Source organism: Balaenoptera physalus, assembly GCF_965194825.1.
Source record: "Balaenoptera physalus genome assembly, chromosome: 11".
In the NCBI taxonomy this organism is placed as follows: domain Eukaryota; kingdom Metazoa; phylum Chordata; class Mammalia; order Artiodactyla; family Balaenopteridae; genus Balaenoptera; species Balaenoptera physalus.
This window is the reverse complement of record NC_138896.1, coordinates 60,725,456-61,302,171: the sequence shown is the minus strand read 5'-3', so window position 1 is coordinate 61,302,171 and position 576,716 is coordinate 60,725,456. Positions and strand designations below refer to the sequence as shown.

Here is a 576,716-nt window from a genome sequence, read left to right as displayed (position 1 = left end):
GAGGTACATTACATAATGACAAGAGTCAATTCACCAGAAAGACATAACATTTCCAAATGTGTATGCCCTTTATAAGAGTGCAGAAGCTGATAGAACTGAAAGGCAAAATGCACAGATTAGACCCACAATTTGAGTTGGAGTCTTCCATCCTATTTTCTAAACAATCAATAGAGCAAGTAGAGAGAAAAATCAGCAAGAGGTAAAAAGCACACACTTAACAAACTTGGATTTAATTGAAATTTATGGAACTCTCTACCCAACAAGAGCAGACTACATAGTCTCTCTCAGTTCAAATGGAACACTTACCAACAGTTATCCTGCGTCACAAAACAAATCTTAAAAATTTTTGAAGAATTTAAATCTTATAAATTTTGTTCTCTAACTTTACTGGAACTAATGAAGAAATAAATGACAGAAAGTTAACTGAAAAATATAACAATTTTTGGAAAGTAAACAGCACACTTCTAAATAATCCAGGGACAAAAGAGGAAATCGCAAGGAAAATCAGAAAATATTTTGACAAAACAAAAATGAAAATTAAAAATAGCAAAATTTGTGAAAGGCAGCTAAAACAGTGCTTTAGCAGAAAATTTATAGCATTAAAAGTTAATGGTTAGTTTGCCAGGGCTACCGTAACAAAGTAGCACAAATTGAGCGGCTTAAACAAGAGAAATTCATTGTCTCACAGTGTTGAGGGCCTTCATTCTAGATGCATGAAATCAAGGTGTTGCCAAGGTTGGTTCCTTCTGAGGGCTGTAAGGGAGGGATCTGCTCCAGGCTTCTCTCCTTGTCTAGTAGATGGTTGTCTTTGCGTTCATATGATGTTCTCCCTGTATGCATGTGTGTATCCAAATTTCCCCTTTTCATAAGGACACCATCATACTGGATTAGGGATGCATCCTACTCCAGAATGAGTTCATCCTACCTCAACTAATTACATCTGCAAAGACTTTATTTGCAAATAAGGTCACATTCTGAGGTACTGGGGCTTAGAACTTTAATATATGAATTTAGGGGGAACGCAACTCAACTCATGACAGCTTGTATTAAAAAAGAAGATGTCAAATCAACAACCTGAATTTCTACCTTAAGAAACTAGAAAAAGAAAAACAAAAGGGGAAGGAAGACAATCATATAGATAAGAGCAGAAGTCAATTAAATTAAAAACAGAATAACGATAGAGAAAAACAATGAAACCAAAATCTTATTTTTGAAAAGATCAATAAAATTGATATACCTCTAGCCAGACTCACAAAGCAAAAAAAGAGAATACGCAAATTACCATTATCAGGAATGAGAAGGGATATCACTAGAGACCTCACATACATTAAAAGGATAGTAAGAAAATATTACAAATAATTCTAAGCACATAAATTCGACAATTTGAATGAAATAGAGTAATTCCTTGAAAGTCATGAACTACCCAAACTCATCAAGGATAAATAGATAACCTGAATAGAAGTGTATCTACTGGAGAAATTGAATTCATTAAAAAAAAAAATTCCATAAAAGGAAAACTCCAGGTTCAGGTGGCTTCATTGGCAGAGAAGAAAAGGCAAAGTCTACGAGATTGGTAAGGAGGGTTCCCTAGGGTAGGAGACCCTCTTTATTAATTGGTCCCCCCACCCATGGTTACTCAGTCAGAATCTGCCCCACTGGAGTTGCAGGAGAGGCCTGAAATGCTGATCCCTCGTGGGTCAAAGGGAGGATTTGCTTACCCAGAGAACCAAGCCTCCCTTTCTAGACCACTCTCTATACTGGAATTCCTCTCCCAAGTGATCCTGAACTTACTTCCAAGGCCTACATGGATCTCTTTCCAATTGTACCCCTATGCTCAAGAATTGTTGTCAGAAAGTGTAGATTTAACTTGGACAGGCTCAGAAGATTCCTAGAAGATTCCACACAGTGTGCAGGAGAACTTTGCAGGGCAAAGGGAGGAGGGGCTGACAGGACGGGAAGGTGGGCTCCAGTTGGGAGCCAGAGGCTGGGGGCTGGCTCCTCTCCCTGCACTGCCATGTTCTAGTGGGGAGTTTCAAGGAGTTTGAGAATTCTGAATTTGATCCTGAATATCTTAAAGGTGCATTTTTTGGGTAGGAAGATAAAGTGCACGTATTCAGGCATTTGTTAACTTGATGTCTAACCATTTAATACCTAGACACATGGTGAATAGAATCCATTTGTACTCTTAGTCTGAGCCCCTCAATGTAAGTACTGGGTGGAGTGGGGGGACTTTGTTTATATTTATTTATGTTCTGAGCACCTAGATCAATGACTGGCACAGAGTGGGCAGTCAATAATAATTTTGTATTAATGAATGTGTAGATGAATGAGTGAGTTTAGTCCTCACAACATCCCTGGAAAGATCAAGATAAGAAGAAAGTGGTAATGCTAAGTCCTTGACATAGTAATTTTTCTTGAGAAGAAAAATCGTTTAGGAGATTGGACATAAGCAAATACTGTTATCTGTTCTGATGACCTGTGAGCACATCTCTGATGAGTGTCATGATCGCCAGTGGGCTGTCACATCCTGTGTTTCAAGAACACTCATCTTACTCATCTCATTGGAACTCATAAAATCTCTGCTGTGGGCCCCAACTATGAGATGATACGGCAGTGATTTAGGCGGCTTCCCTGTCCTCCAAGACTTTACTCATGATCTGTCATGTTTGTCAAGGAGAGTTTGTTTCTCAAAAGAAACTTTGGTTCAATAATGATATCTGAACTTTTAAGAATCTCAGCTTTGAAATAACTGATGGTACTGAGAACACAGTGTGAGACATTGTAGTAGCAGAACATGTTTGCCCCATACAGATAAAAATGCTCTATTTACCATTTGAATTTAATTGAAACAGCATATTAAAAAATTTCCAAGATAGTTAATTTCCTGTAACACAAAGTCATGGCTATTACTCAATTTCAAGATGAATTATTTTCAGCCATTCTTTATATCAGGGGGAAAATACAGCAAACAAGCCATTTAATTATTTAAAAGAACATCGGAGCAATTAAACTTTTCCTACAAATACCACATGAGTAAAACAGAAGGACAGAAAGTAATCTATTAACTGTTTGCCATTCAAATGGCTCACTGAGTCTCCAGCAATCATATGCCATAAATAGGATGTTGACATCACATGCAAATTTAGTGCCTAGAAAAGCATCCATAGTAAACCTTCACACAGCTCATTGGCCTAGGGTCTTTAAGGATTAAGCCACAAGGGAGCAATTACTTCACCAATACCTCTTTTACCTTCTCTGCAAATCCCTCCTTAGTTCTGTTAATTCTATTATTAAATAAACGGCAATACCCACAATTTCTTTTAAAATGCAACTAACCTCTAAATAGAGAAGATAAAATATGTTTCTAAATATCAATCAATAAATATATTTGATTGTTTTCATTGCTTCTGAGTTGACAGTCTGTCTCTAAAATAAGACAAGCAGACACATGATATTGAATCCTGGCATAAATATTTAACACCTATATTTACTCCAATGTATACCACACAGAGCTATAGAATTGTTATTATTGATTATTTAACTGTCTAAAGACTTTTGCCTCAGTTAGACACGTTTATAAAGGAAAATTGCAAAATCTATTTGGATTTCAAATCCATTACTGTAACCATTCTACCATCAACATTGAAATATGTAGAACACAATGTACAAAGTGGTAAGTATACTGGTAAACTAGTCTGCTTAGACTAAAGGTGACTAGAGAAAAAGAAAGAAAAATTCTTTTAAAATTGACTTTCAAAATTTAAACGTGATCAGTAGCATAATTAATGAATGAATTAATAATTTTCGTAATGTAATTATTATGCAGTTTGGTCTTTAGCTCACTGTGTGCCTCCTGTGTGTGTTGTTATCGCCACAGTATTTATCCTTGACAGATGAGACACATCTTTAATTTTTTTCTCCTAATGTTAATCTCTTCCTTATGTTCTGCTTCCTTAACTTATCTTTAAGTCTGCCTACTGTATTTTAAGTTTACGCTATTATCATTTTTCTCTCTGATATTTCTTTCCTTCCCTCCATAGTCTTTCTTTTATTACATCTACTTGGAAAATAACATAAGCAATATTTTTCCTTTTTATCAGTTGAGGATATTAATTAATTCTTTGTTTTTTCCTGCTCATAGCATTGTCTATTTTTCTTCTACATTCTTTTCCCTGGTTTTTGAACGTTATCTCTGTCCATATTAAAGGTTTTCCCAAATGCTTGGTCATCCTTGGTTCTTAGCAACATACATTAAACTGTTTGGAAACTTACCGTGTGTTTTCTGAGGGATGATGGTGATGGTGGAGCGGTAGCACTTGTCAATGATGCACTTCATTATAAATTGATCAGGCAGTGACCGGGCCACTGATTTGTGGGACCACCAAAGGTCAATCGCGAGAGGTCTTGGAGATTTTTTATCTTGAGCAGGCTAGTTTCCCTAGAGAGGAATACCACTATGTTATATAAAGCTGACTTCCAGGTTTGGGAGTTGAACAGGGATGGGGAGCTGGGGGCTCACTTTTTAGCAGGCAAATTGTTACTTAATCTCTTGTTTTCGGTACTAGAATTCCACTCCTAACTTTCTTTGTGCCTCAGGGTCTGAAGGCTCAGCCTTTCTAAGCTTAAGATCTTGAGAGGGTAAACATCCAGGCTTCTTCCAGGGAGGGGGAAAGGCAAGTCACTTGGCTTGGTAGGGAAGATGGAGAGATCCACATTTCCCACTGCTCCTTAAGCAAACCTTCAACTAAGTTTACTGTGTTCCACTCCCATGTGGCTTCCCCGACTTGAGAAGTACCCGATGCACCAAATCTATGTCCACCTGGGGGTAGAGTTTGGCTGTGGCAGGAGTCGGCTTGCTTCTTTCAGTTTTCATACCCTGGCCACCACCTCCACCTCCACCACCACTAGCTCAAGAATATTTAGCCTTCTCTGTTCTGTCAATTAAGATACTTCTTAGTTATCCTCCATTCTCTCTGTCTCTCTCCCCTTTCCTTTATTCTGTGTATTTCTATTACTTCGATGGGATATAAAAATCATCAAAAATAATGATAGCAATACTGGTCATGTGCCACTTTCTAAAAATCTTCCATGGCAGGGAGTGGCCGGGAGTCAGGAAAAACCGAAACAAAGAAGGTGTCATAGCGTGTTCGGGCTGCTCTAACGAAGTAGCGTAGACCAGGTGGCTTATAAACAACTGAAATTTCTCACAGTTCTGGAGGCAGAAGCCCAAGATCAGGGTATCAGCATGTTCAGGTTCTGGTGAAGGCCCTTTTCTGGTTGCCCATTTCTTGTTGTATCCTCACCTGGTAGAAGGGTCTAGGGAGCTCTGTGGGGTCTTTTTTGTAAAGACACTAACACCATTCAGGAGCGCTCCACCCTCATGACCTAAGCACCTCCCAAAGGCCCTGCCTCCTAATTCCATCATGTGGCCTTTGGAATTTTAACATATGAAATTTTGGGATACACAAATATTCAGACCAAAGCAGAAGGGTAGTGGATTGTATGGTCTGATGGCATGCGTGTTGAAAGATATTTTCCTGTGGGTGTTGAGGAAAAGGAAAGAGAGATAATTCAGCAATAAGCATTGAGGATGGCACTGAACCTTCCCCCAGACCCTGTGGTACTTGGGTTATGAGAGAGACCATTCTCACACGATGTTCTCAGGCACCATTCAAAGGGGTCCCAAGAAGCAATCTCCTTGGAGCAGGTCAGGTGCCAGTGAGTCTAAGTGGTGAAGGAAATCTAAAAGAAGAGGTTGAGGAAATAAGGAATTTTGTTGATGTCAGATGCAGTATTCCAGAAAGCATGATAGAAAGGTTTGGGAGCTTGGTAAAGAGTGGCAATTTGTTAGGTTATGGATATACAGAGCCCTATGAGGAAATGCCATAGTGTTAATGGATGACCTGGGTGGCTGAGATAGTGATGGGTGTTTAAGAATGAAAGGATTTGTCCTGGTGGCTGAGGGAAAGGTAAGTAATTTGTTCTAACTACAGCATCCTTCTCAGGCCTGGTCTCTTGTGCTGTTGCAATTGGTGGGACAGGTGGTGTGGCTACAAGGAGTAAGCCAAGAGCAGCAGGGCCCTGGCAGGGGTGAGGGAGGGCCTTACGCTCAGGTGCACACTGGGCTCCAGGGGCCTCCTTTTTAGACTGAAGTAAGTGGCGTGGTCTCCCCAACCTCAGCACAAACTCTGAGGCCTTCATCCACTCAGTTGAGACCCGGATCTGCCATGGATGATACACATAACCCCAGAGAGTAGGGCTGGGCCTCATTTCCTTCACCTACAAAAGGAGAACATTGGCCTACTTCAGTGCTTCTCAAACTTTTCCACCATACATCTTTTGGAGAAGCCTATGGAGGTGGCCTGAATAAACTCAGCACTGATCACATTTTAGATATTCAATGTGAAGTTTAAATGGGAAATAACATTAGTCCATGTGGTATGATCATATCTCGACATTTTAATTGGGTTTTATCTTTTCTGCTGTAGAGAGCCATTAGGGCCAATGTACAGCTCTATGTGCTGTGCTCCCTGTATTTTCCCTCTTCTGTTTCAGGGAAGTTGCCAGATCCTTAATTTTCCTAACTCATCGTTTTTTTTTTTTCAGAGTACAGAAGAGACACTGATGAATGTTAACCATCCCACCTATCTGTGAAAGTCTAAAGTCCCGGAACAGTCTACCCTAGGCGTGGGATTGGATAATATAAAGGGAAAGAGGCATGGGCCATGAGAGATGGAGTATTTCTCTCCAATCTGGGAGGACACGGTTTGGGGCCTGTGCATAGTACAGTCTTGGGGCCCCATTCCGGGCTGCACACAGAAGAATGTGTGGTGCACATCAATGTTTTACCCTGGGTCTGTGGGTTCCAGCATCAACAAGATTCCCATGTCTGAGGTTAGCTCTGTGGCAGCATGTTTGATGGTTTCAAGAGACCCCAAATCCTTTTACCAACTAAGTATCAGCAATGACTGATGGAACAAAGATAAGACAGTCTTTAGCCCATTTGGGGGACTTTGTAGAGAGCTCCAAGAGTTTTTTCTAAACAAACTGAAGTTTAATAACATGTATATCTCCTTTTTACATGGGAGGTACCCAGGAAAACTGAGTAACTCTCCCAGATTCTTGTATGATCCCAGAGGGATCAGATGTTGCTCAGATTCACTTTAGTGCCAGCCATCCAGGAAGTTCTGAGTCACATTTAGCTGCAAGACCTTGGTGAACTCTCTTGGCCTCCTTTCCCTCATTGGAGAAGTGAGAAGGTAGGTCTACCTGATTTTCGTGATCACACCAAGCTTTAAAATGAAATATGATGCTTTTTTTTTTTTTTTTAATCCTATTCTGATCCTATCCTGAAGATTCTTCCCCAAGCCCTCTCCCTGCTGTCCCCTAAACCAAGGCCACACTCTGGATTAGCACCAGCAGTTTCACTAAGCCACTGCCCTCTAAGTGGGCGCAAAGCATTTTTCTTTGCCAGCTTATTTTCATGTTCCTGTGTACTAGAGTGCTAGAGAGTTCATTCCGAGCATTAAAATTAGGAACCATTGTGTAATTTCTTTGTTCTTCCCCCTGGCAAAGCCAACTTCAAAAGCACAACAAAAATAGTATGAAACATGATGTAAAGAACAAACATTATTTAAGTCTATGGAGCTCAGCAGCATTTTTAAAGATCAGAAGAAAAACTAAGACTTTAACAAGATGCAAGAAATTAAAATTAGTAAGTTTTAGTAAACAGTAAATTAAAATATATTTTTTATCAAGCAAAACAGCCTAATAGGAATTCACTTCTTGGTGCACTTCAAAATAAATAGTTGTCTAATCCTTAACAGTAAATGCATTTATACCTTTGAAGAGAGTAAAAGGAGGGAGCAGGTGACATGACCTTCATCCTTTCCCAGCTTCCTCTCTACTGCCTCTCCCTTGTAAACCAGAGATATAACTGTCACTGACCCAAAGCAATAAATGAACTCTTCAGGCATCTTTAAGCCAGTGGAAACTCCTGAAGATATGAATTTCCTCTATTCACACTAATATGTGGTGAAGGTGGGCCTCAAGCCCCCATGTTGACATCAACGTCGCAAACATCATACTGTTACAAAAGGCTAAGCAACGGATTTAGTCAAGATTACATAGAATAATGGTTAAGATTTTGGATTCAGGGACCTGGGTTCATGTTTCAGCTTTGTTACATATTAGAAGAAGTTCCTTAATGTCATGGCGCTTTCATGATTACAAAGATCTTGCTTGTCTCCAAACCACATAGCTGAATCCAATTTATCTTGGCCAAGTTCTAAAGCTTTACACCAGTGCTTCAGTGTGTGAGGACCTTGTAAAATGCAGATCCTGGTGAGGTAGGTCTGGGGAGGGGCCTGTGTTCCTGCATTTCTGACAGGCCTCAGGTGACATAGTTGTTGCTGGTCCATGCACCACACTTTGACTAACAAGGCTTCCCACTACACCGCAAGTAGAATGTAACATACAACCACAGAAACTTTTCAAATGCATGTTAGAAAGAAAATGCTTTCCCAAACAATTTCAATGGAAGTATCCATTTACTCCTTGTAATTTGCAAAATAAATAATTCTATGCTAATTAAAAGTCTAAATATTATGGAGGTTTTAAGGCAGGAAAGATCATTATCTCATCTGCTAGATAGCATAACAAAAGAGAGGCACTTTGCATATGCATGATAAGAAGATTTGGGTAGGTAAAAATGGAGAAGCCATCACAGCAGCTGATTAAAAAAAAAAAAATTTAGGCCTTCCCTGCTGGTGAAGTGGTTAAGAATCTGCCTGCCAATGCAGGGGACACAGGTTTGAACCCTGTTCCGGTAAGATCCCACATGCTGCGGAACAACTAAGCCCGTGCACCACAACTACTGAGCCCGCGTGCTGCAACTACTGAAGCCTGCACACCTAGAGCCCGTGCTCCGCAACAAGAGAAGCCACAGCAATGAGAAGCCCACGCACCTCAACAAAGAGTAGCTCCCGCTCGCCGCAACTAGAGAAAGCCTGTGTGCCGCAATGAAGACCGAAAGCAGCCAAAAATAAAGAAATAAAATAAATAAAAATTTTTAAAAATCTTAAAAAAAAAATAATAGCAAACATTTGTATGGCACTTAACTGTTTGCCAGACACTGTTCTAAACCTTCTACACATATTAACTAATTTTACCCTCAAAATCACTCTCTGGGGACTTCCCTGGTGGCACAGTGGTTAGGACTCCACGTTCCAAGTGCAGGGGGCCCATGTTTGATCCCTGCTCAGGGAACTAGATCTCGCATGCCTGCCGCAGCTGAAGTTCACATGCCACAACTGAGGAGACCACATGCCGCAACTAAGGAGCCCAAGTGCCACAACTGAGGAGCCAGCGAGTCACAACTAAGGAGCCCACGAGCTGCAACTAAGGAGCCCACATGCTGCAACTAAGGAGCCGGCGAGCCACAACTAAGGAGCCTGCCTCCCCCAACCAGGGAGCCAGCCTGCTGCAACTAAGACCAAGCACAACCAAATAAATAAATAAATATTTTAAAAAATCACTCTATGAGTGAAATACTTTTATTACCTAATTTTATGGATATTATTGACATAACTGGGGCACAGAGAGGTTAAGTGACTATACTTTCCCAAGTTCATAAAATTAGTATATAAAGGAGCTGGGATTTGAATGTAAGCAGGCAGGCTTCAGAGTCAGTGTTCTCAAGTGCTCTGCTGTACTCTTTCATAGGATGGAAAATATGGGATGCTCATGGGGAACAGATTAATCCACCTGGGAGAACATGAAGGGTGCATAAAACACAGAAAGAGGTGGGAAAGGGGCCACAGAGTAGTCAGGATGTTAGTGGGAAAAAGCTAAGAAATTTGGACTGAATTCAATAGGTAAAAAAGCCATTAATGCTAAGCTGTGACACTGGCTCATTTATAAACTCCATCAGAATCCCCTCAAAAGGTGATAACAAATACTATTTTAAGCACATTGGTAGTCTAAAGATTTTTAAAGATCAACACAGACATTGATTTCAACAGACCTGTGTTCAGTTCCTTCCTCTTCCACTTAGTGGTTGTCAGCCATTAAATAAACGGAACATTGATGCTGCTATTAAACAGTATTAACATTTGTATCTTTTTTTTAATGCTCTAATGACTACTGCGACCACAAACACACACATGCACACACAGATTCCCACATGCGGTGGATGAGGCATGAGAGAAAGTATTGCCCATCACTTTGAAGAAAATGCCATTGCTGGACTTCCCAGTGACACTAAGTGGTCCCCTGGCTGACAACAGGAAGCTGAGGAAACAACGTTTAGTGGGATTGTTAAATGGCTATTTGAACAAAGAGAGGCTAATAGGGGACTGCTGCTATTGTTAGCGTGTGAGTATTCTTGGGCTGGGAGAAAAATGGGATGGCTCCTTTCATTCTGTCCCTTGTCTTTGTGTCACTGACCTTAAAAGAAATCAGAGTGGAAGGTTTTATCTCCGGCATTCTACCCTGAGTTCTTTTCCTTGTCATCTCAAGTTGACATTTGGTTCTTTCAGCCCTTCCATTAAGAAGCATGAGTAGGGACTTGAGTCAAGCAAAATAATTGAGTCTCTGGGTCTATATAGACTCAGAGATGCTTCTTGCCTTTTTATTTCACACTTGGTGTCCCCCAGGATGCACTCAGGGTGGGAAGGGGAGTGCTTATTTTCCCTAGGAGTACAAAGAATACACAGTACAAGGGGGATGCCAAATCTCTCCCAATCACAGCAACTGCCCTTACTCTAGTCTGCCAGCTTGCAAACTCGATTCTCTGATTTTCCTTCCATCTTACATCCTCTGAATGGCATTGAACACTATCCAGATATAATCTTGAATGTGCTTCAGCTGTGATGGATCTCCTTCTGTCTGCAGTCTCAGACTATGCTGTGTAAATACCACGTCCCCCTTGACTGGGCTTCAGGACTCCAACACTGACACCATTCTTGGGTTAGACTTCCATGATTTCAACCTCTTCCATCATTATACAGTGAATAATTTTATAATACTACTACTGGATTGAATCCTTATAATATCAGGCAGTGCATTAATAGATTTAAAGACATTATAGTATTCAAGTCTCAGAATAAAGTAACTATTATTATTTCTATTTTACAGGTAAGGAAACCTAAGCACAGTGCTAAAAAAGTAAGGGGTGTAGACAGAGCCCCTTCACTTCACCTTCTTATAGATTGGCACAAGGGAATGCTGTTAAGTTAGTTTGATAAATCTAGGCCAAGAAAAATAAGCTTATGGAGTGTCCTCTTGGTGATCAAAAAAGGCCACACAAAGGAACATATAGGAAAATGTATAAGAGAATTCCTGGAAGAGAAAACCATTGCATAGGCTTTAGAAATTCACTGCAGACATCTGAAACCGATTTATCATAACTGGGTTTAAGTGACATTAGGTATATCTGGAATTTGGATGCCTGGAAAGAGATAACGTAATTCTATCGAGCAGGTAGATGATAACATCTGGAAAGATATATGGAAGGCTCTGGCATTACAGTGCATGGAAAAATAAAAAACAGGAATTCTTGAGGTTCAGAAAAAAATTACCCAAGTTAATTGAACACCTTGAGGAAGATCAAAGTTATAAACCAACTCTGGAAAAACAGAAATGTTAAGGAATTCAGATAGGAACACATTTACTTTTTCCATCCTTTATCCACACCCCCCCCAAAAAAATTCCATTTACTGAACATCTACTATGTTCCAAGGCAGCAGTAGGATTTGGAGGAATCAAGATGCATGGGACGTGATTCTTGCCTTTGATGACCTAATAGCCTAGTGATCAGAGAGACAAGACATTACAGATTCTAAATATGGCAGGAGAAGCGACATAATTGATGTATGAACCCAGTATGTAGGAGCTCAGAGAAGAGAGTGAATACCTCCCATGGATTCACAGACAATGTGGCAAATGAGCTCATTGTGGGAATATGAATCAGAGTTTGCCAGGTGGGAAAAGAGAGCTTAGTACATGAGAAAAGGGGAGAATTATGACAAGTGATGATGAAATCAGCTTTTCATCAACAGGAATTTATGTCACCTCTTCTGGAAGTTAAAAATCTCAACTAAACAAAACAGTCTTTAATGTCCCACTTCCCTTAGTTCTTCTATGACTCCTTTTCTTTTCAAATGTTTATCAGAATCTCCTTCCAGGTGTATATGTTACCTTTCTACTGTAACTCCTCCTGCTTTCAAAATGTACACTTGAATCTCTTTTTCAGTATCTATCAGCCATATAACATTAGGATCCCCCGCAAATTCCTAGGAAGAGACAGAAGTGGAGGGGGGTGGATCTTGCGTTATAGTCATTCACACAAGGGAAGAGATAATTCTGATATGTTAGGAGCTCAGGAGAAGAAGTCAGGATGGCTTCTGGCTGCTGGCTGGCTACTGCCCCCTTTTTTTTTTTTTACATGCAGAACTTGAGTAAATGGAAACAAAAAATTCAAACTATCCAAGTCTTTGGTCTAATTTCCATAACAATTTGGTGTTATCTTGGCAGGATCTGGAGCAGCAAGGACTCTTAGTAGAGCAACCTTAGAAGGAAAAGTACACCTTGGTACTAAGACCTACCTGAGATGTTTGAGTAAGGCTCTGCCATTAATCAAGGCTTCACAGACGGAGCCTCTCTGTCCATTTAACTTCTGTGTTACCATGCCCCACATCTTGGCTTCTTTTCTGTATAGTCCCATGAAAGAATTTTTCATCCCTGGACTAGAATGATGTAGGTAATACCCAGAAAAAGATTTAAGGACAAAGACAAACCTCTGCTTAATTTATACTAAATTACAGAGGCCATTCTCCACAACTGCCATACGACTTGGTATCTTCGTTTTACAAGCGAGGAAATGACGACCTTGGTGATGATGTCGTTTGCCAGCATCTCTAGCTGATTTTGTGATAGAGCCAGCATTAAATCCCTGTTCATGTCCCTCCAAAGCCCATGCTCTTTTGAAAGATACATCCTCAGAGCATCTGGGTACAGAAGGAGATTAGGAGATGCTCTGAGAAGGATGGGGCATCCATACTTCACGCTGGTCCAGAGACAGCTTCTCCAAGGACCTTTCGAGGTCTTTGGAATCTTTGTTCCTTCCCTAATGTTTGTTGCATTTATATTTCCTTTCCTGCACAGCAGTGACTACAGTAAATGTCTTAAAATGCTGTGTTGTGTCGGAGGCAACAGAATGTGGAGGAATTTCCTGGAAATTAGTAACCAGAATCAGTAACCAGGTAGTGGTAACCAGAATGAAGAGAGCTTGTGGGCAAATCCCAGTATGACATACGTGCCCCAAAGTCAACGGATACTATTTTGTGTTAATAAAATTATTGTGAACAGAAAAAAAGGGAGAAGACGGTCTTTTCTACTCTGAATGGGGGGCTCTACCAGAACATCTGTGTTTTAATCTGGGCACCAATTCTTTCAAAGCACATTGTAAAACTGTGGCTGTAAAACTGTGGCTGAACAAGAGATGAAAAGTTTTGATTATTCAAGTTTGGGAGACCATGAGTACGGTACAGCAATATTAAAACAAAAAGAACTGGAGAATGTTCACCCTAGACGGGGGGTGGGGTGGGGTACAGAATGAGTGACAGTTTCCTTCCAATTGTTAAAATTCTGTCCCGGGGACAAGAGAACCAACTGATTGTCTGGATGCCTGAGGGTTGACTGCAGCCCAGGGAGATAGATTTTGGTCAGATAAAGGCAGTATTTTCTAACAGAGGTATTCAAATATGAGAGGGTACAAGTTCCTTTCCCTGGAGATGATGGGCATAGAGTCAGCTGTTGAATGGGGTGGTAGGCATAGGACTGGGCTAACAAGCAAGAGAGGTTTAATAAACTCCAGCTTCTATGAAGTTGGAAAGATCTTGGTAGTCAAGGGCTCCTCAAGTTTTCAAACTGTGTATAGAGGTACCTTGGTGGTTGCTTATGAAGGAATTGAGAAACAAAGGCATTCGGGTGAAACTCTGGGCTTTCCATCCCTCCTTTAACCAGAACCAGGTTTTCATATAATTTTCATATTTTGTTTTTATGCGAGATTTTAATTACACAAAGGATTCTATGACTTTAAAAGTTGTGAAAAGTACCTGTCTACAACACATAAATAAAACGTGGTTGTATAGCAGTCTGTTGAATTGCTATACCTACTAGTATGTAGAAATTCCCACCAAGGTAGCAAATCATTTATCCATTCAACATGTATGTATTGAACATCTACTATAGTCTAAGTACTCTTTTAGACACTGGCTTTAAAAAATGGACAAGGTCCTTGCTCTCATGAAACAGACATTATAACGGAGGAGTCAAAAACAAATAAGCTAGATGGTTTCAGAGAGTGATGTAAGTGCAATAAAGGAAATGAAACTATTATTTGAAGCCAGCACAAATGCATAACCAATATTTAGGTCACTGGGCTCATGTTCAATTACTTTTTCTTTCTGATTAATAAATGACAGATCTAATTGAAGCCACACTCTAATTACTTCTATGATCTGAACAATGATGTAATTTCAGAGCCAGATGAACCTATGCTGACCCCATTCATTCTTGGATAAAGAGACTAAGACCCAAAGTGGCTCAGAGATAATGCTCGAGGTCCCCTGGTAAATGGTGGTTGAGCTGACAGTTAAACGCTTGCCTTCCGGTTTTCTATCACCAGAAAACCTGTCTGTCAACAAAAGGAAAATTAGGGCAAAGGCCTAACAACAACAATTACAGAAAAAACAAGAACAATGTTTGATTTAGGTTTAGACTCAGTGAACCTTAGAATACCCTGAAGATACATAAATCCTTACATATCTGGGATTTAGAAAAAATATGAATATTTTAATTGGTCATTCAGAAGGCTGAATACATCAGAAACTTCCAGTGAGCTCACTTTAATGTTGCTGCTGATCACCTGGCCTTTCCGAGAGCAACCTTTTCACTGGATTTTCTGCTCCACTTTCCCCCTTACTATCCATTCTCTACATGGCCCCAGGGTAAAGTTTTCACAGGAGAAACTGGGTATCATTCCTCTGCTTAAAATCCTCCAACTGCTCTATAGCACGCTCAGAAGTTGACCCAAAACTCCGTGCCAGTGTCTAGAAGGCCCTCCATGATCTGGCTCCATGAATATTCTGTCTTTCGCCATGCTCCCTTCTTGATACACTCCCCACACACTGTCCCTCTTGCTGCTTCTGGAACATGTTAGCATGCTTAGGTATGTTCCCACCTTCTAGGATCTTTACATGGTCAAGTATTTCACATCATTTACTGAGCCCACATATAATCTGGACTATAATTTCTCTAGGAGATTTCTACCAATCACAACCTCTAAGGCGGCTCCTCCTCCTGGCCAAATAGTACTTGCTTTTATTTTCCTAATGGAATCTACTAGCATCTAAAATGAAAGTATTTCTTATTCAATGTATATTGTCTTTCTCTCCACTAGAATGTAAGATCCACAAGGGCAAGGGTCCTGTCTGCTTTATTCTGCTAAATCTTTGACTTCTGAATAAGTGACTGACACAAAGGAGTGACTTGGTCATATATGGTAAATGAATGTGAAGCAGAAAATAATCAGTCATAGAGCTCTCCTGGGTCCCAGGTCCCCAGCTAGGTGTGTGTGGAGAAAATTGTACTTGGCACTGTGCTACCGTGAGCTGAGTGCTCTGCTGTATTTTTGCTCACCCTTTATTGGTATTTCCCCAAAGTAGTCATCTGATTGGAGTTCCTGAGCACCACTGGGTATGGAGTATTGCTACAACAAGAATTTGCACCAATGACCTTCAAAATAACTGTCCTCTCTCATGTGCATTTCATATTTAGCTGCCTCCACTCCTTTTAAGTCCCTGACAAAGCAATTAACTTAAAAATAAAATGAAATGAATAAATGCATATTAATATATTTTTTTTTTGGCCAATAGAAAGTGGTTAGATGGCCACTAGGGGGCATCTTTCCTCAGAAGATGGCTGTTTGGCATTGGAGACTCCTAGAATTCTCAATAAGCCTGTTAAGGTACACAGGCAGTAAGAACAGACCACAAGGTCATCTCCAGGGCCTGAGCATGCTCCAGTATATTCTTTAAAAATCATAGGTGGCAGTCAACTTCTTTTATAAGTGACCTCAGAGCTTCCCTGGCTGAGTCAACATCTTCATTTTGGCCTTGTGTCACTGTGGCACTCCCTCAGCAAGCTACCTCACTGTCAGGGGCATCCATCTCATTATACTGGATGAAGGGTTGCCCGATCTCATATGACAGCATCACATGAATATATGTGTTGGTGAATGTTGTATGTGTGTGGGGAGAGGGAGAGAGGGAGGGAGGGGGGAGGAAGGAAGAGAAGATGAAAAGCTGAACACAGTTTCTTCATTGGTAATGGAATCTTATCCTTTCACTGAAGATTTTCCTGAAATTTTATGTGCTAAATTAGAACCTTTGCTATTTACTTACCTTTGACCATGGGCAATACTGTCCTCCAAGGATGTAGACTAGCTGAAGTGAGTTGTGTGCCAGGGGCAGGGGAGCCCTCATGGCCAGAAGAGGATCAGGCTTCCATGTACCTCAGGTGTTCTCTTCTGGGAGTCTCCCCCAGCTCGGGGGCCCTATCTCATTCCAGTCTGTGTTTCTTGATATGTCTTTCTATAACTCTCTCCCTGTAATCATAGTGGCTCAGAAACTAACCCTGATGCCCAGCATTCCTCTGGGTTTAACGGTGTTGCTCCCCACCTGAAGTGCTTCCCCAGTGCCATCCTATGTGTGGAACCTTTTCCCTTCTCTTAGGGCTGGTCTGCCGAACCCAGGCCTCCAGGGCATGAGCCTCCCCTGAATGGTACTTATTATTATTATTGTCTCTCCATGGTGCTTAGTCTAAGTGTGCAAGGTTAAATGATTCAGGAGTCAGAGTGTCTGGGTTCAAAAGCTGGTCCAGTGTCAGTTGTTTATCCTCTCTGGGACTCAGTTTGAAAACCTATAAAATAGAGTTTATAACTAAATATTTATTGAGTTATTAAATGAAATGATACATGTAAAGCCCTCTGCATAATGTCTGGCCCATAACAAAAGCTTCAAGTACATTCACCAAACAGAAGAAAGGCTGTGCTTGAATTAAAACTTGAATTTGTAAACGTCACTGGATAGCCTATAAATATACAATCCATTACAGGCTGGCACAGATTATTATGAACAATGTAATGTATTATTATCTCCAGCATGGTAAATGCAGGGGGAAATCTCAGTGACCCCAATTTAATGCTGTTCTTGCTGATCGCTTGACAATTCCAAGAATAGCATTAATTAACCTTACCCTAGTATTCAACTTTAACGCTGCTCTGTATTTTATCTGTAGAGTTTTTGCCATGTATCACAATAGCTCTAGCCAGTGTGGAGATAGTCCACCATTGTTCAATCACTTAGTAATTGGGAAACATCTGAATATGCACATGTATGTATAGGAAATGTGTAGGTACATACACACACACACACACACACACACATACACAGACATGTTGTGAATCATCACTTACGTAAACCTGTATGTAATGTGAATATGTTTGGCAGGAGCAACAGAACTCTATTCTATTAAATTGGTCTTCTCTGATGAGTAGCAAAACTCATCATCAGGAACTTTTTTAGTCCAAACCCAAGGGATGCATATATATATATATGAGTAGCAAAACTCATCATCAGGAACTCTTTTAGTCCAAACCCAAGGGATGCATATATATTATCTCTGGCAGATCAATGTAATATATGTTAAATTGGAACTGCTTCCCTATACGTTTGGATTTTCTTGGATCTTTCTCTCTCTCATACACACATACACAGGCATACACATACATGCTGTTGGAGTGTTTTGTATTTGTGAATAGTTATCATTTTCTTACATATGCTAATGCAGCATTGTGAAAAGGAATATGGGAGAGAAAGATAAATTATAAATTTAGCTCCTGTTTCTGCAACTTATAAACTGTGGGGACTTACACACTGAGACTCAGTTTGCATAAAATGGTGATAATTATTGATGACTCACAAAGTCATGATGAGCGTTTATTATGTGTCAAGAATTAAGCTCCAGTCACCATATTAAGTAAACGTGATATATACGTATGAGTGTGTTTGATAGACTGAAAGGTAGTATGTGAACATTAAGTACTATAATCTTTATTATAAGCATGTATAAACAGTTATATGGATAAATAAATTAAGATTTATTTTTCAAGCAAAAATGAGGTTACATGACAAACTTAGGTAGTAACTGAAAGGAAAAGTACAGACAAAAAGTACTATTTATTGAGCATGTACTATAACCCAGGCACTGTGCAATGTATTTTCATGTGTTTCTTCCTATTTCGAGAGTCTGGTCTCTGGAGGTAGATTGTCTGGATTTTCACACACTGAATTACACTTGAGCCTCTACTGGAATAGTCCACTGAGGAAACCTCAGAGATTCCCTGGGTGGTCTGCCCCAATAATGAAAAAAATCCTTCCCTTTTAAAAAGCAGAATTCCAACTCTCTATGACTCAGCTGTCCTGATTCTGAGCAAAAGTAGCTTGTCTGACTTCCCCATGTGAGCCCCTGATGGTGCCTATGTCACATGTCTCAACTGAGCACCTTCATTTCCTGAAGCTGTTCCCTATATGACCTGGTTTCTATTCTGGATAATCTCCTTTGGGTGACGTCTCTGTCTCTTTCTCAATGTTCAATTTAAGGCATCACACACAGAATAAAATGCAACCAAGTGTACTGAGGGCTTGTGGATTCATCCAATATGCAGTTGGGACACTGTGATTTCAGATACCTCCTTTCTGCTATATATGACTATGGGACTTGTCTTACGGTGACTGAGGTTTAACTTCCATGCGGCAAAAACAGAAAGGCACTACAGTGCTGCGTGATTCTTATGTACTTTATTTCTTCCAATAATAGGTAAAATATAATGACTTTCATGGTTGTAATCATTCTTTTACTGATTGTGGAGAGTGAGGAGTAGAAATCCCTATACAGTGATGACTTGGACTGAAAAATCCTGTTTTATTATTATTTTTTTTCTTAGCTGAGAGAAGAGTATTTGTTACTGTCTCTTTCCAATTCAATTTTATAAACCAATTCAATGAACAGTTATTTTTCTAGGCCAAAAGGGCCTAAAAATATCTCCCAGTTCTTTTACTCACAAAATCCCTTTGAATTTAATGAACTCAGACAGTAAGGATCAAGAAAACAAAAGCTATTATGCATTTCATCATCTGAGTTTTCCTCATAGTTAACAGTGATTCTTAGACTAAATATCTGCCACCTGGTGGTTCTTGTGAGAACAGTTAGGTATTAACCGAGCCACTGTAAGGTTCAAACATACTTTATTCATTCATTCATTCAACAAATACACAAAAATGTGGAAGTATCTGTGTGGAACCGACAGATACTTAAAGAATCCTTTTGGAATAAAGAGTTTCTAGGACTTCCCTGGTGGCGCAGTGGTTAAGAATCCACCTGCCAGTGCAGGAAATATGGGTTCGAGCCCTGGTCCAGGAAGATCCCACATGCCACGAAGCAACTAAGCCCGTGTGCCACAACTACTGAGCCTGTGCTCTAGAGCCCAGGAGCCACAACTACTGAGCCCGTGTGCCACAACTACTGAAGCCCGTGCGCCTAGAGCCCGTGCTCCTCAACAAGAGAAGCCACCTCAGTGAGAAGCCCGTGCACTGCAACGAAGAGTAGCCCCTGCTCACTGCAACTAGAGAAAGCCCGCACACAGCAACGCAGCCAAAAATAAAATACAAATAAATTAATTAATTTTTAAAAAAGAGTTTCTAAAATGAAGTTGGTTATGTTTAAGCATCTCCATAGGCAGTGCATAAAATATAATTTTGGCAAGAGATCCTCATGCTAGATCTCAAACCATATTAAATGACCAACTACTTTGGAGCTATTTTATATCTCAGTATATTGGGTCAGAAAATGCCCTCTGCTTGGATGGTTCTTTTCTACCCATCACCCATAAATCTGGCTGGAGACACTCCTCTGCTTATGGGACCTGGCCCATGCGACCTTCCCCACATTTGTGCTTTCTCTGTACTGGATATTTTTTTTTCCTTATAGTATCTCTAATGTTTCATTGAAGTAATTTGTGATATTTTCTTACACTACTGGACTATATGTTTATTTCAGATAGTACCACGTTGTTTGCCTTGCAACTCTGAGCCCCTAACTTAATTTCCGGTGAGTAGTAGGCCCTCATTGATGCTCAACTGAATAACTAAAACTTAAATCTATAGATGAATGCATAGCAACGTTTTGCTAAACCACACGGGACAAAGGAACTCCCTGCATGAAAGAGAATTCAGGAGATCTTTGAATTTAGATGGGTAAAAGATACATTTTTATTTTCTAACTTCTAACTAAATTTGCCATTTCTTTCGTTTATGAAGATAAGCAACAAACCACAGTAGTATTACAGTACTTCTGACCTTGTCACCAATAGAAATGACAGATGTTTCCATATCTTACTGCAGTTGTTAAAGATATTTCACAGTATTATTTATGCTCAACACCATTTGTAAGCATGTTATTTATTAGATCTTCAGTTAGGTCTTATTATTTAACACATCAATAAATGGCAACTATTGAATATATTACTATTTCAGCAATTCTTTCCTTGGTAATCCTATGTATTTTGTTTTATGTATTTAAAAAAATTATTCTGAGAAAGGGGACAATAGGCTTAAATAAGCTAAAAAAAAGTTCTATGGTACCAAAAAACATTAAGAACATCTAGCTGTACCAGTTTAATGAAAATTTAAAGAGAAAGCAAATCATGATGTTAGTAAAACTAAACTTCAATACCTACATTCTTTCTGTTAGGATCTTCTAACTTCTTTGAGATGCTGTGTATTCATATATACTTATTATCCCGAAAAGAACAGGGATGAGTCTGATCTCAGTGATTTATCCTTGATGTCATATTGATTATCCTTCTATGTATATGAATTCTAATATTATTCTTCCCTGGAGTAAAAGACGCTGGCAACATTTAAAATGATACTAAAAAATAGCTCAGTAGTTTTATGGTTGGGGAAATATATCTTAGTAAGGCTGAACATCAAAACAGATTTCAGGGAATTAGGATCTATCAAGTAATATTCAACCTGGGAATTATTCTTTTATTTCCAAATTTTAAAAAAGTTTTAAGGCTAAAACAACCCTAGCTAATTGTGATATCAGCTCCAAGATCAGAAAGTGAAATTTCAACATGGATAAGCATGAGATAAAGGAAACAGGTACCACATGATGATACACAATGATATCTAGGCACAGGAAAGACAGGAAGGTGAAAGAGGGAAATGGGCAGTAAGTACTAGGAGATGTCATAAAGGGAATTTCCTGCCAGGTCTGAATGTTACTTGGAATTCACCAAAACATAATTTTAAAAGATGTACTTCATTCCTCGTTTGCTCACTCTGGGCACCAGACTCTTGACTTTAGTGTCCAGTTAGGAATCCTATAGCCAAGATTGCCAAACATAATAATAATTTCAACATGAGCACTTATGGAAGGCAATAATAAGACATGTTAAGAATGGTGGGGCCTCCTTTAGTGATGAAAACATAAGAGTTTATTTCGCACACATACATAACAAACTACAAAAGCTTTATATTGAGTTAATTGCCTGTTACTCATTACTCATGCATAGGTTGTAACTATTAAATGTTGTCATGAAGGGCATAATGCTTGTATCATTCTAGACCAGATTTTAGCCTAGCCTAGACCTAGACTTAGACTAAGACTTATCTTAGACTAGATCTCACTGGAGCTAGGTGATCAAGGGATGCACCCTGAGTGGCAGCAGCAAAAATAGGTGCACCACATGTGCACGAGCTCCTTTAGGCAGAGGGAGAGTATAAAGATGGCGCCTGAGGGCCTCCATGGTCTTTGGAGAGTATATGTGTGTTAAATTAGAGGCCTACCCCCAGGCTGAAGCTTCTAAGCTAAACAAATAAGCCTCTTTTACAGAAAACTGGCACATTTCAATTGGTTGCCTCTGTGCAGGGCCCTGGGTGTAGGCAGGTGAGTCTGCATGAGCCCTTTAAGAACCATTTATCACAAAAGGGACCTAATGAAACTTACAAGCTTTTGCACAGCAAAGGAAACCATAAACAAAATGAAAAGACAACCTATGAAATGGGAGAAAATATTTTCAAATGATGCGACTGACAAGGGCTTAATTTCCAAAATATATAAACAGCTCATACAACTCAGCAACAACAAAAACAACCAACCCAATCAAAAAATGGGCAGAAGACCTAAATAAACATTTCTCCAAAGAAGACACACAGATGGTCAATAGGCACATGAAAAGATGCTCAACATCGCTAATTATTAGAGAAATGCAAATCAAAACTATAATGAGGTACCACATCACACCAGTCAGAATGGTCATCATCAGAAAATCTATAAATAACAAATGCTGGAGAGGTTGTGGAGAAAAGGGAACCCTCTTACACTGTTGGTGGGAATGTAAATTGGTGCAGCCACTATGGAAAACAGTATGGAGGTTCCTCAAACTAAAAACAGAGCTACCATATGATCCAGCAATCCCACTCCTGGGCATATATCTGGAGAAAACCACAATTCAAAGAGATACATGCACCCCAATGTTCACTGCAGCACTATTTACAATTGCCAAGACGTGGAAGAAATCTAAATGTCCACTGACAGATGAACAGATAAAGAAGATGTGGTACATATACACAGTGGAATATTACTCAGCCATAAAAAAGCATGAAATAATGCCATTTGCAGCAACATGGATGGACCTAGAGGTTATCATATTAAGTGAAGTAGTAAGTCAGACAAAGACAACTCTCATATGATATCACTTATATGTGGAATCTAAAATACAATACAAATCAACATATCTATGAAACAAAAACAGACTCACAGACATAGAGAACAGACTTGTGGTTGTCAAGGGGAAGGGGGCTGGGGGAGGGAAGGATTGGGAGTTTGGGATTAGCAGAGGCAAGCTATTATATATAGAATGGATAAAAAACAAGGTCCTACTGTATAGCACAGGGAACTATATTCAACATCCTGTGACAGTCCATATGGAATACAAATATGAAAAAGAATATATATATGTACAAATGAATCATTTTGCTGTATAGAAGAAATTAAGACAACATTGTAAAGCAACTTCAATACTTTTTAATACTTCAATTAAAAAAAAAAGAACCATTTCTCAATTCGCTATAGCCTTATAAGTCTCATGGATGCAAGCCCCACTGACTTTCAAAGCTAGATGTTTTGGGGTCCTGTCTTGCAGGTGCAGGTCTTAAAAGTTGGGGTGCCAGATATGGGATTCAAACCCTTCCTTCCTCTGGGAGAAGCTCTTTGAGTTGTGAGTTTTCCCCCAATTATGGGGTGCTGCACCGGGGATAGGGTTTATGGTGAGCCTCTCTGTCCCATTTCAGTGTGGGTTTTTCTTGTTCACCCAACATGTAGGAGTCACTCAGTTACTTTTTATATTTCTTTCAGAGGAACTGTTCGATATGTAGCTGTGTGTCATATAAATTCAGTGTGTCACAGGAGGAGGTGAGTTCAGGAGCCTCCTACTTCACTATCTTGAACCAGAAACTCTTGGCCTGGAACTTCTGAGTCCTTTCCTATCCTGGACATTTGTTTTCACTTCAGGAAGCGTATTGTTAGGACAGTTTTTGCTTATAAGTTTGCTAAGTGTGCAGGTTTTCTGTATGGCTGCCTTTTTTTCCCCCCTGAGTTGTTAGGGGTAAGGACTGAAGTAGAACATAGCTGGACTTCAACAGATAGTACTGCTGATGGTGTAGAGTGTGTAGTTATCTTCCAGATGTTGACCATGAGTTAGTCTTCAAAGAAAAAGAACGCTCAAGAGTTCAATGGCTGCCTGTGGGAACAATGACCACTAAGTTTTTCTCCTCAAGATCCAAAAGTCCAATAAGTTTCTTTTGACTCCCCAAAGACCAGAATGGTCAAGTCTTTCCCCCACTGACTCCCTGCAGACACATTTGTTTTTTTCCCTTCCAGCCACCCCTACAGTTTGAGTTCTGGCTACAGCCAAAATGCAGATGTGAGCAGGATTCCAGGATTGGGGGGTAGATAAGGTGGAAAAGACCACACGTTGTTTGTGTTGGAGATGGAGAGCCTGACCCTGGGACATTTACTCCAAGGATCTGCTGCCAAAAGATGTGAAAGAAAAGTTAAGCCTGGAGTGTGTGTTATGGAAATGATTGCTGGGATGCTACAACAGAAGCAGGAAAAGAATATGATCCAAGAGAGCTCTCAACAGGGACCCAAGATAGAAAGGAGGAAGACTGTTAGAGCTGGAAATGGGCTAGAGAAAGCCTCATCCTTCCCCCTGAAGAACATCCTGGCATTAGCTACTATCCCTTTTAAATACCATTCTTCTCTATTACCATAAATACACTTAAGACCAGGAAAGGGTTTGGGGTGACTTGACTAATAACTATAGGAGGCTTCCATTTTCCTTGCAGAAGGTTTTTCACTCTGGGCTAGGGAACCACAGTACATAGTGGGAGGAATGAAGGGTAAAAATTTATAAAGTGGAAGAAAGGTTCTCAGGAGGATCAGTTTTAGGAAAAAGAAGATATGGATGGTGAAGAGCTAGAAACTGATTCCTTTAGTTTATTCCTGCTCCTATAATCCTTAGGATAATTTTACATACTCACATTGATGTCCAAGTTTGAAGAAAGCTGCTCTCTCCAAGGCAAAGAGAGAGGAACAGAAATTAGCATAGTGTGTGGAAGGGGAAATACATTCACACTCTTCTTGGGTATTTGTGAGATGAAAGTCTGGAGCTCTGGATTAAGAGTTGGAAAATTGGGCTTTGCCCCTCACTAACAGTGGGATCTACAACCGAACACTCTGTTCCTTGAGTCTATATCCCATCCATGAAACAGAGGTACTCAAGTGTCTTCAGCTTTAATGCTCAGTGGCTCTACGTTGATTGGTAGCATGCAATTCAAGACTGGGTAGGGGCAGCTGGGTAAGACACAGAGATCCTTGAAGGTCAGAGAAAGAATTCTAGACTACTGATGGGAATCATTGTTCATGGCCAAGAAGGGTGAGAATGCACACAACCACAGGCTCAAAAGCAATAGAAACGATTTGAAGATTACAGGTCAGTTTCTGTTATACAAGCTCTGGTCCTATCCAATAATATGAATAACCTGAAGAAGGAAATAATGACTAATATTTGTGCTTTGGGGTTTATACTATTTAATATCTAGTCAACAATTCTAAAAAAAAAGAGTGAGCCAATTAATTTCATTCTACAGATTAGAAAACAGAAAAGTAAGGATTTTAGTATGTTGCCCAAGGTCACACAGTAACTAAATGGAAGAACCAGGACTCAGACTCAGGGGTGTGTCTTACCCTAAACATCAGGTCTTTACATCACAACTTTACTTCAGGTATGTTGTGTTGTGAGTATGGGTGCATGAATTTGGACAGGTCCTTGCTTTGTATTAAATTCTTTTAAATGACCTTTAGCTTTAAAATCTAGACTTTAGATTTTAACCCAGTGGCATCACAAATAAAGTCTGGGCAAGGTTCCTCCTATAAGCTCTAGGAAGGAAAATAAAAGGAAATAACTTCGGGAAGTTGAAAACCCACAAAACCCAAACTAAGGGAAGATTTAGAATAAATAGAAACATGGTTACATACCAAATCATTATCAGTCTTTTTCTACTTTGTAAGAGACAATACAAACAGCCTATATTTGACACTCTTGCACCTAACTTCAAGCATTCACAAACGGATTTCTTATTTTACTGTTTCCATGACAACACACGACATTTCACATTTATTTTTCAAGGAAAGAAAGGTGAAAATTACTCTCGGTGTTAAATTGAATTTTTCTCCTTCTCCTCACCTATTTTATTCATAGACACTTAGAAGGTATAGCAATTCCACATTCCTTTCAGAATTTCACTGCCATTTCTCTACATTAGATGTAGAATTAAATGAATTCAACTTCAACTGATTTTTCTAAGTCCAGTATTTTTACAGAGAAAATGTTTCCTTATGGTTACTCTATTCAATAAGCAATAGTCTTTACAATATAGGGATAGTTCTACAAAGTTCTATTGATTTTTGTAATTTTTGAATTTATAATCTGTCAGTATTTTAGACTCTCACCATTGCTAAAGTTGGATGTAGCCCCCCATCTGCTCTATGCAGAGTTTTTCTTCCTTTTTTTTACTAGTGAACAAATAAAGACAGAGTCAATAAATATTTGGGAAGAAATGGATAATTGAATACAGAAACATTTCTGAAGTCATTTTTATTTGGAAAACACAAAGATTCTTTTTAGAGTGAAATATTTTGATGGTTAAAGAATAATTCATTTTGAGATAAAAAAATTGATATCTATTGATATTGATGGTTGTATTAGGGCTCTTCAGAGAAACAGAATCAACAGGATGTGTATTTATAGAGAGAGAGATTTATTTTAAGGAATTTGCTTATGTGATTAGTAAGTCCAAAATCTGCAGGGTAGACCAGCAGGCTGGAGGCCCAGGGAGGAGTTGCAGTTTGAATCCAAAGATGGTCTGCTGGCAGAATTCCTTCTTGCATAAGGAGGTCAAGCTCTATTCTTAAGACCTTCAAGCTATTGGATGAGGCTCACTCACATTATGGAGGGAAATCTACTTTACGTAATTTCTATTGATTTAAATGTTAATCTTACCCCCAAAAAACTTTCATAGAAACAGCCAGAATAACATTTGGCCAAATATCTGAGCACCATAATGTAGCCAAATTTACACATAAAATCAAGGATCACAGTTATGTTGTATCAGGAACTGTGTTAGGGGCTGGTGTTTTAAAGATGACTTTGAGGAACCAATACAGTATGTTGGCCTCAACTTCCACTTACGTGTCCAGACATGTTTATTATTTGTTGAATGCATACGATATGCCAGACATGGTTCCTGCCTGTGGGGATTAGTCTAATGGGAGAATTGTTATATTCTACAGAGTCACTGTGAATTATTTTATATCTTATAGAGGTTGACCCTTTGCTCAGCATCGAGTAGCTCATTGACACCAGATAAAATATTGCTTACAAAACAACCCTTGATATTTGAATGGGATTTAATAGTATACCAAGCACTTTAATATCCATTGTTTGATTTGAATATCACAACAATCCTTGACATAGCAAGAATGGTATTTCACTCCTACTTGACAGAAGAGAAGCCTGAGGTGTTATCTTTCTGAGGACATACTGACATCCCAATTTCTCATTTCTTGACTCCTGTCTGAAACTCTTGAAGTAGGTGTCATTTCCCCAGGGTCACAATCGTTATGAATAAGAAGCCAAGAGTTGCATTTATTTCTATCAAACTCTAGAGTTTGTGTTGTCAGCTTCTATATGTTATTTTCACTCGTGTGTGTGTGTGTGTGTGTGTGTATGGGGGTATTACGGGTATGGATTGTGTAGAGAGGCATTCTCTTTCTTACACTCAAAATCAAACCCAGAGAACTTATAACTAACACCCTCTCCAGCCCATTCGCTGTTGGCTGCCCTAATAACTGCTTTCATGGGATTACTTCCCAGTTGGGTAGTTTCCAAATGTATATTTACTAGGAACAAAGATTTTCATCCCACTTCTCAGATCCATGATGGTACTTCAAAGCATAAAAACAAAAGGAATGAGCAACTGGGTTATTAAGAAATTTAAAGTGGGTGGCAAGAAAACTGAGATGGCTGAAGAAACAAAAACAGAACGGAACTTTTATTTATATCTTTGGTTATCGCCAATTACCACTTCTAGACTTTCCAGTGCACACATGGCCAACACCTTCTCATCACCCTACAACTAACTCTTCCTAATAAAGAAGGTGCTCCTGAGGCTGATTTAACCTGATTCACTCTCCAGAAGTAACAGATCTTTATGCAGAGGCAGGGCAATGTAGTGGAAAGAGCAGGGATTCTGATTTAGGTAGGCTGCCATTTATTTTGTGTGATTATTGGAAAGTCACTTGGAATCTCGGTTTCTTTATCTGTAAAATAGGATGCTAATAATTAGCTCCCAGCATTCTTGTGGAGATTAAATGAAGCAATGCCTAAAAGAGGCATGCTTAATAATCTTAGCCCCCTTTCACTTAACAAGAAAAGAAAGCAAATTATTACAAAATGTTAAAGACTAAGAAATGAAGAGAAGAATTCTGGCAGCAAAGCTTTATATGTGGAGGGGGCCTGCTGACAACCCTTCCCATCACACAGCCTCTCTCGCTGACCTACTTCAGGACTGACTCCTGCCCATCAGCTATGCTAAATAAGGCCACCCATTAACACAAGGCAAAGATAAGGCTTCCCCAATTATTACTGCCACAGACTACTTGGGTTTTATCTAGTGTTTATCTCAATGGAAACACTGAGTACTAAGAACTCTCACAAGCCTGAAAAATACTGCTGCATTTAAAGGACTTCCAGTTTTCTTGTGAAGATATAAATTTGAAGACTGAGTTTTGAAGTTCCAGATACGCTCTTTACCTTTAGTAGAAGTTTAAATAACCCTTTTGGTCATAGCTATGCTGCAAAGGGTTATGTTATTTTGGTAATAAAAAATGTTAGTTTCTACTTTGTCTGCTTTTACATTTCCAAGTTCTTCCCATTTCAAAGCCATTTATTTTTTCTTCTTTCACAGGGAATTATCCCTTTTCAAGTGGTGGAAATATTTTACTTGTTTGTAATACAATTTCAAACTCACAGGAAAATTGCAAGGTAGTATAAGAAAACCGTGTACACCCTTTACACAGCTTTCTCCCTCTTTCCCTCTCTCCTCAGTTTTCTGAAACATTTGCGACAAGTTGTAAAGATGGCCCCTCTTTACTCCTAAATATTTCAGTGTATGTTCCCTAATCACAAGGGCATTCTCTTATATAACTTATATATATTCTCTTACATAGTACGAAGGTCAAAATCAGGAAATTCAATGTTGAAACAATACTAGTATCTAATCCACAGTCTATAATCAAATTTTATCAAGTGTACCAACAATATCTTTTATAGCTATTTTAATTTTTCTGGATCTGGACCCAATTCAGGATCACACGTTTCATTTAGGACTCAAGTCTCTTTCATCTCCCTTAATCTGGAACAGTTCCTCAGCCTTCCTTTGTCCTTCTAGACCTTGATGCCTTTGCCCCTTAGTTTGAGTTTGTCTGGTGTTCCCTTATGATTGGATTCAGGTTATGCCTTTTTGGCAGGAATATACCAGAAGTGATATTCTCACTTCTCAGTGCATTATATCAAAAGACACATGATGTGGGTTTGTCCCGATATTGGTCATATTAACGGTGATTTTCTTTAGCTAAAATCATATTTGCTAAGTTTCTCCACTGCAAAGTTATTCTTTTCCCCTTTGTCATTAATTTGTGGGGAGTTACTTTGTCATTAAATGTTCACCGACTAGATTTATTGCCCATTTATGATTTTCTAACTTCATCATTTCATCCATTTTTATTAGCAGTCTCCTGTAAAGAACTGTTCCTTCTCATCTATCTATCTATCTGTCTAGATCATGGATTATTAACTAATTCAATGGGTTATAATCCATTACTATCTTTATTTATTTTGATATTCAAATTATTCTAGACTTAGCTAGTGGGAAACCCTTCACTCTAGATCCCTATGCCTTCTTAATGTTTCCATGAATTTTTTTAGAATGTACTGGCTCAACAATCTATTTCAGGCTCATCTTTTACTCTCCCTGCCCCATCCCTGGAATTAGCCTTTTATTCAAGGAGCCTTGGGACTAGGTATACACTTTGCTAATAATGTACCATGACTTCTAGATCCACTCAGCAAAAAAGCTAGTAAATATCTATGTCAATTATAAACCTTTTGTTCATGCTGATTATGTCAATCCTAATCAAGACCATCATGGGATATATTCCAATGTGTCCTCTTTCTTTATCTGCAACTCCCTTCACTACCACTGGGAAAACTAGTTCTCATCATCCCAAATAAATTTATTCATTTGCTCAAGCCTGAATACACAGAGGGAAGGGCAGAAAATTAAGACCTTCAACATCTGTTGGTCATGGCTGCCACTCTAGAAAAATGTTGAAGGCTTAGAGGAAACCAGTGTCTAAATCTCTCTCATAGCCTGTTTCCTCTTCTCAAAGAGAGATCACGGGTGGTGTGAAATTTTGACTCTCAGTTTGACAGTCCACGTGATTATCTTCACCACCACTTGATTACCTGTAGGGCCACAAGTAGAGCCACATTTCCAGGCCAGAACTACACACTTGAGTGATCCCTTAGAGAATGAGAAAGAGAAACCCCATCCTTAGATGCATGGGAAAAAACTTTAAGAACATTTGAATGGGTTTCGTCCATTGACTGGTCAACAGTCTGGTGTTATAATTTCAATAAAAATGTTCTTAGGTACCAGACCGTATCCCAAGAAGAAAGGTGTGATAACAGAATCTATTTTCCCCATCAAATCTGGATCTTACTCAACCCCTAAGACATCCTTCTTTTCCAATAAGGAGCTAAGCTGAGAATGATGGTCCCAGATGCTGTGTTAGAATTGGTGGGGCATTTACCCGTGTGAAGCGCTGAAGCTGGAAGGGGAATCTGAAGCATAATAAGAAAATAATAGAAGAAAGGTTAAAAAGTTATGCCAAGACTCTGGTTTGAAAAGTGAAGCAAGACCAAAACTGGGGAGATAAGAAATAAAGTCAGGAGAACCTCAAGATGGCAGAGGAGTAAGACGCAGAGATCACCTTCCTCCCCACAAATACATCAGAAATACATCTACATGTGGAACAACTCCTACAGAACACCTACTGAATGCCGGCAGAAGACCTCAGACTTCCCAAAAGGCAAGAAAATCCCCACATACCTGGGTAGGGCAAAAGAAAAAAGAAAAAACAGAGACAAAAGAATAGGGATGGGACCTGCACCAGTGGGAGGGAGCTGTGAAGGAGGAAAAGTTTACACACACTAGGAAGCCCCTTCACTGGCGGAGATGGGGGGTGGCGGAGGGGAAGCTTCAGAGCCATGGAGAAGAGCGCAGCAACAGGGGTGCAGAGGGCAAAGCAGAGAGATTCCTGCACAGAGGATAGGTGCCAACCAGCACTCACCAGCCCGAGAGGCTTGTCTGCTCACCTGCCAGGACGGGTGGGAGCTGGGAGCTGAGGCTTGGGCTTCGGAGGTCAGATCCCAGGGAGAGGACTAGGGTTGGCTGCGTGAACATAGCCTGAAGGGGGCTAGTGCGCCACAGCTAGCAGGGAGGGAGTCTGGGAAAAACTCTGGAACTGCCTAAGAGGCAAGAGACCACTGTTTCGGGGTACGCGAGGAGAAGGGATTCAGAGCACCGCCTAAGCGAGCTCAGGAGATGGGCGCGAGCCACGGCTATCAGCATGGACACCAGAGATGGGCATGAGAAGCTAAGGCTGCTGCTGCAGCCACCAAGAAGCCTGTGTGCAAGCACAGGTCACTATCCATACCTCCCCTCCTTGGAGGCGGTGCAGACCTCCACTGCCAGGGTCCTGTGATCCAGGGACACCTTCTCCAGGAGAACACATCGCGCACCTCAGGCAGTTGCAATGTCATGCCAGGCTCTGCCGCCGCAGGCTTGCCCCACATTCCGCACCCCTCCCTACCCCCGGCCTGAGTGAGCCAGAGCCCCTTAATCAGCTGCCACTTTAAACCCGTCCTGTCTGAGCGAAGAACAGACGCCCTCAGGCGACCTACACGCAGAGGCGGGGCCAAATCCAAAGCTGAACCCCAGGAGCTGTGCAAACAAAGAAGAGAAAGGGAAATTTCTCCCAGCAGCCTCAGGAGCAGCAGATTGAATCTCCACAATCAACTTCATGTACCCTGCATCTCTGGAATACCTGAAGAGACAACAAATCATACCAAAATTGAGGTGGTAGACTTTGGGAGCAATGATATATGTATTTTTTTCCTTTTTCTCTTTTTGTGAGTGTGTATGTGTATGCTTCTGTGTGTGACTTTGTCTGTACAGCTTCACTTTTACCATTTGTCCTAGGGTTCTGTCTGTCCGTTTTGTTTGTTTGTTTTGTTAGTATATGTTTCAGTGCTTCTTATCATTGGTGGATTTGTTTTTTGCTTTGGTTGCTCTCTTCTTTCTTTTTTAAAATTTTTGTTCCTTTTTAATTTTTAATAATTATTTTTTATTTTAATAACTGTATTTTATTTTTTCTTTCTTTCTTTTTTTTCTCCCTTTTCTTCTGAGCCGTGTGGCTGACAGGGTCTTGGTGCTCTGAGCAGGTGTCAGGCCTGTGCTTCTGAGGTGGGAAAGCCGAGTTCAGGACATTGGTCCAACAGAGACCTCCCAGCTCCACATAATATCAAACAGTGAAGGCTCTCCCAGAAATCTCCATCTGAATGCTAAGACCCAGCTACACTCAATGACCAGCAGGCTACAGTGCTGGACACCCTACGCCAAACAACTAGCAAGACATGAACACAGCCCCACCCATTAGTAGAGAGGCTGCCTAAAACCGTAATAAGGTCACAGGCACCCCAAAACACACCACCGGATGCGGTCCTGCCCACCAGAAACACAAGATCCAGCCTCATCCACCAGAACACAGGCACAAGTCCCCTCAACCAGGAAGCCTACACAACCCACTGAACCAACCTTAGCCACTGGGGGAGACACCAAAAACAATGGGAACTACGAACCTACAGCCTGTGAAAAGGAGACCCCCAAACACAGTAAGTTAAACAAAATGAGAAGACAGAAAAACACGCAGCAGATGAAGGAGCAAGGTAAAAACTCACCAGACCAAACAAATGAAGAGGAAATAGGCAGTCTACTGGAAAAAGAATTCAGAGTAATGACAGTAAAGATGATCCAAAATCTTGGAAATAGAATGCAGAAAATAAAAGAAACATTTTAACAAGGACATAGATGAACTAAAGAGCAAACAAAGATGAACAACACAATAAATGAAATTAAAAATTCTCTAGAAGGAATCAATAGCAGAATAACGGAGGCAGAAGAATGGATAAGTGACCTGGAAGATAAAATAGTGGAAATAACTACCACAGAGCAGAAAACAGAAAAAAGAATGAAAAGAATTGAGGACAGTCTCAGAGAACTCTGGGACAACACTAAATGCACAACATTCGAATTATAGGAGTCCCAGAAGAAGAAGAGAAAAAGAAAGGGACTGAGAAAATATTTCAAGAGATTACAGTTGAAAACTTCCCCAACATGGGAAAAGAAATAGTCAATCAAGTCCAGGAAGAGCAGAGAGTCCCATACAGGATAAATCCAAGGAGAAACACACCAAGACACACATTAATCAAACTACCAAAAATTAAATGCAAAGAAAAAAAATTAAAAGCAGTGAGGGAAAAACAACAAATAACACACAAGGGAATCCCAATAAGGTTAACAGCTGATCTTTCAGCAGAAACTCTGCAAGCCAGAAGGGAGTGACAGGACATATTTAAAGTGATGAAAGGGAAAAACCTACAACCAAGACTACTCTACCCAGCAAGGATCTCATTCAGTTTCAATGAAGAAATTAAAACCTTTACAGACAAGCAAAAGCTAAGAGAATTCAGCACCACCAAGCAGCTTTACAACAAATGCTAAAGGAACTTCTCTAGGCAGGAAACACAAGAGAAGAAAATGACCTACAAAAACAAACCCAAAACAATTAAGAAAATGGTAATAGGAACATACATATTGATAATTACCTTAAATGTAATGGATTAAATGCTCCAACCAAAAGACATAGACTGGCTGAATGGATACAAAAACAAGACTCGTATATATGCAGTCTACAAGAGACCCACTTCAGACCTAGGGACACATACAGACTGAAAGTGAGGGGATGGAAAAAGGTATTCCATGCAAATGGAAATCAAAAGAAAGCTGGAGTAGCAATTCTCATATCAGACAAAATAGACTTTAAAATAAAAACTATTACAAGAGACAAGGAAGGACACTATATAATGATCAAGGGATCAATCAAAGAAGAAGATATAACAATTGTAAATATTTATGCACCCAGCATAGGAGCACCTCAATACATAAGGCAAATGCTAACAGCCATAAAAGAGGAAATCGACAGTAACACAATCATAGTAGGGGACTTTAACACCCCACTTTCACCAATGGACAGATCCTCCAAAATGAAAATAAATAAGGAAACACAAGCTTTAAATGATACATTAAACAAGATGGACTTAATTGATATTTATAGGACATTGCATCCAAAAACAATAGAACACACTTTCTTCTCAAGTGCTCATGGAACATTCTCCAGGATAGAGCATATCTTGGGTCACAAATCAAGCCTTGGTAAATTTAAGAAAATTGAAATCGTATCAAGTATCTTTTCCAACCACAATGCTAGGAGACTAGATATCAATTACAGGACAAAAATCTGTAAAAAATACAAACACATGGATTCTAAACAAGAGACTACTTAATAAATAAGAGATCACTGAAGAAATCAAAGAGGATCTCAAAAAATACCTAGAAACAAATGACAATAAAAACACGATGACCCAAAAGCTATGCGATGGCAAAAACAGTTCTAAGAGGGAAGGTTATAGCAATACAATCCTACCTCAAGGAACAAGAAACATCTCAAATAAACAACTAATCTTACACCTAAAGCAATTAGAGAGAGAAGAACAAAAAACGCCAAAGTTAGCAGAAGGAAAGAAATCATGAAGATCAGATCAGAAATAAATGAAAAGGAAAAGAAGGAAACAATAACAAATATCAATAAAACTAAACGCTGGTTCTTTGAGAAGATAAACAAAATTGATAAACCATTAGCCTGACTCATTAAGAAAAAAAGGGAGAAGACTTACATCAATAGGATTAGAAATGAAAAAGGAGAAGTAACAACTGACACTGCAGAAATACAAAGGATCATGAGAGATTACTACAAGCAATTCTATGCCAATAAAATGGACAGCCTCAAAGAAATGGACAAATTGTTAGAAAAGCACAACCTTCCGAGACTAAACCACGAAGAAATAGAAAATATAAAGAGACCAATCACAAGCACTGAAATTGAGACTGTGATTAAAAATCTTCCAACAAACAAAAGCCCAGGACCAGATGGCTTCATAGGTAAGTTCTATCAAACATTTAGAGAAGAGCTAACACCTATCCTTCTCAAACTCTTTCACAATATAGCAGAGGGAGGGACACTCCCAAACTCATTCTATGAGGCCACCATCACCCTGATACCAAAACCAGACAAAGATATCGCAAGGAAAGAAAACTACAGGCCAATGTCACTGATGAACATAGATGCAAAAATCCTCAACAAAATTCTAGCACACAGAATCCGATAGCACAGTAAAAGGATCATACACCATGATCAAGTGGGGTTTATCCCAGGAATGCAAGGATTCTTCAATATACGCAAATCAATCAATGTGATAAACCATATTAACAAATTGAAGGAGAAAAACCACATGATCATCTCACTAGATGCAGAAAAATCTTTCGACAAAATTCAACACCCATTTATGATAAAAAACCCTCCAGAAAGTAGGTAAAGAGGGAACTTACCTCAACAGAATAAATGCCATGTATGACAAACCCACAGCAAACATCGTTCTCAATGGTGAAAAACTGAAACCATTTCCACTAAGTTCAGGAACAAGAGAAGGCTGCCCACTCTCACCACTATATTCAACATAGTTTGGGAAGTTTTAGCCACAGCAATCAGAGAAGAAAAAGAAATAAAAGGAATCCAAATCGGAAAAGAAGAAGTAAAGCTGTCACTGTTTGCAGATGACATGATACTATAGAGAATCCTAAAGATGCTACCAGAAAACTACTAGAGCTAATTGATGAATTTGGTAAAGTAGCAGGATACAAAATTAATGCACAGAAATCTCTTGCATTCCTATACACTAATGATGAAAAATCTGAAAGTGAAATTAAGAAAACACTCCCATTTACCATTGCAACAAAAAGAATAATATACTTAGGAATAAACCTACCTAAGGAGACAAAAGACCTGCACGCAGAAAACTGTAAGACACTGATGAAAGAAATTAAAGATGATAAAAAAAGATGCAGAGATATACCATGTTCTTGGATTGGAAGAATCAATATTGTGAAAATGACTATACTACGCAAAGCAATCTACAGATTCAATGCAATCCCTATCAAACTACCAATGGCATTCTTCACAGAACTAGAGCAAAATATTTCACAATTTGTATGGAAACACAAAAGACCCCAAATAGCCAATGCAATCTTGAGGAAGAAAAACGGCCCTGCAGGAATCAGGCTCCCTGCCTTCAGACTATACTACAAAGCTACAATAATCAAGACAGTATGGTACTGGCACAAAAACAGAACTATAGATCAATGGAACAGGATAGAAAGCCCAAAGATAAACCCACGCACATACAGTAACCTTATCTTTGATAAAGGAGGCAAGAATATACAATGGAGAAAAGACAGCCTCCCCAATAAGTGGTGCTGGGAAAACTGGACAGCTACATGTAAAATAATGAAATTAGAGCACTCCCTAACACCATACACAACAATAAACTCAAAATGGATTAAAGACCTAAACATAACACCAGACACTATAAAACTCTTAGAGGCAAACATAGGCAGTACACTCTATGACATAAGTCACAGCAAGATCCTATATGACCCACCTCCTAGAGAAATGGAAATAAAAACAAAAATAAACAAATGGGACCTAATGAAACGTAAAAGCTTTTGCACAGCAAAGGAAACCATAAACAAGATGAAAAGACAACCCTCAGAATGGGAGAACATATTTTTAAATGAAGCAACTGACAAAGGATTAATCTCCAAAATTTACAACAGCTCATGAAGCTCAATATCAAAAAAACAAGCAACCCAATCCAAAAATGCGCCAGAGACCTAAACAGACATTTCTCCAAAGAGGATATACAGATTGCCAACAAACACATGAAAGAATGCTCAACATCACTAATCATTGGAGAAATGCAAATCAAAACTACAATGAGGTATCACCTCACACCAGTCAGAATGGTCATTATCAAAAAATCTACAAACAATAAATGCTGGAGAGGGTGTGGAGAAAAGAGAACCCCCTTGCAGTGTTGGTGGGAATGTAAATTGATACATCCACTATGGAGAACAGTATGGATGTTCCTTAAAAAACTAAAAATAGAACTACCATACGACCCAGCAATACCAATACTGGGCATATACCCTGAGAAAACCATAATTCAAAAAGACACATGCACCCCAATGATCCCTGCAGCACTCTTTACAATAGCCAGGACATGGAAGCAACCTAAGTGTCCATCGACAGATGAATGAAGAAGATGTGGCACATGTATACAATGGAATATTACTCAGGCATAAAAAGAAATGAAACTGAGTTATTTGTAGTGAGGTGGATGGACCTAGAGTTTGACATACAGAGTGAAGTCAGAAAGAGAAAAACAAATACCGTATGCTAACACATATATATGGAATCTAAAAAAAAAAATGGTTATAAAGAACCTAGGGGCAGGACAGGAATAAAGATGAAGACATAGAGAATGGACTTGAGGACACAGGGAGGGGGAAGGTAAGCTGGGACGAAGTGAGAGTGGCATGGACACATATACACTACCAAATGTAAAACAGATAGCTAGTGTGAAGCAGCTGCATAGCACAGGGAGATCAGCTCGGTGCTTTGTGACCACCTAGAGGGGTGGGATAGGGAGGGTGGGAGGGAGATGCAAGAGGGAAGAGATATGGGGATATATGTATATGTATAGCTGGTTCACTTTGTTATAAAGCAGAAACTAACACACCACTGTAAAGCAATTATACTCCAATAAAGATGTTAAAAAGAAAAAAGAAATAAAGTCAGACTTATGTCTGATCCTTGATCTTCTGATCATCAGAAGAAAATCAGGATGCTCAAGGAGGTCAGGAAAGGGCAAACTGCAAAGGAACAATGTATGGGGGGCTTGCTTTGGGTGGTGCTAGCCATATGCCACGTGGTCTGACTGAACTGGGCAGATTCAGATATACTATATCACTTCCCTGCAAAGTGTAGGCCCTAAAGATCAACCTTTTTTTTTTTTTTAATGAAATGCAGGATGACTTTTTAAAAAATTAATTAATTTATTTATTTCTGGCTGTGTTGGGTCTTCGTTGCTGCATGTGAGATTTCTCTAGTTGAGGTGAGCGGGGGCTACTCTTCTTTGCGATGCGCGGGCTTCTCATTGCGGTGGCTTCTCTTTTTGTGGAGCACGGGCTCTAAGCGCGTGGTCTTCAGTAGTTGTGGTGCACAGGATCAGTAGTTGTGGTTCACAGGCTCTAGAGCCCAGGCTCAGCAGTGTGGCGCCCGGGCTTAGTTGCTCTGTGGCATGTGGGATCTTCCCAGACCAGGGCTCGAACCCATGTCCCCTGCATTGGCAGGCGGATTCTTAACCACTGCACCACCAAGGAAGTCCCCAGATCAACCACTTTTACTGCAGCCTTCTTTTCCTTGTCATCCCAAGCTAGGTTTCTATAAAAAGCTGTGAATCCCTTTGCAGCAGGGAGTCATAGCCATTCTGCCTCCACCTGTTGCCTTATTTTATGTAAACCATTTATCACCCAAATGGAGAATGTTAAAAAAAAAAAAAGAAAGAAAGAAAAGCAATTGCTGTAAAAACACTTTGCTTTAGAGCCTGATAGCTTTGTTTGAATATCTGCTTGGCCACTTACTAAGCGCGCGCGCGCGTGTGTGTGTATGTGTGTGTGTGTATGTACATGTGTGTAACTTATTAGCCTCATTGTGTCTCAGTTTCCTCATCTGTAAAATAGTTTTGACAGCCCCTAGTTACAGTGCAGTTTTGACGATTATGAAATAGTTATCACAGTGACTGGTACATAATAAATGCTTAATAATAATGTTAGTTTGGTTGTTATAGTTTTTATACTTTTTATGAACATTATATTATTTCCATCTCCAAACATACTTATGAGACTGATAAGTAAATTATTACTGCAAATTTATATGAACAGTCTGAGGACTGGGGAAAATCAAACTATCTCAAGAATACGTAACTGGAGCGTGGCAAGGATGGAGTGCCCAGGCTGTGGGTTCCAGAGTTGATGTGGGTTAACTGAGACCAGTCAGCCTCCACACTGCCATCCCCTTCCTAAATCTTTTTTTTTTCAGTATTATTTATTTGACTGCACAGGGTCTTAGTTGCAGCATGCGGGACCTTTGTTGCTGCGTGTGGGATCTTCGTTGCGGCGTGAGGGATCCTTTAGTTGCTGCATGCATGCGGGATCTAGTTCCCTGACCAGGGATCAAGCCCGGGCCCCCTGCATTGGGAGCCTGGAGTCTTAATCACTGGACCACCAGGAAAAGCACCCCCTCCTCCCAACTTTTGAAGGTGTAAGTGGGGTCTCCTGTTACGTCAAAATCTTTCTGAGATGGGCCAAATGTTTTCCTCCTGGGGGTGGAGGAAGTGGGATGATATTCTTAATTTTGGAAGGTTTTGGTCGGGAATAAAATGCCTATATATAAAGCACTTCACGTGCCCCTCCTTTTATCCCAGCTATTGCTGTTGCAACCAGCTACCTGAAGGTGTAACCTGACAGTCCTTTGGCTCAGGTGCATCCAGTACTTCCGGCTTTCTGTCCAAAGGTTTCTCTGAGATGTTGGAAGGTACCCATTTTTTCAAAGATGGTAGGTAAGGTACTTGTAGTTACCTACAAGTAGTTACCAGCTTGGAATTTTGAGTGAGTTTACATCCCATGAGGCAAATCTTGACCAACGGAAATGAGAGCAAATGGCTAAGTGTTTCCTTTTTCATCCCTATGATGGACAATTTGGAATGTATTCCATGGGTTCCTCAAGGGTGCTGGCAGAATAAAACTCCAGTTACCCACTTAAGAGACAAGATCAATTCAAGAGTTTTCCTTTCCCTCTTTCGTTCTCCTTTGTCTCCCACTCTACTTCCTTCATATCATTTTCCAATATAAATTAGTTTCATGCAAATCCTTATTTTAGGCTCTGCTGTCCAGGGGGAGGCAGGATCCAGCATCCCAACCCCCACCCATGTAAGTGTAATCTTCTCTTACTGAGAACTGAACTGCTCTTTTGACTTGGAGGACTTGAGGCATTCTAATCCAATATTCATATTAGCTTTTCTGCTGGCCCAACAGTAGTCTCGATCCTGTGTTCTGGTGTCGGGTTTCTGCCTCGTGGAGGTCACTTGCTTAGACATTCAGTAAACATTTGTCACACGAAACCTACCAGGGGCTTGACCTGAGGACTGAGAGAAGATACTGTATCTGTTCTCAGAGACTAGAGGAAGCAATAAAGGGGCAGATATAGATGCCCAGATGATGCTGATACTGCTGTTCTTGGACCACATTTAAGAACCACCAATCTAAGAAGAAAGGGACATTGACTACTCTTGTCTCAACCACTCCAGAGGAATTCTTTCATCAATGTTCTATGTAGAATCCTGAAAAGACTGAGGGAGGTCATGAACTTTATTTCCTTAGTGCTCACAAGGAAACATCGTTGAGACCCATTAATTTTACTACCTTGAAGCCTTCGTTTATATCTCTTTCTCATTCTTACAACCAGAGTTTATGTTCCCCATTCTCACATTAACCTGGAAAAATTCCATTCACAATAACAATCAAGGCATCAAATATCCTCTGAAGCTTTCCTTTTAATTTCTCCAACTCTAGGCAAATTTATATACATAATCTCTATGACCATCACCCTCTCACATGCCTCAACTTTTTGTCAGGAAAATTTGTGGAAAACCTTGAAATGGGCATTTTCATTATTGCATGTCTTGTCTAGTTCACCTATCAAGGTTATTTCCCCCTTTCATTATCTTTGAGCTATTTTACAACTCTAGAACACGTAGAAAACTGATAATAATGCAAATTATTCTTGTCCATAGAAATGCAAATTAATTGTATCTGGTGGAATGCAATTGAATATTGCCCTGTGGATAGGCCCATTTTCATCTTTTTGCAAATTCATTTCAATATATACACATATTCTTTGAATTCTCCTTTGAATCAGTTATAACATCTTAACATCTTGCTGGTTGCCTCATGAATTAATGACTTAAATACAATCATTCAATCTTCGGCACATGTTCATTTTATATCTGTATGAGAGTTATGATTATAGTTTCTTTAAAAAATAATACTTTAACAATACCAACAATTTCATTGAATTCTAGTGGCTATCTATAACTACAAGTACCTTACCTACCATCTTGCTATGAATTTCTAGAATTCAAAGGCCTTGTTTATTTATCTCTATATCCTCCGATTCTAACACAGTGCTTATAGTGGGTGTTCAATAAATCTTTGTTGGGTAAATAAAAAATGTATGATTTTAGGACAGAAGACAGAGATACGGTCATGCAGAAAAGGAGGCAAAAGCTTTTCCAAGCAGACAGAATGAGTAACAAAAAGACCTGAAAACATGAAATGGTGCTAGAATATAAAGGGCTATGGCAGATAATGAGAAACGCAAGCAGAATCCAGCTCTTAAAGGTCTTCGATAACAAAGATGATTCCTCTTTCTGCCACAAGGAGGTTGGAGTTGAAGGATAGATGCCTGGAGACAGGTAAACCATATAAAAACCTATTGTAGTAAATCCAGTGAGACACCTTATATCCCAGGGCAGGAACCCAATCATCATGACTGAGTTATCTGTTTTTATAGCATCACAGTTCCTCTCCTATGTTTTGTCTCCAGGGAAGGAGTAATTTGGGTGATAAGTCCTGGCTCCACGGCTGTGTCACTGTCCTCATATATCTCTGGATGGGAGTTACCTGCCTGTCTCTTTACAGGTATCTTCCTCATCTCTGCTAGACTATTTGTTGTGGCCTTGCACCCTGGATCCCCATGGAGTTCACCAAATGCATGGCTGCTCATCTGCTACCCATCACTTCATTTTCTGATTCCCTTGTTCTGCCTGCGCAGCTAGCCATATGGTCTCAGCATTGGCCCCATCTCTGTTCAACTCAAGTTCAGACCTCAGACCCTTCCATTCAGTTTAGTTCTGGGTCATGTGTTACAGGATCCAACAAAGTCCATATTTAAAGAACTCTCATTTTCAAAATGTGATTAACAGTGTTGTATCCAAGTTAATCATAAGGATGCTGCATGGTTCAAATGAAATAACTAGATATCAAATCGAACCTAAATCTGTAAAGTTCTATACAAGTTTAAGGTCAAGTTTATATTGTTAAAATATAAAATTTAAAAATCAGATGCAATGACAGTAATTTTAGTGATGCTTGGTATGTTGATTGAAACTGTGCATCTGAAAGAGAATAAAATGAAACAATTATGGAAAGTTACTATTTTTCTCTCTGAAAGAGAAAAATAACATAACTGAATTAGATTGGTGGTTGAAAATTGACTTAGTGATTTTAACTTCTATTAGGGTTCCATCTTTTCACAAAGTGAAATTCTATTATTTTGCTATTATGAGTAAAGTTGGCAAAGTAAGAGAAAAAATTATCCAAATGGCTTTAAATCTTAGAAAATTTCTGTTCTAACATACTTCTTTCTCTATGTATCATGTCATATTTATACTCAAGACCTGAAATGTAATATTTTCAATGCCATATACTGATGCTTTATATGGTTACTCTTCAAATTTTGTAGCCATGTAAAAGGTGAAAAATAATAATCTGCTTATGTGCACCATATCAACACATTTGTCCCCAAAATAGCTCTAAAATTTGGTTTTTCTGAAGCTTAAGTTGTACTCTTAAAATGGTTGCATATCCCACTACTGGGCATATACCCTGAGAAAACCATAATTCAAAAAGAGACATACGTTATGTCTTCTTGAAACAACCCCTTTATCATTATATAATTCTCATCTTTATTTCTGATAATTTTCCTTAAAGTTGGCTTTTCTGAAAGTAATAAATCTACTCTAGTTTTCAAAGAAAAAAGAAAGAAAAAAGAGACATGTACCACAATGTTCACTGCAGCACTATTTACAATAGCCAGGACATGGAAGCAACCTAAATGTCCATCAACAGATGACTGGATAAAGAAGATGTGGCACATATATACAATGGAATACTACTCAGCCATAAAAAGGAACAAAACTGAGTTACTTGTAGTGAGGTGGATGGACCTAGAATCTGTCATACAGAGTGAAGTAAGTCAGAAAGAGAAAAAACAAATACTGTATGCTAACGCATATATATGGAATTTAAAAAAGCAGTACTGATGAACCTAGTGGCAGGGCAGGAATAAAGGACGCAGATGTAGAGAACAGACTTGAGGGCATGTGGGGGGGAAGGGGAAGCTGGGATGAAGTGAGAGAGTAGCATTGACATATATACACTACCAAATGTAAAATGGATGGCTAGTGGGAAGCTGCTGCATAGCACAGGGAGATCAGCTCAGTGCTTTGTGATGACCTAGAAGGATGGGATTGGGAGGGTGGGAGGGAGGCTCAAGAGAGAGGGGATATGGGGATGTATGTATACATATAGCTGATTCACTTTGTTGTACAGCAGAGACTAACACAGCATTGTGAAGCATTTATACTCCAATAAAGATGTGAAAAAAAAAAGTTTATGGAAGAAAAAAAATGCATGTAAAAGAAAAAAAAATGGTTGCATAATACTTCAAAATAGGTGGTATAAGAAAGAAAAAAATAAGACTCTTTTTTAGTTGTTAAAACAGTAGGGTATCTTCCAGGAAATATTTTGCTAACCTTTGGTTTGTCTCACTAGGTTATTGAAGTCAATGAAACTACATTTCTAAAAAAGTCATGATGTCCAGGGAACAAACTACAGTTTTTTGGTTGAATTCAATTTTTAAAAAGCCCCAAATTAACCCTACTGGCAGAAACTTTATTGAGAGGGAGGAGAGGAGGGCAGATTTGTAACTAATATAGACTTTGCTGATTAAAAAAAAAGAGAGAATAAAAATAAGAATTTTATCTGAGTTAGGATAATAACTGGCAAATTTCCATTTAACGTGAATGGAAAAATCAACATAAATTTACATGTTTCATGTAATCAGCAAAAGTAGAGAACTTAAACTGTAAACAGGAATATTAAAAGAAAGAAACAGCCACCCATGTCTGGAGCAGATCTGCCATTATTCAAAATGAATATTATTCCTGTGAAGATATTTCCATTTTGTTCTTCTTTTTCTTTTTTTTCGGGGGGTGGAGAGGAGGTGTGGTTGGAACTGAGAGAGCAAAGATAATAAAGATGTCTATAATTTAATAATTATAATTTCAATGATAATAACAAAGCTTCATTTGGGGGGAAACTTTTCTTTCTAATGGCACCAGAAAAGTGAGTTAAGACAGAGTTATCATGGTTATATTTTACTGATTGAGAAATTGAGGCATAAAATAAAATATCTCACTTCTAAGAAACGTGTTTTTACGTAACACTTGAATTTACCACTTGTGAAACACTTTAGCTTTCTCTTCTCTTGTAACTTCTAAGAGACTTGCAGAGGGCCCATGTATTTTCTCACAAGTTTACCTGTGTACTGTTGATTTGAATTTAAAGTGTACACATTACTAGATGTGTACACTAGTACACAACTGGAAGCCACTCAAAGGACCCTACTTTTACGACATAGGTGATGAGACTTCTTCCAAAAGTAGATCTTGCTCTTAATGTCCTACCTAAATGGAAATTTCAATTGCCAACATTTTGCAGGAGAGTTACTCACATTTAGAGTCCAAAAAGGACTTACCAGAAATGTATTTAAATCCATTACTAAATTTTTCAGTGCTGGATGTATATGAGTCTGTGTCTATCCCTGCTCTTTTAATATATTAAATTGTACTGTGGACTTTTGAGGATGGCATATTCACAATATTAGATAAATACAGAGTATCATTCTCTAATGGGAAAAATAAGATCTCTACTCATATTTAATACCTTTTTTCTCAGAAGTTATATAGTCTGTCATACAGTAAGAGTGCTCATGCCTAGAATAATTATATATTTTAAACAAGCCTTGAAGAAGGACATAAGGTAGAATTATGTGGAAGAAATATTGTAGGATTGTGTAGCATATATAAAAGATGTATAAAAATAAATATTATTTTTGTCTGCTTTGTGCCAAAGGTTAAATTTTTTTTTCTAAAGTATTTATTTATTTGGTTGCGCCCGCTCCTTAGTTGTGGCATGCGAACTCTTAGTCGCAGCACGCATGTGGGATCTAGTTCCCTGACCAGGGATCGAACCCGGGCCCCCTGCACTGGGAGTGTGGAGTCTTATCCACTGCACCACCAGGGAAGTCCCCAAAGGCATTAAATTTTGAAGAAAAGCAAATTATTCACATTCTTATAAATTGAATATTTAAAGAACTTCTATATTTATCACATCTTTCTTTTCTTTATAAAATATTTTATTCAGTACCTAATGGAAATGGATGGATATACTAGACAATTTAGCAATATTCAAAGAGAAGTAAATAGCCAAAAAATTCGTTCCTTCTGAGAGTTTACAAAGTAAGAAAAGAAAAACAATTAAATAAATGTTAATTAATCAAGATTTTCATTAATCGCAAGACTCCACGAGAGGAACTTAAGATTTTTAAAAATGTAAAAAGATTCAGGATTAAGTGAATCCTTTTTTCCTTGGTACCCTATGCTGACTTCTGTCACAGTACAACGTTGAATCGCCTGCCGCTGTGTTGTCTTAGTGTGGGCTGCTACAACAAAGTACAATAGACTAAGTGGTTATAAACAACATAAATTCATCTCACAGTTCTGGAGACTAGAAGTCCAAGATCAGTGTGTCAGTGTCATCAACTTCTGGTGAGGGCACTCTTCCAGGCCGCCAACTGCCTACTTCTCACTGTGTCCTCACCCAGTAGAAGGAATGAGGGAGCTCTCTGCAATCTCTTTTGCAAGGACACTAATCCCACTCCATGAGGTCTCCACCCTCTAGACCTAAGCACCTCCCAAAGGCCTCACCTCCTCATTCTAACACACTGGTAGCTAGGATTCAGCAGATGAATTTTGGGGACACACAAACCTTCAGTTTGTAACACCTGTCTCCTCTACTATTCAAAGAGCCCATCAAAGACAGCCTAGTGCCTGGCACAAGGTAAAACTTAGTAATTTCTCATTATAATTGGTACATCACCACGAGGGTTAAACTGACAAGACAGACTCATGATTTAAATACATTATCCAACAGCAAACTTTGCCAACCATAAAAAGAATAAAGCAAGAAAGCAACCTGAATAACATTCTTCTTTGGAGGGACCTCAAACCACCAGATATAGCTTTTATAAGATGTCTCTTTCCCTGGGTCAAGATTTGGCTTTGCAGTAGCAGACAGCGCTAACAATGGCAGTAGCAGGCAGCACTAACAATGTATAGAACATTGTCCTCAGGAGAATCTGACTGAGTTTAGGGTTTCTCAATATTCATTCTCCCTACGTCACCCAAAGAGGAAAAATCTGTATGACTACTTTTTATTCTCCATCCAAACATGGCCCACAACTCTATAAATTCCAAGTTTATTTATAATAAGCAATGTGGATGCCCAAGTACAGACTACTAGAAACATTTTAAAGGTAAGGTCCCTGTAACTAAACCCAATTAGAGTGGTAGACTGTTTACTAGTTCTGGTTGAGGTCAAACATTACAGGCACTGAAAACTATTTCCTTCCCAGAAGGTATTATGATTGATTTTTTTAAAAAAGAAGATCCTCTGTAAATAGATATTGATTCTTATTTGACTTCTTTATTTTTATTTTTCTTGCTATTTTCTGCTGCAAGTGTTTCTTTGCAAAAGCCTCAATGCCCCCATTTTCACCGGTACGCTTTATAGAAGAGAGACTTTTATTCACAGCTATTTTCCTTTAGAATCTGTGTTACTTAAGATCGGAGACGAGAACAGAGACATCCCTCTGCTGCTGGTACTGCTCTGTGACTTCCTTTTACTGTTTAACAACGACCCCCTAAAATTTTAGTGGCTTCCAAAACCTTCTTTCCTGCTCACATGACCTAAGAGAGTTGATGGTCAGCTGGGGCTCTGAGGGGCTTGGTAGGGCTTGGTCTGCTTGCTAGATTATACACATCTTCCCATTTTGGAACCCAGGTTGAAGGGATAGCTACTCTCTGGGACATGTGATGCTCTTGGTGGAAGGTAAGTACCACAGGTCCCCAGCCAAGCCATATAATGCATTTGAACTTTCTACCTGGATATGGCAGATGCCATGTCTCCTCATACCCACATGGCCAAGAACAAAGTCAGTGTGGCAAGGAAGCAAACCAAGGACAGAGGTGTGAACAAATAATTATAAATAATTATACATATTAGGGTTTCCAACACTTGGGATCTCTCATATAACTTAAATTTGCTCACTTTATTTTACATAGCAATTTATCTTTCTATTCCTTCCTAAACTTTGAGCTCTACATTTGTATATATAATGCTCATTAATGTACTTTGTGAGGCAAGGGTCTATCAGTGGCAAAGGCTTTGTATTATCTGTGTTTTCCTTCTTGCAGAGAAGGACTTGGTATGGAAATGCTCTGCCCCTCTTTTAGGAGGCATAAAGAGCTATAGTCAGTTTTGGTTTTTATTAGTATTTTCTTGCCTGCATTGCTCTTATTTCATATTTGTATAATCTTAAATTTTCAGTATTAAAAATACCATACATACAGAAAAGTACACACAGAAATCTACAGCTCAGTGGAATTTTATAAATTGGGCATAATCATGCAACCACAGTCTAGATCAAGAAATGGAAATTATCAGGCCAGAGCTCATTCTCTGGGCTCCTCTGTCACCCCCATCACAAAGAATCACCATCCTGAGGACTAACTCCCTAGAATAGCTACTCTTACTTTCAGTTTTATATAAATGAAATTACACTGTATACAATTATACAGTGGCTTCTTTCATTCAGTATCAGGTTGTGAGACCCATCCGTGTAGTTCATTCATTCTCATTGTTGATTCATTGCACATTATTTGGACATGCTACAATTTATTTACTCATTCTTTCATTGAAGAATATTTGTCTTTTTTACAGTTGCTTGGCTATTAAAAATAGTGCTTTCACAAAAATTATTATGTATTGTTTTCCTGAACATATACATGCTTTTCTGTGTATTTTCACCTAGGAGTGGAATTGCTGGGTCAAAAGATATGCTTTTGTTCAGTTTAATAGATATGCAAAATAATTTTAGAGAGTGTTTATACCAGTTTGCGCTCTCACCAGCAGTATATGAAGAGAGCCTATGTCCAAATGAGGTCACGTTCTGAGTTGGGGTTAGGACATACCAATCTGGGGAGGAGGACACGCAATTCAACCCGTAACACCCAGTCACCATAGTTCCGGTTTTCAAAGCATGGCTTATAACTGTAGTCCAGCAAGAAAGGGCAAACAGATTTTCTCCTTGTCTGGATGTGGTGGGAATGGGGATGGGAAGAGATCACTAAGCAATTAGAATCCTGGGATTTTTAAGCACGATTCAGATTGAGAAAGCAAGAAGGCAGGATGCTATTTATTAATTGATAATTAAAAAAAAAATAAATCTCACTCCAATGGTGCCAGGAAAATGCTAACGTGATTTAGGTACCGAAAGGATAGCTCATCCTCTGTTGACTCTTGTTTTTGCCAATTCTTTAAAAATTTTTAAAAAACTTTTCTCTTCTTTTTTACTTCTCTTTTCTCTCATTTTTCGTCTTATTATGTTTATGTCTCTCTCCTCATTATCTAAAATCATTATGTCAATGTGGCCAGTATCAACTTAAGCACGCTGACCTCTTCCTTCAAATAATTTTAATAGGAATAATAAGTAAATGGAGATTGGAGATAAATGTTATTTCTGGAGAAATTCTGGGGTACATTAAAGAAAACAACTACACACAAAACAAAGCAAAAAATTCCAACAAACAACCTAATCCCCTTCTACCCACATTACATCTGTGAAAAAATCTCACCATCCTCCTCAGTTGTGGGTGTGAGCGAGAAGCAGGAAGAAAGGGAAGGGGGAGATGACATCTGCGTTTGTGTCTCCCTAGGTGTTAGCTGTGAATTTGTGACTCAGTGTTCTTGGCAGGGGCCACTTCTCACTCTTCTGGATGGATTTCAGCTGAGCTGTGGTCAGTTAACATTGTATTTCCGTGTCTTCACCAAGTATTACCTTAACAAGCAACCCAATCAGAATTAGTGTTTTCTAAAAAAATGTTTACTCAGAGAAATCATCTCTGATATTGGTTCTGTCTGTGAAAAAGAGGTGCTAACTAAACCATGGATTTTAGCAGAACAAACAGTTCCTTCCTCCCTACCATCTCATCTAGAGTGAATGTGCAGACCCATCAAACCCAACCTCAGGATGTGCTTTAGATTCTGCCCCTAGTAATAAAGCAGCAACTCTTACTAACAACCATGACAAGTGAGATGAACTGCTTCTGCCACTGCAGTCATTTGATTGGCCACTTTGTGTGTGTAGAGTTCATGTTGAACCTGGCCTCTGATGTCTCCTGCAGAGGGGAGAACTGCTCTGGAAGTATGGAGGTCTCATATCTGATGAGACCAATGCAATGGGATGTAGGATATGATCAAGACTACACACATGGAGGAAAGAGACTCTTCCCATTAAAGATGCCTGGTATTGTTATAAGTTTGGAGAGGGAGACAGAGACAGAGAGAGAAAGATTGTTATGAAGAGAATGGGGAAATGTCTCATAAAAGCCCTCAGGAATAACTTAATTCCATTGGCATTGTATGAGATAAAGGTAAACTTGGAAAGTATAGCTGAGTTTTGCTATGTTGACGTGTATATATATCAGATACATACATCTCATATATAAGTATGTAAACAAGAATGTTCAATGAACTGTAAAATGCAACATTTTGCTCAAACTTGAAAAAAAATTCAGATAACCCTGGTTAGGACAATATAGGTGAACTATCTACCTAGGATTGGGAATTAATTTGTAAATAAGTTATCCTAGAGAACTATTATAGAGGGGCAAGGGATCCTTCATTAACTGCAAAATCAAGAGATAACCAGGCTATTGCAGGGTGGTTGGCAAAGGATTGGAATTTCTGCCTGTAGTGTGAGATTTTTTTTTCAATTTATAAGTAAATTTTAAAAGCAGTAGTTCCTATGATATAGACATTACATAAGACCCATGAACAGTAAAATGTATGAAAATCTAAAAAATCCAATAGAACAAGGTTTCCTAATCTTGGTAAGAATGTGTAGGGCCCACAGAGGTGTTCAGGGCCTGTGAAACTGCTGGAATTGCCTGAAATGTTATGTTCACGTATGTATATGATCCCATACCCACCAACACGTCCAGCCATACTTCACAAAGCATGTAGTCAAAACTAGGAAGAAGTCTGCACTTGGCTTGAGAAAACCATATGTGATGATGATACAGCCTTTAGGATAACATAAACGTACTTAACGCATATTGTGAATGAATGAGTAGAAACAATTCATAATGAGCCCAGTTATATAGAGATGTTTCAAAGAGAAAAATAAACATTTGTCTACTTTCATTCTTCTTTTTTTCCTTTTTAAAAAAAATGATTAGTGTTTATAGGGATTTTGTTCCTGATCCATCACCTATAGGTTTGTCAGTCTATTATTTGAGATGTATAAGAGGAGGCTTTTATGTTTAAATTGTTTCCTTGTATATATATTATGCTATAGATTTTACTATTACCCCTTAATACTTATTTTTATGAATGGTGTGATCTAGGATATAATTTCACATTTTAGTATCTGAGTAATTCATTATCTCTGCACCATAAATTCAATATCCTTCTTTTACCCATTCTTGTCCATCCTTTACATTCTAACTATACACCTTGGCCAAAAGGAGACTGATTCAAAATTTCCAGATACAGATACTAAGAAAGGAAAAATTTGGTCCAAAAATATGAAGCACAACTAACATATTATTCTTGCACCTTTAAAAAGAAGGAGAATAACTGAAAGTGAATGGAAAACGTTTATTTGGATAAACGTTAATGGAGAACGTTTATTTCCTGCAATTTAATAAACTGGAGGCATGATCCAAAGAATGTTACACTTAGCACTTCATTTCCTCTGGGCTTTTAAAATGATGTTTAATTGCAGATGGTGACCTTCTGGATTAGACACTGTTACAAGTGTTAAATTTCAACTTGGAGGCTTTCATAGTTTTCCATAATGTATCTCTAGGGAGTAGTAGGTGAAATCCAGGCAAAGATTTATAAATCAAGGAAAAAACTAGGTACTTCTGTATTACCTGATTACTCACCTCTCCATTCCCAATTTTGCAACCAGATTTGAAATTCAAATCATTTCAGAATAAAATATTTATTCTCAGTTAATGATGTCTGATGTTACTTTATCTTATTTTAGAAAAAATGGATAAGAATACAATTCTTCAGTCTACTAACAAACATTCGGTTTTTTAAAACTAGTCTTGAAGAAAGAATACAAATTTAAATACCATATACCCTTAATAGAAATGAATCATTTGGCCTAATATGACTCTTTGGTATTCTACATTCAGCTTTCTTACCCCATCGTATGGAAGGATGGTTCATATTTCTGTTCAAAATTTGTTTCATAGAGAGTTGGGATGTATTCAGAACTTGATGGATTTTAAAGGTCATACTTTGTGATGCTGGCAATTGTGGCAGTGGCTTGTAGAGGGTGTGATGGAGGAGTCATCTTATCCACTTTGTATTAGTTAATGTCCATGCCTCTAGCACCTTCTCTAGAGTATCAACACTCATGTGCTGCCACCAGCTATCATCCATTTTGGTCCACAGCCATTCTGAGTATATTAATAGATTAAAAAGCAGAGTTAAAGAAGAGTAGAAATGTTGGAGACTCCTGGAGAGAAATACTTTTCTTGAATAGCATAGCTGCTTTTGGTTATGGGGCAGATGCTTTCTGGCAAGGCTACTGGAAATGGGAAGGAAAGGAGGTATGGTTGCAAAAATGGATTGTGAGGCCACAGTGATAGGTTTTGTAGCTGTTTCTTCCCGGCCCGCTACCAGCCTGCCTGTTCGTACAAATACTGTGTGTATAAATACTGTGACCTAGCTCTCAAACTGCTGCCATAGGACTAGAGGAGGATCTAAGGAGGCTCTTACCCTGTCATTAGGAATTTCTATTTTCACACTAGAGGAGAACCTGCAGAAATCTGTGACTGTGTGTGCACCTTACACTTGATCCATCTTTTGTGATTGACCTTCCTGAAGCCCTTAATGAAAACGCCAAGGTTACATTCACAGTGCATACTAAGACCACACATTTTCTGCTTTTCAGACCCCCGGCTTATCTAAGTAAAAATTTTTCTGGTTTCCTATATAGTTACATGAAACTCTTGCTGAAAAAGAGCTTATCCTATCACCTACACCTGCAAAACCTGAATGTGATAATCTTCAAGATCTTGAGAGAGAGTAGATGTGTTGGGGAAGGTGAAGATCTATGATAACAAAGGAGCTTGAGAAAATGAAACAGGAACCTGAAGCTGACTATATGTCGTACCATTCTATGAATTCCAAGTTCCTGTGAAGCTCATTATGAGCAAACAAATCATGCAATTCTCTTTCAAGTCTAAATAGATTCATAGTGGAATTATAATAGTTCTTTAAAAATCATATAATTTCACTGTTGCTTAAACTACTCCAAAATATAGCAATAGAAGAAATACTTGCAAATTCATTTCATAAAGTGAGGATAGATGTAATTAAATTATGTGCCAAAATAGTCAACTATAATCTAACCTGACTCTTAAATTTCAATGAAAAATCTTAAATGTTAGCAAACTTAACTCAAAAACACATTGAAAAACAGATATATGGCTCACTGAAGCTTCCTCCAGAAATAAACATTTGTTTTTAACATAGTGAGCCAAAATGATAGTTCTACGAGAAAAATTGTGTAATCAACTCTATAAAGGCAACAAGTTATTAACAAAATTCAATACACACTCATGTCAGGCACATTCACACAAAATAGGAATAATGAATACCACATTGACATAGTAATATGTACATTCTATGATGATATATTATATAACTATACCTCCTCTTATCTAAAAACTAAATGTATTCCTGCTAACCATGGGGAGATACATTAAAGGCATAAAAACTGGAGAGCGAAAGATAAAAGTATTTCTATTTGCAGATACTGTGATTATACACATGGAAAACCTTAAAGAATCCACAAAAAAAACCCACCAAAAGAATAAGAGAGTTTAAAATATCAGATTTTTAAATTAACGTACTACAAATTTTCATAATCTATAAAGCAAGCAATAATTACATAGAGAATAAAATGAAACAAAAGATGCAGTTTATGAGGTAAAAATTCTGATAGTGTAAATTCAATAAGCAATGTTTAAAACCTAATGAAAACCTATAAAATGCTCGTGTAGCATAAAATTAAACTTGAATATGTGGAAAGAAAAAGCATACTCCTAAGTAGGAAGATTCAATATCATAACATGTTAGTTCACTATTACTTTAATTTAGAAATGTAATGCAATACCAATAAAACAGCCTCAGACTTTTGTTCTATTTTCTGGGGTTAGGTTGATTGTAAAGTTAATTTGAAAGAAAAAGCCAGCAAGAAGAGCCAGAAAAATCCCCCAAAAGAAAAACAATAATGCAAATGAGGTATTGTCTTATCAGACAGTAAAATGTTATACAGTCTTTTATGTAAAATTGTAAAACACTGACCCATGAATAGAGTATAATAAGACGAATAGAATATTCAGACATAGATCATATGGCATACAGAAATACTACACATATTACAGACAGTATTTCCAATTTGTGGATGAAATGATGGATTTCTAACACGTTGTTAGGATAACTGAATAACAATACTGAAAAACAAAGTTGAACTAATTTCTTTTATCATACGCCCTGGCAAACTCTAATTTAATGAGACACCTAACGTTAAAAAAGAAATCATGCAAGTACTAGACATACACATAAGTAAATTCCTATATAACTTTTTTTAAATTGGAGTATTATTGTTTACAATGTTGTGTTAGTTTCTGCTGTACAATGAAGTGAATCAGCTATATGTATACCTAAATCCCTTCCCTCTTGGACCTCCCTCCCACCCCCCCATTCCACCCATCCAGGTCATCACAGACACCGAGCTGAGCTTCCTGTGCTTTATAGCATGTTCCCACTAGCTATCTATTTTACACATGGTAGTGTACATATGTCAATCCTGATCTCCCAATTCGTCTCCTCCTCCCCTTCCCCCACTGTGTCCACATGTCCGTTCTCTATGTCTACACCTCTATTCCTGCCCTGCAAATAGGTTCATCTGTACCATTTTTCTAGATTCCACATATATGCGTTAATATACGATATTCGTTTTTCTCTTTCTGGCTTACTTCACTCTATATGACAGACCCTAGGTCCATCCATGACTCTACAAATGACCCAATATCGTTCCATTTTATGGCTGAGTAATATTCCATTGTATATATGTGCCACATCTCTCTTTTTTTTTTTTTAAACATCTTTATTGAAGTATAATTGCCTTACAATGGTGTGTTAGCTTCTGCTTTATAACAAAGTGAATCAGTTATACACATACAATATGTTCCCATATCTCTTCCCTCTTGCATCTCCCTCCCTCCCACCCTCCCCATCCCACCCCTCTAGGTGGTCACAAAGCACCGAGCTGATCTCCCTGTGCTATGTGGTTGCTTCCCACTAGCTATCTATTTTACATTTGGTAGTGTATATATGTCCATGACACTCTCTTACCCTGTCACATCTCACCCCACCCCCTCCCCATATCCTCAAGTCCATTCTCTAGTAGGTCTGTGTCTTTATTCCCGTCTTGCCACTAGGTTCTTCATGGCCTTTTTTTCCCTTGGATTCCGTATATATGTGTTACATACTGTATTTGTTTTTCTCTTTCTGACTTACTTCACTCTGTATGACAGACTGTAACTCCATCCACCTCATTACAAATACCTCCATTTCATTTCTTTTTATGGCTGAGTAATATTCCATTGTATATATGTGCCACATCTTCTTTATCCATTCATCTGTTGATGGACATTTAGGTTGCTTCCATGTCCTGGCTATTGTAAATAGAGCTGCAATGAACATTTTGGTACATGACTCTTTTTGAACTATGGTTTTCTCAGGGTATATGCCCAGTAGTGGGACTGCTGGGTCGTATGGTAGTTCTATTTTTAGTTTTTTAAGGAACCTCCATACTGTTCTCCATAGTGGCTGTATCAATTTACATTCCCACCAACACTGCAAGAGGGTTCCCTTTTCTCTACACCCTCTCCAGTATTTATTGTTTGTAGATTTTTTTTTTTAATTAATAGCTACTTTATTTATTTATATATTTTTAGCTGTGTTGGGTCTTCGTTTCGTGCGAGGGCTTTCCCTAGTTGCGGCAAGCGGGGGCCACTCTTCATCGTGGTGCAGGGGCCACTCTTCATCGCGGTGCGCGGGCCTCTCACTATCACGGCCCCTCCCGTTGCGGGGCACAGGCTCCAGACGCGCAGGCTCAGCAGTTGTGGCTCACGGGCCCAGTTGCTCCGCGGCATGTGGGATCTTCCCAGACCAGGGCTCGAACCCGTGTCCCCTGCATTAGCAGGCAGATTCTCAACCACTGCGCCACCAGGGAAGCCCTGTAGATTTTTTTATGATGGCCATTCTGACTGGTGTGAGGTGATACCTCATTGTAGTTTTGATTTGCATTTCTCTAATGATTAGTGATGTTGAGCATCCTTTCATGTGTTTGTTGGCAACCTGCATATCTTCTTTGGAGGAGTGTCTATTTAGATCTTCTGCCCATTTATGGATTGGGTTGTTTGTTTTTTGGATATTGAGCTGCATGAGTTGCTTGTAAATTTTGGAGATTAATCCTTCGTCAGTTGCTTCATTTGAAAATATTTTCTCCCATTTTGAGGGTTGTCTTTTCGTCTTGTTCATGGTTTCCTTTGCTGTGCAAAAGCTTTTAAGTTTCAGTAGGTCTCATTTGTTTATTTTTGGTTTTATTTCCATTTCTCTAGGAGGTGGGTCAAAAGGATCTTGCTGTGATTTATGTCATAGAGTGCTCTGCCTATGTTTCCCTCTAAGAGTTTTATAGTGTCTGGCGTTATGTTTAGGTCTTTAATCCATATTGAGTTTATTTTTGTGTATGGTGTTAGGGAGTGTTCTAATTTCATTCTTTTACATGTACCTGTCCAGTTTTCCCAGTACCACTTATTGAAGAGGCTGTCTTTTCTCCATCATATATTCTTCCCTCCTTTATCAAAGATAAGGTGACTATATGTGCATGGGCTTATCTCTGGGCTTTCTATCCTGTTCCATTGATCTGTATTTCTGTTTTTGTGCCAGTACCATACTGTCTTCATTACTGTAGCTTTGTAGTATAGTCTGGGCGCCTGATTCTTCCAGCTCCGTTTTTCTTTCTCAAGATTGCTTTGGCTATTCGGGGTCTTTTATGTTACCATACAAATTGTGAAATTTTTTGTTCTAGTTCTGTGAAGAATGTCATTGGTCGTTTGATAGGGATTGCACTGAATCTGTAGATTGCTTTGGGTAGTATAGTCATTTTCACAATGTTGATTCTTCCAAGAACATGGTATATCTCTCCATCTGTTTGTATCATCTTTAATTTCTTTCATCAGTGTCTTATAGTTTTCTGCATACAGGTCTTTTGTCTCCTTAGGTAGGTTTATTCCTAGGTATTTTATTCTTTTTGCTGCAATGGTAAATGCGAGTTTCATCAATTTGTCTTTCAGATTTTTCATCATTAGTGTATAGGAATGCAAGAGATTTCTGTGCATTAACTTTGTATCCTGCTACTTTACCAAATTCAGTGATTAGCTCTATAGGTTTCTGGTAGCATCTTTAGGATTCTCCATGTATAGTATCATGTCATCTGCAAACAGTGACAGCTTTACTTCTTCTTTTCCGATTTGGGTTCCTTTTATTTCTTTTTCTTCTCTGATTGCTGTGACTAAAACTTCCAAAACTATGTTGAATAATAGTGGTGAGAGTGGACAACCTTGTCTTGTTCCTGATCTCAGAGGAAATGGTTTCAGGTTTCCATTGAGAATGATGTTGGCTTGTGGGTTTGTCATATATGGCATTTATTATGTTGAGGTAAGTTCCCTCTATGCCTACTTTCTGAGGGTTTTTATCATAAATGGGTGTTGAATTTTATCGAAAGATTTTTCTGCATCTAGTGAGATGATCATATGGTTTTTCTCCTTCAGTTTGTTAGTATGTTTTATCACAGTGATTGATTTGTGTATATTGACGAATCCTTGCATTCCTGGGATAAACCCCACGTGATCATGGTGTATGATCCTTTTAATGTGTTGTTAGATTCTGTTTGCTAGTGTTCTGTTGAGGACCTTTGCATCTATGTTCATCAGTGATATTAGTCTGTAATTTTCTTTCCTTGTGATATCTTTGTCTGGTTTTGGTATCAGGGTGATGTTGGTCTTGCAGAATGAGCTTGGGAGTGTTCCTCCCTCTGCTGTTTTTTGGAAGAGTTTGAGAAGGATAGCTCTTCTCTAAATGTTTCATAGAATTTGCCTGCGAAGCCATCTGGTCCTGGACTTTTGTTTGTTGGAAGATTTTTAATTACAGTGTCAATTTCATTAGGTTGTGATAGGTCTGTTTATATTTTCTAATTCTTCCTGGTTCCGTCTTGGAAAATTTTACCTTTCCGAGAACTTGTCCATTTCTTCGAGGTTGTCTGTTTTATTGGCATATAGTTGTTTGTAATAGTCTCTTATAATCCTTTGTATTTCTGCAGTGTCAGTTGTTACTTCTCCTTTTTCATTTCTAATTTTATTGATTTGAGTCCCCTCCCTTTTTTCCTTGATGACTCTGGCTAAAGTTTTATCAATTTTGTTTATCTTCTCAAAGGACCAACTTTTAGTTTTATTGATCTTTGCTATTGTTTTCCTCATTTCTATTTCATTCATTTCTGCTCTGATCTTTATTTCTTTCCTTATACTAATTGTGGGTTTTCTTTGTTCTTCTTTCTCTAGTTGCTTTAGGTGTACGGTTAGGTTATTTATTTGAGATTTTTCTTGTTTCTTGAGGTAGGGTTGTATTGGTATAAACTTCCCTCTTAGAACTGCTTTTGCTTTGTCCCATAGGTTCTGGGTCGTCATGTTTTCGTTGTCATTTATTTCTATGTATTTTTTTAAATTTCCTCTTTGATTTCTTCAGTGATCTTGGTTATTTAGTAGCACACTGTTTAGCCTCCATGTATTTGTGGGTTTTTTTACAGTTTTTCTCCCCTGTGATTGATTTTTAATCTCACAGCGTTGTGGTTGGAAAAGATGCTTGATACAACTTCAATTTTCTTAACTTTTCTGAGGCTTGATTTGTGACCCAAAATGTGATCTATCCTAGAGAATGTTCCATGTTCACTTGAGAAGAAAGTGTATTCTGCCACTTTTGGGTGGAATATCCTATAAATATCAATTAAATCTATCTGGGCTATTGTGTCCTTTAAAGCTTGTGTTTCCTTCTTATTTTCTGTTTGGATGACCTGTCCATTGGTGCAAATGGGGTGTTAAAGTCCCCTACTATTATTGTGTCACTGTCGATTTCCCCTATTATGGTTGTCAGCATTTGCCTTATGTATTGAGGTGCTCCCATGTTGGGTGCGTAAATATTGATAATTGTTATATCTTCTTCTTGGATTGATCTCTTGATCATTATGTAGTGTCTTTCCTTATCTCTTGTAACAGTCTTTATTTTAAAGTCTATTTTAGCTGATACAAGTATTGCTACTCCAGCTTTCTCTGATTTCCATTTGCATGGAATATTTTTCCATCCCCGCACTTTCAGTCTGTATGTGTTCCTAGGTCTGAAGTGGGTCTCTTGTAGACAACATATATATGGGTCTTGTTATTGTATCCATTCAGCCAGTCTGTGTCTTTTGGTTGGGGCATTTAATCTATTTACATTTAAGGTAATTATTATTATATGTATGTTCCTATTAGCATTTTCTTAATTATTTTGCGTTTGTTTTTGTGGGTCTTTTTCTTCTCTTGGGTTCCCTGCCTAGAAAAATTCCTTTAGCATTTGTTGTAAAGCTAGCTTGGTGGTGCTGAATTCTCTTAGCTTTTGCTTATCTGTAATGTTTTTGATTTCTCCGTTTAATCTGAATGAGATTTTGTTGGGAAGAGTAATCTTGGTTGTAGGTTTTTCTCTTTCATCACTTTAACTATATCCTGCCACTCCCTTTTGGCCTGCAGAGCTTCTGCTGAAAAATCAGCTGATAACCTTATGGGGATTCCCTTGTATGTTATTTGTTGCTTTTCCCTTGCTTCTTTTAATATTTGTTCTTTGGATTTAATTTTTGTTAGTTTGATTAATGTGTGTCTTGGTGTGTTTCTCCTTGGATTTATCCTGTATGGGGCTCTCTGTGCTTCCTGGACTTGGGTGGCTATTTCCTTTCCCATGTTAGGGAAGTTTTCAACTATAATCTCTTTGAATATTTTCTCGACCCTTTCGGTTTCTCTTCTTCTTCTGGGACCCCTATAGCTCATATCTTGGTGTGTTTAGTGTTGTTCCAGAGGTTTCTGAGATTGTCCTCAATTCTTTTCATTCTTTTTTCTTTATTCTTCTCCTTTACAGTTATTTCCACCATTCTGTTTTCCAGCTCACTTATTCGGTGTTCTGCCTCAGTTATTCTGTTCTTGATCCTTTCTTGTGTATTTTTCATTCCAGTTATTGTGTTGTTCATCTCTGTGTGTTCTTTAGTTCTTCTAGGTCTTTGTTAAACATTTTTTTGTATTTTCTCGTTCTGTGCCTCCATTCTATTTCTGAGATTCTGGATCATCTTTACTATCATTACTCTGAATTTTTTTTCAGATAGATTGCCTATTTCCTCTTCATTTATTTGGTCTTGTAGGTTTTTACCTTGCTCCTTCATCTGTAACATATTTTTTTGTCATCTCTTTTTGTGTGTGTGTGATGGGTTCAGAATTGTGTTCCTGTCTCACTGGTTGTTTGGTCTAAGGCTTCCAGCACTGGAGTTTGTTGGCTGTTGAGTAGAGCCAGGTCTTGGTGCTGAGATGAGGACCTTTGGGAGACCTCACTCTGATGAATATTCCCTGGGGTCTGAGGTTCTCTGTTACTCCAGTGATTTGGACTTGGAGCTCCCACCACAGGAGCTCAGGCCCAACCCCTGGTTCATGAACCAAGATCCCGCATGCCATGTGGGACAGCAAAAAAAAAAAAAAAAAAGTAGAACAGTAACAAAGAGTAAAAAATAAGATTAGAAAACTAACAGATATGTTAGAAAACATAAAAATACAGATGAAACAACAATCGGAAAGTAAAACAGAACCACGATAGCAAAAAGGAGGAGGAAAAAAAAAATGGAAAAGGGCTTGGCTGTGGGGGGCAGGGCTTAGGTAGGGGTGGGGTTTAGGTGGCAGGTGGGGTCTAGCCTTAGGACCCACACTGTCAGAAAAGGCCCTGGGGGGGTTGGAGGCGGGGCTTAGGCTCAGCATGGCCAGAGGGTCCCTGGAGTGCCTCTGGCCTCGGAGGGCATAGGAGAAGGCCCAGGACCACAGCAGGCTCCCTGGGCCTGAGTGGGCAGGAGAAATGCTAGGCACGTTCCCCCTGATCTTCCGATCCTGGAGGGCCCCTCCCTGTCTGCCTCTCCTCTTCTTCCCCCCTTCCCTCCTACATCCCTAGGACCAACTCATCTGGAAGGGGCCTTAGAGGGTGGAGGACCTGGCCGGTGAGCCCAGCAGGCTTCCTGGGGCCCAAGTCAGTGGGGGAAATGCCAGCCGTGCTTCCCCGATCCTCCAGTCCCAGAGGGTTCCCCTCTCCCTGTCTACCTCTCCTCCTCTTCGCCCCTCCTCCCTCCCTCCTATGCCCCTAGGAACCAGGCAGCCAAAGGGGGCCTTGGAGGGCAGAGGACCAGGCCCGGGAGCCCAGCAGGCTCCCCAGGGCCCGAGTGGGCAGGGAAAATGCTAGGCACGTTCCCCCATCCTCCGATCCCGGAGGGCCCCTCCCTATCCGCCTCTCCTCTTCTTCCCCCACCCCCTACGTCCCTAGTACCAACACGCCAGAGGGGGCCCTGGAAGGCGGAGGACCCACCCTGGGACCCCAGCAGGCTTCCCAGGGCCTGACTGGGCAGGAGAAATGTTAGACGCGTTCCCCCTGATCTTCTGAACCCCTGAGTGTCCCTCCAGGCGTGGGAACTCCTCCCCGCTCCCAGCCACCCCTCAAGGGCACTGGTCCCATCCGGCCTCCACTTCTCCTACCCCTCACTCCCCCGCAAGTCCTCCCCGGTTCCTGGGGGGTCCTCCCATCCTCCTGGGTGTCGAAGTCTCCCACCAGCATCTGGTAGGTGCCCTTGTTGTGGGGAGACGTGAACTCCGCATCCTCCCACTCTGCCATCTTGACTCTGCCCCTCTATAACTTTCTTAATTATGACTTGAAATTCAGAAGTGTGAAAAGATTGTGAAAACCTGATTACAAAAGATAAAATAAAAATTTTGTATGCCAGAGAACATCAGAATCAAATAAAAAGGATAAATAAGAAACTGAGAGAAATATCTGTGACTAACTGTTAAAGAAAAAGATATTCATGACACTTATCGAAGATGGAAAGGCAGAATTTATTCAAGGGTGGCCATGAGGATAGGTGGGTACCACTGCAATGCGGTCTTGCTGGGGTGGGGGGAGAAATTGAACTCAACTTTGAATACAGCCTAGGCAAGTGGGAACTTACAGGCAAGGAGCAGGGTGGAGTTCAGGGACAGAAAATTACTAAAAGGAAACATCAAGAGTAAGGGGGGTTCTGGCTAAGCCAATGTAACAGGATTCTTGCTGAAGGCAGGCCATGGTGATCAGACATCACCTGGGGAATAGTGCAGGATGAGGAACTATCAGATATTAGATATCAAGGGTGGTCAGATATGGAGGATGGAGATTCTAGTTAAACTGACTTATCAGGATTCTTGCTAAAATTGGACAATGCAGAAAGAGAAACACAGAAGGAGGCCTAATTAAAAAGTTCAGGAGAGCTTGAGTAGAGTTTGGTTAGGGAGAAAATCTTTGTCATTATATTACAGAAAAACTATTTTTAATATAAAAATTTTAAGCAGGTAGCCAAGCAATTTAGAAGTAGAGCTTCAAAAAGTAGACATGAAGATATTTTAAATGTTACAGAAAGATGAGCTAGAATACACACATACAAAGACCTATAAATGGCTCTTAACTATATGAAAAGATGTTCAACCTCACTTTCAATAAAAGAAATACAATTAAAACTGCACTGAGTTATCATTTCTCACCTACCAGGTTAGAAAAGTTCAAATGTTTGATAACATACTCTCATGGATTGCTGGTGATAAAGCAAGATGGTATACTCATAGTGGGGGATATCTGGCAATATGCCCCACTATGATTAAATGCAAAATTACATATGCATTTACCCTATGATAAATCAAATATCATCTTTAGGAATCTGTCCCAGATATACATTTGGAAAAAAGTACAAAAAGTTTTATGCACAAGGTTATTCATTATACCACTGTGTGTAATACAACAGCTTAAGTTAGAGACAATCTAAATCTCTATCATTTGAGAAATGGCTGAATAAACTGTGTTACATCTATACATTGTAGTACTATGAACTGATGAAATGGAATGAAGAATAACTCTTCTGGGGACCCACTCAGACCCTCAGAATTGGTACAAAAATTATTTTAAAGAGAAAATGTTTGAGCTAAAGAAGACACAGAAAAAAATCTTATACAAACTTTCCTTATCTAAGAAAAGCAGAACCTCCAAAAAATATAGCTGCCATTAAGTCCCCCAGTAAGGGAGTTTCCTGTGAATTCAGCTGCCCTGGAGATAGACTGCCCATTTCCATCAGTATCAAAAGCCCAACAGAACCTTCCTTACTGTTCCATTGAAATCCTAAACCACTCCCTGCTTCATCAAGTTTGGTATATAAATCTTTTATCTCTCACTATTAAGAGAGTAACTCATCACTGAGTACTCCTGGGTGTACACTTAAATAAAACTTCTCTTTTCTCCTCTTAATCTATGATCAGTTAATTTGCAAGCCCCAAACCACTGGACCCAAGTTGGAAGAAGACAATTTTTCCTCTAACATTCTCTATATAAATACTATGTTGGGATCTCTGTGATATAATGTGATGACATCAAGATGGAGGAAAATGTGCAGTTTGCTATTGATTATCTGAGAAAAAGAGAATATAAATATGTAAGAATATTTTTTCTGTATAAAATGTGAAAAGATAAAACATAAAACTGAAAAAAAAGTAAAGGTTTCCTATGGAGGAGGAAATAGGCTGAATGGAACAGGGATAGAAGCAAAACTCCTTTGCATGTAGTTCATTGTATAGTTTAAACTTTGGAAAAATTTTAAATGTTTACATAATTATAAATAAAATTAAGTTAAAAGTCAATCTTTATATATCAAGAGTAAACTGAAACAAATAAACTTATGATTTTAGTTGATGGGATGGCCACAGAGAGAAACTTTAAAACACAGTAATTTGCCTGAACATTTCTAATTGGATATAGGATATACCCTGTAAAGGAGAAAAAACTTTTCCTCTACTTTCTTAGGTAAAGTGCTTAGGGACCTGTGAATTAAATTTACAAAGGACACAGTAGCAAGACAAAAGACAAAATTTAATCACATGCATATGGGAGTTCACAAAAATATGACTCAAGTAGGTAGTTAGAATTTGGAGCTTGTATACCATCTTAATAGGGAAAGGGAATAGGCAGACGGGTATTTATGGGGAATGAATAGCTTAATAGAGGACGGGAGGGGAAGAAAGGTCACTTATGGGAAAACAAATAACTTCTAGGAAAGATAAAGGGGTCCTTAGGAGAATAGATGGGATATATGATAGTTTGTGACAGTCTGTTTAGGTGTGGAGTTGACTTCTAATCTCCAGTGATGAGAGTCAACCTTCTCTGGTTGCTCTTGGGAAACAGATTTATGACAATTGAGTTCCTTTGAGTTCTTTTGGGAAGCTCTGCTTTTAGGTAGATATGGAAGTTGAGGAAAAAATTTCTGAAATGTCTTCAGCTCAAAATTTTTATGGCACAGTAGCCTATTCTGGACCTCTTTAACCCAGAGAAAGATAAACCTGAAAATAAACTGTTTCTGGTAATCAATCACTAGTGTCAGGGTTGGATTGTCATTCTGAAACAGCTATGCATGTATTGTTTAATAAAGCAAATGAAAAATGAAGGTTGTTTGTTGCAAGTCATGACTGCCATTTTGGAAGAAAAGAGATAGTTGTGCATCTATAATGCTAAATAAAAATGTTGTAGTTCTGATTTTGAATGGAAAATATCAGTATGAATAATTTTAATACATGAATACATTTACATGCACACACATTTCCCGAATCCACATACTGAAACAATAAACATACAAGTATGGGCTGCATGTATGTGGTTAAGAAAATCTCTTTAGTTCTGATTCATAATTGGCAATATCATTATGAATCCCTTTTATATTTTCTATGTATACATATACACACATACATATTTCTTAGCCCTAGTCACTCAAACAATGAGCAAGCCTAGCTGACTCTGGTTCTGAGGCATGAAATATACAAGATAGGTTCAGAACATTTTTTCATACCAGGTAGCAAGAAAGCTCTCAAAGACTCTCAAGGTCTCAGAATCACAATGAAGAGGCTCCTACTGGCCGAAGATGGGTAATAAGGAATATGACTACAAGGGATTGAAACACACCCAATAGTTTTAAATTCATGAGTTCATAATGATACTTGAAATATAAAATACCATTGGCCAATTTTAGAAGTCTCTAGGAAACATGAAAAATTCACAAATAAAGGGAAAGAACCAACATTTATTCTGCCTCTTCTTCGTGAACGATACCTTTAGGTAACTAGGTTAATGAGGGAAAGTTCTCCTTTTAGAAGTGTAAGGGAGGAAAAGTTTTCCTTGACCCCCTTAGGGTCCCTGGATGAGTCTGAAAATTCAACTGACAAAGACAAATTAATAAGAGGAAAGCACCCACATTTGTTTAGTGTAAGTTTTATGTGTCGCGAAGACTTCATAAGGAAATGAAGAAACCGACTGGAGTATTTTTATGCTAGATTCAAGTGTAGAAATATGATGTTAGAGAATGTGAGGTAAGTGTAGCAAGTCCTGTTTGTTAGGATTCTTCTGGGTATCCCTTTGTCTTCAGAGATAAGGATGTTCCTTTCTTCTGGATATAAGGAGGGCACCTTTCCCATGAGGATTTTATGACCTGTTTCAGGAGAGGAAGGGTAGGTGAAGGTCAGAGTGACCTTCCTGCTTCTGCCATTTATCTTAAACTCAAATGTGACAAGGTGTCATTTTCAATATGCCAAGGATCCATATTTTGGGGTAGCATGTCCTGATCCCCATCAGAAGTGATCCAGCTAATAAATGAAGACAGAATGATAGTGAGACAGGCTGGGACCTGGGACCCTGTGGTGCAGTGCTTGCACCGGACAAACGTCTCCTTGAGCAACAGAATACAAGAAACTACAAGGAACTAAAAATAACTGCATGCATGAGCAGCTGGGGCAAACTATGAACAACAAGATACAAAAAAGGCCAAAACCCAACTGCCACTTCTGAGGTGCCAGAAGCAAAAGCAGGGTACTGTGCATGGTCCCTGCACACAGCACCACCGAGAGGATGGGCAGATCACCTAAGCCACCCCTCTGACGTGACCCACTGATCTGCTCCTATCCTCACCCCACTTAAAGGACCAGCTCGCAAGCAAGGGAACCTGTTACTTGTTTTCCGCTCCCTCATGCTGAAGCATGAGTCCCAATAAAACGTTGCCTGAATTCCTGTCTGGCCTCTTATCAATTTCTGTTGATTAAAGAGTCCAAGAACTCAGGTCATAGAATTATAAAGTATCGACATTTAGTAATACATAATGCATAAGGGATCCTAGAAAAAGGATTGCTAAAATCTAATGAAAATGCACAAAATCACCAATAAACCAGTTTTGTAGAAAAATAAAGTCAAATCCAATTCTAATGAAAATTCTAAATCTAAGTACCAATTGACAAGTAAGGTGTTACATGATACCATGGTGGTACAATCAGAAAATCCTGACTGTGGTATATCCTATAGGACATCACGCTGGTTTCTTTAATAAATACATTGAAAGGAAAAGAAGAAAAGATGGAAGAGGAAACTGTAGATTAAAAAAAGACATTGGAATCATACCAACCAATCACAATGAAGGTCTTGATTCAGGCAAGCAAACAGTTCTAATTAATTAGAAATTACGGAAATTTAGGCACAGGATGGATATTTGATTATATTGAGAACTTTTTGTGCCACAGGTCTCATGATTTGAAAAATGAGAATTGAAAGACAAAACTAATTTGTTATTATTTTAGACAAGGACAGCATAGCGTTCAGGAGTTGGAATGAGGAGGTGGGTCTGGGTTCCACTGTTACCGTTTTTAGACTTACTCTCTGTGTGGTCTTAAACAACTGACAGTGTTTTTAGTCTCCACTTCCCTGTCTGCATCTACCTTTTCATAGGATTGTTCTTAAACTGTGTTCTTGTAACAGTGCATTGCAAGGCAGCATCCTTTTACTCAGGTAAAGGGCACACCTTTCTCTTTTTCTGACTCTATCCCCTTGTTATTTGTAAGTTTTTTTCCTCCTCTTATGACTTTCAGTGGAAATCTAGATGGACATTTTTTAGAGGAGAAAGAAGGGTGAGAAGACACTCTTTTTCAGGGTGTCATTTTATTTATTTATTTAAACTTATTTATTTATTTTTGGCTGCGTTGGGTCTTCGTTGCTGTGCGCGGCTTTCCCTAGTTGTGGTGAGCAGGGGCTACTCTTCGTTGTGGTGCGTGGGCTTCTCATTGCAGTGGCTTCTCTTGTTGCGGAGCACGGACTCTAGGTGCGTGGGCTTCAGTAGTTGTGGCGCAGGGCTTAGTTGCTCTGCGGCATGTGCGATCTTCCCAGACCAGGGCTCGAACCCGTGTCCCCTGCATTGGCAGGCAGATTCTTAACCACTGCGCCACCAGGGAAGTCCCTCAGGGCATCACTTTAACTAAAATAAATATAGCATGGGTTGTCATAAAATAATTTAGAAAGCAGTTAAGGGAGAATTTGCCGCTAACAAGAACTGAGAATTGCAGGGCAGATTTAACTTAATGTTAATGTATTCTCCTTGTTTGCGGAGCTTTCTAGAAATACACACAGGCATAAGGCACATCCTTCATGATTAGCCTCTCTCTCTTGACTTAGTTCATCAATTGGTGCCGTCAGACTCTTTTGAAAGTCATTGCTTCTGATTAAGAGAAATGAGCTGGTTCTCAGATGGCTCACAGTGCTGGCAACAAGGTTGGAGAGGCAACTTTGCCAGGCTCCTGAATGTCTGCAGAACAGGTGGGGTGCTCCTTATGAGATGAATAGAGGCCCACATCCCCAGGATGTAACAGAGCCACAGCTGGCATTTGAAGCCTGAAATGGAGGCTTCTGGAAAGGAAGGTACCCCTCTGGAAGCCACTCAGGTCCCGTGTGTGTGTGTGTGTGTGTGTGTGTGTGTGTGTGTGTGTGTGTGTGTGTGTGTGTGTGTGTGTGTGTGTCCCTGTGCACACACTCTGTGTATGAACAGGTGAGACGCTCACTTTCCTAAATCAGATGATAATCTCAGACCCTAGGCTCCCACTTAGCTCCCTACGTTCCTCTCGTGCACTTGCAAACATGTCACTGGAAGCAGTGTGAGCCTTGCCAAGGGAAGGTGAGGGCTGGTACTAATTAAAAGCCTGCAAACAGAGTAGGGAGATGGAAGAAGGAGAAAGTCTGGTGCTTGACTTTAAGATTCAAGGATTATGTTACCCAGAAAACAGGTCAAGAATGCTTCAACTAAACTGGTGCTGGTCTCTGAGGTGGGTCAACAATTATGTCTACTACCTCCTTTGTTCTGAATTCAGGCAGAGCCAACAATTCAAAGAAATAAAACAAGAGAGGGGATGGATGGCTGTATATTACAGAAGAAGGGGCACACCCTCTCTGCTTTGCAATGATTCCGTGGAAAATGTAATTATGCTTCATTTGGCAGTTTGCAAGGTAATATTTTTATACTGGAAGCCTTTCAGCATACTTTTACTAGGAAAAAAGATCTGTTATTCATGATAATTTCAAGTTAACGATAATTAATGTTTTAATAAAGGAAGAAGAGAAGTAGAGGAAAACATGATAAAGAGAAGAAAATGCAGAGATTGAAGCCTCTGTATTCTACATTTCCTAGGAAAGGGTAAAATGGAGGTTTCTCATCTTAGTCATTTGCTTTTTCATTATAGATTTTTTTGAAAACTATAAGTTGTCTGTGTCCCTATTTCCTATTGCGGGCATGGTTTTTGCATATGGAATTGAATTATTAATAAGAACTTCCACTTCTAATGAGCACCCGCTGTCTTCTTTGGGTCAGTACATTTTAATCATTTTTAAAAGAACATTAATCACATATGCCAAATTACTATCTAGTCTGGCATATTGCTTTAAAAAAAAGTTTTTATTTTGAACTAATTTTCGACTTACAGAAAAGTTCCAGGAATAGTACAAAGAGAGTTCCCATATATCCCCACTGAGCTGCCCCTAATGTTAACATCTTGCATAACCAGAGTATAAGGATCAAAATCAGGAAATTAACTTTTATACAATAGTATTAAATGACAAAGCTTATTCAAATAGACAAAACTAGAGATAGTAAAAAGGGAAATATTTCATATTTTAAACTAATTGTGAAGAGATATAAAAACAATGTAAAGAGTTCTTTTGTAGGTGTGGGTACTGGTGATGGAATAATTTTAAACTTAGTCAAATTATCTTTCTGATGATAAAGCAATAGAAAGCATTTACAAATGTGTAATACTGCCTAAATATATAAAGTACATCATATTACAAATTTTTAATGCCATTGGGCTGGGAGATTTAAAAAATCTAAAATTATGGGTGTCTGTGACAGAAAAGGATTAGAGGGTAAGTTTCAAAACTACCTTTGAAAGATTCAGGTTCAGATAACTAGTGAAATTATGGTAATGTCAATAAACAATTATTGAAAACTTTCTAGTTGACAGTCATTGGGCTTAAAAATAGAGATTGGGAGCAAAATAAAATGGAAAGCAAAGTAAATATGAAACAGTCATATATCATAAAATAATAAATAAATAACTCATGTTAAAAACTCCAGATTACACCCACAAAGATTTAGAGCAGTGTGATAAGATACCTTAACAAATGAAAGAATACTAAGGAAAGTTTCTATGTGGTATTTATAATCAGAGATCAAAAATATAAAGAATTTTAAGCAAATTTAGCCACTAATAGAATTACAAATAGGGTCAATTTCTTTCAAATCTTTAGAAAACATAAATGTAACTATAACAGAGGCCATATTAAAATAAGAAACACTGCAAAAACATAAAAGGCAAGAGTCAAAAACTGGAGTAACAGAAAATAAAATGTATGAATTATGTCAATAAATGTAAATGGCTTAAAAAACAAACATTTCCTATTGAATTTAAAAAATCAACAAACTGATAGATACTAAAGGAGAAATAATTAAATGCAGCATTGAGCCTACATAGGATCATGGAAGTGACATTAGTGGAAAAACTGGTGAAATTCAAATAAGGTTTAATGTTTAGTTAATAAATTATACCAATGATAATTTTTTCTGGTTTTGATAACTGTAGTCTTTCATGTGTAAGATATTAACATTAGAGGAAGCTGGGTAAAGGATATATAGGGATTCTGTACTATTTTTGCAAACTTTCTGTATGTCTAAAGTTACTTAAAAATTTTAAAAAGTTAAAAATAAAATAAAATCCAACTATATGTTACTTTAAGAAAGCAGACCATGGACTTCCCTGGTGGTCCAGTGGTTAAGACTCTGCACTTGCACTGCAGGGGGCGTGGGTTCGATTCCTGGTCAGGGAACTAAGATCCCCATGCTGTGCGATGCGGCCAAAATAATAAATAAAATGAAAATAAAAATAATTTTTTAAAAAAGCAGACCAAATCTAAAATACTGCATATGAATGAGGCTTTCCATTTAACAATGGTTGCCAGATCACAACCTTCAATGCATCCTGTTTAAATTACTTTTGAAGTAGGAAAAATGTGAAAGTCTATAAGAAGGCTAATAAATAAGACTGATGACCAATTTATATGTTGGTTTCCACAAATATAAATTGCAAGGAAAAAAAGTTATAGAAGTAGAAATTTTATACTTAAAGAGATATAAAGGACACAGCAACTAATTATAATACGTTATTCATACTTGGATCCTGATTTTTAAATTAAGTAAACGATAATGGCATTTATGAGACAATTACAACTGAATAATGATTGGATATTTGATGATATTAAGGAATTACTATTAGGTCTAGGTGTGATAATAGTGCTGTGGTTATATTAACAAAAACAAGAACAACAACAACATAATAAGGCTTTACTTTTAGAGGTCCACACTAAAATATATATTGATGAAATGGAAAAAAATTCTTAAGGTAGGAATTCTGGCTATATGAAAAACCGAACTTTAATAGAATTTTCCTTTTTCTCCCTTCCTGTTAAAAATACAAAAATGCTGGACAATATCATATGATACTCACTAAAGGTACTACTAAAAGGTGTACTATAATTTAAAACAAATAAAACTCCGAAGGAGTATGGTTGACAAAGTAACAGAGGACAAATAAGTTAGTCATCGTGGTGGTAAAGAATACTGGACTGCTGTCACTGTTAATAATGGTGATGACAATGGTGACTAACTTGGAGGTCCTTTACAAAAAAAGTGGCACTAAATATTATACAAAAAATTATGGAAAGAGAAATGGTCACAACTAGAGTGCTCCAAGTTCCTATACTGCTTGGAAGGATACTAAAGACACTAATTAACTGGGAATTTTAGGTTTGGACTTAACATCATATGTAAACTTTAAAGGTGTAAAAGTAACAAAAAATAGTAAAAATATAACTTAAACTTCAAAATCACTAGAGGAAAACAGGGAAATAAAACAAAATAAAGCAATCAAATAGGAGGAGAAAAAAGGTAAAGAGAGAAATAAACACAGAAGTATGGCAAATAGAAAACTTAAAATATCATGGTATAGGTCCCTCCATATATGTCAGTGTACTAGATACTGTTGTGCCACACTGCCCTCGAACACTGGCTTAAAGCAACCACCATTAATTTGGTCCTGCAGGTGGGCAATTTAGGCTGGGCTCAGCTGGCAGTTCTGGTCTTGGTCCAGCTCCCTCACACATCTGCAGTAAGCTGAGAGCAGGCAGGTGATTCTATTCTGGGGTCTGGGCTGGCTGTCATTTGCTGTGCATAGGCTCTCCTCCACATGGTTTCTTATCCTCTAGTAGGTAAATTGTGCTTGGTTAGATGGAAGAGCCAGATTTCCAGGAAAGTGTGTGAAATGATGCTGTGCCTATTGAAGCCGAGGCTGGGAACTGGCTGAGGAATGGTCCTGCTGCATTCTATTGGTCACAGCAAATCATAGACCAGCCCAGGTTGAGGGGATAAGGAAATAGACTCTTTTCTCTTCATGGGAGAAGAGACACAGTCACAATGCAAAGGGGGTGGAAACAGGGTGGGGAGAGTATTTAGGGATAAGTACTAAATAAGCAGTAAATATAAATGGATAAAACTCTCACTGAATATCAGAGATTTGTGTATCATAAATGTTAAAACAGGCAGCTTCTTAATATATATGAGACTAAATTGAGATAAGATTAAACAAAAAAATATTAACCAAGTAATGCAAAACGACAAGCAATGCAAAAAATTACTAACCAAAGGAAACTGTTGAGGAAAAAGAAGTATCTATGGTAGCAAGAATTTTTAGATACAAGAGAGCCATTGTTCAATCATAAAAGGAAAAATTCACCAGAAATACATTATAATTTTGAGTCCATATACACCTAACATTAGAAAAATCAAGATATATAATGTGAAAATTAACAGAATTAACTGGTAATTAAAGTGATAGAAAAACTGATAGAAAAATTTGGATGACTAACAGTAGAATTAAAAATAGAAAATATACCTTCTGAAACACCAGATATGTTAAGAGCAAAGTAAATAAATCTCCCACTAAAAGAGCCAGAATTCAGGGGAGCCTCAAAGGAAACAAGATGGCAAAAGCAAAGCAAAATGTATCTGTTTTAACATATGTAAAGAAGTTCATCTTTCTTATTAAATGACAGATACTTTTAATGGGTCAAAAACAAAATTGAATTATATCTTAAGCAATATAAATAGACCCTAAACGAGTGTAATGATAAGGTAAAAATTAAAGATATAAGGAGAGGTAGGTCAACAAACATGTAAAAATAGCATTATATCATATTATTTTCAGATAAGGTAGAATCCAAGGCAAAATGTTGCAACTTCCTGGATTATTGATGTGTTGAATAATTTTGCATAAAAGTATTTTCAGAAACATAATAAAAGTGGGAAATTTTAAAAGACCATTCTGATGTTGACAGATGATGGAATGACAACTCAGCAATACAGAACTTAAGAATATAAATTATAACATATCTACCTTCATTTATATGTGATATGCACAGGCTCTGTGCAGAAGCCAGTATAATCTGCAGTCTTTTGTTAAAAACCAAGTATCCTCAATGTGATAATTGAGCAGAAGAGAGCAGACCTGCCAACTCAGGCTGGGAGTTTTCTGATGGGATTAAGATAATAACTTAACCATAAATTTCAACAATAGAGCAGACTCCAAAACTGGTGATACATCCCTCACTTCTCAACTTTTGCAGAAGGCTGTATCTGTATTGTGGCAAGGATCATTCTAGATGAGTGCTTCTTCACCGAGTCATCTTCTTCCTTTCATGGGATATTTGGCAATGTCTGGAGACATTTTTGGAAGTCACAATAGGGTGAAGGGGCTGGCTGCTACTGGCATCTAGTGGGTAGAGGCCACAGATGTTGCTAAACATCCTACTACGCAAAGGACAGCCCCCTACAACAAAGAACTATATGGCCCCAAATGTCAATAGGGTCAAGGTTGAGAAACCCTGATCTAAACCAAAGTACTTAAAAGACCTGGCATAATTTGGAATCTAATAGCATCAAATGGAAAGGATTTTGTATAAGGTAGTGGTGCTGAGAGGGGTTCACTATGCATTTTTACTAACTTCAGGCACTTTTGAAAGCAGATTATCAAGCAACCTGTTCATGAAAAATGAATTTCCTCTGTGAAGACTACTCAATTTATTCTATTTGCCTATTCTATCTGAGTATGAAAGAACTTAAGAGGGTTTTGATCAAAGAGTATGAACCTTCAAAATTGAATGTCAGTCAAGTGGAGAGGAAAGTCTTAATAACATCTACTAGCAGTTCCCACTTACATATACACTTTTAGAACCCATTTGTTCATTCATCTATTCAGTATTTTGGTTTCAAATTTCTACTGTGTTCACAGCCACATCTTTTGATGATAGAGATGATTAAGCTGAGACCTTTTTCCTCAGCTAAGTGAGAACTGGGAGAAATAGGGACAAAAATATTGGCTGGGTCACTAAGCTAATTCCAAAAGCTTCTTAAACTCGAGATGAACCTGCAGTACAAGGTTGAAATGAACACACCAATAAGGACCCAACAAGCCTGGATAGCCAAGAATTGAAAATTCAAACATAGGGAAAGAAAATCATTCATGTAAAGCCTCTTCTTAATATCATCTATCACAAAGAGTCTCTAATTTTAGCCTTACAGTAACTGAACAATTTAGCTGTTATTATTCCATTTGCAAATGAGGAACTTGAGACTCAGTGACTTTGAGTCACCTGTCTTTATTCACAGAACTTGGAGGGTGGTGTAGGGATTTGAATCCTAGGATCAGTGATTTGCCTACTCCACCAAGGTTCAGCATGATCTGCTCAGGAAAGGAGTACCTCTCTCCATACTTGCACCCCTGCTTTACATGCAAGTGCAGACCATGAAGAACAGGGGCCTGGGACCTGTAAGAGGAAGGCAGAAGATAGAGGATCTGAATTATCTGAGTTTGAGGAGAACCTGTCTATTCCGTGATGACAGACTTTCTTGTCCTCTCCACACCTTAGTATTTCCTTTGTTGTCTGTCCTATGAATTATTCAGAAGTTTTCAAATTCCAAATATTCGTTAATTTTAAGTTTTACCTTTTAGTTATTGACTTTTAATTTAATTGCAGTGCTGCCAGAGAATGTGATTTGTGTCATACATTCTTTAAAACCTATTGCAGGTTGATTTAGGAACTAGTATATGACCAATTTCTGTAAACATTACATGTACACTTCAGAAGAATCTGTAGTTTTGTTGGGTATATATGTCCGTTATGTGTTTTTTGTGTGTGTAGTTCACCTATCAATAACTAAAAATGTGGTGAAATCTACATGGTGGAGGTATGTTTCTCTACTTAAATGATTCTTTTCCTTTATATGTTATGGGAATAATTTATATAAATTTTTAGAATTGTTTTATGTTCTTAGTGAATTGAACATTTTGATCATTGTACAGTGTGTCAGCCATTAAAATGGGTTTCTCAGGTCTCTAGCTGTAAAGAGCAAAATTGACCCATCACCCCAGCTACTGGGTCCTGAAATTCATTACTGTGTTCATGTGGAAGCCACTCGTTTCATGGGCTGCTCTCAGCCAAAGACTGAGTGTGGCAGCCCTGTTCCTGGAAGACATGGGATTCCCCTAACAGGTAACTTTGACTCAGGGACTCCCCATCAGATTTACCAAACTTTGCTGAGAACTGCACCACATTCTAAGACTTTCCCTTTGGTTTTCTGCCAACATCTGTATGTAGATATTTCATATTTTTCCTGCTTCATGTTCTCTGAGCTTCCTGGATCTATGGTTTGGTGTCTGTCATTAGTTTTGGAAAATTCATGGACATTATTATTTCAAATATATCCTCTCTTGTTTTTTTCTCCTCCTTTTGGTATTCCAATTATACATAGGTTACACCTTTTGATATTGTTCCATAATTCTTACATATTTTGGTCAGGTGTCATCTGTTTGTTTTTGGTGGTGGTGGTTGTTTTAAATACTTCTTTCTACGTGCATTTCAGTTTGGGAATTTTCTACTGACATAGCTTTAAATCCCTGATTCTTGCCTTGATGGTGACCAGTCTGCTGATGAGCCCATTAAAAGCATTCTTAATTTCTATTAGTTTTTTTTTAAAATAAATTTATTTACTTTATTTATTTTTGGCTACTTTGGTTCTTTGTTGCTGCACACAAGCTTTCTCGAGTTGCGGCGAGCGGGGGCTACTCTTCATTGTGGCGCGTGGGCTTCTCATTGTGGTGGCTTCTCTTGTTGTGGCACGGGCTCTAGACATGCGGGCTCAGTAGTTGTGGCACACAGGCTCTAGAGTGCAGGCTCAGTAGTTGTGGTGCACAGGCTTAGTTGCCCCGCAGCATGTGGGATCTTCCCGGACTAGGTCTCAAACCTGTGTCCCCTGCATTGGCAGGCGGATTCTTAACCACTGTGCCACCAGGGAAGCCCTCTGTTAATGTTTTTGATTTATAGCATTTCCTTGTAATTCTTTCTTAGAGATTCCATCTATTACATTACTCATCTATTCTTGCATGTTGTGTACTTTTTCCATTGCAGTTCTTAACATATTAATCACAGTGATTGTAGTTTTCTCCATGGTAACTGCAAAATCTGAGTAATATTTGAGTCTGCTTCTGATGCTTGCTTTATCTCTGTAGACTATTTTTTTCTTGTCTTTCAAGCATTTTTGTTGTTGTTGTTGTTGAAAGTTGAACATGATTATGATGTTGTGATTTATAAGAAATGCATATTTTGGTCTTCATCCTGGCTCCTGGCCAGAGATCCTAAAACCTTTGTAATGTCCTAAGCAATAAAGGTGCTAATAACATTTTTTGTTCTAATATTTGGTCTTTGGCCCCAGTTCCTGACAGAGTTTGTAAATCCCTTGGAATTTCCTGAGTGACAGGAGTGTATTGTTCTAATGAGGAAGCTCTTGGTGGGCTCTTGGATAACTTTAGATTGGGAACTGGTCATCAGAAAGACCAAGCGATGATAAGAAGCTTGGGACTTTCAGCCCCACTCCCCATCCTCAAGGGAGAGGATAGGAGCTGGAGATTGAGTTAATACTCAGTCATACCTATGTGACAAAGCCTCCATAAAAATCTCTGGTCTATGAGGTTCTGAGAGCTTCTGGGTTGGTGAACAAATTGAGGTACTGGAAGGTTGCACGCCCAGAGAAGGCATGGAAGCTCTGTGCCCCTTCCTCTAAACCTGGCCCTACACATCTCTTCTACTTGGATGTTCCTGAGTTGTATCAGTTTACAATAAACCAGTAAGCATATTTCCCTGACTTCTGTGAGCCATTCTAGCAAATTATCAAACCTAAGGGGGCGGTCGGGGGAACCCTGATTTATAGTGTCAGTCAGAGGTACAGATGACAACCTGGGACTTGTGACTGGCATCTGAAGTGAAGGCAATCTTGTGGAACTGAGCCCTGAACCTGTGGAATCTGATGCTAACTCCAGGTAGATAGTGTCAGAACTGAACTGAATTGTACACGTGGCTGATGTTGAGGAATTGGTTGGTGTGGTAAAAGACCCCCACATTTGGTGGCCAGTAGTATTGACATTAGAGGAAATGGTGAGCTTTTTCCTTTCAGTGTATTGGGTAACACGAAGGGAGGTAAGCAGGGTGTATGCTAGTCTGGCCAGGAGTTGGCTGTGTTTAGTGTTTGCTATATTTGTTAGTTTGAGAAGCTTCAGTTTCCTGCAGTGTCCTTATTTTTGTCTCCCTGTTTTTGTCTCCCTGTTGTCTTTGGGTTTCCCTGACAACTCCTTAAATAGAATCTGTGTCTTTAGCTCTTTCAGCTATAATCCACTGTTATTTTACTCGATCCCTGTTGAGGTACAGGGAGGGGAAGCATTTTATAATTTTATGATTAAATCTCAGTCTTTCAGTGGCTCTGTGTCCCTGAATTCTGACCCTCACAAGCACAAGTGACTCAAGTAGCTTTTTCTACTCCCCTTAGGAGAGACAGAAGGCTCTTGGGTATTACAGTTGGATAATTATTCTTTCCTCAGGTCAGATAAGGATCTGGTAAAGTCCTTTCCCTTGGAGAGTAGACCTCTGCTGTGGAGAATGCTACCTGCATATTTCAAAAAGGTAACTTTTCTCCTCCCTCTGTCAGGAACACCAGGAGACTTTTCTTTACTCTTTAGCATGTGAACTTGGTGGTGCTCATGGAAGCATATCTATGAAAATGTGGGGTCTCCCTTAATATTAGGTACTCCAGAGTTTTCACTCCTAATCTCATCTGCATTCACCCTCCAGCAATTTGTCACAATGACTTTAAGCTTTCCCACCAGTTGATGGCTTCAGAAATTTCTGATCCACATAAGCTGAAACTTGGCTGTGATTCTGTTTCAACTGAGATTCCCTGTATTTGCCTATCTTTCCAGATTTCAGGGTGGTACTTTGTCCTGATTTCAATTCTTTGTTGAATCGGAGGAAAGTCATTTATTTTCAGCTTGTCAGCTTTTTTCTTCTTTTTTAAAAAAATATTCATTTATTTATTTGGCTGCATCAGGTCTTAGTTATGGCATGCAGGATCTTTGTTGCAGCATGGGGGATCTTTAGTTGCGGCATGTGAACACTCAGTTGCGGCACGTGAACTCTCAGTTGCGGCATGTGGGATCTAGTTCCCTGACCAGGTATTGAATCCGGGCCCCCTGCATTGGGAGCACAGAGTCTTAGTCACTGGATCACCAGGGAAGTCGCTGTCAGCTTTTTTTTTGTTCTAAGGATGGGAGTAACAATTTTCAAACTCTTTACCAGTTGGAACTGACTTGATGCTGCCTCTTGCTTTTAAAGTACTTTTTACTTGAGATGAACAAAAAAAACTATATGTTAATTCTTGGCTTCCAATTTGATTTTTTTTAATTGGAGTATAGTTGCTTTACAATGTTGTGTTAGTTTCTACTGTACAGAAAAGTGAATCAGCCACACGTATACATATATCCCCTCTTCCTTGGATATCCTTCCCATTTAAGTCACCACAGAGCATTGAGTAGAGTTCCCCGTGCTATACCGTCTGTTCTCATTAGTTATCTATTTTACATATAGTAGAGTATATATGTTAATCCCAACCTCCCAATCCATCACACTCCCCTTTCCCCCCTTGCTATCCATACGTTTGTTCTCTAAGTCTGTGTCTCTATTTCTGCTTTGCAAATAATTTCATCTATACCATTTTTCTAGATTCCATATATATGCATTAATATATATTTGTTTTTCTCCTTCTGACTTACTTCATTCTGTACGACAGTCCCTAGGCCCATCCATGTCTCTACAAATGGCACAATTACATTCTTTTTTATGGCTGAGTAATATTCCATTGTATATATGTACCACAACTTCTTTATCCATTCCTCTGCTGATGAACATTTAGGTTGCTTCCATGTCCTGGCTACTGTAAACAATGCTGCAATGAACACTGGGGTTCATGTATCTTTTTGAATTATAGTTTTCTCTGGGTACATGCCCCGGAGTGGGATTGCTGGGTCATATGGTAGTTCTATTTTTAGTTTCTTAAGGAACCTCCATACTGTTCTCCATAGTGGCTGTATCAATTTACATTCCCACCAACACTATAAGAGGGTTCCCTTTTCTCCACACCCTCTCCAGCATTTATTGTTTGTAGATTTTTTGATGATGACCATTCTGATCGGTGTGCGGTGATACCTCATTGTGGTTTCGATTTGCATTTCTCTAATAGTTAGTGATGTTGCGCATTTTTTCATGTGTTTGTTGGCCATCTGTATGTCTTCTTTGGAGAAATGTCTATTTAGGTCTTCTGCCCATTTTTTGATTGGGTGGTTTGTTTTGATATTGAGCTGCATAAGCTGTTTGTATATTTTGGAGATTAACCCCTTGTCAGTTGCTTCATTTGCAAATATTTTTGCCCATTCTGAGGGCTGTCTTTTCGTCTTGTTTATAAAGGTTTCCTTTGCTGTGCAAAAGCTTTTAAGTTTAATTTGGTTCCATTTGTTTACTTTTGTTTTTATTTTCATTACTCTAGGAGGTGGATCAGAAAAGATCTTGCTGCGATTTATGTCAAAGACTGTTTTGCCTATGTTTTCCTCTAAGAGCTTTATAGTGTCCGGCCTTTCATTTAGGTCTTTAATCCATTTTCAGTTTATTTTTGTGTATGGTGTTAGGGAGTGTTCTAATTTCATTCTTTTACATGTAGCTGTCTAGTTTTCCCAGGACCACTTATTGAAGAGACTGTCTTTTCTCCATTGTATATTTTTGCCTCCTTTGTCAAAGATTAGGTGACCATATGTGCGTGGGTTTATCTCTGGACTTTCTATCCTGTTCCGTTGATCTATATTTCTATTTTTTGCCAGTACCATGCTGTCCTGATTACTATAGCTTTGCAGTATAGTCTGAAATCAGGGAGTCTGATTCCTCCAGCTCAGTTTTTCTTTCTGAAAATTGCTTTGGCTATTTGGGGTCTTTTGTGTTTCCATACAAATTGTACAATCTTTTGTTTTTATTCTGTGAAAAATGCCATTGGTAATTTCAGAGGGATTGCATTGAATCTGTAGATTGCTTTGGGTAGTATAGTCACTTTTACAATACTCATTCCTCCAATCCAAGAACATGGTATATCTCTCCATCTGTTTGTGTTGTCTTTGATTTCTTTCATGAGTATCTTATAGTTTTGAGTACAGGTCTTCTGTCTCCTTAGGTAGGGTTATTGTAGGTATTTTATTCTTTTTGTTGCAATGGTAAATGGGATTGTTTCCTTAATCTCTCTCTGATCTTTTATTGTTAGTGTGTAGAAATGCAAGAGATTTCTGTGCATTAATTTTGTATCCTGCAACTTTACCAAATTCACTGATTAACTCTAGTAGTTTTCTGGTATCATCTTTAGGATTTTCAACATATAGTATCATGTCATCTGCAAACAGTGACAGTTTTACTTCTTCTTTTCCAATTTGGATTTCTTTTATTTCTTTTTCTTCCCTGATTGCCATGGCTAAAACTTCCAAAACTATGTTGAATTAACAGTGGTGAGCATGAACATCCTTGTCTTGTTCCTGATCTTAGAGGAAATGCTTTCAGTTTTTCACCATTAAGAATGATGTTTGTTGTGGGTTTGTCATATATGGCCTTTATTATGTTGAGGTAGGTTCCCTCTATGCCCATTTTCTGGAGAGTTTTTATCATAAATGGGTGTTGAATTTTGTCAAAAGCTTTTTCTGCATCTATTGAGATGGCCATATGGTTTTTCTCCTTCAATTTGCTAATATGGTGTATCACATTGATTTATTTGCATATATTTAAGAATCCTTGCTTCCCTGGGATAAATCCCACTTGAACATGTTGTATGATCCTTTTAATGTGTTGGTGGATTCTGTTTGCTAGTATTTTGTTGAGGATTTTTGCATCTATGTTCATCAGAGATATTGGTCTGTAATTTTGTTTTCTTGTGATATCTTTGTCTAGTTTTGGTATCAGGGTGAGGGTGGCCTCATAGAGTGAGTTTGGGAGTGTTCCTCCCTCTGCAAAGTTTTGGAAGAGTTTGAGAAGGATGGGTGTTAGCTCTTCTCTAAATGTTTGATAGAATTCGCCTGTGAAGCCACCTGATCCTGGACTTTTATCTGTTGGAAGATTTTTTAATCACAGCTTCAATTTCATTACCTGTGATTGGTCTGTTCATATTTTCTATTTCTTCCTGGTTCCGTCTTGCCAGGTTTTACCTTTCTAAGAATTTGTCCATTTCTTCCAGGTTGTCCATTTTATTGGCATATAGTTGCTTGTAGTAGTCTCTTAAGATCCTTTGTATTTCTGCTGTGTCAGTTGTTACTTATCCTTTTTCATTTCTAATTCTATTGAATTGAGTCTTCTCCCTTTTTCTCTTGATGAGTCTGGCTAATGGTTTATCAATTTTGTTTATCTTCTCAAAGAACCAGATTTTAGTTTCATTGATTTTTGCTATTGTTTCCTTCATTTCTTTTTCATTTATTTCTGATCTGATCTTTATGATTTCTTTCCTTCTGCTAGCTTTGGGGTTTTTTTGTTCTTCTTTCTCTAGTTGCTTTAGGTGTAAGGTTAGGTTGTTTATGAGATTTTTCTTGTTTCCTGAGGTAGGATTGTATTGCTATAAACTTCCCTCTTAGAACTGCTTTTGCTGCATTGCATAGGTTTCGGGTTGCTGTGTTTTCATTGTCATTTGTTTCTAGGTATTTTTTTGATTTCATCTTTGATTTCTTCAGTGATCTTTTGGTTATTTAGTAACATATTGTTTAGCGTCCATGTGTTTGTTTTTTTTAGTTTTTTATTTCCTGTAATTGATTTCTAACCTCATAGTGTTGTGGATGGAAAAGATGCTTGAAATGATTTCAATTTTCTTAAATCTACCAAGGCTTGATTTGTGACCCAAGATGTGATCTACACTGGAGAATGTTCCGTGTGCACTTGAGAAGAAAGTGTATTCTGCTGCTTTTGGATGGAATGTCGTATAAATATCAATTAAGTCCATCTGGTGTAATGTGTCATTTAAGGCTTGTGTTTCCTTATTAATTTTCTGTCTGGATGATCTGTTCATTGGTGTAAATGGGGTCTTATAGTCCCACACTATAATTGTGTTCCTGTTTTATGGCTGTTAGCATTTGCCTTATATACTGAGGTACTCCTACGGTGGGTGCATAAATATTTATATGTTATATCTTCTTCTTGGATTGATCCCTTAATCATTATGTAGCATCCTGCCTTGCCTCTTGTAACAGCCTTTAACATCTATTTTGTTTGATATGAGTATTGCTACTCCAGCTTTCTTTTGATTTCCATTTGCATGGAGTATCTTTTTGCATCCTTTCACTTTCAGTGTGTATGCATCCCTAGGTCTGAAGTGGGTCTCTTGTAGACAGCATATATATGGCTCTCGCTTTTGTACCCATTGAGCCAGTCTGTGTCTTTTGGTTGGGGCATATAATCCATTTACATTTAAGGTAATTAGCAATATGTATGTTCCTACTACCATTTTCTTAGTTGTTTTGGGTTTGTTTTTGTAGGTCTTTTTTCTTCTATTGTGTTTCCCGCCTAGAGGAGTTCCTTTAGTATTTGTTGTAAAGCTGGTTTGGTGGTGCTGAATTCTCTTAGCTTTTGCTTGTCTGTAAAGGTTTTGATTTCTCCATCACATCTGAATGAGATCCTTGTTGGGTAGAGTAATCTTGGTTGTAGGTTTTTCCCTTTCATCACTTTAAATATATCCTGCCACTTGCTTTTGGCTTGCAGAGTTTCTGCTGAAAAATCAGCTGATAACCTTATGGGGATTCCCTTATATGTTATTTGTTGCTTTCCCTTGCTGCTTTTAATATTTTTTTCTTTGTATTTAATTTTTGTTGGTTTGATTAATATGTGTCGCGGTGTGTTTATCCTTGGGTTTATCCTATATGGGACTCTCTGCACTTCCTGGACTTGGATGGCTTTTTCCTTTCCCATGTTGGGGAAATTTTCAACTATAATCTCTCCAAATATTTTCTCAGACTCTTTCTCTTCTTCTGGGACCCCTATAATTCAAGTGTTGGTGCGTTTAATGTTGTCCTAGAGGTCTCTGAGACTGTCCTCACTTCTTTTCATTCTTTTTTCCTTATTCTGCTCTGCAGCAGTTATTTCCACTATTCTATCTTCCAGCCTACTGATCCATTCTTCTGCCTCAGTTATTCTGCTATTGATTCCTTCTAGTATATTTTTCATTTCAGTTATTGTGTTGTTAATCACTGTTTGTTTTTTCTTTAGTTCTAGGTCCTTGTTAAACATTTCTCATATTTCCTCTATCTGTGCCTCCATTCTATATCCTAGTATTTGGATCATCTTTACTATCATTACTCTGAATTCTTTTTCAGGTAGATTGCCTATTTCCTCTTCATTTATTTGGTTTTGTGAGTTTTTACCTTGCTCCTTAGTCTGCAAATATTTCCCTGTCTTCTCATTTTGTCCAACTTACTGTGTTTGATGTCTCCTTTCTGCAGGCTGCAGGGTCATAATTCCTTTTGCTTTTGGTGTCTGCCCAACTTGGTTGAGGCTGGTTCAGTGGCTTGTGTAGGCTTCCTGGTGGGAGGGACTAGTGCCTGCACTCTGTTGGGTGGAGCTGGATCTTGTCCCTCTGGTGGGCAGGGCTGTGTCAGGTGGTGTGTTTTGGAGTGTCTGTGAGCTTAGTATGACTTTAGGCAGCCTGTCTGCTGATGGGTGGGTTTGTGTTCCTGTCTTGCTTGTTGTTTGGCGTGAGGCATCTTACACTGGAGCCTGCCGGCAGTCAGGTGAAACTGGGTCTTGGTGTTGAGATGGAGACCTCCAGGACAGCTCTCACTAATTAATATTCCCTGAGGCCAGGAATTCTCTGGCGGTCCAGTGTTCTGGACTCAGTGCTCCCACCCCAGAGGCTCAGGCCCAACCCCCGGCCAGTGAACCAAGACCCTGCAAGCTACACAGCATGGCAAAAAAGAAAAAAAAATGGGGAGTGGGGGAAGGAAACAGAGAAATAAAACCCAAGACAAATAGCAAAGACAAAAAGAAACAAATAGCAACATCAACAATTAAAAAAAGGGAATAAACAGAGCAAACAAAACCCAAGACAAATGGTAAAAGCAAAACCAAACAAAAAAAACAAAGAAACACATACACAAAAGAAACAAAGCAAAAGCAAAGAATACAAAAAAAAGAGAACAACCAGACAAAAGAACCCAAGAACGAAATCAAACAATTAAAAACAAAACTAACAAAACAAAAAACAGAAGACAAAAGAAAAGCAGAATGCAAACTAAAAAAAAAAAAAAAAACATAAAGAAACACACAAGATACGATTAAAAAAGATAAAAACAAAACAGAAGAGAAAAAAACAAAACGAGTAAAAAACACAAAACAATGAAATCATAAATACAGAAAAATTTTAAAAATAAAAATGTATTAAAAAGTTAGAAAATAAAAAATAATAAAAACAACAGAACAAAACATAAAAAAATAATAGTAATAATAATATTTTCCTGGGGTCTCAGCTGTCAGTGTCTTTGCCCCCACTATGAGCCACAGCCAACCTCCTCCTCCCCAGGGTGCTTCTTCAGTACCTCTAGGTAGGTCTCTTGTCATTCTGTAGGCACTGTGAGGACAGCTCAGACTCTGACCTGGCCCAACTCCCGTGTGTACTTGTACCCAAAGTCCACAGCTGCTAAGGCTAGACCTGTCTCAGTTGTGGGAACACTTGTCCATTCAGATATTCCATAGATGCAGGGTTTACCAAGCTGATTGTAGGAATTTAATCTGCAGCTTGTGCAGCTGCACAGAAAGATTTTCGTTCCTCTTCCTTAGTTGCCCCGCCCCTGGGGCTCAGGTGTGGTTTTAGCCCCACCTCTGCATGTGGGCCACCCACAGATGTCTGGTCTCGAGGCTGCCCTGGAACACTTGGGTCTGCCCCAGTGAGGACAAGGTGCAGAGGTGGCACAGCTGCCAGGGTCGCAGGTGCCTCGGCAGCGACAGGTGAGCAGGGAAGCTGGCAGCCATGGGTGCGAGAGATTCAGCACTAGTGGGAGCCTTTCCTAGTGCCCAGCAGCCAGCATGACAGCATCAGCCCTGGCGGGGGCCTTTCCTAGTACCTGGCAGCAGGCGAGCCCCTATTTGATTTAAGTCATTCCATCTTTGGCTGATAGTATTAAGAAGTTATCTTTTTAAAAATTTGAACTTCTGTCTTATTGCTTTCATCAGTGCAATTTGATCTATTTTAAAACACAGTTGCACTACATTTTTTTTTAAGCTTGAAGAAAGAATATTAGAGGAGTCAATTTACTTTGAAAGGAAAAAAAAGGCACTGAGCAGTGTTTTAATAACTGGAAAGGAGATTTGAACATCCAGTGAATTAGTTATATTTGAATATGACAGATAATTTTAGAAGCTTCATTTGTTCACTCTTTTGAGTACAATAATGGATGACAGAAGAGTCATTTTCTTTGTGAAAGATTAGTATCCTGAAATACACTGAGAAATACATCCATCTCAATGTTCAGAATTCATCATAAAATGTTAGAGCTGGAAAGAATCTCACAGCTTAATTTCTCATAACTCATCATCTTGTGGAAGAGAAAACTGGAACCAAGGTAAGCTACCTGATTAATCCTCCTCCCCAAACAGAATAAGGATGGGAACCCAGGCTTCCTCTCTCCCAGCTTGTCAGTACTGCCACTCCAGGCAAAATGCTCTAGGGAGCTCACACAGCAAAGAATCTCTTCTTTCTATCTCAAGTCAATAATCATTGAGTTTCCTGTGAAACTGGCAAAACCAATCAGAGGTAGTGAGATGTCCACATTTTGGGGATAAATTTCATTTAAAACATTTAAATATTTTTAGATTTTTAATGGTTGAAACAGTCAAGAACACTCTACTGGAATAAAATCTCTTTAAACAAAACTTTACAAAGGACAAATAAATATTTTATTCAGGATTTATACATTTAATATCATCCATAAAATAACAAACGCTAATTACTGGGCCTACTCTGGCATATTTTTAATTCACCAAAGGGGGGGAAATTAAATAGATTAAGCAAAAACTGGCTTAAATGGAGCACATCTGTAGTTGAATGACCAAAGTGACTTTAATCATATTTATCCTGCCTCACAATTGGGCTATTTATTGGCTAGCTGGTTGCCTCTAATTTTCATAAAGTTTAAATAACAGAGAATTAATTCACAATGGGCTAATCTTGTTCATCATTCAAATAAAGCTAGACTTTACTTCAAGTGCATTATGTCATGGCAAGTAATTTTAGAGTTCCTGGGTTTCTAGGTTATTTGGAGTTAGGACATAGGCTAGGGCCAAGGGTATCAAAGCTAAAGCACCATTATTAAAGAATGACTCAATTTCAGAAGCTGAATGAGGAGCAAGGTAGGAACAGTCAAATACAGTTCCTTTAGGATCTCAGGAGAGCTGCATCCCATTATTAACACAACCTGATTCCAGTAAAAACGGGCCATTCACCATGAATCAGGGTAGAAGAAGAGAAAGTAGGGCTGTCAACAGAGAAGGTGCCTGGGGCTTTGAATATAGATGTCTCACATAATTGTGCATTTACCTTCACTTTCAGCAGACTCATAATTATTTCATGGGTGTAACACCATTGTACAGCCCACAGAATTTTTACACATTATTCACCCATCCATGAATTGACTTAATTGCTGATTTCTGAAATTCTCTCTTTAGAGATTCATTTGTTTGGCATTATGCAAATCCCATTATCAGTTAGTCATACATTAGCATAAATAATTATAGCATCTTGATTAAGGCTGATTAAACTTTCCATTCATCAAAGAGAAATGCAGATACTCTGGATCTAGATATATTATTTTTATTTTACTTTACCTTCTAAATAGTGCCTGTAGAAAGCTAACTATTAGATAAGGTTTTCTCAGAGCCCAATAGCTAGATCGTTGGGAAGGTGAGGGAGAGAATAAACAAACTAGAGGTTCCATTGTATAGGAAGATCTGTTAGTTCATTAGAAAGATAATTTAGTGAATCCTAAACTTTTTTATTTTGGGTTTTTTTTTATTCTAAACATTTTTAAGCCATATAATCATCCATAATTTTGGCTTTAGGTGACTTTTAAGTTCTCCAATATAAAGAGAAGCTTAATAGTTGGGCTCTGCTTGGAAAGTACACGTAGGTCCCAAATATCTGTATCTTTTTATTAATTTGTTATTTCTTACCTATTATGTAGCCTTCTCCTCAGATATCTTTTAAGACTCTAGATTTATTTAGTCATAAAGTTGACTAAATGTCAGACTCAACTAGAGTTTTCATTTTACATTGACAGTAAGATAGAAAGGGGACCAAAGAACTTGAGGATGTATACATCAGTCAGGTTCAACCACAGAAACAAAACTGGTATGATGTATATCATCATATGTATGATATGATACATATTCTATATATATGTATATATATATGTGTATAAATCATATATATTACATAATTATACATAATATACTACATAATTTATATAGTGTGTGTGTATGTGTATGTAGGTATATGTGTGTGTATGTATATATATGTATGACAAGGAATTGGCTCATGTGATTGTGAGGTCTGGCTAAGCAAGTCCAAAATCCATAGGGCAGGCAGCCTGGAAGGGAAGATCATGGGTGGGCTGGAACCCATGGCACAAGCTGAAGCTGTTGTCCACAGGCAATCAGAAGGTAACATTTTAAATAGGATAGAACTCCATGGGCATGGTCAGAAGCTGTTGTCCATAGGTGGAATTTCTTCTATATCTTGTAGACATATCAGTCTGGCTTTTAAGGCCTTCCACTTGATTCAGTCAGGCCCACTCATAGTATTCAGGATAATACATCTTACTTAAAGTTAATTGATTAGGGACTTTAATTTTATCTGCATATATTTCCATAGCAACACCTAGGTTGGTGTGTGATCAAATAACTGGGGACTATAGTCTAGATAAATTGACATTATCACAAAAGTCATCACAGTGTATAAAAGGGAGAGGTCATGGTGATGGGCCATAGGACCTAACAAGGTTAGCCCCTAAAGACATGACAATTTCTTTCTAACATCTTCAACCCTTCCTCTCTGGGACTTTTTCCTATTAATCCCCCCCCCACCCCCCGCCACTTTTTTTTTTTTGGCAGCACCATGCGGCTTGCAGGATCTTAGTTCCCCAACCAGAGACTGAACCTGGGCCACAGCAGTGAAAGTGCCAAGAGTCATAACCACTGGACCGCCAGGGAATTTCCTGATATTTCATTATTATCAAGTCTGTTAATTAAAAATAAGCATCTCTCTTGCTTCACAGCACTCTCTTATTATCTTCTTCCTAATTTTTCCCTTTATTTCACATGCAAGCCTCTTTATAAATTTACCCACCTAAGATCAATTGCTATATGAGCTTGTGCAGCCGCTGAAATATTCTCTCTCGTCATCACAGACACAATCTTTTCTTAACAAAACTGATCATCGACTCCTGTCACCACTTTTAATTGACTTGGTGGTAGGAGTACTACACTGAAATAAGTAATAAATATAATAAAGAGGACTCCACAGAAATAAACACATGAATTACTTGAAAAGTAGTAAAGAAACAAAGGAATAAAATAAATGAAGATGGAAAGATAAAACTTAAACTGTCATTATCCCAGATGTTACAATTTTCTATATCAAAAGGCCTGTGAGGCTCACGGACATAGAGAACAGACTGGTGGTTGCCAAGGGGGAGGGGGTTAGGGGAGGGATGAAGTAGGAGATTGGGGTTAGCAGATGTAAACTATTATATATGGAATGCATAAACAACAAAGTCCTACTGTATAGCACAGAGAACTATATTCAGTATCCTATGATAAACCATAATGGAAAAGAATATAAAAAATAATGTATATATATGTATACCTGAATCAGTTTGCTATACAGCAGAAATTAACACAACATTGTAAATCAACTGTACTTCAATTTAAAAAAAATTTTTTAAAAAGGCCTGTGAATCTTGGGGTTTCCCTGGTGGCGCAGCGGTTGAGAATCTGCCTGCTAATGCAGGGGACACGGGTTCGAGCCCTGGTCTGGGAAGATCCCACATGCCGCGGAGCAACTAAGCCCATGAGCCTCAACTACTGAGCCTGCGTGTCTGGAGCCTGTGCTCCACAACAAGAGAGGCCACGATAGTGAGATGCCCGCGCACCGCGATGAAGAGTGGCCCCCGCTTGCCGCAACTAGATAAAGCCCTAGCACAGAAATGAAGACCCAACATAGCAATCAATCAATCAATCAATAAATCTTAAAAAAAAAAAAAAGCCTGTGAATCTAAAGACAAATAATCAGAATTTAGATCTTAGCAAAAGTTATTAAAATAAAATGGCAACCCCCAAATTGATTTCATTTCTACTTTCCAGCAGCAAATAGTTTGAAAATATGTTTTTAATGATATCCTAGACATAAACATCAAAGAAATAAAGTACTAAAGAATAAATTTAACAAATGAACTGTAAAGCCTTTGTAGAGGTCTTAAAACTGTGTTAAAAGATAGACCTATAGAATACTATACTTAGTGAAGTAAGTCAGACAGAGAGAGACAAATACTATATCATTTATTTGTGGAATGAATAATACAAATCAACCTATATACAAAACAGACTCTCAGATATAGATGACAAACTATGGTTACCAAAAGGGAGAGGGAGGAAGGGAGGGACAAATTACGAGTATGGGATTAACAAATACAAACCACTATACTTAAAACAGATAAGCAATAAGGATTTACTGTATAGCACAGGGAATCACATTCAGTATCTTTTAATAAACTGTAATGAATAAAATCTGAAAACAAATAACTGAATTACTTTGCTATAAAACTAACACAATATTGTAAATCAACTATATTTCAATAAAAAATAAAAGAAATGTTTAAATGAAAAGATAAATCATGCAAATAGGAAAAATACCCATTGTATAAATGTCTATTATCTTTGAATTAAATATATAAGTTTGATGCTATCCAACTCGAATCCCAACAGGAATTTTTGTGTTTTTAGGTTGTTATCACTGAAGGACCAAGAAAAATATATTATTCTAAGATCAGGGGAAGTAAGTTAAGCAATTGGGGGTTGGTAATTCTGTCACAATCTGCTTCTAATGTTTGGTAATTAAAAGCATTATAATCTTCACAAATGTCCATTCAAACTCAATGAAATATTTAAAATTTAATATCTAGTGAAAATCTCAGGACATATTTTTCACAGGCCTTCTGCAATTTCCTTTCTTCCCAGCACCGCTCACCTCTTCCAAATTGAGATATCTGCTTACACCTCCTTTTCCGTCCCCCAAAACCATCCTGTCTATGGAGTTCAGACATATATCCATTTATGTATTCTCATGCTTTCACCTAGAAGTATTGTCCTTTTAAATTGGATTTACTTAGACATACTTATTCATGTTGTTTTTCTTGATTTATAGCAATGAAATCTGTCCATGATATAGACAAGACAAAAAGTCTTTTCTTTTTAAACTCATTTTAATAAAAAAAAATCAGAACTTCAAGCATTTTTGTGATTTACAAACTTTGGTTTAGCCTCAATGAGTCTCCTGCCTTGTGGCTGAGATTTAAGAGCCATTACATCAACCACTAGGTAGAATCTCCTGGATTATTAAAATATGAAACCATAAATATCTCTTAATGAAAGAATGTATTCATTTCTCTGTATTTTGATTTTATCATCAGGCAATGGAGATAGCAGTATCTGTTGTTTCTCTTGGGATTATTGTGCAGCTCAAATTTTTGAAAAAGCCATAAACCACCCTATAAATAAGCAGTATTAAATGGATTTAAAACTTAGATTACTTCAAATACAGGAGAAAAGGGAACCGTTTTCAAAAGTTAATTGTCTTTTACGTGGAACTGGAATCTCTTAAAAAACAGAATAGAAGGTAGAAGTGCCAAAGTCTAAATGTATTTCCATTCACATGAAAATAAAATATGAGGCACATCAAGAGAATAGGGAACATTTTAGAGTTAACTCACAGAACAACTAAAAAGAGTTTCTAAAACAACTGTTCTTCAAATAGATGACTAAAAATGAGGAAAGGAACAAATATGATTTAAGAGCACATGGGCATGGCACAGTAAAGCTTGCTGGAAAGAGATCAGACCTGCATTAGAGAAAGACAGTCTTACACCGAATGAAATAGAAGAATTTGATTATATATCCCTTGAATGGAACTAGAGTTTACTCTCCATTTGGAGAATGTGGTTTTATTAACGATTTTCTAAAAGCAGGAACACCTCTAAATAAACTCTGAGAACATAGAATAGGAGGCGGCAGTGCTCAAACATTACTACACACAGCTTTGTGTTCACATGGTTTGTCTGATTAGAAATCTCTTGCTCCTAGAAACCAACTTTAGTGGATGCTCTTGGGGACCAACTCAGATTGCATTTACCAGGTTATTGTACTCATCTTGTAGATTCTCTGAGTTTGGGCTACTAAAGGCTGATAGACGCTTCTCTCTCTGGTCTCAAAATTGCCTTCTACCAAAGGGAAGCCAGACCCTGCCTCACTTTGGCCAATGACTTATGTATGTGGGTTTCAAGAAAAAGACTGATGCCCTTGCTTCTGGGTGGGATATCTTCTGTGGCACAATTCATGTTCTAGAATTCCTCATGAGATCAGGCTGAAACTACTCTCTTGCTGCCATAACTTCCTTTCCCACCTCCCACAATTCCCCCCCAATCCCCCCCCCGCCACACACACACACACCTTACCCTGCTTCCTTCACCTTCTCCTCAGTACACTTCTCAGTAAAACACTGAAACAAGAATCCCTGGGTTAAGACTTGTTTCTAAGGAATTCAACCTAAGATACCATATCAAGGATGGCCATGCGCTATTTAACATCCTAAACTTCACTGTAACCAAGTTGAGGGATTTTTGGTTTCAACATACTTTGTAAAATTTTCTAACCATTGAAATTTTCTATCCATTGAAAATTGAGCGAGTATTCTGTTCTACTAAATTGCAAGTCTCATATAGCTGAACAAATCCTGTTACAGAGATGCCTTTCAAGAATAAATGATGTCTTTTTTAAGGATGGTAACTTTTCTAGGAAAAAGAAAATTACCCTGAACAATATATTGAGGACCATTTCTTCACCAAGGATGTGTCTAATGGGTGTTCTGTACTGCAATTTTATCATGAAGTTTATAATATATCTAGGTATTTGCCAAACTTTTCAATCATGGCTTGCCTTCTTTTTATACTACGTCATAAGGAATAAGATATAATAAATCCTTAGCAGTAACATTTTCCACACCATTCTTCTCAAACGGTGAGATGATTTTGTGATTGGTGACTAGCAGTTTAAAATTTGTGCTTCAGGCATGCCACTGCCTCTAACTTTCTAAATTGCTACTGTAAAAAGTCACTTCAACATTATAGGGTCTCAATTTCTTATTGAACTACTACCCTACTTGATTTTCATCTTTTATTTATTATAGTTTATATCTATTATATATTATTACGTAAATTTTCATCAAATACACAGATTTTTTTAAAGCAAATACTATATACAAGGACATATAGTGAAAACAATATTGCCTTTCCCCTTTTCTTGTAACCATGAGTACTGTTCCTAATGGGTAAACATTTTTTAAAATTATAGCTTATCAGTCAGCTAATTATCTCAACATGTATAAGTAATATGCTCTTTTTCCATAATTTTAGTTGTTATCTATTAACTTCCTGGAATGACATGAATGAAAATGTAGAAAAGATTGGTCATGTGTTAATAATTGTTGAAACTAGGTCATAGGTACATGGTTACTTGTATTCTATTTTTTTCCATAGCTATTTGAAATTTCATCCACTAAGTAGATATTCCCCTAATGTCCTAGGAAAACACCTTCTTGGGCCCCCCTGGCCTCCTACTTCAATATTAGTCTACTTTTCATTGTCCTGCTTTACAGCTGACATTCTGAGATTTCCCTTCATTGCTTTTCTGATTGCTACATCCTCTTTTACTGTTTTACTGTGTTTTACATGTATACATTATCAAACAACTTCCAAAGAAAATATCTGCAATCTGTCTTCATATTTAATTGACAATTCACTTGAATTTTAGGATTAAAATTCTACCAGAATTATGATTGGCATTGTCAACTTTGTGTAATGTTGCCAACATACTGAGCCCATGTGCCTGTTTTCCCTTGTTGTTAACTATTTTCTCTTATCCAAATATTTACAATATTTTTTATTATCCTCATAGTTCTGAAATATTAAAATAATGTGCCAAGGTATGGGTATACTTTTCAGTTATTGTGCTGGTCTTCAACCAGGAGATGTGTGTGTCCTTCAGATATGGGCAACTATCTTGTACTTTTCCTTTAATATTTTCCATCTCTCTTTTCTTGGAGTTCCCATTTATTGCATAACAAGCCTTCTGGACTGGTCTTATGTTGTCATACTAGAAACCGAATTAGTTCTCATCTTTGAGAGGCTTTTTGACTTAGACGTCTAATCCTTTAACTGATTTTGTACTTCAACATTTATGTTTTTAATTTTCAAAAGTTCTTTTTTTTTTACTTTTTTCATAAGTTCTTTTTTTTCCCTTTTTAGATGTCTCATTTTTTGTGGATACAAAAAACCTCTTTTTATACTAGTTTTTAAAAATGTTTCCTATTCATAACTCATCTTCTCATTCAGGATTATGTTTTCTCTTTGGTTTTGTTTAATCTGGTGCTGGTTCAAATAGTTGGCGATCTTAACTGTTAGCTTAAGAATTAGTGTTGGGATATGGAGACACTGAATAATATCCTCCACACTGACAACGTACTTTGAGATTGAAAAACAAAGCAGGCAACTCCATAAAGTGCAACTTTATGTATGTAAGTGGGTAACTTACATACAGGAAGGATCTGGCAGAGGACAATCCACAGGCATTCACATCTGCACCCTGCACCACCTACAGGAGTACAGGGGGATTTAAAGGGGCCAAAGCTAAAAATAGAATCTGACTAACAAGGGAGAAGCATGTCCTTACCAATGGGAACCAGGGTTTTTCCTCCCCTGGGGGGGTCTCATGACCATTGACCATCTGTGTCAACAAAAGGCATTCTTCCAGTTTTCCTATCAGATGAAGGCAAGGTAAAAGTTGATAGGGAACTTATCTGGCTTGGGGGCATCCCTTGTGAGTAGGCTAAAGCTCAGTCACACAGAGAGGGGAGGTGGTAGGATGCGGGCCTAAAATGGAACTGACAAAACGAAGTCAGTGCGGTTTAGCCACAGAAGCAGTTTTAAGACTAAGAAAATAAAAAGCTGACTTCTGAGCTCTGTGTACATAGAGGGGGTATTTGTGTGACTGGATGACTTAGCCATGGGAATGAACACTTATGTTAAGGTTCCTAACTATCTGAAATTTGAAGTCTTTTCTCTGAGGCCATTCATTTTCTCTAGTAATAAATACTTTGCTACTTCTTCAGTGATACGGGGGTATAGATTTCTGATTGCTGAGAATTCCGCACCCGTGGAGACAACAGGGTTGTCAATTATTTCATCTTTAGTTTTCCAAAGGAGCTGTTTGATTTCAGATACATTTTCCTTTCTACCCATTGTCAAAATCAGTGTTTCCAAGTTTCAAGCCTCTTTGGGAGTCTAGAGGTGGTGTCAGCCCCCTCTCTGTCTCTCCCACTCCATGCCTGCTCTGGCCTGCGTTTCCTCCTGCTCTAGTCCAATTCTTACCACTCTCTGTCTTAACATAAGTTGGATGACTGTCTTCTCTGCTAATGTCTATTCTCCCAGGTTTAGGCATTTAAAGTTTATCATTTTAGTATCAGTTTAGCAAGTTATCGGCTGTGTGAAAGAACAATATGTATTATCTAGCCAGTATCTTTAATGCAATGATAAGACATTTTGTAAAATTCCTTCAAAATCAAAAGAACAAAAACCCTTAAACCTATAAACACCATCAATACTCAAGGTCTTTGTAAGTCCAGATACTACATTTATATTTTGATGTTTCTAAGAGCACTGTATATTAGAAAGGACTTAGAAGTCAAACAGGATAGTATTTGGATCCTACTCTTTCTGTCTGACTTAAGGAAATACATAGCCTCCTGGATTGCATCTGCCTTGTAGCACTTTTTGAGCAGATAAGGAATAAGTCACTTGAAACGATGTCTGAAATACAGTTGGTGCCCAATAAATGCTAGTTCTTTTGTTTAATCTCTTAATGTTTCATTTTTCCTCTCCATTATATACAGTTCTTCTCATGACTCTTTCTATACATACTGGAGGAATTGCATGTAGTCCTTTACCTTTAACCTTGATGCTTCCATGAATATGTCTACACGCAATAGGCTGAAGTCAAAATGCATCTGTTTGCTTTTCCTGGATAACAAACTACCCCAAAATTTAGTGGATTAAACAATAATTATTTATTTAGCTCAGAAATCTGTGAATTGGCAATTTGGGCTTGGCTCTATGGGTTGGTTCTGTTGATCTGGGCCAGCCTTAACAGATCTCAGTGGGACGTGCTGACCTGTCGTTGGTCATTTGCTGATTTGACAGGAACTGGCTAGTGTAAGATGCTTCTGCTGGAATCGTTCATTTATTTGCCATGAGGTTTCTCATCTTCCAGAAAACTATACAGTGATGTTCCCATGTCAGCCCACTTCATAAGGGCAGAAGTGGGCAAAAGACTAATTTAAATTTGTACAGTGTCACTTTTGCTACATTCTACTGGCAAAGTCAGTCACGAGGCCAACCTGCATGGGTAAGTGTACTCTCCCTTTCTCATCTCCTGCTAGAAGGAGCATGAAGAATTGTGGCCACTTCTGAATCTATCACATAGAGCAAAGGTATTTAATGTAATGGTCTGTTGAAGACGTGTCCAGGTAACAGTACAATGAAAGGTCTGAGGAATATCAGGTTGAGAACCAGGGCAAGGTTTTACTCAGCAGAATCCCTGATTTTTTGCTGATCACTTTGTTCCCACCTGATTCACAGCAGGGGTAAGGGAAACACGACTTGCTAGCCAATTCTTGCCTGCATCTACTTTTTTGCAGTCTGCTAGGTAAGGATGGTTTTTACACTTTTAAGTGGTTTAGAAATATCAAAAGAAGAATATTTCATGAAGTGAAAATCATGTGAAATTCAAATTTCAGTGTTCCTAAATAAAGTTTTGTTAGAAAACAGTCATGCCGCTATAAAGAAATGTTACTCAAATGACAATCTATAAACAACAATATAAGTATTTAAATAAAAATGTATTTTAGAGCTAAAAAAAAAAAGAAGAAGAAAACAGCCATGCCTGTACATTTACATATCACCTATGACTGCTTTTGGGCTGCAACTGGCAGATTTGAGTAGTGGCAAAAGGGACTGTACGTGGCCCACAAATCCTGAAATATTTACTATCTTATCTTTCATAGAGAAAGTTTACCAACACCTGATTTATAACATATGCCAAGTGTTTGGAGATGGGTGTACCATCCATGCAAAGCTACAAGGAAAAAAATAAAAGTCACCAAAAGCTATGAGAAATAAAGTTTAACACATAGAAAGGTCAAGACTTAAGACTTCCCCTCTGAAACATTAATAGTCTAATACCACTAATTATCTGAAAACAATCTTGGGAAAGGAACTTGGTTTCCCGAGGCTTCTTTTTTATTGGGCATAAGTAGGAAGAACTAACAGATTTATCACATAATTCAAAATAAACAGCAGGAAGGGTTTATTTCACTTTTATCATTTTGATCAGAATGAATGGTTTCCCTAGAACCATGTTTAATCTTTTCAAAATGGAATGCCCAAGTACCTTGAGTTTCTAACCAAACTTCAGTTAGAGTTTGTTTCCAAATCCTAGGAGAAATGGAGTGGAAGGAAAGCAGGAAGATGACAGAAGGGGCAAGGTGGCAGAACAGAAAATGAGAAGTTGACAGTGAGTAATAAAAATCTAATTTTTCCCATGAATTAAAAACGAGAGCAGAATTCACAAGTAGCAGCCATACCAAGAGCTTAAATGGCTTCGAGCTAGGTCTCCCAGCTCCCTAAAATCAAAAGCAGTGTTTTTATAACTGTATACATTTTTCCTTTTTCACAGCACTCTGCACTGTAGCCTCTATCATTTTCATTCATCTATTTTCAGTAAGCTAATTTTTAAAAAAATTTTTATTGGAGTATAGTTGATTTACAATGTTGTGTTAGTTTCAGGTGTATAGCAAAGTGAATCAGTTATACATATACGTATATCCACTCTTTTTTACATTCTTTTCCCATATAGGTCATTACAGAGTATTGAGTAGAGTTCCCTGTGCTATACAGTAGGTCTTTATTAGTTATCTATTTTATATGTAGTAGTGTGTATATGTCAATCCATATCTCCCAATTTATTCCTCCCCCAACTTCCCCCTTGGTAACCATCAGTTGGTTTTCTACATCTGTAACTCTATTTCTGTTTTGTAGATAAGTTCATTTGTACCCTTTTTTTAGATTCCAGTAAGCTAATTCTTGATTACAAAATAAAGTATAAGTATATTCGATGAAGACAAATTGGAACATACAAAAAAATTTATTGGAAGTAAATTTAATTTTTTAATCCTCATTACTCAGGGATACATTAATATTTTGTCTTATTTTGTTCTCTACTTTTTAACAATGAACATTTACATTTTCTCATATTATACAAATTTTTTGTCTGCTTAATGTTTCATCAAATTACCATATTTTATAAATACTTTATCTAGTTTGCTTTTTCTTCTTGTTAATTTTTCAGTATCATAAATAATAGCACTGAGATTTTGACATAAAGTCATTTTCTTCTGAATTTGCCATTATTTCTTAGGAAAGACTGGGAGGTTATCAGGTCAGCACATGGATGTTTTGAAGGCTCTGGGTTTATGCTGCCACATCATTTTCTCAAATTTCTTTTTACTGAGGACTAAGATACCTGTCTTGGAAACAGAATGACTGTAAAGATCACTGAATCCCCTGCATTTTATTTTGATTTTGTAACACGCAGCTACGTAGATTGGACGTAGGTTAGTAGCTGCAGCCTTTCTTAGCAAGGCCTGATAAGATGAACAAAGCAATGACTCAATATTATGTAGTTGCAGAACAGCAGACATTCCTGATGAAACACATTTACCTCCACTTTTATTTTTCCAGCTCTGAGGCACATCAGTCTCAGTGTAAATCAGGATGTGATTCTGACTAAAGCTTACCAAAGCTGTATTAACCCTTAAGTTTGTGTTATATCAGAATTCCCAAATGCTGGGTCAGTAAGTTGTGATATTTGAAAACAAAAACAAAACCAGCAAACAAGCAAAAACACATATCCCAGTGCATTCCAGTTCTGGCTCAGCTACGGATTGTCTGGGTGATACTAGAAAAGTCATTTAATCCCTTGATACTTTGATTTTCTCATATATAAGAAATTCTTGGATGTGATGAGTTTCAAGACACCGTAAACTATTTTTAAAAGGCTATTATTCTCATCACATATTTAAAGTACACATACTGGTATTTTCCCTCCCAGAAAGCTCTTCAAATTAACCTCCTTTCTCATTCAAAACAGATTTGGCTGTAAGGGTACCTGTGATTAAAAATCTAAAATGTTTCCCAACATCCTTCTATCCTCCTGTTCAAATCTCTTCCCCAGCAATCGATGTCTAACACCCCTACATTGACATAACTAGGTGAAACCACTGGAGTGATTCTTCATGGGCAAATGCTCATAGGTTTCAAAGTGACTTTCAGATCATACTTATATTAGAAGCAATCAAAAATAATACTCCTTTAAAAAGAAAGGAGAAAAATAGTACCTTATACTCAGTTTTAACATAAACTCTTTCACAGTAATATTGTTAAGCTCCAAATAGAATTTCTAAAGGAGTGATAATAGAATATAAATATATGGAACACTGAGCTAATATAGACATCGACATTAATTATAAGTGGGGTTTTTTTGCAACTAATGTAAAAGGAAATAATTATAGATTACCTTATTATATAAAAAGGGGCACACATGTTTTCAGAAAAGATACTTAATTTTCTTCTACTAAGTTCTAAATGAACCACACAATGTAAGCACTGTTTCAACCAAAGTTTAAACAGAAAATACCTCATATCTCAATAGAATTCAAGAGCATAATGTTAATGTACTCCATTGAAGGCCTTCTGAAGCTTCTCTCTAGGTTCACAGCTTGTTGTTGTTTTAATTTTTTCACATGAATTAAATGAAATGCAACTAAAAATAAACTTATTTTCCTTGTTACTGTTTAATAGAATCAACAAATGCCATCAACTCAAAACGTAACTGGTCAAATCTCCATTAAGTGGTTTTCCTTATCAAAAGGACTGACAGGGCATCACATATAAATTGTTGCTGATGGACTCATTTACAGGCAGATGATATGTTATATACATCCATAATGAGTACTCTGCATTATCCATTTCCAAAAAGCGTCACATTATTCAGTGTAAGAAGCTCTGATTTTGGCTTGTCACAAATCAAATATATTTCATCATTCACAGTATCTAATGAACTAGAATTTCTTTCCATAACAGATTCACCATAATTAGAAAATATGTGAAACACATTCCTGAAAATATCTTCCCTAAGCTCTGCTGTAAAACTCCAACCCAAATGTTATCCTCATCACTCCAAGAATCCTGGCAACCCAAAGAGGCCCCAGGACATTATATCCTCTGTCTTCTCCAAATAGTCGAAGAAATGTGGGGAAGAAGTATGTAAACCATTTACGAGGTCCCTACCAGTTACAGGACTGGACTGAGTGATCACCAGAGAGCAAAAGCAGGTTCTCCAAAAATCATCCCCCTCCACGTCCCCAGCCTTACTATAACTCGATTAAAAAATGGATAGAAGGGCTTCCCTGGTGGCGCAGTGGTTGAGAGTCTGCCTGCTAGTGCGGGGGACACGGGTTCGAGTCCTGGTCTGGGAAGATCCCATATGCCGCGGAGCAACGAGGCCCGTGAGCCACAACTGCTAAGCCTGCGCGTCTGGAGCCTGTGCTCCGCAACAAAAGAGGCCACGATAGTAAGAGGCCCGCGCACCGCGATGAAGAGTGGCCCCCGCTTGCCGCAACTAGCGAAAGCCCTCGCACAGAAACGAAGACCCAACACAGCCCAAAATATAAATAAATAAATAAATAGATAATAGCCTTTAAAAAAAAAATGGATAGAAGACTGAACAGACATTTTTCCAAAGAAGACATATGGATGGCCAACAGGCACATGAAAAGGTGCTCAACATCAATAATCATCAGAGAAATGCAAATTAAAACCACAATGAGGTATCACCTGCCACCAGTAAAAATGGCCATCATCAAAAAGTCTACAATCAACAAATGCTGGAGAGGGTATGGAGAAAAGGGAACTCTCCTACACTGTTGGTGGGAATGTAAATTGGTGTAGCCACTGTGGAAAACAGTATGGAGATTTCTCAAGAAACTGAAAGAGAACTACCATATGACTCAGCAATTCCATTCCTCAGTATGTATCTGAGAAAAATGAAAACACTAATTTGAAAAGATACTTGCACCCAACGTTCATAACAGCATTATTTACAATTGCCAAGATTATGGAAGCAACCTAAGTGTCCATAAACAGATGAATGGATAAAGAAGATGTTTTGTGTGTATACACACATACACACACACACACACACACACACACACACACACACACAAAGGAATACTACTCAGCCATAAAAAAGAATGAAATTTTGCCGTCTGCAACAACATGGATGTACCTAGATGGTATTATGCTTAGTAAAATAAGTCAGACAGAGAAAGACAAATACTGTATGATATCACTTATATGTGGAATCTAAAATAATACAACCAAGTAGTGAATATAACAAAAAAGAAACAGACTCACAGATACAGAGAACAAATTAGTGTTTACCAGTGGGAAGAGGGAAGGGGTGAGGGGCAAGATATATTGTACAGCACAGGGAATATAGCCAATATTTTATAATAACTATAAATGGAGTATAACTTTTAAAAATTGTGAACTATGTTGTAAACCTAAACTTGTATCATATTGTACATCAACTATACCTCAACTTAAATAAAAGTTTTTTTAAAGAAGTAGTCCCTGCCTTATTACTTTTTAGTGATTATAAATAGATACACTATCAAGCCATTTTTTCCCTGGTTTTACTGTTTCTATAGGACACAAAGAAAGCTATCTTGGGGGTCTCTCCTAAACTGGAAGGAAAGGAAAGAGAACGCTGCCCCCCAGAGGCTGCAAAGAGAGGACAACTTCATGGGCTCACAAAACTCATGGAAGGGTGAGTGCTGTCCATGGTTTCATGGTTAGACACACATCTCATCACCTGGGTTTCACTAACAATGGGGAAAGCTGAAGTAAGGTATTGAGAACCAGGGTCTGACCTGTGTCTCTTACCCCCATTTATAACCTAACCTGCATTCTGCGGCTGCTCCTTCTTCACTAAGTACATGCACTAGGAGTGAAACAGAGTGAGCTAATAAGTGCCATTTCCAAGGCTCCCTATGACTGGAGTATTGTGTACAATGGGAAGCTCCCAAATATCCACATTGAACTGTAATGGTTTCACTTAAGTTGTCATGGAGGCTTTTCCTAAAGAGGATTATTCTTCAACATATGGATGATTAATTTAACAATTCCTAATAGACTAAATGTAGGAACAAAGTCCAACAAGCCCACTTATTCAGAAGTATAAAGGAATTTTGTCTCTTTAGTGTTTTGTCAGAAAGAGTAACGATTAAAACTGCTCTTTTGGGACTTCCCTGGTGGTCCAGCGGTTAAGATTCTGCACTTCCACTGCAGGGGGCACAGGTTCGATCACTGCTCGGGGAACTAAGATCTTGAATGCCGCACAGCATGGCCAAAAGAAAACAAAAACAAACAAAAAAAACAAACTACTCTTTTGCTTCCGTTCCCAGAATTGTAAGGGGTTTTCATTTCCAAAATTATTTCCTACCATTTAAACAGAATAAAAAGGGAAAGGAATGAAAGGTCTACCTGGAACAAAGCTGAAAAATCAAATAGGAATGTTGAAGAGAAAAGAGCATATTTAGGAGGGGTAAGTAGGGGAAGAAGATATATATGGCCATTTTCTGAAGTCAGTAAATTACATCAGCCAACTCTAGGGGCAATTCCATTGTTTCTTTGTAGAAAGGGTTTGGGATGGAGCAGTCTGACTGAAAAAGGGGTCTTACAGCTTCATTTGCATAGACTTCACAACAGATTTACTGTCAGTCGTCCATGTCAAAGAGGGCTAAGGTCTTCCTTTGCCATAGACACACACACACACACACACACACACACACACACACACACACACACACACACACACACACAGAGAGTAGCTCCACATCTCCAGGCAAACACTGCCTTCAGAGTGCCCTGTAGCTTGGGATTTACTTCTTTGTGAGGAATATTGCCCTTTCTTCTCTGAATCTCACAGCCCTGGGACTCAGAGCCTCTTCTTCAAGTTCTCATCATTTTGAAGTAATAGATCATGAGTCTGGAAGAACTTCGATTCCCCAAATTGGATACTTCCCAGCATAAGTAACAGAAAATCAGAGGAAATTGAGGCAGCCCTGATTTCTGGGAGTCTCTGAATTTTGTAGGATAAAGTAAATGAGGTTAATCCGAAAAGCCAGGAAGCACCTTGAGTTCGTGTTAGTGAAGAGCTCCATCTCCTGTTCCGTGTGGGTATATTCCCAGAACAGTTTCCACCAGCAAGCGGCTGCTAGGAACTCCAGAGTTATCAAAGGAAATAAGCCAGCTTATAAACCCTTCTGCAATGCAGATTCCTCTGTTCACTAATTGAGCCTAAAAATTAATGTTTTTTTGCATCATGGTAGGTACTGATAACTGAGAGAAGAAACACAGAATGAAATAAAGTTTTACATGTGTAACCTTTAGTAAAGAAAAAAGGTTGCCAGCAATTTTACAGGTTTTCTTGAAATAAGTTTATCCTTTCACTTAGAAAATTCAATTTTGAACCTCAGGGCAAGCAACAAGAAAACCTTTTTCTAACCTCTGTGGGATGAGTGAGTTAGAGCAGCCTCAGTACAGAGCTGGTTCAAGCTTGTAAAGAAACAGCTTTCCTGGCTCATAAATTGAACCAGGTTTGGTCTATTTGACTCTGTAAAAACTCTATGTTGATTTTAACTTTAGTCTCCCTCAATGCTCTGCCTTTCATTACTAAAAGCAGCTTAAAGGGAAGGAAAATGAAAGGGAAGGTGTTTATTATAAGGCAGAAATGCTAAGGATCCAACAAATGAGTGGATGCAGTTAGACAAAATTACATTTTCTTACTTTTTTTTTTTTTTTGCCTACTAAAAGAACAACTTTTTTGGAGTACTCACTGGTAGTTTTTATTTGTTTGCTTGCTTTCCAGTATTTTATTGGAAAGACAATGAATCAATGAAATTAAGCAACTTTTCCTCTACAATTATACTGGAAGGCCATCTAACTTGAAGTAAAATGCACTGGACTATGACACAAAAGAACTGAATTCTATTTTTCTATCTAAAAACAACTGACAATAACAACCTCAAATATTTCCTGTGGAAGGAAGGGTTGCCTTAAATGAAACCTTTTTTTTTTTAATACCTAAAAATGTTATTATTGTGCTATCCATCAACAGCATGCTGACCTTTAAAAATACATTTCCTATTATGTTTATAAGAATCATTTGAATGTTTGTATATTTTGAATCAATATAATTAAGTCATTTCTATATAGAAATTATTTTTATAGTGGAGGTCATCCACGGTCCTTTACCATTCTAACTGGCCTAACTTAGAAAAGGAAGTCCAGCTTAGCTAAGTGGTTCTCAGCATTAGATGACATAAGATTAAGCCCAGTCAGTAGTAATAACATTGCTAATGTGCCTTGGTTATCATAGTTCCTGGATGTTTGAAGCAACACAAAAAACTTCCATATTAACATCACTCCTTTAAGTTGCTGCATAAAATCATACCCAATATCTTAAAATACTCAATTATAATTAGTATATGAATAAATATTTAATTTCCAGAGGGCAATTAGTGTTAAACACTAAACAGAGAAAATTGTTTATTCTACATTAATCCAAATATACTGACTCAAATTACTTTTTTTTTTTAAAAGAGTCCACATATAAATGAGATCATGCTTATTTCACTTAGCATAATATTCTCCAGGTTCATCCATATTGGCATAAATGGCAGGTATTTCTTTATGTTTAAAGCTGAGTAATTTGTATTCTCTATTCTTGCATCTGTGAATGGACATTTAGGTTGTTTTCATAGTTTGGCTACTGTGAATAATGCTGAAATGAACATGGGAATGCAGATATCTCTTTAAGATCCTGATTTCATTTCCTTTGGAAGTACACCCAGAAGTGGAACTGCTGCATCATAAAGTAGTTCTATTTTTGTTTGAGGAACCTCCATACTGTTTTCCATGATGACTGTGCCAATTTCCATTCCCATCAATGGTGTACAAGGGTTGCCTTTTCTCTGCATCCTTTTCAACATTTGATATATTTTGACTTTTTGAAAATAGCTATCCTAACAAATCTGAGGTGATATCTCATTGTGGTTTTGACTTGCATTTCCCTAATGATCAGTGATGTTGAGCATGTTTCATATACTGTTGGCCTTTTGTACATTTTCTTTGGAGAAATGTCTATTCAGGTCCCTTGCCCATATTTAAATGTGGTTATTTGTTACTTTGCTATCGAGTTGTATGAGTTTCTTATACATTTTGAATATTAACCCTTTTATCAGACATATTTGCAAATATTTTCTCCTGTTCCATACGTTACCTTTTCATTTTGTTGATTGTTTCATTTGCTGTGAAGAAGTTTTTTAGTTTAACGTAGTCCCACTTGTTTTTTTGTTTGTTTTGGGTTTTAGTTTTTACTTTTATTGCCTGTGCTTTTGGTGTCAAATCCAAAAACTCACTGCCAAGACCATGTCATGGAGCTTTTGCCCTGTTTTCTTCTAGGAGTTTTAAGGTTTCAGGTCTTACGTTTAAGTCTTTAATCTATTTTGAGTTGACTTATGTATGGTGTAAGATAAGGGTCCGGTTCCATTCTTTTGCATGTAAATATCCAGTTTTCCAAACACCATTTATCGAAGAGACTATGTATTCTTGGTACCTTTGTCAAAGATTAGTTGATCTTATATGAAAGGAGTTATTTCTAGGCTCTCTATTCTCTTCCATTGGTCTATATGTCTGTTTTTATACCAGTACCATGCTGTTTTAATCACTATAGCTTTGCAATACAATTTGAAATCATGAAGTGTGATGCCTTCACCTTTGTTCTTCGTGCTCAAGATTGCTTTAGTTATCTAGAGTCCTTTGTGGTTCCCATAAGAACTTTAGAATTTTTTTTTCTATTTCTGTGAAGAATGACATTGGAATTTTGGTGGGGACTATACTGAAGGAGTAGATCTCTTTGGGTAGCATTCACTAGGAACAGCATGCTGTCTTTCTGTCTACTAGGGTAATGACAGTTCTGAGATTTTACAAATCATCTTTTGTGCCTTGTACAGTTTATTGGACTTGGTTTAAATTTCTAAGCATAAATAACTACAATGTTCAATTGAATCTGGCTTTTTTTCTTATTAACTTCCCGGGTATCAACAGACCCTAGCCCACTATGTTGAGCCTTAATTATGAAGTTTGACATTGTAAATTAAAAAAAAATCCATTTTTTATTAACTACACCATCAAGGACATCCTTGAGATTGGTTCAAGATGGTGGAGTAGACGGATGTGCTCTCACTCCGTCTTGCGAGAGCACCAGAATCACAACTAACTGCTGAACAATCATCAACAGGAAGACGCTGGAACTCACCAAAAAAGATACCCCACATCCAAAGACAAAGGAGAAGCCACAATGAGACATCAGGAGGGGCGCAATCACAATAAAATCAAATCCCGTAACTGCTGGGTGGATGACTCACAAACTGGAGAACACTTATACCACAGAAGTCCACCCACTGGAGTGAAGGTTCTGAGCCCCATGTCAGGCTTGCCAACCCGGGGGTCTGGCAAGGGGAGGAGGAATTCCTAGAGAATCACACTTTGAAGGCTAGCAGGATTTGACTGCAGAACTTTGACAGGACTGGGGGAAACAGAGACTCCACTCTTGGAGGGCACACACAAAGTAGTGTGCGCATCAGGATCCAGGGGGAAGGAGCAGTGACCCCATAGGAGACTGAACCAGACGTACCTGCTAATGTTGGAGGGTCTCCTGCAGAGGCGGGGGGTGGCTGTGTCTCACCGTGAGGACAGGGCACGGGCAGCAGAAGCTCTGGGAAGTACTCCTTGGCGTGAGCCCTCCCAGAGTCCGCCATTAGCCCCACAAAGAGCCCAGGTAGGCTCCACTGTTGGGTCACCTCAGGCCAAAAACCAACAGGGAGGGAACCCAGTCCCATCCATCAGCAGACAAGAGGATTAAAGTTTTACTGAGCTCTGCCCACCAGAGCAACAGCCAGCTCTACCCATCAACAGTCCTTCCCATCAGGAAACTTGCACAAGCCTCTTAGATAGCCTCATCCACCAGAGGGCAGACAGCAGAAGCAAGAAGTCCTACAAACCTGCAGCCTGTGGAACAAAAACCACATTCACAGAAAAACAGATAAAATGAAAAGGCACAGGGCTATGTACCAGATGAAGGAACAAGATAAAACCCCAGAAAAACAACTAAACGAAGTGGAGATAGGTAACCTTCCAGAAAAAGAATTCAGAATAATGATAGTGAAAATGATCTAGGACCTCGGAAAAAGAATGGAGGCAAAGATCGAGAAGATGCAAGAAATGTTTAACAAAGACCTAGAAGAATTAAAGAACAAACAAACAGAGATGAACAATACAATAACTGAAATGAAAAATACACTAGAAGGAATCAATAGCAGAATAACTGAGGCAGAAGAACAGATAAGTGACCTGGAAGACAGAATGGTGGAATTCACTGCTGTGGAACAGAATAAAGAAAAAAGAATGAAAAGAAATGAAGACAGCCTAAGAGACCTCTGGGACAACATTAAGCACAACAACATTCACATTATAGGGGTCCCAGAAGGAGAAGAGAGAGAGAAAGGACCTGAGAAAATATTTGAAGAGATTATGGTCAAAAACTTCCTTAACATGGGAAAGGAAATAGCCACCCAAGTCCAGGAAGCGCAGAGAGTCCCATACAGGATAAACCCAAGGAGAAACACGCCGAGACACATAGTAATCAAATTGGCAAAAATTAAAGACAAAGAAAAATTATTGAAAGCAGCAATGGAAAAACAACAAATAACATACAAGGGAACTCCCATAAGGTTAAGAGCTGATTTCTCAGCAGAAACTCTACAAGCCAGAAGGAATGGCATGACATATTTAAAGTGATGAAAGGGAAGACCCTAAAACCAAGATTACTCCACCTGGCAAGGATCTCATTAAGATTCGATGGAGAAATCAAAAGCTTTACAGACAAGCAAAAGCTAAGAAAATTCAGCACCACCAAACCAGCTCTACAACAAATGCTAAAGGAACTTCTCTAAGTGGGAGACACAAGAGAGGAAAAGGACCTACAAGAACAAACCCAAAACAATTAAGAAAATGGTAACAGGAACATACATATCGATAATTACCTTAAACGTGAATGGATTAAATGCTCCAACCAAAAGACACAGGCTTGCTGAATGGATACAAAAACAAGACCCATATATATGCTGTCTACAAGAGACCCATTTCAGACCTAGGGACACAGACAGACTGGAAGTGAGGGGATGGAAAAAGATATTCCATGCAAATGGAAATCAAAAGAAAGCTGGAGTCACAATACTCGTATCAGATAAAATAGACTTTAAAATAAAGAATGTTACAAGAGACAAGGAAGGACACTACATAATGATCAAAGGATCAATCCAAGAAGATCAATCATCACTACATAATGATCAAGGGATCAATTATATAGATATGATTGTTATATCTATAACAATTATAAATATATATGTGCTCAACACAGGAGCACCTCAATACATAAGGCAACTTCTAACAGCTATAAAAGAGGAATTCGCCAGGAACACAATAATAGTGGTGGATTTTAACACCTCACTTACACCAATGGACAGATCATCCAAACAGAACATTAATAGAGAAAACAAGCTTTATGACACAATAGACCAGATAGATTTAATTGATATTTATAGGACATTCCATCCAAAAACAGCAGATTACACTTTCTTCTCAAGTGCACACGGAACATTCCCCAGGAGAGATCACATCTTGGGTCACAATCAAGCCTCAGTAAATTTAAGAAAACTGAAATCATATCAAGTATCTTTTCTGACCACAACGCTATGAGATCAGAAATCAATTACAGAGAAAAAAATGTAACAAACACAAACACATGGAAATTAAACAATATGTTACAGAATAACCAAGAGATCACTGAAGAAATCAAAGAGGAAATCAAAAAATACCTAGAGACAAATGACAATGAAAACACGATGATCCAAAACCTATAGGATGCAGCAAAAGCAGTTCTAAGAAGGAAGTTTATAGCAATACAATCCTACCTGAAGAAACAACAAACATCTCAAATAAACAATCTAATCTTACACCTAAAGGAACTAGAGAAAGAAGAGCAAACAAAACCCAAAGTTAGTAGAAGGAAAGAAACCATAAAAATCGGAGCAGAAATAAAAGAAATAGAAACAAAGAAAACAATAGCAAAGACCAATAAAACTAAAAACTGGTTCTTTGAGAAGATAAACAAAATTGATAAATCATTAGCCAGACTCATCAAGAAAAAGAGGGAGAGGACTCAAATCAATAAAATTAGAAATGAAAAAGAAGAAGTTACAACAGACACCGCAGAAATACAAAGCATCCTAAGAGACTACTACAAGCAGCTCTATGCCAATAAAATGGACAACCTGGAAGAAATGGACAAATTCTTAGAAAGGTATAACCTTCCAAGACTGAACCAGGAAGAAATAGAAAATATGAACAGACCACAGGTAATCACAAGTAATGAAATGGAAACTGTGATTAAAAATCTTCCAACATGGGCTTCCCTGGTGGCGCAGCGGTTGAGAGTCTGCCTGCCAATGCAGGGGACACGGTTTCGGGCCCTAGTCTGGGAATATCCCACATGCCGCGGAGCAGCTGGGCCCGTGAGCCACAACTGCTGAGCCTGCGCGTCTGGGGCTTCTGCTCCGCAACGGAAGAGGCCGCGGCAGTGAGAGGCCTGCGCACCGTGATGAAGAGTGGCCCCCGCTTGCCACAACTGGAGAGGGCCCTCGCACAGAAACGAGGACCCAACACAGCCAAAAATAAATATAAATAAATAAAAATTAAAAAAATAATAATAATAATCTTCCAACAGACAAAAGTCCAGGACCAGATGGCTTCACAGGTGAATTCTATCAAACATTTAGAGAAGAGCTAACACCCATCCTTCTCAAACTCTTCCAAAAATTGCAGAGTAAGGAACACTCCCAAACTCATTCTACAAGGCCACCATCACCCTGATACCAAAATCAGACAAAGATACTACAGAAAAAAAAATTACAGACCAATATCACTGATGAATATAGATGCAAAAATCCTCAGTAAAATACTAGCAAACAGAATCCAAAAACACATTAAAAGGATCATACACCATGATCAAGTGGGATTTATCCCAGGGATGCAAGAATTCTTCAATATATGCGAATCAATCATTGTGATACACCATATTAACAAATTGAATAATAAAAACCAAATGATCATCTCAACAGATGCAGAAAAAGCTTTTGACAAAATTCAACACCCATTTATGATAAAAACTCTCCAGAAAGTGGGCATAGAGGGAACCTACCTCAACATAATAAGGCCATATATGACAAACCCACAGCAAACATCATTCTCAATGGTGAAAAACTGAAAGCACTTCCTCTAAGATCAGGAACAAGACAAGGATGTCTACTCTCACCACTACTATTCAACATAGTTTTGGAAGCCCTAGCCACAGCAATCAAATAAGAAAAAGAAATAAAAGGAATCCAAATTGGAAAAGAAAAACTGTCACTGTTTGCAGATGACATGATACTATACATAGAGAATCCTAAAGATGCCACCAGAAAACTCCTAGAGCTAATCAATGAATTTGGTAAAGTTGCAGGATACAAAATTAATGCACAGAAATCTCGTGCATTCCTATACACTAATGATGAAAAATCTGAAAGAGAAATTAAGGAAACACTCCCATTTACCACTGCAACAAAAAGAGACAGAACACCTGTATGCAAAAAACTATAAGACACTGATGAAAGAGATTAAAGATGATACCAACAGATGGAGAGATATACCATGTTCTTGGATTGAAGGAATCAATATTGTGAAAATGACTATACTACCCAAAGCAATGTACAGATTCAATGCAATCCCTATCAAATTACCAATGGCATTTTTTACAGAACTAGAACAAAAAATCTTAAAATTTTTATGGAGACACAAAAGACCCCGAATAGCCAAGGTGGTCTTGAGGGAAAAAAACAGAGCTGGAGGAATCAGACTCCCAGGCTTCAGACTATACTACAAAACTACAGTAATCAAGACAATATGGTACTGGCACAAAAACAGAAATATAGATCAGTGGAAAAGGATAGAAAGTCCAGAGATAAACCCACGCACCTATGGTAAACTAGTCTATGACAAAGGAGGCAAGGATATATAATGGAGAAAAGACAGTCCCTTCAATAAGAGGTGCTGGGAAAACTGGGCAGCTACATGTAAAAGAATGAAATTAGAACACTCCCTAACACCACACACAAAAATAAACTCAAAATGGATTGGAGACCTAAATTTAAGACTGGACACTATAAAACTCTTAGGGGAAAACATTGCAAGAACACACTGTGACATAAATCACACCAAGATCTTTTTTGATCCACCTCCAGAGTAATGGAAATACAAACAAAAATAAACAAATGGGACCTAATGAAACTTCAAAGCTTCTGCAAAGCAAAGGAAACTACAAACAAGACAAAAAGACAACCCTCAGAATGAGAGAAAATATTTGCAAACGAATGAACAAAGGATTAATCTCCAAAATATATAAAGAGCTCATGCAGCTCAATATTAAAAAAACAAACAACCCAATCAAAGAATGGGCAGAAGACCTAAATAGACATTTCTCCAAAGAAGACATACAGATGGTCATGAAGCACATGAAAAAGCTTCTCAACATCACTAATTATAAGAGAAATGCAAATCAAAACTACAATGAGGTATCACCTCACACCAGTTAGAATGGCCATCATCAGAAAATCTACAAATGCTGGAGAGGGTGTGGAGAAAAGGGAACCCTCTTGCACTGTTGGTGGGGATGTAAATTGATACAGCCACTATGGAGAACAGTATGGAGGTTCCTTAAAAAACTAAAAATAGAATTACCACATGATCCAGCAATCCCACTACTGGGCATATACCCAGAGAAAACCATAATTCAAAAAGACACATGCACCCCAATATTCACTGCAGCACTATTTACAATAGCCAAGTCACGGAAGCAACCTAAATGCCCATCGACAGACGAATGGATAAAGAAGTTGTGGTACATATATACAATGGACTATTACTCAGCCATAAAAAGGAACGAAATTGGGTCATTTGTAGATACGTGGATGGATCTAGAGACTGTCATACAGAGTGAAGTCAGTCAGAAAGAGAAAAACAAATATCATATATTAACACACATATGTGGAACCTAGAAAAATGGTACAGATGAACCGGTTTGCAGGGCAGAAGTTGAGACACAGATGTAGAGAACAAACGTATGGACACCAAGGGGGGAAAGTGGCAGGGGTGGTGGTGGTGGGATGAATTAGGAGATTGGGATTGACATATATACACTAATATGTATAAAATGGATAACTAATAAGAACCTGCTGTATAAAAAAATAAATAAAATTAAATTTTAAAAAAAAGGAACATTATTTTGGGAAGGGCAGCTTTTAAAGTATTCTGGTAATTTTTCAATTGTTTAACTAACTACCTAAAAAGGAAAATTAGTACTTATATCTGTGTCATCTAGGTACAGACTATAATGATTTCAGACCTTTCAATTTACTTCTCTGAATATTCTCAGGAAGAAGAATAAGGAGAAAACTGAAAGAGGTTAGAAAAATTCAAAATAAAGGAAATGTTTGTTTTCATATGATATCTGACTTTTCTAAGATATTTCCATTGCTACTGACAGATAACAGGCAAGCAGAGAAGATAAACATTTGCAGCTACTGTTAGTGACATTAAGAATAAACTGCCACCTCTGTGTGCAAAGTTACTTTCATATATAAAAACTTACTCAACATTCAAGGCAGCTCCATGAGGTCAGTAGGGCAAGGGAAATCTCCAAAAACGAGTCTTATTCTTTCCTTTCACTTTTTTTCAGTGTGTTCAGACATTTAGTATCAGTTGTGGGAATCGCTGCTGTCTTGGTTGCTCTTGATTGAGACTATCTTCATTGGGCATTAATCAATACAGGAAGAGTCTAAATAAAACTTATTACCAAATCAATTAAAGATAGAAAATCCTCAAAGAATTTCTAGATATAAGCTTCTGCTCAATGAGCATAATGGGAGCCAGGAGCTGGTTGAAGAATAGCCAGAAGAGCAATTTGGGGGTTCCCACTCCATAGAAGCTTGAGAACACCATAAGAAATAAACTTAGGTTTCCAATCAGAATTCTAAGTAACTAGAAAAATATAATCTGGGCCTGGCTCTTCTGAAGTAAACAGAATCCCAGAGTATGAATTAAAAAGGAAAAATCCTAGAGTATGAATTACAAAGGAAGAATCTTGCTAGCAATAGTCAATTTCTGGAGAGGAATTTTACATCAGTACAGCACCACCAGTGCAAGCAGTCCTTCAACTATCACTTGAATTCAGTACTCATAACCCACAGATATCCTAAAACCACATGGCTTCCTGCATGCCGTGGTGATATTTTCAGGGAAAAAAAAACCAGTTTATGTTAATATGCAAATTTTTAACATTTTTCACTTGATTTCCAAATTGATGCCTGGTTTGAAAAATCACTAAAAAAAAGTGAGGAAGAACAGATCTTCAGAACCACAGTTTCCAGTGTGAAAGCCAGAAAGAAATGTTAAAATACAATTTTAACATGATTTTAATAATTATATTCATTAAGTTAACTTTGTTTTGGCTGATTGTGAAAGAACAACACTATCCAAATACACATGGTGGGTGAAAAAAAGTGAAATGAAAGACAAATACAAATGTTAAAAAATGTTTTATATCTAACACATGTAAAACTCCCTTATTTTTGATAGAAAGGAAAGAAGTATACAATTTTTGTTAATATAAAATCAGATTTTTTTACTGTAGTTGATTTACAATACTGTGTTAATTACTGCTGTACAGCAAAGTGATTCAGTTATACATATATATACATTCATTTTTTAATATATTCTTTTCCATTATGGTTTATCATAGGGTATTGAATACAGTTCCCTGTGCGATACAGTAGGACCTTGTTGTTTATCCATTCTATACATATAAGCTTACATCTGCTAACCCTAACCTCCCACTCCATCCATCCCCCCAACCCCCTCCCTCTCAGCAACCACCAGTCTGTCCTCTATGTCTGGGATTCTGATTCGTTTCATAGATAGGTTCATTGTGTCATATTTTAGATTCCACATAGAAGTGATATCATATGGTATTTGTCTTTCTCTTTTTGACTTACTTCACTTAGTATGATACTCTCTAGGTCCATCCATGTTGCTGCAAATGGCATTATTTTGTTCTTTTTTATGGCTGAGTAGTATTCCATTGTATATACGTACCACATCTTCTTTACCCATTCATCTGTCAATGGACATTTAGGTTGTTTCCATGTCTTAGCAATTGTGAATAGTGCTGCTATGAACACAGGGGTGCATGTATCTTTTTGCATTATAGTTTTGTCCAGATATATACCCAGGAGTAGGATTGCTGGATCATATGGTAATTCTATTATTAGTTTTCTGAGGAACCTCCATACTGTTTTCCACAGTGGCTGTACCAACTTACATTCCCACCAACAGTGTAGGAGGGTTCTCTTTTCTCCACACCCTCTCCAGCATTAGTTATTTATAGACTTTTTAATAATGGCCATTCTGACTGGTGTGAGGTGGTACCTCATTATAGTTTTGATTGGCATTTCTCTAATAATTAGCAATGTTGAGCATCTTTTCATGTGTCTATTGGCCATCTGTATAAAATCAGATTCTTAATAACATCTTCATGTAAATGCTAAACAAATATCCAAAGAATATTGGGTTTTAAATGATTAACTTGCCTGGATTACTTTCATTGTCATCAGCTCCATACATTAAGGTTAACTTTGTCCTAGCTCAGTATAGCAGGTTCCTTATCACTGGAGGAATCACTGATGGAACACATCATCCAGAAAACAGCACTATAATCACTATAGTGAATCTCACTGAAGTTCAAAATAAGCATCACCCAAAGCTTATAGGAATGTTATATAACTGAGAAGAGATTCAACTGTAAAAGTTTCTGCAAGATCAGTTTTCTGAATTATTTTCATAAGAACTTATTTAAAACATGAAAGGTAACCCTTTCATGGCTAGCTGGGACAACATTGTGACAGGCCCTCTCCTGGGTGAGGAATGATCCCTTGCTTGGTCCTGACTTTTCTCTTAGGAAAAGCTTCCTTGTCCATTGTTCTTTGTGATCCCTGGCCCCACTCTGCGGGGTTCTTCCTTTACCTTTCTCCTCCTTGGCCATCTCTGAAGTGGGTATTGGGGAACACACTCTGCTTACAGGTGCACAACTTTCCCAGTCCACATTCTGCTCATGATAGGTAGGTGTCCAAGACTCAGTTACAGGACATTTAAATACAGCCTCATAATATATTTGACAATAGAATCTCAAAACGTAACAGATTTCTCGCGCATTCCATCACAGCAAGTTTCACGTGCCAGAGATTTTTTTTTTTAATAGATCTTTTTTGGAGTATAATTGCTTCACAATATTGCGCTAGTTTCTGTTGTACAACAAAGTGAATCAGCCATAAACATACACATGTCCCCATATCCCCTCCCTCTTGAGCCTCCCTCCTATCCTCCCTATCCCACCCCTCTAGTCATCTCAAAGCACCAAGCTGATCTCCCTGTGCTATGCTGCTGCTTCCCACTAGCTAACTATTTTACATTTGGTAGTGTATAAGAGAGATCTTTTTAAGAACATGTTTTTCACGTAAATTGCGTTTCTTTGCTTCTTTTGTCCTCATATCTTTTTAGTTTTAAACTAGATTACCTTAGAGCTAGTGAGCTATTCCGAAAATGCTATGCCCTTATTCTTATTTTTGCTTTGAGGCTTCTTAATTCACTTTGCTATTTTAACTTTACCTTTAGAGGTGATGGCCATACCTTTAATTTGGTCTATTCCAACAGATTAAGTTTTAATGGATCTTAAGACTTTTTCAATTTAATCTTTTACATTTTCAGTCTAAAAGAAATCAGCTATTCTAACTCTATATTGTCCCAAATTTCTGATATCAATTTATCTCTTTTCATTTCCACTTTCAAACTGGCCAATTATTTTAACTAGCTCATATAACTCTTTTAATTGCTTGCCAAATGCACCCAACTGCTTTTAGTTCAGTACCTACATGGTCCCATCTACCAAGTTACTGCAGGTTACTATTTATGAGATATTTTCCACTATAACATGGGTTTCCATTTTTCCATTTTCTAACATCAGTTTCCTTACCACTCTCGAGCCAGCAGCTAAGCCAGTGCCACATATTTTATATTGATATGAGATGCCATACTTCTACTACTACATGAATTAGGCAAGGCTAGGCTACGCCTAGTTTTCAGGACCAGGATGAGCTGCAAATTGTGTAGCCTTGAATTAGATATGTTGGTGTTTTCACCTCAGGGAATATTTCACAGCAATTTTTGGTGTGGTTTAGGGTTTGTGGGTTGGGTGGCGGCCATTTCCTTATTTCTTTAAAATTGTACTCAATATTTAAATTTTTTAGTGGATTTAAGGACTGAGGATTAGAGCAAAAATAGTTTCACTTAGTCATATTTAAGCAGGTCTCAAAGTAATAAAAACTTAAAGACACACAGGGCATGTATTATGTCTCTTATCTTCCCCTAATTAGTAGAAAAGGAAGCTCCTTCCAGTCAGGCCATGGCTCTTACCTTAATTTAAATAGAATTTCAAGAATTAACTCAGCATTTTTATATTATATCTCTCTAAAATCCCATTAAAACATTAGTAATCTAATAAAAATACATAAATAGTGAGAGCAGAGGTAACAGGCAATGCAGCAGCAGTGGATTGGAGATTTCAACATCTTTTGGGGAGATGGAATGCAGATCGGAGAGTGGAGACTCTCTACTTGAGAAAACTAGACTAGATAAACTAAATGCTTAAAGAGGAAGATCTTCCTAGTCAGAATTAGACCTGAGATGCCCTACACATTTTCAGGATTTAGAGTCAACTGATGTTATAGAAGTTGGAAATGGCACATGGGCTGAAAATAGGGAGAGTGCTTCAAAGTTTACAGATGGAGAGCTTATATGTCCAAGTATCCTCTGCCACTCCACATGGCTAATTGATTACTACCTTCCCCACCTCCCAACCAAAGCCGGAGAAGGTGAATGAAGAGAATCCACTGACTGAAGAACACAAAGAACAGTGGAGAAGGCTGAACACAAGGCTGAACACAAGGCTGAAATGGCATTAAGTGAAAGCCTGACCTCTCCCTCTCGCTTCCCAGACTGTTAGCAACCAAGTATACACTTCAGACAAAATATTAGAGGATCTTCTTGTAGAGATGACCAACCCAACACAAAAACACCAACAGAAATTAATATACTCTTTCAAAACCCAACTGCTCTACAGTGAATTCTATCAGTAGATAAATCTTTTCCAGGTATGCAGAGTTTTAAAATCACCTATTTAATGTCTCACTCTTAAATACAAATGGACATCCAGGGAGAATCAAGTTGAGAAGAGTTTCCAACTTGATAAACAGTCTAAACAAATGAAAAATAACTCAGAGGAAACAGAGACTATAAAGGGGACAGAGGAAAAGAAAGATTATGATGACAACAAGAACAATAATACCTCTAATATCCTCAAAGGGATAAGAAAGGATATTGCATCCATGAAACAAAAATATAATACAATTTTTATAAGAGCTTTAGAGAAAGAAAAATGAATTTTGAACAATAAAAAAAAATAGAAATTGCTAAAATAAAACTGAGGAAATTCCAGAAACATGAGCAAAAGGCCAAAAATGGAAAATAGAAAATAAACTATAAAAAATCGAGAAGATAAAAAATATAGTAGAACAATTAGAAAGACAGAACGGGGTAAAAGTCGGGGAGGAATTAAAGAAATAACAAAATCTCTCAAGATTGACAGGGATCATTTCTGCTTGTCTGCCACAATGAACAGAAAAACAACCTCCCCCAAGCCATATTATATGACATTTCAGAACATTAGGAACTAAGTAAAAATAAATAAATAAAACATGTAAAATACAAAAGATCAGAAGTAATAAGTTTTCAGGGACTTCTCTGGTGGTGCAGTGGTTAAGAATCTGCCTGCCAATCCAGGGGACACAGTTTCGATCCCTGGTCTGGGAGGATCCCACATGCCGCAGAGCAACTAAGCCTGTGCACCACAACTACTGAGCCTGCGCTCTAGAGCCCACAAGCCACAACTACTGAACCTGTGTAGCAGAAGCCCGCGTGCCTAGAGCCCATTCTCCGCAACAAGAGAAGCCACTGCAATGAGGAGCCTGTACACTGCAATGAAGAGTAGTCCCCGCTCACCACAACTAGAGAAAGCCCGTGCACAGCAACGAAGACCCAATGCAGCCAAAAATAAATAAAATAAAATAAATTAATTTTAAAAAAAGAGGTTATCTCTGGATGATGATATTGGGAATGTTTATTTTAAAAAAAAAGGAATAAGTTTTCAGACTTCTTAGCAGCAGTACTGAAAAGTAAAAGAAAATACATCCAAAATTCTGAAGAAAAACCTTTTCCATCCAAGAATTCTATACCCAGCCAAACTACTCAAACTTAAGGTTAAAATAAATAGAATGACAGACAGGCGGAATCAGTTTACCTAAGTACCTTTCTTCTTAGAAAACTTTTGAAGGATGTACTTTACTAAGAGGTAGAATAAACCAAGAAATGGGTAAATAGGAGATCAACACTGGATAATGTAGGACAGTTCTGGAACAATGTGTGCCCAAAAGTCTAAAGAACAACCAGTTTAAATTAGAGAGGGAACACAAAGAAAGTCTCTAGGAAAAATAAAATGCACTGATGAATTGTTTGATGTCTTTGATTAGAAAGAAAATGAAAGCATTCTGGATGAATTTGTAATAAATACATAGAAAATAAAAAAAATTGTTTTGTAATGCACAAAACATAACCATATTTCACTAACTGGAATTGACTCTTTGAGAGTGTATTTCAGCAAGGTCAGTTACTTACAGCCATAAACATAAATACTGAATATTGATTTAACCATAGTAAATGAAATAACTATATTGGCAATATAGAGAAGAAATGGTGGGGGGGCATTCTTTTTGGCTAAACCCTAATCAACCATAGGAATAAATCAATAAGTAACATCTGAATGGCTAACTCCACAAACCGCAATGTAAACATAGTATTTAGAAATATTAATATAAATATTATAGGATAAATAGCTAACAGAGTTGAATATTTTTGCTTCTGGCCAGTGGGACTCAGGTATAAAAAAGAGCAATTAGGGCTTCCCTGGTGGTGCAGTGGTTGAGAGTCTGCCTGCCAATGCAGGGGACGCGGGTTCGATCCCTGGTCTGGGAAGATCCCACATGCCGCGGAGCAACTAGGCCCGTGAGCCACAATTGCTGAGCCTGCGCGTCTGGAGCCTGTGCTCGGCAACGAGAGGCCGCGATAGTGAGAGGCCCGCGCACCGCGATGAAGAGTGGCCCCCGCTCACCGCAACTAGAGAAAGCCCTCGCACAGAAACGAAGACCCAACAAAGCCATACATACATACATACATACATAAAAAGAATGTAAGCAGACAAGAATAGCATTAAAAAAATAAATAAATAAATAAAGAGCAATTAGACTAGCATCTTTTTCACTTTCAGCCATTTAGAACAATTTAATTTTTAAGCACATTTTTAAATAAAGTATGAGGAAAGTAGCAAACAAAGAAACAAAATCCATACTTTTGCTGTTAGGAGTTTTGGATTTGTTTTATAATAGCCACTTGAGAAACCAGTTTCACTTTTGCACAGGATTTTGTCAGAAGTTTAGCACTTATACTAAAGCTGCCATTTACAATTTTAAGCACAAAGGCAATGATACTCATCACAGGAAGAATCTATCTATTTTTGATGAGCTTAAGTAAGTTGCGAATTTGTGCCAGGAGCAGTGGTATGGGCATTGACAATCATAAATATTAATGTCCTGGGAGACCAGGCAGCAGCCTCAGAATGAAAATCACTGGGAGTAACAAGAAATAACACTGATAATTTAACATGGAGAAAATTAGGCAAAGGGTTTTATATGCGAGGCTGAAGAGTTGACTTTGATCAGCAAATCAACATCATCTTTAAATACTGGGTATCAATTTCAAAAACTCTCTGCCTTTCTTGAATGGATTCCAGTCCTCTCAGAGAGTCATGCTAAATTTCAGAAATAGAACAGAAGTCAAAGTGCCTTCTTTTCTTTTTCTAAGCTCTAAACACTAAAGCCAACCTTTATTTTTTCTTCCCTGAAGATCCTTCTCTTACATATGACATAATTTTCAAATAGTCTCTATTCAAGAATAATCTGCCATTAACCTACTAGGCCGTGGCCTTACTTTGTGACTGACAACAGGTCAACCATCTTACAAGGCAAGGATGCTGACATCCACATTAAACATAAACATATAGTTGTGAGGGAAGGGCAGTGCCATGAATCGTAAATGCTGTAAAACCATCTTTTTTTTGGACGCTTCTGTACACAAGGGAACACTTAGCTCCTTACCTCTCTCTCAGTCCCCAACTTCAAGGAAATGACAGAATCACTGGCAAAAAGAAAACGAATCTATTCAAGAAGATATTTAAGCCAACAATGTTTCTCAATTTTCAACATTATTAGCCTTAGTAGCAGAGAGGGAATGTGGACCTTCAGGTTAGCTTTGGGGGCTAGCCTGATGTGGGCTTCTAAAATCACAGTGTCCTTGAACTTGTGTTTTGTCTTTTAAAATTATGGACATTTAATTGCATGACATGCACCATTAATGTATCCCTTTTTAATTTAATTTAAAAATAATTTATATTATTCACTAGTAAAACTGTACACCCAAATTTCTCTTAACATTTTCTAGAAAGCTTGACAACTCACTAAAAGTGTCCTGTTACTACTATGACTATGGTTATCCTGCAGCTGATACAGTAGTCTCCCCTTAACCATGGTTTTGCTTTCTCAGGTTTCAGTTACCCGTGGTCAAACACTGTCCAAAAATATTAAATGGATAATTCCAGAAATAAACAATTCCTAAGTTTTAAACTGCATGCCATGCTGGGTAATGTAGTGAAATCTTGCACTGCCCTGCTACATCCAGTCCAGGATATGAATCATGCCTTTTGCCAGAGTGTCCTGCCCCTTAGTCACTTAGTAGCCATCTCAGTTATCAGATTGACTGTTTTGGTATCACAGTGCTTGTGTTTAAGTAACCCTTCTTTTACTTAATAATGGCCCAAAGCACAAGAGTACTGATACTCGCAATTCAGATATGCCAGTGAGAACCTGTAAAGTGCTTCCTTTACGTGAAAAGGGGAAAATTCTCAATAAGGAAAAAAAAATTGTATGCTAAGGTTGCTAAGATCTACAGTAAAAACCAATCCTCTATCTGTGAAATTGTGAAGAAGGAAAAAGAAATTTCTGCTAGTTTTGCTGTTGCACATTAAACTGCAAAAGTTATGGCCACAATGTATGATAAGTGCTTAGTTAAGATAGAAAAGGCAGGGACTTCCCTGGTGGCGCAGTGGTTAAGAATCCGCCTGCCAATGCAGGGGACACGGGTTTGATCCCTGGTCCAGGAAGATCCCACATGCCGAGGAGGAACTAAGCCCGTGCGCCACAACTATTGAGCCTGTGCTCTAGAGCCCTCGAGCCACAACTACTGAGCCCGCATGCCACAACTACTGAAACCTGCATGCCTAGAGCCTGTGTTTCGCAACAAAAGAAGCCACCGCAATGAAAAGCTCACACAACGCAATGAAGAGGGGCCCCTGCTTGCCGCAACTAGAGAAAGCCCAGGCGCAGAAACGAAGGCCCAACACAGCCAAAGATAAATAAACAAATAAATAAATAAAGATAGAAAAGGCATTGAATTTGTACAGTAAGACACTTTGAGAGAGAGACCACATTTACATAACTTTTATTACAATATATTATAATTGTTCTATTTTATTATTAGTTTTTGTTGTTAATCTCTTACTATGCCTAATTTATAACTTAAACTTTATCCATAGATATGTATGTATAGGAAAAAACATAGTATCTATAGGGTTTGGTTCTATTCGAAGTTTCAGGCATCCACTGGGGTCCTGGAATGTATCTCCCATGCATAAGGGGGAACTGCTGTACTACAGATGGCAGATGAAGCACAGTGAGCAAGCACAGATGCTGGTCCTAGTGAAGATATGAAGTCCTTAAACTGTGGGATATTGGTGAAAACACAGATTTGGACCTCAAAAATATTGTGTTCTAACTCAGCCACTCACTTGACACATGACCTTGGAAAGTGTCTTATGTCTCTGATCCTGAGTTTCCTCTCTGAGACACCACTAAGTCACTTGTAGGACTAAGTGGATCTTAAATGAGACAATGTACCTGAAAGACACCATAAGCAAGGCCAGTGGTAGTCGTCAGGGACGGTCCTCTTCCATGTGCTGGGCCCACTTCTCCTCCTCCTGAGCTTCCTTTCTCCAGGGTGCCTGGGGGTGTAGAACATAGATTCTCATCCCATGGGAGGCAACTGGAAAGATTTCTGTAGAAGAGCGGGGTTGGACTATCACTCCCGGACGAGAGAAACCAGAACACACAGTGACATGCAATCAGGGAAAAAAAAATCTTTCTTGGGGTCGGCAGTGTGAGAGAATAAAATAAAAATAATTATACTTGCATGTATAATTTTAAACACTTATCAGCATCCCTATTTCTTTAAATAGTAATTAAAGTGCTGCAAATTCTTTTTGGCTAGTGGATATATTCAGAAAATAGAATGAAAAAGCTCTGAAAGAAGACATGTTTAAAAAGATGATAAGTGAGATTAAGGCAAGCGGTCCCTCCATGGGAAAAAGTGTTGACATTTAAAGCTGCAGTATCTCAGTCCTAGAAAACCAGACACTGGGCAACACAGGCAATGAAATTTAATACCCAGCTCTCAACAGGTGGACAGGCTGAAGCTATGATAAACTGTTTCAACTCTGGTGTTTAGCCCAGGAACTGGAGCAGCAAGCACCAATAGATGGAGACATTCAAAAACTATCTTCATGGAGATGAGAGAGAAAGCTGTGGAGATGGAGATAGGAGAGAAAAAGGCAGGGCAAATGAGGGTCTGAAACATAGCAAATGCCATCTCCAGATGACCTAAGATCCAAATGGGAAAACTGCGAATGGCTCTTTGAAGAAAAGTTAGCCTAATATAAAAGTCAAGCAAAACAAAACAAAAAACACTCAGTACTGTTCCTTACACCAAACTGAGGCCTTCCCTACTGATTATGAGTTCCATGGAGAAAAATGACTTCAGATAATATTCTGGACCAGGGGCTTCGTAGTTTGGCTTCCTGCTGCAAAATTTGGCTCTGGCCTCTTTGTGGTTAGCACACAACGTTTTTGTTTTTCTCTCCATTCAAGCCCAAATTCTGCAGAGCAGCGTCTTATCCTAGTTGGGACCCAAAGTGGGTCCCCATCTCGCAACACACTTGAAATAATGGGGCTGAAATCCTCTCCTTGTTCTTGGTTTGCTTCTTGATACATATTCTTTGCGTCTATTTTTTCCCCTAGAAATGTTTAGCGCAGCCACTGCCAGTTTTCTGTCTCTTCCACTCCTTCCACGCCCTCATCTTACCCCCTCAGACTGTCTTCCCGCCTCAGCTTCAGATCTCGCTAAACCTCCTCCGCCGCGGGGTCTTTCTTACTTCGGTACTAGCAGCCATTCTATTTGTCAGCTCCCCGCCCCCCACCCCACACACTCATAGACACCATCTGGTCTCTCTCCGTAGACCCGGAATTCAGCACCTCACAGGCCGAGAACCGGAGAATGAGAACCCGGGGTGCTACCCAGGTTAAGTGAACTCGCAACCCGCCTGAGGGATATCACGTGACTCACCTCTGAAGTCAAAGTTCCAGCGAGACGGCTCGTCTGGCGTGGGCACCAGCCGCAGCGCGCACACCCTAGAAGCCCGGACCTGACCTTCCACTGAGCTGTTACCTTTGCCCTCCGTCCAGCCTTATGATTGGACGAGCCATTCTCGCAAGACCTGTAGTAGATTCTGTAAAAAGACGAAACTGTCGCGAGACGTGGAATCTGCGGCTCCTTCTTCCAGAAGGAGGGGGCGTGGAAGCAAGCAGAGTCCTTTGGGTAAGGACGCCTGCGTTTAAATCTGTTAGGGAACTTGTATTTTTAAAATGTAGATTAAAAAATATATATGTAGCCTTCAGGCCCCACTCCAGATTTACTAAATCACATTCGCTGGGGTTGGGCGGGGAATATAAGGATGGCTGCAGCAGTGTGGGGTGCTTTGGGGTTAGATGGTGGGCAATTATCCTTTATTCTGAAAAAAAAAACGTGTTTAGTGCTTGTATGTCTGTTCTTTTTAAAAAATATTTATTTATTAATTTGGTTGCACCAGGTGTTAGTTGCGGCAGGCGGGCTCCTTAGTTGTGGCATGCAAACTCTTAGTTGTGGCATGCAGACTCTTAGTAGTGGCATGCAAACTCTTAGTTGCAGCATGTACATGGGATCTAGTTCCCTGACCAGGGATGGAACCCAGGCCCCTTGCATTGGGAGCGTGGAGTCCTATACACTGCGCCATCAGGGAAGTCCCTGTATTTCTATTCTTAAGCAGATGTAATAATAAACATATAAATGTTTACATGTATCAAATCATCACTGTTGTATACCTTAAACTTAGGCAATGTTATATGGCAATTGTATCTCAAGCAGCTAAAATGCTCTTCATACAGTATAAATATGACTATGTCAGTTTCCCAATTAAAACCTTGAGTGGTTTCCCATGGCTTATAGGATAAGACTCCAAAAATCCATACCATGTCAGGATGGGGAGGTGGTTAAGAGTGGGGGCTTTGTACCCAGACAAAGCCTTCAGTCAATGCTCTGCTCCATCACTCACTGCTGTGCTCCTTAGTTAAGGCTCAAGGTCCTCATCTAATCTCTCTATATCTTTTCTTATGAGGACTAATTAAGACAATGTATGAGAAGCTCTTGGCAAAGTGTCTGGCACATAGAAAATGCTCTGTAAATGTTAACTGCGCTTATTTTTAGCCATTAGAATCACCCTTCTGACCCCAGCCTACCTTTCAACTTTCACTTGGCACCGTTATTTACCTTGTGCTTGATGCTCTGGCCATATTACTCTTCAGTCAGTTCTTCAATAAACTATAACCTTTTTTCACTTTAGAACCTTCATATATGATTCTCCCTTTGCCTAGAAATCCACCTCTTTTACCCAATTAACATCTCCTCAGACTTAAGCTTTAGCCTCCATTTTTCTCTCTTTGTACAAAGCTTTCCTGAGACCTGATAGAAATCATAGATCTCCTTCACCAGGCTTGTGCACCCATCTTGCAGCTGCTGTGAGTGATGACCCCGTTCGTCAGGGAACTGACGTAAAAGAGTGGTGCTCAAATAATATTATGAATCATAATCACCTGGCGGGTTTGTTGACCCTCAGAGTTCCGGGCTCCATTTCCAGAGTTTCTGATTTAGTAGATCTGAGGATATCCCTGAGAATTGACAGGTCTAACGAATTCCCAGGTGATGGAGCCTCAACATCATGATGACCATGCATCGCCTTTCCACCGAGCTAAATCCTGCTTGCCTGAGAGTTACAGCAAACCCTGCCCATCCCTCCCCCACATCAAGGACTATGACTCACTGACAGAGGGGCAAGAGAATGGCTTCCTTACCACAAGGTGCGACCATCTCTAGGGTATAACTCATCCTCCACGGTCCCTGTGGGATCAAGCTGAGGCCACTGCTTTGCTCAGCTCCTTTCTCTGCCCCACCCTGCTCCCCCCACTTTCATTTTCCTCAGAGCGCTCCTTCAATAAACCATGCGCATAAGAATCCCTGTCTCAGCCTCCACTTCTGAGGAGCCCAAAAAACACCACACATATGTAGAAATACGTGTGGAAATACAGGCAAGTACAAAAAGCAAAATTGATAAGAAAAGAATATGAATTTGCTCAGAAAGGGATTTGCAGGAGCTTTGTGGGGTGAAGCAAGCATATTTTTCCTTGAAAGTCTGAGCATAGGAAAAGATGAATCTCATAAAAATCTTAAAAGTTTATCAGCATCATTTTTAACAAGCCTCAAAAGCCCAGTTGTACCTGAGGCCCGTGAGTACTTGGAATTACCCTATCTCTGAGGTGCTAGGTTGTCATTTCATATAATGAGACGATCTGTACTTTCCAGGACCTTATGCTGGGAGGCTCTATAAATTCTGCACCAGGCAGAGTGTGGAAGTATCTTTTAATGGCCCCAACAACTACCATTTCACTGTCTGGGATCTGCCGATATGAGATAATGTTGATAAACTGCACTGTTTTCTGCCAGCAATAAAGCTAGAGAGCAAACAGTTTAAAGGCTGCAAGTAACTTTTTGTTACAAGCAAGGCCAGAGGGCAGGGAAGTGGATGGATGAGGAGGCCTCAGTGACTGGTTTCTAAAAATGGGCTACGGGGCCCCACCTGGCCAACACTCTGGAATCCGTGTCATCTTTGTAAATCAGAATTAATGGGCTCAGCCGTCTTCCTTGAGCAGGTGTCAGTGCCCTCCTTCCCAGGCTGGCATGCCTGCAGTAGAGGCTGCAGCCATCTGGACTGTTGTCAGGAAATCACAGTGATGCTGAGTTTGGACCACAGGGCAATTAGCAGGGCTCTCCACAGCAGCTTTGTGTACGCTGCAGCCCTCCTAACCAGTCCGTTCCTCATACTTGACATGACAATATCCACTTGGCTACAATAATAATGAAGGCACGGACTGACTGGGCCATCTGGTAGGTTGGTGAAAGTAATAAGAAGCTCTCTGCATGGGTAACGGCCCCAATCACAAGTCAAAAGAGAAGTACCTGGTGCTGAGTCTAGCTGGATGTATTTCCAGATTTATACATTTTTAACAATAGGGGGCGAGAGGTGTCTATGTTGTCTGTAGTTTTCAGTTTGCTTACTAAAACCCTGATCCCTTTCCTGGTTTCACCAGGTAGTTCTACCAGCAAGATTTGCAGGTGGGTGCTGTTACCAGTACCTTTACTAGTCCTTGAGTAAGTTCAATAAAGACAACTCCGGGGATTTCCCTGGTGGCGCAGTGGTTAAGAATCCACCTGCCAATGCAGGGGACATGGGTTCGAGCCCTGGTCCGGGAAGATTCCACATGCCGCAGAGCAACTAAGCCCGTGCACCACAACTACTGAGCCTGTGCTCTAGAGCCCGCGAGCCACAACTACTGAGCCCGTGTGCCACAACTACTGAAGCCCGTGCACCTAGAGCCCGTGCTCCACAACAAGAGAAGCCACTGCAATGAGAAGCCTGTGTGCCTCAATGAAGAGTAACCCTTGCTCGCCACAACTAGAGAAAGCCCGCGCGCAGCAACAAAGACACAATGCAGCCAAAAATAAATAAATAAATTTTTTAAAAAAAAAAAAGACAACTCTGGCTGACAAAATCACAAGAGATTTCATGGCTATGATAGTTCCCACAACACTGTGAGAGCAAATGCAGGCAGGATTCAGGTTTATCTTTTAATAAAGATCCCGAGCAAAGCTGTAACAAGGAAAGGAAATGCCCTTTCCCTTCCTCTGAAGCATTTCACATTCCTTCCCAATTTCATCATTTTCTGAAAATAAGAAAAACTTTTGTATTCTGCTTGACAATGGGAGGAAAGAACTTTAACTGAAAGTTGATGGAACCCAACTTTTCACTGTGGCCTTTCCTCTCAGAGTTATTTATCCAGAGGGATTTCCTGCTCCTTATCTTCCAAGTATAACATCTGTTCCACCAAATACTCCAAATTAAACTTACATCTATATTGGGCAAGAGAAACATAATTCCACACAATGGAAACATTATCACTGGATAAGAAATGTAGAGTGGAACATTGTTACACTACTAAGTCCTGGAGATTTTTGACTGATACTTGAATATTGAATTCAGAAAATCCTCAGGAAACATGCAAGAAGCCATAAGAGGCCCATCTTGAAAAAAGTTTCATATGTATTAAGCATCTCCTATCTTAACCTGTTAGCAGCTGATATGGAATAGAACCTTGGGAAAAGATACATAACATGAAAAACATAGTTGTTCACATTATTATGTAAATGACCGATAATTTTTTATTTTTAATTAAAAAAATTTTTTAATGTTTATTTTTAAAAATTTATTTATTTAATTTATTTATTTTTGGCTGCGTTTGGTCTTTGTTGCTGTGCGCAGGCTTTCTCTAGTTGTGGCAAGTGGGGGCTACCCTTCATTGCAGTGCTCGGGCTTCTCATTGCGGTGGCTTCCCTTGTTGTGGAGCACGGGCTCTAGGCGCATGGGCTTCAGTAGTTGCGGCACGTGGGCTCAGTAGTTGTGGCACACGGGCTTAGTTGCTCTGTGGCATGTGGGATCTTCCCGGACCAAGGCTCGAACCCATGTCCCCTGCATTGGCAGGTGGATTCTTAACCACTGCGCTACCAGGGAAGTCCCCCGATAATTTTTTAAAGACTGTAACATTTAATATCATGGGCTCGAGCTCTAATAATGGCTCCATCAAAGGAGGAAGCATTAGTTTACTGGGATCCTGTTTCAAAAAAAAATCACATGTAGTCTTTTTTGTAAAAGACAGTTTTGCCCCAAGACTACTTAGTGACGAAGGGAAAAAATAGAAGCTACTCATCTTAAACTGTAGTTGTTTTCCTTCCCCACCTACCTCTTCAAAATGAAACCCCAATCTTTTTTTTCCCAAGTTTTTAGCTGACAGGACAGAGACCCAAGAAATGGCATGGCAAGTCTGGGCAGCTTTCTGATTCTCACAGGCAGATGAGCAGAGCAGCTGGAATGCTTACCTATGAGGATGCTGAGGAGGAAGTGGTCCATGAAGCTCCTGTCTGGAGTGACTTACTGAGAACGTTATCCCCTCAAGTGGGCGACTCTGACCTATGGTTCTTACCAAAGAGAGGGCTGTCAGCACCAGCCCTTGACCTGTCCCTCCCCTCACATTTTTTTCTACTCTCTGGATCCTCATATTCAAGTGTTTTTACTTAATCTTACAGATAACTTTCTCTCAGGGTACTCTCTCTTCCGTGCCCTGGTTATGATTAAAATGTTTACTCTGTTCAAATAGTAATTTTTCTATCATCATTTTATGCAGTTTATAGAGGCTGACTTCTGTTTTATATATAGTATAAATGTTATATATTTGCTATCAGCCCAACAAATTACATTCTAATTTTAAAAATTTATACACAGCAATGCAGAATAATAACAATTTCCTGCCTCTAAACAGGAAGTCGAGTCATTATAAAAACTCATCTAAAAAAGAGGAGAGGCTTCTAGAATGTCAAAGATTTTCTCTAAGTATCTTCCCTGAAACAAGTGGTGGTAGTACATGCCATGTACAAGAATATGCAGTTTGCTTTTGGGAGTCCATTTAGGTTATTTTTCTCTGAATGATTTTTTCATGCCCTTTTTATCGTAAGGAAGTGCCTTTTCAGAAATGGCTCTTTGTCGAAGGAGGAACACTTCCCTTCCCATCTCTGTTAATGGAAGATCTTTCTGTCAGCTTGGAAACCACCAAGCATGTGGTGATTTGTGGAGGGCAAGATAAATGCTCCTCATTTACATCCCTTCCCCGCCTGTGAGTGGGGCTAGTGAAAGGACCTGCCACTGTTTTCATCATTTGTAAGGTTCTCTTTATTGGAAAATAGAGAGCTGGTAGGATTTGTGTTGGAGGTGATTCTTCTTTCTTGAGAGGATGATAGCATGCCTAAAATTATGGAAGCATAAAAGCTGTAGGTTTTCTATAATGGGCACTGCTCAGTATTATTAATAACTGTGCACAAGGCACTTTTATGTTGGCAAGTGGCTTCAATCATTTTTATCATGTAATAGCTGCAGAGGTTCAGCGAGCTCTTCAATCTCTTCACAAGATTGGGTTCCAGTAATATGTAGTGTTTTAAGGCTGGGTGGAAATTCCTTAGGCTCACTGAAGGAATATTTTTGAATTATTAGTTCAAGAAATATTTTATATACACACATACACACACACACACACACACACACACACACATCAATATTTATCAGGAGGGACATGCCAGTGAAATAAATGAAGTCCCTGCATTATCTCATTTAATCCTTACAATAACCCTTGGAGGAAAATACTATTATTATGCCCTTTTCGCAGATGAGGAAAACGAGGTTTAAAGAAGTAAAGGAATTTTTCACAAAGATAATAAGTAGCAGAGCCTGGACTCAAATCTAGGTCTCTGATTTCAAACCACGCATTCTTATGCTAGAACTGTCTAATGAGAGACCACATATGACAGAAAAGAGGATGCTCTGTGCCCCTCCCACACAACCACTCTCCCACATGATGCTTGACCCAGAGGCCCAAGTCTACACGAGGGTTGGAAACAGAGCCAGCCTCATGTCAACATTAGCTGCAGATGATGACCCATGTCTCCTCTCCAGGCCCCACTCCCCTCCCTGCCACTGTGCATCCTCAGCCAGGCAGAGACCATGCATTCCAGAAAATAAAAATCAAAAGGAGAGAAAGAAATCAATAAAGATAGAAATCAATAAATTAGAAAGCCAAAAGAAGAAAAATCGAGTGTTTAATTCAAGAGCTGGTCTTGGGAAACACTGATAAACAGACAAATTTCTGACAATGTTGAAGAAGAAAAAATTATTAGGAGAGATAAATGGGATATAGCCTGAAATCAGAGGGGATGAAGCAGGTAATTATATATTTAGAAACCTATGTAGGAGACTTGCAAGATGGCGGAGGAGTAAGACGTGGAGATCACCTTCCTCCCCACAAATACATCACAAATACATCTACATGTGGAACAACTCCTACAGAAAACCTATTGAACACTGGCAGAAGTGTTCAATATTAATTAATTTGTTAATTAATTAATTTGATATTAAGCAAACTATGAAAACTTAAATACAAAGGAAAAATTTTAAAAGCAGCAAGGGAAAAACAACAAATAACATACAAGGGAATCCCCATAAGGTTAACAGCTGATCTTTCAGCAGAAACTCTGCAAGCCAGAAGGGAGTGGCAGGACTTATTTAAAGTAATGAAAGGGGAAAACCTACAACCAAGATTACTCTACCGAACAAGGATCTCATTCAGATTTGATGGAGAAATTAAAACCTTTACAGCTAAGCAAAAGCTAAGAGAATTCAGCACCACCAAACTAGCTTTACAACAAATGCTAAAGGAAATTCTCTAGGCAGGAAACACAAGAGAAGGAAAAGACCTACAATAACAAACTCAAAACAATTAAGAAAATGGCAATAGGAATATGCATATCGATAACTACCTTAAATGTAAATGCATTAATGCTCCAACCAAAAGACATAGACTGGCTGAATGGATACAAAAACAAGACCCATATATATGCTGTCTACAAGAGACCCACTTCAGACCTAGGGACACATACAGACTGAAAGTGAGGGGATGGAAAAAGATAGTCCATGCAAATGGAAATCAAAAGAAAGCTGGAGTAGCAATTCTCATATCAGACAAAATAGACTGTAAAATAAAGACTATTACAGGAGACAAAGAAGGACACTACATAATGATCAAGGGATCAATCCAAGAAGAAGATATAACAATTGTAAATATTTATGCACCCAACATAGGAGCACCTCAATACATAAGGCAAATGCTAGCAGCCATAAAAGGGGAAATCGACAGTAACAATCATAGTACGAGACTTTAACACCCCACTTTCACCAATGAACAGATCCTCCAAAATGAAAATAAATAACAAAACACAAGCTTTAAATGATACATTAAACAAGATGGACTTAATTGATATTTATAGGACATTCCATCCAAAACCAACAAAATACACTTTCTTCTCAAGTGCTCATGGAACATTCTCCAGGATAGATCATATCTTGGGTCACAAATCAAGCCTTGGTAAATTTAAGAAAATTGAAATCGTATCAAGTATCTTTTCTGACCACAACGCTATAAGACTAGATATCAACTTCAGGAAAAAATCTGTAAAAAATACAAACACATGGAGGCTAAACAATACACTACTAAATAACCAAGAGATCACTGAAGAAATCAAAGAGGAAATCAAAAAATACCTAGAGACAAATGACAATGAAAACACGATGACCCAAAACCTATGGGATGCAGCAAAAGAAGTTCTAAGACAGAAGTTTATAGCAATACAATCCTACCTCAAGAAACAAGAAACATCTCAAATAAACAACCTAACCATACACCTAAAGCAAATAGAGAAAAAAGAACAAAAAAAACCCAAAGTTAGCAGAAGGAAAGAAATCATAAAGATCAGGTCAGAAATAAATGAAAAAGAAATGAAGGAAACTATAGCAAAGATCAGTAAAACTAAAATCTGGTCCTTTGAGAAGATAAACAAAATTGATAAACCATTAGTCAGACTCATCCAGAAAAAAACAGGGAGAAGACAAATCAATAGAATTAGAAACGAAAAAGGAAAAGTAACAACTGCCACTGCAGAAATACAAATGATCGTGAGGGATTACTACAAGCAACTATATGCCAATAAAATGGACAAACTGGAAGAAATGTACAAATTCTTAGAAAAGCACAACCTTCCAATACTGAACCAGGAAGAAATAGAAAACATAAAGAGACTAATCACAAGCACTGAAATTGAGACTGTGATGAAAAACCTTCCAACAAACAAAAGCCCAGGACCAGATGGCTTCACAGGCGAATTCTATCAAACATTTAACACCTACCCTTCTCAGACTCTTCCAAAATATAGCAGAGGGAGGAACACTCCCAAACTCATTCTACAAGGTCACCATCACCCTGATACCAAAACCAGACAAAGATGTCAAAAAGAAAGGAAATTACAGGACAATATCACTGATGAACATAGATGCAAAAATCCTCGACAAAATACTAGCAAACAGAATCCAACAGAACATTAAAAGGATCATACACCATGATTAAGTAGGGTTTATCCCAGGAAGCAAGGAGTCTTCAGCATATGCAAATCAATCAATGTGATACACCATATTAACAAATTGAAGGAGAAAAACCATATGATCATCTCAATAGATGCAGAAAAAGCTTTCAACAAAATTCAACACCCATTTATGATAAAAACCCTCCAGAAAGTAGGCATACAGGGAACTTACCTCAACATAATAAAGGCCATATATGACAAACCCACAGCCAACATCATTCTCAATGGTGAAAAACTGAAACCATTTCCTCTAAGATCAGGAACAAGACAAGGTTGTCCACTCTCACCAGAATTATTCAACATAGTATTGGAAGTTTTAGCCACGGCAATCAGTGAAGAAAAAAGAAATAAAGGGAATCCAAATCGGAAAAAAGTAAAGCTGTCACTCTTTGCAGATGACATGATACTATACACAGAGAATCCTAAAGATACTACCAGAAAACTAGTAGAGCTAATCAATGAATTTGGTAAAGTTGCAGGATACAAAATTAATGCACAAAAATCTCTTGCATTCCTATACACTAATGATGAAAAAATCTGAAAGAGAATTTGAGGAAACACTCCCATTTACCACTGCAACAAAAAGAATAAAATACCTAGGAATAAACCTACCTAAGGAGACAAAAGACCTATATGCAGAAAACTATAAGACACTGATGAAAGAAATTAAAGATGATACAAACAGATGCAGAGATATACCATGTTCTTGGATTGGAAGAATCAACATTGTGAAAATGACTATACTACCCAAAGCAATCTACAGATTCAATACAATCCCTATCAAACTACCACTGGCATTTTTCACAGAAGTAGAACAAAAAATTTCACAATTTGTATGGAAACACAGAAGACCCTGAATAGCCAAAGCACTCTTGAGAAAGAAAAATGGAGCTGGAGGAATCAGGCTCCCTGACTTCAGGCTATATTACAAAGCTACAGTAATCAAGACTTTATGGTACTGGCACAAAAACAGAAATACAGATCAATGGAACAGGATAGAAAGCCCAGAGATAAACCCACGCACATATGGTCACATTATCTTTGATAAAGGAGGCAAGAATATACAATGGAGAAAAGACAACCTCCTCAATAAGTGGTGCTGGGAAAACTGGACAGCTACATGTAAAAAATGAAATTAGAAAGCTTCCTAACACCATACATGAAAATAAACTCAAAATGGATTAAAGACCTAAATGTAAGGCCAGACACTATAAAAATCTTAGAGGGAAACATAGGCAGAACTGTCTATGACATAAATCACAGCAAGATCCTTTTTGACCCACCTCCTAGAGAAATGGAAATAAAAACAAAAATAAACAAATGGGACCTAATGAAACTTAAAAACTTTTGCACAGCAAAGGAAACCATAAACAAGATGAAAAGACAGCCCTCAGAATGGGAGAAAATATTTGCAAATGAAACAACTGACAAAGGATTTAATCTCCAAAATTTATAAGCAGCTCATGCAGCTCAATATCTAAAAAACAAACAACCCAATCCAAAAATGGGCAGAAGACCTAAACAGACATTTCTCCAAAGAAGATATGCAGGTTGCCAACAAACATATGAAAGGATGCTCAACATCACTAATCATTAGAAAAATGCAAATCAAAACTGCAATGAGGTATCACCTCACACCAGTCAGAGTAGCCATCATCAAAAAATATACAAACAATAAATGCTGGAGAGGGTGTGGAGAGAAGGGAACCCTCTTGCACTGTTGGTGGGAATGTAAATTGATACAGCCACTATGGAGAACAGTAAGGAGGTTCCTTTAAAAACTAAAAATAGAACTACCATGTGACCCAGCAATCCCACTACTGGGCATATACCCTGAGAAAACCGTAATTCAAAAAGAGTCATGTAGCACAATGTTGATTGCAGCTCTATTTACAATAGCCAGGACATGGAAGCAACCTAAGTGCCCATCAACAGATGAATGGATAAAAAAGATATTGCACATATATACACTGGAATATTACTCAGCCATAAAAAGAAATGAAATTGAGTTATTTGTAGTGAAGTGGATGGACCTAGAGTTTGTCATACAGAGTGAAGTAAGTCAGATAGAGAAAAGCAAATACCATATGCTAACACATATATACAGAATCTAAAAAAAAAAAAAAAGAAAGTCCTGAAAAACCTAGGGGCAGGACAGGAATAAAGATACAGATGTAGAGAATGGAGTTGAGGTCACAGGGAGGGGAAAGGGTAAGCTGGGATGAAGTGAGAGAGTGCCATGGACGTATATACACTACCAAATGTAAAATAGATAGCTAGAGGGAAGCAGCCACAGAGCACAGGGAGATCAGCTCGGTGCTTTGTGACCACCTAGAGCGGTGGGATAGGGAGGGTGGGAGGGAGACGCAAGAGGGAGGAGATATGGGGATATATGTATATATATAGCTGATTCACTTTGTTATACATCAGAAACTAACACACCATTGTAATGCAATTATACTCCAATAAAGATGTAAAAAAAAAAAAAAAAGCTATGTATAACTCACCAATACATTTTTAGAATCTCACTGAAATAGTTGCTATCTGGGCTAATACAAATTAAATATAAAAAAGACAAAAGAGGCAGAGAGCCTTGAAAAGGAAACACATAGGAGAGAGAGGGGAGAGGTTTCAAAGAATTAAGGGTCCAAGAGGCATTAGGTTGTCACTAATTTACTGGCAAATTTTATGAAGCTTTTAAAATATAATACATTCTCAATTTTTATGTTTCTTTGAGTGTGCCTATGTGTATGTGTTTGCATAGCTATTGAGTAGTTATTACTTGCTACAAATCCTGGTAAGTACTTGGTGTGAACTATCACTTAATAGTCACAATCTTATGAGGTAGATACCATTGTTATCTCTTTTCTTACAAATGGGGAACACTAGCAAGTAATGAAACTGCATTTCTAACCCAAATAGCTCACAACTGAGAGCTTAGATTCTTTTTTTAAATTTTATTGAGATATACCTGGCATATAACGTTGTATTATATGATTTGATATATGTGTATATTGCAAAACAATTACCAAAACAAGTTTAGTTAAGATCCATCACCACACATAGTTACAATTTTTTTTCTTCTAATGAGAATTTTTTAAGATCTATTCTCTCAGCAACTTTCAAATATACAATACAGTATTGTTAATTATAGTCACCATGCTGTATGTTACATCCTGAGGACTTGTTTATCAAATAACTGGATGTTTATACCTTTTGACCATCTTTACCCATTTTGCCCACCCCCTACTCCCCATATCTGGCAACTACCAATCTCTTCTCTGAATCTATCAGTTCGGGTGTTTTTTAGATTCCACATATAAGTGAGATCGTACAGTATTTTTCTTATTCTGTCTGAGTTATTTCACTTAGAATAATGCCTTCAAAGTCCATCCATGTTGTTGCAAATGGCAGGACTTTTTTTTCTTTTTATGGCTGAATAATATTCCATGCTTTCTTTATCCATTCATTCATCATGTACACTTAAGTTGTATCTATGTCCTGGCTATTTTAAATAATGCTGCAATAAACATAGGGGCGCAGATGTCGTTTCAAGATAGTGATTTCTTTTCCTTCAGATAAATACCAGAGTGGGATTGCTGGATTGCTATTTTCAATTTTGTGGGGAAGCTTCAAACTGCTTTCCATTGTGGTGGCACCAATTTATGTTCCCACCAACAGTGCACAAGTGTTCCCCTTACCCCACACCCTCGTCAACACTTGTTGTTTCTTATCTTTCTGATAATAACCATTCTAACAGGTGTGAAGTGGTATCTCATTGTGGTTTTGATTAGTATTTCCCTGATGATTAGTTATGCTGAGCACCTTTTCATGTACCTGATGGCCATTTTGTCTTTCTTCTTTGGAAAAATGTCTGTTCAGCTCCTCTGCCCATTTTTATATTGGATTGTTTGGGTTTTTTGTTTTTGTTTTTGTTTTGCTATTGAGTTGTTAAGCTCTTTATATATGTTGGGTATTAACCCTTTATCAGATATGACTTGCAAGTATTTTCTTCCATCCTATAGGTTGCCATTTCATTTTGTTGATGGTTTCGCTTGCTGTACAGAAGTTTTTTAGTCTGACGTAGTCTTATTTGTTTATTTTTGCTTTTGTTGCCTTTGCTATTGGCGTCAAATCCAAAAAATCATTGTCATGACTGATATCAAGTAACTATGCTTTCTTCTAGGATTCTGATGATTTCAGATCTTACATTCAAGACTTTAATCCATTTTGAGTTGATTTTTCTGTATGGTGTAAGATAGTGGTCCAGTTTCACTTTTTTTTAATGTGGCTGTCTAGTTTCCCAACATTTATTGAAGAAACTATTCTTTCCCCATTGTATATTCTGGGCTCCTTTGTCCTAAATTAATTGACTGCATAAGTATGGGTTTATTTCTGGGCTCTCTATTCTGTTCTATTGATCTATGTGTCTGTTTATGCCTGTACCATACTGTTTTGATTTGTGGGAGCCTGGATTCTTAGCCACTACCTTAAAGTTGCTCCCAGAACATAAATTGCAACAAAGTACGGAATTTTATAAAACAAGCATAGTGTTGACACAATAATCTTACCAATAATTATACCTAAGAAAAAAATATTTGGGCAATTCTCATTTTTCAAACATTGAAACAAAAATCTTAAAATAAAATATCGGTATATCAATCATTAGAGCATGAATAATACAACATAATCAAGTATGTTTATTTCAGCAATATTGGGAAATATATTACATAATATTCAAAGATGAAAAAATCATATGAATCATATCAGTTAATGTCAGAAAAATTATTTATAAAATGTAACTTCTATTTTGATTTAAAAAAAAATGCTTATTGTAATCTCTGACTCTCAATGGTAAAATATTAAAATAATTTCATTCAAGGTAAGAACAGAAAAAAGATGTACACTCCCTCCTTCATTATTTTTATTTTTAAAGAACTTCTAGTCAATGCAATAAGAAAAAAATATTTAGATATTTGGAAGTTGCAATGCAATATGTTATAATTACCTGCAGATTCTCCATGTGAAAATCTGAGAGGATCAAGGTAGCAATGATGAGAAATTTAGAGGACAATTCAGTAAGTAAGCTAAATATAAAGGACTATTGAAACAATCAATATCTGCTGGGCTTATTACCCAAATTTATTTTGAGGTCATTTTTCTTATTGATTTACTAGCACTTTGAATATTATTTTTAATTTCACAAGCCTTTTTAATACTGGATAGTGTTTTTGCCATTCTTTAAAATCTTGTTTTAAATCCCCTGTTTTGTGTTTTGATTAAATTCTCTCCTATTAGAAACACCACTCAAGGCCCTGGCTATACTAAATGAGCTTGGGCAGAAATAACCATGTGTCCAAATGCCATTTCCTCCTTCTGAACATGTGACAGATACCATTAATCATTTCTTCCCCAGCCCAAATGTGGTCTCCAAATCTTTCTCCATATAGCTACTACCAACTGATTGGCACTGGTTTATGCAATATAAGTGACTTTTCCTCCCCAGTCTAATAAATTTGCATCAGTCCACCCAGTGAATTTCCAACTGGGAAAGGATCGTCTTCTAGTATTCTATACAACCTCTAACTTGCTACAAATTCAACTTTATTCAGTCCTCTCAGAAAGGTCAAGGGCTATAGTATGTAATCCGTTAGAAAGTAAGCCCTTTTGGAAATGGGATTAGCAGAGGATGTAACAAATTGATTCAAAGGGAACACCAAACTTTATTTCTGAATTTTCTGTAACCTGTAGCCTTAGAGTGAAAACCTTGACAGTTCTTTTATACTTAGACTGTCAAAGTCATCACTGCACCCAACGTCTGTAGTTCATGGTCATTTCTAGCTAGCAACAATATCACGAGCTCAAGTCAGCTATTTGGGAAGGTTCAAACTTGATTAAAAACAATTAAAGAAATATCACCTGGGGAGAAAAATGGTGCAGAATTTCACACATATTCTCCAGTGAGAGTTGGTGTAAGTCATTTTGAGTGGCCTCAGCCTGCAGAGGCTTGAAGCAGGATTTTGGTTCCCCAGCCAGAGGCAAGTCAGGCTGTGGCAGTGAGAACGCTGAATCCTGACCACTAGACCAGTGGCCAGTGACAAGGCCCTGGCCCATCGGCTTTTAGAAATGAATTCCCTCAAAAGGATGGAAAGTAGTGAAACAAGTAAAGTGTTTACTAGGAGGAAAAAAGACATGTGTGAATAGACTCACACATGCAGGCTCAGAGAGAGAGTCACGCCCTCATAGTGGTTTGAATCACTTATATGGGGCATTTGTTCCAGGTCTCCTCTGGCCAATCATCTTGCTTTGCCTGGTTCTAAGTCTGTATTTGGTTTATCTCAGGGTCCTCCCGTGTGTGCATGCGCATCTCTTAGCCAAGATGGATTCTAGCGAAGAGGCCTATGGGTAGGTTGACATCACCTACTATGGGGTGGTGCCCCCCCACCCCCGCCTTTGACCTCCAAGGAGGCTTGCTGCGCATGTGTAGTAGGGAAGGTCTCCTTGACTTTGAGATGAGGAATATGTGGTCTCTTTATCTCTTATCTGGGCAGGGCCCAGCCTTCTCCTTGCTCCTGCTTTTATCTTCATCATGGAGTATCTGTCCACAGGGGACAGACTCCAGCTGCTCAGCCTGGGGCCCATCTATCTCCTGTCTCATCAGGATATAAGAAAATAGCCATAATGACAATGCCTATATGAAGATAGAAACGCTAACTCATTTTATCTCAGGAAATAAGCATTAAACAACTGATATCCTCAAATAATTATATTAGGTACTGTGGAGTTAAAGACTTATTAAAGGTAAAAGGTATGCATAGATGTATCAACCCACAGTGTTTCCCTTCTAGAAGAATAAATAAACATCTGAAATTGGATTATAGCAATCACTGGTTAAATCTTGTAAGAGACTTCCCTTTGCACTTAAAATAGATGTGAATTCTTTAGCAGACTGTTGAATGATGTGGTCCTGCCTTCCTTTCCACACGGATGCAGTTCTACTTTTCCAGTCCATTGGTTCACTCTCAAGGCATTTTGACCTCAGGGCACCACTGCAAAACCCTGTGGGGCTCCATTCACACAGACAACGGCACAGCTTTATACTGCATCCTTGAATGACCTTCTTTTAATTCTTGGAAAATAGTCTTTTTTTGCTTCAAAACATTTGCCTGTGATTTTCCTTCTGCTTAGAATGTTGTTCCTCTACATTCCCATTCTTTACTTGGCTAATTTCTTTTCATCTTGATGTCTTGGCTGACAGTTTATTTCCTCACCAAGGCCAACTCTGAATAATCTTCACCCCCTCCACCCCGCCCACATACACAATATGATCCTTCTTTATTGTCTCCTGTACTCCATGCTTTTGCTTCACAGAACTAGTTAAAATGTGTAAGTATATATTTATTTTGAGTTTTCTTAACACAAGTTAATTGTATGTTTTTTGAGAGCAAGGATCATGTTTACTTTGTTTTATAGTCCAGATGCCTAGCAAAGTCCTTGCCATTTACTAGGCCCAGACTTAATAAAATATTAATTATAAAATATTGAATGGATAAAAAAGTGAAAAAAGACATATTACCTAAATAAATGAAGAGGAAACATAATCAGTGATGAGCTAGAGATACAGAGTAAGATTTACAGGAACTTGGAAGCGTGAGAAATCACTTCTAACTGGAATGAGGGAAAGGACTTCATGAATTTGGTGATAACTGTGATTAAAAAACTAGTTGGGAATTCCCTGGCAGTCTGGTAGTTAGGAGTCGGCATTCTCACTGCCAGGGGCAGCGAGATCCCTGGTTGGGGAGCTAAGGTCCCGTAAGACGCGTGGCGTGGCCCCCCCAAAAAAGAAAAAAACAACCAAAAAACAAAACAAAAACCCAAAAACCAAGTAGTATTGGGATGATGGAATATACTGAAGTTTAAATAACAAGAACTCTGGAGTCCAAAGAGCTCTAAATTTAAGCAAGTTGTGTGAATTTGGACAAGTCACTTAAGTCGTCACAGTTATTTTGTATGTGAAATAGAGGCTGTGATGATTAAAGCACATGAGATAACATTTGGAAACACTCATTCAGTCCCAGGCACAAAGCAGATAGTTGATTCTTGACAACTATTATCACTACATAGACATCATCGTGCTTTCTAGATCAACTAGTCAACTAGACAGAATGAATCAAGGAAGTAGGTGGAAAAGTGAAGGGTATGGGGAGCTGGGGATTTGGATTTAACTGGAACTGGAGTTGCCTGAAAGGAAGGAGAAAATATGATTTGAAAAAATTGTCTTCAGATATTCTTACTCTGAGGTTAGTGGGGAGTCATGAAAGGCTTCTGGCTGAGAGGGCGAAATGATCAGAATCAGGTTTCAGGAGTGTTGCTTTGGTAGCTGGGTTGGGGAGAACTGAAAGAAGGGAGAAACCACTTTGAGTTGCTATGGCAATGGTGGAAGGAAGATTCTATGAGTGGCATTAATTTGAGGGAATTCAGAGTAGAGAGAGAGAAACATTTGGAAGCAGTTTGCTGGAATGCTATTTGTTGAATGAATTTTTAAGTATTAAATGACCTGAGAATTTGAGGACCTAGAGGCAGGTTGGAATTTCCTCCAGAGCTAGATCATACTGGAGCAATGTGACAATATCAATTAAAATATATTAAAAACTTAAGAATTTCTTTTGATGTCTCTATTTTGGGAAATATGTGCAAAAATAATATTCAAATTAGATAACTGGCAGTGATATTCAGATATTTACATATATTTTAGATAAATAGGTTACTACTAAAGCAGGAATTGGAATGAAAAGAGAAGAATGAGAGATGTTCACACATTCATCGTAATGCTACCTTCCTCTCCAATACAAGTTCACATCTATATGTCCATATACAGTATCTGTATGTCTGCATCTATAACTGTATCTGTGTCTATATTTTTAATATATTTCTACAACTGCCATTGGAGTTTAATTACGATAATCTATAGCACTAATTTGGACCGTGCTTTTAACGGAAAGCAATTTGTCTCTATACATCCATAGTCTTAAAAATCTGATAGCATGTCCTCTAAGACAGGATCCATGGCTGAATCCCATTAGCTCCCAACCCTAGCACCACACCTAGCACTGATACCCAGATAGAAGTGAGTAAGTATCTGTTGAATAAATAAGTGAATTAGGACTTCCCTGGTGGCACAATTGTTAAGAATCTGCCTGCCACTGCAGGGGACACAGGTTTGCTCCCTGCCGGGGGAAGACCCCATATGCCGCAGAGCAACTAAGCCCGTGTGCCACAACTACTGAGCCTGCGCTCTAGAGCCCACAAGCCACAACTGCTGAAGCCCGCGTGCCTAGAGCCTGTGCTCTGCAACAGGAGAAGCCACCGCAATGAGAAGCGTGTGCACCACAATGAAGAGTAGCCCCCGCTCGCTGCAACTAGAGAAAGCCTGCATGCAGCAACGAAGACCCAACGCAGCCAAAAATAAATAAATAAAATAAATAAATTTATTTTAAAAAGTGAATTAGTAAATAAAACTCTGATACTTTAACCCCAGTTCTCAGATTTCACTGTGAATACGTAGTTCAAAATATGGGGAAGAGAACTTTAGAATTTAAAAATTTTAGAATTTTTGGAGAGTTTAACACTAGTTTGTAAGAATGATAACTTGGTAAAAGCATAAATACATTATCATCAATTAATGGTTAGGTAACTTATGGCATGGCAACTCATTTGAACAACTTGTTAAAATGTTAAGTGGAAAAGCTACATACCGGGTTTTAGATGCAGAATGAGTCTAAGTAAGACATACAAATAAAAACCGAAGAAAAAAACGAAGAAAAAATAGGGAAAGTCATGCAACTCAGGTTAACAATGCTTTTTTCTTTCCTTCCTGCAGAGGGCGCCGCACTGGGACCAGCTGCCCTCACTCCGCCGGGTCAGCCCCCCGACGCAGCCCAACTCCGCTCGCGCCCATGGCGGCTTCCGACGGCCCGGCGACGGCCGCTGCTCCTGCTGCTGCTCGGTGAGTGGACTGGCCGGGGGCTGAAGTCTGGGGGGCTGGGAGACTGAGTGGCCGGGCCGGGCTTGGGTGAGGGGCTGCACGGGTCCCAAGGGATGCGGGGCAGCTTGAGCGGCCGGCGGGCGCCGCGCGCGGCCCGGGAGCTGCGGGCTGGGGTCTGGCCGGGCCCGGGGGCTCCCGGGGACGGCGGGCCCGCGGGTCGTCCCGCACCGGCTTAGTCGGTTGCCGGCGGGGTGGTAGACGGTGGACGAGGGCGGGCCCGGCGAGGCCCTCAGGTCCCGGCACTCGTGTTCTGGGGTCAGTGGCAGTGATTTGGTGGTTTCTGAGCGGCGTGCTTCGCGCCTTGACCTTGGGGTCCCGGTAGCGGCGAAGGGCGGCGTGCGGCCGTGTAGCCAGGGACACGGGACTCGGTGGGGAGACCAGGGCGGCGCGGCCTTTCGAGGTTGCCCTGCGTGCTTTAACCTTCGCCCCTGGCAGAATGGCATGGCGCTCGAATGCGTGTGTTTCTGTTGCTGTGAATTTTAATGAGATTATAATGACTTAAAGTTACCCTTAAGAGTTTTGGGGTGCTCACAGTGGGCAAAAGGAGAGGTGGGCTGGGCCTGGCCTCGCAATGGCCCTGTTCATTTCTAGTGAGTCGTCGTAAGGAGTGTTGCCCCCGTTCTGTGGCTGCTGGGCCCCGGCAGTCTAAGGAGGGCTCCATCAGCCCACAGAACTCGGGAGCAGGCCTGGGTGCAGGTGTTTCACCCATTGAGGAATTCTGCTCTCAGGTGTCTGTCCTAATGAGAAAGGAACACGTGCTGACCTAAACGGCAATCACTGCAAGGTTTGATCCTAGGGCTATTTAGAGCTCTCCCTGGCACTCTTTCTCACCCGGTCCCCAGAGCTACGGGAAGATTAAGTGCCAGGATCTGAACAGTCATACCAGAGAGAACTCGTAGGAGCTCACTCGAGTTCAGTAGACACAGACACACGTGCCCACACGCGCCTGCCGCGAATTCTCTAAACATCTCTAAGTTTCATCCTACTCTGAAGTTCTATCATGGTGACAGAATGGAATTTGGTTTCAGGTTTTCGTTTTGCCTGTTGTGTAAAATGAGTTCTTGAGCTGCAGGAACAGCCACAAGGGGTGACCTTATTCTAGCGGCAACCTTGCTCTTCCTCAGCAGGTGTAATTAGTTAGGAGAGGAGTTGCTAGAACAAGTCTTGTTGCGTCAGAAGGACTCATTGTTCTTTTTTTTATTAAAAAAATTTTTTAAAATTGAAGTATAGTTGATTTAGAATCTTGTGTTAATGACTGCTGTACAGCAAAGTGATTCAGTTATACATATACATACATTCTTTTTTTTTAATATATTCTTTTCCATTGTGGTTTATCACAGGATATTGAACATAGTTCTCTGTGCTATATAGTAGGACCTTGTTGTTTATCCATTCCATACATAAAAGCTTACATCTGCTAACCCCAACCTCCCTCTTCATCCCTTCCCCAACCCCCTCCCCCTCGGCAACCACCAGTCTGTCCTCTATGTCTTGGATTCTGATTCTGTTTCATAGATAGGTTCATTGTGTCATATTTTAGATTCCACATATAAGTTATATCATATGGTATTTGTCTTTCTCTTTTTGGCTTACTTCACTTAGTATGATCATCTCTAGTTGCATCCATGTTGCTGCAAATGGCATTATTTTGTTCTTTTTTATGGCTGAGTAGTATTCCATTGTATATATGCACCACATCTTCTTTATCCATTCATCTGTCGATGAACATTTAGGTTGTTTCCATGTCTTGGTAATTGTGAATAGTGCTGCTATGAACATAGGGGTGCATGCATCTTTTTGAATTATAGTTTTGTCCGGATATATGCCCAGGAGCAGGTTTGCTGGATCATATGGTAATTCTATTTTTAGTTTTCTGAGGAACTTCCATACTGTTTTCCACCCTGGCTGCACCAACTTACATTCCCACCAACAGTGTAGGAAGCTTCCCTTCTCTCCACACCCTCTCCAGCATTTATTATTTGTAGGCTTTTTAATGATGGCCATTCTGACCAGTGTGAGGTGGTAACCTCATTGTAGTTTTGATTTGCATTTCTGTAATAATTAGCTATGTTGAGCATCTTTTCACGTGCCTGTTGGCCGTCTGTATTTCTTCTTTGGAGAAATGTCTATTTAGGTCTTCAGCCCATTTTTTGATTGCGGGTTTTTTTTTTTTTTTTTTGCTGTTGATCATTGTTCTTTATTAGAAGAGCTCACATGCATTAGAACTTTCATATTTTGTTTCATGTTTTAAAAACTCACCTGAATGAAGTGAAAAATCTGTAACTTCCCTACACTGATAGCTTGGAGTATTGTGCATGTAATAAGCTTTTAATGTACATTCCACCATATCTTTTAAGTTTTATATTCAATTAAAAATCCAACTTAAAAAAAACCAACAATGCTTTTTCTGGGAGGGTGGGAAATGAGCCTAAGTGTAATTAATCATTATATTTTATATTTTTAATTTTCCAAAATTTCAGTAATAACTGTGAATTCCTTTATTATAAAAAAATATACCTTACTTTAAAAGCCAACATCATCAGCAAAACCAACACATTTCTCAAATATAAATCCCACCAAGGAAGGGCTTGATATTGGGGTACTTATCACTATTCTGATTTCTGTAGGATGTTCACGTCAAAGTTTTAGGGTGTTGTGTGAGAGGACCTGTCCTTGGTAAACAACATTGAAAAATGCTGGGTTAATTAAAGCTTGGGAGCATTCTTCAGTGTAGCACTTTTCCGAGCATTCAGTATGCTTGTGTGTATTTTGCACTTATTTGATTATAATCACTCTGGAAAATGTTTCCAAATCTTTCTTACCCTAGCCAACTCTCTCATATATAATAACTGTAATGCAATTAATAATGACAATTATTGAGTCCTTACTACCTTACTACATGTCAGGTAAAATGGTAAGGATATTTACACATATAATGACACTTAATACTTGCAACAATTCTGTTAGTCAGGCATCACTATCATACCCATTATATGGATGAGGAAACTGAGATTATGAATTTCCCAAAATCTACATAGCAAGTAGCAGAAACAGATCCTGAATCCAATTCCTGTGTTTTTGCACAGTACCAGATCTGCTTCCCATATTATACAGAAATGAGCTTGCTGTATTCAAGACACACTAATACAAGTATCCTAAAAAAAAAATTAAGTACTCAAGATGAAGAGTCCAAAACTGATTTTTCTTTTTATGGACTCACACTGCTACAATGTGCCAAAGAACAGAATGTGTCTGACTTTCACTAACAATAGAGTCAGGTCATATCTTTAATCTTCAAAACAAATGTTTAAGCCAAAGTGTATTTTTGACATTTTAATTTATTATCTGTGTTTCAAATGGAAAAGGGATTTGAGTGCTGTTAGAGATAACTTGATTTGTGCTTTGAATAGCAAATGCAGTATCAGTCATTTAAACATTTTCCTATAGCTCTTTCCTAGATATTTGCTGTCAGGATGAAATGAATAAACAAAAGTACAATTTGAATATAATAGCACTTATATCATGGTGAAAGACATATGGTCATATGTGAGAGAAAAAAGACATAGTTTTACCTTTCCAAAGCAGCTGAGAAAAACCTGCTGGCTCTAAATGTTTGTCATTTCTGTGATATTTCACTTTGTGAGTGTGTATGTCCTTAATCGTACCTGTTGGAGTTTAGCATAGTATCATGGCAAATTTTTAAAAAAATCTTCCATTTCAATGAAGCTTCATTTTAACTCCCATAAATAGTTTGTGTCCAATATATGCACAGCTACAAAGAAAAAGGCACGGTTTAAGCCTTCAGACTCTTACTGAAGGGAATTTATTCTGAAACCAGAAGAAAGAAATGGTACAGTAGAATCTGTTCTGTGGAAGACTGGCGTCTTGCCACAGTTCAGATTGTGGGGAGGCCTGAATAATAGCTAAGGTTTCCGTAAGTATTCTCTTCATGGAATATAAACTTGAGGTATGGAATCCAATTCAATCAGAATTTATTTAGGGATGACCACATGGCCAGAGGCAGTGAGGGGATGAGGGCAACAGCTTTGCACAGGCTGGAGCCAGGTAGACCTGGGTCATGCCTATTCCATGGCCTTTAGTCGCTCTCGAAGCTTCTGTTTCTTCATCCGTCTGATGTAGAAGTGGTGTTATCTGTATCTAATGTCATAATGTGTCTGAGATGGATGGCACAGTGTTTGCTATAGAGTAAATAATTTTGATGCCTCCTCGCAAATGCCTTGAACCCTCCACACTGTGGGATTGTCAGTTCTTCCAGAGTAAGGCTCAGCATTGTATTTAATCTTGACAACTCTCAAGGTACAGCAAGACTTAATAGCCCTTAATCAGACTTAATCAGAGACAGTGGATACCACTAGCAGGTTTCTAGATAGAAAAAAGGAAAGGAAGGGAAATAATGTGGTAATAACATACATATTTAAATTTTATTTAAATTCAAAATGTAAATAATGAATTGTTGATAATAAATGTAAATAACAGACTCTGAGGCAAGCAGTCTGGGTTCATACCCAGAGCTACCATATACATGCTGTGTGACCTTGGGCAACTCACTTGACCTCCCTGTGCCTCATCTTTCCAGAGTTACACAGAATATAAATATAAGTTCAAAAAAATTAAGGAATGATGTAAAATATTTCACATCAATACCCAAATAAGAGTTTGGGTATTTGTCTAAATAAATAAATGTGGGTATCAAATAGATCGAGGGTTTAGATTCTATTAGATGCAATTAAAGAATTTTATTTTAAAATGTCTATTTATGATATGCCAGAAATTACATATTTTACAACTAATTAGATTTATAATAAAAAGTTTTATATGTCAACTCTAAATATGTAAAGAGGTACATAGTTTTTCAACATATTTTTAGGGGTAAACAAAGCACGAATTTTAAAGATCATGGATGTAAATTTCTCACTTCGTAAAATAGTTATAAAATGAAAATTAGTTTTTGGTGTATAGCTATTGTGGTTATATGAAGCATATAAAAATATATTATCTTTATTAACAATTAAGATAAAGATTCTTAGCATCTGTAAGTAGAAATTTTCAATTAAGATTTGATACAAAATTTTATGAAATCCCAAATAAACTAGTGGCTATTTTCGGTCACAGTACCTCTAGAGTAGTAAGCAACATCTGAAATGTAAAATTCAAAAACATCTCAAAAAAGTTTGACAAGAAATTGTATATTCAACAGATTTAAGGTATCATTTTGGCATTATATTCCACTGAAAATAGCAGGGCAATCAAATTATGCAGCATTTTTAAGATCCACATTAGTGATTTGGTGCTATTTTCCTGTCAGTTTGATTCTCAAACTTTCATATTACTAACAGCCTAAAATTGATGAATCATGGATAATGGAATAATTGTCTTTTCACTAAAAAAAAACACCTCTAACATTTGAAACACCAAGCTTTGGGGTGGGGGGATGTTAATGATTCAGTTTGTCATCACCTGCATCCAGAAAGTAATTTCTATTTCTTCACATCTAAAAGATCCACACGTTCCAAGCAGGAAAAATGACAAAGAAGGTCACACAGAGGTGAAACCACAGCACCTTTCCACCTCTGTCTCAAATGTAACAACAGCAGACTGAATGCATAAAGAAAGAAGAAAATATATTTTCAACTATTAAGAATGGTTACATTGAGGGAGAAAAACCTAAACAAGTTCATTAGAAAAAAAGGTTCTCATTTTTCTCCATATACTTGTGAATCTTTTACAATAAGTTATTCATGTATTGTGTGAATAAAATGATATGAAAAAATACCCTTAACTCAGAATAAGAGAGGGAACTTGTCCAAATTTCCTTTATGGTGATTTTACTTCCTTTCTTCTTTTGAAATCAATCACAATATTACTTAATTTGCTGTGCTGTTTTATGGTTTAAAAAGGTTTTCACTTACGTTTTCTCAATTGATCTGTATAACACTCTTATAGGCAGGTGTTAATATCCCTACTTAACAGATGAGAAAACAGAGGATTAGAGAGGCAGATTGATTTTCCCGTGGCTATATAGCTAGTTGTTATAAACCTAATCTATCATTACCAAATTCAGAACTTTTTTCTCTAACAGAATAGAGTATCCATCTTCAAAATGGAAGAAAGCCTAACTCATAAAACAGAGAGCAAAACGGGGGTTATCAGTGTCTGGGGGTGGGGGGATTTGGGGAGATGTGGTTTAAGGGTACAAACTTGCAACTAGTAGATAAATAAATTCTGGAGATCTAATGCACAGAATAATGATTATAGTAAAAAATGCTGTATTATAAACTTCAAAGTTGCTAAGAGACTAGATCTTAATTGGGCTCACCATAAAAAAGATATAATAATTATGTGAAATGATAGAGGTGTTAGCTAATGCTACGGTGGTAATCATATTGCAATATATAAATGTATCAAACTAACATGTTGTACACTTTAAACTTACATAATGTTCTATGTCACTTATGTCTCAATAAAAACATTTTTTAAATGGAAAAAAAAAAAAAGGAAAAATAGAGCTATTGCCCATGATTCCAGTTTCTTCACAGGATTTTTCAAACTAATTTTCAGTCTCTCAGACTCTGGTTCAATATTCAAGTGTCAGTCATGTTAAGGCATCTGGATAAGAGTGTAAAAGGAAAGTAAGATCTCATCTGTACTTAGATTTCAAGAACTAGAGAAATATTATAAGAATGACTTCAGCATTTGTTCGATATTTCAGAAAGTGCTTGGAATTTTGCTGTGAAGTCAATATGTTAAAATACAACAAGCAAAGTCTTTAGGAAATTAGCTTGACTGGTGTCATGTTTAAAAAAAATAGCAATATTGAGCAATAGTTAGGATTTTGTTTTAAGCTCAGGGCCTTCAACTTTCCTGTTATTTTTAGTGACTTCGGTACCTGAAATATTCAATGAATTATTCATAGCTATAAGGAAATGGCTGTACCTTCTGGTTGGTGTTTTAAAATAATGACAGATTCTAGAATGTTTGCTACAGCTGAGAATGTCGGCTATGGATAGGCTGCAGTAATGCCACCAATTTCCAGCTCTTCTCTCAATAACTGGGAAGCAAGCATGTCATTTTGTCAGGGAGATGTTTCTAACCACCAGTACAAGTGGCACTAAAAACACAAGGGAGGGGCTTCCCTGGCAGTCCAGTGGTTAAGACTTAGCCTTCCAATGCAGGGGGTGCAGGTTCGATCCCTGGTCGGGGAGCTAAGATCCCGCATGCCTCAGGACCAAAAAACCAAAACATAAAACATAAGCAATATTGTAACAAATTCAATGAAGACTTTAAAAATGGTTCATGTCAAAAAAAAAACCCCAAAACACAAGGGAGCTAATAGTTCAGAGGTGGGATATTTATCATCACCATTTCAATTTTTGGGCTCCCTCTTTCAGCACGCATTTTTGGATCTGGTCACCTGATCTTGCAATTTGTAAATTTGAAAGATGAATATACCTGTCAGAGAGTGTTGCTGTGAGAAAGTGATCAGGATTGAAAGATGGTTCTCAAAATTATATGACACCCATCTTGCTAATTACTAGCAAGCACCTGTAATTATGGTATTGAGAGAAACTCAACACCCCACCAATGTGGCTTCTGTTCCACGTATAGGCAGAGTCCTACACTCTAATGAGCTCTGTTATGAGACAAGAAAGTCAAAATAAAGGAGATAGAGTTGGGATACATTCCAATACATTATTAATATAGCCAAGGGATGACCAGTATTCAAAAATTTGAAAATGCTTGGATATTATTCTGTATATGCATGGGAATTTATGCAAAAATATTTGGAGAGAGTATCTTTTGTTACTACCCAATGTAGAGAATAGAATATAATTACATATATTATTAATTTTGATAACCATTTATTTCTGTCCTACTTTTTAATAATTGGGAGCTCAGTGTCAACAAGAAATAAGGTTAATTGAAACAGATATTTAACTTCTAGGGAGACTTATTAGTATAAGGAAGAGAGAAAAGAACTATATGGGAAGAAAGAATAGGTATTTTCAGATTATTTTAATAGTTTTGTAATATTCAGAAATATTTTCAAAAGACCCATTAATTCTAACACTTAACATTTCTTTTAGGGAACCCTGATTGAATCTTGACTTATTTGCGTAGATGTTTGTAACAAAAGGATCATTATGTTCTTTCCTTCTGTGTCACAATTTCTACATAATGGCTGTTTTATTTTGAATGAATTAATAAGGTGGCTTTCACAGGAATATCACTAATATACTTAAAAGCACCTTTCACAGCATCAGAACAATGCCTCCAATTCAGTTCGTAATTGTCGTCCCCACCCCTCTGCATCCCACCTGCTTCAACTTTCACTCTTACAATTCCTAATGGTAGTTTTCCTGAACACTGCCTGTGAACTTAAGTGAAAGAAAATTTATGTCAGGATGTTCTGCTGACATAATATATGCCCAGGAGAGATGCAATCTACCAGGTAGGAAAGGAGTGCAAGAAGTTAAGTGAAGAACAGGGCTGCTGACATTCTGAGTTTCATAAGCCAAGTTACAACTTCTTGAACTCACCTTAATAAGTTTACATGTCAATCTTCTTCCGTCTAGATTTTATACCAGTTCAGCCAGCTTCCAACACATACACTCAAGAAAGATTCCTGTATATTCCAACCTACCCTGTGAACAATCTACAATCCGGGTTGTCATTAATGTGTGTGAATAAGATTTCAGAATTACTGGTGATGAAATGGTGGTCGCAATAATAGATGCTTTGTAGAAGCTTGAAAGTAGGGAGGCTTCAATGGTGAGGGAGCAGGAGAAAGAATTACCATTGCACACTTATTTAATGAAGCCAGAGTTATCTTTAATGTCCCCCAAACAAAATACAAACAACAAATGATCCTAGATATATACTTAAAATGTTTAAAACTTACATGAGAAAACCTTTAAAATAATTATTCATTATAAAAATTTGACCTCAACAGATAGAAAAGTAATATGTTCATGGTTAGAGAGTCCAAGGAATATTGGTGAGATGTCAGTTCTTGCTAAGTAAATTCATAAACTTGTGGGATTACAATAAAATACACACATTGTTTTTGTAACTAAACAATCTGAGGGGCTTCCCTGGTGGCCCAGTGGTTGAGAGTCTGCCTGCCAATGCAGGGGACACGGGTTCGAGCCCTGGTCTGGGAAGATCCCACATGCCGTGGAGCGGCTGGGCCTGTGAGCCGCAATTACTGAGCCTGTGCATCTGGAGCCTGTGCTCTGCAACAAGAGAGGCCGCGATAGTGAGAGGCCTGCGCACCGCGATGAGGAGTGGCCCTTGCTCGCCACAACTAGAGAAAGCCCTCGCACAGAGATGAAGACCCAACGCAGCCATAAATAAATAAATAAATAAATAAATAAAGCATGACACAAATTAAGCAATGTGAATACCATCAAGCTTTAAAAAAAAGAAAAAAGAAAAAAAAACAATCTGAAAACAACGCTGTTCTCTAAGACAAGATTAGTTAGAAAAATCCTTAAAGAGAAGAGCAATTTGGGGAACAGCCCTACCAAATTGTAATGCCTCTATAATTAAAGCAGTATGGTATTGGCTATATGGGAATGTTCCTACAGACTAATTGAACAAAAGGTAAATCTCTGAAATATATATGGAATCTTAACATATGACAAAGAAGTTATCTCAAATTAGTGAGGAATGGATGGACTTTTTGATAAATGGTATTGGAAAATTGGATAGCCATTTGAAAAAAGATAAAAATTTGTACAACACTCCAAATACAGAACAAACACCAAATCGTTGACAGACCTAAATATATTTTTAAAAGGTTATATAGATACTAGAAAAGAATGGATGGATTTCATTCTAAAATGAAGGAGTGGAAAATTTCTCTATGATTCAAAATTCAAAAGCAATTAAAGAAAATATTGGTTATTTCATTTACATTACAAAGCATTTATAACTAAAAAAAAGCTTTGACAACCCCCATCCAAATGAAAATATTGGGAAAATCTACATGGAAATATATAACAGAAAAATGTTTGAAAATCTCTAACATATAAATAACTCCTAAAAATTACGAAGTGGAAGACTAACAGCAAAATGGACAAAATACATGAATAAGCAGTTCAGAGAAAAATAATTTAAGATGGCCCTTAACTGTATGAAAAGATACTTGCTCTTACTGATCAGAGAAGTACAAACTTTAATGTTCTTAATATATTTCAGAAAACATGATTTTCAATAAAAAAAAAAAGTTAACAAATATAAAATCAAATTAGGTCAAAACTTGTTCATTTGAAATTTTAACTGAAAATATCATTGTAACTCCTTTTTTCTTTTAAAAAAATACATATTTCTTCTATGCACTTATCAACATAACTTCAAAATATGTGATGCAAAAACAGATCTTAAAGGAGAAATAGAAAAATCCATAATTATAGTTGGAGATTTCAATACTTCTCTCTCAAGTATTGATAGACCAAATAAGCAGAAAAACACTAAGGTTATAGATAGCCAGAACTAGCAACCAACTAGACCTAATTAAAATTTAAAGGACACTCCACCAAACTTTCTTCTCAAATGCACATGGAACATTCAGTGACCTAGACCACATTCTGAGTCATAAAATAAATCTTAAAAAATTAAATATGTATATATATTAAACGATTATATATATATTTCTTCTTGGACCATCACAAAATTACACCAGAACTCAATAACAAAAGATATCTTGAAACATTCCCAAATATTTGGAAATTAAACACATACTTCTAAGTAACCCAAACAGAAATCAGAAGGAAAAATTTTAAAATATTGATTTAAATAACAATGAAAGCACAGCATATCAAAATTTGTGAGAAGCAGCTAAAGCAGGAAGGATACACCATGCTCATGGATTGGAAGAATTAACGTTAAAAAATATCCACACTACCCAAGGCAATTTACAGATTCAACACAATTCTTATCGAGATACCAATGGTATTTTTTATAGAACTAGAACAAATTTTAATCTTAAAATTTGTATGGAATCACAGAAGACCCGGAATAGCCAAAACAATCTTAAAGAAGAACAAAGCTGGAAATATCATGCTCCCTGATTTCAAACTGTATTACAAAGCTATAGTAATCATAGTAGTATGGTATTGGCATTAAGAACAGACACACATAGATCAATGAATAGAATAGAGAGCTCAGCAGTAAACTGAAGATTATATGTCAATCTATGACAAAGGAGGCAAGAATATGCCATGGGAAAAAGTCAGCCTCTTCAATAAATGGTGTTTGGGAAAACTGGACAGCTACATACAAAAGAATGAAACTGGGCCATTTTCTTACACCATATACAAAAATAAACTCAAAATAGGTTAAAGACATAAATAAATGTAAGACTTGAAACCAAAAAACTCTAGAAGAAAACATTGACAATATATTCTTTGACATCAGCCTTAGCAATGTACATATTTTTTGATCTGTCTCTTCTGGCAAGGGAAACAAAAGCAAAAGTAAACAAATGGGACTACATCAAACTAAAAGCTTATGTACAGTGAATATATACAATATCTAATGTATATTCTTTTTCAGATTCTTTTAAAAAAATATTTATTTATTTATTTGTTTGTGCCGGGTCTTAGTTGCAGCTTGCTGGCTCCTTAGTTGTGGCAGGCAGGCTCCTTAGTTGCGACTCCAGGGCTCCTTAGTTGTAGCATGCAAACTCTTAGTTGCAGCATGCCTGTGGGATCTAGTTCCCTGACCAGGGATAGAACCCTGGCCCCCTGCCTTGGGAGCATGGAGTTTTATCCACTGCACCACCAGGGAAGTCCCTCTTCTTCAGATCCTTTTCCACTATAGATCATTAAAAGATATTGAATATAGTTCCCTGTGCTATACAGTAGGACCTTGCTGTTTATCTATTTTATATATAGTAGTGTGTATTTCCCAGTTTCTTGTGCAGTGTGAATTTTTAAAATAAATCCAAGCAGAATGATAATGATACACAAACTGGGCTGCACCTTGTGTTTTCTCATACACACACACACACACACACACACACACACACACACACACACAGAGTATTTAATGTGATATGCTATTTTGTTGATGTACCACACTTTCTTTTACCAACCCTCATTAATGAGTATTTCTGTGGTTTCTGCTTGGTGCTACAAATGATATTGCAATTGAAATCATTCTATTTTTTCATATATATGAAGGTATATATTTTGCTCAACAAAGTATATGATATATTTTATGTTCCTTGATATTTTGAAAATCACTCATGAACATAGAGAATCCAGGGTTGAAAATATTGCTAAAAATATTTTCTGAACAGTCCAAAATATTTCAGCTAAATTGTGTTTTCTTAGCTATTCCATTTCTTCATATTTACTTAACCATTAAGTTCACTTCAGTAAACTAAACACGTGATGGGTCCCTCCATGTGCCAAGCATCGTACTAGATGCTCTAAGCAATGCTGCTTAGAAAAAGACACAAACCCTGGAATCAACTGTCCTGGAATCTAAGAAGAGTGAACAAATTAATAAATACAATATGTCTAAAATATCTCTGTAGAATTTATAATTCCCTTAGTGTCTTGAGAAGTTTCTTTGAAGGTGATAAAAGGGCTATGCAAGTTTGAGTAATGGTGGGACATCCAAATGGTAATTCCTACATTCAACTGATTAGAGAGAATGCTTAAAGATCTGCGAATTGTCATTAGACATCCTGTTTGAAGTATTGAGAGTATTTTCAGCTGATTAGAAAGAGGGAGAGTATTAGAGAAAACCAGAGGGCTAATGACTGTGGTTTAGAGATCCACAATTACAATGACAGACTAAAAACCCAGAGGAGGAACAATACCAGTGGTAAGAAGAGAATCCAAGGGGATTCTCTTGGAAAGTCATGGAAAATGGTGACTATTCATGATTACCACCAATAGTTTCTCCTTTGAACCAAGCCAGCCGTGCCAGGTAATTCCTCCAATTGATTATCAAGCCTACTCCAGGCAGGTGCCAGGATGCTGTTGGCTAATTGTGTGCTTTTTGCTCCTGGTACTTAAAATAATGCCTGACAACGTGGAGCCGTGAATAAATGTTAGCTGTGTTTCCTCTTCCTTCCTCTCCTTTCTACTTCTCCCCCCCACCACTGACCCCCATTTCTCCTGGCTGTGGACCTCAGATATCAGTCCCTTTTTTGGCTCCTCCATTTGGTTAACCCATTTAGACTCCATCTCCAAATTGCCAGATTTAATTTGTACACTTGGATGAGCTCTGCCCATATCCATGATTTCAGTGTCCACCGTGGTTTCACCTGAGGCATTTCCTATTTTAGGCTCTGCTGGAACACTCCTATCCATGCCAGAGAGAGAAGATCAACAGCACCTAGAGCAATTGTGACCAAAGGAGAAAGTGAGAAAAGAGATGTTGGACATGAAAAAATAGAGCAGGAAAAATATCTTTAGTTCATTTTCTTGACCTACCTCTGATTTTTAATATCTTGACTTTTATGAGGGGATTTTACTTCCAGCTTAATTCAATCATTGAATCATATGGAAGATCATTTATTTTTCCTATATACTATTTAGGCACATATTAATTTCATATATTTAATATTCTATGTTAAATTTAGACATTGACCCTAAGTAAAGGGCAATATTTAAAGAAAAACTTTACTCTGAAATGTCTTTCATTTCCTCCCCATCCAGCCCTGAGCACATAAGAGTTGGCCCATTCTATAGATTTGCAAACCAATGATCAGATATAAGAAATGTTTGAAATGGCTTACTGGTAGTGTCAAGTACAGTTTCCAGCTCTAAATCACAGTTGCTCTAAAAGTTTCACGTAGGTGATAATTTTCTTTGCAGAGCGTTAAAAACTGCTTTATAATAGCAACTCCCACAAAGCCTCTTCAGTTTTATGGGCCTGTTAGCATTTTATTTTAAACACCATTTTGACAGGTGTATTATGTAGTTATTATATTTTCCATGCATAGAACATTCTTGACATTTACTTCACTTGTCATTTTCTCTTAGAAAAAGAAAAAGTTCAGAAAAAAAATTGTCTTCTTGGCTGAATGAGAATGAAAGAGGAGTCCTTTTTGTGATGACTTTTTGTGTTATTGACCCGAAGTAAAACAAACCCCAAATTCATTCAGACAACTTTTCATTCATGTAGGCACTCACAAGCTCATTCACTTATTCATGTGCATTATTATTATTATTTTACCATGCATGGGGCCTTGTGCTAACCATACGGAATCTAAAAGAGCTAGTTTGTGAATGCACAAAGTTCATATTTTTATGCAGAGAAGTAATTACCCCAAAGCACGTATCAGATATGCTAGAAATAGAAGTGGTATAAAGACAAGGGTGGTTTCCTGTATGAGTCAGGAAAAGCCTCACATCAAAGGTGTTTTTTCTCAGAAGGGTCATAATTCACCAGGTCAATATGGAGGAAAGCTTTCGAGGCTGAGGAAATTGCCTGTGCAGAGGCAGAGAGGCCAGGAAGGACGTGAGGAGCTGGGTGGGTGAGATAGCTCAGGACAACTGAAGAGAAGCCTGAACATGAGCCAGGGGTCAGGGCTGGGAGCTGAGTAGTGAGTGGCGTCCAGATCATCAAAGACGGTGAGTGCCCCGTGAAGGAATTCAGACTTCAGGGCTGCAGAAGTGGGGAGAAACCAGTGATTTCCATGGTGATGTCTTTTCATGGTGTTTCAGGCTCTGTTTATCTGATTTCTAAAGGTCTTTCTTTCCACTTCCCCTTTCCCTCCCTCACTCCAGCCGCAAGTGCTGTTTCTTAAAGAGGCCAAGCAAATTCACCACCTCCCTGATCCCTCCCACCTCCCCCTTTCCCAGACCTTTGTACCTACTCTTTCCTCTGTTTGGTTTGTTTTTCTTCCAGTCAACCATGGCCTTGTCCCCTTATTTTATTCAAACTCAGCTGAAAGACACCTCCTTGGAGGGTTTTACCTGACTATCCCATGCAAAATAGAAGCATCTCGTCATGTCTGTATGATGCTTTTAAAACTTTCTCTCGTTGTGCTATGTAATACTTTGAATTATTCATTTATTTATTTATTTTTAATTTTTGGCTGTGCTGGGTCTTCATTGCTGCACGCAGGCTTTCTCTAGTTGGGGTGAGCGGGGGCTACTCTTCGTTGCAATGCGTGTGCTTCTTATTGCGGTGGCTTCCCTTGTTGCAGAGCATGGGCTCTAGGCATGCCAGCTTCAATAGTTGTGGCACGTGGGCTCAGTAGTTGTGGCACACGGGTTTAGTTGCTCCGCGGCATGCGGGATCTTCCCGGACCAGGGCTCAAATCCGTGTTCCCTGCATTGGCAGGTGGATTCTTAACCACTGCGCCACCAGGGAAGACCCAATACTATGAATTATATTAGATACTATTTGTTATTGTCTGTATCTCTTACTAAAATATAAGCCCTCCAGAGCACATGGTGCTTTCATTACCACAGCAGTAACCAAAATAGCCCCTGGGATGTAGGTGATGGTCTGTGAACATTGGCTGAGTGGTGAATGCATCAAAGAGATGTATTTTTGTGTGCACTGTGCACATGTACAGTTGTTGTAGCCCCACCAGAAACACAAGCATACTATACAAAAACGGAGAGGGCAATTTGGTGAAAGTTGTCCCAGATCTCATCTCATTCTAGTTTCAGTTTCTTTTTTTTTTTTTTAACATCTTTATTGAAGTATAATTGCTTTACAATGGTGTGTTAGTTTCTGCTTTATAACAAAGTGAATCAGTTATACATATACATATGTTCCCGTATCTCTTCCCTCTTGCATCTCCCTCCCTCCCACCCTCCCTATCCCACCCCTGTAGGTGGTTACAAAGCACAGAGCTGATCTCCCTGTGCTATGCAGCTGCTTCCCACTAGCTATCTATTTTACATTTGGTAGTGTATATATGTCCATGACACTCTCTCACCCTGTCACATCTCACCCCTTCCCATATCCTCAAGTCCATTCTCTAGTAGGTCTGTGTCTTTATTCCCGTCTTGCCACTAGGTTCTTCATGACCTTTTTTTTTTTCCCTTAGATTCCATATATATGTGTTAGCATACTGTATTTGTTTTTCTCTTTCTGACTTACTTCACTCTGTATGACAGACTCTAACTCCATCCACCTCATTACAAATACCTCCATTTCATTTCTTTTTATGGCTGAGTAATATATCATTGTATATATATGCCACATCTTCTTTATCCATTCATCTGATGATGGACACTTAGGTTGCTTCCATGTCCTGGCTATTGTAAATAGAGCTGCAATGAACATTTTGGTACATGACTCTTTTTGAATTATGGTTTTCTCAGGGTATATGCCCAGTAGTGGGATTGCTGGGTCGTATGGTAGTTCTATTTTTAGTTTTTTAAGGAACCTCCATACTGTTCTCCATAGTGGCTGTATCAATTTACATTCCCACCAACAGTGCAAGAGGGTTCCCTTTCCTCCACACCCTCTCCAGCATTTATTGTTTCTAGATTTTTTGATGATGGCCATTCTGACCAGTGTGAGATGATACCTCATTGTAGTTTTGATTTGCATTTCTCTAATGATTAATGATGTTGAGCATTCTTTCATGTGTCTGTTGGCCATCTGTATATCTTCTTTGGAGAAATGTCTGTTTAGGTCTTCTGCCCATTTTTGGGTTGGGTTGTTTGTTTTTTTGTTATTGAGCTGCATGAGCTGCTTGTAAATCTTGGCGATTAATCCTTTGTCAGTTGCTTCATTTGCAAATATTTTCTCCCATTCTGAGGGTTGTCTTTTGGTCTTGTTTATGGTTTCCTTTGCTGTGCAAAAGCTTTTAAGTTTCATTAGGTCCCATTTGTTTATTTGTGTTTTTATTTCCATTTCTCTAGGAGCTGGGTCAAAAAGGATCTTGCTGTGATTTATGTCATAGAGTGTTCTGCCTATGTTTTTCTCTAAGAGTTTGATAGTGTCTGGCCTTACACTTAGGTCTTTTAGTTTCAGTTTCTGAAAGAGCTTCGGGAAGGGCTCTTTACTAGCATGAAGTAATTAAGTCTTGAGAAAGAACCTTCTGTGCCTCAGAACCTTCTGTGCTGGGAAGTGGTACCTTTTCACCCATTATTTTCTCTCAAAGGGTGACAGCCTTTGAGAGAAAAAGAAAAGATTTGATAAGCAAGGAGTTTGCCAACTAATTTCTTTCCCTGAGGTACTTTGTGGAGTTTGGCATGAAGCTGACAAAAGGATGGCTATCTGAAGATCTCACTGTGGCTACCCCAGAACAGCACCCATTTCCTATCACTAGTCAATCTTACCTCTCAAGGCTGAGAAAAATCCTTTGCCCCAATCACACATCAATTTTACTCGGAGTCCTCCTTAATCAAATTGTCCATCACAGGGGAAGAAATGGTTGTTCAGAGCCTGAGAAGAAGGAAAAAGAGGATTTCCTTCTTAGACTCTTTTCAGCACATGTGGTACAGCCCCCGTTAATTATAAATAGTATCTTTTAGGACATCTTGGACTTTAGTGGGGTCTGAAGTTAGCAGTAGATGAAGGGTATGAAAAAGTTATGTCGGCTGACAATGATTGCCTCTAAAGGGTGGCAATATGGGTGATTGATATTTCTTTTTTTTTCTTTTAGGTTATACTCCATTTATAGTTATTATAAAATATTGGCTCTATTCCCCCATGTTGTACAATATATCCTTGTAGCTTATTTTATACCCAATAGCTTGTACCTTTTACTCCCCTGCATATTTCTTTATGTGGTTCTGCAAATTTAATTTTTTTTCCAGGATAAAGATGTATTCATTTTATAATCAGTAAATAAAACAAAGCCCATCTATGCTTTTTCCTAGCCAAGAAATTTAAGAATCCAGCCCTTGTGCCTCCAGGATCCGTTGATTAAAGTGGTTCTTCATTTGGGCAGAATGGGAGCAGGAGTGACTTCTATAACTACTGGGCCCTGACTAGCTAGCTTTCTTTAGCAATAGAATTCCAGTTTTACATGGGCACACGCCACCAAGCTAAGGTTTTCTTTTGATGTCCCCGGGATGTCATTTCTGAGAAGGGTCAATTACCACTCTGCATTGGAAAATCAATCAAATTCTAGCTATTCCCTCTCTCCCTGTTGTCCCCCACTTACTGAATAGAGAGAGGAAAACCTGTACAAAGAAGTACTGAGTTTCTTGTTCTGATTCAAGCTGACTTTCCATTGCATTATTATGTCCCGGACACAAGGAAAGTTGAAGTGGTGTCCCTGGTCCTTATCTATACCCTCATTAGTTCTGGTTGCTCCATGCTAGTTTTCTGTAATCTCTCCAGGCTCTAACCCTCTAACCTCAGGCACATACTGCTCTGCTTCTCCTAATCTCAACCTGCTGCTTACTTTGCTAACTTGTATATTATCTTCTTTACCTTGGATGAATATGTAAAGACTATGATCCTGACTTTACATGTTTTGGAGGGTAGCTGTCAAATGCAACAGCTTTGCAGTTAAGCAGCCTTGTTTTTACTACTGGCACGGCTGCATACTAGCTGTAGGACCTTTTGCTTGGTCCTTCTTTTCTCATGTGTGAAATGGAAGGGGGTCTCGGTAACAAAAATACCTAACATATGGAATTATTTTGGAGATTTGATGACACGGCACAATCGAAGTCTTAGGATTGTGCCTGACACATAGCTGAGATTATGACATTACTAGATTTCTTCTCCAGAGTCATTACCAGGGGAATCATTGCCCCTTGTTAAAGAAATAACTACATGGAACTGCTCACCTTGCAGTACCTGTTATATTGCTGTTCCAGCAAGGAACAGCTCTGTTGCAAACCTGCTGCTGTAGAGGATGGTGGTCCAGCCTTGTGAGGTGTCATCCGCCCCCAGTCACCAAGTGAATTCCATATATGCCACATAGTCTATATTTTAAGGAAGTCTACTTAAAACATTAACTACTATGTATAAAATAGATAAGCAACAAGGATATATTGTATAGCACAGGGAATCATAGCCATTGCCTTGTAATAACTTTTAATGGAGTATGAGCTGTAAAATACCAAATCACTACGCTGTGCACCTGAAACTAATATAATGTTGTAAATCAACTATACTTCTCTTAAAAAAAATTTTTTTTTCTCCAGCTGTTTTCCCATGTGATTTGGTAGCTGAAAATTTGCCATGAATTTATGTACACACAGATGATAATTTCCTGCAGTCTGTTCCCATGTGTAAATAGAAGACTCTTTCAGGTTCCTTACCTGACTCAGGGTCTGAAGATCAGTTTCTACATATTTCCTGTTACAAGAACTTGAACAAATCTTGTGGTGAAATATATCACAAGTTCTTTCAATTATTTGGGGTAAAGGATGCTTCCGGCAGTAACAGTGGTAGAATCAATGTTGAGCTAACTCTGTAAACACAGGTTTAGAGTGGAAATAAACTAGTGCACAGTATAAATGATAGATGCTACTTCCCGGATCCCCTGAACTAGTTCCCACCAAATGCTGAGTATGAAATTTCCATTTCAGAGGATCTCCTAAACTCAGTGTGCCTCTTATCGCCTCCTTCTGTGCCTGTTATAGAGGGAGAAGGGAAGGGAAGAGCCTGAGAGAGCTAATATCCAACCCTGGAGCTGTCAGTGATGGCACTCCCATTGTGTCTCCTGAAGCACCAAAGCCCATAGGCTGGCTGGCCCCCATCTCCTGTCTTCTGTGACACCTATAGAGAAGGATGTGATGATCCAGGGGAGGAGTGGCACCTCCTCTCCTGTTAAAGCAATCAGTGAAATGGATGAGTAATGAGTGAGAGAGCATTAGCGACATTGCTGCTTAATGAGCTCAGTCGTCTTTGCTGCATATCCCTAATTTCCACAGCTTGCTAAATAAAAGTTTATTTATGTTCTTTAGTGTAAGATAATTTCCACAAGATGAGCTTTAATAAAGTGAAAAGAGGTTCAGGGAGAAGCACTACAGGAAACTAATGAAGGCAAAAATGAAACAGAGAAAAAATAATACATTTTTATTAGGGATCCCTGCCAAGAAACCCCTCTGTGTAAGAACAAATCATGAGAAGAGATATTACTTAACATTGATGTGTTCTTTCTTGAACAAGGGAGGTGGGTACCCTAGCTACAGGACACTTTAAAGCACACTCCAATTCTAGCCATTCATCTTTTGTCACTCTGCCTTACCCTGCAGCTACAAATTGGTCTAAGATCACAAAAGCAGACTCGCAAGTTATTTAAGCGCCTGAAGGAATTTCACTAGTCTCCAGTCCATTAATTACAGAGGCTTCGGTGTTGCCTTTGGATTACCCTCTCCCAAGCCCAAGATCCTCACATCTTAAGGGGGAATCTTTTCTTTGATGCATCAGAGGACCACTGTGAGCATTCTGGGCCATGTGATCCAGATCTATACAGAGCATCCCTAATAGGACACAGCAAAGTCTTTGGGCAAGAGTGGGTTTGTTCCTGGTGGAGGGCATAAGAGTCCTGAAGACGGTACTGAGAAGGAGGCCATGGACAGGTTATTGAAGGAAGATAAATATCTGTGACTTTGATTGCACTTTGAAAATCCCTGGGGATTTAGGGGAATAGGGAAAAGATAACAAAGAAACCTGAGAAGGAGCAACCAATGGAATAGGAGGAAAACCTAGACTGGAGGCCAGGTCATGATTTTGTTTCTAGAGGAAGGAGGGATCCACCATAAAAACTGCTACTCTAATGAGATAGGGACTGAGATTTGAACGTTGGATTTAATAACATGAAGGCTATTTATAATAGTATTTCAGTGGTATAATGGGGGAAAATCACTGATTAGCCTGAGTATAAGACAAAATGAAAAGAGATGAAATGGAGACAATCACTACAATCATCAATTTGAAGTACTGTTTGATGAGAAGGGGAACAAATAAATGGGTGGCAGTTGGAAAGGAATGTGTGTTCAAGATACTAGATTTTTAATGCAGAAGAAATAGCAGTATGTTCATATGCTAGTATGAATAATCCAGTTGAGGGAGGAAACTGATAATATTCGAGGGAATGGTATATTGCTGGAGTGTTGTCCTTGTGTAAACGAGAGAGGAGGGGAGGATGCTTTATAAAGGAAGGCAGATAGTTAATCTGTTGTACCACTAGGGAAGGCAGAGCATATGAATACAGATGTTAGATATATAGGTGAGTTATAAGAGTCATGAGAAATTATCTTCTGATGGCTTCAGTTTTTCAGCAAATTAAGAATCAAGATCATCAACGGAGAGTAAAAAATGCTGTGAACCTTAAATTGCTCTAAAAACATAAGGCCAATTTAAAAAAAAGTGAACCTAAGCCTCCCATCATATACCCAAATTCACTCAAAATGAATTACAGATTTAAATATAAAACTTTTAGAAGCAGATATAGGAGAAAGTCAGTGAGACCAAGGGTTTGGGGAAAATTCTTAATCATGATACCAAACTCATGATTCACTAAAAAGAGTCAAGAGAGTAGAGGCAATAATTAAATAGATAGTAAAGTTAACTCTGAAGAAGAAAGATCAGGGTCTCTAGACTGAACATATTCAGAGTTCCATCTAAATTAATCAGAAAAGGCACAGCCTCCCAGGCATACCTGGTAAAACCCTTGCTCTCTAAGGATAAAAACGATATAAACTTGCAGGCCAAAAGAAACACAGAATTTGACTGCTATAAGATTCCTCAATTGCAAAGTTTGCATTTAGAAGTCAGAGGAAAGATATCTATATATCATTAAAAACAAACAATTGAAACAAAAGTGTCTTAAATTTAGGAAAGGTATTATTTGACAAATATATCTCTATTCTGTTTATCTATCTATCTAATTTTTGAGGAATTTTAAGAACTCTTAGAATAACCCACATAGTTTATTCTCTCCTAAGAAATATATTTGAATCATGCTTCTAACAAACAAATAGAACAGAGACCTCATGGAGAAAAGAAATAGTAAATATGGGATGTAGAGATGTAGATATAGACAAAGCTGATAGTGAACTTGCTTGCATGAGTACAGCTGTAGTGGTTGTTTAAAATTATTGAAACACTCCTGTACCATTTGGTAGCTAGCTACTAACCTGATCTCTGAACTCTCGTCCACACCTCCGACCCTTGCTACCTGGTGTCTTTCCCAGAGATCCACTGGACCATCTTATAGTCCAGCAACTAAAGGCTTAATGTCTGGACTATCAGGAGACCACTCAGATTTATAAATTTGTTGCCATAGAGCTATATATAGAGAGCTGTACCTCATGTAATTCTCCTACACTTTTGTGCATCTCTGTCTGTCCCTCTCCCTCTCCCCTTGGTTAGATTCAGTATGGGTTAATCTATTTTTTCAGTCTTCTTAAATAAACAGTGCTTGCATAATGTAACTGGAATTGATTTCTGTGCTTGCCAACAGATTCCCTAATTGATATGCTCATAATTTCATCACCCACAGATGAGCCCTGCTGCTCCTCTGACTTATTTGCTTCTAGATATAGAGACTGATAAACATAGACACAGAGAGTTCAAAAATGAAATCACATTTTTGAATGTTGTGCAACCTACCCTTTGCCTTTACTGACAAACAATAAACATATTTTAAGTTTAAGTAAATATTAAAATACACTATAATTCTACAAATACAGTGGTGTAATTTATTTCACTAGTCTTGTATTTTGAATATTTAATTTACTACCAGTGTTTTGTTATTGCAAACACAGTAGTGAGCACACTTATGCTCATTTTAAATCATTTTCTTAGGGCCGTTTCCTACAAGTGGAATTTCTGAATCAACTAAAAGCATAATTTTAAATTATTTGCTATGCACAGCCAATTTTCCCCCAGAAACCAGATTCTTTCATAATTCAATCAACAGTGTCTTGAAAATCAAGTTCCCAAGTTCCTCCATCTATTAGTGAACCAGCTGTTTAATAATGGGTAATATATTCTAGAATTTTATTTTATTTTTTTATACAGCAGGTTCTTATTAGTTATCCATTTTAGACATATTAGTGTATATATCTCAATCCCAATCTCCCAATTCATCACCCCACCCTGCTACCGCTTTCCCCCCTTGGTGTCCATACGTTTGTTCTCTACATCTGTGACTCAATTTCTGCCCTGCACACCAGTTCGCCTGTACCATTTTTCTAGGTTCCACATAGATGCGATAATATACGATATTTGTTTTTCTCCTTCTGACTTACTTCACTCTGTATGACACACTCTAGATCCATCCACGTCTCTACAAATGACCCAATTTCGTTCCTTTTTATGGCTGAGTAATATTCCAGTGTATATATGTACCACATCTTCTTTATCCATTCGTCTGCCGATGGACATTTAGGTTGCTTCCATGACCTGGCTATTGTACATAGTGCTGCAATGAACATTGGGGTACATGTGTCTTTTTTTTTTTTTTTTTTTTTTTAATTTAAATTATTTATTTATTTATTTATTTTTTGGCTGTGTTGGGTCTTCGTTTCTGTGCGAGGGCTTCCTCTAGTTGTGGCAAACGGGGGCCACTCTTCATCGTGGTGCGCGGGCCTCTCACTATCACGGCCTCTCTTGTTGCGGAGCACAGGCTCCAGACGCGCAGGCTCAGTAGTTGTGGCGCACAGGCTTAGTTGCTCCGCGGTATGTGGGATCTTCCCAGACCAGGGCTCGAACCCGTGTCCCCTGCATTGGCAGGCAGATTTTCAACCACTGCGCCACCAGGGAAGCCCCATGTGTCTTTTTGAATTATGGGTTTTTTTGGGTATATGCCCAGTAGTGGAATTGCTGGGTCGTATGGTAGTTCTATTTTTAGTTTTTTAAGGAACTTCCATACTGTTCTCCACAGTGGCTGTATTAATTGCACATTCCCACCAACAGTGCAAGAGGGTTCCCTTTTCTCCGCACCCTCTCCAGCATTTATTGTTTGTAGATTTTCTGATGATGGCCATTCTGACTGGTGGGAGGTGATACCTCATTGTAGTTTTGATTTGCATTTCTTTAATAATTAGTGCTGTTGAGCAGCTTTTCATGTGCTTCTTGGCCATCTGTATGTCTTCTTTGGAGAAATGTCTAATTAGGTCTTCTGCCCATTTTTGGATTGGGTTTGTTTTTTAAATATTGAGCTGCATGAGCTGTTTACATATCTTGGAGATTAATCCTTTGTCCATTGATTTGTTTGCAAATATTTTCTCCCATTCTGAGGGTTGTCTTTTCGTCTTGTTTATGGTTTCCTTAGCTGTGCAAAAGCTTTTAAGTTTCATTAGGTCCCATTTGTTTATTTTTGTTTTTATTTCCATTACTCTAAGAGGTGGATCAAAAAAGATCTTGCTGTGATTTATGTCAAAGAGTGTTCTTCCAATGTTTTCCTCTAAGAGTTTTATAGTGTCCGGTCTTACATTTAGGTCTCTAATCCATTTTGAGTTTATTTTTGTGTATGGTGTTAGGGAGTGTTCTAATTTCATTCTTTTACACGTAGCTGTCCAGTTTTCCCAGCACCACTTATTGAAGAGACTGTCCTTTCTCCATTGTATATCCTTGCCTCCTTTGTCATAGATTAGTTGACCATAGGTGCCTGGGTTTATCTCTGGGCTTTCTATCCTGTTCCATTGATCTATATTTCTGTTTTTGTGCCAGTACCATACTGTCTTGATTACTGTAGCTTTGTAGTATAGTCTGAAATCAGGGAGTCTGATTCCTCCAGCTCCGCTTTTTTCCCTCAAGACTGCTTTGGCTATTCGGGGTCTTTTGTGTCTCCATACAAATTTTAAGATTTTCGTTTTAGTTCCGTAAAAAATACCATTGGTAATTTGATAGGGATTGCACTGATTCTGTAGATTGCTTTGGGTAGTATAGTCGTTTTCACAATATTGATTCTTCCAATCCAAAAACATGGTATATCTCTGTATCTGTTTGTATCATCTTTAATTTCTTTCATCAGTGTCTTATAGTTCTCTGCATACAGGTCTTTTGTCTCGCTAGGTAAGTTTATTTCTAGGTATTTTATTCTTTTTGTTGCAGTGTTAAATGGGATGTTTCCTTAATTTCTCTTTCAGATTTTTCATCATTAGTGTATAGGAATGCAAGAGATTTCTGTGCATTAATTTTGTATCCTGCAACTTTACCAAATTCATTGATTAGCTCTAGTAGTTTTCTGGTGGTATCTTTAGGATTCTCTGTGTATAGTATCATGTCATCTGCAAACAGTGACAGTTTTACTTCTTCTTTTCCAACTTGTATTTCTTTTATTTCTTTTTCTTCTTTGATCACTGTGGCTAGGACTTCCAAAATTATGTTGAATAATAGTGGTGAGAGTAGACATCCTTGTCTTGTTCCTGATCTTAGAGGAAATGCTTTCAGTTTTTCACCATTGAGAATGATGTTTGCTGTGGGTTTGTCGTATATGGCCTTTATTATGTTGAGGTAGGTTCACTCTATGCCCACTTTCTGGAGAGTTTTTATCATAAATGGGTGTTGAATTTTGTCAAAAGCTTTTTCTGCATCTATTGAGATGATCATATGGTTTTTATTATTCAATTTATTAATATGGTTTATCACATTGATTGTTTTGCGAATATTTAAGAATCCTTCCATCCCTGGGATAAATCCCACTTGATCATGGTGTATGATCCTTTTAATGTGTTGTTGAATTCTGTTTGCTAGTATCTTATTGAGGATTTTTGCATCTGTATTCATCAGTGATGTTGGTCTGTAATTTTCTTTTTTTGTAGTATCTTTGATTTTGGTATCAGGGTGATGGTGTCCTCATAGAATGAGTTTGGGAATGTTCCTTCCGCTGCAGTTTTTTAGAAGAGTTTGAGAAGGATGGGTGTTAGCTCTTCTCTAAATGTTTTATAGAATTCACCTGTGAAGCCATCTGGTCCTGGACTTTTGTCTGTTGGAAGATTTTTAAACACTGTTGTAATTTCATTACTTGTGATTGGTCTGTTCATATTTTCTATTTCTTCCTGGTTCAGTCTTGGAAGGTTATACCTTTATAAGAATTTGTCTGTTTCTTCCAGGTTGTCCATTTTATTGGCATAGAGTTGCTTGTAGTAATCTCTCATGATCGTTTGTATTTCTGCAGTGTCAGTTGTTATTTCTCCTTTTTCATTTCTAATTCTATTGATTTGAGTCTTCTCTCTTTTTTTCTTGATGAGTCTGGCTAATGGTTTATCAATTTTATCTTCTCAAAGAACCAGCTTTTAGTTTTATTGATCTTTGCTATTGTCTCCTTCATTTCTTTTTCATTTATTTCTGATCTGATCTTTATGATTTCTTTCCTTCTGCTAACTTTCGGTTTTGTTTGTTCCTCTTTCTCTAATTCCTTTAGGTGTAACATTAGATTGTTTACTTGAGATTTTTCTTGTTTCTTGAGGTAGGTTTTTATAGCTATAAACTTCCCTCTTAGAACTGCTTTTGCTGCATCCCATAGGTTTTGGATCATCGTGTTTTCATTGTCATTTGTCTCTAGGTATTTTTTGACTTCATCTTTGATTTCTTAAGTAATGTCTTGGTTATTTAATAGCGTATTGTTTAGCCTCCATGTGTTTGTGTTTTTTATGTTTTTTCCCTGTAATTGATTTTTAATCTCATAGCATTGTGGTCCGAAAAGATGCTTGATATGATTTCAATTTTCTTAAATTTACTGAGGCTTGATTTGTGACCCAAGATGTGATCTATCCTGGAGAATGTTCCGTGCGCACTTGAGAAGAAAGTGTAATGTGCTGTTTTTGGATGGAATGTCCTATAAATATCAATTAATATGGTCTATTGTGTCATTTAAATCTTGTGTTTCCTGATTAATTTTCTGTTTGGATGATCTGTCCATTGATGTAAGTGAGGTGTTAAAGTCCCCTGCTATTATTGTGTTACTGTCGATTTCCTCTTTTATAGCTGTTAACAGTTGCCTTATGTATTGAGGTGCTCCTATGTTGGGTGCGTATATATTTATAATTGTTATATCTTCTTCTTGGATTGATCCCTTGATCATTATGTAGTGTCCTTCCTTGTCTCTTGTAACATTGTTTATTTTAAAGTCTTATTTTATCTGATATGAGTGTTGCAGTCCAGCTTTCTTTTGATTTCCATTTCTATGGAATATCTTTTTCCATCTCCTCACTTTCAGTCTGTATGTGTCCCTAGGTCTGAAGTGGGTCTCTTGTAGACAGCATATATATGGGTCTTGTTTTTGTATCCATTCAGCAAGCCTGTGTCTTTTGGTTGGAGCATTTAATCCATTCACGTTTAAGGTAATTATCGATATGTATGTTCCTATTACCATTTTCTTAATTGTTTTGGGTTTGTTTTTGTAGGTCCTTTTGTTCTCTTGTGTCTCCCACTTAGAGAAATTCCTTTAGCATTTGTTGTAGAGCTGGTTTGGTGGTGCTGAATTCTCTTAGCTTTTGCCTGTCTGTAAAGCTTTTGATTTCTCCATCACATCTGAATGAGATCCTTGCTGGGTAGAGTAATCTTGGTTGTAGGTTCTTCCCTTTCATCACTTTAAATATGTCATGCCACTCCCTTCTGGCTTGTAGAGTTTCTGCTGAGAAATCAGCTGTTAACCTTATGGGAGTTCCTTTGTATGTTATTTGTTGTTTTTCCCTTGCTGCTTTCAATAATTTTTCTTTGTCTTTAATTTTTGCCAATTTGATTACTGTGTGTCTTGGCGTGTCTCTCCTTGGGCTTATCCTATATGGGACTCTGCACTTCCTGGACTTGGGTGTCTATTTCCTTTCCCATGTTAGGGAATTTTTCGACTATAATCTCTTCAAATATTTTCTCTGGTCCTTTCTCTATCTCTTCTCCTTCTGGGACCCCTATAATGCAAATGTTGTTGCGTTTAATTTTGTTCCGGAGGTCTCTTAGGCTGTCTTCATTTCTTTTCATTCTTTTTTCTTTGTTCTGTCTCACAGCAGTGAATTCCACCATTCTGTCTTCCAGGTCACTTATCCGTTCTTCTGCCTCAGTTATTCTGCTATTGATTCCTTCTAGTGTAGTTTTCATTTCAGTTATTGTATTGTTCATCTCTGTTTGTTTGTTTTTTAATTCTTCTAGGTCTTTGTTAAACATTTCTTGCATCGTGTCGATCTTTGCCTCCATTCCTTTTCCAAGGTCCTGGATTTTCTTCAGTATCATTAATCTGAATTCTTTTTCTGCAAGGTTGCCTATCTCCACTTCATTTTGTTGTTTTTTTTGGGTTTTATCTTGTTCCTTCATCTGGTACATAGTCCTCTGCCTTTTTATCTTGTCTGTCTTTCTTTGAATGTGGTTTTTGTTCCACAGGCCGCAGGATTGTAGTTCTTCTTGCTTATGCTTTCTGCCCTCTGGTGGATTAGGCTATCTAAGAGGTTTCTGCAAGTTTCCTGATTGGAGGGACTGGTGATGGGTAGAGCTGGCTGTTGCTCTGGTGGGCAGAGCTCAGTAAAACTTTAATCCACTTTTCTGCTGATGGGTGGGGCTGGGTTCCCTCCCTGTTGGTTGTTGGCCTGAGGCGACCCAACACTGGAGCCTACCCGGGCTCTTTGGTGGGGCTAATGGAGGACTCTGGGAGGGCTCATGCCAAGGAGTACTTCCCAGAACTTCTGCTGCCAGTGTCCTTGTCCTCACGGTGAGCTACAGCCACTCCCCGCCTCTGCAGGGGACCCTCCAACATTAGCAGGTAGGTCTGGTTCAGTCTCCTGTGGGGTCATTGCTCCTTTCCCTGTGTCCCGATGAGCACACTACTTTGTGTGTGCCCTCCAAGAGTGGAGTCTCTGTTTCCCCCAGTCCTGTCCAAGTCCTGTAATCAAATCCCGCTAGCCTTCAAAGTCTGATTCTCTAGGAATTCCTCCTCCCGTTGCCGGACCCCCAGGATGGGAAGCCTGACGTGGGGCTCAGAACCTTCACTCCAGTGGGTGGACTTCTGTGGTATAAGTGTTCTCCAGTTTGTGAGTCACCCACCCAGCAGTTATGGGATTTGATTTTATTGTGATTGCGCCCCTCCTACCATCTCATTGTGGCTTCTCCTTTGTCTTTGGATGTGATGTATCTTTTTTGTGAGTTCCAGTGTCTTCCTCTCGATGACTGTTCAGCAATTAGTTGTGATTCCGGTGCTCTCACAAGAGGGAGTGAGAGCACCTCCTTCTACTCTGCCATCTTGAACCAATCTAAATAAAAATAGTGTCAGGTTAGCTTAGTTTGCATTTCTTGAATTGGAAACCTTCAAAATGTATTCCACATTATCCATTCCTTTCCCATTGTTTTGAATTGGCCACTTTTCATAAACAAAATTATGTATATATTTGGGCTCTTTCTAGACTTGTGCTATCACTACATATTACTATATAGTGTATTATAAAGTAGCCACTAGTCAAAAATGGCTGTTTAACTTTACCTTTAAATTAATTACAATGAAATAGAATAAAAAATTCCATTTCCCAGTCACACTAGCCACATATCAAGAACTCAAAAGCTACATGCAAATAGGAGCCAACATACTGGACTGCACGGCTATAGATTTCCATCATGGCAAAAGGTTATATTGGACAATGCTGCTCTTAAATTTCTGTTATATAATACTTTAAAAAGTTATTAGATTTTTGTAATACTTTCAAAAATTAATATCTATTAATTTAAAATCTTTTAAGTAAGGCCTATCTTAATATCTTCAGATTCATTTGGTATCCAGGTATGTAGATTGGGTCTTTGCTTTTGAATTGTTATATATATTTTTTATGGCTTGCGTGCATTTGTTACAGCATTATTTGGGTATAAGTTATATACCATAATATTCACCCCTTGTATATATTCAGTTCAGTTAGTTTCAATATATTTATGGAGTTGTGCAACCATAACCACAGTCCAGTCTTAGATTATTTGCTTCACCTCCTTGAGTCTCTTTGCCCTGCACCTACAAAGCCTCCATTTCACCCAGGATAAGTGGAGAGATTTCAGGCCCCTGTGGCTCTCTCCCAGAATTCACTGTTAAATCCCCGGCTAGTCTGTTGATCCATTCCCAGTCCTAAACAGGACTATTACAGGGTTAGTGGAGCTAGCTTCTGGTTTTGTTTCCTTGCCACTGAGGTCACCATTTAATCGACAGTGTTCTATTTAAGGGTGCTCTGTCAGCAGTGGAAGGGAAGCTGCTGGTGTCCACTGCCTGCTCTGCCCTGGTTGAAAGACCACCCCGAGTGGGGAGTGGGGAGTGCTGGGCAAGGATGCTCTGCTGTTATCAGAAGTTCAACAGTTTCACGAATGAATGCATCTCGGTTTGTCTTTCACCTTTTGACGATTTCCAGAGCACTGAAATGGCTGTTTTTGATAGTTTTGCCCAAGCTCTTTGATTGCTTTTGGGAAAGGATGTGTTGCCCCCCTCACTCCATCATGCTGGAGCTATGTGATTTTTGTCACACTGTTTACACTTCCAGAGGGAGAGAGGTCTTGCTTAGTTTGGGGAGTTGCTCTTTGTGGGTCCTTCTGAATATTACAGATCCAGATAAGATGAGAAAAGAAATGTTTGGTTTACCAGAGTTTTGTTTTGAAATTTCAGAGATGTAGCACCTTGGCTAGGCAGGTATGGAAGGAAGTAGATATGGAAACAGGCATGACATGGGCCTTCTCTTCTGGACTGAAGAGTTTATTTGGGGCACTTATTGTGGTAGCCAAATGCTAGCTCAGGAAGGTACCTCATTTAGTTTCCTTGAATAAGATGTCTTCTTGCAGTTTCTTTTCCTCAGCATAAAGATTAGAGCAAAGCTGAGCAATGTGGGCATTTCCCAAATAGAATTTGTGAAACAGTCTCTTGTTCCTTTGCTGGTGGCTTATTTACATTATCATGTTTGGGAATTTGTATTGAAATGTTATATAATAGATTCATGGAACACTGTGTGGCAAATTGGAAATTTGAGAAGGTTGCTATCATCCCAGAAGCAAATACATTTCTATGAAGTGTTTCTTCATGTCTTTATGAAGGAAAGGTGGATAACCTAAGACTTAACCCAGTGGGGAGTTAGTAAGAGAGTCCAGAGTATGATCCTAAAAATTCTCTGATTGGAACCAGCAATGATGGCAGATAAGGACAGACTATAGCAAACAGTGGACCTGGGAAGACTGGATCCTAAGATTACCTCTGGGAATCCTCAGATTACAACAGGCCAGAGGCTACAGATAAAGGAAATTCTGTGGTAATTCTTACTCCTTGCTTACATTAGGGTGGAGGACTTTCTTTGTAATGAGTAGAAGGATTCTCCCCAGGTAATGCCCTCCTAATTCTGAACTTTCCCATTGCTTACTCAGAAATGTGTATACCCAGCAGCTCATATTGTTCAGGTATAAATGCAAAAAACGTGTTCACGACTGTGATGTTACATTCTATCTCATGGGTATGCACTGTCTTCCTATAAGATGGTAAACTCATTGTAGCCAGGATTGCCAGATAAAATTCAGAGATCCTGGCTGGATATGAATCTTGGATACACAAGAAGTACATTGTTAGTATGAGTAGTCTCCAGGTATTGCAACGGGCATATTTATACTGAAGTATAATTCGTTGTTTATCTGAGATTCCAATTTTACTGGACTTCTTATATTTTTATTTCCTAAATCTGGCAACCTTAATTCTAGTATATTGGTCACTCATTCCAATGGCTTCCAGACTTTTCCTAACCTAGTCATTTTTCTCTAGAAATCCCCACGTCTGTCAATAATCTTCCTAAAAAATACGATGCTTCTAAGTAAATGCAGGTGTCTTGGTGTCCAGATGCCTTGACATCATGGTAGTGTCCTCTGGGCATGGTTCCCTTTATATGAGACCACCCCAGGTGAAGGACTGAGATCTGAGCCAGTGGTGCAGAGATGAGGTGACTTCCTCCCTCATTCGGGGACTGTATGTATGCTTCCCTAGGCAATACAGGTTGTGTTTACACCTTTGTTTAAGTTCTACCCCAGAAAGAAATAGCTGTGTATTTCCCTGAGAAAACAAAAGGGAACAAAATAATTTTCCAGGTCTTTCCAAGTATGAGGCACCATTCTAGACCCTGTTTCTGCAGTATCTCATTTAAGCATCACAGCAGCCCTTTAAGAGTGAGATATTATTATTCCCCTTTTTACAGTCTCAGACCAATTTCTCCTGATTGGTTGTTAACAAATCAAGTTTCCAGGCTTCTGTGTATTCAATACCTTAAAGAAAAAAGAACACCAATATTTTAAGTCTCAGCATTATTAAGTAGCTTGCTTGTACAAGGTTACAGAGTGTTAGGGACTGAATATGTCCCCCAAAATACTTACGTTGAAAGCCTAAACCCCAGTGTGATGGTATTAGAAGGTGAGGTCATGAGAGTGGAGTCCCCATGATAGGATAAGCGCCCTTATAAGAAGGAAGAGACCCTAGAAAAAATTGGAAATAAATAAAATTTTTAAAAAGAGTAGAGAAATTCCACATGGGATCCTGGGTTTCCTTCCCATTGCTTCTTGCCAGAGTTCATCTGTCCTGCCCAGCTTCCACCTCAGAATTTATGACTCAGGTAGACTCTCTGGTTGGATGTCCTTTGCTTTCTGTTTCACTGATGCTTCTGACATAACTCCATGAACTCTGGGCAAGTTCAGGCCCACCCCAACTGTCTGAAATCTCAAGGTACTCTAGTGGGTTCCTGACTCAGTGCTCTGTTCTCTTGTTTGGAAGGAGATAATTAGATGAGGGTAGAAAGAGACAGCAAGGCTTTGAATCCAGGATGAAACTGGTAATGTGGAGAATGAGTTAAGAGGTGGCTTATTGTTTGGCTATGAAAAATGAAACTGGATGATTCTTAGCAGGAACAGAAGAGTCAATGTTGTTTTGGTCTGTTTCATTGCTCTTGGTGTTGCCTTAAAGGTAAAAGGGGCTATATGGGTGTAATGGCTGAAGGGGCCCATAGAGAGATGATGTCTGACATTGCAGTTTCTGAAAAGACTGTCTGATTAACTCACCACATTGAAGGGGTTGAATACATTTGCAGTATCTCTTATAACAAATTGGAGCCAAGGCAGCTCGGGTATCACAAAGTTCTTGTGTTTTCTTACCTCCAAATTATAAAGACAATGACAGCGTTTATTTCCATTTTAGGCTCTAGGGACAATTTCACTAAGTAAAACCCATGATGCAGAATAAAGCATAAACACTTGAAGGATGCTCACTCCTCCTCATTGCCAAAAAGAGGAGCCGTGGTTGTCTGAGACACTATCACAGAGGGTCAGTCTATTCCGTGATTTCATTTTTTGTTTTGATTTCTGCCTTCTGCTGAATCTCTTATTCTCCTCTTTCAGAGAATCTTTCTAGCCTCCTGTGTGCCCACAGAGTCTCTACCCCCTGGTAAGATTCACCGAGTGGTGTCAGTGCCTTGGTCACCTACACTGTTGAGAGCAAACAGCAGCAAAATCATTTTAAGTTCACTTGTTGATAAATGCACTGTTAATGGATCAGGAAGACAAATGGACTCAAGCTGCAAATCCATGTGATTTCATGAGTTTATTGTAAGGGTAAGGTTAGGTCAATTTCAACGTGATATATTGAGAGCGTAATTTTTATGACACCAACATTTGTACACCATACAATTGAGTTGCAGTAACAGGCATCCAGGGGGTAATGAGGTGATTCTCCCATTTTGTGAGTTGAAACTTCAGAGAAAATGTTGTCCTCTATTTGCTGTGGCAGCCACTCAACACACTGTGAGCTGCCTTCACCTCTCCTTCAGGGCATGGCCTTCTGTCCAAGACAGAGTTTCTGGGGAACCAGAAAGCTCACAGCTGGACCTGCTCATTTGTTTCCTATAGTACATTTCCTGACTAAAACAATGGCTCTCAAATTCCATGTTCTGTGAAGTACCTGTATTCCAAAATATGTTCAAGAGCACCTTGTATTTGAGGAAGAGAAAGTGGGGCTTCTCATTTAGGCCTTCATTTAAAACTGGATTCCACTAAATTAAGAAAAATTGGAAAACCACTGATTTGTGGTTTAATTAGAATTTGAGCAGAAAATCCACTGAATACAAGTGGATGATCAGATGGGATAGGAAAGAAAAAAGTAAATGACACATTGTCTGGGGCCTGCAGATAACACTGAATTATTGACCCAAAAGCTCTGTGTAGTTGTCATAACAACAGACTGTGTGTGTGTGTGTGTGTCTGTGTGTGTCATCACTACAGGAAACCACAGAAAATCAGCCCAACAAATGGGATTTGGATTCAGACAAGACTGCCTTTTACCAGCGATGGCACCTTGGGCCACTTATTTAATGATTCTCCTTTTTCTAGTTTTAAAAGAGGGCCAGTAATCCAGTAATACTGGATAGGGGTATTGTAGGAATAGATGATGTCACAGTTGTGAGCAGATGTTCACAAAAATAGTCGCTTTGCCTTTTTCATCCCAGTTCTCAACTAAATAATAATCAAAGACCAATTTCTCCTGATTGGTTGTTAACAAATCAAGTTTCCAGGCTTCTGTGTATTCAATACCTTAAAGAAAAAAGAACACCAATATTTTAAGTCTCAACTCAGTCGTTGTGAAACCAAGAGTTCATGAGTAAAGAAGATGTGTATGGAGAAGGCAGGCAGAATTTCTAATGGATTGCTTCAAGTCTCATCCCAGGTTGTCAGGTGATATGAATGTGCTGGGCTTCATCTCCCAGAGGGAAGAGCTGTGCACAGACTCAATTCCTACAGGACCAGAGCCCCCAAGCTCTCCACGTGATGTGCTGGGAGTCTGGCATTTCTCAGCACTGCACCAAATCATTGGTGTCCAATCTCAGACCGCTTAATATCCAAGTCCAAATGTTTATGGCAACCACTCAGTGTTGCTACCATGCCTGATGCATGAAAAAGAAGAGTCTAGGTCTCTTGGCTGGAGCTCAGCCCCACTCCGTATCCAGCTATCCCTCAGCCCAAGGACGACTCTCCAAAAGATGTTGGGGGAATGGGGGCCAAGATACTTGTCGGCCTTTTGCCCAGAGTCCATACTGGACCCGGTAACCTTCATTGGTGTTTTTCCTGGGAACTTTGCTCAAAAACCACAGCTGTGACAATAATGCTAAAAACTTCCCTGTCTTCAAAGATCTTCCAATTTAAAAAAGAGATGTAACAAGTATCTTCTCATAGGAAAATGTGTAGGGTGTGTGGAAATTGTTCAATCAACACTAGGACTGTATTAATTGAATAAAATGTAGCTGGTGGTGTGTTAGAGGCTTAAATATATTTAAATGCCCCAACTGACATCCTTTTGATTGGAATTGGTAAAATTTGAGTAAAATATTTTTATTTTGTGCTTAATTTGTGTGTGTTATGTAGTTTAAAACTACTTGATAGTCAAATGAAAACACCAATCATATTTTAGGGAGATATGTTTAATCTAATTGATAACACTGCTTTAAATGCTTTAGCAAAAATTTATATGTAACTAAGAAGATTAATATAAATTATTCTTATTGTATCCATTAAACACAGCAGTCCCAAAGGACACTATCATGTCAGAGTCTATGAGTTTAAAATAAATAGAACTTCATAATAGCATAAAATTCAGAGATTTTTAAAAAATGAAAACATGCCTTTCTCCAGTGAGTTTAAAATTTTTCCAAATTATGATTCTTCATGAAGATACATTCCTTTGGATAAGTCATTTAGTGGAGAAAATGATGGCACCTTAGCACTTTTAATGATGTTATCAGTGCAGTTTTATTTTATTTATTATAATTAATAATATTTATAGTAATTTTATTCTTTTAAATGTTACATATATTTATGTACATCATTATTGTCTTTAGGCAGCTTGAAGTCTTCCAACAAGTGAATAGCTACCTAGTTCCAGACAAATTCAGATAATTTCCAGGCAAAGTGAAGACGAAGTTACTATCCCTGACTTCATAGAGCTTTCAGTCTATCAGGGGAGACAAAGGTCAAACAACTGCTCATTCACTTAGAATGTGATAAACGGAATGCGATCGTCTTCAGTGTATGGGATGAGCTAATAGTTCATTCATTCATTCAACAAAAATTAAATGAGCGCCCACTGGGTGCAGGGCATTGCTCGAGATGCTAGTGACAGAGTGGATAAGAAGATGAGGTCCCTGCTGGAGCTTACAGCCTACTGGTGGGCGGGGAGAAACAATAAACAAGAAAACAAGATAATCACAGACTGTAATTGGTGCTCTGAAGGAAATAAACTATGCCAGCATAAAAAACCAACCAACCAACCAACCAACAGAATGAACAGGGAGTTTTAATCTATCTGGGGGTGACTATGGGAGAAATGCTCACCTATAATGATGGTTTACAGGCTGAGACCTAGGAGATGGGTGGAAGAAATACACTAGGAGAAAGGGAGGATCATTCCATACAGAACAGAAATCTCAGAAGGAGAGGAGAGGAGGCAGGAACAGAGGTGAGAAGTAGGCAGGGACCATGTCATGAGAGGGAAAGGGAAATAAAAATTAAAACACATAATCACTTATCGGCAGAGGGCAACTACAGAGGCCAGTTTTAAACTGAGTGTGATATAGGATACAGATGATCAGTAAAGAAAGTAAAAGGAATTCCTGGCAGGGGAATGGCTTGAGTAACAGCAGGGCAGGGGGGAATCTTCAGAAGTTAGAACATGGGGAGCACAGGAAAACTGCAGATTGCCTGGGACCAGATGGTGGCAGGGTTTGTATTCACATGGAGGAATTTGAATGCTATCCCCATGGCAATGGGGACCCACAGTTGATCAGATGGAGTTTAGAGAGGCTGCTCTATCAATTTAGGCTGGAGACTGAAAGAAGAGTTAGTAGATGGTAGCAGTCACCATCCAGAGAGGAAATGATGAGGGCTTATACTGGAGCACTGGAGATAAATGGCCAAAAATAGATTTGAGAGCAATTAAAAAAAAATTTCTTTTATTGAAGTATAGTCGATTTATAATGTTGTGTTAATTTCTACCATACAGCAAAGTGATTCAGTTATACATATATATATATATATATATTATTTTTCATATTCTTTTCCATTGTGGTTTATCACAGGATGCTGAATATAGTTCCCTGTGCTATACAGTAGGACCTTATTACTTATCCATCCTATATTTACTAGTTTGCCTCTGCTAATCCCAAACTCCCAATCCATCCCTCCCTGATGCCCCCTCCCCCTTGGCAACCACAAGTCTGTTCTATCTGAGAGCAATTTTAATGCATAGAGCTGCCAAAAATTTTGACAGCTTGTATTTAAAGGAAGGGTGAAAGTGTTTTAGGTTTGTTTTGTATTGTTTTGTTTTCTGGGAAACATTACGCTACCAAAATAAGGCTTTTTTAAAAGTTAGCCTCTCTGGCTTCCTAAAAGGCCAATTTGGAGAGTTAGAGCCAGTTGGTTCTCATTTGCTGTGACACAGTTCATCCTTTGGGTGTTTACATTTTGGATCAGAATGTTGGGGAAACATCCTCTAAATGGCTGAAGCCAAGTTGTTGAGGCTGTTGTGGGTAATTGACTTGGCTTTTGTGTCGTGGACAACTGAGCATGGAAATCGCAACCTAGACGGTGGTCAACTAAAAGCAGCAATAGTTGTTAGGAGCTTCTGATATCATGGACCCTTGTGATCACGGACAGGGAGAAAAAACCACAACAACTCGACAACCTGCGTATTCCTCTCTGACCAGCAGTGGGCCTCGCAAGCAGCCATGTCTTGAGATTCTAATCTGTGCTATTTCCTGGTAGCATATACTGAATTTTGCAATCCAAACTTAAAAGTATATCTACATTAACGTCTCTGTTCGCTGCCAAATATTCTCAATATTTTTCATCATCTAATGTAATACTGTACTTGTCTAGTTTTTATTTTTTTCTGAGATGAAAACTGCCGTTTCCATGCTCACTGAAAAGCTGCCATTACATACGTATCATGAGAATTTGGCATTTGGCATTTTTCTTTAACTAAAATTGGAAAATTATCTCTCAGAATGTTCAGATAAACTGAAAGAGACAATTCAGCTGGGAAAGGTGCTATTTAAAACAGCAGAGGAAATACATTCTTGTTGTCAGCTCATGAGACCAATTCTAGTGTTACATTCAAAATCAGTGGCAGTATCATACAGTACATGTGTCAGTCCCGATCTCCCAATTCCTCCCACCCTGCCTCCCTTTCCCCCTTGGTATCCACACGTTTGTCCTCTACGTCTGTCTCTATTTCTGCTTTGCAAATAAGATCATCTATACCATTTTTCTAGATTCCACATATATGCGTTAATATACAATATTTGTTTTTCTCTTTCTGACTTACTTCACTCTGTATGACACTCTCTAGGTCCATCCATGTCTCTACAAATGACCCAATTCCGTTCCTTCTTATGGCTGAGTAATATTCCATTGTATATGACTAATGAGAACATACTGTATAGCACAGGGAACTCTACTTAGTGCACTGTGGTGACCTAAATGGGAAGGAAATCCAAAAAAGAGGGGATATATGTATATGTATAGCTGATTCATTTTGCTGTACAGTAGAAACTAACACAACATTGTAAAGCAACTATATTCCAATAACAATTTAAAAAATAAACAACAACAAAAACAAAATCAGTGGCAGTGCCAGTGAGAAGAGAAATAAAGAATGAAAGAGTAAGGCAAGATGTGAAAGAAAAGGAATGCAAGAGGGATCCTGTAAGAATAACAGGGAGAACATTTGGGGAAAAAAAGTGTGATGAGGGGGGACTTATATGGTTATGGTAATTATTTGTTTGGATGTAAGTTACTAGAGTATAAATCTTTGGTGGAGAAAGGCTAGGTCTCTTTCATCTTTCAGTTCCATTAGCACCATTCACAATTCAACGGCTCTGAATAAATAATAAATGAATAAATGATGATTTAAGAAACAAATAAATGAAACAGACACAGAATACCAGTACTATAAGATGCTTGACTTGAAATAAAAAATTACAGAAGCTGGCTTAGCTCTGGGGCAAATCCAAAGTAAGGTGAATTGAACTCAATTTCCCTTCTGTGTCTGCTCCTTTGAGATGCCTAAATGTGGAGATGGTCCAGTTGAGAATCTACATGTTGCTGAATTGCAAATAACTTGTACAAAGACCAACACATTTTCTACTTTGGCCTACTTTTGAAATCTGCACTCCTCAAAAAAAAAAAGATTAAAAAGCTTGCTAGAAAAATGAGCTAATCCTAGAGTTGCACTAGGAGGTAAGAGGCCGTGTTAAGGTTCAGACAAAGTCACTGAGGGAGTCCATGTGTTTCCTGCAGAGAACTGAACCAGGAGGAGGCAAGCAGAAGGTCAGCAATTGTATAATCAAGGCCAGAAGCAGAGGTCATTGGATTCTGTTATGCTTTCCCAAGTCACACCTTAAGCATTTGTACTCTCAAATGATAATATTAAGAATGAAATTATATTGAGGGCTTATTGCAGGCCATATGCTCTCAGCTTGGCATGCATATCACCATCATATGAAAAAAGTAATGTTGTTATCCCACTTTATAGTCAACAAGAGCTACAGAGGTTGACAACTTACCCAAGGGCACACAATTGGTAAAGGTTGAGGTAGAGTTTGTATTCTTTTGGTCTGATTCCAGAGCCTGTGTAAAGTAACTCACTGCATGTGGTCTCAGACCCCAACAGTGAGCTCAGATCTCAGATAGCCTTGGGGGGAATTTTTGATCATTTCAATGTCATTGCTTTAAACCAGTTCTTCTCACATGTTGTTGTGCATATGAATTATTTGGGGATGTTTAAATGCAGATTGTATTCAGTGGGTCAAGAGCTGGGCCCAAGAATCTGCATCCTAACAGGCTCCCTGGTGATGCAGATGCTTCTGACACAGGCCCACACTCTGAGAAAGTAGCAAGGCTCTAAAGGACAGTCAATTCCATTAAATTGAGCTGCAGTCCAGCAGGTCGCATCCACATCTACTTGCTTTGATTGACTGGACACTTCCAGCTGCTGTGTATTACCTTTCGGGGGTCAGCTCACTTAATTAATAAACTGCATAAGCTGTTTCATCAAGTTGCCCGCAGTGGATGGAATTACAGAAAAGAATCTTTCTCTCTCCCTGATTTCTTTCATGCTCTGGAGCAGGCTGTGAAATAGGTAATTTATGCCAGCGGTTACAGATTACACGTTTATTTAGCTAACTGAGTGCAATAATAAGACCCCACAGGAGGTGAAACTGGTTCCCAAGTCTGTGAAATGCTGAAAATCTCTGCCCAAATGTAGCAATTATGCAGGTTTCAGTGGCCTCCTTATGCAACCCCAGGTAGAAAGGCAATCAGTCCTCATATTAAATGTGAATCTGGCTAGTGACCTATTGGTGTCCTCATCAAAGGCTTTCTAGTTCTTATAGATTTTATTTCTGGGCACACAGGGGAAAAGCTGACCTGTGTAATTAATTCGGTCAACTACGCATGTCGGGGAGGCTGTAGCGGCCCTGATTACCTCCTTCCCCTGCGTGGGACTCAGGATGAAAGAGACTGTCTTCTCCTTGGCTGTTTTGGCTGCTGCTGCCCTAAATGCCTTCTCTGGTAATCCCTAACAGCATTTATTTTGTACTGATGGTGGGGCAGGGGGGTGGGCGAAACTATGAGAGTGTTAGCTGCTCCCTTGGACATTTTGTCTGTATTTCTCCAGGCAAAGCTCTCTCGGGGTGACACCCCTGGACAGATAGTGCCTGTAATTCCTTTACTCTCAAAATAAGTGGGACAGAACAATAACAAAGCCTATCTCTAGAGTGGAGACAAGAAATGGGGCATTTTTGGCTTCTCTGTTAGCCTTGTAAAATTTGGGACAGTTAACCTTTATGAAGAACACAAAGTTAGACGCAGACTTTTTGATGGACCTGTGCAAGGGAGGGACTCTGAAGCTTAAATGTCATCAGCTTTCTGGTCAGTCCACCTCTGCCTGTACTCTTCCTCTTTGATTTATCTTTGGTTTCAAGGCCTTGTTTTTTCATTACCCTTCTGCCGCTTACTGTGTCACCTGAATATACTTTCTTTGCTTGTCTTGTCACCTCATGATTCCTCGTCTCTCCTGGTGGCTCTTCAGGCCATCAGCATCTGTATTGCCCAGAATGACTTTCTGAGGTTTTTGACGGCTCCAGGGACATTGAAAAAACTGAATTGTTTCAGGCTTCGTTACCTCTTTCATTCACTCAGTCTTCTGTTAAGTTTTTGTTTTTGCTTTCCTTTTTCCCCCCACAAGCCTAGAAATCAAGGGAAAATTTTATTTACTTCTAAAAATGGATTTAGTGGAGCAATCTTTAATTTGGTAGCTTCATTTTTTCCCACATTTCATCTTGGATCCAGCCAGGCGTGTCCTGCCATCTTCTGCTTTTTTTTTTTTTTTCCAATTAACTAACCCATTATGTGATCAACAGTATGGAAAGGTACTATCCCAAGCACTTTATGTGTAATATCTCATTTGTTTTTTTTTTTTAATATCAGATTCAGAGAACTGTTACTGGTCCTGATCTCCTTATACACGTTCCCTTGTGGACCTGAATGAGAGTTTCTTGGTGTATTTTCAGGAATGGAATTGTGTCCTAGAGTTTGAGAATCCTCAGTTCCATACTAACAGTGCCAGATTCTTCTCCCCCTGGGATTGCTGTCTGTACATCCCTGCTTAACGAGTACCTGTTTCACCTACACCCTACTCACGTGACTGACCTTCCTACTTTCTTGCCCCTGCCCCATCTAGTGATTGTTCTAATCTTAAATCAGAACATCTTCACCAGGATAGCTTATCAAAGGGGCAGTGAGGGGCGTGCCCCTCTGCTGGTTTCCTTGGTAACCAGTGAGCCAACAAGATGTCAATTTCCTCTAACTGGTAACCTTCCTCTCCCCCGGTAACGAAGACTACTGCCATGTCCTGCCACACAAGGTGGGGTGTCGCTCTAGGACCTTGCTTTAGACACTTAAGATCACCCATCCATTGAACCATTGATGTCTCTGTTGCTGACTCTTCCGTCTTGAAGCTGGCCAAGCACAGGACTTGCAGGCCTGTGGGGTGCAGCCCAACATGGTGGCCGTTTATATTCCCACTAGGAGTGTAAGAGGTATTGCACTTCCTTACATCCCTGATAGTATTTAATATCATTTCAGTTGTCTAATTTTTGTTGATCTGTAAGGGTATACATTGGTATCTCTCTTTTTATATGTTATTCTACTGCTTTCACTTTTCAGTCCTTTTTAACTTCTTGTTGAAATATAATAAACATAAGAAAAAGATAAATATCCTAAGTGTACAGCTAAATAAATTTTTAGAACAGAACACACCCGTGTAACTAACCTGGAACAACAAAGTCTCATTTTTGCTTTAATCCACATTTCTCTGATTACTGCTAACATTGAATTTCCTTATACTCATTTGCCATTTGGAGTCTTCTTATTTCATATCCCTAGTCCATTTTCTGTTGAATTCCTTCTTTTTCTTTTTCTGCTCTGCAAGGTGCTCTTTTACATTCCGGAAATTAGTTACTTGTTTTACATGATACAAATGTCTCCTGCTGGTCTGCCTTGTATCTTTAGGTATTTTTAATGTGTAAGGGCTGTAGTAGATGGGGAATGGGAGATATTTGTGTTTCAAAAACTAGTGTGCACCCATAAAAAGCCAGGGGCCTGATCTTTAAAGCAAAAACTTTTCCACCCCATCATAATACAAATAGTGCAGGCTCCAAGCAGCAGAAAAATTATATAGGGACTTATTTGGTCATAAAGGTAAAAAAAAAAGACCATCTTTATGGACTTTTCCAGAAAAGCTATAGAGAAAAAAATTGACATAATCTTCAGCTGATCCAATGTAACACCTGTTGCTGTTCCTTTTCATGAAATAAAGTCTTCTACTTGGCGAATGTAATTGCTTTACTTTAATCCTATTGCTCTCCTATCTCTTCACTCAAGGGTCTCTGATTGACAGCTTCATGGCCACTAAATGGGTTTTCTTAGTATTAGATCCAAGTGAGTCCACTAAATTAATTGAAAGGGCTGTAGATTTTAGACCACTTGTTCCTCAGCTGTCTTAAGCTATGAGCACATCAGATAGTCTACTGGGTTTAATTTACCTTCTTTCTTGAAACCAAACTATCAATCAAATTTGTAGAGTATAGAAGGAAAATGCAGCGTTTAATTGGAAACTGAGCAAGGACAGACCTGTTGGATTCCAGAGCAACTTTGACTCTGATTCTTACAGTAAGTCACCATCCAGTGGAAAGCAGTATGTATGTCCAATGAACAGTGTCAACAGCCGAAAATTACTAGATGAGCTCTGAAGGGAGAGCTACCTTCCCCAGGCTCAAGCAGTGTCTGAAGAGTACGTGAGCATCTCTCATTCACATATGGAAGGCTGCTAGGCATAAATGCAGACAGCACCAGGGAGCTAGCAGATGCTGGAATTGCTAGGGAGTAAACACAGTTTCTGTTCTAAGGTCTCTGGAGTTCCTTGGGCTGGGCTTCCATTCCTCCCAGGGACACCCATAGAGATTGGCACACCTGCCTTCAAAAGTGCCAGCAACACAGCGCTCCAAGACGTGAAGGGAACTGAGACAATTCAATTTATTTCCAGAAGTAGTGTATTAAATATTTTTATGAATGACATGTCTGTGCTCATTATTCACATTTTCAAGTCTTTTACAAAATTTTAATTTTATATTGGAGTATAGTTGATTTAACAATGTGTTAGTTTCAGGTGTACAGCAAAGTGATTCAATTATACATATATATGTATCTATTTTTCAAATTCTTTTTCCATTTAGGTTATTACAGAATATTGAGCAGAGTACCCTGTGCTATACAGTAGGTCCTTGTTGGTTATCTATTTTAAATATAGTAGTGTGTATATTATATTTTCAAGTCTTGAAAAAAACTAAACATTTTATTTTGAGTTGGATAATTCCAGTATCTATAATTTTTAGGCTCTCATTGTGATGTCTGTTGTTTCTGATGACTGTCTTATGTGCCTTGTTTGTATTTTGTTATTCCCCCTGCCCCATGAGCTGCTACTATATGCCTGAGGATTTTTTGAGGCCTGGAGTCATGTGGATTTTTCAATAGAGAACTTTTATCTGCTCCTACAAGGTGCCTTGAGGGACTACTCCTCAAAAATGACTATAAATTAAATACCTGTTTTAATTACTTTTGGTTTACTCAGGGAGTTCATTTGAGTTTCCTCTTCTCTAAAGTACCTGCTTAAGTTATTTATCCACTTTTGTATTGGATTTCTTGTGTCTTTCACATGGAGATTCAACTATTTTAGATAAGAATACTATTTTTGTTGAATATGGCACAACTACTTTTTCTCAGTATGTGACATGTCTTCATTTCCTTTACAGTAGTTTTTCAGAGATGGAGGTTATTCATTTTAATAGTCAAATTTGAGTATTTCTCTATTTTGTTTAAGGACTGCTTCTTTACTGTTATGTGATAAGTATAATTCATATTTTAAAAAATGTTTTATAGTTTTGCCCTGCACATTTAAGCAGTTTATTCACAAAATTTTTTGTAAAATGTAGGAATTACAATTCCATTTTCTCCACATATATAACTAATGTATATAGCACTGTTCATTGAGTAATCCATCCTTTCCCCAATTATCTGCAATACCAGAGTTGACAAGTGCTGTTTCTGTATTGGCATCAGTTTGTTCCTGGAATTTTACTCTGTTCCATTGGTCCGTTTGTTTGTCACTAAGTCAAAATCATGCCGTTTTTATCAATAGCCTTTAAAACTACTCTAACTTGTTAATAAATCTTTGTCCTGTACCCTACCTGGTCATTTGCCTTCAGTATTGTGCTTTTTTTGGACTTCAGCTTTCCCATAAATTTTAGACTCAAATTGTCAAGTTCTGTTAGTCATCTCTTGACTTTTCTATTGAACTAGATTAAATTTTAGTTGATTGTGAGAGCACTGATGTCTCTACTTCGTCTTCCAATCCATGAGCATAGTATGTTGCTCCTTTTATTTAGATCTTTACTGTTTTTCAAAAACATATAATTTTATCTCACAAAGCACTATGCACCTTGTGTTTTATGCATAGATATCTTCATATCTTGCCTGATATTTGAAACATGTTTCTTTTCTGATAATTAAAATACAACCTCATTTCTTTGCTTCTCACTTGTCAACTTGTTGATAGCTTTGATTTCATTATACCTGATTAAAGATTCATGGGATTTTAGTCTCTAATGCTTTGATGTATTTTTTTCCCCAAAGAGTCAGGCATTTTTCTACAAAATAGTTTAACAATTAGGCATACCGCTATGATAATGTACATAACCAAGGAATAAAAAGGTGGTTGTTTGAACATTAGGACAGCAGGGCCCTATAGTATAACTAACTTGAACACCCCTCCTTCAATGATGTTAAAACATCAGTCATTATAGGACAACCTCTAGTTAAAAAATTAGGAGGGGAGAGGGATAAATTGGGAGATTGGGATTGACATAAACACACTACTATTTATAAAATAGATAAATAATAAGGACCTACTATATAGCACAGGGAACTATACTCAATACTTTGTAATGACCTATATGGGAAAAGAATCTGAAAAAGAGTGGATATATGTATATGTATAACTGATTCACTTTGCTGTACAGCAGAAACTAACACAACATTGTAAATCAACTATAAGTAAATTAACTATAAGTAAATCAACTCCAATAAAAATTTAAAAAAATAATTAGGAGAAGCCTGGGTATGAGACTTTTAACTGAAAAAATTCTAAACCCAGAATGAAGGCAAATACCCAAAAGGCTAAGCATCATTCTATCTTAGGCTGCTGACTCCATCACATCACCTATAGGTTACCTATGCAGTAACAGAGTCACGTTGTAGTGTTGCCTACTTTTCATTCAGTTCTGTGTAGTTGTTGCCTCCGGCCCCCAGGATGCAGAACCAGGCCATTGTGCAGTTTCTTCTAGCAGTTTCCAAAATTCAGCATTCAGAAATTTAAAGGAGAGAATGCAGAGCTCTTGGTGTTGCGGCACACATTTCTTCATTTTTGTTTTAAAATACAAAATAAAATTGAACAGTGCACCAGGTATTCTACAGTGTGCCTTTGCCTACTTTTCCATCATATTTTCCTTTCCTGTCTCTAGCCCTTGATCCTTCCACGTACCCAGGCATTCATGAATACTATTCTTCTGGCTCAGCAGTTTCTGTTTGTCTCCAAATTTGTCTCTTTGTTCTCAGCTGACTCTCTCTTCTCCCTCCTTCCTGAAATAGCTACATTTGATCTTATATTATTGAAATTTATGGCTAAAACATCTAAGTCCATTTGCTGTTGTGGGTCCTTCTCAGCAAGAGCTGAAAAATAAAACTTTAAATGGGGAGTGAAAATATGATTATGTATGATTTGCTTAAACTAAAGGTGTCTCCTCTAGGAATCCTGAGGAGATGTACCACTTCTCTGAGACTGAATCTTGCTCAAAAATGAAGCTCAATTTATTTCTTCTAGCCCTGGCTTTTCTAATGCTAAGTTGAGTACTAGAGGGCTAATAATAACAACAGATCAAAAACCTAAAACCAATCTAAAAGTTTCTGCTGCAGAAATTCAAAGCAGAGGAAAAGTAGTACAAGGATGTTCAGCAAATATTCAGTCTCTTAGGGAATTAAAGGAAATATTATTTCCAAGGACAGCTTAACTTTAGGTTGAAAAATTTAAACTTATTTTAGTAGCTTCAGTTCATCTTAGAACATCAATTTTTCCCCTTCTTTTTGTAGCATCAACATAGCTCAGCAACTTTGGGGGAAAAATCTAAACCAGAAGTAATTATTTTTTTTCTCTTTCTACTTTACAAATACAGTGTGAACTTAGACTGTGATTTTTGGAAGTCAGTTGTTCTGACTCAATTTTATACGAATGGTCCCTCTTTTAATGTTGTATTTCTGTCCTTATTTTCAACAAGTATTTACTGAGTGCCTCTTCTGAATCAGACACTTTTGTAGGGGCCAGCATAGAGAAAAAAAATTCAGACATATTGTCCTACTCTTAAGAGGATGCAGTCTAATAGAGGAAGAACCAATCAACTTTTAGTCCTTATGTATTCAGAATTTGGTTTGTGAGGGAAAATCGTTTCTTGGCCTTATAAAAAAATAACCAACTTGTGAGACAGTAAACTCAGCATGCGCCTAAAATTATTTTAAATGTTCTTCAGTAAATAAACCTAGCTAGCCACAAGTCTTGGTTCTGAAGATACAGTGGAGATTCAGTCATGGTCCCAGAGTCAACTGGAAAGGTGAATATCTGAACAGACTATTGTAATACCATTTGATGAAGGGAATCCTCACCAGCTTAGGATGGACCAAACAGGATTTCACAGAGTAGGTATCATTTGAACTGAGAGAATGAAATTGTATAGTGAGCTCAGTAAAGGAAAGATTTTCCATGTGAACATTTCATGGGGAAGGGAAGGAGGGAGGCTGATAAGACCACAGGGGCCAGCCCCAGATTTTCTGAGGAATTATATTAGATTCTACTGAATGATAGAAAGTGAATGTCTAGAGTAAGGATTTTTATAAGAGTATGTTTCTCTCCATAGATAAATATATCAAACAGCACTTGACTCACAGAAATAGACCGGAACATTGTCTCCAGTGAAGGAGAAACTGACTTCTAAATCGCTTTTAATGTCAAATAACGTTTTGTAGCTGTCTGCTGGTGTGCATGAACTGTCAACTCTCATTCATGTTTCCCTGCTCCTTGGGGTCTCTCTGTTTAGATACTGTGATCCTACAACCAGTAGGTTACTCCCAAGGAGGATGAAGATCATGTGCCAACTGGAGACTGTATGAGTCCCTTTGCTGTCACCTTCCTGTTCATTTTATTTAAATAAATAAAGCTTCCTAGTCTAAGGAAGAAAGCTTTGAACACTCCAAGTCCCCTGAGAGACTAAAAATGGCACTGAAATTGCTTTTGTGTGGAGATAATAAATAAAACTGCCACAGTCACAGGAGGTTGCCTGGTGAGCTATGCAGGGACTCAGCTGTCCCCAGCACCCCCCTTTATAAATTACCTGGAAAAGGAAATGAGAGAGAGAGAGAGACAAGAAAGGCTAAGGAATCAGAAAGTAAGGAGCAAAAACAGAGAGGCTTAGAAGATACTTTGCAAAATTACACCTGGGGGAAGAGTCACACAGATTTAGTACGGATGAATTGACAAGACGAAACAGAACCAATTCATAGCAAGCCTTTTACAGCCTAAGTTCACTTTTTTTCCCCACTGAATATCAGCATGGTTTTGCACAATATTCAAGAATGACAAGCATCAGTGTATTTATCAAGCAAAAACTCAGCATTTCAAAATAATTAATCATTCAATACAAATTATCTGCTTATATAACAGGCACTGTAGATGAACAAGGCAAGTCCTGTACTTCAGTAGGCTTATAGCTGAATAGAAAGTAAGAGAGACACTCACTCATCCACTCACGTAACATTTATTACACCTAGAGACTCTTTTTAAGAAGGGAGGATGTATTAAGGAATATAAAAACAATAGGTTTTCTGCCTATAAGGGATTACATTCTGAGAACAAAGAAAGAGAAAAGATAAACATATAACCAAGCAAGAACCTGCATAATGTGGTTGCAGATAGTGGCAAATGCTAGCAGAAATTAAAAAACAGAATGATTGGGTAGATACACGGGAGGTTACTTGAGACTAAGTGGTCAGGAAAGTTCCTCTGAGAAGACAATTGGGTTTTGACTTGAAAGATTGGAAAGAATCACGTCTACAAAGTTCTAGGGAAAGAGTGTCTAAGGAAGTCAGAATTGCTAGTATCCGAAGAGTAAACTAGCTTCACATGTTTGCAGGACAGAGCGAGGCTGTGGAAGTTAGAGTTTAGAGAATAAAGAGAGTTTCATGAGAATTTCAGGGAAGTAACCAGAGATTTGTTCATGTAGAGTATGGGTATCTGTTGAGAATTTATTTTTTTCAAGCTCTATTGAGACATAATTGACATATAACATTGTGTAAATTTAAGTTGTATGATGTGATGATTTGATACCACAATATGGTTAATTAACACATCTTCACCTCACATAATTATCTTCTTCTTGTCGTTATGGTGAGAACATTAGAACTCTACTCTCATAGCAACTTTCAAGTGTACGCTACAGTATTGTTAACTGTAGTCACCAGGCTGTACCTTGCATCCCCGCAACTTACCCATCTTATAATTGAAAATTTATACCCTTTGACTAACATTCCCCCTACCTCTGTTTACCCTACCTCTCAGCCCCTGGCAGCCACTATTCTACTCTGGGTTTGATGTTTTTATATTCCACACAGAATTCAGTGAAATTGAAAACAGGAAAACAGTAGAGAAAATTAATAAAACAAAAAGCTGTCTCTTCAAAAACAATAAAATCGAGAAACCTCTAGCACGACTGACAAAAAGAGCAAAAGACACAAATCACCGATATCAGGAATAAAACAGGTGGCATTGCAACAGATCCTGAAGTTATCAAAGATAATAAGTGAATACTACAAACTATTTTATGTTCCTAAATGTTATGACTTAGAAGAAATGGACCAATTCTTTAAAAACTACAAACTACCAAAAGTCAACCAAATGAAATAGATATCCCAAATTATTCTGTAACTGTTAAAGAAATTGACTTTTCACTTAAAAATCTCCCCAAAACAAAATATCCAGGCCCAAGAGGGTGTGGAGAAAAGGGAACACTCTTGCACTGTTGGATGTAAATTGATACAGCCACTATGGAGAACAGTTTGGAGGTTCCTTGAAAAACTAAAAATAGAGCTACCATATGACCCAGCAATCCCACTACTGGGCATATACCCTGAGAAAACCATAATTCAAAAGGACACGTGTACCCCAATGTTCATTGCAGCACTATTTACAATAGCCAGGTCATGGAAGCAACCTAAATGCCCATCGACAGATGAATGGATAAAGAAGATGTGGCACATATATACAATGGAATATTACTCAGCCATAAAAAGGAATGAAACTGGGTTATTTGTAGAGATGTGGATGGACCAGAGTCTGTCATACAGAGTGAAGTAAGCCAGAAAGAGAAAAACAAGTATCGTATATTAACGCATATGTGTGGAATCTAGAAAAATGGTACAGATTAACCTATTTGTAGGGCAGGAATAGAGATGTAGATGTAGAGAACGGACATGTGGACACAGGGGGGAAGGGGAGGGTGGGACGAATTGGGAGATTAGGTTTGACATAAATACACTACCACATGTAAAATAGATAGCTAGTGGGAACCTGCTGTATAGTGCAGGGAGCTCAGCTCGGTGCTCTGCGACGACCTAGATGGGTGGGTTGGGTGGGGTGGGGTGGGAAGCGGGGGGTGGGAGGGAGGTCCAAGAGGGAGGGCATATATGTATACATACAGCTGATTCACTTCACTGTACAGGAGAAACTAACACAACGTTGTAAAGCAATTTTACTCCAATTAAAAAAAAAAAAATCCAGGCCCAGACTGTTTCATTGGAGAATTTTACCAAACATTTAAAGATGAATTAACACTAATTCTACACAATTACTTCCAGAAAATGGAAGAGGATGGAGCACTTCCTAACTGATTTTATGATACCAAAATTTTCCTGATATCAAAATCGTAGCATAAAAAAGTAAACTACAGATGAATATCTCTAATGACCTTAGATGTACAAATCCTCAAAAAAATTAGCAAATTAAATCCAACAATATGTAAAAAACATATATCAGGACCAAGTAGGACTTAATGCCAGATATGCAAGGCTGGCATACCATTCAAAACTCATTTAGGGATTATGGATGGGGAAGCAGGAGACGCGTGTCGGTATAAAGCAGTAGTAAAGGAGCCTCATGGTAACGGTACAGGTAGGGATCTTGTTTGCAACAGTGGTTATAGGAAACAATGCATGATAAAATTGTATAGAGCTACACACACACACACACACACACACACACACACACACACACACACGAGGGCATATATAACTGATGAACTTTGAGTAAGCTTCTGTGTATTTTATCAGGAAATTATGATTAGAATAGGACAGGCAGTGTATAAGGGAAGAATAGCAAAGATTATTCAGAAATTAAAGTCACAAAGCTTCATATAAAGAAAGCACAAGAAATCTCAACCATGGTAAAGAAAAAGAAATCCACACCTAGACGCATAGTAGAGACTGTATGCAACTAAAGAAAAAGAGAAAATCTCAGCAGCCGTTAAAAAAAATGATCATCTAAAGAGAAGACAGCTGCTTTCTCAGTAGCAAAACGGAATGTAAAAGATAAGTCAGTGATATCACAGAAGTGCTGAAAGAAACCTAAAGTTGTTCAAAGAGGACAAAATAAAGAAATGTCAGAGAAACAGAAATGAGTTTTTTACCCAAAGAATTTCATGGAAGGGATTCCAGAATAAAGGAAAATAGTCATAAATGTACTCTGCGATGCAAAAGGAATGGTGAGGCAAGGAATCCATGGGTAAATGGTAATAAGCACTGACAGTATAGAAGAATATTTTCTAAAAAATATTTATTTATTTATTTGGCTGTGCTGGGTCTTAGTTGAGGCATGCAGGATCTTTAGTTGTGGCATGCAGGATCTTTAGTTGTGGCACACGAACTCTTAGTTGTGGCATGTGGGATCTAGTTCTTTGACCAGGGATCAAACCTGGGCCCCCTGCCTTGGGAGCGCAGAGTCTTAGCCACTGGACCGCCAGGGAAGTCCCTAGAAGAATATTTTTAATGTCTAATTTACAGGGTTACAAAAATACAGAAAATATGCATTTTTAATGTCTGATTCGTAGGTAACCAAAAATAACACAAAGTAAAAAATGGAAGACAATGTTTGGAGTTAAAACTGTCTAAGGCTCTTGTTTGTTTAAGAGGAGTATAAATACACTGATTTGATTCACTTTTTAAGTTATGTATGTTAATCAAAAGTAACCATTAAAGAGATGTACAGTGAATTGAAAATTTTCAAACCAGTGAAGTGGAAAAATAATTAAAGCCCCTATATATTAAAGGAAAGAGAAAAATATGAAAAATTGAAGGCAAAAGGAAAAAAGAAAAAATGCAAATGTTGCTGTTGTCACAATAATAAAAATGCATTAAAATATCCCATTAAAAGATACAGATTGTCACATAAGGTAACAAAAAATATAGCTATATGCATGTTTGGAGATGTATATAAAACATAAGGACAAAGAAAGGGCCACAGTAAGAGAAAGAAAAAAGATGTATAGAGGTGTCAATGGGCTAAAGAATTTGGACACACCATCACAGAAAGAATGATTTAAAAAGCTGTGGAGACTTCTTTCTTCTGTTTTTTTTTTTTTTTTTGAATTTTTGAATTTTATTTTATTTATTTTTTATACAGCAGGTCTTATGAGTTATCTATTTTATACATATTTGTGTATATATGTCAATCCCAGTCTCCCAATTCATCACACCACCACCACCACCCCCTCCCCTTTCCCTCCTTGGTGTCCATATATTTATTCTCTACATCTGTGTCTCAGTTTCTGCCCTGCAAACCGGGACTTCTTTCTTCTGGCACGATGGAGTGAGAAGGTTGAAAAGTCACTTCCCCAGAAGGCATCTAAAAACTTGGAAAAAATGGTCCCAAACAACCATGGTAATGCTCAGAAATTCACGTACAGGCATGCAACAAACTAATATGTGTTTATTAAAACTGCTGAACTTGAGTACGAAGAGTATGAGTATGTGGCATTCTTGCCTGGAGCTGCTTCCTTCCTCACCAAGCTCAGTCAGTATGGTTTTTCAATCACGGCAGGTGGGCTATGGAACCATAAACAGAATCCAATTTTTCTCCCTTCTAAACCCAAGAGGCTGTCAGATATACTGCCTAGCTTCTCAGTCTCTCTCTTTCTTCTGAATTCAGCAAAGCCTTTGGGAGAAAAATGAGCTTCAAATGAGAGTCCTACCCATCTGAGTTTTCATTTTTTCCTAGATCTTTTGTTCTGGTAATTCTTCACCAGCTTGTTATCAATCCAGTCACTTTTAGGCTTTGTTTCCAGTGATTCTAATTGTTCTCAGCAAGAGAGTTGGTCTAATTTGCCTAGGCTGCCATTACCAGAAGCAAAAGTCACTAATACCCCAGTTACAGTGTTCAGAGCCCCTGATCAGAGTGAAACTTGTCTATTAAATACACAAGCATGACTTTTCAAGGTCAGAGCTTTTAGGTCATCTCCATCGGAAACATCCAAATTGTGATGTTCACCATTTACTTGGGGTTCTCGTCATCTTCATGATGAGTCCCTAGGGAATTCATGAGATAGGCTGTGTGAATAATTTGGGGATCATTAAGCTCAAAATAGTCATCGGAATGTCCATTATCAGTAGGCGCCACTAGAGTAACCAGAAAGGGCAAGATGAGGGACTTTCAGCTTTGGAGGCCATTTAAGGGGAAAATTTTAAAGGATGGTGAGAGAAGTGGCTTTGATAAGCTTCAAAGAGGCACTTGAAAGAAATGGGAAACATGCTGACTGGGTGGGTGAGTAGAGGTCTCATGGTCATGAGGGCAGCAGTAAGAAATTCAGGAATATGTAACCCCAGCAGAGAGACCCAAGTAAAGGAGCACAGGGGTCCAGGTAAATGCATAGAATTTGTTTGCTCCATTTATTTTTTGCTCTCTATCGGCTGGTGGTCAAACACTGACCCTTTTGTAATGGCACCTCTAGATGTTTTACACTATTTTAATGTAGTCTTTAGTCTCAGAATGTGTTGCCATGAGAACCTGAATTCAGACAGACTTTTTTTTTTAACAATGGGATGAAAGCGTTTTCCATTCAGGACATGTGATAAAGCCCTCAAAATCCCCCCACGGTGAAGTTCCAACCCATGATTCATTTAGTTTGAAAATAGTAGCAAAGATATTACAGATATAGAGAGACCAGACATAACCGTGTGCCATCACACCTCCATTATCAAGCTTCACTCTGCCTCCCTGATACTTGTTCAGTCCTATCCATTCAACTGCACCTTAAAAACCTTAGAAGCAACCAAAAAGGCAAATTGTTTAGAAAAAATGAAGAGAATTCTAATCATATTCTCAAACTCACACCACCTGAAAATGCGTTTTTCTGTAGACTTAGAATGCTACCTTTAAAAAGCCAACCTCAGGTAAACCGTAGTACTGACCGTGGCTTTCAGGACCTTCAGAGCCTGGGTCCGCAGGTGGGCATCCAAACCGGCTGTGGTCACCACTAGCCCTCAAGGCACCTTTGTGAGAATTTGAAATCACACTCTCTCCCTTTGTGGAAACACAGCTGCACTGACGTGTGGCTTGGGTTAGTGGACAGTGGATGTGTGTGAATTAGAAAAAGGACCTATGGACTGATGCTTGGCAAGGGAATTTGGACTAGATTTCAGCTGCTACTCACCCCCTCAACCAGATGTCCTTGTGAAGTGAATTACGTCTGGGATGTCCCTGGAAGCAATCTTATATAAGTTTTAGGAGTTGTGCATGTCACTCCCCTGGCACATGGCTCTGGCAAAGTCATTTATCTTTGTTGTTATAAAGCCTCATTTTGAGGTCCAATTATGGGCTAGAAGATTACATTTCAGAAGGATTCATAATTTTTGCTATAAATAGTGGAATTTTAAACATGAATTTCAACACAGTAGTGTTGGGATGTTTACTATTAATACAACTACTACTATGAGTTCTAAAAATAATAGCTAACTTTTATTTATTTATTTGTTATTTATTGTAATAATCCCTCAAGCCAGAGTGGAAAGCACATAATGCATGGACGCTATAGGCAAAATATGAGAACTTAACAATATCTGTTTTTCCTACTTGAAATAGTCTGGACCAAAGACCTTGCCCGTATATAATATGTTTTCAGTAATTGTTGCTGTGTGAAGGAAGGAAGGAAGGAGTGACAGAGCAGGACAAGTATCTCTGCCACATAGCCATCAAAATAACTCACTGTCTCTGATGGAATAGCAAAAATCAGAGTTGCTTTGAAATTGGGCAAATCTGGATTTGAATTCTGTATCCAGGATTTATGAACCAGATGGCTTCAGGGAAGTCATCAGTCTTGCTAAACTTCAGTTTCTTTACTTGTAAAATTGGGAAATAATCCACCCCCTACAAGGTTCATTGGATATATGGTAGCTTTTATTTTTAGCTTTTTAAAAAAAATAAACAGGATCTCCCCTCTCTTTACCTGTGGGGCAAACATCCACCTAACATTGAAGGCCAAAAATCTAGGATTTGTTCTTATGCTTCTTTCCTTGCCAACCCCCTCATACTCAAATCAGCCCCTCAAAATGCTACACGGCCAACGCAGTCATCTTCCTGAATTCTGTCCTGACCAATTTACACTTTTGTCTGCATCTTCAAGCTGCCCGTCCCCCATCCATTTCCTACAAAGCAAATCGCAAACTTTTAAAATAGCATTCAAGGCCATTTATTGTAAATCCGGTCTTGCCTGTTCCTTTAGACTAATTTTTTGCCTTTCTCCCATTCCTGCACCACCTTTAAGCCAGGAGACTTTTGTCCAGCTTAAAATTCTGTAGGCTTCATTATTGAAACAATGGCTGTATTAAATGAGCTTTTTAAAACTACTTGTGCCTGCCTCTCTCATCCCCAAGAGGCTTTGTGATAATCCCTGGATGTGTCTTGCATCACTCCAGTTGATTGAGATTCACCGGGTTTTGATTTTCCAGCATGCTTTCCCCATGTGTGGAATTTCTCCCATCTGCTTCATTAAAAGCAAAAAACTGATCCAACATGCATGCACCTAAAGTCACAGGTTTCAAATTTATTTTAGCTCTTCAGTAAGGAGGGTTTCTCCATATCTCTCTCTCAGAGAGATTAGGGGAAAATGGAAATATTGTTGCTTCTCTTTATCAGGAGGATGGTGAAAGTCATCATTAGTTGGCCTTATAAAAAGTAATGAAGCTGGAACACCATACTTTTTTTTTTTTTTTTTTTTGCCTCTAATTCATTGTCTGTCTTTCGTTTGCCCTCAGAAGCAATAATCCCAATGGAAAAAAATTTTCTCTTTGATCTGTCTTGACAAATCAGTTTGAGGTTTCTAAAACAGAGACGTGGATATGGATGAGAGAAGAGTCAAGTCTTAAAGCGATATTTGATTTTTATCACCAAGGCTACAACAGTTAAGACTATCCTGCCTGTCTTTTACAAGCTCTTAAATAGACAAATATCTTCTTTGGACAACTTTATTTTACTTATAACCCAGCCACCAGTAGTAGGAAGAGGACGGGAAGGAAGAGGAGGAGGGAGAGGAGGAGGTGGGGGAGGGGGAAGAGGAAGTGGGAGGAGAAAGGGGGAGGGGAGGAAAGGGGGAGGTGGAGAAAAGCAGAGGAAGAAGAAGAAAGAATATAAAGTAAGCCATTTACACTTGGAGAACTTGTTTTTGTAAGATGCCCAGGTTGATTTTTCTGCCAGAAAATGCCATCTGGGAATTGTTATCCATTTTAGCAAAAGGACATGGAGGATACAGTAGCACTACAAGAATGCGAACAGCATACAAATCCCACTGCTTTCTTCTATGGGAATTTTCCGTGAAAACTGTGTGAAAAGTGGATGAGGAACGCTCACTATTTTTAACTTAGGAAATTACTACTGTTTTGATTCTAAGAACATCTTCTTCAAGATGAACAAATTCACTGTAGTTTAGAAGAAATAACATGCAAAGAAAGAGATAAAGGGCTTGTTTACCTGATTCTTAATGATCGAGATTGCCTAATCGGTTTATTCAGGTTTACTCAGCGTATTGAATGGTAGCTAACTTACCGAAAGAGAAAAGCAAAAAGTCTGATTTAATTTCATCATCCATTCAAAAGGGGACAGTCCACTAATCTGAAAGAAAAAATATATATATTTTCACAATTTAAGAGGAATTTTCTAACTAAACTCTATTTAAGAGTCTCAAGTTCTGTTGTTCTCTTAGATCATCTCTACTTCCAACAACTTGTTCTAGACTGCAGAGTGAGAAGACGGTGCTTGAGGGCAGGTCCCGGAAACCCCCATGTATTAGGAGACCCGGACAGGGAGAAGGGATTCCTTGATCACCTCTCAAAAGGAAAAACTTCTCATGTTGGGATGAGATCTTTACTTAGCCAGTGGAGTTGAGGGCATGAACAGAAATTGTGAAGTAGCCAGTCACTATGTAAAACTAAAATTTTGAGTTTTAAAACGAAAAGGCAGTTTAGCTTTTTAGAAATGCAAAGCTAAGCAGTGCCGAGGAATGAAGAAGCAAGGAAGGTTGGGTGGCAGCAGCCTTGAGAAGGTCCTGTGGCAGTGACAGTCGGAGGCTTCTACCTTGTCCTCTGTCAGTTCTCAAAGATCTATATGAAGATTGTGTTTGCGCTTTGGCTTTGCAGAAACCCATGGAGGTTTTTCCCTTCCTCTTGGGAAACAAGGTTTTTCTGGCTGGAGTATTTTGGCAAGGATGAAAGATGGGTCCCTCGGCTCCAAGTCCTGTGAGAAATAATAACTTTTACTCCAACAAAGCCTTTGTTACCTTGTTTCTCTGACTCAACTTGATTCCAGTGTGAAAATTCATGAGGAGTCACTCCCTCCCTGATTCCACAGGGGGTGTCCCAGAAATCTCTACCTTAATCATGAGAGCTTCACTAACCAATGAGCTTAAAAATATCCCCTCAAATAAGCCAGTCCCAGGGTCCAAAGTGAAGGGAACTGTTTCCCCCAGAAGCCAACTTCCCTTGGGTACACTCTTAGCTTCTGATTCTAATCCAGGAGAATGTTTGAGAATAATTGATGGAAGATATAGAAAAATTCTTAAACATGCTAATGTAAACAGATGCATTTACCTCACTTCCTCTTAAGCTCCAGTAAGATGGAAGTAAAGGAATAAAAATGTGGATAGGTAAAGGAAAAAGAAAAGTATGTGATATGAGAATTAGTGAAGATGCAACAGCTCATTTAAGATGTTAATTCAATTAATTTTGGAAGCAGGAAAGAATATGGACAAGTGAAAACTGACTTAGCAGAGCTGAAAGTGTGCAGTGGGGGAGCCTTTAAGGAACAAATTGATTCATGCCACAGAGCTCTGGAAAGGCTCAGAAACTGGAAGTTCCAACTACCTTTGAAGGTGGATTCCAAGGCTGGTGTGTTGGGTGGAGGGACAGGAAAAAGGATGGAAAATTTGTTTAAGGATCAGTTAGACCTATCACATCATTCTCCAGATCCATACAACCAGGTAACGGCCACTCCGTAACCCCAGGACATATTAGGTTTACTTTCTGGAGAAGCTGCAATTATGGATCATGTGGTCATGACATGGCTAGTGTAATAGAAATTCCCAACTGAAAACACATGAATGATGAGAACCTCTGCCCTCTTCCCCTGCTGAGGCCACCAGATTTATCCACTTCAGGCAGGAGTGGAGATGTTTCCTCAGCCCCAGAGACCATAGATACAGAGAATGACATTGGGGGAATCTTAATTAAAAAATCAGTTTAACTCCTTATCATTCTATGTTCAAAACCACCTGTCAATTTGCCTTTTGCATGGACTGTCAGTTAAAGGAAGATTTTTAGATTTTTAGTGACTCAACTGCAAATTTGAACAGACAGCCAAGAATCAGAGGAAAGCTTAAAGTGAAGCCTTTCTTTATGAATTAATGCCAGGTTATAGAAAATTAAGCAAAGCAGTAAAGCTGTAAGAATTAGCTTCAAAAACTGAAAAAAATACATAGTTTAATAATAGAATATGGATCGGATATAAAAATATTTAAATGGTTATAATGTAACCACTTAATATTAATTAAACCAAAATTTGTGGTATTACCGTAGCAGGGAGATGGAGAAGGAAATGCCTTTATAATCACTATAAGAGAAAGAAGTGGTCATTTTCTATAGTATAGAGTTTCCAGATAATGTTCACTGTTTAAAAATTCAAGAAATAGCTATAAAAACATATATGAACTGACTCATCTGTGCCTGATACATAATTCTCTGTTTTCAAGGTCATGCTAATTTTAAATTTAAATGGACCCTGATATGGGTCTCCACTCTCTTGATTATTCCACATTGACATGAAAAAATGTATTTTCTCCTAATTAAAAAATTGTAATCATAATTTATGTAGTACTTACTATGTGCCTATGTGTCTGAGTTCATACTCTCAGTTAATCCTTAGAACAACTAGTGACAAAGCTATTATTGCTACCTCATTTTACAGATAAGACCGAGCCTCAGAAAGTGTGCATAATTTCCTTTAATTGGTTTTGAGATGATGCTAGCTGGAAATATGGAAGCAATTTCCAGGAGAAATAGCAAAACAAGTTTAAAATATCTGCTTCTAAGAGTAGGAATTAAGAATGGAGAAGGAGGTGTATCAGTATTCACATGCTGTATAACAAACCACCTTATAACTTAGAGGCTTAAAAAAAACAAACATTTATCTCTTGAATCTTCAGTTTGGGAAGGGCTTGATGGGAGGAGCTCTGCTCCTTGCAGGATCAGCTGGGGTGCTTAAATGGGAGGATCTACTGCTGCAGCAAATTTGAGAAAATATTAGAAAATGGAAATATTGGGAAGCGTGGAAAATTTAGGAAAGTGCATTTATATATGTTTATTTGCATTTAAACAGCAATATTTGCTTTTCATCCAACATCTGATTATCCAAAGTAGGACTGCATGATAAGAATTGACCATGACATTCTGGGCTAATGTCAGCCTGTCCTAGACAACCCCAGCCTTGAATTCCTGTGATGTTAGAATTCACAACTATAAAAGGTTGGCAACTGTTGCGGATAAATAAAGAACACATGTGAAATTGAATATCAGAGCCAAATGCAGTGGTGTTACATGTTCACCTTTCAATGATACATCCAAACAGGTGCAAGCAGAGATGAGACTATGAACATCAATCAGCAGGAATCATAGCTGAGCCCCCAGGATCCCTGACACCAGCATGGCATACAGAGAAGATTCTGCAGCTGTCAGAATATCTGGTGCTTGAAGCTGCATTCCATGACTTTTCACTGATTGACAGGTCTTTTCCAGATGCCTTGGGATTTTATTGCCATCTGGCATTCTTCGTGTCCCTTATCTTGGGAGTGTTTTATGATGATTAACTGATTACACTCCAGAAAGGCAGCATAGAGGAGACAGGAACAAGTGGCAATCACTCTCTTTCAGTTAAAGGTAGAGAAGTAATCAAGCATTGGGAAGTTAGATGACTCATACAAGGTCACAACGTCCCAAATTCTGATACCAGATCATATGTTCATTTATTATTTCATATTATTGAACAATTGTATGTGCTGGGATCCGAACTTAGAGGAATGAATATAATGAAAGACTGCCCTTGTGGAGCTCCCAGACTTACAGAGAAAAGTATATAAATTCAAAATGTTGGAGGAGAGAGGCATGTAAAAAGCAAGTGAAAACACATGGGAGCTTGCAAGACAGGATTCAAGAAGGCAACATCTGTCTTCAGTTGTCAGACATGAGTGTGAATTTGCCCTTATGGTGGCCATGTATGTTTGTATGGGATAAGGGGAGGGGGAGAAGCGGTCTCAGATGTCTAGGAAGCATTGTGTAAAAAAGCCCAGGGGCATGACATCGTGCTTGCTCTTGTCTGAACATTCTTTGCACCAAAAAGTCGGCTGTGTGGCTGGGCAATATATGAATTATAATTTGTATTTTCTGAACCACATGGGTTAGACCAGAGTCATCGTAACATATCTAGAGAAGAAAGCATTAAATAATTATGACAATTTACTAAAAATGGTTATGTCATCTATAAAATACATGATAAACTTTTTGCTGTAAAATGTATCTTGAACAAAAGGAGAAAAATAAATAGAGAAAAATCAATGCTAAGAGGTACAGAACCGGAGGATCTAGTGATGGCCCATGTTAGGCTTCTGCTCTTTAGACAAAACTGGATGGGGAAGTCATTTGAACAGCTTAAAGTTAAAAGTAAAATTGGAGATGACCAAGTACTCCTCAATCATGGGCTCTTTTTATAAACACACCCAACTTGCTCTGGCCTAGAAACGATCAAGTCCAATCTATTCTTTGTTCTTCGCAGATTAACATCTGCACGTTCACTGCTAAATTCCTGATCTCAATAGTGTTCACCTTCCTCCACTCACCTTTGTCTTAAAATTCGTTGTAATCTAGCCAGGGGCCCACCTCTCGATTTCTGCCACAGCCCCCAACACTCATACACATTGTATCAGTGATCCATTGTCATGTAACAAACCACCCCAAACTTGGTAAAATGAAACAAAAACAATTTGTTATCTATCACAATGCTGTAGGTCAGGAATTGAGGCGGGGCTCAGGTAGGTGGTTCTTTTGTTTTCGGTGATGCTGACTGGGGTCACTCCGGTGGCTCCAATCAGCTAAGAGTTCAGATGGAACTAGAACATCCCAGTTGGACTCTCGTCATTTAGGGTCTCTTGTCAGGTGTTTTCTAATCATTCAACTCTTTAGCTTGGACTTCCTTAGACCATGGAGGCTGGGCTCTGAAAGGGAAGAAGCAGAAGCTGCCTGTCCTCTTAAAGCCCAGGTTTGGAAGTCCCAGAATGTCACTTCCACCGCGTTCAATTGATCAAAGAAAGGCAAAACTGTAGTCTCTACCCCTTGGTAATGAGCAGTGGCATTTGTTTACAAGGAAGGGAGGAACTGTTTGCAGCTATCTGGAGACTGTCCTCTAAACACATACACTCGAATGAAGCTGCTCTCAGAGATCGCAAATGGCATGCTCCCAAATATATTATAAACCTCTTTTCTCAGACAGTATCCAAGGTTATTTTTTAAATTTAATAGGTTTCCTAAGGATGCCATAACAAAACACCACAAACTGGGTGGCTTAAAACAACATAAATTTATTCTTTCATAGGTGTGAAAGCCAGAAGTCCAAAATCAGGGTGTTGGTAGAATTGGTTCTTTCTGAGGGCTCCAAGGGAGAATGGGTTCCATGCCTCTTTCTTAGCTTCTGGTGGTTGCCAGCATTCCTTGGTATTGCTTTGCTGGTAGATACATCACTCCAGTCTCTGCTTTTGTCCTCACATGGCATTTTCCCTGTGTCTCTGTGTCCAAATTCCCCTCTTCCTATAAGGATACTTGTCCTATTGGATTAGGGCCCACCCCAATGACCTCATCTTAATTTGATTACATTTGCAAAGACCCTATTTCCAAATAAGGTCACATTCTGAGGCACCGGGAGTTAGGACTTCAACATATCTTTGGGAGACATAATCAACCCATCACACGCATTACCAAGAGAAGTGGCACCAGGAATGACATCAGCAGCAACTGAAACTATTTAATACCACCTACTGCTATCATGTCCAACATTCCAAATTTTTTTTAACTTATTCTTGAGAATCTTGATAGCGGTGCCTTGTTTTACATTTCATAGCTCCTAGCTTGGTGCTAAACAAATTACAAGTACCTATTGAATCTAGTTGGTTTTGATTACATGACCTCCTGAGTTCATGGGTAACAAAGAAGAATGGGATCATCCCCATCACAGCTGCATAAATACATAAATATGCGCATACAAAGTCCTACACAGTTGAAATTGTCTGACAAAGAGCTCTAAGTTACAGAGCTCTAAGTTCAAAAGTGAATAGTTGTCTGCTCTGAATATAGCTGCTTCTCCCAGATAGGAGGTTGGCTTCAGGCTTATTTCAATATGTTGTGTTGGAGGGAAATGATTTTATGGAGACTACTGGGAAACAGACACATTGTTTCAAGCTGCACATATTTTATAATGCAAACTCTTATCTATCTTACTGGCAGATGAATAGTTTAGATTTCTAAATACCAGGCTATTCAAATGTCAAAATTGCTCAGACGAAAACAGAGTTCCTCAAGCACTAATGGTCATCGGTCATCACCATCAACTGGAGGATGTGTTAAACTGCTGATTCTATTCTAATCACCCTAGTTCTACTGTCTTTGTTCTCTCTCAAGACCATGGTTTCTAGGCATTGGAGTGGCACCCAATCAATATCTATTGAATCAATATTAATGTCATCGACAGAAATAATTGTAGTAGTAACATCATTTATTGAGAAGTTTTTCTCAGGTAATGTGCTCCGTACATGATTCATATTAATTCACTAATCATCTGTTAAGCTTTGAATAAAATTCTATTATTATCCTTGTTTTAGAGAATGAGAAAACTGTGGTTTGGCTGCAGTAAGCAATGGAGTCAGATGGGTCTGGCTTCAGCCACACACCACTGGCATTTCAACCTGCTTAGCACAATTCAGTCCAGATCTTCCTTGACTTAGGATCAACCCATTACCAGTTGAAAATACTGTTAAGTCGAAAATGCATTTACTACACCTACCCTACTGAACTGTATAGCTTAGCCTAGCCTACCTTAAACGTGCTCAGAATGCTTACGTTAGCCTAGAGTTGGGCAAAATCATCTAACACAAAACCTATCTTATAATAAAGTGTTGAATATCGCATGTAATTTATTGAATACTGTACTTAAAGTGAACAACAAAATGGTTGTATGCGTTCAGCCCATACAAATGGTCAGTGTATGGGCTGTTTACCCTTGTGATCACGTGGCTGACCATTCTTCACCATGAGTCATGAGAATTAAGGTCATTTCTTCCTTGCTTATTTCTCAGGCTGAGACACATGCATGATATTTTCTTCCCTCAAGACCTGGCTATACTCCTTGACATGGTTTCATATAATTGTCAATCTACAACTTTCTAGAACATTGTTGTTCAAAATGCAATGTTCCAACTACTGCAAATGGTCTATGGTTCCCCGATCACCTCATTCCTTTTAATGTATCTTTGTTACAGCACTCTTTCACAATGTGACCTTAATTGTTATTTGTATGAACCTCTTCTCCAACTCTGCTTGAAGTCAAAGATTGGGTCCAATTCATCACCCTTTGTTTAGTGTATACCTTGCATGTAGTAGAAACCGATATACTTTCATTGAATTCCATTTAGCAACTTCAATGTATTCTTTCCTCACCATGTTACAAGTCTTCATGCTCCTTTGTTCAGTGCAGAAAATGCCATTGATGTGGTTAACTTCTAAAGCAAGCCCCATTCTCACTATCTTATTGCCTGCAAAAAATGATTAATATATGAATATATATTAGAGGTAAGAGCTTCTCCTTCTAAAGGTTCTGAGTGGCAATATGGCAGGGAGATGAAAATGACAATTTCAGTAGGCTTGGGATTGAATCCAGGCTCTAATACTTATAAGTTGTTTGTCCTATATGCTTTCTCAGCCTGAAATGGGGCACATTGCCAAAATGGGGATAATAATGCCTATTGTAGCAGATGACAAGGATGATTAAATTAGATACTATGTATCAAGTGCTTAGCTCCATGGCTAGTATATAATTACAGCACAATAAATCATACATGTTGTTAATACTACTGCTGCTACTACTACTACTGAATGCAATTCTAAAGAGCGAATCTCAACCTGCAGTCGCTGCCTTAGTAACTGAAAGTGCATTAGAGGATGACCTGGCTCAGAAACAATGGCTGTATGCCCTTAGAAACAATCATGACAGTGCACATTTCAGATTAGCTGTGATTGAGGGACAGGGGAAGAAGAAATCATATTTTTACAAACATAGAATTACAAAGCTAGTTAACTCATGGTTCCCAAGAGCCCTAGTGTTATCTCATTTGGTTCAGGAAATGGAATTAGCTTGCCATGGCAGATTTCATTATCATTGTTCATTCTGATTTAGATTGAGAAAGGGGAGGAGGAAGGAGGAAGAAAGTGTGTGTGTGTGTGTGTGTGTGTGAGAGAGAGAGAGAGAGAGAGAGAAAGAGAGAGAAACTGTCTTGAAGCCTGCATTTTACAAATGCAGCAGCAGCTATATTGCCATGCATCTTGCTCTGTAGCAAATACACCAGGATCATTGTAGGCATCTGGTGTAAACACAGACACACACACACACACACACACACACACACACACACAGTACATCTTATTTGACACAAGGGGAAAAAACAAAAGAAGAACTCTCCAGAGCTTCAGAGACATGGACAGCTTCATCTAAGAACTCAGGGAAAAACTGAAAATTTCAATTTTTGGTGAGCAACTTATTTGTTCAGCCTCACAAAGTCCATTTTTCTTCCTGACTGATCTCATTTCCAGATAGAATCATCTCATGTCCAAATGCAATTGCCTAAATTGAATATGTGCGACTCACAGCCCTGTTTACGTAGTATTCTTTCAACTCCAGAGACCAAGATAGTGATTTTGTCATCATCACGGGTACTCAACCAACCACCGTCAAACATCCAGGACTAATTTATTCTCATTAAGAAATAAAATTACCACCTGTGCCACTGATACACATGACTAAGGAAAAGGTGCAAAACTGCAGAGAGTTGGGGGAAATGGCTCATAGGCTTTCAAAAATAATGGTTTCTGACTATTCCTTTTTACTTCTTTATCTTGCAGTGATCCCATACCCATGTCAGAGTAATTTCCCCAAAGCACAGTTCAGATCCAGTGCTACCCTGGTCAAAAGTCATCTCTAGTATTTTGACTCTCAAGAAGTGATTTGTAGAGAAGATAGTGTTTGAACTGGCTCCTGTGGTATTGGTAGGTTTCTTATAGGGTGGGGCCCTAATGGAGATAATCCAGGGGAAGCAAAACAGCATGAACAAACAGAGGAGGCAGAAGGAGTTTGGGGAAGAACAAATAACTCTTATCATTGAAGCATAAAGTTTCTCTAGCCAAAATAATACTGCAATGCTAACAGATTTACCTTTGGAGCTCCTTGATTTAGATCATATTAGATACAGGTAGATGATTGATAGGTAGATAGATAGATAGAATGAACTAGATTTAAAGAGAAAAGAGAGGAGTAGAGAGGGAAGACAGAGGGAAGGAGGAAGAGAGAGGGACAGAGAGTGGGGGAAGATATAATAAAAAGAGTAAGACATTTAAGAAGAAAACTATAGGGGCTTCCCTGGTGGTGCAGTGGTTAAGAATCCGCCTGCCAACGCAGGGGACATGGGTTCGAGCCCTGGTCCAGGAAGATCTCACGTGCCGCGGAGCAGCTAAGCCCATGTGCCACAACTACTGAGCCTGTGCTCTAGAGCCTGAGAGCCACAACTACTGAGCCCGTGCGCCAAAACTACTGAAGCCCGCGTGCCTAGAGCCTGTGCTCCACAACAAGAGAAGCCACCGCAATGAGAAGCCCGCGCAGCACAACGAAGAGCAGCCCCCGCTCGCCGCAACTAGAGAAAGCCCGTGCGCAGCAACGAAGACCCAACAGAGTCAAAAATAAAAAAGTAAATAAATTTATAAAAAAGTACTATACACAAGCAAGTCCAAGATCATGAAGAACATCTCAGATTACATGGACACTTGCTTCTTTGCATTTTATCTGTCTTCTACAAGTGAGGCAGGTATTTATGGTTATTGGAAACTTCGGTTCATATTGGAAAGTACAAAATTCTCTGAATTATTTTCTTTCACTTTTTCTAGCCTACCTTTATAACTGCAGATGTTAGAAAGAGTGGGAAAATGTTTGAACTCAATGCAAGAAATTATCCTTTGTGTGTGAATTTCAATCAAGTATTAGGGTCCCTGGCCTGGTTCTGTCAAACACTTGTCCAGGGTCCCTCTGACCCCACTCCTCTCGTTCTGTCTCAATTAGCCCATCAGCACCTACATGTTCAAATCCCTGCCTCGTGCCCCAACTTCATTCAACTTCATCTCTTATTACTCTCCCCCAGCTAGCTTAGCAACAACCATACTGGCCTTCTTGGAGTTGCTAAAACAGAGCAAACTGAACCTGATTCAGAGCCCTTCACTCCTCAGTCTCTTCTCTGCAGATCTGTTTCCGTGAACTTGACAGGACTTGCTGTTTCTCTTCATTCAGTTCTCTCAAAAGACATCTCCTTGGGAGACCTCCCCTAATCACACTGGCAAAACTAACCCCCAGTCACTCTCTACCATAGATCACTATCAGTTATCTCCACTATTTTAAATGATCTTATTTATTCTTTTGTCTACATGCTATCTATTTTGTAAATAATGATAACTGACTGTAAGCTTTAATGGAAAGGAAAAAAACCTTGACAAAGCATCAAAGCATGGAAGAGGAGCAACGATGGAAGAGTGAGCACTGATACGGAGGCTTACTGTAAGACTACAGTAATCGGGACAGCGTGGTATTATTGACAGAAGAGACTCATAGATCAATGGAACAGGATCCCATGCCTGGAAATACACTCGCACAAATATAGTCGACTGCAGAAGGTCTGCTCCCAAGGAGGTGGAGCATAGCTCCTCACTCCTGAAGTGTGAGCTGAGCACAGAAACTTCCTCAAAGAGTATGGAAACAGGAAAAAAAAAATGGAATAACTTTACTGTGGATAAACCTGACATACACTGTTCAGCCACATCATCAAGGTCAACATCACGGTAATAAGTTATGTTGGTTGTATGCTCACTTCATATGATGTGATGAAATTGACACTTTACCTTGGGACCTCCTCCCAAAACCCACACCCCAGTCTCATTATGAGGAAGACATCAGAAAAATCTCATTGGAGGGATATTCTACAGAATACCTGAGCATCAATTTTCAAACCTGCAAAGGTCATCAAAAGCAAGGCAAGACTGACAGACTGTTATAACCAGGAGGAACCTCAGGAGACACAACTACTAAATTAATGTGGTATCCTTGACAGGATCCTGGAACAGAAAATAGGTGAAAACTAAGGAAATTGGAATAAAGTATGGGCTTTACTGAATAAGCATATATTAATGCTACTTCATTAATTGTGATAAGAGTGCCACACTCATTGAAGATATTAACCATGGGGGAAACTGGGTGTGATATATACAAGAACTCTGTGTATTATTTTTTCAGTAATTCTGACAATCTAAAACTGTTCCAAAATAAAATTTTATTTAAAAAAATAGCAAACTCTACAGTGTCTTCCTTTGTGGAATTAATATGAACATAAGAATATTAAGATCTTTAAGAAGCCCTCCAAAAATCAACAAACTGACAATGGAAAGCGTTAGTACCACCCAAGGGATTAGGACTGTCTCACTATTGCAATCCCTCATTCCACGATGTGTTTCGGAACCACACGTTCTAGAATGTTAAGTTGCGAATTTTCCCTAAAAGTTTTCATATATGCTCACTCTTCACTGCCTCCCCGTCTTTATGTAAGTTGCTTCTTGGACTAAGAATAGCCTTCCCCAGTAACAGTGAGAAGTTAAACTCTACCAATATCTTAAGACCCAGCAAGAAGGCTGCATCGTCTTCCATCCACGTGCCCCTAATCCTCCCATCCAATCTTCCCAAGTAGGAATAAAGCTCCTGAATTCACCGTAACTGTAAGCATTTTTCACGGTATCTTTCACATGGCATGACTTTTTTCTCATTTTTGTCCAGGTCTTATCTTGTCTCTGGAAAGTATAATCTTGGTTGCAGGACCCAAGGCTGATTCATCTTTATATTCTCTCACAGCCCCTTGCACAAAACAGCGAGTTATTCAAATGGTGGGTATTCAATAGATTACCTGGTCAATTTATGAAGGAAAAAGCATAGTTCGATTCTATTAGATTATACAGACATTCTCAATTGTGTCTTAATTTCTAACCATACAAGATAGCTGGACCCTGAGAGATTAATTTTCCATGAACAAGGCAATTGATGTCAAAGGAACAGCAACAGCAAAAAAATCAACATGGGCTTCACTTCTGATTTTGACACGTGTATTTTCTTGGGCCTCTGGGCATCAAAGTCTCCCCTGCAAGCTTTGATGCATCAGTTCACCACTAATGAAGATCTTCTTCAAACTCTTCTTGTTCACACATCCAGCTTCCCGTGAAAGATCTGAACAAATGTCAGTTGCTTCCTGTTCCAGTTAATCACTCAAGATGTGTGACAGCATCCGATTTTAATGAACGCCACCAGAGCGCCCGGTCCCTGTAATGCAGCTAGCTCCCCTTCTTGGCTCACGGCCCACTCTAACACTGCTTTGATGATGTGGGTACAACAGAGTCTGTTGAACAGATGTAATCACAAGCTACCCTCCATTTAACAGTCAGTCATTTCAGCTGACATGATGTCCTTTTGGCTAGGTGTTTATGTACTTGTAACTGTTCTCGACTGTCTGTATAATTCTTAATCAGATTGATCGGTTAGTTGAAACATGTGCAGGGGTTATGTTCCTTGTTCTGCCATCCAGGGTTTAAAAAATGTCTCATTATTTATCTAAATTAAATTAGATTGAATTCTGAGCCTGTACTTCCCTGGGTGACAAGAAATTCAAACCCAGTCATGTTTGAGGATTCCCCTTTTCTGGGGCCGCCAAAAATTGCTGAGTGACATGAGGGTATGGCGTAGATGAGTTTAGACATAAATTCATTATCATTGTCTCTTAAATGCTTCTTATCTGAACCTCAGGAGTTGCCTCAAAGATGGCTTCCCCTGCTTTTTAAAAAAAATTTTGTTTATTGAAGTATAGTTGATTTACAGTGTTTCAGGTATACAGCAACGTGATTCAGTTATACAGGTATATATAAATATATGTATTCTTTTTCAGATTCTTTTCCATTATGATTTATTAAAAGATATTGAATACAGTTCCCCATGGTATACAGTAGGGCCTTGTTTGTTTTATATATGCTAGTGTGTATCTGTTACTCTCAAATTCCAAATTCAGTGATAGAATTCTCGCCTGCCCCCTGCTTCTTAAATGGGCATCTCTGGAGGTAAATCTCACTGCTACTAAGAAACAGCTACATAATTTGTGGGGCTCAGTACAAAAAGAAAATTCAGGGCTTCTGGTTTAAATTTATTAAGAGTTTCAAGATGGTAAGAGCAGAGTTTTAAAGCGAGTGCAAGGCCTTCTAGGCATGGGGTTCTGCAGGGCTGCACAGATGGTGATTCCATGAGCCTGCCTTGCCACTCCTGTGGCACTCCTTTATGTTAGAACTCTGGGTCATCCCTAGTCACCGGATCAGAGTTCCTGTGAGTCTGGCTCTCTAAGGAAATAGGTAGGTTCTTATTAATTCCAGGATCCACGAAACCCAACTGCTCTTTTCTAGGCTTAGGAGTTTTCCCTTCATTCTGGAAACTTTCCTCCCCTTCTCCCACCCTGTTCTTGCAGCAGCAATCTGCTCTCCTCCTGGACAATCCCGCTCTTGTCTTTTTGAACTTTAGGTTATGGGAGCAGAGCCTCTTCAGCTTGTCCCAAAGCTTAGGGAGGTGGCAGTTCTCTGTGACAGTGGGGCTCAGTGGGGTCCGGCAGCAAAGCATCCCCTGGAAGCTTGTTAGAAATGCAGAATCTCATTATCGTATTAAGTGAGGTAAGTCAGAAAGAGAAAGACAAATATCATATGATATCAATTATAGGTTGAATCTATAAGTTGATACAAATGAACGAGTTTATAAAACAGAAACAGACTCCCAGACTTAGAAAACAAACTTGTGGTTACCAAAGGGGAAAGGGGGTGGGGGAGGGGAGGGATTAGCAGATGCAAACTGCTGTATATAGTGTATATAGGATGGGTAACCAACAAGATCCTACTGTAGAACACAGGGAACTCTTCTCAGTATCCTGTAATAAGCCATAATGGAAAAGAATATGAAAAAGAATGTGTATATCTATGTATAACTGAATCACTTTGCTGAATACTAGAAGCTAACACAACATTGTAAATCAACTATACTTCAATTTAAAAAAATTGCATGCAGAATCTCAGACCCCAACCAGACCTGCTGAATCAGAATCAGCATTTTTACAAGATCCCCAACTCTGGGGCTCAAGGCATTGCTAATTCTTCGTGGGATAGGGAGGTGCAAAAGATAATTAGTTCTTCTGTTTTGTTCTTCTGCACTAAGATAAATATACAAACTAATTATCCACCTAATATAGGTAGCTATTAAATTAATTGGCAACAGAATCGAGCCTTTGGTATAGAGCAGGAAGTTACAAAGTCTCATGCTTCCAAAGGCCAGGAAGGTCACCTGGATGTGGGCAGCTGATTGTGGGTGAGGTGATGGGGAGTGCTGGGGGAGGTACAGGCTGGGGAAACATTCTTTTCCACAGCTGCTGCAATGAAGCTGCAGGCGTCTGGTGGTGGGGATCTTCTGATGCTCCAGAGAAGGTGGGAATTTGGACTTTACTTGAAAGCTTCAGCAACCGGTGCAAAACTTTGAAAACATTGTAAGGACCACATAAAGCACATTTTAAGATATATTTGGGTGGCAGTGTGATCAGTCATGTAGAACTTTATAATAGATGGTTTTGCACAGGCATTTGGAAGGCAGCGTATTATAAAAGAGTAAGTCTCCATCACTCATTGTAATCTTAAATAGATTACATGACATCCTTTTTCTTTGATTTTTCTCATTCATAAAACCTAACCCAAAGTATGGTCACAAATTAGAATAAATGGTATGTGCGTGCAAAGAGCTCTGGGTTTCTGGGATAAGCATCGGTAGATGGTTACAAAATTGTCTGCAATGACTCCCCTTCCTGTATCTATACTCCATATGATGTAACTTTGCAGCTCATCCCATCAAGAGGTGAAGACTATTTCTCTCCTCCTTGAATCTCGTCTGGCCTTGTGTTTTGCTTTGGCTAATAGAATGTGGTGGAAGTGTGTCAGTTCTGAGCCCTACTTCTTCCTCTTTTGGCACCTCCTTGCTGCCTTGAGAATAAGCAGGATAGCCTGATGGAGGATGCGGGACCACATGGAGCGAATACAATCCATCCTAGCTAAGGCCATCATGCACCTTCCAGCCCTGTCAACCCAGCAGCTGATCAAACTGATCTATCAGCTCAGCCAAATAACCTAAAATGTTGTGTAATCTTCTTGGTATTAATCTTGTTTAGCTTTTGCTGAGCTTCTTGAATCTGTGGGTTTATCATTTTTAGCATGTTAGGAAATAGCTTGACAACTGAATCGTTAATTATTGCATCTCGCTGCCTTCTAAGATCTTCTAGGACTACATTTACCTGTATGTCAGACCATCTGCATCCTATACATTTCCTATGCTGTCCCGCCCGTTCCATCATTTTTGTGCGTTTATGCTTTAATTTTAATGTATTTATGTATCTGCCTGTGGGTTCACTAATTCTGTCTTCTGCTCAGTGTATCTTTCCACCCATCTAGTAGTTCTCAGTTAATAGGCAGTATATATATATATTTCAGGATATCCACGTTTGTTTTAGAATGCCCATTTGATTCTTTTCTGTAGATTCCATATCTCAATTGAAATTCTTCATTTTTTCAGCCATTTAAAAATCTATTTTTTCTAACTTACTTATGTGGTCATTTTAAACTTCCCTATGTACTTCTATATCTTATCTTTGGATTTGCTTTTATCATCTGATTATTTTTTAAAAAATTCTTCTTGCATGTCTTTTTAAAATTTAATTTGGGCATTGTCAATAAAAAATATAGAGACTGATGATGATGTTATATTTTTCCCATTGAGGGAAAAATAATGAAGTAAATTCATTTTATTTTATTTATTTATTTTTAAATTTTTGGCTGCATTGGGTCTTCGTTGCTGTGTGTGGGCTTTCTCTAGTTGCGGCGAGAGGGGGCTACTCTTCGTTGAGGTGTGCGGGCTTCTCATTATGGTGGCTTCTCTTGTTGCAGAGCACAGGATCTAGGCTCACGGGCTTCAGTAGTTGTGGTGCGCAGGCTCAGTAGTTGTGGTGCATGGGCTTAGTTGCTCTACGGCATGCGGGATCTTCCCGGACCAGGGATTGAACCTGTGTCCCCTGCACTGGCAAGTGGATTGTTAACCACTACGCCACCAGGAGAGTCTTGAAGTAAATTCATTTTAGAATGGATAACTACTAAGATGAAAACTAGAACATCTGGATTCTACTCCTGACACTGTCACTGTGAGCTTTCAAAATTCACCCTCAGGGGCCTCTGCTAACATTAAATGCTCTCTGCAGTCTTGTTAGATGCAAGAGATTACAGTTCAGTGATTTCCTCCTGCTACAGTGATGTGCCAAATCTCTTGGAAAGGAGAAGAATAAACAACGTTTAAGCTTAATAATACCTTTCTGAGATGAGAAGACTCGAGCCCCAAACATTTATTAACTCGCCTGCAGTTGTAGAAATTACTCAGAGCCTTCAAAGCAGCTTCAGTAGTGGACATTTGGGTATATCAAGAAAATCAATCAGGACCCCGAAGAAGCACGTTTCTTTCAAGAAAATCCTAAACATGGTTCATTCAGTTTTTCTGTTAGCCTATGGTATTGGCATCAATGGGCATTCAATGAGTGTCTACTCATTGTTATTTACAGCAGTCATAGAAATAGGGATGAAATGTTATTTGAACTCAGCTAAACCCAAAAGTACCAAAAATACCCAAATGTCCAAAAAGTTCTGAGAAATTCAATCTGACTCATCTTGGCAAATAATCCACAACTTGAGACATCTCTCTGTCTCTCTCTGTCTCTCTCTCTCACACACACACACACACACACACACACACACACACAACTTTTTTTCTTCCATTAATATAGCTTTAGTTCTGCTTTCTCTGCTAGGAAAGTCAAAAACCCACAGGCAGCTGTATCCAGGTGACCATATGAAGTAACATTTCTCCTAAGAGGCAAAAAAAATGCTACCACTGCTCATGGATGAACTATTAAACTTCCAAACATTTATCCTTTACTACACTATGATGTTTGTAAGAAGAAATGTAGGCTATTTCTCAGTTATGAAGTCTCACCAAAGTCAGAACTAAAGTGATAAAACTACAACAAACAACAAAACACCTTTTCCTATGTGTCTTCAAATAATGTTTACTTTGAAATCTCAAGGTTTCAGGAAAATAGAGAGAATAAATTTTGCAAACAGTCAGCTCTTTAACCATCTATTTTTTGTGTCATTATTGTTTTTACATTTCATTCCAATTTTATATTTCAGATCAATTTGAAGCTTCTTATATAAATATGCCCTTTCCATTCTTCACCCTCTTCTTCCTATTATGAAGCAGTAGTCTAAATTTAATATTATTCACCTGCATATTTTATTGCACATTTTAAATTATACTTTATCCGTATTCATGAACCACAGTATTATTTTGAATGTTTTCAAGTTTATTTGAGTATTATATTTTAGATATTTCTTTTCTATTTGCATGTTGATCAGAAATTTGTTTTTGAGATTTTCCCGTGCTTATTAGTTCATTCATTATTACTGTTGTATTTCATTTCATTGTATAAATGCATCAATCCATTCTATTTGTAGGAATTTAGGCTGATCCCAATTTTTCTCTTTTAAAAAAATTGCCATTAGGGACTTCCTGATGGCATAGTGGTTAAGAATCCACCTGCCAATGCAGGGGACATGGGTTCGAGCCCTGGTCCGGGAAGATCCCACATGCTGCGGAGCAACTAAGCCCGTGTGCCACAACTACTAAGCCTGCGCTCTAGAGCCCTCATGCCACAACTACTGAGCCCACGTGCCACAACTACTGAAGCCCACGTGCCTAGAGCCTGTGCTGCACAACAAGAGAAGGCACTGCAGTGAGAAGCCCCTGCACCGCAATGAAGACTAGCCCCCGCTCGCCGCAACTAGAGAAAGCCCACACGCAGCAATGAAGACCCAATGCAGCCAAAAATAAATAAATTAATTAATTAATTTAAAAAAAATTGCCATTAGTCATTCTTGTGCGTTTTTGTTTACCTGTGCAAGGGGTACTCTGGGCTGTTTTCCTACAAATGGTATTGTTGGATGCTGGATAAGCTTATTTCCAACTTTACTACATAATGTTATTTTCTTTTCCAAAGTGATTGTACCGATTTACACACGAATCCCACCCCCCACCCCTAATTGTGGATAAGAGCTTCTCATTCTCACCTAATATTTATTGTTGCCACATTTGTTCATTTTTGCTAATGTGATTGAGAGTAAAATGGTATGTGGAATGTTATATCTATTTCCTGACCACTAGTGATATTGAGCCTTTACTTTAATATGTATATTGACCATTCAAGTTTACTCTTCTGTAAGTTGATTGTTCTCTATTTTTATATTGGGTTGGGTGTCTTTTTAATTGATTTCTAAGTGTTCTTTATATTTTTTGAATATATACAATATCTTCTAGTCAATATCTCTTTTTACCTTGTCATGGTGACATTTCTTTAGAGGAGTTTTAAATTTTATGGTGATCAAAATTCATTAATACTTTTTCTTTACTGTGATTTTGCATCCTCATTGAAAAAAATCAATATATAACCTGAGGACATGAAGATGTTCTTCTGTAGCTTCTCCTAATATCTTATGGTTTTGTATTTTATATTTAGAATTTTTTTCAGCTTTACTGAGGTATAATTGATAAATAAAATTATAAGTTATTTAAGGTATACAGCATGGTGATTTGATATGTGTATACATTGTGAAAGACCTCCCCTCATCAAAGAAATTAACACATCCATAACTTACGTAATTTAGGATTTTCATCTGCTTTAATGTTATTTCTCTGTACCTTGTGAGATAAAATATTTAATTATATTTTTTTCATAGAGATTACATATAGTCTCATTCCCATTACTGGATAAAGTATCATTTTACTAGAGTTTGTGTTGCATTATTCTTATTTGTGGTTGTGTCTGTTTCTGGGTCCTTTATTTTATTCCTGTGGATATATTAATTTGCTGGTGTGTTAACACCATGAAATGTTAACTGTATATCTTTATTATTTTCATCTTTATTGGAGTATAATTGCTTTACAATGGTGTGTTAGTTTCTGCTGTACAACAGAGTGAATCAGCTGTATGTATACATATATCCCCCATCCCCTCCCTCTTGCGCCTCCCTCCCACCATCCTTATCCCACCCCTCTAGGTGGTCACAAAGCACCTAGCTGATCTCCCTGTGCTATGCGGCTGCTTCCCACTAGCTATCTATTTTACATTTGGTAGTGTATATATGTCCATGCCACTCTCTCACTCCGTCCCAGCTTACCCTTCCCCCTCCCCGTGTCCTCAAGTCCATTCTCTACATCTGCGTATTTGTTCCCTTCCTGTCCCTAGGTTCATCAGAACCATTTTCTTTTTAGATTCCATATATATATGTGTTAGCATATAGTATTTGTTTTTCTCTTTCTGACTTACTTCACTTTCTGTGACTGACTCTAAGTCCATCCACCTCACTACAAATAACTCAATTTCGTTACTTTTTATGGCTGAGTAATACTTCATTGTATATATGTTCCACATGTGCTTTATCCATTCATCTGTCTGTGGACACTTAGGTTGCTTCCATGTACTGGCTATTGTAAATAGTGCTACAGTGAACATTGTGGTACATGTCTCTTCTTGAACTATGGTTTTCTCAGGGTATATGCCCAGTAGTGGGATTGCTGGGTTGTATTGTAGTTCTATTTTTAGTTTTTTAAGGAACCTCCATACTGTTCTCCATAGTGCCTGTATCAATTTACATTCCCACCAATAGTGAAAGAGGGTTCTCTCTTCTCCACACCCTCTCCAGCATTTATTGTTTGTAGATTTTTTGATAACAGCCCTTCTGATCAGTGTGAAGTGATACCTCATTGTGGTTTTGATTTACATTTCTCTAATGATTAGTGATGTTGAGCATCCTTTCATGTGTTTGTTGGCAATCTGTATGTCTTCTTTGGAGTAATGTCTATTTAGGTATTCCGCCCAGTGTTGGATTGGGTTGTTTGTTTTTTTTTGATATTGAGCTGCATGAGCTGCTTGTATATTTTGGAGATTAATCCTTTGTCAGTTGCTTTGTTTGCAAATATTTTCTCCCATTCTGAGGGTTGTCTTTTTGTCTTGTTTATTGTTTCCTTTGCTGTGCAAAAGCTTTTAAGTTTCATTAGGTCTCATTTGTTTATTCCTGTTTTTATTTCCATTTCTCTAGGAGGTGGGTCAAAAAGGATCTTGCTGTGATTTATGTCATAGAGTGTTCTGCCCATGTTTTCCTCTAAGGGTTTTATAGTGTCTGGCCTTACATTTAGGTCTTTAATCCATTTTGAGTTTATTTTTGTGTATGGTGTTAGGAAGTGTTCTAATTTCATTCTTCTACATGCATCTGTCCAGTTTTCCCAGCACCACTTATTGAAGAGACTGTCTTTTCTCCATTGTATATTCTTGCCTCCTTTATCAAAGATAAGGTGACCATATGTGTGTGGGTTTATCTCTGGGCTTTCTATCCTGTTCCACTGATCTATATATCTGTTTTTGTGTCTGTACCATACTGTCTTGATTACTGTAGCTTTGTAGTATAGTCTGAAGTCAAGGAGCCTGATTGCTCCAGGTCAGTTTTTCTTTCTCAAGATTGCTTTGGCTATTCAGGGTCTTTTGTGTTTCCATACAAATTGTGAAATTTTTTGTTCTAGTTCTGTGAAAAATGCCATTGGTAGTTTGATAGGGATTGCATTGAATCTGTAGATTGCTTTGAGTAGTGTAGTCATTTTCACAATGTTGATTCTTCCAATCCAAAAACGTGGTATATCTCCCCGTCTGTTTGTGTTGTCATTGATTTCTTTCATCAGTGTCTTATGGTTTTCTGCATACAGGTCTTTTGTCTCCTTAGGTAGGTTTATTCCTAGGTATTTTATTCTTTTTGTTGCAGTGGTAAATGGGAGCGTTTCCTTAATTTCTCTTTCAGATTTTTCATTGTTGGTGTATAGGAATGCAAGAGATTTCTGTGCATGAATTTTGTATTCTGCTGCTTTACTAAATTCATTGATTAGGTCTAGTAGTTTTCTGGTAGCATCTTTAGGATTCTCTGTATAGCATTATGTCATCTGAAAACAGTGGCAGTTTTGCTTCTTCTTTTCTGAATTGGATTCCTTTTATTTCTTTTTCTTCTCTGATCTCTGTGGCTAAAACTTTCAAAACTATGTTGAATAACAGTGGTGAGAGTGGGCAAGCTTGTCTTGTTCCTGACCTTAGTGGAAATCATTTCAGTTTTTCACCATTGAGAATGATATTGGCTGTGGGTCTGTCACATATGGCCTTTATTATGTTGAGGTAGGTTCCCTCTATACCCACTTTCTGGAGTGGTTTTATCATAAATGATGGGTGTTGAATTTTGTCAAAAGCTTTTTCTGCATCTGTTGAGATGATCATATGGGTTTTTTTGTTTGTTTTTTTCTGTTTTTAAATTTATGTATTTATTTATTTATTTTTGGCTGTGTTGGGTCTTTGTTGCTGTGCACAGGCTTTCTCTAGTTGAGGCGAGTGGGGGCTACTCTTCATTGAGGTGTACGTGCTTCTCATTGTGGTGGCTTCTCTTGTAGTGGAGCACAGGCTTTAGGCACATGGGCTCAGTAGTTGTGGCTCACGGGCTCTAGAGTGCAGGCTCAGTAGTTGTGGCGCACGGGCTTAGTTGCTCCGCGGCATGTGGGATCTTTCTGGACCAGGGCTTGAACCCGTGTCCCCTGCATTGGCAGGCGGATTCATAACCACTGCATCACTAGGGAAGTCCGATCATATGGTTTTTATCCTTCAGTTTGTTAGTATGGTTTATCACATTGATTGATTTGTGTATATTGAAGAATCCTTGCATTCCTGGGATAAGCCCCACTTGATCATGGTGTATGATCCTTTTAATGTGCTGTTACATTCTGTTTGCTAGTATTTTGTTGAGGATTTTTGCATCTATGTTCATCAGTGATATTGGCCTGTAGTTTTCTTTCTTTGTGACATCTTTGTCTGGTTTTGGTATCGGGGTGATGTTGGCCTTGTAGAATGCGTTTGGGAGTGTTCCTCCTTCTGGTATATTTTGGAAGAGTTTGAGAAGGATAGATGTTAGCTCTTCTCTAAATGTTTGATAGAATTCACCTGTGAAGCCATCTGGTCCTGGGCTTTTGTTTGTTGGAAGAGTTTTCATCACAGTCTCAATTTCAGTGCTTGTGATTGATCTGTTTATATTTTCTGTTTCTTCTTGGTTCAGTCTCGGAAGGTTGTGCTTTTCTAAGAATTTGTCCATTTCTTCCAGGTTGTCCGTTTTACTGGCATATAGCTGCTTGTAGTAGTCTCTCATGATCCTTTGTATTTCTGCAGTGTCAGTTGTAACTTCTCCTTTTTCATTTCTAATTCTGTTGATTTGAGTCCTCTCCCTTTTTTTCTTGATGAGTATGGCTAATGGTTTATCAATTTTATCTTCTCAAAGAACCAGCTTTTAGTTTGATTGATCTTTGCTCTTGTTTCCTTCATTCCTTTTTATTTACTTCTGATCTTATCTTTATTATTTCTTTCCTTCTGCTAACTTTGGGGTTTTTTTGTTCTTTTTTCTCTAATTGCCATAGGTGTAAGGTTAGGTTGTTTATTTGGTGTGTTTCCTGTTTCTTGAGGTAGGATTGTATTGCTATAAACTTCCGTCTTGAACTTCTTTTGCTGTATCCCCTAGGTTTTGGGTCGTCGTGTTTTCATTGTCATTTCTTTCTAGGTATTTTCTGATTTCCTCTTTGATTTCTTCAGTGATCTCTTGGTTATTTAGTAGTGTATTGTTTAGCCTCCATGTGTTTGTATTTTTTACAGATTTTTTTCCTGTAATTGATATCCAGTCTCATAGCATTGTGGTCAGAAAAGATACTTGATACAATTTCAATTTTCTTAAATTTACCAAGGCTTGATTTGTGACCCACGATATGATCTATCCTGGAGAATGTTCCATGAGCACTTGAGAAGAAAGTGCATTCTGTCGTTTTTGGATGGAATGTCCTATAAATATCAATTAAGTCCATCTTTTTAAATGTATCTTTTAAAGCTTGTATTTTGTTATTTATTTTCATTTTGGATGATCTGTCCATTGGTGAAAGTGGGGTGTTAAAGTCCCCTACTATGATTGTGTTACTGTCGATTTCCCCTTTTATGGATGTTAACATTTGCCTTATATATTGAGCTGCTCCTATGTTGGGTGCATAAATATAATTGTTTACAATTGTTATTTCTTCTTCTTGGATTGATCCCTTAATCATTATATAGTGTCCTTCTTTGTCTCTTGTAATAGTCTTTATTTTAAAGTCTATTTTGTCTGATATGAGAATTGCTACACCAGCTTTCTTTTGATTTCCATTTGCATGGAATATCTTTTTCCATCCCCTCACTTTCAGTCTGTATGTGTCCCTAGGTCTGAAGGGGGTCTCTTGTAGACAGCATATATAAGGGTCTTGTTTTTGTAGCCATTCAGCCAGTCTATGTCTTTTGGTTCGAGCATTTAATACATTTACATTTAAGGTAGTTATCAATATGTATGTTGCTATTACCATTTTCTTAATTGTTTTTGGTTTGTTATTGTAGGTCTTTTCCTTCTCTTGTGTTTCCTGCCTAGAGAAGTTCCTTTAGCATTTGTTGTAAAGCTTGTTTGGTGGTGCTGAATTCTCTTCACTTTTACTTGTCTGTAAAGGTTTTAATTTCTTCATCGAAACTGAATGAGATCCTTGCTGGGTAGAGTAATCTTGGTTGTAGGTTTTTCCCTTTCATCACTTTAAATATATCCTGCCACTCCCTTCTGGCTTGTAGAGTTTCTGCTGAAAGATCAGCTGTTAACCTTATGGGGAATCTCTTGTATGTTATTTGTTGTTTTTCCCTTGCTGCTTTTAATATTTTTTCTTTGTATTTAATTTTTGATAGTTTGATTAATATGTGTCTCTGCCTGTTTCTCCTTGGATTTATCCTGTATGGGAGTCTCTGCACTTCCTGGACTTGATTGACTGTTTCCTTTCCCATATTAGGGAATTTTTCAGCTATAATCTCTTTAAATATTTTCTCAGTCCCTTTCTTTTTCTCTTCTTCTTCTCGGACCCCTATAATTCGAATGTTGGTGCATTTAATGTTGTCCCAGAGGTCTCTAAGACTGTCCTCAATTCTTTTCATTCCTTTTTCTTTATTCTGGTCTGCAGTAGTTATTTCCATTTTATCTTCCAGGTCATTTATCTGTTCTTCTGCCTCAGTTATTCTGCTATTGTTTCCTTCTAGAGAATTTTTAATTTCATTTATTTTGTTGTTCATCATTGTTTGTTTGCTCTTTAGTTCTTCTAGATCCTTGTTAAACGTTTCTTGTGTTTTCTCCATTCTATTTCTGAGATTTTGGATCCACTTTGCTAACATTACTCTGAATTCTTTTTCAGGTAGACTGCCTATTTCCTCTTCATTTGTTAGGTGTGGTGGGTTTTTGCCTTGTTCTTTCCTATGCTGTGTGTTTCTCTGTCTTCTCATTTTGCTTAATTTACTGTGTTTGGGGTCTCCTTTTCGCAGGCAGCAGGTTCGTAGTTCCCGTTGTTTTTGGTGTCTGCTCTCAGTAGGTAAGGTTGGTTCAGTGGGTTGTGTAGGCTTCCTGTTGGAGGGGACTGGTGCCTGTGTTCTGGTCAATGAGGCTGGATCTTGTCCTTCTGGTGGGCAGGACAGTGGCCGGTGGTGTGTTTTGGGGTGGCTGTGACCTTATTATGATTTTAGGCAGCCTCTCTGCTAATGGGTCGGGTTGTGTTCCTGCCTTGCTAGTTGTTTGGCATAGGGTATACAGCACTGTAGCTTGCTGGTCGTTGAGTGGAGTTGGGTCTTAGTGTTGAGATGAAGATCTCTGGGAGAGCTTTCAACCTTTGATATTGTGTGGATCAAAGTCCAGGAGGTCTCTGGTGGATCAGTGTTCTGAACTCGGCTCTCCCACCTCAGAGGCACAGGCCTGACACCTGGCCAGAGCACCGAGACCCTGTCAGCCACACGGCTCAGAAGAAAAGGGAGAAAAAAAGAAAGAAAGAAAAATAAAATAAAATAAAGTTATTAAAATAAAAAATAATTAAAAATAAAATAAAATAATTAAAAAAAGTAAATAAAGTAAATTAAAAAAGTAATAAAGAAAAAAAGAAGAGAGCAACCAAACCAAAAAACAAATGCACCAATGATAACAAGGGCTAAAAACTATACTAAAACAAAACAAAAGAAAAAAAATGGACAGACAGAACCCTAGGACAAATGGTAAAAACAAAGTTATACAGACAAAATCACACAAAGAAGCATACACATACACACTCACAAAAAGAGAAAAAGGAAAAAAAACTATCTATATATATAAAAAAACAAGAGGAAGAGAGCAACCAAATCAATAAAGAAATCTACCAGTGATAATAAACTCTAAATACTAAACTAAGAAAAGCATAAAACCAGAAACCATTCAGTCACATACAGCAAACCCCTAGTCTACAGTTGCTTGCAAAGTCCACCACCTGAATTTAGGGATGATTCGTTGTCTATTCAGGTATTCCACAGATGCAGGCACATCAAGTTGATTGTGGAGATTTAATCTGCTGTTCCTGAGGCTGCTGGGAGAAATTTCCCTTTCTCTTCTTTGTTCGCACAGCTCCTGGGGTTCAGCTTTGATTTTGGCCCCACCTCTGCATTTAGGTCACCTGAGGGCATCTGTTGTTCACTCAGACAGGATGGGGTTAAAGTAGCAGCTGATTAGGGGCTCTGGCTCACTCAGTCCGGGGGGAGAGAGGGGTGCGGAATGCGGGGCAAGCCTGTGGCAGCAGAGGCCAGCATGACGTTGCACCAGCCTGAGTTGCACCATGTATTCTCCCAGGGAAGTTGTCCCCGGATCACGGGACCCTGGCAGTGGCGGGCTGCACCGGCTCCCAGGAGGGGAGGTGTGGATAGTGACCTGTGCTTGCACACAGGCTTCTTGGTGGCTGCAGCAGCATCCTTAGCGTTTCATGACCGTCTCTGGGGTCCGCGCTGATAACCACGGCTCGCGCCCATCTCTGGAGCTCGTTTAGGCCGTGCTCTGCATCCCCTCTCCTCGTGCACCCCGAAACAATGGTCTCTTGCCTCTTCAGCAGCTCCAGACTTTTTCCTGGACTCCCTCCCGGCTAGCTGTGGCGCGCTAGCCCCTTCAGGCTGTGTTCACGCAGCCAACCCCAGTCCTCTCCCTGGGATCTGACCTCCGAAGCCCGAGCCTCAGCTCCCAGCCCCCACCCGCCCCGGCAGGTGAGCAGACAAGCCTCTCGGGCTGGTGAGTGCTGCTCGGCACTGATCCTGTGTGCGGGAATCTCTCCGCTTTGCCCTCTGCACCCCTGTTGCTGTGCTCTCCTCCGCGGCTCCTAAGCTTCCCCTCCGCCACCTCCCGTCTCCACCAGTGCAGGGGCTTCCTAGTGTGTGTAAACTTTTCCTCCTTCACAGCTTCCTCCCACTGGTGCAGGTCCCGTCCCTATTCTTTTGTCTTTGGTTTTCATTTTTTCTTTTGCCCTACCCAGGTACGTGGGGAGTTTCTTGCCTTTTGGGAAGTCTGAGGTCTTCTGCCAGTGTTCAGTAGGTGTTCTGTAGGAGTTGTTCCACGTGTAGATGTATTTCTGATGTATTTGTGGGGAGCAAGGTGATCTCCGCATCTTACTCCTCCGCCATCTTGAAGGTCTCTCAACACTCTCATCTTGTTCCTTCATATTTATTTGATGTTCTTAGCTGTTGGCTATTCTACATGAATTTTAGGGTACACTTTAGAAGTTCCTGAAAAATAGGTTGAAACATTGTTTATAATCAGTTTGAGTTCTTAGTTTAATATGTGGAGAACTGATGTATTAGTCTGCTAGGATGCCATAACAAAATACCTCATATGAGGTGGTTTAAACCAGTGGTCCCCAACCTTTTTGGCACCAGGGACTGGTTTCGTGGAAGACAAGTTTTCCACGGACTGGGAGCAGGGAGGTTCAGGTGGTAATGCCAGCGATAGGGAGCAGCAGAGGAAGCCTCACTCACTTGCCCGCTGCTCACCTCCTCCTGTGTGGCCTGGTTCCTAACAGGCTGCATCCTGGTACCAGTCCATGACCTGGGGGTTGGGGAACCCTGGTTTAAACAACAGAGATTTATTTTCTCACAGTTCTGGAGGCTTCAAACCCAAGATCAAGATGTCAGCAGGTTTGGTTTCTTCTGATGCGATCACACGTATACATATTGTTGGGTAGCATTTGTTAATATTTCATTGCAAATATTTTGCATCTGTTTTCACGAATGAGTTTGACTGTGATTTGACTGTCTTCTGCTTTCCTTGTTTTGTTCTGATTTCATGGTTTTAGCAGACTCGTATGCTATTTTGGGAATGGCCTTTAAAAAAAATCTGTAAGAATGTATATAAGATGGCTTTGTGGGAGTCCCTTGTAAATATTTCTGAGTCTGGTGTTTGGGGATTGGAATATCTTTAACTGTAAATTATTTTAATCTGTTATCATGTTACTCAGGTTTTGCATTTACTTTTTGTCATTCTTGGTAATCAATATTTTGCCAATACGGTATCTAGTTTTAAAACTTACTGGCATAAAGTTGTTCAGAGCATTGACACTTTATTTTGATTTATACTGTGTTTGTAGTTAGGCCCTGTTTTTCCTTTCTAATATTGTTTAATTTTTCTTTCTTTTTTCATCATTCATGCCATCAGAATAATGACATTTTTGTTAGCTTTCCACTCACTTTTATTTATTTATTTATTTATTTATTTATTTATTCATTCTAAGTGGCAGGAATGACCCGCTGTCCATCAAAGGCTTGCGTTTCTTGTTCTTTATTGTAGACTTCATGCTGCTAAGTGGCCCCCCAACCAGGTACACATTTCTCAGACTCTCAATGAAGTGCATCCTTGTGAATAGAGGGATGTGTGTCACTTCTTTTTTTTTTTTTTAATTGAAGTATAGTTGATTTACAATGTTGTGCCAGTCTCTGCTGTATAGCAAAGTGACTCGGTTATACACATATACATTCTTTTTTTATATTCTTTTCCATTATGGTTTATCACAGGATATTGTATATAGTTCCCTGTGCTATACATTAGGACCTTGTTGTTTCTCCATTCTAAATGTAATAGTTTGCATCTACCAATCCCAAACTCTCAGTCCATCCGTCTCCCTCCCTCCCTCCGTGATGTGTGTCACTTCTCACTCTTCTTATCCACTGGCTGAATGCAGAGGACTTTAGCCATACAGAAGGTTGAATTGTCAAGATGGAAGGACTCTGGGTCTCTGGGTGTGGCAGCCATAGGAATGCACCTCTCATATCTCTGACTGTGGGGACTCTGAAAACCATCACTGCCTTTACACCAAGGCGAACACACCGCCCAAGACACTAATGAGCTCAGCAGAGATGCTACGGTAGGCTCACTCCTGAGACATGTGGGTCTCTGACAGAGACTTTGACCTGAGGACCCCCCTGTAGATCTCGATGAAACTTTCTTTAATTGCACTGAATTCTAAGACTTTTCCTCTCTCCTCCACAGAGGTCAGACTTGCATCAAGTCAGATGACTCTGATGGCTTCCTGCAAGTCCCTACACATTTTTCCTTACCAAATTTTCCTTCTAAATCTCTAGAAAGTCTAATTCCATCTTGGCATCTGCTTTTCAGAGGCCTGAACTAATTAATACAAATGGTGCCAAGAGTGGTGTAAGACGCTGTCCTGAGTCCCTTGACACACGGTTCCCTTGCTAAATATTGCCCTGGTGTGATGGGGCAAAGCATCCCTGTGGGGGAAAATGCCCTTGAAGGGATGATGATTCAAGCATATGAAAGACATGAGGAGAAAATGCATGCAAGGCAGTGGAAAGGTAGCTAGAATTATTGCTAAGTTGCATGGACACTCTGCGGAGGGCTAACAAAGAACCAAAGACCATTCACAGTTCAAGTCTTAAGGGTGAGAGCCAGAGGGCCTCTTTGGGAGCACACAAAAAGGCTTCAAGCTTCTGTTGTAGAAGAGGGGACACAGCTGAGCAGGAAACAGCAAACATAAGATCTCACAATTTCAGAGCTCCAGAGACATTGAATGCTCAGCTGAAAAGGTCTGCCGTGCTAAAGTCAGGGCCCTGGTTAAGAAAACCAGAAATCCCGAAACGTGGCATGGGAGCATCTTGATATATGTACCGGGGGGTGTTGGTTCTGCAGGTCCGTCTGAACCTTCAGAGTTCATGGAGGTGGCCTCTCCCCAGTGTTGGGCTGGGAAGCACCGTGAAATCCCTTCTTCCCCTCAGAAGACAGCCTCCCTTCCTCTCCTGGCTGGTAGGCTGGTAACTAGTGTTAAATCCTTACATAAACTGGCTGGAAAATTGCTGGTCCTGATAAGGGAGGAAAGAGATTAAGAAAGGAATAGCAATGATTAGAGAACTGTACAGGCGGGACCCAGAGGTTAGTTTTTAAGGGTGCTTGATCATGGGAGCTAGGATTCAAGCGCAAGACTTTGGACATCAGGTAAAGGATGCTTTGTCTACCCCCCACGCTGCATGCATAGCAATATGTCTGTGTGAAGGAATAATTGTGTCATGTATCCTCATGGCCAGTAATACTAACTGATTAATGGCCACCAGTTTGAACAGGTCAACCAATTAGTTGCGGGAAGGTTTAAATAAGATTGGAGAGAGAGAGAGGTGTGCATGTGTGTAAAATATCCTAGGACACTGACACAGAGTAGTTTTCGAACAACTAGAGCCCTCTAGGTTCTCCTTGCCTTTTCCACTGGTACTCCATTTAGAGCTCTGTCTACATTTTTGCATAAAGAAAAATAAAATACAGACATCATAGTCTCTGGCACCATGCAGATCCTTGCTTGATGGAAGGTAAGCTAGCTGAGCCTGGGAAATCTCATGAGTATGACACGCAGGCAGAGTAAAGCAATAAATCATAAAACGATCCTCCAGCAGCCTCAGCTGCAAGTGTTTTTTAATCTACTCTCTTTTAAACAACTCTTTTTAATGGTGCCTCACTGTTTCTCCCTTAGGAAATTATTTCATTGTATAATTGCCCTTGCTTCCAGTGAAATTTTTCTTAATGTCTAATTTAAATTGCTGCTTTTCTCTGTCTCAGGCCATTGCTCCCTATTACATTACGATTAAGCACCTTAAGTAACTCTTCTCTCTTTTGAAAAGGATGAAATTGGCTTGTGCATTTCATCTGAAAATGTGGTCTCCTTCTTGTAGACAAAAAAATTTAAACACTTGAAAATGACAGGTGATTGTCTTGTTTCTTAAAAAGAAAAAAAAACAGGTGATTTTCCTGCTTCTGTGTTTTTCATCAGTTTGGAAACAATTCATGGGATGGATATAAGTGACCCAGATGGCATTATATGCTTGGTGTTTCTTCCAGTCACCCCATAATAGGATGGTACGCACATTCGTTTCTTCAAGGAAATGTGAATCCTGTATGAGCTGAGGTATTTTATACAAAAGGGGGGTGATGTAAGTGCCCAGAGAGAGGTCCTACTGACTTAATTGCTGGAGAACCCAGAAGAGTCAGCTGCAAACTCTGTACGCAAAGGAATCGAATTACAAGAAGGGGGGTTGTTTTATGATAGCATTACGGCAATGCAAACAGCAATGGTTTCCAAGCTATTAATACAATGAAAACTTTGGGGGTACAGAGAGCGCAGTAAGGCCCTAAGTTGCCCCCACATTTAACCAGATCTGTTTTCTTGGGCCATTCTTATGGGAACGCTGGATCTTTTAGCAAGAAACATGATTCAGAACTTCAAATAGGCTGCCCTACTTTTTTTTTTTGGCTGCTTTGGGTCTTTGTTGCTGCGCACGGGCTTTCTCTAGTTGTGGCGAGCGGGGGCTACTCTTCATTGCGGTGCGCAGGCTTCTCATTGCAGTGGCTTCTCTTGTTGCAGAGCATGGGCTCTAGGCACGTGGGCTTCAGTAGTTGCAGCATGCGGGCTCAGTAGTTGCAGCACACAGGCCCTAGAGCACGCAGGCTTCAGTAGTTGCGGCATGTGGGCTCAGTAGTTGTGGCATGCAGGCTCAGTACTTGCGGCTTGTGGGCTCTAGAGCGCAGGCTCAGTAGTTGTGGTGCATGGGCTTAGTTGCTCCGTGGCATGTGGGATCTTCCAGCACCAGGGATTGAACTCGTGTCCCTTGCATTGGCAGGCGGATTCTTAACCACTGCGCCACCAGGGAAGTCCCAGCTGCCCTACTTTTAATTCCAGAATCTCTATAGTATGCCTCATCTTCTCCCCTGCACCCCTGCATGTCTCCCCCATCCTCTGTATATACCAGACTCCAAAGGAGTGAAGTCTTGAACATTCAAAAAGCGACTCTCTTCTGACAGGATGCTGAATCGGTCGGACCGGTGCATCAGTGGCACACACATTATCATAAGTGCCTGCTGGGTTTGCTCCTTGACTGTCCATCGAATCCGGTTTCAGGGCTCACCCCCTTCAGATTTATGTCTCCTCCTATTTGCTCAGTATCTGACCTCTTCCTTCTCCTTCTATGACAATACTGAGAGTAATATGGAATAAGGCAGTAAAACAAATCAAATAACGAACCCTAATTTCAAAGCATTCCCTGAGCTGCTGCAGTCAGGGAGCTGGTTATTATTGTCTGAGAGGAAGCAACCTCATGCCCAGTAGAAGACTCGGTTCTCTGTTAGGACATCGATCAGAAAATGATTTTCCTCTTCAGAAAAATAGTATCAGATGCCTCTCACCCCCACTGTGTACACAATGCCGAGAGGAGTAGAGAGCCCAGCTCCAAGAGTGAAAAGCTCTTGCCACACATAATAGTGGCAGATCTTTTGGGGGGAGAAGACTGGAGGTTACAAAACTTCACAGAAGGCAAGTGATAAAGATTTGAACTTGAAACAAACACTACAGCTGAGAACTATTGGAAAACAGTGTCAAAGCCCTAAAGAGAACAACTTTCTCAGTAAAGAGGGTTTTGGACAGAATAGTATGGGAAGAAGCAAAGATTTCTGGTCTTGTGTAGAAGAAGTGGCATCCAGCAAAGTACAGAAAACAAAAAATGTTTTGTGAGTCAGAATGGATAAAGGTCTCACCATTTTTTTTTTTTTAAACAAGAGGGACTAGGTAGTTAATATCCGATTTCATTGCATATTAGGTATTGGTACAGAATATGTCGTGATGGAGACTTGGCAGCCCTCCTGTGCTGTCTCCATGTTCTGTTCGGTCTCATTTGTTTTATCCTGACGGGTTATAGGAGCTGTGCCTTGTGATGCAGCTTAAGACAGGGCACTTATATGCAGAAGTTTCTGTCCAAGAGGGAAAAAGAAAATACATGCCACTAAAGCTTTGCTGCACATAAAATAGAATTGCTAAGAGTTAGGAGCTAGAACTGCTTTGTCCTTCCATCCTTTCTTGTGAAGCTGCTCTGGCTCAGAGGTACCCCACTTACTTTGTTATGATGATTTACGACTTTATCTAAATCCTCCAACTATACTTATAATTAATGACATAAATCCATTTCCATAATGTTATATAACACACTGTCTTATCCTACCCCACCTCCTGGGGAACGATATTAAAACAATAAAATAATTATGGCTGAAATTCATCAGTATCTTTTAGCACATTTAGTTACAACTATCACAGAATAACCAAATGTATGATAAAACTTACAAGAATAAATCTATGGGTGTGAAATTTATTTGCACTTTTATTTTAAATTGTGCCACATAATTAGGATATAATCAAGTATGCAATAAAAGTTTGCTGAATAAATGAATGCATGTCACTTGTGTTCTCTTTTACATTCACATGGAGGATCATTAGGGATGACTGTGTATATTCGTATATTTGCATATGTACATATCCATATGTATGTATCCATATAAGTTTATAGACATATATGTAATATGTATTTTCAAAATGTGATTGTAATAAAGTTTTAACTAATGTGAAAAAAACGGAATGTTCTCCTGAAGGTAAATTAAATTCTGGAAGTGCTTCACTAATAAAACTGTCTTTCTACACCAGCAGTCCCCGACCTTTTTGGCCCCAGGGACCAGTTTCGTGGAAGACAGTTTTTCCACGGATGTGGGTGTGGGGCTGGGGGGGATGGTCAGGCGGTAGTGAGGTCAATGGGGAGCCTCCTGCTGTGTGGCCCGGGTTCCTAACAGGCTGCGGACCGGTAGGGTTGGGGACCCGCGCTCTACACAACCACCGTGAATGTTCAAATGTAAAAAGACAGTAAGCATAACATGAGATTAGGAATAAGGTAATGCTGGATGTAAATATTTAGTGAAAGTAAGGAAGATGTCTCAGCTGGAAGCAGTAACCTAAGGGATTTATGCAATAAAGTCAAATGTCTAAATATGAAAGAGTGTAACACATTTGGAGAAGAATGGCCAACAAGAAAGAAGGTCTGTCTTTATTCTTATTAGCATGACATATGTTTCAAATCCATGGGAAAGAAAACTCATTAATTCTAAGAATCATTAAAGAAATGCTCAGAGTTTCTCAGAATTGTATGAAAAGAAAATAAACATTCAGACTCATATTTGGATCCTTGAGTTTGGGATCACTGCCAAGATCAGAGGGCTACATGGTGAATATATTTAAAAATGAATCTATATTGGTCAGCCCCCGCCTTCTATTAGGGGAAGATATTAATTAGGCAAACACATAGCTTCTTCTCAGAGCAGATCTTGTTTTAAAAGCTACTCAGCCTATTGGTTTAATGGCTCAATTAAAAAAAATGCAACATCCTCTTTTTATAGTGTTTTTCATACGGTTTACTTATTATGAAGAAATCAGTAGACTGAGATTTGGGAAAATGGGACAGACTTTTCACAAGGAATAAAACTAATGATAGTATGTGTAAAAAATCCCCTTTAAAGGAAAAATAAAACAATAGTGTAAAATTAAGGAATGGTAATCTGGTAGGTTGAGTTTTTAACTAGCTGCCTAACTCTATCTCCAGCTAAACAACATGAACAGGGAAAAATCTAGTATAGAGAACGTGATAATATGAAAAACAATGGCAATTATCCAGATATACTTTCCAAATCCTTCTCATTGGTAATAATGGTTTTTAGGTAGAGCGTATAAAATACAAAACTGTTAGTCATTGTACTGCCATAGCAAAGTGAAAGCTATGGGGTTTTGGTCCCTCATTAAATACCTCCTGGAAGGGCCAAAGATGGTATACAGAGTTCTGATATTATTTTTCAAAGGTTGTCATAAATCAGTCTTACCTGCAGAATCTATAGGGAGTTAAACATTTTGGGATTAGACAGGAACAGCCTTCTTCTAATTTTCTTTCTTTTTTTTTGTGAATGTTCTGAGTATTTGTAAACAAATTGCAATATTTTGCCTTGTTTTAAATTATTAGGACAAACAGCACCTTTGAGATACTGACCTACTGTCAATATTAGTGGTATGTTACATTGTGTGACCCAGTATAATGGGTGAAATTAGACTGCGCCTCTTTCAATCTCCCTCTAAGCAAAGATACCTTGTTTTCCAGGTAGATGATGGAATTTGAATGGAGGTGGATCAGGGTTTGGTATAGAGTTTGGTGTAGAGCTGTTGTTGTTACCAAGGATACTCAGGTTTTCCTAGTTGCTGAAGTATAGCTACATGCATTCAATGGGCCTAAAACTAAAAGCAAGGTACACATTTCAAAAATGTGAAGTCAATGAACAGATGAGATGATGTCGCCTGATTTTCAGGACCCCTGTAGTATTCATGACAAGAAACTACAGTTGGCTCAGTGTTTGCCTACGAAGGTGATGCCAGTTCATCTACAAACACCTGGGACATCTTTCTTTTCTGTGCATTGTTCATGAAATAGTGCTCAAAAGGGGTAACAGTGACACGTAAGCCAACATATATTGGAACAGAGAGTGAAGCAAACTGGTGGTAAAAACATGACCTTCCTCCATAAGGTCAAATAGTTTTATTTTGATTAAACACTACAATACAGTATATATCCATTAAAAAAAGAAAACTCTATAGTGTATATAAATTATTCCTTCCATTCATCAATTCTTTTCCATTACAGCTTTGGTACAATGTGATTTCAGTATATAATTTTTAAATACTTTTAGCATCACAAAGTAAGTCAACACAAAGTACAAAACTAATAATCCAAATTAGGGATATTATCATCTACACAGTGGTATTCAGTGGTAGGAGAAAATCTTACCTTGATGAATTCATGTCACTAGCTAAGCTAGAAAGGCATACCTAGCAGACATGACGGAAATATGCACCATTAACCAGCTAATGTGTGGATTAGTCTCTGTTTTTTTTGTTTGTTTTTTTGTTTTGTTTTGTTTTGTTTTTTACAGAATACCAGCAGCAGTCATTTGGGTGTTGAGTGAATACTTAAGTCCTCAGTGAGTTTTCGCACCTTGCTCCTCCTCCCTTAAGGCCATGAGTAGCATCTGAAGACATGCACCATGGCCAGAGTGCTCAGAACTTGACCTGCCACCCAGCATTGCTCATACTGGCACAGTTGGTCCTGCAGCTGGCTGACATCACGGGGACAGTGCTGGAGGGACAGTGAGGGCCCATCAGCCTAAGGTTGTTCTGAGGGGTCGGCGGTGTGACGTTACAGTACACAGGAATTCCAGTGGCTGGGAGGGACCCTTGGCCTGCCTGGTTAGGTAGCATGATTGGCTGTTGGTATGACTGCTGGGGCAGTCCTTGAGAACCCTGGGTCATTGGCACCTGTAGGAAGACACAAGACAGAAGCCTGTATGAAGAGGTTATTTTGGGGTGTCCCATGAGTTACAGTGGTGTCATCAAAAACAGTCATGCTTTTAGGTTCGAATCCCAGCTCTCCCTTTTATCAGCTGTTTCACATTGGGCAAGTCACTTAACCTCTCTGATTCTCTGAGTCCATCTGCATAATGTAACCTCCTTCAAAGTGCCCCTGAAAGGACTGTAGGGGTGTACAGCTCTTGGGACACATCTGGCTAGAAGTACATGCTCAGAAGATGTTAGTTCTGAGCCTCCTTCCTTCCTCTCTCCTGGCCCTCCAGTGACTGCCATCTGGACCTCCCACTCCGGATTTCTCTCAGTTTTGAAAAGCCACGCTCCCATTCCGGTTTTATGCAAAGTGGTCTGGAGCCATCGATAGTACAAGGGGATTGTGTCCCAGGAACCAGCTCACTCTCAACCTGCAGCTTTAGAGAACATCTCCTATTCAGTTGGAGGTAGAGACTGATGCAGTGTGAACAAGGATTGTCAGGGCAGGAGGACCAAGGATAAGTTCTCCAGGGCCAGAAGTACCTGATGCAGCTAAATTTAATGACTAAAGTGTTTCACCAACCCTTCACTACCCCCTGCCCCCTGCCAGGGTATTTCAGGATATACATTACAGAAGGGGGCATGACACTTTTTAAATACCCAGTGTGGGTTTAGTCTGGAAAATGCAGCTGTCAGCTCCAATAAATGCCCTTTAAATGAATCTGAGATGCCATTTTAAAATCCCTTATAAGATAAATTTGTGGTGAAATGAAGTTTCTTTGGGTGTGACCAAAAACAAATGAAAATTTGCTGTGAGGACTTTCTCCCAGTAACTACAATTTCAACAGAATGCCCGAAGGTCTTCATGAATAGAACTTTAGACTAAAGAATTTTCTTCCATGAATAGAAAGTTTATATGGAATCACACTTAGCAGGGCATTCAAAAGCCACAGTAGTTACAGAAGTATACATTTCCCATTTTCTGCTCGTCTATTATAATCTTGACTCAAAATCAACCGTCAACACTGGCTGGGCCTAGCACCTACCACCCAGCCAACCACCCGATATGCGGACATACCCACAGCCTGTACTTAGGCAAGTTCTGCTTTATAAAACACAGCTTTCCGAGTTACTGATATGCACCTGATAATTAGACATGGTTGGGTAGGAGAGCATCACGCTTTGCACTGGAGTTCCCTGTTGGCTGCCCATCATGCCCTGACTCTGAGGTGGCTGCTGCACCCCCATGAGGCCTTGGAACCCCTGTTGACCAGACAAGACCGGCTGGTAACCTGTGAAGAAAAAACAGCTTTTGAACTGGTTGTACCAAGAAGAACAATGATGATCTTGTACGGGATGAGAGCACTTCTTCACCAGGCAACCTGCAGACCTTTCAACCTCTGTATCAGGAGTGTGTAATTCCTAACAATACATGTCTTGCTTCTTAGGGTGGACAAGGGTATGACTCCAAAACATTCACTGATACTTCTATCCTTAAGAGTGGTCCAATGAGCAGGTTGTGACAGTGGTAAATTCTTCATGATGCAAAGACGGGAACCTGTATTGACATTGGTTGACTGCTGTAAATTAAACCTTTCAGGTTTATCTTTTGCTTTGGTTTCAGTGATATTTGGAGAAGTCACACATTATCAAGTTTTTTCCTAATTAATTTGATTCATTCTCTTACCCTCTCGCTTTTCTGCATTACCTCACTTCACACAGAGATCACCAAACAGCCCGTTAACTTAGGATGCATTCTGTTTTCCATACCCTAGTGAACAAAATGACTCCCTACTCTACACAATTCAACGTTCATTGACTTAGACAAAAGGCAACAACAGCAGGTGTGTCATGCTTTTATTCTGTTCCACCACTAGCTCCCAAGAAAACGTTCTGGCAAAACACTCCCATAAGGGATCATGTACATATCATAGATAATACAGAATACAACACGTAAAGAATGTATGTGTTTATGACCTTCTGGATGGGTCAGTTGGTAGGTTTTCTTTTCCTTCTTTTTTAAGTGGACCAGGATTTATTCTAATTATCTTAACCCCTACTACAAGATGTGGTTTAAAATGCATTCTTAAAAGAAGGCTGTGAACTGTTCTTACAAATGTTGGGAAGAAAGTTGTGATGTAGGTGAAAATGACATGGTGATAGAGAAATAAAACAGATTTACTTCATGCTGTAAAATAAGGTCCTTCCAGAGCTCATACTATTAACTGTACTGAGTGCCTGGAAATCAGTGGAACTGCTGATTCCCTGCGAGAAAGTTTTTACAATCCTAGATTTTCTTAATGCAAACACTAAGTTTTACAACCAGATTTAAAAAATTGAAACAAAGGGTAAAAGATTCCTAATCAATCCACATTGTTTATACATAGACCTTGTTTTGAGTGCATGTGAGAGTTTTAACTGAGAAAGGGTAAAATTACATAAAGACTATAATGTGATTTTAAACACACAATACTTCGCTATCCTTTGCTCTGCAAAAATGTGTTTTCACTCATCTTAGAAATACTGTGGAAATGTGTCTTGCAGGTAGTCACTGAGTTAGAGATAAACTCTATTCATCTAAGGAGATGGAAATAAGGTGTGGTCAGTTTGGAACACCCGAGAGAGCAAACTTGGGGATGCGCCGAGTTGGGAGGCCTGGACTGTGCCTGCATTGATTGGTAAGTGGAGCAGGTGTGTAACCTGGAAAGTCATCCTTTGACCTCCTTTATGTGTCCCACTTTTTTCATGTTCACGTTACTCTCCCTACTCCACTGTCATAGTGGTTTTCCTTACTAGGTTATTTTACATTCTTGCAAAGACACCGCATATTAAGAATGTAATTGAGGGTCCTGACCACCTTTCCTCCAGTTACGTTGTGTCGGTGGTAACACAGTCAAAGCCTCCCTTACATATGCTTTGCGGGTCTAATTGATACCAGTAACCTCAGCTGAGAGGGTTTATACAATATGGCAAAGTGTTTGCAGTTTATACAGTATGGAAAAGTCATCAGACTGGGGAACAAGAAATGTGACTTAAGGCCATGTCATGGCCCTTACTACCTCCCAGAATGCCTCATATGCAGGGAGAAATTTAACATTAATTGTAAAAAACTGTTTTCTATGATTTCCCATTGTCTAGATCTACCACTCTTATTCATATACCCGTTGGCCCTAAAAAAATTCTGTTGCTGTTTTCCTATTATTATGACATTACTCCTAGCCACATCAAATTCACTGTCACATGAATTGTTGTATATGTTAAAAAAATAACCTGGCATGATTATAGAAAATTCATGACCACAGCCTTCCTTACCATTTCCTAGTTCTATAACCAAGAGCAGGCAATGTGAACACACTTGCAAGTCCGTGTAATGGTGCCTTATTTCTGGCTGAAGATTCAAAGTACAGGTTGAAAATGAGAGAAATGTCTTCTAAAAATCTGACTTATATTTGGTCTTCTGGTGAAAGCCCAGTTGGCCTCAATGGTCCTGTTGCAGAATACACACGGCTATTATGTAAACAAAAAGAGGAGAGGAAAGGAGGGGAGAGGGGAGGGCAGGAGAGGTCCCGTGGCCTTGCGTCTAAAGATGGTGTATTTGCTCATTGAATCGTTCCATCCTTTCACCGAGTCATCTTCAAAATGACTCTGTTTCACAGAGTCTGTTCAAAAATAAATTGAGGTGGCCTATGAAAGATTCATTTATTACATCAGCTCTGTAAACCAAAATTGGGGTGAAAGGAAAAATAAGTCTGATGATAACAGAGCTGTTAAGACATACAGAAAACAGAATGTCTTGGTAGAAAGGGGAAGCAACTGTCAAATAATATTCAAGGAGAGAAAAAGAGTGAGGAGGTTGGGTGGCCTCGTCCCAGTAAAGGTGCACGGCCCGGGAGGGTGTGATTCATCTTTGCTGAGCACACAGATGCAGGGACACTGCGATGTCGCCCTCCCCAAGCCCCCTCTGCCTGATGATTTGTGAACTTTAATATTCAGTCATGCATAGCAATGGGCTACCAGCTGTGCACTGGGATTCCCACAGTAAACACACTTAAGGCAAATAAAGATTTATGTGGGGAGCGAATCATGCCATACAATTTCCAAATGAAAACTTAAGTGTAAGGAAAGCCCAATTTATATTCATGAACCCCATTCATTTCTCAATTCGCTCTCCAGGCAAGAAATTTACACCTGGAATGGTTTAATTGGAGGGCCCCATTTCTTTACCTGATGCTACAGAAGGTAGGCAGCAGAATGGTCCTTGAGACAGGAGGCTATTTGGAATGTGAATCTGAGCTCCGGTCCGGGAATAGACAAATAGAAATGTGATAGCAGTGACCTAAGCACGAACTAACAGGGTCTACCGGGGACACAGCTCGCCTGAAGGCGGAGGTGGCAGCGCTGGCTGGTGGCAACCTGCTTATCTTGTCTATTCAAATGAGAAATGTGTTCCAGTTTGTCAATTCTTAGCTGTGAAATGATCAGTTTTTCATATTTATTGAGGATTAGTAGATAGAATGCATCTGACAAAACAGAAATAGCAAAAGTAACTGCCCTGTAGGCTTGCTATGGTGATCACAAAGACATTAGCTATTTTTATTATTCCTTTTTCAGTTGAGATTAATTCAGTTTTCAAGTCACATGCATCATTTATTTTCTGAAGGTAAAAAGGTTAGGAAAGGACAAATGCCTCCTAGCAAATAAATGAGTACCCTCTACTAAGATGGAGGAGTTATAACACTTAAAATGTCTGGAGCTTACAAATCTGAAAATTTAATATTGTTTTGACTAAAATACAGCAGTTATTGAATACTATTTGTAGTCAGAGGATAATTCATTAATATTCTGTCAAGGAAACATTTCGCTGGATGTAGCATATTTATGAAAAATCAGAATGTTAATTGGGATTACAATTTAGGAATTATAAATTGCATGATTGTGACTGACATTATTTTAACTCTTATTTGAATACACTGTTACAGAGCCAACATTTTGGAAATGAATGAATGACAAAGTCGTAACCTGTATTTTCAGGGTTTTGATTCCCTGGCTGTTGTTGGTTATAAAGGTTGACGATGAGGAAGGGTGTAGTTAAGAGGGCAAATATCTACAGAGCAAAGTAATTGAGAAGCTAGACAGTTCTCATCACCTCCCCAAACCCACCCAAGCAGTGTAATTTTCCTGTTGGGTTTATTAAGTATTCTTAATATGGTAGAATGCCTTTTCAAATGATTAAAGTTAATAATCTGCTTAATAGAAAATATGACTTTTCTTGGATGAACCAACATACACACATTTCTCCAGGTCTCTAAGGAACCAGCTAGCTGATTCTGAATTCAAATTCTCTTCTTTGTACATGGTATTGAGATGGAATTACAGTAGTTCAGTTGTGGCACGGCTGGCGAAGACTATGAAAAAGAAAAAAAATGCTTATCCAGGGCTGGCTTGTCCCTTTGCCGAATTTTTATAGTTCATGCATTGCACACACCACTGCCTAATACCTGCCCGGTTCGGTTTCTTGGTTTCCTATCAATTCCTCTACACTTTCATCTTCTTTAAAGATTTTCCATTTTAAAGGAGCTAACAAGCTATATTTGTTGATCACTTACTCCGATCCAAGCAGTAAATTGAGCACTTTTACTTTATTGTCACAAGAATCCTGGGAGGCAGTGTTATTAAACTCCTTTTACAAGAGAGACAACTGTGATTTCGATGTAGACATTGTCAGGGTCAGACAGCTAGTAGGAGGGAAAAGCTAGAATTTAAGTTGTGGTTTTCTCACTTGTGCATCCCTGCTTTTACTCCCTAAATTGCAGAACTATTTATTATACATTCTTCCAACTTTCATACCTTAACATAAATCCCCTTAGCATGGCAGGTACTCAATGGCTATTCATTGCATTACTTGTTTTCTCAGTAGTTAAAACAATTAAGTAAAGAGGACAAGAGTCACGATCCATAGTCTGTTGAACAAGATCTCGCTGATAGCGAAGGAAAAAAATCAAAGGTAAAGCATGACTGTCCGACAGAATCAACTCAGACCACGTAATAACGTTTTAAAGGTTTGTAACTCAGATGCTGGGACACTAGACAGGCGGTCAGGCTGGAGTAGGGTCAAATGGATTCTAGTCCCTTCATTTACTTAATTAGTTTCTAATCAGTGGAAACTACAGTTTTCAATTACTAAGACCATTTCAAATAACGCCTCTCCTCACAATCTTTGAAGACTCTGTATATTTATTTACTCTGCACTGTTTTCTCAAAATATAAGGTAAAAATAACTTATTTGCACATTAAGTGTAACATCAGTTCTGTTATTTGACTGCACCAGGCAACTTGCTGCCCCTAGGAAAGTCACTTGACCTTTGGAAACAAAAAATAGTATCTGTAGTACTTGAAAGATAAAAGCGGGTAAGAGAAAGAAGATACACAGAAACTCTGCGAAACAGCCTAGGATGTCAGAGAAATCAAAATCCCCCAGGCCACTTAGAGGCGGCTGTACTTTCGGAGTTTATAGACTGCTCTCATCAGTGTTCCAATTCTATGAACACTATGGATTTGTTCCCAGGTTTTACTTCGTTATGAAGGCATTGTCTTTAAGACGGGTCCTTTCTGGCTTCACCTACCTACAGCACCTTGGTGCTCAAGGTAGGTTTGAGTAGGGAGAACAGATGTATCCTATGGTATCACGATATCGCTGTGGTTTCCTGAAAGAGGAACCACCACCTTATGCTTCAGAAAGTGGATTTGGGGTACTGATAGCCCCTCACCCACCTCAGGTAGAGTGGAAGATGCCCTCGACAGTTCCGCTGACGTTGAGGCCTCCCAGAACCAGGGGGTCCTCTGGGACTAAGGAGGCATCTGATTTCACTGGCCTTTACAGACACTGTCCCACTCTTACTCCTAGGTGCTGACTCCCTGGTGTGACAGTGTAGGTGAAGTGGGGTCAGCTTTGAAAAGCAAGGTGTGTGTCTTTTGAAGCATTTTGCCTCTATGTCAACCTCCCAAATTATGTGACCTGAAACCCCATGTAGGACTTTTAAAACAAGAAAGCCATACAGACTGCATCGGAAGACAGACACTTTTTTTCAAACGTGTCCAAAAATTAAGATATAGGATAAAAGTATCTAGCCTGGGCATCATAATAAGATAATGTTTTCTTCTTATATATGAAGTAAAATAGCATAAAAAAGTCAAAAAGAGGAGTATAAAAAAGTGCTTTTTTTTTTTGGGCTCTTGAAGCCCATTATGACTTCTTTCATCTTTGTGTGTCTGCCTTCATCTTATTTACTGGCAGTCTCTGCATCCATCCTCTTTCTCACCATTTATTATTCAGTGGTTTCATTCCTTAAAAACAAGATGCAGAATGAGCCATGGGGAGGCTGCATGGGAACAGAGGGAAGCCCAGTCCGTCCTAACGAACTGGAGGAACGCTGTCACAGGCCGTAAGTGGAACTACGCTTCCTGAAGCAGTAGTTTTTCTTCCTACTTGCTCTTTTGCTCATTAGCGTTTCTACTGCACAGAGTGTAATTCTTAAAAGCCTCCTTACTGTCCCCCTTGAACGTCCACGCATGGGTCATTTTCTAATGGCCGTACACATCAGATGAACCATCCTATTACTGCAAGCTCGGGGCCTCTTCACTGTAATTAGACCATCCAGAGCCATGTTATCGCAACTACAAAGTTGGTTTTCTTTCTCTCTTTCTTTTTTTTTTAAATCAGGGCAAACATGAGAGACATTGTTAAGTGACTACAGGAATGGCTCATGCATGGAATTTCAATGAATGCCTCTGAGGGAAGCCGGCATTGAATTCCATTTTAAAAGGACGAGGCTGTCATATTATTGAAGTAATTCTCTGAACTTTGCTGGCCCTGAGTGCTGTGCTGACAGCCAGAGAGCTTCCACAGCCCAGAGGGAGAAAACCTGCATGAGCCTCACAAACGTTTTACTTTCTTAATGAGGCCACGTGGCTTAGAAGATAATGCGGCATTCTTGGCGTTTCTGCACATCTACCAGTGTTAATTACGGATGCGCTCACACCAGGCTGGGTGACAGCGAATTGTTGCTGAGGCAACTTGGAGGAGTTCTTTCCCCAGACTAAGCTCGGGGCAAAGTCAAGACAAAGATGGGTCTAATCATGCCCCACAGTAGCATTCCCTCTGGTGGATATTTTCACTGATGAATTGTTTTTGATCAGCTGGCTAGAACAGGACAGTCGTGAGGTCAAAAGTCATGGGGTCAATACCATCGTGATCATATTACTGTCACTGTCACATAGCTACAGGCTGTAACCTAGCCCTGGCCAACTATTTTCTTTTAAAGATTTTTTTTGATGTGAACCATTTTTAAAGTCTTTATTGAATTTGTTACAATATTGCTTCTGTTTTAGGTTTTGGTTTGTTGGCCGGGAGGCATGTGGGATCTTAGCTCCCCAACCAGGGATCGAACCTGTACCCCCTGCATTGGAAGGCGAAGTCCCAACCACTGGACCATCAGGGAACTCCCTGGCCAAACTATTTTGAAAATAAGTTCTATGGTCATAGATTCAATCTGTAGAAACCCACATCAAAACAAAAAAACATAAAAAAACCAAAAACCACTTACATTAGAGTCAATCAAAAGTGCTCTGTTTATATAGGAAAGTGTTATACGTTATTTTTCCCAATAGCCAAAGATAACTATCTTCTTTTCTTCAATTCCAGACTGGCAGGGTTCTTAACTAAACTTTATTCTAGTGGTAGATTTAACAATAACATTGTTCCACTGGTAGAGTCTGCTGGGAGGCAAGAGCAATAACCCAGGGCAGAGACAGTAAAGACAGGCACCGAGGCAGAGATGGTAGGATGACAGAGAAGGGACACACTGGGGAAATACTTAGGATGTGAACTGCCAGACACTGGCGTCTAGGAGTTTTAGTGGCATCACATGTTGGATGAGTTTGTACCATAGTTATGAATGTCAGTTGTCCACGTGTCCACTAGAACACGAACTCTCTGATAAACAAAAGCCCTGATTTGTAGTGCTTGCTGATTTCCCTGGTGTAACTATTCCCACTGTGGCCAATTTCAAGCTATAAAGGGCTTAACAATCAGCTGGCAAAATTCCTGATGTTTTGAATGTTGCTCGTGTGGGCCAGAACAGGAGAGCTCTGGTACACCATTGACCTGAATTCAATGTCAAGCAATCGAATTTTCAGGTCATTAAAATTTTGTTCCTTTTATCCTTCCTTCTTCAAACCTGTTGACTATTTGTTCTTTGACATTTCTTGTAAGAATGACTGTAAAAGCCATTCATAGGATTTTATGAACATGGAGAAGACAGGCACAGACACTGGACTGTACATTGGATGTACACTGGACTGAACACTGGATTACACTGGATGTACAGGGGACTGTACACTGGATTACGCTGGACTGTATGTACACTGGACTGTACACTGGATGTACACGACTGTACACTGGACTGTACACTGGATTACACTGGCTTACACTGGCCTGTACACTGGATGTACACTGGATGTACACTGGACCGTACACGATGTACACTGGATTACACTGGATGTACACTGGACTACACTGGACTGTACACTGGATGTACACTGGACTGTGCACTGGATGACACTGGACTGTACACTGGATTACACTGGATGTACACTGGACTACACTGGACTGTACACTGGATGTACACGACTGTACACTGGATTACACTGGACTGTACACTGGACTGTACACTGGTTGTACACTGGACTGTACACTGGACTGTGCACTGGATGTACACTGGATTACACTGGCCTGTACACTGGATGTACACTGGACTGTACACTGGACTGTACACTGGACCTACACGATGTACACTGGATTACACTGGATGTACACTGGACTACACTGGACTGTACACTGGATGTACACTGGATTACACTGGACTGTACACGGGATGTACACTGGACTGTACACTGGACTGTACACTGGACTGCACTGGATGTACACTGGATTACACTGGACTGTGCACTGGATGTACACTGGACTACACTGGACTGTACACTGGATGTACACTGGACTGTGCACTGGATGTACACTGGATTACACGACTGTACACTGGATGTACACAGGATGTACACTGGACTGTACACTGGATTACACTGGACTGTACACTGGACTGTACACTGGATGTACACTGGACTACACTGGACTGTACACTGGACTGTGCACTGGATGTACACTGGATGTACACTGGACTGTACACTGGATGTACACGACTGTACACTGGATGTACACTGGACTGTACACTGGACAGTGCACTGGATGTACACGACTGTACACTGGATGTACACTGGATGTACACTGGACTGTGCACTGGACTGTGCACTGGATGTACACTGGACTGTGCACTGGATATACACTGGATTGTACATTGGATGTACACTGGACTGTACACGGGATGTACACTGGATTACACTGGACTGTACACTGGATGTACATTGGATGTACACTGGACTGTACACTGGACTATACACTGGATTACACTGGACTGTACACTGGACTGTACACTGGATGTACACTGGACTGTACACTGGACTGTGCACTGGATGTACACTGGATTACACTGGACTGTACACTGGATGTACATTGGATGTACACTGGACTGTACACTGGACTGTACACTGGATTACACTGGACTGTACACTGGACTGTACACTGGATGTACACTGGACTACACTGGACTGTACACTGGATGTACACGACTGTACACTGGATTACACTGGATGTACACTGGACTGTACACTGGACTGTGCACTGGATGTACACGACTGTACACTGGATGTACACTGGACTGTGCACTGGACTGTGCACTGGACTGTGCACTGGATGTACACTGGACTGTGCACTGGATATACTCTGGATTACACTGGACTGTACATTGGATGTACACTGGACTGTACACGGGATGTACACTGGATTACACTGGACTGTACACTGGATGTACACTGGACTGTACACTGGACTGTACACTGGACTGTGCACTGGATGTACACTGGATTACACTGGATGTACACTGGATTACACTGGACTGTACACTGGATGTACATTGGATGTACACTGGACTGTACACTGGACTGTACACTGGATTACACGGGACTGTACACTGGACTGTACACTGGATTACACTGGACTACACTGGACTGTACACTGGATGTACACTGGATTACACGACTGTACACGGGATGTACAGTGGACTGTACACTGGATGTACACGACTGTACACTGGATTACACTGGACTGTACACTGGACTGTACACTGGATGTACACTGGACTGTACACTGGACTGTGCACTGGATGTACACTGGCTTACACTGGCCTGTACACTGGATGTACACTGGATGTACACTGGATTACACTGGACTGTACACTGGACTGTGCACTGGATGACACTGGACTGTACACTGGATTACACTGGATGTACACTGGACTACACTGGACTGTACACTGGATGTACACTGGATTGTGCACTGGATGTACACTGGATTACACGTCTGTACACTGGATGTACACTGGATGTACACTGGACTGTACACTGGATTACACTGGACTGTACACTGGACTGTACACTGGATGTACACTGGACTGTACACTGGACTGTACACTGGATGTACACTGGACTGTACACTGGACTGTGCACTGGATTACACTGGATTACACTGGACTGTACACTGGATGTACATTGGATGTACACTGGACTGTGCACTGGACTGTGCACTGGATGTACACGACTGTACACTGGATGTACACTGGATTACACTGGACTGTACACTGGATGTACACTGGACTGTACACGGGATGTACACTGGATGTACACTGGACTACACTGGATGTACACTGGATGTACACTGGATGTACACTGGACTGTACACTGGACTGTACACTGGACCTACACGATGTACACTGGATTACACTGGATGTACACTGGACTACACTGGACTGTACACTGGATGTACACTGGATTACACTGGACTGTACACGGGATGTACACTGGATGTACACTGGACTGTACACTGGACTGTACACTGGATGTACACTGGATGTACACTGGACTGTACACTGGATGTACACTGGACTGTACACTGGACTGTGCACTGGATGTACACTGGATGTACACTGGATTGTACACTGGATGTACACTGGATGTACACTGGACTGTACACTGGACTGTGCACTGGATGTACACGACTGTACACTGGATGTACACTGGATGTACACTGGACTGTGCACTGGACTGTGCACTGGATGTACACTGGACTGTGCACTGGATATACACTGGATTGTACATTGGATGTACACTGGACTGTACACGGGATGTACACTGGATTACACTGGACTGTACACTGGATGTACACTGGATGTACACTGGACTGTACACTGGACTGTACACTGGATTACACTGGACTGTACAGTGGACTGTACACTGGATGTACACTGGACTGTACACTGGACTGTGCACTGGATGTACACTGGATTACACTGGACTGTACACTGGATGTACATTGGATGTACACTGGACTGTGCACTGGATGTACACTGGATTACACTGGATTACACTGGACTGTACACTGGACTGTACACTGGATGTACACTGGACTACACTGGACTGTACACTGGATGTACACGACTGTACACTGGATTACACTAGATGTACACTGGATGTACACTGGACTGTGCACTGGACTGTGCACTGGATGTACACTGGATTACACTGGACTGTACACTGGATGTACACTGGACTGTACACTAGACTGTACACTGGACTGTACACTGGACTGTGCACTGGATGTACACGACTGTACACTGGATGTACACTGGATGTACCCTGGACTGTACACTGGACTGTGCACTGGATGTACACTGGATTACACTGGACTGTACACTGGATGTACATTGGATGTACACTGGACTGTGCACTGGACTGTACACTGGATTACACTGGACTGTACACTGGACTGTGCACTGGACTGTGCACTGGATGTACACTGGATGTACACTGGACCGTACACGATGTACACTGGATTACACTGGATGTACACTGGACTGTACACTGGACTGTACACTGGACCTACACGATGTACACTGGATTACACTGGATGTACACTGGACTACACTGGACTGTGCACTGGATGTACACTGGATTACACTGGACTGTACACTGGATGTACACGACTGTACACTGGATGTACACTGGATGTACACTGGACTGTACACTGGACTGTGCACTGGATGTACACTGGATTACACTGGACTGTGCACTGGATGTACACTGGACTACACTGGACTGTACACTGGATGTACACTGGATGTACACTGGACTGTACACTGGATTACACTGGACTGTACACTGGATGTACACTGGACTGTACACTGGACTGTGCACTGTATGTACACGACTGTACACTGGATGTACACTGGATGTACACTGGACTGTGCACTGGACTGTGCACTGGATGTACACTGGACTGCACTGGATATACTCTGGATTACACTGGACTGTACATTGGATGTACACTGGACTGTACACGGGATGTACACTGGATTACACTGGACTGTACACTGGATGTACACTGGACTGTACACTGGACTGTACACTGGACTGTACACTGGACTGTGCACTGGATGTACACTGGATTACACTGGATGTACACTGGATGTACACTGGACTGTACACTGGATGTACATTGGATGTACACTGGACTGTACACTGGACTGTACACTGGATTACACTGTACACTGGACTACACTGGATGTACACTGGACTACACTGGACTGTACACTGGATGTACACTGGATTACACGACTGTACACGGGATGTACACTGGACTGTACACTGGATGTACACGACTGTACACTGGATTACACTGGACTGTACACTGGACTGTACACTGGATGTACACTGGACTGTACACTGGACTGTGCACTGGATGTACACTGGCTTACACTGGCCTGTACACTGGATGTACACGATGTACACTGGATTACACTGGACTGTACACTGGACTGTGCACTGGATGACACGGGACTGTACACTGGATTACACTGGATGTACACTGGACTACACTGGACTGTACACTGGATGTACACTGGATTGTGCACTGGATGTACACTGGATTACACTGGACTGTACACTGGATGTACACTGGATGTACACTGGACTGTACACTGGATTACACTGGACTGTACACTGGACTGTACACTGGATGTACACTGGACTGTACACTGGACTGTGCACTGGATTACACTGGATTACACTGGACTGTACACTGGATGTACACTGGACTGTACACTGGACTGTACACTGGATTACACTGGACTGTACACGACTGTGCACTGGATGTACACGACTGTACACTGGATGTACACTGGATTACACTGGACTGTACACTGGATGTACACTGGACTGTACACGGGATGTACACTGGATGTACACTGGACTGTACACTGGACTGTGCACTGGGTGTACACTGGACTGTGCACTGGATGTGCACTGGATGTACACTGGATTACACTGGACTGTACACTGGATGTACACTGGACTGTACACTGGACTGTACACTGGATTACAGTGGACCATACACGATGTACACTGGATTACACTGGATGTACACTGGACTACACTGGACTGTACACGGGATGTACACTGGACTGTACACTGGACTGTGCACTGGATGTACACTGGATTACACTGGACTGTACACTGGATGTACACTGGACTGTACACTGGATGTACACTGGACTGTACACGGGCTGTACACTGGACTGTACACTGGATTACACACTGGACTGTACACTGGATTATACTGGATGTACACTGGACTGTACAGGGCTGTACACTGGATGTACACTGGACTGTACACGGGATGTACACTGGGATGTACACTGGACTGTACACTGGGATGTACACTGGACTGTACCTGGGATGGTACATGACGTACCCTGGGTGTACACTGGGGTGTACAATGGATGGTACACTGGACATACACTGGACTGTACACCAGATGTGCACAAATGTGCCCTTGGCCTGCACACCAGATGTGCCCTTGGACTGTATATGAGATGTACACTGTACATGTGCTATGCACTGGACTGTACACTATACTGTACACTGTATGTACACTGAGATGTACACTGTACATGTGATATGCATTGTACACTATACACTATACACTGGAATATACCCTGGACTGTACCCTGGACTGTACACTATATACTGGACTGTACCCTGGACTGTACACTGGACTGTACACTGTACACTGAGATGTACACCAGGCTGTACAGTGGATGTACACTGGACTGTGAAGAAACTGAAGCACCAGAATGATGTTTTCTGGTACATTGTGGACACACATCCTTTGAACATACATATGCAAAATGCCAAGCTCTAATTGATTTCAGGATTTAGTTTTTTCTGATTTTTCCTTGCAGTCCAGGTAGACACATCAGTCCGTTTTCAATCTCAAGATGACAAAAAAGTTTAGAAGTCAACTTGCTTACACTTTATTACAACCAAACAGTGAGTGATTCTAAATTATATAATGTATAGCTCAAAAACAAAAACAAATAACCCACAACTGAACTTGGTATAAATGTACGCATTCTACCCATAACTAATGTTTTCCAAGGAGAAAATAAATATGGGGATAAACATTTGTAAAGTTCTCATCATAGGGTTCAGGGAACATAACTCCTGATTCCCTTGTTCGCTGTCTCTTTATCAGTTTTCTGACAGATGGCCCCAAAGTAAAGCTGCTGGGCACCAGATGATGTCACAACTCTAAGCAACAATAAAGAGATACTTTCTGTTCATCTACGTAATCAACCCATGATTATCCTTGTTAACAGCAATAAGAACAATCATCTTTAATCTCACCATGCGGGGGACTGTTATTTAAAAGTGTTGCTTTTATCTGGGTTGAGACAACAATTAGAAATCTACAGGCTTGTCCATACAAATACAAATGTGCTTATCTTTTTAGCTGGAATCAGAGTATATGGTCCACACTTAAATCCTATTTCACAATAGTTAATTAGAGTAAAAACAAAATTGAAGAACAAATGGTCTTCCACCCAAGGCCTGCAAGAGTAAAACACATTTCATCATGGTTAAATGCTTTATAAGCACCCAAATAGAGCATGAGCGTTTTAAGATAGTCACAACCTTTGTTGCCTGCTGACTTCAATGTAATGAGATGATGCAAATACGCTGGGTCTAAGAGAACCAGCTGAGGCCTCAGGTTCTGTCCGTGGAAGGACACCAGGCTGTGCTGAGAGTGTGCTAAACCAGGGCCATCCTTCCCAGCAAGCTGTGTATGCTGCCTTCTTGGAGCTTTGGATTCTCAAGGTTTGCCACTCAGTCCTGCCTCATCATCTTGTCTCCATGTTTGAGTCCCTGCTTCCCTGCCCAGCTGGAACTCTTCTCCCTGGTCAATGGTTCTCAGCATTTTCCTGTCTCTGAATAACTTGGTCACTTGGTTAAAGTGACCAAAAGTTAAAACACACATATTGCTGGGCTCCAACCCCCAGAGGTTCTGATTCAGTAGGTTTGGGTGGGGCCTGAGAATGTGCCTTCCTGACAAGTGCCCATGGGATGCCGATGCCACTGGTCTGGGGACCACACTTTGGGAATCACTGCTGGACCTTGGGTCTCAATAAATACTTGAATTCCTTGAATTCGTATCGTTTAACCTGCTTACTTTTCCCTTCATAGAGCGGGTGATGGCATCTGGCACATCACATCCTGTGGGGGGCCATCTCTCCTCTTTGATTTCATTTTCCTTATCTGTAAAATGGGGACCATCCTTTCTCAAGGGGTGTTAGGATGGTCCAAGATGCACCTCTTGTAAGACAAATCCCAGGGACCGAGCGCCTGGCAATGACCAAGATATGTGACTGCCCTGCCCCTGTTCTTTGCACTTTCCACCTTGTATGAACTTGAATTAAATTTTATTACTGATTTAGGTCCTGCTTCCCAGGTAGATTATAATCCTCTGGAAGAGGAAGCGTATCTTATACATCTGGGCCTAGCCCTGTATTCTACATTCAGTGTCTCAAGAACATTTTATCAATGATGTTGATAAAAAACTGTCCTCATTGCATTCACCCTAAACGACTCTTACCATGCCACATTACAGAAAATAAGCCAACAAACAAAAACCTCAAGGAAAAGAATGAAGAAGCAAATGTACTCAGAAGAGACAGCCCCCAGCCCTGCCCATGCATGAGGCATGGCCAAAGGGAAACAATTTATCACCATCACAGTAAAGACAAAGATGACCGGTTGCCAAATGTTTTCTCTTAGCCCCTTTGCCTCTGGAAAAAAAAAGTTCCTTCCAGCAGCAAATCAAGAGGGCACAGCACAGTTTTCCACTTCCACCTGATGCTACTGGGATAGGCAATAAAGGAAAGGAGAAGATGCGGGAAGGAGCTGAAAAAGGGAGGGGGAGAGGGAAGGAAAACCCATCAGAGACACTGTTTGGCCCTCTCAAACCTATCTGCTAGCACTTGGTGAGGCATCTAGGAAAATAAACCAGATTTCTGTAGCCTCGTGTCTTTGGGACATAACTGTGAGTTTGCTAACCCGTGGTTATGCTCCCTTGTGACTGTGTCTCAATCTTCGTTTGGCCTAAAAAAAAGGCAAGCAAGAAACCTGGACCTCACCTACTTTCCCTCCTACAGCATACGGCTGGAATTCCTTGCTTTTCTAAATCTCTTCTTGGCCCCCCCGCCAAGCCTGAAGTCCTTCAACCTGAGTGGGAACAAGGGATCGGAGATCTCCTGGCCCAACAAGCTCTGGGTGATGAAGCTGGAGTTTAGAGGGCTAAGAAGGCACAGGATCGCACACAGAATTTCTCATAAACTGGGGACTAAATCCCATTTTCCTGTTAGTCCCTTTGCTAGCATACATGCTATATAGTGTTTCCTCCAAATAAGACAGACTGGACTGCTAGGCATAGTTTTGTTTCCTAGCCACACATGCGTTGGCTCTGTTGCTGTTATCATGTTATTACTAAGAGTTTGGAGAATATAACTCGTGTATGTGAACTGGAGTTCACCAAGCTTGTTTCTAGGAGCTACCAACAGACTTTTCTAAGATAACCCACAGTAGGGCATTAGGGAAAAAGAAAATAAAAGTTTGGAGATTCAAGGAACATATCATGAGTTGCAAAAACCAGAATCAAACCATCTCTTTTGAAACTATCAGACTGACTGTATCTCAATGTTTAGGTACAGATATTACCAGTTATTTACCAACAACAGGCAACATTCCCAGGAGGTTATATACTGGGTTAATACGGACTATGCTTGCATTAACTCAAACCAGGAGAACAAGCATTTGTTCCCCTTTCTTCATCCAAGCTCATAGTAACCTTTATGGCCTGTGCCTTACTGAGTTAAGCACTTGTGGAGCGGGTGCCGTTATGACTCTCATTTTCCAGACAATGAAAATGAAGCAGAAGGAATCCAGGTAGATTGTTTAGGGCCATGCAGCCTAGAAGAACCAGAATTGAGTCAGGGGTATCTACTAATTCTTCCCACCTCCAGCTCAGGGTCCTGGCAGGCAACAGAATTGTGCTCCAGTGATTCATCCGAAGAGGTGTTTGTTAATAAAGAGAGTATTGCCAAACGAGTAGGCAAGTTACGTGACCAACAGGCGAGGGAGGCACCCAGAGCCTAACAACAGGAAGGACCGTTTTCTCCCTTCAGCCTGCAGGTCTCAGGGGAGGAGCCAGTGTTACCAGAAGCCAGTAAGAGCCGAGGGGCCACCTGGAGAGCCAACTGCACTGCAAGGGAGGGAGGAGCCGGAGAGACTCTGATCTCCCTCTTCCTCTGCCCTCTGATGCCTTCCATTAGCAAAACCCACCTGGAAGCCACAGGACAAAGGAAGCTAACAGAAGGATGGAGAGTGGCTGTGTGATGAGAGGAGAAGCAAACGGAATAACCAGCACACCCCTTCCCTTCAAAAAGTGCAAGGAATACACTCCTATGATGTCAAGCAGTATTCCCCAAGCCACTGCGCCAACCTGATCAAATGAAGATTTTAAAGAGAGGTGGATGATAATTTTAGCGGAGTACTGTCTCTTGGTTTTATAGATGTATTTTTTTTCCCCTCAGAAATTATCTTTTTTTAACACCTGATGATGTGTCAGACTATGCACTTAGCATGACTGCTACAGCAATTAAGTAAATGTTAACTCTCAAATTTAGATGTCATTGGCTATTAGGGCAGAATATTTGACTCTCAGCCCTAATGCTTGCCTTTCCATTTTGAGGAAATGGCATTGTTTGTAGGGAATTTGAGAATAACTTAGGAAGTACTATTAAGTTATGTTACTGTTTACATATCCTGTAGGGTAAAGAAAAAATGTTAAATTATGATTCAACTCAAGCAGTACTACTCATTTTGTTGAATTTGACATTTTCCTTTGCTGGCTGCAGAACCAGATGGCTGAGATCAAATGGATAACAATGGGCAAAGGATATTTCGGGAGAAAATGAAAAAGAAAAAAGGAGGGTCTAGTTTATTTCCACAATGACCTTCAATGATCCCCGCATTCCCCAAGCATATTTGGCTTAGAAAATGTTCTGCTATATGTTAGTCTCAAGTTTAATACATTTAGCCATAATTGTTTCAGATATTTAAAGGAATCATCAGCAAGATGAAATACTGTAAAAGAATACTTAAATGAGACTTCAAATTCGCCTTCTGGTGTTAAATCTGAGTTTCTGCTTCCTAATGGAAAAATCACAGGCTCCGTAATCAGACAGACAAGAGGCTGATTGCTAAGTCTTCCACCCACTGGCTCCGTGACTGGGAAGTTATCTATTATCCTTGAGCTTTGTCTTGCTTGCCTATTAATTTCCAACTTCCCAGGGCCTTTATGAAGATCAAGCAGATATGAGTCACACGTCCTCAGACACCGCATTGACTACATGGTAATTGGCATTTGTCTCCACCAAATGATGCTATGTAAAATGAAAGTATTTTCACTCCCTGCAGAATTGTACCTTACATGAAGAACAAACTGGGTGTTGATAGTACCAGGAAGGACTCCAAATGCCAAAAAAAGTTCCTGGAACTGCCCCATCTAGCTCACAATGTTCAGGCTTCACTACCCCAAATTTCCTATGAGCCAAGACACAGTCACCTGGACATGACCATGGGCGCTGCAATAAATGTGCTCCTCTGACCTGGGTTTATGAGGAAAGTGTAATCTCTAGTGGCAAAAAGCAGCAGACGCAGCTCTGAACGTGAAGGTAGGCAAAGCACTCAGTCTAGCAGGGAGTGGAAGAGGCAAGCTAATCATACCCGGGGACGCTGTGTGCAGGTGGGAATCATTTGCCAAGGCCTGTGTGTCCAGACTCCAAGCACTGGCACAGCACCGATTTCTAGGCTGTAACTTTAAGACAGCCAGGGTGCTGTCTGTCCTTTGTTCAGAGGCTCTGCTCCAAGTTTATCACCAAAGACTCAGAGAAATGTGAGGCTTCCTTTTGTTCCCATATAAGAAACAGACCCAGTTTCCCTCTTCTCTTGTGTCCTAATCTAAAGCTGTCTCAGAGCAAAAGAAGACTGGGGGGAATCTGGGTTCAAGCAGGTGCCTTTCCATCTTTTTTTTGGTGACTTAATGAATGGAGCCCCCTCTCATCACATCAAAGATAAGATACAAAGCGGCGAACCCTCCTCCGCTTCCCCTGGCCAGCTGCTCTTACTGGGGGCCCATCTCCTAACTAACTCCTTAGACTATTCCTATGCTTCCCAGCACCTAGAACCCCTGAGATCCTTGCAGAGGGACAGAGAATCTTCCACTTTAGGAATATTTCTAACCTAACCATTCTGTACTATATTTTATGCAAGATGATTAAGCAAGCAGTTTTTAGGAAAAAAGTATATTTTCAATGAATATATTATTGATTATACTACAGTATTCTTTCAAATGCAATATTTAATAATATTCATGATATATCTGGACCAATTTTACTTTTTCCCATTTAACAAATGACACATGATGTTTCATTTGTTTTCTATTTAACTATGTGAGGGAAAAAAAATCATGATTTGTGAATAAATATCTTTCAAAATGTTCAGCTTGGGGACCAAATGAATACTAAAATGGGCATTTAAGTTAAAGGCATGTTAAAGTGCCAAAATAGATTTTTTAAATGCTTTTTGACTTGATGTTTCGAAATGTTACACTTTATGCATTAAAAATCAACTGACTGGTTTTGATAATTTTTGTGTTTTGTTTCTAATTGATGAGATGAGATAAAAGGATTCCTGCTGCTCACTGCAAGCCCTTATCCACAAAAAACACATTGTAGCTTACAGACAGCCTTTATTCTTCCCAAACAAAAAACCAAATTAGATATAAATGTCATTATTTCCCTCTCTTAAACTTTGGCATGTATTTATTTATTTCTAATCATCAGTTTTTATTTAATACATATTGTCCAAAGGGGCACAAAATTAAGATTAAAATCTAACTCCCTCACTTCTAAAACTGTTTTTTTTTTAAAAATAACCGAGCAAATACTGCATTTATATATAAGGTGACCACATGTGTCTACTAATGCCAGTTACTCTAGTGTAATTATTAATAGCCTTCCTTTTCACTCTCAAATCAGTGTGGGTTCAGATGAGAAATTTTGCAGTTAACTATATAGAGGTATATACATATACTGTACACATTTACACACATATATACCTATATATGTGTTGGCATGTGTATGCATATGCATATATGTATATGTATACATAAATATACTTTTTTAGGAATTGAGTGAAGATTTTTATGATATGAATTTAGAGAAATGTCACTCTTTTTGTGCTCTGCATATCTTGCATTGCAACATTGGCTGTTCTCTCTCTTCCTGTTCTGTTATGCATGTAAGCTAAACAATGTATAGCTTCAAACGGAAACTATTTAAATCAGTTTGGCAGATAACTGGGTTCAAAACAGTTCCAAAGGGGGCTTCCCTGGTGGCACAGTGGTTGAGAGTCTGCCTGTCAATGCAGGGGACACAGGTTTGAGCCCTGGTCTGGGAAGATCCCACATGCCGCGGAGCAACTAAGCCCGTGAGCCACAACTACTGAGCCTGCGCGTCTGGAGCCTGTGCTCCGCAACAAGAGAGGCTGCGATAGTGAGAGGCCTGCGCACCGCGATGAAGAGTGGCCCCCGCTCGCTGCAACTGGAGAAAGCCCTCGTACAGAAACGAAGACCCAACACAGCCATAAATAAATAAATAAATAAAATTTAAAAAAACAAAAACAGTGCCAAAAAGAATGAGTGACTGAGTCATGGCAGCTCTCTAATCTGAGCTCTCCTAACAGCCTCCCACTCAGAGCGCATCTGCTGAATTCCTTTTGTTGGGGGGAGGGTGGGAGGTGGGGGATGCTTATAATAATTTGATGTATTAATCTTCTTCAGATTGACATATTTGCTGTTTTTAACAGCAGAAACTTCCAGAAGCCCTAATGTCCACAGTTTGGGGACTGCTGCTTCATTTCCTCACTAACCTTTGAAAGGGAGGCAACAAACAATAAGCACCCCTGGGAAGTTTATCGATCAAGGGCACTGACATTTAACAGTTACCGAGGATTATGGATCACACTGATAATTTACTGAGAGTCTTGAACCCGTTTTCTAGTCAGTTTTACCTGGGCACATACAAAAGACATTTTACATAAAATTCCACTGGTTTCAGGAACTCCAGAAACCCAGTCACAAAACCCAGAATTTAAAACTCCTGATCTAGTGGGAGAAATGAGCAATTCTCATTCTTTATCATTCAAATATAACAAACATGATTCAAAGCAGTCAACTTCTCAATACACTCTTCCAGCAAGATCCTAACTATGAAAAAGGCGTGGAAGATAGGAGTGGAAGAGAGGGCTTGAGGAATTCACAAGAAATAAATCTGCATTGCTGAAGAGCAACTCAATGCCTTAGACAAGTTCAGTCATCTATGACTAATCCAAGAGAGACTACCAACAGATGTAGGATGCTCCTCCCTCCTACACTGTTGGTGGGAGTGGAATTGGTGCAGCCACTATGGAAAACAGTATGGAGGTTCCTTAAAAAACGGAAAACAGACCTACCCTATGATCAGGCAATCCCATTCCTGAGCATATGTCCGGACAAAACTATAATTCGAAAAGATACACACACCCCAGTGTTCACAGCAGCACTATTTACAATAGCCAAGACATGGAAGCAACCTAAATGTCCATCAACAGATGAATGGGTGAAGAAGATGTGGTATATACATACAATGGAATATTACTCAGCCATAAAAAGAATGAAATAACGCCATTTGCAGCAACATGGATGCACCTATAGATCATCATACTAAGTGAAGTAAGTCAGAAAGAGAAAGACAATTACCATGTGATTATCACTTATTTGTGGAATCTAAAATACTACACAAATGCACGTGTCTAGGAAACAGAAACAGACTCACAGACATAGAGAACAGACTTGTGGTTGCCAAGGGGGAAAAGGGGAGTGGGGGGAAGAATTGGGAGTTTGGGATTAGCAGATGCAAACTAGTATATATAGAATGGATAAACAAGGTCCTACTGTGTAGTACAGGGAACTCTATATTCAATATCCTGTGATAAACCACAATGGAAAAGAATATGAAAAAGAATATATATATATGTATAACTGAATCACTTTGCTGTATAGCAGAAATTAACACAACATTGTAAATCAACTATACTTCAATAAAATTTAAAAGAACATAAAATGTTTCTCATTTAGTAATATTTCCAGCCATGTTTTTTAAAAAATTGCTTGTCCTTAGGGAAATCCTTTCTAATCTGTTATTAAATTGGTAAGCACATTTTGGAGGGACATTCTCCATCCTATCTCAGCCACATTAAAATAAAAACACCCTGCTGGGCTGTTAGGCTTTTGTACCTCCCCATCAATAAAACTGTCTACCAGCAAAGGCAGGACACAGACACCGTCTTCCAAAAGTGTTCGATTGAAATGGAGTGGTTAGAACCTCTCCCAAAAACACCGCTTAGCTGACAGTGTGTCTTCATAATGCTGCCAGGGAACACAAGACTACAAGTGTCCATATTTAAATAGATGTAGCCAAAGACGCAGCCAACCATGATAATTAGTTTCATTATTAACTCACCAAAAAACACATAGAGCTGTTTCTCTTGAGAATAAAATTTTAATTAAGGAAAGTTGGTGTTTCAGCAGGTGAGAGCCCCTGGAAAGCTTATATGATGAAATTTCATGACTGATAACTCCTGAGCAGCCTAGCATTACTAACAAGATCATGATGAAGGACATAGTTGAGCAGTTTAAAAATAGATGATTACAACCGCTTTCCCTAGGTGTGAAAGAACCGCTATTTGATATCTAATAATACCCAGGACCACACACCTAATGATGTCTCAGTGGATACAAACATCTCATGTGAAGACCAGTAAAAACATTTCTTTGGGAGAAAGCAAAGATGATTACTGTTCTATTTTGTAGGCACAGCTGTCAAATCACAGGAGGCAGTATATATTACAGTAAAGACCCAGCCTTGGGTGACAGACTCCTTGTGTCTCCTAGGGCAGTTACTTCCCCTTGCCAAACCTCTATTTCCATCATCTGGAAAGCGGGGGAGATGACACAATTGATGACATCAATCTCACAGGACTGGAGTGAGGATTAAGTAGTAATACACCCCTAAGCACACTGTCTGTCTGGCATATAGAGAGAAAACACTCAAGTTGCTTTAATTTATAACTTTAAAAATGATGTGAAGTTAGAAATTCACTTGCTGCCAAGAGTACGCCACTCCCAGCGTTTGCCCGAAAGGCATCACACTCTAATAAGATGGTTTACCCTCAAGATGATATACTTTCTACTTATTTTTCGAGACACAGTTTCGAGTCCCCTGAATAAAAAGAAACTCAAGGCTTATGCTGAAGATATGGCTAAGAAAGCCGTCTTTTAAAAATATAAAATCCTTTCTTTCTCATTTCCATAAAAAGTAAAATATCTATGAGGAACAGTGGCTGTAGGCAAAAATAATTGTAATCTAGTGCGAGGCTCTGTTACAGAGGCGCCCTTCCAGAAAGAAGAGCAGCTGAGCCAGGTTCCAGCTCGCACCCTGCACGGCAGGGCTGAAACCAATCAATGCATTAACCCAGCTGAAGCCTGTGCAGCTGTTCTCAGGCATCCAAAGCCCTTTAATTTATCTGCAGCTAAGAAATCTGTGATCACCACGCAGATGATTGCCCAAAATAAAGTAGAATAAAAAAAGAGGAGGATTATATCTAGTAGAGGTAAATCCACTGGACTGGAAAGAAAACGGGCTGGCTTTGAGAAAGGCAAGACTGAAATGTGCTGGCGAGTCTGAGACTATAGGAACCACCCAGGAGGCCACGACGGCCGCACGTCTGGATGCAGAAAACATCCTGATCTCTGAAACAAGGTTGGCTGTGCTGATCACTGACCAGTTGTACGGAAACCTGAACTTCAGCTCTCGACTTTTACTCCATTGTATGGCTCTGAGCAAGTGACTTAACCACCCTTGGCCTTGGTTTCCTCACCATGAATACGACTGTCAAGCTAGGGCCCTGAGCTAAATTGGATCTGTTTAAGAGCTCTTCTAACATTCTAATATTTAAACAGGATTGCTTTATGGAAGGCAATTTAGTAAATAAGTAAGTATTCTGTCACAAACTTCTGAAGCTCTGGAAGATGTCTCCTATTTAAATACCCTTTCTTTTTATCCCACTTCCAGGAATAGCTGATATGGACATTGGATACTTCAACAGATGCCTCCAAATGCTTCAAATTCAACTTGCCAAATTCATCAAAGGTTACATTTCTCACTGGGTGCAATAACCAGCTGCAACCAAAATTAGAACTTTAATGGATTCAAAGAAGAGCTACATTTGCTACTTGAAAAGATAATACTGAACCTGAACCAAATCTGATATTAGGTTTGTTTACAAAAATTTTTTTTGGCCTAATGTGAGTTGGGTTTTCATGGAGTCTGTTAAGGTCAGTCTGTTCAGAACAGTTTATTTCAATATTTTTTGGGAGAAAATAAACAGACCAAAAAAACCCATCTTGATTTGAATATAGTCCAAAAGGCCTTTAAAAATATTTTGCTAATGTATATGACCATGCAATGATTTTAAAAGTCACTTTTCTTCCTCTTGACTGAAGTCCCCTTAAGAGACTGATTCTATGTTATTTATCTTTGTTACATGGTTCCCACTTTGCTTACGCCATATTCTCCATGCAGTTACAATTCCTGCACACAGCAGATGCTTAATAAATGTATTGTTATCGTTAAATGAAAGTTGATAGATAAAACAGCATTAAGGCTTGATGTTATGTAACCTTCCACCCAGACACCTTGTTTCGAAAGAGCAGAACCCAGAGGCCAACAAGTAAAACAGGTGACGACGGACACCAACGTGCATGTGGGCAAGGAGACTGGGAAACACTGTGGTCCATAGCTCTTCTGACTTCCCACCTGGCTCAGGGTGACTCTAGCTCCAAGGCACAGGCAGTTTCCAACAAAAGTAAGAGAAAAGAAATTCTCTCCCAATGGAAGGTCAGGTCACACACAGATGAACACTGTGGCTTTGGGCAGAGCACGTAACTCACCACACCCCACAGGCGAAGAATGAGAGTGCTGGACGATTCTTCCAGTTCTGACAATTCAGGACCTTCATGTTTTGCCAATATTGACAGACACTCTCCTGCTCTCTTTTGAAAACCCTGGGTCTTCAGTGATGATTAATTCTATTTGCCACACCACACAACCATCTGCTGACTGAAATAATATATTACAGCAGTGATTCCTCCACATAACCTTCCCATTGTCAAGTAAATTACATGAATGACACAAACTGCCTATTAGGGTATAAAGAATCATGGCATGGGAAGACTCAGCAGTCTACTGTTTGTGATGTTAACATTTTATGTTTAATTCTTCTGCAGGCCATCTACCAGGCTCAAAAATGATGGGGCATCAAGGGAAGCTGGCAGAGTCACTGCCCACCTGTGAAAACTCATAATCAAATAGTTCACGTTCCGAGGGCTGGGGCCATTCTTCAAGAGTCTTCTAAAACCGTGGCAAGAACTGTTTCACCACAAACAGTCAATGCTGTTTGTGGTAAAAAGAACCACATGCTACTTCCTAATGCTCTGTCCCCAAGTCATGGAGATGAAAGGCCACCATTCCAACAGTAGAGACAGCTTGAGCTATAAAAACATGGCTCCCAAGACTCAGAACCAGTTTATTAATCTTACTAACATACACCCTTAAAGAAACTACTGTTGGTAAAACCCAGCCACTCTTGCCTACACCAAGCTGGTGAAAAGAAAAGAAACGAGTAAAAGGAGTGATCTGAGACATCCAAAAGACTAAGGGCATTCCTTCTTTAAGAGAATTTAGAAGGCCAATTTGGGGCTAGGCTGAGAAGAACATCATATAAAACAGGTTTGGTTTTACTCCCAGAGACAACAAAAAAGAAGTACATTTCAGATGAGCATTTGGCAGTCAATGAATGCTGTGGTTGAGAAGCTTTCAAGCTGCCTTTATGTTTACACGGGTGCAGTGGGTTCCATGAAATGTGACAACACCGCAAATTTAAGTAGTGAGTCCCCTGGATTGTGAAACCTCTCCTTAGTGGCTTCCATACCACCACACTCCCGCAGTGTTGTACAATTTTTACTTTTGTAGTTAGGGGGAAACTTGTGTGAGTTTTTAAACCAAATTACCACATGTTTTTCCAAGCAATACCTCTACTCCCATGATGTTTCCATATCAATTGCCTTTCCTGTTTCTTGGCAAAGCAGCATTGCTTTGGCTACAGGAATGTATACTTTTCTAGGCAGGCGCAAAGAAAATTTGCCCCAAATTATCATCAAAGGGGTCTGGGTGGATGGATAGAGATTGTCTTAGCACAATCAGCCTAAAACTACCAAGAAAAAAACTGTAATTTGATAAATTACTACCCGTTGCAATGAGGGAGGCCACATAGCAGAGGAACTTTAGGGTGTCTTACCAACAAAGGACAGAGGAAAATATAGGTCTCATAGGGAGTTTAGACAGCATTTAAGTGAAGCAGTTTAATCGGTTTAAAGCAAAGCAGAGCTGTGTAAGGAGTTAACATTCCCCCCCCGGATGGCATAGTGGACCTAGGGTCCTGTCTCCTTTCTCTTAACCACGAGGTTAGGATAGATGTGAAATGCTGTGTCCAGAAGCGTCTGTCTGAACCCCTGCACATGAGTTGTAAATCAAGGCTGCTTCTCTATGTTACAGTGACTTAGGTCTTCCAGGTGGGAGTGGGAAGTTTTATTCTTCACTGATGTAACTTCACATAGTCCATAATGTAAGAGGACAAGATTTCTCTGTGAATAAGAGGGCAGCAGTCACTCACATAAGGGGGTTATTGGGATTCTAGATTTCCCTGTCCTTAGGAGACACACATCCTGTTAATGTTGCCCCTGCTGTTCTCTGTGTTTGTTATTCCAGCCTGATGAATGGCTGTGCAGAGTTTTACTTTCTCAGCCTGGGCTAATTTTTACTCTCTCAAGATATAGATATATAAGCATATATTGGGTTGGCCAAAAAGTTCATTCGGGTTTTTCTGTACCATCTTATGGGAAAACCCGAATGAACTTTTTGACCAACCCAACAGAATGAGAGAGAGAGAGACAGAGAGACAGAGAGACACAGAGAGTGCATCATTTCTTCATGGATTCTCAATAATCATTCCCTTAACGTTCCACCTGGGCTTAACACAGGTTGACACCCCCAAGGAGAAATTCCTTTATTCTAGCCCTTTCTCATTTCCATAACATTCCTAATTATTTAGTAAACTATGCTTATACAGTGAACTCAGGATATTGAAAAATATCATGCCAGGATTTAAAGAACACAATGGCAATATGATAATAAATCGCAAGCATTTAATGATAAAATAATTATACTAATAATACTGTAACATTGCAATAATTTAGAAAAGGACGCAGGCAGCCTTTTGGTGAAAAGATAGATAAACAAAAGTGAGTCATGCTCAATTCAGCACTTGAAAAAATGTAAAACTCAACATGCTCAAATGGAGATTTTTTAAATAAAAAGCAAATATTTGAATGGGATTTTATATAGAAGTGTTGCCAATTAACTTTCTAAACAATCATCTACAATGGCATACTATATTTAATTGTATAGCTCTTTTCTTCCAAAGATATGCTGTTAAAATTAATGATATTATAAATAGCAACTATCACTTGTTTTTCTTTTTTAAATGGATATTTATAAAATACTGATAGTCCCATAAATAACTGGTTGTCTAGAAGAGGAATCATTAAAATCTCAGTGTTAGGCATTACCCCGTGTTTGGTGAAAATGAGCAGATCTTCCAAAAATTATAGTTCTCTTTCCACTTAAATTGTTGGGAGCAGGATTTGCCAACTGAATCCATTCTGGGGAACAGGAAATTAGCTCCCTTCCATGGATTCAAAGAGAGAAGGCAGGAGAGATTGGTTCAAGAGGGCAGACTAGAAGGATATGCTCTCACTCCCTCTTGTGAGAGCACCGGAATCACAACTAACTGCTGAACGATCATCAATAGGAAGACACTGGAACTCACCAAAAAAGATACCCCACATCCAAAGACAAAGGAGAAGCCACAATGAGACGGTAGGAGGGGCGCAATCACAATAAAATAAAATCCCATAACTGCTGGGTGGGTGACTCACAAACTGGAGAACACTTATACCACAGAAGTCCACCCACTGGAGTGAAGGTTCTGAGCCCCACGTCAGGCTTCCCAACCTGGGGGTCTGGCAACAGGAGGAGGAATTCCTAGAGAATCAGACTTTGAAGGCTAGCAGGATTTGATTACAGGACTTCGACAGGACTGGGGGAAACAGAGACTCCACTCTTGGAGGGCACACACAAAGTAGTGTGTGCATCGGGACCCAGAGGAAGTAGCGGTGACTCTATAGGAGACTGAACCAGACCTACCTGCTAGTGTTGGAGGGTCTCCTGCAGAGGCAGGAGAGGGGTGGCTATGTCTCACCGTGAGGACAAGGACACTGGCAGCAGAAGTTCTGGGAAGTACTCCTTAGCGTGAGCCCTCCCAGAGTCCGCCATTAGCCCCACCAAAGAGCCCACGTAGGCTCCAGCGTTGGGTCACCTCAGGCTAAACAACCAACAGGGAGGGAACCCAGCCCCACCCATAAGCAGACAAGCGGATTAAAGTTTTACTGAGCTCTGCCCACCAGAGCAACAGCCAGCTCTACCCACCACCAGACCCTCCCATCAGGAAACTTGCACAAGCCTCTTAGATAGCCTCATCCACCAGAGGGCAGACAGCAGAAGCAAGAGGAACTACAATCCTGCAGCCTGTGGAACAAAAACCACATTCACAGAAAGATAGACAAGATGAAAAGGCACAGGGCTATGTACCAGATGAAGGAACAAGATAAAACCCCAGAAAAACAACTAAATGAAGTGGAGATAGGTAACCTTCCAGAAAAAGAATTCAGAATAATGATAGTGAAGATCCAGGACCTCGGAAAAAGAATGGAGGCAAAGATTGAGAAGATGAAAGAAATGTTTAACAATGACCTAGAAGAATTAAAGAACAAACACACAGAGATGAGCAATACAATAACTGAAATGAAAACTACACTAGAAGGAATTAATAGCAGAATACCTGAAGCAGAATGGATAAGTGACCTGGAAGACGGAATGGTGGAATTCACTGCCGTGGAACAGAATAAAGAAAAAAGAATGAAAAGAAATGAAGACAGCATAAGAGACCTCTGGGACAACATTAAACGCAACAACATTTGCATTATAGGGGTCCCAGAAGGAGAAGAGAGAGAGAAAGGACCTGAGAAAATATTTGAAGAGATTATAGTCGAAAAATTCCCTAACATGGGAAAGGAAATAGCCACCCAAGTCCAGGAAGCACAGAGAGTCCCAGGTAGGATAAACCCAAGGAGAAACATGCCAAGACACATAGTAATCAAACTGACAAAAATTAAAGACAAGAAAAATTATTGAAAGCAAGAAGGGAAAAAATGACAAAAAACATACAAGGGAACTCCCATAAGGTTAACAGCTGATTTCTCAGCAGAAACTCTACAAGCCAGAAGGGAGTGGCATGACATATTTAAAGTGATGAAAGGGAAGAACCTACAACCAAGATTACTCTACCCGGCAAGGATCTCATTCAGATTCGATGGAGAAATCAAAAGCTTTACAGACAAGCAAAAGCTAAGAGAATTCAGCAACACCAGACCAGCTCTACAACAAATGCTAAAGGAACTTCTCTAAGTGGGAAACACAAGAGAAGAAAAGGACCTACAAAAACAAACCCATTACAATGAAGAAAATGGTAATAGGAACATACATATTGAAAATTACCTTAAACGTGAATGGATTAAATGCTCCAACCAAAAGACATGGGCTCACTGAATGGATACAAAAACAAGACCCATATATATGCTGTCTACAAGAGACCCACTTCAGACCTAGGGACACATACAGACTGAAAGTGAGGGGATGGAAAAAAGATATTCCATGCAAATGGAAATCAAAAGTAAGCTGGAGTAGCAATACTCATATCAGATAAAATAGACTTTAAAATAAAGAATGTTACAAGAGACAAGGAAGGACACTACATAATGATCAAGGGATCAATCCAAGAAGAAAATATAACAATTATAAATATATATGCACCCAACACAGGAGCACCTCAATACCTAAGGCAACTGCTGACAGCTATAAAAGAGGAAATCGACAGTAATACAATAATAGTGGGGGATTTTAACACCTCACTTACACCAATGGACAGATCACCCAAACAGAAAATTAATAAGGAAACACAAGCTTTAAATGACACAACAGACCAGATAGATTTAATTGATATTTATAGGACATTTCATCCAAAAACAGCAGATTACACTTTCTTCTCAAGTGTGCATGGAACATTCTCCAGGATAGATCACATCTTGGGTCACAAATCCAGCCTCAGTAAATTTAAGAAAACTGAAATCATATCAAGCATCTTTTCTGACCACAACGCTATGAAATTAAAAATCAATTACAGGAAAGAAATAAAAAAAACACACACATGGAGGCTAAACAATACATTAGTAAATAACCAAGAGATCACTGAAGAAATCAAAGAGGAAATCAAAAAATACCTAGAGACAAATGACAACGAAAACAGGACGATCCTAAACCTGTGGGATGCCGCAAAAGCAGTTCTAAGAGAGAAGTTTATAGCAATACAAGCCTACCTTAAGAAACAAGAAAAATCTCAAATAAACAATCTAACCTTACACCTAAAGGAACTAGAGAAAGAAGAACAAACAAAACCCAAAGTTAGCAGAAGGAAAGAAATCATAAAGATCAGAGATATGAAATAGAAACAAAGAAAACAGTAGCAAAGATCAATAAAACTAAAAGCTGGTTCTTTAAGAAGGTAAACAAAATTGATAAACCATTCGCCAGACTCATCAAGAAAAAGAGGGAGAGGACTCAAATCATAAAATTAGAAATGAAAAAGGAGAAGTTACAACAGACATCGCAGAAATACAAAGCATCCTAAGAGACTACTACAAGCAACTCTATGCCAATAAAATGGACAACCTGGAAGAAATGGACAAATTCTTAGAAAGGTATAACCTTCCAAGACTGAACCAGAAAGAAATAGAAAATATGAACAGACCAATCACAAATAATGAAATTGAAACTGTGATTGAAAATCTTCCAACAAACAAAAGTCCAGGACCAGATGGCTTCACAGGTGAATTCTAACAAACATTTAGAGAAGAGCTAACACCCATCCTTCTCAAACTCTTCCAAAAAATTGCAGAGGAAGGAACACTCCCAAACTCATTCTATGAGGCCACCATCACCCTGATACCAAAACCAGACACAGATACTACAAAAAAAAAAATTACAGACCAATATCACTGATGAATATAGATGCAAAAATCCTCAACAAAATACTAGCAAACAGAATCCAACAACACATTAAAAGGATCATACACCATGGTCAAGTGGGATTTATCCCAGGGACACAAGAATTCTTCAATATTTGCAAAACAATCAATGTGATACACCATATTAACAAATTGAATAATAAAAACCATATGATCATCTCAATAGATGCAGAAAAAGCTTTTGACAAAATTCAACACCCATTTATGATAAGAACTCTCCAGAAAGTGGGCACAGAGGGAACCTACCTCAATATAATAAAGGCCATATACGAGAAACCCACAGGAAACATCATTCTCAATGGTGAAAAACTGAAACCATTTCCTCTAAGATCAGGAACGAGACAATGATGTCCACTCTCACTCCTATTATTCAACAGAGTTTTGGAAGTTTTAGCCACAGCAATCAGAGAACAAAAAGAAATAAAAGGAATCCAAATCGGAAAAGAAGAAGTAAAACTGGCACTGTTTGCAGATGACATGATACTATACATAGAGAATCCTAAAGATGCCACCAGAAAACTACTAGAGCTAATCAATGAATCTGGTAAAGTTGCAGGATACAAAATTAATGCACAGAAATCTCTTGCATTCCTATACACTAATGGTGAAAAATCTGAAAGAGAAGTTAAGGAAACACTCCCATTTACCACTGCAACAAAAAGAATAAAATACCTAGGAATAAACCTACCTAGGGAGACAAAAGACCTGTATGCAGAAAACTATAAGACACTGATGAAAGAAATTAAAGATGATATCAACAGATGGAGAGATATACCATGTTCTTGGATTGGAAGAATCAATATTGTGAAAATGACTATACTACCCAAAGCAATCTACAGATTCAATGCAATCCCTATCAAATCACCAATGGCAATTTTTACAGAACTAGAACAAAAAATCTTAAAATTTGTATGGAGACTCAAATGACCCCGAATAGCCCAAGCAGTCTTGAGGGAAAAAAACAGAGCTGGAGGAATCAGACTCCCTGACTTCAGACTATACTACAAAGCTACAGTAATCAAGACAGTATGGTACTGGCACAAAAACAGAAACATAGATCAATGGAACAAGATAGAAAGCCCAGAGATTAACCCACGCACCTATGGTCAACTAATCTATGACAAAGGAGGCAAAGATATACAATGGAGAAAAGACAGTCTCTTCAATAAGTGGTGCTGGGAAAACTGGACAGCTACATGTAAAAGAATGAAATTAGAATACTCCCTAACACCATACACAAAAATAAACTCAAAATGGATTAGAGACCTAAATATAAGACTGGACACTATAAATCTCTTAGAGGAAAACATAGGAAGAACACTCTTTGACATAAATCACAGCAAGATCTTTTTTGATCCACCTCCTAGAGTAATGGAAATAAAAACAAAAATAAACAAATGGGTCCTATTGAAACTTAAAAGCTTTTGTGAAGCAAAGGAAACTACAAACAAGACGAAAAGATAACCCTCAGAATGGGAGAAAATATTTGCAAATGAACCAACTGCCAAAGGATTCATCTCCAAAATATATAAACAGCTCATGCAGCTCAATATTAAACAAACAACCCAATCCAAAAATGGGCAGAAGACCTAAATAGACATTTCTCCAAAGAAGACATACAGATGGCCAAGAAGCACATGAAAAGCTGCTCAATATCACTAATTATTAGAGAAATGCAAATCAAAACTACAGTGAGGTATCACCTCCCACCAGTCAGAATGGCCATCATCAGAAAATCTACAAACAACAAATGCTGGAGAGGGTGTGGAGAAAAGGGAACCCTCTTGCACTGTTGGTGGGAATGTAAATTGATACAGCCACTATGGAGAACAGTATGGAGGTTCCTTAAAAATCTAAAAATAGAATTACCATATGACCCAGCAATCCCACTACTGGGCATATATACCCAGAGAAAACCGTAATTCACAAAGACACATGCACCCCAATGTTCACTGCAGCACTATTTACAATAGCCAGGTCATGGAAGCAACCTAAATGCCCATCGACAGACGAATGGATAAAGAAGATGTGGTACATATATACAATGGAATATTACTCAGCCATAAAAAGGAATGATATTGGGTCATTTGTAGAGACATGGATGGATCTAGAGACTGTCATACAGAGTGAAGTAAGTCAGAAAGAGAAAAACAAATATCGTATATTAACGCATATATGTGGAATCTAGAAAAATGGTACAGATGAACTGGTTTGCAGGGCAGAAATTGAGACACAGATGTAGAGAACAAATGTATGGATACCAAGGGGGGAAAGTGGCAGGGGTTGTTGGTGGTGGTGGTATGAATTGGGAGATTGGGATTGACATATACACACTAATATGTATAAAATGGATAACTAATAAGAACCTGATGTATTAAAAAAATAAAATAAAATTCAAAATTTCAAAAAAAAAATAAAAAGAAAGAAGGCAATGTGGTGAGGGCCTGGGAAAAAAGAATAGGAAGGAGAGAGGCAAAGCTCTACCTGCTTAAATATGAGTCCCATCTCTACCTCCATCCTCCCCATCCTTTACCCCCACCGCCGCCCCCGCCCCATGCACACAGGAATGCATAGTCATCTAGCAGGGTATGAGCCTGGAGCTGGGGTGGGTTTGCCTGGGTTTGGCATCAGAAAGTTAAGGAGGTGGCTGGTGGAGCCAGAAACCATGTAAGGGAATGGAAGTAATGAGAAGATGAGAGTCATGGGGATGCATCCTGAATAAACTGCTGATGTTGGGGGAACTGACGCTGACTTGGACACTGATGATCGAGAATTGGTGAGCATGGAGTTCTGCTTAAGGGGCAGGATGGGACCACTACTGATAGGTTGGAAAACACTGGTTTCAAGATCCTGTAATCACGCAAAAAGGAGGGGTTTATGACGCTCTTAATTATAGCTAATGGGCAGTTTGATATAAAAATAAACAGCGTTGTAAACTCAAGAGATGGATGGAAAAATCTAAAATTCCATGGCAGGATGTATAAGTCCCCTCTTGGTAATAAAGACAGAAAAAATTAAAGCTAATCCAAATATTGTAATATGCATGGGAAAACACTTGGCTTTGAAACAAATAAATTAGTTTCTAATTATGAAACCTGGCTTCTTGACAAACATTGTTTTCTCTGCTTGGAGTGAGCTACTGAGGCAATTATGAACAAAAGTATTTTCTTATCATAGAAGAAGTGATGGCAAATTAGTTTATAAATATTTAGCAGTTATTCAGTCAAGCCAATAAAAAAGAGCACATTTTATTGTTCATCATGTTGATTAGAGTCCTGAAATAGTATTAAAATTAGGTTATGTTTTCCTCATTGGGATCTTCAGACATAATATTGTTATGTAATACATTTCCCTCTCAGGAGTCTAACGGGTTCAAATCAGGTTTGAATTCGGGTTTGGTCATCGTGAAATAAAGAGGAAACTGGAAGTCAGTCCCAGAGATCACTATGGGCAAAAATTTGACTCTGCAGCCTGATTTATTGGAATGACTGCTAATAGAGCTGTCAATAGAAACAAATATTTATGAAACAGCAGGTTTCTCCAACTTGTGCCTGGCTGATCCAATGGGAACCATTTGTGCTCAGTCCTATTTCTTTGAGGACTGGTTTTACTGAGACACTGGAGCAGTAAAGAGCTAAATGAAGTTTAACCCCAATTGCAAGCATTTAATGCCCACATCATTATAGTAATAATAAAGAAATAAATTGCTACTATAAATTAAGCAGGATAAAAATCTCCCCATTTCTTGGTGAGCCTAAACGAGTTCCTTGGACTATTTCCTTGCATCTTAAAAAAAACCATATATATATATGTGGCTTCCTAATTTCATTGTAGGAAATGGGTTATGATGCATTACAATTTACACAAATAAAAGTCTTGGAGAGCACTGCATCTATAAAGCATGAAGATAACTTATTGTTCTGGCAAATGATAAAGCTGCTTACAATGGCAGCTGTGATTTATTGAAGCAATTCAAATACACTTGGAAAGTATATTAGCTTTGCCTCTGCCCACAAAGGGTGCATTTGAGCAAGGTAGGACACTCCAATGATAAATTACAGACCAGATCCAAGTGAAGGCAATTGGCACATCAAACGCCTAAAGGCTCCAAATTATAGCAAGATGTGTTTTCCATGATAATCTCTCATATACAGTGGCATCTAAGGTGGGCAAAGAAACAAATTAGTGCCTCACTGTTTTATTTTGTGAGAGTGTTTTTGTTTTGTAATAACGAAGCTTCTCTTGTTTTTTATCAGTAAAGCACCCCCATGCTGCATTCAACATTAGCTTAGGACTGTGTGCCATTAAAACTATAACTGGTGGGGATTTAGCAGTTGATTCCAGAATTAAACTTGGCAGAGCCATGTACCTATATTTTACCAAAGAATCCAAAATGCCCAGTTTCCTCTTTAAAGAATGAAAACATGACTCCAGCTGTGTGACAAGCATTTAAAATCTAGAAAGCTAAATTCCTAATGGAAGATCACTGAGTGGAACATTTCACTGCACTGGATATTAGATATTCCCCCTACATAGAAAAGAGGTACCTTAGGACAGAAAGTCTTCAGAATCAGTGCCCATTTCTTCCACAGGCTCAATGAGGTACCCAGAGCTACATGACTCATCAGTCACTGTGATCTGTGTATCAAGCACTTAGTTCCCACAATTTAAGCAATCTCCTCTCATTACTGCGTTAATGATTGATGAACTAGTGCTAGGATTCCCTTCACTTTACAGATGAGAACACCAAGGCAGAATGGTTAATTTGTCCAAGGTCACACAGCTATAAATGGCAGAGATTTGAAGCCAGGTAATCTAACTTCTTATTTCTAACCATTCCATTATATAGGACAAATAATTTATGTGTAACAATTATTTAGACTGATCTGTTTTAAAGGACTAATTTTTATCTTTTCCATCCTTCCCATTTTTGATCTCAGTAGGAGGAAACTAATTAACACTCAATTAATTGAGTAAGCATTGAAAGCACTTTACTTTCATTTACATTTTCATGTCACCTCTTTGTTTCTTGGAATGGCTGAGCTTTGTTCCTTGTCAAGAAAGCATGCAAAATTGCATCCCAGCTATGCCTAACTGACAAGAAGGATTGGTGATTGATTTTCAGTGCACTGATGCTTCACTTAGGCAATAAACGGAAGGACCCAGGGCAAAAGAGTGGACCCAGTTAACTACTTGTTACAGCATTTCTGTACTAAACCCCAGGCTTTTCATTCTTAGCTAAGCTCTTAGCTATCACTCAGAATCAATCTCAGACATGTCTCTAACAAGCCTTGTTACCACTCTCTCAACCCAGGTCAGAGTAGAAGAAAAAAAAAATGGGGCCGAGGCAATCCTGCTCAGAATGTGACATTTTGACAGACAAAAATCAGCAAAAAGAAGTGTAGTCCTGGGATATTTAGGGTGAGAACAATGCTATGTTCAGTGTATATATTGTTTTGCCAGGTGGGAAAGTGAAATTACTTCTGCAAAATTTCTATCCAAAATTTTAGTTCAATGGCTTAAAAGGATAATTTTCTTTTCTTTTCTTTTTTTAACTCACCTAAGCAGAATTTTCCTTGCCCTTCACCAATAGTACATACGTGAGACAATGATGCATTTCTCATGATTTTAATTCTGATGCTGTGGCTTTGTATTCAGCCAACAGAACAAAGAGAATTACTTCAGATCCTGAGAAGTGAAGAGGTTTTGGAAATAATGAGTGTTAAACTCCTTGCCATAACTCAATAAGTAGTTAAAAAAATCCACTCTAGACTCTGTATACCTATGTATATATGTATATGGATTTCAACCTTTCACATACAAACAAGAGAACTGTAATATTTTAGTAAAAGTGGTAGACTTACATTTGTCTCTCTGCAACCATTTAGAAAACCAAAATCCATGTATATGCAAACAGAAAACTAAAGCCCCCCCCCCCCGCAACCCCAAACGTTATCTAAGGTCCCTTTTTTGCCCAGTAATTCTGTGTTCCTACTGACCTCTTTTGTGACCAAAGAAAACTGTGCTTGAGACAGTCACCTGGAATTAGGGATGAAGGTGTGACACTTTCTGAGATCAATTTTTGACTTCTACCCACTGTGGCCTGCATTGCTACCTCCCCAAAGGATGCATGTTGGAAAGCTACCCACTGTGTCCTGCATTGCTACCTCCCCAAAGGATGCATGGAGGAAAGCACCAAAAGAACCACATTTAACCTAGAAAACCGGGGGCGTATATCAGCCCTGGAAGAGAAAACAAAACAGAATACATGGAGGAAAAAAACTGCTAGAATCTGTTGCCACACTACTGTACGTTGGTTATGACTGTTACATTTCTAGTGCATCAGCTTTTAAAATCAAAGCCACAATATTACAAATAAACATTCCTAAAAATGCTCTTATTTATCATGCAAAAGTATGCACGTAAAACAGCTCTAACTTTTCTTGACAAGTATGCCTAAGAGGTTTCACAGGGACTGAAACTATTCTTTCTCATCAACCTTATTTTTTTTAGCTTACCAATAAAGGTTAAAAGAGCCACCACAGTCTTTCATGGGACAAGAATAGACACTAACATTTAATTGCCTAAAACAAGTTAATTTTAAAAAAAAAATGTATCTTTTTATTTTAGTCATCTGTAGCAATTTAACCCCTTCTGAAAATCCTATTCGGACTACACAATAGTTATTCACAAAATTTTACTGTTGATGAACGATTTCTGCATGTTTCCACAAATATTAGAAGGTGGTGAGAGATTTGGAAAGGATACCACTCAGCACATGATTTCTATACTTGGACTGGGGGTTGCCCCTACCTAGGCCTCTACATTGCCACTGATGTCAGTTATGACTTCAAACTCAAGATCAATACGCTATATTCACTTCTGTAAAACGTATTAGATTTTAGGGTGATCCCTAAGGACTTGTGATTGCCAAGTTAGAACTGCTGGGTTACCATTTTGGGATTAGGAAATAGCTCTCTTCCTTCAACAGATGGAAAAGCACGGGGGGGGAGGCAGCCATTACCCACCTCCTCCCCCTTCACGTGGCATGTCAATGAGAGGCAGGTGGACGCCACACGTACATCAAGACTTCTAAAGAACTTTACCACATGTACGACCAGCAGTGCGGGGCAGGATCTCCTCCACGGGATTTCAAGTCACACTATGGTGCTGACTCTCTCATGAGTTGTCTTGAGGCTATGCCAGCATCCCACCTTCCACTAAGGTCCTGGTTACAAGGGGCGGGAATGATGCAAGTGGGAGAACTCAATCAGAATCACCGGGACGTTAATACAACCAAAGGATGTCAGTTAATTATATTAGAGAACTTTTGATAGGTTTCCCCACCCCTAGCTGTGTAATCACAGCCTTAAAAAGACATGCAGCACCACTAACCTTAGAATTACGTCCCTGGGGTTTTTCTCTACCACATCTAATTGTTTGGCTCTATATTTGTGTCTGCTACTGAGGCCTCTGATTCACTTCTCCAGTGGTTATTTCAAAGATATTTCAGAGAACCTGGTCTGTCTAAGCATTAGAATCTATAACATTTAGTAAAAGAAGTCCTTGAGGGACAGAGGGGAAATGACCCCTCCCCACTAGAACCAAGTGATCCTGGGAAATGATGGTGCTTTATAGTTTTCTTGGCTCCAGAGGCCAGTTCTGGTTCTGAACTTCTGGCCATCAATACAATGCTGAATTAAGACTTCACAAAACCTCAACATATGCAGGTCTTTAAATTGGGGTTAAATTAGACACTTAGAACCATCTTCACCGTTTGGTCTTATTGTTTTAGAAAATGTTGCCATCTGTTCATTCATTCAAAAAATACTGATTGTGTGCCTGCTATGTGAGGTTTATATTGACACGATTGGTCTCAACTGTCAGTAAGAGGTCAAGGATGCTTTCTTTCCCCAGCCCTTCAGCCTTCATGAATCTACTATTTATCAGAAGTAAGTAGATATTATGATGAGAGAACATATATGAGGAGCTGAAAGTCTCAGACTGATGGTTCAAATATACTAATAACTGAATAGTATCACACCTGTGTGTCACATGTGAATAGTATCACATATGTGCACATAGGCAGTGCCTGTTGCCAACACTGAATGTGAAAGAGTAAATAAGTAAACACTGAGAAAAAGTATCAGCATCTCCTTATTAGCATCACAAATATCATTTTTTACAGTGTTCAAAGTATAGTCTACCTTGGCTATCAACACAAATAAGAATATTTTCCATGACAGAGTATCTCTGTAATTTTATTTATTCGTTTATTTTAATTTTTATTTTATACTGGCATCTAGTTGATTCTCTGTAATTTTAGTTTAAAATATATGTGAAGGAATAACAACTGATTTTTGGAAAAAAATTTATGTGTAAGAATTTATGTGTAAGAATAATGATATATTCCATATGCGTGTATGTGTGGTATGTGAGTGTGTCTCTGTGTGTGTGCAGGTATCATAGTTTTTGATTTTGATGTTGAGGGCTCTGTGTTTGGAAGAAGCTCTTTGTTATTTAAACATGTTGTAAAATCACAACAGATTTGAGAAGATTCGTGGGTGGGTGGTGCAAATGGCCTCAGTGTGAGATGACACCAGGTCTGTGTCTCCAGATATCACTGGATTCCTGCCTGGTCCTATTAGGGGCTCAATAAACATTTGCTGAATAAATAAATGCCTGATTACAAAACCACCTGGAAATTAAACCTGTACAAACAGAACTCATGATACACCCGAACAAACTTTTTGGTCATTAACATCACTGGTGACGTTGGTAGTGTTAGCACTACTGATTAGCAGTAGTGCTAATCTTTCCGGTCTCCACATACTGGAAATCCACGATATTTTAGCTCCCACTTTCCACCATTTAATAATAAAAAAGTCACATTGGTTCTTAATTCCACTCAGATTAGTTTTCCCTCAGAGAAGATTAAAATATGCTCTTTAGAAACAGACTAGAACGCCAACTTTGCTGACAGACTCGATGGGACAGCTCCATGGGCATCAATACAATGCTGAATAGAAAGTCCCTGGGCTCCTGTGAGCGATGACTGTATAACTGTAGCCTGTTACTATATAGAGAAGAAACACCCATGAAGGCACAGAGGTCACGTGAGTAGTTTATAAGTAGCTCTGCCTTATAAGCAGTCAAAAAATGCTGGTCACATTTTTCATGTACCTTGCCTACCCTAACCACTCTGCCACCTCTTCGTCTTAATCACCTCTGAACACATCCCGAAATACAGAGAAAGCAAACATTTGCTGCATCAGACAGTGTTCTTGACAACAAAGACATCCTTGGAGATGTGGATGGAAATTTGCCGCCAATTTGAACCTGATGGTATTCCTGCCCATAAGGATTCTTTAGAACATAGAGAAGGAAATAAACATCAGAGGAATTCTCAAAGTAGATTAGTTTTAGGGCAGTGGTTCTTAAAGATTAATGGCACAAGGACATGGAAGCAACCTAAGTGCCCATCAACAGATGAATGGATAAAGAAGATGAGGCACATATGTACATTAGAATATTACTCAGACATAAAAAGAAACGAAATTGAGTTATTTGTAGTGAAGTGGTTGGACCTAGAGTCTGTCATACAGAGTGAAGTAAGTCAGAAAGAGAAAAACAAATACCGTATGCTAACACATATATATGGAATCTAAAAAAAAAAAAAAGGTTCTGACGAGCCTAGAGGCAGGACAGGAATAAAGACGCAGACGTAGAGAATGGACTTGGGGACACAGGGAGGCGGAAGGGTAAGCTGGGACGAAGTGAGAGAGTAGCATTGACATATATACACTACCAAATGTAAAATAGCTAGTGGGAAGCAGCCGCATAGCACAGGGAGATCAGCTCGGTGCTTTGTGACCACCTAGAGGGGTGGGATAGGGAAGGTGGGAGGGAGACACAAGAGGGAGGGGATATGGGGATATATGTGTACATATAGCTGATTCACTTTGTTATACAGCAGAAACTAACACAGCATTGTAAAGCAATTATACTCCAATAAAGATGTTAAGAAAAAAAAAGATTAATGGCACATTAATTGCTTGAGAATGCAGTTTGGAAAAGCTGATCTGTCTGATCATTAGAATCAGTTGCACTTAGTTAAAATCAAAAAAAGCCTTTAAAGAGACTGAAGAAATGCACCTTCCCTACAAAAAGAGAGTACTCCTTGGGGAGAGGTGGTGCCTAGCCGTCAACAATTCAGGAAAATCCAGTTATCTGCATTTTTTATAAGCTCCCCTCCCCATCCTAATGCAGATGGGACATCTCTTGAGAAACAGTGATTTAGGAGTGCATTTTTCCAATGGCAAATTTCTATCACATCACCACCTTTCCTGAAGAAGAGTATAGTAGCCACAGTTCCGTGATGGGGTCTTTAAAGTTTCAAATTGCTTCCAAATTTTTCCAGGTACATAATATTGTCCTAATAAATCAATGAAATTTATCTCAAGCCCCTTGAAGACCAGCAGACATCAAACTCCCAGCTGATTTATTTTTCTACTTCCTGCTTTGACTTCCACGCCTGTTAGTTCCCAAAATAAAGCCATCTGCAGTGATTTCACAGAGGTTCTGGTTTGCCTGGAGACTCTCACATCCCCTCCACCCTACAGAGGCTTCTGCTGCAAATCTAGCAGAAAGAGCCAGATGGCAGGTGTCGTTGTACAAGTGCTGGCTGTCACCACCAGGCAAATTTACAGGATTCAAGTAGCCGGTCTTCCCGACAATCCTGCGGACCCTCAGGGCCACCAGTGTGAGCTGGAACAGTAAGAGAGCTTGCGGGATGCTGAAAGCTGGAATTACTGACTCACATAATTTATAGTCAGTTGCTGTCACCACCAACCAACAACAAACAACAACAAAGGGCGGAGAAAGAGAGAAAGCTTTTGGTGTCTTTTTACTCTCTGTTTCACAGCCTCTTGAATAAACCTGGCATGCCCTTTTAGGTTTTAAATCTCCATTTATAAACACACACAGGTACAATGTGATGTTTAGTATATGTCATCTAGGTCCTGAAGGTACAAGGTAGTTCCTGCAACATTAGAGTAACTCAAAATGGGAAGCAACACAGAATCGCTGTTTTTGTTCTAGTAAATTTTAGCCAGTGGTGGGTGAAACAATCTAACGTGCTAGTGCTTGTTGACAGCATTATAAGAACTCTTTGGCAAAACACACTGATTTTCTGCACTTAATATATTTTTTCAATTCTTCACTTTAGAAAGAATGGACAGATTTCTGCAAGTCAAGGAGAGAGGCTTCAGAAGAAACCAACCTGCCAACAACCTGACCTTGGACTTCCAGCCTCCAGAGGGGTGAGAAATAAATGCCAGTTCTTTATCTCACACACACACACACACACACACACACACACACACACATACTAACCCTCTTATTTTTGCTACTTGCGCTGAAGACTTGTTTCTGAATAAGACACACTAAATCTCTTGGCAAACTCTTAAATTCCTTAAGTTCCAAGTTAAACAGGTGGTTCAATTACCCGGAAAAAGAAGCAAAAGCCTACAGCACACTAAATATCCTTCAATAGCTGACAAACTCAGCAGCAGAATAATTTAGAAATCAACAACTATATATGCATATTCTCTATCATTGTTCTGAGGAAGGAAAAAATACAGATAAGAGGGATGAAGTGGGTTAGGAAGTGGTTGAGTTTTGGATCCAGACTGATACAGGTTTATTGATTTCCTGGGGCATAGTGAGAGCTTAGGACTGAAAATCACATCAGCTGATTCCCATACTTGCTGAATGATGTCCCTGGAATCGGACTTCCTAGATTCACCTATCTATAAATTCACATGCCTATATTTGTCTTGCCATTTTTAAGAGGGGGAGAAAAACATTTTGAGCTCTTGGGGGCTTATTTAGAAGCATACCTAGAAAGTATGTCATAAGTTCTGCCAAATTAATACATTAATTTTCACACTAGTCACCAAATATGCCATTACATCCTGCCAAAGTTTGGAAAATGCCTATTATGCAAATTTCAGAACTGAAAATAAATGTAAAAATAAGTGCTACCAGTCATTTAAATTCAGTTTATTTGGACAATCACATTCGTACACACACACACTTCTTAAAACCCAATTTCCCTTTCTCTATTTGGATGTCTAGAAAAGACCAGCTAAAGGCAATAACGAAACAGTGTCCATTTCACAGATGAACTATTTTCATGAATGGGAAAATACAGCAAGTGGTTGGTAGTGGGGTCAATGGTTAAATGAATTGACAGCGAGGACAAGTGTAGTTTTTATGCCTGACAAACAGCAGTGCTGAGGAGCCCCAGGGAAGGAGGGAGGGAGCAAATGTTTCCATGTTTTTTCCCCCACATTCCTGTTGCCAAGGAAACCTTCTCCTCTGTGTGGCACATTCCCAGAGACTCTTGAGGTAGACTCCAACCCAGAGAGTATGAGCTCCTTGAATTCTGTCGCTTTAACAATGGGAAATTAAAAAGACATGAGTGCTTGACAGAAGGCAGAGAAATACCCTGAACTTTCTGTGGAGTCCTCCCTGTTTGGGGAGAGAACAAGTGAAGCCAATAACAACAGTCTGTTATGAAATAGTCCTGGGATATGGACGTTAAAGAAGATAGATAAATGAGAGATTTGAAAGCTTTTGTTCCACCACCACATATACTTTCTTATTAAACAGGAAACAAGGAGTGCAAGGGCTGCTCTGGGAAACATTCCATGTTGTAAACTGCTGTTACTGTGCGAGATATTTCCGAGTGTTTGGGGTTCTCCTGAGTAGTCCTGGATGACTGAGGCAAGGTTGGACCTACAAGGTTGGGAGCAGGGTGATTCATTATTGCTATTAAAATTATGCCACATATTATTACAATTACATTTTAAAATTTTCCATCTGTTTGCTGCCAGTATATACAAATACAATTAATTCCTATATTGTGTCCTTGTATTCTGCAACATTGTTAAACTCACTTATTAGTTCTAGTAGCTGTTTTGTAGACTGTCTTGAATTTTTTTATTTAAACATGCATGTCACCTGCAAATACAGTTTTGCATAGAAATATAGTTTTGCAGAACTGTTATGAGAATCAGTTTACATGCATGTATAAAATAATGTGTTTTCAATGAATAAAAACGTATTAATAAGAAAGTGGCATGATCTATGATTATGTGCCTGTAACATGCATATATATAAGCTCAAACGCAGGAAAAAAAAGAGGCAAAAAAATCATTGTTCTGTTAGCATGGAGTTTTTGTGTCTTTCAAAAAATTCCTGGCTTCCCTGGTGGCGCAGTGGTTAAGAATCCACCTGCCAATGCAGGAGACATGGGTTCGAGCTCTGGTCTGGGAAGATCCCACATGCCGCGGAGCAACTAAGCCCATGCGACACAACTACTGAAGCCCATGCGCCTAGAGCCCGTGCTCTGCAACGAGAAGCCACAGCAATGAGAAGCCCGTGCACTGCAACGAAGAGTAGCCCCTGCTCACTGCAACTAGAGAAAGCCCACACGCAGCAACGAAGACCCAATGCAGCCAAAAATAAATAAATTTATATTTAAAAAAAAATTCCTTCCCTGTAAGTACTGTGTTGTTTTCACAATTTATAAAAAGTTTCATATTCTAAATAAAATGACAAAAATTTCTACGTTAGGACTGAAAATTGCCACAATTTTCAGCTAGGCAGGCGCTTTACTCTTTTTTTGGGTCCTTGGATTGTTCTCTTTGACTCATCTCCCCAGTAAAAACTGAGCCTTTCCTCCAAGATAGATCTGGTTGGTCTCAACTGGGGAAATCAAGGTGTTCATCAGAATTCACTAAAGAGTGTCTCAAGCCCTCTGACCTCTATCATGTAATGCCACACAGTCTGGTTAACACCATCCATGCAAAGATGAGTACTTAGACTGATATTTATCTATAAACTGTTTTCCTTGGGAAAGAAATGCGCACAAACCCACTTGGAGCTAGTTTGACATATCCTACTGCGTATTCTTACAATCTCTTGAAATGTGTACTCTACTGCAGTATCTTGCATTTTGGGGGCTCTATTCTAACTCCTCTTTCTGCCATTTATTTTTTATTCTCAAACAGTTATGACCCACAATGGCTCATAAAAAGTGCAATGGTGTTGGACCTACTTCAAAAACAAAAACAAAAAATGACAGAGAAAGAGCATCTGAGAAAACGTTAAAAATGCAATTTTAATGAGTCTCTAGGTGCCTTCAAGGAAATGGTGTGGCAATCAGGGAGAAGATGTCAGCGGCCAATTAGGGATTGGTGGCGGTCCTGGAAGGGCATCAAAATCCAGGCTACAGCCAGGGAAGATGGGCTGACAACTGTGAAGTGCACCTGGATGAAACCGCGCAGTGGGGCTGTGGCCTCTTCAGGGATCTGAACAAAAGCGTGAGTGTGAAGCCTATTGCACGTTGCTCTTCCAATGAACAGCTGTGCAAAAATGCCTCTGCCGTGGAATCGGGCTGTAACAACTGAACTAGTGACCCTACATGTAAGCATGCGACCCCCACCTGCTTTAAAGAGGGTATGGGAGCCACTGTGCTTCTTTGAGAATTATATTAACTTTCGAGGCTCCTACAATCCCACAGCCTTCCTCGGTTGCTGTCTGGACCCAGAACTATCATGTTCCTGTGCCATCGTTTGGACAGAAGGGCCAATGGCATTTCAGAGCTGGAGGGGGTGATTAAAATTTTGTTCTTGCACTGCTGGTCCAGGGAAGGGGCAAACTAGGATGTCGTGAATAAAGTACATCCATGCTGATTGGCTTGGCTGAATTGATATTGGTGTCCCTACAGAAAATGGTCACATCTGAAGACAGTGGAAAAAAGAAAGGAACATATTTCACGGCTACTTACTTGGAGGTAGTGTCCTTTGAATTTAGTGATCTGCACACTGTTTTCAATTCAAAGTTAGAAAAAAAAATCAATAATTTTAAGCAATAGTAGACCCCTTGGAAATGACAAATTTAAATACCAGCCTAATCATTTTTTCTGTAGATACCATGGCAGCTTGGAATCTGGGAAGCAAGATAAAAATAACATAATTCAAGATGCTCTTCACTGTTTTATCACCACAGATTTCTAAGTGGAGTCAAACCCTGAGGGCTAACTTGATGCTGGCTTTAGGGACAGCAACGGGGACAAAAATTAGCCTAGTACTTTCCATGCTCTGCTTCCAGAAGGTTGGGAAAATCTAGAATATTCTTCTTAATCATTTGAATGCTAGATTCTGAATGTCTCTGAAAGAATGCAGTGTCCTATCTCTTAATGGAGAGGGATGTGTAGGGTGGAAGGAAATGAGATTGATAAATTAAAATAAAGGGGAAGAGACTTCCCTGGCGGTCCAGTGGTTAAGACTTCGCCTCCCAATGCAGGGGGTGCAGGTTCAATCCCTGGTGGAGGAGGTAAGATCCCACATGCCTGGTGGCCAAAAAACCAAAACATAAAAGCAGAAGCAATATTGTAACAAATTCAGTGAAGACTTTTAAAAAAAATAAAATAAAGGGGAAAATGCAGACAATGAACACATGAGATGAAAGGCACCAAGCACCCAGAGTTTGGAGTGAAAATCTTATTTAATATAAGGAGAAAGAAAAAGGAAAACAAACGAGAGAGGGAGAGAGAGAGGGAGGGAGACTGTGTAGAGTTAAGAATTAAAGATAGAAAATAAAATAAGAAAACAGATTTGGGGATGGGGAGGAAATAGAGACCTTGACGAATTAAAAAAATGTTTCTAAAGAAAAGTGGGGCTGAAAAATGAGGTCATTCATAGATCTAGGTGACAGCTGACAGCAGAAATTGTTGGCAACAAATTCACAAGACATAAAAAGAGCAGAACACAAAAAGGGAGGGTCAAGACTACACATGGCACAAAACATCCTAACTTCTCTTAATTTACTTTGGTTAAACCATCAGGTAACTGAAACCTTGGAACAAGTAGTTTGGGTTCTTTGGATTTTTCTAATGCATTCAGATTCTCTCTTAGGACAACTATATCTCTCTTAGGAAAGATGTTAAGAGTTTTCAAAAACACATGTATTTGTATGCTTTTCTTGCCACCTTACAAGCTATGCTTTCCACTTTCTGTTGCGTAAGACAAAGGAAACAGATTTTTAAAAAAAGAAAAAAGAAAACAGATAATGCTATGATCTGTCTTACTTCCTATCTTCACAGAAAAGCAGAAATCCTAACCACCCCGTAGTGCTTAACTGCATAACAAATGAGTATGTTAACACCAAAGGTACATAAGATGCAAAGTGTTAAAGTAACTATTTCAAACACGTTGAATAAATTCTTTTACCATAACCTCCTAGGGGACAGAGGGACCCGGCCATCTATATTGTTTTGGGCACCTGTAAGGTTTTCAGACCTAAAAATAGCATAATTCCTATTATTGCTCCTAACAGTGTTAACCTTTCTCATAATCCCAGCTTAATACTTCTCATTCCCATTTCTGTAAATGGAGTAATTAGACCAATTAATGAAAGTAACACATGAACATTTCCATAGAAACCTTTTCCAGACCAATATTTTCAGGACAGCGTGTTCCTCAAGGATTTATCCATGTGACTTCCACTGATGTTAACAGAAATCAGACAATTAAATCCTTCTGTAACTCTGATAATTTACCCCCTCTGCTTTTAGGAACATAATAATGCAGACATCCAAAGTGCAATCACTTCCTTAGAGTTGTCAAGTGTAAAAAATGTTGCATTGCTTCTCTGAGTGATTATCAGTTATATATTCTTTCTCAAACTAAAAAAAATAGAGATTAATGGGATTTAAAATATTAAAATGTATGGAAATTATATGTAGGGTAATTAGGCAAATAGTTCTTTTTTAAAAAATCATCAAATTTGGGAAGGCAATTTAAGATAAAAAGAGAAGATCCCACTGTCTCTAAATGAACATCTCTTATTGGTCACACTGGTGGACCACATTCTTTCTTTATCTCTGATCTCTGATGCTCCCTTTCCTCATCTGAGACAATCCTAAGAGGGAAAGAAGTCAAGGTGAAGAATATCATCCTACGAACAAAGACAGAGAAAAGGTTTTTGAAGATAAAATCCCTCTCAATTACATTGACAATGACTGCTTAATAAGTCAGGCTAAAAATACAGAATTCACTGTCAAGTTTACTCAACTGCACTGATTAGATAAATTTATAGACTCCATTAAGGTACATTCTGCCCCATCCCAAATGTGTTTCAGAGCAACAGTAAAGAGGCAGCAATCTTCTTTCTCACTAGGAGCTGTTAATATGAACAGTATTCTATTGCAACAAAAAATATTACTCCTAAAAGAAATAAAAAGCTAAGATGTTGCTTTTCCTATCAGAAACAGAGGCTTTTGTCTATTTTCAAATATACACGGGTCACAGATAATTCTATCTTCCTGCCAGGAATGCCACCCAATCCATTTCATCGTTGTGCATTCAGAAGGCAACTAAAATGATTAAAGGAAAGCTAGGGCCCGAGCTCCGCAACAAGAGAAGCCACAGCAATGAGAAGCCCGCACACCGCAATGAAGAGTAGCCCCCGCTCGCCGCAACTAGAGAAAGCCCCTGCGTAGCAACAAAGACCCAACGCAGCCCAAAAAAAAAAAAAAAAAAAGAAAACCAAACAAACAAACAAACAAAAAAACTAGTCACTTAAAATGAGTTTTGATGGGAGTATCATTACTTTTTATTAATTTTTTTGGCTGCGTTGGGTCTTCCTCTAGTTGCAGTGAGCGGGTGCTACTCTTCGTTGCAGTGTGCGCACCTCTCATTGCGGTGGCTTCTCTTGTTGCAGAGCACAGGCTCTAGGCGTGCGGGCTTCAGTAGTTGTGGCACACAGGCTCAGTAGTTGTGGCTCGAGGCTCCAGAGCGCAGGCTCAGTAGTTGTGGCACACGGGCTTAGTTGCTCCGTGGCATGTGGGATCTTCCCGGACCAGGGCTCGAACCTGCGTCCCCTGCATTGGCAGGCGGATTCTTAACCACTGCACCACCAGGGAAGCCCCTCATTACTTTAAATGTATAGAAATTCCCAAATTGCTAAGCATATGAAAATCCAAACATACTATATCCCTGTATGTGGATCTGTGACATAGTCCTTGGGTGTTGGAACTTTGAAAAAAATGTGTATATTCGTTTGTTAACATGGATTGGTTGGTTAGGCTGTCTTTTACTTGATTTCATAACATTTAATTAATTTGCTCTTTTTGATATTTAAATTCGAGGGCTGACAGGTTTTCATTTAACGTTTTAAACGTTCCCACATTCTCCGCTCTCTCACTCACAAGCACACGCTCCCTGTACACGTGAACATAAAATAGGCACACATATCATTCATTCTTTCAGCACCTATGAGTACCTGCTATGTAGTAGAATCACGCTCTATTTATTTTCTATCTCAAGATTTGCATTTGTAAGCTTTAACCTGTTTATTCTAAATACTCACTAGCTATAATTCATAAGATCATATATGCTGACCATGAAGGATTAGATTTATGCCTGAGATATAAATAATGTTGAATCAAAGAGTGAATCTCGGTAGGCCCTTTCTCTTGTCAGTAGCTGGTCTACAAGATAGCCGTGGTTAAAAATGTACCATCTACTACACTGTTCTCAAGATAGTACAGCAGTAATATCAGCATCACCTGGGAGTGTGCTTAAAATGCAGAATCTCAGGAGTCACCCAGAACTACTGCATCAAAATACACACGTGAACAGGATCCCAGGTGCTACGTGTACACCTGAAAGTTTGAGGCACACTGGCTACAGTCACCCTCCCCCAAATATTCACAACAGATGTGGGGGCAGACATTGCATTTACAAAATCTAGTTAAGGAATCTTCAGAGACCTAGAGCTGATTTGTGGGTGGAAGGAGCTACAGGGAGTTGAACTGCTCTACCTAAAGAGTAGAAGATATTTTGGATTTTTGTTCTGGAGAAGAACAGAAAAATCTAATGGCCTATTATATCATTTGTATTTCTGACAGGCTGACCCCCTTGAACTCTACCTTCTTCACTGAAGAACTTTCTACATATAAATGGTTTTCTTCCTAGATAGAATAGAGGTTTAGATCAATGAAATCTATACCCCCAAGGTCAGAGTGTCCCCAACAGATTCCTGGATTCTACTGTTATCCTGTCATCAGTTAGCAAAATAAAACAAACAGGATCTCTACTCCCTCACCTGGTTTCCTCTTCCCTCACCATTCTTCTTGTATGCCTTTTATTTACATATATTTTAAATAAATTGCAACCTTCTTTATCTGCATCCATCATTCTTCACTCTGATTATATGGACACTAGGAGGCCTGCTGCAAGGTTTATTTCCAGCTTCTCTATCAGGGCAGGGAGAGATGATGCCCTAAGAGGTGGGGAAGCTCCAGTTTTTCTCCTATGAATGGGGAGGGGTGATACCACTTCTCCGAGTTATCTGGATGTTATTTTTACTCCTGTTCATGTGCCCTCCTTACCACCTGCACGTGCTAGTTGGTTCTGAGTTCATATAGTCAAGGGCAAAATCTCACAAGTCAGACTCAGTCAGCCTGAATAACCCTGCTGAGTGTCTGAGAGCTGCATCTGTTACTAAATCTGTAAAGACTGAAGTAGCAGAAGCCCCCTTTCTGGCTCTGACGAGAAAGACTCCACATCGGGTAGGAGGCTGACCTTCCTCACTTTCCTCATGTAGCAAAACTGAATGTTTACCTTCCATTTCTATTTCCACTATTTAAATATCATGATGGCTGATGAGCAGAGCGTAAGAGAAAGTCCAAGTGAGGTTTATCTTAAATACAAGTGAAAAGAGTGAGTAAAGTTCAAAAACTTCTGAAGACCTCCACCACTGCCTCCTGCAAGAGATTCCAACTCTACCATCACCAGGCAGGTTGGAGCCTCATGGACCCAATCCAGAGAACTGAGCAGAGCAGAAGTAAATAGGTGTGCAGAACCCCACAAAAGCTGCATGGAGTTTTGCAATACGATGCATTTTTAAGATTTCCTTTTCATGGCTTCCTTTTAAACTATGATTTGAAAAGTAAAACATTGTCATGGAAAACGCTCTATGAAATTGGTTTTTACCAAAAATGAATCATTCGGCAGATGGTTGGGAGTGGGGGAAGGTGGGAGAGGAATGGGATTTTAGAAAAGCAGAGGTGAGAGGCATCCCCACAGTTTTCAGAATCCACATCAAATGATCTACTGCAGTTATACTCTAATCTAAGGCTCACGCAAGTTTCATGTTTTTCCCCCTTCCTGCTCTGCTCTGAAGCCATCCATGTTCTCTTCCTGTTGTTCTATTTTCATTATATTCAAGGATACAGAAACATCTGCTCTATTAGGAAAGCAGAACTGTTGGACTGTCTGTTGTAAACAGTCACCTACATGATTTTTCTACCCAAACCTAAAGTAGTATTACTGCCATTAAGCAACAGGGCTGAAAGCCTGGCATGTGAGAGACGTGGACAGCAGCTTATAGGAAGACCTTGCCCAAACGTCACTGGTCAGAGGGCTTTTACCTTCCAGACTGCTTCTATGGAACGTTTCTAGCTTCTTTTAGGGAATGAAGCATTTCTTGTTTATTTGGGAAAGGAACCAACATGCTCCAAATAGCTACAGTCTCCCCTTCATCTTTGGACTTCAGGGATACGGGGGCAACCTTTGTCTTGAGATTCATTTCAGGACTTTAGGAAGTCTTATAGTTTGAGTCCTGAATATCCACCTCTCAGCAACTGCCAGAACGAGTAAACAGGAAATCAGCAAAATTACAGATGATCTTAACAGCAAAATAAACTAACAGGATTTGATTGATATGTATAGAACATTCCACCTAACAAGAGCGGAATACCCATTTTTTTCAAGTGCTCAAAGGAACATTCACCAAGATAGACCATATCCTGGGCCATAAAACCAACTGCAACAATTTTATAAGAACTGAAATCATACAGAGTATGTTTTCTGACAATAATGGAATCAGCCTAGAATCAATAACAGAAATACAACAGGAAAATCTCCAAACACTTGCACATTAAACAACATACCTCTAAAAAATCCACAGGTCAAAGAGAAAAATCTCAAATAAAAGAAAAAAATATATACAAATGAATCAAAATATGGCATATAAAAATATGTGGGACACAGCGAAACCAGGGCTGAGAAGGAAACTTAAAGCACTAAATTCTTACATTAGAAAAGAGAAAAGGTCTTAAATCAATAATCTAACTTCCCACCTCAAAAAACTACAAAAAGTAGAGCAAAATAAAACTAAAATGAGCAGAAGGGAGAAAATAATAAAGAGGAGAAATCAATAAAATTGAAACAATAAAACAATAGAGAAAATCAGCGAAACAAAGAGGTAGTTCTTTGAAAAGATCAATAAAAATTGATAAATCTAGCAAGATATATGAAAATAAAAGAAAATTTAAAATTACCAGTATCAAGATAGAATAGGATATCACAACATATCCTGTAGCTATTAAAAGGATAATAGAGGAGTACTACTGACAACTTTATACTCATAAACTCAACAACTTAGAAGAAGTGGGCCAATTCCTCAATGACCACAAACTACCAACACTCAGCAAAGATGAAATGGATAATCTGAATCGCCTTATAACCATAATGAATTCATATTTAAAAAGCTGCACATATTATCTTCAAACAAAAAGTAAAAAAAAAAAAAAAATTTCTGCTTCTGCAAATCCCCAGGCCCAGACAGTTTCACTGGAGAATGCTACCAAACATTTAAAGAAGATTTAGCACCAATTGTACACAATTTCACCCAAAAAATAAAAGAGGAGGAAACATTTCCTAATTGATTTTATGAAATCAGTATTATTCTAATACCAAAATTAGGATTTATTCATTCCCAAATGCCCATTTAGGAAAGTATATGGGACTTTACAAGTTCATTTTTGTTGTTTTTAGGACATGCCCAAGATCTTGGAGAACGAAGAATGAAGCTATATACATATATATGTAGAGAGAGAGAAAAAGAGAGAGAGAGAGAGAGAGCACACTTTTAAGTCAAACTGAAAAGGGAATTTGGAGTTGGAGACATGATGTAAAAGGAACGTTATTTTTTTCCTTCCCAATGTGTGATTTGTGCACAAATGTCTCAGCTGCTCTCTGCTGTTTGTTACTGACCAGCTCTGCAAAATAACATGGAAGCCCATGTGAGTTGGGAGACAGAAGTCCAGGCTCTCAATGTATTCTATTAAGCCACCCTCTGTACTTGAATAATTAATTAAATGTTATCTACCTCTGTAACATGCTGGTTTAGTTACAGCATGTTAAGTTCTATAGGATCATCCATGCCAGGAAATAAAGGCAAAACTAGTAAGTATGTTTATGTCATTATGGTAAACTGGTTAACACACAGGCTTGAGAGGCTCTTTACTCTATGAGACAGCCCATGGACACGGAGCTGTTCCCCCAAATAACTCCTCTATGTATGTCCCTTTGGGAAGTTGCTGATGGTGTCACTAAGCTCAGCAAAAAGCTTCCCAGCTGTAGGGCCCAGAGCCCCCTTCCACCGTCACAGAGCCATCGCCAAGCTGTGTTCCTTGGATTTTATTGGCAGAGGTGATTCTCAGTGAGATCTGGGGACACGATCTGCCTTCCCAAACACTCAGTAAATCCAGCAGAGGTGGAAACCACAGGGGGATTTTAGGCCTGATGTCAGCTGTGGTGGCCACCACACTAGGAGCACAAGGGTCTACATGTGTATACTGATGTCATCACTCTCAGGGAAGATACTGTGCATGTATCATTTTGCATTTCTCAGCTCCCCACCCTCACAGGCACATTAGCTGCCACTCACTTCCTTGACACCTGAAGCACCGGCTGCTATTTTGAGCAAGATACTGACTTAGAATGCTTTCTTCTAATTACGTGTCATTAACTTGCCTTGGGGTGGCAGTTCCCTGGTGATGTGGGGCATGGGACAAGTCAAAGCCACTGGGTTGTCACAAAAGCCACTAGTTAGGTCTCCCCAAGATGGGGAGGGTGGTTTCTGCATCCCCAAATTCCCCTACAGTGTTTTAAAAAGAGTAAGAAAAGGTCACGTGGATTCTCCCTTGGGTTGACATGCATCAGTGAAGGTAGCGGGGAAGAGTCAGTGGGGAGCCTGAGGCTTGTTCTAAATCTTATTCTGTTGCCCAGTTAACATATTCATCCAACTTTCTCAGCACCTCATACAGACCCAGAGTTCACAGGATAGTGGGATCCCGCACGTCTGGACCTGCATTCCTGTATGTGAACTATACCCTAACACAAGACTGAAATATCCTTCAGAAAACTCTCAAACAGTGGCACTAAACTAAATTAAAAAAAAAAATCATAATTAGATGTTGGCATCTTTCTTCTTCTAAAGGCAGTGGCAACCAAAAGGAAAACTTTGCTAATAGCCTCTGGACCAATAGCTAGAAGATTATAAATTAACTCTTTGATAACATGAGCAGGAAAAAGAAAAAAAAGACAGTTCAAGAATGCAAACAACACGTTACTAGAGTCTATATCTAAATTGATAGCACAGTTACCACCAGAATGATAGAGATAATACCATTTTCCAACAGTCAGAGAAAATATGGCCAAATGCTTGTCTTAAAGTAACTAATAATTAGAAATCCTTTAGTGCTCTCATTACTGTAAAAGTGTAAAGCCAATTCAGAGGTCAAAATATATTCTTCCCCAAACTGATACAGTGCTGAAAATAAGACATAGTCTGGTTGGCTGCTATATGTGTCTCCTTCTTCTCCCACAGACTTTAAGCCATGAAATGAACTAAAGAATATACAGCTACCCCCAACACGGAGGAATTAAATGACCCCTCCAAGGTGACAAAATGCCAGCAGCGTCAGCATGAGTATTCTAGTGGGGATTGGTATTCATCCTTGGCAAGGATGGTGTTTTTTGTCATAGCGTATAAAAACTGTCCATTTCCTGTAGATATCACACAGGCATATCGTACACATTACAGATGCACATACATACACCCAGTGCAGAAATCGGGTGGCAGATGGGAGTGTGGGCTCTAACATGCTGCCCTACTCACGGAAGGCAGGGTGCCCCAGCCAGGCGGTCTTCAGCAGGACCATCAGTGGTTTTCTCTGCCGTGTGGGCAGCGGAAAGGACACAAATGTCTCCCTAGCACAGGTCACTGAGGCCTGCCGGCTTCCTGCTGCCGTCGGGGTCGCGGCATCCCATCAGGAGTGTGACACAGTAGGGAAAGAGACCGGTTCACTGTGAGACCTGCTACTCACTCTCGGACAGTGCCTCGGCCCCCCTTCCCACTGCACAGCGGCTGCCGCAGGAGGCGTGTGGCCCTCCAGACCATAAGCCAGGGTCTGAGTTCCTTCGGGACACAGGCTGCAGTGTCAGTGGCCTTCTTCTCAAAACGCTGCTTTCTAGGATGCTACAGAAACAACCTAATTTGGTGCCCTAGCCTTAGGAGCAGGGGAAAAGTCTCTTTAGGTTGAAAAGGGGGAAAGAAGTATGAACCAGGAAGATAGGGATGTAGCTGGCTCTCTGCTTTCAGAGAAACTAAGAGGATCCTCAAGTCATTTACGGAGACCGCGTTTCGCATGCATGCTAGGGATGCTGGAGAAGCTAGGGATGCTGGCGGGACATGAGCTTCTCCTCCTTGGACCTGTCACTTTTCCACACGCAGTTAATCAAATGCTCCTTTATCTTCTCTGGGGAAGGGAAATGAGCTGATTTAAATTGCCAAGCTTGGATACTCATCCAAAGAGGACAGCTGAGAGATTTATGTGCAAAATAACTGGGTTGGACGAGAAAATGGGAAACAGATTCCAAGTACCTGCTTGCTGTGCTGTCTGTGGCATCTGCTGGCCCCTCGGAGCACTGAACTGAACAGAGGCCATGGGCCGGTACTGCTGCGTGGTTGAGGTAGGGTACTGACCAGATGGATAATAATATACAGGCATCTGTGGAAGAAAGGGAACAATGGCAGGAAATGAGAGCTGTAAATGGAGTAACATTTTGAAACGTAAACTATTGTCATCTTATGACATAATGTGAGTACAGTAGATTGCAAAGACGGCCACCATGCCTACATGTGTGTGTGTGCATTACTCCTCCCATGAAAAGGTGAAATCTACTCCCGAAGCCATGAATCTGAGCTGGCTCTGTCTTGCTTTGACCAATGCCATGAGACAGAAATGATGACTTCTGAGACTTGGAAGCCTGATCCTTAAGAAGACTTGCAGCTTCCACTCTTTCAGGAGAGAACCCAACCACCAGGAGAAGTCCAGGCTACCCAGCTGGAGAAAGAGGCCATGTGGAGAACAGAGGCAGCCCAGCCAAGACCCCAACACTGCAGCATGTAAGTCAGGCCACCTGGGATCTTCCAGGCCCAGTCAAGCCACATGTGGTGCAGAGGCGAGCCATTGCTGCCAAGTCCTGCTCAAATTGCCGAGCTGGCTGTGAGCAATACAATGGTGACTGTCTTAAAGTGCTGAATTTTGTGCTTTTTAAATGAAACAAGAGTGAATGAAACAGTCACCTACAACAACAACACATTTTTATGGTAGTTTTAAATATGATCATTAACTTGAACTGTTTTTTGCTAATGGAAACACAGGTAGGTCATGAAATCTGCTGATCTCCAGCCTAAAAGAATCAGAGGATGAAATTATGAAATATGGGGAGGCCCAGCAAAGCACTTTTCAGAGTGACTGGCACATAGCTGGTATCCCAAAAAATGGATGTTCAGTTTTAAAAGGGACACATGTTAAAAATATTGTTCATGTCACCTTCGTCACTTTCTAATCACTAAGAATGACTGAAAATACTCTAATTACTTCCAATAAGATTCGAATCAAATGTCTCCTGGCTTGGAAAGACTTCCTTGCCTGCCTCGGGTCATTTATATTAAGGCTGTTTTCTTATTTTTTGAAATTTATTTATTTATTTATTTTTGGCTGCGATAGGTCTTTGTTGCTGCACGTGGGCTTTCTCTAGTTGCGGCGAGCGGGGGCTACTCTTCCTTGTGGTGCGTGGGCTTCTCACTGCGGTGGCTTCTCTTGTTGAGCATGGGCTCTGGGCGTGCGGGCTTCAGTAGTTGTGGCTCGCAGGCTCTAGAGCACAGGCTCAGTAGTTGCAGTGCCCAGGCTTATTTGCTCCGCGGCATGTGGGATCTTCTCGGACCAGGGCTCGAACCCATGTCCCCTGCATTGGCAGGTGGATTCTTAACCACTGCACCACCAGGGAAGCCCTGTTTTCTTACTAATCGATTACTTTTTTATTTACAGGCCTCTGACTTTTCCTCTATCAGCTTCTTTAAAGTGTAAGCAGAGGCGTGCCAGTACACAGCCTGCAAGGATTATCTGCTTAGAATAACATTAGGAGCCACCTGTTTGAGAACTGTGAATTTTATGGCTGTTTTATTTTCCCTCTTTGCCTTGTCCATGCATTTTTGCTTCACCCTTCCAGTGGGCGTTCAGAAAGCATTCACCCAAATCAGACAAAACTGACCTTTAAGGTTATTAAATAGGTCATTTTCTGCATAAACATAACGTTATTTCCATGTATGCCCATGGACTGTATCTCAAGTGTTCTTTTCAACATTATACATAATTGAGTAACTGAGTTTTAAAATGTTTACTAAATTGACAATCACTGTGGGTTATATCCTATACCTTTATCTGTGGTTCTTTTACAAAGAAGTTCACAGATGTCCAGACTGCTCATGAGCATGTGTTTTCCTTTTTTTTTCTTCCTTCCCTCTTTCTATTTTTAAATCTGTTGGAGAGGGAATGAAAGCATCTCTGTTGCAGACACACCAAAGCTCTGAGTTGTCTTTGCTCTTGTAGTGCACTAATTATTGAAATTCCTTCAATCAAGGAAGGGCATTTTTTAAAAAAAGTCTTCAATTAAATATTCTGGCAACTCTTCGCTTTGACATCAGAAAAGGGTGACACTTAGATGCTATTTAGGCTAAAAGAGTTAAAACTATTTTTCCCTGATAATTAAATATTTAATTTATTAGTAAAATAATTAATATATCAATGAGGTCCTTTCTCCTGTAACTTAAAATTATTTTTAACATCTCCTTAAACCCTACCAGCAACGCTACTACATTACAGAGAAGGCAACTAAAGATGGACTATTAATTATCACTCAAAATAAAATGAACAACTGGGTGAAAATCATTTCATGGTGGAGGATTTTGCATGGCTGGAAAAGAAAATAATTTATTTAAGATGTTAAGGCAGTGCCACACCACAAATGATACGAAGGTGACACTGTACTTTAAGCAGCTCATCCAATGCAATATTTCATAATTAGGATGGAATTTGCTTGGGATATGCATGCCTTGAAAATGGACCAGAAAACGCTTCTGTGCATTTTACATCTTGACAGTAATCACTTGCAATATTCTGCAAGGGATACCCAGGAGAGCCCCAGAGATGTTTGGTGGTGAAGAGTAACACATCATCAGTCTTTGAGAAGACAGTAAAAATCAGTGATCTGTGGTGTCTTACATGCTCAAGTCAATTAAATATGATTAATGGCTACCTGTGAGCGTGTGCAGGAGCCCCGCTCCCCAGGGGAGTGGAGAGGACAGTGGATGGGGCTTAGCTTCCTCCTTTCTATTCAGAGAGGAGCCCCAGAAAAGCTCCAGAAAATGCTTATGAATGGATAAGAAAGGAAACAACACGTTTCCAGAGCAGCAGCAAGAGAGATGAAAGTCCCCCAGGAGCTGGCCTTCCCCTTCCTTCCCCGAGGCTTTCCCTCCCTGGGCAATCACCCCAGCGAGCTGACATCCTGCTGGAGGGCAATGCTCTCCCATGGCCTCTGCACCAGCAGCCTGGAAAATGGGCAACTTCCCCTGGTACCAGGGACATGGGTCTGCGTCATTAAACTCACTTTCTGAGCCCCCAGGACTTCACACAACTGATGAATGCAACAGGCTGGGTCCTGTAGGCTGGGAATATCAGTATGGACCAGAAGAGCGAGATGAGTTGAGCCGGTGATGTGCTACATGGAAACAGAGGCCAAGATGCACCAGCAACCAGCGCTGGGTCACAGGTGTGAGAAAAAGCACACTTACCTGTGTGGGTGGAGGCTGCTGCACAAATCCCTGGGGCGAGGGAGGGGGCTGGAGGACTTGCTGGGAGAGGGGAGGGCCAGAGCCCGAGAAGCCCCCCGTTGGGAGCTGCTGGCCTGTGGAGGCGATGACGTAGCTTGGCTGCTGGGTGGGCTGCGGCAGGAGGGACGGTGTGTAGACAGGGCCGGCTGGGGGCTCAGGAGTCTCCCCCGAGGACTGCCGGCTCAGGTTCATCTGGCCAAACTGCGTGGTCACATCCTCTCTCTGCAAGCCATGGAGAGAAACCAGGGCGTCAGCAAGAGTGGCTGAGGAATGGGAGTGGCAGACACAGGACACAGGCTTGTCCTTTTGGGAGACGGAGGGAGAACAATTTGGAAAAAATAAACGAAAGGAATTCTCTGTCCAGAACACCAAGAGAACATAACAAGAGAAGACAGATTTTAATCATCTTGAGGATTAGAGATGGCAAAAAGTTTGACCCGTATCTCCCTCTTTCAGTGGAAACAAATTATTATTTTTTTCACTGAGGGCTTGGGATCCTCAGGATGGCACTGAGACAAGAAGGATTTGGGGCTCTGTCCTGGAGGGTCATCTGGTCTACCAGCAGTAACCACAGGCTCTGGAGGACGCAGAAGGACTTGTGTTGCCCATGGCTGCCACAAAAATCGAGCCAGAACCGGTGTCATCAGTGGGGTTTCATTTGCATGTTAAGGAGTATTTAGTCACTGGCCTGGCCTGATGTTCAGGGACAATGCTCACTCTTGTTGCCCAAAAGGACCTAGTACACTGAGGAGAAATGAGAGGCCATTGGAAGATTGGGATTCTAGGGGAACACCTGTATCAGGAGCACAGGGTGATGTCGGTTACCATCTGGATATTGACTTTTAAGATACTTCCCAACCCTCACACCAAGTTCACGTGTCTCTCTGTTCCTGACATGTAACTCTGAGGACATTCAATTCCCGCTTAGCTCGCAAACTCTTAAAAGGGTACCACTGCAGAGGCACTAAACATGGGACAGATGACAGAAAGGAAAGCATTATTTTGGAGAATGAGACATTCACACACCACCTCCCCCCTTACAGTCAGCCCAGGGCACCCACCCAGCGTCAGCCTGCCCTGCACAAGAAAGTAGTAAGACCAGTGAATGTGCTCTCCCAGGTGAAAAGTCATCCCCACATGATACAGTACCATGGGGAACTGCGGCGTCGGAGACACGGGCAGGAGATGCTGGGAAGGAAAAGACACAGCTGGGTATTGCACTGACTGGGAGGAAGCCTGCAGCCCCTGGACAGACTGGAGGAAAGAAAAAGCTGGTCAGGTAACAGGGCAGTACTGGGGGCTGAAATCCCACCGGAAGGCGATCGCATCTGACGCACACCACCGTCCCCCTCATAGGTCCTCCTGGCTCAGTGCACTCCAGAGAAGGGCACCAGCCACCAACAGGAAGCCAAAGCAGGCAGACCAGCGCCAGCCAGCCTTGAGGGAGGCTTGCTGCCCAGATATGAAGTCCTGTGTGTGTGAAACTTCTGAAAATTGTAAAGCACTATAGAATTTAAAGAATCTTTCATTCAATTAAAAAAAAAGAAGTTATTGTGATACTTTTCATGTTGTTGTTGGTGGTCAGATCCCTGGGTCTAAAAATATAGTCCAGGTACTAAAAAGTAAGAAAAAACAAAAAAAAAATGAGGTTCAGGGGACTTCCCTGGCCGTCCAGTGGTTAAGACTCTGCGCTTCCACTGAAGGCCCAGGAGCCAAGATCCCTGCATGCCGCCCACTGTGGCCAAAAAAAAAAAAAAAAAAAAAAAAAGAGGTTCACCCTGGCAACCTGCCTGGAACACTTCAGGTTTCTGAACATTTCCATGTGTTGCCCTAGAAAAGGAGGACAGCCCTGTGTCTCTCCAAGGGACAAATGAGCAGCCAGGCCACCTTGGCACGAGCTGGCTTCTGTTCTTCCCATTTAATACTGACTCTTTGCAGACAGAGGCACTGATCTGCATTAGGAATGGGTGAGCAAGGTGACACAACGGCCTGGATGGGCTTGAGTTCAGTCCCCAAGACAGTACAGACTCCTTGACACATAAAAGCAGCATCTAGATCTAAGACAAGACTTGTCATTCATTTTCCCAAGTACCATGCCTCACCATGCGAGTCACTGGACGGGGCCCTCATCTCTACCTAAGCTTAAGGATCCAGCTGAAGTCCTGTCAACCTGCAACCAAGGGCTCTAGGCTGCCAGGTTTTATTATGGAGTTGAGTGGATGGGGGTGGCACCCATGGAAAATACCGCCTCTTCCTGATGCACCGCACGGCTGAGGCTGGTGCAGTCTGCATCTCCGAGCACTTCCCCTCCCTGCCTTCCCACCAGCTCTTACCTGAGTGACCAGTGGGCCTGCCATTTGCGTCTGGGGTGGCTGGGCCTGCTGCTGGGGCCGCGGGGAGGGCTGCTGCTGGGGCTGCTGCTGGGGCTGCCCCACCATCGCGCTTCGCAGGGGCTGCTGGCTGGTCGGGGGGTTGTATATGGCGGGGGTTCCATCGGGATTCACGAAGGGCTGGCCTGCAGTGGAATCACACCTTGGTCAAGGTAAACTTCTCAAGCCCTCCTTCGGCACAAAGAACCACTCCGACAGATACTCAAAACTGGAACCTAAAGCAAAGGGGCAGGGGAAGTCCAGGACACTGGAGCCTTTGCCAGTGTGAAGACTTGACTGTTTATGACCCATCAGGCTGAGCGAGGTAACAGCGTAAGCCCACAGCAATTTTAAGCAGCCGCAAATGAATCCATCACCTTCAAGGCAATTTGCCAAAGCTAAGTGCATCTGTACAGTGGCACCCAGTGCAGAAGGCCTGTGGAGAAGCAATCTTCACCAAGTCCTGTGTCTTCCTGCCCTGCACCTCACAGCTACCAGCGAGATAACTTACACTGAGATATAAGGGCTGCTTTCCGTTTATACGGCTCTGGCGACATTCAGTTACTCATTATTTACCAATATATTTGTTTTGCTTCCACTGGGCTGGTCACCAGCTCAAAATCATTATCAGTTCCACAAATATATATACAACCAGGATATACCACATGCATTCACTCGCTTCTCTAAATAGACACAAGCAGGAGTACACAGGGGAGGGGATAGAGATTCTGAAGGTGATGCATAATAAACCCATCACAGAATCATCTTGTCATGGGAGAGCAAATATACATTATTTTGCCTTTTGAAATAATGGCTTGGTTCACTGTTATTGTTCCTACTATTTGAGGAGTATTTTATGGTTTACAAAACAGTATCATTGGAACCTCACTGGGCCTCTGAGGAAGGTAGGTATCATCTCCCTATGTTTCAGAAGAGGAAATGAAGGCCCACCAGGAAAATTACAGGAATAAGGAGCTGAAAGGAAGTGATTAAAGGGCAGCAAATGAAAGAGAGAGAAAGGAGGTAAGGGAGAGAAGAAATGGATTTCCAACATGGAAGGCGCAGTGACAGGCACCTTACATCCATGGTCTTCTCTTCCAAGAGCTCCACAGGTGTGCAATCTCATTCCACTTTAGAGACAAGACAATCAAAGTTTGGAGGGCCCAAGCAATTTATTCAGAAATACACAAAGCAGTAAGTGAGACATCCAGGAAATGGCCCTGGTCCATTCACCTCCCATCATACTACGCAACTTAAGTGAATTATCCAAGTTTGCTTAATGAGTACATGGTACAACGAGGTACCATGAAAAAAATCCAATCGTAACTGAAAATTATTCATCAACACATGAGAAGTTAGGAGAGGTGGGGGCCATGTTTCAAAGTGGAATCACCCCCAGGATTGGTAGATAAAGAAGAATCAGAATATGGGGGAAAAGATGGGCAAAGTGCTTACAGCGGAAGAGCAGTGGACTTGATTTCAGCTCAGTTAGGAGCTGACATGAAAGCTTTAGCATTCCCCAAATTTTCAGTACCCTCCCAAATACTTATATACATATGTATGTGTGTATGTATGCAACAAGTAACCTTACATGCTGCATATTCATGAACATACCTGCCAGAACCACAGGAGTTCTAACAACAGTTTCATAACCAATCACAACATGATGTGATGGAAAAGCATATGTGCCAGAATTTTAGTCAGAGAACAATGACTAAATTTAGAGGGTTTTTTTTTTTTTAAATGTTCTTCATAAGCACTTGTCTTCTTATCACTGTTACTTAATTTTAGCTATATTTTATTGTTTTAAATTATTGTTCTTTTTTCGAAAATAACTCTTCTGAATTTAAAATCTGCAACCCATTTTTTTTCCCCTGCAAAACCCAGCAATTTGGAAAAGGATGAAAAAACAGGTCAATTTACAAAAATCTATTAGCCCATTTGGGGTTCTAATCCTTACTTGTCTCCTCCTTTTTTGTATCTTAATAGGGAAGAGGAAAATTTTAGGTACCTAACATTTAAAAAAAATTATCACAGCAACTTCATACAAAATCATTTCAAAGTCAACCTCACTCTAAGCTCACACACACACACACACACACACACACACACGGATGGAAAACTAAAAAGAAAAGGCTCTTTACTATGTCCGTGACTTTTGATTTACCCCAGTGAGAATTAAGGAAGTGTAAAAAACTGACCATATTTAGGGTGAAAATATAACAGCAAAATATTCAGATGCCATTTTCGATAAATTTTAGACCCTCTGTTTAAAATATTATTATTGTGCTGTGGACCAGAAGAAAGAAACATTTCTAAATAACTGCATGTGAAAAGTACTAAGAATTCACTTGGGTAGAGAGAGATGGCAGGTTCTTTTAGAAAGAGAAGGTAGTATAAAAGGTTGATTGTTATGCTCACAAAGGAATGGTGGAGAGAACTGAGGAAAATGAAAGAAGTCAGATGGATGCCAGGGAAGAGACCAAAAACAATTTTCTAAGAGGGCTGGGATGACTGACTTTTGGTTTTCAAGTCAGGCTATGGTGGCTTCTCAGTATTCTACCTTGTTTACCAATCCAGATGCAATTACGACTGAATCCAGGCAATTAGTATGAATGACAGCGGCTGAAAATCAAAAGAGAAAGACTCACTGGCTCTAGGACTATTCCGCTTAGCAGAGGTTTTCATGTCAGAACTGCAGAAGTGTGTCCAGCAGGCCTTGGAATGGCTGTTAGCAGGTAAAGAGAGTGTAGTGACAGCGGTAAGCCAGTGTGGCGAGCTGAGCCAGGGCAGAGAAAAGGATTGAATGAGGAGCGTCCGTCGCTCTCAAATACATAACTTTAGGTGAAAAACGTCTCCACTATTCACATCAATGTGTGTAATGTGCAGCAGACATTATGTTACTAATATATAATGATTGAGCCCCTGCATGGGGACTAAAGCTCTGTTATCCATTCCAGGGATGCAAAACAAAAACGAGAAACTAAGTAGGACTCCTCCTCACAAAGAGCTTATCAATGTGCTGGTAATAAGGAAATGAATCCAAGGGCAGTTCACGCTAGAAGCAAAGTAATCATATGCTCTTGGTTTCCAATACCAAAGCACTGCTACCATGTACCCGGCAGAAGGGTATTATTTAAAAAGAAAGGGAGGGGATGATGGGAAAAATATTTTCCTTTCCTAGTCCTTAGAAGGTGAGCAATCAAATGATTAGGGAGCTGATGATTATGGATAGGCAAAGACTGATTCAGGTCTTGCAAAGATACGTTTCTAGAAAGCACACAAAAACTTCATGGTGCATTTAATCGAAAGGTGGAAGCAGTTTGGATAAATCGATTCTAGAAGTCCTGTGAAAAACAAAAACAGTATAGTGTTATGGAAGCCCATCAGGAGCATTTGAAAGAGACCAGCCCTCAAAGTCAAGTCCCTGCAGATGGCGTGTTCTTCCATCTCATGCTCCTGGACTCCTGCCAGATGAAAGCAAAGCAAAATGGCAAAACAACACACACGGCACTAACGAGGACTTGAGGGATGCCAACACCTGTTGACATCTCTGGATAGCACTGAGTTGAAAGAAAATAGCCAAAGATGAGCTTTCAGCTAGAAATTTCCAAAAGGAGGCTGAGTCCAAGACGGCTGGAGGAAGATCATTCTCAAGAGACAAACCCAGGCTTGCCTGGCAAGGATGAAGATGTGGTCCAGGGATAACTTTGAGAAAGAGCCTCTGACTCCCTCATCCAGATGCCTGCAAAGCAGAGAAACAACAGCCAATGCAGATCCGGAGTTAGAAATGCACCAAATGGGAGCTGAGTCTACAGCCAGAAGAAATAAAAAGCCCTGGTTGTATCTGGGGAACCACAAGAATGTATGTGGGTGGGTTGGTTTCAGCTGCCAAATATTCAGTTCCTAGTAAGAGCCCAGTCAATTGTGCTGACAAAGGAAGTTTCATTTTTGTTTCATTTAATAGACAAATGACTGGCAGGCACCTTAGTATTTCAAATCATTGCTTGTCTTATTACTGCTTAAGACAGATATTTTATCAATCATCGTTTTACACATGAGGGACATTCTCAAATATATGACATTGGATGAAAAACTGCTCTATTATCCACATTAGCATATATGATGAATAGTAGATATTGTTTCAAAAATATGTAATTGTTGAGGACCTTTGTTATCCACTCTAGGGAGGCCAAAAATATAACCCAGCATGGTTCCTCCCCACAAGCTCATGAATGTGCTGGTAACAGGGAAATGGATCCAAGGGCAATTCACATAAGAAGCAAAGTAGTCATATGCTCTGGGTTGCTTATACCAAAGTGTTCCTACCACATATTTGGCAGAGGGTATTTAGGAAAAGGTAAGAGGTGTGGATTCTAGGAGGACACAGCAATGCCAGAGAAAGATGAGTTCCAGCCCAAAGGAGGCAAATTTCCAGTTTCAATAGTAGAGTCAAATAAGTGATCAGATAGCCTGATAGACAGACATGCACAAGACTCACCACAGATACACATATACACACATATATATGATACGTGATAGATGTATACGTACATTCATATGTGCTGGCATATATATATATGTGGTTTTTTTGGTCATGCCACATGACTTGCAGGATCTTAGATCCCTGACAAGGGACTGAACCTGGAGCCACGGCAGTGAAAGCCCTAAGTCCTAACCACTGGACCACCAGGGAACTCCTGTTCATATTTTTAAAAAATTAATTAATTTATGGCTGCGTTGGGTCTTTGTTGCTGCCTGCGGGCTTTCTCTAGTTGCGGCGAGCGGGGGCTACTCTTCGTTGCAGTGCGCGGGCTTCTTATTGTGGTGGCTTCTCCTATTGCGGTGCACGGGCTCTATGTGCGCGGGTTTCTGTAGTTGTGGCACACGGGCTTAGTTGCTCCTCGGCATGTGGGATCTTCCTGGACCAGGGTCGAACCCGTGTCCCCTGCATTGGCAGGCGGATTCTTAACCCCTGTGTCAGCAGGGAAGTCCCCGTGTGCATATTTTTAATTGACAAAAATAAACACATTCTGGGAAAAAAAAACCATCACAATTCACCTTACATCCCACCACTCAATCACAGCATAGAATAGTACATCTTCCTCCTGGTCGAGGGATAGTTTCATGTCTAGCATTTGTCAGATCAGAGATGTGTGTAGGGAAACTCTGTTGTTCAACAGTGTTATCGGATCCTTTTCTTTAGTTAGGATCCTTTTGCAAAGGATACATTTTAATAACAGCTCCAAATTACTCATTCCAATTTGTAATTGGGACTTGGCACCAAGAGCGCATTCTTTCCTTTTCTATAAACAAGATTATAGATGATAATATACACATACACACGCACATCCACGCTATCATTACAAATCATATTCCTGCGCTGTACCCTAAAAAATACTCTTTTGAGCTTTCCCGACATACTCTGCAATTTTGGTTAAAACATACCACTCAAAACTATGCCTAGTGGCTACTCTTGTCTACAAACCTTCCATCTCAATTAAAAGTGAAAGAATTAAAGCTGACAGAGTCAGATCATACTTTGATCTGTGCCCAGAGTAATGAATATGATCCTGGTTTTCTTTTCATTTCCTTTATAGTGCTTACACTGATCCAGATATCTAATATTCTCCTTAGAAGTATCTAATCTGAAAGCTTTCAAATGGTTTTCAATAAAATGATTATGCCTCCTTTTCCCTCAAGCTTATGGCATTTTCAAAATGTCTCAATCAAACACCATTCCTTAAGAATGTGCCATATGTTTTCATGAACATGTGGCAATTATTCAAGTAACTATTTTACTGTCATGCTCATGCGTGTCTGAATTTCCTAATTATTAGTAGCACTAGACATGTGAGACGATTGAGCCAGATCACTTTTATGAGATTCTCATCCAGCGTTGCATTTTTAAGTAATCTAAACCAAACCTCAGATATATTTTGAGAAAATTCATTTTTTTTTTCAATCTCTTTCAAAGGTTTCTAGAGAAGTGACTTGTCGAATCAAGCCTTCTAACCCAGGGTTTACCAGCCCTGGCACGACTAACATATTGGGCTGGATAATCTTCCTGTGTCAGGGGCTGTTCTGTGCATTGTAAGATGTTTAGTAGCATCTCTGGTCTCTACCTTCTTAGATGCCAGTAGCAGCCCCTCCTCCCTAGGTCATGATAATCAAAATATCTGCAGATATTGCCAAATGGCCTTGGAGGCGTGGAAAAATTGCCTCTGGTTGAGAAGTTTCCCCCATGAAGCAGGTGTTCATCATTCTATTTGCCCAATGCTCTGGGTCCTCTGAAATTAGTGTGGAAGTTAACTGACCACAAAAGAAATTAAAAAAGTAAAAAACGTAAGATGTACAAACTGTTAGGTATAAAACAAACCACAAGGATATGCTGTACAACATGGGGAATACAACCAATATTTTACAACAACTATAAATGGAGCATAACCTTTAAAAATTGTGAATCACCGTATTGTACACCTGTAACTTATATAATATTGTAAAACTATACCTCAATTTAAAAAAAGTAAAAAAAATGGCCATTCATCATGAAAGAAACAATAGTCATGAAGTTACCGATTTTCCAAACCCCACCAAAACCAGTCTAATCCTAAAATCCCTAAAATACATAAGAACTTGCCCTCCGTATTCTCTTGCCACTGCTGTTCCTTATTTCCCAGTGGGAGTTGCATGGAGTTCTAAGGTGGGAAGTCAATTTCTGTAGTGAAGAATCTGCTATGTGCTCCGATCGAGATCTCAAGTTCCTGAAATATCTTGGATGCAAAAATACTTTTGACACAACAACAAGCTAACCATGGATTTAGTCTGAGAAACATCAATTTTCAATTAGTACATCCCAATTCATCACTCCATGGTTTCTGATCTTAGCTCCTGGGAATACGTGAGAGACACCATTCTCAAGGAAGAGAGGACAGAGAGGAAAGTGGATATTTCTGGGAAGTATCTGTATTTCGATTTACATACCAATATTGATAGCGATACAGAGATACAGATTCCAGCTCTCTATAGATCTGCTCTTCCTAAATCAAGACCCTACACAACAGTCCACGCACCAGGAATTTTCAGAACACTTGCTACCAAATTTATAAGCTCAAACACAAGAATAAATCTCTGATATCATGTCTCAGCCAAAGCAGAGGTAATGAACGAACCTGTATGTGGATTAAGAAGGATGCTTCCGGGTGGGATGCCTGTGGCAGCTTCGAGTGGAAGGAGGATGTAGCTGGTGCTGCTGTGAGCGACCTGGCCTCCCATCCCATTCTCTGGGTAGGTCACACAGCCGGGAGAAGTGGCTGCCACGCCCGAGACCAGCGGTGTGCTCTGGAGAGGTGGGTGGGTGCGCGACAGCGATCCTGAGGAGCCTGCACTGCTGGAGGACTCGGAACCTACCAGAGAGACACAAATCAACAAATCATCCCACATGGAGGAGAGGAGAGAAACCACTACTTAGTGTAAAGAATCCATCGCTAAAGAATGTGAGGTGAGCGCTGCAGGATGAGATTAACTAATGCCCCTCCCACATTTTATTGAAATATTTGCTGCATATTTTTCAGATGTGTCAGATTCCTAGGAAAAGAGAGATTAAGAATGAGCTCTCTCTTTCCGGCTTCTCACATGCCACTAGGGTGATGAACTGGTAAATGGTACCATAAAGCTGGGAACTCCGGGCCTGAAAACTCCCATCTCCCTGAGTAACTAATGATGTGGAAATGTCTCACTCAGCTGGAGTGACGACAGTAAAATGACTGGGATGGAGGTTAAAGAGACTGCAGTTTAAGGAGTCGTCTGTGGTCACGCAGATGGTTCTAAAGTACTGGTTCTCCAACATCCATAAAGCTGCATTTTGAAGGGTCATGGTCAGAAACGATCTTTTCCCTCAAATGTGAGTAGAAGAACTCGCTCATTCCTATTAGAAATGCTTAAGAGCTGCACCGTACCTCCCATACTCACAGAAGTCTTGTTCATATGACCAAGAGGTGAACCAAGGAGGGCTTGGCCACCATGATACTGACTGAGCATCCTTCAGATGACACAGAAGAGTAGAATCATGGGGAGATTTGTGGACTGTAGATTTCTCAAATATGTAAGTAACTGGGTCAGTGTGCAGAAGCTCCCAAGATGGAATCCAGCCCTAATTATCTCCCTTTCCCTCCAATGTGGACAAGAAAAGCTATAGCCCACGTCCATTAGGCACCAGCCACTCTTCACTGCAACCAGAGCCAAGCAGCTCCAGCACCCTTGACTGTGGCTGTTCTGGGCTCTGAATATTAACCAGAGCCTCAGAGAGAAAATGCACTGAGCAAAATTTCTGTATCTGTGAATTCAGACTAACAGATGGATTGAGTGACATCATAGGTTGCAAGAATGGAGTATAAGAAACTTTAAAAACTATTAGCCCACATTATTGATTTATGTCATTAAAAATGCATTATTCTGTGTCATTAAAGGTTAACACATATAAGGAATAGTTAAGATTGTTTAGAAGATTCTAAAATGTGCCCTTAAACTGAAGACCTTTTTATTTTTTTTTCCTGAACACAGATTCTTTTATTAAACCATTTTTTTCAAAGTGATGTTTAGTATAATGCCTTATAAATTATCTTTCTGCAAAACATAAAGAGGAAAAATATTCTGTACAGTGGATACTGGGAAGAATATAAGTAACAAAATAACATGTGATGAAGTTTATCTTTGAAATGATATGGCTTTTAGTTCTACTATCTGTTTTTGTTATGTTCCTTCTAAAATTCTCAGCATTTTTAATAATAAAAAGTGTGGCTAACATATGAATTTCAACTCTACAGCCCTAACTTATTCCAGTACTAATAAGTGGTTAAAGGAATAGTAAGTGATTTGTCATCTTTAATGAGAATATGGAGTTCTAAATCATGGTAAACTGAAGACCTTTTTATTTTATTTTTATTAAAAAATTTTTTATTTTATATTGGAGTATAGTTGATTAACAATGTTGTGTTAGTTTCAGGTGTACAGCAAGTGATTCAGTTATACATATACATGTATCTACTCTTTTTCAAGTTCTTAAATACATGAGAGGAATACAACATGTGATTGCAGAGAAGAGGGGCCATTGGAGAGTGCGGCAATTTTTGAGAAGAAGGAGAGTGATATTTACGGTCATTTAGTATGTGTGAGCACCTGATAAACACGGTAATTATAAGGACCATACTGCCTAGATAGATAGGGAAATGGAAGCACAGAAAAGGCAGCTAACTCAAGCCAACTCATACAGGTAGACAATGACAGAGCTGGGATGTGATCCAGGCAGACTGATCTAGATTTAACCATGACCCAACACCGACTGCCACCAGTGTTCTCAGGTGGGAATCTTCTCTGCCTTTTCCATGACTTTATTATTCAGAATGATAAAGTTTCAGATTAATTCAGGATGCTCCATCTAACTAATGCTGATGGGGTTCTGAATAATGTATGGGCAGAAAAATGAAGGATTTAAAAGGAAATGTGGGGGCTTCCCTGGTGGCGCAGTGGTTGAGAATCTGCCTGCCAATGCAGGGGACACGGGTTCGAGCCCTGGCCTGGGAGGATCCCACATGCCGCGGAGCAACTAGGCCCGTGAGCCACAATTACTGAGCCTGCGCGTCTGGAGCCTGTGCTCCGCAACAAGAGAGGCCGCGATAGTGAGAGGCCCGCGCACCGCGATGAAGAGTGGCCCCCGCTTGCCGCAACTGGAGAAAGTCCTCGCACAGAAACAAAGACCCAACACAGCTATAAATAAATAAATAAATTTAAAAAAAAAGAAAAATCATGAAGGTCCAAACCCTTTCTTTAAAAAAAAAAAAAAAAAAAAAAAAGGAAATGTGGAAATACTAAGAGTAGTGTTGAGACCACATGGCTGACACGTCTGATCCTGCAGTCACTGCCCCAGTGCAAACTGTAGCATGCGTTTGTGGACTTGTGCCCATGATTTGATGCTACAGTCCAAGTCTGACACTTAGCAGCGTCAACAACAACAGCAAGAACAGTAATAATACAATAACACTTCCTGACCCCAGACGATGAAGCTCATACACAACTGAGTCAGCCCACATCCAGGCTGAGGGGTTAGACAGTAAGAAAAAGTCGGGGCTAACAAGGGATCTAGCACCATCCTGGGCGTGTGTGCTGGTGGTGGAGATCGATACACGGAGACTAATGTGCCTCAACAAAATCCAAAAGATGACTTCATTTTGGCTTTTGGAAGATGGCCATTCATCACTGATTGACAGTATTTCCTTCTGCTGGCTGAGAAAAAGCAGCAGCTTCAACAGGAATAATGAGGAGACAAGGTAAAGATAATGGAAATGATTTGATCCCACAGGTTAAAAGAAGGGAAGAAGGAAAAGTAAATTTGGCTTAAACTCTCAACACTTGCAAAGCTGGAGGCAGTCAGACCTCCCTGGAGGGATGCCTCAGCAATCACCCTGCACCCTGGCTGGCGTATAACCAGCTCTGACCAGCTTCTAAACATCCATCACCTAGAATCAGGTAAAGCAGTATTTGACACGTAGCCAGCATTACTGAAATTCTTGATCAAAAATGGCTGCTACCAATGGTGATAAAAGGCACAGGATTAGAAGTGTTCACAGATTTTACAAAAAAATTAATATTTGAGAACTTTACTACTTTGGGTGCTGAGAGTGGTTTGTGCTTCCTTTTTTTAGGGACTTAGTGATAGCAACGGCAAATATTTAAACAGTATGTCTATGTGACACAGTGTTAATCACGCTATATGAATTATCTAATCTACTTTTCATAGCAACCTCATTTTGCAGATGAGAGCCGATCCTCAGAGACGTTAAGTAGATTCCCCAAGGGCAGTTAGCGCGTGGAGGAGTCTGAGTTCAAACCCAGGCAACGCAACTTCAGGGACCAAGCGTGAAGCCTGCAGGTCATGTGTTTACCCTAAAGTCATTCCAGCAAGAACCAGGTAGGACCAGGGCCCTGACCAGGCCTATGCCAAGTTCTAGGAGATACTGCACAGAAATTCAATGCTACTCACAATGGGATGCTCAGAAATTGCAAGCTGGACCCTGAGGGGCAGCTGATGGGAGGTGTAGACCGAAGACACCAGGGTGGCTGGGTGAAAGCCTCAGGTGAACCCTCAGGAGGGACACAGGAAAAGGGAAAAATGGGAAGAGACTGGAAAAGAGATCGTAAGGCCAAGCAAAATGGAAATCCAGGAAAGCGATGGGGCAGCAAGGAGAGGGCAGGGGCAGATTCCCTTGGAGGAGGGAATGAGCATTCACGCCCCAGGGAGGGAGCACCCCGAGTTTTGGTTCCAGTTCTGCCAGAACTAGTGGTATTTCCTTCAGGAAGTGACATCTTCTTTAGACCTCGATGTCTTCTTTCGTGAAATATAAGCCACCAGACTAAATGATGCGTAGAGGCGAGCATGATGCCCTTGAAGTTCCCCTCGGCTTAACTACACTTTAGACAGGCTTCTTCCTGATTACCGGCCCTTTACCTCCCTTTTCTTAGCGCATCTCTGCTCCTTTAAGGTGCAAATCTTCTCCCAGCCTTTTATCAGCTTTACAACCGGGGAAGGTCTTTCTTAAGGACTTGGGAGCCATCCGTTCGAAGTGAAATCCTCAAGAAAAACGATGCTTTTCTCTGCAAGTCTCAGCACCAATTAGCAAACACAGGCGTTCTAATCAAATTGACCAATCACCTATTTAAGGCCCTCTAGCTCATTTCCAGACTCTCCTGCCTTTGTTTCAGCAGGGTTGAGTTTGGTTTCTCTCCCCTACTGCAACAGTCTTGACCTCTATTGAATTAGTTATGGGTAAAGTCTTCCCTGCCTCTTTAACTCATCAGATGCAATTTTTCTTTTACAGGGACCCTGAACCATGAGTATTTTTTTTCTCCTGAGTTTGAGAAAATGTTTCCAGATCCAAGTGTCAGAGTTCAGTAGAATAACCTAAAACTTCTGAGATTACGAGGGAAAAAGAATATCCAGGATGCATTAGTGTAGTGACGAAAATAAACACGGAGAAGAGGAAGTGATGGAAAGATGAGGCATCTTGCACTGTCTCCAGAAATACCCCAGGGCATAGACCAGGAAGGTAACAACAACAAAGATACCCTTGTCTCCAGAAAACAAGATGCCAGGCCATGTAAAATGGTGAAAACAAAACGGAAGGCTATCTTACTTCTCCAGAGCAGTTGTTTCTCAAGCTTGGTTTGTAGAGAAGCCATCTGTGCTTGAACAAATTCTTCTTGTGAGTCTGATGCAGCTAAAGTCGAGAAGCCCTGCTCTGGACATCAAGAGGGAAGGATGGTAGTAAAACATAATGGTGTGGCCAGTGTGGAAAGAAACAGATATCACACACTTATTTCTCAACCCCATGTTCATGGCAGCATTATTTACTATAGCCAAGACATGGAAGCAACCTAAATGTCCATCGACAGATGAATGGATAAAGACAATGTGGTACACATATACAATAGAATATGACTCAGCCATAAAAAGATTGAAATAATGCCATCTGCAGCAACATGGATGGACCTAGAGATTATCATACTAAGCGAAGTAAGTCAGAAAGAGAAAGACAAATACCATATGATATCACTTATATGTGGAGTCTATAGAAACAATACAAGTGAACTTATTTACAAAACAGAAACAGACTCACAGACTTCGAAAACAAACTTACGGTTCCCAAAGAGGGAAGGGTGGAGAGGGATAGATCAGGAGGTTGGGATTAACAGATACACACTAATATATATAAAATCGATAATCAATAAGGACCAACTGTATAGCACAGGGAACTCTACTCAACACTCTGTAATAACCTATATGGGAAAATAATCTGAAAAAGAATTCAGTTACATGTATAAGTGAACCACTTTGCTGTACACCTGAAACTAACACAACATTGTAAATCAACTATACCCCAATATAAAATAAAAATTAGATTAAAAAACCCAACCAAACAAACAAACAAAAAAACCAACATGGCGTGGCCAGTGTGGAAAGAAAGAGATATCACACACACTTATCTCTCAACCCCATCGCCACTACCAAGAAACAGCTGGGGTCGCGGTGCAAGCGCCATTCAAGTCCTCTTCCCAATGAGGATGTGATGAAATCAGCTGTCTCCACAGGCCTGCACTGGACCCCTGATAGGTGACCACTGCTGTGCTCAGTGCAGGGGGTACAATAAGGGAAATACAGCCCAGATCTCAAGAGGATGTGCTTGTGCATTCTGACTTCAGTTAATATGCTTTGCCCCAAATGTAGCAAAACATGTTTCCCACCTGGAAAGAGTCTCATTATTAACTATTTGAAGCTAGAACCTATGTAATTAGAGGAGGAGAAGAATAACTTAAACGTCACAACTCCAGACTTAGTTTCTAAAAGGTCAAAAAAAGTTTGCCATTCCACTGTGAACAATAAAGTAAAAAATCAGAAACTTGTGTGGTTCTGAAGCTCCATGACAGCAAAATTGACAGCTTTGCTTCATAAAACCACCTTGGGAGATTGTAAGTTTGTTTTGACATCCTATCTTGATCCCCTTTAATTTTTTTTCTTGCCATTCCTGTACCTTGACAGGCTTTCAAATGGAGACACTTAGATGAAAAGAAAAAAAAAAAATGTCTGAAGCACTTACAATTTCTAATCATTCTTCAAAGAACATGGCATTGTAGCATTCTTGAAGTGTTTTAAATGTTTCCAAAGAGCTTTGCTTTGGAGATGATTGGTGGTTGGTGTGTGGAGACGGACGATTAATTTAAAAATCTTAAGAGCTCTTTGGGTGTGCTGGAATTTTTAAGTGCACCATTTAAGGTACTTGGTTTCTGCGTCTGAAGGAGATTTAAAACTCTTTAACCTTTCTTAGTTTACAGGAACTCAAGTGTACCACAGTAGATTTTCTTGACTTTAGTTGCTGCAATAGTGGGATATAAGAGCAATTAATTAGGGGAAGAAATCGAGAATTCACCAATTGGTGAATAAAAATGACAGAAGGCAGTGCGAGCCCACCTGAATCTTTCCAAGAAGCAGGATATATACATAAAGTAGTGGCTGAGACTAAATGCTATTAATTTTCTGCCTATGTAGGAAAACACAAGATAATTTCTTAGGAAGCACTTGTCAACAACATAATTATGTTAAACCATTAGCATAATGAGCCGAGGTTTCACAAAGAGGCTCCCCAGCCTTAGTGAGAAGCTTGGTTGGGAAAGTATTCACAGTGGAGGACTGCCCGTGTTTAACCTCTGCTTGGCGTTGCCCATTCAGCATTCCCCCTCGGGGCCCTGGACTCCCCCACTCACTGCACACGCAGGCTATGAACGCACCAGTATGAATGCAAACTTCAACTACCTATGTCAAAAGATCACTATTCACTTACAAGAAAAAAACGGGAAAAAAGAAGATGCATGCACCTAGCTACTTGGAAACTTGAAAATTTCTGAGGCTCTCTTTCCTTATCCTATTCCTTATCTTTAAGGAATAAATCACAATATTGAATTTTTAAAAATAGCTAAGCTTGGTTAAATAGCTGCCTTGTGCAGGTGCCTTGGTAACTGATTTTATATAAATGGTCAAATTTAAACTTACAATAGTCTACTGAGGGGAGTTACAGTAACAGTCTATTACCACCCACATTTTATAGATAAGGAAATTGAAGATTAGAGAGGTTAACAATTGGACCCAGGCACACAGCTCGCAAGAGGCAGTACTGTTATTTCAATTGCACCTTCTGACTTCTTTGCTATCCCAGTGATTAGTATCATTCACATCGTTATCTTTAGTTCAGGGAAGTCAGGGAGAGCGCTCACTGCACAGCTTGGGTGGAATCAGAGGAAACTATCACGGGACATAAACCCATTCAGTACTAACTACCTGCTTTGGACAGCTTCCCGGTACTCCTGCTACTGGATGTGCTGTCACCCCTGGTCAGCATCGTGATGCCCCCAAAACTCGCCGTCTTGGTCATGGCAGGCTTGAGATTGCGGTTGGAGCTGTCAGAATCTGTGCTGCTCCAGGCTCTTTGGTGGTCGGACCACTTGAGTTCATTCTCCGAGCTGCTCTGCCGGCTTCCAGATGTTCTCCCCCAGCTGTCTCTGTTGCCCCTGGAGCGTGGCCATCAGAAAGATGCACGGGACAGCATCAGATTCCGAGAGCGGAACGGACACAGAGCGGGACCTTTCTTGTAAGAATCGTCTACACAAGACCCTTCTTGTCAACCCTTTCCATGACACGTGTCGCCTCACAAACAGTGCACAGACACCTTGTTGATGCACAGACAGGTAAACACATCACACAAACACTCATGCTACAAACAGAAAAACCAAACCTAGAAATGTCACATGGTCCCTCTGCCAGTGAAGGGGAAACAACAAGAAAAATAGGATATAAGATATAATTGGTAACTTCTCTTGTGGAGAGGAGAGAGGAAGGTAAATTCTCCTGACCCAAATCAACAATGAATCAGTGTTTGAATGCAACTATGATGTTAAATGATCCTAAAAGCAACTCCCACCGAAGAAGAGTTTCGTCTTTCCCTTTAGCATTAAGTAACTGGACCATGGTAAAATACACAGTTTCAAAGAAGCCATTTACTAATTTAGTTGCTAACTTTATGATATATATATATCTATATCTATCTGAATTCATTAAGGCTTTGGCAGACAGCACAGAAATCACAGGAATTCCTCTGTTAACATTTAGTGAGAATTTTGCCCAGTGAGTTTAACCTTCATGGGCAGAGGAAAGAGCCCTTTAATACCTTTCACATAGAAAAATTCGTGACAATGATAACAGTGCAAACACTACACCGACACGAAACTTTCCAAGGAGATCAATGGGAATAACAAAATAGCTCCATAGATGAAATGACACATTTATTCAAAATTCAAATAGAAAAAGATTGAACTTATTGGAAGAGATCCAATAGCCAAAAGTCATTTTTGAAGACTCCAGAGTATTTCTAAGCAGTGTGCAAAACTGCATGTATTTTATAGAGAAAGTTGATGAAATTTGCATTTTCATTGGTTTCCAATTGCTTAAAGAGTGACTTGGTTACTCTTTTTCAAAGGCTTTTCTGCAGTTTGGAAGTAATGGATCATCAAAATATTCTAAGATTCTCATGGATTATGAATAAGCAAAGGGGACAAAAACCATGGGCAACAGATATAACCCCTAATTTCATATCACTGTGCAAGGTGATAGAAATCTTGATCACAGTGGTGAATAGCAGTTTTATTAATATTCTTCTAAAGACAATCATGGACTGTTGAGATGCTAGAAGTATACATATCTGATTGAAACACTCACCCACCAAATTGTACAGAAGGTATACAGAAAATTTTAGGTTTTGCTTCAACTTTACTTACTAAACGTTTTCTTTCATTTTGTGAAAACTTAAGAAGGTCAATGGATCCAGGAGATAATAAAAATGAAACAGCTAGTCTGTGATAAAGACTTTGTACAGTGAGGGGAGGAAATTCAACAGAAAACTCACAAAACAAAAAGTACTCAGCGCCTTGCTGTCCCCTCTCAATGTTTTCTTACAAACATTCTGTGTTCCGTACCTTGGGGATGGCTGGTTTTAGAAACAAGGACTATTTAAAAAAAAGACTAGTTTGTGAGTAGGAAGTATCAGACACTCACCAAGGGCCAGGTGACTTTAGTTCTTAAACACCTGTGAAATTCAAACAGCCTAGAGGAGACTGGGTGGAGAAAAACCAGCCCTTTCAAGGTGCTCTATTCCTGATTGTTTCCCTTTAAATCTCCAATTTCAGCTTCATTCTTTTCTCATATAATTCTGATTAATTTGACCCACCCTTGACAAAGCCTGACTAAATCATTATTTAGCAACCACGAATGTACCAAGGGTGTGACAATAATCTCCCCTGTAGATAATGCAGAATATTTATTATAGGAAAAGATGTGGAGTGGTCCTCAGCATACAGGATGCATCAGAAGGCAATTCTCCATATGGAGGTGATCATCACTAAAGTCTGCTTCAATTATCAACTCTGCACCTCCATGGGAGGAATTTAGACGTCCTCTAAATGCCAGAGTGGCTAAGCCTTTCTCTGCAAAGGAGGTGTCCACCACTATTCCTAAGTGCATTTTAGTGTGTTTCTAAAACACTGGGTAGTTCCTCTAGGCTCATGTCACATCCCATAGCCAATAAGGCAACCTAAGATTTCCTTAACTTCTTCTACCTCTACTCCACTGGCTCAAATCCTCATCTCAAGTCAAGATCTGTGCATTTTATAAAAAATGGAATTTAAGTTGTTGCTTTAGAGAGTTAGCATTAATGAGATTAAAAATAATGCATTTAATTTATGATCTCTAGATACTGATACACTGAAATCATATCTTTTACTGCTCTATCAATCATTCACCTTAACACTGGCAAGGTGAGGTCCAGAACTGAATTTCATATCTATTTGGGTGTGGAATCATAGGTATCACATCCACAAGTGCCTTCCTATACTTCCTAACAAGCCCAGTCCTAGTCTTCTTCTATTGGAAACCAGGAAGACAATGATAATGAATATCTGGCCATCAAGAGGCGTTGGCCCTCTTGTACATAACTAGAATTTGACCCCAGAGTAGTCATAAAGCACATATTCTAAGTTCTGCTTCTGTGCTGATTAACATAACTGATAACTTTTATTGTCCTTCATGTCTGAACGGGACACTTTTTTTTTAATTTTTTTAACCAAGTTAGGTATGATGTACATTTTGAACTGCTTTTATCAGTGTGTGGATGGCTTTGTGCTAAGTCATATTCCTGAGTTTCTGTGCTTGGTGATCTTGGTGGGTTATAGCATCCGTATTTGGGATCGTTGACTTCAGTAGACGGTAGCTCTGGCTAGGGACCAGATTTGGGGCTTTGTAAAACTAAATGCCTCTAGGGGTCAAGAACCCACATTTTATCTATACTGGTCTAAACAAACCAGGTCATGGAGTGTGACTGCATGAGCACAGATAAATTCTAGTCCTCCTCTGGGCTTTCAAGGGAAAAAATGCAAGTGTGAAAATACATTGTCTAATGATACAAGAGGAAGGTATTAGATATATAGTTCAACCTAGAAAAGTAAAGGAAGTTAAAAAAATAGATCCTGGTTTTTTTGTTTGTTTCTGCCAAAGTGTAAAAAGAAAAGAAATTGCTCTAAATTTTCTAAGGATGAGGTCATAAGTTCAGATTTACAGCAAAAAGATATGTTCTAAGCACAGAATTCATTTACTTCTGGGTATTTCCTTTTTTCTCAGTGGTCAAGAAGTTCTGTTGGTTTGTTTGTTTTGCCTTTCCTACAACAGAGATGAATCCTAATATTCATAAAAGCACTAGCATATTAAAATATATACATTAGGTAAATATATGTATTAGGTATTGAATATATATATATATACATATAAAATATATATAGCACTGTGTATCCATTGCCCTATAATGGATGGTAGAGACACATTTAATAAAGTAATGAGATAAAAAATTTTTTTAACTAAAAAAAATAAAGTAATGAGAGAGCGGGTATAGTACCTCTGCTTTCATGGCACTCTCTAGCCGAGTATAAAACTTTATACATATTATATATATATATATTTTATATATATATAAAATCTATTCTCCTTATCCCACACAGATCTTGATTTAAGTAGTTCATTATAATTGGAAACAATCCCATATCTTTCTTTAGAAATAAAGTCTGTGCTTGAAAAAATATTGTTTGAAATATTATGATGGATAGTAGTGGCTAAAAATCAACTACTCAAATAGAGTTATCATTGATTTGTTTTCCAGTGCTGGGAACGTATACACAATTGCAAAGCTATAAGAGAAATTTTAACTCAGTGTAATTCACCAAAGTTGATTTGGGAATGTGAAATCAGTGTGCTGTCAAAGTTAGTCCTGGAGGAGAAAAACCCAGAAAATCAGAGGAAGAACCCTAAAGGACTGTAGACAGAGCATTTGGTTTCCCAGTCCTGTATCTCACAGGACCCCATATGGCTTCAACACTAGCTCAGTAACAAGCTTTACAAAGAGATAACCTAACATTTTTTATTTCATGAACAGAGATATTTTACACTAATACACTTATATTTAACATTGATTCCACCACATCATCTGAAAACACAGTTTTAAAAAAGTAAACCATACCAACCGAAAGAGCTGTCTTTTCTTATAGGTCTCACTGCATATGTTACTGTCTTCCAAGAGCCTACTGGAAATGAAAAACATGATTTTTATGATATAAAATCTAAGGGTACTAAATGCCCTATGTTAAATGGATGTGTACTCAACTATGGCACACCTGTCTTGCAAATCAACCCTATATGCTACGGTTTATTTTCAAGATGTAGAATTTTGCCCTAATAAATTAATGGCAGCCTGATTTTTCCCTACCCTAGGATAAAGTACTGATGCTAGATAAGGGAGAAGGAAGGGAAGAAGAAACAGATGGAATGGAAGAGGAGGGGAGAATCAAAGAAATGGATATAGATATAATAGACATTTAATTAATTAAATATATCGGTTGTAATTTTTTTCTTTGAGTAATATTAGTTATTCTTTATTTTTTGGGCATAGTGAAATATGCCTTCCAAAGGCAGGTATCAAAGAAATATATTTATTTTTGTAGGGATCTATTCAGAATTTTGCTTTTGGGGGCCATCAATACTTCTTCACATATGCAATGCATATTTGTGACCAATTATTGTATTGATGAATATAATCCAATTTGAATATTAGGGACACAAGTACACTAGCAGTCTTTTCATACAAAACACAAGTAAATGACTAAGATTAGGGAGTAAGTAGGGAAAATGATTGGCTAGAAGACTAGGGAATGACGTGTCCTACTAAACTGAATTCTAAATGCTCACTTCCATTCTTTGGGTAAGGATATAGAATTTTGGATTGCTTCAACATCCAAGTGTTGCATCCAACATCCAAATTCAATTTTGGATATAGAATTTTGGATTGCTTTAACATCCCTACGATGTTAAAGCTCACGGATTCTTAATTTACTGTAAAAAAGGAATACTTGTTGAAAACTGTATGGGTTTTTGAGGATGCTTTTGGATGCCTTGTAAAGACCAGTTCACTACTTTCATCCCTTCTTCTACAAGAGGTTATTCAGTTGAGGGTAGTTACTTGAAGTTTTCTAACTGCTACTATGAATGAGGGCATTTTTTTAAACCAATCCTCTTGAATGCCTGGTTTAACTTTTCTCTAAGTACTGGAATTTAATCAAATAGCCTCCATTTTAATCGATTTTATAGGGATACCCATTAAGCCAACACCTGAAATGAAATTAACCACCACTCTTTTAATGGCTACCATATTTCCAATCCAAGTTGCCCATTGTGATGCATTTTAATGTGATCAGTACAGCTAATGAGGAATTCCTTAATTCCCCTTGAAAACGTGCAATTAAATCAATGGAGCATTTTAATATCTATATCGGTTTAGAACTATTTTTAAAAGGTACATGCTAAATTTGAGAACTTCTGCTCTTATACTCAAGACTTTATATAAATGTTTTTAACACATTCATGTCATAACCACCACCTTCTCTACTAATACCCAGCCAGGTACACTGATAAATCTAGATCGGTTTAGATAAGTTTTCCAAGTTCAGCCTTTTATGAAGACTGACAGATTATTTAGAATGAGAAACATAAAACAATACTATTCAAATTATCATCTGTGTAGCTACATATAACGATAGGGCACAGGAAGTGGCCAATAACACCAAATACACAAGTACTTTTAGCAGCCTATTCAACAAGCCAATGAAACTGCAAGTTCCTGTCTCAACATTTATACTTTTTAATGCCTGGGGAAGGTAACAGGATTACACCTTTGGAAGGACCAGAAGTTGAGACTTTAAATAAGGAAATTGTTGAAACTTATGTTTGGAAGTAACGGAGGGAATTTTTCCCCCAAGTTAAATAGCTTTTAGACATGCTAAATAACATATATGTGTGCATATATACGTGTGTACACATAGATATATGTATTTATTTATACATATATTCAAGCACACACTTATATATGGCATATGCATATCTGTGAAAAACAAGACACATGACAGACTTTGTTCCTCTAAAGACATGAAAAAGCAAATTTCATTTTACCTGTTTTCCACAAAAAGGCTTTCCTGGGAGCAAACTGACTGAAAAATAAAAAAAAGCATTGTATCAGATGTTCTGGATATGCTGAGGGAGCCCAAATCCTTGCCTGCTTTTCAAACTACTTTTCCCCTCCAAGAGGAAAAGAATTAAGAAAAATATGTACCATTTTCAGGAAAAATGGAAATAAAAAAAAGGAAAAAAAAAACGGTTAGAGTTAGAAGTGTAAACCATTCTCATGCAGCTCTTTTCCATCACGGTGTCTCCAGGTTTCAAATAGATTTAGCCCATGTAGCGCCAAGGTCAGAAGAGAGATGTTGTGAATGAAACTGCTGGAGAAACCTGTGAGCATCAGGTCCTGAGCTAGCGGTTTCCTCTAGGGCTGCCGAGATGTAGCCGCCATCAGGAGCCAAAAGGACAAGTTCAGATCAAGGCAGAGCGTGCAAACTTGGCACGATCCACCTGAGGATGGGAGAGCTGTAAAGCCACAATCCTGAAATTATGACCTGGCAACGATAAACTCTCACAACATAAACAGATGACCTGCAAGACTCTCAAACTGAAGAGAAGCTATCAAACAATCTTGGCGGGGAGTTGGCGGGGGCAGCGGGGTGCTCAGAAAACAAGTGAGAACAAAATGAAGTTAATTGGGAAAGAATATCACGCTCCATCTAATATATCTTAGTTTTTCACACAAAAAACCCAGCGACTTTCTTCTTAGCTTGCATTCCCTAGCACGCATTTCTTTGCTATCTTGGGTTTAATACCACAACTTAGGGAAGATAAAATTCCACTATCATTACGTGCTCGGGAAAGGTAGATCACATTAAATTTTAACAAGCAGAGAAAGAGAAGTCTAAACAAAATATGGTGCAACAGTCCTAAAATACGACTGTGTTTAGGAACTAATATAAAACCATGTTCAAAGTACAAAGTTTGTAAATGTAAATATAGACACCATATTATACGTGTGGATTTTCTAAATGATGAATAAATAAGTCACCTGGCTAAAGGGATAAATAGAGACTTAATAGGTCGATTTTAAGATAAAATGAAACTAAAGAAATAATAATGACCTTTCAATATCGAATTTTTGAATTAAAAATGCTGCTAATGTAACCACCGCTCAGAGATGCCAGCAGGATATTGGTTTCTTTCTACATTTTACTGGAGAAATCATTTCCTTCCACTAAGCCAAAGGGCTAGATTGGGCATAAATGTTTTTCTCAGTGGTCTGAGCATTTTAATGGGGACATCTCTAGAACCATTTCTGTTTTAACCTCTGTGCATTTAACATGCATCCCGAAGATCAAGTGTGCAAAAATTTTATTAAACAAAAGGCAAAAACAGCCAATTAAGAAAAAAGCTTTTCAGAAAAAAATCTTTTTAAAAAAATTTGACATTTAATTTTATAAAAGGAAACAAATACAGATGATGTGCTCTTGACATTATTCCCATGAGGATCTCTTTAAAGTAAGCTAAATATCCCATTGTCTTTATTTCCTTTAGTTTGGTTTCCCTACTGCTTTGAGTCAAGTTTGAGCCAAGTCCTGGTATGTGAAAAAAGTGAGATTGTGTCAGATATCCACGATGAATTTAATACTTTGTTATTTCTCATCTGTTGAGGTTGAAAAGAGGTCAATTACATTTAGGATGTTCTGGCTGGTACTGAATAACTGAGACTCAATTACTTCTTTGAAGGAGTTGATCAAAGGCATGCTGACCTCTTCAGACTCATTAATCTAATAGCATTTGGGGGAAAGTGAAGCAGCCCAAAACTCTTTGAATTAAAAAATAAGTCACTTGCAAGTCAAAGATGATGTTCCCCAAAACCTACCCCCAGAGCATCTGCCTGATTTTTGTGGAAAGGTCCTAAAAAATCATGTCATCATCCATCTACCACATTTTCATAAATAAGACAAGAGACAGTTATGGGCTATGATTCAGTAACTGATGAAAATATGTGTGTGTGTGTGTGTGTGTGTGTGTGTATAAAGTAGCATTAATAACTTACAAATTTTAATAGCAGAGAAAGATAAAACTGTCACAGTAATTAAGCCCAGCATTCAGAGCTGTCAGGTATATGCATTCTCAGATGTAAATAAAGGGCTTTTTTTTTTAAAGGAGAAAAACGTTTTTGCCGATGGCTTACGGAATTCTCTTCCACGTGCCACCCCCAAGCCAGGTGGTGCCTCACACCCTCATCATCAGCTCTCCATGAAGAATACCACCACATGCAAAGGAGACCAAAGATGAGGTCCTCCCCGAATCCCTATTTATACATAAATATCCTTCAGAAATCACCCTACAGGCAAAACAGGTCTCTCTCAAATATATTGCTTTATCAACTTAACCTTCCTAAAAGGAACAACACTGCATAGGATTAATCATAAAACAAGTTGAAATTCTTGCCAAAGGAAACAAGAGCTATATTTCAAGTATTTCTGACTACAAAAGTACATTTATTTATTATTTGAGAACTAAATTGTTGTGTGCTCTAAATAACAACATTTTAGTTCTCAAATAATAGATAAATTGGTCTTATTTCAAGATACCAAAATTCTCAAACTATATTTGAAAAACTTTTTCTAGAAAACCCCGAAGTAATCTGCATATATTGATTGTGCACCTATGTACAAAAGCACGCGCGCACACACATACACACACCCTTAGAAACCAAGATACATTTGTAAAATATTCAAGAACCCTTCTAATTTTAAAACAAATCTGGATTTTGCTCAAGCGTAAATACCAGGAAGTATTTTTCTATAAATCTCTATTGTAACTTCAAGTAGAAAAAAAAATCCTGCTTAAGTATATCGATATTTGAACCTGTTTGAACTACTCCACTACTTAAAATAATTGGCAAAGGCAGCTGGTTATATTACCTCTGTTTTTAAATTATGAAGATGCTAAATTAAAGACCAGCTAAAAAAAAGATTAGATGCCTGTAACTTAATTTCCTTATGCTGGATTCTTTGCATTTGTTTTACAATTGAGTTAATATACTTTAATTATTATCTTGTGAACCTCGACAATTTGGGCAGCAGTAATGATCATTTGGGAATCTGGAATTGGATAGGTGAAGGTTCCCTAAAGGGTCCTGTCTTTATGTTACTATATATATTCGAGAAAGTTCATATTGCTGTTATGTCCGTGAGTTTGTGTTATCCTGTTAATACCGGGTGGCGCCCAGTGACCCCTACCTTGTGTAGCACCTCCCACATGCACCAGGGCTGGTCTGTGTGTCAACAGAATACAGCAGAAGGGAAGGTAGGTCACTTCCAGGATCAGGTTATAAATGACCGTGGCTTCCAACTGGGATTCTTTCTTTCCCTCTCAGATCACTTGCTCTGGGGGAAGCTAGTTGCCATTCTGAAGACACCTGTCAGTCTATGGAGAAGCCCACATCACTATGTGGGAACTGAGACCTCCAGCTTACAGCCAGCAAAGAACTAAGGCCTGGTGATACTCAAGTGAATTTGGAAGCAGATAACCACTTCACCAAGCCTTCAGATGAGTACAGCCCCAGCTGACAGCTTGACTGTAACCTCATGAAAGGCCTTGAGTCAGAATCACTCAGCTAAGCCACTCCCAGATTCCTGACCCATGGAAACTGTGAGAGAAGCAGATTTCTGTTTGTTTGTTTTTTAAGCTGCTAAATTTGGGGATATTAATAGCTAAAACAGAGAACACCAGTGGTATGACTGCATTGTCTCTACAAGAGCTATCAGACTAGGGAGAAAGACATTTTGTTTTCCCTCTAGGAAAGTGGCTCTTAGTGGCTCATTTAAGCATCATGAAAACTTATAAGAATATGATAAACGCTAGAGATCTTATCCTTAGAAAAATGCACATATGCTCATGAACATAATATTTTGCAGGCAATATCAGGGATTTTATTTGATCTCTGAAGCCCTTTATGAGTACACTCTGGGTACAGCATGCCGACTAAAAAACCACTGCCCTAGGAGATCAAGTGAAAAGCAGTGTCAGAAACAGGCAGTTTCCCACCTGAATCAGTAAAGCCAGAAGTGCTGGCCACCAGGCGTGAGAGCTTATCAAAGGAGCTCGCGCCTCCACTCCCATAGGGAGAAGCAGCTACAGCATTGTAGAGAAGGCTGCGGAATGATTTCATGGAATAAAAAGGCTATGACAATAGCTTTGCATTTAAGCTTTCTCACATTTAAGTCTGCTTTTACTTGTTAAAAAAAGTTAATACAGCATGTGGCCATAGAGGCTTTAAACAGGAACCCTTGCCTCCAATCTGTAGCCTGGAACCCAGGTCCCTTACGAATAATCTCCTTAAGATGGATGTGAGGAAATGCAGTGTGTAAAGGGAGTCACGCTGACCCCTTCTCCCTTCGACGACCTCCCTATGGACACGAGAATACACAAATGAAGTACAGCAGGGCAAGTGTCACCCCCATCATAGGCATGCATCAGTGACGTTACTTACTGTCACCTGGCTCTTGAGTGTCTGGCAATGTGGTACAGCTTTGGCAAGAAAAAAAAAAAGCATAATGTTGTTTGTATATTATGTGGGTGATAAGTATTTGTTTATCAATGTAACAACTCATTCATAAACTATATGGCTTGCCAGAACCAGACTAAGAGGGAAAATGTGTGTGTGCGTTTGTGTGTGTAAGAGAGAGAGAGAAAGAGAGAGAGAAAATAGAAAATAAGCTAGCCTTCAGAAATATTTCTCTTCTTCAAGGTCATCAGACAGGAACATTCTACCTCCAGTCCACAGTTGGCGTCGTTATAGTATCATGACTAGAAAAGATCCTCTCATTACTGCATTCTTGGATCCAGCAAACATAAGGAAAGGTCTACCATGTGTCTTGCTGTCCTTTGCACCCTCAATAATTCTGACCATGATAAAAGAATTTTCTAGAATCTTCTAGAATTGTACCTGGACATCAGCCAACTATAGCTACCTCCATCTCCTTCTCTCACACTCCTCTAATTCCCAAGCTCTGGGCCAGATTACTCAACTCAAAATTGTGTTTTAAGAAAGGCAGAGAGGATCTAGAGATCAGGGAGACTGGCTTGGGCTTAACACCTCTAGGGAGAGCAGTCCCCCTCCATGCTAGGCTGGCTTTGTAAGAACCTCCAGGAGCAAATCACACAGGAGGTCAGACCCTCCACCTGACTTAGTAACGCCAGAGGTGTTGGCAGCAGAGAGTCTACACAAAGGTGCTCACGGCTGTACCTCTGCAGAGGGAAGAGCCCACAGCATTTTAGGAGGATGCCAGATGAGTTCATGGAAGGGAAAACCTATGGCAATAGTTTGTCCTTTTCATTTCATTGCATTTAAATCCAGTTTTTTAAAACCTTTTAATTTGTATTTAATTTAATTGCATTTAATTTTGGCCACACTGAGGAAAAGGATAAAAAAAAAAATACCCAACCGCATCTTCTTTGGGATTTGAACAATAGAAATTGTTTTCTGACTATACCCTTGAAAATTGTTCACAGAACTAATTCGATCTGAAAATGGGGTGGGGGGGATGAATATCACTATTTAACTTTGATATAATAAAATGTCCATACTTGCTAAGATTGCAGAAAATTCTGTGTGTGTGTGTGTGTGTGTGTGTGTTTAAGATCTACGACTCTTCTTTCTTTTCCTGTATTTCTTTCCTCTGTACAATGTTGGTCTTAAAAAGACAACCGTGTGGTATCTGCTGGCTAATATGAACGTGAAGGGATTTCTGCAAATCTGGCAACCTCTCTCTGTACTTACGGTCTATTTCATTGACCAAAATGGTATCTCTATTTCCCCACAGGTCACACCCTAGAGAACACATGCAAACCCTCGGCCCCTCCTCCATCACTTCCCTGAAGCAGGTCCTCTTCCAGAAACACCTCTAGTTTGCTGCCCTTTGGTTTGTTCCCTGCCTCCAGCTTCCCTCGTCCCTGCCATCTCCCTGTCTGGGGAACGAGGCTGCCTTGCTGCTGACGGAAGGACCGCACTCAAGAGGCAATGAAAACAACTACTCACATCGTGTGCAAATATTCTCTCCCTCACTCTCTGATATTCCTCTTCTCTCTCTTCAATTGATTTACTTCGTCTGTCATCTCTAAATGGATGCATTCTGTTTTGCTGAACAGAAAAAAGAAATCAGGAGGGTTATCCAAGTTGAGCTGTTGGAAATCTGCAGTTAAGAAAAACTGTCAGCTGAGAATAATAAATGTTCACTTAAGCAAATGGGGCGTGAAAAGTCTTACTCCCTCTGGTCCCTAAGGAAGCCGTGGTGGGGTACGTGTGTGGTGTGTGTGCCGTGCAATGGCAGGGGATGCCTGCTATGCCTGCTTGCTCCCTTGCTGGATGCAAGTAGCACGGGAGTTTCTGGAATGTAAGCTCCTGAATGTGCCTCAGGTATTCAGTCAGTTGGCTACGTGATGGGTCACGAGTCATGGGCTCTGTCTCCTTAGCAAACCTGTGTGATTTTGACTCCCCAAAAGGAGGCAGAATGGTGGTGAGAAAAGAGGAAGTGGCTAGTTCAAGGTGGCTAAGAGAAGAAATGGCTTTGAAAACTTGGGGACCGGAGCAACAGAGCAAGGCGGTAAAGAAGGGGACAGGCAGAATGGACGACGTGGGTGCTATTTCTCTACATCCTAACTTGTATTTTTATTCACTCAATGACTTATTCTGTGAATTGCGTCTGGGATAAAAAGAGGAACTAAATTCAAAAAGCTTGTCTGCTGGTTAAGGTCGATGTCAAGAAATCTAACAATTCAAAGAACCCAGCATGAGGACTGCTGTTCTTCCCTCTGAGCCGCTTCCTGTTTCTCTACTGCCCTCCCATCTTATTCCTGCCGTTCCTCCCCAAACGCCCTGCACTAACCACGTCCATCCATCCATTCAACAAACACCCACTAAGTACAGGACACGGGCACATGTTCCAGAGTCAACTCGAGCCATGGTGTGGTTTGATGGTGGTGGCAGGAAATGAGATACAAATGACGAACGGTTTTTTTTTTTAAAAAAAGTGCGTCAGAGATGCACACACTGGCTCACGGTGACTCACTGTGGGTAATTAAAATAATAACTTGAGTGAGACGCAGATTGTCTTACCTTTCAGCATTCTAAAGCAAAGTCATTGCCCAAAAAAAAATCTATTTGATTGTCAGAGACATAAAGGGTAACTGTAATGACACTTATATGACTTTCTACTGTTCCTCTTATCATTAAAATTCTGTTTTCTTTTGCCATTTACTTAGTTTTCTTCTTCATCACCCTGGATCCCACCCCCTCCATCCATAGAAAAGTCTCTCTAGCCTTGTCGAGGTCCCATGAGTAAGGCTACTCTAGAACAATGTAATGTTTTGTCACAAGCAAGAAACACGTAAGGAGGAAGTTCTGCTCCAGTTCGTGCAAAACAAGCAGACAACTCACATGGACGATAAAACATGGGAAGGGGAAGGGGTGGGGGACTGAAACCTGAACTCAATTCTTTGTTGTGAAGACTTATTTTAGGAGAGTTTGCAAAATCCACCTGGCCTCACCATAACAAGGTTTGTTGTTTACAGCTACATCAGTTGATCAGCGGTCCGTATTGACAATCCAGCTCAATGTGTGCACAACGGAAGGATAAAGCTGTAGGGAGGGGAACGACTGCCAGAGTTACACAGACACCTGGAAATGCAACTGACAAAGCTCTTCCCATCAGCTCGGAGCCTGCGGCATCCCAACCCCCCAAGACATGCAGCAGAGCCTGCGTCAAGCACCACCCATGCAGCCCAACACAGAGCCATCGCTGAAGCAACCAGGGTGTGGTGTTTTGCTACCCATTGAATGCCAAAGAGGGAGGCAGGGGGGAGGGGGGCAGGAGGTTTGGGGGGGGGGGACAGTCGTTTCAGAGGCAGAGGAGGTTTGGGAGGGGGAGCGGGGACAACAGAATGACAAGAACATCAGGCAGCCCACCTTCAAAAACAACAACGTCAGCCACTCTCAAACTTGAGAACCAACCTGAGTGTCTTCTTTATCAATACTAGAGTTATCTCGCTTCAAGATAAACCGCTTCTGGGATTCTTCACCTTTTTCATCTTTTAAATGTTCACAAAACCTTTGCTCTGGTCTGCCAGCAAAGTAAAACATATCAATAAAAAAAGTTTTTCCTCCTGTTTAAAGTTATTTCTTAGTGTTTTTTCCACCCCCCGCACAGTGGCATTCAACTTTAAAAAAAAGTGTACACGTGGTTTTGATACTAGAATTGCTGGCAATATACAGGTAGGTAATAATGTGTCACTTCACAGGTGTTGTTTGAATACCTTTGGTTGTTTGGAATTCGGAGTCTTGTTTGCTGCATGCTGTTCACCATGGCTGAAGTTAAAAAAAATTTTAAAGGCCTGAAAATATATAGTGTATAGATGCTTTCTATAGTTATTTTGACCTCCATCACTCCTGAATTCAATCAAGTCCCCGCCCATATTCTCAAACAACTATACATGCTTAGAATTTGGGATTACCACATTAATTCACCAATGTCTGGAAACTAGGAGAACACTTTCTATTATATCTTCCTATTATATCTTCCCTTTCAAGAGCCTTCTGAATCTGTAGTGAGAGAGAGCCATCTACGAATTACTTCCATCTTTCTTTAATGACAAATGCTCTGGAATCTGGCTCCAGTAGACTCTGACATCCTTGACCATGTCTTGTAAATCAGTTCAGTAATAGGGGAAACTGGAGATATTTAGTTTAAACAACTTAATGTCTGATTAGCGAGGGGAAAATGCTCCAAGCAGTTATACACTATTGATTAGTCAATTGATTTTTTTAAGGTTCTCTTAATCATTTTGTATTATTACAGGAAAGGGCTCCACTTCCCTGTTAATTTCCCACCGGCATCATTGCACACCAAAGAACTCAGTGAGTGACTTGGGCTTGGGTTCATCCCAGAGGAAGTGCTAAAATGTTCATTCCCCAGTTTAGAAGCAGTTGTAATTTACGGCTGTCATTAAAGTGTCTCTCATGTCTGATGTATTACTCTGAAGTCCCCTGGGTTCAGTATATATCCAGTCATTGGGAAGCCATGTCACAGCATCTATTGTTTAATATGACCAGCAATTAAGGTGACCAGTAATTAAGGGAATCTCATCATTAGCTCCAAAATAAGCAAACAGCACTTTGAAAACAAAGGAGCAGTTTAACTGTATAATTCAAATCTTGATGAGAAGCATTGTTTCCTTAAACGCACATACATAAAGTATAATAATAATTGGGGAGCAGACAAAACCAGAAAACTGAAATAATACCAGTTATAGCTTCTAGAATTGTATATAATTTCTGCAAAGTGATATCATTATCTTAATCAATCCTTGCAAAAAAAACTTTGATGTAGGAAAAGCAAATATTTTTTGCCTCTTTTACAGATAAAGAAACCATCCCTCGCTAAATCTTTTGACTCCAGTTTATAGATTCACCCACTAAGCCACAGGCATCAAACAGCCTATTCACATCCTTGCAGAGAAGTGATTCAGTCTCTCTCTGCTTCTTTTGTACTCAGTGGGCTGGAGGGCCTCACACCTCAGGATAAAGAACAAAAAACCTGCATCATATCATCTTTACTATCAATGTAAACGTTTTCCACCAAAATTAAGATGTAATAAAATATAGCAATTTGGAAGTGCGAATGTGACATTTTAAAATCAGAACAGAGTAAATTTGCACTTTATAATGAAGAGGTCATTTACAGTAGAGAAATTAAATATATTTTGGTGGAGCACAGTCACAGGTCACTTCAATTACTTATTAGACTATAAAGTCTGACAATACTAGCGTGAATAGCTACAGGTCACTGTAAATGAGAAAAATTCTCCAGGAGCTTTTCTTTTCTTTTTTTTTTTTTTTAGGAGCTTTTTTAAAGCTTCCCAACATTTTCAACCACTCAGATGTTGTTATATTGTTTTCTTTCCTTTCTTCTTAATTGACGTATAGTTAATGTACAATACAGTGATACCCAGATTTTTTTTTAAAAAAAGCTTTTTTAAAGCTTCCCAACATTTTCAACCACTTAGATGTTGCTGTATTGTTTTTTATGTAGCATGTAAAATTAGGATATTAACTTAAGTACAAACGCTGATAGTATCAATGCTAATTAAGCCTCTTCTAATAGCCCCAAGCTCTGTAAACCTGATAAACTCTAGTCAATGAAATGATTTGCTGACTGCTAAATATACAGATATGTTTCTTGTATTTGTTGCTAATCATCTATAAATGTTCATTTAGAAATGAAATGGTCTAAGAATGTGAACTTTTGGATTCATGAGCATAAGGTGAATTTGCTTCAGACTAAATTCTTCTTTAGGCAGAAAATCATTTAGAGTGAGATTTCAGCGTAGTAACCAGAGATGGAATGCAAGTTCCATGTGGGTAGGGACCTTGCTTTTTAAAAACTGAATCCTTAGTGCCTAGAACCGTGCCTGGCATATGGGAGGCATTTGGTTGGATGAACAAACGACTCAATGTATGAATGAATGAAAATTTAGCACAGCTGTATATAAATCACAGTAATTCAGGGACAGATCAAAGAATCACTGAGTAAGATATACAGTCACAAATGTTTAAATTATAAAACAGAGCAGGAGAGAGTTTGGTTAGTAGGAGCATAAATTCAAATTTAGAGGGACTTCCCTGGTGGTCCAGTGGTAAAGAATCCACCTTACGATGCAGGGGACGCGGGTTTGATCCCTGGTCTGGGAACTAAGATCCAACATGCCGTGGGGCAACTAAACCTGCGCGCCACAACTACTGAGCTCCCACGGCTCAACTAGAGCCCATGTGCCGCAAACTACAGAGCCCACACGCTCTGGAACCTGCGTGCCACAACTACAGAGCTCACGTACCCTGGAGCCTGCACGCCACAACTAGAGAGAGAAAACCCGCATGCCACAACTAGGGAGAGGCCCTTGTGCCGCAATGAAAGATCCCGCATGCCTCAATGCAGATCCCGCGTGCCACAACTAAGACCTGATGCAGCCAGAAATAAAGTAAAATAAATAAATAAATAATAAATAAATCTTAAAAAAAAATTTGGACCATTAGGAACATCTTTAAAAATCAGATTTATGTTTGGCTTCAAGTCAATTGTGTTATTAAAGAAAAGCTTTTCACATTTGAGGATATCTTGGGAAAAGAGGTGGAAATGGGAATTTTAGCTTTTCTAGTTTGGGAACTTCTCAGTTAAAATGTCATTATAGTTACGAGAGAGCTATTCAACCATTATTTTTGAAACTTCATTTGCGTTTCTTCATAGTGCTGATTTATTCTTTTTTTTCATAGCAAGAAAAATACATCCATCACATAAGCAAGAGTAGTCAAAGGAGCTTGTTTGAAGCAATAATGTAAATATTATTCAGAACAATATTTGTTACTCTGATATAAATTATGCAAACTGCATCTTGCACGACTGCTTTTCAAGTATTTTGTTTAAATTTGTTTTCAAACATTAGAAACTAAAAGTCCAAATTACTAATCCCTTCTTGATTTTCCAAAAATATTTTGAAAGGTTAGAAAGTAACCATTTGAAGTTTGCATAAAAGGAATAAAATAAACCTAATAAGATTTTTCCAGGTTGATTTTATAGAGAATTACCTAGAGGTAAGGAGTAATTTTCGGTTTAAACTCATGCAGACTATAGTTTATTACTGAGGTATTATATGTGATTACACTAAAAATTACTGGTAATGCACCATTATATTAGAGCTTTTAAAAATCCTTTTTACCACTAATTTAACATTATAGCAATATTATTTCTTAGCCATAAAATGAATGGAACTAAAGTAATATATCATGGACATTTAAAATGGTAATGAATTATTTTTAATGTATCTAGATGAGGATATAACTCTAAGAAAAACTCCTCAAAGCTGCAAAAGATCAAGGTATTTATTAAATTAATGATAACTAGAGTTTACTATGTATCTCATGGCCATGCATTATACATGCCTACATTTTTTTTTCCTGGAACATTTCAGTCCATGAGTTATTATTTTTAGCTGTCTCTTTATCATTATCAAAAAGCAGAGAAAACAAATTTAATGTTTCTTCTTTTTTTCAAAATTTATTTATTTAATTTTATTTATTTATTTTCGGCTGCGTTGGGTCTTCATTGCTGTGTGTGGGCTTTCTCTAGTTGTGGCAAGTGGGGGCTACTCTTCCTTGTGGTGCATGGGCTCCTCATTGTGGTGGCTTCTCTTGTTGCGGAGCACAGGCTCTAGGCGTGTGGGCTTCAGTAGTTGTGGCTCACAGGTTCTAGAGCAACGGCTCAGTAGTTGTGGCGCACGGGCTTCGTTGCTCCGTGGCGTGTGGGATCTTCCCGGACCAGGGATCGAACCTGTGTTCCTTGCATTGGCAGGCAGGTTCTTAACCACTGCGCCACCAGGGAAGTTCCTAATGTTTCTTCTTGATTAAAAAAAAAAATAGTTTCCTCATCTTAAGTTTTAAAAAAAAAGTGTTTTCCCACAATTCATAGCAGGTGTCTACTGTGACACTCATTGATCATGTGTGGTGAGCAGTACTGGCATTTCCAGTCTGTCTTGGCATCCCCAGTCAAACCTTTCAAAAGTTAGAACTAACTCTTCATTGTTCCTTATTAGACAGAGCTCATGAATTGACAGGCAGTATGGCTGAGTGAAATACTGCGTAAGACCATCAAACTCTATCTTCTAGTCAATTGATTCCAATTTTAGTTAGATTTCTTTCACCTGAACCTTAAAAAAAGATGAGGATGCTTTATTACTTTTTTAAAATCTTTTTGATCTAGAAGTATTTTCAGTGGTTTATTCTCACTGCCATTTGGTTTCCATTTCTTGAAACTAAATGTATTACTTCTCGTCCAAATAGTTCAGTTTAATCCCTCCCCCTCACATACGCACAAATGAAGAATTCAATTCTGCTAAATGCGGAGGAGCACAAAGGGACGTCTTTGAATTTCATACTGAATAATGGAAAGATGGTCATCAATATGCATGAAAGGTTGCTGTGCACAACAGGGTGAAATATTTTGATGTCAAAGACATTCGTCAAAAATATTTTAATAGTCAAACATATTACAGAAGTCTAAGTGGCCCTGTTCCCTTAACACATGGAAATATTCAATTACGATACTGACAACTGATATCTCTTATTTAAAAAAGAAAGTCCTATGTTCTTTATATATTTCACGATTTCCACTTCCACCTTGCCGTTTTATACCATTTTATTCTCTTTTAAATGAGACTACGCCTTACAAATTCAGCATTCTAGCATTTAAGTTTGGAAACCAAACATCTTCAACCAACAGACTACAACTTCTCTTTCTACTCTATGCCCCAATTCCATCTTTCCTGAAGTCATGGTGATACACTCACGGCCTCTCCACTAGCAGAAATCTTTTTTTTTTTTTGGTCATTTGTATATGTTCTTTGTTGAAATTTCAGTTCATTCTATTGACCATTTTTATTTTTTGAATTTTGAATTTTATTTATTTTTTATACAGCAGGTTCTCAGTTATCTATTTTATACGTATTAGTGTATACATGTCAGTCCCAATCTCCCAATTCATCCCCCCACCACCACCCTCCCCCGCCACTTTCCCCCCTTGGTGTCCATACATTTGTCCTCTAGAAATCTTAAGATTAATAAGACACAGGAAATACACCAAGAAGATTCATTGTACACAACCAGGCTCTGGCCTTCAAGTATGCCCTACAACTTCCCCCAGGGAGAGTGCTAACGTGACTGCTCCTACTAAAGGTGGATCTAGAAGCAACAAAGGGAGTCTGCAGAAATGGGGCCTAATTCTGCTCCCTAGAGGAGGCCAAGGTGCTGATGGAAGGAACCAAATCGCCGTAATCTGGCTCCCTCCAAACTACTCTACATATAGGAAAAGACTATATGTAGTATTTATATGTATGGTGAACCTCCCTCTAAACTGTCCCAAACTGTATAATACAGATAATGTCTTTACACATTTATACACACAGGCTTGCACTTACACACCATGTAAACCTCAGTCATGGCTGAGTGGCAGGAGCCGTGGATTTCAGTCTTGATCTTCTGTGAAATGACCAGGTAAGATCAAGAGAGGAACCTCAGTTTTCTCTTCTGTAAAACAGTCTAGCTTTATCTACCTAGAATGTTGAGAGCTAGACAGATAGATAGATAGATACACAGATATTTGGAAAGTATTATTACTGCATGGGAAAGCTCTTTTTAAAAAAAGTTATACTAAGGATATTAACATTATAGAAGGTACGTGCATGTTTCATTTCCAAAATTAAACAGTAAATTATATGTTCAACACTCAAACCCCCATAAATAATTTCAAGTTGTGAAAGGAACACAGCACACTTATTTTCTCTCCTCACAATGTATGTCTGTCTATCTACAGACACATGTTCTCTGAGGTATTTGAGAATAATAATATGAGAAAATATATTTTGAGAGATATGATGCAGAGTTTGACCAATGTTAATAAATAAAGGTCTTAACTTTGAGCTGGACTATTGTTTAAAGAACTACGTTGTCTGTTCAGTAAATAAAATCCCACGGTTTTCCTGAGAGTAATGTGATTCTTAGTTAGGTTTCTGACCTTTGGCTTTAAGTCAGATGATTTTTCAACGCTATTCCTATAAAAAGTGCAGAGGAAATTTGTCCTGTTTAGAAATGACAGGATGCCAACCAACCGCTCACAGATTTCCAAGAGGCACTTGAAGAAAGTGATGCTTAGTCCTCTTCAGAGGATTAGTAAGCAAGCATCGTATCAGGATGCTGCTCAGTTTATGCCTGGTGCCACTCACATTCCCAGACAAAGGAAAAGAAATACAACAGACGTGGAAGGAAAAGTATGGGTTTTTTTGGTTTGTTCTGGTATACATGCACTTCATCACCTGCAGGGAGTGAGTGCTTAAGGGTCAAGAACTGATGACTCCCATCTTCAACCTGAGTCCTTTCAGGAAAACTTAAGCAGAACAGATGTCCACTGACCCTGCGGTGCTGCTGGCCACTCCTCTCTGGTCTGCCCCCTGAGAAGGCGACTCCTGCTGGCCACTCCTCTCCGGTTTGCCCCCTGAGAAGGGGTCAGTCCCCCAGTCCTTTTCATAGGGCAGTCATCATCCATCACCTCAGGGATTCTTAGCAAAGTCAACTGGGCTCAACTGCTTCACTTAGAGAGAGGCTTTATTTAGCACCAGAACAAGTTTCATGGTTCTTGTGATTTACCAAATAGCCAGCTCAGTGAACCATCCTTTCTGCAACAAACAAGCAAACTACCACAGTCACTATAGGCTGCTCATCGCTCCAGGCCAATACCCACGTCCACACTTCTCAGGAATCGGGATCTTGTGCTCTTGAGCACTGGACTCTTAAGGTGTCACCCCCAACCTCTGCCTTTGAGCCACTATTCTTGTTTCATGATTGCAGGGGCCTGTATCCTCTTTCCGCAGTAGATCTGCCATTTCCTTTCCTTGCTTTGCTCTCTTAGAGTAGGGGATTGGAGGCAATGACAGTGGGTGGATGTGAAAGACAAAAGAAAAAAATATTCAAGAGATGACAACATTTTAACATGAAAATTATCTGGAACTAGTTAAATGCTTACTCTGACATATGCGAAGACATTCAGATACACGTGGAATTTTCTCTGCCTATGACTGATCTTGGCCCTTTGGAAAATACTAGTGAAAGTAGATGGTTTCTCGTCTCCCAGTGATACACCCTGAGCATACATCTTTTCTCTAAGAAGGAGAAAATGGGGGGGGGGGGCGGGTAAAAATTATCTAATAAGAGAACAATGAGCTGCTTTGGGCTAAACACGTAGAAAAACAAGCAAAAGAGAAAAAGTGAAGATCAGAAAGAGAAACAAAGAGAAGAATAAAGCTTCTCATGAAGAAAACAGACCCATATATTTGTAGCATTTAAATATTTTTTAAAAAGCACTGTTCATCTTTTAGCCTCAATCCTCAATACTTATCAAAAAAGTAACATGATAGAGAGTAAATACATTTTAAATTATCACTTGCACTACCAAATTGCACAGACCCTAGTACCTCTGCCCCAGATTTCCAAGGGGCTCATTTGGTGTCACCACCTAATCTGACAGTTAACAAAGAATGTCAACAGAAAAAATTTAAAAGTGCTAGAGAGTGAAACATATTTCTAGCAATAAATGGGGGAAAGAGAGCCTAACAAAAGCTGAAAAAAAAAAAAAAAACACCACATAGTGAGCCTCAGCTCAAAAACTCTGTTATTTCAACAAAAAGCAGTCAATTCTAATGAGAGGCATCCCCAACCATTCAGATCCAATTCTTGGAACAACAGATGTGCTGGATGGCTGTAGGTGACATACACTCACCTGTTCTCACCCTGGCTAGCCCTGAGAATCAACAAGGATGCAGTGGTGCCAGGCTAAGGTGACTTTCCTTTGCTAAGTCTCTAAAGTGCATCAGTTCACTCAGAAGAAGGCACCTTTTTGGAACGTATCCCAGATGAACATGATTCTTATTTTCTACTCTCTCAGGACTGCTACATCCTTAACCCCATGCTCCTGTGGCTATGACATGAAAACATGCATTTGGACAATTGAATTGCTTGGAGCAGCAATTTTGTATTAACACAATGGATACGTTTATCTCCTGTACCGACATTCTCCGTAAGTGTAGCTTTTTCGTTCCTGAAAACACAGATGGAAATGGAGTATAGGAAGTTTCCACAGGATGGTTATCACCCCCTACCAAATACTGCATCTTTTTTTCCCCAAATATCACATCTTGTAGCAGTGATAAATAGAGAAAATCTGGCAAGAGCTATCATTTTGTAGGAAGTCTCTGTTATTTATTGATACCACTGAGTTAATCTTCAAAAAGATCTTCTCCCTCAATCATTGTTTCTTATCAGACAACAAAAGACTTAAGAGTTGAAAATCCCAACCAATCCCGGAGATCTTGAGGATTTTGCCCAAGATGTTTTGGATGTTTTTGCTTTAAAGAGAGTTAGATTATTTAAGAAAATTGTTCTCAGCATTAGACACACTGGTTTAGATCCCAGCCACACTGAGCATTGCTTCTCTGTAAGTCCAAAACTGAACTTGAGTTTGTGCTTAATGTTCTTCTTCTGTAAAATGAACCTCTAATGACTTATGTTATATGTTTTTAATATTAAATGAAATAACATACATTAAATAAGAGGTAAAGTACCCAGTGCAATTGAACAAACATTAGGTAATGTTCTTATAAGAGATTATACCACTTAACTGAGAAGTCTGAAATAAGTTTTTTCCATCATGAAAGGATGGATGTATTATATCTGAAGATATTACAGAAAATACTAGAAGTGAGTGTGGTACACACACGTGTACGTATAATCCTCATAGTCTGTTGTCGTGACTTAAATATTTTGAACTTCAGGTGAAACTATTTTCTCTCCATGCAAAACTTAATATTTTCAAGTCACGTTCTATAATTACTTGAACTGCTGACAATCTAGAAAAACAGGAATTCTGGAAATAAATCCCAGCCAATATCTAGCTGATATACATCCACGCCAGAGGAACACCTTATATGCCAGCTCAGTGTCATTGAAAAAGAAAAATTAAAAGTTAAATAAGAAAGTGTCTTCTCTCCCTCAGCCCTCTAGTTCATTTTTATATCTTCCATCCACGTTTTTCTGTATTTCTCCCAAGCTGCAGTGCCATTTAAAATATGCATTTGTAATGTATTTGCTTCAGAATAGCATAAAACTGTACACATTGAAAAGGTATTCCCAAAACACAAAACCCACAAGGAACCATCTGAGGAATTTCCATCTCAGCCTCCCTCCTTTATAGAAATGGAAACATTTTCATCTCATAATATATCTAAATCAATACAGTCCCCACGACCATCACATGCCAATTGTGCTGATGGCACAACTCTTGAAATTTTCAGAGTCAAAGAAATGCAAGACACCTAGAACTTGAAGAGATGTTCCCTTTCAAACTTCAACTCCATGAGAACATGGCAACAGACTTCAAACATCAAATGTTATCATTTCCCACAGAACACTATTTATTTCTCCTTTGCTGAAACTGCCCAAAGTGATTCAAAGGTCCTGGAAATGTGACTTGTTAAGGACATTTGTAAAAGGACATTTAATTCATCCTCTTCTCTTGTCCTAAAAGATATTAACCTCCCCCATGCCCATCTCAACCCCCGGCAAGAGCCACTCAAATCGAGGACGGTCAGAAAGGCGTCTGGAATAGGACAGTAGGCCTTGACAACTGTGGATGAAAGATTATTAAGCTCAACTCTTCAGAAAATACCTTGATTGTCCATGACATACGGTCATTTCTTTTTGTTTAGGACTCACAGAGTGAGGATCAACAAAGAGCAGGAACCGGGCAAAACGCCTAGCAGCCTGGGCATTTTGTTGTAGCAGCAATACCTAAAGGTGCACCCTGCATAAACTCTCCTTCCGCTCTTCCTGGAGGCATGAACACATGGGGTCTATTGGAAACTGGCCATTTAAAAAAAAAAAAAAAAAGAAAAAGAAAATCTAGTGCTCTTTTGGAAGTGAAGAAGTCCGATATTATGATAATATGATGCTCATTAGCAGAAAATAAAAGGTTTAAGGGACAAATGATGTCCTTTAGTGGTATATGGAAACTTGCATGAATCATAAGGATTTCGAGAAGAGCTGACCAATAGAACTTTCTGAAGAAATGGGAATGTTCTCTATATGCTCTAATAGGTGCACTTGAAATGTGGCTAGCCTGACTGAGGAACTGAATCTTAACGCTCAAATTTTACTTAAATTTAATGAACTTAATTTAAAATGTAAATAGTCATACGTAAGTAGTGACTACTACATCGAACCGAGCGAGTTCAGAGTCATCACTCAGAGTTTACTGAGAGCCTTTATACACTGGTTTATTTTCTCAAAAACTGTTATACAAGGAGACAGGTCTCAAAAACATATGTATTAATATTTATGACTATGCGACTGCAAAATCACAGTGAATTAAACATAAATGCACTATCTCTACTAGTTGAAACTGTACCAATCTACTTGACCTATGGGCTTTTTCCATGTCTGTTATGGCCTTACAGAGAAAGAGGTGAAATTAGAAGGAAAGAGTCACTTGCTTGCCTATTTTGCAATCAGTGTGTCCCTGCATTAGTATCAGAACGTCATAAGAAAAACCAGAATGGAGACTGAAAAATAACAGCAACAACTAGGAGTATTTGATGGAGAGGGAAGATGTAAAGGATTAAAGGACAGTGATCTTTCATTCCTACTACCGTTCACAATAGGAGGTCCACGTGCCAACAATCAGATAAAGTGGAAAGTTAATACATTTTAAGATGTATTTTGCTAGCACAGTAGAATGCAACCATAGGACCCAAGAATTCTGAAGCTCCAAGGGCCTTTAAACATTATCCATTTCAAACTCTCCTGCAGATAAATAATTTGAAGCCCAGAGAAGTGAAGTGTTCAGTGTTCCTGAGATAACAGTCAACCTCAGTCCCAGATCTCCTAGTTTGAGTTCTCTCCACTATGCCTTTCACGCTCATTCTGCTGAACACAGACTGAGTCTTGAGCAGAGAAAGAGCCTCATCTCCATCCCAACAAGTCCCAACCTCCGGTGAGTAGAAAATAATGTTTTAACCACGCTGCTGTGCTTGATACAAAAGTTCCCTCTTCACTAACACGGCATTCCTAAAAACCATGCAGTTTACACAATTTACCAAACACTGTGAAAAAAGAAACTATAATACACAAATGTCTTAAGAGAATGCTTTATATAGGGACAGTTTTTCAGTTTAATGTGTATTTTTGCTATGAAAGTGGTTTGTGCTGTACTTAAAGGAGACATGAGTTCAAGAGGGACAGTTCCAAATTACCAAAGCAAATGACTACTCATCTTATGCTTTTTGGTGACTCAGTGGCACCATGAAAAGTCATTAAGATAGAAGCAAACAATTACTGAAAGGAGCAAAACCAAACAAGCAACCTCCTTTTAGATCTAGAACTTAGATATTAGTCAGCTCAAAAACTCTCATTTTACTGGTGAAAAAACTGAGAGGGCAGATTTTAAATGATTTGTTTCAAGCCACACAGCTAGTAAGTAAAAGAACTGGGTCTTAGAGGCAGGACTTTTGTCTCCAGGTTTGGAATTTTTTGTTATTCTAAAAACCACAGTAAGATCGATGTCTATAAACCAGAAAAACAAAGAAAAGGACAATTATCCTATGTATGTCATTGTTGTTTTAAAATGTCTGTTATTTTTCATTGGAGGTATATTTGACATAACACGTTCCATGCTTTGTATGTAATCACTGATGGAATTACATCAGGGATTACTGATGGAAGGAAGAAAATTGTGTTTCACGAGTTACGTAAAAGATCAGGCAATAAATACACGGTATGGCCTAAATTTTATCAACTTTCCTGGTCCTCAGATAATCTTCTACAGATAAATGCCACTACTGCTGATAAGAGCAAGAGATAAATAACACTGCACATTTTAAATGCCATGTACTTTGAATTTTATACTGTGCTCTTATAAATGAATCCACAAGAGAAAAAGCAAATGCTAAATAAATACAGTGGTGGGGCTTACATTCTTGTGTTGCTGGTTTTGTTGATGATGACAGATTTCCCTGTTTGATCCACGTTGTGATCCAACCCAAAGTAAGCTGCCACTCGATGGACAAGCATCCTCTGATAGGACGACATCTGAGGAAACTTTTTATAATGATTACTGGAAAGGAATACAAGAAACAGCAGAATCAGCATATTCGTTTCTGGCCTGTAGTACATTTTAGAGGTACACACACAAAACCATTTCTTTTTCATCCAAACCATTAAGCTTATTTCATTTCTGGCATCACTTGATGTCCTCATTTCCAGACACATTTTCCACTTACAGATGTATTGATTAAGTTACGATAAGTGTTTTTGTTTTATAGTTGCACATTTCTCAGACCACAGAGAACTTAATGTCCACTGGAAAGTGTTCTGTTTTGGTCCAGGATACCTTATCAACAGAGCCAGGCACAGGACAAATGACATGACATAATACGGGACTGCAGATGCCTATCTGGAGATATGTCATTACATGGTTGACACTGAAAGCAGTACAATTATTTCCAGGCATAACTGACTACAGCCAGCTGGCGCCCATTAAAGAACTATAATACAAATGAAAAGGGTCGCTTCTTGTTACTGCTACTCTATGCTAATCAGTGGCCCCCTGTTTATAGCCATTTTGTCAGGAATTTAACAAGCAGGAGCACACATGGTCCAAGCAACAATTCCCATCAGCACACTGCTCCTAACTCCAATAGCATCTCTATTTAATGAGTCAGCAAACACATTAAATAATGTTTTATCTATCCCTAAATCTTTCTAGAATGAATAATTAAACCCAAATACCAAACTAAGACACATCAGATTAATTAACCGGCATTGCAATTTAACATACTTGTTGTCACCAATGAAATCAATAATTTCCTGCTCCATTTTCAAGAGTATCATCCTGTCTCTGCAAAATAAATGTTAAAATGAAAAGGCTTCATGTACTTTCCATTCCCAAAGACTTAACAATTTCATTTATATGTATGGAAAAGATGGTTTAAATCTATGTGGCTACAAATCAGTATCTAACTCTCCTCTGGAATATGCTGTCCAAATACCTGTAATTCCATTCTGTTTAAGATTATTTCTCATCTCATTTGTTAAGTATTTTGTAATATTGAAACTCCTGTAGTTTTTAATATTAATTAAGGCATGCAAGGTATTAGGCCCATAAAACACATCAAGTAAATTTTATATTTTAAATTGATAGGAAACTGGAGCAAAGCTAAGCCTAAGTAGTTGGTTCTATAGCTGTACTGAAGCATATTTGGTTTATCTGACATTGATTCTCATTCTCTATTTTTTCCCCTTAATCAGTATCTCTTTGTGACCAGAAAAGCAGAACTTGTAAACTGTAATTTACTCATTGGATAAGTACCCAGGAATTAAGACTATTTATAAACAGTAAACATGCAAACTATCTGCAGAAAAAAGAAAATACAAGAGACAGTTTAAGACATCAGAGAAGAAGCCTGCCTTTTACAACTCTCTTCTTAGAAGTGTTTGGATTAATGAGTTTGATTGTAATATTCTACTTGACTCTTCTAGAAATGAGAGGTTTACTTAATAATTTACCTGGAATTATTCTTTAATGTGTTAATCAGAAACTCGTGTAAGTCTATGCCTGTAGAATCCGTATATTCTTGGCTGCAATCTGAAACAAATAGCAGGATGGAGTTGTCAGAAAGGCCGATGGGGAGGTGGGGTGGAAAAGGTTTTCCCAACCTTTCCCGATCCCTTTTGCTCAGGTAAACTTTAGGTGAAGCTATTGGTGTGAAAGATACATGTTACAAAACTAGCAACCTAGTAATATTACATCAGGATGAAAATTAGATTCGGGGATTGAGAACACCCAGTAAATTCCCAGTGTGGAAACTGTCATAGGAGAGGAAGTGGGCACAGTCTGGGTGGGTGGGTGGAGTCAAGTGTCAGGTGTTCATTCTGTGCTGTCAATCAGCAAGGGCATGACCTCCCCGTGACAGTGAGGGGTACTCCCAACCCACAGAGAGAGCTCTCAAGAGTTTGAGATACCATGGAACTCTCTCTTAAAACAGAGAAGGCAAAAACTGAAAGTTCTGTTATAAGACCGTCTAAATATTAATCAATACAAAGTATAGGAGGGCACTAAATATTTCCAAGTCTTTCAAGTATTTTGATGCTGGCTAAAGCTTAATTTCTAAAGCCATCTTAGGAAGCTGTACTTCTTTACTCTTGGATACACCTTGGTTTTAGATATTCAGCAGCAGAGATAATCATTATAAGCAGGTATGTGGTTATAGAGCATAATATGAGAAGTAGTTGTCATTTCTCAGCTGATAAGATGCCCTATGCTCTCTCAGTTATTTTTAAAAAAAACAGTCTACTGCCAAGCTATTTATTCATGGTATTCTTCATTTCAACTTAGTTTTGTTTTTCTCTCTCTCTCTTTTTTTGGGTTTAGTTTTGTATAATTATATGTAAGGCAACAATTTGAAAAGCCCGGATTGTAGATTTGGGGTTTTAGAAGGAATAACTTTTGGGGAAGAATTTTTATTGAAGTAGAAGTGTGTATATTTTAAATGAGACATTATGGAGCAGTATATGGGTTGCAGAGACCAAATTCATCTGTGCCAGATAAAATGTTAATATGTGTTTCATTGACATTGGCATATATATCTGTGCTTTGGGGATAACACCACTTACCACTTACCGACTGAGAATTGCTAATCCACTATCTGTCTTTTAAGATAAACATGAAAGTTAAGATATAAAACTGGGTACTATTACTGTTCATCAATTCGAGTTAACTGGACTAATAAACCTGAATTAAGAACATACTTATATTCACTCCCTTGTACAAACTTCTCATTGAAAATAGGATATCCAAACGAATATCCAAAGAAATATGTGATCCTAAAAATAACCTTTCTAGATACACAAAAATGACACCATGAACAGAAAAAAAAAATCAAGGTCACATCACCTTTTACACACACACATACGTACACATATAAAATTATATGCAGAATTTGGTGGGAGGTGATATGTGTGTAAAATCTAGAATGTATTCTGTGACTATTTATGCGTCCAAATTAAGTTAAGGAAACATTTTCACATTCACCTTTTGATAACATTCTGATCTTGGGTTTTTCACAGGTTTTATCTTTGTTTTTATCCTTTTCTTTTTCTCTTTCAGAGTCATCTTTCCTAGATTTATCATCCTCTTGCAGGCTGGGAAAACTGGAAAGCTGTAAATGAATTGATTCCTGTTGGGGAAAAAATATAATAATTTAGGGCCAGATTTAAGAATCTCTGTCTGGTTTCCATTTTGCACAGAGATTATTAAGAACAGGAAAATGAAAGCCAGGTGCAGATTTTTTTTTTTCTTAAATGGTAAAAAATTAAACCTGTCAGAAAAATAATTGCTCTTTAAAGTGAATTAAACTTCAGAAGTCAATGGAAGGTCATGAGAAGTATATAGTACTAAAACTTTGCCTCATGAATATTAACCATAAGCAAGTTAAATTCCCGTAGATAACAACACTTATTTTCTCTACAGGTTTATTTTTAAACACCTAGGAAAAATTTTCTTTATCAATAAGCTTGCATCACAGGTCTTGTCATGTCTCAAAAAAAAAAAAAAAAAAAAAAAGAGGCTTCTGCAGTTCTTTTCTATAATTCCTTGTAAGGAAAAATTGGCACAAACACAGACAGACAGATACTATGAATCATAACTACGGAAAAAACAGACATAAATAAAGGCCATGACAGCCAATTTACAATTAAAAATCTGTTTTAGAACCATATCAATAATGATTTCTATCACTATGAAAACTCAAGATGTAGAATTGCAGGAATCCTAGGTATCGGTTATTATCATACATTGTTTACAAAGGCTATTAATAAATCATCATAATATATGGTTACAATAAGCACTGCCTTTTAGAAAAGGTAGAAAATAGGACTATATTTTCCATCAGTTATATTTAAATATTTAATATTATTTTAATTCTAGCATCAGTTAATCCTTTCCAAGATGTAAGATTCTCTTCAACTGATGCTTGGTTGACCATTTACAGTATTGGGACTGGATCCACTTTTATATTTATTGATTTTTCACTGAAAACAGATCATTTTGTATTAACTCATATATCAGCCATTTGGTTGATAGTATGTTCACTGTTTTGAAGAAGAATGAGCCAAATTATGTTTTTCAGTTTTATGAAAAAACTACACTATGATCAAAACTATGACAAATGAGCCAACATTAAGCCCACTGGCTCTTATGTAAGAGATGATTTGATGGGAAAGCTTTCTTCTACTAGCGACATTAACATTTATGATGTAGGAAAAAAAATATTCCCAATGACTAATAGTGTTTCTCACTGATAACTAAACTAATGCTCCTCTACATGTGACTAAACTATGCCTCTACATTCTCAAATTACGGTCAATCTGGGATTCTTAATGGTTCTTGGTAAATCAAGCAGAAAACAAAAGTCCTCCAAAGCCAAGTTTCTTTTTTGGGAGGGGTTCCATTGTGTATTCCAGGCTGGAATAAAAAGTCACCATGTTTGGAAAGATGCATGATACAGAGGATGAAATAAAACACATTCTCATGGTAAATATTTATCTTAGCCGGGTTTCCTGATATCCACATGTTTATCCTCGGGATGGACATATACAAATTATGTAAAACTGAGTGTAATTTGATTGTAAGGTCTTTTATCACAGGACTTGGGACAGAAATGTCTCAGTCTGCAAAGATTCAGGCAGACTTCGGGGTTACGGTTTGCTTCCACTTGCTAAGGAAACAGCTGGAACATTTCTGGCTCTGAGTGGGGAAGAATCGATTCGACAGTGGATCAGGGGAGGAAAGTGATGGTACCAGGCCATGGCAGTGGTCTCATTGCTTCTTCAAAACCGATTGAACCATCCAGCCTCGGTAAGTTTGAATCTAAAATCAAAGAGGCTTGGAAATATAAATGTAAGAGCACAGGCTAAAGGACATCATTTACCAAAAAAATGTACAAACTCATGCCGTGTGTTGACAAATACGATACTCAGAAAAATACCTGTCTTTTTCTACACATTCTGGTGTTGAAAGAACACACAAAAGTGCTATAGAGTTGGTAAAAAACAATCTGTTCTTTTTTAATATTTTTATTGATATACTCAATAATAAAATACAAGTATTAATAAATACATCAGTACAGGATAAGTTTATGTCCAACAACAGGAAAAGAATGATTCAAGGTGCAGTAATACACTGATAGGTAAATAGTATAACATTAGAAAAGCAAAACTCCTTTAACTTAAGGGCAGGCTGAATCATCAGCTACGGGTCTGAGATCAAGTAATACAGGTAGCAAGAGTTTTTCCCACGCAGGAAAATGAAGGCAGTTTTCCAAATACTGTGAATACACAAACATTGGGGAAGCAATACAATCCGTATACTGTATACTTCGGCCAGTGTTCTCAGGGATTCAGTTCCCACATTTTGTTTAAGTGCCGGTAGTACCTAATGAAGGCATTGCATTCAAGCTCAAAGGTCTGCTTCTTTATTTTCTAAAAGAAGTAGCACGGCCACTCGCTTATTTGTGTGTCTATCAGCCCCCTGCTTCCACCACACCTCAGCCAGTCCAAAGAGAGGCTTGCAAGCTCTAATTTCTACAAAGCCAGTCTTAGTTACTCAGCTTGGAACCAGCAGGAACAAAGCACCGTTTGCCTCTTATTTCTCTGCACCAATTGTATGGAGAACCTAGACTTAGGTCCAGGATGGGCACAATGATACAGATGATCTCTTAAAAAATTTCCTCCTGGTACTTGTCAAATAGGATAAAAAGCAGATGAAATCTATAAAGGCTGTCCTCCTCTGCCTGGCATTAGAAGTGGGGGGACCACTGGGGCATTACTTCTCCCAGAGTCTGTCATTCTGCAGAGTTAACATATATTGTGTGCATTACATCACAAGCCATCAATCAGTGTTGAATAATATAAGCTGTGATATTCACATTATTCCCCCTTTTCAATCTCCCTTAAAAGAAGAAGCACAAATAAAATGCTGAACAAAAGCCACATGTTTCTCAGAGCCCAAGTAAAATAAAGCCTGTGTATGAAACATAGGGATGGTTACTGAAAGCTAGCCAGCCCATGCCTTACGACACGGGTGGCATATTAAGGAAATGAGGCTAGGGAAAAAAAAATACTCTTAGGACAAAATCTATAAGGAATTTATTTTTGGTCCTTTTAAAGAAAGTGCTCTCAATGCTCTCTGTACCCATGAGGAGAATTTAGACTATTTTAATTAAAGTAAAAAGAGCAAAGCAAAACAAGGCCCAACAAAAATAATGCTATCTTAATCAATTTTTCCTCCTCTGGGCTCAGATAAATCATTTTACTTGTCTTGACTGCTCTCAGCCTCTGATAAAATAAGGAAAATTTTTTAGCAGCAAGACCATTTTTATAAAAACGAATATGATGCCTGAAAGGCAAACAAAAATAAATATGATGTCAAGTTTCCCATTTTGTCACAGAAGGGTTTTGTTGGAATTTGAATTTTTAGAGCTTAATAGTCTTGCTATAAGGAGCAAAAATAGGTATAAGGATATGCAGCAATGTATTAATAATATTAACTCAAATTCACCATCATCTCAGATTTATTTCTGGACAATTTTTCCAGTAGTGAGAAATCTCCACCAAAGGCCATAAAAGTATGTCTCCAAAGCTCAATGCACCTTATTCACTATTTCTGAAGTTTCATAAGAGCCAAGATTTGTGTTTTTATAGGCAAGTGCATTTTGGGGAGGTAAGAGTCTCCAATAAGGAAGGATCCTGATGGGATACTTGGGACTATATTTGGTTCAGTTTTATCAAGAGAGAGCCTTTGAGGAATATCAGCACGACTGTGCTTACATTTTAAGTTTTAATCTAAATTCTTTTGAATTCCTTTCCATTTGCAGTTTTCAGAGGGTCTGGAAAAAAACAAACGTAATACTTTGTGACAAACTGTTCAACTAATATAGAATGTCTCAGAAACAGAGGATGAAGCCAGAAGACTTTTTCCTTCTTGAACTGTTTTTTGCTCCCCCAAAACACTATTTAATGCCAAATTAATACTCATGCACACAAAGGTAGATCCCGTTCATGCAGTGATCCATAATGACAGGGGGTATACCTGGTCCTGAAGACTTTCCCCTCCTGGTCTGGCTGAGGATTCTTCACAGACAGCAAGGCTGCGAGTCAGTTTACCTTTCCCTGCTCCTGACTGGGAAGGGAAAAGAAACGAGAAGGAAAGGAAAATAAAGAAAAAAACCCCAGGAAATATCCTCAGGCTGTCGAATCATCTCCACCTTCTCTGGACATTCCCAAATCAGAGTTTTAAAAGCAAGCTTCAAATCCACTGCTCAGTGCTGTCTACAATGGCTCCAAGCATCACACCCCTGTGTTGATGGGGATGCAGTGTCTACACTGGCTTAAAGCATCGGACCGCTGTGCTGATGGAGATGCAGGTGGAGGAGAATGTGGAAAGATGAATTTAACGAACATGCCTAGCAAACTGTGCCCATCACACTGGAAACATACAAAGAATGAATTGCTGCCTTTTCATGAAAGTACAAGGAGAAAAAGACAACACAAATTAATTTCTACTAAAACTGGGTTTGGAAGTGATTTGACTGAGAAGATGTTTTAAAAGTTGAAGATTGTGTCCTAAACACCAGAACCTGTTTACTTCAAGACAGAAACTAATTAGACAGGCTAAAACATCTCCCCCAAACTTGATTTAAAATGAAAAGAAAACAAGCAGCTATTTGTTTGTAAAGCACTGTCAAGTCTGCCAGGATCAAATATATACACTGCAGCTATGTGAACCCTAAATGCTCTAATTAAAAAGCCTATAGAGGGACTTCCCTGGCAGTCCAGTGGTTAAGACTTCGCCTTCCAATGTAGGGGGTGCAGGTTCGTTCCCTGGTCAGGGAGCTAAGATCCCACATACCTTGTGGCCAAAAAACCAAAACATAAAACAGAATTCAATGAAGACTTTAAAAATGGTCCACATCAAAAAAAAAACAAAAAAAAAGCACATAGAGCGGGAAGGAAAGAGAGGCATCAACACGATCCCATTAAATGCAGGCAGCACCGGTGCAGCCAAGATCCACATACAGCCATGTGAATCGTTGGCAAATCCTCTAACCCTGATGTTAAGTCACATGCAACCATGATATCAGGTCAATGTAGAATTCCAGAACCCTACCTTGGATTTTCTTCTCTCTTGGTTCTGAGCCGCCAGTTGCCTCTGTATGTTAGAAACAAAATAAAACAAACAAACAAACAAACAAACAGTTCACCAACAACCAGGAGAGGGGAGGGGGGAGAAGGAGAGAAAAAGATGTCACCAGAGTTGAAAAATCAAGAACAACAGCAACAAGGTATTATAACCATCGGGGAGGACTGCCCCAGCTCTTGCTCCGCCAAACTTTTGACCATTTAGCTTTTCTCGTTCCCTCCTTACAGCAGCTCCTGGGGAGGGGAAAAGCCGGCCTTGAAGGCTTTTGGCCATTATGCTGTTATCAGCCTCTGCTCCCTTTTTATATAAAAAGAGTTAACACTTTTGTAGTTTGGTTTAAAGAAAATCAATACAGGTTATTTGCAAGTACAGTTTGTTTTCCTTCTACCAAATCTCCTTCTCTCATAAATCATGAGAGTATTTAATCATATCACTTTTTCAGTACCGTCAATCATTCCCAAACTTCCCCCTACCCCTTCTAGAGCATTCTTTCTCTCTCTCTCTCTGGCTGGGAATTCTAGGCTTTTCTGCTAATAAGAATCGAAGCTTAGCCTGCCCAGGAAGGTCAACAGAGCTCATGTCTTTGATTTTTCTTAGTCTATCATGAGCTGTATTCCGCAGACTACAAACCCATTTTTATAACTCAGCTAGTGTAAAGCTGCCTCAGGAGAAGTCCTCCACAAACTCCTTGAGGTGATCTGGAAATTAATACGGAGAAGCTGTGGGCAAATTCAGTCATTAAATATGTTCTTTGGATTTTTTTTTTTTCATTTCAAAGGACATTTTGACCAGAATGCACTGTTTGGTCAGAAAAAAAAAAGACTAATAATTGGGAAAGGAGAAGATTCGTTTTATGGATTTTCTATTTATTTTACTAGTCAAACTCTTTACAAGCAAAAAAAACCCCAAACCTTCAGAATATCTTCAAAATGAAAGAAATGCACACAGTGCAAAATGAAAGGGATGCACACAGTGGTATGAGAAATGGGATTTCTCCAGGCTCACCTGTAATTCCAGTTTTTCCTCCTCGTCCAGACTTTCGGATTTAACCACGCCATTCTCTGGAGTGGCCGTCTCCTGCTCAGGCCCGCCTTCCTCCACTATGGTCTGATTCAGGTCTCCTGGCTCAGACATTCTCCCAGATGCAAATTAAAATAACAAGATTTGACACCCTACAAGGTTAAGACATCAGAAAGCATTGTCAGCACAGGGTGAAGTCTTGACCATTATTCTTGAGATATTTGATTTCTCCCTTTGTACTCAAATTCAAATAAGCAACTCCAGCCTCCCTGACAATTTTATACAAAAGGAGAATAAAACAAGATCAAATCAAGTACCCAAGACAAACACAAGAGGCAGATTCAGTTGCCCTGTCCACGCCCCTCCAAACACATACACATGCTCTTGTGAATACACCTTGCCGTCAAGGTGGATCAATACATCTTAAAATGAGACATGAAAGTCCCACACATCTCCCGGTCCCTATGCTCCTCTACAAAGTAGAAGCAAAAGAAGAAGAGAGTATCTCCCCAACTCTGCCTCCACTTCTGAGTCGGGAGGTGGTACTGGGTTCTGCAGCATCTCTAAGATGACTCATAAATCATTTGCAAATTTCAACCCCAGACGTACCTTCCTGGGTATAAGGGATTCAGTACACTCTACAAGGGGCAGAAGTCAATGTAAGAGGTAATAATTAAGTATACATATAGGATCTAAATTTGGCAATAAACCTTTCAGGAACGATAGTTTCAGGCTTCAAAGTGACAGTGACATCGTTAGAAGCAGAAGCCCTCCCCAAGCCCTGTCGGTGGCTGATGCTGCAGAGATTCTGCAGAAGGAAGCTATCACAACTGAACTCCGATGCTCCAGGCTCACAAGAGACGGCTACACAGACACTGGAAATGGCTTTTCAAAGTGTAAGACTGTTATTAGTATTTTTTTCTCCCTTCTTCCGTAAAGCCCTGACGCTTCCCCTTCTGATGTGCCGTCAAAGGGGGCTCCTGAATAATTTATCATTTACTTCCTCCTCAATTCTTTTTTTAAGAAAAACAAGAAAGAAGGAGAGAAAAGAAGGAAGGAGGAAAAGAAAGAAGAAAAGAGAGGAAGGAAGGAGAAAGAAAAATAGAGAAAGACCCTGTAGCCTAGAAAGTCAGTTTTTTTCACAAAAATTCCCAAGTAATGACTGCCCTGTTCCTAGTCATTACAATGGTAACTATTACTGGACAAATCAGTGTCTTGATATGTTTCTCTGGGAGTGTTTATCATTTACTAGTTCAGTAACTTTATTTCCAACTGGACATAGGAAGCACGAGAAAAATCTAAAACGCAGTAATTTCTGTTGCAAATTTGCTAAGACCTACCATGACAGGACAAGCTCACTTGGCAAAGGATTGTGGGAATGGAAAAGGTAGTTTTCCTCAAGGATGGTACTTGGAGTCTGTGAGGGCCTGGTGAGCAAGGCTCTTAGGTTTGGGGAGGTTTGAGGATATCCATTCAGTGTATCTGACAGATCTCTCGTATTTCAGTGACACCGGGGATGTGTGTAGTTAACCAAACAAAAAGTTCTGTTTCCCAGTAGCAAATAGTTTGTTTCTCAATGTACTGAGTGGGGGGAGGAGATGGGACTTCTGTTGCCCTAACTTTTTTTCCAGAGGGTTTCAATAAAAAACAGACTGTGGCCAGCTTTAAAAAAAAAAAAAAAAAAGAACAAATTGAGCTCTAATTTTACAAACACTAAGGCAGTTGAATCCCTGATACAGATCCTGTCTGTTTTGGTTGCCTTTCATGAACTGTTTTATGCAAACAGGCGTATTTATAGAATGAGAAAAATATACAGATGAGATGACAGCCATCTGATGACAGCCCTTTACCTTTTGCGCAGAATTTCTGCTGTCGGTCTTGGCGACTTACGAGCGGCTTCTGTCCTTCTACGCCGGGAAAATCCACACGAGGGATCAGAGACAGCGGGAGTCCCATGTCCCCATTAACAGTTCAAAACGCCCATCTCCATGCGATTCCCTTACACAGCCTGACACATCATCCACCTGAAAAAAGACGAAAAGTCAATAGTCACAATAACTGCAATAACCATGGTAAGGGTGAGGGACGAAATAAGACTGGGTTTCTAACACTATGACCGGCCTCCAGCAAATCACGTTCACGGCTTGATCCACTCCACCTGTCCCGAGCTGCCTGCTTCTTCTCTAATGAAGGCTACAGCCGGCTGTTCAAGTCAGAGCGGCACCCACGCAACGAGCTAAAATTAACAATTGCATTATGCACCGAAGATTACTCACTTCAATTTTAACCTTTTTTAGTGAAATCTCGCACTTTATATTAAAAAAAAAAAAAAAAAAAACAAGCTTGTGTGTTTGCCTCCATGACAATCCAGATCACCTATGAGCAAAAGTCTTGCCTCCTTTTTTAACCAAAGCTTTTGTCTTAATTATAGATCAATATAATCTCCTTGAGTGCTGTTCCTGTGACTCTTTTCTTCTGAAAGTTATCCTAAGAAGGCATACTGAAAGATTTTTGACTTAATGAGGCATTAGCTATAAAAGTGAAAAAAACAAAGAAAGAAAAAAGAAAACTTTCACAGTGGTATTGTTGAGAGAGCTCTTTCCTCTCCACTGACAGTTTGAGAAGAAGAATTCCGAATATTCTCTTCGCTCTGTGAGCATCATTTACCCGCCACCTACCGGCCCCTCCCCATCAGGACTGCCACCGTCAGCTGGGCATTCTGTTTGACAGCAAAGCAACACTGTCAGAGGGATTCAACAGATTTGCAAACTTTGAGCCTGTTGAAAGCAATCCCTGCTGTAACGTGCACTTTCTTTTTCTCACAACTCCTGCAGGAGCAGCGGCAAATACAGCTTGAATGCAAACAGAGAGACGGATTCCTAATAACGTTTGCCAAAACCAAGCTGTATCTCTCTCCCTTTGCTGCAACTCTACCCTGGCGCACATCTGCTAAATCCAACAGCCTGCGCACGTGTTCCACCGTATACCCGACTTTGGAAACACTAAATGCATCTCAGTTATTTACTCTGAAGTTTAGAAACTCTCTCTGCCTCCCCCTCGCTGCCCCCTCCCTAGTTGACATGAGCACAGCTGGTTCCTTATCGGATTTTACTGCAGCTTTATTAACAGCCTACTGGGTTACGACACCATTTGCTGTGTAAGAGGAAAACAACTGTTGAAAATTCAATCGCTTATACAGTCAATAATTTCTAGCTTTATTTATGTCTTATTAAAATGGATACTTCGGCTGTAAAAAGTTTCTTTTGTCGTTAAAAATTATATAACTGTTGCGAAGGAAACATGAATTTAGGGACCAAATGCATTGCTCATCAACAGTAATTTTAATTTCTCAATTTTTATCAGTTTCACATAATGAACACTTGATACTAAATAGAAGTCAACATGCCTTAAAATTAGGATCTATTTAAGTAACCAGCTCAATATCTAACATGTCTTAGAACAGGCACCCGTGATGGATGGATTTACCAAATGCTTTTTGGATTCTGTTTTCCTTTTCCCAAAGAAAATGAAGTTATCAACGATCACCGCAGCCTTCCTGTCTCCTTTCTCTGATGCTCCTATTTGTACAGCGGTGGTTAATCCAGCAGGTGAAATGGCCATGCAGTTTTCAAATCTAAGCCTTAGATGCCTTATTCCAGCCCCAGTAGGTGGATGCAAGATATAATTCTTTCCACGAAGAAAGAACAAACTGATATTCACGTAACCATCTCAAAGCGTGAACAGCCTGGATATATGTGCATGCGTAATTACCAGGACACGTTTGGAAATAGCACTGTGCTCTAAAGCCAGTGAGGTATTATTCTTGCATCCCTGAATCATAAAGTCATCATCCACCAAGATAAAAGAGAATATGGGCATATGGGAACTAGCAGGGAGGAACATATGGATCACAAATATTTTTGTAACTGATTAAAACTGTTCTCTTTGCTAAGAAAGCAGTGCCAGGAAATCAACCCTAGTCCAGCTTTCTGTTCCCCAAACTAACCCGACTCTTCCACTGCTATTTAATCTTCATTTGTCCCAATTTCTCCCATTTTTCACAAAGAAGCAAAACCATGTCTAACAAATATGTTTTATCCAACATTTGGTTAATAGATATCCTGGCCAAGTGTCAATTGTTATGGTTGGAGGTGGGGAGGGAGAAAAAGGAGACTCTATACAAATGCACAAAATAAAAGTCACTGCAGTTCTTTCAGTGGAAATAATATTTTAACCACAGTTTAGGGGGTGATATTGAGGAAAGGCAGGCAATAAGTAAGCTATAGGAAATTGATCAACGGTGTTGTCAGCTATTTACAGTGAGGAAAATGAGTAAAATAACGACCATTTTAGATTATGTTGTTTCTTATTTTTTTGGCTGACTTTAGAGTTGCATATAGTAGCAACTGGGTTTGTGGGGATGAGAAAGAGAGGGCGAGAGGAGAGAAGCACCGTGCAAAAGACCAAATATTCTGTCTTTCATCATCATCAACAAAATAAGCATGTCCTAATTGTGTGCGCACATGTGTGTGTGTGTGTGTTACATATATTAATCACTGGGCTGTCATGTGGAGAAAGAAAGCTTGGGGTTTGATTCAAATTCCAGCAGTGATTTAGTTCTCAGAGGATATCTAAAATGGGACATTAAATTCTATTAGCAAGTTGGGAGGGCCACTTTATTAGTCACTTTTGTCACAATCCTTCTACACAAAATTAGCAGAGGATGACTAATCTTATCCTCAATCAGTATAGGTACTTTATGATGAGACAACACAATCAAGATTTACTCATCTGAACAATTGAAATGTTTTTCCCTTATGCACCGTTTCTTCTTTTTTTAGCTAGTCACAGTTCTGCAAATGTAAGCCACTAGCAATCTGTGATATTAGTGATCTGTCAGTTTGCTGCATATGGTATTTAAATGCTGCAACCCCTTATCAACCAGACAACCCCAGTCTCAAAACAGTTATTCTGTTAAAGTTAAAAGAGTTAGTTTGAACGTGTAAGATTAAGTTTAAAGACTTAAAAAACAAAAAAAAGAGAGAAGAAAAGTAATTGGAGGGCTTCCCTAGTGGCTCTGCAACAAGAGAGGCCACCGGAATGAGAAGCCTGCGCACTGCAATGAAGAGTAGCCCCAGCTTGACACAACTAGAGAAAGCCTGCACGCAGCAACAAAGACCCAAAATGCAGCCAGAAAGAAAGGAAGGAAGGAAGGAAGGAAGGAAGGAAGGAAGGAAGGAAGGAAGGAAGGAAGAAAGAAAGAAAGAAAGAAGGAAAGAAAGAAAGAAAGAAAGAAAGAAAGAAAGAAAGAAAGAAAGAAAGAAAGAAAGAAAGAAGGAAAGAAAGAAAGAAAGAAAAGAGAAGTAATTGGAATGTAATCCTTTCAGAAATGAGAGCAACCATGGCATTATGGCATGAATAGAACATATGGACTAATACCTTCAGCAAGCTTGAAAATTTCCCCAGGTAACAGAAAAACATCAATACGAGAATTTCACATAAGTTTACTTTCCAAAGAAAAATGTCTCCTTCAATACATGTATAAGAAATACCCAACCAGGAGTTCTACCCTTTCATTAAACTCTTTTTGGTCAACTCAATGCACAGGCATTCTGTAAAATTCTTGAACCACCATGCAAATGCCAAAGTGATCAGACAACTGTTTTGGAGGAAGAACCTAGGAGGATATTTAAGAAAAGGAATTTTCATACTAGGGGTTTAAAGGTAGAAGTATTTTACATGAATATTCTTATTTCAACTTTGATAGCTAGGCAGTTTATAAACATACAGTAACTCATATGTAGAATATCACTTTTTCTTCCTTATTATTATAGCAAATTGGACACAAACATAACCTACATCAACATTTAGCAGACTTCAGTAATGGAAAAAACTGATGTCAAAGCTTTGGACATAAGAACAGCCCCACAATAATCACAAGTGTCTTTAAAAATAAGAGAGGTCTGATCTCGGTAAAAACATCTGAAGGAAAAAGGCCAATGTTTCAATTCTTCACTTTTATAACAACTGTTTACGGAATCTCTACCACCTGCAAGGATGCTCTAACACAATCTTAAAAAAATCCTCTTTTTTTTCAAAAAAATAAAATAAGATAAAAGTTAAATACTTCTAATGGATCCACATGAAAAATTTTAAAGATGGGTTAAACAATTTTATCTTCATCATCCTTTTCTTGATTATTCATGAACTGGAAAATAAAGATGACTTCTGCTTTTATAATTCTTAAATGTTTTCTCAGTGTATTTCAAAGAAAGACATAAACTTGGGAGAAGTAAATAATGTACTGGGTCCCATAATAAATATTTGGATATCCCCATAGAGTAAACTAATTGATGAAAGTAATAAAGTGAAATGTAGCAGGGACGGACAAAAGATCTTACATTTGGGTTCTAAAAAATAGTTGCATAATTTGCAATTTTTAGTTTAGACAAGAGAAGACTTAGGGAGGACAAAATAGCTATTTTCTAATGCTATTTTAAAACATATTCAGAGAACAAGGAATTGGCCTTACTTGGTGTTGCTTCAAAAGTTAGCACTAGGAAAAAAAACCAAGAACCTACCTTTCTAAACATAGAACTACCATATGACCCAGTAATTCAACTCCAAAATATACATCCAAGAAAATGGAAAGCAGGGACTAGAAGAGAGATTTGTACACCAATGTTCATGGCAGCATTATTCACAGTGGCCAAAAGGTATCCATCAGCAGATGAATGAATAAACAAAATGTGGTATATACATACAATGGAATATTATTCAGCCTTAAAAAGGAATGGAATTCTGATACATGTTACAACATGTATGGACTTTAAAAATATTATTCTTAGTAAAATAAGTCAGACAGAGAAGAACAAAGATGGTATGATTCTGCTTTTATGAAGTACCTAGAACAGGCAAATTTATAGAGACAGAAAGTAGAAGGGAGGCTACCAGGAGCCGGAGGTAAGGAAGCAAGGAGTTGTTGTTTAATTGGTTTTTGTTGGGGATGATTAAAAAGTTGTGGGTAGGGCTTCCCTGGTGGCGCAGTGGTTGAGAATCTGCCTGCCAACGTAGGGGACAAGGGTTCGAGCCCTGGTCTGGGAAGATCCCACATGCCGCGGAGAAACTAGGCCCGTGAGCCACAACTACTGAGCCTGCGCGTCTGGAGCCTGTGCTCCGGAACAAGAGAGGCCGCGATAGTGAGAGGCCCACGCACCGCGATGAAGAGTGGCCCCCACTTGCCGCAACTAGAGAAAGCCCTCACACAGAAACGAAGACCCAACACAGCCAAAAATAAATAAATAAATAAATAAAAGAGTAAGGGTCACTGACTTTAAACAAAAAAAAAGTTGTGGGTACAGATGTGATGGTTACACAGTTTAATGCCACTTAATTGTACACTTCGGAATGGCTAAAATGATAAATATTATATTATGTATATTTTGTCACAATAAAAGAACCTAAAAAACTTTTTTCTTCTTGAATATGATAAAAATGAAAAATAGACAAATCAATATACATACAAACAGATCAAAGGCAGAAAATGATAGTACAAGAGAGGAACTGGCCTACTTTACAAAACTGCTTCTGGTGTATTGATAACACATACACAGAAAGACAAGTGTGGTGGATGTAACCTGCCTTGGTTTGTACTGATTCAAATAGGTACCCAATAAAGGGGACCATCCTCCTCCTCCTCCTCCTCCTCATCTTAGCAATCCCATCTTTGGCAAGATAAGCTCTGCTATTTAACCATCCAATGTGGACACTGCAAGAATAAAAGGTTAGGATGCAGTGATGTGCAGAGAATTTTCTGCTGCACCTCTACTAGAATCAGTGCATGTTTGGCCAGTGTGTCCTTATCCACAAAAGGTAACAACAGAAACCACTTCTAACTGCACAAGACAACTCTGGGCGCATCTTAGTGCAATACAAACATCAGCCGTCAATCATCTGAATGAGAGAGCTGCAGGTAATGGAGCAGCTGATCAGCAGCTTTGTCACATCACTGACTCAGTATTTTGCATATTTTTTTATTGCAGATAAGGAGAGTTTTCTGACCACAATCAATGCCACAGAGAACAGGGCCAGTGGCCCCGCTGCCATGTTAGAAAACAATCCGAGGGCTTCCCTGGTGGCACAGTGGCTGGGAATCTGCCTGCCAATGCAGGGGACATGGGTTCGAGCCCTGGTCTGGGAAGATCCCACATGCTGCGGAGCTACTAGGCCCGTGAGCCACAACTACTGAGCCTGCGCGTCTGGAGCCTGTGCTCCGCAACAAGAGAGGCCGCGATAGTGAGAGGCCTGCGCACTGCGATGAAGAATGGCCCCCGCTCGCCGCAACTAGAGAAAGCCCTCACACAGAAACGAAGACCCAACACAGCCAAAAAAAAAAAAAAAAAAAAAACATCAGAGACTGAGAAAACACTGAGGCTTGTCTGGGTTTGACTGGGTGACCCCTGGGGCCAGTCCCAGGATTTTAAAATAGCCTCAACTTTCATAAGCCATGCAGGCTAATCACCACCTTATGTTTCCTGCCTCAATCTGTTAAGAGTCTAGGTATGATTTATCCATACACAGGGAAGCATCACCAACCTCCAGCCATGTGCAAACTTAAAAAAAAAAAAAAAAAGTACCCAGAGAACCACAGCCCTGCAAAGAACCTTGAAATCAGCTAGTCTAGCTGATATTAAATCCAGTGACTTGCAGAAGATCCACAAACACACAGCGGCAGAGCTGGGTCAAAAACATTGTCATTTTAACTGGGGATCAGAGCTCTTTTTAAAACTCCGTGTTCCTCTAGTGACCTGGGGCTCTATTAGAAATATAGACGAGGCTTATCTAATCTGTGCAATTAGTTCCCGGGATATTGTGAGAGACACCCACACATTGTTTTTCCCTAGACCACCATTGCCCTTCCTGTCGCATGAGCCAGCAAATACTGCCCAGAAACTTCATGAACAGTTTGTCTGATAATGGTATGTGTGTCTCTTTCCCGATTTTATCCCTAATATTTTATGGACACGTGGGTTTCTAGACATTGTGCTTCGTCTTTTTCTTTGAAACTCCTGAAAGCCCATAAGCCATAGTCATCAGAATGACTTCAAGGTACCTGCTAGTTATCTGCCCAGTTTCCTCTTTCACTTCTAGAACTCATGGTACCTGTCTTTCCAGAAGCCATACAGAAAATCACATGCCTGCAAGATTCCCAGATAAAGTGTGCCCAGGGTTTTCAGAAAGCATTATACTTTTTTTTTTTTTTTAATGTGGAACAATGAATTTGAATTTACTGGTGCCAGAACACATGTAACATTTAGAAATGAGCGTCTCCCTAATGTTTAAGCAAAGAGCCAGAATCTCCCACTTGGGAAGTTGCTTTTTTATTCCAAGTGTAACTAAAACAAATTTTCTGGGAACGTAAATAACACTGCTGGGATCTTGTTGCTGATGATACCATATAACTTTGTTCAAACAAAAATGTTTCTAAATAGTTAGATCTTCCAGGAATCTCACCAAGTCACACACTTATCCTAAGTATTTCCCTTGGTATCACTGTACCATGATTTCCTGGGACAAACAACACTATTTCAGAGAAGGGAGGGGGGATGATCAATTGAAATGATACTTTTGCTTGAGCATTATTAATCTCACAGATGTCAGAACTTCTGTATTCTCCACTCAGTTCAATTCAGTTCAATGCAATATTTTAAGATGTCCTCTTTCGGAGGATCTGGATGCCAAGAATATAATCCATTATTTATGTTCAGTTATGTATACTGGAGACACCTTGTAATGGAACAAGGATTTATCACAAATGCATATTTTCAACTCTGGCTTAAAGAATTCAAAACTATAAAAATTCATCATGAAGAGAAAAGGCACTTCAAAAAAAGGGTGGGGAGAAATACTAATTTTATTCAGCGTATCTGATGTGAACTCTTTTGTCCTTTATTCCTACAAGAAGTGAAAGAAGAATCTGTCATTTCAAAAGCAATGAAACTTAACAAATGTGATGCAGTTATAGGTGCCACAGGGCGAGCTAAATGTGTGTGTCATTAAAACCTTTCTTGCAGAAAAGAAGAAAGGAAGAGACATTTAGATAAAATGAGTAAAAGCAAAGATAAATCGATAAATTGCTATTCTGTCAGTTTTTGAAATGGCGATAAGATTCGTGTTCTATCTATATATAAACTGGGAAAGATAAGAGGTTTTCACGGCCACGATGTCTTTGTTTTCCCTTATGTCAAGGCGTATTACTTGGTGCCACAGCCTGTGAATATTTCACGCCTTAAGGTTGCCTTTTCAGAATTATTACTAGCTAACATCATCACTAAATCTAATCAAAGTGAATCAACATAGAAGTTTAAATTACCCACCCAGGACCTTAGCTCTGCCTCCTTCCACCCCCCTACAACAGCAGAAGAATGGAAAGATTTTCAAGGGGAGCAAAAGAATTGAAGGATGTTCCCCCAAAATAAAAAGCCCAAGTGTGGGTCTTAAGGGTCTATGACCACAGGAGGCGAGTTCTACATCCAAAAGGGAGGGAGAGAGGCAGGAGAGAGAGATTTACCAGAAACGGATGTCTGCTGCCATCCCAAGTATAGCAGGGGGAATTTCAGGAGATTCGGGAACAAAGGGAGTTTTAGTTCTGTCGGGTGACTCTGGGCTACAATTGTGTGTTAATATATTGATAGCAAGCTCTTTCTACAAGATCCAACAACTACACCAATAAATGCTTTTAGTATTTACTTCCACATGGGCGATTTTGGAATGAGTGTTTTCCATAGATTATTACATTTTATCCTCATATCAACTGCACTATTTGTTGCTAACCTATAGTGGGCAAAACAACACGCCTACTTATCTTGTCTCTTTAGTGCTAGGGCAGCTGGCTATTGGCTACTTCGATCACTGAAATCCCCAGATCTTAGACACTCAGATAAGTCACCCTTTAACAAGGCTCAATATTTGAACCAAGTAGTAAAAATCATTCTCCCCCCCACTATTACATAAGCTACACAACGATGGATATTTGTGCCTGGTTAGTTTACCTCTGTATTAACTCAGTGTTGAGAACAGTGCCTGACACACAGCAGGACCTGTTGTCACTGTACTATTTTTTTCTGCTTCCTTCAACCCCAAAAAGCCAAGGCATCTAACCACCCAGAGACCTATTAACCAATGTGGCAAGGTTAAGGGAAAACGCCCAACAGCCACTAATAGGGCAAAACCATGACATGCTTCTGGATGGGAGGGTCTCAAGAGGGCTTTGGTCTGACTGAGCTCTGTGTATCTGTGATAATGGGCAGTCCATTCAGAGAGAGAGAGTCCAAGCTTACCTAGAGAGCACCTACACTTGTGTGGCCTTTTGGATAGGACACTAGAGAAAGGAAAGAGACGGTGCTTGTCCCCGGGGACAGCTAACAACCCAACTAGAGAATTCAGCGGACAAAGAGATTTGAGAGCAAAGCAATCCCATCCAGAGGACTAAAGCATACAATACAAAAATGCACACCACTGGGGCTTCCCTGGTGGCGCAGTGGTTGAGAATCTGCCTGCCAATGCAGGGGACATGGGTTCGAGCCCTGGTCTGGGAAGATCCCACATGCCGCGGAGCAACTAGGCCCGTGAGCCACAACTACTGAGCCTGCGCGTCTGGAGCCTGTGCTCCGCAACAAGCGAGGCCGCGATAGTGAAAGGCCCGCGCACCGTGATGAAGAGTGGCCCCCGCTTGCTGCAACTAGGGAAAGCCCTCGCACAGAAACGAAGACCCAACACAGCCAAAAATAAATAAATTAATTAACTAGTTAAAAAAAAAAAATGAGGTTGATGACAATTCCAACCACACGGGTTTGTCATGATTAAATGAATTAATTAAAAAAAAAAATGCACACCACTGCCAACCTTAGACCTAACGTTTCCTCAAAGTCTTCTATTCACAAAGGCTAATTTGAATGCAATCTTAAGGGAACTAATAGATATAAGTGACAGAAAACAGACAATGGGCAGACGTTTTCATTAGATAAAAGGAAAGCATGGATACCTTGAACTGAAGACTCACATGCAGGTGAGTTTCTTTAGGTCCTTGATAGTGTCTGAGTTTTCATGAAAATGACGGCATCCAACAAATGTATGATTTATTACAATTAAACTGGCCAGACAGTTAGGCCTTGCTCACATTTCCAGACTAAAAACAAATACAGAGGGCTTCCCTGGTGGCGCAGTGGTTGAGAATCTGCCTGCTAATGCAGGGGACATGGGTTTGAGCCCTGGTCTGGGAAGATCCCACATGCCACGGAGCAACTGAGCCCGTGAGCCACAACTGCTGAGCCTGCGCGTCTGGAGCCTGTGCCCTGCAACGGGAGGGGTCGCGATAGTGAGAGGCCCGCGCGCCGCGATGAAGAGTGGCCCCCGCTTGCCGCAACTGGAGAAAGACCTCGCACGAAACAAAGACCCAACACAGCTAAGAACATAAATAAATAAATAAAGTAGCTATTAATAAAAAAAAATAAAAAAAAAAATACAGAAGTAGTGCCTCTCTTCTAAACTCCATTTTTTCAGTTATTACATCGAGTTTCTTCCATTGAGTCTCATCCAGTGCTCACTTCATCAGGACCCTCACCTGTGTCATCTGGCCTCTCAGGATGACATGCCCCCACTGCAGTGCAATGGTGCTCACCTCACATAGAGGAGGATAATATATCTACATCCTACCGGCCATCTCTGCCCCTTCTTGAATGCGGGGAACTTTTTTCCTCTTCTGTTTTTCCTCTTTCTCTACGCTGCCTAGTACAGCACGACACAAAATTCCATACTGACACCCCTGCAAACACAGTCATGAAAACCAGAAAGCCACTGGGCTGAGATCAACAGATTTGCTAGAGAAGAACATAAGTGTTCAATAAATAATTCCTACTATCCTCAGACTTCCTTGGAGAAGATGCACTTGAAATGTAGGATACATGAATTAATTTGACATCCGCATGTTTTTGGTTTTAATGGCTAGCAACACGGTGTTGGAATTTTTCCTCACCACAATGAAATCTCTAGAAAGACTATTTAAATTGTAGATGTGGGAGAGTAAGTTAACAACAAAACCACCAAAGGATGTTCAGGAATGCACTGCAGGAAAAGAGTCTGCATTTGGGACCTCAAGTGCTGCAGAAAGTGATGGGAAAACATTTCCTGCGATGCTTCCTTTTCTTGAAAAGAAGGGAAACAGGCAGGGAGTGAAACCTCTGTGGCTTCAGAGACAGGACTTACAGAGACTCAGGGAGAACAAATGTCTAGGAAGAGAAGGCAAATACGCAATATGGTGTCTCAAAGCCTTTACTTCTAAGCCATCAAGGGTTTGGCTTGTTTTAGGATCCTGCTTTAAATATAAACCATCTAAAGCATTCCAGGTGGTGAACATGGGTGTGAGAATGACTCTAAATTCCCTGGACAGAGGGCTCTTGGACCAGTGTCTCTGGGACCATGGATAATGCCTCACACACAGCAAGAACACAATCTGTACCAATTTGCCGGGAGGAGAAATGGATATATTCCTGGGAGGGAAACATTTTCAGGAAACTTACAACACATCGGTGGAACAGAATCTGTTTCTTTGCCAGGTGTCCCAGGACTCACCCGGCAGGTAATTTCCTACTTAAGACATATAAATGGGCATGTGCGTGCTCCCCCAGGTCTGGGGCCACCTATGGCAATGCTGATTAAACCCAAGATGCCCTGCTTGCAAAGTCACCTACAGGGAGCTGTGGTCGGTCACTTGAAAGACAGGGGCTGCCGTTTAAAGTTGGCCTGTGTGCCACCATTCAATGTCACAACTGCAATCACATGACCACTGTGTACCTCAAAAGCTTGGCCAGACACCCATGACCTCTCCCCCGCTCCCTGCCCCAAGCCTGACCTCAAAGCTTTTATTTATTTATTTTTTTAAAGAAAACATTCTTGCTTTAAGGGACTGTTAGAGAGTTAGTTGCATTCGAGACTGCAGTATTTTGCAGGTGAATGCCTTCTACTTTGAGGGACTTTCCTATTGGGATGCTCCCTGTTCAAACCTTCCAACGAGTCCCTTCGATCCAGAGAAGCCCAGGGAAAACAGGTGTGTGCTTTTTAAAATTCTCTATATTTTAAAATATCTAATACATTTGGATAATCTTACAAAACTATGCGCTGCTGTAAGCTCTGTGAGTTAATAGAGCCTGCTAGAGTTACCTGTCATGGGAAAAAACAGGTTATCAAACCATCTATATAAGGGAACTGGCAGAAATTACTGATGAAATTCACGAGACACATGGTCAGTTTCAACCCAGGTGATGAGAGATGTGGGCCTGAGATCCCAGGGCTGAAGGGTCCCATGACTACTGGAAGAACAGGGTTAAGCTGTATGTAAAAATTCTTTGAGGATTCCTGATGGTGAAGTTGAAGACTTGGGGTCATTCTATTCATGGGGTGTATAATGCTTAAGCTAAGGGTCGGGAAGGGGCTATTAGCTTTGTACATGTGTCGTATGATTAGAACAAAATAGCCTTGAAACACACTTGATTTTCAGAGACTTCAAAAAAAGGGGACTGCGGGTGGACCTAGTGCAAACGGACATTTTATGAAGAAAGACATGAGGCTAATGCACGCACTTCGATATCTCTAAGGTGCAACCTTGAAATTAAAAGTCAGATGGGATGTATTATCCCTGCAACACAGTAGGACAACAGGATTCCTGAAATGGGGGTTGGAAATCTGGTATTGAATCAAAGAACGAAAACCAGCGAAATGAACGAAAACAACTTTTAAACAACAGCTGTTTAAAAGTTTGCAAGACTGTACATCCAAGCCTCAGATGTGGAAATGGCCAGGCTGAAATTATCTGCGAAAGAATCAAATTTATGATTTGATCTATGGTAGAAATGAAACATCTGTCAGTCTTATGTAATGTGTAATATTCAGCTTTTGAGCCACTGGCTTATCTGTGATACCTTCAAGATTTTAAACATAGATAAGAGAAGTCAATAGTTGCATCATAATATATATCAAGGCATGCTCAGAAGTGGAAACATTTTTGTTAGATACGATCTCCTTAATAAAAAGTCCAAGTCGTAAACATGGGGAAAACTATACAGAGGGGAAAAAAACCAAAAATTTTTTTACTCATGACGAAGGAAGGAAGGAAGGGAGGGAAGGAAGGGTGGAAGGGAGGAAGGGAGGAAGGAAGGGAGGAAAGAAAAAGAGGTAAGGAGGAAGGCTGGCAGGCCAGCCCAACTGTCAGAAAAAAATCATCCAAAATTAATATGTGAAAGTAGAACATGGAATATTTGGAGGAATTCATGATGAAGCCTGAAACAAATTTTAATTTTCACAAACAGACTGAAAACTAGGAAGACAAAAAGAGTCATTCACTCATTATTACTAGCATCTAAGCAAAGACAAGATGGTTCATTATTATAGATAAACAGTATGTTAGGAGAGCATTTTTCTGTATTTGTTAAAGTATGGTATATACAAAAAAGGGTTCTATACATCAAACAATTATGTAATTTCACTGAAAAAAAAAGATGTGTAAAGAACATGATTGGATCCTGTTGCCTCACAAATCACGTACATAATGATAAGAAAGGTAATCTGAATCTGTTAGTACCAATGGATTCTAAGCATGTTAACATAAATGACTACTTTTACCCTCAAAAGATATTGTTAGTATCCTAATTTAAATATTAAGATTTAATATATATATGTGTGTGTGTATATGTATGTGTATCTATGTGCATATATGTGTATATATGTATACATATATACACAGAGAGAGAACACACATGTGTGATTTGTACAATCCCAGGTCTTTGAAATCCCTTCTGGTCTGAAACTATCCTTATAACTTGCCTGGGAGTGTTTCTGCTGGAAACTCTGTGGCCTGATCATTCCTATGGGGGGCCTGGTCACACCTGCAGATGCCAATTCCAGGTGAGGCCATAATTTTTCTCAACTTCAGAGACTCCAGAAGGAGAAAGGGGAGAGTGACACAGGGACAGAAACCACTGGCTATTCCCTCCACAGGCCATCCACTGGCTCACCAAGAAGCCAAACTTCAGGAGACTGTGGAAAACTGAAAAGAAGAGCTGCCTGTCTAAATCCTCCCGGCCTGCTGTATCGTGTATACATGAATTCAGTTGGTCAATTCTGGAAAACTTTTGTTTAAAAAAAAAATGCTCTGGTTATAAGCCAAACCTACCCTTATCTCCTGGCTTTCTCTAGACAGAACCTAGTTGAGTGGCCTGGGCTTTACTGCAGACTTTGTGCCCTGGCAACATTCTTAAAAACTGGTAGAAAATTTAGGAATCTTTCTCTTAACACGTATTATGATGCAGCATTTTCACATATTTTATTTTGTCAAAAGTTATGTATGCAAATTAGGAGTAAATTTTTTCTGTTCACTGTTTTTCTTTTCTCTTTAAAACATTATAACTGAATTTGGGGGGCAGGTTTCTTAGTGGATTTTGAAAGACAGTTGCAGCCTTTAAATAAACACTGGAGCAAAAGTTTATTTTCTGACCAGCAATAATGAACTATTGATACTGTATTCACCATGGTCTATATGAAGTGTAGTCTCTACACATCTTAACCTCTCTAAAGATACACATTCATATACACAGAAACACACACACACACACACTCACATCTGGGCTATATATGAAGAATGCAATAAACACAATATTTATTAGAAGTAATATTTACAGTTTCACCACTAAAAAAGGCTTTTAGGTTCTCTTTTATTCCCCCCTTTTTTAGTATAGATATGCTCAGGCAAAAATGAACACTTCTATATTTAAGACTACTCCTCACCCCAAATGGATAAAAACAAATTCAGAGATGGTACAGGCATGCTCCAGTCACCACTACTGGTACCCAGCCACTATACTACCAGTATGTAAAGGTCCTCCTTTTTAAAATCAGTGTCTACTCAAGAATGTATACGCTGTCAAGATGCCTGTTCCATTGCTAGTTTTCAGAGTGCATTATTTAGGAGAAATTTCATTATAAATTACGTTTTTGTGCATTATAAGTTCCCATTTCAGATTAGATATTTTCCTTTAGTTAACTTTAAAAAAATCTTACATAGCTTCTTTTTCTTCTTTTAATCCAGCACTTCTCCAAAACCTATTAAGAAGTAAGCCAAATGGAGCCCAGTTCCCAATGGACATTGCAAAAAAGACTGTCAAGATTCAGGAAGAATTTGTAGATTCTTCTGTGAGAGAGAGAGAGAGAAGTAACAGATTCTTACTTATCTCTCTCACTCTCACATAAGTTCTTTAAAAACTGGGACTATCCTTACTTTTATTGTACGGAAACATCTGGTGTTCAGTAATGGTTTGATGATGTACTTATTTATTGAATTAGTGAACGAATACATAAATTTAACAAGTCATGAGATTATGGTACCTAGTCATAATGCAAAACCGCTGAGGTCCCACTTCCAAACTAGCAATTATTTCCCCATCATCATTATCACTGCCATAAATCACATTGCAAAGAAAATGACTTTTACTATGATACAATTAGAGATTTTACATAAAAAGAAAGTTTAATGCTAGTGTAAACAGAGCCGATTGACAACAATTTCAATACATCTATTGGATGCTCACTGTGTGCCTGACATTATTTCGATTAAAAAATATAGGATAAAAGGATTCACCCTCAAATGTCCTATTTTTGAATGGAGGAAACAGCTACAGAGACATTAAGTATCATAGCTAAGATTTTGCTCAAGGACAAGGTGGGGTTGGAGTTCAGATTCTGACAGACTGGCCACAGGACTTCAACTTCAACCACAACACTTTCTAATGAGTGAGAATAACAATCACCACATGCCTGATTGATAATAAGTAACCAAGGCAGCTAAAGTGATGCTTTGGAATCCATGGGATGAAACCACAGGATATCTGAGGGTACATGCTTTCCCCAATCTTTCTAAATTTTCTCAAATGAACCTATTTTAGTTTTACAATCAGAAAAAGTAAACTTAAAGATTGAGAAGACACCAAAAAATACTGAATGAGTTCAAATAGGCTACTTGCAGTGTTAACTGCACAGTGAACCCCTTTTTGGTTGCCATGAAATTACCCATTCAATTAGAAAACATGAAAGTAAAGACAATGCAATTGTTAACAAAACCAAAAGCAGAGAATAAGTCCATCTAATCAAATGCACAGTGAAAGGAATTAGTCTATGAAAGGCATGTTTTAAATAAACGTCAGGGACTTCCCTGGTGGTCCACTGATAAAGAATCACACCTTCCAATGCAGGGGATGTGGGTTCAATCCCTGGTGGGGGAACTAAGATCCCACATGCCGCAGGGCAACTAAGCCCATGTGCCGCAACTACTGAGCTCGTGCGCCGCGACTAGAGAGCCTGCATGTTGCAAAAACTACAGAGCCCCTGCACTCTGGAGCCTGCACGCCACAACTAGAGAGAGAAAACCTACATGCCACAGCTAGAGAGAAGCCCGCGCGCCACAGTGAAATATCCCGCATGCCTCAACGAAGATCCCACGTGCCACAACCAAGACCCGGCGCAGCCTAAATAAATAAATAAATAAAATAAAATAAAATAAATAAATAAATAAACATCAAAGATAAAACTAAAGAAAAATACCCTACACACGAACCAAATTGTTTAATAAAATTGTTTAGAACTATTTTAATAATGCCAGAAGAATCTCAAGACGAGTTAGATAAACATTTAAATTATCATAAAATATGTTTTGTTCTTGGAATAAATATTAAAATCAAAACAACTCAAATGCATTAAAAACAAAGTCAAAAACAATTACAAGTCAGACTGGACATAAATGTCTTAAGAATTCAAGGATATTTTTATATAGAGCCATTGACGTGAATATTGGGTTCTGAGCTTACTTGCTTCTACAAGGAATCAACCAAAAGTTTTCAATGAAAATGGACTGTTTGTGGGAAAACCCTGTAACTTCATTAAAAGAAATGTGTTTCCCTTCTGCTTTGTAGGTTTGGATTCAGGGAATGGTGCCTGGGTGACATCCGTCATCATGTATAGCATTCTCCATCTATACCATCTATAGTCCCTTTTACTCAGCAGCCACCTATAAGTGTGTCACTTATAAACATCTCCTGTCTGCAGCCACTCTTCTTTGAGGAGCAGGTTGGAGCCAAGGGTCTGGGAAGAAGGGTAAAGACCAGCGGAGCTGTTACACGGTGAGCGATGATCTGGGTATTTTTAAAACCACGACGACACAAATCATCATCATCACCATCATATTTCCTTTCAAAAGCATAATGAACAGGATAAATTGAATGCCTTTTCATTTCTTCTGCGTACTTTTAACAAGTACCTTGATAGGAACAGGGGGTCCAAAGATGACTAGAATACCCCGCACCCTCTGGAGGACCCAGACTTGAGGAGGATTTTGTATTAATTGCTTAAAAAAGCAGGTAGAGTTCATTAAAGGTGGCTCTTCGTCAACAGCAGTGCTTTCAAATAGGAGGACAGATTCAGGGAACTCAGGCGATGTTCACGCAGATAATTTTTTTTCTGGTTTCTCAAATATAGGAAGTAACAAAATCCTAAATGTTTGGTAGGATCTCTTACCTCCAAATGGATATGTTTACATTACATAAAACAGCTCTATGATAAGCCATTTTAAAGACCTATCGACTATTGCTGTGTAGAAACAGATACAAAAATACACACTACTATATATAAAATAGATAACCAACAAGGATCTACTGTATAGCACAAGGAACTAGACTCAATATTTTGTAATAACCTGCAAGGGAAAAGAGTCTGAAAAAAAAAATATATGTGTGTATAACTGAATCACCTTGCTGTACACCTGAAACTAACACAACATTGTAAATCAACTATACTTCAATATAAATAAATAAATAAATAAAGGGGAAAAAAAGAAATAGATACATAGGCGAGAGAGTGTGTTAATTAAGTACACATTTTGATTCTGCAGACTGTTAAAATTTGATTTTTTAGCATTTTGCCCAAAACTTTCCACTTTCTTTAATTGTTTTGCTTCTCCAAAAAACACTCATAATTTGATCTGAGAGATTTATTGTCTTCAGTTAGCATGTTAAACAAACAAACAAACAGCCTAGGCTGAGAACAAAGATGGTGTCCAGAATCACACACCTATCTTTGTAAAGGCCACACAATCACTAGGACTCAGTACTTCTTGCTCCTGGTGCAATATCCTTGCTAAGCTGCTTCTGTGCATATATAGAGAGATGAAAATATAGACCAAAACATGCTTGTATTAAACACATACATTCTGAGTTAGGATGGTACCCTCAGCTTTATGTTTTAAAGTAATTCCTTTAAGATCTACAAATCCACTGACCCCCAAAAAGTGAACGCCCTCTGCTTTTTTCACTGAGCTACATTTTTTTTCATGTAAGTGGGATATTAGAGAAGTGTCACTTAAGCCACACACACATATACACACACACACACACAAACAGCAGGTGGGTTAAGTCACTCAGAATGTGCAAGTGACACCCTTCCCGGGCCCCTCCCCAAATGCCAGATCAGGCCACACTGCAGCCTGGAGTTGATTCCAGCTCAGAGAACAGAGTAGCAGCTGCCGGGAGTTGGCTGCGGCTCAAGTCTCAGCTGTATTCTTGGCCTCCTGCCTCTTCCAACCGCTTAGGAGGGGCGCGTGACCAAGGAAACAGCTGAGTCCCCACCTCAAAGAGGAAATGCAACCGCCGCCACCCCCGCTGCCACCTGCGCTGGGGCCAAACAGCCACCAAGTCCCCACTGCATCCGCGGGGGGAGAGGGGACGGCTGACTCACTCCCTGGCATGCCAGGGCTGCTCCGCTCAGGACAGAGCCGGGCCCAGTGCAGCCTAAGGCTTGGGGCCTCATCCTGGACACCCTGGCAGGCCCACCTGGGGACTCGAACTTGCTAGAGAATCAGAAATGGTTTTGGATCTTCAGGTCACGGGTTCTAATCAGATCCCCGATTTGGCTCTAGATAGTCTCTGTACGACTTCCCTACGATGCTCCTTTCCTAAACTGAAATTTTGATTTTGATGTTACATTGGGCTGAAATATTGCCAAGAGCACAGCAGGCTGGCAGGTCACTTCCGTGTCCATCAATTTTCAGGAGGCCCCTCCACACAACAGCATTATGAAACTGAAGCACAAGAGTTCCATGCACCTTTCTCGGCCTGTGACTCCCGGTGTGGGCTTCTTGGGTGCCATGAACGTTGCTGAGACAGCCTCAGGCATCAGCCCTCATTCCAGGCCCAAATCTAACTCCCACAGCTGAGCTGCAGAGGCAAGACAGTGGAAATATGAGTGGCTGGCGGGGCACTGCTTTGAAGATCTGGGGGGGTGAGCAGGTTGCTTCCTGGAACCACGGATCTGACAACTCCAACTGCGTTCACGTCAGTGCTATTAAGAGACATTAGTGACTTCAAACATTGTGAAATCTCACCCTGCTCTGAGGACACACCGTCAGGATCTGTCTCAGATGAACACGGGAGGCTATGCTTTATGCATTAGAAATCCCTCCGGAAGGAGAAAGGGAAATGTGGACACTCCCTGATGCATACATGGGGGGTTGGTACTCAATTATCGTTATTTTTTGTGCATGTTTTGAAGATTTTCATAATAAATTCCTCTGGGATTAAATAATATAATAATATCAGATAGAAGTACTGTGCACCCAAACGGGGCTTCAGTCCAGATGGGAGAGACTCCGATTCATAGACGACTGATGATTATTTCCAGGGAGAATGGGAGAGGTCTGAAAATCTCTTAGATCCACAGCTTCTTTGAAAAAAAAGGACCCATATCTAATTAAGGCTTTTTTTCCCAAGGAGTGATACAAGACAAGTTTTATGCAACACTGGGGTACACATTAAAATACACTTGTTCTAGGGCACTGTGGTGGTCATTTTTTATCTTTCTGGTCAACCTGGGTGGTAGACACAGAATCCTCTTGAAGGAAGGACTTGTTGCCTCTTGAGGGGTTATTTCAGCCGCAGAGTCTGAGGCTCCAATGCCGCACTCTTCCTAGGACAGTCCATATCCAATAAGTGATTGACGTGGGAAGGTAAGCATGGCCACCTCCACCCTAGGATGACACTCAGGGCCATCCTAGCTGCAGAGCACCGCCGGAGCTGGCCAAGGCTGATCTCATCCTCAGGCCTGAACTGTGGCTCACCTCTCCCTCTGTCCACTCCTGCTCCCTTCCCTGTCCCTCATGGTGTTGGTCCCAAGAACCACCCTGAGTAAACCTCCTGTACACTGAACTTCATCTCAGAGGCTGCTTCTGGGGACCCTGCCTGCCACACCTCAGGACTTCCCTCTGGAAGGCTGAAGTCGCATCGTGCTGGTAACAAAAGGCACCTTCTCTAACCCTGGACACCGCACTACTGATCCAAATCTTGCAATACATGTAAAGGGACTGAAACTTGTACATGTTATGTGCATTTGTATATCAATCTGTACTTCCGAGTAACTGTTTCTTATGTGACCCCATATTTAATTCTGGTCAATTAAAAACAACTGTAACTCTCCCCAAAGTTATGAATTTTCATCTAAACATAAAATCTGATCTTATTTTTAACTTCCAATTCTCAGAGGCCACTATTAGGTTACACAGTCCTCTAACCTCAAATCTAGCACACGTCTACTTGCAGGCACCTCTGAAAGTGACATTCCTAGATGTCATTTCAAGACCACCAGCAGCTAACACCATGCCTGATACACAGTAGGCACTAAAGATATCATGATAAGCAGCTTATACACATGATCTCATTTACTCTGTCAGAATCGATAATCGTTAGCTGTCACAGTTTCCATTATACAGATGGGATAACTGAGACTCAGTAGGCCAAGAAAACTGCCCAAGATTATACAAGTTCGAAAGTGTTGACCATGCCTTTCACCACAGGAAACATTTATTATTGTTGTCTATCTAAAGTACTCTTTGGAGGAATAGGCGGGACATAATAAGGTAAATTAGAACTGAATATTGTTGATTTAAAAATTTTTATAGCTGGCCATAGGAAATTTATAAGTGTTCTGATTTCCCCGTGCTACCCTATGCAGAGCAAGTATGTTAGCACTTCAAAGACACTAATAAAGAAGCAGTCTAAACAATTATAATAGCAGCTAATGCTTTCATTGTGGTCCTATAGGCTGAGCAGCATTCTATAAACTTTACCAGTGACAACCCACAGAGTCACTTTACCTCTTTCCCTCTTTATGTGGCATCCTTCACCACTTCTTTTTGTGGATAGGCCTGGGGGGAGGTGAAGCTGTGACAGCATGAATCGTTATTCCCACAAACACAGCTCAATAACTGATTTTCATACTACGACAATGAATCAATAAGAGAATACTAAGTTGTATTCAGCATTTGATGTTTTACAAGGCTGAGAAGATGTGTACTTAAATCAGTCTAGGTAAAACATTTAGTCTCTTGGAGGACCCCACTTTAACTGCCCAGACAATCCGTGTGTGTGATCATGTGTGTAATCAGGGCTGTTAATGCTAGTGAAATGGATAAACAATTATTTACTCAGCTCCTACTACGTACAAGCCAGTCTGCTAGGAATTGTGAGCCGTACAAAGATTGATATGGTCCAGCCCCTGCCTTCAGGAAATTTACAGTCTGCTAAAAACGAGGAGTTATTCAACTTAGCGTTTCAAGGACTTACGTTCTCTTTTTGTCAGCGAGTATGCTAAACAATGAATTCCAAATGAATCCTTACTGGGTAGTTCACTAAGCTTCAAGGATAACAGACTAGACTAATCTATGATTTTGAAGAAAACATCCTCTATCCAATGAAATGAAGAAAGTAATATCCTCTCCGTAAGAAAGGAAATATTTACTCAAAGTCCTCAGTCAAGAGTTAATAATTCTCCTTTTGAGTCTGACAATTATTCGCCAAGTCGTGAACTTTAAGAATGAAGCCGGTCGTTATCTGAACCTGTGGTTCCACACACTGAAGAGTCGGGAGCAACCTCCCTCTTGCCCTCCTTGAGAGCCCAGACCTTTCTCCAAGGATGGGGCAGCAGAGATCAGAAAGGAGGGCGAAGGTAACAGCCGGCGGCCAGGATGATTCGAAGGGGCAGGGGAGCAAGGTCAAAGTGGGGAAGCGCACCTCGGGTGTGTGTGCAGGAGGAGGGGCAGAGGCGGAGCGCCACTGCTCACACCTGGAAGGATTAGACCAGGATAAGCAGCCGAAGTCACAAGCAAACGCACAGGAAGTGGTCCTTTGATGGCTGGGCCCACCCTTTTCAGGTCTACAGATCATCTTGCTCGTTGCTCAGTGTGTGGATATACTAGCCCCACCCCGTGCCCCACTGGAGAAACTGAAAAGAACCATTTAAAATGTAACACGTTTAAAAGAATCTTCACTAATTTAGAAGAGATACCTTATATTATTTATTACACCACCTCTGGCCTTGAACCCAGTCAAAAAGGGAAAGAAGTCAAGGTCCATATAACCTGAGAACCCCGCGAAGGATGCCAGTAAGGCCTGTCAGGGCCAGAACTTCAATCGGGCCCTTGGCAATGCTTCTCATATTCTTCCAGTGCCAGCAGATGGTGCAATGCACACCTGTGACACTTGTCACAAAACAGCTCTCCGATGTTTTTGTTACAAGAACTAACACGAATTTCACACATCCGGGCCTCATGGTCATTGTGTACCCATGTGTTTCTTGGTTGGGTTGCTCTGGAAGGGTATAGCGCTTTGGGGATAAAGCAGAAAGCTCCTCCATCAGTTGGCGGGGGGGGGGAAGGTAACCCCAGCCACCTCCACTCTCCAAAGGAGAAACTCATTTTACAACATGTGAAGGATCACTGCTTTAAACCTATACATTAACCAGCAAGATGAGATTCAAAAGTCACCTCTTCCCCATCAAATCCCTGGCTCTGTCCCCACTCCCCACGGTCTATTCCTCCTCTGTGCTCACACTGACCTCCATCAGAGGACACATCTCCATTCCAGCACTTATCAGAGGGTCCTGAAGTTATCTGAGAGTCAGGCTGTTAGTGCCTCTAGAACAGGGACTATGTCTTACTTATCTCTGGGTCTCCAGGAACCACAAAGGTATCTGGAACATAACAGGAAATTAACCGTGGTTTCTAAAAAAGATAAATGTCTTCTGCGAATGTCTTCTAATCATCTTAACCAGGAAAGCTGTATTAATTTTTCAATTGTTTAAAATATTAACTGTTTATATTATATTCATGGTATAAAATTTTAAAATGTGTCTTTAAGACTTACGTCTTTAAAAAGGTTGATTTTGTGTGCTGTGGCTACATGAAGAACACAACTCAGACCAGCAAACATTTCCTAGGAATACACAGACACTTTGTTCAGGAAGTCCCTCTTCTGGAAAAACCGGATATAGTAGATAGTGACTCATACTCATGATCTCCAAAATAACTTATCTGACTCATCAATAAGTACATACTGAGTGACTAGAGGTCATTATTGTCTTAAAGGGGTACTAATTGGCATTTATTCGGTAGAGTAAATCTGTACATATTTGAATCATTGTATTATGATCACACATAGCTGAAGATCAGAAAGACATAGTAACGTCAGATGCACTCCTTTCTGCAAATACTTGGAGAGCAGAAAGAATCCAAAGTAAATTTATATGTAGATTAATGCTTTTCAAACTTCAGGTTGTGACGTGTTAGTAAATCAAAAAGTCAAATCATTGGTTATAACTTGAATTTTGTAAAGGAAGTAAACAGAACACAGAATGAAGCAGAATGAATGGAGTGAAATGAGATGCACTAGAATAGAATAGGTAAGAATTAGAGTACGATACCCTAGGGAAGGCTATGCCTTATTTTGTAAACTCGAATTTCGCATCTGTGTGTGCAGGTGTTTGTGTGCTGGGGTGAGGGGGAGGGGGCGTGTCTGTGCACGTGTACGTATAGATGTGTTCTGGGAGTTCACATAAAAGGCATTTTTAGAAATAGGTCTGTGTCCAAAAAGTTGCTAGACTAGACCACATCATGTTTTTATAACTGTTTGAAGAATAATTTGGAATATACCTGTAACTCATGCCTTGATTCCCCAATCAGGGAGAGAAAAATACAGGCTGTGACAGGGTTCCTCCTGTGAAACCCAAACATGATTTGTGAGATTTAAAGACCTTATCATTTAAATATGAGGATTGATGCGTCTGAGGAAGACAGAGCATCTTGGTTAAAACAAGCAAATGATTCTCTTGGACAACAGTGTAAACAAGACCCTAATTCACCAAGCGGCTAATTGCTGTTCCCAGCTGCAGAAGATTGGCCAGTGCTCTGTCGCTCACACGCAGACTGTGCGTGACAGCTGTACACTCACTCTTGAGATTCAGCCCCGCACAAGTCCAGTGACACGCACCAGAGCCTGGGGGCCAAAGAGGGTTTAGTTCAGAAAGAACCTGTCTAAAAGGCAGCTTCTTAAGACATCAAGTGCTTTATTTAATAGACCTATTTGCCTCTATGGTTGTGCTGGAGTGAAACTTATATTTGAATTACTTTATTTCCTCACAAGACTTACTGATAAGTCACCAGGAGAAGAGTTTTGGGAGCATCCTTCGTAACCAATGGAAACTGATCCTCCATATCACTTTTTTTTTAAAGTAAATCACAAAACTGTTATCTGGATAATGATAGTCACAAATTTCCAGAGTTGTTCATATTTAATTCAACTTAAACACAGATGCATGAACTCATACTATAAAAAATAATAGCTACCATGTTTTCTTATATTATGTGCCAAATGCTGCAAGAAATACTTTACACTTAGTGTTTTTCATCTTTACTACTGCTAATCTCATTCACATATTAATAGAAGGAAGGAAGGAAGGAAGGGGGAAGGGAGAGAGGAAGGAAGAAGGGAGGGAGGGAGGAAGGAAGGAAGGGGAAGGGAAGGAGGGAGGGAGGGAAGGAGGAGAGAAATCTGAAGTTCAAAAGAGATAGGTCCCCTGCCCAAGGTCAAATGTCACTGATATTCCTCAAATGTTGGTCTCAAAAACTCTTGCTCTGTCCACTGCCGCCCATAACATTGTTCAGTCTGTGCATTCGGCGGTATGCACGCACCAAGGAGTGACTGCAACACCACACATACAATCATGGGTGCTTATTCCAGAAAGATGGCAAACCACACAATAACTCCACCTTTTATTGCAAGAGAGGATCAATTCTGCTACCCTTAGCCAGAAACCTGCAATTATGTTTCATCAGTAGAGTTGCCTTGGATGTCCCACTACAATACAAAAAAGCATACTGAACACCTGATTCTATAAAATCTTAAAAGTGAGAAGCAGACGAGCTACACAAGAGCTGTCAGTGTACAATGGGTGCACGACCTCTGGTCCACGCCAGTGTTACCCCACCTGGGGGAAGGGCTGTTTCTAAGGTTCGTGAGGTCTCACCATGACCGCCATGCTAAAATCCAGGCACAGGGATTTCTTTGATGCATGGAGCCGACCTCAAGGCGGTACCACCTCAATCCACAGCTGTCTTTGGGGACTGAGTCGACTACCTCTGATAAGGGGGATTTCCGGGGGAACATCACCAGAGTCCAGCCTGAGAAGGAGCTGGTTAGCAGTGAACCTAAGGAAAACCTCTGTATTTCTAAGGTCTAGATTGGATTCTTGTTCTCCTCTCCTCCACAAGCTGAATCAGAGAAAGAGTGAGGAGAAGGAATCTTCTCTCCATTCCAAAGTCAAGTTCTCCTCTGCTCACCCAAGGTGGTTGGAAAAGCAGATTCCCTAGGCCAGGAGCAGGCTTCTTGGACAAACTTCTGATTTAACCAAGCAGCACTCGGGCCTGACCGACATGAGAGAAGCTTCCAAGTACTGTAAAGTCTAGGCATCCAAAGACCAAAGACACCGTATTGTGGAGCTTGCCAATGTGTATGCGTCCACAAGAGCAGCGTACTGCTTCGGGTATCAGCAGGCACTTTGGCTGCCCTCTCCCTCTGCCCACAGCTGTAACTCGACTCACACATGAGGTTCAGGTAACCAGTGGCATCCTGTGTGATTGGGTTTAAACACTAGAATCCGTATGTCCTGACCAGTTGGTACAACAAGGTCATTTGTGTACAAGAGTTAACGAGGGACCTCGGGGTTGGTGGTCACATGGAAACTGAAAGGCACCATTAACACAAATATCAGCCTGTCCTGAAAACGAGAAAATATAGGCAAAAACAAGACATCACAGAGCTGTACAGTTGTGAAACTGCTCGAACTCTGAAGCTAGATGTCCAGGGATGAAGCCTGACTCTACCACTGACTGAGCAATTTCCTTACGTGTCTCTGTGCCGTCAGTTTCCTTATCTGGGAACCCAAATAATGAGACCCCCTCCCCCCCCAGACGGTTGTGAGGATTAAACCAGTTAACGTATGTGAAGCGCTCAGAAGAACACTGTCACTCGTAATTAGCATTCTACGTCCCACTGAGACAAACACATGCATCCATTCAACGGATACCGATATTACCGGATTAGAGCCTGGCTAGTATTAAACCGCCAACATTTCTGCAGAGCCAGACCTTCTAGACACTTCTAGAGACATCAGTGTCTCTAAAAAATACAGCTACTTCCAAATGGTCTTGGCATCCTTCCAAGGCTCCCAGGAGCCATCACTGGGTTATTCAAGCTGTGGGTGGATGGTGATTTCTGGGGGTTCATGCATATATGTGGGAGGTACGTGGATGACAGTTCTGGGGTTGCCGGTCTTTTTCAGCTAATATAAATGAAATTCAAATGCCCTTGAAATTCATTTTGAAAGCAACAAAGCTTACAGAGAAGGTTTCTAAGAAAAAGGAAAAATGAGGAAATGAGAGAGAGCTCCTAGAGGGGACACAGGTCAGGACTGTGTCAGGCAGGTTTTTCCAACTTCCAAATTTTCCTAGGATCTCTGCTAGCAGCAAACGACCTTAACCATTCATGAAGATCCCTTTTCATGAAAATCACGTTTTTGTTTTTTTTTTTCCTTTTGCTTGAGGTAAAGCATTTTTATTTCTTTAAATACATTGGTACTTTTACCTGATATAATTGTGCAAATCCAGTTACTTGGTACGAATAAAAGACAGCACTATTCTGATTTTAATTTTTTTAACTTTAAAGTGATCATACAGTAAATGTGACTTCTTGGGGACAGGGGGCTGTATGGTCTATGAATCTTAACGCCTGTATGTTTGTGTAACCACCACCACAATCAGGCTACAGAACAGTTTCAACATCCCAAACACTGCCTCACGCCATCTCTTTCCAATCACACCTCCCCTTTGACATAGCTCCTGGCATTCACTAGTCTGTCCTCCTCTGCCACTATAATTTTATCATTTTGAGATGTTACATAAATGGGGTTATGAAGTCTGTGATGGTTTGAGATTGGATTCTTCCACTCAGCATAATGCCCCCTGAGATCCGGCCAAATTTTTGCAGGAATTAGCAGTTTGCTCCTTTTTATTGTTGAGTAATATTCCATTGTATGGATGCACCAAGTTTTATCCAGTCACCTTTTGAAACACAAATTGCCCAGTTTGGGGCAATTATGAATAAAGCTATTATAGACCTTTATCTACAGGTTTCTGTGTTCATAGTTTTAACATCTGGTGCTCACCAATTTTTATTTTAAAGTTTTTCTTGATCCTTAGAATACCCAATCTTGTGAATTTGGGATTATTCTACGTCCATGGATTTTAGATCCTACACTGGAGATTCTTAGAACGTACCCTCATGGGAAAACCTGCACCTGCCTATAGTCATCCAAAACAGAGGTTCTTAACTCTTTTCTGTTTAGTAGAATTTGGAGCCCTCATCTCCTCTTTTAAGATGCTATGTTTAAAAAATAATTTTTAAATCAGAGTAAATTAAAATTTATTCTGAGGTTTGTTTTGAAATTTTACAGTATTCGTTAATACTTCAGATTATGAAACATCAATCATGCAAATTCTACATTCTGACAAAAAGTTTTATGTTTTAGATCAGTGGTTCTCAAATTGTGGTCCACGGACCAGCAGTGCCAGCATCGCCTGGAAACTTGTTAGAGATGCAAATACTTGGGCCTCACGCCAAATCTACTGAATCAGAAACTCTGGCAGTGGGGTCCAGGGATCTCTGTCTGAAGAAACTCTCCGCGTGATTTCAGATGCTCGTGTAGGTTTGAGAACCACTGCTTTAGGGATGAACGACTCTGTGCAGTACAGAAAAGAATGCCATAGTCCAGGACTTCCCCTAGAGATGACAGACTGACTTACACATACTTCCTTCTGTAGCAGGAGTCACTTAAAAATAAGATGGCTCATTTGTGCTAACATATGAGCCCTAGACCACCCACTGACATTTGTAACACAGACAGTGTAGTTCACTTTGGTCACCCGGGGGCAGAGCTATGGAATCAAAACCTGAAATGTACAGAAATCCCTAACTCCTCAGTTGAAACAATGAATTCATCACCCTACCTTCTATTTCCATCTTGCCATTTTATCAGTACTGATGGGTAGAGAACAGGGGCGAATGCAAGTTTCCTCTCTTCACTGGCTCTGTTCTGTAACCCTGTCCTTAGTGGGATATTGTTCATCAGCAGTGAGATAAATGAATTCAGAAGGAAAAGGAAGTAGAAAAGCAGCTAGCTTAGGTCACCTCACCACAGATCTCACAAAAAGAGGGATTGCTCTTTTTGTAATATAACAAGATCCGAAATTTATATATGTACATATATATATACATACACACACATATATATATACATATAATATATAATTTATTATATATGTTATAAAATGTAATATATGTGTATATATAAATGTATATATCATTTACAGCAATTACTAAAATTAAATTAAAGCATTTAATTAATAAAAAGTAAGCATAATCCTTAAATTTCTCTGTCCAAATATTTTAACCAAGCCACTACCTTTGACAAATAATTAATAAATATGTTTATTATACCTATTACACTTATATTTATTTCAGGGGAGGGCTGAAACTACTGTTAACCTCACTACTTCCTTTATCTGAGAAACTGACTCCCTGAGGGTAGCAGGATAAAAAGGCCCCTTTGATCCTGTACATCTGCCAAAGGCAACCATCACCCTCTACGCAAACATACGGAAAGCACAGGCAAAGAACGAGTGGGTCTGTGTTCCAGGTGTCTGGGGTTTGCTAGGTAGAAAACGAATTGAGGATAAACCATCTACGAAGAAAGCTCACACTGGCTCATTCTGACTTAGGTTTTCCAGAAGATAATTTCAGGGAAAACATATTAGTAAAAACTGATAACTTCATCTTCAATATTAGGAAACTGCAGAAATATGGGTTGGCCAGTGCACCTAAAACAGGTTTATCTACCTTGTATCGGTTCAGGAAGAACTAATGGGGAACATGAGACAGAAGGCAGAGTGTAAGTAAACTTTTCCCCAACCTGACTGATAGCTCAGAACACATATTTGAAGAGCAAGGCAATATACCTGAACTATAAAGAATCACAAGTGTACCATCAAGCATGCATTTAAAAGCCCAAACTGCATGAATCCATGAGAAAAAAAAATGGAAAGGCAATTTTTCTTGAAACTCCACTCATCATTTAATAAATATCTTCAAAACCATTATCTATTTATTAAAAGTTTTTAATTAACATTTTGTTCCTTATTCAGTTATCCTTGGGCATCTATTTGTACTTAAGTATGAACCACTGGGTCCCTTAAATCAATAACATTGTTTCAGACTAAGTTGGGTGGTGAGTAAAGATACAGGTTAGAAGTGGTGTAGTTTTTTTTTTTTTCATTATTCTTTTCCTTAACTATGCTGTACGTATTGTCAACATTGTATAAAAGCCAACGCAAAAGAATCCCACCACAGGACTTCCCTGGCAGTCCAGTGGTAAGACTCTACGCTCCCAATGCAGGGGGCACAGGCTTGATCCCTGGTTGGGGAACTGAGATCCCACATGCTGCGTGGCATAGCCAAAAAAAAAAAAAAATCCCACCACCCACCAAAATAATTTTATCTTTTTTTTTCAGTAATCTGTGGACAGATAAAATACTTGTGACTCAAGCTTCATAGCATTTTTAAAACAAGTATTGATATATCATTTCAATACATGTGCTCTTATAGGTTTCAATGTTTTAATGGATTAATAGTCAGGCCCTGTAGGAGGAAGCAGGCTAGAGACAACATTTCTATTTGTGGCAAGTATTTTACGTATGATAATTCATGAAGAGAGTTTTGTTGCTGACATCTGGAAGCTCACAGTAGTTAATCAACTTGACTAGGTCAGTGAGAGGCAGGGATGGAGTTCAAACTTAGGTCACCTGGACTTCAAGCCTATTGCCTTTCCATCATACCAGGAGAAACTGTCCCAATAATAGGTAAAATCAGGAGCTGAGAATCCATTCTTGTCCCAGGTGGCTGTACCAATTTCAGAAGTTAATTTCCACGCCCTTCTTTGTCATGGCTCCATACTACATATCCTTCCACTATCCCACTGTATCCTGTTTCTCAATTCCTTACGCCTCGATTAGATCGAATTCTCTGTGTTTCATACGGCTATTACATATTACAGTGTAAGTCATATTACAGAGGAAAAGCAGAAGAATGAAATATACACCTTTCTTTTCCCTGCACCAAGAATCCGCAAGTATGCTGCAACAGAAATTTTGCCACGGCTGTGATCACAACCAAGAGCAGGTCGGCGTGGACATCACAAGGGCATGCAAGTCCCTCTATTTCGTAAGAGAGGGCGTTCATAAATATCTGAGAACATTTACACTGCAAAACAATGAAACAAGTTATTTCTCCAAAATAATAAGGCCACAGACAACTTCTGCCCAAAAATGATCCAAAGGTAAATTCAGAATCAGTAGAAGGATACTGATTTTTCCTTAGCACTGTCCCTGTGGCTCCAGCAAATGATACATGCAGGGCTGCAGAAATCTCGCCTCTCTTATTAATAAGAACTTTCGCCTGAAGAAAAAGGGTAATGCAGAGCGCAGAAGGAGCTAGCCAAGTAAAGTAACACCCGCAGGGCGGAACAAATGGCACTAATGACCTGATCAATACAGAAATAAGTACAGATTTCCTCCACAAATGGCCACTCAGTAACGTCTCTTAAAAAATTCAGAAAAAAAAAAAACAAACCACATCTCTTTCATTTAAAATTTCCTTACGTTTTTGGGTGTACTTCATTAGGAATACCCCCAAAGTTGACTTTCTTTCAATTCAATACATTAGGTCAGATCACTAAGACCTGGAGTGACATCTATCAGTCCTTTCAAGTTCGCAGGTCTGGGTCTGTCTCACTGCTGTACATTCCTTCACTAACAGTGCAAACCCTCTGATTCCTGCTTAAGCCCGAGGATCTAATCTATAAACAATGAAACAAGTGACATCCCCTCATCCTTTCTTAAAACATCCAAACCAATCTATTTTTACAGCCAGGTCAGAACAATGAGGTAATGTTTTCTAGTGATTTTAGAAAAACTGCTTTTAGAGCTCTCTTCTCTTGCTAGATTCATTGGGTAAATCTCTGAGTATACAAATGGCCTTCTGTTGGGTATAGCTATTGGTTTTACCTGCAAAATGTACAAATCATAAGTCTACCACAATTTTATTTGCAATCATTCCTAGTTCTTAAAGTCCCAAATTGTCCCCAGAATGATGATGCTAAGACTAAACTCTCTACACCATTTCTAGACAAATCTAGAAAAAAGCCTAGTTAACTTTCTTTGCAAAGCAGCATCGAGCCACAATCTGATCCCATGTGAATTATCCTTAATAGATAATGAAATTCTAAATCATCCATGCCCACATCTCTTTTCCAGGGTCCCTATTGTCCATCTAAGCTTCTAAAATGTCAAACCCTGCTGTCTGTGCAAAGGAGCATTTTTTGGAAAACATCTGGATTTTAGGGGTTCACAGATGACCTTTCCTCACTGAACCATTGGCTTGGAGGTGCATATCTGAAAATGTGAGCATCAGGAAATAAATAAATGAATACCGAGCATTGGGATAAGTATTGCATCTTTAATTCTTACAACAAGCCCATTTAAGAGATGAGGAAGCTGAGGTTTAGAAAGCTTGACAAACTTACTAGCAAGTTGCAGAGGGGGATCTGAACCCAGGTCTGGGAATCCATTATCCTTTTTTCTTAACTAACTATTCTATTCCTGATAAGTTAGTTACACGATAGAAGAACGATAACCTTCTAATCATTTCACTCATACTGTAGCATTAGTGCTTAGTTTAAAGGTTAAGAAAAAAAAAAAGCATGACCAAAATTTATGGACAATGCAATATAAAATTGATTCACAAATATTATACCCCCCAAAATCATTAATAGACATTGAAAACTGGAAGAGATTTTAGAAATCGTCTGGTGTAATCTTACTGCTTTATGGGTAACTTCTAAAAGTAAGTTCTTTCTCAGTGTTTCAGGGCAAGAAATTTTAACATGATACCAGGTCTTGGGACAATATGTCAAGATATCTCTCTGCTTCCAAATACCTAAATCTTTAACTTTATCTCTGCCAATGGAAAGAACTGCATCCTTAAAAAAAAAAATCCTTCGGGTGACTTACAGATCAAATCTTTTACTCCTAAAGTTTCCCTACAGAACCGTATGTAATTCCACCTACCTCTAATCACAGGCATTATTTTTAATCTATTAAGGACATTTATAAAATTCTGAAACTATTTCAGTTTCCTTTTTCAAACGCACAATGTGGAATCTAACAGCAAATTCAAAGAATAATTTGCTTTTAGAAAAACTTACTTTTTAATTCTAAACAGATACATTGGTTTGACCTGATATGAACTTGAACTTTGCAGTTCATAATTACAATTAAATCTGTGCCAGTTGCTTGCAGCTCTAGTAAGTAATATTGTAAATATATGATTTTATAAATCAACAAAGAAAACAAAATGGCTTATTCCAATTCCATACACATTTGTCATAATCAGCTGATCTTCTTTCTCTTGTTAGAGAACTTCCCAACTGATGGTTTTAGTTTGTGCTCTATTACCATCAACAGAACTTTTCCCCAGTAGCGGGGCTATTTCTTCCCTGTTTGTTTTCTGCAAACAGTAATGGTCTCCGCTCTTGAGGTACACTCCTTGTCAACTTCCTTAACGAGATTTACTGGTAAAAAAAGATTTTTCTCATTTGTCCAAATTAATTCATACTGCTTTATCATCCAAGATACCGCCCATCTATCATTTTGGAGTTTCCTTACACTCTCAATCATTCAATTCATTGTTCAAAATGTTCTAGTGCATTTCTCTCTCCCAAATGCCTACAAAATCCTATATAGCAAATTTCCCAAATATTTAGCATGAGACCTGACACATAGGAAACCCTCCATAAATATCTGAAAAACAAGAATGAACAAATAAATGAATGAGTGTGACATCTGATGCAACAGACAAGTCTTGCTGACTCCCACACAAGAACTCAATCTCAATTCAGCTCCCATGGAAGTTCCCCTACTTTGATACAGTGTGGTCTAGAAGATATTTTTCTGGCTTCCTGATGAAAATACCAGCTGTGTCAGAATCTCTTGCTATCCACATCTTCCTAAAGCCTGCCGTAGCCTCAAAGAAGAAAGAGAATATTCTCCTCATCTCTCTAAATTAAGGTACCAGGTTTTGTTTTGCTTTGGGAAGTCAGAAGGGTGAGTAGATGTTCATACAATCAGAACCACACTTAGGATATCTTAAAATGTAGAAGCTAAATTAAGAAAGCAAACTCACTCTACTCTCTTTTTTTTTTTTTTTCTTTTTTTTCACTCTACTCTTAATCAACTGGATCCCACCCTTTAGGACTAGATTGTTTTGAAAGATAGGAGTAAGACATTAATTCAGTTCTGGTGGTCCCAAGTGGATTAATCGGTTTGCCATTTAACTCTGGTTAATCCTATCATTGTTCCCACATAGCAGGGAGAGCAGGGCGACTCCCTTTAAGGTAGGAAGAGGAGTTAGGAAACCCCAACTTGTCAGCATTCTCTTCTCCTCACTCCCTCACCCCTGCCTTTTAATCCATCACCGCCTACTTGCCCAGTTCTTCAGAGGAGTGAATTTCTTCCCCACATCCTGGATCACCTTCACCAATGTTAATCTCTCCGAAGGCACATCTCCAGTAAACAGGAGTTGTCTCTAGCTCTGTGTGCCAGTGATTTGGAAATTGTTTGTGAACTTGCCTCATCTTCTCTCCCGAGACCATAACTGACTGTTAACTGTAATATCCTTCCACGTAGATGTAAAAGTGATCTAGGTACTCAGTTTAAACGACTGAAGTTTTAGGGACCTTGCTATCCCCATAGAAGCCCAAGTCACTGCCTGAGATCTGAAGGAAAAGCTTCTTTGTAACAGCCAAAATCATCTCTAGTGAAGTTATAATTTTACATATAAGGGCATCTCTTTGTTCTCTTTGTCAGAAAGATGAATGTCAGATCCACTTTGGCTGAAACTTTTGGGAAAAAAAAAAAATCACAATTAAAACTTTAGTTAGAGCTGATTTTAAATCTTGAATATTAGGTGCCATCAACAATATAAAGGTCAATTTTGAATTCAACAAGCTGATTAAATATCTGGCATGTGCAAGCAAGAACAGCTGAAGACAGTAAAAAAATGCACTGGGAAATACACACAGGCCTTGTTTTATGGCTCTTCACTGTATTGTGCTCTGCAGATATTTTTTTTTCTTACAAATTGAAGGTTTGTGACACCACTGCATCAAGCAAGTCTATTGGTGCCATTTTCCCCAAGAGCATTTGTTCACTTCATTTCTCTGTGTCATATTTTGGTCATTCTCCTAGTATTTCAAGCCTTTTCTTTGTCATTATATTTGTTATAGTGATCTGTGATCAGTGATCTTTGATGTTACCATCGCAAAAAGGTGACAACTCGCTGAAGGCTCAGAGGATGGTCGGCATTTTTTAGCTATAAAATATTTTAAAATTAAGGTATGTACATTGGTTTCTTGAAGACATAATGCTATTGCACGCTTAATAGACTGCGGTATAGTGCAAACATAACTTTTATATGCACCGGGAAAACAATAAATTCATGTGGCGTGCTTTATTGCGATAGTAACTTTATTGAGGTGGTCTGGAACTGAACCTGCAATATCTCTGAGGTTTGCCTGTACCCTTTTGAGATAAATTAGTTTTTTGCTTAATGTTAGTTAAATGGCTAGTATTTAAGCATATATTGTATGCTGACTCTAGATACACACACACACACACACACACACACGCTATATAGATATACATATGTATATATTTATATAGTGTATATAGTATATGTAATCTGTCTACCCTTTCCTTGTTTTTTTTGTTTTCCAGCTCATATTAGAATACCAAAGGATTATAAATTTATTCTCAGGTACCTTCTGAGAAATTTCACTGGATGACTTTCTGATGGTACTATCCCTCAGAAGAATGGCTGATATTTAATTATAATAAAAAATAAAATGCGGTTATTTGATGAATTTACTGCTTTGCATGGCTCACCCTCTGCACTGAACACAACTCATGGTTCTACATTTTCTGACGGGGGACTAACTGATTAAACCCCAATTATGAGAGAAGTCTTCCCCTCCCTCCTTTGACTATTTTCACACACGTGCCGAAATGATTCATTTCCGCAACATTAAGTGAAGATACTTTAGAATCAGAGGCCGTATCAGCTGCTCAAACAGCTCAGTCAGTGCTTGGAGACAGGAAACCAAAGCTGTCTGTGGGGGGCGCCAGAGAGCCCAGAAGCAAGCCCACAGCTCTGCTTCCCTTCATGTCCGGGAGGTCGTTGAAAAATGTTTCCACGTCTCATGCCACCCAGAGCTGCCACTCCTGCTCTCACCCATTAGTACAGGATGTAAGGCTATTCTTTCATGGATTCATTTCAACCTCTTCTTATTCAATGATTAGGTTTTTCAGCCACCCCTTTTGGATGGTAGAAATTACACAATTAAAATGTATTAGAGAAATAATTCACTTTCCAGACAACTCTGAATGGAGCCATCCCTTCCCCTACAGACTACAGAAGATAATGACCTTACTAACCATCTTTATCCACGAACAAGGCACACCTCCTAGATTAGTTACTACCTTTGCTTGGCCTTCAACATTTCTTAGGCCCAGAGAGAGTAAAGCTAGTCTCCAACTCTAACCAGTAAAAATGTTTATGGGGTGGGAACAGAAGAGAGCTGTACTCTATATTATTTTAAAAAATTCTTAAAAGGACGTTTTTCTCATTCATGTAATCAGGTTAAATCTCCCTCTAAACTTTTTTATATGAAAAGATGATGATTTCCTTTTGGTGAAAAATACCTATGGGGCAGGCACTTTGTTTCTGTTTCAGTCCTGCAAAGTAGGCCTTATCTGTCCTACCTTCTACATGAGAAAATAGAAGCAATGAGGAATTAACGAAATCACTGAAGTCACATAACTACTCATTTGTTGCTACTGGACTGGTGTTACTATACTCTTTTACCTGCAGAAACTATGAAGCAGAGAGGGGTCGAGAGTCTTGGCCATAGACACACTTCTAGTTATTTACTCAGACCCAGAGGCCAAACTCCAGGATGGGTTGTTCAGGTGGTAAATTGCATATTTACGGATGTAAGTTTTGGAGAAGTGAGATCTGGGTGCACCACCAAATTTTGACTTTGTTTTCCAGACCTTTTATTTTAATCCAGATTTTGTATGTTTCTCTGATCTGCAGAATCCCACGGAGGCCCGCATACCTCGGAAGTAAAGCCCTGCGTCACGGCACACAGCAGTCACCTGCTCCCTCTCTGATGAGCTCCAGTATGCTCTGGCATACATCCCTTGCTCACTTTTAACCTGACATTGGATCGGAAGCACCACTGAGTTCAAAATATCTCTCTACTAGAGCTTCCCACATCACACTTGACAAATAACGCAGACATTGCAATCATCTGTGTAGTAAAATGATATCCCTTTTGGAGGGATGTTTACATTCTTGTCTTAAAATACGTATACTTTTTTTTCATATGCAAACTCTCACATTTAACTATATATACTCTCCCATCTCTTGGTGCTGAAAGAAAAACCCACTAAAAACAAAGTCATGTGTAGTTCCGGATGAAGACAATAATTATAATAATAATTAAAGATAAAGGAGTCTAGTTGTTAAGGGTGCTTTATGGTGCTTAAGCAGAGAGCTACAGCATGGACACGCGTTATGATGGCGTGCTACATCATTTCATCTTTCCAAAACTCTGGTAGTGATTATGTGGAAATTTCAGGATTAGAGAACTACTTTAATCTTCACAAAGGAAGCATGTGCTGTGACCAAAGTTAAATAAGCACCAGAGTGAAAAAAAAAATGACGGATCATTAATACCAGCTAGTTGGGATTTTGGAATCCATCTTTAGTGCTACGCCATTTGTTTGATAATTTCCTAAAGTTCTTACAATGCCAGCGTATCTCAGTAAATTTAAAATAAACAAATATAAAACTATGTAATTTAAAAGTGTTAGCTTGATCATTCCCATAAGCCAGATAAAAGAAACAGGATCACAGACATGACTGCAAAGTCCTGACAACTAATGAATTTGGCAGAGTTCAATAGCAATTTCAACACAACTGTGTGCTTCCTTGGCTTAAAGAGTGATCATCTGACTATAAACCTCAATCTTCTTTCTCTAAAAACAGAAAATAAATTGCCATATTTCCAACCAAAAGGTTTTTTGACACTATCATTTTTTTTTAAAAAAGTCGTGCTTTAAAGAAACGGGTATTTGAAGCTTGTAAACAATGCTGAGATACTCTTATGTGACAGAATCTACTTATTTTCCAACAGCTCTTTGATGATTAAATTAAGTCAGATGACAGGAACGCTGGGATTTCCATCGAAGTGGTATACATATTAACAAGCAAAATGCTAAGAAAAGTCTGTCAATCCAGAGTATAGATATTTTCTTACCAATAAATATTTGAACTTCATGTGTGGATTTTAGCTGGTGGCTTTAGAAATGTATAAAAAAACTGCAAAAACAATTTGATAGCTTTTTATCTTCCTACTGAGTTTATGAGCAAAAAGAAGTTAAACAATTATGCGTAGTCTCTGAATTTCAGTGAGCTGCCATGCCCCTCCTTCATTCTCTTCTGACCCATGGCTGGATTCTTCTAGATCTATGCGACAGTGATGAAATCACCTGAAAGCCACTCAAATGACGGAACAATCAGATGACGGCTAGGCCTTCTGATTTACATGTCAAGGCATTTTATATTTGGACTTGAAGGATCGTGAAACTTTTAGAAATTGACGTTCCATTTTAATTCTCTGAAGATGTGGAAATAGTTTACCTCAATTATTGGTGTTGATTTTCAATTTCAACCAGATCAAAATATGTCAACATGCATTTTTTTTCCTTTAAGGTATGATTCTATGGATTAGATTGTTCTAACAGTGAGTACTGGATCTTGGCAACTAGAAGAAAATCTGCAAAATATAGGAGGATCATTGCTCTGGTTTCCATTTCCCTAGAGATGGTCCTCATTCTTATCTCAAGCGCTTAGTGTATAATAAAGAAGCAAGCAATGATAATGCAAATGTAAAAGAATGCATATCCACTATTAAAAATTCCAGCACTACATCTTAGGTTGAGAAGTCACAGAGTTCTTTTGGAAGTCCCTATCACAAACACTGATTTCCTATCTTGTGTGGGTATCAGGAAGTTTATCTGGGTTTATCTAGGTAGATTAGCTTTGTGAATCTGTCGCAGTGAAAAAACCTGCAGAAAAAAGACTGCATATTACATTATGTGATTCTGCGTAGAATCACATACTGCGTAACCACAGGATACCAAAGAAATCTCTGCAAAATTTGCTGAAATATTTGAAATAAAACGTGACGTAACTGTTTTCCTGTTAAAAATCTTAAGTCCTCCTTTCAATTGAAATGTTTTATTTTTACTTATATTAAAACCAGTTTTTATTTACAGAAGTGATTTTCTCAATAAGATCTTAATATTTTGTGTGTTATCCACAACACATTTTTAATGTAAGAACTGTTGTATAATTTTAAGGTAGTGATAAATGTGACAAGGTGGTAAGAGGCCTGTTTTTTAAAGGGTAATGATTAGTGGAACCCTCTCTCCTTTACCTGGAGAAAATGAAATATTTTCTGTTGCTAGATAAAAGAAGCAATTGTAAATTATATTACTTTAAAAATGTTGCATGAATTTATGACTGAGGGATAATTATGAACTTGTGCCTTGAGTGAGATAATTTTGGATTAATTCCTTGGCATTTAAATAAGTCACAGATGCAATTTTATCCTAATAGATATCACTTGGTTACAGAACTTTAAAAATCTTAGATAACCTTTGGCATTGACATGTATATGAAGCGGGGGTTATAAAAAACTACCAGAAGAAATTTTCTTCAGAAAAGTAGGTAGAGAAATTTAAAATATTGATCTACTGTGGCCATAGACCGTGATTACCAGTCTTCCCACCTGGCGATACCAAGGTCTATGCTGGCAGCAAGAAAAGAACATAACATGATGCTGAGAACTCAGTTTGAAAGTACAGTCAGTTTGGTAAATAGAAGTCAGTCCTTTTATTTGTTTGATATCCCCTCAACTGTCTCAATGTAATTATTTCAATTCGCTTTTTGGTTTACCTGCATAGCTATTTCCCGGGGCACAGATATGTCCCAGTAATTTTAGAGAAAGGTACCTTCAAAACGTTCGATGGGCATTTTATAACTTAGGAAAATATCACCAGACTACAGAGAATTCTGAAACCACAAGATAACACTGCTGCCAAACATTAAAAACTGCTGAATAAACTTGATACTCTGTCCCAAGCACTTTATTTTTTTATCAAGCATATGATATTAATGTACGCAATTTAAATACTTTGTATCAGCTCCCATCTCATCCTCATAGAAATGAAACCGTTGTGATGTAAATAGAAGTAATAAATACTTTGAACATCCAGGACTGAGTTTAATCCAAGACAAGCAAAATTAATTTAAATTATAAGACTCTGAGGCACTGAAAAAAATCACTTTATTAGCACTTGGCATAAATACACCTTAAAGGAAACTGACCCTCAGAAGCAAAGACCACCTGAGAAAAACAAATCCAGTCACAGACACATCTTGCTAATGTTCTGCTTATACCTTCAACAGCCCTTTAGCATTGACTTCTATCACTGCTTGAAATCATTTATCATATTTAACTTTAAATGTTAGAATGAAAAATAAAAGAAAGCAAAGTCAGCAGAAATGTAAAGCCTCTGGAACCATCAATTTCCTAAAAAATAAAGATCCTTTGTCCAAAGAGAGGAAGCATGTATTTTATAAGTTAATCATCACTGACTTAAAATATGTTCAGAACTTTCCAGGTGACATAAGGCATTTTTAAGGAAACCAATTCCTATTCTGGTTAGAGATTCACAAATTTCTCAACAGGCTACCACTGTGTGGTACCAGTTAGGACGATGCCAGTACTTACCATTTGAAGAGATGGCTCGCGGTGTCGACCTCACCTTTAAGCCCCAGATTCTTTCCTAACCTTGTCACAAAGCAGATCTGAATTAAACTAACGTGTATACAAATGGTTCATTTGCAATTTCCAACCTTATGGACTTAAAACTGTCTCCCCATACTAATGAGAATTTTCAATCCTTTCCACTTCTGGCTACATGGTATACTGTGTCTTCAGTGGCTGACTCATTCTACACTCTACTCATGTAGCTTATCATTATCTTGTCCACAGACAAAATACACATTGAATTCAGAAGAGAATGCCCACTGCCTTGAGAATCTTGAGAAAGGTAGCAGCACGGTGGTCCAAATAGCCTGACCACTAAGGGAAATATTACAGTTGATTAGATTACTTTCTCCCTCTAAAAGTACAAGGTGGAAAACAGAAGCAACAACAGCAAATTACAGTAACTCTTTGCAATGTATTTCCCTTTTTTTTTTTTTTTGGAATATTTCTTGTAAAAATTGACAAGATCCAGGACAACTCCGTACATTGTTCTAACAGCTTCATTTAACAATAATTATATGACTCACTTCCCCACCTAATACAAACTTCTCACTTTCTCTTATGTTTATTACTTTTGAAACAGCTTAGGCATTTTTCTAGTTAGCTTTACTCTGTAGAAAGAAGTAACCCGACTGCAGTAAGTTGTTAATACGAAAATGAACAGCAGAGACCTTTCTGATTGAACATTCTCACTTTCTACCTCAAGACAGGTGTTCTGCATATATGCAAACGTTGCAGACAGATGGCTTTGCATGTTTTACACACTATAATATAAAGATATGTTCCCCCCTCATTATAAGATTCCAAAAATTACCAGTGCTGCCTCTGCTATCTACATTTTTAAAATATTTAACCTTTGGTAACATAATCTATTGTGCTTATCTCAGAGTAAGGAGAGAAAACAACTCAAATATTCTAACAAGTTCAACCAAAACTTCCTATTTCACTTCATTGTCACAGTACTTGACCTAGACTCCAAGTTTATAAAAGAAAATGAAAAACAAAATCACAAGGCAGAGCTTCAAGTCATCAGCGTATCTTAGAAGGATGTTAGTTATTTTACGCCTGGAACAGTTTACAAGCTCCGAACCCTCCCCTAGTACAATATTTTAGGAATCTGAAATTATTTCTGCACTTCTTACCACCCAAGCACCTGACAGCTTGAATTAAAAATAGTATATATGCAGCAACTCCCTGGTTACTATCTCCCTGAAGTTTTAAGGCACTCAAATTACTGAGTCTTCTTTCTAAGAATTACTAAAGAGGTTGATGAAAACACATATCAAACTATTCATGTGTAATTCTCCCATTAAAATCAATTGATTTCTGTTAGTGTGATATATTAGGACTAATGAAAATTACCATACCCAGTAGCCAGTCTGTACCTTTCCAAAGATCCCTCTCCAGTATCTATAACCATGCCCAGCTCTGTCTTCCATCCTGCTCCTTGTATCGCTGAGTGAGGTGCTTGCTCCTTCATTAAATAGCATTAAAAATAGACTGCACAGAACTCCCCAGTGGAGCATGCTCTAATGGGCTAATGCCACAGTTCTCAAGGTAACCACACTCAGCTGGTATCTAAGAGGGAAAGTCACTGGGAGATCAGCAATTTGCAAATCTAATAGAGCACACAAACCTGTCTCAGTCTGAGCTGAATATTGTAAAAGAGAAATCAGGGTATAGTGAAATTAAGTCACTGAGAAGCTAAAGGACCATTTCTGGAGCTGCGTAAGTTTCTTTAAATATCTCACCAAAACAAATACTCTGTTGAACATTCATTCATCCACAGCAACTTAGATATATGATTTATTGAACAACATCAATCACGTCCAGTGAGGGGAAATTAAGACATCTCTGCATAGCAGTCTAAATGTCTTAAAACTGCATTTAAACCAAGTTACTTTAAACCAAGTAATAGTATTAATAAGCAAGGGTAGAAATAGGTTAGCCTTTTGTATCTTTTGTGAGGAGGAAGTGTATTCCTTAAAGAGTATTCTAAACTCCCTCTCCGGAAAATTGAAAAACATTCTGTTAGTTGAAGTGATAAAAAGAAATATAAGAATGTGATAAGAAAGGAAATATAGGATCGAACACAAATACATACCTTAAAAATCCATATAAACCTGGGAAGAGTACATACTTAATTTCTCCTATGCGATCCACATTAGGAGGCAGCAGAAGCAATTAATGCCAAGACAGTAGACTACTCGGCTACATAGCTAGAGCTCTAGGCTTCCAAATGACTGCCCTCTGCGAAAATGACATTAAAATCTTATGAAGACATGCAAACCCTGTGGTGACACGAATCAAAGCACTAGGTGCATTTATTTTAAAGTGTCAAAGGTTTCCTAACTTTTACCAAATGAAAAATGATTTCCTGTCATTTCAATTTCTCTGTTTTCTAAAAACAATCATAGTCATTTTGATCACCAAAGTGGATGAGAAAGAGGTGGGGATCATCTGGATTTACTCAGCATTTGAGTGAAATCTTGTCCAGATTCACTCCAACTCTGGGGATCGTCATTTGTGTCTGGGGAGGCTGAAGTGTCATACCAACAAACTTAAAAAAAAATGAGAAATTAAAATGGATATCTGCACTCTAAACACATTACCGTGAAAGTGATTCCTACCAGCCTTCCATCGTACTTACTAGCTTCCCATCCCTCTAACTTTCAATTCCTTCTTTGTCTTTCCTTTCAGGCTTGGACTCTGTCCTTATCCTGTATCTTCGGAATACTGAACCCAAGCAGCTGACAGCAACCACATCTACTCCAGCCTGATTTCTATGCATAAAAATCCAGTGAGTCAATTTCTCTTCCTGGGAAACTTTCTAAACACCTGTCTCAGTCAACTCAGTTCTACCAGCATATCTACAACCTCCGACAGAAGACTGTTAAATTTGGAGTCTGCAATGAAACACAGAATTCAACCATGTAAAAATAAAACTGAACATCTCTTCCCCCTAAACCCCTTGGGACCTCAAGTCCCCTGAGGACAACAAACAGATGACAACTTTCTGCCCCTTGCACAGCTCTCTTCCAAATGAAATAAAAACACTCCAAACTTTCTACTGAGAAACCGGCATAAATCACTGGGGACTTCTCTGATGAAGAGACCTGCCCTTTTCAATTCTCTCCCAGCTTTCCATTTTGGCCTCATTCTGGGGAGGGGAAATCTACCCCTCCTCTGACAAAACATAAATACACAATACATATAAAACAACAGCTTTCTACAAACAGGAAGAAGAAATACAGACTAGAAACAATTCGAAAGCACAGATATAAGGCAGAAAGAAAGAGAAAAAAGAAATCACAAAAGGCGTGCAACGTTCACGTCTGAAGACCTTAATTATATTACCTTGACCGAACAGTGGATATCCCCCCAGCGTCTCGGTGCCTTGATTGATCTGATTTAGTTTTTGGCTTTTATTAATATTACTGTTTCTCACGGATCGATTTGGCTGTATTTGTTTGGTTTGGCTTGGGTTATTAGTATTATTGTTATTATTGGTGGGTTTATTTAACTGCTAGTAAAAGGAGCCTTCTGCGGCGTCGGCGGGGCTCCTGGCAGGGCTGCGGCAGCCAGGGCTGCGGCGACGGCGGTGGCTTCAGCCGGCGACCCCGCGGCCCCTGCTGCTCGTCGCTGCTCCGGATGCGCTCAGGGGGCGCCGCCGCCGCCTTCTCCGCCCTGCTGCCTGCGGAGAGCTAGCGTGCCCCCGCCTCCTGTCTGCCGGTCCGTCCCCGGGCACGTCTGTCTGTCTGGCCGTCTGTCGCTCAGCCTGGCAGCCCACCGCGGGCTTCTCGCCGTCCCGCGCGCAGCTCTCCGAGCTGCCCCTCGCGTCGGTCTGTCCCTCCGCGAATCTCGGTCCCACTAGCGAGGCAGGGTCCCTCTCCCCGTCTTCTGTGCCCGCATCTCTGTCGCTCTGTCACTCGATGCCCCAGCCGCTTCCCTCGGACAGGGGAGAGGGCGTCTGGAGGAAGGGAGCACGAGGCTGCTTCTCCCTCTCCCTCCTCTCTCTCTCCTTCCCCTGACTCTCCCTCCCTCTCTCTGCGTGCCGGTCTCCGAGTCTCCAGCTGTCTAACTGCTCCCACCTGTCCGTCGCTCTGTCACTCTCAGTCTCCCCGCCGCCCCCCTCCCCCGAGCCAGCCGGCTCGGGTAGTCCCTGGGTCCCGCGCGCCCCTCTCCCCGCCTCCGCGCGCCCCTGCCCTCCCACACGCCCGGCTCCTCCCCGTAGCCCCGGCTGCGTCCGGTCCCCGCCTGGGCTGGCGGCAGCGCGCGGGTGGCATGTGGTGTGGCAGCTGCTCGGCTGGCAGACTCCAGTCCCCGACCCGCCACGCCCGGGAGATGGCCGCGGCCGGGCGCCTGCGGGGGCCGGGCCTCGGCCACGGGGCGCGGCCGGAGTTGGCCGAGCTGGAGCTCGGGCACCTGCCCGGTGCGCTCGGAGCGCGTGGTGCCATCCGTCCCCCCAGCCGTTCTCCTCCGCCTGGCCCCGGGCTAGAGACAAAGCGCGTGAGCCACGCACAGGGCGTGAGCATCATTCATCGGAGAGAACACTGGCACGCTGCCCCCTTCCCCTCCACCCTGCCTTCCCGCTCCCCGCCCCGGGCCGAGACCCCCCGCGTACCTCTCCCGGGCGCCTCCCGACTCCGACTTGGCGGACACTTGGCCAAGCCTTGCCCACTCCCTTCCTCCGGGGCTCACTCTCCAGGCCAACTCTGCAGAGAATATCCCACAACAATAACACTTCACTCCACCCCAATAGAGCCGTAGCCTCAGAGCTCTCAGAGATTTCGCGGCTCCGAGCAGGACCCCAAGTCCCGGCGTGCGACGCCAAGTGGACTTGCCGTGGGCGCCTGCCCAGCCCGTTGCCCACTCGGGCGCTGACTGAGAATCGCAGAGGTGCCCCAGAAACCCCGGCAGGCTAGGGCGTGGGGCAGGGCGCCGAGTTGACAACCCAAGAAATAAAAGCGCTGCATTTCCCGTTTGTTCTGGAGATGTGCTATTTTTATTATCTGTAATTCATTTTTTCCCATTGTTTCAAGGCACACACTACCAAAAGGAAAAAAAAAAAAAAAAAAAAAGGAATAGTGGAGGAATGGGAATACATTTCCGGAATACCGCCCACCCCTCCTGAGTGAATGTGGAGCCTACTTTTCCAACATTATAGGTCACCAGCCAAGATAGATCATTCTGGCGTTCTGCCCCCAGCTGAGAGCAAGGCATTTGATTCTGAGCTTCCTTGCTAGGCTGTTATTAACGGGAAGCAAAATTATACTTGTACACGCCTGCATGGAATTGCCAAAGCTCATTTTCTGACAGTATCCAGCAATTCAGCTTCTGAAATGTAGGCACTGAATAACTATGGATCTGGCGCAATGAATGCCCCATCCCACAATAAATTGGAGAGGAGAAAATCAACTTTTAACAGCTGCAATTAGTAACCCCATGAAGAGATAACAAATAACTAGTAATACACGTCAATAAATGTCCTTTTAGTTCCACTTATTGACACCCATTCCCGATAACAGACATCATAAACAGATTTATTAAGGGAGGCGCCTTCCACTTTTTATAGAAATGTAATTTCAACAGCAGTAGCCATGTTCATATATGCTAAGAGATTGATTAAAATATCAAACAGATGGTATGTGTGGTTCTAGCAAACGCTATGGAAAGAATTAGGATAAGGTTGTACTGGTCTTTGATGAATAGATATTTCCCAAATATTGGAAATTGCCTCCCTTGGGAATCAGCCGTGCTGGAATAAGAATAAATCTGTTGTATGAGGTTTCAGCAAATGAAGCCTAAAGAATTCAAGACCCTTCTGTTGATCTATTTTTTGAGACTTCGACTTAGTCCTCTCCAAAAACATTTTGACAGGCATTTCTCCCCTCCTTCCAGCCATATGGAATTCAAGGAAAAATTCATCAAAAGTATTTCTAATTCTCTTCCCCTCATCTCAAGTCATGTTCTAAAAAATCTACTTTCCTTGGGGGAAATTGTTGTGACAAGTTGTGCTGTGTCTTAAACTCACACGATTGGGACTGCATGGAAGGAGGGTCAGTGTACTTGATTTTCTTTTTGGACAGAACTACACCTAAGCAGCTCCTGAATGGGTGAATGGGTAATCTACTAAGAGGAAACCTGAAGAGCTTGTTCTTAACACAAAGTCTTCTAGATCGAACTTCACTCTGGAAATACACACACACACACACACACACACACACACACACACACACACACAGGAACTCAATTCTATAAACTGGATTAAAAATTATAACCATTGATTGGGGGAAGGGGAATTCAAACAGCACTCTTAGTACATACTTCGGTGATTATGGAAAAGAAAAAGAAAGTTTCAATATCTTATCAGTGTATAGACAAGCTTGATGATGAAACTTAATGCAATTTCTCATAGAGTTTAACCTTTATTTAGAAAGGAAAGTGTGACAAAAAAGAATAATATTCATTTAATTCAGCTAAATTTTTCTACCTTTTCTCATATGTAGTCAACAAATTAGGGACTAGAGAAGGTTCAGGTTTATTTGAGGCCATGCAGGTAATTAGAATTCAGCTATCCAATTTTAACTTTTGCATCCCAATGTGGGCCTGAAATATACTTCTGGGAATATTAGGCAGGCAGTGAGCAGTACGTGACTCTTCTAGGCATTTGGAAGGTGTTCGTATTTCCTTAAACAATCAGTTACCATTCCTTAAGGCCCTTGGCCTGTTGTACATTAACTACCCCTAAACTCACTAAAACTGCTGTCTACCTTATTGGACTTCTGGATGACATCTATGATGCTGAGGCCGATGCAGAGGTGTTTCTGCACTGAAAGCATCCTACCTTTAGGGGTGGGCAGCGGTGGTAACGGGGGAAAAAGGAAGTGCAACAGGGAAGAACAAATCTGACTCCATATTAGATCTGTTTCTTTTACTTTAACCTTTGTATTCTATTGCTTTTGCTTTGAGTTAAGAATGTTGCCTATAGCCTGGAATACACATGATAGCCTATTTTCAAGGCTCTGACCTTTAATAAGAGTATAACACTCTCCCATTCATATAGAGGTAAAAAGTTGCAGAACAGAGACCAACAATTTGTCTTGTTGGAAGTTTACAGGAGCATCCTGGCCTGACCTAGGTGGACAGCTGCAAGAACAGAGGATTCCCGCCCCAAGAAGTTTGTAACAACCAACCACACCTCCTCCCCTTTTCAGTATAAAAGAAGCCTGAATTCTGACTGGGGTAAGATGGTTCTCTAGGACATCAGTCTGCCATCTTCTCGGTCTGCTGGCTTTCTGAATAAAGTCACTATTTCTTGCCCCAAGAACTCATCTCCCGATTTATTGGCCTGTCGTGCGGCAAGCAGAAGCTGTGCTGTTAGTCTCTTGGTCTGGATGCTCTTGAATTTATTTGGTATTGTGTTTGAAATGAAAGGGCATACAGGTAACCGGGTAATGCCAGCTTGGGGAGTTGAGCTCACCTACACACTGGCAAACATCTAAGATTGTTGATAAGCTCCTTTACACATATTCCCTTAAGACACTAAATTAGTGCCCTTTAATGAAGCTTTCAAATTGGATTTTCAAAATAAGGCAAATTGCTAAAATAGCCCAGCTACCTTTATAAGCACCTTTTCAGCTGAAGCGAGAAGTAAATTTCCATGCTGTTGAACTTCCATCATTTCTCAACAATTAGGCTGCTAGGAACTCCCCTTTAGGGCATTCTCCCCCATCACAACAAAGGCTCACAAACCCCCCAGAGAGACTTCTCATTTGCCCTATTTCCAACATAACAGTCTAGGGTCTATTAAATACGAGTCTTGGGTTTAAAGCCATACAGATAGGCCTGGTACAGAAAGGCAGGGGAATAAGAAGGAGGAGGGGGGGAAGAGTAACATTTTAATCAGAAAAGTTTAGTTCCCCATTCTTAATTCGTGCTAAGCCAAAATAACTCTAAAACACATTTCAGAACATCAACAAAGAATGTTACATCACGTATGCATCTGAGCATGAAGAAATGTCACGATCAAAAACAAAGAGGACTTGGGAGACTAGAAACCAAATGTTCTGATGGCACAGATCCCTCTGGAGTCTGCTGTGTGCAGTACAAGAAAACGATCTCCATGAACCCTTGATGTTCTCACAGGCAGACCAGAAATGAACACTGGCCAGCACACGCACACGGTGATGCTCTGCTGGGAGGGCAAACCCAGAAATTTCCTCAAAAAGGAATGCATGTAATGTTTTCATGGAGATGCATCTAAATCAGAGGAGGGACAACGAGAAGAAAAAGCTGAAGAGAGGTTTAGGAAACCTGTCATCTGAGCATCAAAAGACAAGAAAGGCTGTTGACTAAACTGCGTATTTCTTTTTAGCATCTCTTGGGAAAGAAATACCAGCATTGAGACACAACCTTAGTATTTGGGGGTTTGGGCCCCTGGTCCCCCTGAGCACTGTGCATCTTCCTTCTCTGCATCCACTGCCCTGAGGGACCCGTGACTTCTGCGTAGCCGAGGCCTGTGCTCCAGGCAGCAGGGCGCTCAGATGCAGGGAGTCTGACTGCAGAGCAGGCGTGTGCTCAGGCAAGATGTCCAGGGGCCTCTCTACCTGCCTAGGGTTAGCTCTGCCCTCTAGGACCTCCTTCAGCATGAAGGATTCTCAACTTCCCACGGACCCCACGAAAGATGTTTTTGATTTTTAAAAACGGAGCCAGAATTGAAAGCAGAAATGAAGCAGAAGCATCAGGGGCATATTTGCGAAGGAGAGAGGAAAATGTTTCTCCCTGCAATGCAAGGAATGATACAGAGCATAATCTAGCATTTGCCAAAGCGCTGTGTAATCCTGTCTCTAGTTTTACATTCCTGGCCCTGAGATACAGCATTTTCTTCCATCATGGACATTGCTCCCTTTTTCACACAAAGGGAGACAAAAAAGGTTACCAAGTTATTCAGGACTGGAATAATATATTTGGCTTCTCCACAATGAGATAATGTTAAAAGGTCTATGAATTAGCCACTAGAATAAAACAGCTACAATCCATCTCTAATGAAATATAGCACATTTGCATTTTTAACTGTTCTTCATAACTTAAAATGGTGTGTGTGTGTGTGTTTAAAAGGTAAAATATATTCACAGTGTTACTATTTCAAAAGAGTACTATGATCTTACTGGAAACCCAGTTGTAGGCTAATATCCAGCATCTAAAGAACAATGTGCAGATTTATAATTCTACGTGAACGTACAATTTCTTCTCCAAAGCATTTTTTTAATTTTGAAAATAAATGCACGTTTGCAAAATCTATAGAGATTTATCGTGAAAAACAAAATGAGGGTGGAAATCAAAATGAAAAAGGAACAAAATAAAATCTCCCAAAATACCACCACCTCAACAGCCATCACTTTTATGCTTAGCCAATTTCTGTGCATATATATCCATAAATATATAGGTATATTTTGCATAAATGGATTGCAAAATGCATGTCACTTTATAATGAGCTCCATGTTCTCTTCTTTAGAATAAGTCATGGGCATTATCTCCATGACATTGACTATATCAACATATTAATGACAGCAGAGTGGTGTATTAAATACAAAACATGGGTATTATACAAAAGTGAAGGCTACTGGAGGGTGTGGTTTCCAAACTGGAGGATTATCCTTTTAGTGTAAATCTTTAAATTGGAATTGCCTATCAAACATGCCTTTATTTTACATTTTGGCATAATACTAGATTTAAAGATGCTACATCAGGTTCAGAATATCTTTTGTTTTGATTACTAATCTTTATTAAAGAGCTGGTTGACCTTTGCCTCCTGGTATAAATTACATAGAATAAAAAAATAAATATACCATTAAAAACCTACAAAATGTTATGTGTGTATTTTTAATTGAATTGTCATAAGGCAAAATTTTCATTTTGGAAAGAGAAGTAAATAAAAATTCTGTGAATTTACTAATTATCTTTTGCTTCAAGCTTTTCCCTTAACACAAACACCAAACACTTTTTTTTCTATTAAAAAATGGTAAATATTTGAGGAAGCTGAGTGAACTCTTTCAGGCCAAGAATTTGCGGATGATTTGGTGGACTCTGCCCTCCTTCACTCCAGAAATAAAGCAGATCCCTAGGAGCCATGAGCAAGCCTCCAAACCATTGTTTTCACCCTCTTTTTTTTGCTTATCATTTTAACCATTTAAGCACACAGAGCCAAAATCACTGATTTGACATATATTTATCCTTCAACTCTCAGGATGAGGGTACAGACACAGAGAGTCAGGAATATGTTAAAAAACTGGAAGCTTCTGTGGGAGAGAAACAATCAGATAAATCACTGGTCTGATACAGATGACCAAAAACCATATGAAAAGACGCTCAACATCACTAATTATCAGAAAAATGCAAATCAAAACTACAATGAGGTATTATATCACACTGGTCAGAATGGCCATCTTCAAAATGTCTACAAACAATAAATGCTGGAGAGGGTGTGGAGAAAAGGGAACCCTCCTACACTGTTGGTGGGAATGTAAATTGGTACAGCCACTATGGAGAACAGTATGGAAGTTCCTTAAAAAACTAAAAATTGATCTACCATATGATCCAGCAATCCTACTCCTGGGCATATATCTGGAGAAAACCATAATTAGAAAATATACATGCACCCCAATGTTCACTGCAGCACTATTTACAATAGCCAAGATATGGAAGCATTATCTAAATGTCCATCGACAGATGAATGGATAAAGAAGATGTGGTACATATATGCAATGGAATATCACTCATTCATAAAAAAGAATGAAATAATGCCATTTGCAGCAACATGGATGGACCTAGAGATGATCATACTGAGTGAAGTAAGTCAGACAAAGACAAATATAACATATTATTCATATGCGGAGTCTAATTTTAAAAAGGACACAAATGAACTTATTTACAAAACAGAAACAGACTTACAAATATCAAAAACAAACTTATAGTTACCAAAGGGGAAATGATGGCAGGGGGGATAAATCAGGAGCTTGGGATGAACATACACACACTACTATATATAAGATAGATAACAAACAAGGACCTACCATATAGCACAGGGAACTCTTCTCAACATTCTGTGACAACCTATATGAGAAAAGAATCTGAAAAAGAATGAATATATGTGTATGTATAACTGAATCACTTTGCTGTACACCTGAAACTAACACAACATTGTAAATCAACTATACTCCAATAATATTAAAAAAAGAAAGAAAGAAATCACCAGTCTAACAATTCAGTTACTTCCCCTTCATCACACGCAATTGTAACCCAGGGCTCACCACACCCACTTCTTCTTTCCTTTAGAGGACAGCACACGCTCCAGCCTTTTGGCAGACAGGCTTGGCCATGTGACAAATTCTCACCAACAATAAGTGAACAGAGCTGTATATATCACTTCTGGGCCGAGGCAGTAAGAAGCCTCTGCAAAATCCTCTGGGTTCTCCTTGGCCCCCACACAACCACAGAGGAGGTCAGATGCCCAGATAGTCCAGCTCCATGGTGATAGCCTGCATCAAACTGGGTCCCTGAGTGACTGTGTGGAACAGACTTCAACAGTGACCCATGTCAGACAAACTAAGCAAGAAAAAAAAAATTGTTTTAGGCCACTGACTTTTGCAGATTTTTTGTTACCACAGTACAACCTAGATTCCCTGCTTTATAAAGCTCGTCAGTCTGTGAGAAAGTAACGTGTACTGAAGTAAACAGAGACCAACAGTGGGTTGCAGGAGGCCAGGAGTTTGGTCCTGAATCAGCCGTGAAATCAACTATGTGATTTCAATAAGTCATTTCCACCTTAAAGCATCAGTTTTATTTTTAAATTTCCAAAATGAGGTGATAGCACTAAGTTTTCCTCTAACCAGTATCACACTGTTCTAATTACTGATGGGTTATACTAAGGCTTGATGTGTTCTAGGCAAGATCCCATTCTTCTTTTTCTTTTCCCCCCCAGCTTTCATTGAGGTATAACTGACAAACAAAATTGTAAGACATTCAAAGTGTACACGGTGGTGATTTGATATACGTACACATGGTGAAAGGATTCTCATCATCTAGGTAACATATCCAATACCTCACATATTTATCTCTATTTTTTGTTGAGAATTCTTCTTTTTAATGATTACCCTGGCTATATTTTTGAATTTTACTTTTCGTCTTTCAGTTGAATACGGTCTTGGTCACAGCTACTCAATTCAGTCATAGTATGAAAGCAGCCACAGCAACATGTAAACAAATGGGCACAACTGGGTTCTAATAAAACTTTATTTTTTATAAAACAGGCAGATTTGGCTTGCAGAACATAGTTTGTGACCCCTGATTTGGTGGATGATAAAAATGTTATTGGAAATTACTGGGGAAATCATTGATTAGGTAATAAATTTTATCTGGACAGGTTTTTTGGACTAAAACCTTAAATATGTATATGTTACACTAAAATAAAATTCCAGTTTGATTAAATATTTAAAGATAAATTTAAAAAGCACAAACTACGATTTAAAAAAACCCAGGTGGATACATAATCTTAGAATGTGGAAAGCTCTTTTAAAGTATGGAACTGATATTATTCATATTATGCCAGGCTATGCTTTGATGGAAGGAATAAACCTCCAAAATCCTTCTGTTTTTGTCCTAACAGACGTTTATTTTTTTGCTTTTGCTACATATCTAATGTGGGTTGGTGCCGGGCTCTTTGCCACTTGGTCAAAAATGGAGGCCCTACAGTCTTGTGCTGCCATCTCCACAGTAGATATGATTGGAGACAGTTGAAGGAGGTCATACCAGCTCTGAAATGGCACAGATATGACACACAGTACCCAGTTCTGCTCAGTCCATTGCCCAGGACTAGTCACATGGACCAAAGAGGGCCTACAAAGGGGACTGGGGAATTGTCAGAGCAGAGATAGTCAGAAAGAAATATATCTAAAGTCTAATTTATTCATTTTACACCTGGGTATGAGGGATGTCTACTCTGGGTCCTGGGTGTTCAAGAGTCCAGGATTTTATAAGAACACACACACACACACACACACACACACACACACACACATATACTTATTAAGGAATACATGTGCCCCAATGACACTGGGATGAAGGACTTTGCATGGTAGAGTGTAAGTCATAACTCTTAACTCCACTCCCATGACTAATCCCATTGCAGGTCTCAGGTGTTGGGGGAAAACCCTTCTCCAGGACTTCTGCCCTATGGCCTAGAGACAGAAGACACCTGTGTTTGACTACCTTGAAAATGCCTGGCATTGCTAAGTATGAAGACGGATGCTGCCTTTTGGAATGCAGGAGGAATTTGAGCAGTGGAAGCACTTAGGTAAGAGAAAAGACAAATTAATTAACATGTCAAATCTATCCTCTGGGTGTGAATTTAATGTTTTTTTTTTAATATATTGAAATATGTTCCCTGTATTGCCAAGTGTCTGTTTTGTTGCTACTTGTGGTTTTCAATTAATTCCTCCTCAGATATTTACTTACGTATCACCATACTATTTGCAACAGTTGTATCTAGTGACTCTGGAACATGTTGCAATATTAAGCAAATTCAATTACTCTTAAATTTATACGTATATTAGGGTTTCCAGATAAAATACAGGACAGTCAGTTTAATTTGAATTTTTGATTAAAAAATGGGTAACTGTTTTAGAATAAGTATGCCTTAATGCAATATCTGGAACATACTTGTACGAAAAACTACTGCTGTTTATCTGAGGTTCAAATTTAATGGGGTGTCTTTCATTTTTATTTGATAAAATTGGGCAATATGTCTGAAGGACAATACTGATTGTTTACACTGGCATCTAGACGGACATTAAAGGCTAGAATTGTGAATAGTTTTATATCTAAAGAGTAATGAATTTGATTTAAATAATTAAAAAATATAAATCCAAATTAATTTACTATATTTTGTTCAAATTAGTGATTTGATTTTTTTATTTTAATAAAAAATAATAAACAATCTAGAAGAAAAATAACATTCCTGAAAATCTATACTCTATATTTTTTATTGTTTATGCTTATTTCATATTCAAACTGTCTGTACTTTGAATATATCTCTACTGTATATATATATTTTTATATTTATTATTTATTTATTTATTTTGGCTGCATCGGGTCTTAGTTGCAGCACATGGGATCTTTGTTGCTGTATGTGGGATCTTTCGTTGGGGCATGCAGGCTTCTCTCTAGTTGTGGCGTGTGGGTTTTCTCTCTCTAGTTGTGGCACGTGGGCTCCAGAATACGTGGGCTCTGTAGTTTGCAGCACGCGGGCTCTCTCGTTGAGATGCGCAAGCTCAGTAGTTGTGGCGCAGGCTTAGTTGCCCTGTGGCATGTGGGATCTTAGTTCCCCATCCGGGATCAAACCCATGTCCCCTGCATTGGAAGGCGGGTTCTTTATCACTGGACCATCAGGGAAGTCCCTCTACTTTATATTTTAACCTTTTCTATTACTATTGTCACTTCAACACAAATTAGGGGACAAACTTTATATAAAAACATAATTAATGATTTTACCTGAAGTGAAGGCAAGAAAAGCAAATAAGTATACCTTGATTTATATAGTATGTATGTCTTTATATTATTACTCATCCAAACATTGCTGAGCCATCAAACACCTAGACATGAACACTAATTAAATTCAGCTATCCTTGATATTTTTTGAATTTCAGACATATAAATGTATAAATACCGTAATTTTCTATCCTAGTGATCGCCATATATCTCTTTGTTCCCTTCTTCCCACACATTTAGGAAACAAAACCAAAAACAACAATAACAAAACCCATTTACTCGCTTGTCATGGGAGACAATCCCAAATACCAACTAATCAACACATTTATTTCAAAGTCTAGGTTTTATGTGATGTGTAGTAATTACTATATATCAGGTTCAGAAGAACTTTCATAGAATGTTACAGAAATTTGTGAATTAAAAGGCATTTCCTGCCACCCTATCAACCTACCCTCAAATGCAGAGATTGGACAAGGAGAGGATAACCACAGTAAACACTCCCAGTTGGAAAGTGGAAAAATGGGAAATACATACCAGCCACAGGTTTGTAGCAAATTTGAAATCCTCTGGGCAGACATTCTTAAGGTCTTCCACTCTCTGTATACAGAGAAGTCTTTAAGTCTTGATTCTGTTCTTGGAAAGAAGCAACCTTGTCTTCGCTCTTCGAGTCTCTAGGCAATGCCTTCTGGGGGGTGGTTCTTTCTCCATTATCCTCCTTGGCCCACCTAGAGGGTTGTGTGACTTTCTTATTCTGCCTCTTGCCTGCAGCAATTTGAGAGCCAAAGGGTCATTTTAAGTCTCAAGCTCTTGGCTTCTTTGGTAGTAACTATCTTTCAAAACTTACTTGGCTTCTTATAGTTTGATACCAGTAAATTCTATGTGCTAACTACACTCATGGCGGTTTATTAAACTTTTCCTGTTCCTCCTCCTTGCTCCCCACACCTCTGGTTCTCTTTCCCTGTCTCTCTCTCTCTCTCTATGCTGCTTCTAAGAGGTTATCTACAATAACAGGTGTAAAGGCCAAACCCTTTGTTCAATCTTTTCCCTGAGGCACAATAATCCACTGAAAAATTTTAACAATAAGTATGTAGGCTATACTCTTACTCTGATTTTTGCTTACATCATTGTAATCAATTGATCAGATTTACTGGGCATATTTCCATTCAAAACCTCTATACTTGCCATCTTAACTAGGGTTTAGATGCAGTATGTTTTTCCAACTTTAGAACCTTTGCTTTCCTTCATTTTTATTTGGAAACCAGCCAATTCTATCTGGAGTTAATCTCTTTCTTTTAACACTTTGCCAAAGCATCCAATAATATTCTACACATATTGCTAACATGCTCTGTCTTCATACTTTCCCCCTATGCCCTCATGTATGTAAGGAATGTGATTTGCTTCTTAGGTTACTGTAGGTAACAATTTTGTCAGACATTTTGCTCTTTCCAACTTCTTATATCAGGATTCTCACACCTGCTGCCTGATTGCTAAGCTAATGCCTCCTAGGGTAGGTTTTGGTTATAGTCTGTCTTCTGGTATAAATTTATTATTAGTCTTGGTAACACTGATTCCTGTGTTCAAAAAGTATTGGGTAATGCAATTCAACCCCACTTTTTATCTGATGAAGAAAATGAAACCCAAAGAGTTTATGTCAATCCATAACAATGTTAATTGTCAAGGTTTACAGTGTTGACATGACTATTCATGACTATTTCAATGACTATTTCAATCAGGTGTGATGTTGTATTTTGCACCCCATTCAAGGTGTTATTTTTTTTTTTTTTTTTTTTTTTTTTTTTAAATTATTTATTTATTTATTTAATTTTTGGCTGTGTTGGGTCTTCGTTTCTGTGCGAGGGCTTTCTCTAGTTGCGGCAAGCGGGGGCCACTCTTCATCGCGGTGCGCGGGCCTCTCACTATCGCGGCCTCTCTTGTTGCGGAGCACAGGCTCCAGACGCGCAGGCTCAGTAGTTGTGGCCCACGGGCCCAGTTGCTCCGCGGCACGTGGGATCTTCCCAGACCAGGGCTCGAACCCGTGTCCCCTGCATTAGCAGGCAGATTCCCAACCACTGCGCCACCAGGGAAGCCCCAAGGTGTTATTTTTAATAATGGAATATCAAAGTCTTAAAACTTTCCTATATACCATGAATTAGATGTCCCTAGTTTGTACACTGATCTCCTCTTCATGGAAGCCTTCCTTAGCTGCCCCAGGCAGTTACTGTTTCCTCTTCCAAGTCTCCTTGTCACTTTACATAGAGCTTGTTACCTTTAACAATACACCACACTTCTACTTTTATTTTGAACTCTAAACTCCTTGAGGGAAGATTTTCTATCCTTTTTCTTTTTATCATCACTTAAAATACTGCTTAGGACATTATAAGTAGCTGTGCATGTAGAAAAAATAAGGGAGAATGAACACTCTAAAAATCTGTATAAATTACCAGATTGGAGACAAAATGTTAGGATTGAGAATGCTGGGTTCCACATTTTAATCATTTTCTTCCTCAGCCTTTAGCATTTCCATAGGCTCTGACATTTGTTAAATCAATCCTTACTAAGGATCTGGCATACAGTTTTTAAATAAATAATAAATAATTTATCATTTGAAAATTATTCACACATATTATAAAGAATTTAATATTAAATAATCTTTATAACTTGTGTGCTCTCCTTGAAAAAAAGTATGGGTAGGTAGATAGAAACAAAACATTTTTCAGGGATTTTATAGTACATGCTACTTTTAATAATAATAATAAATTACTTGGATATAGAATGAGGAGAAATAGAAGCAAAACAAAATGATTTGTTAAATAATAGGTAAACATTTTATACTTTAAGTGATGGAATTGCCTAAAAATCCCCTAAGTATGTAAAAAATACTTTGAAAAACATTAACAGGTTGAGAGTAAAACATTTTGTTAGTCCCATGTTTCAATTTTGCTGGATTCCATGCTAAGAAAGAAGAAATACTCAGTTTTGTACTTCTGCCTGTGCACCTTCCCAATTTTCTTACTCAGCAAACATGAAGAATTGATTGTCAAATATGGGTCAAGAAAATGAATGGCCTTACCCAACACCAAGCTTTACTAATAATTTCAATATGCAAGAATTGAGAGGCTCAAGCAAAGTGAAGAGAGGTCCCAGAGACCATTAATGGTTCCTCAGATTCTTCCTTCTGAGAAGAGGTCTTTGGACTAGAGTAATATAGGAGGCCTCTAACTGAAATTTGCCAGAGTCTTACACAGTGAAAACATTTTAGTCATGAGACATTTTCATTTGATATTCCAGATTGTCATATAGCTTATATAATATTTCTTGGGAATTATGTTTCATAAATCCATTTGTACTAGTCTTGTTCATCATAGGCAATCCTAACCCATGGGTATTCTGTGAAGACAATTCCATAGATAAGAACCCTCCCTCCTACCAAATATCATTATTTACCAAGGGGTTTAGTTACCAATATGTTTAAAAGAAGATTAGGTGAGGTCAACAGCTTTTTTCCTTCCCCAAAAATATCCTCCCGATAATCACAGATCAGCTATTTTAACTTACTTCCAGCCAGTAACATTCTTTATGTCCATGGTCAGAGTATAAACTGGGTATATTCTGTCCTGTAACTATAATTGTTTAATCTTATTTTGATGGATTCCATGACCATAGTTTCTTTAATGCAGAATTGTTTATTTTGATTCATCACTTGGTTGTCTGGATTTTGTCAAATAATTATTTTGAGAAGGTCTCAAGGATACTTTTTATCTTGAGATTTCCCATGTTAAACAGTGTTGGCTAACAGCTTTAGCTTGACAGATAAAGTATTAATCTGAGGCATCTCTCCAAACCTAGTAGGCATTGGTCAACTTCACTTTCTTACATTGACTAATAATGTTTAAAACAGGGAGGGCAAATAGGTTTTAACTGAAGGGCAAACTGTGATCAGTTGGTAGCAACTGACTTGAGCAGTATATTCCAAGGTAGCATCTGGACTCTGCAGGAAGGAAGACCTTGATCAATTAGCCAAGACTGGCAAAGGCCCAGGAGAGAAGAGAGAGGCATCAATACCTTGTGATTGCCAGGCCAGCTGGAAGTATCACCTTTTCTAAGGCTGATGGTATTTCTTTAGAAAATTTTTGAAAATAAAAATCCATTTGGATGGAAAGTAATCCATTTCTAATGATGGAATTTTGAAAATGCAAAGAGATTTCGCAATAGCTTCACAAATATATAAAGCTGAAGTGGGAGAATTCATAGGAGAGACTTTGAAACCTTTTCCCTAAAAGAAGGGAAAAAGAGTAAAGATGTAAGAGTTAAGTGATACAAACAATAAGTACGGTCAAACAGCTCTCTAGAGCAGCTCATAATTTCCAAAGAAAAAATATGCATTCTTTACAAATCTAGGAAACATTATAAATACAGATTACATGCTAGGCAACAGGGAATTACCTCTAATTAAAAAATAAATGCAGACAATCTATTTTCTAACCCTGATGAAACTGAATTATAAACCAATAATATATTAATGGCTAATGCCCTCCAAAACATGTTGAGAAATTAAATTTTATACTTTTAAATAATAAACTAGTTAAAATGCAGTAACAATATAGAAACTATTTAAAATAAATGACCTGTTTTTCAAGCCACTAGGAAGTAGCTAAAGCTGTGCTCAGAGGGGATTTCACAGCCCTACAAATAATGGATAGAGATTGATAGGTAGATAGATAGATAATTACAAAAACAGTTGATGTGATTATCTAAACATCCAACTGTAAATTTAGAAAGACAATTGTAGTTAAACCAAAAATTAAAATAACAAAAAAGTATAATGATTAAATTACTGTAATTTTAATTATAACAAAGATTATCTGTCCTGCAAACAGTTCATTCTTTGAAAATCAGATAATTCTCTAAGAAAATAAGGAACAATATACAAATAAACACTCTTAGGAAGTATAAGGGTAATATTGCTACAAATGTGAGGTTCCTTTTGTTTAATTCCAAAATAAGTTACGAACAACCTTCTACAAATAATTTTTAAGAGTTTGAAGAAATAAGATATCTTAAAGAAAAATGTAAGTTAAAAAAGACTCAAAAAGTAACTGAAAATTCTAAAAAAACAAATAAAAATATAAAAGCAAATATTGTATTCACTAATAGAAAAGAATCTCTAGCCCAACAATGTTTTCTATTGCCTAAAACCTCTAGGGTGAGCAGGATCTAGTCCTTTAGGGTTAGATCCTTAAAGGACTAACTTGCTTTTTTTTATTATGAGATCATATTTATATATTATTCATCTAATTTAAAATAAATAAAAATGTAATTTAAAAACAAGTAAGCAGGGACTTCCCTGGTAGTGCAGTGGTTAAGAATCCGCCTGGCAATGCAGGGGACACGGGTTTGATCCTTGGGCCAGGAAGATCCCACATGCTGTGGACCAACTAAGCCCGTGCGCCACAACTACTGAGCCCGTGCACCACAACTACTGAAGCCCACGCGCCTAGAGCCCATGCTCTGCAACAAGAGAAGCCACCACAATGAGAAGCCCGCGCATCGCAACAAAGGGTAGTCCCCACTCGCTGCAACTAGAAAAAGCCCATGCGAGCAACGAAGACCCAAAAGCAGCCATCAATCAATCAATCAATCAATCAATCAAACAAAAAAACCCAAGTAAGCAAACAGACAAAATTAAGTCAGTCCGTCTCTGGCTTCTGAGTGTTCCTCCTTAGTTCCACTCTTATTATTATTATTATTACTTCTTATTTAGACTCTTAAGTCAGGCTTCCTAAATCAAGACACAAGCCTGTTCTCTACATTTCCTCTTAGGTTTAAATGTTGTCATTTTATGACTCTTTTTTGTTCTTCTCTGATGTCTTTGATGTTCATTTTAAATAGGTTTTTTTCCTACATCAGAGCACATACATGGGGGAAGTTCAGCAAGACATTGTTACTCAAACAATCTCTTTTGTCTCCTGGCAAGCTCCCTAGGGATGAACCTGAATGCAGGACGGCATCTCCTCGGGGTGGGATGGAGATGCTGATTGAAATTCTTCAGCCCCCCGAATGATCCTGCTCAGTGCTGATGTTATGATGTGTGCTCATCATCTTTTCTTTAATCAGCTCAGCTTTAGAGTCAGTAATATTTTCTGAAACTCCTTTATGTGCTCAGAGCTGTGTTCCTGCCTGAATAGGCTGGCTAGTTCCCCTCAGAGCCTCACAGAAATCTCTCAGGCAACTACCATACCACCTCCCTTTGCAGATTCAAAACTGTCTCCACTTGAATTCCCCAGGAAGCAGATTCTGAACTAGAGTTTAATCTGCAGAATGTTTATTAAAAAGAGTGTTTGGGATCCACTCTTGTGGAAGGGATGGAAAAGACAGGGGATGGGAAGGAGGAGTCCAGTTGTCATGCAGGACCTTTGATAGCTTCAGGCAACATTCAGACACACACATACACACACACACCCCCCTGCACGCGAGGAGCCCTAGAGCTATAATGGCCCCTCTGAGTCGTTCCTACTAAGCTGGGATGTCTATGCCTTCACACTTCCATGGCCATTAGTCATCAAGATCAAGGAAGGGCCCATGACCTTATATGAGCACTAACAGCTTTCCCAGTAACTGGGGTAGCCAGTTCTTCCTTGAAGGGAACTCTGGGCACCATGACTGCATGTGCACTACACAAGCCATGCATCTAAGTATCAGGGATTTCGACGTAAGTATCTGGCTCCAAGCTTCAAAGGCTTTCCATCACATCCCAGCTGTCTCCACAGCCTTTTCACCCTAGAATGTTCATCTGTGGGGTGCAGATTGTTCCAGGTGAGTCAGGTGAGAGGCAGCTTGGTGCAACTGGAATTAAAGAGAGGATCTAAAACCTGACTCTTCCAATGGTTGGCTGTGTGACTTCGAGTGTGGCAATCATAAGAGCTAATATTTATTGAGACTTTATTATGTACCAATCACTGTTTTAACTGCTTTACATGCGTTAAACTAAGCCTTTGGTTCCTAGATTATAGGCAATAATACCTGCTGAGCAGCTTTGCCATGTGGATTAAATGAGCTAACATATTATCTGAATCTCTTTGCATACAGTGGGTTTGACACAGATGTCAATGTACTCCTCCCTCTCCCCCATCATGCATGAATAATCTAGACCCCCCCATATATGGATTGCTCTACCAGTCTTGACATACAATAACACTTATAATGATAGTTATTATAGCTCCCATTTATTGAGGGTTTACCATTAGTCAGTGTGCTAAGGCTTTTACATATATAGACTCATTGAATCCTCATGATATCCCTGCTGGCAGAGACTCAATCCCCTCAAGTCTGCCCTACCCTGAAAAGAAACCCCAGAGGTCTTCCCTGGTGGCACAGTGGTTAAGAATCCGCCTGCCAATGCAGGGGACACAGGTTCGATCCCTGGTCCGGGAAGATCCCACATGCCGTGGAGCAACTAAGCCCGTGTGCCACAACTACTTAGCCTGCGCTCTAGAGCCCGTGAGCCACAACTCCTGAGCCCACGTGCCACAACTACTGAAGCCCGCGCACCTAGAACCCATGCTCCACAACAAGAGAAGCCACCACAATGAGAAGCCCATGCACCGCAACGAAGAGCAACCCCCGCTCGCTGCAACTAGAGAAAGCCTGTGCGCAGTAACAAAGACTCAATGCAGCCAAAAATAAATAAATAAAATAAATAAATTTATTTAAAAAAAAAAGAAACCCCAGAGAAGAACATACCTCTTTCCAAACCACTGCCATCATTTATCATTTTCTCCTTCTGAACACACACACACACTCTCTCTCTCTCACACTTCATCTCAATTCTCTTATTTTTTACAACTGCCTTCTTTTTTGTTTTTCTTTGCCTCCATCTCTAGACATATTTAAATTTTTTCTTTTGTTTTATATTCTAAATTATTTCACGCTCAAAAATGACAGTCCCAGAGAGAGAAAAAAATCCTCTACTTTGCAAAGCTCAGCACGAGTGGGAATCCTGCCATTGCACAGTCTGTCCATGTTCAATTTTAGCATCATATAATTTCCTGCATAATTGTTTAAATGTCCTCATTCTCGTCCCTGTCGCTCCCCCCACACTTTGCTATTTTTTAAAGAAAGCATCCAAACTGCATGTCTGGTTCAACGGGGAATTTCACAGAGGAAAAAATGCCAGGCTGCATCATATGCCTTGAGTTTTCACAACACCTAAGAAAAAACATCGTGCACTGAGATGGAAGTCCTCCAGTCGGCTGCTGCCTCCGGTGACCTCCCCTCTCTGCCAGCCGCTTCAAGGCCAGGCATGTGAAAATTCCTCATGTGTTTGTGTCATTCGATTCCCAAATATCACATAACCAAAAATATTAAAATAAAACTGCTCATAACATTTTCCTGAATGCCATCTGGGCCCCACTGGAAGCTGACACTATCTGTCAAACTCAAGATAACCACATTTTCCCCTCCTCTGTATGTGTTAATGTTTGTCATAATGGATTTCACTTTAATGCCCCAATTACATTGATGACATTCTTTCAACCGAGTGGCACTAATGACTTTCATTATTATTTATGCTCCTCCTTAATTATAAGACTCTCACCTCTCTCATTACACACACTCCTTCATAACCCCCTCACTTGCATACATGCTCTCTGGTATGAGGCTAATGTGCCTTGGCTTCCAATTTCAGAAAATACAATGATTAATTACTCCTGTTAAATTGCCCTACCCTAGGGTGATCGGATTGACAAAATGAGATGAAGGGCCAGATTGCTACTCCAGAAGGATTTCCCAGGACACCTGTTAGAAAGAAAAAAAAAAGAGGAGGTGTCCCCAACCCCCCAATAAATAAATGCATGGCATCAATGCTTGTCTTAGCTCTGGGATGAATCACAAGGAGATGCAATTTTAAATTAAAATAACAAAGCTTTGCTACAAATGCCCTCCTTTGTAGATGATGATAGACTCAGTGAAGTGACTAAGAACCAAGCATCCTGTCATGCAGTACAGTGTTCCTTCTGTCAATTAAAACTGTATCTAGAAGGAGCTTACCTGGTAGACGGCAAACATTGCACCAATTCTTTCAGCTCCTCCATCAAGAAACGGAATGTATTTTATGCCCCTTAAATCTGGGCTGGGCTTATGAGTTGATGAACCGAAAGAATGTGGCAGAAGAAACGTTGTGTTTATTCCACACCTGGGTCTCAAGAGGTCTTACAGCTTCCACTCTGCTCTCTTGGTACCTCCGCTATTTCCGTGGGAACAAATCCAGCCTCTCCAGAAAGGCCCCCCTGTCACAGGCAGCCTTGCGTGCCTTACCAGCTAAACGCAGTTACAAGAGCAAGCCCAGCCAACATCAGCCAAATCCACAACACAACGTCCAGCTAAATCCAGCTCAAACTGCCAATCGGAAGAATGCTGAGCTCAGGAAATGGTTTTGTTTAAAATGTTTTAGGGTAGTTCATTATCCAGCATAAGCTAACTGGTATACCTGTCAAAAGAAAGATGTCCAGAATGGAATCTATGATAAAGGTTGTGGAGTAAACAATCATTAAGGAGAACTTATTTTGCTCTGGGTACAAAAAAAATGAAGTTAGAAAATCTGAGAGGGAGCTAGTATTCTTATCTTTCTCACTTTCTACATGAGAAAACTGAGGCCCAGAGATAGAACAAGATCAGACTGATGAAATAATTTACACAAGATCTCAGAGGAGAAAGCAAGGTTCAAACGTAGCACTATCTGGTTCCAAAGCTGATATATGGCCAAGCGCCACACTTGCTGGCACACAGATTGAGACCACCTCAGCACCAGAAGCAGCATTTCCTGCATCCACTCTGCCTTTCCCTCTGCTCCAGTGGGGACTGGCAAAAAGAGGTAGCTGGGACAGGGAGGGCAGGGAGGATAGCAAAACTTCTTGATTCTGTCCCCACTGGGAGGCAGGGTTGGCCCCTTCACATCTCTTTCATAAGCTGACGGACTTGAGCAGAGTCAGAGGCAGCTGCTTAAGTCACAGCCAAAGGCACATTCAGGCAGAGCCATGAGTTTTGTCAAAAGCTGCATTTCAGTGTATAAAATGAATTTGCTGAGAAGTATGAGTTATGGCTGAAAAGTCTGCATGTCTGCTTAAAGGACCAAGCATTTTTTAGACCAGCCCCTAGATATTCATTGCCATTAGTATGCTGGCCCTTTGCTCTTTCTTTATAGAAAAATTTCCATCTAAAATCACAGTGTCAATAGAGCTGCAATGAACATTGTGGTATATGACTCTTTTTGAATTATGGTTTTCTCAGGGTATATGCCCAGTAGTGGGATTACTGGGTCGTATGGTAGTTCTATTTTTAGTTTTTTAAGGCACCTCCATACTGCTCTCCAGAGTGGCTGTATCAATTTACATTCCCACCAACAGTGTAAGAGGGTTCCCTTTTCTCCACACTCTCTCCAGCATTTATTGTTTAGATTTTTTGATGATAGCCATTCTGACCGGTGTGAGGTGATACCTCATTGTAGTTTTGATTTGCATTTCTCTAATGATTAGTGATGTTGAGCATCCTTTCATGTGTTTGTTGGCAATCTGTATATCTTCTTCGGAGAAATGTCTATTTAGGTCTTCTGTCCATTTTTGGATTGGGTTGTTTGTTTTTTTGATATTGAGCTGCATAAGCTGCTTGTAAATTTTGGAGATTAATCCTTTGTCAGTTGCTTCACTTGCAAATATTTTCTCCCATTCTGAGGGTTGTCTTTTCACCTTGTTTATGGTTTCCTTTGCTGTGCAAAAGCTTTTAAGTTTCATTAGGTCCCATTTGTTTATTTTTGTTTTTATTTCCATTTCTCTAGAGGTGGGTCAAAAAGGATCTTGCAGCGATTTATGTCATAGAGTGTTCTGCCTATGTTTTCCTCTAAGAGTTTTATAGCGTCTGGCCTTACATTTAGGTCTTTAATCCATTTTGAATTTATTTTTGTGTATGGTGTTAGAGAGTGTTCTAATTTCATTCTTTTACATGCAGCTGTCCAGTTTTCCCAGCACCACTTACTGAAGAGGCTGTCTTATCTCCACTGTATATTCTTGCTTCCTTTATCAAAGATAAGGTGACCATATGTGTGTGGGTTTATCTCTGGGCTTTCTATCCTGTTCCATTGATCTATATTTCTCTTTTTGTGCCAGTATCATACTGTCTTGATTACTGTAGCTTTGTAGTATAGTCTGTACTCAAGGAGCCTGATTCCTCCAGCTCCGTTTTTCTTTCTCAAGATTGCTTTGTCTATTTACAATAGCCAGGACATGGAAGCAACCTAAATGTCCATCAACAGATGAATGGATAAAGAAGACGTGGCACATATATACAATGGAATATTACTCAGCCATAAAAAGAAACGGAATTATTTGTAGTGAAGTGGATGGACCTAGAGTCTGTCATACAGAGTGAAGTAAGTCAGAAAGAGAAAAACAAATACCGTATGCTAACACATATATATGGAATCTAAAAAACAAAAAAAAATGGTCATCAAGAACCTAGGGGCAATATGGAAATAAAGACGCAGACCTACTAGAGAATGGACTTGAGGATATGGGGAGGGGGAAGGGTAAGCTGGGACAAAGTGAGAGAGTGGCATGGACATATATACACTACCAAATGTAAAATAGATAGCTAGTGGGAAGCAGCCGCATAGCACAGGGAGATCAGCTCGGTGCTTTGTGACCACCTAGAGGGGTGGGATAGGGAGGGTGGGAGGGAGGGAGATGCAAGAGGGAAGAGATATGGGGATATATGTATATGTATAACTGATTCACTTTGTTATAAAGCAGAAACTAACACACCATTGTAAAGCAATTATACTCCAATAAAGATGTTAAAAATAAATAAATAAATAAATGAATGAATAAAATCACAGTGTCTTAAAAATCAAGTTCAATCTCATTGCTTTTTTCCCCCCTTTGCTGAGAAACTAATGAGGGTGAATCCCTTTTCTTAAACCACTGTGTGCCCACCTTGATTTACAATAAACAGAAGTTGAAAAATAACAGTGATGATTTAGAAAGTTCTCAAGTAATCTGTAATCTAATTTGAATTAAATGTCCTCCTTATCCCATTTTGTTTTTATTTATTCTTACCTATTTCAAATTTCATGTATATAAAGTTCTGGAGGAAACTTTATTTTGTATACTATTTAATAAATTATTCAAAAAATTTACTCACTTTCCTGGCCTTTGACTCAAGGCCTACCCCCACCATTACCTATGTATGGGCCCCCTCAGTCCTAATTTATAAAAAATGGAGATAAACTGCCTGATTTCTGAGATCCCTCTGAATTCTGTAAAACTCATTATTTTATAAAGAAAGGTATTTCTACCTACTTTGGATGAATCTGGATTTTCTAATTTAAACATAAAAGTAGAATACATGTGTACATTGAGCTTTTCCAAGAGATCTTTAGTAGTCTTAAATTTGGAGGCCAAAATCTTACCATCGTATGATTATATCTGGAGGGACAATTGAAGGAGACAATTGATGTGCCTTCCACAGTCTTTCCCATTGGACTCTGTGGTCAGGCAATAGTGTCAGCCCACTCAGTTTTATGCACAAATCTCACAAGACAGATGGGAAGACCCACTGATCACCCGAACTACAGTTGTTAATGAACTCTCTTTGTAATTCTTCCCTAGCTGAAGTCATCTTGCTCTTGTAGAAAGTGAAATACCATTCACATATCCTTCTGCACATGAAGTTCTAAGTTCCAAAGTTTAATGAGTCAAAACTCCCCGAGAACCGTAAGCCCAGTGATGAATCTTAACCCCACTGACTGACAGGCTACCTCAGAATCACCTGAATGGTCTTATAAAATATCTGATCTCTCATTCTGACCTAGGACATTTTATTATTTATTTATTTTAAAAATTTACGTATTTTATTTATTTTTTAATTTTTGGCTGCGTTGGGTCTTCATTGCTATGGGCTTTCTCTAGTTGCGGTGAGCAGGAGCTACTCTTCGTTGCGGTGCGCGGGCTTCTCATTGAAGTGGCTTCTCTTGTTGAGCTGCACTGGCTCTAGGTGCACAGGCTTCAGTAGTTGTGGCACTCGGGCTCAGTAGCTGTGGCTCATGGGCTCTAGAGCACAGGCTCAGTAGTTGTGGCGCACAGGCTTAGTTGCTCCACGGCATGTGGGATCTTCCTGGACTAGGGCTTGAACCCGTGTCCCCTGCATTGGCAGGCGGATTCTGAACCACTGTGCCACCAGGGAAGTCCTGGACATTTTGATTTACTAATCCTGGAATGGGGTCAAGGATTATGTGTTGTTCATAAGCCCTTGAGGTTTTGAGATTCACTGTACTGCAAACTGTTTCATGTGAGGAGATGAAGGGATTAAATGAGTTTTATTCTAAGTGGCCAAAATGTTACCCTACACTTTGAACCCAACTCCTGATATTTGTTACTAAAGAGACTTGGGAGATTAACCATGTTAAAGTGAAAGGTAACATGAATTTGGGGTAGCTATGACAACTCCTTGCGGTGTGACCTTGAGTCATCACTTAAATTTTCTGGGTATCAATTTCCTCACCTGTAAGAACAAGGTGTTAGATAAGACAATGATCACTCTCTTTGATCAGGTGACACAGCGTCCTTGGAGCTTCCTCCAGGGTCAGTGCAGCTGTGAGTCTGGGCAGTGGTTGAACAGACCAGACCACATACAAGGACTCCTTAAGTTGAGCACTCCTCTTTGATTTGTTTACAATGTTAAATAGAATTGTGTCTGGAGAAAGGTCTCCAATGATAAAATTCTGGACAAGATGTCTCCAAGGGCCATTGTGACTCTGCTGTTCTGTACAAATAGCCATTAAAAGGAGAATTACACCAGAATAGGATCGCTTGAGAAGTAAGGTTGATAACACAGTCAGAGACCCACAGTTACAGAGCAATTAGTAGTGGCTCTGTCTGAAAGACTTAGAGCAAAGCAAGGTCTCTCATTGATTTCTGCAGCTATTAGAACTAACTCCCTAAGCTAAGGAAACAAGACTGGCAATCATGATTAGAACTGAATAATTGTGACCCTTTACTTTTCATGTTTATTATACATGGCAGAGCACTAGCAATGGTTGCTACATCATAACACCTCACAGCACATCTTCAGTATTCAGAGAAGGTAGCCTAGACTCTTTGCTACACCCCAACTCATTCTTCAAGATCTTGCTCAAATGCCACCTCATCAAGAAAACCACATCGCCACTCAGGGAAGGATTAATGATTCACAAACCTGAGTTTTCTCAGCATCTAATGTGAATAGCAAATAAGAACTACGATAATGAAAATAATTTCTTCTCTGGGTTAGGCTTTCTTTCTGATCTCAGGAATTAGCTATGTTCTACCCAAATAATAATCTGGTGCATAATCATTTTCACTTTAATCTTTCTCCACCATCAGACTAAATGCTCTTTGGAGTTTAGCAATCTTTTTGGTTGATATAAATAAATGAATAAATGCTCTCTTTATACCTTCTATGTTCTCATTCTTCCAATCCTCATAAACTCTCTTGGCTCCAAATCAAGGCTGCTAGTTCCTACTCAGTTACTCAGCTAGGTTGTGCCCTAATTAAAACAAAAGGCATTGGAGGATAACCAAGATGGTGGAGTAGAAAGACCCTGCGCTCACCTCCTCTCACAAGCACACCAAAACCACAACTACCTGGAGAACAATCATCTATGAGGAAGACTGAAACCTACCAGAAAAGATCTTCTACAACTAAAGACAAAAGAAAGGAACCGCAGCAAGACGGGTAGGAGGGGCAAACTTGAGATCTAATCCAAACAAAAGGCACTGGAGTATGCTGGACCAGTGCACTAACTCATCAGATATTTACCTCCCCCAAGACAGACATGTTAGCTTCCCTAACCTCCAACTGGTACTAGTATAGATGAAATGTTTCAGAGCTGAACTTTCTTGCTTCTTGGATCCGCTGTAAGATCTCATCTCCTCTATAACTCAAAGCACAACTTTCACACTTGTCCTTTTCTAAATTTTTCAGCTGTTTTGGTTCCCAAGGAGTTTAAGCCTTTGAAGGCTTTCAACTCTCTGAGGACATGGACTTTGCACCACTGTTCCATAGAGCACCTTGCAGAGTGGGCCTCAATCATCTTCACTGGAAAACAAAAGTTGCTTCTTGAAGATTATAAACTGTGAGTGGTGAGAAGGAGACTGGGAAAATACAGAGAAACCCTTTAACTGGAGTGGTGCCCATCACTGAGGGGCTTGTGTTTTCACGTTAAAAGTGATTTTAACTTGGAAGTAGTGCTTTAGTCCCTGTTCTGCTAGTATTGTTGATCAGAAAACAAAAAATAATAAACACTCTTATCTATGCATATGGATTATCCATAAATAGATATACATGTTTAAAACAGACAAAACTGAAGGACTGTAGGGTGTTAACTGTCAGGAGAGTGGCTATCAGTGTGGGAGGTGGCAGCAATGATTGGCAGGGTTCAAGAGGTGGCTTCCAGGGTGCTAGTGATGTGCTAGTAATATCTGTTATTAAACCTTAGTGGTGGCTTACGTGGATATGTTTTTCATCTTCTCATAATCCTGTACAATTATAATTCATGCAACTTATTGTTTGTAAGGTATACTTCCATCAAAGGCTTGAAAGAGTGTTGAGTTTATTCAATAAATGTTTTTGAGTGATTTCTATCAGCAAGATACTATACTGAACATCAGCAGGTATAAATGGCGAAGATATGGCTTTTACCTTTATAACATCATAACTTAAGATAGAAAAAAGAAATTGTATAACTATTTTTATTATATAGAAATTACATAACTGTTTTACCTATTGAAATACATATCATAAAAAGGAAAAATATGGGACTTAGAGACACGGGAGAAGCAAAGAAATCTTCTATTCAGATAATTTAAGGTTTGATGGGGGAGGATAAACAACAAGGTCCTACTGTTGTTTATCCAACAGTACTATATTGGATATATAGTTCCCTGTTTATGCACAGGGAACTATATATTCAATATCCTGTAATAAACCATAATGGAAAAGAATATGAAAAGGAATATATATATATATATATATATATATATATATATATATATATATATATATATATATATCTGCATCACTTTGCTGTACAGCAGAAATTAACACAACATTGTAAATCAACTATACTTCAATAAAATAAATGAAAAGAATTTTGATCGGGGAAACAACAGTAGAGTTGGGTGTCCAAGGTTGGGTAGGTTGAAAGTTGGAGAGAGTCCTAACAAGAACCATTTACTGAACAATTACCATGTACCAGGCATTGACTCATTTAACCTTTACAGCAATCTTTAACAGGTACTATTCGTTTTGCAGTTAAGGCAGCCAAAGTTCTCATAAATCCCAGGGCCTTTCCACTTTGCTTCCTTCCTCCTATATTGACTGGGCTCAAATATTTGAGCAAACCTAACTTTCTCTAACATATGAGGTCTGGTCCATGAGAATTTTCAGTGTGATAAATTTGTTACTTTAATAAACTCATCCTTGTTAACTAAAGAAAGATAGAGGTCATGTCATGGACCAACCACTCCCATTTTCCCAGGTAGTCTTCTGACACCACTTAAAAAAACAATTATCTTACCCAAAGCAATGACTGATGTTTTTAAGTCCCACCTGTAATAACATTAATCCTTTGGTTAAAGTATAATTACATGATTCCTAATTTCCTAGCTTTCATTGCGGCTATTCAGATAGCACAGTAGCGTAAACCAATTCTGATTTTTCTATTAGTGTTTCAGAGAGATACACAATCCAATGACAGCTCCCATATTAAAATGCAGTAGAGAATTCTGAAGTCTTAACAATTATGAGGTTTTAAGCTAAAGATTGCTCTTGGTGTAAAAGAGAGATGGAGTTCTTCAAGTCTTTCGGCTCTTTGTCACAAACACCTTAAAAGTTTAATACCCTATTAAAAACATATAGAAACAAGCCTTATAATCTCTTTACTTGTTATAAGTCTATTCAGATTTCTATTTCTTACTGATTCACTTTGTAACTTATGTCTTTCTAGAAGTGTACATTTTACTCATGCTATCTAATTTGTTGGCATACAATTATTCAGTCTTTCCTTATGATGCTTTAAATTTCTGTATGGTCCGTATTAATGCCCCCTCTTTAATTCTTAATTTCAGTAATTTGAGTCCCCTCTTTTTTTCTTGGCCAGTCTAGCTAAAGGTTTGTCAATTTTGTTGACTTTTTCAAAGAATCAAATTTTGGTTGTTCTTTTCTTTATTCTCTGTGTTATTAATTTCCACTCAAATGTTTATCATTTCCTTTTTTCTTCTTCCATTAGATGTACCTTAATCTCTTTATCCAGCATATTAAGGTGGAATGCTAGGTTACTGAACTGTGATATTTCTTTTTTTAGTTTTCATATAGGTGTTTAGAGCTATAAGCCTTCCTCTAAGCACTGCTGTATCCCATAAATTTTGTTATAGTGTCTTTTTTATTGTCATTCATCTCGAAGTATTTTCTAATTCCCTTGTGATTCTTCTTTGAGTCCTTGGTTATTTAGAAAATATTATTTCACTTTTAATTTCTAACTTGGTTTCTGTTATGAAATTTCTCATTTCCCATTTCTCAATCCCACTGTGGTTGAAGAAGTTACTGCTGATGACTGGAGGATTCTAAAGATGTCTTTTAGGTCAGGTTGATTTCTAGTGTTCAAGTTATCTATTTTCTTGTTGATCTTCTGTAAAGTTGTTCTAGCTTTTATTAAAAGTGTAGTTACTGAAGTATCCAACTATAACTGTTAAATTGCCTATTTTCACTACAATTCTGTCAGTTTTGGCTTCATGTATTTTGGGGGTTCTGTTATTAGATGCATACATATTTGTATTTGTTAAATCGTCCTGATGAATTTGACCTTTTTATCATTATAAAATGCTCCTTTTTATCCCTGGCAACATTTTAATTTTATTGGAAAGTCTATTTTGTCTGATATTACTGTAATCACCCCAGCTTTCTTATGGCTTCTAATTGCATTATGCATCTTTTTCTGTCCATTTACTTTCTCAACCTGTTTGTATCTTTGAATCTAAAGTGTGTGTCCTCAGACTTAGAGAACAAATCCATGGATACCAAGGGGGAAAGGGGAGTGGTGGTGGGAGGAATTGGGAGATTTGGATTGATACATATACACTATTGATACTATGTATAAAATAGATAACTAATGAGAACATACTGTATAGCACAGGGAACTCTACTTAGTACACTGTGGTGACCTAAATGGGAAGGAAATCCAAAAAAGAGGGGATCTATGTATATGTATAGGTGATTCATTCTGCTGTACAGTAGAAACTAACACAACACTGTAAAGCAACTATACTCCAATAAAAATTAATCAAAAAAAAAACCCTAAAAAAAAGTATGTGTCCTATAAACATCAAATAGTTGGATTTTCCTTTTTAATTAAGTCTGATAATCTTTGCCTTTTGGTTGGATTGCTTAATCTGGTCACATTTAATATTATTATTGATACAATTGGATTTATGTCTACCATTTTACTATTTGTTTTCTTTGCATCTCCTACCTTTTTAGTTTCTCTATTCTTCCTTTACTGCTTTCTTTTGCATGAAGTGATTTAATTCTAGTACAGCATGTTAATTCCTTTAATTATTTTCTCACTATTATTTTGAGTTATTTTCTTAGTTATTTTCTAGGATTTATTCTAGTAAAATTTTTTTCTTTGTTCAAAATACAAAGATATTTTGTTTTTAATGGGATTTGGGTTTTTGTTTTTTTGTTTGTGTTTCAAAGGAACACTTTAGGGACAAAAACTAAGCTTCTTGTGTTACCTGAGGCAGGACCTGGCTTCTCTCTTCCTTGAAGGCCTTTTGCAAAATACAGATGCCAACATTTGCCAGCCTCAATGTTCACCACTGCCCTCTCCCAATCTGCCCTCTGGAAGTGCAGGGGCTACGAGGCATCCAGGATGTGGTCCATCTTGGTGACCAGCTCCTGTCGCTTTCCTGAGATGAGCTTCTCATTCTCGATGTATGTGTCTTTTTTGGGCTTGCCAGTCACCAGCCGTTCGGTTTCCACAGCTGACTTCAGTATTCTAGTAAATTCTTGAGAAACTTTTCAGTTTTTGTTCTGTGATTCCTTAACTGCACCTCTGCGCTAACTCACCTTATCCTTGCAATGTTGCTGATGTTAAAAGGCAATGGAATATGGATGCTTGTAAGGCAGCAATATTTATGTGTCTATATCCATATATCCAAACGTTCATAAACAAATATATTAACGTGATAGAACCAGGTTGGTGCTGTAATAAGGAGGTAAGTGTTCCAAAGTCTTTTAACTTATCCCCCTTCCCATGGACATTTGACGGAGACCTCGCCTAAGCCGCCATCATCTCTATTCATGTACAATTAATTCTCCTCTAGCCAGTGGAAATTACCAGTTGCAGGAAGCAGTCTGTGAACAGCAAACTACCAGAGATCATTGTTTTCCCTTGCTCTCCCTGCAAAGCATGGGCAAATTCATGAAAAGCTTTATCTTTATCATAAAACAATAGTCTCCATAGCTCTGAGAATGCAAGCAGAAACATAACAGAAGCATGCTGCAAAGATTAGTAGTGGAGAAGAGCAATGAATAATGTAGCAAGATCTTAAACAAGATTATCACACCAAGGTAGCTTGTCAGAGCACCGGGTAGGTTATTTGACAATCCATCTTCCTCAGCAGTTACTGATTATGTGTTGGTTAGCTCCATCAGAGCACCTCATGCAGCTCCTGTCCAGCATTCTTCTATATTATGTTTATGCCAAAACACAAAGTGGTGATGGGCCAGTGCCTGAAGCCACAAATCACATGGCACACTGTACACACATCTACATAAGCCAAGAGACATTGGCTTGGGGGTCATCAAACAACACCAACTCTTCCATTATAGATGTTTATTTCACCAGAGAAAGCATCTTAAGTACTCAGAGAAATTTCCACTAAATATTCAAACAGCAGAAAACTGTTTTGCAGTAATTAAGACAGCATCTGTCTAGGCCCATGCTAAATTAGTTGAAACAAATGAACAAAACTATGCAGTTAGAGTAGCCCATTATATTAGCTGGGTCTAAAATTTAGGGTATCACTAACATGGTATGCAAATGCATTCTGAAATATTTATATACCCAGTAATATTTTGTCGGAATAAACACCACCTAGTTATGCCAAAGCCCTCTGCTAGGCATGCTAAGTGCCACACAGGAAGAGGAATGGAGAATAATAAAATTTACATAGAAAAGCATGATCTGAATAGAATTCATTCCAAGGTCAAGAGGCCCAAATTGGATTTGTGTGACTCTATCCAAACCAGAACATCTAAATCTGATCCACAAAGCAAAAATTGATTCTAGTTGAGCATGGCTAGGTCATCCAATTCTATCCAGTTGAGCTCTGTGTGGTTCCTGGAGCGTACAGACACAGGTGGCCCGATGACAGAGCCATGGGACAGTGGGTCACCCAGGATGTGGCACAAGCCTCCAGTGAACCATGTTTGGGGGCCAACAGTGCAGGGTTTTTTTGTGTGTTTATTTGTTTTGTTTTATTTAAGGCAAACTCTCTAGAGTCTAGAGAAATAAAAGGCACTGTGTGTCTTCCAGGTAGGTTTTGCACTTATTGCCTGGGGTGAATCACAAGGGCAGATTTGGCATGATCAGCTAAGAGAGTGTAGAAGTACAAACATCTCTCAGCAATCAGGTGGATGATTTCTCTTCTGTGGGTCTGTGACTGACGTGGGTTTTATAGAATCTAGAACATTCACCATCCTGAATTGCTAACACCATTCATTAGAATATTTCTGATGAATTAGTTAAAATTGAAACACTCTCCAGAAGTTATGTGTATAATTGTCAGCCTTTGCTAACAAACTTCTTGTAATGACCATCTCTGAAATGGACTCAAGTGAATTTTATCTCATAAATTTTATCAAATTTAGAGTAATCTTAATTTGCTGAATTTCCTTTAGAAACTTCACCTCAACTGTTAAGGACCAGGGTCCTTAATTTAATATCTTTCTTAAGTAGTACAACAATTAGGGCTTGACCAGAAAAGAAGAACTAGTAGGATATATATTTATGTCTATATCATCTATCTAATTGCCAAAATAGGAGATCTGTGTTAGGTGCTGGGTCTAAAGTGCTGGACAGGCAATGCCAATTGTTAAACACTCAGGAATTTTGTTAAACCATTGGTAAAAGTGGGTACCAGCACTCCACTGGGAGTGGGTGAGAGCAAGAACAAACCAGAAGCAGCAAGAATGTGCTGGAAGCCATGTCAGTCTTTCCCTGCCTCCAAGTGTCCAGCTGCAATGACGATGATGCAGGTGGCTGCGCTATGTAACTAAACACACACCTGGCAGGCAGCAGGGAATGCAGGGAACAGGGTTCCCCAGAGACTGTAGAACAGGTGCTTTTTTATGGGAGTTGGAGGAAGTAAGATACAGCTTTTGAAATGCTGCCCAGGGAATAAAGGTGAAAGGTGGTGGCTTGATCAGGGGAGTACTGAGCTTCTGGAGACACAATGGCATTATTGACTGAAACAGCAGAGGACCAATAATAATCAGGCTTGAATAGTTTACAACTTTGCCTTGGGCAGGCCAATAATATGAACACATGAAGATGGTGGAAGCAAGCAGATGGCAGCCCAACTACTTTCTCTGATCCTACCTGGACTTGTTTTTACAGCTGTGCTTTCAAGACATAAAGTTTTCTAATGTATGTAGTATTCAGAGACGTCACTTATGACGGGGCTAACAGAGTTAATAAAACAACAACAACACTGAAAATGAACTAGAAAAGTTTTCAAAAAGCCATGTCTGGGAATATGGATTATTTTTGACTTAATCAAAGCGATAGAATCAATCATACTATGAAGAGGGATTGTCAGATTCATGGCAATCTATTTATACGTCCTGAGTCAACCAAGGAATCTACCTAAGGCTTTGGAAAGAAGATTCTAGAGAGCCAATCCCATCAAAATATTAACTGTACAAGTCAGGAATGTACAGCTGAATGTTAAAAATAAAAATCTCTTTGTTATTGCATGAACATAAAGACACTTAGTCATCTGGAATGATTTATGGAAGAATCACAAAGAAGATCTCTGTAATAAGAAGAGACAGCTTTCAAGAAATCTGGCCAAAGATTTCAATGGCTTTTTCCCTAATTATATCAGAATTTAATACATGTTGTTAATAACTTTGAAAACATAGGAATTTTAGAGAAAAAAATAAAAAATACTGTCTACTACTATCAACAATATGTGTCTTTTTTTTCCTGCAAAATAGTAAATTGGACTATAATAGACACTAGGGGCTAAGACATTTATGTTTTGTAGATTATTCATATTTTCACCTTTTTTTCCATAAATATACATTCCTTTTTCCATGAAAATGTCTACAACTGGTTGATTATGAGAAGTGGTTCTTCTATAATGTCATTCTATCAACATTAATAGCAAATTATTGGTTTTTAAAAAAATTTTGTTTATTTTAATCTATTTTAAATATGAATTATATGTATTTAAGGTTTACAACATGATTATTTGATATACATATACTCAGGGAAATGATTACTATAGTCACCTAATTAACATTTCATCTCCTCATATCGTTACTATTGTGTGTGTGTCTGTGTGTAGTGAGAGCAAGTGAAATCTACTCTTTCAGCAAATTTCCAGTATTCACTGCAGTATTATTAAAGTATAGCCATCATGCTGTACATTAGATCTCTAGACTTATTTAACCTACATAACTGCAAACTCTTGTTTAAAGTAATCCAGACCCTATCACTAGGGCCTCCAACATGCAGCATGATTAATATTACCTTAAATATTTCTGATATTTATGATGTATTTCTTAGTAACAGTTACATGGCTAACATGTTTCGATGTATATACAGTCCCTGTACACTGGGAAGTTTGATATGAATGTGATAACCTGATTTTAAGGCTATCTGTTGAGCTCTCCCCAAGGTCAGTGAGTTTCATAGGTCTTTGTCAAGTCAAAAAATAAGCACCCTTAGGATCCAGCAAAACAGGAACCTGAGTGCAAATTGCAAGTATGAATAGAGAATTTCAAATATCCAGTTTCCTTCCTTCCAACCAGGGCTCATTCTTGGCATCTAATCTGCCATCTTCTAATTCCAGAGCCTTTGGCCTCAGATACTCCCTTGAGTCTTAAAGTCTTAATGTCTTCCTGTCCTTCATACCAACTATTGGAACATGTGTTCATAAAGGAATCATCGCTTTCATCAACTGAGTGAAATAAATATTTCAATTGAACCAAACATACTTTGTTTTCAGTTACCCTTCAGGGCAAAGCTCTCCCTCTGCAAGTCTCAGGCAACTCAAAGATAGGGCCTTGCCCTCGTCATGCAGACATTAAGTGGGGAGACTGACCCCCATTCAGAAGGGTATTGCAATGTGGTAACAGAAGAAAGAACACAGGGAAGGTCCTTAATTCACAATAATACTAAGTGGAAGAAAAAAATTATCCCTAAACTTCTCTGATCATCTTTGTTTTAAAGGCGACTGCTGCAACTTCCCTGGTGGCGCAGTGGATAAGACTCCACGCTCCCAATGCAGGGGGTCCGGGTTCAATTCCTGGTATGGGAACTAGATCCCTCATGCATGCCACAACTAAGAGTTCGCATGCCACAACTAAGGAGTTCATGTGCCACAACTAAGGAGCCCACGTGCCACAACTAAGACCTGGCACAACCAAATAAATAAATAAATACTAAAAAAAAAGTTAGAACAGGAAGAGCAGAAAACACCAAATGAAAGTAGAAGAAAATAAAATAAATAAGAATACACGTTAAAAAAAAATAAAGATGACTGCTAAGAAGAGTTTTATTTTGTTTTGTTTTCTCTAGGGAACCATGCAGAATAAAATTTTTAAAAACCTGCTGGTTAGTATCCTGTAAGACAATTGCTTTTACAAATGTGGTGCATTAAAAAAAAAAAAAAGTTTATATAGTTTTCAGATTATTCCCATCTGTGACTTGATTTTGCTGAATTAATGAAAACAAACAAAAACCTATTTGGCAAGGTATCAGATCTTTTACCTAGAAACTTCTTTCACACGCCCAACAGGAATGTCAAATAGTAAACGTACTCCTCTTGACCCACTGAATGAAAAGAAGTTTTCGTCTTATTTGTTCTGGTTTTTTGTACCTCACTATTCTGTCACCTTAGCAGTTGTGGTACAAGACTTCAGAGCTCAGGACTTATTTCTGCCATGCTCAGGGACACTTTATAGGCTCATATGCCCCCTAATAAATAATAAGACAGAAGAAGTTCCTGGTTACACAATGATACATTGACTTCAGTCCTCACTGAGCTATGTCATTACGTTTTTGTGTGAGCAAATGAAAATCTTACAGAACAACATCTAACTGATATTCCCCAGCAGGCAGCATCTCCACCCAACACATCAAATAACTAATGTGAAGCCATATATACAGGTTTCAGGGAGATACTGATCAATGACCTCTGTATCATTACCCCATTTATGTTACAGCTTTCACAAGGCATTGCTAAAAAATGTCACACTCAACAAAGCCATTCAAAATTGCTGCCAACTCTATCAGCTGCCTTGGATTCCCCACACACATTTTAATCTTATGTCCTTCATCCTCTCAAAACAGCAACATGCTAAGGCAAAGGGGATAGTGAAGGGGAGGGGATTCAAATATTCATGGGCTACACAGATCAGAGGAAGCAGAGGAAATTTATTAGTATTCTGCTTTCCTGTTTAAAAATCCACCATTAACAGTGTGCAAACATAAATCTCAAGTTGCTTCCCCAGGTTAATACAAAATCAGGGGTTGCTGTTGTGTGTATCTGTGCTCACTATGGCACTAAATATATGGAATCCTGCAGTGACTGTAGTGGATAAAGAACAGGATCACTCTGACCCCAGATCATCTTGTACTTTATAGCAGATTCTGTACTTTTTTGAGCCCTGGATTTTCAATAAGTCATTCACCTGAAACTCAAATATAAAAGCTGCTTCTACAGGTTCAATAGCACAAGCATGACTGGGTCAGGATTTCAATCCCAGGCACCATTATTAGGGTTGAGGAGATGTCATCATAGGGGACATAGCCACGAGCCTGTCCTCATGGCCCCTCAGGTCAATCCCATGCATCACGTTCACTGAAAGGAAGGATGTAAGTGAAAGAGGTATTGGGAAAGTCTGATGGTGAGGAAGATTGACCCAACCATAAATCATCAATTCTTTCTGTCTGCAGAGTACCAGCATTGTTTAGTATTAGTCCAGTGTTTTATAATGTTTTATTTTAAAAAAAACTTTTATATCGGTGACTTCAGCCAACCCCACTGCATCTACATAAAGGAGGTAGGAAAGATATTATCTTTTAAATTATAAGAACAATGTATTCAAGAATTTAATGACTTGCTCAGGTTCTACAGCAAGACTGGAATCCAGATCTCTCATCTCCTAGGAAAGGCCCCTTCCCCAGATAGCAGTGATAATATGAGCAAGTAGTTCTCATAACAAATTAATAAATGGACACTATAACTGTTAACATACCCTGAGTATAACATGCAGTCCCTTAACTAACATAATCCTGCAAGATTCTACCACTCCTCAAAAATACATATAGAGGAGATTAGTTCAAGATGACGGAGTAGAAGGACGTGTGCTCACTCCCTTTAGCGAGAGCACCGGAATCACAACTAACTGCTGAACAATCATCGACAGGAAGACACTGGAACTCACCAAAAAGATACCCCACATACAAAGACAAAGGAGAAGCCAAAATGAGACGGTAGGAGGGGCGCAATCACAATAAAATCAAATCCCATAACTGCTGGGTGGGTGACTCACAAACTGGAGAACACTTATACCACAGAAGTCCACCCACTGGAGTGACGGTACTGAGCCCCATGTCAGGCTTCCCAACTTGGGGGTCCGGCAACAGGAGGAGGAATTCATAGAGAATCAGACTTTGAAGGCTAGCGGGATTTGATTGCAGGACTTTGACAGGACTGCGGGAAACAGAGACTCCACTCTTGGAGGGCACACACAAAGCAGCGTGTGCATAAGGACCCAGGAGAAGGAGCAGTGATCCCATAGAGGACTGAACCAGACCTTCCTGCTAGTGTTGGAGGGTCTCCTGCAGAGGTGTGGGGTGGCTGTGTCTCACTGTGAGGACAAGGACACTGGCAGCAGAAGTCCTGGGAAGTACTCCTTGGCATGAGGCCTCCCAGAGTCTGCCATTAGCCCCACCAAAGAGCCCGGGTAGGCTCCAGTGTTGGGTTGCCTCAGGCCAACCAACCAACAGGGAGGGAACTCAGCCCCACCCATCAGCAGACAAGCGGATTAAAGTTTTACTGAGCTCTGCCTACCACAGCAACACCCAGCTCTACCCACCACCAGTCCCTCCCATCAGGAAACTTGCACAAGCCTCTGAGATAGCCTCATCCACCAGAGGGCAGATAGCAGAAGAAGAACTACAATCCTGCAGCCAGTGGAACAAAAACCACATTCACAGAAAGACAGACAATATGAAAAGGCAAAGGGCTATGTACCAGATGAAGCAACAAGATAAAACCCCAGAAAAACAACTAAATGAAGTGGAGATAGGCAACCTTCCAGAAAAAGAATTCAGAATAATGATAGTGAAGATGATCCAGGACCTTGGAAAAAGAATGGAGGCAAAGATTGAGAAGATGTAAGAAATGTTTAACAAAAACCTAGAAGAATTAAAGAACAAACACCTAGAAGAATGAAAGAACAAACAAACAGAGATGAACAATACAATGACTGAAATGAAAAATACACTAGAAGGAATCAATAGTAGACTAACTGAAACAGAAGAACGGATAAGTGACCTGGAAGACAGAATGGTGAAATTCACTGCTGTGGAACAGAATAAAGAAAAAAGAATGAAAAGAAATGAAGACAGCCTAAGAGACCACTGGGACAACATTAAATGCAACAACATTCGCATTATAGGGGTCCCAGAAGGAGAAGAGAGAGAGAAAGGACCTGAGAAAATATTTGAAGAGATTATAGTCGAAAAATTCCCTAACATGGGAAAGGAAATAGCCACCCAAGTCTAGGAAGCACAGAGAGTCCCAGGCAGGATAAACCCAAGGAGAAACATGTCAAGACACATAGTAATCAAATTGACAAAATTAAAGACAAAGAAAAATTATTGAAAGTAGCAAGGGAAAAACGACAAACAACATACAAGGGAACTCCCATAAGGTTAACAGCTGATTTCTCAGCAGAAACTCTACAAGCCAGAAGGGAGTGGCATGACATATTTAAAGTGATGAAAGGGAAGAGCCTACAACCAAGATTACTCTACCCGGCAAGGATCTCATTCAGATTCGATGGAGAAATCAAAAGCTTTACAGACAAGCAAAAGCTAAGAGAATTCAGCACCACCAAACCAGCTCTACAACAAATGCTAAAGGAACTTCTCTAAGTGGGAAACACAAAAGAAGAAAAGGACCTACAAAAACAAACCCATAAAAATTAAGAAAATGGTAATAGGAACATACATATTGATAACTACCTTAAATGTGAATGGATTAAATGCTCCATCCAAAAGACACAGGCTTGCTGAATGGATACAAAAACAAGACCCATATATATGCTGTCTACAAGAGACCCACTTCAGACCTAGGGACACATACAGACTGAAAGTGAGGAGATGGAAAAAGATATTCCATGCAAATGGAAATCAAAAGAAAGCTGGAGTAGCAATACTCATATCAGATAAAATAGACTTTAAAATAAAGAATGTTACAAGAGACAAGAAAGGACACTACATAATGATCAAGGGATCAATACAAGAAGAAGATCTAACAATTATAAATATATACGCACCCAACATAGGAGCACTTCAATACATAAGGCAACTGCTGACAGCTATAAGAGGAAATCAACAGTAATACAATAATAGTCGGGGATTTTAACACCTCACTTACACCAATGGACAGATCATCCAAATTGAAAATTAATAAGGAAACACAAGCTTTAAATGACACAACAGACCAGATAGATTTAATTGATATTTATAGGACATTTCATCCAAAAACAGCAGATTACACTTTCTTCTCAAGTGTGCACAGAACATTCTCCAGGATAGATCACATCTTGGGTCACAAATCCAGCCTCAGTAAATTTAAGAAAATTGAAATCATATCAAGCATCTTTTCTGACCACAACGCTATGAGATTAAAAATCAATTACAGGAAAAAAATATAAAAAATACAAACACATGGAGTCTAAACAATACCTTACTAAATAACCAAGAGATCACTGAAGAAATCAAAGAGGAAATAAAAAAATACTAGAGACAAATGACAACAAAAACACGACGATCCTACACCTGTGGGATGCAGCAAAAGCAGTTCTAAGAGAGAAGTTTATAGCAATACAAGCCTACTTCAAGAAACAAGAAAAATCTCAAATAAACAATCTAACCTTACACCTAAAGGAACTAGAGAAAGAAGAACAAACAAAAACCAAAGTTAGCAGAAGGAAAGAAATCATAAAGATCAGAGCAGAAATAAATGAAATAGAAACAAAGAAAACAATAGCAAAGATCAATAAAACTAAAAGCAGGTTCTTTGAGAAGATAAACAAAATTGATAAACCATTAGACAGACTCATCAAGAAAAAGAGGGAGGGTTTCCCTGGTGGCGCAGTGGTTGAGAATCTGCCTGCTAATGCAGGGGATACGGGTTCGAGCCCTGGTCTGGGAAGATCCCACATGCCACGGAGCAACTAGGCCCGTGAGCCACAACTACCGAGCCTGCGTGACTGGAGCCTGTGCTCCGCAACAAGAGACGGCATGATAGTGAGAGGCCCGCGCACCGCAATGAAGAGTGGCCCCCACTTGCCACAACTAGAGAAAGCCCTCCCACAGAAACGAAGACCCAACACAACCATAAATAAATAAATAAATAGAATACCATGGCCAAAAATTAGTAAAAATAAAAAAAAAACAAAAACAAAAACAAACAAAAAAAAAAAGAAAAAGAGGGAGAGGACTCAAATCATTAAAATTTGAAATGAAAAAGGAGAAGTTACAACAGACACCACAGAAATACAAACCATCCTAAGAGACTAGTACAAGCAATTCTATGCCAATAAAATGGACAACCTGGAAGAAATGGATAAATTCTTAGAAACGTATAAACTTCCAAGACTGAACCAGGAAGAAATCGAAAATATGAACAGACCAATCATAAGTAATTAAATTGAAACTGTGATTAAAAATCTTCCAACAAACAAAAGTCCAGGACCAGATGGCTTCACAGGTGAATTCTATCAAACATTTAGAGAAGAGCTAACACCCATCCTTCTCAAACACTTCCAAAAAATTGCAGAGGAAGGAACACTCCAAAGTCATTCTATGAGGCCACCATCACCCTGATACCAAAACCAGACAAAGATACTACAAAAAAGAAAATTACAGACCAATATCACTGATGAATATAGATGCAAAAATCCTCAACAAAATACTAGCAAACAGAATCCAACAGCACATTAAAAGGGTCATACACCACGATCAAGTGGGATTTATCCCAGGGATGCAAGGATTCTTCAATATACGCAAATCAATCAATGTGATACACCATATTAACAAACTGAATAATAAAAACCATATGATCATCTCAATAAATGCAGAAAAAGCTTTTGACAAAATTCAACACCCATTTATGATAAAAACTCTCCAGAAAGTGGGCATAGTGGGAACCTACCTCAACATAATAAAGGCCATATATGACAAACCCACAGCAAACATCATTCTCAATGGTGAAAACCTGAAAGCATTTCCTCTAAGATCAAGAAGGAGACAAAGATATCCACTCTCACCACTATTATTCAACATAGTTTTGGAAGTCCTAGCCACGGCAATCAGAGAAGAAAAAGAAATAAAAGGAATAGAAATTGGAAAACAAGAAGTAAAACTGTCACTGTATGCAGATGACATGATACTATACATAGAGAATCCTAAAGATGCCCCCAGAAAACTACTAGAGCTAATCAATGAATTTGGTAAAGTTGCAGGATACAAAATTAATGCACAGAAATCTCTTGCATTCCTATACACTAATGATGAAAAATCTGAAAGAGAAATTATGGAAACACTCCCATTTACCATTGCAACAAAAAGAATAAAATACCTAGGAATAAACCTACGTAGGGAGACAAAAGACCTGTATACAGCAAACTATAAGACACTGCTGAAAGAAATTAAAAATGATACAAAAACAGATGGAGAGATATACCATGTTCTTGGACTGGAAGAATCAATATTGTGAAAATGACTATACTACCCAAAGCAATCTACAGATTCAATGCAATCCCTATCAAATTACCAATGGCATTTTTTACAGAACTAGAACAAAAAATCTTAAAATTTGTATGGAGACACAAAAGACCCCGAATAGCCAAAGCAGTTTTGAGGGAAAAAAACGGAGCTGGAGGAATCAGACTCCCTGACTTCAGACTATACTACAAAGCTACAGTAATCAAGACAATATGGTACTGGCACAAAAACAGAAATATAGATCAATGGAACAAGATAGAAAGCCCAGAGATAAACCCATGCACCTATGGCCAACTAATCTATGACAAAGGAGGCAAGTATATACAATGGAGGAAAGACAGTCTCTTCAATAAGTGGTGCTGGGAAAACTGGACAACTACATGTAAAAGAATGAAATTAGGACACTTCCTAACACCATACACAAAAATGAAGTCAAAATGGATTAGAGACCTAAATGTAAGACTGGACACTATAGAACTCTTAGAGGAAAACATAGGAAGAACACTCTATGACATAAATCACAGCAAGATCTTTTTTGATCCACCTGTTAGGGTAATAGAAATAAAAACAAAAATAAACAAATGGGACCTAATGATACTTAAAAGCTTTTGCACAGCAAAGGAAACCATAAACAAGACGAAAAGACAACCTTCAGAATGGGAGAAAATATTTGCAAACGAATCAATGGACAAAGGATTAATCTCCAAAATATATAAACAGCTCATGCAGCTCAATAGTAGAAAAACAAACAACCCAATCAAAAAATGGGCAGAAGACCTAAATAGACATTTCTCTAAAGAAGACATACAGATGGCCAAGAAGCACATGAAAAGCTGCTCAACTTTCTCTAATCACTAATTATTAGAGAAATGCAAATCAAAACTACAATGAGGTATCACCTCACACCAGTTAGAATGGGCATCTACAAACAACAAATGCTGGAGAGGGTGTGGAGAAAAGGGAACCCTCTTGCACTGTTGGTGGGAATGTAAATTGATACAGCCACTATGGAGAACAGTATGGAGGTTCCTTAAAAAACGAAAAATAGAACTACCATATGATCCAGCAATCCCACTACTGGGCATATACCCAGAGAAAACCATAATTCAAAAAGATACATGTACCCCAATGTTCATTGCAGCACTATATACAATAGCCAGGTCATGGAAGCAACCAAAATGCCCATCGACAGACGAGTGGATAAAGAAGATTGGCACATATATACAATGGAATATTACTCAGCCATAAAAAGGAACAAAACTGGGTCATTTGTAGAGACGTGTGTGGATGTAGAGACTGTTATACAGAGTGAAGTAAGTCACAAAGAGAAATACAAATATCGTATATTAATGCATATATGTGGAATATAGAAAAATGGCATAGATGAACCTGTTTGCAGGGCAGAAACAGAGACACAGATGTAGAGAACAAACGTATGGACACCAATGGGGGAAAGTGGTGGTGAGGGAGGTGTTGGTGGGATGAATTGGGAGATTGGGGTTGACATATATACACTAATATGTATAAAATGGATAACTAATAAGAACCTGCTGTTTAAAAAATAAATAAAATTCAAAAAAAAAAGTTCCACCATCAAATAAAGAGAAAGAAAATTTTAGATTCTGGTAAGAAACAAACAAACAAACAGAAAAAAACATATAGAAATATGTTTTTTTATTAACGTTGTGATGTGTGCTAAGCACTTTTCAAGGTTCTTTGTAAATAATTTCCTTGGGAAAGTCTGGGTCTAATTGTTGATGTCTTTATAATGAAGAGTTTAAATGAGAAGTCTCTTGAAGACCGTTCCAGCTTTAAGATGATATGATTCAGTGACTTGAGAGTCCAACTCGAAACATTAAGATGAAGCTAAAAACTTACCTCCTTTCTGAAAGCATTCATCTAAATCAGCCGTATCTTTCCCACTTTGCACACACATACCTTTGAGTGTGCTCATGCCACTGTCACGCATCCCAGTCAAAGGATAGTTAGTTTGTCTCTAACTAGACAAAGCTCGCTCTCATATATTTGAATTAAATAGCACTACAGAACAGCAATTTCATGCCTGGACCAGTGATACTGTGTGCTCCTTCTCTTCTTAAAACCATCTGGATCAAACTAATGCCTAGCATCTTCAATTACTTAATGGTACCCCTTACCACATAAGCTTTAAGAGGGTAGAAATTCTGCCTATTTTGTTTATTGTTGAATTGCCAGCACCTACAATTGTGCCTAGAAATAGAATGAGCCCAATAATTATTCGTTCAATGAGTGACTAATTGGTTTATTATTCAAGACCAGAGATGGTAACGCCAACCAAGGTTCTGGGTTTATTTATCAGTTTCTATTTTTGACTTACTACCTGAGTTAATATGGGTTAAAGACTTCAACAAAGATAAGAACCCTATGTTGTAACATGACGCTGACCATTTACAAACCATTTAGAAGAGATACACCCGAAATCTCAAAATGTTCAAATTTAGGTGTAGCACAGATTTCCATGGTGGTGGTAGGTACAGTGATTACGCTAATCTTCCGGCTTGCAGCCTTCATATGCATTAGGTAGGTCTTAAACCCCACAATGCCAGTCCACAATATGGCAATGACAGAGCTGAAAATAATACCTGTTTTTCCTCTCTATGATGTACAGTTTCCTTACTGTGCAAAATCCCATTTAATGATTAGTCCCGTCTAATTTATAAGGTGCTTTATTAGTGAGGATCCATTTAGAAAACTGATAGAACGTCTTATGAAAAGTAATCTGTGAGGCATTTAATCCTTTACATTTCCATAAGTATGTAGTGCCTTTTACTCAAATCAAAGTATGATTTTAAACGTTTCCTACTCAGGGGGCAGGACATGGAAATGTTTTCTAAAGTTAGACAATAACCCTTCTCACTACTACTTCCCAAACGTCCATTCTGATCACCGTGTGCTTTCTCCATTGCCCATGATGCACAGTCTGAAATTTACATCAGGGGTCCCTCTTAGGGTGTAGAAGCTATCACTGGAGAAACACAATTCTCTTCTATAGTCAGGCATCATCACTGCTATTACAACAGTGATACTTAAGGCCAACTAGAGCCTAACGAGGAACTGGGGAAAAACATAATTTAAGAAGGGAAAGATTTCTTGAAGGAGGGAAAAGAAGATGTGCCCGGAAAGTCCAGGATTGAAAGGATTTTCTGTGATGGGTTGCAGATAGGGGTGGAGAGTCAGTTCTGAGCAGCTCTAACAGGATGACAAGACCTCAGGGATCTGAGTGGATAAAAGCAGAAAAGGCTCCAGGCTTACTTTTATTAAACTCTAACTTGGGCAAGTCACATGCTCCTCTGGATTAAATTCCTAGCATGGTCTATGTACTCTTAAGCACACGGAAAGTCTGAAGATGTTTTTCACTCTTTCTCATTGAGATAGCAGCTTATAAATTCTGTTATCCAAAGAGAGAAATGAGGCACAAAATATACAGTAGACTTGTTGAAGGCCCCTCATTAATTGAACTGATCTTAGACCCTTAGACACTAAATACCATCTTATGCTTATGCAACTACTTGCTTGATTTCATTCAGAACACTGAAGCCTGCCTTGGCCAAGACCGAGCGCAAAGCCTGCTGTTTAATAATCTGTGCGAGGGCTCTGCCACCTTCCAGACCCCACCTGTTTAATTTCTGTTTCTCGTTCCCTCCTCCTCATTTCAGCCAGTACATCCAACACTGAAGAGAGAAAAATGAACTCGTAATGAAGCCCATGAACCCCAGCGAGCACCAGCTGTCTCTAGAGAGTACCTGAGAGAAAACTATGCAAGCTTTAAATTGTTCCTCAGAATTTAATTATTGAAAAGCACTTGAAAATCTTGGTTTTGGGGATGCTATCTACTCATCAATGCATTTTTATGACTTCCCACAAAAGCTATTCTCAGGAACTGAGTAAAGATGTTAAGATGAGCCTACACAGTGGATTTCTGTGGTGTTCTGTTCAACAGGCATTTATTGAGTATTCAGTAGGTCCAGGAACTGGGAATGGGACATACATAGATCAATTTTTTTCATCAAATTGTTTCAAACAGCAACAAACTAATTATGACACAATGAGGTACGTGCTCCGTTGGCCATTTAACAGAGCATGCTATTAAGAAAAAAGAAAAGAAAAGAGAAGAAAACCCTGGTGTTAGCATTTCTTATCCCCACCTCTACCTACAAGAAAGCAATCAATGTTGAGGGTTCTAAAGGCCAATTGCGGGAGATTATGCTGAATTTGGATTGACCAGGGTAGAGCGATGAAATGGAGCAATATTTTTGAGTAGGAAAAGTAGAAATGGCCGGACATGAAATTTGAGCTTCTTACAAGCATTGGACACTGAGGAAGGAAGTGCAGACAGGTGTGCTTCTGGCATCTAATGCCTTAGATGACAGGATGACAGAAGGATAGCTGTGATGTGGCATCTGTGGTCAGCGTTGTGGACCAATGAGAGGTGCCCAAGGGACAGATGGTGGAGACCACACGAGACCAGGAGCACAGCTCTTCCTGCCAACACATAAGTTTCAGTTTCTTGTATGTCTCACGGATGGAGGGGGAAGGTTCCATGATTACTAAGATTAAACAATCTGTCCTTCAGATGGAAAGGGGGCTCTGAACAGGTTAAGTATGATTTGAAGAGATAAAAGAGAGACACTTCTTACACTTGGGGTTTGGATAAATAAAACCTCTTCCTGTCACTCCTCCTTGTTCATCTTTAAAATCCTTGCAGTGTCAGGTGTGTTTACATTCCCCTTCTAACGAGTCTCATCTAGCTTTTGGTGGAATTTGTCCACTGAACCAGTCAGGGCTCCCTAATTGCCAGCAACAGATTCAACGCTAATGCATTTCAGCAAAATAAACCCACCTAGAAGGATATCAGAGGTTCACCGAATTGATGAAAGGCTAGAGAAGCAAGGCAGTTGCAGAAATATGGTCCCAGTTGTTCAGCACACATCCATGCGGACAAAGTGGACACTGGACATTTCAGTCTTTTTGTTCCTCTAAGTTTCAAATCCCAGAGAAGAAACCCCCAACTGGCCTAACTTGGGTCAAATGATCACCCTTTTGCTAGCACAAGGCCCCTAACACTCCTGACTTCCAGACTGATTCTAATGCATAAGATGTATTTCTTCAAATTGAAGTCAGGGTGTTGTTTGGAAAGAGAAATTGATGGTGGCTGAGTTAAAGAGAAGAATTATGCAGCGCATCCTCATGGCTTTGCTTCACTGCCAGCTACCGGTCTTCCTTCATTGTCCACCCACGCCCAGGCCCGCTGTCCACCATCACCTGCCCAGTTGACTGCTCTTCCTATTCTTCAGACGTGGCATAATCTCAGAGGTACAAACTCTTCTCATCATGCTTGACCATCTATATCATACAATGCAGGCAAAAGATATAACATTGTGTAGCTTGAACGCTGAAATAATGTACTAAATATTAATGCTATCTCAAGTCAATTAACTTGAATGTCATCTTTTCTTGGCACCCTCTAGGTTCTGAATTGTGCGAGAAAGCTCTGTGCAGGTTCTGGTTGAGGCAGTCCACTGGACCAGGGAAATCTTCACTCTCTAAGGGCCCCATGCTTTTCTCCAACTTTCAGATCCCATCTCACTAGATACCTGCCATGTGGGTCTCTCCTTGGGGCAAGAGAACTTGTGTCTGCATCGAGTAAAAAGGTATACTGTCCCTGGGGTCTGTGAGGCTTGCCAAAGCCAGAATATTCAGGATCCAGAGTTTAGAAAAAAGTTGAATGACTAGGTCAGGCACTGGAAAGACTGGCAAATAGTTCGAGCCGATGACCACACATTTAGCTACTTTCATCATCAATCTCCCTTCAGGGTTAGCACAAGGTACTGCTTTTGGTTCTTTCCCTTCAGCTACACTGCCCTGTGTAGAACAAGAGATGTCCCTTCTCCAATAACCCAGCCCTACCACATTCCTAACCTGAATGAAGTACTTCTACTAGGATGCCCTCGTATCCTCTTTAGTCTCTGCTTCAAACGGAGGGGACTCAAGAGCTCCAGACCGGTCTGTAAACCCATGATAGATTAGAGATCTCCACCACTTCCAACTAAATGGACATTACGCGAAAGTTAGGTGGGTCCAGAGCCCACCGCTACTAACTAATTTTAGTCAGACTGTGTTAGTAGTAGGATGAGATAAGCAAGCAATGAGCAGGAAACACCTGAGACCACTGGAGACATTTTTAATAAATTCAAGTTGATCAAACTCCCCTCTGTATTTCTGCTTTTCTTAAAAAGAAATTTTTGCAAAACACTTTACTACGTGTAGCTTCCTTTCAGCCAGACCTCTAATTCATTTTTGAAAAATTTCAATTGCATTTTTTGCTCCCAAGGCACCAACAAAGCTGCTTTTGTAAGATCATCAACAACTTCCATGTTCAAAATCCAATAGATTCTTCTCCATTCTCTTAGCTGCAATTCACAGAGATGAATCCTCCACTTTTTCAAAGTGGTCAACCTATCACTTCAGCCCCTCTTTTTCTTTCACCTTAATAGGTTCCCTCTTCTTTCCCACTCTGTATTCTGGCCCCGTGGGTTTGATGCTAGGTCCTTGTAGCTTTAGTGATTTCATCCATTTCTGGTGCTTTAAAAGGTCACTCATGTGTGGACCACAACAAAAAGGCTATTTCTGCCTCAAACCTGTCCTCTGCACGCCAGAGTTATTTGTCAAACAGATAGGTGACTTCTCCATTTGGAAGTCAGAGCTGGATCTCAAATAACCTGGTACAAAATGGAAACCTGAATTTTCCTCCTTCCTTCTCCATGCTTATTTTCTAGTCTTTCCCACCCAATTAAATGGCATCAATCAACTCAGTTGCTGAAGTCAGAAACAGCATCATTCTTGATTCTTCCTTTTTCCAAACCTCCAATCTACTGCATCAGTAAATCCTATCAATTTTACTTGCGAAACTATCTCAAACATATCAATTTCTCTTCACTTCTGCTTCCATTATCTTAGTCCAAGACATACTCTTCTCTTGCTTGGTCATTAAGCGTGAAGAGGACTATTTTTTTTCTTACCTGCAAGTCACTTTCCTACTAGCTAGTTTTAGGCAAAACTCGGAAGTTGTCTCCAGCCCTACTCAAATTCTGGTCCCTCCCTTGCCTTTACTACTTTCTTCCCATCAGAACCTTGAACTCACTCAGATTCCTGGAAGCCTCTGGCTTCCTCACTGCTCCGCAATGACCATAATTTCTCACTGTGGTGACCCCCAAAGCTGGGCCTTGCTCCCTACCCTGACTTCCTCTCGCCTCCTTCCTCCATCCATACTTGGACTCTCGCAATGTTGAGTCCAATCCTAAGTTGAGAAGGACTACCCCATTCTTCAAAAAAAACCAAAAAACCAAACAACCCTTCATTTTTATATATAGGCAGCCCAAGACTCACAAAGACAAAGGCATTACCAAAAAAATATATGGCTTGGAGAGAAAGCTACTTTTTACTTTTATCAGCCTTTGGATAATTCTGCCAAGGGAATAAAGTGGATGGAAAATAAGCTTAACCATCTTTGTACGTAAGATAACGCATGGGAACTGTGTCACGGATGCATTTATAGAGGATGAGAGATTCAAAATTTGCTAGGTAGAATGGAAATCCATCTTTGGGATCATCTGGTTCAAAGGTCATGATTTATAAATGAAACAATTTAACCTTAGGGACTACAGGACTCAGAGTCCCACAGTGAATAAATGGTACGGCAGGAATGGACTCCCGGGGTTACTGTTCTTTCCAAAATGTCTTGCTGTCTCTACTGCAATTAATGTTATGAGATCACTTTGCAGGACAATAGGTAAAGGAAATACATTTTTTTCAATCTTTTTTAACACCTTTATTGGAATATAATTGCTTTACAATGTTGTGTTAGTTTCTGCTTTATAACAAAGTGAATCAGCTATACGTATACATATATCCCCATATGTCCTCCCCCTCTTGCGTCTCCCTCCCACCCTCCCTATCCCACCCCTCTAGGTGGACACAAAGCACTGAGCTGATTTCCCTGTGCTATGCGGCTGCTTCCCACTAGCTATCTATTTTACATTTGGTAGTGTATATATGTCCATGCCACTCTCTCACTTCGTCCCAGCTTACCCTTCCCCCTCCCCGCATCCTCAAGTCCATTCTCTACGTCTGCGTCTTTATTCCTGTCCTGCCCCTAGGTTCTTCAGAGCCATTTTTTTTAGATTCCATATATATGTGTTAGCATACGGTATTTGTTTTTCTCTTTCTGACTTCACTCTGTATGACAGTCTCTAGGTCCATCAACCTCACTACAAATAACTCAATTTCGTTTCTTTTTATGGCGAGTAATATTCCATTGTATATATGTGACACATCTTCTTTATCCATTCATCTCTCAATGGACACTTAGGTTGCTTCCATGCCCTGGCTATTGTAAATAGAGCTGCAATGAACATTGTGGTACATGACTCTTTTTGAATTATGGTTTTCTCAGGGTATATGCCCAGTAATGGGATTGCTGGGTTGTATGGTAGTTCTATTTTCAGTTTTTTAAGGCACCTCCATACTGCTCTCCATAGTGGCTGTATCAATTTACATTCCCACCAACAGTGCAAGAGGGTTCCCTTTTCTCCACACCCTCTCCAGCATTTACTGTTTAGAATTTTTGATGATAGCCATTCAGACTGGTGTGAGGTGATACCTCATTGTAGTTTTGATTTGCATTTCTCTAATGATTAGTGATGTTAAGCATCCTTTCATGTGTTTGTTGGCAATCTGTATATCTTCTTTGGAGAAATGTCTATTTAGGTCTTCTGCCCATTTTTGGATTGGGTTGTTTTTTGTTTTTTTTTTGACATTGAGCTGTATGAGCTGCTTGTATATTTTGGAGATTAATACTTTGTCAGTTGCTTCATTTGCAAATACTTTCTCCCATTCTGAGGGTTGTCTTTTCATCTTGTTTACGGTTTCCTTTGCTGTGCAAAAGCTTTTAAGTTTCATTAGGTCCCATTTGTTTATTTTTGTTTTTATTTCCATTTCTCTAGGATGTGGGTCAAAAAGGATCTTGCTGTGATTTATGTCATAGAGTGTTCTGCCTATGTTTTCCTCTAAGAGTTTTATAGTGTCTGGCCTTACATTTAGGTCTTTAATCCATTTTGAGTTTATTTTTGTGTATGGTGTTAGGGAGTGTTCTAATTTCATTCTTTTACATGTAGCTGTCCAGTTTTCCCAGCACCACTTATTGAAGAGGCTGTCTTTTCTCCATTGTATATTCTTGCCTCCTTTATCAAAGATAAGGTGACCATATGTGCATGGGTTAGGAAATAAATATTTAATAAAAATAATACTGATTGCTTTCTTCAACATTCAAGGCATGGTTCTAGGCACTTTATGTATGTTAACTTTTTAATTCTTGCAAAAACAGAGATATCTAAGTTAAAATTACTCTCTAGATTTTAGAGATAAGGAAACTGAGGCCTTAGAGAGTTCTGTATCTTGCCCAGTGGCAACATCTGGTGTTGACGCTGTTGACTAAACTAGGATTACGAGTGGGTTGCTTGTTTTGTTTTGTTTTTTTTCTTTTTGTTATTGAGCTGCATGAGCTGTTTGTATATGTTGGAAATTAACACTACCTCACACCATACATAAAAATAAACTCAAAATGGCTTAAAGACTTAAATAAAGGGTCTTTATTTAACAAAGTGTGTGAACCAGTTTTTCCCTGCATTATTTCAACCCGTCCACGCAACCCGGATGTCATCTGGAGACACACTGTCATTGGTGACAAATTCATTGCACCTGTGATAGGAAATTCATAAGTTTTCTGAAGTTTCTTCTGGAATCTTACATGTTGGTTACTATTTAATCCCCCAGAAGAGACATCTTCCCAGCATTCATTCACCAGAGTCCCAAGAGTAGAAGCTTTTTTCTGGAGCAGTCCTTTACTGAGATTTGTGGATAATGGGAATTAGGGTGTCACATGGCAATAGAAGCAGCAAATAGATTACAAACTGGTTATTATTAGGCCACTTTTTAAAGAAGGCCCTGAGCTACTCTCCCTGGCTGAGAGCCCTCAGGGGCCCCACCCTACTCATCCTAGTGGGCTTCTCTCCAGTCCTGGAAACTTGGAAATTCTTATTTATTTTGCAGGGCAATTTAATCCTCTTTATTTCACAAACTTTCTTTCTTACCATTCCTTGAGGAGGATACTGCCACAGCCAAATGTCCCATCATTTTGTTTTGCTAAACAAAAGGTTACCTGCTCCAGAGACAAATGATACCCCCTTAACGTGGTAGAAGCTGCTGATATCAGTTGTAATTTTAAATAACATTCTCTCTCTCTCTCTATCTCTCTCTCTCTCCCTCTCCTCCTCTCTCTTCCTTCTGCTATTCTTATCATAAACTTACAAGGTAGAAATGATTAGCCACATTTTAGCAGAGAGGAGATGGAAGTTTAGAGAGATTAAGTGACTTGTCCTGCATCAATCCCTCAGAAAACAGAGGAGCGTGGGTTCCATGTCAGGACTGAATGATTTATTTTTATTTTTGCAACAAAATTTTCCAAATCCTGTGCTTTGAAAACTAGCTTTCCTCTCTGCTTACTCTCCATCAGCAGTTCTAGATCAAAATTTCTGCATGAACTGTCATATACCTGTACCTGTTCTCACACCTTCTCAACATCCTACTCATCTTTCATGTAAATGTGTATCTAATTTTTCCAAAATTAATATTGTGGTAAAATAATTTGACAGTAAATTTGTAAACGTAAAATTATGAGATTTAGTTCTTGCTTCTAGAATCACCGATTCTCTAAAATATCTATCTTTTTGAAGGTAGCAGTTAAAAATCTTTATAATTTTTATTTTAGCAATATCCCAACTGCTCGATTCAGCTATATCATTCTTATAATTTGTATATGATAGGCAATCAACAAATGAATACATTATTGTTGCACAAATAAAAATAAAAAATAAATCATTCAAAAGTGGTTCATCCCCACCCACAGCCAAACCCACTCTGTTTCCAGAATTATTTCTCTTCTCTGTTTGCTGTGCTGCCTTCTATGATTCTCCTGAGAGCTTTCTAAATAAGCATTTACACACAGTCACACAGCTTATATTGTGTGGTTTAAAAGTACTGATTTTGTTATTTTTACATAACTAAGATCACACATTAGGAATGTTTTGCTTTTTTTTTAAACCAACAATATGTCTCAGAGACCTTTCGATATAATTTTAAGCAGAACTTTCTTTCCGCCATCATCTTTCTCCAAACTTGAGGCAAGAGGCCCCCTAAATATCACTCCTCCTCACTGCCAACATGATCTTTAGGCACATAAATTTGATGATCACTTCCTTGATCAAAATCCTCCAATGGTTTCCCAATGCAATTAAAATAAAATCCAAACTTCTTTCCACGGCTTCTGAGCCCCTCCAGGATCTGTAATTTTCTTCCCCTGAATTTATCTCCTGATATCCTTTTCCTCTAGCCTTGCTTTTGTTCAAAAATTCCATTTACCATGCTCTTTGTTCTGACTGGGATCTTCTTCCCCATACTTACTTTGCTCTCTGCTCAAAGGTTCATGCCTCCAAAAGCCCTTCTGTGGATGACATCTCTCTCTCCATCTCTTGTTCTCAAAGTATTCCCAGTAACTACAGATGTGCTGCTTACTATTTTGTTTGTCTGTTATTGTCTGTCTCCCTCATTCAAATGTCACCTCTAAAAGGACATGAGTATTATTTATTTTGTTCACTCTCATATCCCCAGAAGCTAGGACTGTGTCTGTGCATTCACAAATAAACAATTTAATGAATGATTCAGCCTCAGTCTTTATAACTGCTGCATAGTATTCCACTGAACGTCTTTACCTTACTTTATGAATTATCTCCCCTTTTAGCATGTTTGTTTATCATGCTGTTACAAGCAAGGCTGCAGTGAACATCAAGAGAAAGGTTACATTTGGAGGGAGGGAAGGACCTTCTGTATTAGCCTGCAAAAGTTCTGTTGTTTGATCTGAGTGCTGTTTGGTAGAAGATTGTTGGCTTTATAATAACTCAGCCAGCTAGTTGTTTGTTTTGTCTGGTTTTCTGTATCTGAATTTTATTTTACAATCAAAAGGCAGGAGAGACAGAGATAGAGAGAGACAGACGGACAGCGAGCTAGTTTCTGAGTCAGATGGTTTGCTCCAGCCAAAACCTCTGATCCGTGGGGCAAGGAGGAGGAGGAAGCCTAGGGTACACTGGTGCCCACTTTCTCTCTCCACTGGAGTGAGGTTGCTGCCATCATCTGCTTATATCTCTCTTTAAAGGGGTCATTTTACAAGCGAGCATCCATTTAGGATTCTCTCTGCTTGATGAATGAACCTAAAAATTCTAGGTCTGGTTGCTCATTATGGCTGAAAAAGAGCAGTAAATGAGATAAAGGAGGTTTGAGTCAGAGAGAATCAGTGCACCTGAATATCGTATCTCTATAAAAACAAGCTCCACAGCCACTGCAGCATATTTCCTGTTGTATCTGCCCTGATCTCATCTCCAATAATTTAGACAAAGTATTCATCAGTCACTGATGTAATTCTACCTATGTTTATTTATTATTCCAACCCATTCCACTTAATCTGCTGATGAATCCTCCCTTTCTCCTTGGTTCCTATGATCCGTGGGTCTTGGGATTTATACTACTTTCAAACCCTCCATCAAAACTCTCAGTTTAACAATCCAGGCGAAAGAACAATTTCTTTAACAAAGAAGGAAATATATTGTTGAACTCTGAGCACACCTCCATTGAACACTTTCCATTTGAATATTTAGGCATATTATTTTACACCTAAAATTGAACAGTATGATGGGACTTGTTCCATGAGGGTAAATCTCATTACCTTTTTAATCAAACCAATCAGGAGAAAGGACCCAATTATTCTAAACTGAGGAAATAAAATACCTCTGGCTTGGAGGGAATTGCTTAACTACAGAAAGAGAAAAAATTTATTGATATTGTTACCATATTCAGTTAAATTCTTAGCAGAGTTTTTGGTACTTAGGTCAGAATCATAATACAATAATACCAAAAAATTAGCCACATTGCTTTAGGTAAGTGACTTTTTCCTCACTAGAAATGAGTCAGTTGACCTCTAAGAGTCCAACTATGTCTAAAATTTTTGCACAAATATCCACTTTTTGGAGCTATTTAAGACATAGCTTTAAAGGTGTACATGTTTCTAATTTGAGAAAGTTTGAGGAAAGAATCCCTTGACATAGACTTATTTTTCAATTTATTTTTGTTAGACTATTTCTAACTCAGTGAAAGGACACTAACCCAGACCCAGACTCATGCCCTAGTTCCGAAGTAAAGATTTAGTCTCTTATTACTTTAAAGGAAGAAAGCTGTTGGAACCAAGGACTTCTTCCCAGTGTTTTTAAGTGGATAGAAAATGTAATTGCACCTCTTGATGTTACTGTTATTTATTGATTTATATCCCATTCTTCACAAGATTAAAAAAAACTGCAGAATTTCAAGCAACTCTTTTCCCCTCCTAAGACTTGCTTATTATTTTTCCAGAGGTAGCTGGTTCCAAAGGTTAAGTATGTATAGCTCTGTGTTCTTTTTGATGTGAGAATCAATCCACTATCATCCACTGAACTGGGCTTAGGGCATACACTCCAGAGTGAAGTACTTCCTCAAGTTTTCATTTATGTGATGGGTATTCTGCTGAGGATTTAAATTAAGACAGGACTTCACTGCTAGTGTAAGTGACTCTTGTAATAGAAAATAATTTTCCTCTTGAAGCAAATCCACTATGGATGTCATTATAGACCTGTTATCTTTTCTTAGACTGTGGGCTCCTCAAGGGCAAGGCCTATGGTTTATCCATATGTGTCCTCAAAGAGTTTTGTGCCTGACATACAGTATGGGCATCATAAGTGATTATGAACTGATGGCTCATAAGTTCTTTCCTGACATGGCACCATGTTGATGTGCAAAAAGCAAATGGCCTGGTGAAGCTATACATTTAATTCTTTCATTCACTCATTCAACACATATTTACATTTTTGATATGTATTGGATACTACACAAAATTATATACACACAAACACACACACACACACACAGAAATAAGATATAATCTGGTATTAAGGACAAAGATGTAAATAGATCATTACAATAAGGTAACTTAAGATGGAAAATACATGAAAGAGGAGCCAACATGTGATAAAAATTTTGACGGGCTATTACCAGAAGGAATATTTTTAACAGCTGTAGTGATTTTCTGTCAAAAATGTGTGTCAAATGTTGTCAAATGTCCTTTTTAAAAAACTAATGAGAAGATTCCTTTTAAAAAAATTAATACAATGAGTTATATTAGGTTTTCTCATGTCAAACAACTTTTGACTTCTTTCAAAATACTACTTATTAACAGTATGCAGTTAAACCTTATTTATATGAATATTCTAGTTGAGACTGATCTTCACATTTCCTGTTAGGCTATTTTTCTAATCTAATTTAATTTTAGGGTTATGCTAGCTGTATAATATTAATGGGAAAGCGGGCAATTTTCTATGTTCTAGAACTTAATGTTGCCTTTGGAATCATCATTCTCTGAAGGTGTTACACACTTCATCCATAAAACTATCTGGGCTGAGGACTTTATTTGCAACTAATCATCATTGCAAATTTACCTTTGCAAATAAAGTATGTGTATTTTAATGAAATAACATTTTAGAGACACGCACAGCATGAATCCAACATCTCCTGTTGTTTCCAGTAGATTCTATTTGTGTATCCCAGCCGTGTGTACTTCTTGAGTAAATAAATAGAATCAATTGGAACTCTTACCACTAAGGACCAGCAAAGAAAGATGACTTTTATATTTCTTAAGATTCATAATTTCAGCAATAATCTTTATTTTCTAAAAATTCAAATGTGTTTCCTGTAACGCATTACCTATTTCAGAAGGGACATTTTAAACCAATGGTTTTTTTTTTCCCACTCATTTATAAAAAATTACCCAGGAAACAGATGTCCATATGAAATTTATCTCTGCAAATAAAGTATGTGTATTTTAATGAAATAACATTATAGAGACATGCACAGCATGAATCTGACATCTCAGATATATAATCTCCTAAACACAAGGCATTTCATCTTGATTTTCAAATGTATTAGCATGGCATGGTGTATAGTGTGTTCTTACATTTCATCTTTCATATGTCTATGACTATATTCTCAATAGTATTTCAAAATTTTTGTAATTGTAGACTATTTTTATACTTGGTGGATTCTTTTCATTCAACACTTTCAATATTTCACTCCACTCTCTTGTTGCTTGTGTGTGTTCTGAGGAGAAGGGTAGGTATTTTTTACTAAGATGAAAATAGAATAAATCACGGTACATTCATATAACCTGTTGCAGTTAAAAAAAAAAAGAAAGAAATGTAGACCTGTATATACTGGCATATAAATATTAAAATTTAAATTAAAGATATTTAGAGTTAAACAAAGGAAGACATTTCCAGAAGACTATACTTATATATGTTGCTACATGATCAGACTTTAAATATATTAATATGTATATTACATATATGTTTATATATGTATATGCATATGTATATGCATACACATACATGTATTTTAAATATCTTAAGGTGTATCAGTCAACTTGTTAACAGTGGTTAATTCTAAATAATTGTCTACAGAAGATGATGAGTTGGAAAGATACATTTTCACTTCATACTTCATGTCCTACTTATTGCATTTTATTTGTTTGTTTAAAGACCATGCATTATTTTGATGATGATCATGTAAAGCAGTGTCCATTTTGAAAACATAAATAGAGTCGTAAAGTTGGAATTCCTAAACTGATAACTCATTTCCAAACCTATGTCTGCCACAGAAGAACAGAACTCAAAAACCACCTCAGGAGGATAACTCTAGGGGTAATAGCAAGTAGATCATAGAGAGCTGGATTCTAGAGTAAAACATAGAACTCTCAGAAAAATAAAAACCTACAGTTGATCTTGCTAGGCACAGAGAACAAGGTGACCATGGGCAGAGGGCTATAACCCAGAAAGTCACCTCAGTAGAATGGTCTCCTCAGGAGAGAGCGCTATGAGCTGACCACAGAGTAGAAGGCAATGATGCAGATTCCATGATAGGACCCATGGAAGCATACGCAAAAATATGCTTCCTAAAGGCTGAAAAGTGACATCGTGCATGATCTTTAGGGGATACAGATAAACTATAGGATTCTGTGGGATTGATTACATGTATCCAGAACTTAACCATTATTAACTAACAGTATTCTCTAATTTTTAAAAAATTAATCAAAATTTTTAAAAATACCAAATAACATTAAATGAAAGAAAACTCATAGTATACCTTGCTTAGATTTTTTCCTCCCCTTCTCCACTCCCCCCAACCTCACCCCACCTAGGATTATGGTGAAGAGATGCCCAAAATAACTGGAATTTTTGGTGCCACAGCTGTCCCCCATACAAGGAATAAATAGATACAGACACTGTTAGATTTCTTTTTTACCCTAACGCCTTTCTTGACTTGTGTGTAGTTTCTTACCCCAATATATTTTCCAGTTGAGTGAATTCTTCAAATAATTATTGTATTGTAGAAATGGACAGGTGTGGTGTTTATTTGTGCTGCAAATAAGTATTTTCTTTCAACTAGGAAAAGGAGTGGGAACCCATTTACTTGTTGAAAAGCAATTCAATTTCATTGTTGACTGTCAAACAAGCCAGGGATGAAATTGATCAATTTCAGAAAAGTAATGAAAAGAACTGTCTAGGGATTCCAAAGGGTCTATTTTGGGAGAAAAATCAGTATGTAGATATACTTCAAGCTAACAAAATTATGGCCAAACTGAGTAACTACAATTTTTTATATTGACATCATTATCAGAAAAATATTTATTGGGTTTCATACTATGTACAGTATAGATCTGAGACAACATTCTTTATGGTCCCTCATATGCCAAGGTCCTCATGTAATGCTTTGGGCTTTGAGTTATTTCAGCTGACTCCGGTAGCACTGGTGAGATTTCTGTTGGGTAAAAGTAAACTGTGAATCTATGTGTGTGTATGTTTGTATTGTGAGGCAGGAAAGAGCTACTGGAAAGAGGTATAGGAGCAGTTGACAACAACTGGGTAGAGAAAACAGGTGAAGGATTTACTTGGGTAGAAATTATGATGCCATCTTCAGACATATGACAAAACCAAACTAGCCGGTGAATATGTTACCTATTGGATCACAGTAGGAGATACATTTTCCCAAGTGATAGTCTGACATCATAAAAAAGTTTAAAATGTAGTTGGAGGGATTAATTTTATCTTTGAAATATGTATGTTGTTGACTGTTTTTAAAGCTAGAGATTAAGACTATGATAATAGTATATTAGAGAGATTTATCTAGTGCTAAGAACAGGATAGATTGGAGTAGCAGTCAGTGAAAGACAAAAAAACAATTACCAGGAGCTTGACATAATGTTTGTGTGAGAAGAAAAGACTGTACTTAAGGGCTGGAAAGGATAAAACTAAAGAAGGGAAAGTTTGAAGGAATTGTGAATGCGATTTGCTACAATATGGAGGAAGTAAAGACAATGTGACTCTTAGATTTCCTTTGATACCTAGACACTGTGTTCCTAGGACTCAGAAAATCTGGTTTCTCTCTCCAGCAGTGAGATCCACTAGCTGTGTGTTAGAAAGCCAGTTATTTAAACTCTTAGAACCTTGGAACCTTGAACTGATAAAAAGAAGGCCAATGGACTATAGCCAGAGTGTGTCATTTCTAGTACAATCGACCTCACACTGTAGTCCCGTGACTGAACCAGACATCGTTCATCAATCATGGAGCTTCCCGACTGGGTACAAATCAGGCCTCATTATCCTTACCAACTAGGTTCTCAACAACCAGTACCAACTGAAGGAATTTTGCAGTCAAAACAAAATCAGTTTCCAATGTAGAATGCAGGTGTTTTCCAATGTCTCTTCTTGTTCTAGAGTGTTTAATCCTCCAATTCTACTGTTTGCAATGTTTGCAAACAGAGGAACGGAAGATCCTTTGACGGAAATAGGAAAGGTGGAAAAGGGAGTGGGGCAGGGGAGGCCGGAGGAGGGGTGTGTGGAGCAGGCTTATATCAGTGGGTGTTTGTGTTAGAAGTTCAAACTTGACTGCCCTTGGTTACCACAGCTACAGTCTTTCAATCAGGAATAAGAATGCTCAACAGAATGAGTGGTACTGGATAAAGAGCAGAGAAACTCAGGTCAGTGCACTGAAAAACCAACAGGAAACTGATGTTGAGATAAGCAGGTACCAAAATGAAGGTCCTTTTCTCTTGTCGGGGAGAGGAGGTGAATATTATCTTTCCTGCTTAAAAGAGCAGTTGAGGAATCAGGCAGCTGGTTGTGAAGGGCAAGGGTTACATGAGACCAAGTGGCAAAAGTAAGAGCAGCTAGATCCAGAATCCTGGACTCTTGTCAACAACAATTCACAGAGATAAAGGATGTCCCTTCACCACTGAACGTCTGGTTGTGATACTTCCGGTCTAAGTTAGTTTCTTATGCATACTTGAATACCTGGGCACAGAAACCACAGTTGGCACCCCTCCCAGGTGTATTCACTCCCTACCTGTTGCAAGGTCTTTGGCTGATGAACACACACACATGTACAATTCTATTTTAATTGCTTGATTTTTTCCAAGGAAGAAAATCCAAGTCAATAAGATTCTAATTTTGTAGCCTGCAGACTAATGACTATGATTTAGTATATAATTATTGCAATAAGCTTTTTTCTATAGAGGGCTTTACAACCTGTCCTGAGTGTATGTAAATGAAGGTGATGTACAAGTGGAATGAACTGAAGGTTTCTGATCTTAGGGAGACACTGGATCTGTATAAGCAAATCCCATCTCATTTGTCTTCATTAATAAATTCCTTCCCTATTTTTATTTTTTCATGAAGGCAAAACTTTAATAAAGAAGTTTCATTAAATTCTATATTAGATGTTAATTGAATAGACTAATATTTCAGATGTTACAAGTTTATTTAAAATATAGCACATCTCTTAATTATAAGTAAAGTAACCATCTAACAATATGACTATTAAGATTATTTTCTGGTTATGATGTCAAATGATCTTAACTTTTAAATTGCAGTATTTCTGTTTATTTCTCTACAAGAATGGAAGACATTTGCCTCTTTTCATATGACTGTGTTCTTTGATTAGATCTTCATTATTCTGTCAATGCTTAACTCTTCATTGTCTTCTTTGCTTCTTGCTCTTCTTTCATTTGGTCCTAAGAATATCTATTTAATCACCCTCCTCTGAGACATTCTCTTCAGTTTTATTCTCAGAGATCCCACGTTGAAAAAAATGTGAGAAAATTAGGCAACAGAAACACTGAAGCGAAAGGCACTTGAAGCCCTAGGACAGACACAGAAACAGATTAAAAATATGGTAAGTGTGGTGACAGAGGTGTTCATAGGGCATTCTAAGGTAATTGAAAGGAACTTCTCAGTGGCCTATGAGATTGCAAAAGAAAACGAGTGATGATAATGGGGAAACTGACAATTTCATACCTAGTCATGAGGAGTATAAATCAATTCAAGCACCCAGAAGGGTAATTTGGCAATCTGTATCTACATCCTTAAAGTGACTTTTACCCTTTAAAAGTCTTCTAGGGAAAAAAAATGTCCCAAGATTGGAATGTGATGGTTGCTGAAAGATACTTGGATAAAGATGATCATAGCAGTGTTAAACACTTACTTCTTTTTTTTTTTTTAATAGATCTTTATTGGAGTATAATTGCTTCACAATGCTGTGTTAGTTTCTGTTGTACAACAGAGCGAATCAGCCATATGCATACACATGTCCCCATATCCCCTCCCTCTTGAACCTCCCTCCCATCCTCCCTATCCCACCCCTCTAGGTCATCACAAGGCACCAAGCCGATCTCTTTGCTATGCTGCTGCTTCCCACCAGCCAACTATTTTACATTCGGTAGTTAAACCACTTACTTCTACTTCTAAAGCCACCATACTAGGCTGGATGCTTACATTTCTTTTTCATGCCTGGACTGATATTTCCTGGTTTCCCATTTACCCTGCCCACAATGGCCAAACTGATATCCTTGAGACATTAGCTTTTACATTTTATTTTCCTGTTCAAGAACCTGTAGTTGTAGCCTATGCACCAAAGCATCTACTTCTAAATGTATCTCGCTGTTTGCCACAATCTACCTGATTCCCTGTATCCAGGTAAGATTATCTGTATCCAGGCAAAAGTCTCATTACGTTTTGGAATGAACTCTCTAACTTCTGTTCACCTATTCTGTTCCTTGGACCGGCTATCTCTTGTTTGCCTTTCCATAATGACTTTCCACGTTTCCATCCTGTTCTTTGCCATGGGAGGCTGACCTACCTGGGCTAAGCAACAGGGCTCCTACGCCCCTTGGCTTTCAGTATTTTGACCACTGGGGATTTTGGTTTTCTCTGCAATTCAGAAGTTGTTCAAGACAGAGTTTTAAAATATTTCCAAGTAGACGAGTTTTTAAAATTTTCTAATTACGATATTATTTACCAATGTCATTATACTGTGGTCTATAATATCTTTACTTAGAAAATAACAAAACACATGTGTATCTTTACCCAGACCAGCTATTTGTCCAAATATATTTTGGGTGGTCTTCCTTGACCGACTTCACACCTTGTCTAGGCCCTATGTGTGCCATCATCTTCGAGCCGTATTTCAATGCTACTTTTCTATCTCCTTTTTTGTTGTCAAGAGCAGCAGAGCAGACTTAAAAGAAAGGGCAAGATAGGCAATGTTTTAGGGTTTTAAATATGGAACGCTTACTCATCACTGGAAAAGAGATTTTCAAAAGGCATTTTTCATGTGTTTTTATTAATGATTAGGGAGAATTTTCTTTGTGCTCATTCCTGTATTTCTCCTGGCCATGGCAAAATAATGGCAAATTAAAGATTTTTTACCTTCTTCTTTGCATCGTTAATTATTCACAGTGACAGGTATGCTTTTTGTTTGTTTTTTTCTAAAGGGGTTTTCAGCTTCTTTACATCTGACCCACAAGTGGATTTCCTCCATTCACATCCTTCCTTATGGGGCTATCGCTGAGGTGTTTTTGCTTCATTTTGTTTTTAAAGATGTGATCTTCTGCCCTAACTGATTCATTAGTTAAATCTGAATCATATGGGGTTTTATAATATTGGTAGATTTTAAGCTTATATTGATATATTTTGTTAGGTTTTGGAGGAAGGTGGTATAAATCTGCTTTTGTGTCATTATTTCCTCCCAAATTGAATTCTCCTTCTTTCGTCATCTTGTTCTTGGTCATTAAGTGATGACAAAGACTAATCAGGCAAGCTATAATTTTCATCATGGAAATTAAAGACCCTGTGGTCCCTGAGCCCATCTAAAAAACACCTGTATATCACAGGAAGCCCTGTGTCACAGTGCAGATAGTACAGCGCTCTCCTTTCAAATTATTTCTCTCCTCTATCATAACAGAGTAAGAGCAGTTGGAGACAACATTATGGTAAACATGATACATTAATTCAATAATAAAGATTCATTGAATCCCTACTATTGGATGTAACTTAGGAAATGATGAGCAAAATAGACATGGGCCTGATGCAGCTTACAACCCAGTGAAATATGATCGTTAAACATACAGTCAAATAAACTAGAGAAAATTACAATTATATTAATTGCTAGTGAAAAGAGGTGTATGTTGCTTTGAAATGCTATAAAGTTGATATTAAATCTCATCCAGAAAGTCGGGTAAAGCTATTTTAAGCAAGCAGACATTGAGTTGAGGTCTAAAGGAATGGAGTTAACTAAAGAGAAAGATGGAGAGAGATGGGGAGAGAGGGAGGGAGAGAGAGAGAGAGAGAGAGAGAGAGAGAGAGAGAGAGAGAGAGAGGGAGGGAGATTGGTTAGGAATTAAGGGAGAGTGTTTTTAGTCATTCAGGTAAAGGGAAGAATATGTGCAAAGGCACTATGGTGGAAGAGAACACACTGCATTCAAAAACTGGGAAAAATGCCAGAGTAAAAGAGTTAGGGGACATGGTGTAACTGCACACAAACACAAACACGTCCATGGGGCAGGAATTTAGTACCTTCAGGGTCACATTTCCCTTTCCTGTGGTCTGTCCATAAAGCCCAAATTGCATATTGTTTCATTCATCATTAAAGTATTAAGCTCAACTTTGCAATGGAAACCTATGAGCCAAATAGTACAAAGCCCTACAGAACATTTTAAGAAATTTGATCTTTGCCCCAAAGCAATGGAAAATGACAAAACAGTTATAAGAAAGAAAGAGAAGGGAGAGGGCTCTTTTGAAAATACAACTTCAGCTTTTGGGGACATAAATAATTGGAAGAATGGTGGACACATCATCGTTCATAGTAAACTACGCTCTTCCTCATTAAACGTCATCTATTCTCAAGATCTGGCTTTTGTGATCTCAAAGCATCCACATGTCTATACTGATAAATTCAGGCTTTCCTAATACATTGATTCTTCTGTCCTTTCTCAGACTGATTTAGCAATCCTTCCTATCAATTAGGGACAAGTGGAAAGTGCTCTAAGATGAGATGTTTTGAGACTATCCTAGGGTGCCTCTGTTTTATAGAGAGCAAATTCGAGAGCTGTAAGATTGCTTAACATAGGTTTTTAAGGAGCAGAAACAATGCCTCTGATTTCAGGCTAGTGATTCTTATGAAGGGCACCTAGACCTTCCCTCCACTTTTGACTGAAGCCAGCCTAACAATTCTGAGATGGAACTTAAGACAACTTGGAGTCTATAAATCAATTTCTCAGAAGCAACTTGGTTTGGAGCAAAAGAATAAAGATCCTTTAGTTAAATTAACATTAACAAAATGTCAAATCATTTTGACAATTAAAATAGACAACAGACAATTAACATTAACTATTAAAATAGAAAAAAGAAACTAAGTTAATGAGGAAAGGATATAACTTCTTAAAACAGGTCTTGTTGATTCCAAAACTAAACCACCTCTTTGTTGGTATAGCTTGAGTTACTATATTTAACTACAGAAAGTAATGTCACTCTTTCTTAATATAAGGACTTAATAAATTATAACACTATATGCTCCAAAATCTAAAGTATATTGGTTTTTATCTAATAAGAGCTTATGTGATCTTCTTTTGAATGAATATAGTTATTTCTGAATATTTTGGCTGGACTTGCTAAGAAGTAGTCTGAATTAATGAGCCCTGGTTGTTTGAAAGAAATCAGCTTTTCCAAGAGACAAGGGAATAGACATAAATGATCATTTCCACTAAAAAATTCACTCTGCAGATATATAACAAGGAAATCTCAGACCAATACACGAGAGGAGAAATTTATTGTCAGTCTTGTAGGCCCCAGCTTGAGTTAGTTGCATTCAATAAAATGTATATAAATGAATTCTTTCAATACTCTATGGTATTTGTTAAAGCTCCAAACAATTTGGAATATACCTCCAGAGCCTTGTTTTTCTACTCATTTGGCTTGTTTTCTGTAAGGATATCATTGTCTCTTTAAAGTACTTAATTATTAGAAAACATCATTCATTTAAGAGGAATGCATAGCATCAGCTTTACAGCAAGACAAATGTAAGTGAAGCAAGAAAAGAAGAGAAAGAGCAAAGGAAGGAAGAAAGAGAAGAAAAGAAAAATAACATTTATCACCATCTTCTTTGTAACTATAAAATATATTAAAAATAAATCCTTCTGTGGTGGACACAGTCAAAAGGTGGCCCCCAAGATCCCTGCCTCCTAGTATTCATGTTCTGCGAAATTCTTGCCCTTGACTGTGGATGGGACCTGTGACTTTGGCAAATGTCATGATCATGACAGTGTTGCATAAGATTTTAACCCATTTTTCTAGGAGATATTCTGTCTTGAAGGCTTGAGAAGCAAGCTGTTATGTTGAGAAGACCCACATGGCAAGAAACAGATGCTAGCTGCCAGCAGACAGACAGCAAGAAGACACAAGCTCTCAGTCCCATAAGGTATTAGATGCTGCCAACAATCATATGACCTTGAAGATGGATCCTTCTTCATTTGAACTTCAGATGAGACTGCAGCCCTAACCTACACCTTGATTCCAGCCGTATGAGATCCTGAAGCAGAGAACCTCATGAAGCTGTTCCAAGACTCTTGACCCAACAAATTGTGAGATAATAATTGTGCATTATTTTCAACCACTATATTTGTGGTAACATTGGTGTACAGCAATATATAATTAAAAAAACACTCAATAGAATTTTATAGATTTATATTTTTAAATATAAAATATTATTTTGTGTTAGATGTCATAGTGGTTTATTTAATTTCTACAGTATTTTATCTGGAAGATGAGCAAAAGAAAGGGATCTATGTCATTCAACACATATTTTTGAGTGCTTTCTAATATTACACTCCTTTTTATATTTCTGGGATAAACCAAACTTGGTCATGCAATATTATTTAGAAGATTACATATTTTTGGTGCAATGTTGGATTTGATTTTCTAATATAGTGTTTAAGAATTTCACAGTAATGTATATGAGTGAATTTGACTTGAATTACAAAAGCCAGAGAATGACTTAAGAAAAGGGAAAAACATAGGTGTACTCCCTCACTTCTGATTTCAGAATATCTTTATTTGATGCTTACTTTCGAATAATCATGTTTCTGGACATAAAATTTCAGGTTGATGATTGTTTTTCCTTATAATTTTAGAGATATTATTCAACTCTTTTAACCTTTATTTTTGCTTTTGAGAAAACTTTTGTATCATTCCTATAATCTGATATTTACTTTCTGTCTTTAAACTTTTCTTTTCCTTTAGTGTTTTGCATTTTTCTTATTAGGAGTATATTCCTTTTTATTTACTATTATTCTTTGTAAATCTAAGAGCTCATGCTTTTCATCCATTGTAGAAAAGTATATATATTTTTGTCTTTGAATATTCTCTTGCTACGATTCTCTGCATTCTCTTAACATGTTCACTCCTAAGGTGTATGCCAAATTTCATGATTGTATTCTCATTTTCATCTCTTTTAAATTCTTTCATGTTTGCCCTTTTTTCCAATATTTTATTGAAGTATAGTTAATTTACATTGTTGTGTTAGATTCAAGTGTGTAGCAAAGTGATTCAGTTATACACATGTATATGTATACATACACATGTATATGTATACATATACGGATATGTATACATACACGTGTATGTGTATACATACACGTGTGTGTATATACATACACGTGTATGTGTATACATACACGTGTATGTGTATACATACACGTGTATGTATACATACACATATATATGTGTATATATATTCTTTTTCAGATTCTTTTCCATTATAGGTTATTACAAGATATTGAGTATAGTCCCCTGTGTAATGTTTGTCATTCTTAAAATCTTTCTGTTTCATTATGGATACTTGCCTTACATCTATATTCCATTTCACCAACGATTTTATACTTGTAAGTTGCATAAGTCAAACGTAATTGTTTTATATGTATGTGTACAGACATATATACTTAATTATAGAATTTTATGTTGTTCTTTTCTCCCACTTCCTGATAGTATTTATTTCTTACAGTCTTTATTTATTTTTAGTTTTAACTAAATCATATCATATTTTAACAAATTGCTTAATAAACAAAACTGCATAAGTAATATTATAGTATAGGTTTACCTGGCTTCTCATTCATTTATCTCGTAATTGTAATTTGGAACTTGAACCCGTGTTTAGAAGGCTGTGTTCAGACAATCCTGGAGATGTGGATTAAAGGCGTGTGGCTGCCTCTGCCAAGCATTCCATGGGGAAGGCCATGTTTATGTTAGTGCCTCTTTAAGAGTTTCCAGACCACACAGGCTATTTACATTGGAATCCCAAATCCAGGCAAGGTGGTCACTACATTTGTTAATTCAAAGACTCTGTTTTTGTTTTTGTCTGCAAAGAGCCCACTCAGATTCTAACAATCTTCTTTGTCATCTTTTTGGGCCAGGTGAAAGATTTTTCTAGGCTTCAGTTTGCTGCACATGGACCATTTTGCTGTATCCTGCTTCAAGAGAAGGTCTCAATACCAGGACCACACCTAGAAAGGGCATAGTAAACCATCTCCTCTCCCTGATGGTGGACTGTGGTTTCCTCTTATCCCCTGACTGCAGGGAAGCTGCAGAAGTAGATTATGAAATTACTTTTTTGGTTTTCAGTTTTCTTTATTCCTTCCCTGTCCTTGGCAATTTTCTTTGGAGATTAATTGAGGTCATTTCTGAATGTAAAAGGCTGTTTTTTGTATTTTATCTAACATTTACAGTTATTTATATAGAGTGCTTTTGAAAGTATACAGTTTTCCAGAAAACCTTTTCAAGGTGCAGGTGCTAGTTTAGTCTTAAAGAGGTAAGAATTATTAGAGATTTGCATAGGATCTAACACAACCCTTTTTTCATAACAATCTCTTTTACAAAGTACAATACTTTTCCATTCATAAGATGCTAGACTCTCAATCAACTTACTGTAAGTAATCAGTTCCCAGCACAGAGACAGATAATAAACCTACACTGATAAAAAGATGTCCACATACATACTATGATTCCATTTCTACGCAGTTTAAGAACATACAAAACCAATCAGTGGTTACAGAAGTCAGAATGATGGTTACCTCTGGGGTTACTGACTGGGAAGGGGTTCAAAGGAAACTTCTGGGATGCTTCAGTTAAAGTGATCAAGGTGGTGTTTACACAGATCTTTACCTATGCAAAAATTCATCAAGCTGTATACTTCAGATTATTATTCTTTATGCTATATACATTATAGCTCAATTTAAAAAAGATGTCCAAGGTCTTTGATAAGCCATAGTCAGAAATTTTAGAGTCATTAGATTAATCCTAACCTAGCTATTTTCACTTTATTTTAGCTTAAAAAAGTTCATTGTTCACAGAAGTAGAAGAAACAATCCTAAAATTCGTATGGAACCATAAAAGACCCAGAATTGCCAAAGCAATTCTGAAGAAAAAGAACAAAGCAGGAGGCATAAGCCTCCCAGACTTCAGACAACACTACAAAGGTACAGTAATCAAAACAGTATGGGGGGGAGGGGTTCCCTGGTGGTGCAGTGGTTAAGAATCCACCTGCCAATGCAGGGGACACGGGTTTGAGCCCTGATCCGGGAAGATCCCAATGCTGCGGAGCAACTAAGCCCGTGTGCCACAACAACTGAACTTGAGCTCTGGAGCCCGTGAGCCACAACTACTGAAGCCCGTGTGCCTAGAGCCCATGCTCCACAACAAAAGAAGCCACCGCAATGAGAAGCCCGTGCACTGCAATGAAGAGTAGCCCCTGCTCACCGCAACTAGAGAAAGCCTGCGCGCAGCAATGAAGACCCAACGCAGCCAAAAATAAATAAGTTAATTAATTTAAAAAAACACAGTATGGTATTATTCTAAATTCAGAAAGCTGAGGTAAACACTTTTGTTTATAAATCAGTGGTATTACTAGCTAATATGTTTTAGTTAGAACACTATACCTGCACTTCAGAAGTACTGATTGGATTCCATTAAAAAAAAAAGACATTCAAATTAATAAAAACAGTCTTCTAACAGCAAAAACAAAAACAAACAACAAAACAAAAAAAAACCAGTGTGGTATTGGCACAAAACAGGCATACGGATCAACGAGACAGAATAGAGAGCTCAGAAATAAATCCACACACCTACAGTCAATTAATCTTTGACAAAGGAGGCAAGAATATACAATGGGAAAAAGAGAGTCTCTTCAGCAAGTGGTGCTGGGAAAGTTGGACAATCACATATAAATCAATGAAGTTAGAACACACCCTCTCACCATACACAAAAATAAACTCAAAATGGCTTAGAGACTTAAACATAAGACATGACACCATAAAACTCCTAGAAGAGATCATAGGCAAAACGCTCTCTGACATAAATCAAACCAATGTTTTCTTAGGTCAGTTTCCCAAGGCAACAAACATAAAATCAAAAATAAACAAATGGGACCTAATCAAACTTATAAGCTTTTGTACAGCAAAGGAAACCACAAACAAAACAAAAAGACAACCTACAGAATGGGAAAAAATATTGCAAATGATGCGACTGATAAGGTCTTAATTTCTAAAATATATGAACAGCTCATACAACTCAACAACAACAAAAACCGAATAACCCAATCAAAAAATGGGCAGAAGACATAAACATTTCTCCAAAGAAATACAGATGACCAATAGGCACATGAAAAGATGTTCAACATCGCTCATTATTAGAGAAATGCAAATCAAAACTACAATGAGGTATCACCTCACATTGGTCAAAATGGCCATCATCAAAATGTCTACAAATAACAAATGGTGAAGAGGGTGTGGAGAAAAGGGAATCCGCCTACACTGTTGGTGGGAACGTAAGCTGGTGCAGCCACTATGGAGAACAGTATGGAGGTTCCTCAGAAAACTAAAAATCGGATTACCATATGATCCAGCAAACCCACTCCTGGGCATATATCCAGACAAAACTCTAATTCAAAAAGATACATGCCCCCTATGTTCATAGCAGCACTTTTCACAATAGCCAAGACAGGGAAAAAACCTAAATGTCCATTGAAAGATGAATGGTTAAAGAAGATGTAGTACAGGTACTTCCCTGGTGGTGCAGTGGTTAAGAATTCACCTGCCAATGCAGGGGACATGGGTTCGAGCCCTGGTCCGGGAAGATCCCACATGCCGCGGAGCAACTAAGCCTGTGAGCCACAACTACTGGGCCCATGTGCCACAACTACTGAAGCCCGCCCACCTAGAGCCCGTGCTCTGCAACAAGAGAAGCCACCACAATGAGAAGCCTGCACACCGCACCGAAGAGTAGCCCCCGCTCACTGCAACTAGAGAAAGCCACGCACAGCAACGAAGAACCAAAACAGCTAAAAATAAATAAATAAAATAAATAAATTTATATATATAAAAAAAACAATGAAATAATGCCATTTGCAGCAACATGGATGAACCTAGAGATTATCATACAAAGTGAAGTAAGTCATAAACAGAAAGACAGATACCATGCGATATCACTTAGATGTGGAATCTAAAATATGACACAAGTGAACCTATCTATGAAACAGAAACAGAATCATGGACATAGAGAACAGGCTGGTGGGAGAGGGGAGGGTTTGAGGAAGGGGTTGGGGGAGGGTTGAGTGGGAGTTTGGGGTTAACAGAAGTAAACTTCTGTATATAGAATGGATAAACAACAAGGTCCTACTCTATAGCACAGAGAACTATATTCAATATCCTATGATAAACCATAATGGAAAAGAACATATAAAAAGGATGTGTGTGTGTGTGTGTGTGTATATAAAACTGAGTCACTTTGCTATACAGCAGAAATTAACACAACATTGTAAATCAGCTATACTTCAATAAAAAATACTGAAACTGAAAAAAAATTGTTTTGTCATAATATAATCCCAACATTATAAGAATTAATGACTTCCAGAAGTGGAGGTTAGAATCAGGATTCTACGTAAACTGACACTCTTCCTATTCAGGCCACCACAAACATTATTAATCCATCTCACTCACTTTTCTCCTGTTTCTGCGCAAAGCCCTATAATCCTTCTGAACATGGCTAATCAGGCAGCCATTACCAATCAATTATGGTTGGAAAGTGAAAATAGCTCCACTTGGGATGCCTGAACTGGATGACGTCTAAGGGCATACCAGTCTCACATTTTATGTCTATGACTGACTTATATTATTCATCTATCAGTAGACTAAACAGACAGCCTTCAAGAGAAAGTGAATATTCACTGATGACATTTCGTTTTTGAAAGCAAGACCTACTGCTCATATATCTATGGCGGTTTGTTAATTGTTTATCCGCATACGAATTTGTTCTTAAAATCCAGCATCCTACTGGTTTCCCTTCAAATTCAGTCATTTCCAGGATGTTGATTATATTGACTTAAGTTCCAGTAAACTACAGAAGGTTAAAGAAAAAAAAACCTAACAAACAAAACCACTGCCTCACAATTTATAATCATCCGAGAACACTGAGATCCAATCCAAGGTTTGCACCAATTACAGCAATATAAGCTGCTTCCCTTTTTCTTGCTGTTTTCACAAGAATCTCTGTGCATCTAGATGAAGTATCACAGGTCTTTATTATATACTTAGCAGAGGCAATAGAGGTATGAAGGGGAAGCGGCAGAAAGCTCTCTTTTACTATGCTTGGTTTTTGCTATCAAATAACTTAGAAGACTTGAACCTTTATTTGACCAATTATTTGCTCAAATTCCTTTTCAAGGAAGATCTCAGAAAAGAGTCAGATTTCAGAATCAACTGATTTTGTCTTTTGTTCCCTTTGGTGAAGTCTTTGCTTTTCTATGACAAATCATGTATCCTTAAAGAAATGGTTCTAACATTTATACACCCTTACATTGCTTTTACCTTTGTGCATATCGTCTTTGAAAGAAAAATGTTCACTTGAAAACTGCATTTATTTAATAATACATATCTTTCCAATTTTTATAAACCACAGAATGTTGTTTTAGTTTGAGTTCCATACAAAGAGAGCCCAAGAAAAGGACCTGAGTACGTATAGGGTGTGCCGTCCATGTTGGTGTTGGTTGTATCAGGTGTAGGTTGTTATATTTGATCCCACATCAAACCATGTATAGACCAGGAGACTGAGTTTCAGAGAGACAACAGGTGATAAATCAGAATTCAAACTCAGCTGTGTGTGTGCCCAGGAAACTCAGAGTTGCTCTGACAGCTGGATGTTCATCCTGGACCAGCTATGTGGTACGTGACCTTGGGCAAGTCACTCAACCTGTGTGAACCTCAGGATCCTCAACTGTCACAACACAATCTCTGCTCTGCATGTCAGACATGGCTATTATGAAGACCCAAGCCATCAATGAACCTGTCTGATACTTATTTGGGACAGCCAGTGTTTAAAAAAAATTGGATTGCAATGTCCTGGATCATCTCAGGGTTGCCCCATCAGTCACTGATATTTGTCAAGGATGTGTTGTGTGCTTCTGGGTCTCCTGCAACAGGGTACACAGCTTCAAAAACAAGGAGAAAACAAACTTCGTCCCATCATACTTTTTTGGGGGAATTGCACATAGAAATTGATGTCTGCCTGTGTGTGAATAAGGAGGTCAGTTTAACAAAGGGCCAAAGTAGGGGACGTTTGGCCACTGATACCTGAAACTCTGGCCCGGCTGCCCTAAAAATACATCTAGTTTCTCAGGGTTTCCGGCACCACTTAGGACCCAGCATCCCTTGCCTGTGTGTACTAGATGTCTTTCTTTAACAACAGGTGCCTGTATTACAGAGAGAGGGTTTTATTGCATCCTGATGTCATGACTGCAGCTGCTGGTATATAAATAAACTGGAAGCCACCCCAGGGGCTTTTCAAAAATCTAAGACCTACAAAGAAGAAATGTCTTAATATGTCTTAGAATCTTAACAGAGGAGACTGAAAACTTCCACTGAAACTGATTTTTAGCATTTCAACTAAGATTCAACACCAGTAATTTCTTTGTAGATATCACGTGACCATTGTAGGCAGAATAAACTGAGTGTAGATCATGCTAGTGTGAGCTAAACTACAGTAGCCACTTAATTTTTTGCAGATGTGTGGATTTCACTCCAACAGTATCCTTTCTTGATTTCGTTCCTTTTCTACTCTCTGACTTTTGCACCATGTAACACAAGAGAAATTACGACTATTAAGAGGTTGGTCCATTTGTTGGCGGAGGAGATCCTAAAACACTCCAGTTAAACAAAACACTTCTCATTTGAATTAAACAGGGTGAGGGAAGAAAAGATGAAACCCTTGGAAAACTGTTAGGTGTATGCATTACTGAGGTTTCCTTTTTTCCTCGATATATGTATGTATGTGTATGTGTGTGTATGTCTGTAGGTGTGCATGGGTGTATATTTTTTCTCTCTCTCTCTTCTCCATTGCCGAAATCGTGAGATTGAATTTGGTGGTGCAGTCTCTCGTCTGTAACTAATAGGAAAATTAGCTATGGCTCTGGGGAGCTTTGAAAGATTGGCTACAGCAATGGAGTATTACATTCTGCCACCATCCAGTCTTTGAGAATGCAAGGAACTGAATTTTAAGTAAGTCTTCAATACCTCCTTTTCAATACTTGTTTAATAGTACATGTCCTTTAACCAAAGAACACAGATGGTACAATGAGGTTTTAATTAGATTTCACGTTCAATACAATTAGCTACATTTGCAAATGTAAAATCTACAATAGAGTATTAAGAAATAACTTTATCAAGTCACTTCAATTTGTTAGGTCACTGGCCTTCCTGGATTGCAGTGGGCATACAGCTCAAGATAAGTGTTGTGAATTCCTATTTAAAACATATGTCAGTGGTTAAAACTGTGTCTGATTTGCAGGTTCAGAAATGGTCTTTCTTGATTTCTCTACTTATGAAAATATGAATAAAGATGAAAATCTCTCCAACCCAGATATAAAACCTAAGTCCAGAATTTGGGGAGAACTTATTCTAACAATCAAGTCAATTGGGCTGGATTAGAAATTAAAACACAGCCACAGGGGGCTTCCCTGGTGGCACAGTAGTTGAGAATCTGCCTGGCAATGCAGGGGACACGGGTTTGAGCCCTGGTCTGGGAAGATCCCACATGACGCGGAGCAACTGGGCCCGTGAGCCACAACTACTGAGCCTGCGCGTCTGGAGTCTGTGCTCCACAACAAGAGAGGCCACGATAGTGAGAGGCCCGCGCACCGCGGTGAAGAGTGGCCCCGGCTCGCCGCAACTGGAGAAAGCCCTCGCACAGAAACGAAGACCCAACACAGCCATAAATAAATAAAACTAAATAAATTTAAAAAACACAGCCACAGACGTATCTGAAATGCATTTCGTGACGTAAGTAGGCTTTTCTTCATATAACAGGATTTGGGAGGTGGATGGGTAGCAGTGCGAGAGTTAGAAAGACAACTGGTATATCTCCCGTGGTTTTGCCTTGATGAAATAGTCAAAAAAGTAAATAATAAAAAATAACATGCCTGCTACACCTCTCCCACTCTTTTTCCTAAAGTGTGTTGCTTTTTGAGATGTCTGAGCATGGTTATGCCTCGAGTGCCTCCTACATCTATCCCCTCATCTTCTCTTTAAAAAATACTAATTCAAAGCGAGAATCAGGGGGAAAAAGAGGCTTAAGAAGTAGGGTAGGAATGGTGAGACTGCTAGGCATTGCATCCTGATAGGCGGTAGCTCCTACGCTTAAAGCAGAAGGTGCTGACAAGAAGGAGCATGTAGCAGGGCAAGATGAAGACAGTGATGGTCCGTATACTGTGTCATCTCAGAGTAACAGAGGAGCAGGAGGTGGGGAAAGACAGTAAGTTCACAGCAGTTGATCAGAAACACACAGGATGAGAAAGAGGAAACATTTCTGGTGACACATCGACTCTGGCTGACAGTGGGGGTCCTCGGTGGCTGTGTTTAAAAAAGCTCTGTTTCTCCATTCTTAGAAGGAAGATCCTGATAAAATATCAGGGTCTGTCATGGGTGAAGGAGGACTGATAGTTAAGTTCCATGTATTTAAAAATCACCTAAATATTCACTCATAAAATTTGGTTAAGGAAATCAAGGCATGCACACAGTGATGGGTAAACTGTATGTGTCAACTTGACTAGACCATGAGGTACCCAGAGAGTTGGTCATATATTATTCCGGGGTTTCTGGGAGCGTCTTTTTGCCTGAGATTGACATTGAAATCAGTGGACTTTGAGTGAAGCAGATTGCTCTTCATAATACAGGGGGGGCCTCATCTTATCAATTGAAGGTCAGATTAGAACAAAAAGACCCACTCTCCCTTGAGTTGGAGAGAACTCTCCAGCTGATTGCCTTTGGATTTCATCTGCAGTATTGACTCTTCCTGATTGACGGCCTTTGAACTTTAACATCAGCTCTCCCTGGGTCTCCTGCACTACTGGCAGCAGATTTTACCAATCTTCATACTCATGTGAGCCAATTTCTTATAATAAATATCTCTCTCTATACACACACACACACACACACACACACACACACACACACATACACATGTGGTTCTTAATATATAATATGTAATATATATATATTATTGGTTCTATTTCTCTGGAGAACCCTTCGTATACATTAATGGAGAACAATCTTATTCTTAAAATCACATTGTGAAGAATATTTAAGCCCAGAAAACATTTGATGTCGAGTATAAAAGATAAGAATCAGGACTTTCCTGGTAGTGCAGTGGTTAAGAATCTGCCTGCCAGTGCAGGGGACACAGGTTCGATCCCTGGTCCAGGAAGATCCCACATGCTACGGAGCAACTAAGCCCATGCGCCACAACTACTGAGCCTGTGCTCTAGAGCCCGCAAGCCACAACTACTGAGTCCATGTGCCACAACTACTGAAGCCTGCACACCTGGAGCCTGTGCTCTGCAACAAGAGAAGCCACCGCAATGAGAAGCCCATGCACCACAACAAAGAGTAGCCCCTGCTCGCCGTAACTAGAGAAAGCCCACATGTAGCAACGAATACCCAGTGCAGCCAAAAAGAAATAAATAAAATAACTTTATTTAAAAAAAGGATAAAAACCAACACTCTCCATATAACATTACTGCATTTTATAATATTTATATGTATATGCAAAGAAGGCTTGAAAGGAATTTAGCAAATATGAATAGTGGTCATCTCTGGGTATTAGGATTATTGGATGATTTCATCTTTTCTTTTTAATTGTCCATATTTCTAAATTCTCTATAGTAAATACACATTGCTTCTTAATCAGTAGGAAAAATGCTATTAATTTTTTAAAAATGTAAGCAGGTTAAAAGTCAAGTATCATGGTTAAAATTCTGCTGCTTGCAAGGAAGAATAAAGAGTAATCAGTTCCCACAAGAACAAAAACAAAGCATATGTCAAAGAACAGAAGTCACAGGTTCTTTCAGCAGGTATCCTATCTGAGCAGATGGTATTTAAGAAGGAAATCACTGCATCTTAATGGAAGGCAGAGATACAATTTTCCCGAAAGCTGACATTAAAAACAGATGACATTTGGGGGCATCCCCATGCCTTCTTTTCAGCAGTCCACTCTACATATTTGTAGCTGCTCCTTTTACAGAGATTTGTTTTCTGGGGACCAGACATCCCTAATCTCCAGTTCCTGGTACTGTGTAAAACCCAGGACACTACACACCAGTCAGAATGGCCATCATTAAAAAGTCTACAAATAATAAATGCTGGAGAGAGTGTGGAGAAAAGGGAACCCTTCTACACTGCTGGTGGGAAGTAAACTGGTGCAGCCACTATGGAAACCAGTAAACTAAAACAAAAAAACTAATAACAGAGTTGCCATATGATCCAGCAATCCCACTCCTGGGCATATACCCAGACAAAACTATAATTCAAAAAGATACATGCACCCCTATGTTCACAGCAGCACTATTTACAATAGCCAAGACATGGAAACAACCTAAAGGTCCATTGACAGATGAATGGATAAAGAAGATGTGGTGTACACACACACACACACACACACACACACACACACACACACACACACACAGGAATATTACTCAGCCATTAAAAGAATGAAATATTGCCATCTGCAGCAACATGGATGGAACTAGAGATTATCATACTAAGTTGAGGTTAAGTCAGAAAGAGAAAGACAAGTACAATATAATATCACTTACATGTGGAATCTAAAATACAAATGAATTTATCTACGAAACAGAAACAGACTCACAGATATACATAGAGAACAGACTTGTGGTTGTCAAGGGGGAGGGGAGGGGGAGGGAGGGAAGGGTTGGGAGTTTGGAATTAGCAGATGCAAACTATTGTATATAGGATGGATAAACAACAAGGTCCTACTGCATAGCAGAGGGAACTATATTCAATATCCTGTAATAAACCACAGTGGAAAAGAATATAAACAAGAATATATATGTATATGTATAACTGAGTCACTTTGCTGAACAACAACATTGTAAATCAACTACACTTTAGTAAAATTTTTTTAAAAAGTAATAATAAGTAAGGTCAGTAAAAAAAAAAAAAAAACCATAACACTAATCACTAAAAGGACACAAAAAAATCAGAGAAAAAAAAGATTATGTTTCCTACTGTGGGGTTGTGATTTACTGTTTTTATTATAAGATTATTGGAACATAGTTTACTGTACAGCTGAGCACAAATCTCTCCCCTGCCTACTCTTCTTTTAACTTTTTTTACTATTAAAATAACATAATTTATCCAAAGCTTAACTTGTGTGTATTTATAGGTGAAATACACATGCATATCTATACACATACATTTTCTGTCTTCTTTCACCTTCTCCCCTTTTCATTTATTTTATCTTCTTTCTGTAAATGAAGGGACTGTGCATGCTGGTGTTTGCTTAAAAAAATCCAGCACAGGTTTATGGTGTTACCAAACACAAGTTCATATGCCCAATGCACAGTGAGGCCAAACAAACCAAAATGTTGGAGTTTGGAGCAGAGGAAGGTGTACTGCAGGGCCAAGCAAGGAGAACGGGTGGCTTGTGCTCAACAATCCGGAACTCCCTGATGGTTTTGGGGGAGAAGTTTTTATAGGCAAAATTTGGGGTGAGGGCTGCAGGGTGTGTGGCTTTCTTCTGATTGGTTGGTAGTGAGGTAACAGGGTGGTGTCCAGGAATCTTGTGCGCAGCCTGAAGTTACCACCCTCTCACCTGGGTGGGGGCCTGAGTTCCAGCAGAAGAACTCAAATGTGCTATTATGTATATCCCTTAAGGAGGAACCAGGACCCTGCACCAGGGTGGCTGCATTATTGTTTCTTGACTGTTCCTCCCTTGTTCCTGAATTCCCCCCCCTTCCCTGATTAGCAAGTGTTTGAATCTGCCCTTTGGAACTCAGGGAAGGTCTAGGAGGCTGAATGAAGCCTATTTCCTATAAACATGAAGTGGGGGGAGGGCAGGGGGCGGAAAGGATTTGTACCCTGGAGCCCCACAGAGTCTTTCACTAACAGAAGTTGAGAGATGCAAGGAAGAAATCCCCCCCACCCCCGCTAGAGATTCTGGAGGGAACTTGGCCCTGCTAACAGCTTGCTTTAGGCCAAGTGAGACTAATTTTGAACTTCTGGCCTCCAAAACTGTGATAGGATAAATTCTTGTTGTTTTAAGCCACTGGTTTGTGGATATTTATTCCAGAAGCTCTAGGAAAGTAATATAGGGTACAATTAAATTCTGTGGCTGGTGTCAGGTAATACAGAGAGGACATGTTCTCCCTCTGAAGTTCTAATCCCTCCAAACCCATCAGATCTCATTTTCAATTTCATGGATCCAATTGGCTGCTGCAGTGGACCTTCAGGAAAGCCTGTGAAGTTGCACATTGGCATTCTCCTAAATGCCTGAAAGTATAATGACTTATGGATATCTCTCCCTGCCTGTGAGAACACAGCACCTGCATGCTCTGTGTGTTGAACAACTCAGACAGAAAACACACACACACAGACACACACACACAAAATCCAAAGACTATCCTACACATATCCCCTGGTCTTCTTTGTATCTACTATCTACTACTAAGTGTTTTCCAGGCAAGCAATCCTATCCAATTGTTCCTTCCTTCCACACCAATTATTGCAGAATGAATTCATATGAAAAACTGAGTTTTGATATGTACCAGATTTCACTCTGATCCAACTTGATTCTTTTGATTGTTGTTCAAATTTATGACACCGTTTTTGACCTCCTGAAGACCTAAAATATATGCAGGTATTTAAATCTATATGTCAGACCTTTCTTTTTGTTTTTTCACTTTAGAAGAAAGCATGAGTTAACACTGACCCTGAGGTTTAAGAAATACATGAAAAGAATTTCTTCTTTACATTGTCTTTCTGTTTCAAAGTTCCTGAAGACTAGTGCTAAAGCAAATGGCTATTTTGATAATTAAAGGTGCTGGTGGGGAAGCAATCATTCCCCTTCCCTATATTGTGCTGATGGGCTGTGCCTATATGCCCAGGTGGCTGTGAAATTCCCTTTGTCACAATGACCTCTACTGGATGGAATGTCTCACCAACTCAGCTCACTTTAGAAACTTTCTCCTAAGGCTCCAGTCTAAAACCCTGCTAGAAAGCAGAGGGGACATAAAAAGGCAGAGGGAAGTGCAGTGAAGAAGGAAGGAAGGCAAGGAAAACAAGTGGAAGTAGTGAAGACCAGAATACAGCAAGGCAAAGGAAAAAAGAGGGGAAACGCAAGAGGCAAAAAGTTTGAAGTGCTGAGAAAGAAAGCTCACAACCTGGTCAATCTTTAGCAATCTCTGCCTCCTCAAAAGGGGACAGAAGCAATTTTGCTACCAAACCAAACTTGGGTCCGCTTGCCTGCGTGCAATAAAGCCAATCTACTGGATTGTGGTGAAGGAAAGTGCAGCGTTTATTGCAGGGCGCTAAACAAGGAGTACAAGACAGCTAGTGCTCAAAAAGCCCAAACTCCCCAATGGGTTTCAGGGAGACCTTTTTTTCTTTTTTGGCTTTTGTCCTGTTTGAATGTATTATTATTTAAAAAAATTTTTTATTGAAGTATAGTTGATTTTATGTATCAGGTGTATAGCACAGTGATTCAGTTATATATATATGTATATTCTTTTTCAGATTCTTTTCCCATATAGGTTGTTACAAAATATCGACTTTAGTTTTTAGTTCCCTGTGCTATACAGTAGGTCCTTGTTGGTTATCTATTTTATACATAGTAGTGTGTATATGTTAATCCCAGCCTCAGGGAGACATTTTTAAAGGTAAGATGAGGGATGGGGGTCATAGAGTATGTGATCAGCCTGTGCACAGTTCTCTGATTGGTTGATGGTGACGTAACAGGGCAGTGTCACAGGGGTTAACAGTATCAATCCTTAGCCTCCCGCAGGTCTGGGGGCTATGTGCTCCTGGTCATCAAGTACAATAGTTAACTTCTTCCATTTGGTGGGGGTTTTAGCATGTGTAAAACAACTCAGGAAATGTGCATCACACACTGTTATCTACGTGCTTCAGAGAAGAGCTAGAGCAGTGGATCTGGGGGAGGGGTTAGTCTTGGGAAGGCCCCATAGGGTTCTGCTCGGTTACAATTTGGCATCTGTCTAGTTAGTTTGATCATTTAATTAATTGGAGACACCCTTGACTATTTAGATTGTTCATTTGTTTTTTTGTTAAGGTTACCTGAATTACTCAGGTTGAATGTCTCCATGGACCAGGCATATGGGCACTTACTAAGTCTCCAATTATTAAGTGTCCATTTCACTCTGGGCTCTACAAACCCTGCCTAGAAGGAGCCAGCAATGTAAAGTCAAAGAGTTCCACAAAGTGAGGTGTGTGCCGTGCCCACCGCCATAAGGACCTAAATCAGGTATTTCATGATGAATCTGAGAACTGGGCTTTGGAAAACCCAACTGTATCTTCCCAAAGTGTGTGCTCCTTGCCCACAGCCTTTCAGGACAGAAAAACAACAGGGACTGTGAAGGTGGCCCCTTCCTCATCAGTAGGTTGCTATGTCACTGGCCAAAGTTTCCTCTCTCAACTTTTTAGCTTCATGCCACTCCCACATCTAGGTTCCTGGTATCCTGCAGGGACGCTTTTCCCTGTGCAGTCCTGGGAAAGAGGACAACATCAATGCTGCTGGCAACCTCAGTCTCCCTGTCCCATCTGGACATAAGGTGCAAGGCCCTCCCGCCCCACCTTCTTTACCATCAAAAGAATCTGTCCAATGGGGTACCTTCTCAGGCTTGTATAAAAAAATCAGAAAAACAAAAACCTCCCCATCTATCACTTCATTTTGTCTTTCTCTCTTTCTACTCTTCTCAACTTTTTTTTTCACCTCAACTCAGCATTCTACCTTTGAGAAAGGTATGCTTCATAATGCAGCTTGACTTAAATTATGACCCTGCTGCACTACTTCTTTGAGTTGCTATTTTCCCTGCCTGTTCCAGCTGCTGAGCACAACTGCTACAGCTCAATTATTAAAGAGATGCTAAAAATAGCCAAGTGCAGGGCTGTCGACAAAGAAAATCATTCAAACGCAGCAAGAGACACAACCTGGGCAGTGAGCTCTCACTGTTATTAGATCCTTAATTCTCCCTAACCCCCCTCTCCCTTTATGCTTCTCTTTTCTTTCTTTCAGCAATAATAAACTAATAGGCAACTTAAAATGTCCCTTTTCTGTACCCAGAGGAATCTGCATAAGCTGATGACTGCTTTGCTGCCGCAAAGACTCCTTAATAAAAAAGAACAGCCTTACTTCAGGAGCCCCTTGCACAGCTGTACACGGAGGTATTTACAAATGATTCTTTCCCTGGTAGGTGGTATCTGAGTCCCATCCACTGAGGTGTGCCAGTCTCCAATATGCCCCTCCTCAGATGTATCCCTTTGAACTGGTGAAATCAAGAGTTTTCCACCTGCAGCTCATTTTAAAAGTATTTAAAATGGTAGTCATTAGAAAAATGAGAAATATTAGAAAAGATAGCCACAAGTTTAGAGAGTTACAGTATTTGTATTTTCTCCCCCTCCCCCCAACATACTATGTGACACTGTTCAACAAAAATTACCTGTCTGAGCTTTACTTTTCATATATATATGTATACATATATATATATATGAAAAGTACATATATATATATATATATATATACATATATGTATATATATATATGCATGTTAACTGAATTTATTCCTTTTCTGATAAAGAAGATAGGAGAGCTGTAGTCTGATCAGTTTAAGAGAGTTGTAAAATTCTCTATGCCCAAGTTTCTAAGTACCACTTTTCCCTTCAGGGAATCTGCCCAGTTAGTCTATGGAGAGAGGCTGAGAATTTGAGGAGAGGGTTACCGCTAAAAGTCACAGAATCAGAAGACGTTTCAGCAACCCCATATGACTGGGAAGCAAAAATTGCATTTCTCGTCAAGGCATCCAAGATGAAAGAGCCCAACATCCCAGAAAGAAGGGAAGTGAGAAGTGAGTGCAATATTTTTGGACTCTTTTTCTCTAAACAGTTGCTGATACTAAAGTTTCCCAGGGCGAGAGGCCTTAGAAGCTATTCAGACAATGCTTGAAAAAACAGAGCAGAATTTCAGCAGTCTCATAGTGCTGGGGATTGAAAAAAATAGAGTACAGATCCTGGCAACGAGAAGGGACCCAATATATCCGCCCAGTTCTCATTTGGAATCCCTGGTGGATTAACAATATACTCAAATCAAGGTAGAAAGAGCCTTATCAGTAGTGCAACTCTTACACAATCTTAAATGAGAACACAGTTGGAAGAGTGGCATTACCTGATGTTAAGACTTACTATAGGGGAGACCTTCAAGATGGCGGAGGAGTAAGATGTGGAGATCATCTTCCTCCCCACAAATACATCAGAAATATATCTACATGTGGAACAACTCCTACAGAACACCTACTGAATGCTGGCAGGAGACCTCCAACTTCCCAAAAGGCAAGAAACTCCCCATGTACCTGGGTAGGGCAAAAGAAAAAAGAAAAAAAAGAAACAAAAGAATAGGGAAGGGACTTGCCCCTCTGGGAGGGAGCTGTGAAGGAGGAAAAGTTTCTACACACTAGGAAGCCCCTTCACTGGCGGAGACGGGGGATGGAGGAGGGGGGAAGCTTCGGAGCCACGGAGGAGAGTGCAGCAACAGGGGGTGTAGAGGGCAAAGCAGAGAGATTCCCGCACAGAGGATCGCTGCCGACCAGCACTCACCAGCCCGAGAGGCTTCTCTGCTCACCTGCCGGGACGGGTGGGGCTGGGAGCTGAGACTCGGGCTTTGGTCGGATCCCAGGGAGAGGACTGGGGTTGCCTGCGTGAACCCAGCCTGAAGGGGGCTAGTGCGCCTCAGGTAGCCAGGAGGGAGTCCGGGAAAAAGTCTAGACCTGCCTAGGAGGCAAGAGACCATTGTTTTGGGGTGCGCGAGGAGAGGGGATTCAGAGCACCGCCTAAACGAGCTCCAGAGATGGGCGCGAGCCGTGGCTATCAGCATGGACCCCACAGATGGGGCATGAAATGCTAAAGCTGCTGCTGCAGCCACCAAGAAGCCTGTGTGCAAGCACAGGTCACTATCCACACATCCCCTCTCGGCAGCCTGTGCAGTCCGCCACTGCCAGTGTCCCGTGATCCAGGGACAACTTCCCCGGGAGAACACATGGTGTGCCTGAGGCTGTTGCAATGTCACACTGGTCTCTGCCATCACAGGTTCACCCCACATTCCATACCCCTCCCTGCCCCCGGCCTGAGTGAGCCAGAGCCCCCTAATCAGCTGCTACTTTAACCCCGTCCTGTATGAGCGAAGAACAGATGCCCTCAGGCGACCTACATGCAGAGGCGGGGCCAAATCCAAAGCTGAACCCCAGGAGCTGTGTGAACAAAGAAGAGAAAGGGAAATCTCTCCCAGCAGCCTCAGGAGCAGCAGATTAAATCTGCACAATCAACTTGATGTACCCTGCATCTCTAGAATACCTGAATAGACATCAAATCATCTCAAAATTGAGGCAGTGGACTTTGGGAGCAACTGTAGATTTGGGGTTTGCTTTCTGCATCTAATTTATTTCTGGTTTTATGTTTATCTTAGTTTAGTATTTAGAATTTATTATCATTGGTAGATTTGTTTATTCATTTGGTTGCTCTCTTCCTTTTTTATTTTATATATATATATATATATTTTTTTTTTCCATTTTCTCCTTTTGTGAGTGTGTATGTGTATGCTTCTTTGTGTGATTTGTCTGTATAACTTTGCTTTTACCATTTGTCCTAGGGTTCAGCCTGTCTGAATATTGTTTTGTATAGTTTTTAGCACTGTTATCATAGCTGGATTTGCTTTTTGGTTTGATTGCTCTCTTCTTTCTTTCTTTTTTTTTAATTACTTTTAAATTATTTTTAATAATTTTTTATTTTTTATTTTAATAACTTTATTTTATTTTTTTCTTCTTTCTTTCCTTCTTTTTCTTCTGATCCGTGTGGATGACAGGGTCTTGGTGCTCTGGCTGGGTGTCAGGCCTGTGCCTCTGAGGTGGGAGAGCCGAGTTCAGGACATTGGTCCACCAGGGACTTCCCAGCTCCACATAGTATCAAACGGCGAAAGCTCTCCCAGAGATCTCCATCTCAATGCTAAGACTCAGCTCCACTCAACAAACAGCAAGCTACAGTGCTGGACACCCCATGCCAAACAACTAGCAAGACAGGAACACAACCCCACCCATTAGCAGAGAGGCTGCCTAAAATCATATTAAGTTCCCAGAAACCACAAAATACACCACCGGACATGGTCCTGCCCACCTGAAAGACAAGATCCAGCCTCATCCACCAGAACGCTGGCACCAGTCCCCTCCACCAGGAAGCCTACACAACCCACTGAACCAACCTTAGCCACTGGGGACAGACACTAAAAACAACGGGAACTACGAACCTTCAGCCTGCGAAAAGGAGACCCCAAACACAGTAAGTTAAGCAAAATGAGAACACAGAGAAACACATAGCAGATGAAGGAGCAAGGCAAAAACTCACCAGACCAAACAAATGAAGAGGAAATAGGCAGTCTACCTGAAAAAGAATTCAGAGTAATGATCGTAAAGATGATCCAAAATCTTGGAAATAGAATGGAGAAAATACAAGAAATGTTTAACAAGGACCTAGGAGAACTAAAGAACAAACAAACAACAATGAAAAACACAATAAATGCAATTAAAAATTCTCTAGAAGGAATCAATAGCAGAATAACTGAGACAGAAGAATGGATAAGTGACCTGGAAGATAAAAGAGTGGAATAACTACCATAGAGCGGAATAAAGAAAGAAGAATGAAGAGAACTGACGACCGTCTCAGAGACCTCTGGGACAACATTAGCACCAACATTCGAATTATAGGGGTCCCAGAAGAAGAACAGAAAAGAAAGGGACTGAGAAAATATTTGAAGAGATTATAGTTGAAAACTTCCCTAATATGGAAAAGAAAATAGTCAATCAGTCCAGGAAGTGCAGAGAGCCCCATACAGGGTAAATCCAAGGACTAACACACCAAGCACGTATTAATCAAACTATCAAAAAGTAAATACAAAGAAAAAATATTAAAAGCAGCAAGGGAAAAACAACAAATACCATATAAGGGAATCCCCATAAGGTTAACAGCTGATCTTTCAGCAGAAACTCTGCAGGCCAAAAGTGGGTGGCAGGACATATTTAAAGTGATGAAAGGGAAAAACCTACAACCAAGACTACTCTACCCTGCAAGGATCTCATTCAGATTCGACGGAGAAATTAAAACCGTTACAGACAGCAAAAGGTAAGAGAATTCAGCACCACCAAACCAGCTTTACAACAAATGCTAAAGGAACTTTTCTAGACAGGAAACACAAGAGAAGGAGAAGACCTACAATAACAAACTCAAAACAATTAAGAAAATGGTAATAGGAACATACATATCGATAACTACCTTAAATGAAAATGGATTAAATGCTCCCACTAAAAGACACAGACTGGCTAAATGGATACAAAAACAAGACCCGTATATATGCTGTCTACAAGAGACCCACTTCCGACCTAGGGACACATACAGACTGAAAGTGAGGAGATGGAAAAAGATATTCCATGCAAATGGAAATCAAAAGAAAGCTGGAGTATAGCAATTCTCATATCAGACAAAATAGACTTTAAAATAAAGATTATTAGAAGAGACAAAGAAGGACACTATATAATAATCAAGGGATTGATCCAAGAAGAAGATATAACAATTGTAAATATTTATGGACCCAACATAGGAGCACCTCAATACATAACGCAAAGGCTAATAGCCATAAGGGGAAATCGACAGTAACACAATCAAAGGAGGGACGTTAACACCCCACTTTCACCAATGGACAGATCATCCAAAATGAAAATAAATAAGGAAACACAAGCTTTAAATGATACATTAAACAAGATGCACTTAATTATAGGACATTCCATCCCAAAACAACAGAATACACTTTCTTCTCAAGTGCTTATGGAACATTCTCCAGGATAGATCATATCTTAAGAAAATTGAAATTGTATCAAGTATCTTTTCCAACCACAATGCTATGAGACTAGATATCAATCACAGGAAAAAATCTGTGAAAAATACAAACACATGGAGGCTAAACAATATACTACTAAATAACCAAGAGATCACTGAAGAAATCAGAGAGGAAATTAAAAAATATCTAGAAACAAATGACAATGAAAACACGGTAACACAAATCCTATGGGATACAGCAAAGCAGTTCTAAGCTGGAAGTTTATAGCAATACAATCCTACATCAAGAAACAAGAAACATCTCAAATAAAGAACCTAACCTTACAACTAAAGCAAGTAGAAAAAGAAGAACAAAAAACCCCCAAAGTTAGAAGGAAAGAAATCATAAAGATTGGGTCAGAAATAAATGAAAAAGAAATGAAGGAAACAATAGCAAAGATCAATAAAACTAAAAGCTGGTTCTTTAAGAAGATACACAAAATTGATAAACCATTAGCCAGACTCATCAAGGAAAAAGGGAGACAACTCAAATCAATAGAATGAGAAACGAAAAAGGAGAAGTAACCACTGAAACTGCAGAAATACAAAGGATCATGAGAGATTACTACAAGCAACTCTATGCCAATAAAATGGACAACCTGGAAGAAATGGACAAATTCTTAGAAAAGCACAACCTTCTGAGACCGAACCAGGAAGAAACAAGAAATATAAACAGAAAAATCACAAGCACTGAAATTGAGACTGTGATTAAAAATCTTCCAACAAACAAAAGCCCAGGACCAGATGGCTTCACAGGCGAATTCTATCAAACATTTAGAGAAGAGCTAACACCTATCCTTCTCAGACTCTTCCAAAATATAGCAGAGGGAGGAACACTCCCAAACTCACTCTACGAGGCCACCGTCACCCTGATACCAAAACCAGACAAAGATGTCACAAGGAAAGAAAACTACAGGTCAATATCACTGACGAACATAGATGCAAAAATCCTCAACAAAATACTAGCAAACAGAATCCAACAGCACATTAAAAGGAGCATACACCATGATCAAGTGGGGTTTATCCCAGAAATGCAAGGATTCTTCAATATACACAAATCAATCAATGTGACAAGCCATATTAACAAATTGAAGGATAAAAACAATATGATCATCTCAATAGATGCAGAAGAGGATTTTGACAAAATTCAACATCCATTTATGATAAAAACCCTCCAGAAAGTAGGCATAGAGGGAACTTACCTCAACATAATAAAGGCCATATATGACAAACCCACAGCTAACATCGTTCTCAATGGTGAAAAACTGAAACCATTTCCTAAAGGATCAGGAACAAGACAAGGTTGTCCACTCTCACCATTATTATTATACATAGTTTTGGAAGTTTTAGCCACAGCAATCAGAGAAGAAAAAGAAATAAAAGGAATCCAAATCGGAAAATAAGAAGTAAAACTGTCACTGTTTGCAGATGACATGATACTATACATAGAGAATCCTAAAGATGTCACCAGGAAACTACTAGAGCTAATCAATGAATTTGGTAAAGTAGCAGGATACAAAATTAATGCACAGAAATCTCTGGCATTCCTATACACTAATGATGAAAAATCTGAAAAAGAAATGAAGGAAACACTCCCACTTACCACTGTAACAAAAAGAATAAAATACCTAGGAATAAACCTACCTAAGGAGACAAAAGATCTGTATGCAGAAAACTGTAAGACACTAATGAAAGAAATTAAAGATGATACAAACAGATGGAGAGATATGCCATTTTCTTGGATTGGAAGAATCAGCATTGTGAAAATGACTATACTACCCAAAGCAATCTACAGATTCAATGCAATCCCTATCAAACTACCAATGGCATTTTCACAGAACCAGAACAAAAAGGCTCACAATTTGTATGGAAACACAAAAGGCCCCGAATAGCCAAAGCAATTTTCAGAAAGAAAAACGGAACTAGAGGAATCAGGCTCCTGGACTTCAGACTATACTACAAAGCTACAGTAATCAAGACAGTATGGTACTGGCAGAAAAACAGAAACATAGATCAATGGAACAGGATAGAAAGCCCAGAGGTAAACCCATGCACATATGGTCACCTTATCTTTGATAAGGGAGGCAAGAATATAAAATGGAGAAAAGACAACCTCTTCAATAAGTGGTGCTGGGAAAACTGGACAGGTACACGTAAAAGAATGAAATTAGAACACTCCCTGACACCATAAGCAAAAATAAACTCCAAATGGATTAAAGACCTAAATGTAAGGCCAGACACTATAAAACTCTCAGAGGAAAACATAGGCAGAACACTCTATGACATAAATTGCAGCAAGATCCTTTTTGACCCACCTCCTAGAGAAATGGAAATAAAAACAAAAATAAACAAATGTGATCTAATGAAACTTAAAAGCTTTTGCACAACAAAGGAAACTATAGACAAGACAAAAAGACAACCATCAGAAAGGGGGAAAATATTTGCAAACGAAGCAACTGACAAAGGATTAACCTCCAAAATTTACAAGAAGCTCATGCAACTCAATATCAAAAAAAACCCAACCCAATCCAAAAATGGGCAGAATACCTAAACAGACATTCCTCCTAAGAAAATATACAGATTGCCAACAAACACATGAAAGAATGCTCAACATCACTAATCATTAGAGAAATGCAAATCAAAACTACAATGAGGTATCACCTCACACCGGTCCGAATGGCCATCATCAAAAAATCTACAAACAATAAATGTTGGAGAGGGTGTGAAGAAAAGGGAACCCTCTTGCACTGTTGGTGGCAATGTAAATTGATACAGTATAGAGGTTCCTTAAAAAACTAAACATAGAACTACCATATGACCCAGCAATCCCACTACTGGGCATATACCCTGAGAAAACCTCAATTCAAAAAGAGTCATGTACCACAATGTTCACTGAAGCTCTATTTACAATAGTCAGGACATGGAAGCAACCTAAGTGTCCTTTGACAGATGAATGGATAAGGAAGATGTGGCACATATATACAATGGAATATTACTCAGTCATAAAAAGAAATGAAATTGAGTTATTTGTAGTGAGGTGGATGGACCTAGAGTCTTGTCATACAGAGTGAAGTAAGTCAGAAAGAGAAAAACAAATACCGTATGCTAACACACATATATGGAATAAAAAAAAAAAAGTTTCTGCAGAACCAAGGGGCAGCACAGGAATAAAGACACAGATGTAGAGAATGGCCTTGAGGAAATGAGGAAGGGGAAGGGTAAGCTGGGATGAAATGAGAGAGTGGCATGGACTTATATATACTACCAAATGTAAAATAGATAGCTAGTGGGAAGCAGCCGCATAGCACACGGAGATCAGCTGGGTGCTTTGTGACCACCTAGAGGGGAGGGATAGGGAGGGTGGGAGGGAGACGCAAGAGGGAGCCGATATGGGGATGTGTGTAGCTGATTCACTTTGTTATAAAGCAGAAACTAACACACCATTGTAAAGCAATTATACTCCAATAAAGACATTAAAGAAAAAGAAAAAGACTTACTATAATGCTACAGTAATGATGACAGTATGGTATTAACAAAGGAATAGACAAATTGATGAATGGAACAGAATAGAGAGCCCTGAAATAGATTCACGTAAATAAAGTCAACTGTTGGGAGACTGGGATTGACATATACACACTACTATATGTAAAACAGATAACTAATAAGAACCTACTGTATAGCATAGGGAACTCTACTCAATACTCTGTAATGGCCTATATGGGAATAGAATCTAAGAAAGAGTGGATATAAGTATATGTATAACTGATTCATTTTGCTGTACAGCAGAAACTAACACAACACTGTAAATCAACTATACTGCAATAAAAATTAATTTAAAAATATAATTGATAAGAACCTGCTGAATAAAAAATAAATAAAATAAGCACATAAAACTAAAAATATATATATATATAGTCAACTGATCATTGAACAAGGAGCAAAGGCAACACAATGGAGCATTACAATGTAATGGAGTTGTGTCTTTTCAAAAAATAGTACTGGAACAACTAGAAATCCACATGCAAAAAAAAAGAATCTCGACAGTCCTTACACTCTTAACATAAGTTTACTTAAAAATTCATTGAGATTACATGAGGAACTTGACAAAATTATTCTATAGCTCATTTTCAAGAAAAAAATAAAATAAAAGACCGAACTTGAAACTTTGGGAATAAGAAAGAAGAGTGAGGGCAGAATTTGGTGCAGAAAAAGACAAACAGAGCGCTGAAAATGACTATGCAGTTGAGAAATAGATCCAAGAACTTATTATAACAACTTATTACATAATACAATTGGAATTTCAAGCAATGGGGAAAATAATTCAATAAATTGTGTTTGGACAAGCTGAGGAGGTATGCTAGAATTCTATCAAATTAAGTATAGATGTATTAATATCCAATTGCAATAAAATATATTTATAAAAAAAAGAAAGCAGAGATGTAATTTTGGATTGCTGAAGGTATTTCATATTATGAGAGTAGACTCTGAAACCATAATATAAAATACTGATTTTATCACCTAAAAACTAACATGTCTCAATACAAAATGCTGTGAGCAAAATTTAAAAGTAAGTGACAAAATGAAGATATATTTAACAAAGAAGGGTTAATGTCAGAGAGAGATTACATGATATATTTGCGTATATATGTATGTATGTGTATATATAGATGTACACACACACATATACAATCTCACACATTTATTCTTTAAAAAACAGGACTCCAGTAGAAAAAATGGTGGAAGGATTTGCAGGAGTAATTAACTAAAAATAACTAAATCACTGTTAAATTTATAATGATATTTTCTTACTTATAATAATTCAAAAAGTAAAGCTTCAAAGAACAAAGCTGCCCCATGTTCAGTTTCTGACTTTTGGCTAAGATATAACTATTGATTAACCAGTAGTGCCAGAAATGAAGCAAGGTAGTACACAGCCTCACATAAACTGAATTACAAACCAGTGCAAATTTTGTAGAAGGCAATTTGCTGAAATGTAATAGAAGTATTAACGTATTCCCTTTAACCTAAAGTTCTACTTCTAAGTTTACTTCATTAAATGATGAAGCAAAATATTCTTTGAAAGACTGTAGAAAATAACAAACAAGGCAGAAATCCCTAAAGTAAAAGTAAACACTGGATAAGAAAAATACATTAAAAATATGATGAACTGCTGTACTAGGAGCCTTAAAAGTAAAGATGTCAAAATAAATAAATAAATAAAATAAAATGATGCTTATAAAAAAAAAGATATACTCTTGTAAAAGGAAGTAAGTTGGTATAGAAAGAAATTTGTTATTTGCTATATATTTTTATGAAAAAAGGAAAATTAAAAATAATCTGTAATGTATATTCATATAAAGTATAAAAGAATGTACATAACAAATTAATGTGCTTATGCATGGTAGTGGGATTGGCTGGACATATCTTTTTTCCTGCTGTTTTTGCTTATATATTTAAAATATTTTTTCCTCCAAACTTAATTATAAAATACAATGAATAGAAACAAAGTTTAGCAAAGATTGAGAACTATCATCTGAACAAACCCTATATGTTATGAACTGAGTTATCCAATCTCACGCTTATGCTATTCAGTGAAAGCCCCGTACACTGGTCACCATGTCACAGTGACTCCCTAAGACCTGATTGAACTTACTGAGATGGAAGACAGAAGAGAGGCACAATTGATTCATCCATGTTTAAAACATCCAGGGTCACCAATAATTAGTAACCCAAGAATTCTGTGGTATACCTGACTGCCACAGAAGCAAGCCTGAGAACTAAAATAACTCCAAGGATAAACTCATTATGATAGCCAGTATCCACATTCACACAGGAAGATACGCTTTCACTGATTCTGAGAACAGCGTCCCTACATTTCATGCTAGTATCTGGTGTGAGGATTTTTAAGAATTTCCCTTCACCAGCTTATAGCTATGCTCTTCAGTGGGAATGCTGAGTCCCATCCTACGTTTATAATATATTGTGAAATCAATATAAATCAAGCAGAACATCATTCTCAGGAAGCAGAAACATCAATCATAGCTCCAAATTTGAAGTTTTCTGACGTTTCTGTCTCTACAATTTCCCACTGAAAAGTCCCTTTGGTATAGCTTTTCTTTATTCTTTGAGTCTGTGATTTAATCCTACCGGCCACGCAGGACAGAATGAATCCAAGAGTGGAGAATGGCAGGTAATTGGAAGAGAAAGAAAAAAAAAGAAACTGAAGGCACATCACCTTGTTATTTATAATTCAGCCTCCTGGTTACGGGATGTAGCTGAAATGCTTCCCAGTGAAGGACAAAGGGGACCAGATCCCCAGAAAGTCGCCAGATCACAACACAAGCTTCTATAACTGGTTGGGATTCTTCATGAGACTCACAAACCATCCAGGCAGCAAAATCCCAGAGGAAATGTGTCTTCAGAACAGAGGGCATATAAGATTTGATAAGAAAGCTTTGGGCAACTAACCACCCTATATGTTTCAGACCATTCCAGCTCACACTCCTCATGCATTCCCCACAGTCTTTCCCAGCATGTAGTTAAATACCCCAGTTGCATATTTATAATGAACAAAATGGTATCAGCATAAGACCTATGCACAGACATTGACATTTATAAAAATCAGAAGGAGAACAAAGACATACAGATGGTCAAGAAGCACATGAAAAGCTGCTCAACATCACTAATTATTAGAGAAATGCAAATCAAAACTACAATGAGGTATCACCTCACACTGGTCAGAATGACCATCATCAAAAAATCTACAAACAATAAATGCTGGAGAGAGTGTGGAGAACAGAGAACCCTCCTACACTGTTGGTAGGAATGTAAATTGGTACAGCCACTGTGGAGAACAGTGTGGAGGTTCCCTAAAAAGATAAAAATAGAGCTACCATATGATCCAGCAATACCACTCCTGGGCATATATGTGGAGAAAACCATAACTCGAAAAGATACATGTACCCCAGTGTTCATTGCAGCACTATTTACAGTAGCCAGGACATGGAAACAACCTAAATGTCCAACGACAGAAGAATGGATAAAGGTGTGGCACCTAGATACAATGGAATACTACTCATCCATAAAAAAGAATGAAATAATGCCATTTGCAGCAACATGGATGGACTTAGAGATTGTCATACTGGGTGAAGTAAGTCAGAGAAAGACAAGTATCATATGATTATCGCTTATATGTGGAATCTAAAAAAAGGATACAAATGAACTTATCTACAAAACAGAAAAAGAGTTACAGATGTAGAAAACAAATTTATGGTTACCAGGGGGTATGGGGGAGGGGGGAGGGATAAACTGGAAGATTGGGATTGACATATACACACTTCTACATATAAAATAGATAACGAATAAGGACCTGAACTCTACTCAATACTTTGTAATGACCTATGTGGGGAAAGAACCTAAAAAAAAGAGTTGATATATGTATATGTATGACTGACTTACTTTGCTGTACAGCAGAAACTAATACAATATTGTAAATCAACTATACTCCAATAAAAATTTTTTGAAAAAGAATAGTAAAAGAGTAACTACTAAGATAATGGAAAGAAAAAAATCAGAAGGAGAAAAAGATAATGAACAAAGTAAAAGGGTAAGCATACATCAGGTGAATAATAATTAGTCCAGGAGACAAATGAGTTCATATAGTTTTCCATAGTGCCAGGAAAAAGTAATGAAAACACATTTTTCCTGAAAAGGGAGATAAAATAAGAGATGTTGATAAATTAAAATAAGATGATGAGACAACCAAAAGTGATCAAAATGAGCTCAAAAGGATCTGGAAAGAAATGGAAAAGAAAAATAAATCCACTACAAAAATGAAAGTGATATCAGAAAAAAAGTAAATGGGGAAAGAAGTCTTTCACCATAGTCAGGTACATGCTGGAAAGCTTTAAGAAGTTAACACAAAATAAGAGAGAAAAGGGAGAGAGAGAAAGAATGAATAGATAAGAACGATAAGGAAGAAAGACAAAGGAGAAGAAAAATAAGGATACATGACATTATTCCTGGGAATGAAAATTAAATAAATAGAAACAAGAACAGAAACTTCAAAATTATAAGACAACACTTATGTGAGAGAGATTTACATCCACATATTAAAGAGGAGCATGGCTTCCTAATAATAACTAGCATGAAAACCAAAGTGTGACATAAGAATTTTGTATCTAACGGAGTCATGCTTCAATTGTAGAAACTATGATCTGACAAGGTCAAACATGAAGGGTTTAGGGAGTATGCTATCGATGAGCCTTTCTTGAATCATAATAATTTTAAAACACACTATAAAATGAAGTCAACAGAATCAAAAGATGAATAAAAATAAGGAACTCAAAAATGTCCAAGTCATGGTAAAAGAACTAGTGTGTAGTAACCCATTTAAATATTAAACTGAAACTAACATACTCTGTGAATGTGGGTAGAAAACCAAATGTAAATTCTATAAATCACAATGCTGTTAAAATAATAATATGACTAAACAAAAACTAGTGGAGGAAAGAAGGCTAGCAGGGGACAGTTCAAGAGTTATTATTATTATATTATTATAATTATTAGGGGATCAATAAATCTTCTGGCATTGAAGCAGAAAAAAAGACACAATGACCCTAAATTCTAGACTTTACTTTGAGCTATGTATTTTAAATTAAAAAGTAAAATTTGGAAAAATAAACATTACATCCGTATCTATCTGTCTGTGTCTACCTACCTACCTATCTACCTACCTATCTATCTATTATCTATCTACCTGAAGCAAGAGGAAAAAGCAATATGGATTCTATACTTTTTCTACCATGAAGTCTGGAGGGCGGTAGAATGGGGAGGAATTCTATTCCAACAGCTGGGTAAAGGTTTTAAACTTGCACTCTGGTGAAGCCCTTTCTTGGAGAGTAGGAGAAGGGTCTGGGTCTGGTTCGCAATGGTTATTCTTCTCCACCTCTGCCATGGTCATAAGGGGATTTTTCTTTCTTCGCCTGGAGAACCTGGTGGAATTCCTGATGGAGGAACCCACACATGTATAGATGCTCTCCTAACACTGCTTCCCCCAAAATTTACCCACTTTCACTCTCTTGCACACTCAGCCTCCAGCAATTCATCAGAATGACCATTTAAGTTTTTATCAGTTAGTGGCTTCAACAGCTTTCTCCAACAGCTTCTTCTCCAGCTAAGCAGATCTCGGTGCTGTATCTCTCTGGATGCACCTGTCTTCCCAGCTTTGGGGGTGACAATTAGCTTTGGATCTTAGTTCCCTGATGGACCCAAGAAATCTAAGGACAAGATGCCAACTTCCAAGCATTGCAGTAGCCTGTTACATACCAAAAGGAATACAAAAAACTGTTGTTTCTTTCCTTTAACTACTTTTTGAAGGTCATTGTTGAAAATTTTCTATATTTTTAGAGTTTGCAATTCACTCTAATCTCTAATGGAGCCATAATCCAAAAATCAATGGGAAGTAAACCAAAAAGACTATGCTTTGTCATGTCTGGTAGATATAATTTGGTCTGTTCTTTTGGTCTTTTGATCCAAGTAGATTGGTGGGAAAAAAACAAACAAAAAAACCTTCAGAAAGAAATGTCTTAAGAACAGGGAAGACTTTAAATGAAGATATGTACTTATCCTTGCATATGCGAAACGAACCAGACTGGCTCCCACTATACCCACATAGCCAGTTCATGGTACGATAAATAACTCTTGGATCCATGAGTTTGTGACACATGGAAATGCTGATTGAACACTACACATGGGATCAACTCCAGGTTCATGCAGAAAGACAGAAAAACATCTGGTACTTCAATTATAGTTGCAATGACCGTATAAATGATATTGGGGAGACTATTCATCTTAAAACTATTGAGATAGACTCTATGAACCCAATATATCTTTCCATCTATTGTTTTCTCTTAATGGTGTTATTTCTAAACGGAATTGTGGTATCCACCTTATGTATCTCTAGATTAAATTTAGATTGGCATGCAGTTTTCCTTCCTTGTAATGTATTTATTACATTTTTGTATCAAGGTTATATTGGCCCCATGAAACAAACTGGTCAGTATTTCCTTTTCTTTCCTTTCCTAGAAGAGTCTGTGGAGACTGATGACTTAACTGTTTGATAAAATCCACCAGTGAAGTTCTGGGGCCCAAAACTGGTGTTTTACTTTTTATGTCTGGACGCCTCAGGAAACATTTCTTTAACCTTGAAATTCAGTAGACCTCTGTGTCATGTGTCATTTTCGCAGATTCATTTTTGCCTCACGTAGGTGGATAATCACTGTGATACAGCGTCAGCAGAGAGTCAAGGAAACATTCCAAAAGTCGTGTTTATCACCCAATAGATAAAGTGCAAACAAAGTCTGATGCCAGTGTCTCCCACTTCAAAGTTACTTTGAAACTTCAGGAATGAAGCGCCTTAAAGAATACTTACACTCATACACATAAACACACACACACACACATACACACACACACACACACACACACACAGAGTGTATCATAAGGTTCAGTACAAGCAGTGGCTTAAAAACAGAGAGAAAAAGGTATGTACAGAAAGCAGGAAAAGCATCTGTTTTATTTCCTCTCTGATTCAAGGTTATTTTGGGCTAAAGGAAATGTCAGCAGGAGAAATTCTCTTTCTTTTATTCCAATTTTCTATGAGTCCTCTTTACTCTGGTGGAGATACTAAGAAAAAAAGTCCCCCACACATACCAAAAGGCAGGGAATGCCAAGAAAGCATCTATTTCGGATGTTCCCATATTACTCCCTTCCTCATTCTTCTCACCAGCCTAACCTTCTATACAAACCCACTCTCTTTTCTTTCAAACTCTTTTTTTTTTTTTTTTTTAAAGCAAAGAAGCACACATAGAAGGAGGGTAAGAGGTCTTGATACAGTAGCAATTTGCAATGTTGGCATGAGTCCCAGTCAGAGTCAGTGATGGATTGTGTTAGCTGATCATAATTCCAGAGTGGAGACAGAAGAAGTTGTTTTTTTTTTTAATTGCAGGTGGCAATTTCAAAGTTCGCACTCTTTGAAGTGTCTGGTTGCTCTTCCCATTTTTTTTTTTTTTAATTCAAAAGATTTTGCAAAAAGAAAATCTAAATTAGTTCTTAAAGTATTATGAGGTACTAAAATGTCAGCATTTTAATTCCTATGTATGTTTGCTGTGGGTACTGAAAAGAAAAATAACAAGTAAATTCTCTTTCTTTTCTCTCTTGAAATAATTGGAGACAGTCTTAAATCAATTACCATGTCTAAAATCCAGACCCAGATTGTACTGGGACATTTAATACTATGACATAAACTGTCAGAGTTAGATAATGATTGATGATAGAAAGACTTAAAAGAGTCCTCCAGGTGTTGATTTCTATAAACCTGTATGCCTCATGTCCTGAAGCATTTCCTTGCACGCAGGATGTAACCAGAGATGTACGAAGCTGTCTGTCTTCATGACATGGAACCTCTATATGTGGGCCAGGCCGTCAATCAGTTGATTAACAGGTAGTTGCTTAGTGCCTACTATGGACTAAAAACACTATTCATTCCTATGTAGGTTACTGTTTCACAAGTCTCCCACTTAATCTTTGAAACAGTGTATACTGTGTTTTCACAGAAGAAATTTTGGTTTGTTTTGGAAAGTTTTCTTACAGCTTAACCCCAGTATGGCTAATGAAAATACAATCCGAGATCTGTACAATAAAGTCATCTAAAACGAGTAAAATAATAAAAATAAACAAATTCTACTAACCCTTTTAGATGTTACTAAAATATAACCAGATACTCATCTCAAATCAGACTATAGAGTAGATACAGCAAAGCTCTCTTCCCCTTCCACTGACTTCAAGGAGAAAAATTTAAAAATAAGTTTATGAAAGATTTTTTGAGGGGTAGGGATTACATCTGTTTGCAGATTTTATCTCAATAGCCAGTGTGTGCATCTTCATATGCTTTCTAATGCAAATCAATGAGAGCATCTTCTTCTGAGGAAGGACTGTAACATTATTTTAAACTACACATTTTCCACTGTTTGAAGGTTGTTGTTTTAAACAACGTATTTACATAGTTACATATTGCTGTGTAACAACCTCTCCTGCTCCCCAAATGTATTATAATCTCTCACAGTTCTGTGCATTGCACGGGTCATCTGGGGGTTGACTGCTTGGGAGCTCTTAAACAGTTGTCTTCCGATGGTCCCTGGGGCTGGCATCATGCAGAAGTTCTGTGGGGCTGGCTGGTCCAAAAGCTGGGTGGGAGCTGGAACTCAACTAGCCTGTCTCCTGAAGCATCCATATAGGTATCCTAGGTTTCTCACAGTAAAATGGCTGAGATCCCAGAGGCAGCAAACAAAAAGAAGGTAGGAGTGGAAGATTTTAATCCTGGACCAGGGAATTATCACAAGGTTGCATCTGTATTCTACCAGTGAAAGCAGCCACAGAGCCTTCTATCTTCATGGGGAGGGGAAATAAATCCCGAGTCTTGATGGAAAGGCTGTCGCATAATTTGTGGTCATCTTTAATTCAACATGCAGCTCATCTGAGCACCAGTTTGAATCTGGCACTTCCTAAACGACTACACTTGCAGATTGCAGCATGAATATACCCCTAATAAGAAGGTTAACTCTACATCAGGACCTGAGACAGAGAGGGGCCAGCAGTTGTAATGATCATTGATCTTTCTCATGAGTTAGCTACTTTCTAACCCATGCTCCTGTGTCCTCTTACAAGTCAATTTAAACCAATTTTCTGGGTCATATTTCATGACACACTTTAACAGGCATTTTACTGATGTCAAAGTGCAGAGCTTCTACTATGTTCCCTGTTCTTTACATGATAAGAAATGCTTTTAAGGGAACGACAGTAATTTGTTTTTGATTTAGACAATTAAATACAGTCAATCCAAGTCTTCCCATTATTGCTTCTGCACACAAGATATTATTTTTTATCCTTTACTAACTGTCCACAACTTTTCATGTCTAATTTTTTTTTCACAATGGAACTTTCATTACATTAACCCTCATGAAAAAATAGGGCAGAGGTTTTAAGTCAGTTTGGCAGATTTAGAAACAAAGAAACAAACAAAAAACTCCATTTATCAACTGTACTGATTAGAACCATTTTTTACCAGCATTTACCAGTGAGTTATCAGTAGCCTAAAGAATTTCATCCCCAATTATAACCCAAAGCATGCATCATGAGTTAAGTGAAAATTTATTATGTTTGTAGAAAACACTGCTTTTAATTTTTGTGATTTTCTTTCAAATACTGTAGGCCTGTCCTCCATGGAAAGACATGGGATCATGGAGCTGTGCAAAATACTTGGCTGCGCATTTTACTTCTGGCTCAGAATAAATGATGAGAAGAGCCATGGTTGTCTCATTACGAGCTATGTGCTTTGTAAGGGGGTATTGCTAACTATTACTAGCATATCTATAAGGGAAATAATAAAGCAGTAGAGGGCCCCAAAGGCCAATTACAAAGTGTACAGTGGGTCATTTAAAAGTGAGAATGTCTAACACAGAACAAAGAAGTTTTACATCAGAAGTAATCACTATCTTTGTATGTTCTGAAGTGTCATGTGAACTTTCTGTGTGATTTCATAAGACTGAATGAATAAATATTTCAGGGAATAAAATTTTGACTCAAATTTAAATATATGTACATCTATATCTATATCTTTATGTATAAAACTACTAGTCCAGTTCTAGAACAGAATAGAATGAAATCTTTTGAGAGCTAGAAAGTTCTCTATTTTATGGAGTTTTCCACAAGAAAACTTGGGAGGGAAATTATGAAACAATGGATGCAAAATGCATCAACTGGATCAGGGGCCTTGTAATGCCTCTTTCCATCATGAGAGGGTAAAGTGATGATGGGTTCCAATTAATATTATCAGTGCTGATTTCTCCCCAGAGCTGCAGAAACACATAGTGGATTATCTACTTAAACTTCCACTTGGATACAGGAAAAATAAAACACTCATATATTAAATTTTAAACTACAACTCTTGTCTTTTAAACCCCTAGTCTACAATCTGCTCTTTCTTCAGTGTTCTCCATTTTAGTAAATTGAACAGTTATGCAGACTAAAAACTTGTCTTCTCAGGTTCTCTCAGATCATACATCACATTTATCAGTAAATACATCCAGAGTAGTACCACATATGGCAATTCTACCATTATCATTCTCCTCCAAGACACCATTAACTCTAGCTTGGATTCAAACAAGAATCTCCTGAATAGTACTCTTTATCCGTACAGTTTATTCTTTGCCCAGCAGCCTGGATGATCCCCTGCTAGACACCATCCGAAGATTTCAATCCCAGAGCCTTCTCTTGCCCTGAAGCCTCCATTAGTGCTTGACTTCCTCTTCTGACCCCCACCTTCTTCCACTCTCCCAGCTGTTCACAGGCTTCAATACTGGCCTCTTTGCTGTCCCTACGACACTACAAAGCGTGCTTCTACCTTGGGACTTTTGCACTTGCTGTCCACTCTGCTTAAATGCATTTGCTTATCTACCCCACTGCTTGTCCCACTGTACTGGGTCTCTTTATTTCTTTATTTTTCCCTACCCCATCACTACAGCCTGGTCTATGATTTATCTCCATTATAGTTTCTAACACTATCTGACCAAATATCTGTGTGCTGATTTATTTTCATTCTCCCCCACTAGGCTCCAAGCTCCATAAATGTGAGAACTTTTTTATTCACTGCAATGCCTGCTATGTCTAGAGCAGTGCCAAGCCCAGAGAGTTCGCTGATTATACATATAAGTTGAATTATTTTTAATAAAACAATGATGGTCAAGAGATATTAAATGACTGCCTAAGATGCATGGCTTCTCAGTGGCCTCTGGGACCTGGCACTTTCTGCAATAATGCCTATTAATACACCTATTCTGCAAGATATTAAGTTCTACAGAATTGTTTTAAAGCAAGTTTGGGATGTATTGTTAACCAGAACCGAAGGCCCTCATGAATTCACCTCTTCCAAAACCTTAGTGAACCCCTTGCTTTTCTTCTCTTTTTTGGAGACTGGGACACTTTTAAGCATGAATAATGACACTATTAATACCCACAGAAGGACAACAGGTATAAACAGTGATTGTTCCAGGCAAACCAGGACATGTGGACACTTACTGTGTTGTATTATGAAGACTGAGAATTGATCATGGGATTTACCAATGTGGAGGCCGGTGATGAGAAAAGATGATTCACAGGAGCGGTGGGGGCAAAGTCTGATTTGAGAGAATATAAGAGAAAAGATAGGAGAGATATAGCGGGTATAAAGGACTTGAGGCATTTTGTCTTAAAAAATGGCAGGGAAATGAGGCAGTAGTTATAAGTAGGATCAAGAGTTTTATACATACATATATATATATATATATACACACACACACACATATATATATATATATATATATATATATATATATATATATATATATATATATATATATTTTCTTTTTAAATACAGAAAATTCCCAGCATGTCTGTATGCTTACTGGAATGAAGCAATCAGAAGGGGAAGATTGATGATGCAAAGGGAGAGTGAAAGACTGCTAGAGTGATGTTCCGGAGGAAATGTTGGAAGGAAATGCATCCTGTGCACAAGTAAAGGGGTGGCCTAAACAAGGAACACAACCAAGGCATCCACAGTAATAGGAGGGGAGGCAGATTTTCGGTGTGTGGGTTGGTATGAAGGTATGGGTATATGCCTTGCAGAAAGTCTCTTCTAATTGGTTGCATTTTGTCAGTGAAGGAACAAGGTCATCATCTGAAAGTGAGGCTGGGAAGAAGATGGGAGAAAGCAAAGATTAGAGGGAGAAATTGTGCCTGCAGGGCAGCATTACAGGTCCACTTCAGATTATTGCCTAAGACCAGTCGGCATACACCTATGTTTTTTCCTACCATACATAGCTATGGGAGTGGATGCATAGAATAAGTGGAAACTTGCATTTTACTGGGGTTATTGGCTTTTCAAATAACTGTAATAAAGTAAGAAAAATAAAGAAAAAAGTTAATTGAAGATGTAACATTGACTGTGAAATCTATGTTATATAAGGAAGCATTTGAAAGCGTGAGAAGGTATGGGTCAGAAACAAAGGTGGTATGATCAGTAACGAATGTTTCATGAGTCCTGGTGGGGTTGAAGGATGATGCTGGTGCGTACTGAATTAAGTGAACTGGAGAGACAGTAGGTTAACTTTGAGATTGTAGATCGGTTTTTATCACTGGCAATGAAAAGTTTTGGGTGTGACCATGGCTCAGTTAGTGTGGAGGACAAGTTCATCTGAGGAGAGGAGGTCAAGGAAGTGAAAGATGATTGTACTGGAAAATGAGGTGAATGCTGGCATCACCAAGGATCGTGGCAGGCAGAGTATAAGGGAGAGTGACTGAAGTGCTGGAGCTAAAATCTCCAAGAAAGGGAGTGAATGTCCCGAGTCTTGGTAGTTTACTCAACAGCTTAAGGTAATGGATGGTATATGAAGATCTTAAACTTAAAGCTGGCTTTTAGTGGCAGGGGAAAGAGAATGCTCAAAAAAAGTTATGAGGGCCAAGAAGCACTGATCTTAGCCATTTTATATCATTGCATGATTTTCCTAAGAAGTTATAGTTGCTGCTGACATTTCTTAGAGGAAGAATGTGGAACATTCTAGCACTATTAAAAAACCATAGGCTTCTCTGTTGAATCTCATATTAATGTGGAGAAAAAAAACCAATGCCCCCTTCCTGAGTTACCTTCCCACCTCCCATTTCTACCCCAACAAATAGAGAAGATTCCCCCCCAAAGAGCCAACTATTCCTACAGGCAGCTTATTAGCTCTCACGCTTTCTCCATATCCTGGTTCTTGTCCTGTCATCAGCATGTGCAGCTCAGATGTTACGAAAACGTTCTGAGTCCCAATTTAATGGTTAGCTTTCCGCATGCAGAACTCCTTTGGTGGTGAAGCTCATTATAAATAATATCCTTTTATCAGTAGAACTGAAATTCCCATTACTTGTTACAGGTGCTTAAATAGCTACAGTTTAATTAACTAATGATGTCTTTCTGAGGACAGTCAAATGGCATCTTCTAAATTGTGTTTTCACAGGTAGTCACTGGGGCAGCTCTGGGAACAAGAGCATGAGGCTTGTGGCACACTCAGCTTCTCTCTGGCTCAGCAGGGAGGGATGCTCTGTGTACCCAAGTGAGCTTTCTGAAGTTATGTGCTACCTGAAAACTTTGAATTTTATTTCCATTTCATTAAATTGTCATTTTGCATTATTTGTGCATTTCATTTTGACTTAAGGTTTTATGTTTTCTTCTCTGATTGGGGTATTATTAGTTCGTGCTGGAGTTCTTCAGAGGATGCTCTTAGGACAGATTTTTCCTAAATTGAGACGTTAGGAGTCATCAACCCATCCAAAAACATGTTCAGTATTATTTGAAAGGTGCTGAATTTCACCAGAAGATGCCGAAGTATGCCAGAAAGACCTCCAAAGATAAACATTAAATGTTGTTTTTTTCACACCTCTGGATAAGAGCACTCATTGTGATAATAAAGAAAGGGAGGGGAGGCGTGAATTTTAAGGGAGTGAGAAAAGCCTAATGCAATGTTTACATCTATATGAAATAGTTCTCTTTGAGCTAGTCTTGAGAAACTTAAACCAAACCTACACCACCCCCTAAATAATCCTCCCTACTTAATCTGCTAGGCAGAATGGTCTTACCTTGATTATAATACCCTGGAAACGCCATGATAACCAGGGGGAGAGAGGTTAATGTGTATAAATGGACACACTTATTGGCATCCTTGCACGGAAGTGCCTCAGTTAATCCTTACTTACATGTGCATAATTTTTGCACATGTCATTCACAAGTAATTTACTTAAATGGTTCTACTTTCTTGGCAGAAACAAGAATCACTGCTGAGTATTAGTTTCTGTGTTTATTTATACTGCTTTTATATGGTTACTACTGGATAAAATTAGGACCAGAGACCCATTGTTCTAGGACAGGGACCCATTTTCTATTCAACAATATTTTTGCTTCAAAATTTTAGGCTGCTGGATATTTTTGAACTGTACCTCTTTTGTATATTTTCCTTTTGCTCTTGAGATGTGGGTTCCCAATCTCAAGACTGCACTTTCTTGTTGGCTACTTGCTTCTAGGGGCAAGTCTCAGGTCTCTCTGGGCTTTAAAGTATCCAGACTGTCGACTGACATTTACACACTGCTATATTTAAAACAGATAACCAACAAGGCCCTACTGGATAGCACAGGGAACTCTGCTCAATATTCTGTAATAACCTAAATGGGAAAAGAATTTGAAAAAGAATAGATACATGTATATGTGTAACTGAATCACCTTGCAGTACATCTGAAACTAACACGACATTGTTAATTAACTATGCGCCAATATAAAATAAAAATTAAAAAAAAAAACAAAATCAAGGGAAAAAATTAACTAAATAAATAAATAACTTAAAAAAAGGAAGAAAAAAGTATCCGAACTGTCAAAAATCCAGAAGTAGTAAAAAAGAAAACCAGATCAGTAAAATAGCATTTAGTAAGAGTGTATTGTGCACAAAAGAAGAGTTTGCAAACTAGGAGTCTTCAAATCCAAAACTAATATGAAGTTCAGAAGCATAACATCACAGAATGGCTCATAAGTGAGGATGAGGAAGTTGTTAAACCTTTACAATGACTGTTTATTACAGTGGGGGTTTCCAGACAGCAGGGGATTGGTTACAAGAGATTATCTTAACACCAGTTTAGAAAAATGACAAGTTTCTTCTATGATTATGAGAGGCATTTACAAGAAATAACCTAAGCTGAGTTTTGCTTATGTTCATGAAATAAGCAAGATTTAGTTTTGCTCATGTGGCTTATATGATTTTGTCTGTTTGGGGGATTTTCAAGCCTATTCTCCATTTTATCTTAACAACATCTAGCTGCATTGGCAAAAGCATCAATGCTGCCACTGATTATATTTCTAGTCTTTTAAGTTCCACCTCTATCAGCTGTCCCTGATCTCAGAAACCCCTGAGCTACATAGATTGTTCTTGACATTTACCGTCCATCTGTGTGGACTCACGGCCAGGGTTGGCGTGCACAAACCACTTTATCTTTCAGGGATTCTACTGTTTCCTGTTTCCTTCTATACATGGTAAAGTTTTCCATGCATGTCTGCTTCCTCAATTTGGCCCCTGGAAGAGATGTTCCCTCTTGGAACATCCTGGGATTCAGCAGGAGTGTCATTTCTAAGACTTTTCCCCCAGGAGAAACCAGTATCCATTTGTCACTGGAAGGGACCCTTTTTCCTCTCACACTTTTACCTGTTTGTTAAAATCCACACATGTTAGTCTTGGAACCAGATTCACTTCAAATTGACACAAAGTGAACACACATGCAGACAAACAAAACTTCTAACTAAACAAGAGAGAGTCTCGCGTCATCATGAGAGTTGGTTTACAACATTATCAATATTAGAATCTTCTGCCCAGAAATATTTTTACTGAGGATCCCTTTACTACAGAAAGAGATAGAGAAGATTGTTTAGAACTACTATTTAATGTTGGTTAAATACTACAGTAGAGTAATTCAAGCCAAATAAAAAACCCCACAAATACCTAGATTTGTTGATTTTTAATCTTCCCTACTTGTTATATTTTAAAAGTACAGCTATTTTTATATGAAATTAAATTTCTCACTTTTTTTTTCTTTTTTTTACCTCACATGATCTTTTTTTTTTTTAAATGAATCATAGAACTTTACTCTATGCTGTAAATGAATTCCAGTACGAGAAGCCCTTCGGAAAAATGGATTCAAATTCAAGAAATATATAATTTGTACATTTGGAGTGAAAAGTAGGCTCAGTTGAGAACTGCCCTGTGAATATTAAAAATTATGCTGAAAATAATTTTGAGACAACACAGGTAACAGAGGAGCAACAGCTGACAGGTGCCTCTGTTTCCTTTTTCTACTACCAATACTATTAAACCTGGTTGTACCTACTGAGGTTTGCTTACAGCAGAAAACTGAAAGGAAGGGAATTTCAGAATTCTATATTAGCAGCACTATTTCCTCCACTGTTGCAAATACTTTAAATATATCAACTTTTTAAACTCTAAAAGGTAAGAAGAATTATAATCTAGGAAGATTAGATCTAATCTAATGATCTATATTTGGATCATTAATCCAGTCCCTAGTCTACAGACTGGATTAATGATCCAAGTATGTATATTCTACACAATACATTTCAAACAAAAGAACTGGGCATCTAGTTTTAAAATAGTGGCATAAAATCAGCATTCGCCTTTTTGAGAAATCCTCTCAAAATATCAAGGGGGATCAGAAATAAAAATGTAAATGTGGACTCAGCGAAACATGGAGAAAGCTGAAAATATGAGCCACAAGGTAAGAGGAATGACTACCCCAGGTAACTGAAACTGGAGGAGGAACTTTGGAATGTACATCTATGGTTGCAGAGTTCAAAAAGAGCCAGCAAATTACATTTCTACAGGTGAGGAGCATACCTGAGTGCCCAAGAGAGATCTCTCTTCTTTAACAGTGGAAATGAGATGCCTAGTGTCCAGGGAAGACCCTTCCTAGACCTATTTTAATTCTTTAAATCAGAGGAGGGAGGGTGAATAAGTTTTCCACACATTAGCTAAATTTGAAGGAAGCAGTCTCTTTAAGTGTCAGGAGAAAGAAAGAGGCTTTGCCTAGAAAACTACCTTGCCACCACCATCTCCCTTGACTGGGAAAAATGAAAGACTGAAATAACTCACATGCATAAATATGTGTAAAAAATAAAATGTCTCCCAGGTTTGAATATTGCCTCACTGCAATTTCCTATATTCCTCTCTGCAAAAAAAAAAAAAGTTTTAAGAAAGTATTACTTCCTAAAAATAAGAGAGGTAAAAAGATCCATCCCCTCAAAATTACTACCATTAAAAAAAAAAAAAAAAAGACAAAACAACAATAAAAAAGACAGAACAAGAGAGAAAAGCTGGGACTTATTCTAGTAACTATAGACTTATTTTAGTAACTGTATCTGGGCTGTCTTAGCTTTTCCTCTGCCATAAGACCATAGAATAATCAATGACTCAAGAATTTTCTTATTCAGGACTTTGTCTTTAAAATGCTTTTGGCATAGTCCTTCAATTCAGGAAATAATCTCATTTGGCAATTTTTGGAGCATTTAAAAATTCTGTACATCTTTACCATATTTTCCAAAATTTTGCACATTTTGGTGTGCATCCCTGGAAGCAAGAGGTTACCTAGTGAAGTTGTGGATGATTTATTTTTTAGTAACACAAATATCATGAGGTTCAGTGAAGTTCCTGGCCTATTATTGTAGAATAAAGTTTATGTCAGCATTTATAATTTATATATATGTGTAGATATATATATATATGTATATATCTAAAGATGTAAATAGATATAGATAATGGATATATATCTTAAGCCTGGGTACCTCTATAGATATGCAGGATACAATTGAGGGGAAACCCAAGTCCCTGTAAGTATCTTTTCTAGTGACGCTTGGGTGTAGGATCTTTTGGTTGCTTAGGTTAAGAGGATATAACTTCTGCCACTCCCGTAAGTAGCAAAGATTCCCCATGGTATATCAGAGAGCATTTGCCATATTAAGACTCAAACGTGTGAAAGTTCTACTTTAGTTCCAGGGTTTCCACTAAACTTCCTTCCATTGGCAAAAACACTCAAAGCCTCCTGGCTAGTTGCCTTAACTTATGCACAAAAGCATCACTGTATGTTGCTGTAACACTCTCCCTGGCCACCCTTCTTCCCTTACTCAATAAGGACAACTATGTAATTTTTACTTCTGTTAAGAAGAAACTATTCACACCCTGCATAGACCTTGAGAGACTTTCCTGGATAACCCTGGTTTAATTTTGCAGGTTGATAGTTCATATTTAAAGAGAAAAAATAAAGATTGTCAAGTAGACTATGTTATTTCATATCTAAACTCACACTTGAAATAATAAGCCTTTCCCCCAAATTAAACAGTTTCAGAAAGCAGTTAATTGTTTTTGCCTGAGCCTATTAACTAGAAAATTTTAAAGGGCAAATATTTCTGCTAATAGTGGGTATAATTTTCAGTTTGTCCACAATTTTGTAACATTTAGGGAAAAAGAGGTTTCTTGACCTCTACAGGAATCCCTCTAAAATCAGACATCAAGTTGAAGAATATTTAGATGCTTTGCTACTGGAGTAGTTATTGATTACTGGGAGCAGCTTGACTGTTTGGTTCTGGCTCAAGGTCTTTCCTGAGCTACAGTGAAGCTGTCAGCTGGGAATGTAGTCATATGAAGACTTCCAGATTCATGTGGTTTTGGCAGGTTCCAGTTGCTCTCTGGCTATAGGCTGGAGATCTCATTTCCTTGCCACATGGTCCTCTCCATAGGCTGCCTGGGTGTCCTGAAGACATGGCAGCTGGCTTCCCTAGAGTGAGATATCCAAGAGACGGAGGGAAAGAAACCCAAGATGGAACCTGCAGTCTTTGATAATCTAGTATCAGAAGGTGTTACCGAGTCCAAGTTCATACTGCTTGCTGCAAAACAGGTCAATAAATCGAGAGATGAGTTGTTGAGGGAAGGAATAGCGGCTTTATTTGGAAAGCCAGCAGACCAAGAAGATGGTGGACTAGTGTTCCAAAGAACCACCTTACCCAAGTTAGAACTCAGGCTTGTTTTACACCAAAAGGGGAGGGGGGTTGGTTGTTGCAAACTTCTTCGTGTCAAAAGCCTTTGTTCCTGCATCTGTCCATGTAGGACAGGTCATGATGCTCCTGTAACCCTCCAAGAAGACAAATGTTATTCTCTGTTCTGCAACTTTCTATCTCTATATGATTGGGAAAGTGTTATACCTTTGAAGGTCAGAGCCTTGAGAATCGGCTATCCTGTATATTTCAGGCTATAGGCAACATTCTTAACTTGTAGCCAAAGCAATAGAATACCAAGGTTAAAGTAAAAGAAACAGATCCGAGGACTTTCCTGGTGGTGCAGTGGATAAAGACTCTGCGCTCCCAATGCAGGGGGCCCGGGTTCAATCTCTGGTCAGGGAACTAGATCCCACATTCATGCCACAACTGAGTTTGCATGCCACAACTAAGGAGCCCACATGCCATAACTAAGGAGCCAGCAAGCCACAACTAAGGAGCCCAAGTGCTGCAACTAAGGAGCCGGTGAGCCACAACTAAGAAGCCTACCTGCCACAACTAAGGAGCCCACGTGCTGCAACAAAGGAGCTGGTGAGCCGCAAATAAGGAGCCTGCCTGTCGCAACCAAGACCCGGTGCAACCAAATAAATAAATAAATAAATATTAAAAAAAAAAAAAAGAAACAGATCTAACATGGAGTCATATTTGTTCTTCCCTATTACAAAACAAAGGGACATGCCATCACTTCTGCCATATATGTAGTAAGTGACCATTTTATATATATAGTATGTCCACCATACAGTTACAATATGCTTTAAAGTATAGAAAATAGTAAAATATAGTAAAAATATTTAGGAAGTGATAAATTTTGGGTATTCATCACCTTTGTACTATAATTTAATTAGCTATATTTATATAATTTAATATTTAACAATGGTTATATTTATATAATTTAATATTTAACAATGTGTTTAACACCAGCTGTTGAAATTTCTAACAATTTAACAGTCAACTCTCACAAGGCAATGTGAATCATCCCCACACACCCCGGATTCTTCTCCAAAGTGAGCACTTTCAGTTCCAGGTCAGTTTTGAAAGATTCCTATTATCTTTTGTTCGCGTTTTTAAATGTGATTTCTTGCAATATATTGGGAGTCAATTTGAGATTTCTGAACGAGGTCAGGCTTTAGTGTCAGGAAATGTATGTAGGGTCTGATGTGTTATGAGTGTCAATGAGTGTCAAAACAGCCAGAAGGGAAATCTCTGTTTTGCAACCTTTCAGCTCTGCAATGTTAGACAGTTTACTTAATGTTTACTGAACCTGAACTCTCATCTGGAGTTGAGAGTTAAACACACACACACACACACACACACACATGCACGCACACACAAACACACACACATACACTCCAAACAAACTGGTCTACCCTCCCACTGGTATTGTAAGAATGAACTGAGATAATGCAGGTGGTTCCCTTTCTAAGTAATGAGGCTCTTTCACATTCAATGTCTTGTGTAATCCTGACAACAGCTCTGTTTAGCAGGCATTAATAACTGCTTAATAGCAAAAGTCACAGGGGTTAAGTGACTTGCCCAAGGTCACAGGACTAATAAAGCTGTTGCATAAATACAAAGTCGCGATGACAGTGTTGGCTTACAAACAATAACCTTCCCTGAGAACTGAAATTCAATGGACGGACTTTAATTATATCAGAAAAAAGTTATTGTGGGACTTAAACACTAACAAAGCTTTTTCAGCATCCTCCCTTTATCAATGAGGTACCTTGGGCAGGTAGAAACTCAGATTTAATTAAATGAAAAATCCTACACCAGCAAATACTATACATGCTGCTCCTCATTTATCCACTGCAATGAACAATGAGATTTCTTCTGTGTTCACTGCACAGGTGACGGAAGGTTACAGGCCAAAGACTTAGGTCTCCCAATGCCACAGCCGCCTCAATTACATGACAGATACATTTCCATTGATGCCCCATCAGGGACAGGATCTGTTGTTCTTTCAAGCTCGCTGAATTTCAAATGGAAAAGAGTAGGCTCAGCGCAGAAAGGGGTGCTATCTAGCAAAAAAAAAAAAATGGACCTTTCGTGGTGTGTTCCATGTGACAGCCAATTGAGCAAACAGGAGGGGCCTCTCAGGTATCCACTAGATGGGATTCTAGTTGTGAGAGATTAGCCTCACATTAGTGATGAATCTGGGAGTGTGGGAGCACGAGGAGGGTACCTCTTAAATGCAATTGTTATGTATCTATAAAAAAGATTTTTTTTCAGCTGCAGCCTAGAAATGATCCTAGAATCCATGGAAATGGAATACAAGGCATACAGCCAAATGAAACAGGGCTGGAGTATCAGAATAGCTAGAGAGATAAACAGCCTACATAAAGACATCCGAGACAGCTTTTCCTGAACTTTCCATAGACAATAGGGCAAATTAATAATGACATTTGACATCAAAATATTCCTCATAACAATGTGTATTCAGATGAACTGTAAGTCTTGAGTCATTCTTTTCTTCTGAGTCATATAGTCGCTTAGCAATCTAGACGGTGTAGTATGTGAAAAAACAAACAGATCAGTGGAACAGAATAGAAAGCTCAGAAACAGACTGACATAAATAGAGTCAATGAACTTTTGACAGAAAAGCAAAGGTAATAGCATGAAGCCAAGACAGATTTTTCAACAAATGGTGCTGAAACAACTGGACACCCACAGGCAAAAAAAAAAAAAAAAAAAGTATCTAGATACATACTTTACATCTTTCACAAATAAGTCAAACCTAAATGTAAAAGACAAAACTATAAAACTCCCAGAGGATAACATAGGAGAAAACCTAGAGGCTCTTGGGTATGGTGATAACTTTTTAGATACAACATCAAAGCATGATTTATGAGAAAAATAATTGATAAGCTAGACTTCATTAAAATTAAAAATGTCTGCTCTGTGGAAAGTAAGGTCAATATAATGAAGAGGGAAGCCACAGACTTGGAGAAAATATTTGCAAAAGACACATCTGATAAAGGACTGCTATCTAAAATATACAAAGAACACTTAAAATTCAATAGTAAGAAAGCAAGCAATCTGATTTTAAAATGAGTCAAAGATCTTAAGAGACACCTCACCAAAGAAGATATACAGATGCAAATAAGCATATGAAAAGATGTGCCACATCATATATCACTTGGGAAATGCAAATTAAATCAATAATGAGATATCACCACACACTTATTAGAATGGTCAAAATCCAAAAAACGGATAACATCAAATTCTGGCAAGGATGTGGAGCAACAGGACCCCTCATTCCTTGCTGGTGGGAATGCAAACTGGCGCAGCCACTTTGGAAGACAGCTTGGCAGTTTCTTAGAAACCAAACTTACTTTCACCGTACAATCTAGCAATTGTGCTCCTTGGTATTTACCCAAAGTAGTAGACAACTTACATCCACCCAAAAACCTGTACATGGATACAGCTTTATTTATAATTGCCCAAACTTGGAAGCAACCAAGATGTCTTTCAGTAGATGAATAGATAAATAAACTGTGGTACATCCAGACAATAGAATACTATTCAGAGCTAAAAAGAAATAAGCTATCAAAACATGAAAAGACATGAAGGAAACCTAAATGCATTTTACTAAGTGAAAGATGCTAATGTGAAAAGACTACCTAGTGTATGATTTCAACTATATGATATTTTAAAAAAGGCAAACGTATGGAAATAGTAAAAATGCCAGTGATTGCCACTGGTTGGGGGAGAAAGGGAAGGATGAATAGGTGGAGCACACAGGATCTTTGGGGCAGTTAAACAACCCTGTATGATCCTGTGGACTTTGGATGATTATGATGTGTCAATGCAAATTCCCCACTGTAACAAATATACCATCTGGTGGGTGTTTTTGATAGTAGGGAAGACTCTGCATTTGTGGGGCACTAGGTATATGGGAAGTACCTGCCCCTCAATTTTCTGTGAACCTAAAACTGCTCTAAAAAATAGTCTTAATTTAAAAAAATCAGAAAACAGATAAATAATGAAAATCAACAAAACACAGCCAACCAGATAAGTGCACTACCCTGTAAAATGAAAGCTGTCCAGAAGAGGAATTTGCTGTTTGTTACATGAGGATTTAGTGAGCTCCTGACACTGGAGACTGCCACGTACATATCGATCAGAGTATGTCTGCTTCTTGAAAAGGGCACTTATCCATCTGGGAGAAATCTGGACCAAGTGACATTCAAATAGGTTCCAATGCTCAGACTCCAGGAACCAAAAATGTCCATTTTGTAGGGAAATGTGGCAGAAGCATTATAACGTAGAAAGGACATTGCAACATATTTAAAGTGTGATCACATATTATGTAAGTCCCCACAATCTACCGCTAACATATTTAAATGAATAAAGCAGTCATAAATAAATAAACAAAGTGGACAAAATATGAAACTGGATATGGCAACTAAATACAAGCTGTAAGTAAGGTAGAAATAACATTGACTTTGAGGTTGGAGTTGGGTTGCTTTGAAAAATAGCAGTGTCCTAAAAAATAATAATGCACTAAATTATTATTATATATATGTATATGTCCAATTGTTCCACTTGCTGGCAATGATGCCTCTTTATTTTAGCTCGACTCCCTCCCACAGAACCCAGTGAAGTTATCAATAAGGGTTTGTTGAACAAATGAGAATACATATTACCAAAATATCTAAAGTCAACGTTAAATAAGCCATGGCTATTTTGCCAAGAATTAAGAAGTCTTTTTCTCAAGTTGGCCTTTGTGTTTGATCGTTCATTGATTTGTTCCTGGAATCCCTACTGCTGTGAAGCCATTGCTTCTCTGGGTCTTGTCTGACGGGGGCAGAGTTATAGGGAAGGCACACAGCCAGTTGGGCTGATTTGTCTGCCAGATTAGGTTGCAGCAAACACACATTCTTCCCCTGAAGCCCTCTCAGCACTTGAAGAACCCAGGCAGATTTTTCAGGAAATTAGAAAGTTGTCAGCATTTGAATTTGATACTAGTATTAATGTATTGCTCTCTATTATTTGTACCACATACATCAGGGTTTGGACGTGCATTACGATATTCGTGAGTGTTTGACATTCATTTAACATTCATTTTGGGGGGCCAAAAAGGCATCAAATATGGGTGTTAGGAGTCTGTTCTACTGGGAGATGAGTGAACTATGTTCACTCTTAAGTTAAAACCAAGACAAAAAAGCCCTTGGAGAGAATCAGGTCAGATGAAATGAATTCAGAGGACGAAAAGATTGCTTCTGGTTGAAGAGGGCCAGGTGAACAGTATAGAGTAAGTGATGTTTCATTAAGCTTTAAAAATAGGTAGACCCTAGACGGGCAGATATTGCAGTGAGGGCAGAGTGGAAGGAAGGGCATTTGGGGAGGAAGGCAATGCCTGCACAGGGGTGAGGGCGTGCATGTTCTCTCTCTCTCTCTCTCTCTCACACACACACACACACACACACACACACACACACACACACACAGAGGCAGCACTGAATCTCTGAGGATTCACACAGTGCTCTTTGTCTGGTCTACCTGAAGAGTTACAATAGATGTTTGTAACTCAGACTACTCTCAACCTGATCCCCTTTGGCAACAATGCCAGAGAACAATTGCAAGCTATTTTAGTGGCATGTTTCTAGTTTCACTGAATCCAGCGTAGAGCCTGTGTCAAAATTTTGGTTTTAAAATTCTGAAAGGTTCTCCTTCCCTGAGTATTACTAGCATACATTCAGCCCCCTGCACATACACAGCATAAACGACACTGAGAATTCAACGGTCATTGCAGAGAAGGAAGACATGGGCCAGGTACCCTCCATTCAAATATCTTGGCCAAACTGGCATCAGAGGAACTTGAAACATACTGTTCCACTCTTGAGGCTCTTTTCTGTAATCTGTTACTGACAAACAATCAGTACTTAGGACTTCACCACCCTTCTCAACTGTTGGTGCTGACGAAAGAAAAAATATTGTCCTTCAAAAGGTCTATGGACAGATTTTACATCAGCCAGGTGGATAAGAACCACAGTTCATAAAGCTGAACATGGGAAAGACATCTCCAGGTTTCCCCTGAGATTACCAACTGAGCACCAAATGGGATCTAATAGCAGAAGCTGCTTGGAGCACCCAAATGTATGAAATGTACAAATCAAAGCACTCCACTAAGAGAGCTCTGCCTAGTGGTCCATCCGTGTGCGACAATTCAGACCACCAAGAAATGCCAGGGATGGCTGGAGACACCTGACCTCCCGTTTACTTGAATATGATCCCAGATGGTAGTTTTCTCAAGAGGAAAGGGGGGAGATGTAAAGTAATAATAATGATGATGATAATCAGACCGCTGTCTGCTACATTCCAGACAGGCAGTATTTCAGGGGAGATAGTGTTATCAACAGCTAGAAGTAATTTAAATTTAAGTAAGTCTGTAGTATTGTTTTCCTCTCCACGGGGCAAATACGGCTAGTATTAAAGGGACAGGATGGGCTATTAAAAAGATGTTCTCTGTTTGTTTATAGTCTCTCTTGCTCATGTTATCTTTGGTGAGTTTGAAACCTGGAAGAAGATGGCGATTTATTATTATTGTTTTGACTTTACTGATCTCTCTCCATGCACTTTGGAGATTAACGTCCCTGCTTTGGCTTAATAGCATGAACTCATATTTCTCTCTATGCCCATGTTGTTGACTGCCCCGCCCTCTTGCCCCCACCAGCCCTGTGGATCAGAGAAGGGCTCTGGGATTGATAGGGCATGTTTGTTTACTCTCGTCAGTTGCAAAGCCAGCAGGAAAATGCACCAGGGATGGTGGGTGTTAAAGATGCCTTTACAGGAACCAAGGAAAGGTAACTTAACGTATGTAGAAAGATTTGAATTGATTTCAGTTTCATGCAGTCCTACCACATTGTAATTATTTTTAGATATCTCCAACAATAATCTTAAAAATCTAGGAAACAGCATTATTCATATCATAATACATTTTGATTGGACAAGAATGCTATACTATTTAATTGTTCACCATGAAATATAATCCTTATCTGGTCCTTTGCTAAATAGATCATCATGTCTTAGCACCTTTATCATTTATTACATCTTGATATGTCACGAACATCTACATAGCATGTTAAATACCATAACACTCAGAATTTCTCCCCCGTTTTCCTTAACCAAACTCCAGATAGCTCTAGGAGATGGATAAACCATAATCAAAAGAGACTTGTAAGACTTTGATAGTAGCTACAAATTTGTGAGCGATCGAATCAGTCCATCCTATTTCATGTAGATTGTGTTTTCTCTTCTACAACAGCCTAACAGCCTCATAAGGGAGATGTTAACATCTATTTTTACAGACAGGGAATCCAAAGCTCAGAGAAGTTTAAGTAAGCAAGGTCGGACAGGCTGGGATGAGAACTTGAACCCAGATCAACCAGACACCACAGACCCCTTCTTTATGCTACACCATGCCACTTCTTATGTATTTTTTGCCCATGCACAGATTATATATCTCCATCCACCAATTCAGTTCAACACCAAATGTTGAACCAGCACACCTTTGAGAATGCAGACGTGGAAATGTCATGATCTCTGCCCTTATGGACAGTGTAACTTGACAGAACTAATCACACCCAAGGCAGTTCTAAGTGTCTGAAGAGGAGGCTAGACTAAGTGTTACGTGAGCTTCAGGAGGACATCTGTCCGTTCTGGTTTCAGAAGCCAGAAGTGCTTTTGAAAGAAGGCTGCCACTACAATAATATTCTGGCCTATAATCCTGGATATTGCTCAAGGTAAAGTGAATTTCAACTAGTATCCAGTAGTTTTATTTTTTAAATAAAGACAAAGATGAGGACTTTATTTTTTAATGTCGAGATTTCTCTGTGTTATTGTCAGATCATCATTCCAAGCTAGTCTGAGTATAATGCTGAAAGTGAGCTGTGGAGTCAGAGCCCATTAACTCCTTCTTGTCTCAATTTAAATGCATGTGCATATTCTTCACAGAGTCTACCTTATGGCAATCAGGTGCCTGTGTTTTCCCCTCTCAAAGTGTGCTGACCTTTTCCGTTGGAACATCACAACTTGTAACAGTATAATGAGTCGTGATTTTATGCTCATGTTTTGTGCATCTCGTTTAGTGGACGTTTTATGAAGAAAGAAACTCTGCTTGCCTTGTTCATCACTGTGTCTCCCTTGCCTGGCTCAGTGCCTGGCACATAGTAGGCTTTCATGACCTAACTGTTGAATGAATAAAGAATTGGATTAGAGTCCTACCTCTTACGAGCTGAAGTGGACTTGGGTCATTTCATTTACTTGATGAGTCTCAGTTTTCTTATCTGTAAAAAGAAAGAAAAATCATTCATGACACATAGGGCTGTAAGGATCTATTGGAAAACGAAATGATGAAAGCACTTTGTCCATGTTCAAGTGCTAAGCCAGTATTTATTACTGAGTATTTTCATTGTGGTTAAAATTTGGGATGAACATAGAGCCAGGAGCATATGCTAAAACCAAACTTAATGCAGAGTGTACATGCCACCCAATTTCTGAAATGACACTGCAGATCCTTCTGAGAAGATCTGTGCTAGAAAGCATTAAGCTGCAGAGAGCTCAGTGGAAACCTTTAATAACCCTGTATTTACGTGCCATCATGGCTTCCCCCAAAATTATCTTCTGGAACCATGTCAAGCCCTAGTCTAAGGGTCTGGTAATTGCTTTTGCCCAATCTGAGCAAAATCTGTTCCACTACTTTTGACTTATGCAACGGTAAAATAAATATAGAACAAGCTTGCGAGCGACGTTAAAGAAATTCAAGATGTGCTTTGCACACCGATAAAACTTAAAAACACCTGAACTTTCAAAGTCAATCCAGACAAAACTATAATTCGAAAAGATGCATGCACCCCTGTGTTCATAGCAGCATTATTTATAATAGCCAAGACATGGAAATAACCTAAATGTCCATCAACAGATGAATGGATAAAGAAGATGTGACACACACACACACACACACACACTGGAATATTACTCAGCCATAGAAAAGAATGGAATAATGCCATTTGCAGCAACACGGTTGGACCTAGAGATTATCATACTAAGCAAAGTAAGTCAGAAAGGGAAAGACAAATACCGTATGATACTACTTATATGTGGAATCTAAAATATGATGCAAGTGAACATATCTACGAAATAGAAACAGACTCACAGATACAGAGAACAAACTTGTGGTCACCAAAGGAGAGGGGGGATGTGTAAGGGAAGGATTGGGGGTGTGTGATTAGTGGGCACAAACTATTATATATAGCATGGATAAACAGCAAGGTCCTATTGTATAGCACAGGGAACTATATTCAATGTCCTGTGATAAACCATAATGGAAAAGAATATGAAAAGAAATATATATCTCTGAAACACTTTGATGTACAGCAGAAAGTAACACAACATTGTAAATCAAATATATTTCAATTAAAAAAAAAACTTTTACAAGGAAGAGTTTCAGGAGTTAAATTTGGAAAGCCTAGTGGAAGCATCCTGGAGTGCTCTGAATGCAACGTGTGACATTATTATGGCCTCCAAGTTGATTTCACAAGATGAAGCTTGCCTCCCACTCCCACATCACAAAATACAGAAATAAGATGAGTCTTAAGTAGTTCTCCCCCCAAAGAAGAGCTGCTCCTCCAAAGGAATATCTACTGTACTTTTATTTTTTGCCTATCAAGGACAATGTAATAACTAAACTAATCACATTTCTCTTCTTGCTCAAAGCAAAATGAAGAGTCCAGTTTTAATAATTTGCAGAAAGTTTTACTCATCTACCTAAAAGTGTCCTAAGTTTTTATATCATTCATATTATCCATATCGTCCAGCATATGCTATATATTTAGTTATATCATTTATGTTTCAATTTGATTCCATTGTGACCTTTTTTATGCATTTCATGGTATACAGAGTGTTTTAAGAAAATGTAAAAAATCATTTCAATCACAGAATGTTAACCAAATCAAACCCAAGTAAAACCTGAATTAAAGTAGTAAGCTGGTGACAATGATCTACTCTCAGGAAGAATCATAAAACAATGACTGATAAGATGTGACAAAGTCTGTGTCAGTTAAAGTGCCCAGGACAAAATCCCAGGAAGGTGAAATGTATCAACATATCTGAAGGTGTAACTAAGAAGGCTATTATTTAGGCAGTTAAAATAAATGAATAAAAATGGACACAATCATGATCAATTCTAATAACTGGGCCTGAGGAGTCCCTTATTAGTGATAGTAATAATATTAATATATCAAAAAGCATTAACAATAGGAACAATAGCTCTATCCAGCTTAAAATACATAGGTCTACTATCACCAAACAGAGATACTGAAATTACAGAGTGCATGATTAAATTTCTGAGACACTTAGCACATAGTTATCTGTGATTAGATTCTGGAACTAAATTAATCTCAGTCACTTTTACTAAATTGCACTGTGTATAGATTTGTTTCACAAGTAAACTGTGTCTCAGAATAGACCAAATATCGGACAGTGAGTGATTTGAGTGAAAATCTTCCTTCTCAGCAACATGTAGCATGTTGTATATATTTGCTGTTATTAACCTGAATCCCCAATATCTAGCCTTACATGGAGCACAGTTGTGATACATTTTTCTCACATTTTGTTTTTCCTTGTTGATTGTAGTTTGTTGACTATTCACATCTAGCACCTCTCCTTGATAAGCCTAGTGTTATTTCATTATTCTCTGTATTTCTGATTGTTCTTTTTTCTCTTCTAGGATTGTCTGACCTTCACTGTGGTTAGTTTCCTTTGAGAGTCATGGTCTACATTAGTTCTCTTAACTTTGTTGGAAATTCTTCTGGAGTTTCTCAGAGTTCTTACACACTTTTGTAACTCATAAAATTTAAAAACACTTAAAGTAAAGAAATGTTCACCCAGCAATTCATATGATATTTCAAATTTTAATCTCTATTAATTTCAAAACAGTTGATATACTGAACAAATTAATAACATTCAAATGCATGCAATTCTTAAGAGTCGCTTCTGACCTGTCACCTGTCAGTATCAGCATGTGATCACAGGAAGTTAATTGGGTTGAATGACCATATGAAAACAATGCACAGCTGAGTCTAGGGACAAAATAGCAGAACAGGAGAGAGGGAGGGTGGGAAGGAGGGAGAGAGAGAGAGATAGAGAAAGAAAGAATGGCCTAAACAGAGAAAACAGCTTTTATGTCTAATTGGGTGTCCACTATGTGAGAAGCATAGAACTAACTGCATTACTTCTTTTATCCTCACAATATACCTGAAGACTAGGTATTGCTTTTCACATATAATGAAGCAGGCTAAGAAAGTAATCAATTTGTTTAACTTGTTCAAAGTCACCCAACTCATAAGTAAATGCTGACCTACCTGACTCCCAAACTTATCATACAGTGCATTTGATGTTGTAAGTTCATGTGCTTTTGACTACAAATAAAGAAGGCAGTTTGAATTGTGCTCAAAGAAAGATGAGCAAAGAAAAAGTAGTCAGTAACTGGAAGACTGTCCAAGGGAGATCCACTGGACAAGGCAATGAACATTCTGCATCCTGGAAAAATACTCTGATGTGGGGTAAAAACATTTCAGCTGGCTTTGAATGAATGAGTTATGCCCCAAACCTTCCTTCCTACTGCCTGTGCCCTGATATCATGCTTACCAGATGCCTTCTGGTCTAATATGGCTTCTGCTTACACTAGACAGGTGTATAATTTGATGGACATGAAAAACTGGGTCAATTCAAAGCCATGAAAATTAAATTAGCTTCCTGGTTTGTTTATAATCCTTTTGGGAGTTCAGTTAAGATAGCCACTTCCTCTGAGTCAGCTCTAGCACCAGGACAACATCAGATTTCCTAACCAGTAAAGCTGAGTTCCAGATCCAGGACTGCAGTGACCCAAATAAGGAAGTGCTTTGGAAATTACCTTAGCACTTAAAGTGTGACCCTAGACAACATCTCTTTCACTCCCGTTCTCTTTTGTTCTTTCTAAACACAAACTAAAGTCTAAACATGAGGACAAGGCATGAGGAAAGGACTTTGAATCATAATTTCTTTGGTTTGAGGCTTTGTGCCTCTCTTTTTATAAGCATCCTTATCACCCTGGAAGCTCCTAATAATGACCTGTGGAGAAGACTGACATTTTAGAGGACCATCTCTCTGAACGTTTTAACCTGCCAGTTTCGGTTATACTCTTTCATACAATGAAATATATCTCCTGAGCTAATCCCAAGCACTCAACAATGTTCTAACTATAAACCCACAACTCTTATTTTTGCTTTCCCTTTAGTGTATTTTTCTTTGAATTTTGAAGTTGATAATTCCTTGTAAACACTCCTTTAATCTTCATGACAAAACTATGAAACCAAAAGGATAGAATAATTTGTCCAGGTTTGCACAGCTGATTTAGCCAGGATCCAACCCAAGATTTTGAACTCCAAATTTCATCTGTATAAAAATATTTCTATTACCTTCTTGTGCACAAAATTATTAAAAAGAATAGATGTTCTGTGTTGGGGTAGGGTGTGGGGAGGCAATGTTCATTGGTATAATAGCATACACATTTCATACCAACAGATGCAGTGCACCAGCAAGTCCTGTCCGCTCTACATTCAAAATGTTTCAAGAGGTTGATGTGTTCTTGTCATCTTGCCTGTTACAATCTTGAAACAAGCCAATTATCACCTTTCATCTGTCTCACTGTTTCCTAATTGGTCCATCAGAGCTGTTGGTTGCTCAACCAATGCCTCCTCCTGTTATATTCTCAAAATAACAGCCAGAGAAGTTTGGATAATATGTAAGTCAAAACGTGATCTCATCTGGGGTAAAAGCCGAAGTCCCTCAGGGATCTTAAAGGCTTTACAAGATATGCTACTTCCTCTTGCCTACCTCTCTCTACACTTCTTGCAGTTTGTTGACAATACCAAGCGCATTTCCACCGCAGAGACTTTGTATTCACTCTTCCTTCTGCCTGGAATGCTCTTCTCCCAGATCTCCTCCCATCTCCCTCTTCCCTAAGTGTTCCATTACCTTGTTCTCTGAAACAACCACTCCTGGTACCAGTAGGGACACAGTATTTATTACACACGTCCAGAGGGCATCAACACATGGAATGCAATGCATGTCAACCTTGAGGTCTAACAAAGACACTCTCTATTCTCTGTACACTGTTTTATTTTTTCACAAAACTCATGAAACCTGATGTTTTGTATAGTATTTGTCCATTCACCTAAAAAGTAAATTCCACAAAAGAAGAATCTGTCTCTTTTGTTCACTCTTATATTCCCATGCCTAGACCAGTGCTCAGCATGCAGTAAGTAGGTAAGAAAAACTGAATGAATTTATAAATGAATGTAAAAATCAAGGAACTAAACCTTAAGGGTCTTTGGATCATATCAACTTACCTTAGAGTTCATGATTTACCTGTGGCAATGCCATAAACTCCCTTGTCTTTTCCTCTCACTTATTCAGCAAAATCCCAACCCTGCACAACCCCAAATAACCATTTTGACATGTCTATAGACAAGAATCTTATCACTTCTAGAGAAACCCACCTAACAGCATAGACTAATTCCATTATCAGTTTCTGATCACCAATCCCAAGAGGGTATGCAACACTGCCTACTGCTCTACATATTTCTTAGCTTAATTTAGTATCTAATTCTTCACCCATGTAATATTGCACTATCTTTTAGTAAAAAATAGTGTAATTTTCCAGGATTAATGAACAAATCTTTATGTATTTACTCTACTCATTCTCTTCTTTTAGTTGTATTGTTTCCATGCATTTAAACCTGCTCAAGACTCTCCTATAATAATAATTTTTTAAAAAAGCAAACAAACAGAAAAACTGTCTAGCTGTTACTCTTTACCCCTACTTTTTTTTCTTTTTTAAAAAAATAGATTTTGTTAGAACAGTTTTAGGTTCACTGCAAAGTTGAAAAGCATATACTATAGTGAGTTTGCATACACCCCCCCTGTCCCCACACCCGTATAGCTTCACCCTATATCAACATCTTATACAGAGGGGTGCATTGCTACAGTCCATGAAACTACATCCTTGATACATCATTACCAAACAACGTCTAGGTTCCCTCTTGATGTTGTGCATTCTATGGATTTTGACAAATGTATAATGATATGCATCCGCTATTATAGTACCAAAGATAAAAAAAATACTGCCTTGGAATGATAAAGAAAAAAGCAGAAATGAAAAAGAGTAAATGTGCTGATGTTAGGTGTGCTTGCTTATGAAAGACCAAGAGCCAGATTTGAAAATACAGGCAGAGGCTACCTGCAGTTCCATGTCCTATAGGTAAATCCCAGAGTGGAATTTTACTTGGGGGTGGCAGCACTTGCAGAAATGGCATCTTGGCCTATAAAGAACAATCCTGGGTGGGTACAGAGAAGGCTCTCCTTCAGCTAGGGAACAGATAATCCGAAAGAGTCCTCCAGTCTCATCTGGGCCAACAACCTCAATCTGGAATTCATAGACACTTAATGACATACTGAACATGGACTTGCTTATTTCTCACTGTCTGTCTCTGGGATGCCTATATTAGTCCAACTAAAAGACTCAGGGGGCTACATTTGTCTTTAATATACATGTGAGAGGGGACTCTAATCCTCTCCTCTGTTTTGTCTTTCATTTGGGCTACGTTGCCATGGTTGCTATGTATTGAACTATGTTTGACAATGGGGAGAACACAAACATGCAGTGATATAAATTGGGGAAAAGCCTCATGATGACAGGAGCAGGACATCTTGAGAATCTTCTGACTCTCCGCTCAGTGACTGAATATAGGCTTGAGTGTTAAGCTAAATGGATTAAAAGAAGAAAACAGAAGGGATTTTTCCAAAGTTAATTTGCTTTCTCTACATGTATCAGGCCTGCCTTTACTCTCCAACCAAAACAGAAAGAGTTGCCAATATTATTGTCATAACCTTGGTTAGTCCTGTGCTCCTGTGGGCGGAGTTACTGTGCCTTAAAGAAAGGAGACATGCTTCAGATTTGGGCAGAATATACATCTTCATTGGGAAAGATAACCATCCTCCTGTGTCTTTTTTTCACTCCATGAGATTTTTGTGGACATACACACTCAGGTCCTGCTTTGATCCAAGCCAACTATCTTGGAAGACATGGCTGAGGTTACTGGCTTCACATTTAGATTCAGTGCTTTTCTGTTGTTGTGTGTGTCGTCCGTTTGTTTCTTTACTGGCTTATTTTTCCTTCCTTTCTGGTGGGGGTAATGTGGAAAGTGAAGAGAAGAATAAAGAAGTATGGAAGACCCGCCTAGGCTTCTAAGTCTGAGCCACTTGCTCTTATTCTTTTATTTTTTTAACATCTTTATCGGAGTATAATTGCTTTACAATGGTGTGTTAGTTTCTGCTTTATAACAAAGTGAATCAGCTACACACATCCCCATATCGGCTCCCTCTTGCGTCTCCCTCCCACCCTCCCTATCCCTCCCCTCTAGGTGGTCACAAAGCACCCAACTGATCTTCCTGTGCTATGCGGCTGCTTCCCACTAGCTGTCTATTTTACATTTGGTAGTATATATAAGTCCATGCCACTCTCTCATTTCATCCCAGCTTACCCTTCCCCTTCCTCGTTTCCTCAAGGCCATTCTCTACATCTGTGTCTTTATTCCTGTGCTGCCCCTTGGTTCTGCAGAAACTTTTTTTTTTTTTAATTCCATATATGTGTGTTAGTATACGGTATTTGTTTTTCTCTTTCTGACTTACTGCACTCTGTATGACAGACTCTAGGTCCATCCACCTCACTACAAATAACTCAATTTCGTTTCTTTTTATGACTGAGTAATATTCCATTGTATATATGTGCCACATCTTCCTTATCCATTCATCTGTCAAAGGACACTTAGGTTGCTTCCATGTCCTGACTATTGTAAATAGAGCTTCAGTGAACATTGTGGTACATGACTCTTTTTAAATTACAGTTTTCTCAGGGTATATGCCCAGTAGTGGGATTGCTGGGTTGTATGGTAGTTCTATGTTTACTTTTTTAAGGAACCTCCATACTGTTCTCCATAGTGGCTGTATCAATTTACATTCCCACCAACAGTGCAAGAGGGTTCCCTTTTCTTCACACCCTCTCCAGCATTTATTGTTTGTAGATTTTTTGATGATGGCTATTCTGACTGGTGTGAGGTGATACCTCATTGTAGTTTTGATTTGCATTTCTCTAATGATTAGTTATATTGAGCATCCTTTCATGTGTTGGTTGGCAATCTGTATACCTCCTTTGGAGAAATGTCTATTTAGGTCTTCTGCCCATTTTTGGATTGGGTTGTTTGTTTTTTTGATATTGAGTTGCATGAGCTGCTTGTAAACTATGGAGGTTAATCCTTTGTCAGTTTCTTCGTTTGCAAGTATTTTCCCCCATTCTGAGGGTTTTTCTTTTTGTCTTGTTTATGGTTTCCTTTGTTGTGCAAAAGCTTTTAAGTTTCATTAGATCCCATTTGTTTATTTTTGTTTTTATTTCCACTTCTCTAGGAGGTAGGTCAAAAAGGATCTTGCTGTGATTTATGTCATAGAGTGTTCTGCCTATGTTTTCCTCTAAGAGTTTTATAGTGTCTGGCCTTACATTTAGGTCTTTAATCCATTTGGAGTTTATTTTTGTGTACGGTGTTAGGGAGTGTTCTAATCTAATTCTTTTACATGTAGCTGTCCAGTTTTCCCAGCACGACTTATTAAAGAGGCTGTCTTTTCTCCATTGTATATTCTTGCCTCCTTTATCAAAGATAAGGAGACCATATGTGCATGGGTTTACCTCTGGGCTTTCTATCGTGTTCCATTGCCCTATGTTTCTGTTTTTGTGCCAGTACCATACTGTCTTGATTACTGTAGCTTTGTAGTATAGTCTGAAGTCCAGGAGCCTGATTCCTCCAGCTCTGTTTTTCTTCTCAAGATTGCTTTGGCTCTTTGGGGTCTTTTGTGTTTCCATACAAACTGTGAAATTTTTTGTTCTAGTTCTGTGAAAAATGCCATTGGTAGTTTGATAGAGATTGCACTGAATCTGTAGATTGCTTTGGGTAGCATAGTCATTTTGACAATGCTGATTCTTCCAGTCCAAGAACATGGTATATCTCTCCATCTGTCTGTATCATCTTTAATTTCTTTCATCAGTGCCTTACAGTCTTCTGCATACAGGTCTTTTGTCTCCTTAGGTAGGTTTATTCCTGGGTATTTTATTCTTTTTGTTGCAATGGTAAATGGGAGTGTTTCCTTAATTTCTCTTTCAGATTTTTCATCATTAGTGTATAGGAATGCAAGAAATTTCTGTGCATTAATTTTGTACCCTGCTACTTTACCAAATTGATTAGCTCTAGTAGTTTTCTGGTAGCATCTTTAGGATTCTCTATGTATAGTATCAAGTCATTTGCAAACAGTGACAGCTTTACTTCTTTTTTTCCAATTTGGATTCCTTTTCTGATTGCTGTGGCTAAAACTTCCAAATCAATGTTGAATAATAGTGCTGAGAGTGGAAAGCTTGTCTTGTTCCTGATCTTAGAGGAAATGGCTTCAGTTTTTCACCAAGAATGATGTTGGCTGTGGGTTTGCCATATACGGGCTTTATTATATTGAGGTAAGTTCCCTCTATGCCTACTTTCTGGAGGGTTTTTATCATAAACGGGTGTTGAATTTTGTCGAACGATTTTTCTGCATCTATTGAGATGATCATATGGTTTTTCTCCTTCAATTTGTTAATATGGTTTGTCACATTGATTGATTTGCATATATTGAAGAATCCTTGCATTCCTGGGATAAACCCCACTTGATCATGGTGTATGATCCTTTTAATGTGTTGTTGGATTCTATTTGCTAGTATTTTGTTGAGGATTTTTCCATCTATGTTCATCAGTGATACTGGCCTGTAGTTTTCGTTCTTTGTGACATCTTTGCCTGGTTTTGGTATCAGGGTGATGGTGGCCTCATAGAATGTGTTTGGGAGTGTTCCTCCCTCTGGTATATTTTGGAAGAGTTTGAGATAGGTGTTAGCTCTTCTCTAAATGTTTGATAGAATTGGCCTGTGAAGCCAACTGGTCCTGGGCTTTTGTTTGTTGGAAGATTTTTAATCACAGTCTCAATTTCAGTGCTTGTCATTGGTCGGTTTAAATTTTCTATTTCTTCCTGGTTCAGTCTCGGAAGGTTCTGCTTTTCTAAGAAATTGTCCATTCCTTCCAGGTTGTCCATTTTATTGGCATATAGTTGCTTGTAGTAATTTCTCATGATCCTTTGTATTTCTGCAGTACCAGCTGTTACTTTTCCTTTTTCTTTTCTAATTCTATTGACTTAAGTCTTCTCCCTTTTTCTCTTGATGAGTCTGGCTAATGGTTTATCAATTTTGTTTATCTTCGCAAAGAACCAGCTTTTAGTTTTGTTGATCTTTGCTATCGTTTCCTTCATGTCTTTTTCATTTATTTCTGATGTGATCTTTATGATTTCTTTCCTTCTGCTAACTTTGGGGTTTTTTTGTTCTTCTTTCTCTAATTGCTTTAGGTGTAAGGTTAGGTTCTTTATTTGAGGTGTTTCTTGTTTTGAGGTAGGACTGTATTGCTATTAACTTCCCTCTTAGAAATGCTTTTGCTGCATCCCATAGGTTTTGGGTCATCATGTTTTCATTGTCATTTGTTTCTAGGTATTTTCTGATTTCCTCTTTGATTTCTTCAGTGATCTCTTGGTTATTCAGTAGTGTACTGTTTAGTCTCCATGTACTTGTATTTTTTACAGATTTTTTTCCTGTAATTGATATCTAGTCTCATAGCGTTGTGGTCAGAAAAGATACTTGATATGATTTCAATTTTCTTAAATTTACCAAGGCTTGATTTGTGACCCAAGATATGATCTATCCTGGAGAATGTTCCATGAGCACTTGAGAAAAATGTGTACTCTGTTGTTTTTGGGTGGAATGTCCGATAAATATCAATTAAGTCCATCTTGTTTAATGTATCATTTAAAGCCTGTGTTTCCTTATTTATTTTCATTTTGGATGATCTGTCCATTGGTGAAAGTGGGGTGTTAAAGTCCCCTACTATGATTGTGTTGCTGTCGATTTCCCCTTTTATGGCTGTTAGTATTTGCCTTATGTATTGAGGTGCTCCTATGTTGGGTGCATAAATATTTACAATTGTTATACCTTCCTCTTGGATCGATCCCTTGATCATTATATAGTGTCCTTCTTTGTCTCTTGTAATAGTCTTTATTTTAAAGTCTATTTTGTCTGATATGAGAATTACTACTCCAGCTTTCTTGTGATTTCCATTTGCATGGAATATCTTTTTCCATCCCCTCACTTTCAGTCTGTATGTGTCCCTAGGTCTGAAGTGTGTCTCTTGTAGACAGCATATATACGGGTCTTGTTTTTGTATCCATTCAGCCAGTCTATGTCCTTTGGTGGGAGCATTTAATCCATTTATATTTAAGGTAATTATCGACATGTATGTTCCTATTACCATTTTGTTAATTGTTTTGGGTTTGTTATTGTAGGTCTTTTCCTTCTCTTGTGTTTCCTGCCTAGAGAAGTTCCTTTAGCATTTGTTGTAAAGCTGGTTTGGTGGTGCTGAATTCTTTTAGCTTCTGCTTGTCTGTAAAGGTTTTAATTTCTCCATCGAATATGAATGAGATCCTTGCAGGGTAGAGTAATCTTGGTTGTAGGTTTTTCCCTTTCATCACTTTAAATATGTCCTGCCACTCCCTTCTGGTTTGCAGAGTTTCTGCTGAACGATCAGCTGTTAACCTTATGGGGATTCCCTTGTGTGTTATTTGTTGTTTTTAGAGTCACTATCTAAAAATGCCATTTATAAACTCTATCAAAATATAATCCTTAATATGAAATACAGGTAATCTCTCACTGTACATATCATCCTGGAGGCCAACACAGAATAAAGGTGAATGAGATATGGCCCAATTTTGCACGGTCTTCGGCTAGATTGAATCAAGGATGTTCACTGGGTTTAGGGAAATCTGAGGTCTTGGGAATTTTACTTGGTCTGTAAGATCAAGTATGGAAGGGTCCTCCAAGACAGTGGGGTTACAGGATGGCCTAGGGTAATAGTTTACAGTTTGTCTCAGTCCTGTCAATTCCCTTCTTAGGTGAGTCTGCAATTCCTTAGACTCTGGGGCCTCCATGTCAAGCAGATTTGCAGGATAAGAGGTGCTCAGGATCCATATGACATAAACTGAGTCACTGGTAAGATTGTTTGATATCTGCATGACTTAAGGATTAGAAACAAAATTGCCAATCTACCTGGTTCTCCCTAACAGTGTCCTAAATAATGGTAAGCATCTGAGAGATTCTACAGACATGAAACAACGTTTTTTTCCAGACCACACCCCTGTCTTCAAAATGGATGTTACAAGAATATTAAATAGTAAATAGAAATATTTCCCATTATATTATTGGTCAGAATGATTGATTATGGAGTCTTGAGTCAATCTGAAATTAAGAGCAAACTTTCCTTAATCCATTTCAGAAAATCTTAAGTGAAAAAAGTAGTGCATTGACTGAAAAGCATCATCTCTCACTTTAGAGACAAATGTTAGCATACTTAGAGATTCTACCCCTGCCAATGCTCAAACTGAGGATTTGTGTAGAGTAAGGAAATAGGAAAATTAGGGCAACATCAGATCTGAGAGCAGCAGCAGCAGCTAAATCTCCCAAGATCCGTGGATCCTTAAGCAGAAATGAACACCAGATTTAAATATTTCTGAGTCAGTGACACAGAGAAATATTTAGGGAAAAATTGATTTGTAATTTGAAATTTCCATTGCAATTAACTTCAATCTGAGAGCTATCGGAATAAATGGATGGAATAGAATTTTATCCTTAAAGTTCTCTACCTCCATGCCATGAACTGGGCTCCATTACCTGTTAAATATCCTCATGGTTGATTTCCTTCATTCTCCCTCTCTCAAAGTTCAGAGCTAAACTGATAGTTGCCATAACTATGTTTAGCTTAGGTTTTCTGGTACCATTTATGCCAATTCCCTCCCTTGACAAGGCACCTGCTTCTTTAACTTTGGCAAAGGTACTATTTAATCAATTATCCACAGATTACTAATGTTGACTGACTCCCACATTTTAACCTGAAGCACTGGTTAATGAATTGGTTCGTTACATCACAAAAGAACAAGGTGGTACCATTTCTATAAAACTGTCCTGGGACTTCCCTGGTGGTCCAGTGGTTAAGAACCCACCTTCCAATGCAGGGGACGCAGGTTTGATCCCTGGTTGGGGAACTAAGGTCCCACATTCCGTGGGGCAACTAAGTCCATGCACCACAACTACTGAGCCCGCGCACCACAACTAGAGAGTCTGCGTGCCACAACTATAGAGCCCATGTGCTCTGGAGTCCATGTGCCACAACTACAGAGCCTGCGTGCCGCAATGAAAGATCCTTCGTGCCACAACTAAGACCCGACACAGCCAAAAATAAATAAATATTAAAAAAAAGTAAAATTTTCCTGTTAGGTGGTGGGGCACACACAGATTCCTAGAGAATGTTTAACCTGTTCTTTATCTAACATTCAAATGTTAAATTATAAGCTACACGTAGTCCAATGGATGGTGGAAATTTTGAAATGGCTTCTGCCTACTCAACATACAGGTGCCTTTTCTCTCTCCATAGCACAGGACCTTCATTCTAGATTATTAAGGTACATTCCATGGCTGCCAGTCAGCAAGCGGCTCCTCACTTCTTCTCAGGAACCCCTGCATAATCCTCCTTCCTTTACAACTCCAAAGTCCAACTCTTCTGGCCCAAGGTCTTCAAGATAAGATAGGGATCATACCTGCCATGTGTGTTTTTAATCCTGGATGAAGGTAGGGGGCTTAAATTTGAGATTGGAGGATTGTAAGGACTGAGGCCCTCATGGAGGGGTGAAATCATACAGGAGCATCAAACATACGATCAAATATGTTGCACTGTGAAGATTAATTTTCTCTACCTGTCACTCTTGAATCTTACGAAACTAGAAGAGAGTCTAGATTCTTCCCAGACTAGAAAAATGTATCAAAAGCCACCCCATCATTTCTTTAGCCTCAGAGAGGTCCAGGAAAAGTGAGGGGCAGGTGAGAGTTGGAGAAGCCACTCTGAGTGACAAAAAAGTAGGGAGACTGGAGTAGACGGCCAGCCTGGGAGGCAAGAAAGTGGAGGAATCAATGCAGAGCCAGCAAAGAGCTCCCTGTTAGGATTTATGTCCTAAGGAAAAGGATCTGAACTTTCATACCATTCTTAGCACCAGGCACTATGCTTGGCACATTTTAGACACTCAGTAAAGGGCTTTGAAAGTACTATTTTCAAAAAATAACAAGATACATATAGGCCAAATTTCCACTCAGTATAAAAACAAACATTGACCTCACAGCTATTTTTTTTCTAGCTCTGTATCTTTAATTCACTATGTCACAAGCCATTTGATGAATCCGGGGGAAAAAAGGTATGAATCCCCTCCCCACAAAATGCAACTATAACATTTTGAATATCAATTCAGGGGCTAATAGAATTTTCCACAGTCCAGCTGAAAATATCATAATCCATGGGGGTAGGGGGTTAGTATTTTCTTCATGCTTTTAAAATGCTACAGAATGTCTACTTTCCAATTTTATTCAATTAAAACATGAATCTTTAAGTTCCTCATAGATATATCATTCTAACTTATTTCTCTCACTTTTCACTGTACTAAATTCCTTTGAAATGATTCATAAGCATTCACCGAGGTTAGATTCACATAGCTATAAAAAAAATGATGGCACTTCTAAGTATATTTCTCAACTTTGATGATGAAAGGAAAGCCATCCAACCCTCCAAACCCACAAGAATCTGTGGGGACATTGAATGGTTCTAGATTGATCTGACATTTTTCATTTTCTTAGGGTATCTGCTAGGGTTGCAATTAATGCCTAAGATTTCTATAAAGAAGCCCAGGCTGGTAAGAAGGAGGAAAACACAGAGATCGAGTGTATGAGTCTAGCAGGTAATGGATCAGAATTCAGCAGCTCATCACACTCAGACCTAATTTTTTGGAAATAGTGGTTGTCAACTCAAGAAGCAGAATCTACTTGCTGTCAGGAGATATCTGCTGATCTAGCCATGCAATGGTTGCACAAGTAAACACTGGAAGAAAATAGAGCCTTTCGAGATCCAAACAATTTTCAACCAAACTTGATATGTTTGACATAATCATAAACTTCTAGGAGTGTTATAAACAGCATTCTTAATAGAACAAGAGCAAAACACCTTGTAGTCCCTCATGTTTGAATGAAGGCAGAAGTCAGGAAGGCACCTCCTGAGAATGAGTGTTTTAAAACTGTGAAATGGGTGCACAGAACAAAAAGGTTCTTAATTTTGGAGTTCTGACAGAATCACCTGGGGAGTTAAAATGCACAAAGATCTGTAGTTTTCCTTTCCCTGCCCATAATCTGGCCTGAGGTTGGGAGGTAAGTCCTGGACAAGACGAGGGGAAAACAACATTTACTGGGTCTTACTGTGTGCTTATTTTGCATTTCACCTTTATTATGTTCATATCACATAAGAGTTATTTTACATGGGAGGAAGCTTAATTTGCTGGGTAAATAAATAGAAACCAGATGGCCTGGGTTCAAATGCTGGTGTCCTCCCTTAGTTGCAATGTGACCCAGATGGGATGATTTCTTTAGCTTTCCACATTTCCATTTCCCATCCTTAAAATGGAGATAGCTGTAGTCTGAGTTACCGGGTGATTGTGGGGATTAAAGTGGGTGAATTCATACAAAGTACCTAGAACAGTACTTGTCACAGAGTGACCATCAGGTAAGTACCAGCAATTATTCTCGGCAAAATTTTACAAGTGAGAAAATGGAAGGTCTAAAAGGTTAAGTAGTAGTTAACCTAGGGTCGTGCAATGCTGGAGATTTTTAAATGACTCTAACACATTTATAATTGTTCTGGGGCCCATGGAATACAGCCTTGAGGTGGGAGGATGGATTCACTACCTTTTTAAGAGCATGCCAGATTTGGGGTTCTGTGATTGACTTAGTGCAAGAGTGCAGGGCTGCACCATTTTTGACATTCAAATGAATTCCCCCTTCTGAATGTGCAACTAAGTAGCAAAAATAATGTAGCAATTATTTTTGTGAAAATCAACCGAGTTAATATGAATAGATGGGTTTTTTTTTTTTTGGCTCGTGTGCTTCAGCCTCATATATGCACAGGAAGGAAGCGATCTAATCATTTAAAAATGTTCTGGCTTATGTACAGTGAAAGAGGTGAGGATTTTCAAGAGCCCTCAAACCACCCCTTGTTCTGATTTCATCTGCCCAATATAGTTCTCTTGGCCTTCTCCATTCAAGTTCGGAAAATACTGGTCACTACGATGGGCTACAACTAGTGCTGTGTACTCTGAATATCAGGGCCCCTGGTTAGCATTCCTAACCAAGTGACTAGACTATTATAAATATTCTACTCTAATAACCCACCCCCATCACCAACAAGGTTTGTCCTGAGCTCAGGGATTCTAGAATTTTCTCCATACTCAAAATTCCAAGTTATTTTCTCCACACTCAAAATTCCAAGTTATTTTCTCATTCAGATCTGTGTCCTATGTGAAACTTTGCTTCTGATCTAACCCTTTCTCTTGCTTGCTAGCAACTCTTGCCTGGGACATAAATCTCATTTCCCCCTTGCTTCGGGTGTATCCCTTTTATACCTAAGATCAATCCTAAATAAACTTTCCTTGGACAGAGGTGAACACTCAGAATCTATTTGATTCTATTTGATTCCATTAGATTCAACTCAATTTAATTCAACACAATTCAAGTACTCTGAGCCCCTGCTTTGAGACCAGCCCTACTCGGGGCACCATTCCGCCTGACAAATGGAAGATAAAAATGCATAAGGATAAAATGTCACATATTCATATGAATCTTCTACCTTTCCTTTTCTCTCAACTTTAACTTCAAATAAACTCCATCTTCCCATTTTCTATTTTTTCCCCCCTAGAACAAGCTATCAGGCTTTTAAGAGTCCTTGTCACATAAAAGGCAAGGCTCTGGTTTGAGATATTACCAGAGATGTGACAATTGCTTTGGAAGCAGAGTTATAGCACTGCTTTCCCATGGGTGCCACGGGCAGTTTGATTTCTTCCACATATGTGTGAGAGAGTGTGTATGTGGGGGGAACTTTGCTTAACAAGTGTGGCTGTAAAAATTAAACTATATCAGTGTGCACCGAATATCATGTCAAATCTTACCTTTTAAGCTCTGCTCCTGCTTTGTGGGAAGTGGATCTAAAAAACAGCATATGCATGCATCCGTAGCGATCTGCACACACTCCCACACTCACACATTTGGATTTTCACTCAGAGCCTGTACGCTGGTAAATACAACGATACCACCTCTGCCAAATGTCTGCAACCCTGACATATGATATTACCATGCCAGTTACTTCGCTGGACATGGGACTTACATAGCCACCGACATAGCAAGCTCCGTTAAATCTCTCCTTTTCCTTTCCTGGGGGAAGTGAGCGCCCGTTAAGAAACCCCAGTGAGTCTGTGAGCTTCTCTGAGCCATCACTTGCTCCTTCAGCTGGCCACCTCCCCAGCTCAGCCTTGTGCCTCTCTCTCAGGGCTGAGGCTGGTATGTGTGCCACACTTGGTCAAACATCCCTCACTCAAACCGAGGCTGGTGTGACAGCTTGGGATCAGGCTGAATTCTACATGGCACTTGTGCACCACTGTCGTTGGCAGTGAACTTCTGGCTGCCATCCAGTCAGTGACAGTTAAACCTAAGATGGCAGAGCAAAATGAAATGCAACCTAGAAGGCGTGTTCCGTCACAGAAGGATATTGCAAGTCAAATACCTTTGGAAAACCCTGCACTCAAAATTCCTCTGTTAGAGAATAATGGTTCACCTAAGCCTATTAAAGGCTCTGATAAGGTTTGCAATTAAAAAATCTGTTTAACCTTGCTTGATATTGTCCTACTCAACAATCTTTGACCTTGGAACTCTCCACTGTACTCAGACAGCTCCCCAAACACATACACATACTGAAACACACATCCCACACATAGTACCTGTCTTGGTCAGCTCAGGCTGCTATAAGGAAATACCACAGACTAGGGGGCTTGATCAACAGATACTGATTTCTCATAGTTCTAGAGGCTGGGAAATCCAGGGTCAAGGTGGTGGCAGATTCAGTTCCTGGGGAGGGTCCTCTTCCTGGCTTGTAGAGAACTGCCTTCTAGGTGTGTCCTCATATGGTGGAGAGAAGGTGACTCGAGTGCCTCTTCTTATAAGGGCACTAATCCCATCGTCGGGGCCCCACCTCCATGACCTTATCTAAACTTAATTTCTTCCCAAAGTCCCCACCTCCAAAACTACCACACTGGCGTTAAGGGCTGCAACATTATGAGTTGTGTGGGGGAACACAAACATTCAGCCCATAACAGCACCCATTAACCAAGATTCTGTGTTAACAATACTTGTTGGAATTTTCCTAAAGCACATTTTCCTTAATATCTTGAGTAGTATATATTGTAGTGACTAGAGCGCAGATTCTGGAGTCTACCAAAGCTTATGACCTTATTACAGAGTGAACTTCAGCAAATCTAAAAATAGTGACTATCTTCCAAGGTTATTGCAAGAGTTAAACATAACAAAAGAACTAAGAGCAATGCCAGACTCCTCACTAGTAGGTAATAAATGTTAATTATCGTTAATTTCCTGGGTAGACTATATTCTAGGGAATGTTACACCAAATTATTCTTACTGGTCACACTGTTCAGTTTTTCTCCTGTACTGAGTCAATTTTGGTTTCTCATTTTCAAGCTTCTACCAAAATGGGGTCTATTATCAGTATTAAGCCCAGCATTTATATTTTTTTTGTCAGCAAGGTAGCCAATGCAGTGACCCTCTGTGAACCTAGCTACAAACGTATCATGCTCTGACTCCAGCTGGGATGTTACTGGGCAAGAAGCACAAGAGCTCAGCTCATGCAGTGTCACCTGGGTTTCTCTCTACTTGGCTTGAATTTTGAGTTGATACTCTTGGGAAAATGGAGGAGGAGATGTCTAGGGCTCTGGACAACCCTGAGAAGCTCAAACCTTGCTGCCCTGAGATAAAGGATAAGGAGAGATGGGGCTTGTTGGGTCTGTTGTCTTATAAGCCCCATCTTTGGGGAAGTGATTGGCACAACAATATATGTCAGCTTTGAGGGAAGGGAATCCTCAACCGCTAATTGAGATCACTCAGAGCTTGTTGCAAAAATAAATAAAAACAAAAAGCAAACAAACAGCCCCCACCCCACCAAAAAAAACCAAACAAACCAAAAAAACCCTGCAAACAATCAAACCAAACAAAAGCTTCCCAATTTAGACTCTGCGCTTAGCAGTCCTTGTGTGCTGCCTTGAGATTTTCAATGTCATAGAAAAGTAGGAGGTTCTTTTACTACCCGGCTTGTAAGAGCCAACAGGAGAGGCCTCGCCTATTCTTTGAATAATTCTGGTATCTGCTAGCTTAAGCCAGATTTAGACTGGCCTTATACTAGGTGAAAAGTGAGACTGGACATATAACAGGAGAAGGTGGGACGGCAGGGCCTGGACTGGGTGAGGCAAGTGAGGCAGTCACCTGGGTATAAAATTTAAGAGTGTATCAAAAATAATAATCAAAATAAATAATTTTAATGTAATATTTTAAAAAATAACAATTCATGTAAAAAATTTATGATGACCCAAATATCAAAATTTTAAGACAAGATCAGCATTACTGAATTCTCCTTTTGCCTTGGACTCTAATATGTGAGCAGGAATATGTGAGTGATAGGGAAAGATTAGTTCAGCAAGGAAAATTAATGGACAATTTCCATCAGACTATCTTATATTTCTCAAGATTAGCAAAACTTAATCTGTATCTAACAGCAAAAATAGTAACTGAACATCTTTCTAATTGTCTTAAAGCAAGATCAACATTAAAGATTTCTATAAGCAAAGAGAGGGTTTGGGGCAGAGAGGAAGAAAGATTTACTGGATACCTGTTATTGTTTTTTGAGTCTATAATTTGATATTTTATTACTATTTGATTGCTGGGGGAACTGAGCTTGGAGAGTAAAGTCCAAACTAAAAGCTAATATAGGGATAAAGGTAAAATTTACGACAGATCTGCTTTGCTCCAAAACCCTTGTTTTTTCCTCCACGCTACTTTGTGTGTGCCCTGGTTATTTGTAAGGCGATAATAGCACTAATTCCTGCCACTTTTATTAGGGCATAATGTAAGTGAACTGCATTTACTTTAACTACAAAAACACTACCAAAATATAAAGTTCATTTAGTCTTTAATTCATTCATTACCTATTTATTGGGTACCAGGAAGTCAACTATTTTCATCTGGAATATTGCAGAGGGCAATAAAAAGAGCCTGCCCTTTGGACTTCAAGTTTTCATAGATTTGCAGATTTTGAACACTTGAGTTGAGTGTTCTCAATTCTTGTACTTCATGTCAGAAATGAAAATGTGGCTGGTTTATTTCTGGTATACACTGTCTGGAATTGCTTAGGAAGGCAGGTAGATTATTCTTTAGATAATTGTCCAAATTTTTGCTTCTCCTCTGCTATTAGAGATTTGACCCACAGGTACAAATAAAGCATCTTATCTTAGAAGCCCTATTTTTTTTTCTTTTGCTTCCTCGGTTTACCAAATATAAGATGTCTACAGGTAGGGAGACGACATTCTGCACGGCTATTTCTAGAATGAGTAGACAGACTTCATTCTCGACCTCATGGCAACTGGACATTGAATCCTGGTGTCAGAAGAAGAGCACTGTGTTCCCTGAGCTTGTTATAAGTTCAAGGGCATGGCAGGATTCCAAGAAATGCTGCTTCAGTTCTTTAGTTGGATAACTTAATTATATTTAATAACATATGCCAGCACATTTGAAGTGCGGTCTTTTATAGTGAATATTGCTGGTAGGTAGTTTATTATTTATTAATCTAATAACTTAATATTCCACGATAAAAGCCTTAGTACAAGAGATTGTCTAGCCTTGCCCGAATAATTACTAATGGGATGTTAATAACTGTTACACTGGTAACAGGTCTATTAAATTATGTAGACTGAAATTGCTTTGGTGACCTCAGGTGAGCAGCTCTCTGGGAATGGAGATATACTTGAGCAAGCAGAAGCAAAATCACAGTGCTCAGATAGGTTCTTTTAAACACAATATCTCCCTTGATAGAAGTGTTCAAATGAAGAGCAGAGTTTATATGAGAGTCTGGACCTTGATGTGCTTTTTGGGAATGTACCATGCGAGGAGGTATAGCAACACTGTAGAGTAGTCAAAGCATAGGCAATGACATCAGATAATGTGTCTCTAAATCCCCATTTCTTCACTTCCAAGACAGTCTGCTACAAACTTGGACAAGCAATTTGACCTCTCTGAGATTTGCTGTTCTTAAATGAAAAATATAGTTATGATATCAAACCCACAGTGTTGAGAGAGCTAAATGAGATCACACATATATGAGGAAAACATATTAATGAGAAATTACTCAGAGATGTCCCCCTCCTTAAATTTACCAAAGAGAATGTTTCAGTTGCTAATCCAACTTTCTGGTTTTAGACCCCCTTCTATAGAGTTCATCTCTGTCAGAGAAACCTTCTGCGATGCACCAGAAGCCAAAAAGAACTGTACCTAAGACTCAGGAGTAAGATGGGAAGAACTTAGCAAAGAAGTTAAGTCAATAAGTAAAAAAAGTAGAGGTGGAAAGAGATTGTAGAAGGAGAGTCTGGAGAATGTGGGAAGGTCAAGAGCTGAGGAAGTGAGACATGGAGGTACCAGCAGTTTCCATTTGTGCCCTTTGAGAGACTGGAATAAAGAATTGGGTTCTGGGACTTCCCTGGCAGTCCAATGATTAAGATTCCGTGCTTCCACTGCAGGGGGCATGGGTTCAATCCCTGGTTGGGGAACTAAGATTCTGCATGCCATGCGGTGCAGCCAAAAAAAAAAAAAAAAGAAAAAGAAAAAAGAAAAATTGGGTTTCTCATTTCATTTTGTTTTAGTTTAGACTGTTGAATTCTGAAGTTTTGCACATGACCTTATTGAAGAAACTATCCAGAGGTCCTAGATTTCAAATGATTATATATGTACAGTGATTATTACAGAATATGGGATATAGGAAATAATGAATAAGTTAGAGTGTTTATAATAGTAACTACAAAAACAATGATGAGGATGATGATAATTAAAATCATTATCATATCTGAAGTGAAATTTCCATCATTACAGATGCTCATGATTGGAGCATTTAGGAGAAATGATATTTAGTTATCCCTTTCTTCTGTAGAGATATATGTAATTAGAAAAAATACTGGAGGAGCTTTCCAGTTTTGATGAGATGGAAAATTAACATGTGCTGCTGGCCTCCTCCCCTTACATCAACCCTAGAGAAATCAGGGAAATAAAAGGATGGTCTGCACGCATGTGTGTGGTGGGGTGGGCTGTGGATTTGAGGCGGTGGAGAAGCCAGGCATTTAAGGAGTTATTTCCTGACCTTTTCCCACATAAACTGCATTGGCCAGGCTGCTGGTGTTGAGTGGTTGGTATGATGAAAGCAGCACAAAATAACTGTTGGGGTGGAGGGCTGAGAGAAACAACTCTTGAGGATTCATTACTTTAGCCCTTTCCCTCCAATTCCCATGGCTGAAGGATTACAGCTGTGGATAAATATCTCTTCATAATACATTTTTTCCCTAAAAACTTCAACGTGATTTCCTGACTGGCATAGTTGCCTGTGAGCGTTGACAGTATGGAGGAATATCCAAGTCATTCTGTTGTGTCTCGGGTTCAACCCGTGTCCTCAGCTGGGATGCACACCAAGGCCAGAACTTAGACCTATCGCATTATACATTATCATGGAGCTAGTATCCCAGGCCAAAATGACTAGACACCTGAAAGTTACAGACACGGTGCAAAAAAAGAAAATCAAAAAGATAACTATTTAAAATAAGTACAATAAATATACCCCCAAAGGGGAAAATATTGGCAACATGAAGTTGGGAAGAAAAGTCTTAAATTAGAAACAAGTAGAAATATTTTGGTATCAAATACTCAGCAGATAAAATAGAACACTCAATAGATGGTATAAATACCAGAAGGACACAGATGAAACTTGGGTTATTAAGGTGAAAGACAAGATGAACGAATGTTTTTAGAAGGTAGCAGTTCATGATAAAAGGAAAGCCAGGGAGAATCAAAGTAGAAGTGCTAAAAAGTAAATAATGTTCCAGGAGCCCAAAAACTGGAAGGGAGGAAATATCTGATCAAAATAAATTTACCATAACTTAAGAAAGATTTAATAAAAAACTAAGATTGAAGTGACTCTGGAAAGCTAACCAGGACTAACAAGGAAAAATGCACATAATGAAGTGAAACCCAGAACAAAGAAGACACAAGGAATATTCTAAAAGCCTTCAGAGAGAATGGAGACCGAGTACCAAGAAACAAATATGAGACCGGCATCATATTTTTTAACAGAGCCCTTCATACTCTGCCACCTTCTCTGCCACCTCTGGTCACTACTGTGCGCTGTCACTTACTCTTGAATCTGAGCTGGTTTTAGTGACTCACAACCAATAAAATGTGGCAGAAGTGACACTGTTTCTTCCAAGACGAAGTCAAAAGAAGTCCAGAAGCTTCTGTTTTGATGCTGCTCCAGATCTTCCCTCCCCAAAGCCAGTCGCCACACTGAGAGAAACTCAAGCCCCATGTAGGAGCTCTGGCCAGGAGTCTCAGGTAAGCCAAGCCTTCCAGTAATCCCCTCATTGCACCAAACTGATGAGTGAAGAACCCATCTAGGAAGCGGATCCCTCAGCCCCAGATCTTTCAGCCCCTAGCCTTTAGAGTCGTCCCCCACCGTCAGGGTCACCCCCAGCTGCCAGAGTCATCCCAGTTGAGGCTCCAGACATCGTGGGGAAGAAAAGAGCCACCTTCACTGTATCTTCGTGGATTTCTGACCTACAGAATCCATGAGCATAAAAATTTAAATGTTTTTTTTTGGTCACTGTGTTTTAGGATTGTTAGACAGCAACAGATAACTGGAACACTTGGAGTATTCTTTCTCAAGAGCCACTTTTTTAGCAGATGTAAAGAAATTCAAGTAGGCCTACTCTATCTCATTCATTCACCCCCCCAAATATTTATTAATTATCTATCATTTGTCAAACACTGTCGAAAGTGCAAAGGATAAAATGGTGTGCGTTACTGAGCTCATAGATATTACAGCCATTCCTGAATTTGAGGGAAACAGAGTTTGAGTTAGAGCTGCAGCCTCGCATGGCATATACACAGTCTTACACACACACGCACGCACATACACACACAGACACGCTCACATACAGTTAATACAGTATTGCATGTCATATAGTCATAAATCAAATAAATGAAATCATTAATGAAAAAATAAAAATATATGAATATTGGAATGTCTCTCTACTCTCTGCCTTTTTTAAATCTTAAATTTTTTTTATAAGAGAGCTAGTGACACTCATACCCTTGCACACAAGCTTCTGTGAGCACACACACATACACATACACATGCAATACATATATATCTTGCCTTCTTAAATATGTACATTATACACAATGAGTTAACTGCATTCCCTGAACAACAATGAAGTTCTTGATCAAGAGTAGATAATTACATCAATAATACTAATGAAGGGGATTTTTTTTTCTTACAGTAGCATATTCAAGCTCAACCATGGAGAACTCCAAAAGCAAATTCTATAAATTACTGAGATTCAAAACATTCTGGAGCTGACATTAACCTTTGCGCTTGCTGAATCCAATCCCCTTACTTTACAGCTGGAGCAACGGAGCCCCAGCAGGCAGTGGAACCAGATGGGTCATGCTATCAGCGGTGGTGCCAAGCAAGCTAAACTCTGTGAGGTCGGCTGAGGTCCCGTGTAACCCAGAGGAATCCTGGCATGAATTTCAAATCCTCTTCTCAATTCTGGCACTGATTCTGGTATCCATATGTCTCTGCATACATAGAAGCTGAGGCAGAGAAATCCATGAGAATTGCCAAGGTCCTAGAATCCTGAAAATAGTTGCTATATCCTGTTCCCATGACAACCCACTCAGGAAAGTACCTAGGTGCCAGACTTAGATTATTTTTTTCTCTCTGAGTCCCAGAGGAATACCAGAGTGAAATGATAACTCTTTTAATGCTACCTGGAGAGAGGCCTTCTGCCCTGTATAGCTTCCCATGATACCCCAGGGATGGCGACTGATGCAACTCTGGCTGGTTTTATTTTCTTTGGAGACAAAGGTCTCTGATGATGGTTGTGTCCTGAAAAAATAAGGTGCTTGTATAAGCTAACATGTCTATGAAAACTTGTGATTTCTTTAGTCCCGACTTCCACTGTATTTTTGAGGCTCCCTGCTTTATTTCCCCCCTACTTGTTTTCCACCAGAGCATCTGCTCCTTCCTGCAGAGGAAACATTTGTACTGTTCAAATGGTTGGACTATGAGTCACTGATCAAGCATGAGGGACCTTTCTGAATGATGCTGAGCAAGACCTTAATTAAAAGGGAGGAAGAAGTTCTGATGAGTGGGAGCAAGGCTGGGGTGTTTAAAGCCATGCAAAGTGCCAGCTTCTCCCTAGCGGCCACTCGATCCTTCTGGCAGGAAAGCATCACCCACATGTAGGATCTATAAGATGAACATCATCTGAAAGTTCCTAGAACTGCATCAGGATGCTACCAGAACCATGTACCTGAATGCTGGAATAAGATAATGATCACCAACACTCGCACTGTGCTTCCTCTGTGTCAGACACTATTTTAAGCACTTTCCTATTTTAACCCACTGACTCCTCCCAATAACTCAGTGAGGTAGGTTCTAGAGAGGTAACATTCCAGGCATGGTAACTGATGCAACCTGGCTGGTTTTGTGTGCTCTAGAGATAAAGGTCTCTGATGACTAGTGTGTCATGAAAAATGATGGGCTTGTATGTATAAGCTAACCAGGTCATGGACGCCTAGCTAAATAAGTGGCAACTACAGGATTCACATTCAGGCAGAGTTTGCTCTTACCCAGCATGCCTTATCATCTCTGCTGACATGTAACTGTCTATCCAATTGGCACTGGATGGCAATCACATTGCTAGATCACCACTTGTTCAAATAGGCCACCACTTCCATATTCTTCTGCCCTTCTCCAAAATGCCTTTGGCCACCATCTCTTTTTCCCCATATTCCATATCACTGCCTTAGTTAAGGTACTGAGTCTTTCTCACCTGGGCAATCAAACAGCAACATATCGTATCCCTCTGCCTCTCATGTTGGCTTTGTTCAATCCATTCTCCACAATGCAGCCAAAAAGATTCTCTTAGAAATGTATCTCAGATCTTTTTTCACTTCCATTTAAAATACAGGGCTTCTCCATCCTTTCCTGGATCTCACACTTTTAGCAGACTATGCTCACGTCTTAGGCATACTTCTGCCACAATTAGGTTTTTCACTATTTTAATCATCTATTTGTTCTGGTTTAACTGTAACCTAATACAAGACAGAATTTTTGCTTTTTATGCATGTTTCTCCGCTTCCTAAAACACTTCCTTGTATGTTTACTATGTAAATATACAAGAAGGTAAAGAAAGTTGAATTAATGGCTATCGAATTAAAATGCTTAATTAGGCCTTGGTCTTCATGTTAGGAAGCTGCCATGAAACATTCCCTATTGTATTTAAGACTAATTATGAAATTGCCATTATAAAGCATGTATTCATCTCACAGAACAATTAAAGAACTCGAATCTGACAGCCACAATTAGTAGAGTACTCTGGAGACAAAAATTTTTCAATCAGAAAACAAATGGCTTTCAGTCTCAATCCAGGAATCACTGTCCGAAGCATGTTTTTGTTTTTGAAAATTAATGCTTGCTTCTCTTTAAGTACCCAAAACCATGCTCATTCTACTGGCGAACACCACTGTAACTGCTTTTAATGCACATGATCCATTAATGTCATATGTCATAATATGCCTTGTTAGAGAACAGTGTTTCAGAGTCTCAGTCATAATCAGCCGTGTTTGCTGAGAATACAAAGTATTGGGAACCATGTATTACACAGTTTAGTGAGGAATGCACAGGAAATGCTTTCACTTTCTTAAAGAAAATCTCTTCATTTCAGTTGATGACACCTTCTTCTCTCCAGCCATATAATCTATCATCATGGGTTTTCCTTTTTCTCCCTCAATTACCATATTCAATAGCTTAAAAGACTGTTGAATCCATCTCCTCCTCATCTGCATTGCTACTACTTCTGCTCTTGCGTTGCCATCTCTTAATAGAAACTGCAACATCCTCTTCAGTAATTTTCCTGCCTCCTGTCTTATCCCCTCACAATGCCTTCAGAGTATTCTATCTAAAAAGCAAAACTTACCATGCCATTTTCTTTTTTTAAAAAACTTTTAAAATTGAAGTATAGCCGATTAACAATGTTGTGATAGTTTCAGGTACACAGCAAAGGGACTCAGCCATACATATACATGTATCCATTTTCCCCCAAACTCCCCTCCCACCCAGGCTGCCACATAACATTGAGCCATGCCAATTTTCTTATTTAAAACCCTGTGAACACCCTCCACGATCCAAGTTCTGTCATGTGGCATTCAAAGCCTTCTAATATTTGACTAACAATTATAGAGTATTTATTGGGTGTCAGGCACTGTTCTAAGCACTTTGGATATATTAACTCATTGATTCTCATAACACTCCTAGGAGGGAAGTATTATTTGATCACTAACTTGCTTTCAAATTTCAAAACTTGCCATTCCCACTACATATTGTATATATGTAATGTGGTTTATAGTTCATGAGATTTTATTCATATTCCTTCCTCTGCTTAGTATGACTTCCACTTGCTTCCCATTTCATCTCCTTAACTGGTTATCCATCATTTACAACTCATTTCAGGTGTGTTACTAGCTCCCCCAAAGCCTGTTTTTCCCTTTCTCCCAAAGGTGGGAAAGGAGCCTTTGTCTAAACTTCCATAACACTTTACATAAAATCTGAACGATATTCACACGCTGAATTGTCATTGCCTCTTTATGGACATATAATTAGTCTGAGTCTCCAAGGACAGGGACTATGTTTTATTCCGTACCTACATTTGTATTCCACCCATTCCCAGCAAATGCCCACTGGATGCCTATTGAATAGAATGGGTACTTTCCTGCATATTCATGAAAAAGAATATTTACATGGTAAATATGATTGACCACTAGTGTAAAAAGCATGTCGGCAGGGGTGGGAAAGAAAAGGAGTTAGGGATTAAAGTAGAGGAACTGGTTTAAATCAGGTAAAAGTCATGAGAAGCCATATTTTTGAGGCAAGTTTTACAATAAAAGAAACAGATAAAAGAGAGAAAGGGAAAAAAATTATTCCAGTGGCTAGTTTTCTGTGAGGTATTTGGAAGATGTTATTTGGAAAAATGGAAATAAAATAGATTTTACCAAGGTATAGAGAAAATATTTGGAAGAATGGTGGTATTGAGATAACCATGTGGTGAAGTATCTTAAATATTAGCCATAGGAGAATTAGTGTTATTACAGGCAATATGGTGCCACTTATGTTCTTGCACCAGGCAGGAGATTGACTAAGAAGGCAATTAAGAAAGATCATTAAGCAGCTGTCAGGTAGATTAGACATTAAAGATTACAGGAACAAGGAGAACAGACAAGAATCTATTGGAAACTGTAAAAATAAATTGTGGTATACTTATATGACAGAATATTATAGAGCAGTGAAAAGAAAAAAAGAACTGGAACTATATACATCACCATGGAAGAATTGCCAAAGAATAATTCTGAGAGCAAAAACAGCATGACAGCATTTACATAAAATGTAAAAAAAATCAGTTATTTTTAAGGAAACAAATATGAACAAATGTTTATACTTTAATGTTGAAAAGTCATGTATGAGAAAGAAAAAGAATAAATTCAGGAGATCAGTTGTTATTTATAGAAAAAGAAAGAATACGCTTGCAGAACTGTACACAAGGGTCTTCAACTTTTTTCTAATGTTTTATTTCTCACCCTCAACCGTGGGCATATTAGGTATTTAGTCTCAATATGCTTTATATAGCAGACATATTTTATAACAGTAATAATAAATAGAAAACAATGGAAAATGTATTTTAATATACTCTATTGCAAATACAGCTGTGGGTAGAAACAGAAAGAAAAGATCCATGAATTATTATAAGGGAAAAAAGGAGTTAAGATCTTTAATGAAGCATTTCAGGTCAACGAAAGTAAAGAAGAATGAAGACAGTAGAACCACTTAGGCAACTGACATCTTGGTGAGAGAGTTTCATATTCTTAGTAGAGTTATGACATTTAGATATAAAGATATTTTAGAGACAGCAAGGAACATACAACTGTTGAAAGAAAATTGGATATAATCTGAGCACAGGCAATAGCTGAAAACATGTGAGTAGTGAGTTCATTGAGGGACAGAAGAAAAAAACCAAAGGGCCTTGAAACACTGCAGAGTTAGTGAGCCTGGTTGAAAGGAGAGCCAGCAAAGAAAAAGTGTGTTTATTTGTTGGCAAGGGCTCCAGAGAGAAGTCAGCTCTTTATTGAGTTTGAACATAAGGAGAAATACCCAAGAATGTAAGCCTTTCATCACATTTGTTTCATCTGTCACTGTATTTACTTTCCCTTGAGAATTTAAATGGAGAGAGATCTGAGTGAATTTGAAATTTGCTATTTTATAATGTTAAGTCTAAAGCTTCTAAATAGTTTTGAAAAATCATCAGGTCTGTTAGAGATTTATTTAGAACACTTTAAAATGTGCCTGTCTCTTAAGTTTCAAGCCACTCTTTCCTCTTCCACACATTATCACCTACATTTGACTTTCAATAAGAATAAGAAAACTATGATTGTCACTAATATGTGTTGGGAGGTTTCTATATGACAAGAAAAGCACAAAACTTGTATATAGATGATCTCATCTAACCCTCACAACTTTATAATCAAGGATTTATTTATTTAATCCACAACTGCTTTTTAGCAATCGGTTTCTATTATGTGCAGACACTGTCCTAGGTGCTGAAAACAATTCCTGCCCATACGGAGCTTATATTCTTGTGGGAGGAGAGACCATAAATAAAATAAATTAGTATAATATAACATACAGTTTTATTATATTTGTATTGACACAAATAATGAGGGAAAGGGGGTTGAAAGTTCATGGGGGTGGTGTTTAATTTTAAGTAGGACGATCAGAGAAGGTCTCATTGTGCCGCTGATTTTATTAAAGCCTGGAGGATATAAGGAAGTCAGTGGTAATAATGATATCGGAAGTGAACTCACAGCAGAGGGAATGACAAGAGCAAAAGCTTATACCCCAACAGCATGAAGCCTGATTGTCTGGGGTGTGACCTGTACTCTCAGGGCAGGGAGAGTAGTAAGAAATGGGCTTGGAGAAGAAGGAGGGGGGGGAGGGGAGGGAAGACGAATCCTGGAGAGGCTCGGAAGCCCTTTCAGGAAATGGTGCCTTTACTTTTAATGAGATAGGAAGGCTCCATCAGGCTCTGAGCAGAGGAGTGGCCTGATTTGAGTTGTATTTTAGCAAGATCAGTACAGGAAACAAAGTCAGACATAGCAGTGCCCAGGGAGGGGGCAAGTGGGAGTTGCTGATGACTTAGACCAGGGTGGGAGCTGTGCAAGCTGGAAGAAGTGATATTTTTCTGGCACAAAATGTTTTGGTTGTGATGGGAATAGGAAATTGCTCATTAATGCACATGTGATTTTGAGGCTAGCATGCTTGTAAGGTCCTACTTGATGGGTTAAGTACTCTTTTTTTCTTTCTTTAAACCATTGGGAAACCATCATTTGTTCCACATGCTATGGCTACACTGCATGCAATGACCTCCATCTGTTGCATATAGATCACTGCACAGTAAATTCCTTTCTATTCTTTTTTTCATTAGACAACTGCAATAAAATTACTTCTAATGGCTGGTTACACTGCCATTTTTATGATGTCAAAACAATGTCTCACTTTACTAAAGAAGTTAAACAGGAAAGTCTGATCTTGTGGAACTATCCTTCTACGGTGAACTATCACTGCATAAATAAGAATATGCTGCTGATAATTTAATACAGTTGCAGATCTGGGGTGAATTTGATCAAGTTGATGTTAAAACATGCCCTACTAGTGTCAGTCAGGTTTGTCTGCCTGCACATTAATAGATAAATATTGTTACTATGGATATTCACTTGGCATCAAAATAATCACAAATACCAATCAAATGTAGTCACTAGAGTTATGAGGTCATCCCTGGTAATAACCTGGCCAGCTGGATGATCCAGGATATACCTTTATGTCTTTTTAGACTAAATTCCACAGAAAATATAAAAATAAATTATAGTGCTAAGTTCAGATAATAATAAATATCTTACTGGCTCTTATAAAAGCAACATGATATTTTGTTATGATACGATTCTTTCTTCTCAGAAAGCGGTTGCTATATCAGTCGTATATCACTCCAATCATACTATGTAACAAATTACCTCCAAACTCAGTAGCCTGAAGTAGCAATCCTTCATTTCAGTGGATCTGCAGCACCTGAGCATCTGCTCCCCTTGGCAGGGCTTAGCAAAGCGGCTCTGCTTCAAGTTGCAGGTCAGTGAGTGAGCTAGGAGATACTGTTCCCTGTGTGTTTATCCTCCTTCAACAGGGGGCGAGTCAAGGCACCTTCTTCTCAGTGATGGCAGGAGTGCAGGAGAGCTGACCAACCTGAGAAGTTCAAGCACGGGTGAGCTACAGTTGGTTGTACTTATTTACAGAGGTTGACTGTTGTATTTTTAACCTTTTGTGAGTTGGTTGTTAAAAACAGCCATTATTAAAATTTAAATTATAATAAGTCACAATTAAATACATTACATTAAAAACAAAGATAAATATTTAAAATGTATCACTTTCTCATTATGTTTCTACATTCTCTTGGTATCTAGAATCTTAAGGTTATTTAGGTCTATTCTATCTGTCTGGTAGAAATACTACAAATGGTTATGTCTGTTATGTCTCTTCCCAGCGTTGCACTCACCAGTGTCTCCCAGGTAGCTTGAAAGTGGCAGTAGTGGGAGTATTGATACCATGGAAATTAGCAAATGCAACAAATCAGAACGTTTTTCCTCATGCTGTTAACAACTGATTCTCCACCCATGGCATTTAATAAATTGAGAGTTGGCTGTTGAACATTTTCAAGGAGAGCATTCATTTCAAGCCTTTGCTTGAATCAGGTCTGCAAATATCCCATCAGCTGAAATCAAGCAGTAATGAAACACGTTCTACCTTTAGTCAAAAGACTGCAAAAGGACGCAAAGGTACATCCAGGAAGAGGGATAAATTGTGGAAGTTCAATCCACCACAGTTAGGAAAAGGCACAAAAGCCATGTGGACAGGGAAGTCAGTGTTTCCCTGTATGAGTGAGTATAAATAACTGATTTTCCTCAAAAGCGACTATTCCTCATTATTTCTAACATTTCTTAGAGAAAATAAATATTTAAAATTGACAATTTGAATTACAAAATAGATTCTTTTCTATTTGTACTTATAAAACACTCTTTAATTATGATGGCAGACAAACCTGAATAAGCTGGCAAGAGTTGCTTGTATGTGATTCCTAAACTTTGATAAGCATAATTCCTAGGAAATTTTATTTCATTCTGAATCCATCATGTTCCACCCAAACCCTGATTCTTTCAAGATACTGCAAAGCTGACATGGTCTATGAGAAAAAAATCTCTAAGTTTAACTCCATGAACTTAATAGTCTTACTTTCCTTACATGCAGATTTGTCTGTTAATTGGAACTAGTATTCCCAGCTGCACTGAGAACGTTTTCTGAACAAAAGGAGGAGGACATCTTAAAAATTGCAGTGGAAGTCAAGGCAAACCATAATTTACATTTCAGAATATAAATGCCCTAGGGAAGCCTTCTTCCCCTGCTGCCTGGAACTTTGACTGGCATTTCAATAGGACTCCACCAAACTGGAGGTTGGTCCCAGGAAACCCATCCTCATGGTTTCCAATGACTGCAATTCCAGGCATCTGATCTGAGAAAATAATGTCTATGAGATCAGGACTTTAAGAAGTTCAGACATCCATGAAAGCCAATGAGAGCCAGAAAAGGAACCCAAGGAGGAGAGCAAGGACATGGGTCCTAAGGATTTGCATTAATAGATGCTTCACTCTGGAGATCAGATGTATTTCTAATTCAAGTTAATTCTGCTGGTATGGTTGTCAATAAAATGGCAAAGAGCAAATACATATCCCAGTCCTACCTCAAAACTATCCTCTCCAGAGATAACTATCTTCCATAATCTCTCTTTAGATTTAAAGCGTTATAAAAATGGCATCTTGTTGGATATATAAAATTCCTAGAAATTCCTGGATAAAAATTTTATTTTGGATGCTAAACTTAAAGTCTGGCCTCTTTAGCTCTAAAAATCATTTTAAAAAAAGAGAGAGAAAGAAATTGAGGTACTTCAGAGTTATTCTCAACTTCTCCCTATACTTAAAAATGTCACAAAATTCTGTATCACTCCTTTTCTTCTCCAATTCTCCAAAGCATGTAGCTGGAAAACAGTAACCATGCTTTAACCGCATGTCTATTTTTTTCTTTTGTTGCTTGTGCTCTTGGTGCCATATCCAAAAAAATCATTAGCAAGACCAATGTCAAGGAGATTTTTCTCCTTTTTATTCTAGGAATTTTACAGTTTCAAGCCTTACATTTAAGTCTTTTTTTTTTAATTGAAGTACAGTTGACTAATAATATTATAATTAGTTTCAGGTGTACAACATAGTGATTTGATATTTCTATAGATTATACTCCATATTAAGTTATTATAACATGTTAACTATATTCCTTGTGTTGTACTTTACATTTTGTAACTTATTTAATTTATATCTAGTAGTTTGTATCTCTCAATCCCCTTCACCTATCTTGCCCCTCCCCCAACCCGTCTCCCCTCTTGGTAACCACTAGTTTGTAGTGTATCTATGCCTTTACTTCTGTTTTGTTATATTTGCTCATTCATTTTATTTTTTAGATTTCACATATAAGTGAAAACACACAGTATTTATCTTTCTCTAAGTTTTTAATCCATTTTGAGTTAATTTTGTAAGTGGTGCAAAAAAGGGTCCAGTTTCATTCTTTTTTTTCTTTTTTTTTTAAAGATTTAATTTTATTTATTTTTGGCTGCGTTGGGTCTTCATTGCTGCACGCGGGCTTTCTCTAGTTGCGGCGAGCGGGGGCTACTCTTCGTTGCGGTGTGCGGGCTTCTCACTGCGGTGGCTTCTCTTGTCGCGGAGTATGGGCTCTAGGTGCGCGGGCTTCAGTAGTTGCAGTACACGGGCTCAGTAGTTGTGGCTAACGGGCTCCAGAGCGCAGGCTCAGCAGTTGTGGTGCACGGGCTTAGTTGTTCCGTGGCATGTGGGATCTTCCTGGACCAGGGCTCGAACCCGTGTCCCCTACATTGGCAGGCAGATTCTTATCCACTGTGCACCAAGAAGTCCCAGTTTCATTCTTTTACCTGTGAATATTCAGTTTTCCTATCGCCATTTGTTGAAGAGACTATATTTTCCCTACTAAGTATTCTTTACTCCCTTGTCGAATATTAGTTGCCTGTATATGTGTGGATTTATTTCTGGGCTCTGGATTCTGCTCCATTTGTTTCTCTGTCTTTTTATGCCAGTACAATACTGTTTTGATTACCATAGCTTTGCAATATACTTTGAAATCAGGCATTGTGATACCTCCAGCTTCGTTCTTTCTCAAGATTGCTTTGGCTATTGGTGGGGGGTGGTGGTCTTCTGTGGTTCCACACAAATTTTAAGATTGTTTTTTCTCCTTCTGTAAAAAATGCCATTGGAATTTTGATAGAATTTTGAATCTACAGATAGCTTTGGATAGTATAGACATTTTAACAATATTAATTCTTCCAATCCATGAGCACAGAATATATTTCCATTTATTTGCATCTTCTTGAATATTTTTCATCAGTGTCATAGTTTTCAGTGTACAGATCTTTCAATTACTTGGTTAAATTTGTTCCTAAGTATTTTGTTTTTGATGCTATCACAAATGGCGTTATTTCTTTTTCAGATAGTTAATTTTTAATGTATAGAATTGCTACTGATTGTCGTATGTTGATTTTATATCCTGCTACGTTATTGAATTCATTGATTTGTTCTCACATGTTAAAAAATTTCTTTTTGTGGAGTCTTTAAGGTTTTCTACATATAAAATCATGTCACCAGGAAACCCAGACAATTCTATATTTTCCTTCCCAATTTTGATGCCTTTTATTTCATTTTCTTGCCTGACTGCTGTGGCTAAGGCTGCCAGTACTGGTGAGAATGGGCAAACTTGTCTTTTTCCCCATCTTAGAGGAAAAGCTTTCAACTCTGATTCCTCTGGCATATATTCTGCATGTTGAGATTGTTTTATTTTTTCCATTGCATTAGTTATGCACTCATCTTTCCATTTGAGATTCTCCTGTGCATGCAGTTTGATCTACCTTCAGCAATCTTGGAAGAAAAAATCCATGAGCTCTTTGTTTACTACAGCCCTCCCAACTTCCTTTTCCTCTCTATAAAAGGGTTCTCCTTTCCTTCCTGTGTGGGAACTTGCACATGACTTGCCATGAATATAGACCCTGAGTTGCAATTCTCTGCTGATCCTGAATAAATCCATTTTTGCTGCAGAACTATCTGACAATCTATTTGTTTTAGGTCAATGAACTCCAACTTTGACATGTTTTAAGGGTTAGAAGATGAGGAGGCAGGAGATGTGCTTAGTCCTATATATTGATCCTAAGCCAGTATTGCAAAATGTATAAGCATAAGATACATTAGTGATTGTGATAAAGATAATGATGAAGAGGATGCTTTATTTTGGTTTAACATTACTCTAATCAGAATGGATATTCAGCTAATATGCACCAGGATATCCACACAAGCTGTGTATAACCAGCATCTATGTTGATTGATTCCTGCCCATGCCATGTTTGCTGTTAAATAATGTAAATATCACATTTAGCTGTGATGCTTGCAAGGTACACAAAGAATAATCTGGAAAAGCTGGTAAGGAAATAACACTTAGGAAGTTCTTGCTCTTTTAAACTGGTAGAGTTGCCGACATCTTGTTTCTCTGCCTATTTGCTACAGGAATCTATTAAGGAATCAGAGGAGAATGTGCCTGGTCCATTTGATAGGAAGCAAGATGTAGTGCAGGCATACTAGACCAAAATAAATCTTTCACTGATGTATTACTAAGCCTTGGTTTTCATCCACTAGAACCACAAAAATGGACTCATGTTTTTTTTTCCCTTCTAGCTATCTATTATGACAAAGCCTAATGTCTATATTGCCCCAAACTTTAAGCAAGCTATTCCCAGATAAACCTGCCATCTTTACCCACTGAGAGGAGATGCAAATATCTGATAGGATTAAATACCTTTCTCAGGATATCACTTTCTTGTTTTAGGCTTCACTCTTTGACTTTATTCTTTAAAAAAAATTCTTTTATTATTTTTGAATTTTTGAATTTTATTTATTTATACAGCAGGTTCTTATTAGTTATCCATTTTATACATACTAGTGTATATATGTCAATCCCAATCTCTCAATTTATTCTTAATGTCACATGAATGCAATTTTATTTTTTTGGAAGATGGTCAGGGTCCTGGAGCTAACTCTAAGTACAGCTCCAGGGGTTAGAGATAAAAAAGAATAAAAAAGTAAGCAAGGGTTTATGTGTTGGTATGTCAAATTTCCAGGCAACCAAAGGAAAAACCTGGAAACATTATTTTATCTGTAATAATGAAAGCTTGAGGTCTTTGGGACACAGGAGGTGGTTAAAAGGGCCTTCAAATTGCAGGCTTGGAGAGTTCCTCAAAATGCCTCCTCCACAGCTGTCCTCTTAATGCACCTTTCAGAGGCTCCACTCTGTTCTGTAATGGTTTTTAAAATGTTATACTCCCATGTAAAGATTTTACCCCTTTTTCTCTAAGCAAATTTTGCTGAAAGCAAAACAAAACAGGCCTTTGAAGTGGGGAAAAAAATCAAATGCCTAAGACATAAAAAGGAAAATTTCAAATTTGGAAGATTAATACCCGCTTTAGGACTGCATTTTTGGGGACCAGCAGTGTCCAGTAAATTCTGATGATAGTTTGATGGCACTTGAAACTGGACACTGAAAATAGGATATTTGCAGATAGGACACTTACAATATTGATAATATTGCAGATTATCAATATTCACCAATATGTTAATCTTGAAGCTCTAACAATTGCTTCCAATTTCAGTTAAACTAATCTCTTCAAGCAGTGGTTCTCAAAAGTGTGGTCCCTGGATAGTAGCAACAACCTCACCCGGGAGCCATTAGAAAAGTTCATTCTCAGGCCCTACCCCAGACCTACTGAATCAAAAACTCTGAGGGTAGGCGGCGTCGCAATCAATTTTAATGAACTTCCCCACAAGATTCTGACATCTCAGAGAATCGTCCCAGGAAGAATGTCATCCAAGGTCACAGCCATGGTACTCTCCCTTTGGATATCTCAATTTCCCCTATGTATAGTATTTCTCTGGGTAAGTAAACAATGTTCATATAAAACTGCAAAGGACTGGCAGAGCTTTCTAAAGTACCAGGAACTGGGAGTGTGGGCAAAGCTTGCTATTTGGTCAATAATCCTGGGCCTGCCCCATCCAGGGACTTTGATCTCTATACAGATGAGACATTTGGCTATTAGAATTTCTCTGTCTCTGCTCCTCCAGCTCCCAAACCTGCTTCTGGCCTCATCCTCACTGGGTGACCAGCCTGAACTCCCTTCCCCCACTGGTTGGTGTTTTGGTTTGTTTTCAACTCTGCTTGCTTTCTTCATTTTTCCCATCACTCTTTCTATCAGCTCTCACAATGGAAACAAGCCCTGAATCAGCGGGAGGTCTAAGAGGCCAGCATTTCCCAGGGAGGGTGATTAATACTGTTCTGTCCATTCCCAATCCATTTGTGTTTAAATTTAAAATCTGTCTTCTGGTGTATCTAATACAATTGCCATTTCTGGAATGAAGAAATGGACTGAGAGAAGCTCAAAGAAAAAAAAAAAAAAAAAAAGTCCCAAGGTGACACAATTCTCAAATGCTTGATGTGGAAACCAAACCTATTTTTACCTGCCTGTAAATTTCTTGTTGCCAATCCCTCACCACACTCTCTCAGATGTGTTAGGCTCCTGTTTTGTCTGTAAGGTCTGTACTGTACTTCTGGTTTGTAGGGACAGAAATTTAGGGCTTGAAAATTATAGGTGCTGCTGAGTTTGCCTCGTTCTATTTATAAACGAAACACAGCCGATGCTTTCGTTTCAGATACAGATCACAGAAAAAAAGGTAAAACAGTTTTTAATCACTTGCCGTTTCTTTCCTCTTCTTTCACAGAGGACTGTTACTTTTTCATCCGCACTTTAAAAATACCCTTGGGAAATGCCGTTGAAGATGAAGGAAGGAGAGAAAGATGGGGTTTATCCTGGTATGCTTTGCAGGTCAAATATAAAACTAAGGACAGTGGCACATATAAAAAGGAATAATATATTTTTTCTGCTTTAATCAACGTGTGAGTAGGGCAAATATTAATTAATATTTTTTAAGTTTAAAATAAGGGTGCACCAACTGAAGTCAAGTTCAGGAGTCTGAGTGGTGAGAACGATTCTAGTATGAGAATCTGTATAAATGACATAGAGTGAGCCCAAATAACTTCTTGGATTAGACTCTCAAAACCGTTTTTATCTCTCCTTTCCAATCAGAATCTGCACTTAAGAGGGAAAAATGAATAAAACTGTTTGGTTCTCACTCAAAAGTAATAAGAAAATAAGGATGCAAAAAAAAACCAAAACAAAAAGGAACATGGTTGGATATCTTTACCTCTCCAAAGGCAACAGCCCAGGGAAATGGGCTTAAAGCTACAGCAGGAAAGATTTGAGCATGACTTGGTCAGAAAGGAAGGCCTGGGGTTGCTAGTTGTTTTTCCAGTGTTTTTTTTTGGTTAATAAATCTGGCTAAAAATACTCCAAAGATGACAAATGCAAGAGACAAAGAGACATATACAAAACTTGTGAGTGGGAGTATGAGAAATAAAGCTACAGCAGGCAGCTAAGAAATAAGACACCAAGGGAAGTTTGTGTATATTACATCAATGTCTCTTTTCGCTGGATAAGCCATACAAAGAGTGGTGAATGAGCTGTTTTCAGCCTTTCCTTTTCATATATATGGAGCACAAGGGAAAAAAAAAAGACTGTATATCTTGGTGTTCTTTTCCATATAAACATTAGAATCAGTTTTTCGATATCCACAAAATAACTTTCTGGAATTTCAATTAGGATTGTGTTGAATCTATAGATCAAGTTGGTAAGAACAGATATCTTTACAATATTGAGCATTCCTAAACAAGCACATGGAATATCTCCCCATGGGTTTTGTCCTTTGATTTCTCTCATTAGGGTTTTATAGTTTTGCTCATATATTTATGTGTATGATATGTAGTATCATTCCTATAATATCATATGTATACATATATAACACATATTTCTATATTTTTTGTTTCATTTTTCTCTGCTGTAATTCTCCATCATTTGATCCAGTTTTGCCCATTTATTCTATAATTTCTTTAGCAAATTTATAATACTTATTTTCAACACACTGTTTTTACTTATTTTTATTTATTTATTTATTTATTTGGCTGTGCTGGGTCTTAGTTGTGGCATGCGAACTCTTAGTTGCAGCATGTGGGATCTAGTTCCCTGACCAGGGATTGAACCCACTGGGAGCCTGGAATCTTGACCACTGGACCACCTGGGATGTCCCCAATACATTGTTTTTAAATTTTAATACCAGAGTCTCTGTGGATCAACTTCTACTGTATATTTTTACCTTTGCCTATGTATCATATTTTTTAGACCTTTTTACATGGTTCATACTTTTTATTGTGTTCTGGACGTTGGATTTAAACAAAAATAATAGAGACTAGAGTTAATACTATTTTTTACCAAAGCAGGCATGCGAGTTCTACTGTGAGAAAACTAAGGACAGAGACTGTTCCCTTTCATCTGTTCAGGTATTTAGCGGGGTCTGAGCTGTGTGTAGCTTTAATTAGTTTCAATTTGCATTTGGTTTTTAAAATCTTCATTGAATCTGACTTGTTTTTAAATTTAGGGCTCTTCCTCTTGAAGGTTTCTGGGATACAAATACCACATGACTATGAAAGATTTCCTTCTGCTTATAGCATGTGCCACCCCCCGCTCCCTAGCAATGGCAGGTAGTAGGACAGAATATGCAAGCATGGAGAACTAGAGCTCTATTGGGGGAGATTCCAGATCCCAATCCCTCTCGACATCCCACATAGCCATTACTTCTGAGAAATGTGATCCACAATCACAGCGCCATTGAAACGGAGCAGGTCCTTCCCCCCCATGTCCTCCACCTGGCTTTTGTCTGTGGAAAAACTTTAGCCAAAGAATAAGTTTAATCAGAGAAGTGAGAAAATGCAGAAACAAAGGAAAACAGTCCAACAAGACTAAATAATAATAGTTTAGTCATTAAGCAAAGTCAAGGACCTTTAGTTCCTCCTCAAGGGCTATAGATAATATTCTGAGCCGTGTCCTGCGAGCTGTCTTATAGATACTGAAACCCCCACCAGGTGGAAGAGGTTAACTACATGATGACCAGACTGTAGCCATGACATAAGCTGCCACAATTCCGAGAACAGCCTCAAAGAAATGGGAACAAACCCACCCTGGAACTGAAGATTAACTGTACTTAAAACAATCAAGATGATGGTGGTCAGACCATTGGTGGATGACCAATTTCAAGATGACGGTCAGAGCTGACTGTGCTGTTTCTACATGTAGCCCCCCCCCCTCCGCCTATAAAAGCTCTTGCCCACTGATTGTTGGTGGGAGGAGTCGGCCTTTGGACAAGAGCCTGCCCCGCAACCTGGTTGCTGGCCTCCAAAATAAAGCAAGCTTTCCTTTCCACCAACATTGCCTCTTTATTGGCTTTACAGTGGCGAGCAGCCAGACTCCACTTTCGGTAACGCTATCACCACTTACATATGTTGACTCATTTAATATTAATGACAACATTGTGAGAGGTTCACTATTATTGTTCCCATTTTGGAAATGAGAAAACTGAAGCAGAGATGTTAAAACAAACAAACAGAAACCCTTGTCCAAGGTCATACAACGAGTAAATAGGTCACATGAAGTTCAAGCTCTGTAATCAGTATAGCAAGCTCAATTTCAGAAGGACTTCCCTAGGGAAGCTGCTTTCTATGGCCTGGGAGCTAGAATTATTAGTAAAGGATGTCTTCTACATATCTCAATCCCTTTGCTCCTCCATACCCCCAGGTAGGGCTGTTTCTTTTCCAAACAATTGTTTGAATAAAGAAGTCATGTCTGCTCTATCTCTGTGCGTTTTCAGAGGGTACTGTTTAGCATACCCTATATGATTCTATCAACATCAATAAGATTGGTAGGCTTATACTTTTTATCCTGATCATGCTCTGCTCTTTATATATGTCTGCTTTCCTGGTTCCATTTGGCTTTGAGCCCTCCTGACTGGACCCTGTGCTTGTTCTTTCGACAGAAAGAGGGATCTGACTTTTCTTTATCCCATGACCTATCTCACTAAGCCTCCATCTCTGGTTGTCTTGGTCAGTAGAATGCCCTTTCCCAGGCCCTGAGAGCACATCTTGGCCTTTGTCCCTTCTGGGGTTTTTGATTAGGAGGAATTTGGATGACAACAAGAAGACAGCAGCAATAGCTTAGATATATTCCCTATTAAACATTTGCATGTGTCTCAAATGCTGATAAATACTATTCTGAGTGGAAACTATATGATTATTAAATTTTGTATTTTGTGCTCCAATATGAAATTACTCAGTTATGAATGGAGCTGAAGCCAAATTTTAAAAAACCCAGAACAGGTAGATTCAATAATGTAGATACTCAATAGTATTTTATGTGTCAGGTTTCAGGCAAGACTGAGGATGAATTCTAATTCAGGTTGAAAGAATATTCAAAGTGTCACCTCATACCAAGCAAAGAGCTACACTGTGCACACAACAAGTGGATATTCCATCAACATTCATTTTGATAAATGTAAAAGACCATCATTGGCGTTTAGATAACCAATATTCACATTTGGGGCTCTCATTGTCATGACAAAGATTGGAAACAGAACGGAAAATGTCACAGTATCAGGTATTTTTCTAAAAGTACAAGAATGTGTCACTAATATCTTGTGTTCTTACGAGCACATTTTAAGATGAAAAATGACAACTCAACATGACTGTTCTCTCCACAAAGCAGAGAACAAGGTCCACAGAGAAGCATACTAATTTTCCAGCCAATGACTATTTTGGTGCTTAAATAACCTAAATACTGTGGGCAACTGCTTTAGTTGCAGAGAAAATACATTCAGAAATGAAGTAACCATCCCCAGCTAATGACAACGGGAGCCCACCCTCATTCCTGCATTTAGCGAAGGCCTGTCCTGCTGTCTTTTCCTTTGAAGTTCCACAGAGAGACACATTCAGGGGGTGAATGCTTCCATTTCTGGTTCCATTTAGGCTACCCTATTAACTTTCTGTTAAAAGCTTTTTCTTTTTCGTTTTTTTTTTTTTTTTTTCTCCATTTGAACATTTTCTTGTAAAATCTCTGGCCGGAAGAAAAATTCTTTTTAGAAAACTTTGACTGAAATATAGAAGCAGGTGTTAAGTTACAAGCCTTTGAAAAGCAGTGTAGGTTTTCCAGCTCTGTAAAAAAATATTCAGTTCTATTTTTTACTTGCTATAGTCTTAAGTCAAATACAGTTTGATATAAAACTCCAAATCTGCACTTAATTGATCCTACTTGAGAAGCAGCAGGTCAAACTTTTGGTGAAATTTAATGTATTACTTTTTTTTAACTGAAACTCCTGACGATCACAACCCTAGGATGATGCTATTTACTGCTTTAGCCCATACTTGCAGGTACAAAAAATGGCAGAATCGTTATTCTGAAACAATCCTCTAGTTGTCCCTGTGCAACATTTGTAAAGATATCACTTGGCATCTCATAGGGGACTACCAGTGGCTTACATTATGATTAGCCAGAACAGCTAGGAAAGGGGTAATTTGAGGATGCATATTAGGACCTTCTGCTCCCAAATACCAAGTGTGTTATCTCTTGCTACTATAGCTTAAGTCCTTTGCATGTTGAAAACTTCAGGGAGGTTTTTGCAGTCATTTGTGGATGTGCACGACCCTGGGAAGTACTCAATATTAAGAACGAAGATCACAGCAAAGGAAACCATAAACAAAACAAAAAGAAAACCCACAGAATGGGAGAAAATATTTGCAAACAAAGTGACCGACAAGGGACAAATCTGTAAAATATAAAAATAGCACATGTAGCTTAACATTAAAAAAAACCAAACAACCCAATCAAAAAATGGGCAGAAGATCTAAATAGACATTTCTCCAAAGAAGGCATACAGATGGCCAAAAGCACAGGAAAAGATGCTCAACGTCACTAATTATTAGAGAAATGCAAATCAAAACTACAATGAGGTATCACCTCACACCACTCAGAATAGCCATCACCAGTAAGTCTACAAACAATAAATGCTGAAGAGGGTGTGGAGAAAAGGGAACCCTTCTACACTGTTGGTGGGAATGTAGAATGGTAACAGCCACCATGGACAGCAGTACGGAGGTTCCTTAAAAAACTGAAAATAAAACTACCACATGATCCAGCAATCCCACTCCTGGGCATGTATCCAGAGAAAACCATAATTCAAAAAGACACATGCACCCCAATTTTCATAGCAGCACTATTTACAATAGGCAGGACATGGAAGCAACCTAAATGTCCATCGACAGAGGAATGGATAAAGATGTGGTGTATATATATATATATATATATATATATATATATATATATATATATATATATATAAAATGAAATATTACTCAGCCATGAAAAGACCAAAATAATGTCATTTGCAGCAACATGGATGGACCTAAAGATTATAATACTGAGTGAAGTAAGCCAGACAGCGAAAAACAAGTATCATATGATATCACTTATATGTGGAATCTAAAAAAATAGTACAAATGAACTTATTTACAAAACAGAAATAGAGTCACAGATGTAGAAAACAAACTTACAGTTACCAGGGGAGAAAGGGGGGGGCGTGGTGAGGGATAAATTGGGAGATTGCGATTAACATATACACACTACTATATATAAAATAGATAACTAATAAGGACCTATACTGTACAGCACAGGGAACTCTTCTCAATACTCTGTAATGATCTATATGGGAAAAAAATTTAAAAAACAGTGGATATATGTATATGGGTAACTGATTCACTTTGCTGTTCAGCAGAAGCTAACACAACATTTTAAATCAACTATACTCCAATAAAAATTTTTTTAAAAAAGAACTAAGATCACATTAAAGAGAATCTTGTGAGAGTAACAGATTAGTCCTGTTTTGAGAAGGCTTAATAAAATGCGAGGTTAGGTTCATATAACCCTTGATGATGAAAGCTTCTCAGTCAAAAGAGGTCATAATGGATGCTTATATAGAGGAAGTAGAATATCCAAACAAAACCTTTTCATAGGAAAACTGCAACTTTTGGACAATGTGGATGGGCTGAATATCACAATGTGAGAGTTGGAGGAATGGACTTAAAAGTGAGATGCGGGATCATGTAAGCCAGTTAAGAAAGGGATTTACCCACAGTCCTTAAGGAACGATGGAAGTCTTTAAGGAGAAAAATGATGACATATTTGAATTTTAGAAAGTACATTCCATCCAGGAAAAATCAGGGAAGGTGGATCAGAAGGAGAAATCAAGGGAGAAAGAAAATCCATCAAGAAAACTGTAATCTGGATGTCTGAGGGAAAGGAATGAAGTTAATATATTTTGAAAATAAAGAATTTAATATGGTTAAGGATGATTTGAAGATTTTATATGAATAGAAAGACAAAATTTTTCAGCATGTTTATGAGCAGTAATATAAGGGACTGTAGAACACTGTACTAAACTTTTATTTTTTATTTTTTAATTTTTAAAAACATATTTATTGGAGTATAATTGCTTTACAATGTTGTGTTAGTTTCTGCTGTATAACAGAATGAATCAGCTATACTGTATACATATATCTCATATCCCCTCCCTCTTGCGTCTCCCTCCCACCCTCGCTATCCCACCCTTCTAGGTGGTCACAAAGCACCGAGCTGATCTCCCTGTGCTATGTGGCTGCTTCCCTCTAGCTCTCTGTTTTACATTTGGTAGTGTATGTATGTCCATGCCACTCTCTGACTTCGTCCCAGCTTACCCTTCCCCCTCCCCATGTCCTCAAGTCCATTCTCTACCTCTGCATCTTTATTCCTGTCCTGCCCTTAGGTTCTTCAGAACCATTTTTTTTTTTAGATTCCATATATATGTGTTAGCATATGCTATTTATTTTTCTCTTCTGACTTACTTCACTCTGTATGACAGTCTCTAGGTCAATCCACCTCACTAGAAATAACTCAATTTCGTTTCTTTTTATTCTGCTGTGCGGTAGTTATTTCCACTACTTTATCTTCCAGGTCACTTATCTGTTCTTCTGCCTCAGTTATTCTGCTGTGGATTCCTTCTAGAGAATTTTTAATTTCATTTATTGTGTTGTTCACCATTGTTTGTTTGCTCTTTAGTTCTTCTAGGTCCTTTTAAACGTTTCTTGTATTTTCTCCATTCTATTTCCAAGATTTTGGATCATCTTTACTATTGTTACCCTGAATTCTTTTTCAGGTAGACTGCCTGTTTCCTCTTCATTTGTTTGGTTTGGTGGGTTTTTACTTTGCTCCTTCATCTGCTGCATATTTCTCTATCTTCTCATTTTGCTTAACTTACTGTGTTTGGGGTCTCCTTTTCGCAGGCTGCAGGTTTGTACTTCGTGTTGTTTTTGGTGTCTGCCCCCAGTGGGTAAGGTTGGTTCAGTGGGTTGTGTAGGCTTCCTGGTGGAGGGGACTGGTGCCTGTGTTCTGGTAGATGAGGCTGGATCTTGTCTTTCTGGTGGGCAGGACTGTGTCCGGTGGTGTTTTTTGGGGTGTCTGTGAGCTTATGATTATAGGTAGGCTCTCTGCTAATGGGTGGGGTTGTGTTCCTGTCTTGCTAATTGTTTGGCATGGGGTGTCCAGCACTGGAGCTTGCTGGTCAATGAGTGGAAATGGGTCTTAGCGTTGAGATGGAGATCTCTGGGAGAGCTCTCGCTGATTGATATTACATGGGGCCTGAGGTCTCTGGTGGTACAATGTCCTGAACTCGGCTCTCCAACCTTAGAGGCTCAGGCTTGACACCCTGCCAGAGCACCAAGACCCTGTCAGCCACATGGTTCAGAAGAAAAGGGAGAAAAAAAACGAAAGAAAAAAAATAAAATAAAGTTATTAAAATATAAAATAAAAAAATGAAAAATAATAAAAAAAGAAGAGAGCAACCAAACCAATAAAAAAATCCACCAATGATAACAAGCACTAAAAACTATACTAAGATAAACATAAAAATCAGAAACTAGTCAGTCACATACAGCAAACCCTAAGTCTACAGTTGTTCCCAAAGACCACTGCCTCAATTTTGGGATGATTTTTGTTGTCTATTCAGGTGTTCCAGATGCAAGGTATTATCAAATTGATTGTGGAGATTTAATCCGCTGCTCTTGAGGTTGCTGGGGGAAATTTCCCTTTCTCATCTTTGTTCGCAAAACTCCTGGGGTTCAGCTTTGGATTTGGACCCGCCTCTGCATGTAGGTCGCCTGAGGGCATCTGTTCTTCGCTCAGACAGGACGGGGTTAAAGGAGCAGCTGATTAGGGGGCTCTGGCTCACTCAGGCCGGGGGGAGGGAGGGGTATGGTATGCGGGGCAAGCCCGTGGTGGCAGAGGTCAGCATGATGTTGTAACAGCCTGAGGTGCCGTGTGTTCTCCTGGAGAAGCTGTCCCTGGATCACGGGACCCTGGCAGTGGCGGGCTGCACAGGCTCCCGGGAGGGGAGGTGTCGATAGTGACCTGTGCTTGCACACAGGCTTCTTGGTGGCTGCAGCAGCAGCCTTAGCGTTTCATGCGCATCTCTGGTGTCCGTGCTGATAGCCGCGGCTTGCGCCCGTCTCTGGAGCTCGTTTAGGCGGTGCTGAATCTCCTCTCCTTGTGCACCCTGTAACAATGGTCTCTTGCCTCTTTGGCAGTTTCAGAGTTTTTCCCGGACTCCCTCCCAGCTAGCTGTGGCGCACTAGCCCCCTTCAGGCTGTCTCCATGCAGCCAATCCCAGTCCTCTCCCTGGGGTCTCACTTCGAAGCTGGAGCCTGAGCTCCTAGCCTCCACCCATCCCAGCTGGTGGGTGAGCAGAGAAGCCTCTTGGGCTGGTGAGTGCTGGTTGGCACTGATCCTCTGTGCGGGAATCTCTCTGCTTTGCTCTCTCCACCCATACTGCTGCACTCTCCTCCATGGCTCTGAAGCTTCCCCCCTGCTACCCCCTTGTCTCTGCCAGTGAAGGGGCTTCCTAGTGTGTGGAAACTTTTCCTCCTTCACAGCTCCCTCCCAGTGGTGAAGGTCCTGTCCCTATTCTTTTGTCTCTGTTTTTTCTTTTTTCTTTTGCCCTACCCAGGTACATGGGGAGTTTCTTGCCTTTTGGGAAGTCTGAGGTCTTCTGCCAGTGTTCAGTAGGTGTTTTTAGGTGTTCTGTAGGAGTTGTTCCACATGTAGATGTATTTCTGATGTATTTGTGGGGAGGAAGGTGATCTGCACTTCTTACTCCTCTGCCATCTTGAAGTGTCCTCTTCTGTACTAACCTTCTATGTCACATTAATTTGTCCTTCAAGTTGCTAGACACTAAACACTTATTTTTTAATCATGAGTATCTGAACACATTCCTAAAATGTAAACTTCTGTTCACATGTCTACTAAGTTGTACAAGTTGGAAGAGATCATAGTCTTTGTACATAACATAGGACAGATAAAGGACAGGTTTTCAGAAAGCGTTTACTTGACTAGATGGACCAGGATATAATAATAACAATCACAATCATCATCACAATGGCAAATATCTCTATTATATTGTTTACAAAATACATTTCACACGCATTATCTCATGTGACTGTGTGTCAGCCAGGTAATTTTACCATTGGGAAAACTTTACAATAGTTAAGTTACTTTCCCAAGGTCACGGGTCCTGTAAATCTAAGGGGTGAGGTGAGAATCACACAATTTTCTGGTTTCCAGTAAACCAACTACCTCATCAACTAATGTCAAAACTGATGCTGGGGGTCCAGTGATTTTTCCAGCATGTTTCCGTATCAATTGAACAGAGATAGCATTGTTTCGGGTATTTCTCATTGAATATTTTTATACAGTATTTCTTATTAATGGCATATGTGTTTCATATTTCTCTAGAAATGTTATCCCCTTTTAGTTACAATACCAACAGTCAATTTGCCTTTGTTTTTGTTTTTCGTTAACTTAGCTTGGATAAATTTGTTACTATCAATTAATTCAGCAGAGCTATTTCCACTGTCTTCACAGATTCCCAGATAGCATGATCCTAAACCCCACAATCGAAAACTGACATTTCTTTATTCGCAAACACATTGATATGAGTAACAATGGACAGTGACATAATTGTTTCACCTAAAATTATTTTAAACAGTATAATAGTAATGTGCCCTACCATAGAACTTTAAAGAAGGGAGTGATTGAGGACAAATAGGTTAATTGGTAGGTAACAATTAGATTTTTTAAATGGAGTAAGTTTATCAAGTAGATAAAAAGGGAAGAGCACTGCAGGCAAGGGGAACACGATGATAAAGGTAAGATAAGAAGAAATGTAGTAGAGATTCCCCCCCCCCACCGCCCCAAACACATATATCTTTTACTACACATAACACAGAACCCAAAGGAAGAGTAGACATTCCTGTTAGAAAAATAAGTGTGTGCAAAGGCATAGATATAAGTGATATGATACAGTATTTGTCTTTCTGAGTCTACTTCCTGTTTCTTCTGTTAAGTTTGTCATCTTAACTCCCTGGGCATGGATTTGTTCTTCTCACAGATGACACACTGCTGATTTGGTGTTGCTCAGAGAAGAGGAGCTCAAGGAGGGCTAGGGTGTGAAAGGACATCTTCCATGACAGAATGAAGCCAAAGCTCAGTTTTGAAATTTCAATAGGATTTGGATGGATGGAGGGGTCCAAGAAGGCTTTTTAAGGGGAGGGAGATTGGGATTCTGACTCAGTTTTATGACCCATGCAGTCAAAGGCTGATGCATATGCTGGACAGTGCCTTTTTTACGCAGAACTCCTGCCTCTGTTGTATCTCAGTATTCCATGCCCTCCAGTATTTATGCACATGGTACCTTTTCCAATCCTTACAGCAACACTATGGCACAGGTATCTCCCTCCTCATAGTAGGAAAAAGGAAAAAAGCCTCTGAAAACTTAAATGCTTTTTCTTCCAAGTCACACAACCAGAAGTTGATGACAGGGAATTAAATCCTAAATGTTTCTGACTCCAAACTGTGTACATTCCAACTATACAACAGGAGAAGGATTCTCCCTCCTCCTCTCCCCGTCTCTCTCCTTCCTCACTTCCTTTGAGTTTATTTAGTATTTTTACAGAACAGGAGCAGCACTGATTAGGACCCAGGTTGTATAAGACAAATCTCTCGTGTCACACTCATGTCTTTATGAAGATAAGAAGGTTTTAAACCCCAAGTATCTGTATGCATTTGGTAAGAGGAGCAAGGTGTCTTAATTGTGATCAGTAGAGCATGGTGGCTTTTTGCAGGGGGCATGCTCTTCAGCTTTGAGCCACACAAAAGTCAATGGTAACTGCTCATGTAACTGCTACCTGTCCTGTTACGCTGGGGGGTGCTGGAGGGCACAGGCTGTGTCATCACTATTGCTACACTCCTGGCTTCTGGCTCTATGCCTGGTCCATAGCATGTGGTCAGTAAATGTTCTCTCGAATGAATGAATACTTATATGAAAGAATGGTTCTATAGGATGATGAACAATCTGCGTGCCTTTAGTTCTCACTGATTATTACTCCTCAGGGGGTCTGTAATACACATGAAGCATCTACGCTGAGACTCATTTAAAATGGAGAGCTTCATGCTAAATAAATTTTACTAAAATAATGAAATTATAATCAATACTGATATGTTTAGTAAGAATCTGATTTTCTTTAAAACAAATAAAATGTTCATCCTCTTTCTGCCTTGAAGTAATTCTCCTAAATATCAGGTTTCTCTTGCTTTACTTTCCCTTCTCTGACAGTGCATTAGTAGTCTAGACATAACACACAGTTCACAGAGAATATTCTGCTATTACACGTGTAAAAGGAAAACAAGAAAACCTAGTTAAGGAGCCATACAACTTTTCTGCTAAATCCTTAACTCTTGTTTTAATGATTAATTTATACAAACCAGAATGTAAACACATTTAGAAAGTTTTCTGATCATTTAAACCAGACCTCATCAGGGTAACTGTATTCCCATCATGTGTTCAGGAATCAGCCTTCCCAAACAGTATTGTATTAAAATCATGAGACAATATGCATATGCAAATTGCTCAAATAAAAAACTATCTTCCTGGACACATTAAACAGTAGATATTAGACATAACAATAATTTGACGTATAAAATATCTTCATTTATTCAGACAAATCATGCAAAAAATATAACCATCACAACCTGATGTGCTCACAATCCACTAAAAATCTGCAAGACAAGATGGATTATGATGCCAGTGGCTTTATTTTATATGATGAGAAATAAAAAGCAATATTCTTTTTGCAATTCTGCTGTGGAAAAGTCCCAAATCTTTTCCTCTGCCAATGGATCAAAACGCCAACCTTGCTGCAAGTCACTTGTGCCCTGATCCCACAAGAAAAAGCTGCCAAGATTTCTGCTGAAGAGTCAGACAGATCCATGCATCAGTTTTTTCCCCTTCTCTTTCCTACTCCTCCCCTGCAGTGCATTATTTCTCTGGATGTCTTTTGCTATAGGTTGACTCTTAAGGAACATTTCTTTGTACCTCTCTGCTTATTTACCTAAATAGCCATTGGGTCCCCTTGGGGTCCCTTGGCCTTCTGGGGAGCTCTTTTATAAAGCATGGCTTCCACTGGGGCATCAGAAGTTGTTTCTCAGGCATGGACTAAGGCCCAGTTTCCCCTCTTCTACCCATACTGCTTTGCACAGGCTAAGAAAAAAGCCAGTTTCCTGTGGCGAACTATTTTTCTCGTAAACTGGGGAGATGTGTCAGAAAAATGGCCTCTCAGTAACCGAAAAGAAAAAAAAAAAAGATTTTTCTCAAGCCTATTTTGTTCTAGACATTGTTCAAGGGCATCAGCAAAACTTTGGGAAGCAGGTATTATTATCTCTGTTTTTCAGATGAGCCAGTAATTTGCTCAAGGTCATACAGTTAAGTGGTAGGTGTGGGATTTAAACTTTGACTTATCTGTCCTCAAAACTCTTTCCACCGTACCTACTGAACACCAAGAATATGCCTCCAATTAGGGCAAAGCAAGCAGTACAATATCAAGCATCTTTATACAAGCTGACTTGGCACCATGGTACCGCAGTACTGATGAGGAGGGGACCTTAATGAGCATTTCGTCCAATCACCCCATTTAAGGATGAAAATTGTGGCTCCAAGAGACCCAGTGTTTCACTCAAGGCAACATGTTATGACAATAACTCCAATCTTCTTACTCCAAGGTTGAGACTTGCTGCTATACACTGAATGTTTGGGTCCCCACCCCCAACTTCATATGTTAAAACCTAATCCCTTGTGTGATAATATTAGGATGTGGGGCCTTTGGGAAGTGATTAGATCATAAGAGTGGAACCTCATGAATGGGATTAGTGCCCTTATACAAGAAACTCCAGAGAGCTCTCTTGCCCCTTCCACTATGTGAGGACACAGGAAAAAGATCACTGGTCTTCTATGAACCAGGAAGTGGACCCTCACCAGACACTGGTGCCTTGATCTTGGACTTCCAGCCTCTAGAACTGTGAGAAATACATTTCTGTTGTTTATAAGCCTGGGTGGCATTCTGTTATAGCAGCCTGAACAAATTAAGATACTCATTCATAATGATATTCTACCTCCCACTTAACAATTTTGTTTGCTTTAATTTAGTTTACTTTTTTTCATTTTTTTCCCATTTTGTATTATCTTCTTTACCCTCTATTTTCATCAATTATTTTCAATTAAAAGATATTACTTTGTTATAATGCATATTGCTCAAATAAAAAACTGTCTTCCTGGACACATTAAACAGGAGACATTAGACATAATGATAATTTGATGTATAAAATACCTTTATTTATTCAGGCAAATCGTGCAAAAAATATAACCATCACAACCTGATGTGTTCATGATTCACTAAAAAAGTGCAAGAGAAGACAGACTACGAAAATGTGCATTCATCAACCTTCCTTTCTCCCACTGTGAACAAGTCTGAACAATTCCTTAGAAAAAGTGCACTTGAGATTACTATGAATTAGAATGGATTAGAGCAAATTGCAGGACTATTTGGAGTTTAATTCACAGACTATTGAGAGAGTTTCCTTTCTTTCTACTTTCAGCTTCTTTTGAACTGAACTGATTTTAACATGCTGTAAATGTCCTCACCAACTTCCCAGTTAGCAAGTTTGCAACTTGCTAGTTTATCTCTGCTCAGGCCTAAAAAGCAAACAAACAAAAAACCAGCAAAAAAAAAAAAAAAAAAGTACAGCAAAATAAAATCGCACAGCTACTTAACAGACAGACAGCTTCAATGTTATCCCAGAGTCAGTTGCTGTCTAAGGGTGCCTAACATTTCTCCTTGTTAGCCAATTTTCTGCCATCTTGGGAACAGTTAGCCATCCATCCATCACTATGTTTGGACTGCATAAAAAGGAGAATGGTTGTAAAGATCTTTTATCTTGCTCCCAAATGATGAGAGGAACCAAATGCTTGTTGTTCCTCTTAATGGAGTTTGAGTGAACAATAATAAAAAGGAATCAACTAAAGGATATATTCAAATATATCTCACAAGGCATTGTCAAAATCTCTTTCTCTTTTTTGACACTTGTCTCCTGAAAAGGGTTTTTGTTTTGACATTTTCCCTAAGTGCATTTATCACTCATACTGAACAATATGACTGACCCTGGGATCTGATTTTAGGAAACTGAGAACAGGAAAAGCCCACTCCAGAGACAGAACTGTGGCAAACACCTTGCACACGGGTTCGTTCCAAATTCGAAGTCAAAGTCCAAGTCAGGAGTTTTGATTGTTTGTTACTTCACCAAGTGATTAAGAATCTCCTTTTTAATGGATACTAAGAGGTAACTGCCGCTGACTGTGGAAATTCCTACTGAATATATATTCTCCAATCCAAGTGCAGTATGGAAAGAAGTGAGTAGAAATTGAAGAAAAAGGAGACAGGAGGTATGGCAAAGATGAGGTGGTAACAAGAAGTCTACTTGATTCTTTGTTAAGTAAGAAGTACTAACTTTTATTAAGCATTGGTTTACGTCAATTTCCCTAGCAGCAGAGCCTGAGATTTTTGTACAAGTGACGTATTTGGGGGAGAAATGGGTAAGAAAAGCAGGACAAGACAGGTAGAAGCTAAGCAGTGATGTGGTCTCAGCTAGAGACTACCTTTAGCTGGATCTTATAAGGAGTTCTGGAGTTCTGCAGTTCTGGAGCTGCAGTGTCCAATATAGCAGATGCTGGCCACATGTGGCAATAAAACACCTGAAATGTGATTAACCTGAGTTGAGATGTGCTGCAAATGTAAAATACATACCAGATCATAGGCACGGTACCAAAAAATGTAAAATGCCTCACAAATAGCTTTTTACTGATTACATGTTGAAATAATGACACTTTGAATTAACTAAAATATATTATTAAAAATCCTACCCATTTTGTTTTACTTTTTTAATGCAACTACCAGAAAAGTTTTAATTGCATAAATGCTTTGCATTTATTTTTATCCAGTAATGCTGCTTTAAAATGCTAATCTGGATTTATTTTAGCCAAGGAAGTCTGATGTAAAGTCATGCAATGTCTTCCTTCCTTCCTCCCTTCCTTCCTCTTTTCCCTTTTTATTTTTATTTTCAAAAATTCCCTAACCACTTCTGTTATTTAACACTTAGCAAGGTCAGACTGTTTTCCAGTCATCTTACTCAAGTTACACAGAGACCTGTGATCTCATCATCCAAACACCCAGGCAGACATATCCATAAATGTACTAGTTTAACACAATTACAAAATGCTCCTGACAGCTTGGTGGTGGGAAGAGAGATTGGCAGTGGCTCCTCAAAATAAGAAACTCATCCAACGTCCAAAAACACACTATCAACTGACTTCCAGATGCAACCATCTTTTCATCTGTAGGCCCATTTTGTTGATGGCAGGTGAAAGTTATCCCGACAGGATATCTAAGCAGAAAGGACCCACCACATTCCATTTCTGAAGGCTTGCAATTTGCAGGTACCCAGAGGACACTTAAATCTTCAATAACAGCAGCCGAAAGCCAAATTATGTACTGTAAAATTCATATTTACACATTTATCACATGACACAAATTGCACTGCAATTTATACCACTGTCTCTACCCCAGACTCATTCTTCTTTAATGTGTGAAATCTTTTGGCGCGTGTGCATTTTCTAGAAGCACTTGGTAAATGTAGTAATTTTTTTGCTAGGGACTCTTCCTGTGACATAAGCTCTTCTTCATCATCATCATCATCATCATCATCATCATCATCATCATCACCATCATCACCATCATAACCACTGTGTCACCACTGATGATATCTTTCAGCTTTTGCCCATGGTGCGTTTATCTGTATTAGGCACCATAGATGATATATTATATTGGACATTTGGGATAAGAAGGCAAAAATTCACATGGTGAACAAAATCAATAATATAGCCAGTGGCTTACCTCCTCTGGCAAGTTTCAGCTCAAGGGAATATGAGGTCAGGTAGCAATTCTAGAATACAACCCAACTACATAGCATGTCATCGGCTATGGTGAATTCTACTCCTTTCTCTTTTCTTGCACTTTCAATTTCCTTGCATTTTAAAAGGGAAACTCAACAGCCACTCCTGCAGAGCAGCATAAGGAGTAGGCAGCTGACCAAAACTCCACTGTCAGCAAGAGCAAATATAACAACGGATATAGGGGTGGAACAAGGAGGAAAGGGAAACAGTGCAATGAATTTCTAGATAGATTAGATGCCTGAAGAGTAATGAATGTTTAGTAGGCCTACCAATATTTGATCTAGAAAGTAATAATAGTGCCTTGATTTTAAAGTTTGGAACTAACACTCATTTATCTAATTTCTGTTTCAGTTAGATTATAATGGATATTTTTTTTCAACAAAGGATAGAAGCCCCATCACAGCCAAGTAATAAAATGCTATTTGTGTATGCAAAATCATTCAATTATTTGATGCAATTAAACTAGTATCTCAAGAGTGATTTGAAAGGAGAATATTTTTGTAGAGAAGACTTCAACAGAATTAGAAAAATAAGGCAGTTTTTCTGTGATTTTGAGAAAAAAATGCAAAATAGACCAAAGAAATTAGTCTTCAGTGTTTAATGTTTATCATTACCAAAACCCAATTCTCTGATGGCTTTCTTAATGATCTAGATGAAACTCTCATTTTGCAAATGTGACAGTTTTTAAGGGGGGTTTTTTCTTGGTAGAGCTGGTGTTTTACTGCTGCCTACAGGAGAGTAAGTGCGAAAAGTGGGGGAAAAGTTTGCCTCATACACATCATCCTTAGACATTTGCTCTTTGAAATCTTTCTGAGTATTACTTTGCTGATAATTTCTTGAACTAGAACCTTACACTTGACTCTTTGATTTCAGAAAACAATAGGGCTTCACATGTCAGATCTTTTCTGTAAAAGATCTTACCAGCAACCATATTACCCTTCACAGAAATCCCTATCTAAAAAGTAGCTCAAAGGGGAGAATGACATTTCTAAATGGCAAACCTAAGGGTCCAAAAAGCCAGTAACTTAACCCAAGACTTGAACAGACTCAAGTATGAAATTCTGATTTTCATACCCCTATATGATATTGTACTTCATCATAATAAAACCACTCCCTATGAAGTTTAGTAAATCAATGACCAGGCCTTAATAACTTAAGTTCAAGGAGAGCAAGATGACATAAACGTTAGAATAGTACTAGCTCTTGGCCAATTTGTAGAAGGTATAGAGTCCTATCTAGTTAGTACACCAAAAAATTTCTGATATGGTAAAAGATACAGGTTCTGCTAGTCAGTTCAGTTCAATAAGTATGGCCCTCTGCTATGAGACCAGCCTCACACTAGATTCTTGGGAGACTAAGCTCACAGTCTAAGATAGAAGTCCAACTTGTATGTATGTATGTATGTATGTATGTATGTATGTATGTATGTATTTCACACATATAGACTTTTTAAAATATTCTTTTCCATTGTGGTTTATCACAAGATATTGAATACAGTTCCCTGTGCTATAGAGTAGGAACTTGTTGTTTATCCATCCTATATGTAATAGTTTACATCTGCTAATCCCAAACTTCTTAGAATGCAGAAAGTTTCTATGATATGCATTAAATGGTGTTATAACACTGCATTAGAATTGGTAGTAAGGAGGGCCAAAGCATTGACTTAACATATTATTTTGAAAGATTACTTTATCTGTCCAGTGGGGAAGAGTGATAAGCCACAAGAGTAATGTTTCACTCCTTTCGAGGCATGTGCATGGTTTCCATGATTATGGGATAAAAAGCAAGGGGTCAATATCTTCGGATACTTAGCAATGCACTCCCATATTGTCTACAACTGTGTACAGGAGTCTCATGTGAATGTTTACACAGCACATCAGAAACACTGATGATTGGAAATGTTCTTTAATAAAGAATATTACAGCTATACTGGAAGGATTTCCAGATATTTTTACTCCCAAATCTGAAACCAGGACTCCATAATTTGTCAACCAGTAACGCAAATGGAAACAACAAACAAACACACAAAAAACAATATGACTTGAGAACTTGGAATCCTGATTTTACTCAGTGTGTTACCCTACTGTGCATTGTATTTTGGCTCTTCTCTATTTATCCACTGCCACAGCTCCTGATCACCTCCTCACCAACTCAGATCTATCGCTTGAATCATCGCACTGAAAGGTAGATCTAATCGTGGCTCTGTCCTTGCTTGAGGAACTGTTGCTTACAGTTGACACATTAAAGTCAAGGTGTTCTGCCAATGTACTACTAACTGCCAGCTTTATTGGTCAATACCATCCTTTTCACATTTCCATGAAAACACAATACTTGGCAAAATGGTATGTCTTTTAGGTTGGCTAATTTAATTTTTCCTTTCTGAGGAATGTATACGAATGCATTTCCTGATTGGCTGCTATACTTATGAGCTTAAATTCTTGCTTCTCTGTCTACATATTCTGTACTTACACAATTGGTTTCAATTATTATTCTGTGCTTTAACTGATTTATTTACAATTAGTAGCCAATGTTAATATGTTAATAAAATACTACCACATTTCTAGTGCTTGGACTCAGCACACTATATAGGCTCTTAAATATGCATTGATTTGAATGGACTGTATTTAGCTTCATTATCTTTCTCCCTTATAAGTCACAGATCAAAGAATACTTGCCTTTAAGCAGATATTTCACAGGGGAAATATCCACCATTGTTTCAGAAACTGATTATGCAGATTGACTCTCTTCCTAAGAAATTAGAAAACTAACTCAGCACCACAGCTGTGGGACTTAAATTACAGAACTAGCTATATTTTGAAAACTTTGAAAATCTGCCAAAAGAGAAAATTATAAGATTGATTCTGTAAATGATGCTGTTCAAAGTTAAACTACTTCTCTAATAGACTTGTTAGAGGGGATTTTTTTTTCCCCAGCCATATCTTTTATTTTCTTACTTTTGATCAATGGGTATCTTCTATCTCATCCTGTAGTGAGTAATGCTACCTGCTGAAAATGTAAACCTATAATCATTTGTGAAATGCAAGGGCAGTCCTTCATCAAACAAATGAATCATAAACAGAGTCCCAATACTTCAAATACCACAACCTCATCCTACACCTCATTCTTCTTGAGTATTGTCACTAGAATAACAAACATAGTGGGTGGAGGGGTGGGGTGGTAGAAGGGACTAAATATTCCTTGTTTTTAGACATACAGTGCTGAAGTGAGAATCTTTCCCAATTAGAACCCATTTATTCTATCATCTAGTACTGAACTAACTATACAGACATTAAAGTGAACATAGCATTAAGTGTAAAAGCTTCATACAGTTTTACAAATGTAACACACAATGCACCAACACACAGAAGTCCCCTCATGCCTGCTCCTAATTGTGATCTTTCTTCCACCCCGGGGGAGCCATTATCCAGACTTTTAACATCATGGATTACTTTGCCTATTTTTGTACTCTATGCAAATTGCAGCTTAAATAGGTACTTTTCTCTTTCTGGCTTGTTTCCTTCAATACTATATTTGTGAGTGGCTATATTTTGTTCATTCTCATTGCTGTAGTATTGCATTATGTGAATATCCCAGTATTTATTTATTCATTCAACTGTTGATAGACCTTTGGGTAGTTTCCAGGTTGGCTTGATGAATGCTGCTCCTATGAATATTCATGGACATGTCTTTTAGTGAACATATGTATGTATTTTTCCAAATGTTAAACCAATCTTACATGCCTGGAATAAACCCACATTTCGTGATATATTATCCTATTTATATGTTGCTGGATCTGATTTTCTAGGATTGGATTTAGGATCACTGCATTTATGTGACTAAAAGAAATTAGTCTGTAATTTTCCATTCCTTTAACGTCCTTGTGAAGTTTTGGTGTTGGGTTTCCCTGGGTCTTATGAAAGATTTGGGAAGTGTTCCCTCTTTTTTTCTACTCTCTGGATAAGTTAGTTTAATATTCATATTATTTCTTTCTTGAATATTCCAAAGAACTCATGTTGAGGCCATATGGGGCTGGGGTTTTCTGTCTGGGAATGTTTCTAACAACAGATTCAAGTTCTTTAATAGATATGAAATTATTAAGATTCTCAACTTCTTCTGTTAACTTAGATTATTTTTTCCAGAGAAATCCCCATTTCATATAATTTTATAAGTTAATTGGCATTAAGTTGTTCATAATGTCAACACTTTTTGATGTCTGAATGCTCATAGTGATGGCTTCTCTTTGTGTTTCTAATATATGCAACTTGATTTTTCATTCTCTTATTGATCAGTGTTGTAAGTATTTATAGATTTAATTAATATTTTCATACATTGTCTACATATGTTTGAGATTTGAATTACTGTCTTTCTTTAATTTCTTGAGATGGGTACAACAACACTGTTCGGTCTCCTTTCTAATAGATTCATTATATAATATAAATTAACAGTTTTTCTTCCCTGAAAAACATTTTTATTTCACTTTCATTTATAAAAGATCTTTTCCACTGGATATAGAATTCTAATTATATTCTTTTAGCATTTAAAAAATGCCATTCCATCATTTTCTGGCTTCCATTATTTTAAAAGTAAGCTTCAGTCTTGCCGCTTCTTCGAAAATAATATATCTTTCTTATTTTGCTGCTATTAATATTTCCTGCAGATTAAGGTGTCCTGCAATGTGACTTGGATAGGTCCTACTTGGGGTTCAATGAACTTTTTCAGGCTGGACTGATGTCATTCATCAACTGTGGAAAATTTTCGGCCAATATCTCTTCAACTGTTTTTACGGCCTTATTCGCTGTTTTCTCTCCCTCTGAGACTCCATTTATACCAACAGTAAACTTTTCTCTCTGTGCATCAACTTTGTGTTTTTCATTTATCTGTTTTTATATTCACTAATCGTGCTGTATCCAATCTACTGTTAAACCTGTCCACTGAAGTTCTTAATTTCAGATATGTATTTTTTTTAGTTCAAAAATGTCCATTTAATGTGTTTTATATAGGTTCCAATTTTTGGTTGAAATTTTTGATCCTTTCATCTCCTCCTCCCATATTTTTGTCTATTTCATGAACATATTTATTACAATTAGTTTAAAATCTCTTCTGCTAATTCTGATATCCATGAATCTTGTTCTACATTCTGTTTCTTAAATTTTTGATTATCAGTCATATAGTCTTGCTAGTTTTCAAGTTCATTGTATAAAAAGAACCACAGAAACTCCAGATTATGTAATACTCTACCAGACAAGTTTAACCCTGCTCTCTGTTAGGCAGAGAGAATATGGGGCTGATGACCTCAATCCAAGTTAGGCTACCATTTTGGTAAAGGTATCTCTGGTTGCCTTTTTCTCAGGCATGAGGTTCTCTGCCAGAGCCAAGCCTGGATTTCACCTGCTAGCTGGCCCACTCCCCATGGAAGAATTTTTTTTTTCATATTAACATGAGAATACACCTTTGCCTTTCAGAATTTTCAGAATTTTTATGCCTACTTCTTTAGTCTTCTATCCAGTTTCAGGAATCAGAAATTTTATGAGTGTACAACAGTACAGGAGGCCTCCCCATTCTTACCCTTTCTCGCTCTAGCTCTATATAACTGGTGAAAGATGTGTTATTTTCTCTTTTCCTAGGAAGATTCTGCTGCCTAGAATGAGCCACAGTTCTCAATCTCTAACCTGCTCAAACCTTACTCAAAATTAGTAAATGCTACCAGGGCAAAAACTGCTGGGATTTTCAGTTCATCTCTGAATGGTTCTCTCCTCTATGGAATTTTATTCCACTAGTCCTTATTTTTCTTAGAGTTCTTGATGCCTTTCAATTTGCGTATTGTATCCAGGTTTTGCAGTTCCTTTCATCAGCTGAATGAACCTTCCAAAATCTACTATAACTTACTTGAAGTGACGTGCTCCCATACTGACCAAACTTTTTTTTTTTTAGTTCAACATGATTTGAATTTTGAAAGGTTAAAAAATATTTTTATTTCCTCTCAATAAATTAATAAGAATTTAAAATAAAATTAATTAAATTTTATTGAGTGATAACTGAAAGTTACTATTTCAGTGGGAGATAATCCTATCATATTTTTTTGAGTACCTACCCAGTATATGTAATTATGCCTTTTTTTAAATACATAAACTACAAAGTTCTCTGATAGATATCACAGCTAAACATTCTTAAGGAGAAGCCAGCTTCTCAACATGCTACTTTAACCTACTTAAATGTTTTAATTCAAATTTTATTTTTTGTTTTCTTTTAAAGAGTGGAAAATGGACAACCATGCTGGTAAATGCTACTGCCCACATTCAAATAAAAACAATGTGAACTCTGGGACTTGCGTATAAAGAGAAATGACAGAAAGTGTGATTGTATGTCCTAGCACCTAATCGTCAGGGACCCTAAAGCTTCTGGCAAAGAGAAGGGAAGAATGTGATTTTTCTTTTTAAACAGCATAACATTATGGTATGCTGATTCCATATGGAGTTTTTGTTTTGAGACGTAAAAAGTCAGGCATAAACTTGGAAGATAAATTTGCAAGCGTTATTATCCCACTCAGTTCAGTTTAAGATCTTTCCCTTCCAAACATGTTTTGAACAATGGCATTAGTCAGAACGAATGAAGATCTCAAGGAGTGGTGTAATTAAATAAAAGAGAAATATAAAACAAAACAAACACATGCTATCTGTTTGTATGAATGACTGGAGGAAAAAAATTAAAGGAAAAGGCCTTGAGATTTTGAGTTACCTCATTTGTCCTCATTTTCTGATCTTTCTTTATCCTTTTCATTTCCATTTTTCTTCCCTTTATCAGTATTTTCCAAATATTGTCTCCTCCACTGTCTTTTAAGCCACCTTCCCTTACTCCTACTTCCTTCTTCCACCAATGTCATGAATGTCATTAATCAAGAGTTATTAGTTCACCAGCATTTACTTCCATATTTCCTTTTTTAAAGGGGGCTCTATTCAATGATTTTACTTTTGTCTGGCTTAAATATTTTGTCAGTGTTTCTTCTGAGTCCCCCTTCTATTCAACTGACATAGAAATCTATCAAGCTCATTTTCAGAGTGTTTTCATCAAAATAAGATGCATCGGGAAACTTATGTTAATGGCTAGATCTCTGAGATTTTTTATTGTGTGGCCAAATATTGCAGCACATCTATATTTTCCATCCCACGCAGTTTGTATGGCTGTGAGTAAATGACAAATGATAAGAATCAAATCTGTGGGACTCTGGCAATGAATTCTGACCTCATAAAAAGCCTTTATATGACAAGTTATGTTCTACTCACTCAGAAGAAAAAAATTTTATACTGAAGAATGAAAGGCAATTATGATAGCTTTAATGTCCTGGTATTATCTCTCAGACTCATGAACATTTGTCACCACATTGACTGGAAAAGTTGGGTTGGAGCTATGGATATGCTTATTCAGTTGTGGATTGTTTCTTAAATAGACAATGGAATCAGGAACCTCTGGGACCAACTGAGTCACCTTCAAAAATCAATCCCTGCCTCCTTCTTTCTTGGACAGAACAAAAATATAGATAAAATATGTTGCATTGATCAGCTGATTCTATGAGATTAACAGAATTCATAAAACTCAGTATAGAACACAACAGAAGTCAGGATCACTGATGAACACCAATCCAAAAGTGATAAATAAAATATGTGAACCAAAGGGTTATTAAGGAATACTAAGTATGGTTCTTCACAGAAATTATAATGGTAAATATTTATTGACTGCCTAATTTGTGCTGGGTATAGTGCCACCCTGATTTATGTGCATTAACACCGTGTATCTGCTCAACATTCAAAAGGCCCAAGTATTTTGATTATTACCATTTTTAATTGAGAAAATTAAGACACAGAGAGGTTAAGTAGCTTGGGTAAGTAAATGTTAGAGATAGATAGATACTAATTCTCTCATTCTTAACCTACAAAGAAGGAAACTGACTTAAAATCAAATGTATAGGCAGAAAGAACCATTTTAAATATATTTAAGATTATGGATTAATATGTACAATATACACAAAGCTAATAAAAATCAATAAAAGAGCATGTAGATTACTAAGCAAATATGAACAGGCAACTCACAGAGAGCAGAAAAGATCAACCATATATGAATCTACACCTAAAATCACTGGCACTCAGAGAAACATAAATTGGTAATAAATTATCATTTCTCAGCCATTAAATTGGAAAAAATCATAAGCACTGATAATGTCTGCATTGACAAGAATGTGAGGAAACAGATATTCTCATCTACTTACAGTGAAATGCTAATTTTGTTAAGCTTTTAAAAGGGATGCTCGTTAGCACTGGCAATTGAAATTTAATATTTAGTGTATTCAATATTTTACAGGATTTATTCCTTTAAACCAACAATACTTGTCTAGAAATGTATCACATAAACCTGTTGACGTGTGCCTAAATATCACGTGTTTGTTATTGCAGGTTTATAAGAGTAATACTCATAATAAGAGTATTACTCTTATTTATAAGAGTAATACTCAGAATAGCTTATCAATATGGAAATGATTTTTTAAATATATGGCAATATGAGATACTATACAATCTCAAAAAAGAATGAATACATACAGAAAAGGAAAGCAATTTAACACCTATCAGTTCAACAATTTTCCACTTAAAAGTGGGATTAGCAGATGCAAACTATTATAAAATGGATAAACAATAAGCTCCTACTGTATAGGACAGAGAACTATATTCAGTATCCTGTGATGAACCACAACGGAAAAGAATATGAAAAAGAATGTATATATGTGTATAAATGAATCACTTTTCTGTACAGTAGAAATTAACACAACATTGTAAATCAACTGTATGTCAATAAAATAAATTTTTTAAAAAGTGGAAACTTTAAAAATTTTTAAAAGCTAACTTTCACATGGAACATTTTCCAGGATATATCAAATGCTGGGTCACAAAGCAAGACTCAGTAAATTTAAGAAAACTGAAATTGTATCAAGCATCTTTTCCAACCACAGTGCTACGAGATTAGAAATCAACTACAAGAAAAAAAATGCAAAAAACACAAACACATGGAGGCTAAACAACCAATGGGTCATTGAAGAAATCAAAGAGAAAATAAAAAAAATACCCAGAGACAAATGAAAATGAAAAGACAATGATCCAAAACCTATGGGATGCAGCAAAAGCCGTTCTAAGAGGGAAGTTTATAGCAATACAAGCTTACCTCAGGAAACAAAAATCTCAAATAAACA

At 39.0% G+C, this 576,716-nt stretch overlaps 2 protein-coding genes and 2 long non-coding RNA genes across 40 annotated transcripts; 2 read left to right on the top strand and 2 right to left on the bottom strand.

Annotated features, from left to right (window-relative positions):
* Window positions 1–130,983: 130,983 nt before the first annotated feature.
* LOC309637379 (uncharacterized protein) lies at window positions 130,984–325,206 on the top strand. Of its 3 annotated transcripts, none has more exons than XM_082411876.1 (3): window positions 130,984–142,187; window positions 278,829–278,922; window positions 325,000–325,206. In XM_082411876.1, the coding sequence occupies exons 1-3, from the start codon at window positions 142,019–142,021 to the stop codon at window positions 325,082–325,084; spliced, it is 348 nt and encodes a 115-aa protein (XP_082268002.1). In that variant the 5' UTR covers window positions 130,984–142,018; the 3' UTR covers window positions 325,085–325,206. The 3 variants fall into 3 exon arrangements, with proteins under 3 accessions (XP_082268002.1, XP_082268003.1, XP_082268004.1); XM_082411877.1 differs by lacking the exon at window positions 325,000–325,206 and adding an exon at window positions 280,277–280,700 and having other exon boundaries at window positions 278,833–278,922; XM_082411878.1 differs by lacking the exon at window positions 325,000–325,206 and adding an exon at window positions 280,277–280,700.
* LOC309637388 lies at window positions 180,386–216,774 on the bottom strand. Its single transcript, XR_014250511.1, has 2 exons — window positions 208,259–216,774; window positions 180,386–208,222 (listed from the first exon to the last, which is right to left on the bottom strand). It is a non-coding gene; the product is annotated as an uncharacterized lncRNA (long non-coding RNA).
* Window positions 233,729–400,899, bottom strand: ARPP21 (cAMP regulated phosphoprotein 21). 35 transcript variants are annotated; one of them, XM_082411819.1, is made up of 22 exons: window positions 396,269–400,899; window positions 350,949–351,122; window positions 349,084–349,250; window positions 348,046–348,087; window positions 346,969–347,058; window positions 342,913–343,057; window positions 341,388–341,466; window positions 340,660–340,719; window positions 339,796–339,936; window positions 327,186–327,294; window positions 325,215–325,316; window positions 319,214–319,251; window positions 317,236–317,295; window positions 312,953–313,185; window positions 305,244–305,477; window positions 298,036–298,217; window positions 296,852–296,956; window positions 295,664–295,924; window positions 295,480–295,590; window positions 292,409–292,535; window positions 235,705–235,853; window positions 233,729–234,540 (listed from the first exon to the last, which is right to left on the bottom strand). In XM_082411819.1, exons 3-22 carry the CDS (start codon window positions 349,210–349,212, stop codon window positions 234,283–234,285), a joined length of 2,655 nt encoding a protein of 884 aa, XP_082267945.1. In that variant the 5' UTR covers window positions 349,213–349,250; window positions 350,949–351,122; window positions 396,269–400,899; the 3' UTR covers window positions 233,729–234,282. The 35 variants fall into 35 exon arrangements, 31 of the variants coding, with proteins under 31 accessions (XP_082267945.1, XP_082267934.1, XP_082267963.1 ...); XM_082411808.1 differs by lacking the exon at window positions 396,269–400,899 and adding an exon at window positions 395,002–395,780; XM_082411837.1 differs by lacking the exon at window positions 396,269–400,899 and adding an exon at window positions 395,002–395,780 and having other exon boundaries at window positions 317,236–317,292.
* Window positions 400,900–404,705: 3,806 nt separating this feature from the next.
* Window positions 404,706–455,194, top strand: LOC309637387. Its single transcript, XR_014250510.1, has 2 exons — window positions 404,706–407,955; window positions 408,285–455,194. It is a non-coding gene; the product is annotated as an uncharacterized lncRNA (long non-coding RNA).
* The last annotated feature ends 121,522 nt before the right edge of the window (window positions 455,195–576,716 follow it).

Bases quoted from the DNA above. Each gene is read 5' to 3' on its own strand.
- ARPP21 (XM_082411819.1), bottom strand. From the start codon at position 349,212: ATGTCTGAGCCAGGAGACCTGAATCAGACCATAGTGGAGGAAGGCGGG. The intron at 348,088-349,083 runs GTGAGCCTGGAG...TCTAACATACAG, and splicing joins AGGAAAAACTGGAATTACAG to AGGCAACTGGCGGCTCAGAA. The intron at 325,317-327,185 runs GTTGGTTCTCAA...TTTTCTGTTCAG, and splicing joins TTGATAAAGAAGACACTCAG to CAAAACAGAATGCATCCATT.
- LOC309637379 (XM_082411876.1), top strand. From the start codon at position 142,019: ATGCAACTCAGGTTAACAATGCTTTTTTCTTTCCTTCCTGCAGAGGGC. The intron at 142,188-278,828 runs GTGAGTGGACTG...TCTTCACTTTAG, and splicing joins GCTGCTCCTGCTGCTGCTCG to AAAGAATGGACAGATTTCTG. The intron at 278,923-324,999 runs GTGAGAAATAAA...ATTTCCCCACAG, and splicing joins GACTTCCAGCCTCCAGAGGG to GTCACACCCTAGAGAACACA.